The following is a 576,716-nucleotide window of genomic DNA, read 5'->3' on the forward strand; positions in this document are numbered from 1 at the left end:
TTGTCTTTTGACTTCCATAGTTTCTGTTGAAAAGTTAATTGTAAGCCTTATTTTGTTCTTCTTTTAGTATAATGTCTTTCTCCCCCTCTGGCTGCTTTTAAGATTTTCTCTTGGTTTTAAGCTGCTTGAGGTTCACTAAGATTCTTGGACCTATGGATTTATATCTATCATCAATTTTGGAAAATTCTCAGTTATCATCTCTTCAGACGTTATTTCTGACCCATTCTCTCTTCTCTCCTTATAAGACTATAATAACACAATGCTAAACCATTTGTCTGTATCCCTTATATCTCTTGCATTCTATTTTATTCTTTCCACTTCTTTTTTCTGGTACTTACATTTGTATATATTCTACTGACTTGTCTTTGGATTCACTAATCCTGTCTTTTCCTTTTTCCTGTTTTATGTAAAACATATTCAATGAGCTCTTAATTTAAGATAATGTACTTATTTATATAATGCCCATTTGTTTCTTTTTTAAAGATTCCAATTCTCTGTTTAAGTACTTTTTACAAAACAAACAATTCTCTGTTTTAAAATCTTTTCATCTACTTTTTCCATATTTTCTCCTATTAAAAATATTTGTAATAGTTAAAGTCCATGTCTGCTAACATCTGGATGATATATGGGTCTGCTTCCATTGTCTACTTTTTCTCTTGATCAATTACATTTTCCTGCTTCTTTGCATAGCTCATAATTTGGTATTGTATGATGAACAGTATATATAAAAGAACTAACAAGGAACAAACAAACTGTGTTGTTATAAAAGAACTAACAAAAGAACAAACAAACTGTGTTTTTGTCTATTAAACAGACAAGATGAGGGGCTGATATCTCAACCCAACCAAGAATGGTGCTGGTTTGAGGTTGGCTCACACCTTTAGTTAGACTCAGTCCATCTGTGGTTTCAAGTGTCTTGAGGGCCAGACCTTCTTGTGTTTGTTGCAGCCTCCACCCTCCAGTGGAACTTTGTCTTCTAAATACCAGGGGACTTCAGGAGATTTTATTTTGCGTTTCTAGGCCAGCCCCTTTCTTGGGCAAGGCCTTCCTATAGTTGTGATTGAGAAACTGGTGGGTCTCTGTTTCTCTTTTCCACCCTAGGGTTCTGTCCTTCACAGATTTGGGGCGTGGCTCTTTAGCTTCTCACCTCATCTGGGTTCAATATCTGGCAAATGTTTTGAAAGGGAGATTTTATATATATAAAAATATTTTGAAAAGGAGATTACATATATTTGTATATAAAATGTAAAATCTTTTTTGCATACCCCTTCCTCTAGCATGACTTGGTCTGTAGCTGATTTCTTTCTTTGTGGTTCAGCCTCCCAGCCTTCTATACTGCCCTAGCACTTAGCTAGGATATATCCTGTGGGGGAAAATGGCTATTCATTTGATGATCTTGTAGATTCTAATTTGTCCATGCCATCCCACATTGATATAAAAAATTCTGTTTTTACCCTTTGCTTTCCTATGATAGCCTATGCCCAGACTCAGCAAATGCTCCCAGACAAGAAAATGGCCTTAGCTTATATAGGAAAGCCTCTTCTCTCTCTAAAATTTATTTCTTCTAGTCTTATATGCATCTGTAGCTCTCTAATATCTTTAAAAATATGATTTTTGTGGGGCCAGCCCAGTGGCATAGTGGTTAAGTTCGCATGCTCTGCTTCGGCGGCCTGGGCTTCACAGGTTCAGATCGCAGGTGCAGACCTACGCACTGCTCATCAAGCCATGCTGTGGCAGCACCCCACATATAAAGTAGAGGAAGATGGGCACACATGTTAGCCCAGGGCCAATCTTCCTCAGCAAAAAGAGGAGGATTGGCAACGGATGTTACCTCGGGGCTAATCTTCCTCACCAAAAAATATATATATATACGATTTTTATAATCTCTTTTTTTCTAGTTGTGATAGCTTTCTGCTACTACCACATCATGCTCAGAAGCAGAAGCGTCTCTAATGACTTTTTTGACTCTTAATGTAGTTTAAAAAAGTAAAAAAGAACAATATCCTAAAATATTGGTCCAGCTAAAAATTTTTCCTGGCAGAGCATAACTTTGATTTTTACATGCAGCTGAGAGGAAAATAGGATTTACTTAAAATAAATTCACTTCATAGCAAATTTAGATGAGGTATATCAATTCCATAAGTAACGTAGAACAGATTTCCAGTATTCACCCATACCCATTTTTCCTATTTCCTGAGCCACAGAGGAGAGCCATATTTCAAGGCTTCAGGAAGGGCCATGTGCCTACTTATGTCCCAAGGGCTATGGGCACAAATGATATGTGTCACTTCCGGGAAGAGGCATTTAAGAGTGAGTGAGAGTTCTGTACACTCTCCCTTTCATGGCAACCATGGAGGTCACATGTTTAGATATGGAGCCACTCAGCCTGGTACCCTGAGCCACTGCTGGGAAAAGGAGTCATTTTAGAGAGTTGCTGGGCCCACAGTGGACTTTGCATCAGTAAGAAATAACGTTAATGTGTTGAATCATTGAGTTTTCAGGACATAGCTACATCTCAGCATAGTCCATCCTATTAAGACAAATATAGTAAGGAATACCTAAACTAACACAAAGATGTAACATTTTCTCTGATTATTGTTTTTTAAAAAAATCCCCCAAATTCTAATCATCTAAAAACTGTTGTTTGGACTACTAGGTATTATAGGCAATGATTATCATAATAAAATTACTTCTAAAGGAAAGTTAGTGAAGAATATCCTTTAATTACATGGTATGGAGTTTCCTTAGGAGTTTTTTTTTTTTTCTTTTTCTTTTTACCCTTGAGGTATATACATAAAAAGGAAAGCTATATGTATTCTGAGCTAAGCTATATCATACCTTAAACTTGAAGCAATTTCAGTGATACTGTCTTGCATATTAACATCAGGGACTTTCCTGTCTCAAGAAATTAAAGCTATATGTTTCAGGAAGGCAGCAAATTTTAACCTTTAGTTCTTTCTTTTCTCATCTATCATACTATACCCTTTAGCTGAGAGCACTACATTCAAACCTCCCCTTCTCCAAGTGATCTTCTCTCTTTCCGTCTCCCCAACCCCTCCTGCCCATGTTAAAACCATCCTGAGCCTACTAGAAAAGCTGTTATAAAGAACTGCACTGTAAGCTATTATTGCCTAATAGTAACTCAATATAATGCCTTCTTGGATGATCTGAATTTTAATTAGAAAAATATATATTATAATCTAAAAGGATGAATCCTAATTATGGAAACTTTGCTGTTATTTATTGATTGGAGAGGTAAGATATCAGACGGGAGGATTGAAGATCTTCCCCATTTTCCATCAAAATACCTTTTTGGGTGGCTACTTATTCAAACCTATACATAAAGACCATCCTTGAGTAAAGTCATTTCTCTAGTAGGACTGTTGGTAATTGTCTGTGATGGTTAATTTTATGTCAACTTGACTAAACCACAAGATGCCCAGATATTTGGTCAAATATTATTCTGGGTGTTTCTGTGAGGGTGGTTTTAGATGAGTTTCATGTTTAAATTGATAAACTGAGTAAAGCAGATTGCCCTCCCTAATGTGGGTGGGCCTCACCCAATCAGCTGAAGACCTGAATAGAAAAAAAGGCTCACTTTTCCCCTGCCTGACTGCCTGAAAGCTGGGACATTGGTTTTTTTCCTGCCTTAGGACTCCAACTGAAATATCAGCTCTTCCTGGATTTAAGCCTCCTGGCCTTTGGCCTGGAACCACACCATTGGCTCTCCTGCATCTCCAGCTTGCTGACTGCAAATCTTGGGACTTGTCAGCCTCCATAACAGATACATATCCTGTTGGTTCTGTTTCTCTGGAGAACCCTGACTAGTACACCATCCCATGGCATTAGAATTACATCCTGTAGAAATACAAATCAAAACTACAATGAGATATCACCTCACACCTATCAGAATGGCTATAATTAACAAGACAAGAAATAACAAGTGTTGGAGAGGATGTGGATAAAAGGGAACCCTCATACACTGCTAGTGGGAATGCAAACCAGTGCAGCCACTATGGAAAACAGTATGGAGATTTCTCAAAAAATTAAAAATAGAAATACCATATGATCCAGCTATCCCAGTACTGGGTATTTACCCAAAGAACACGAAATCAACAATATGAAGAGATCTATGCACTACTATGTTCACTGCAGCATTATTCACAATAGCCAAGACATGGAAGCAACCCAAGTGCCTGACAATGGATGACTGGATAAAGAAGATGTGGTATATATATACAATGGAATACTACTCAGGCATAAAAAAGACAAAATTGTCCCATTTGAAACAACATGGATGGACCTGGAGGATATTATGTTAAGTGAAATAAGCCAGACAGAGAAAGACAAAAACCATGATTTCACTCATATGTGGAAGATAAGCACATGGATAAAGAAAACAGATTAGTGGTTACCAGAGGGGAATGGGGTGGGATGGTGAGCAAGAGGGGTAAGGGGCATCTATGCATGGTGATGGATAAAAACTAGACTATTGGTGGTGAGCATGAAAGAAAAACAATAACAAAGATTTTTTGTAAGCAATGATGATGGAAGTTTCTTCTCAAAGATGCATTTGCAGATAAAGTTTGATTAAAAATAATAACATAAAAAAAAGAATTACATTCTGTATATGAACACCACACTTTTCCAGGATCTAGAGAGTTGATACTCATTCCACCCCCAACAATTGACTGAAAGAAATTCATAAGTAGAAGCAACGGCAAAAGCAAGATAAGCTAAAGAAGCAAATTATTGAAGAATTAATATGGTTGGTCTGTCTACTGGCCATAAGTAAATCAAAGTTGAAAGAATAGCAGAAAATGGAGAGAAATGAGACCAGGAAGAAGGGGAAAAAAAGTGGAGAGAAAAGAGGTAGCCAGGAAAGGCCAGACAGCAGGAGTGACAGAGATGAAAAACAACAGTGCCGGTGAGCAGCAGGCCTCCTGAGGAGAGAAAGAATTTCAGGGAAATCTGGGAAATAGCAAAGGAGCACAATTTGTCACTAGAGTAGATAAGATGTCTGGAGTTATTTAAGTCTAGCTAACCCCTATAGCTACCTTGGGCATTGATGAATATATTGATTGAACTCATAATGAAGATCTGGAGTCATTAAGAAAAGATAACCTTCTTTGGTGGATTTGTATTCTGGCATCTCTCACGTGGTATTGTAGTTAATACTACTCTGTCCTCTATTACTGTGTAACAAACCACCCCAAACATAGTGATTTAAAACAACAATTTACTGTTCTCATAAGTCTGTGGGCTGTCAATCTGAGTGATTCTCCTGCTGGACTCATCTGGGATCACTCATGTGGCTGCAGTCATCTGACATCCTACTGAAGGCCAAGACAGCCTCAGTCACATGCCTGAGACGCTAGTGTTGGCAGGGCATCTAGGTTCTCCCCGTAGGGCCTTTCACCCTCCAGTAAGTTAGACTAGCTTCTTCACAATACAATGTTCTCAAGGTTTCAAGGGAACAAACCCCAACCTGCAGGCACTTACCAAGTCTCTGCTTGGATCATGCTTGCTAATGCCCCATTGGCCGGAGCAAATCATGTGGCCAAATCCACAGGCAATGGGGGGGTTCCACATAAAGGAAGGAATACCAGGAAGCTAAGAAACTACAACATCCACTGTGAATTTAAGAATTATATCAATAGTATTTCCATACTTAGTACTTGCCTGGCACCCATAGTGCTTAATTCACATCTGGGCAGGAGTACTCCCTAGAGAGAATTTTAGAAATTTTAGAAAACATGAAATATAGCCTGAGCATGCACATTTGAAATGTATATTTTATTATAAACTATGTGCCTTGTATATGTCCTTTATATTGTAGTTTGAGCATTATGTTGATTTTAAAAAATAATAGGGAAAAAAATGTTAGGTGCTAGTAGATTATATTTTCCACCAATTTTCTTTCAGGATAGTAAATTACATTACACAACACTTGTTACAAGGCAGTGTTTGGGGTCTGATATTTGTGAAATTAATGAGTTAAGTTTGAGTGTCTTAGGACTAGCCTTCAGTTATTGGCGAAACTTTCTAGCCCAGATTAAACGTCACTGAACTACTTTTTAAAATTGTTATTGTTCATTTTGATCTCTGTGTTGGGAGAATGTGGGACAGGAAACACGGGTGGGGGTGGTCACTCAGCTTCAGGAAGCAGTGAAAAATCACAGAACTTTCAAACCTTACTCTGCCAGACCCCACACTTGTCCAGACCCCTGAAACCGCCTCAACCATCCTCCTTGGCATAGCGAATTTGCTTATAGATTATTGTTCGAATTGTGAATTTATTATACAGCAATATACACAGGATTCTTTTCCAGCTTGCGGGTATAACAGAACAGATGGTGCAGTTCCTGAGCCCAGCAGCTGGAGGGGACCGAGTCTGCGCCCTGCACACAGTAGGAGTATCATAAACGTTGATTGACTGAGTTCATTGCGGCGGTTGACGCGAAGCCATCAACTCCCCAGGCAGTATCCTTATCTCTCTCCAAGCCCACACCCCTGGCCCGAGAGGCGGTGAGCTCGGAGCAGATGGCGAGTCCCGGCTGCCAGGTGTGCAGCACGCTCGGCGCGGTCTGGAGCACCGAGTTCTTTGGTCCCTGCCCCACCCCACCCCACCCCGCCCATCCCCTCGAGCTTCCCCGCCGCCGTCTGCGCCACACGTGATGTCAGGCTGCGGCGGGATCCCGGGAGGGGAGGGCGGGAGCAAGGAGATGGGGTGCCCGGCCGAGCCCGCGCGTCCTGCGCCGGCTGCCCGCCACGCGCCCGCCTCCCTTCCCCTCTGACCCGCGTCACTCGGCGGCCCGCGCAGTCTCCGTGCCTTCCCATCGCCACTCTCTGCAATCAAGCGCCTGTCTCCCTCCCCCTCCCCTCTTCCTCTCGTTCTCTTATCTGACATTTTGCTTCGCTTCCCTCTGCCCACTCCCCAGCGGGTTTCGCTCCCTGGCAGACGCGCCCGCCTCAGCCCGCCCTCGCACAAGCTCCAATTGTAGGTCAACTGGTTTGCTAACGTTGGCCTAGGTGTGCTTTTGTTTAAGCGTTTTTCCATAAGTGAAATCAGCCCGCTTTCCCCACGGGGCTCCAACTGTAATTGCTTCTACTTGGCTGTTGGGTTGGGGGTGGGGGATTCCGTGGGATGTGCTCCCATCGCCACCGCGTGCTAGGGTCACTGGGATGGTTTCGGGCGCCCCAGCGTGAGGTAGGCGGCCCCACTCGGACCCTTGCTCCCGGGCCTGGCTGCCGCGGTGGCCTGCGAAAAGACAGACAAGCGAATCCAAGGGGAACAAAGCGAGCCGAACCCTACCACAAAGCTTTGCTTCTAAATAACTGCGCCTGGGGCGCAGCCTCTGCCAGTTATTTACCTGCCCTAAGGTCCCTCCTCTCAGACGTGAAACCAGGGGCCGCATCACTGGGGGCGTCCGGTGCACCCCTTGGCAAGGGCGCCTGGCACCCTGGGGCGCCTCCGCGGCCCTCGCGGACTCTGCGACTCCCCTAACCCCCGCCTTTCCCGCACAAGCAAGGGGCGCGGGAGGGCACTGAGGCACGCTTGCCCCTCCGAAGTCCCTGGGGTGGGGACGCTTGAAGATTCGGGTGCAACCAACTATCAACCTCCCTCGCCCCATGGCTTTTTCCGTCCCCTCCCGGCGCGCACACACGCCCTGGTCTGCCCCCCTGAAAGAGACCAGGCAGCTGCAAGCTCAGTGGGGCCTCAGCCTGCGGGGTCCGGGGAGGGAGTGCCCAGCCGCTGTACGAACGTCGTATGCTAGCTGGAGCGTGGGCTCGAGACGCACAGCGCGCAGAGAGCATTTAGGCGTCCCGAGGAAAGCTTGTGGGCACGCGAGAGACAAGGGGGCCAAGTGGCTGTCAGTTCCGGTCAGTGATGGAACCGGCCACCATCGCCAAAGGCCAAAGTGGCCCTGGGGGTAGGCGTAGGGGATTGAGGAGCTGAGCGCCCGGGAAACGACCCCCGCGGCTAGCCGCAGCCAGCTGCAGCTTCAGAGGAGGACTGGGAGCTCGCGAGGGCGCGGGGGCGTCTTCACTTGGGCTGCGTGTGCGCGCGCGCGCTCGCGTCTTCAGCTCCTTCCCCGGTCGTAAAACCTAAACGGAAGACGGGTGTTAAAGTGCTGCTGACAGGATCGCCTGAAACATGTTTACAGTAGGAAAGACTTTCCTCCAAAATCACAGCCTGAGTCGATTCCAATTTATTTCCTCCCTGTAACTGTAATCGAAAGGCGAGGCTCAGCCGCCGCGGCGGAACAAGGCTGAGCACCATTAATCCTCGCCGAGCTTAGGGCAGGAAGAGCGCCATGCCTGCGCTCCTGAGCCGTTGCGGTCGGCGGGGCGTTCTGGCAGAGGGAAACCATTTTTTTAGGAGGAAAGGTGGCCTCTGCTAGTCCTTAAGTAACGCGCGCCGTTTCTCTGCAGCCGCTCGTTCCAGCTTCAGCAAGATACGGCCATGGTAATTGACAATCTCCCAGGTTCAGTTACTAGATCCAAACGGGAGCTAGCCTTGGCTTCCCCGGTCTCTGGGAGCTTCTGACAAGTGAACAGGAGGCGGCGGTCGGTTGCCCTACACTGTGATTTACGGAAAAAAAAAATCATCAGAACTCACCAACACACCCTATTAACTGCTGATCGTTTAAACTGTTACCTAAAAAAGGTAGAGTAGTGGGAGATGATAGGGGTTAGGGAGAGAAGAAAGAAGTCTGACCATCCCCACGTTTTCCCACGTCTCCTCGAGGGCGCAGGGAGGCTCAGCGCTGCCACCTGGCGGCTGCTTCTTCCCAGATTGGGAGCCGGCTGGCGGCACAGCAACCCCAGGCCTCCGGTGGGTGTGCCTTGCTTCTGCCTCGAGAAATGGAGCAGAAGCTCGTATTCAGGCTTCCAATCTACGTGGCCCAGGCAAACACTTGTTTTCTGCTTGTTCTCATGAGAAAATTGAGAGGAATGGAAAAATGAGTTGGCATTGGTATGAAGTGCTTACTTAAGGTGCTAGTCGCTGGTTAGGAGGGGAGTGAAAGTGGTAACATTTATTAGAAATGCAGGGTTCTTTTAGTTTATTCTAAATAAAAATAAATTCTGGATTTCATTTTACTCCAGAATCCTATTTTGATATTTTGCAAATAAGAATTACTTCCATATATTATTTCTCAATACAACCCCCAAAAGAGAAGTCCAGTTCCAACACCACTTCATCAGCGCAAAAAGATGAAGTGCAAGTTATGTTTGTCTACTTGATTGAGAAGTAAATTAGCCTCGGATGGAGGGTTGTTTTCCATAAAGTGTGGAAGCGAAAAGCCTGGGGCCTTTCAGTTGACAAAGGCGAATGACATCAAATTTCCCAGGGCTTCTTCCCTGTCTACTAAAGTAACAAAGACAGGGTTTTTTCCCTCTTTATTTTATTTGAACTGAATACTTGTCAGGTCAGACCAATTCCTACAATCATACTTGCTATCACCCAGGCAAGGCAAAATCTAGCAAATCAGTGCAAATCCAGGAGATTTGTTAACTAATTTCCCTTCAGGTTTTTTTTCCCTCCATGCTATAGGAATATATTAAGCAGTAGGATAGAATCTTGTTTCCATCTATACCCCATACCATTTTATGGATGAGGTTTTCTGTTGTGCAGGTGTGTGAAAGCAGAAGAAAAGAAACGAATTAGCAGATATTACATCTCAAATAGAATTCCATTATTTAATGGAAAATAAATAAGATAAAATATTTACCTTAATTCAAAATTTGAAAGGTCTAGCATCATTGCTAATAAAGACAATTTGTCTATTATTCTAAAACAGGATTTTTTTTTTTTTTTGCGAAATTATCTTGGTTTACTGTTAATATGGCTTAAAGAGTAGCATTAAGAATTGCTTCATGTACTGCAAAGCCAGCAGAGGGAACACTGAGTTCTGATTTAGTAGGGGCCACCAAATATCTGGTATTTGGGAAAAAAAGGTCAGTAATTGAGAACTGGTTACAAAGCATATGAAGTTAGGTAATGAGAACACAGAAATCTTTTCTCATTATTTGTTATTCAGAGGCCTAATACATTCCAGCATGCACATACTTAGTTGGTGAGAAAGATGACTTTAATCAAAGGCCATTTGTCACATGGTTTCTTACATTTTAAGACAACTACTAACACATAAGAACAAACCTACTTCAGAAATCCAAGCATTCATATATACCACAATAATCTCATAAAGTCAATGGAAATTACTAATACCATATTTCTTCAATTCTAAGAATTTTTTCTTGTCATTTTCAACATCTCTGAAATAGGGAGATGTCTTACAATCAGGGAGATGTCACAGTTTCATCGGCAGTTTTTCTTCCTTAGTGGCGTGTAACAATGGTGTGTCTTAAAATCGATTGGATTTGTTGAAATACAGAAAATACATCTAACAATAGAAATAGGCCAGTGGCTATTTCTTTAGTACCCACTTTTTAAAATCTGTGTGCTTTAAGCACAAAATTTCCACGACTGCTTTGATTAACTTCCACTTTTCCCCTATCATAGTCAGTGGCAGAAGCATAAATGGCTTTAGAAATATAATCAATTATATTGATACTCACCTCGACTGAATTATCACAAACTACACCCTCAAATCATTAGTTGGTACAAATCCCAAAATAAATATAATATTTATTCTTTTTTATTCTAGTGAAAATATTGATTTTATAAATAATAGACCCTCAGAGTAATTTTTATGTCAGATTGATGACATTTAGGGGTGTGTTTTGGTGTTTCAGTTCAAAGAAAATAAAATGCATGATAACACACCCGACTTTGTTATATTCTAAAGGGGGGCCTGTGGGTTTTTTGTTTGTTTTTAAGATGTTTCCCCTTCTAAAAGAAAAAGTATATAACTTGGGTAGCTAATGGTCAAAAATTATTTGCTTTTACCCACAAAAACATTCTGGCTTGTGGTTGATCCTTGGAGATCTAGTCAGATGTCTCCAATGAGTGTTCTTTCCAGTAAAACTCTAAATCTGACAGCCTGGGCCTCTAGCCAGCCTAGATACTTCAAAAGTTTGACAAGATAAATAGAAATCTACTGCCTAGCACTAGTCTGATATGAATGGAAAGTTGACTTTATTTTAGGTTGGCCCTACGTAACCACCTATCATTGGTTTTAGGGAAGATCAATTTTTACTAGAATTCTACTTTTCACACCTTGGAACAAAGGTAATTTTAGTGGCCAAATTAACGTGTATTCTGACTACCCAGACACCTTTTCCTTGCCACATTCTTCTCAGTATTCTTCACGAAATTCCTATCTTTTTAAAATCCTTGGGACAGGGCTGCCACTATTGTCCTTGGATGGTGAACATCCACGATCTGTGATTATTTTTTTCACATCAGTAGCCATTCTCAATTTTAGTCTCTTGAACAACATGCTGCTTCTTCTAGAAGGAGTGACTCCAGGATTTGAATTATCAAGAGAAGGATAATAGTATTCATTAAGGGCTTACTATACATTAAACTCACTGAAGCCTCACAACAACCCTATTTAAGTAGCTTCTAGAGTTCCCATGTCACAGATGGGAAAAACTGAGACTTGGTCGCATCCCCAGGGTTACAAAACCAGGAAGAAGGACTAGTAGCCAAGTCTAATATAAACCCAGAGGTTCCATTCTCTTCTGCTCCCAGTTACCACCTCCTTCTACAGTTTCTTTTGCCTTAGCCTTTTCCATTTGATTCAAGTAACAAATATAGGAGAAAATATATATAAAGGAAAGGAGGAAGAGGCTTTTGGGGGGAGAAGGATGGAGAGTGAAGCAATCTTTAATTTTGAAAATGTGGGAAACAAATATTTAGAAAGTAAAATTGATTCCCATCCTTTACTCACCATTATCATCCTATACAAAACTCTACGGAAATTCTCCCATTGAGTTAATTATGGAACACTACCTAATGTGTTCCGATGGAAAGCTCCTCTGTTTGGGCTATCCAGGATTTATGGGGGAATTTAAATCATTAAATAACCATAGTTAACCCGTTTGGTTAAGAGAGCAAGTAATTATTGCAAAAATTCCTCTTCTCTGCCTTCCACAAACAGCACAAAAATTGCTCTGAAGGGATTTACACAATACATCAACATCTGTGCTGTACCTAGAGTTGTTAAAATAATTGTGATGACAGGTGTCTAGGTACCACTTTCTTAATGGTTTTCAATATCCACTGATTTATTTCCCTCTCCCTTTTACATCCTTGGCTTTATGAAGGAGCCGAGGAACAGATTTTGCACTAGAGGCTGATTCTTCATTCTAATACTGAAAAGAACTAATAAAAATAATCACTTGGCTTTTAAGCAGAAAGCTTCCATTTACAGTATTTCACCCATACCCCTCCTTCCAAGCCCCTTGTTATCTAACATAATGGTTAGAATACATTTCCGTCTCTCCCCTTAATAATTTCATGCATTAACATCCTCTTCACACCACACACACACACACACACACACACACACACACAGCAAAAGGAAAAAAGAGGCAGCAGAAATCTCAGCTGTACTCCTAGCCCTTTTAAAAAGTTTGCTCTGTAAATTGGAATGAGGTCAGATATGGAGCTTCTCATTGCACGCGGAGATTATTATTGCATCGGGTTCCAAGCCAATGGGAAGCCCGGGGGCGGGGCTTGGCACGAGGAAGCGTTGGTTACAGCGGCTGATTGGCCGCGGCCAAGACTGTGAAAGGATAAAGAGGCGCGAGGCGGAATTGGGGTCTGCTCTAAGCTGCAGCAAGAGAAACAGTGTGTGAGGGGAAGCGGCCTGTTTCGCGACCGGGTCTCTAGTTCTTGCATGCTCTTTAAGAGTCTGCATTGGAGGAACTCTGCCATTACGAACTCCCTTCTTGCAGAAGGGAGGGGGAAACATACATTTATTCATGCCAGTCTGTTGCATGAAGGCTTTTTGGCTTCCTACCTTGCAACAAAATAATTGCACAAACTCCTTAGTGCCGATTCCGCCCACAGAGAGTCCTGGAGCCAGAGTCGTCTTTGCTTTGCATTGTAGCAAAGGGACTAAGTGATAGAGACTATGTCGCTTTCCTGAGCTCCTGAGAGCGCTGCTGAACTGGAATCAACTGCTTCAGGGGAAGGAAAAAAAAAAAAGAGACTTGCCTGGGAGGCGGCGAGAAACTTGCACTGGAAGCTCAGAAAGCAGCATTCAAGAAACTCCTCTCCACTTTAGCACGGTCACCAGACTCAGAGCCAAGAGACAGCAAACTACGGAGCGGTGAGAGAGAGAGAAAGAGAGAGAGCGAGAGGGAGGGAGAGACTCTCCAGCCTGGGAACTATAACTCCTCTGCGAGAGGCGAAGTACTCCTTCCCCGCATCTTTTGGAGACTTTTCTCTCTTCGCCCGCCTCCGCCCCGGCGAGGAGTGGAGGGGCCCGCTCGGCCGCCGCGCGCGTCCTCCCGCTCGGCGTGTGCTTGGCCCGGGGAGCCGAGAGGGCCCGGCGATCGCGCCGCGGCCGCCGCGAGGGTGTGAGCGCGCGTGGGCGCCCGCCGAGCCGGGGCCATGGTGCAGCAAACCAACAACGCCGAGAACACGGAAGCGCTGCTGGCCGGCGAGAGCTCGGACTCGGGCGCCGGCCTCGAGCTGGGCATCGCCTCCTCCCCCACGCCCGGCTCCACCGCCTCCACGGGCGGCAAGGCCGACGACCCGAGCTGGTGCAAGACGCCGAGCGGGCACATCAAGCGGCCCATGAACGCCTTCATGGTGTGGTCGCAGATCGAGCGGCGCAAGATCATGGAGCAGTCGCCCGACATGCACAACGCCGAGATCTCCAAGCGGCTGGGCAAACGCTGGAAGCTGCTCAAAGACAGCGACAAGATCCCTTTCATTCGGGAGGCGGAGCGGCTGCGCCTCAAGCACATGGCTGACTACCCCGACTACAAGTACCGGCCCAGGAAGAAGGTGAAGTCCGGCAACGCCAACTCCAGCTCCTCGGCCGCCGCCTCCTCCAAGCCGGGGGAGAAGGGCGACAAGGTCGGTGGCAACGGCGGGGGCGGCCATGGGGGCGGCGGCGGTGGCGGGAGCAGTAACGCGGGGGGAGGCGGCGGCGGCGCGAGCGGCGGCGGCGCCAACTCCAAACCCGCGCAGAAAAAGAGCTGCGGCTCCAAAGTGGCGGGCGGCGCGGGCGGCGGGGTCAGCAAGCCGCACGCCAAGCTCATCCTGGCGAGCGGCGGCGGCGGGAAAGCGGCGGCCGGCGCCGCCTCCTCCTCCTTCGCGGCCGAGCAGGCGGGGGCCGCCGCCCTGCTGCCCCTGGGCGCCGCCGCCGCCGACCACCACTCGCTGTACAAGGCGCGGACTCCCAGCGCCTCGGCCTCGGCCTCCACGGCGGCCTCCTCCGCCGCCCTCGCCGCCCCGGGCAAGCACCTGGCCGAGAAGAAGGTGAAGCGCGTCTACCTTTTCGGCGGCCTGGGCGCATCGTCGTCGCCCGTCGGCGGCGTGGGCGCCGGCGCCGACCCCAGTGACCCCCTGGGCTTGTACGAGGAGGGGGGCGCGGGCTGCTCGCCCGACGGGCCGAGCCTGAGCGGCCGCAGCAGCGCCGCCTCGTCGCCGGCCGCCGGCCGCTCGCCCGCCGATCACCGCAGCTACGCCAGCCTGCGCGCCGCCTCGCCCGCCCCGTCCAGCGCGCCCTCGCACGCGTCCTCCTCGGCCTCGTCCCACTCCTCCTCCTCCTCCTCCTCGGGCTCCTCGTCCTCCGACGACGAGTTCGAAGACGACCTGCTCGACCTGAACCCCAGCTCAAACTTTGAGAGCATGTCCCTGGGCAGTTTAAGCTCGTCGTCGGCGCTGGACCGGGACCTGGATTTTAACTTCGAGCCCGGCTCCGGCTCGCACTTCGAGTTCCCGGACTACTGCACGCCCGAGGTGAGCGAGATGATCTCGGGAGACTGGCTCGAGTCCAGCATCTCCAACCTGGTCTTCACCTACTGATGGGCGCGCGGGCTGGGAGAAGAGGGCCGGGGGCGGGGGGGGCAAGAGAGGGAAAAAAAATCGACAGAGAGAGAGAGAGTGGAAAGAATAAAAGGGGGAAAAAAAAGGAAAAGGGAAAAAAAAAAAGTGAGCAGGGTCGGCTTGGGCCGCATCCCGGTCGTCGGAGAGGAGTGCAGCGGCGAGTTTGGATCCGCGCTCCCATCCCCCATCTCCCCGGCCGCGGGGACGCGGGGGAGGCGGCGGTAGACGGGGGCGACCTGTTATTGTTGTTACTGATGTTGTTGTTGATGGCAAAAAAGCGACTTCGAGTTTCCTCCCCTTTGCTTGAAGAGAGCCCCCCCTCCCCCTTTCCAACGAGCTTCCGGACTTGTCTGCACCCCCCCCCCCCCAGCAAGAAGCCAAGTTGGTAATTTTCTAGAGACTGGAGGAATCTCTTTCCTCTCTCATCGCCCCCTTGGTGTTTTTGTTTTATTCTATTTTATTTTGTTTCTTGGTCAAGAGTGGAGGAAGAAAAAAAAAAAAATCCAACGCGCCCCTGGGGATTTTGTTCTCAGCACCCCCGCCCTCCCCCCCCTTTTTCCCCCAAAGAAGACTGAAGGCTTGGGGCGTCGAATTTGACCGACGGCAGAGGTTTGGGGGTCTTGCAGCTTCGAGCGCCAGGACTGAGAGACTCCACGCTGGTGAATTCCCGATTTGGGGGGTTGGGTGGAGTTGGTTTTTTCTTTTTTTTTTTTTTTTTCTTTTTCTTTTTTCTGGTCCCTGCAGCCAGAGGAGGAGATGCTGAGTGACCGGCGCTAGGAAATGCCCTGAGAACCTAGTTGGAAGCCACACCAGCGAGGGCGAGGGGCGGGGGGAGAGAAGGACACGAACTGGACTGGAAGGGGCTCCTACTAAGACTGAAATGGATTTGCACGTTCGGGAGAAGGTGGCGGCGACTTCTGGGCCTCCACCTTCTGCAGATATGAAATCAGTGAGCTGAGACTTCGCAGGCCCGCAGGCGTGGAGGAGAGGAGACTGTTTGATGTGGTACCGGGGCAGTGGAGGGCGAGTGGTTTCGGGGGAAAAAAAAAAAAAAAGATTTTTTTCTTCTCTTAATCGGAATCGTGATGGTGTTGGATTATTTCACTGGTGGGGTTAATATAGCATGTTATCCTGTCTATCTTTTAAAGATTTCTGTATAAGACTGTTGAGCAGTTTTTAAAATAGTGTAGGATAATATAAAAAGCAGATAGATGGCGCTATGTTTGATTCCTACAACGAAATTATCACCAGCTTTTTTTCATTCTTAACTCTTTAAAGGATTCAAACGCAACTCAAATCTGTGCTGGACTTTGAAAAACAATTCAGGACCAAATTTTTTCTCAGTGTGTATGTGTTTCTTCCTTATAGATGTAAATGAGAAGACGTGTTATTTTCCCTCACCGATGCTCCATCCTCGTATTATTTTTCCTTGTAAATGTAATCAGATGCCATTTTATATGTGGACGTATTTATACTGGCCAAACTTTTTTTTTATTATTTTGTCCCTTTCTTTTTCTTAACTTTCTTTTGCTATTTTTTCTTTCTTTCTACTTCCTTTCTTTCTTCCTTCCTGCTTTTCTTTTCTTTTTCTTTCTTTTTTTTTTTTTTTTTTGGTAGTTGTTGTTACCCACGCCATTTTACGTCTCCTTCACTGAAGGGCTAGAGTTTTAACTTTTAATTTTTTATATTTAAATGTAGACTTTTGACACTTTTAAAAAACAAAAAAAGACAAGAGAGATGAAAACGTTTGATTATTTTCTCAGTGTATTTTTGTAAAAAATATATAAAGGGGGTGTTAATCGGTGTAAATCGCTGTTTGGATTTCCTGATTTTTATAATAGGGTGGCTGGTTAATATCTCACAGTTTAAAAAATCAGCCCCTAATTTCTCCATGTTTACACTTCAATCTGCAGGCTTCTTAAAGTGACAGTATCCCTTAATCTGCCACCAGTGTCCACCCTTTGACCCCAGTCTTATAAAAAGGGGAGGGAATTAGCCAAACACTGTATGCTTTTAAGACAAACAAATTTTTTAAACAAAATACTATTCTGTCCAGAGGCTTTAAAACTGGTGCATTTACAGCAAAAAGGGATCCTGTAGCTTTAATTTGTAAACCACATCTTTTTTGCACTTTTTTTATAAGCAAAAACGTGCCGTTTAAACCACTGGATCTATCTAAATGCCGATTTGAGTTCGCGACACTATGTACTGCGTTTTTCATTCTTGTATTTGACTATTTAATCCTTTCTACTTGTCGCTAAATATAATTGTTTTAGTCTTATGGCATGACGATAGCATATGTGTTCAGGTTTATAGCTGTTGTGTTTAAAGATTGAAAAAAGTGGAAAACATCTTTGTACATTTAAGTCTGTATTATAATAAGCAAAAAGATTGTGTGTATGTATGTTTAATATAACATGACAGGCACTAGGACGTCTGCCTTTTAAGGCAGTTCCGTTAAGGGTTTTTGTTTTTAAACTTTTTTTTTTGCCATCCATCCTGTGCAATATGCCGTGTAGAATATTTGTCTTAAAATTCAAGGCCACAAAAACAATGTTTGGGGGAAAAAAAAGAAAAAATCATGCCAGCTAATCATGTCAAGTTCACTGCCTGTCAGATTGTTGATATATACCTTCTGTAAATAACTTTTTTTGAGAAGGAAATAAAATCAGCTGGAACTGAACCCTAAATCTTGACTTTTGTCATTATTATGCCCAATGCCTGAGATTGGGAGGGCCCTACAGTGTGTAGAAACTACACCATCTGCCTTAGCTTTGAGACAAGTCAGTTCTCAGAGAGGAGCCTGTTACATGCCATCTTCTTGAGGAATACTAAGTTCCTCTAGGCCAGATTTGGCAGGCCCTGACCCTGAAATGATGGCGTCAGCTGAATATGTGTCAACTCGACACGCTTTCTAGGAATTTTCTGAGTTTACCATATTTAAATAAACGTTCTTTGTCTTGGATTTTTTAAAAGAGGAGGAGGGGCAACGTGCGCAGAATTCTTTGCAGATGAAACTGGCTGGCTGATCTTTTTTTTAACTTTATGTTCCTTAAGCTGCTTCCTCTTTGACTTGCCCATAGTTACCATCCAGCAGTGCCTAGAATTGTTTTCCACAGATTAAGAACAAATAAGCCTGTGAAATTATCAATATATCGTGGAGGAGAAGGCTGTTACCAACTATGAGATGTAAAAGTTGGATAAATTTTTTCCTCAAAAGCGAAAGGTTCACGTGGTGCTAAAATCTCAGTTTTGTGCCATGCCCAACATGGTTATTCACGTAAGGGAAATGTTAACAATAGGGATGGCCTGGAGAAGTTGCCCCCAGAAGCACATATTCAGCTGGTGGAGATTTATACTGTTTGTAAGCATCAGACACAGCAGTATTATTGAGACATGTATGCAAGGAGAAAAGATACCTTGGATTTCCTAAGGCCCATTAGTATTTGGTTTGGAGCCTACAACTTAACTAAGTAGCGCTATTTCCTGTTTATTTTGAGGGTTAACAATTGCCATTAACTAACAAAACCCATCTTCACTTTCCAAATGTTTGTTAATTAAAAATATGCTTTATATGTCTTCTAGATGTTCAGCACTGGAGAGGAGGGCTTAATAAACAGAAGTGTTTGGAAATAACCCTTTAGTCATGGAGATTGCTTGTAGGTAAGGGATTATGCTTCATCTTGAAATCTACAGCTGGAAGAGATTTTTGGAGCCTATGGTCCAAAACAAGCAATTTTTTTGTTCAATGAAAAGCAATAATTCCCCCTTCAAAATAATATAACTGGTGTTTCAATATAGTTTCATCTTTTAAAGATCATTATAGCTACTAATATCCAAATTTTTCCTTCATGTGTTCTGCTAATATATTTAGTTTTAATTGCATTTATGTTCTACAATTGTAATATCTCAGTTTTTAAAAAGATCTTAACATGGCATCTTAAGTCTCCTCAAAACCCTTTGCAAAAAGAGAAAGATCTCTACTGTAAAGTGTTTAAATTTAATTTTTGTTCATTGTAGTGATAATCATGATTGTTTAGTTTTTTCAGATCCAAAGTATCAACACTTTGACATAAATGAAGCCTATATAATGCATTTTTTAAAATTTATTTTGTAAGGTTCTCCTGTTAAAACTATGTTTATTTTCCCTTGATTTTCCATGTAAGGGCGGATGCTTTAAATATTTTCTTTAAGAATTTTGATAACATTGCTTTAAAAATAAAAGCTTAATGTGTGTCTCCTTCCTAGTAAGTGAAAGAGTAAATGTAAATTTTTGTACTTTCCTTTGAATCAATTTTCATTCATAAGGAATACTTATGTGTTAGGTGGTACAAGGCATAATAAATCTGAGAAACCAAACAGTTTAGTATGACTTTTTCTTTCAGATAATGTGGATCAATCGAAAAGAATAAATTTCAGATTTTCTTTTAAGAATATCAAGCCATTTTTCTTTCAAGACACTGCTTCAGGCCCTGTACTCCATCAGAAATGTGTATCAGTAATACTTGCTTAAGCAAGTTTTGTTAATTCCTAGTTGAATACCTGTAGCCCCCCAAAAAATAAAGAGCATGTAAGCTGATATGGTGAGCTGCCTAAAAGGGCTTCCTGGATTTGTGCTCACCCTGCTGTGGGGTGCAGGGGTGCTGGAGGCATTAAGGGATTCTGAGGAAAGGGAGAAAGCAAAGGGTTGAGAAGGAGTCATCAGCATTTACCAAGTACTTCCTGTGTTCAGAGGGTACCCATGAATTAGAAAACATGGATTGGGGAATGCTGGGGGTCAGAATGTTTAATCATAAATTTAAAACAATTTAAGGATCCCGAGGAGGCATTTAGAAAGATCCATATGTCCAGAAAAACTAAGAATTCTGCTAGGAATACAAATCCATCTTACTCACTTGGATTTATCAAGGTGGAAGGTTGGTATGCTTTATTTTTCTTTCTGGTGGTTTTTTGTATTATGCCTTTTTTTTTTCCTCCTTTGAGGCCTAAACAATACCTCTCTACTCATCGTTTACCCCTACCCCTGCATTCATCCTGGAAAAGCATCTCCATAGACGTTTCCAGATCTTCACTCTGGCTGTCATTTGAAAGCTAAAGTGGAGAGAGGGGAGGGGAGGGGAGAAGCATCTCCAGGCATCTGCCTGATGTTTCAGACTGTGCTGAAATCTACCAGATTCCCCTTTGCCCAGGAAAAAGGGCGAAATTCACATACTGCAATTAAAGGCCTTGCACAAAATGATTTTTAGCCCACCTTTCCAGTGCCCCAAGACTCCGGTAGCCAAACTGGTCTCTCCCATTAGAATGGAATTCTTGGAGGACAGGAACTGGGCCTTTAAATACTTGTATCCCCAAATTTGCCTTCCCTGGTTTGTTGTATATAATAAACGTTTATTTCTTGTTTGTTGACTTGACATTTACGTTGTTTCAATGGAGCTTTAAGAGCTTCCAAATGCTTTTGCATATCATAGCTGCCTGCTGTAGCAGCTGTGCTAAGTAGGACCCCTGGACTTAATGAAACGTTTGTTAAAGTGCTGGCTCTGAGACCAACTAGCTGAAGACATTGGTCAAATTTCTTAACCTCTTTTAAGCCTCTGTATTCTAAACCTTTAAATAGAAAGAATGCTACCTGACGTATAAAGCGATTGTGAGAATCAAGTGGAATTTTTACACATGTGGAATACCTGGCATCATGCCTGCCTCCTGTATGGGCTCATTAAATGCTAGTCCCTTACCTCATGGGATGTTATAAAAAGATAACACATATGGACAAGACTAGTCCCGTGCCAGTAACATAGAAGACACCAAGTTCTTAAAAATAAATCTCTGTAATCAGTGTCTCCCTGTCTGGTACATGAACGTCCCTTTCCTCCCCCCCCATCAGAATTATCTGGAAATTCTCGTTAAGGGCAGAGATTAGAAAGGTTATCAGTCTCGGGGTGGGAGAGCCTAGTAAGCACCCCGTCATATCTTTCTAATACTCACTGAAGTTTGAGGATCACTGCCCCCACGGGTTCTTAGCATATTCTCCCAATAAATATGCAGCAAGGGATTATTATTCCATTTTGTTATGTAGTGAAATTGAGAGTGGTTCAATGAGTCTAAAGTTACAAAGTCAGAAGTGAGAGAAGGCCCTGGAACCCCATCTCTTGAGCCCTAGTTCTGATTTCCATAAATAGATGTTTTCACCACTTCAGTAATAGCAGAACAGACTTAACCAAGGCTTTAGGCCCCTAGGCGAGCATTCCCTCAGTGCTCAGGCTTCCTATCCATTTCCCAAGGACACCTGCCTACACTGCTGTTGAAAGAGTCAGTCTAAGTGATTAGCTAGGTTGAATATGTATATCTATTCCAGTTCAACAAATGTGCTCAGATAAAAGGTGAACTCAGGGACTGAGATTTGGAAAAAGTAACAGGCAGAAGAGCATAGAGACGGTATAAATATAGTGAGTGGAACTTCTGCTTTGTTGTCTAAAAGGCAGAGATTCCAGTAAGTGAGAAAATTGGAAATTATACTGACAGCGCACTCAGCCTTTATAGAGAAGGCTGCAACCTACCCATTATATCCTAATGAGATTGACCGTTGGCTACAGTTAACTTGAAGGGTTTTATGGTTTCCTGCAAGTGTTGTTTTCCTTCTCAATGTTAAAAGAAGAAGAAAAAAAAAGCCTCACATCACCAAACGGTATTTCCCAGGGGGCTGTTTGACCAGGCTGCTGCCTTTGGGTTTGTGCCTTAGTTAACAATGTGCCTCCACGTGTGTATGTCAGTGGATACAGGTGATAATAAATTTAGCCCATTTTATTATCTTCTGACAGCTTCCATTCAGGGCAATCGGTTTATGGAGTACTGCCAAACAGGCCACGCCAAAGTCAAGTTAGGGCAGGAAGCTTCATGGAGAGCCTTCCTTTAACCTGCAGATTTTTTCTTTAAGGATAAAATTGTAACTCAGACCAATACACAAAATTGCCTTGCATCACACATAAGACATTCAAATGATGTTCCATTTGAGTTTGTTTTTTTTTTTAAGGGTAGGACATAAGAGAAGAAACAAGTAAAATATCACATTTATCATCAGTGAGCCTGCTTGGTTCTTTAGATATTTTCCCAAATACATAATTCTTTGGATTAGTTCTTAAACACATAAGGAATGTGCTGTTTCCTGACACAATCTGCAGTTGAAAGGCAGGAGGCAAGTGAAAACACTGTCTGTTATCCTTAGTAGGCGCTCTGGGTAGTGAATGCCCAGCCGTCCCGCCTGATGATTGGCTGAAGTGTATGGTGCATGTAACTGCTTTTATAAGAGCTAAACAGCCAAGCCCTGTTTAACGATCAATTAGCTCCATTGTATGTGCGGTTAATTGCCACTTTCTTACTAGAGCTTGTCCTAACTTCCCCATCTCCAACACCTAAAACCTGTGAAAATAGTCTCTTCTGGAACTCCTGACCTTCAGTCTTGGCCTCTGCTTTCTTCCTCCCCTTTCCCACACTCCCGATGTGGACCTTTTATCTCGCCTGTTTGCCAGTCCCCTGAGACTTAGAATAATTTATTTGAAGTTCCTGGGAAGTTGTGGGGCTGTAGTCTCAAAACACATTGCACTTTGTTCCTCCCCTCACCCCAGGCAGAAGTAGATCCAGAAGCCTGTCTTTGAAAGACATGGTGCTAAGTACAGTGGGGAATTTGCTAACAGTTTTAATTTAATTTTGGGGTGAGCACCCAATGAATCCAAAAGTTGGAGGGAAAAAAAAACTGAGATGAGGGAGAAAGGTGTTGCTGAAGGTAAAAAGTACTTTGCATTTCTCAGTGTCACCCAAAGACTATTACCAAATAGTGTCTATCAAGATATTAATAGGTGTTCTGTGAACAAATAGCTTGTGGTCAAGTAAATTAAACGCTGGTTACAAAGATTTCCAATTTTTATTGTTACAGTAATGTATTTTTATATGTCTGTGCAAACATGTGAGAGTTTTTCTTGAGTGGCTCCTAGAAGTGGAATTGCCAGCTCTTGGTGTTATAAGCACAGGCTTGTGACAGTGTTCCTACCCTGGAGTGGGTTAGGTGTGAAGTGGGTGCTGGGGAGAAAAATTAGTGATAGGTCTAAGTGAACTAAGATTAAAAATTAAACTAAACTTTGAAACACTCTTTCTACCCCCTAGACAGGGTAAATAGATTATTCTAGCTTGTAAACAGGGACATCTGCAAATCATTCTGAGATGATTTTTCTATCCCAAGTCTCTGATAACATAAAAAAAACAGAACAGTTACAGAAACAGCCTTGACCACCACATGGTGACAAAGTTTAGGGATTTTAGCACTATCGAAATGAACATGAGGACAGAGATCAACTCTCTTTGGTCTTTTTCTTCTATTAGAACTCACCATGCTGATTCCCATTGCTGTGTTATTGGCTTTACTTTTGTTAGATTCTGTGGTTGCAGGAAACAGAGACTCAAGTAACCTGAAATCAGAGAGCTCTATTGCAAAGAAATGCATGACTATAAGGGAACTAGAAATTTCATGAGAGTTCCGGGAGAAATATTTAAGATCCATGCTTCTAGTGAGCAGGTTAATTGGTTGCCCAATTTAGTATCAAGACCGTGCAGATATTAACCTTGATCAGGTGTTCTCTTGGTTTTCCTGTGTGTCTTGACTTTCTCCCAATACCAAATTCTTGATTATTTTCTCCATATTTTATCCTTCAAATTCCCTTTTAAGACAGAACTTTGCATACCCACTTACTTCATCAGTCACCTGCCAGGAAAGAAATTGGCTGCTTCTGGGTTATATGCCCACTTCTGGATCACTCACTGAGTATCTACCTACAGATTTGTTGAGTAAATTCTTCACTTTCCTACTCCTCTTTTTTGCCTTTTCTTCTGGGGTCTGAAAGCCTTCTAGCTTCCTCTTACATTTTTTTTTTTTTTTTTTTTTTTGTGAGGGAGATCAGCCCTGAGCTAACATCCATGCTAATCCTTCGCTTTTTGCTGAGGAAGACCGGCTCTGAGCTAACATCTATTGCCAATCCTCCTCCTTTTTTTCTTCCCCAAAGCCCCAGTAGATAGTTATATGTCATAGTTGCACATCCTTCTAGTTGCTGTATGTGGGACGTGGCCTCAGCATGGCTGGAGAAGCAATGCGTTGGTGCGCGCCCGGGATTGAACCCAGGCCGCCAGTAGTGCATCGCGCGCACTTAACCGCTAAGCCACCAGGCCAGCCCTTCTCTTACGTTCTTTCTTTGGCCTCCCTGTTCTCCGAGAGGTAAGTCCAAGGTCCATGGAACATCTACGCTTCCCCTTCTGCCATCCATAATATCGTCACTCAAAACAGTTTAGCTTTTATCTATTTAATAACTGAATTTTTTTCTTATACCCCTAATCTTGGCACTAAGGCCTAGAGATATAAACAGCAGGGATTAATAGAGTGCCCAGTATTGTGGGCCAAAGCTCCTACCCCAATCATCCAGAGCAGAACTGACCCTAATATAATCAGTATTCTACTTCTCACCCAACCCTCCAAGTCCAAATAAGCAGAAGACTAGAGAAAGGGAAGGAAGAGAGTCAAAGAGTCCTGAAACATCCTTGAAGGGAGCACAGCAGATTCCCACCCGCTTCTGAAACCAAGTGATGGGAAAGTTCTGAGGGATTCTTCAAGAGCTTAGGGTACCTATAAGAAGGGGAGATTGGCATTCTATTTGGTTATGTGCTTAGGCAGCTGAGTTGTTCTGCCAGAGAGAGACAGAGGAAGAGAGAGGAGGGCCAGAGGGAGTTTGTTGACTATCTACCTTCTACCATTTGACATAGAAAGGATATGAGTTTCTACTGGTCAAGTGCATTGAAGTAGGAATCCAGAAGGCTGTGAGGAGTACTTTGGGAAGCCAGAGGAGTACTTTGGGAAGCCAGAATTATAGTGGCAAGGAAGAATTCGAGCTGGAGTCCTCCAAGACAGAGAGAATGGGACAATCAGAACTCACATATGTGCCCTTGGGAAAACCAGCATTTGGATGCCCACCCCTCAGAAGGCCATCAGTGACCAGTAGGTGTTTGTTGGAGAGTCAACACAAAGTGACAGAGAACTCGCTCCCTTCCCTCAACACACTGGAGGAACTAAGCTTTGAAGTGGCGTGGGGAGAAAGTATTTTTCCACTGCAAGCTACTCAAGGTGACTCTGTGGAGGAGGAGATTTAAGTCAAGTTTGAGGGTAAATTTTAAAACTGTGTTGACTTTTTAACAATTCAAAGTGGCCAGAAAGTTATGGACTCATACCATCATGTCATTAGATACTCCATTTTGTTTTTCTCTGGCATTCTCCCAATGCCAGTCTTATCACACTACATTCTACTGGTGGGAATATCCATGTGGCAAATTAGCCAAAGATATTTTGGGATGAGCGTAAGGCTACTTTATATATAAGTAAGAAAGGGACTGCATCCTATCTAGTCATCATAAAGCCCAAGATTCACTACTCCCTTTCTTTCTCCTTTACACAGATGTGCTCAGAGAAAATCCACACATAAACACACAACCAGAACAGTTCCTCTTTCATCTATTTTACATAAAAAATTTTGCTTAAAAAAATGAAAAAAAGAATCTCACTACTTTAGGACGTGCCCATAGAGTCACTGATCATAGAATTTTAAACTTTTTAGATTACAAAGAAACTTTGAGGCCATTTGACCCATTTCCCTAGATTGACCCCATCAAATCTCCCAATCCTCACATAACCCTGGAAAGCAGTCCATGCTCCTGAGTTAACTATTATTATCAAAATTGTTATTAAAATCCTTGTCCCCTCAAAACGAAATAAACCCAGTGTCTTTCCTTTAGGACTACTGTTAGGTAGGTGTTAGAAGAACATCAATATGACTGAAACTTTTTAATTAAATGATCCTCAGTGTCTTAACTACTAGACCGATTTACATTTTTAAAAAAAGATGCTAGTTAAGTTCAATAAAGCTGTTCATTTGTAGAAAGGTAGGTAGTTTGACAAAATGAAGTGAGAACATTTAAGAAATGTGGGAGGAGACTTCTTGAGCTGTAGGTTAGTAATTGGTTGCCATTTTGGCAGGCTTGCTGGCAGCAGGCATTGGGAATCTGCCTGAGGGTCGATTCCTCTAAGTTGTTTCAACTTCTCCCAATTAATTCCCCTTCCCCTTCCAAACCCACATGTTCTCTAAAGAGTGGGAGGGTGTTAAGGGCAGTGTTCAAATGTTGCAGGTTCAAATACATATTACTAACAAAACTGGCTTAAAGAACTTCTCAATAAACCACAAGCATTTTATGAATGAAACCTAGCCCCAAAGATGTAGGGAGTAGAGAAATCCAAGATATTCCTGTTTCCCTCATGCCCATTTCTAAGAAGACAGACATTTGCAAACTAAAACTGCAAATTGTTTTCCCCTTTTTGCTCCCATTAACGGAGGGCTTAACTGTGGAACATTTAAAAACAAACCCAACAAAAGAAAATTGAAACTATTCATTTCTAGTTCTCCTTAACATAAGTGGCTGGAGCCCACTGTGGTTCTCTAACCTCTACACACTCACCATACAGTCAGAGGAGGCCCTCCTCCAAGGGCATTTCCTGCCCATTGATTCCCGCATGGCTCAGGCCCTTGGGAGGGAGCACTTTTCTCTCTATCTCTGTGCCATCTCTGATTCAAGTTGGTCCATCTGGAAGTAATATTACCCAAACGTTTATACCCTGAGCGTAGCTCTCCACAAGTGACTGCATGTTTCCTGAAACCAACTATTGGCAGCTGTTACATAGGCATTTTGTGCTTTTTAGATACCTATAATTACACCAATTATGCCAATCATTGATGTTAATAAAGGATTTAAAATTTTACACACCCAGAAGGGTCTATCAGGAAGCAGCATCTGAGGCAGAGTGACACCCCACAGAGGGGCCTATTTGGCCATCGCAGTTGCTGCTGAGAGCTCCTTAAATTGAGCATCAGCAGAATAAGTGAGGCATCTTATGAGCCTATAAGTCTTGGGCGAGTTAATCCTGTCACTGAAATAAAATTCTGTTTAGTTAAGGACCACAGAACTCAATCTAACTTTTGTTTTCAAAGGAAAGAACAATGTGGCCGAGTTAATGAAATTAGGTTTTTAAACTCAAACCCTCTGAACCACAACATAAGGATGAGAGGTTGGCATTCCTCTGTCCCAGGCTCCCCCTTTAGATACAATAAAAGACTGGACGAGGACCATCCAGTTAGCACGCTGACCTGAAGAGCAAAGAGCTGTCCTGGTGTATTGGAGCCTGAGGCAAAAGGAAAAATTGGATAATACTAATTCTGTATTTAAAATTTTGATACTTAATTCAACATGGATTATTTTTTTTGCATTAATTTTGGTTTTTTAAAATATTGCATTAAGATAGGATTTATCTTGATTACTGAATTTTTTTGGCTCCCCCTTAAATTTTGTGCCCAGGGCAAGTGCCTCACTTGCCTCACCCTAGAGGCACCTGGATTCCTGGGTGCAGGTTTGGTGTATGGTTTGCTGGCTCAGTGACTGGTTCTTATATCTGAGTCCTTTTTATGTGCCTGCATTTTATGCATTTGCCATTTGCCCAGCAGCCAGCTGGGCAGAATTTAACTATTTTTAGTTGAGTTCCTGAAACATTAGAACAATTATCCTTAATTGTTAGCGTGTTTAAGGATTGTCTAGGGTGCTTGTTAAAAATGAGGCTTTCCAGTCCCTATGCCCAGAAACTTGGATTTACTATGCCAAGGTGGAATTTGGATCTCTGCATATTTGCATTTTAAAATAAAAATGTTTCTGGGCCGGCTCCGTGGCTTGGCGGTTAAGTGCGCGCGCTCTGATGCTGGCGGCCCGGGTTCGGATCCCGGGCGCGCCCCGAGGCACCACTTCTCCGTCCAACGCGAGGCCGAGTCCCACGTACAGCAACTAGAAGGATGTGAACCTATGACATACAACTATCTACTGGGGCTTTGGGGGGAAAAAAATGAATAAATAAAAAAAAAATAAAAAATAAAAAATAAAATAAAAATGTTTCTGATGCTGGTGGTTTGGAAATCACACTTGAGAAATTCATTATAGATATGTTTAAAAGCCTCTATTTCAGTAAATAAATGTCAAATCAGTATGTTGTACACCTGAAACTAATATAATATTGTATGTCAACTATACTTCAATAAAAAATTAATTAATTTAAAAAATAAATAAACAGATGTCTCTATTTCAGGGGATAGTTATATTTTGTGGGTTATACCCCGTTCCATCAGGGCAAAGGAGATTCTGGGGGAAAGGCAGCTGCTTATGGAATAGCCACCAAAAAATAATAACAAAGTTACTCTCCAAGCTAACCTAGAAGGATCAGAGAGCCAGAGCTAGAAATTTCTGTTACAGAAGGCTGGTAGCAATCTCCAGTGGGTAGGATTTTTCTGATAATTTAGCAGACAGCAGCTAAAACAACACATGTGTAAGCACTTGATATCTAAAAGCAGCTCACAAACGCAAGGAGTTATTGTTATTACATTTATTCAGTGTTTTTAGAGACACTCAAGATATTCCACAGAACATTATATTCCTTTACAAATCCCCATTCAGCCGAATTCTCTAAATTTAATAGGAGTATTCCCTCATGGAATGCTGTAACAGTATTTCTCAAATTGAGGTCTGACTGCCTGTTTATTATGCAGTTCACAGATGAAAATGTTTTCTGGAGCTCCCCCAAAATGCTCCTTGACAGCCTCAGGCACCTGTAGAAAGTTGCAACATTATCTAAGTCAAGATGGAAGGAACTTGAACCAGCCCTGATGGCCTAGTGGTACTCTTTACCACTTCAGCGGCCCGGGTTCGTTTCCCAGTCACAGAACCACACCATTTGTCTGTCAGTTGTCATGCTGTGGTGGCGGCTCACATAGAAGAACTAGAAGCACTTACAACTAGGATATACAACCATGCACTGGGGCTTTGGGGAGGAAAAAAAGAAAGATGGGAGGAACTTAATAATAACAACAGAAGCTGACACTCAGTTAATATGGGCAGGTTCTATGTATTTGCATGGGTTATCTACTGCATTTAGTTCTCACAGAGCTGGCAGGGACTCGACCCATAATCACTAGAGGCAGAATTTGAACTTGGGAAGTAGGACATCAGGAACAGAGCACTTAACCACTACACCAAAGTTAGTAGTACTAGAGGGTGTGCTCCTCTAAGCTTAAGTCTCTTCCTCTCCAGGCTAACATTCCCAACCAGATTTATCCATGCTTATTCTCTGGACAGTATTTCAGGTGACCCCCATCTCAGTTCTCTGTTGGATATTTCATATTTGTGAATGGCCTTTGAAGACTGAGGACCCCGTCACTCAGCATAAAGCCTACATGTGTCTGGTGAGTTCCAAACCTTCCTAAAGTCGCCCATCTTCTCAGAGGTTGGTCACTCTGCTGCTGTCTTAGAGCTTCCTGCTCTCCACAATGTACATTTTCTCTTATGTGGCTTGCCAAGCCTCAACATCCTTATCTGATGCTTGTGGAACCCACCATTTATCCCACTCGAATTTTATTTTATAGTGGTTTTGGCTGGCACAGAATGATTTTGATCCTGTTTCTTCACTGGTTGGAGAAGTATTGACCTCTCCACTCAACTCCATTTTACTGGCCCACACTGGTTTTGGGTGAGGCATGCTCTGTGTTTGGGATTCTGTTATCTTTCTAGAACAAGATTGGCCCAGGGCAGCTGGTTAGGCGAGTCCTACAATGAGGGAAAAGGAACTAAGTGCTTCCTGTGAAAGGCAGGCAGCTGAAGAAGTTTCTGCCCTAGCCTGCTGCACGCTCTGCCACAGAGAGAGGGCTTCTAGTTCTGATGATTTCTGCTTTACTTCTTCAGCAGAGGGAGAGCTGTTTAACCTCCTGACTTTTTTGCGGGGGCGGGGGCAGAGCAGGGAGTGCATGGCCAGGATGAGAGGCGTGGGAGAGGGTGGAGAAAAAGCCAAGTCTGGGAATTACCAGAAAGGTATGGATGGGTTTTTTAATTTTATGTTTGGAAGGTAACAGGTGAAGTTAAAAGGCAAATCTAGTTTCTTTGCTCACATTCTACATGTACACACACACACACACACGCACACACTCAATCCCTTACATCATCCTGTTTCTGCCACCGTTCTCCTGTTGCGTTGCTGAAAGAGGAAGGTGGTATTCTGAAAGACATTTGATCTACCTAATGGAAGAGGAAGAAAACAGGGAAATGAGATCAGGAGAATTTCTGGGAAAGAAAGTGTAAAACACAAGGGACTAACGAGTGAGTCATCAGGCCAGAAGCAGTCATGAGAGATCATCCGGCTCACTGCGTCCCAGTTTTTTTAGGGATATTTGTAAATTTCTAAATTGGTTAACAAACCGTTTTGCTGGTTACGGGATAGGGGTCATGTATTTAGTTAATTATTTACCTCTGACAATGAACATTTGTGTAGAGATTGAGGTAGGGCATTATATTTTGGCTTAGGCATCTGAAATGAGCCTTTGAAAAAAATATATCAGAGTGATAATGAAAAGGAAAAACAAAGGTAAAATAAGGTGGCAAACACTGGTTCCCCTTTTTGCTTGTTGCAGATTCCCTTTCCCACTGTTGTGGCTGAAAATGGCAGATACTCAATTCCCAGACTCCTTTGTGGCCAGGAACTGCCATGTGTCCCATAAGGTGACCTAAGCGAAAGGCTGCAGGGGAGCGGGGGTGTCTGAGAATGATTTTTCCTGCCGCATAATGGGTGAGAGGCCTTTGATGAGTGCCTGTTCCTGTTTCCTTCCTGTTTGGTGCAGCTGCGGTGGCTTATCCTGTGGCCATGAGGGAAAGCCCAAGAGAACCATGGAGATGCTGATCCAGAGCCAAGACGTGGTGAACTCTGGAACCAATTCAAGAACAGCACCACTAAACTTCTTGTTATGTGCAGGAAACAACTTCACATTGACCAGGCCACTTTTAGTCCGGTGGTCTGTTGCTTGCAAACAAAATCTTACCTAATACAAATAGAGAAGACCATTTTCACGCAGACTGTTATTGATTGGCTTGCTCTGAGACAAATGAAATTACTACATAACTATTACCACCACTAATGGCATCAACAATGACATTTATTAAGCACTATATATACTTGTGCTTTATATTTGTTTCATTTAATACTAGCCCTTTGAGATCATTATACCCGTTTTATAGATAAGAAAATGATGTCCAGAGAAGTTAAGTAATCTGCCCCAAGTCTAATAAGAACTAGAACTGAACCTGGGCAGTGTAATTCCACAATTGACCCTCTTTTCCATTAAGCATAAGACAAAAATTTAAAATATGGCATATTTTCAAGGTAATTTTTAGAAAGTGGTTAGTTATGTGTATTGTTCATGCCTAAGAGCATTCACTTCACCATCGCATTTACATTGATCAACATGTCCATTACAATTATTTTGAATAGCAATTTAATTAGAATTCATTTGCAAGATTTTCCAATATCTGAAGTAATAACAGTGCTAAGAATGAATGAAGTCACAAAAGAAAACAAAAGGCACTTTTGAAGAATCACCAAATCTTAGGTTTGTTTGAAAGAGATTTGGAGAATGTCATGTGACTTGGTGAAATGTTTTGCTGAAATCAGAATTTACATTGAATATAATATTCATATATACCAGATTAGTAGCTCCTGTTAAAAAAGAAACTAGCATGTAGTGATTTTATTAAATTTAGTTTGGCTCCATGTGATTGCTGAATTATTTTCTCAATGATCACCATTGGTTAAATAGAAGGAAAATCTTGACTTTTTCTGGAGTTGATGTAAAGCACTTTGGCCTGTGGTTAATCTTACTCCTTCCCTTCCCTCTTGAAGAAGAAGGGTGTTTGCCCTTCTCTGCCTGTTGCCGTGATTATGTGAAGATGCCCAAGGGTAGTCCTTCTGTCATCGGTAAGCTGTTTGGGTCTCTGGGAGGTACTCCTGTGGGGCCTCAGAGCCTCAACCTCAGGGAGACAAGCAGGGCCAGCTCTAACTAACACCCCCATTTGAGGCCTTGGTTTCTCTCAGTCAGCATGCTCTTCTCTTTCTAGAGTCAAGTCTCCTGATGCTGAAGATGCAAACAAAATGGAAGCAAAATCGTTCTGCATTTTCTCTAGACCAAGCAATGGGCCTATCCCTGTCTTTCCGTGCTTCATTTCTGAGCCACAGACCCTTCTGCCTTCAGGGATATGCTTCAGAGGCCTCTAGGTGTAAAACTTTGAATCTGTTTCAGGTTGGTGCCCTTCTCTCATGATCCTTGGTCATGTCCCTGCTTTCATATTCGGCTCGCGCCCTTTTACAATCTGAGCACACACAAAGCTTTGCAGGCAGCCTGCTTGCGGCCATCTTCACCTTTCCGTCCTCGTGCAAGTTCTAATAATACATTCACAAATGATTCCAATTTTGAGAGTCCTCTCTTCTCTTGCACTCTTTCTCATTTTCAGTTGTACTCATCTGTGAATATTTTGAAATCCGCTTTCCTAAACTCTAAAAGAGTATGTTGGACGCTACTTAGTTTTTCCTTTCTCTGTGAGATAATTATGATTCTGTGGGTCTCCTTCCCACCTGCTCCCCAAGTTTCTTGTCATTTCCACCGTACTGTACTAAAGAATTATTTTCCTGACAAAAATTAAGTCCAGAAAGAGCATCCAGATTCCACTTTAGAAGGGAAATTCTATTTTATTCAAATTCCAGTGTAGAAGGGAAATACCCCTATTTCAAAATTAATTAAAATCTCTAAACAAAGGAAAAAAGTATTCTTAAATCAATTCTATATTCTCCTCCTTACTAGAGTTAATATAACATATTCCTCTTAGGGTATTACAGTTTATAATGGTGGATCAAAAATCACGCATAGTTGTATTGATTTAATTGAAAGATTTCAAAGTACATTTTTTTCAATTTTTTTTCTTCTTTTAAAATTCTATGGACACAAAACTTTAAAACTTGATGAGTCTTTTATTATTAGCTATAACTAATTCTGTTAAAAATACCATAACTTAATTGCACTGTGGCCAAAAATCATGTTTATTTTTGAGAATCCTAACTTGATTGTTCCTGCTAATTTTTTTTAAATGAAGACTGTTTTCAACCCTAATTTTTCATCAAAGTAACTTTTGCTACTTTTATACTGGAACAGAGTAGCCTTTGCCAGACTTTCAAGAGAGATCAATTTTGACTAAATGATGCATCTAAATGGTGTGACTAAAACCTCCTTTGTTTATTGTTATGAATTAAATTCTTACTCTTTTTTTATTTGCAGAGAGGGATTCGCCCTGAGCTAACCTCTGTTGCCCATCTTCCTCCACCTTTTTTTTCCTTCTCCCCGAAGCCCCAAGCATGGTTGTATATCTAGTTGTAAGTCCTTCTAGTTCTGTGTGAGCCACTGCCACAGCATGGCAACTGACGGACAGATGGTCTGGTTCTGCCACCAGGAAATGAATCTGGGTAGCCAATGTGGAAAGCATGGAACTTTAACCACTAGGCCGTCAGGGCTGGCTCTGAAATTCTTACTCTTTAAGAACCAAATATATAGTCTTGTAGTGTGTAATTCACTGTGTGTGTGTGTAAAATTAGTTCTCTTGATTGAAAGGAAACAAATACCCTATTTAAAAATGGGTTTAATTATTAGGGTCACTATCTCATCCAACACGATGTCAAGTGAGCAGTTCCCAGTTGATTGAACAGCTCCGTAGTGTCATCAGGGACCCAGGCTCTTTCCTTCCTACTGCTCTGCCATCCCTGGACCAAATTAATGGGTTGAGCAGCTCCAGGCATCTCACCCTCACTGAACAACACCTGGAAGCTGGAAGAGAGGAGAGAGAGTTTCTCCTCTTGTCTGTCCTCTTTCTTTCTGTTCTCTCTCCCTCTCCAGGGAGGAAAAATTTTCCTAAAAACACCTGGCACATACACACACATATATTTTTTATGTCTTATATACATGTATTTACAATATTATTGAAATTGACAAACATAAGCTACAATTTAAGTAGTGTCAGGGAACACTATTAAAACAAGCCAAGTTAATTCTACTTGCCATCATTATTTAAAAAATTACGTAAGTAAACTGAGAAAGAAGAAGAAATCTTTGAAACAATACAGGAGGTGAGGATCATTATTACCCTGATTTAAGCATGTGTGTTGACAAATCACATTCTCTGAAAGAAAACTCTACCAGTAAGAACCTAATAGAACATGATTAACTCTACATTAGAGGTTAATTCTAACCTCCAGCACCAATATTTACAAAACAGTTAACTCTCTTAAAATAGTCTTCTACGACAAATGTACATACGGAAGACGACACAACATTTCAGGATTTAGCTTTAAATGAGCCCCTGTGCTGTGTCTACAAATTATCAGAATTGGAATCGTGTTCTAAGAAGTTTCTTCTAAATGTATTCCCTATATTCCCTGTATTAACTGGTTTGAGTTAACAATAACTTTTGCATGTAACCCCAGCTTCAACCTGATGCTGCAGCAAACCCATTTTACAGATGAGTTTGTTGGTACATGAAAGTGAATAGATTGTGAAAGCTGTAATTAAGGAAAGAGAATGGACAAGGACTTTGCTTATTTAATTGCCACCTAAATGAGAGTGCTTGAAAAAAGTTTAAACTTTATAATTGGCACAAAGCCTTTAGCAAAAAGAGTCATAGATGATTTCTTTGTTTCATTCAGGAAATTCTATCAGATGAGAACTTTGGTCTGGCTTCCATTCCCACACTCCACTGACCCGGCTCTCACCTTGTTAGTCAATGTTGTCTTTGTTGCTAAATCCATTGTGTGCCGTTCGATCTTGATCCGAACGGCCCTCCCTGGAGTACTGGACACTGCTGATCACGTCCTCCTTCTTGAAGCTCTCCTCCTTTGGCTTCTATGACACCAGATTCTCCTAGGTTTCTTTCTTTTTTTTTTTTTTTTAATTTTATTTACTTATTTATTCCCCCCAAAGCCCCAGTAGATAGTTGTATGTTATAGCTGCACATCCTTCTAGTTGGTGTATGTGGGACCCGGCCTCAGCGTGGTCAGAGAAGCGGTGCGTCAGTGCGCGCCCGGGATCCAAACCCGGGCTGCCAGCAGTGGAGCGCGTGCACTTAACCGCTAAGCCACCAGGCCGGCCCTCTCCTAGGTTTCTGTTGCTCCATGTTTGCGTGTCTTGGGCTCTTCTGCTGCTGACCACGCCTTAAATATTGATAGTCTGTGGCTCTCTCTTTCACTTCCCCTCACCTTCTCTGGTGAGTAAGAGCATCCAACTAACATGCTCTCATTCACTTCTATGGCTTTAAAAAGGATATACAAAACTATTGGCTCCTGGAATCTGTGTTTAAGGGCCCTAGCTTCTCTCCTGCACTCCAGACCTACTAAACAGCTCCATTGTGGATGTCTCACATCGATTTCAAACTCAGGTATTTAAACATGAACTCCTGGGCTCCCCCTCAAGACTGCTGTTTCTCTAAGGGTCACTCTTTTTGATGAATGACACTACTGTCAAGTCACTGGTGCAGGTCATTAAAGGGAACAATTTTAATTCCTTCTTCAGCTTTCTTTCACCCTGCTATCCAGTGATTTACTAAGTCTTCTCCACTCTACCTTCTCAAGGTCTCTGGAATTTACCTTTCAGCTCCATTCGTGCTGCCACTACTGTAGAGAAGGACCTTGTCATTTTCTAGCCTTGGATACTGTGGCAGCATTTTAACTGTTCTCCTATCTAGACTGGTGCCCGCTTCAGACCGTTCATCACACTGCCCCCAGCATGATCTATTTAAAATATAAATCCAATCATTTCACTCCCCTGGTTGAAATCCTTTAATGCCTCTGCATCACCGTCAGGAGGGTTCAGATGCTGAAGCATGGCTTACAAGTACGCTTGGGAACTGGTCCTGATTTAACTTCTGGGTGCCATTTATTACCATTCCTCCTTCCTCCTTTACTCCCAACCTGTGTAGTGTGCACGCCAACAACACTAAAATATTTTAGTGTTCTTTTATATGCATTTCTTAATATATGCTCACTGAATGCAGCATAAATGAGGCAACTAGTTAAGATAGTAAATAAATTTAGTAACTTTTTTGAGAAAAAGGAAAAAATTAGATACTTGCAAATGACTATTTGAGGTCATATTTTTGTAGGGAATATGGATATTTTGATTATAATAGAAACATTATTTTGCTTTGTTTTGTTTGTTTAATTGAAGACTCTTTGTTGAGGAGAAATGACCTGGGCATTGATCGCAAACAAAGTTGTCTTTCTTTAAACACCAGCCAAGGCTCCTCTAGTTGTTTGCTCTTGGGTGAGTTACTTATACTTTGGAAACTCATTTTCCTCATCTAAAAATGAGGATTATAAAAAAAAAAAAAAAAAAATGAGGATTATATTCACCTTAGAAGTGTGTTGTGAAGGTTTAAGAGACTTAGATAAAAAATGTCTGGATATAGTAAGTGTTCAGTAAATATTGGTTATCTTTCCCTTCTTTGAGTAGTTTATTAACCTAACAGGTTAATAGATGAGGTCATTTTCAGAGGAGGGAAACAGATCATTTGGCCTTCAGATAATATGATTTATAGAGTCTAAATATCTAAAAATTGGGTCTAGTTGTTCAGTTATTTAATTATGGTCACTCTATAAGTTGTGGAATAAACTCATTTTATAGTAATTAATATTATATAAATTATTTTTTGTGTAATAATATAGAAGCATCTACAATTTTCCTGATTATCTATTCTAATAACTAGTCTATTATATTGACTAGTACATTAACAAAAGTGGCCTCATTTCATTCCTTTCTTGAAAGTATTTTTAAGTATACTAAATAATGTATAAGTGTGAAGAGTTAAAATAAGTCCAAAGGATAATCTGTATATTGAAAATTGCTATGTGGCAAGTCATACATTTTATAATTTATTTCCTTGCTATTGCAAATGGCGTAAAGCACTGCTCATGATTCTGGAAAGTAAATCACATTAAGGTGAGAAAGGGACACTATATTAAGGTGGATTAAAAGGGACACTATAATTCAGATGGTTACTAAAATAACTTTTCAGATAATAAGCTAAATCTAGGCAGTAAATTGGGCAATTTAACATTTTTTAAGTATTCTGCAAACATTTGAAATGGCTTTTTTAAGTTTTCCACAAGTCAGCTCTGTCCTTTTTTAGGGTAAATAATTGCTGATTTGAAAGTCTTGGCAAAGGGACTAAGGCTCCTATTCCCAATACCCCTCATTTTATGGGTTCTTTGACCCACAGATCTCTAACAGGTTAAACTGGCTACATATTGGCTTCTTTTCACAAGGTATGAGTAATTACTTTAAATTGCTCTGGTTTATTAAGTGAAATCCGGAGTAGCTTCTGTGCCTACCTGACATTTAGTTAATGAGTACAGTGATACCTCCAGGAGATTAATGGAACTTTGATAAAGGGGTGGTTTAATTGGTGAAGTAGCACATCTGGATTTCATTGGGAAAGAGGTGAAACAATCCACATATTTGAATGCAATTTAATGTAATTACATTGTAATTTTGGTTATTGCCAAAAGACAATTTGCCATTTGAAGTGAGAACTGGAGGATAATTCATATAAGTAATTGAAATCTATCAGCAAATGTTAATTGAGTGCCTACTATGTTCAAGGCCCTTGGTTAAGTATTACAACAAATACCAAGACACACAGGACTTAGTATCTATTCTCAAATAATACACTGCATAGTAAACAAATTAATTGGGACGGGTGTATATATGCGTAACAGTGTCTTAGACACTTCCATATATTTTGATTTTATATTTTAGTAGTCAGGTTTTCACTGATCTCTCTGTGTAGGACATTATGTTGGTGATACCAAGAAGTATTAAACATGATTTATTATTTCACTTAGAATTTGCTTAGGTAAATAGGGCATTGAGATAAAAAGAAATAAGTGAAAGGCAGCATATGAAAAGGTCAAATATGAATAACCCTTATATTTGCATAACACTTTAAAAGTGCTTTCATATATGCCCTATATTAAAATTATTCTTCTTGGTCCTACTTTCCCCTTAAGCTGCAGATCTACCTCCTTTTCTTCAGTCACTGTCTCTCAGATTGCCTGAAAGTCTAATTTATAGTCATGTCCCTGTTCTTTGCTTTTCTTTAACCTCTCAATCCACTGGAATACAATTTTGCCCGTCTACCCTTCCGAAGCTTTTCTCCCATTAGCCAAATCTGATGACCTCTTTCAGTTCTCTTACCACTGGATCTCTCTGTCGTGGTTGACATCAGAAGCTATTCTCTTGTTTTTGAAGCTCTCTGCTCCTCTGACTTCTCTAATACCACCTTCTGCTGCTTCTCCTTTGTTTCTTTCACATCAGGTGGAAAGAATTGCTTAGTGAAGTGTTTTCCAAAGTGGTAAGTGTGTCCCGGTAGCCCCTGAGATGATAAGATGACTTTACAGTATATGGTACATGGGCCCACACAGAGGTGGGGGTAGCTGCCCGGGGAGACCAAAGGAGAGGGGAAGGAGTGGGGGGTTGCAGGGTGAGAATTTTAGGAAAATAAGAATGGGGACAGGAGAAGGTAGAGGTTTCCCTGTGTGACACCAGGCCTTCAGTGGCGGCCCCTTTGTATATCCTCACAGCTCCAGACCCTCTTCTCTGGTTGCTCTGAGAATCTAAATCCTGAGCAGTCTAAGGTCCAGGGAAGGCCCAGGAAGGGCCTTGAGGAAGGCCCAGGCTATACCAAGGCCCAATGGCGAGAGTTTCAGATTAAGTGGTTGGGGAAGATGGGGAGCTGCAGTGCTGGGTTTCAATTCAGCAGCCACCAAAAAAAAGAATGAGATGAAGAGCAGCTCTGGAACCAGACCTTGGGCTTAAATTTAGCTCCGCCACTTACTAGCCGTGAAACCAGAGAAAACTTGCTCATACCAAAACCAAGAAGTCTTCTCTGCTTCCCCCTCACCCTGACTCTTCCCCCCACACAGCAAGTCCAGTCTACTCTGTCCTCAAATCCATCCACTTCTCTCTACTACCACTCTGGTCCAGGCCACAATCACTTCTTGCTGGGCCAATATACAAGCTTTTAACTTTGTGTCTTTTCCCTCTTTGGCCTTTATACATCATTCTTCACACAACACCCAGAGGGATATTTTTGAAATGAAATCAGATTATGTCGCTTCCCTAATTAAAACCCTTCAACCTGGCTCTGTGGTGCAATGGATAGTGCATTGGACTTCTAGACAAAACCCTTCAAATGTTTTCCATTGCAGAGAAAAACTTCCCAACTTCTCAACATAGGCCTTATGGGATACTGAGTATAATGTACCCCATTGCTCAGTAGAATCTAGCCATACATTCTTTGTTTTCCCTGAACATGCCAAGTTTGTTCCAAACTTAAGGGCTTTCCCATAGTTGTTTCTTATGCCTAGAATGCTCCTTCCCAGTCTTCATAAAGCTAATTACTTCTCTTCATTCAGATCTTGATTCAACATAATCAAAAACCTCCCAATAAACAAAAGTCCAGGACCAGATGGCTTCTTTGGTGAATTCTACACAACATTCAAAGAAGATTTAATCTCTATCCTTCTCAAACTATTCTGAAATATTGAAGAGGACAGGATGCTTCCTAACTCATTCTATAAGGCCAACATTACCCTGATACCAAAACCAGACAAGGGCAACACAAAACAGGAAAATAACAGGCCAATATTGCTGATAAATATAGATGCAAAAATCCTCAACAAAATATTAGCAAATTGAATATGGCAATACATTAAAAGGATCATAAGCCATGATCAAGTGGGATTTATTCCAGGGATGCAGGGATGCTTCAACATCCGCAAATCAATCAATGTGATATACCACATTAACAAAATGAGGAATAAGAATCACATGGTCATCTCAATAGATGCAGAGAAAGCATTTGACAAGATACAGCATCCATTTATGATAAAAACTCTCAATAAAATGGGTATAGAAGGAAAGTACCTCAACATAATAAAGGCCACGTATGACAAACCCACAGCCAACATCATACTTAATGGTGAAAAACTGAAAGCCATTCCTCTGAGAATAGGAACAAGATAAGGATGCCCACTCTTGCCACTCCTATTCAACATAGTACTGGAAGTTTTAGTCAGAGCATTTAGGCAAGAAAAACAAATAAAAGGGATCCAAATTGGAAAGGAAGAAGTAAAACTCTCACTGTTTGCAGATGACATGATTCTATATATAGAAAACCCTAAAGAAAACTATTAGAGATAATCAACAACTAAAGCAAAGTTGCAGGGTACAAAATCAACTTACAAAAATCAGTTGCATTCCTATACACTAATAATGAACTAGAGAAAGAGAAGTCAAGAATAGAATTCCATTTACAATTGCAACAAAAAGAATAAAATACCTAGGAATGAGTTTAAACAAGGAGATGCAAGACCTATACACTGACAACTATAAGACATTATTGAAAGAGATCAAAAAAGACACAAGGAAATGGAAAGATATTCTGTGCTCATGGATTGGAAGAATTAACATAGTCAAAATGTCCATACTTCCTAAAGCAATCTATAGATTCAATGCAATCCCAGTCGGAATCCCAATGACATTCTTCATGGAAATAGAACAAAGAATCCTAAAATTTATATGGAACAAAAGACCCCGAATAGCCAAAGCAATCCTGACAAAAAAGAACAGAGCTGGAGGTATCACAATCCCTGACTTCAAAACATACTACAAAGCTATGGTAATCAAAACAGCATGGTACTGGCAGAAAAACTGACACACAGAACAGAACAGAATTGAAAGCCCAGAAATAAAACCACACATCTCCAGACAGCTAATCTTTGACAACAGGGCCAAGAACATACAATGGAGAAAGTAAAGTCTCTTCAATAAACGGTGTTGGGAAAACTGGACAGCCACATGCAAAAGAATGAAAGTAGACCATTATCTTACACCCCACACACACAAATTAACACAGAAGGGATTAAAGACTTGACTCTAAGACCTGAAACCATAAAAATCCTAGAAGAAAATATAGATAGTATGCTCTTTGACATCAGTCTTAGCAATACCTTTCTGAATACCATGTCTACTCAGGCAAGGGAAACAAAAGAAAAAGTAAACAAATGAGACTGCATCAGACTAAAAAGCTTCTGCAAGGCAAAGGAAACCAAGAACAAAATGAAAAGACAACCCACCAACTGGGGGAAAATATTTGCAAATCATGTATCCAACAAGGGGTTAATTTCCAAAAATAGGTAAAGAACTCATACAACTCAATGACAAAAAAAAAACAATGTGATCAAAAAATGAGCAGAGGATATGAAAAGACATTTTTCCAAAGAAGATATACAGAAGGCCAACAGACACATGAGAAGATGTTTAACATCACTGATTATTAGGGAAATGTAAATCAAAACTACAATGAGATATCACCTTACACCCATCAGAATGGCTATAATGAACAAGACAAGAAATAACAAATGTTGGAGAGGATATGGAGAAAAGGGAACCCTCATACACTGCTGGTGGGAGTGCAAACTGGTGCAACCACTATGGAAAACAGTATGGAGATTTCTCAAAAAATTCAAAATAGAAATACCATATGGCCCAGCTATCCCACTACTGGGTATTTATCCAAAGAATATGAAATCACAATTCAAAGAGATTTACTCACCTGTATGTTCATTGCAGCATTATGCACCATAGCCAAGACGTGAAAGCAACCCAAGTGCCCATCAATGGATGACTGGATAAAGAAGATGTGGTATATATATACAATGGAAAACTACTCAGCCATAAAGAAAGCCAAAATCATCCCATTTGCAACAACATGGATGGACCTTGAGGGTATTATGTTAACGGAAATAAGCCAGACAGAGAAAGACAAACACCATATGATTTCACTCATATGTGGAAGATAAACAAACACATGGATAAGGAGAACAGATTAGTGGCTACCAGAGGAGAAGGGTGGAAGGAGGGTGAAAGGGGTAAAGGGGCACATATGTATGGTGATGGATAAAAACTAGACTATTGGTGGTGAACATGATGCAATCTATACAGAAACTGATATATAATAACGTACACTTGAAATTTACACAATGTTATAAGCCAATATGACCTCCATAAAATTATTTTTAAAAAATGAAAAAAAACAGTATTTTTCTTATTTTCAGGTTTTCACTTGTGCAAACCAATAGATTTGTCATTACTTGAATATTGTTATTTTATTATTTTTTTAATTGAGTAGTATTCCTTTGTTTTCATAGTATTTGCTTTATAGTTATTTTCTGTTCACAAAAGTGATACAGTGCTTATGGTGATGATATAGTATCATTTAAAAATAAATTTGTTTTAAAAGGTGATTTTCTTTAAAGAAAATTATTGAATAAGTAAAATTAGTGTATAGATATGGCAGAATCATGAGGATGGTATATGGCCACTGAAGTCTGAGAAACAGAGGTCTAAAGTAGTATTTCTCTGCGGTGAGGGACAATTTTTTTTTGTTTTTTAAATTTTCAATCCATTAATACTACTCAGCCATAAGAAACGATGAAATCCAGCAATTTGTGACAACATGGATGGACATTGAGGGTATTATGCAAAGTGAAATAAGTCAGAGGGAGAAGGTCAAATACCGAATGATCTGACTCATTAAGTAGTAGATAATAACAACAACAAGCAAACACATAGAGACAGAGATTGGATTGGAGGTTACCAGAGGGGAAGGAGGGCGAAAGGGGTAATTTGGCACATGTGTGTGGTGATGGGTTGTAATTAGTATTTGGGTGGTGAACATGATGTAATCTATGCAGAAATAGAAGTATAATGATGTACACCTGAAATTTATACAATGTTATAAACCAATGTTACTGCAATAAACAAAAAATAAAAAATAAATAAATAAGTAAATAAATAATAAAATAAATTTTCAATCCATTGCAGGATGCTACTTTTAAAGATTTTATTTATTTATTTTTCCCCCAAAGCCCCAGTACATAGTTGTCTGTCATAGCTGCACATCCTTCTAGTTGCTGTATGTGGGATGCGGCCTCAGCATGGCTGGAGGAGTGGTGCCTCGGTGCACACCCGGGATCCGAACCCGGGCCGCCGGCAGCGGAGAGCACGCACTTAACCGCTAAGCCACGGGGCCGGCCCCAGGATGCTACTTTTATAAAATACAATAACAATTAATGACTAGAAAAGTAAAAGTAAAAAAATCAAAGACATTAAAAGGACAAGCTTAAATTTTAAATTATTAGATTCAACATTCATAAAATAATTCTGTCAAATTGCTAAAGTTTTGAAGATTTACTCCCGGTTTCAGAATTGACTTCATTGCATAGTGGTAACTGTTCACAGACCGGCAGTTGGTCCAGGGACCACACTTTGAGTAACACTGGTTTAGAGAAAGGGTACAGACTGGAGAAAGGTCAGGATTTAAGGATAGAACAAGAGGCAGAGTAATTGCGACGTCTCCTTTCTCAAATTCTTACTTCCAGATAGTTACTTCTAATTCCTATTCATTCTTTCCTCTCCATTCCTATTGCCTTCGTTCAAGCCCTCCCTTATGAATTAAGTATAAATGTATTATTTTGTAAAAGTGTTTTTTCTCATCAAGTTGTTAAAAAAAAATGAGGGCTATAAAAGCTTACCAAGAAATTATCCAATGACTGTTGAAGATATCGTCCTATCTTCAACATATAGTTGAAAATCTCTTTGAAGATGGATCTGTAAAAATTTTCCTGTGGAATTTAGTACCAGGAAAATATTTTCTTCATAAGAATCAATATGCTTCCTTTTATTCCTTCAATCAGACAATGAGGGTTACATAACACATCCTGTTATATACCTCAGGGGATTTTTTGCCAGGAAAATCAGGGATAGATTTAATATACAATCACAGTAATTATACTGGTATTCAGTATTATTTTTCCTTTTACATACGTTTTAGTTTTCTATTGTATGAATCCCCAAACTGAGAAAAGGAATAGCCATTGGAAAATCAAGGGTAGGATTACTTTTTCAATATTTTACTTCTATCCAAGTAAAGGTGAAAGAGCTTAGATCTTAAGAAAAAGAAAGAACCTTAAATAATCCATTATTCTTCCTAGTTTTGCATATTTCTGAGGTCTTCTAAAAATTTTGAGAAGGTAAAGGCTACAGAGCTAGAGAGTTAAGTGTGTGGTTTTTTTCAATTGTGTCTATTTCATTGGCATGGAATTGAACTTGTCCTCTGAAGTTGAAACAGTTAACCAGAGGGCTCATGATAGAGCTAGTTCTGTATGTATTTTCTGGTTGTTGTTGGTAGACTGTTGGAAGTGGACCTAGATTTGTTCAGGATATGAAGAAGGCATGATTCATCTAGTTATTTTGAAAGGGCTGTCTGTCCCAGTTCCGGGAGCAATGCCGTTGTTTGCCTGCTCCACTAAGGAGGAAGGCAGACGTGAAGTGGATTGTATGACACCATGATTACTGGTCTTAGATAAGGAGTGAAACTGCAGTGTCAACGTAAGGGCATCCAAGCAAAAGTGCCGGGGAATGGGATTTGGAAAGACCCGGAAGCAAAGTCCTTGCCTAAACTCACTTTAAACCTGTGTTCCTCTAGGTACATTCCTTTGTTTTGTTTTCCCAAATGTGTTTAACTTGTCACACATTCTTGTGGGAAGTCCATTAACTCTTTAGCTTTTCAGTATTTTCTGTGTAACTGCTGGTCAGGAAGAGATATCATTCCTGGCCTATCTTGTAAGGTGGTGGGGGAGGAATCAGTGAACTGAAGGGGAATTAGGGTGCAGGAGAATTGGAACTATAAGATGATATACTCCATGATAAAGTGTAGGGCAGTAGGAAAATATTATGGTTTTGGTGGCAATGATGAATTTATTGCAATTTGAATGGATATTTGAATTTTTCATCCATTATGAACACTGACTTGGAGTCAGGAGCATATTGCAACATCAAGATAATCATCCTTTATTTGTGATTGGTGTTTCAGAAGTCCTTAATATGCTACTCAGTTTACTTAGTGCAGAAGAGATGACAAAGAAAACAAATTTCTGAAATATTTACACTAGAAAAAAGTGCTGACTGCTTGCTCATCTAAAAAACAACAATAATGAATGTAAGACATTTATATAAAAAGTTATTCTCTGATCATCATAAGGTATTTATTACATGTGAGTCCATGCTGCATGGAATGTCCATTTTTATTGGACATCATAAGGTATTTATTACATGTGAGTCCATGCTGCATGGAATGTCCATTTTTATTGGAAAGAGCTTTAGTATAGAAACTGTGACTAAATTAGTGGTTTACCTGTGATAGGAGGAATGAGATAACTTCTACTAGCTGCCGTTAGTGGAAGAAATTCTTTTCCAGCTGTATTAGGAATGTTCTGGAATAGAGCTGCAACAACATACCAAGAAGTCTTGGCTAATGGACTAAACATTCTGTTATATATTATAAAAAATATGATAAAAAGCAATGGGCTTATTGATGTAGCAATACCGTTTGTTACAAAAATAAAAAAAAAAACCCACAACAAAACAAAATACAATCCAACCTTGGCGGAGAAATTAAGCAACATATAAATAGAAAAGTACATGGTAGTTATATTAGTAAGTGATCAGATTTCACAAATAACAGGAACACATCTCATGGAACTAGAAATCCCCCACATTTTGGCAATAATTTAGAAAGCAGTTCAGTTAAATACTTGCTGTAACTCCAGAATATTTATATTACCAAAGTTGATTTGACTAAAGTTGATGCTTCTACTGTTACAATCTAATTTTCTAGAATTATGAGATTTGAATGATAAAAATAGCAACAAAATAATAATAGTCCCTTCTGACCGTAATGAGAACTATTTGTAATTCACATTAATATCCTTCAGTTATTCCATGTTCAAGCTAAACAATTACTGTGGGATTCACTTTTTAAGATAACTAATTTATACACTTGACATTAGTTTGACTGCACAGGTATTCTAGTATAAAATATTTAGTCACTGGGAAATTAGAAGTCCCAGAAGAAATTGTTTTCTTTTTTCATATTTCATATTCTCTAGACAGTTTTCCACTCAGATGAGATATTTCAAAGACATAAGAGAAAGTAAGAACTTTATAAATGAATTCTAGTGTTTCCAGTGAAACCTTTTACCCACTTCAGAACTTTTCCTTTTTGTGGCATCCCTGTAGCCTAGCAACGGAGTATATAAGTAATCAACCTTGCAACCATTAGCAATCAGATTGTAAATGTTTTTCATATTCACTTTACAAATTTTTTTCTAGAGTCTTCTGCTGCTACAGCACCATGGTTTTCTTGACCCTTAATATCTCCACAAAATTGCTGGAACCCCTATTCCATGTCCCTTGCTATATAATGCATCAAATTTTTGACTTCTCAGAGGACATAGGTTATCATGATCTGGTTCTGGGCTCCTTTTTCTGCTGAGTTATTTTACATTTGAAACTCTCCATTCTTATGTTTTCCCTGGTCTGCATCATGTTGAGCCAGATAGGGAATTCATTCTTTTTTTTTTTTTTTTAAGTTCTATTAAAAAAAGAAAATCACTCCCAGGCATTACCATGTATAGAAGTCTTTACTGAACATTTTGTGACAGCAGAGAGACTTAATCAAGAAATTGCAAATATCTTAGAATGGAATGTTAAGAACACCTGGTCCAAAGATCCTTTGACCCTTTCTAGATATGGGCTTTGGCCTCAAGCAATATTGCTGGCCCTTCCTCTTCCCTTTGTGTTCAGTCTCATTTTCTCAGACCCAAGTAGTCTTTATTTCAAACACGGAAGTGTTAAGCTACCTTTTTCCATTGCCTGGGGGCCTGTTGACCCCAGCCCTCATCAACCCACTAGTAGTTTAGCAAGAGATTTTCCTAAACACAGTTCCTTCCCGACAGCCATTCATCCTCTTGTATTAACAGGAGTAGATGCCAAGATCAAATTCCATGCCCTCTGATTTATTCATTTTTCATTGTTTGATGTAGGATTTCTAGTACAACGTTGAAAAGAAACTGTGAAATCAGCATCTCATCTTTTTTTCTGATAATCGAGAAAAAGCTTTTGACATTTCACCATTATGTATGATGTTAACAGTAGTTTTTGTTTTTTTAAGGTATCCTTTATTATATTAAGGAAGGGCCAATCCATTCCTAATGTGCTAAATTGTTTATCATGAGATCTAGAATTTTAGTAATTGTTTTCCTGAAATTATTAAGAGGAACTGATAATTATTCCCATTAACTTATTATTCTGTTAAATAACTTTAATAGATTTTTCTAATACTAAATGACTCATGTATCATTGGGGTACATCATATCTGTTCATGATGTATCACTTTTTAAAATACAGTGGTAAATTGAGTCTTCTAATATTTCATTAGGGTTTTTGAGTCTATGATAATAAATGAGATTAAACTATAGCTTTCCTTTTGTACATTGTCCTTTGTCAATTTTGGTATTCAAGCAATACAAGTTTTATAAAATGAAGTGGGGAACTTGCTCACTTTTTCCAATTCTGGAACAGTTTATGAAAGATGGAGCTTATCTTTTTTTTTTTTTTCATTTAGTAAAAACTCACTATAAAGTCATTTGTCTCTGATGCCTTTTTTGTGGATAGAATTATGTTTACTGATTTAATTTAAATGATACAGGCAAATTCAGATTTTTACTTTCTTCTTGATCCAATTTTGGCATTTTATGTTTTTAAATGATTTTCAATTTTATATTTTCAAATTCATTGGCATAAAATTGTTCCTAATATTTTCTCATGATAAACATAAGACACATGTAGATACGTATAAACCTCTTGTCTTCTCTCTTTTTTTCAGTGTCAGTCTAGTTGAGATTTTTCTATGTTGATCATCTCTGTAATGTTTTTGTTTTCCATTGCATTAATTTCTCTTCATTTTTTTTTTACAGAGGTAACCAATTGTTCTGGTACCATTTGTGGCAAAGACTTTTCTTTCCCTATTTAATTGTTTTGATGTGTTGGTCGAAAATCAAATGACTCTATAAGTGTGGGTCTTTCTCTGCATTTTTAATTTTGTTCCATTGATCTAGTTGTCTGTTTTCACATTAATCCCACACTGTCTTGATTACCATAACTTTAGAATAAGTCTTAAAATCAGAGAGTGTGAGTCCTACCCTTACCTTTAACATTCATATTGTACTTAAAGTCTGCTTATTTACATTTCTCAATGCATAGCAATTGCTTTGCTTACTCTTGCTGTTTGAATCCTGCTCCTTCCATCAAGTAACATTTCCTTCTTACTGAAAGTTGGTGAATGGCAAACTGTCAAGGTCTTCATACATTTGAAATGTCTTTATGTTGCTCTCATTCTTGAATGGTAGTTACACTGAGTATAGAATTCTATGTTATTTTCCCTGAGACCTTTGATATTATTATATTATCTTTTTGCCTATATTTTTGCTAGTGAGAAGTTTGCTATTCCTCTTATTGTCATTCCTTTTTGTGTACATATGTGTATATGTCTATCATTCTCTCCAGGTGCTTTAATACTTTTCTTTTGGTTTTTCTAGTTTCATTATGTTGTGTCTGGACTTATTTTTATTTATCTTGAGACCTTGATTCTACAATCTGTTGATTCATGTCTTTCATCAAAACTAATTCTCAGGAACTTATAAGCATTTGTTTATATAAATACATATAAAATATATTTATAAATTTATAAATGTATAATTTATATATATAAATTGCCTCTCTCATTTTCTCCTATAATTTCTTCCTGAAAGTTATTTAATGTATAACTGTCCTTCTCATTCTAGCCTCTAATTAACTTCTCTTTCATATATTTGATCTCTATCTTCCTGTTTCATTCTAGGATATTTCCTTTGGTCTTTCTTCCAGCTTATGATGTCTACCTTTAGCTGTGTTCCAGTCTGCTTCTTAATTCAATGTAGTGTCGGTGGCCCACCCATCTCCCTGGGACCTTTCAATATTTTTTGGCTGACTTCCAACTGCCAGTATGGCATGGTTTTTTTGTAGAATGCCTCTCACGAGTTGCGGTATAAATACCCAACTTTCTTGTCCTCTAGGTGGGATAATTCTCAGACTTGTGTTTTGCACCACCTTTTAGTGGTTTTCCATGTGATTGGGCTTGAGTAGCCCGCTATGGAAGCTGGCTTAATAGCACGTCCTTTATTGGCTGCCTTTTCCTCCCCATATCACTTTTCTCCTTTCCTGACATTCCATGTACTTCTCTAACAAACTACTAGCTTTTGCATTCTTATCTGAGAGTCTGCTTCTGGGAGAATTCAAACTAAGGCATCCAACCATAATTTTTTGTTTTTAAAAGTTCTGTATGATTATTTTTCAAATCTGCCTATTTTTTCTCACTGTTCTATTTGCTCTTTATGGATTCAGTTTCTTCTTTTATCATTTTATTTTGGACATGCTAAATTTATGGCCTATTTTTGTTTGTGAGCTCATGTTCAGCAAGGAGTATATTGTCTGTGGGAGTCCAGTGTGTGTGGTTTGTGAGCATCCCTAAAGAGTACTTGGGATTGCTTATGTCAGGGTCCCAGGGTTGTCATTGATTTCATACTCATTTTATGTTAATTTCTTGGCTTGGAATTCCTGCCTCATAAGGAACTGAATGTTTGTGTCCCCTCCAAATTCATGTGTTGAAATCCTAACCACTAATATGATAGTTTCCAGAGGTAGGACCTTTGGGACATGATTAGATCATGAGGGTAGAGCCCTCATGAATGGGATTAGTGCCCTTATAAGAAGAGACATGAGAGCTTGCTTTCTTTCTCTCTGCCATGTGAAGGCACAGAGAGAAGTTGGCCACCTATAAACCAGAAAGCAGGTCCACACCAGACACTGAACTTGATCTTGGACTTCCCAGCCTCCAGAACTGGGAGAAATAAATGTTGTTTGAGCCATCCAAACAACTATTTTTATTATAGCAGCCCAAAATGACTAAGACAACGGGTAATAGAAATGTGAACTCTTTATCCATATATGGTGCAGTCTTGGCATTTTGGCTTCTCACAAGACTTTTGTATGCACCAGATCTGTAGGCTGGTGAAAAACTTCTCTGCTGTATCCCTTAGTGGGAGGGTAGACTGTTTCTGGCTCCTCTTTCGCAGTATGGGCAGCTATATGCAAGGATCTCAGCTATAGCTACAGTATTGCATGGCAAAGATCATGTCTGTTGTAGCACAAAAAAGCCCCATGGACCAGGATCTCATTGGTGTCTGCTGCTCCTCTGAGTCTCTCTGTCCTTAAGTTATGTTTTACTGCTCTGTTTGAAGTTCTCTCTTTCTCTCTGGAACTTTGAAGCTTCCCTTTTATTCTTTCAAGTGTGTGTGTGTGTGTGTGTAATATTTCTGTTTGTAATGGTGATGGGACAGGAAGGTCCACATCAGCTCAGTCTCCCAGTCTGCCATATGATGGAATTTTGAGATTATCTATTTGAAAAGCAGGTTGCCATTGCATCTACTGCAGAGTGATTTCCATGGGGCCTTGTGCATGGTGATTGTGTAATCCACTGAGCTGTGAAAGGGTGCAGGGACTGTGGTGTCCTATGTGGTCCAATCCATGCCATGCTGACACAGACGTATGGATTATAATGGATGGAAAAAAAGAATGTGTTTAAAATCTTACATTTTTTCTTTCCTGAGGAAGACTAGCCCTGAGCTAACATCTGTGCCAAGCTTCCTCTATTTTATATGTGAGTCGCCACCACAGCATGGCTCACGAGTGGTGTAGGTACACGCCCAGAATCCAGGCCGGCAAATCCGGGCCGCCGAAGTGGAGCATGCTGAACTTAACCACTACGCCACGGTGCTGGCCCCCCAAATCTTACAATTTTATTGCAACAAAGGCATTTCACCTCTGAGAAGGAGGAATTCCAGATTTACAATTTAAAAGAAAAATTTGTGAAGAAAAGATTTAGGAAAAACAAGCATGGCACAACCATAGATCTTTTCAAAAAGCGCTGTAGCTGATTGGTCTCTCTTTTTGGTTTCTGCAGGTGAAAATACAACAAAAGATAGGTTATAGTTGACACACTCCTAAGTGCATGTCCACAAGGATTTCCTTATAAACACAAATATCATTTTTAAAAATTGCACGAAGATTTTTTGTCTTATGTGAAGCCACAAGCATACTGATTAATTCTAACTTTTGGTGTAAAACTTTGTGAGCAAAATGTATTCACTGTCTTTAAGTCCATAAATTTCTAGAGTTTTATGTTCAGTGTTATATTTTCTACTTTCAGGTAAGTCTAGATGTTTTCAATAGATGTAATAATGACAATAGGTAGTTAATACATTCTTCTGTTTATTCGATTAATATATATTTTAAATAATGGTTTTCTAAAACATATAAGCTTTGAAAACTCAAAACTCATCTGTTTCTTAACATACTTTATGCCCCACATTCTACGCTATACTCTATCTGCTAATATTATTTTTTATTACTAGCCTCTCTTTGAAGCCAGTGTATCTAAATTAGGACAATGTTATTACTCCGGAACAGATCAGGTTCTGGATTATGAACAGGAAGTCCTGTTCATAATCTTCCATTATAAATGCCATAGACTCAAGGATTGTTTCACCCAAGAATCTGTGAGTTGTTTATCAACCATATTGAAATAAATCTTGAAAAACACCAACACAAGGTGTAGAACAAAATTAGCTGTTAATAAGTGTTATCATTTCCCAGAATGGGGTCATTGAAATATGTCAAGCATGGGGATAGAGGCTCAGCAGGATATATGAGTGGTACTTGATTGGAGTATCTCAGATCACTTGGAAATTTTTTAGTCCACCATCCATTCCTCTAATTTTCCTACACTTTTCATCACACAGATTGCAGTCTAGAGCTCAAAGTTTAACTAGCCATTTCACAGAAAAGAAAAAGATTGACTAGTGTCCTGTTGATTTATACTTTAGAATGGTTTTAGTGATCTCAGTATATAAGTGAAAAATAGATGGGAATTCAAGTGAGCTATACCTGGGTTTGAATTCTAGTTTTGCCCTTACTATGCTGTGAGCTTGAACAAATTGTTTAGCCTCTTTAAGAAGTGGGCATGATTGATAATGCCTACCTTTCCGGGTTAATGTAAGGATTAAATGAAATCATGAATATTAAGACAGCACAATTATCTGGCACGTAATAATCTCATAACAAACACTTCTCTTTCCTCATTTTTCCAGTGTAGTTCCTAGCTTTCTTATACATTTAGATATTATTATAAAATCTGTCCAAAAGAAGAATTTTATTCTGAATTTATTTCAACAAAGCTTTAATAGGTACCTATTATCTTTTAGCACATGCTACCCAAGAGTAAATGTACAGATTCTCAAGGAATAGACTGTGACTGAAATCGATTTGTCTCTATTTAATGTATTAGCCTTCATAAATGAACTTGTGTTTCAAGTGGGTTTGTAATGATTTACCCATAGCCTTTCACTTTGTCCTCTATGTGACCCACGTCGTCTATACTTCAGAGTGGACGGGACCAAAGTCAAAGTAGAGTCTCAGTAGGGTGAGAGTAAGTCAGTGTCTGCCTGGGGTACTGGTGGTCAAGGCCGTGAGATTAGCTTACTAGCGGAGTATATTAATGGGTCAAGCTAAGGATCGAATTCTAATGCTACATTCTCACTTCTGTCCAAAACATCAAAGCAAGCAAAAAACATTTTTTTTAAGTTGAGATATTTAAAAAAAAAATTAGTAGCATAGGACAAAAATAAACCATTACCTGGATAAAAAGCAACTTTTCAAGGAAGGGAAAATGAGAACTTCCACCTTCAAAAGTGGAAATTGAGGGCTGGCCCCGTGGTGTAATGGTTAAGTTCGGCACGCTCCACTTTGGCGGTCTGGGTTCGTAGGTTCGGATCCTGGGCGCAGACCTACACCACTTGTCAGTCATGCTGTGGTGGTGACCCACATACAAAACAGAGGAAGATTGGCACAGATGTTAACTCAGGGCTAATCTTCCTCAAGCAAAAAAAGAGGAAGATTGGCAATAGATGTTAGCTCAGGGTGAATTTTCCTCAGCATAAAAAAAAAAGTGGAAGTTGAATGGGGAGTTATTGTTTAATAGGTACAGAGTTTCTGGTTGGGATGATAAAAAAGTTCTGGAAATGGATAGCGGTGATGGTTGCACAACAATGTGACTGGATCTAATGCCACTGAATTTTGTACATTTAAAAATGGTTAAAATGGTAAATTTTGTGTTTTCTCTATTTTATCACAATAATAAATAAATAAAAAGCGCAATGGAGATACATCCCCCTCCCCAAAAAAGTAGATGTTGGCTGGTTGAATCTGGGGGTTCTCTAGGAAACCATCCCACTTCCTTATTTCTAAGGCTAAAATGCTAAGGAACTGTGCTTCTTTTTTTAACTTGTGAACTTGCATGTGGATGTATATTTATGCTTCCTGTGACCTGCTCTACTTAAGAGAAGTCAGAAGCTTTTATATAAAGTATTATTATGTAGAGGTGATAATAACATGTTTTCTGACTCAAAGCCATTCTCTAATAATCATATAGCACTTCATATTTTTCACAGTGCTTTTATATCTATTAGCTTGATTGATCTGCAGAACCCAGGAGCATTACCTTTGTTTTACAGATTTGAAATAATGGAAATGCAAAGAGGTTAAGGCCCTCCTCTAGTCTTGGTATAAACAGAAGTAGAACCTGTGTCTCCTGGGCCCTGAGTTAACATTCTTTAGATACATGACATTCAAACTTTCATGTTACAAGCAGGACACTAAAACTTTTGGGTAAAGAGCCACCAATCACATGAATGTTTGATTTCTCTGGAAGTAAGCAGTGATAATAAGTATGACCAACAGCAAGATAACTGAAAATTTTACTTCCTGTCCAAATGTTTTGGCATCATAGAGTCATACCTTGAATATAAAAAGAATTTAATACAAATGTTGTATCAACATAATTTTAAACCAGGTCATATTTGCATTATAGCTAGCAGAGGCAAAAGGATAGTCTGAAAAGCTAGGGTTAATCAGTCTTACAGCACCTTTACTTAAATTTATCACCTTATCAGGGCATTCAATTTCCGTATTTGTAAAAAGAGACAGAAAATTATTTATGCCCTGATTCAAGTGCTATATTTTACATAAATGCGAAAGATAAAACTGAATTTTTGAAATGACTTTGTTGGGTAGAAAAACTAAATTAATATAGTGGGGATAATACAGCAGGATACACATACAAACGCATTCACCTTCTCACCTTGAGTATGTGCTAGGGAAGACCAGCAAATTGGGCTTTACATTTCTGAGGAACAAAGCAAAGAGAGAACCTGCTTAATTACCAGATTTACCTATAAGATTAAAGCCAAACTATAAATGAAACACTTTTTCTGAACCTAAAACCTGAGAAACATTTCTCCTGTGGATTCCCATAAAGACGACATGGTATGATATGGGGAAAATGTCCTTGGTGACATTGCTACAATAGACACAAAAATAGCTTTCATGTCTCTGGGTCTTTGATATCCTTCAGCAGAGGCCAAGGGCCTAACACCAAGGCACCTACTACAAGGGGTCACTGAGAATCTGTGTTCTGAATCTCAACTTCACATGTAGTATAAATAATAGAAATATAATACCATTTGAGCTCAAATTCAATTTCAAAGTATATCTAAAATGCTTAAAACATTTATAGTAAATTTTGTCAGATCCCAAGTGTATGCAGATTAAATACTGGTGTATATCAGAAACAGTAAGGAAGGGGGTGGGGGAAGAAGCAATAATCTTACAGATTAAAGCATAACACAATGGGTGGGACATTCTTGTGACCAGATTCCCCTAAGGCAGATATGGTTTAGAGAAAAAGGTTATAATGGATTGGATGGCAGTATAATTCGGTGGATAAGTAAGCAGGTGAAATATGAAAGTAATTAGATAATGAATTGATATCAAAGTAGAGGAAGATTTTTAATGTCCTTTCTCAAGGCTCTCACCAGGACATATTAATCCCTTTATTAAATCAATGGTTTAGTTGAAGGTGTAGAATTTGTGATTGGTGGATCCATCATATTAGATCTAAGTGCCAAAAAAAAAAGTCTTGACAGATTGGAGTGATGAGATCATTCTAGCAAGAACAAAGTCAACAGAAATGAAATAAGGTCATATATTTTTGATGTAGTAGGAGGCGAAATACTGTCTTGATATTTTCCCCAGCCTTCCCATGTCATTCTTCCAATTAAACAAACACTGAGTGCCTGTTGTGTGCCAGGCACTGTGCTAAGCACTAGAAATGCAATGATAAATGAGGCACACGATCTAGTAGGGAAGACATTCCTGGTGAAGATTCTCTTCCTGGCTTGCAGACGGCCTCCTTCCCACTGTGTCCTCACTTGGCCTTTCCTCTGTGCATGTGTGGAGAAAAAGAGAGCGAGAGGTCTCTGCTGTCTCTTCTTATAAGGACATTAAACCTGTTAGACCAGGACCCCACCCTTATGACCTCACTCAACCTTAATTGCTTCCTTAGAGGTCCCATCTCCAAATAAGGTCACACTGGGAGTTAGGGCTTCAATGTATAAATTTTGGGGAGACACACACATTAGGTCCATAACACATATGAGCACAGTTTTTCAGTAAAAAGATGATGAGGGCCTGAATTGAGTAGTAGGCATGGGGCAGGAGGGGAAGGATGTTGGAGATGTTAAGGAAATAAAATTGACAGTTCTTTGTGACCGTTCAGGTGTCTGGATGTGGAGTGAAGGAAGAGAGGAAAAGCATAGGGTAACTCCCACGTTTTTTGTTGTTGTTCCATTTATCAGTGTATTAGGGTTCTCCAGAGAAACAGAACCAATAGGATATCCTTGGAGAACCCTGATATGTATGTATATATATATGGAATTTCTCCATATATATAGTACTTCTTGGCCTTCATAATCACATGAGCCAGCTAAGAAGTCCCATCCTCTGCCCACTGCAAGCTGGAGAACCAAGAAACCTGGTTGTGTAATTCAGTTTGAATCCAAAGTCCTGAGGACTAGTAGTGCTGATGTCTAGGGCACGAGAAGATGGATGTCCCAGCTCAACAGAGAGCAAATTTTCCCTTTCTCTGCATTTTTGTTCTACGCAGCCCTCAACTGATTGGATGATGCCCACCCACGTTGGTGAGGGCGATCTTCTTTACTTAGTCTACCTATTCACATGCTAATCTCTTCCAGAATCACCCTCACGAAGACTTCCAGAAATTATGTTTACCAGCTATCTGGGCATCAATTGAAGTTGACACACAATTAACCATCACAGCTGGTTAGATGGTAATATTGCTAATAAGAATGGTTGTGGGGGAGAGTTTCTGATTTTGAGAAAAATCTGGTAAAATCAGTTTAAGATAATGTTAATTGTGAGGTATCTGTGGGACTTGTGGGGGAAAACCTCCAGTGAACAGTTGGATTTATAGGCGTTTGGTTCAAGGAAGAACAATCTGGGCTGGAGGTACAGGGATGGGGGTCATCGGCACCCAGAGCCATAGTGGAAAGGGTCAGCATGGATAGGCAGGTGTAGAACAAGAAGAGAAAAGGAGCAAGGATTAATTCTTGGGAAGAAACTGGGCATGGAGAAACCAAAAACCATTGTTCAACCTCTTATTACTTTATTTTAATTTAGAAGGAAAAATATAAAAATACTTTTGGTTTAATAATTTATATTTTTCCTCATCAGACTCTCACCCTTAACTTAGTAATTTTGTATGAGCACATCCCCACCTTTATTGCTGACTCAAAGTGATATTTTTGCTAATAAAGGAGAGAATCCTCTGGAAGGTGCTGTAACGGGTAAAGGATTGTACTTAGCTGTAAATTTAACCTCTGTAACTCCAGCTGCAGAATGAAGCCATTTATTACAGGGAAAAATTGCTGGCTCTGAAGGAGAAGACAAATGGTTGCCTCTTTGCCCTAGTTTAAATAGGATGATGGCTCTAGCATAGTTCCTTAAAGACAAGGGTCTGTTCTGTGGAGGCCACTGGCAGCCATTTATGAGGCCAATTGTGATCCGGGCTGTTATGGGGGCCAAATGATTCCTCTTATAGTGGGGGAAGGCTGTTATCAGAGTTCCTGTCTGCGCTCTGGATCAAGGGATCTGTCCTTAGCCCTTTTTATGAGGGCTAAGCTTACCAGCAAATAAAAAGCAAACTAAATAAATGAGAGAAGAAAATACTATAAAACTGAAGGAAATCTCTTATGAGCTAACATAAACTAAAATGAAAAATGAATATCGAAACTGAGTAATTGGAGCCCACTATCCTAAAGCAAGTGCTAACTCACGCCAAGTTAAAAGATGGCTTATTCCAAATCATGGTAGAGAAAGTATAATCAGCGTTATTATTGATGTATAGGGCAATAAAATAGAAAGCATGGGATAGAAAGCAGGTGGCTGGGAAAAAAGCCACCTTGTGTATCTCTTATGCTTTTTAATTGTATCTATTAGTGATAGGCTTCCTGGAATGAGTGAGTCAAAGCTATAATAAAAATGTCTCTCCGAGAAACTTCATTGACTAGGATGACCTTGATTTTTTTTTTTTAGTGTAGAGGAGAAAGTCTAATAATACCTTTCTCCACAAAGCAAAATATTCATCAGTTCTATTCTTGTTTAAGGCTGTTATCATCTCAAATAAGTATCTCCACAGGAAATAAAAAACAGTGGCAAAGTTACATGAATTTTGAAGCATAAACATATTGCAAAATTGAAAGAAAACAGGTAAGACCATTTCCATTAAATTGTACTGCCTTTGGGTTAAAGATTTTACCTAAGTTAGATATAAGGGATAAATGTTATGAAATAGAAAATCAGGAATTAAAACCCAAAATTATGCCATTTAACATGGAATAGGATCAGATTTTTTTCCCCTGAAGTTAAAGATATTGCTGTTACATAATCACCTTAGCCTGAAGGACTTCTTGATACACAGAATCTTCCAAGAACTTGAGTTGTAATCAGAAGTTGTGACGTACATTTTACTTTAAAAAGTACCACCTATCTAATTAATGCAGAGGGTTTCATAGAAAGCTCTATAATGGATGGAACCCTGATTCCACAGGGAAGCATACATTATAACAGCACAAATGGAGGAATGGCTAGATGATAGGAACTGGGTGAGCAAAAGCAGAATGTGCAAAGGTGCTGGAGAGAGAGAAAAATAAACCTGAAAAGAGGGAAATGTTTAAATTTGTTTTTAAAAGATATCATGCTGTTTTAGAATATTCTGGAATAAGGACATGGAAGTGATCCTTGGTTCAGATGGAAAGAAAGAAAGTAAGAAGTTGCAGTGCAGTAAGAAATGCAAGCAGAGGCTGATGGATTGTCTCAGAGAGATGGAGGGTGAAATTTGTCAGGATCTCTCTTGCACTAATATGGAAAAGTGCTGCATGTGACACATGTGAGAATTCAGTGACAAGACATTTATACTAGTATGTTCCTAGCTGTCAGGTAAGGTATTTCCTTCAAAATTATCCCTCAGAAAAGGAGTTTGCCTTACTCACAAGTCCTTATGATAGAAACTTTCAATTTCTCGATTATTTTATTTCAAACAACAAATTATACTTAGGAAGCCATGTTAGCCTCTATCTCTGGGCCTCAAGTTTCAAATGCTTATAGAAGTCACCTAATGAACTGGAAATAAAGGAGGCTAAAAATATTTTATAGAGACAATTGTTTTTTAAGAATTTGTTTCCTAGGGATATTATTTCATAACCACCAAGTTTTCCCATCTTTGTAAACACATCTTTTAAAGATAAAGCAAGTGTCATGTTGCAGCTGGCTCAACTAGTCGTCTCTAGGAAGGATGAATACTTTTGCTAATGTTGCCATGTGAATGACTACTCGTGAGTTGGGATAAAATTTCCAATGTCAGTTATCATGTGCTCGAGAAGAGCTTTTTTTTTTTGTGAGGAAGATTAATCCTGAGCTACCATTTGTGGCCAATCCTCCTCTTTTTTGCTGAGGAAGATTGGCCCTGGGCTAACATCCGTGCCCATCTTCCTCTACTTTATATGTGGGATGCCTGCCACAGCATGGCTTGGTAAGCAGCGCGTAGGTCCGCACCTGGGATCCAAACCTGCGAACCCTGGGTCAAGGAAGCGGAGTGTGTGAACTTAATCACCACTATGCCACTGGGTTGGCCCTAAGAAGAGCTGGGTTTTAAACAATTTAAATAGAAATAAGGATGATGGGCACTCATAAAGGGAGATAAATGAATCATAGTGGCTATGGGGATGACAAAGATGTGTGTGAAGAGAAAATAAAATTGTTTCATGAACTGTGAAAGCAGGATTTCAATTCTCCAGATATATTTTGGGAAAGGAAAAAGATGGGCTGTTAGCTATTCTTAGCAACGTTTTTGGAATATATTGATTATCGCTTGAATATTAAGAAAATGAAAAACATTTCAGAACAGGCAAGTCTCTTTAGTTATGTTTTTGACTAGGAAAATCATTAGGCAAGCTATAAAGTATTTGAAATTGAATAGTAGCCATTATTTCCTGTAGCCACTGGATTAAGGACTTTAATTTAGTATCTCATTTAATTCTCATAATAACCCCATGAAGTAGGTGATGACTTCTCAGTTTTATTGGGTAAATAAAACCAATAAAACTTCACCAAAGGTGAAGTGACTTGTCCAAAGAAATCCAGTTTCAAAGGTAGTATGATACAGACTCATTGAGCTTACAGTGTTGGATAAAGAGGCCCTAAAAGTTGGCAAGCCCATGACAAAGATCAGGGAGAGTTAACTCTCTGTGGGCAGATGCAAAAATGAAGGGTATCAGGCTCCACAAAATTTTATCCCCTTTTTAGTAATTTGTTGGTAGGCTTTTTTTCTAACAAGAAGATAAACTAATCTTTCATAAAGAAAACAATTTACCCAGCACAGTACCATTATACTTGAAGTCCAGCTAGAAAATACTGGGGGAAGTTCATGTGAGCTTCTGTATAAACTTTCCAAGATCTAAAACTCATAAGGAAATAAGAGGCATAACTTTGCAAAGATAAATGACTGAGTATCTGAACAAGTGAGAACCAACTAAATTATACTGTGATTACAAACAACCCTAAAATCTCAGCGCCTTATGACAAGAAAGGGTTATTTCTTTGCTCACACAAAATGGCCACTAAGATTTGGCTAGGGGGCTCCCTCTGGTACACAAGCTAAATCAAGGCCCTATCAGCACAGTAGCAGATAGAAAGGGAGCACACGGGCTCTTGAAGCTTCCACCTGGAAGGGACACATATAATTTCTGCTCACATGTCATTGGCCAGAACAAATCACACGGCCCCATCCAATTCAAGGGGAGTAGGGAATTGCATTCCTACCCTGTGCTCTGAGGGAGAACAACAAAAACTTGGTCAACAGCACTAAGGACTACCACAGGGAGAACTTAAGAAAAACAGCAGTGAAAGCAACCTAAGAAGGAAAGTTCTGGAGCTAGGGATGGCATTATGGGCTTATAATTATGCAAATACTTGATGACTTATTCATAATGGTGGCTAAGAGGAGAATAAGATTTAATATATAATTTCATAAGAAGTGTTGCAATAGTTGGCCAATTTATGCTGTGAGAAGCTTGCTAAAAAACACCATAGGATCTCTCACTGGAAATATTACTGACTAGGTCACACTGAGACATAGTTTGGGATGTGTTTATCATCCTCCTTGACTCTCACAGGAGGCTCCATCAAAGCCCTCTATGTTGCTTCTAACTCATTTTTTTTAAAAAGGTGATTCTAATAGAATTTCCTGTTGCATTGCTGTCTGCTGGCATTAAACTTTTAAGGAACTTCTTTTCTTATGAATCTATGTACAAACATTTCACACACGAGATAAGATTCTACATATCGCTACTTCTATACTTTATTCAGTAAAATATCTAATCTTAAACTATTACAAAGAAAATGAACTAGATAACTCAAACACTTTTCATTACTGAAATAACCCCTTTTCCAGGGAAAATCTGATCTCAGAGCTTCATTCTCCAAATGGAACAGATTCCTTCCTTTAGAAAGCACATAGATGAGAGGTATCTTAGGTTAAGTTCCCCCAGAAGCTAACTCTGAGACCAGGATTCGAGGGCAGATACTGTAGTCTGTTTGGGATGTGACACCAGAAAGCACTGGAAGGAGAGTGAGACAGGTAAGGAAGGAAGTCAACATAGGATTCCTCAAAGAGCAAGTTACTATTGTGGACAACTGAGGCTCAAAGTTGGGGACCTCTGGGAGACAGTGTAGAATACAACTTAGTATAGTCCTACCTCCAGTGGGGAAGCTGGGGTATTTTTAAACTGACTCCCATCCTGGATTTCTTGAGGGCTGCTCTGAGGGACATTAACTGCCTGGCACTTTCAGCTGCACCCCTGCACTGGCAAAGTAGGGTGTTCTTCCATTGAAGGAAGCCCTTGAACAGAGAAGCAGAGAGGGGGGAGACTTGCAGTAAGATGCCATTGGCCTGCCAGTAGGAATGACAGAGGGGTGGAGCCCCAAGTGGAGCTCCAACATTGTCAGGACAGAGAGGATACTTGGGTTTCTAAGCCCATTTGCTCTGATACATCCGTCTTTGAGCCTAGATGTCAATTAACTTTTTTTTTTAATATTAAAAAGTATGGTGGCATCTGAGAAAAGATGGCATCCTTTCAAAAGGTGGCAGTGGCTAGGTCGTACACAGAGTGGCCCAGGAGTGGAGATGGGGGAGCTCTGACCAGTTAAGGGCCAAGATTCTTGGGAGAAATCACTCTGTTCACAAACAGGTTGGGAAAGGGAGATGCCTCAAAAAACTCTGATAGGAGTGTTTCATAAAGCAGGGAGAAAGCCTTCTTAAAGCCATATTGACTTTTCACCTAGCAAATGGGACTGACTTCTCCTGATTTCTTGAGAAAAGAGAGAAACAAGCTGGAGATGGTTTCAGAGGTTTGGTAATGCTTTAATAGAGTCGATTATGATACTATCACAGTAAGTGGAGTATTATTTAGAAGTTAGCAACTCTTAGTTGATTTACCCTATAACTAGAGTATTTTCGAGAGGCAGCAGAATAGAATTGTCTCCAAGTACTGACTTTTCATTATTTTCCAAGCAGGTCCCTGAGGATAGCAGAAAGTAAAGGTTTGTCTGGGGGAGGGTAGGCTTCTGCTAAAAAGAGAATTCTGGAAGTCGTCATAATTAAACAAAGCGGAAAACGTGCCAGACAGGAGTGGGTGGGGGCTGTTTTCTCTTTTGGTAGGTGGTGGTGCGTTCAAGATCCTTGACCTAAGACGAGGGTGCTGAGCTTCCAGTAGGCGAGTAGCTGCCCAAGAGACCCAGGGATCCAGGAGGCGGCGGCGCAGGTGTCCCGGCTCCCCGCAGGTGAGGAGGCCGATGCGCCGGGAGGCCGGCGGGCCCCGGCCCCTAGTCCTGACTCGGCGGCGTCGCGGCTGCTCGCTGGGATCGGAGGGCGGGACGGGGCGCGCACGGACTCGGCTCGACGGGCGCGGCTCCTACTCGCGCTCGCTCCTGCGTCCTCGGCCTCACGCAGCAGACCCAGCCGCCGCCCTCCGCCTTCCCAACGCCCGCTTCTCTATTTGCCACCCCTTTTCTCCGACCCACCGCCCAGCACTGCATGCGTCCAAAGTAAAGAAATGCGTTTCGTTCTCTTAAGAGAGCCGGGGAAACCGTGTGCTCCTCTCGCCCTTGCACCGCGGGTTGCCCTCTGCGCGGGCTGGGACCGGCGGCGCAAGGAGTGGTGCTCATCGTCCGGGAGGGGACGGGGAAGAGGGCATCTCTGGTCCCGGGATGCGCTTGCTCTCATTTGTTCGCTTCTCTGCCCCGCGCGCGCTAACTCTGGGGGAAGTTGGTTGCAAAGTTTCCGAGAACGGCGTGGGCTCGTGCAAGCCAAGCGCAGGGCGGGGTGCGGACGCCGGGAGGCGAGGACAGAAGCGCTCCTCGCGGCGTCTTTGTTCTGCTCTGGGGGAGAGACCTGGCAAGGAGTCTGCGGGCCAGTACGGGGACCGCCAGCCGCTACATTCCGGACTCAGCAGGGACTCTTTGCTCCTTCCCCATCTCCTTCCTCAGACATCCCCCCACCCCCAACCCCACCCCGGACACTGCTCCCAAGTGCCCAAGCCCCCTTCTACCCCATCCCTTTACCCCCCAACTTCACCTCAAAGATCCCAAGTCTGGGATGGGGAAAGAAAGAGGGTGGAGGTGAAGGTGCGCGACGGCCCGGATACCTCCTGTAGCGTGGGAGTTTGCTTTAGAGTGTTTGGGATTTTCTTCCTTTGCCCTAGACAACTCTTTCCCCTTGCGGGCCCCCATTCTCTCCCATTTCCCCCACCTCTCGGCTTTCCTCCTCTTCAATTCTAGTGAGATCCAGAAGGAAAATTAGTGTTGCTCTGAGTCACTCAGAGAGCTAATGCTGTGGCCCACAGCTGGGATGAGGCTCTGGGGCTGGGGGCTGGTGAGGATGGGGTTCCCAGTTCTTAAGGTCGGGGAACGACTGGTGAAGGACCTGGGGAAGGTTCCTCGTCCGAGACACCTGATTTGCCGGGGGCAAGGCAGTGGGGGAGGGGACAGAAAGAGGGGATGCTTGTCCAGCCGTTCCAGGGGGTAGAGGATGGGGAGGCGGCCAGGGACCCCAAGTGAGATCCTTGGAGCGAGGACAAGGCCCTGGTGTAGGGAAGGGAACGGGTGAGGAGCGCTTAGCTCAGGGTCAGAGAGAGCGTGGCCATCCAGACAGCCTTGCCGTCGCGGCTTGAGGTTAGGGGAAGTTCGGGGTCTGAGAGGAGGGCGCGATGCTCGAGGTGGGAGTCTGCCCTCGGAGTCCCTGGACGGAGTTGCGCAGCGCCTAAGGCAACAGGTAGCCCCGAGGGGTGGAGGCCCGAGCTGGGCTTTGTCCTGCGGGTTAGATGGCTCTCCCAAGGGACCGCGTGGGTGGGGGTGAGCGGGAGAGGAGAGTTTTCTCACACTTGAAGCCCCTTTGAGTTGTTTTGGTGTGTTGAGTGGAGGGGAGTGAATCCGAGTGGAGGAACGAGGATGGAGAGCCTAGGGTGCGCCCCACCTCTGATTGTGTAAGCGCCTTTATCTTCTGGGGTTGACCCCCTGCCCTTCGCATTTTGTCTCTTGGGATGATGAAAAACTGACAGAAACTCGATGCCAAAGTGGATTGTTCACACTGAGTGGCAGGGAAAGTGCAAACAAAGAGGTGCATCTCCCAGAACCAGTGATTTTGGAGATTTCCCCCCCGTAGACGTGTATGCATTGGGGAAGGGGGCGGTAAAAGGGTGGTGGGTGTGGAGGGCACCAGGACAGGCATCTCGTGGGGAAAGTTTTCGAGCGAGGTGGTGGGAGGAGAGGGTCGGGGCAGAGTTGCGATGAACTGGAGACTGAGCAGCCCCGGCTCGCCTCGGAGGTTCCCGAGCCGGGCGGGAGATGCGGGGAGAGGGAGGGGGCGGGGAGGGGAGGGGAGGGAGAGAGGAAGAAGGGGTGAGAGGGAGAAACCTGCCGCCGCTCGCCGCCTCTTTGTCTGCTCCGGGACTTGGAACAAAAGGGGGAACTCTGATGAACTCTCTCTCCTCCCCTCTCCCCCGGACGCCCGGGTATCTCCCTCTCGCAACTTTGCCGCCGCGACTTTCTCCGCTGTCAGGCCACACAAAAGTGTCCGAGCGCCTCGCAGACTGCAGCAAGGGGAACGTCTCTTAAAAGTGCGACGAAGTGGAGAAGAAGGTGAGTGGGGATTGTTGTCTTGTTTACCTCTCTCCCCCTTAACTCGGCCCGCTCCCCGCCCTTCGGAGGACGGAGGAGTAGTCCGGTGGCGAAGTTTGGCTGGTAAGTTGTACCTCCTTTCTCCTCCGTTCCCTTCTCTTTTGTTCTTTAACGAACTTGCCCAGATTGTTTTATTTGTTGATTTTTAATAGGCAGAAGCCAGGCAGGCGTTTCTCTCAAGTGCCTCTTTATGTGAGGAGCCGGGGGGATGGGGGAGAAGGGTATCTCAGGGGGCATTGCCTCGCTTCCTCCCAGCTGCGCGCGTAGCGCAGGAAAACGTGCTGAAATGGATGGGGACAAGTCCAGTCTCACCCCCACCCCAGCCCTGACTTTGGTCATGCAGAGAAAGAGATATGGAGGTGGGGGTCGTTCCTCACCGTTTTATAACTTAACTGTCTGCGGAGCGCTCTGCAGATCCAAAGCACAATACCAAAGGCTGCAACAATAGAATGCAGAAGAGGTTTAGGTTGTAAAGGATTGGACTCCTGTGTTTGTGGTCGAGGGAGTTAGAGCAAACAGGTAAGAGTTCTGAAAGTTTTCTTTGAGGCTGGGGTAGGGTGGAGGAAGCCACAGGTTCCTGACTGTCAGAGATGCAGGGATGGAGGGATGGGGCCTGGACCACTAGTTAGAGTCGGCCATCCCGTCCGCCCCTTTCAGTTTCCCGACCCACCCAGAATTTCCCGACCCACCCAGAATAACCTAAGCTGTGCCTGCGATCCATCATCGCCTCTCTCACTTTACCCCCTCCCCCCATTTCAATGTGTTTGAATAGAATGGGGAACGTGAGCCCCAGAAGCTCCTCAGACCCAGCAGTCCGCCCCGCCTTTTGTGTTTTAACCTTTTGTTTCTATCTGCCACGCCCGCCCAAAAGAGGGATGGCTGTTGCTGCTTCTGCGGGCTGGAGAGGCAGCGCAATTCCCTCCGTGTTTATAGGCAAAGGGAGACTCCCTAACTTTGTCTCCCAAGTAGCTTCACTTCTCAGTGTTTCTAGGTTGGTTCTTGCTCACATGAGGCAACCACTCCACAACTAGTAAACATCTCCACTTTATATGAAATTTCTTTCAGCGCTTTTCCACTTTACCATAAAAGTTGTTTATCTGTCCTGTCACTTGGTTCGTAGAAAGACATTTAGGGACAGAAGTTGGAGGGTTGTTGAAAGTGGGCAAATGTAGGATGTTGTAGCTGTTAGGATGTGTTTAAATGTTAGGAATGTGTGGGACAGCCTTCTTGAGTTCGACAATGCAGATTTAGGTCATTATTTTCAGGTATGTTTTTATGGGATCAGTCCAGATACCAAGGTAATTTATCACGGTCTCTACTTTCTTCTTCTATCCCTACCCAAGAGCTAGAGGTTTTCCTCACACCCTTGGACTTGCCCGTCTTTTCAATTTGACAAGACCAATGAAACATCAGACTGAATGTACTGATAATAAATGGAGGAATCATCCAAACAGTCTATTTTAACTTCTTAAAGTTATGATTTTGTACAGTAGTATCCATTATTGAAAACTTGCAGCTAGAAATGATTCAAGTGCCAGAACTATGTAGTTTTTAATTTTCACATTAAAGACTGAAATATATTAATGCTATGGTTACTTTTTTTTTTTTAGAAACTATGTAGAATGACTTGGAAGCTAACATTAATTAATTTCAATTGTATAGGTATAATTATTATTATCAGCATCTAGAAAGCGTCATGAGGTGCATTGACCTTCTCCATACTGCATTGTTCTTACTGGATCTTTCTATCAGTGAACATTATGGAAGTACCAGTGCAACATCAAGTCATTTCTGGATGAAAAGTTATCGAACTTCTTCGTTTGGAGTTACTTAAAAGTTAAAATGTCGGGATTTTTGATGATGCCTTCTCTATGTGGATTACTACAACTTGATCACTGGGAATTCTCCGCCTTAAAGAAGGTATGTTTCTTTTTAAATACTCTATAAGCGCTTCATTTTTGGGCTGGTGCTTATGCCATTAGAGAATTGTCTAGTTATTTTGAGCTGTTGCCTGATCAGTGATTTATGACTTCGGATTTCCTTGTTTTGAACTGGTTTTTTGTAGGTTCATTTTCATTTGGAATGATGATTTGGGTACTTCTGATGAAGTTTTATTAAGTTTATGGTATGTTCTTCAGCATCAGCACATATAATGCATGTGGATTATATAGTCACTAAGGAAAGTTGTGGAACAACGATGGGTCCGCTTGGCAAATGTCCTATTTTATTTATGATTGATTTTGTTTTTAAGTATCGCAGTGATTGTTTCTATATTGGCAGAACTTTAGTGGTTTGCATTGTTTTTTTTCTCTTTTGACATTTTATTTTGGTAAACAAAATCGAAAAGTGGCCAGAAATAAGTCAATTCCTAATAACTGGGAGTTAATATAAAGTACAAGTTCTAGCAGAATGAAAACTTGGCTATATAATAACAACAGAGGCTGTAAATTTACTTAATCTTTATGGTATACATCAAGTTTTTATAGTGGTCATTAAGAGTCTCATATTCCTTCTTTTAAGTCTTACAGTTCAGTTTTGTTCATCTCTGTGAGAAAGCAGTTAAAAGTTCACATAAATACTGTTGGTAATATAAAAAGTATTTTGATACCATATTTACTTTCCTTTTCAAGCAGTTGTTTGCCATGAAAAGTGAGAGTTTTCTTTGTTTAAAATAGGTTGCTTTTAAATGACTTAAGTTGTAGGATTTGATCCTCAAAATGATTCAAATTCAAGGTGGTTTTAAATCCTACAGATGCAGGATATCGTTGATATATTACCGTAATTGAGAACTGTTAAGGTCTGGTCAAAGAAGATAATTAGAAATTGGAAATGTTTTTATCCTGCTATAAGCAAATTATTATGATTTGCTTCTTTTTAGTTGTATAAACTTGGACGAACTACTTACCCTTCCTGGACTTTAGTTTATCATCTATAAAGTGAAGTTTTGGTTAAAGAAACTTTAAGAAATCTTTTAGCTTTAAGACTTTGTGATTTGTGGATTGTTCCTATAATTAAGGTGCATCCTCTCTTGTGAAGTTTATTTTTAAATTGTTGAACAATAGAGTTACTGACATGGAAAACTTCATGTGTATTAATAACAATGATTTTGTATGAATGCTTAATTCAGGGCATATTCGTTCGGGAAATATGCTTTAAATTTTCTGTAAAGTATACTTTCGGCAAAGTGCGCTGTTTGGAAATGTCAGATTTCCTCAAATGTTTTCGACGAAAGTTTATCTGTTGGAATATTTTCTGGGGGATAGAGCGTGCAGTATTATTTGCCCACAAGTGTTTTACCTACAAACGTCTGAAGTGAATATGTTCGAATTTGTTCTAATGGCCACCCAAAGTTGGGCTCAGAGGTTTAGAAACAGACTTTGGAATGAAACAGAATGAGTTTGAATCCCAGTCCAGGGAAGGACTCACGGTGGTACCTTGGCCAGTTTACTTGATTTTCTTGAGTCCCAGTTTCCTCAATTGTAAGTAGGGATCATAACACTTATCCCATGGGATTGATGTGGGAAATATATATTTAAAAAGCATATATGTAAGAAAAAACATAACAGAGAGCCAGGCATCTCTAAACATAATAAAAAGTACTATTACCGTTCACAATGAATTAGTGACATTTTGATACTTCCAACTTTTCTTTGTTGACTGCCTTACAAGTTTCAAGCCACTTTAACCAGAAGTATTCACTGAAATATTCAAAGTCAATTTGGATAGAAGTTTTCACATAATTAAATACATTTTTCTCTGAAAATATGTTCTGTTCAATTCTTTTATCCAGTTAAGTATGGATTAATTCACTTCAACAAACATTTATTAAGTCTTGCTATGTGTAAGCATGTTGCCGAAGGTCATGACTTCATCTTGGAATATGTGGCCCTTCCATTTCCTTACAGAAATTTCTATAAATTGAGATAATAGCAAGTTTCTAGAACTGATTTACTCAAATTCTCTATTTTCAATGCTATCAATGATGAGAAGACTTAGAATATAGTTTTAAAAATTTTGTTCCTTCACTTTGCAGCTATAATATAAAGTGATGGTTCACTGGTTTCTTGATGAGGAAATCAAGAGCTATAGCACATTTTCTGATATTAGTTTTTATAGAATGATCTTTATTTAAATAAAATCTCACAGTATAAACAACACTTAGAAGAATAGCATATCCTTGTGATATGAAAGTCTTGGATTTTCATATTCTAGATCTGTAATTTAGCAAGATACATTGCCTTCTCTGAATGATTGTTTAGTTGGAGGAATTATATTCATTTACCCTTAGGAAGTTTCTGATGGGAATGTTAAGGTATTACTTCTTCTCATTTGTAATTTACCAGCAGATAGTTGCCTAGAGATGATAATGTTAAGAAGAAAAATATGGAATAAATATTAAAGTGGGAAAAGATTTTTTTTCAGATATATCCAAAACTTTCTATTTGTGGACAACATTTTTTTAATCAGCAGATTATATATCATTAATATAGCAACTACTAATATAATACTTTGTAATTACAGAGTTTAAAATGATGAATTCTTTTAAATTTTTCTATATGATGTTAATTCTTAAATTATAACCAAATATACTTAATAACTTTACTATAAGTATCAAATTATAGTCTTGCTTATTTAAAACTGTTCATTGATGTGGATTAGCTTGAATTACTGAAACCAGAACAATTACCAAGGTATTCAAAATAAACTTACATGGGAAGAAAATCTAAATATTCAGTTGTACCTTCTAAAAATGATGAATATAATAGATACTAAATGTCTTATAAGTAAATAAAAAGCATTTATTTAACTTTGAACTTTATAATAAATCTAGGAGGTGATCACTGAGTATTTTATTGTATTTTGAGTATGATGTCTACTTATTTATTTGCTATGAGTTTCTTTAGGTACATTATGTGCTCCCAAATTTACTTTGATCTCTTCTTTATGCCCTCAAATTTGCTGATTTTTAAATGCCAGCCATTTCTAAGTACTTTGATGGTATTTCTGCCCATTATTGAAGATAACATGTTTAGAAATCATGAATTTATGAGGCCTACTTTGTTCATTCATTTTTTCCTCTTTCGTGCTTTTAAGTAATATTTATTTAGTGCCTTCTGTGTGCTAGGCATTGTTGTAAACACTGAGGATACAAAAGAAGTAAAAACTCCTGCACTCTTGGAACTTTTACTAGTGACAGTAAAACATATGTTAAAAGGTGACAACTATTACTGAGAAAAATAAACTATGGAAAGGGGAGAGGGAGTAGGAGCGAAGGGGGTTGCAATTTTCGGTGGGATGGCCAGGGATACTCTCATGGAGAAGGTGACATTTGAGGAATGATATGATGGAAGTGAAGGAGCGAGCTACACGATATTGGGTGGGAGAGCATTCAGGCAGAGGCATGGCAAGTGCCAGGTATTTTAACAGAAAGCAAGGACAGCACAGTGGCTGGAGTGGAGTGAGCAAAGGGGACAGTGGTAGGAGATGAGGAAATAGGAATATGGTGAGTGGATCACGTGGATCCTTAAAGGCCATTGTGAGGACTTTGGATTTTTCACTGAGGGAGGTGAGATACCATTGAAGAATGAATTTTAAACAATGCTTGACCTGATATAACTAATACTGTGACAGGATGACTGTGGGGTGGGTTGAGACCAGATCAAAGGTCTGCAAGGGCAGAAACGAGGAGACCATTTAGGAAACTATTTCAGGTATCAAGTGAGAGGTGATGGCTTGGACAAGGGTATAAATAGCATGGCGGTAGTGAGAAGGGGTTGAATTCTGAAGATATTTTGGCTGGAGGATTTTCTGGTGGAATGGATAGGAAGTATGAGAGAAAGAGAGGAGTCAGGTATGATTCTGAGATTTTTGACCTGAGCCTCTAAACAGATCAAATGTCTATTAACTGAGATGAAGGTGTGGGCTTGGGGTAGGGGAGATGGGGAACTCAGCTTGGACACATTAAGATTAAGATACTTTTTAAGCATCTAGGCAGTTTGATACACAAGTCTGGTTTTCAGGGAAGAAATCTAGAGATAGAAATTTGTGAGTTGGAACAAATTGTGTTGTTTAAAACCATGAGACTGGATGAAATCCCCAAGGGAGTGAGTTTAGAAAGAAAAGATGCTTAGATACTAAGCCTTGAGGCCCTCCATATTTAGAAGCGGGTAAGATGAGAAGGGGCTGCCAGTGAGGTGGAAGCCCAGTGAAAAAAGTGTGTCCAGGAGGAAGGCAAGATTGTGTTAAGAGCTGAGAGATGGAGCAAGATGACAAGTGAGAATAGACATTTGGGTTTAGGCATTTGGGAGGTCAGTACTCATTGGCAGTCTTGGCTAGAGCAATTTTGGTAAATGGTGAGAGAACACATATCTTTTGTAATTTATGTGGTCCATTACATACCTTTAAAAGATCTTATCTATTCTAACTAAAATTTGTCAGTACTTTATAATTGATAAAATGCTTTCACATATGTTATCTTAGTTAAGTCTCATAGTAGCCTAGGAGAGATGGGGTGATAATACCTATGTTTATCTTACAGAAGAAGACATTGACATTCAGAAGTTAAGTGATTTGCCCAAAGTCACCCAAATATAAGATAGAGCTATCTTTGAGCTTCCAACTGTTTGCCATTCACAATAGGGGAGATAGTAGTAATAAAAAAATTCCAATATAATGTGATAGAGGTGTTAATAGCAGTATGTACAAAATATAGAATTAAATCAGGGGAGGGAATGATTATCTTTTGGTGTCAGGAAAGACTTTCCTGACTTGGGATTTTAAAAGTGCATAGTATTTTAACATGGAGTCAAAGGGAAGAACATTCTAGGCTTTGAAAATATGATGTGTGAAAACATGGAGGGATGAAACATGGGATAATAACTGGAATGTACGTGAGATGCTTAAACCATTTGGTTCATGCTGAACGTGAAGGAGAGTGGATGAGAGATAGGCTGGAGTGATAGCAAGTTCTAGTTCAAGCTTGGATTGAAATATGGTTTTAGGGCCGGCCCCGTGCCTTAGCGGTTAAGTGCACGCACTCCACTGCTGGCGGCCCGGGTTTGGATCCCGGGCGCGCACCGACGCACCGCTTCTCTGGCCATGCTGAGGCCGTGTCCCACATACAGCAACTGGAAGGATGTGCAGCTATGACATACAACTATCTACTGGGGCTTTGGGGGAAAAATAAATAAATAAATTTAAAAAATTAAAAAAAAATATGGTTTTAATAAAACTACTAGGTGCCATCTTAAACGTACCTCATGTCACATAAAATAGTTATACACAACCCAGTTAGAAGTGCCTCAACATATATACATCACAACAAATGCATTGGCTTAGTCAATTTGGGCTGCTATAACCAAATGCCATAGACTAGGTGGCTTATAACCAACAGAAATTTGTTTCTGACAGTTCTGGAGGCTGAGTAGTCCAAGATCAAGGTGCCGGCAGATTTGGTGTCTGGTGAGGGCTGCCTTCCTGGTTCATAGATGGCTGTCTTCTTGCTGTGTCCACACATGGTGGAAAGGGCAAGGGAGCTCTCAGGGAGTTATTTTATAAGGGCACTAGTCCCATTCATGAGGGCTCCACTCTCATGACCTAATCACTGCCCAAAGGCCCCACCCCCAAATACTGTCATATTGGGGATTAAGTTTCAACATATGAATTTGGGTGGTGATACAAACCTTTAGTCTATATAGCATGCATATTTTCAAAACTTCCTTCAAAATTAAATGTATGTGTGAATCATATACCACTTAAAGGGCTCTGGTGACTCTATTTCTAGTCTGACATCAATCAGGATGCTTTTGGCGTCAACTAAGAAAATACTTAACCAAAAGTGGCATACTTAACCAAAAGTGGCTTAAAAAGTAAGGATTTTTATTTTATTTTACTTTTTGGTTTTCACATTAAAGAAATTTGGAGTAGGACTATTCCGGGGCTGGTTAATTTAGCCGCTCAGCAGTGTCGTGGTTCCTGGTTAGCTGACTTGCTGCTTCTGGTCCTGAGATAGCTGCTGCAGCTTCAAGCATCATGCCCCCATTTGGGAACCTGAGATAGGAAGGGTTGAATTCTTGTCATTCATATATATATGTTTTTTATATTTTAAGTGTACCCTATTCAATTTTTTTTTTTAGGTAAATGTACAGCATTGTGTAACCATCACCATTTTTAGAACTTCTTATCACTCCTAAAATAGCCCGTGTGCCCATTTGCAGTCAATTTCTCTTCCCTCCCATTGGTCTTAGGCAACCATTAATGTACTTTCTTTCTGTCTCTATAGATTTGCCTTTTCTAGACATTTCACACATAAATGGAATTATACCACTGATGATCTTTTTGTCTGGCTTCTTTCACTTACCATAAAGTTTTTGAGGTTCGTCCATGTTGTAGCATGTATCAGTAGCTTGTTCCTTTTTATTGCTGAGTGTTGTTCCGTTATATGGATGTACTGAATTTTGTTCTTCTATTCACCAAATAATGGACATGTGGGTTGCTTCCATTTCTTAGCTTTCATGAATCATGCTCCTACGAACATTTATGCATACGTTTTTGCATGGGCATATGTTTTCATTTCCCTTGGGTAGGTATGTAGGAGTCAAATTGCTGCATTGTATGGTAAATTTCTATTAAACTTTTTAAGAAATTGCCAAACTGTTTTCCAAAGTGATGATACCATTTTATAGGTTTGAGGGTTTCACCAGCAACGTATGAAGGTTCAGTCTCTCCACATCCTGCCCTTTTATATCTTTTTAAGAGTGAGGAAAACTTTGAATGAAGTCCACAAGACGACTTCCCAGTGTAGCTATAGAAGCCCATGACAAAAACCAGTCACTAACAAGGGGAATGTGATTACCCTGAGAGGCTTAGACTGATCAACGATACCCTGGGCCTGGGAAGGGGCCCATAATGGCCACTGGTGCCCAGTGTCAGAACAAAATTGAAGGAGGATGGCTCTTGAACAGGTAGCCAACAGAGTCAGTCATATGTCTGCATGTCAGGTTAAGGACGTATGATTGATTTAAACATAACAAAGTAGAGCCAAGCGCTATGTTTATATAACAATTATGATTTAAAAGGCAGCCACAGACTCGAACAGAAATAATCCATTCTATTGGAACTCAGGTTATTCTCTGCTTATCACATTAAGAATTTACGAAAATTAACCTGTCCAAACTAATAGCAAAACAAGTAGAGCCTTGGTGAGTGACTCTGTGGGCAGTTGCTAAGCCCCAGCATTCCTTTCCTGTGAAGCACCATGTAACTTTTTTGGCATTCCAGTAACAGTTTTTTATAATCTTGGTTAAGTGTAAGTTAACAGCCACCAAATCCTTGGCTTAGGATATAGAAAGATATTTAGACTATGTTAAGTGTTGGACACTTGGCAGCAACTTGAAAAAATTATTTGAGCTTGGACGAGGAAAGAAAAAAAGCAAGACTGTATTTTCATAGTGCTACCTTATTCTTTTATTAACTCTTAAAAAAAAAAAATATATATATATATTTTGTGTGTGTGTGTGTGAAGAAGATTAGCCCTCAGCTAACATCTGTTGCCAATCCTCCTCTTTTTGCTGAGGAAGACTGGCCCTGGGCTAACATCCGTGCCCATCTTCCTGTACTTTATACGGGATGCCACCACAGCACAGCTTGATAAGCCGTGTGCAGGTCTGTGCCCAGGATCCAAACCTGTGAACCTCGGGCCGCCGAAGTGGAGCATGCAAATTTAACCACTATGCTGCCAGGCCAGCACCTTAAAATATATATATTTCTTTTCCTGAGGAAGATTCCCCCTGAGCGTTATAACATCCGTTGCCAATCTCCCTCTTTTTGCTTGAGGAAGATTTGCCCTGAGCTAACATCTGTGCCAGTCTTCCTCTATTTTGTACGTGGGTTGCTGCCACAGCATGGCCGCCCACCGGTGGTGTAGGTCCGCAGCTGGAAACCAAACCTGGGCTACCGCAGTGGAGCACATGGAACTTAACCGCTAGGCCACAGGTCTGGCCCTGTAAAGTATTTTTTTATTGTGAGGCGTAACATACGTAAGGATAGGTAAGCCCACTGTATGTGTAGGTTATTGATGCTACTCTATGTTGCAAAATCCAGAACATGTGGGTCATCATGTTTATTTCAGCGGAATGATGGAGTTTCAAGTGATTCATGCTTAAAAGTTGCTGAAATGCTGAAGCAAAAATTTTGTAATTAGAATGTAGCAATAAATAATTCTGATAATTTAGGCATAGTTACAGATAATTGAGGCGTGGGAGTTATGTTTGAAATTGATTTCTATGACACTCCTGCTCTTGAAATTATTTTCTGTTTTCTTTCTTCAAATCTTAGAGGAGGTACCAGTATAAACTATGATACTTAGAATTTTGTAATTATAGTTTTAATACAAATGTTTTGAATTATGCAGTGACTTTAAAAAAAACAAAACAACTCTAGTAGATCTCTCATAATGGGTAATTTCATTTTACAGATGAAGAAAGCCAAGAAGAGATTAAGTTTCTTAATTACTGGTCTTACTTTGTATGAAGTATACATTTTAAAATTTATAGTTCAGCGTTCTATTTCTCAGAGAAGTAATAACTATGACAGACATTTGTGCAGCTATATCTTATACATCCTCTTATTTGTTTTTCACTTGAATCCTACGTAGTAGGCATTAGTAACATTCTCATTTTACAGGTGAAGAAATTGGGGTTCAGAGAAGAGTCTAGTCCAAGTAATCAAACCAGTAAATGGAACAGCACAAATCTAGTTAATTAGGGACCAGCAATGTAAATGAGGACAAGAGAGAATATCCCGTTGAGAGGTCCCACTCAACTTGATAATTTTTCTAGTATCACATTGATATGATTTACTCTTATTCTGCAAGTACTGTGAATGTATTGTGAGACCTAAACATTTAATCAGGCTTAAAAAGAGGACGATCTGCTCTGCTGGTGTGGTTTAGATTCCTGAGAGGTTGTGTTGCAAGCAGCAATTGAGAAGCTGGAATGATGGTGAAACTAGTCAGTGTTCAAGAGTTTTACCTGTCCAATTTTTATGGGATGTGTCATTATTTGTAATGAACTTCCCAAAGATGACACATAATGATATTCATAGGATCCCCATTCTGTAGCAGAAGAAAAATGGTTTTCGGATCATCTTTTCATCTCATTTCTTCAAGTCAGATGTCCAAGAAGGAGCTTTGGGCAGGCTTATAATTCCTAAAAACTCTGAATATAAGACCTCCCTGTGGCTTCACCTTGCTTTGTCCCTAAGCTTAGGTCTCTGTCTCTCTCTATATATATAATGACAAGGGATCTATATACATGACAAGGGACTCTATGCAGTGACATGCTCTAGTCCTATTCTGGGCTGTCTGCTTTGGCGAGCAGCTGCTCTGGACTGTGTTGAGACTCTAGGGACCCTTCTTTTCCTTTTCTGTGGGGCCTAGGCCTGGTCCATGCCTTCCTTCACCTGTCCCAGGATTGGGTCTTACTAGCCTTCTGGATATTATCACTCTGATAGGGGGATAAGACGTCTTCTCGAAAAGCTTAGAGCAGAACTGGGCCAAGCTGTACATGCTTCGCTTCCTTTCCTCTGGGTCTGGGTATACCCCATTTGAATCTGGCCTTCGATGGTTTGTGTGTCTTTAACTGGGAGACTTCCTGAGTCCCTGCTTTTCAGTACTGGCCTGGGAGGAAGATGAGAACTTAATCCTCTCTCAATATGCTACACCAGAAGCTCTCTTGCCTACACGTTTTGTGGCCCTCATTTTGTGCCCCTGAGGCTCATTTTGGCCTGTTCCTACATCTTCACAGCTCCTGTTTGGGTTGAAGGGTGAACCCTAGATATTACAGTGAGTGAGCTAGGCTGTTAGAATGCACAACTGAGACCCTTTCACATTCTTTCATTGGGATGCAAGTAAGACGTGGAAGAAAGTTGTCTAAAAACTCAGAACACCCAAAGGTGAGCAGTTAGCGGCTCTCTGTCCTTCTGCGGTGACCCCGTGTTTCTGCTCCTCATTCTATTTTGCCTCCACCACAAATTGACATTCTGGAGAGCTGTCTTTTCCCTTCTGCTCCCTTCCTTTGGAAAAATATCATACTGCACTAGCACACCCAGGATGCTAGTTCCTAATGGTGGATCAGTGTGGAATGGAGAGCCCGTTAGGGGTTGGCACAATTATTTATGTGACAACGCTGCTGAAACACTTCCTACTGTGTTTGGCCTCAGTGATTAGAATAAAGAGGTGGTAATGTAACAAAAAATTACTAGCGTATGTTTTCAACTTCTTTTATTTTTTGCAGATTAGTATAGTTCAAAGAATAAATAAAATTCACTGTTGTCATTCTGTCTTTGGGATCAGTAAACCTTGGTTCTGTCGTAATAATCGTCAGCGTTTGTCTCAGCATGGGAATTTGGGTGAAAGTTCGTGGAATGTTTTTCTTCAAAAATTTCTGTTGAATTCTGCCTGACTCTGAAGCCAAATTCAAAATTTTCACTTGACTGTGATGATTAAACTACTAGACCTAAATATATTGTGTAGGTTTCTAGCCAAGTGGCTGTAAGAATATATTTGAGATGCAAGCAAACAAGAGCAAGAAGCATCATGTTATCATTATCCTAACTCCAAGTCCTTTCTCTGGCTTGGCCTCCTGCGTTCCCAGGGCTTCTGTGTGCTGAGGCTTCCAAAGCCAAGGATGGGTTGGCTAGCTCTGGCTTGTTAGTCAGATCACGTTTGGAACATAGAGGTCGATCCTGGCACCCAGAAAGGGGGCTCAGACCGTGAGCATCTTGTGGTCCCCATCTTATTTTCTGACTCTTGGCTCTGCTTCAGTTTAAGTCGTTATTTACCTACTGATTTAACTTAGTTAGGCACCTTCCACGACTTGGTGTGCAGATTCAAGTAGTTGATCTCTGCATATCCTGGCGTTTTGTATTCCTCCATTGTTTTGTCACCGGCCTTGACTCTGCCTGGTCCTATCCTGCTACTGCTTCTTGCCCTTGATTCTCACCTTCTTTATACCTCAGTCCTCAGAGCTGCCAATCTCAGTGGGTCCTGGCTAACCCCAGGGGTCTCAGGTTCTGCCTCTTGTTCTTATGGAATAATCTTGGATCTTAACATGTTGCTAAAAAAAAAAAAGTCATCCAACATATTTCCATAATCAGAACTCTCCATTTGCCATCACTTCTGCCCTTCTCCAGGGCATGGCATTGATTCAGATGCTGAAAATGACATCCCTGAAGCATGGTGAAATACAGAGCCTCTCAGTCGTCTAAAAAGGATTAAGCCGTGCTGAGTACCATTTCTATGTCGAATGTATCTTACTGTTCTGATTCTTTGAAAACTGGTGACAGATGAATAATATATGTGGTGACTCTTTATTAACCAGACTATTTGATGAATCCACATAAGGAATTGTCACAAACTAGCTAAAACAGGTTAGCCTTGCTGGGAGACCTTCTGGAGTGATGAAAAATAGTAGGGCATTTTATTTGGAGTTGCGTTAAATCCAGAATGAGCAATATTTAATTCTAGGCCTAAATTATAAGTAGCTGTTGATTGAAACTCTTTTGCTAGTAAAGTTGGATGCTTCAGAGAGGGTAACTGGATGCCTGGGTCCAGTGGAAGAAGGGAGAATTTTCATGGTATGTTCTTGTGTATCTTTTGAGTTTTGAAGGATGTGACTGTCTTTTATGAGGATGAAAGGAAAGAAGGAAGGAAGAGAGGGAGGAAAGAAACTATTAATTATAGGGAATAGTAGATCAATTAAATAATATTTCTAAGTCGTATGCTCATGTAAAGCATTTTGCAAAGCTCTTGGGACATAAAAGAATATAGTAAAAGGCACTCCTCAGAAATTCCTATAGGCTAGTCTTCAGGGATATGATTCTAAACCCGTCAGCAACCCCATAAAGTAGGCATTATTTCCACATTTTGCAAGTGAGGAAATGGAAACTGTTAATAGTAGAGCTGGGAGTTGGACTCAGGTGTGTCTGACTCCGGTCACTGTGCTATGCTGTCTATCTTAGTCAGCTTGGGCTGCTATGACAAAATACTGCAGACTGTGTGACGTAAGCAACAAGCATTTATTTCCCACAGTTCTGGAGGCTGGAAGTCCAATATCAAAGTGTGGGCAGATTTGGTGTAAGGTAAGGGCCCTCTTCCTGGGTTGCAGACAGCTGCCTTCTTGCTGTATCCTCACTTGGCAGAGAGAGAGCTCTGGTCTCTTCATTTCCTTATAAGGGCACCAATCCCATCATGGGGGCTCTACCTTCATGACCTCATTCAAACCCAGTTACCTCCCAAAGGCCCCACGTCCAAACACCATCACATTGGAGATTAGGGCTTCAACATGTGAATTTTGAGGGAGACACATTCAGTCCATTGCACTGCCTCTCCAACAAAGATATAGCATAAGGGGTCTGTAAACATTCTCTAGTATCACCACACTGATCGGGACTAGACTTGAGCCAAACTGTCATGTAGGGGAAATTTGACTGCTACTGTCTATAGTTCCCACCCTCTCAATCCCCCTTTCTCCCTATGCTGTGTTCTCTCCTTCCCTTTGTCCTCTTTCCTTTTCTTGGTCATCCAGAGCAATTGAGTCTCTCAAGATGTTATTCCATCCATCCATCCATCTACCCATCCATCCACCATGCATCCACTACACATCCACTCATTCAAATATCCTTTAGTACCTATTACATGTCAGGACTGGACTAGATGCTGGGGATGCATAGTTAAGCAAAACTGGGCATGATTCCTGCCATCATGTAGCTTAAGAGGAAAAGAGGTGTCTGTGTGTAAATATACTTGGGGAACTCTATAGTCTATGCATATTTTCCTTTTGGAGGCTCACCAGGCCCCCTTAGCACCCTGAGATATCTGGTGGTTAGAGTTTAACTTTTTGTTTTTAACTCTTGAATATGGAATCACAGTCCCCTCTGTTTTTTGTTTTTTTTTTTCCCATTTGTTTTTGTTTTTTAAAACTCATGGAACATTCATTAACAAAACTCCGCAGAACTAATCTCTTGACAAATATCTATTTCTGAAATAATGACTCTGAAGTTTTCTTTCATGAAGACTCAGTAACTTCATAATTTGATGTATAATCCACTACAAAATAATATTTGAATTTAAATGGTGGGCTTTAGTCCAAAGAAGAAATGTGAGGAATTTTAGGCACTGTGACGTGTCCCGTAGTGTAATAATTTGGGGCAGCAGAAACTTTTCTGTGTCTCTCAGGTCATATAAGGTAGTTGCTCACTACAGCTGTGAAAAGACTGGCCCCGAGACAAATAACAACAACAACCATAAAAACAAGAACAGCAACAAAAAAACTGTACAAGATCATAATGGGATGGAACAGAAACCTGGAGGAGTGCAGTAAAATAAAGATGATGTAAGCAGGAGACCATGAAAAACAGCCAGAATGATAAATACTGTAGTGCTGAGAGTGGCCCGTCATAAGCTCACAAAATCATTGGAGAACATCTGAGAGAAGACAAGCAGAGCCTTGTCCAGTCCCAGGAGAACCATCCCAGCTTAGGCAACATGGGCCACATTCCCTGAACTCAGGCAGAAAGGTTTTTGATACCACATAGTTCAGCACCTCCTTACACTGCTTTGCTTGGTTTTCAGTCATTTCAGTTTGATCCATGGTCTCCCTGCCTCCCCATAGAGGCTGGGTGACTGTGGGCTGGATAATGGCCCCCCAAAGAGATTGGGTCCTAATATCTGGCAATTGTTACCATATGAGGAAAATGGTCTTTGCAGATGTGATTAAGTTAAGGATCTTTTTTTTTTTAAACGATTTTATTTATTTATTTATTTATTTATTTATTTATTTATTTATTTATTTATTTATTTATTTCCGCCCCCAAAGCCCCAGTAGATAGTTGTATGTCATAGCTGCACATCCTTCTAGCTGCTGTATGTGGGACGCGGCCTCAGCATGGCCGGAGAAGCGGTGCGTCGGTGCGCGCCCGGGATCCGAACCCGGGCCGCCAGCAGCGGAGCGCGCGCACTCAACCGCTAAGCCACGGGGCCGGCCCAAAGTTAAGGATCTTGACATGGGGAGATTATCCTGGGTTGTCTGTGTGGACTCCAAATCCAATTACAAGTGTCCTTATAAGAGAGAGGAAGAAGGTGATTGTCCCCACAGAGCAGAGCGGAAGGTGATGTGAAGATGTGGCAGAAATTGGAGTGATGTGGGCACATGCCAAGGAATGCCAGCAGCCACTGCAAGGTAGAAGAGACAAGGAGCAGATTCTCCCCAAGAGCCTCCAAAGGGAACATGGCCCTGTCAACACCTTGATTTTCGACATTGGCCTCCAGAATCAGGAGAGAATAAATTGCTGTTGTTTAGGCCATGGAGTTTGTGAAAATTTGTTACAGCAGCCTTAGGACGCTAACACAGGTTGTAACTCTCTGAGGGCCGGGCAATGTCCTCTCTGTACTTGGCTTCTTCTCAGTATGCCAGACTTCTACACACAGGCACTCAAATACTCGAGTACTTGAACTGATTTCTTCACTGGTTCAGCAATTCAGAGCCTGAAGACTTGCGTTTAAAATTTTATTGGAAGAGAAGTGAGACCGGCAAGATCTGGGTATTCATTTGCAAAAAAAGGAATTAATGCCCCTGAGGCTTAGTCTCTTACAAGTTTATTGCATCTTGAAGCTTGGATTTACACTGCCTTTTAATGTAGCAATTTCCTTTGCTATGCCGGAATATTAATAATACCACCAAGAAGACTTCGTCTAGCAGAACAAGAAAGGCAAGTCATTCCAGGCAATGGTTTGATGTCTTAATTAGATAACTACCTTGGTGCTTGCTTTCTCGTCTTTTGCACTGACTGTATCTAAATGACAGTGTTCCGGGATTTCTGGATCAAACACAAAATGTCTTCTGCTCAAGTCTTCCATGAAACGTAATTTTGAAACTATGAGCTTGGTTTTTACTCAAGCAGAACCCTTAGTGTATTTACTGGAACTTCAGCCGAATGGGAACTGCAGTATCATGTTCTCTGGGAAATATAAACAGTTTGTTTTTACATATAGAGAAGCTGCAGAAAAGAATCTGAAATCTTGGCCCAGTAGACTGGCGTGGTGGTGAACATTATTCTTTCCAATATTATGGCATTTCTTATGGGCATTTTGTTTTTCTCCCGTAGGGAGCCAAGGTCTCTTCTAGACCATTCCTCTAGGATCACACTTACATGTAAAGCTAAGTAGGAGTTAAAATAAATTGCTAGAACGTTTTACCAAATATTATTAAACTAATGGCAAAGGAAAGGGAAATTATACACCATGCAGCATTGTGGTTACTCTGTTGATGATTTTGCTTTTGTTGTTTATATGGAGCATAGTGGTTTCTTTCCAGATTTACTGTGAGATTTATTTTTTTTTAGCATTCTTGATACCACATAGAAATGTGAATACACTATGGGACTTTGCAAGACTTAGCAGATATTTACAGTAGTATGGCTAAAGTGAAATCACAGATATTCTCCATTTTAGCTATGCAGGTGGGTGGGGTGAGGAATAGATTTGGAAGAGACCATTTTCCCCATTGAATTGAACTTGTATTTGCATGATTACATTTTCTTCTGGTTAAGGTTGAAGTTGTCATTAGACAGTTTTAGCTTGAAGTCAACCCACCTTACATGTCCAATTAATGAAATCCTTGGATTTTTGTTGGCACCATCCCCTTCTCTCTCTGCATATTTTAAATATGGTCCAAATGTGGAGTTTTTACTACTAATAGCTATAGCCTCATTACCAAAGTATAAAGTGGTATGATTGGGACTTTGTCCAACAGGTTCCTTATGAAATTCTCTAGAGACAGGCCCATGTTCCACACATTGTATTATTTTGCTTGGGACATAGCAGTTGGTCAATAAATAACTATTTGACTGAATGAATTAATGATTGAATAATGCTTAAAATCCACAAGTTTTAGTGTCAGCAAAGCCTTAACGAGCAATTTAGGTGTCCTGGCTCACATATCAACCTTGTAATTCATCTTGTGGTGAAGACGAGCACAGAAGAGTGTTCTTAACAGTTTATCCAGTGCTATCCAAGAGAAATATAATGTGAGCCACAAATGTGAGCCATATATGTAATTTAAAATATTTTAGTAGCCACATTAAGAAAGGAACAAGAAACAAATGAAATTACTTTTAGTAATATATTTTAACTTAATATATTGAAAATATAATTTCAACATGTAACCCAAATAAAAATTATTGAGATATTTTACATTCTTTAGTCTTTGAACTCCTATGTGTATTTTGTACTTAAAGGACATCTCAATTTGGCCTCGCCTTATTTCACGAGCTTAACAGCCACATATTGCTAGTGGCTACCATGTTGGATAGCGCGTGTTTATACCATCTGGAGGCTCCTATTTTAAGTAATTATTCTTGCTAACTAGATGTAAAATGCGGATTTTATAAGCTATTGAGTGGGATACATGTATAGTCCTGTCAATGAACTGATATAAAAATTGCATCAGCTGTGCAACTGAAACAAAATTTACAAAATAAAAAAAAATCATCATTCAGAGATTGTGTAAAATATGTAATGCCGTTTAAATTTGAGGGTCCATGCCAAGCGTCTGTTGCTCTGGGATTCAGGTTTTCACCTGTGTTAGTGTGGGGCAAGTTACTTATCTTAAGCCTCAGCTGCTGCTTCTGTAAAATGGGGATACTGTTTGCCTCAAGGTATAGAAATAGCGTTTGCAGAGGGTTTAATGCTGAAGCACCAAGTACTCATCGTTAGCTGGAATTAGGACTCATTTAGTATTTTCTTTTGCACATGAAACTCTGGGGAAAAAATGGGTGATTTCTCTGCTATATTTGCCAAAGTCAACTCCCTGTGGTAGCAAGAACTTGATGTGATTATTTGATGAAAATAAGATAATTGACATTTTGTTTAAATCAGTTCAACATGGGCTGTGACAGGTAGCTCCTGTACAGGGGCTGTGGAGGATGCCAAGAAAATACAAGACTGTATTTCCTGTAGGTAGGAAAACTTGGGAGACCCTTAGTTAACTTTCTTGAGCTGTTGAACTGAATTTGGAGACTCCATTAATGCGTTTCCATGAAACATATACCAATATCAAGCCAAAATTTATTAGCTAGCGGGGAAAGGTGATCATGGTAGAGACTTCATTATAGATACATCCTGACTTTTCATTCTACATAAGGCTTATTTCTCCCTCTGCTCTTTTCTGATTTTATAAATTTTGGGAAGATGAAATTTAGGATAAGAAAATGTTTTTAGCCATTGTTTGTTTACCTTGCTTTGGGTAAGGGTGAAACAAATAAAAAGAAATCACTGGAGATACTAGCTAAAATTTCTTCTAGTATCTTACCAAAGCTCATCTAAGCTTGGTCAAATACTTGTTTTCTTGTTTTTAAGTGATATAAATATGTTTGGAGTATAGGACCTTCTCTGGTGCTTCCTAAGAATTTTTGCATAACTTAAGTGCCTTTATTTACGTGTAGTCATTGATTCTAATTCTAAGTATGATGATCTTCATTGTAAAGGGTGGGTGACCACGAGAGGTCTGTTCTTGGGAATCTGCAGTCAGTTTGCTGCTGTTGTCACTAATAATTAAGCAGTCTTCGATCTTCCTTCAATTGTGGAAAAACACTCATCAAGGGGAGAATTTATAATTTCACCAATACTTGACAAACCCTGACAGACTTAGGGAGAATATTGTGATTATTGAGGCTGGTGTTGATTAAGATTCTTCTATTTTTAATTTTTTTAAAACCTTTGTCTGGTTGGTATCAAACCTTGGCCCTCACACAGTTGGACTTTGGCAAAGAACTGTTAACTCTGTGGTTGAAAACAGAGCTCTAAAATGTTAGTAAAAGCAACATAACTTTGCTAAATATTGTCTTTTCCAATAAATAAATAAATATGCTTTTTTTTGCTTTTCATATTTACGTAACTTGAAAAAAATGTGCACAAAAATACACAGAACTGGCCCTGGTATTTTTTCTGTTGTGCAACATGGATAACTGTTTAGTTGAAATAGACAGCCATTTAAATGGAGAAAATAGAGCCACTCTTAGTGTTTCTTTTAAAATGTTGCTGTTAAAATATTTCAGTACTAATGATGGTGAGTCTAGATTACTGTGAATGCAATGGTTTGGTTTTTTTTCTCTGAATCATTGGTTGTAAAAACCGTATATTTGGCTTCTTTTTGAATAGGTGAAAAAGTTGGCGAGCCTAACATTTTCTTTGAAGGAAATCAGTCTGAGGGTCCCTTTTGCTGTGAGGTCAAGGGCATTTGATTTCTTTTCTGATCTTTTCTTTGACATAACCCACCTTAATGGAAATGTTGGAAACTCTTTTCTAAGAGCAATTTTGTACTTCACTTCATCTCGTGTAGGATGCTCACAGAAAAGGAAACCATCTCTGTAGAAGTCCTGGAACAAATTGTATCCCTGTGGTTTTGAAGGGGTGGTTGAGATAGGTGCATATTTTCCCTCCTGTGGAAATAAGATAATCACTCTGCAGTTTTCCTATGAGTCAGGAAGTAGTTACAAAACTGTAGATAGCATATCCAGCTTCAGAAAAATGAGGTAGTTTATGTGGGGGGGAGGGGAAGAAGAAGAAAAGAGCAGGTGACTTGAAAATAGAAATATTTGTTTTTCCGTGGTTACGTACAAATCTGGTTTCTCCTTTATTTTGTTTGTAAAGAAACCTAATGGGTGTGAACTGCTTCTTTTTTTTTTTTTTTTTTGGTGAGGAAAACTAGCCCTGAGCTAACATCTGATGCCAATCCTCCTCTTTTGCTGGGGAAGATCGGCCTTTCGCTAACATCCATGCCCATCTTCCTCTACTTTATATGGGACGCCGCCACAGCATGGCCTGACAAGCGGTGCGTTGGTCTGCGCCCAGGATCCGAACCTACGAATGCCGTGCCGCCGAAGCGGAGTGCGCGCACTTAACCGCTGTGCCACCAGGTCGGCCCCGTGAACCACTTCTTTTTATGGTGATTGTGTTTTTTAAACCTCTGTTATGACAGTGTTGAGAATAGAGTAATTTCCCTCCTTGGACCTGAGCTCTGTTAATCATTTGGGAAGAAACCTCTTATCGTCCAAAGAGCGAAGAGGCAGGTCTAGCTGATATTTTCAAACCTAGGAAATATTTATTACATGAAATATTACTCAACTGATGGGTTAGCAGGAAATCCTGGGATAAGATAATTTCCTTCATGATAATGAGAAACTATATCTCAATTGCTTTTCTAGAAGGCGTTTTGTTTTCATTTTGTGTTTACTGATCCTGGATTCAGTTTTTATATGAAAATGATGATGATGTTGAATACCAATGGTACTTTTTTAGCTGAGGGATAATTGGTTTATTTCATAAGTTAACAGAGTTCCTTTCCCAACAATAACTGAGTATAGAGCCCTGGATATCAGTCTTTATTGAGCTAATAAAGTTTTATATACTTGCTCTTATAAGCTTGGTGCGAAAGCCCTGACGGTAGGGTGGATAAGTTTATTTAACACAGATTTCAAATATCTTTCTTCGAAATGAGGCAAGGGCCCATTTACTTATTGGTTATGATCTGTGGAAGCACTTCAGTTGATGTTTTTAACATTGCTTGACATGCTCAGAGATGGTTCATTTTGGAAGGTGTCCTTGGATTGTGAGAGAGGTGAGAATGGTTCTTTCCACCAAAGTTGAGTGATTTGCCCAAGGAAAAAGTAACAGGGCTTGAGATGAAGCTTTGCCCTACTATGCAGACAGTGCTCCTTCCTTGTCTTTATGACTCGGGTGGTCATCCAAGGGAAAGTGGAATCAGTTTTAAGGAATATTTACAATTAGTAGAATTGAAATTTTCCTGAAAGGCTTGGTTCCTCCACAATTTATCATGGAAGAATTGGTTGGGTACCCACATTTTTGAGCATCAGAGACTTGCAGTAAGATGGCTTACAAATGTTGAATACTCTATAAATATTATGTCTATTCTGATATGCTAAGGTTTTTGTGCATTCCACTGCATGCAGTAAAAAGCAAACCACTCAAACTCCATTAATTATTAGGGTTTCTTGCAGGCATACGAGAGCCACTAAAAGGCACGGTATTGCCTTCAGGAAGATCCTGACTTCTTGAAGACAGCTCTTAGCACTGTAATACTGTTGTCATCTGTTTGAGATGATCTGTGTTCTTGAAATAGAAATTCTGTTGCAGGAGCACTGGACTAATTTTGATTACTATTTGGTCATACATAATTTAATTTTGTATTTAATTTAAAAAACTACATTGCTAAAAAAAAAATACTAAAGTTTGAGAACTAAAAAAAAAAAACACAACGAAAAACCACATTGCTAAAGTTAAGTCTATGCAAGTATCCAGAATAACATGGTGATGTTACTCCCACCCCTCCCTTTCAAGGAAGGACAATATGGGTATGGGCTCTTGGCTAGTGTTTGAAAGTGATTGAGTGTCCATTAACAGCTTCTAACACTGAGAGCTTTTATCCCCTAGGCAATTTGGATTCTTCTGGGTTATACTGGATGGTCTCTAGGAATGTCTGATATCCTCTAATTCTGCAGATGGTGGCTATTGAATATTAAAAACGTATGCCTGCAAACATTTTAAAATGCTGCGATGTAGACTCCTCCTTTGTCGTTGCATCCTGAGTATGTGGACCCGCAAGTGTCCTCTGTTAATTACAGGGCTTGACATATCTAGGAGTAACCAAGGAAGATGCACTTGGTTGTGAATCACTTCCTCCCAGGCTGAAATGCCGGGCTTCTGTTTTATAGCCCTAAAGATTAAGTCCAGCAGAGGAGTCGCTATTCTCAGCACCGGTATTTTTTGCCTCCGTCAATTTGCTGATACAGCATTTGTATAATAAAAATGGACCTCTGCACCTCTTTAAAGTGCTTTAAATTTAGACACATTTATGTTTTATCAAAAGGTTAATCCTGACAAATTATTGTAAATTATTTCTGGAAGGTCTGCTACAGGTGCAGTTGAATTAATTCTGTACTATGCATAGCCAGATATATATTTTAGGAAAGATTTACTGCATTTTCTGTGGTTAAAGTAGAACTAGAAAACTAGTGATGCTGACAGTGGCACCAGGATCTTTGCCCTACTGTGCAGATAAATGATGTTCATGAAAGGTTAAATTAGAGCTTTAATGTTCCTCATTGCAGTGCTCTATTTTCTAGTGTCATCCTTTTTTTTTTTTCCTGTCTTTGTGACTATTCTTCCCTTTTCATTTTCTCTTTTTAGTGGGAAGGTAAAACCCCTATTCATTCATCTTCTGGAAAGAAGTATTCTTTGTGTTTTCATGACAGGCACTTCTCTTACCCATTGTTTCTAGAAGCAGGAGGACTTTTTCATTTCTTTGGTTCCTGGGTCATACAGATACAGAGAGGATGAAACAATAGTGGGCCTTGAGAGAGGAGTATAAATTAGCATTTCAAGCAAACAAACAAAGTATTGAGCACACACCTGCAGGAGATGGCTTGATAAATGGAACAGATAAATTAAGTAGGTGCAGACCCTACTTTAGAGGAGCTTACACTCCAAGACTCACACACGTGACAGGATGTAACAGCATCTCATGAATAAGTGCACTGACGTTTCTGAACTTTCCATAATGAATGGTGTATTAATTTGCTAGGGAGGGCTGCCATAACAAAGTACCACAGACTAGGTGGCTTAAACAACAGAAATTTATTTTCTAGTACTTCTGGAGGCTGGAAGTCCGAGATCAGTAAGGTTGGCATCTTCTGAGGGCTGTAAGGGAAGGATCTGTTCCAGGCCTCTTTTGTTGGCTTGTAGATGGAAGTCTTCTCCCTATGTCTCTTCATGTCGTTTTCTCTCTGTGGGTGACTGTGTCCAAATTTCCTCTCCTTCTATCAGTAGTCATATTGGATTAGGTCCCATCCTAATGACTCTTTTAACTTAATTACCTCTTTAAAGACCCTATCTGCAAACACAGTGACATTCTGAGGTACTGGGAGTTAGGACTTCAACATATGAATTTTGGGGGGACACAATAACAAATGGTTGGACTTATCCTTTGATAATATAACACTCGTACTTCTTTTACCATTTCAAATATCTAAGAAGTCAGAATTTTAAATGTTTTGAAGTTTCTCTTAGACTGTTCTGTGCTAATGATCTGGAAATTGCTTTCAGAGTTTCTCAACAAATTTTGAAGTTCTATTATAGCCCTCATCAATGGGTCAAATTCGATGACTTCTCATTTCTTATTTTCTGGTATTATTGGTCACTCAATACCAGTCATTATTGGTCTGGTATTGAGTAAAATAGTGAATAAAAATAAGAAAAAGAAAACATTTGAAGGGGAAAATTTTGGATCAGTCCTTATAAAGAACATCACCATCATCAAATGTTTATTGAATACCTGCCATATGAGCTATTTCAGATAGTTCTGAGGCCAGTGGAGTGATTTTTTTGTATGTCTGCTGAGCTAAGAATTCTTGGGAGAAAAAGCATGAGAATATCACCTCTTGGGTATATTTTTTTCATAAACTTTTTATTAAGTATAGTATACATAAAAAAGTACACCAGTCTTACGTGTACAATTCAAAGAATTATGGCAAAGTGAACTCTTTAGTTAAAGAATGTTGATAACTCCCCCTGTTTTTCTCAATTGCTGTTCCTCCCAGGGGTAACTACTGTCAAGACTTTTATTATCATAGTTTTATTGTCTTCTATTAACATAAATGGAATCGTACACTATGTGCTCTATTGTGTTTGGCTTCTTTTTCTCAACATTTTGTTTGTGAGACTCAACCATGTTGCCAAGTGTAGCAGTAGTTTCTTTATTCTCATTGCTGTACAGTTTTCAGTTGATTGAATATGCCACACCATGTTTATCCATTCTACTGTTGGTGGACATTTGGGTCGTATCCAGTTTTTGACAGTTATGAATAGTGCTTCTATGACTATTACTATAAATGTCTCTTGTTGAACATTTGTGTGCATTTCTTTGTTGGGATGGAGTTGCTGGGTCATAGGCATATATTAACCTTTAGTAGATACTATCAAACAGTTTTCTAAAAGGGCGTCTACCAATTTACACTTCTATCAGTAATATATGAGAATTCTGGTTGTTACCGCAGCTTTATTAATACTGGATACTATTGTCAATTTTTAGATTTTAGCCATTCTCTTGGGTGAGTAGTGGAATCTCATTGTGATTTTATTTTAAAGGTCTCTGATGACAAATGAGTTTGAAAATCTTTTTTCATCTGTTTTGATCATTCAAGTATCTTTATCTGTTTTGATCATTCACATATCTTCATTTGTGAAGCTGTTTAAAGTAATCATGGCCGTAGAGCCATCCCTCACGGTTCCCCAAAACTCTTCTAAGTCTTAAGTAGGTAAACAATGGTTTGATCTTTCTGCAAATTTTGGTTCCTTATTGCTAGGGTGAGGGGATTGGTTTGCTTGGGGCAGTTTAGGTTTATACTTGTTAGGGGAATCCTCGTTCACTTTCAAAAATGTCCCAGTTTGGACCATAAATTGATGGTCACGCTATTTCTATCCATCATCTCTTCTGCATTATTTAAAGCTCTTCCGTCTGAAATCACTGGTTCATTTATTGTATCCTTACTGAGCTCTTACTCTGTGCCAGGTTGTGGGATAAGCACTGGGATATAAAGATACATAAAGCATCCCTTCCCTTAAGGTCCTAAGTTTTGTGGAAGAAATAGATTATAGAAGAACTATTTTACCTGCTGTAGTCATAGCTCTGTCATCATCACTCTAAATTCCAATGGAGCTAGATTTCTGCAAGAAGACTATCGAGACTAATGAAGTGATTTGTTATCTCGATAGCTTGTGTTGATGATTTACAGTATGTTTTATGCTACTAATAACAACTTAGCAATTATTATATTTGGTCTGAATCACTGAGAGAATTCATTGTGTTTTCCTCTAGCTTTGTGAAGGCAATAGTTTAAAAAATATCCCTATTGGCACTCTGTCTCAAGATCTTAGTCTGTGTTGTTTATTTATGACCAGAGAATTCTGTCATCAATAGCTGCATAGAATTCATATTGTGGGCATAAGCCTTAAGCCTTTGAGTTATGGTAAGAGAAACTTGTCTTAATGAATTGAACTAAATATCTTTTTTAAAGATTTTATTTATTTATTTTTCCCCCCCAAAGCCCCAGTAGATAGTTGTATGTCATAGCTGCACATCCTTCTAGTTGCTGTATGTGGGACGCAGCCTCAGCATGGCCGGAGAAGCCGCGCGTCGTTGCGCGCCCGGGATCCGAACCCGGGCCGCCAGCAGCGGAGCGTGAGCACTTAACCGCTAAGCCATCCGGCCAGCCACAGAATGACTTTTTAAAAAAGACATTTAGGGCCGGCCCCGTGGCTCGGATCCCGGGCGCGCACCGATGCGCGGCTTCTCCGGCCATGCTGAGGCCGCCTCCCACATACAGCAACTAGAAGGATGTGCAGCTATGACATACAACTATCGACTGGGGCTTTGGGGGGGCGGGGAAAGGAGGAGGATTGGCAGTAGATAGCTCAGAGCCGGTCTTCCTCAGTAAAAAGAGGAGGATTAGCACAGATGTTAGCTCAGGGCTGATCTTCCTCAAAAAAAAAAAAAAAGTCATTCTGGTCCCAAGTCCTCATTCAGTTGGATCCAGCTGTGTTAAAAGGCATTCTGATACTGCCTCAGACCCAGCAGAGAATATTGCTTTGATTTAAATGTGTCCCGTTGTCACATCTGCCCAGGTGCTCAGCTCTCACTCTGAGCTCACTCCCCTGTGTGACTGAACCATAAACACTGTCTTGGAATTGTCTGTTTACTTGTCCATCTCCTGGGTTAGATTGTGATCAACTCAAAATTCCTGGCACGTGGCATAATGCCCAATACAGGTAAGCTCTTCTGGTGAGTAAATGCCTTTTGAATGAATAAGGATAAGCAAAAACCATTAGAACCCAAACGCATGCTCATTCATTCCTTATTTCCACTGTCACGTGCCTGGCACAGAGCTAGGCACTGGGGCTGGGTCAGTGTGGCCCAAAGCAGACATGCCAACTGCTCCAATAGGCTTAGAGCTGGGGGGTGAGGAGCAGGCAATAACTAAGGGATTACACAAAATAGTGTTTAGTTACAAATGGAGATGAGTGCTTTGAAGCAAAGGAGGATGTGACAATGAAGCCTGAACCAGATTTGGGGGCTGGCAAGGCTTCCCAAGAAAGTGGCACTTGAGATCTGAAGGATGAATAGGAATTAACTAGAAGCGGGAGGTGGGGCAGATGGGAAAGCATCTCAGGCTCAGCGAATGGTCTGTGCAAAGGCTCTGTGGTAGGAGGGAACAGGATGTGCTGGACCATAGAGATTTCTAGAAAAGATAAGCCTGGGAGACAGGCCATGGTTAGACTATTCATGGCCTAGAAGGCTTCACTGAAGATGTTGTTCTTTAAGAACAATGGTTTGCCTTTTAAACATTGCATGGGAAGGTATAAAAGTGCTATGATCCGATTTGCACTATATAAGCATCCCCCTGTGTTAGGGACTAGCTCATTATTTTGCAAATGTAAATAAAGGAAAAGAATCAAGTATTTATCCTCACTTTGTTGTATAATTTATATCTCAAAGCAACTCAATAGCACATGAAGAGAAGTTTCTCTATGAAAGTGTTCCAGCTAAATACATGAAAAGGAGTGGTAGGATAACACCGTTTTGTAATCCTTAATGAATTATGTATATAGGCAATAATTATCAATAGCTGTTAACATTAAAAAAAGAGATACAAGCAGACATTATATGATTCCTGGAAGTATATAATACCGCTATTTGGTAGTCTTGTTAAAAAATCAAACCTGAATCTGACTGAGCTGCTAGACCTGACCAGCATATTCTCAGGAAACGAGAGACAGAGGAATATGCTACCCACGTCACCACAGAGATGTAATAGGTAAAATCCAGGTCCTGGGAACTGTACAGCGCAAACAACCCGGATTATTTCAACAAAGAAGTTGCAACGGGGAAAAAAGAGAGATGGAGGGGAACCCATAGATTAAAAGGTTTGCATGAAGGTAAAGATCCTATTTGGATTTCAATTCGAACACACTACTGTAAAACAAAACACTTATGAGACAATTGGGATAATTTAAACACTGCTTGGATATTTGATGATATTAAGGGATTACTGTGAATTATTCTGTGTAATAATGTGATTTTGATTATGTTGAAAGAACAACAACAAAAAGAATCCCTATCTTTTAGAGATACGTACTGAAATATTTATGAAGGGAGTGATGTGATGTCTGGGATTTGCTTCCAAGGGGGAGTAAAAGTGAATGAATGTTGAAGCTGGGTGATGGGTCACTGGAAGTTCATTTTACTTTTCTTTCTACTTTTGTTTATGCTCAACATTTTCTATTATAAAAAGTTTTGAAAATTTATAGGGGAAAAAAAAAGGTCATCCTGGGTTTGACTTTTCTCCTTACCCCCAAAATCCTCAGTATGTTCAACTTGAAATTTTATCAGCTGTTCATATTTTAATGTATTAATATATTAAAATATTTTAATTTTAATATCTTGCTTTATTAGTATATTTTAATGCTGATTAGAATGATTAATCTTTTTGAAAATTAATACTGCTAATTGTGGAAAATTTGGGTATTTAGTAGAAACGCAATGAAGTCAATAAATAGCACTGATAATCTCAACACCCTGGAGAGAGGTATAAGTTAATATTTTTGGGTATTCAGTCTCATTCAGGGTGTATACATATTAAATATAATTTTAATCATAAAATTGATTCTGTGATGAGTTCCTTGCTTATTTTTTATTTATTTGCTGGGAAAGATTCGCCCTGAGCTAACCTCTGTTACCAATCTTCCTTTTTTTTGCCCCTCCCCAAAGCCCCAGGACATAGTTGTAGGTCCTTCTAGTTCTTCTATGGGAGCCACTGCCACAGCACGCCTACTGACAGACAAGTGGTCTGGTTCCGTGCCTGGGAACTGAACCTGTTGAAGCGGAGCACGCCCAACTTGAACTGCTAGGCCATCAGGGCTGCCTCTATTTTTTTTTTAACAGTCCATTGTGAACATTTTCCCGAGGGATTAGGGATTTTTTAATAAACAAATTTTAGTGGCCATTTAGTATTACGTCATATAGACATTAATTGCAAAATTTATTTAATTAGTTCCCTCTTGTTGAACAGTTAGGGTTTTTTTTGTTTGTTTCTGAAAATTTTTACTGTGTAAATGATGCTGTAATGAATAGCCTTATCGATATATCTGTGTACACTCTGATCATTTCCTTAGAGTAAATTCTTATAATTGAATAGCTGGGTCAATGGGCATGTATTTTTATAGCAATTGATACATAGCCCTTCAAAATGTTGACACTGATTTGCACTCCCATAAGCTATGTATGAGAATGCTTGTTTTTTTTTGTGCCCTCATCAACTCTGAATATTTTCTATAATTGTTTTGGCCAGTTTGTTGATGAAAAATGCTATTAAATTGCTTTAATTTGCTTTTCTCTGATTACTGTCGAGCTTGAACATTTTTTCCTCTTTATTACTACGTTAGTCCTTCAATTACCAGACATGTCCTTTGTACATTTTTCTATTTGGGTATTCTTTTTATTATTGATTATACATATTCTTTATATATTAAGTACAGTATCACTTTGTTAGTCATTTGTAACAATTTCCCCTGCATGTTTTTAAATTCAGCATGTGAACTTTTCTGATATAGACTTTTTCAAATTTTTATGTACTCAGATGGATTAATCTTTTTGTTCATGGATTCTCTCTTGGTTATTATAAAGTCCTTTTCCATTTCAAAATTGCTGTATTTGCCTTTTTTCCTATTGTTTCACTTCTTTTACATTTGACTCTTTAATTCACATAGACTTTCTCTTGCTATATTGTTTAGAATAGGGATCTAACATTATTTTTCTAGTAGTGACCAGTTTTCCCAGAAACTGAACAATTCTTCTCTTTCTGATTTGAATTACTACCTCTCTCGTATATTAAGATCTTTTATACGTGGGCTTTCTGTACTCTTTCAATGCCATGCTGGCTAATCTTGTGCCAGTATAACAGTGCTTTAAGCCTTGCGACTTTATAGATTGTTTTAATGTATAATATCACTATTCTTTTTTTTTTCCCACTTTTATTCCATTAAAAAGAAATGTCTTGGCTTTTCCCCTACTTTTAATCTTCCAAATGGCTTTCTCACTCTTGTTAAGGTCCAATAAGAATTTTCTTGTGATTTTGAATGGATGACCTTAGACCTATTTAGGAGAGATTTGATATTTTTACAGTATTCATTTTCTCATCTAGTAATGAATAATATTTTATCCTTTAATGATATTCTTTTGTTTTTCAGATAAAGTTTTGTATAGGCCCTGCATCTTTCTTGTTAATTCCTAGATGTTTTATACTTGGTGATATTATTGGGATTAGGATCACAAAAATGTTACAGTTTTATTGAGATATAATTTATGTACCAATTTTTGGCTTACCTTCAAAGCTGATCTAACTACTAGGCACAAAGCATATATACTACCTTAATGCTACTTTTAGTTTTCTATTTTGCCTTTTTAAGGGTGATTCTGCCCACCTATTGTTGCATATTGTTTTTCAAGACAGGAAGCAGGAGTATATAATTTGTTGATCTCTGAATTAGGCACATGAAAACATTAACCTCTGGTCTCTGTTTTGTCATCAACTGGCTGTGTGATCTTAGGCAAATCACTTAACGTTTCTGAACTTTGTTTTTCTCTAAGGTTCTTTCTACCTCTGTATTTCTAAATATATAATAGGCCTTCAAAATATTTCAGCCTCACAATTTGTGTTCTAGAGAGCGGGAAGTCAGAATTTAAATGGTAGCATAGCGAATAAAATGTTACAGAAGTGAAATTTTGAAATATATTCTGTGTTTCCTCCTCTTTCTGGTATAGGCTCAATTTGGCATTTTAATTGCTCAGAGTGTTGGTTTTTTGTCCTGAAGTCTATCAAGCATGATTAAGAATAAAGCATGACCTCACTCTGAAGGATGTCACCCCTCTACTTTAGATGCTAGTTTTAACACTTCTGAGGGGGAGAACACATTTGTATTTAAGGTTTATTTTTATAACAAATGACCCAACTTTAGTATTTGGTACCTGGTAGCATTTTCACATAGGCTGTTTCCTTTCTACTGATACAAGAAAAGAGTTCACTTAAATTGAAATCTGAAATGCTTATTGATTATGGGAAAAAATGGAAAATTAATGACTTTGGGAATCCATGCCACAGTCAAATTAGGCAGAGAATATGCTATTGGTGGGGCGTTCAGGATCAAGTTCCATTTTAGTTGTTCTTCATTTCTACCACTGAGTATCTAACAACACTGTGTTCTCAGAAGTAACTGAACTTGCAGAAATAGCTCATGAAGTCATTTTCTATTTAAATAGTCTGCACTTTTTCGAATAAATACTCTTTAACTAGGACGATATTAATATGTGTCTTTGACAGCAACTGCATTGAGAAGACAGCCTTTGCAAAACACTTTTGTCACCCATCCAAGTATGGGTCTTTTATGACAGATTGTTGTGTAGCTGAAGGAGCTATTGTGTCAACAATGAGCATCATAATGAGTCTAAAAATCTGACTCAATGGAACAAATGTATTTTAATGGCATGCATTTTACTTTAAAAGGATGTACCAAAATAGAGTGAGAGTCTGAAAGCAGGGCATTATTTTATAATGAAAGACTAATATATGGGTAGTTTTAGCTAAAGTGGAATGTAACGGAATGAAAATCAACTTAGGGTGGAGAGAATCACTCTCATCAGCAAACCACAAATCCTGGAGGAGAGTTGTCTGCAGTGGTACAGGAGGAAGATTAAAAGGGGTACAGACACCCAGGAATGTCCTTTACTGAAGTTCACCCCAGTGAGATGCAGGATTAAGTGGGGCTTAAGACTCCGTTCTGTGGCACTCAAAACACCTAACAGCTTGTTCTGACCTTGCAAAATCACATCTCCTAAAATACCACACAGGCAATCCTGGAATCACCTATTTCTTTCATTTTTTACATTCTACTTAATAAGTATGCTGTAATATTGAGGGGGAAAGAGGTAAGTGTGGAGACTAAGATAAATTTTCTAATATGTTTAAGATAGTGTGTAAGGGGTACATTTTTAGAACTAGGGACCAAACTTTCATGTAAAAGGTGGATGTTACATAGCAATAATAATTTTCTTTGGTATCGACATCACTGTATTTCTGGAATTGATTTTTAAGGATTGTATATTATTTGTGTTTTTGGTAAGAAAATTTACATTTTATGGGAATATAGAGTAGTACATTTTCTGCATCTGTATTTTCCAAATTATTAGGATCCCTAGCCCAAGATATTGGAAACCTTGTTCTTGTGTACTTATATACCAAAAAATTAGGCATGTGGTGTCAACTTGGGGATTATGTTTTTGATTACTGTCTGTGATGATCCACATGGTTTTTTGTATTACATCTGCTGGCTAAAAACAGCAGCAACTCTATTCCATCAGAGGCCTTTTAGGAGACAGAACCCCTTTGGCAAGATAGAATAGAGAAAACCGAAAGAACAACGTGAGTACTACATTGTCACTTAAGATATTTATTTTCTGGGCAGGGTTTCCTGTTGGCCCCAAGTCAAGGTTTATGTCTCTGACCATCTCTTTTTTTGTGCTTAGATTGCTGCAGTGTTGTTTGAGGTTTCTTTTGCGAATTGCTTACTTCATAAATGCATGGTGTGATTCTTTTCTCCATTTAGAAGCCCCCTTTTAGCTACTGGTAGCCTTGCATAAAGCAAGGATGCCTTTTTAGAAACACTGTGTGATTTGCAGTCTCTTGGGGTGACAGTCTGGGAAGAGATAAATAACTACAAGAATTAGAATAAGCTTATTAGAATAATTCTAAGAAGAATTAGGATAATTGAAAAGGGCCATAGTGGATAGATAGACTTATTTGCATAGTGGTCTTCTGAGGAAGGTGCCTCACCCTGAAATGCAATCCGGGGTGCCCTTTTAGTTTACAGTTTTAATACAGAACAGGAGCTCTGTGATCTGGAGCTGAAGGGTGGTGAAGCTACACGCATATTTCCCAGTCTTCTCGATTGAGGGGAATATGATCCACCATTAAGGAAATAATATGGACCAGTTACTTTGGTGCAAGAGGTACATGCTCTTAGAGTGCTGCTATTACTCCAACCATGTTATAAACTATTTAAGAAAATGGACCGTGTCCTGTATACCTCTGCATTATCTGTGAGACAGTGCCTTCCGTTGAAGCACGGATGGCTGTGGCCAAATGAATCGAGCAGACACTCAAATGCTTGTGGAATGAGCGAAAAAAATTAAAGAACCATTCCCTCTTCATTCCAAGTTCCTGAACTCTTTGCTCATCTGTGTTCTATTTCCCTCCGTTGAAAAGAACCCTGGAATGTACAGATGATACAAAGAAGACATTCTTATCAATTTGCACAAGAGAAAGAAGGGCAGAGGTTAAAGAGAGAACAGGGAAGGTCAAGCTTTGGGGCTGACGAGTCATCCCCAGGCTGGTAAGGTGGATGGGGAACTCTCTAGGGGGGCATGCCGCCATCATTGTGGGGGCTACCCAGGGAGGTCATGTCTAGTTCCATGCAGAGCCCCAGCTTCTCTTCACAGAATTCCAGACCATATTTCAGTGAACAGAAGGGAGTCTTTTGTTCTTTGGCAAACTGCACATTCCAGAGACTAACATGGAGAGGTCAGATTTGTGAATGATGGAGAGATCCATTTAAGGAGAAGGCGTCTTTGTTGTAAATGGAATGGGGCAGGGGTGAAAAGGTGAGACAAGGCAGATGTTGGTTTTGTGTACTGCAGTATCCATTGTTATAAGCATCACTGGCATATAGTGAGCACTTAATACCTAATTGCTGAGTAAATGCCTGATGACAGTTTTTGGGGCATTATTTGCTAGTTTCACTAAAAGAGTATTAAACTTTTTCCGCATTATCTGGAGTGCCTCACTAGAGAAAGACAATTCTCTTTGCAAAGTGAGGCTTACCACCAGAAAAGAGTGTCTTATTGAAAATGTACTGGAGTCAGTTTCCATAGTTGGCATTTTCTTTTTGCACTTGAATGAGTCGCAGAGTGCCTTTAGAAGCTGCTGGTAAAGAGGACTCGAGCAGGGTGACTAAAAGGCTGGCGCTGCCCATGTCTAGGTTAGACAAAGATAGAAAAGTGCTTCTGGTCATAGTCTAAAACTATAACCCTCTTCGGCTAAAACTACTCATTAGCACCAGAAACTCTTTTCTGTATTTAAAAAATGTGGTAACCTATAATTTTGCACACTAAATTTGCCAGTGTTGATATTGGCATCAGTTAATCTCTTTTTCCAGTGCACTGCACACCCGCACATTTGTAGCCCAGGATGGTGGCAGAGGAAATATTTCCAGCCTGGAGACATAATAAAGAGAGGAAGTGCTCCTTCAGGAAGACGATTGGTAACACCTGCTCCAGCAGTTCCTTCGGAATCTTCTGGCTTACCTTTCCAGTTGTTCAATTTTAAATAAATTTGCTCAACAATAGAGCACACTATGGGAAAATTGGAGACAGGACATTTGGGAAACGTTTATTCACAATTCAACAAACTCATTGATTGAACCCCAGTTATGTGTTAGGTGCTTTCTTGGGTTTGGGGCTTGGGGATATGAATAAGGCAGCCACCCACCCCTTAGGGTGCTCACAAATTGACTTATTCTTCTCCAAGGGAAGTAAGCTTATGAGAAGACGCTAAATTTACAAATTACTTGTTTTTTTGCCAGTCTCTGTGCAAGGCACTTATTCCGCTTACTGCTTAGAACAACACTGTGAGAAGGATTTTATGGATGTGGAAACTCAGCCTTTGAGGGTTTGGGTAACCTGCCCAGGGGTGCACAGCTAGAGTCAAGGTTAGCCTAGGTCACTTTTTTTTTTTTTTTTTTTGGTGAGGAGGACTAGCCCTGAGCTAACATCTGATGCCAATCCTCACCTTTTTTCTTGAGGAAGATTGGCCCTGAGCTAACATCTGTGCCCATCTTCCTCTACTTTATATGGGACGCCACCACAGCATGGCTTAACAAGTGGTGCGTTGGTGCGTGCCCAGGATCTGAACCTGCAAACCGCGAGCCGCCACAGTGGAGTGCGTGCACCTAACCACTTGCAACACCGGGCTGGCCCCTAGCCTAGGCTCGCTTTGACTCTAACAGATGCTCTTTGGTCCAAACCAGGTTGTCTCCTGTGACTACACACCCCACACTCCTATAAGATGCTGATGGAATCAGTCATGCCATGCTCTAACTGAGGGGAAGAGCTGAAATGGCAGAATTTTAAAATTCTGTAAAACAAAGTTCATCCCTACCACCATTTCCTGCTTCTTCCTTGAATGGTTGGAGACATACTTTGCCTGGGCCGTGGTGCTCTCTTTTCCTGTAGGGCCTGCTTGGAAAAAAAATCTTTGTTTTCATGAGTCTCTGTCATTTTTCATAAATACTAACATATTAGCCTCGTGTCAAGAAAGGATACTTATTTTATTTAGGGAAGAAAAACTTGAAACTTAAATCTAAGTTTTCTTTAAATCTTTAAAAAGAAATGAGATAATTTTCAGTAATCATACCTCCTAAAGGTATTGTTTTTCTTTTAAGAATTCAAAGTTTGATATCATCTCAATTTACTGTATTTCTCTAATGCAATGTGTAGCTGTAAGCTTGATAAATTGCATGTTTTGACAAACTAATAAAATGGCAGAAATCACTAGCAGAAAACACTTAACCAAAAGAGCATTTCCTATTTCTGCTACTGTACAGGTGTCTCTAAATTCTCATCCCCACTCTTTGGGTGCAAAGTCAAAGAACAGAGAGGTGCTTCATTTATAATGTAGTAAGACTTGGGTGCCTTCCCCTTGAGGGCATGGCATGCCACTTTTAATATTAGTTACTCCTTTAAAAATACACTGTTTTATTTAAGCATTTAAAAAATTTTGGCTCCGTTGTACTTTGATTGTTTCATTGAAAGTAGAAAGCAAACTCACACACAATTGCAAGACACAGTTGAGTGTTTGTGTATATTGTTGCTGAACAGAGTGGATTCAGTACATACGTTTTTAGCTGCGATGTACTCTAGAATGCGGAATTCCCTTATGATTGAAAGGACGTGGAATATTCTTTTGAGGACTGCCTCACACGTTTAATGTATAGCTTGTTTTGCCTGGGGACTGCTACTCAGAACTCTGCCATCTGTAGTGGGTGGCAACCAAATCGCAGTCTTGAAGAATTCATCTGTTAATTTTCTTTCTTTCTGACTTGATGACACCATTGTGGTTACTTCTCCTCCCTCTCCAATCAATAACATCTCATTTTCCATTATTACATCTTAAGTGTATTGCAGTGGTTGCAAGCTGTTACGTTTTCATTTTGGAAATGTGGTGGCTGGAAAAATCTGTCTGGAAAAAGTAGTTGGAATAAGTTCTCCAAACAGGGTGGTCTTTCAGATGAATTAGTGTTTCAACGGAAGAGCACCTCCACCCGACTGCATTTCTCAGTGTTAGCTTTCTCAGCCCATGTCATCATTTTATACATGAAGACTCTGGAGCTTGGGGATGAAGTCACCTGCCCACATGGGCCGGATGGAGCTCCCAGAGTCTTGGGTCCTGACTCCACTCTTCCCTGTTGCTTCTTTTAAGCTTTACATTTGAAAGAATATCAAAGAATTTTAGAAGCAGAGTCTTATTTCTATTTGTATATCAGGAAGGATGTGTTTGACCATCAATAAAAATCATCTAGAACTTTCTATGCTGTTCTTCTTGACCTCATTGTATGAGGCCTGGAGTGGCAGGCCTCATACAATGACTGGACTTGAGATCCCCAAATTGGTCTTTTGGCAAATGGAAGAAATCTGGGGGATAATTTCCCTATGTTTCTGTGTGCTAGTGTTTTTAATGCTTTGGTTGATCTCTAATGGACACTACTTTTTTTGGTGGGGAGGGGGGTGTTCTTGCGTTTTACCAATGCATTTCAAATTTAGAAAAAAAAGAATAGCCCATGTTTGAAAAGTTGTGTGCGAACCTTTCTGGGGAAGAAATGGAAATGTTTTAGGAAATGTGTTCTAAATTGGAGGAAGAGTGTGGTTTAAGATTGTTTGCCCTGGTGGGATTGTGTGAATTTGGAACTCAAAGGTGGCTGGACCTAGTCTGGTAATACCAGTGAGTGAGCCCACCATGGGGACCACTTTCTCCATAAGGGTTTGGGCTCAGGGTGTTGGTGGTGGAAGGTGAGGCGTGGGGTGTGCTGAGCTTCTCCTTCCTCTAATATTCCCACTGGCTTATATCTTGGGGCCAGTGTAAGGTAGTGGTGTCTCTGGGCTGGTGCACGTAGTGGAGAGGAATGGGAAAAATTCAGCTCTTGGGCCACTAACCGCATTCTTTCAGGGAGGTGTGTCTCTGTGCAGTTTGAGTTACATTGCAAATCAGAGTTTATTTCCTTTTGCAAGATGCAATATTATGCTCCTTTTCACAACAAAGAAAAATCCTTAGGTGGAGGTTTTGTTCCAAAGGAATGGATTGAAATGATTTCAGTAGTAAGAATAGGGCCAGTCTTGTAGACATCCATTACTTCTTCTTCTCTTCCTCCCTTGCCCCACCCCCTTCAAGTCTATTCTATTAATCTACTGATTCTGCCTTCATAATGTTTTCATGTGGGTTTCCACCCCTAGGACACTCCTAGGGCTTTCTCACTGTATGACCTAAAACCACTCTCCTTCCCTCCAGCTCATCCTCACTGCCCCTATTGAAACATCTTAAAATCCTCACTAGGTATGTGGCCTTAGGCAGTTACCTCATCTCTCAGTGCCTCAGGTGTCTGTAAAATGAGCCTAACCATGATACCTACCTTTTGGGTTCTTGTGGGTTTTAATTCTTTTCTTTTCTTTTCTTTTTTATTTTTTTCGTGAGGAAGATCAGCCCTGAGCTAACATCCGTGCTAATCCCCCTCTTTTTGCTGAGGAAGACCTGCTCTGAGCTAACATCTATTGCCAATCCTCCTCCTTTTTCTCCCCAAAGCCCCAGTAGATAGTTGCACGTCATAGTTGCACATCCTTCTAGTTGCTGTATGTGGGACGCGGCCTCAGCATGGCCGGAGAAGCGGTGCGTTGGTGCGCGCCCGGGATCCGAACCCAGGCCGCCAGCAGCGGAGCGCGCGCACTCAACCGCTAAGCCACCGGGCCCGCCCCTCTTGTGGGTTTTAGATAAGTTAATACATGTAAAGCACTTCAAGACAGGCCAGGCACACAGTAGATGCTTTACCAGTGTTCCCTGTTTTTGTTGTTATTGTCACTGCTCGTTTCCCCACCCACACCCAAGTAGGAACTCTCAAATGGCTGGCGTCAGTTATGGGGTAATGTCCAGCGTGGCCTGAAGCAGGCCCCCCTTACTCCCCTTAGAAAATCCCTGTCTTCTCTCTACAAAGCTAACCCTGCAGCCTGCCTGCTGTGAGGCCCTCCTCCCTCTTGGAACTGCTCCATCCTGCTCATCTGTTCTTCTTTCCTCTCGCCTTCCTTCCCCTGTGGCTGGCATTAATCTCCTAACCAATCTCGCCATCTTCTGAGTTTGAACAACTCAGCTCTCTCCACTTTTCTTCTCCCTCTGCTGCCTTCTGCTCTGCTACCCATTCTTCCCTCTCTTTCTTCTGCCTTTTTCTTTCATCTACCTCCCTCACACACCCACTCCTATGTTTTATTGTTAAAATAGCTTAAACAATGGGAGGCAGGTCACACTTTATTGTATTCCTCTGGTGTAGCGCATAGCAAGAGTGTGTGACCAGAAAAACTGAAAATTTACGTCAGCAGGAATAGCAGGTCAAGAGGACCCTAAAGGCACCTCACCCTGACAGGTGTGTAAAGCAGAGGGTGATAAAAGTTCATGAAAACCAAGTTGCTTAGCACAGTTCAATGGTAGAGCAGTAATAGTTACAGCAAGAGGATAAGCAGAGGTCTTTAGGGTGAAAATCTCTAGCACTTAGGTTTTGCTTAATGATGTCAAAGAAACTTCCTCTTCATTTTATGGAAAAACCATATTCTAAATTCTAGAAACTTCTGCCTAATTCTTTTGACATGTGCATGTATATATGTGAGTGTGCCTGGATGCACACTTGTATTTTAAAATAGATTAATTTACTGTGAACTTGCTAGATTTAAATAATGTATATTGTTAACCTTAGGGAGATATTTTAATACTACAAATTTAAATGTTCTTGGGAAACACAATATATCATTTTTGAATAAGCTTTTTTCCTTTTGTGGCTTTTCAGTTCACTTTTCTCCAAATTCTCTGTAAATCTTACTAATAATGAAGGTGAATTAAACAAGGCCCTGGTATTCTGATATATTTGTTCAAGATCTGGTTCACCACTTTTGTCTTCAACTGGTTTTGTGTGATAAAGCCCTACCTGCTTAAAAAAAATTTTTTTTTTTACCTCATCTAATCATTGATGAGACACTGAGCCTTGCAATTGCATAATATCCAGATTTGAAAATGTAAAAAATAAGGCTACAGTAGCATTCCCTTATAACATATTGAGCAACAATCCTTTCTTTTTAAAGCAAGTGGAGGCCTCACTAGAAAAGGTAAGTGTTTCTCTGTGACGCCAGGAGACAGTCGCTGGGTCCCAGAACAGATGCATAGAAATCAGCTTGTTGGCCTCCCCAGATATTATATGAGAGAGTTCAGGGTAAACACACGTCTTCCCCTTTTCTAACTGTCACCTTCCTTTCTGCCTACAATACCCATTGATGTTGAGCTGGTGAGAGTCGATAAATAATTTATAACATAGTATCAGCTTCGACAGAAACCCATAAAGATTTCTTAAAGGGTTTGGATCTAAAATCTTTCTGAATTAAGCCCTAAATTATTAATCATGTGAAACTAGGGTATATTTCTTGCCTGTGGTGTATGTGCTGCTATATTTTTGAAACTGAATGATTTGTGGATCCCTTTACCAGTTGTTCCTCTTTTTTGGTCTAATGCAGACAGCATGGAGGAAATGGAAAGTTCTAGGCATTTTTGCAACCACTACTAGATGTCTCTTATGGCCCTGATACATTCAGTAGTCAAAATATAAGTAGTTAGTCTCTTGGTCCTCAGTTTTCTAATCTGTAAAATCAGGAGATGCGTTGAAGATTCTTTTTAGCTTTAAATTCGGTAGTTCTTTCTTTTAGAACTTGTGTGGAATTTATAATATTTATGGAAACCAAAGTTTAAGCTGCTAAAAAGGAACAGAAATCAGGTTATCAGTCACAGGGTTGTTTTTTTTCAGCTCAGTCCCTGCCAATCCAAGCCTTGTTATAACCACGATGTGGCAAGATATGATGTCCCATTATTATTTCTTTCACTTGAGAGTGCTTCAGCCAGATAGATCTATCATAGCAGTTGTTATGCTGGCGAGTTTTCCCATATCCATCAGAAGAAGAAAATCCATCACGCTTTTGACTACTTTTTCCTCTTGAAGAAAATGATCTTTAAGAGAATGACATGTAATATAGACTTTACTATTCTTAAGGCATTGGAGAAACTGCATCTGAAATAAAATCAATACATGATGCAGTAGTTTATTTACATTTAAGATATTGAATGGCAAAGCATTTTATCAAAGACTTTGGGACCAAATACACACCCCAGACTTACATAAAGTAAAAGGATATAATGTAGTAGAAATACAGGTATAGCTGCTGTGTATAGTACCTAGTTGTGGTTCAGTTACTTTATATACCTCGACGACACTAACAGAATGAAGTAGATTCATGAAACGTTAAGAAATGTAGACATTAGGGTCAGTATGTTTAGCAATTTGGTGTTTTTTTTTTTTTAAGTTCCATCCCATAATCTCAATTTAAGTTATAATGATGGTTACCAGGCAACTTACAGAAATAAAAGCCCAGTCTTACCCTTCATATTTCTCGTTTCATTTTGAACTCTATTTTGTAGGTATAGGTATAAATTATGTGTGACTGTTGTGTCTTTTTAGAGATTTCCTTTTTTTTCCCAAATGTTCTGTAGCAGTTTATATAGCATGGAAATTACTGGTCCTTGAAATTTAAAATAATTGGCCAATAAAACCAAATGGGTACTTAGTCTTTTTGTTGGCATAAATTACTTTATACATTTCTTAATTTCTTCCATGTTATTGTTTTACTTTTGAGAGTTGAAATCTGTACAACCATCAATTTCATTATTTTAAAATTTTTCTATGAGTCATTTTGCAATATGTGTGTGTATCAAATCATTATGTTGTACATCTTAAATTTACACGTTATATGTTAATTATATCTCAAAAAAGCTAGAAAAAATAATTTTTTATTTATTTAATTTTTTGGTGAGGAAGATTAGCCCTGAGCTAACATCTGTTGCCAATCCTCCTGTTTTTGCTCAGGAATATTGGCACTGGGCTAACATCCATGCCCATCTTCTACTTTATATGTGGGATGCTTGCCACAGCATGGCTTGATGAGCAGTACATAGGTCTGCACCCGGGATCTGAACCTGTGAACCCCGGGCCACTGAAGCAGAGTGTGTGAACTTAACCACTATGCCACTGGGCTAGCCCCTAGAAAAAATAAAATTTTATCATGAAATTATATATTAGATAATCTTAATAAAATTTTAAACACATAGTTATTTCTAATTTTATTTGTGTTTTCTAATTTTCTTTGATTAGGCCTATATATTCTTCCCCCACAAAATCCAGCTTATGGATTCATTTATTTGTTCTGATCCTTTTTGGTTTTCCATTTACTTTTTGATGTGATCTTTAATCTTTTGTTCCCCCACAGTTTTCCTGTTGTATTCCAGTGGCTCCCATTCTGATATGAGGTGGGATCACATTCACCAGTCAACCTGAAATCCACTGGCCTATAGCCCTGCCCTGGGAACAGGAGGTCCTTAGCCTCCTCTATGGTTCTCTTTCTCCTTCATTCTCCTGAGGAGGGATGTAAGAACTCACAGGCTTTTCTGTCTGTCTGGCTGTTTCCTACACATCTGCGATCACCTGCCTTCAACTCGCAGTGCCATCGCTGCTCATGGTCTCGTGGTTTACAGCCACCATCACTGTGTTGGCTTCAAAAAGGGGCTACTCTATCACTCTAGTCAAGCTTGGTCATAGACCCTTCCCATAGTTCCTCAAAGATTTCTAAATTGAGGCTATAAACATTTAACATGACTTTATTGAAGTTTAGAGTAATAGAGAATTATTGCACAGAGAATAACTTACAGCTAGCTGCGAGATATGATTATTTTGGGGATTCATAGGCCCAGGTCATCCACAAGGTTTTATTTTAGTGTTGATGTGTCCCCAGGCTCTGGCTGCCTTCCAGGGGAGTGGAAGCCGGTATTCCCCACCATTAGTGGGCCCCCGTAAGTGAATCTAGACTCTGAGAGTCCAGGCCAAGGTCTTACTAGAATTAGAGAAAAAAGAGAGTTTCTTCCTCAGCCTAACTTTATTTCTTCTTTCAGGATCTACCTGTCCCCAGGATGGCTGATGGAAAGGATACTCATTTCCATCAAAGGATAGGACTCTGGCAATGTCCCTCTTTCTCTTCTGAAATTGTAGGGCAGCTTTATTTGCATTATAATGAGCCCAGTTTATGATGCCTGGCAATGCATTTACTAAATGCTATTTCTCTTTTTGCGTGTGAGATTGCTTCATTCTTGTAAGCAATGCATGGATGTTCATTCCAGTCTGGGCTTAGGGTTAGGTGTGGGAGTGGGATAAAGTCATTTGCAATGGGATTGCAGCTTTGAAAACTGGAGACCAAGGCAAAATCGTCTTGAGGCCTACTAAGATAAAAAGAATGTTCAAGGAAGGTTTTTTACTGGGTGTCCCATCCTGCCTCTGCCGTCCACCTCCCCACACAACGTTTTAGTTTTACATAGGATTGCTCTTTTGCCGTTATCTGCTATTTTTCTATCTTGTGTGGCTCTTCTTGTAAGACATAGGGTCTCAGGCTTCGAAAACAATCTGCTGGATAGTTTCTAATACTATCATTAGGTGTGGAAAAAGGAAACCTGAGGGATGGGAATTTGGGTCACCAACCTGGCAGGCTGTCCATTTTCTCAGGATAATGTTGTTTCGTGCTCAGATGCCATTGGTGAAGGTTAGTGAAGCCCTCTCACTTCCATCCCTCGCGTTGTAACTCACGGGGTAGATTGCAAATGGTGTTTCTGAATCTAGCCACAGCCAGTGCAAGGGTAGAAAATTTTTCCAGATTCCGATAGTGCCTGCTTCCTGTGTTTGTTCCCCATGATGAGATTTCTCCCTCTATTGGTGTGTTTTCATGAGTATTTTATAGGAAGCTGGGAGTGAAAAGTCGCAGACACTTTACTATTATATCATTTCAGCTGAAATTTTGAAATTTTTATAGAGGATGATTTCACAAATTTGCCATTTGTGATCATTTAGACATTGATAGGGAATTCTAACCAATTTAAAATAATGTCCTTCCTATTGACTTTAAGAGTTTGAAATTTAACATAAAAGACATATAAAATTAGGAAGTGCCCAACAGAGTTTAAGATTAAAGAAGCTTTCAGTGTAACATCAACTAAGTGTCTCAGTTGTTTTATTGTAAAGGATTTGATAGTCCTCTTTAGTATTATGAAATGTCCCATTTTGAACTGGATTAAAATAATTATTTTACAGCATTAACACCTTAGTTTAAAACACTAAGAGTATGTAAAGAAATGTTGCTTCATGATAAACCATTTTGTAATTTAGACCTTCACTGAATGATGTGGTCTCCCCTCACCTGATTACTTTAAATTAGTACCATTGTAATCTGGGTTCCAGAAGAGGAGATAGTTTGCAGAGATTGCAGGTCTAAGTTGCAGTTCTGACCGGGCTCTGGTGGTTGGTGAGGTTTCCACTGACTGCTGAGATAGCTCCAGGTGGAGGGACCAGTGCTGGGCTTTGCAGTGCAGCCAGACACTGAGTCTCTGTTGCTTTAACATTTCACCAATTGGGCCTGTGCTTTGTGTCTTTATTGCAGTGTGCTTTTTCATGGTATTTGTTTGAGCTATTGGTTCCCAGCTTTTATCCTTTAGATTCTTTGCTATCTTCCTGGCATCTTTTCATGTACAGTTGTTTTTCATATTATTTCTTTTCCTTGATTGCATAGAGGATGGTGTCTCACCTTGCAATAATAAAATATCATAGACTAGGTGGCTTAAATAATAGAAATCAGTTTCTCATAGTTCTGGAGGCTGGGAAGTCCAAGATCAAGGCATGGGCAGATTCGATGTCTGATGAGGGCCTGCTTCCTGGTTTATAGAAGGCTGTCTTCTTGCTGTGTCCTCACATGGTGTAAGGGGCAAGGGAGCTCTCAGGGAGCTCTTTTATAAGGGCATGAGTGTCATTCATGAGGGCTCCACTCTCATGACCTAATCACCTCCCACAGGCCCCACCTCCTAATACCATCACATTGGTGATTAGGTTTCAACATAGAATTTTGAGGGGACACAAATATTCAGTCTATAGCAGAAGGGCTAATCTATTGTGTTACTAGACCTTCCCGACAAAGCTTAGAATAGAGCAAAGAGTCACAGAGAGCTAGAACCCAAAGGGGAGTTCGATTTCATCCAGTCCTACCCAGTCATCTCACAAATGCAGACTGAGGCCTAGAAAGCTTTGGTGATTTCTATAAGGTGGTGGTAACAGGGTTGGGACTACTGGGGATATTTTGTACTAAGCGTGATGCCTAACCACGTTTCCCTTGTATTGGCCCTAGTTATTTCTGTGTCCGGACTTGTAATCATACATGGATTGATATGGCTCATCTAAGTGCACTAAGAACAGGAACATTAGCCCTCTCTATGAGCATATGAGCTATAATGTGGATTCTTGTTCTTCTTTTGTGGGTTCTTCTTATTTTTAATAGACTTGTTGCAGCATACATTGGGAGTCTGTTGAACATTTTCAAATGTACTTGTGAATAATTTCAAATATTCCTATTCATTAGGTCTCAATAAGTACAAATACCATTCCTGTTCTTCAAAGTGTACAAAACGTAGGAGTTTGAGGGCTTGGCAACCAATGTACAGGTACCTTTATTTTGAAATTTGTTTTGTTTGCAATTAACAAAAGGTTAAAAAAAGAAAAAGTCCCTTTCTGAAAGTTTGGCTAAGGTCCTAGAATTTGCACATTCCTTTGCAATATGTTCATCCTATATAGGAGATCTATCCTATATAGTATCCTATCTTCATCATCTGTCTTGGCTTCTTCAACTGACCAAGTTAAAGATTAAAGAAAGAGGATTTCTTTTCTACTGCCAGGGGATTATATCATGTTAAATATTTTTTAATAATTTTTAAAAATTATAGTAAAATACACATAACATAAAATTTACCATCTTAACATTTTTAAGTATACAGTTCAATGACAGTAAATATATTCACATCATTGTCAACCATCACCACTATCTCCAGATTTCTTTTTATCATGCAAAACTAAAACTCTGCATGGGAGAATATTGTTTAGATACAAATAAATCTATAAAGCTGAAATAGTGAAATTCTATGGTAGAAGGTGCAATAGTGACATACCACTAATTTGATTTTTATTCTCCATTCCTTCAACATTTCAGCATCTTCAACTAACATTTGTATGGTCTTTCATTATAAATATTCTCACTTAATATTCAAAACTCACGTGAGGTAGACATTAATATTCCATTTTATAAATGAAGAAATTGAAGTGGTAATAGGAGAGGTAATGAAGGAGTCAGAATTCCAGCTTAGTGCTGCTGCTCTTAAGTCCTTTCTGTTGCTGTTACACTGCACTTCAAAAGACTGTGACTAATGCTTGCTTTCTTTGTCTATCCTATCTCCTTATTTGGAGAGGATGGGGTAGGTGTTGAGAAGGTGGATTTCTGGAGTTTTGTTTTAAATGATGGGTCTTGCCCTAACAATAGACAGTCTTGTTCATAACCTTGGGCATCTCATCAGATCAGAGATTATTGTGCTCCGTCTAAACACTTAGTAGATGCAGTGGATATCTCTTCAAATATTACTTTAAAAAATGCCTGGAATTGTATTTAAATTGCCTCTATTATTCACTAATTAAATTGCAGATTGTTTCTCCTGGGGATTTTGCACTGGGCTGAGTTTCTTCAATTGTTTGTGTTGGACAATGACAAAATAAATTTTTGCATTGTAGCTTAGTGAAAAATCCTGCTGAATGGGCTAAATAAGTCCATAATCAACCTACAACAGACTTACTTTTTAAGAAAAAAAATCTGTTTTCTTTTTTTGGCAAGACAGAGCGTGGACAGATAGTGGGCTTTTGTTTGTCTTTATTTGTGTATTTTGATTCTGGTGCTTAAAATACCTGAAGGGGTCTCAGATACAGTGGAGGCCCATGTTAATGTGTCAGCTTCCTTGTCTGCGTGGATTTTACCAAGAACAGCACAATGGAATTCAGATATTTTAAAACCACATGTGTGTTTCTCACATGGCTGCCACAATTTAAATCTTTAATCAGTCTTTTCAAGAGGTTAGGCACAGCAACCAGTTTGCCCTAGGACTTCATCTGCGGTCCTTATTGGTTGTTGTTGCCTTGCTATAGTGTTTATAGAACATTCTCCCATGTGCTATTTTCATTTACAGAGAGAGGGGGAAGAAAAAACAAACTGGGAGAAGGAATGAGCCAGAAGAGTTCAGTATCCCTCCAGACCAGGGCTTGTCACAATATGCTCTTGATATTTTTGAACAGGAATGCTTGTTGGCTCTTAAAATGTAAATTATTTCCATTCCCCTAAAAAAATGCACAACAATTTCATGCTAATGTTCATTCCTATTCACAGATAATTAAGACTTTGCTCTCAGAATAAATAAATATCTGACAATTGTGAACACTGGCTTTGGGGCAGTGAGCGTCTTTGTTAAGCCTTTCACATACATTATCATATTTAATTACAACCTGGTGAAGAAGGTGGTATTCTCCCCATTTTACAGATGAGGAAAGTGAGGTTCAGAGAGGGTAAGAGACTTGCTCAAAGGTCACGCCAGTGATAAATGGCAGATCTGGGATTGTGTCCGTTCTGTGATATAAGTGCTCAGGATTTTAAGAAAGCAACATTAATTTTTACAGGATTGTTGCTGATAGTAATGTTTTTTAGGCTTGAGAACCCATGTGGAAGCAACCCGAGCATATGGATGTTAAAGACAATCTCAGATAAAATGTTGAGAATGTAGTTTGGCTCAACAGTATGCTGCCACTGGCAGAGCTGAAGCCGTTAGCTGTAGAGCTACCAGAGTATTGGGTGGGAAACAATGCTTTTTCAAATCAAGTGCCTCTGAGTGACCCTAGACAGTTGGTGAGAAGGAGTTTGTCACCAACATAAATAATTGGAAAGAAGTGTTGGATATGTTTGGAACAACCCAGAAATTCCCACATGGAGCTGTTGAGAAGAGACCAAGGAGTGTGAAGAAATGAAGGTTGCTTGGTGTCCAGGATAAAATAAGGGCTGGATCTCAGCACCACAGATGGAAACTACAGCAGCAAATGGAACCAGAAGAGAGAGATTTCTATTTGGATTCATTCAGAAAAGGACGTTGAAGAACTATAACAATGAAAGCAAATCAATCACCACTGGTTACGTCAGATCAAAATGCAGGACAAATTGAAAATGGACTCTTCACATACATATTCCTATTTTGAGACACCCTGTGCCATATAAATTAGGTTGTAGGTAAAGACCTATTTTAGCCTTATATATTTAATTTATTTAAAAAACCCAAACACTTCTTTCCACAGAATATCATATGACTTCATTGTTAGGCATAAATTCTCCCAGTTAATTTTTGAAATGAAATGTAGGTATTTTGTTCTAAATGTCATTTCCCAATGTTAGTTTTAGGAGACTATATGGCAGACACAATCATGTTGTCTCTAGCTGTTTTAGTATTTGAGAAATGCTGTGGTTGTTCAGTAACCTTTTGTGCAGTAGTGATGAAATTCAAAGACTGCAGGATGGTTTTATAGATTAGTAGGAATAAAATGTTACTGTTTATTTCTGAATGTCAAGTCACAATGACCTACTTTTTTTTTTTTTTTGCTTATCTTTTCCATGATTTAAGTTTTTCAGGCATAAATTATTTGGGGGGCTTTTTCTTTTTCTTTGCTACCTCTTCTCATAGGATCCTTGTGCTCTGGCACTCGCCTGCTAATGTGGATCTTTTTTGTTGTTGTTTTTTTTTGTTTGTTTGTTTTTTTGTGAGGAAGATTAGCCCTGAGCTAACATCTGTTGCTAATCCTCCTCTTTTTGCTGAGGAAGATTGGCCCTGGGCTAATATCTGTGCCCATTTTCCTATATCTCATATGTGGGGCACCTGCCACAGCATGGCTTGACAAGTGGTGTGTCGTCGGCGCCCAGGATCTGAACCTGCAAACCCCGGGCTGCCGAAGCGGAGGGTGTGAACTTAACCAGTATGCCACCGGGCTGGCCCAAGATCTTTTAATCATAGTTTAAGAAGCGTGGGAAAAGATTTTGACATATTTCATTAGGCAAATCGAAATTGTGTCATATTTGTATACAAAAATGTTTTCTTCATTGAAACTAGCAGGATTTCATTTATTTAGAAGTGTGTGTGTGTGTGTGTGTGTGTGTGTATGTGTGTATGTCTCACAGGCCCCTATGAGAATGTCTTGAAAGCAATGGAACTTTGCCCCAAGAAAAAATCCATATATTCACATGCACATAAGATTTTTTCATACAATTTCAAATGGTAGATTCATTCCTGAACTCCTGTTTGTGAATCCTTTGTTCTGAAATATCAAAAGTCATTTTGAATGTACTTGGCTTTGGGCACTGACTATTTGTGTGGTCCCCAGAGAAAGGTAGCCTTTTGAGGTTGTATGAGACTTAGTAGGAGATTTGGACATTTCTTGATTTCAAGCAAACGCACTGTGGGCCACACTCTGTAAGGCAGAGAGAGAACTTGAGTTTGTGATTGTGTATCATGGGGAATGATGGATTGGTGAGAAATGGGACTAGAGAAATATTAGACAGCATAATTAATGGCTTAGTTTTTTTTTTTAACTTGAAACATACACTGGAGAAGAGGATTTATAATAACAAATGAAATGAAGACAAAAGTAAATATTTACAGCTGAATTGGACCTTGAGAATGAAGGACAGAGACCCTTGAATGCAGGGACCATGTCCCAGTAATATATGTTTCAGGGAGCTCCTATATGTGAGTAAATAATTGGCTCTGGGTGTGGAAGAGGCCAGTCCTCATTAGATATCTTCTGGGAGGAGATGAGTTTTGGGTTAGAGCTTCATTTTGAAGCTTATTGAATTTAAACTATTTTTCCCCAAGGCATCTCAACCATAAACCACCTAGCATGGGAGGAAAACCTAGAAGACTGGTAAGACCTCCCTTTCTCCTCATGGTGGGGGCACCTTAACACTCCAGCTTCTGAATTGCTATTGAAAGAAATACAGCTAAACAAACTCTTTGCAAACCTTGGGCTAAAAGAGCCCAAATTGCCATCTTAGACCACATTTACCATCCTACTAGCAAGATATAATAAAAGCCCACAAAACAAAAAACTTATCTTCATCCTCCTGTAAATTCCAGTAATCTTTCGGTTATACCACTCACATGATACCTATAAGTAATGCTTTATAATTGTCTTAGTTTGTTTACCAGACTGAAAGCCCCTTAAATTAAGGTCAGGGATCTTTTCTAACACAACTCAGTAGTCCTTTTACTACCAAAGCAAGCCAAGCATATTGCTGGTATTCAGCAAATAGTTGCTGAGCAAATATTAAAAAGGCCAGATAGCTAGCGTCGCTTAAAATCTCTAAACATTCTCTTTTGAATTGCTTCCAACTCCTGATCAAGTTGGAACGACAGTTCAAGGTTATGTTGTCAGAGGCTAAGCCATTTGCTTCTTATTATGACAATTAGTCTTGTAACTTATCCTAAGTCTACATAGCAAGTAAATCGTAGTACTTGCATTTTTGGTTTTCCATTGATGTATAGAATCGTGATGGATGGAATTACAGTCATATTCTGATAATTTTATTGTATGGCTTCAGTTGTAGGCAGGGATGAAGCAGATTCATTTATTAAATAACCGTTCATTGACTGTCATGTGCTAGGTATTATTTTATGCACCAAGGATATAGATATGAATAAGATGTGGTATCTGCTTATAAGCAGTAGGGGAGATAGATACATGAGCAGTAATTGCAGTATCTAATGTGTTAAGTGGCCTGAGAGAGGAAGGAAGGAAGGACAGAGGAGGGACTAATTGATTTTGCTCCGGGATGAAGAGAGTGTGCCAGGCACAAGGACAGGGTGAGGATTGAGACTGGAATGGTGACATTCCAAGCTGAGGGAAGAGCCTCTGCAAAGTACAGAGGAAGATGTGGAGCTCTCTGGGTAGCATGCCTGGAGTATAGGATACAAGTGCCAGGAATGGCTGGGGATGAGATGGAGAAGTGGTGTGTAAAGATTTTATAAGGGTTTTTAACCCCCCATACAGAGTTTGGATTTTCTCTTGTAGGCACTGGGTGTTTTTGAATGGGTGAGAAAGCAGGTTCTGACTACCAGTTGGGTTTTTTTTTGGTGAGGAAGACTGGCCCTGAGCTAACATCTGTTGCCAATCTTCCTCTTTTTGCTGAGGAAGATTGGCCCTGAGCTAACATCTGTGCCAGTCTTCCTCTATTTTGTATGTGGGACGCCACCACAGCATGGCTTGAGGAGCGGTGCTGGTCCGCCCCTGGGCCCCTGGGATCTGAACCTGCAAACTCCGGGCCGCCGTAGTGGAGCGTGCGAACTTAACCACTACGCCACCAGGCAGGCCCCCTGACTACCAGTTTTTTTTAACAGTAAATATCTACACGCAGATCTTAGTTCTTGCCTGGGGTAAATAGTGAATAGGGACTGTAATTGGCCGGAGGAGCTATTTCATCACACTCCAACAGATTATCACGGAAACTTAAACAAAATTCACTGTAGGGCAGGGTGACTGCCAAATTAGCATGGAATCGTTTTAGATAGATCCTCTAGAATAGAAGTTTATTTATTTGTTTAGAATTAAGAGAACTAAGGGCGAACTTGAAGTGTTTCTCATTTTAGCATTTTCACTTGGGGATCTGAGTAGGACTAATAGTGTAATCAGTGCTGTCTTTTCTAAATGGGCATTTTATGGGGGCTGACATCAGAAGAGTAGTGGCCAGTAGTATAAATAAAAACAGGAACGACAGCAAACAATTAAAATAGTGAATCTAGGTCACCTTGCACCTGGTGAGGTAAGAAAACTACTTAGACCCAGCACCTGTATAACCTGCATAACTGGATTTACATGTTCCTGGCCCCCTATTCAGTGTCTGACAATTAGTTTTAACAAAAAAAAGAAACTTCACTTTGTTCTATACCTAGTAGCATCATGACCCTGTTCGTTCCTTTATCCAATAACAAATATTTATTGAACACCTACTAAGTGCTACTCTTGTAGGTTAAATTTCAAGAAACTTTTAAAAGAGAGATCCTCTTTCCAGCCCATTTCCAGAAAAACACTTGCCGTGGAGACTTCTGGGACTGTTTGAGTGAAAACTCTGCCAGTAATTAATTATTTAATTCAATCAATGTTTATTTGAACACTTAATGAAGAGCCAGGCACTCTGCTAGGCTTTGGCATTGGGAATTTGATGCTGAACTCTACAAGGCTCAGCCGTTGTCTTCATGGAGCTTCCATTCTAGGGGCATATAGACACACAGTAATAGCATTGGAGTGTCGTATGAGAAATACTCTGACAGGGTAAATATGGGGTGCCATGGGAGAGTACAGGTGGGTTATCTATCCCAGACTTAGAAGGAAGACTTCTTGGAGAAAGTGATGTCTAAACAGAGACTTGATGAAGAGCAAGAGTAAGTCAAAGGAAGGGAGTAAGGGAGGATGGCACAGGGAGGGTGTTACAGGCGTTTACAGGAGGATGTGCCAAAGCCCAGGTCAAGTGTGTGTGTGTGTGTGTTAAAAATTAAAGGGAGCTTAGCCTGGCTGTACTGTGGAGTCTGAAGTGGAAGCAGAGAGACTGGGCTGGAGCGCTGTGCAGAGCCTGATCACGCTTTGAGCTACGTTCAGGTGTTGGGAATTCATTCTAATGCCAATAGGAGACTTGCTTCCTAGAAAGATCAGTCTGGCTGGTGTGTGAAGAGTGGGTGGGGTGAGGCAAACTTGAAGACAGACCAGTTAGGAGGTTTCTGCTGTAATCTAGTTGGGAGATAACAGTAGCCCTAACTAGGGGAGTGGCTGTAGGAATGCAGAAACATAGCCGGAGTGGAAAGATATTTGGGAGGTGGATTCTAAATGGGACTTGGCAACTGTCTGGAGGTGGGGGTCTTGGGCAGCGGGTAAGAAGAGGATGCCCGTCCTTCAGCTGGGAAACACAACCCTTATCTATGGAGGCAGATGTTATTTTCAGTGTAATTCAAAAAGTATTAAAATAACCTCTTTGGTCTAAGAAATCTTTACCATCTCTGCTAGGTCAGCCAGTATATGGACGTGTTGGAGAGAGGGAAGGAATAAATTGAGAAGAGTGAACACATTCTAGTTTTGATTTTTCTCTCTCTGCTTTTGAATTTCAAGGCCAGTCGCGTCCACCTCATTAGTTTGAGGGAGACTGTGGTCCCAAAAACTTTTTCATTTTCAGAGAACTAGAGAGATGTGAACTTCCTCGGAGAAGGTGATTTTTGCAGCCTTGGAATAAAAGCACTTCCAGGTCTACCTTTAGCTGAAAATCAATGGTGTCTAGTGTTTATCAGAAGCCACTCAACACTCTTATGTCCGGGTCACCAGCACTCATATTTTATGCCTGTCACTTTGAGACAAATAATCTCCACTGGTCCCCAACTGCTAGGACCTCAAGCCTCCGTTCTCTTGGATCGTCAACTATTTTTAATTAAAAAAAAAAAAAAAAATCTCTTCTAGAAACGTGTATTTGATTTGTTGCTGAATTAATAAGTTTTTCTCCTTCTGAACATGTCATCCAGGTCGTTAATGGAAAAGTGTAGTCTATGATGCTGCAGAACTTGTCCTTTTTATTTTAATATGTTTTAAAAATAAAATATCAAAATTGTCTGCTCTCGGTTTGAAGAATGTATCGTTGGAATTTTAATTTGATTATCTTTCCCAATTTTCCCAGGCTTTCATAGGCAAGTACTTTGTTTGAACAGCTGTACTCTTATAAATCTCAGTAACAAATGAACCAGGAATGATTTTGTGTAGCGAGTCAGATGAAAGGAACTTCCTAAGACAGACAGATCATTAAAAGAATGAAGAAAGAAAAACTAGCAAAAATTTGAGAAATTTAGCAACTATTTTTTTTTAAATAAAGCAATTTGCTCTATTTCTTTTCTAATACTGATCTTAAAATACGCTGTCATTAACAGAGAAAGCTCCTTATTTCCTTTGAGATTTTAATATTGGGTGGAAATAAAATTTAAAACTGAAGTCAGCAGGAAAAGAGAAATGCTAAAAACTGAGAAGCATAAAAATAGGAATGTAGCAGTGCAGTCAACTTTCTGTGGTCTGTAATTTTCTGTCGTCTATATGTGTGTGATCCATATGCTGGGGTAAGGGAGATGGAAGGAGAGAGGGAAGGACTGTGAAATATGTCTGCCTCGAACCACAAAAAGATCAGATTAACATGTGAAAAGATATTTGAGAGAGCTGTGGGATAGAAAGGCTTTTGCTTTCAACATCTTACCTACTGGATAGATTTGAAAGCATAAAATGAAGTAAATTCAGGGAAACATTGATTCACCCAACTGAATAAACAGCTTACTGAATTTGCTAATCTAATTAATCAAACTCTACTCCTTTCCAAAGTAGCTTCACAGGCAGTAAAATAAATTAAATCAACATTTTTTTCCCCACTTAACTAAAAATAAGCTTTCTTTCGCTGGGTGAATCGGTCATTTAAATTCCCAAGGCTATACTCCCAAGGTCCACTGGCAGGAAGCAATTGTGTGGATATAAAATCGTTTCTCTGCAGATTGCAGAGTCTGGTTTCTGAGTATCATATCTTAGCTCTACTACCTAAACTGATGAATAAAATAAATATTAACTGAAGTTATTTTTAGAAATAAATGGCCTATGGATGATGTTGATTTGCAGATATGGGAGCCTGTGACTTACAGGTGGATCTTTTATGAAGCTTAAAACTCTAATGATGGTGGGAAAACATGACTTTGGGAAAAAATCCTGGAAGGTTAAGGATATTTAAAGTTTGAAAACAGTTGTAATTATGAAAATTTAGACACCCAAGTGTAGTCTGTTGATCTGGTACTTAATGTTGAGTTTACCTAACTTTAAACCACTAGAATCAGATTTAGTTTTAGATTGCGTGTAAATACATATAATAATTTTATATGTACATACATGCACATAAATACAATATACAAGGAAGAGTGGAGAAAGGTAAACAGGGAAAAAATGAATCAAAAGATTGCAAAGTGGTGAATCACAAGCTTTATGCAAGTAAGGCAAAATATAATATAGGGATATCATAGAAAACAAGTCAAGTATGAGTCAAAACTGTATCACTAGGTTTTCCATTTTTTAAAGGCACAATACCAGGATGCCGAAATAAGAGGACTGCACATTAGAATTGAGAAAGAAAACACTGTTTATATTATAAGTTCTGCTCACACTTGCCTCTGTCATGAATGGACACACTTCCAAGGAACAATCTAAATGGAAACTGCTTCCAGCTGACTTCTTTTTTTTTTTTTTTTTTTGTGAGGACGATCACCCCTGAGCTAACATCCATGCTAATCCTCCTCTTTTTGCTGAGGAAGACCGGCTCTGAGCTAACATCTATTGCCAATCCTCCTCCTTCTTTTTTTTTTTCCCCCAAAGCCCCAGTAGATAGTTGTATGTCATAGCTGCACATCCTTCTAGTTGCTGTACGTGGGACGCGGCCTCAGCATGGCTGGAGAAGCGGTGTGTCGATGCGCACCCGGGATCTGAACCTGGGCTGCCAGCAGCAGAGCACGCGCACTTAACCGCTAAGCCACGGGGCCGGCCCCCCAGCTGACTTCCTAATGCCACTAACCTTGGTCACCTTTCTGGTGCCCTTACCTTGAGGATCAAAGAATCTCCAAGGATTGCCGTTCTCCACATTTCCTTCTCTGATAGACGTATTCCATTCTTCCCAGTCTTGTTCACCCTAGGGTATCATGCCCAAAACTCATTTATGTGCTCATTAATTAATAATCTTAATTAAAATGTAAAGGAAGATCAGGGCATGATCAAATTAAGTTCTGGATGTACTTGAATAGTTGGGTATCGGTTTAGTGGATTAAACAGTGCTTCTCTTTTGACAGTCTTAGTATTGCTGCCATTCTTAACACTCTCTTCTACTTCCACTTTCAACTGTTGCCTCAATGTTGTCTTGTAACTTACAGACTACATATTTTGCTTTCTGGAAACTCATGCCCACCTCTTTGACTTCGGGTCAAAATTGCTTTCCTCATAGCCTGACTGGGCAAGTAGTTAAACATTGAAATGACCTTCTGCGGTGGGCTGTGAAATGTCATGTGAGTTATTACTATTTTTTACTAAATGTGATGGATTTTCATGTGTAGGAGCGATAGCTTAGGCAAATCCCTGAAGTTTGCTTCTAAACCCTGTGAGTCCCCGCATTGTTGCTGTTGGGCGTTGCAGTATGGCCTGCCTCAATTAATGAAGGTAAAGTAGTAATTTTATTTAATAATATTTTAAATCTACCATCTCTATACTGTTCTGTGGTCAAATATACTCAAGATTAAATGAAACATTTCAAATTTGGTTATCCTGGATTTGGTTGCATAGATGGCCAAACTAGATCGGTTTCTAAGAATTCACTTTGTAATTTATCAAGTTATCCTTAACATTCCAGTTGAGGGAATGATTTGGCTAGATGCAGGTGAAGAAGATAAACACTACCTTGTTTTAATTGTGCCGGCCAAGTCATCCTTAAAAACTTAGCACAAGCTCACTGCTTTTCCTGGGACATCTTCCCCAACCCCCTTCCCCACTTCTCAGCCATTATTTACTACCTGAGTTGATCCATGTGAAGCATTAAGTATAGTGTCTTAGGACCACGTAAGTATGCTCATAAATGTTAGCTATCACTATTATTATTTTTAATATTTATAATAAAATATCTACATTTTTATTTTATAACAACAATTTATTTTTATATCCTTTGTGCTCTTATATGACAATTTGTACATCATACATGCATTCAAACAGCCATCAAAAATTTATTTCTTGGGCCGGCCCCGTGGCTTAGCGGTTAAGTGCACATGCTCTGCTACTGGCGGCCCGGGTTTGGATCCCAGGCATGCATCGACGCACCGCTTCTCCAGCCATGCTGAGGCCGTGTCCCACATACAGCAACTAGAAGGATGTGCAACTATGACATACAACTATCTACTGGAGCTTTGGGGAGAAAAAAAAAGGAGGAGGATTGGCAATAGATGCTAGCTCAGAGCTGGTCTTCCTCAGCAACAAGAGGAGGATTAGCATGGATGTTAGCTCAGGGCTGATCTTCCTCACACACAAAAAAATAAATAAATAAAAAATTTATTTCTTGCCTACTGTATTTCAGGCACTGGCACTAGATTCTAGTGATACAGAGATGACTAAGCGAAAATCTCTGTCCTTCTGAAAATGATGGTTTACCTCTTATAATAATGTATTATGCTGTAGTATATTTAGTTAAGTCTTCTAGATTGTGGGTTCATTTGAGGTCAAAACCATGGGAGCCAAGAAATTCATGTCAAGTTACACTGAAATAGTTTAGAATTAGAAAGATAAATCATAAAGTACTTTGCATTGGTAAAACTAATTTTATTTTTAAATTTTTATTAGCATTTAGCACAGTATCTGACACATAGAAAACTTTTAATAGACCCAACTATTATTATCAGGTCATTTATTTTCAGCGTTGCTCTCTGAATGACTTTTCATTGAAAACTGCTATTTAGTGAGGAGGCCCAAAAAGGATAGAGTATCATGCTAAAAGTTCGACCATTGCTGAGTTTTTCCCCCCCAGTTTTATTGAGGTATAATTGACATATAACATTGTACAAGTTTAAGGTGTGCGACATAATGATTCGATAAATGTATATGTTGTGAAATGATTACCACAGTAAGTTTAGTTAACATCCATCACCTCACATAGTTACAAATATTTTTCTTGTGACAAACTACTTTTAAAATACTGTATTCAGGGGCCAGCCCTGGTGGCCTAGTGGTTGAGTTTGGCACTCTCTGCTTCGGTGGCCTGGGTTTGGTTCCCAGGCGCGGACCTACACCACTCACCTGTCAGAGGCTGTACTGTGGTGACAGCTCACATACAAAACAAAGAGGAAGATTAGCAACAGATGTTAGGTGAGGGCGTATCTTCCTCAGCAAAAAAAAATACTGTATTCAGTTCTGGACACATTAAGAATGTTCACAACTGCAGCAGTATTGACATTCTTATTTCTCCGTTAGGAGACCTTACTATAGCAATAATAACTATTGTGATCATCATGACAATAACTCCCTACTAACAATATCTAGTGTTGTTTAGAGCTCCTACATCTCTGGGCTTCTTTGAACTTTACGATAATTCTATGAGATATGGAGGGCAGCATATTCTTCTGTATTTTATGGATGTGGACAACCTTCCCAGATAATATAAGTGATTTCCCTAAGACATGGAGCTTAGTCTAGCACCAGGGCTCAAATCCAAGTTTCTTCAGTCCAAATCTAGTGTGTTTACCACTAGACTATTATGGCTGCGATATTACTTGGGCAGTTGAAGAACCTGGGATTGTTTCAACGTGGAAAAGAAAAGATATGTGGGAAAGACGGTCACTGTCTTTACATGTTTGAAAGCCTACCCAGCCTAGCTGAGTGTTAATTAGTCTTACTCTTAAACTTCTCAGGGTAAAACTTTGAATGTGTGTTGCTTATGTCTACTTTTACATTGGCTTAATAAAGAAGTTTTTTCTGATATGCAGGGCCAGAGGTGAGCAGGCTCTACCATGCCCTTGTGCTCTGGCCTCCCACCTCTTTGCCTCATTTCATTAAGTTCTTCCCCACCCCTTTCACGACTCAGTGGTCTTCTTTTCTGCCTTCACCTTTGCACTGCTGGGCCCTCTGCCTAGAATGCCATTCCCTTTCCTCACAGTATTTCTTGGTTGAAACTCATGCATCCTTTAGGACTCAGTCTTAAGACTGCTTGCCCAGAGAACACTTGCCCAAAAGAATGAATGTTGTGCAACAACTTCACTAAATGAGTTGGGGTCCCTAGTTGCAAGCAACAGAAATGGACTCTAAGCAGGAGTGAAGTTTATTGAAAGGGTATTGGGAAGTTCATGGGAGGTAGCCCTCTTGGGAGGGCTGAAGAACTAGGCACATAGGTAAGTTTTCAGGAACAATGTCCAAAACCATGCCAGGGAACTGGCCTAAAGAGGAACCTACTGCCACCTGTGCTGCCCCAGTGAGCACTAGATGCCATGGTTTGCACTGCTGCCAGGAGATCTGTTTTATTGCACCTGCTGCCAGGAGTAGTGCTATTCTGCTCTGGGAACTCAGCCTTGGAACCAATGTTGGCCCCTAAGCTCGACACCTCTGTTGCCATCCTGACTAGTAAAAGCAAATCGAATCCAAGGGTGAATCTCATGGGTGGGACCTAAATCACCCTACCTACCAAGGAAGCCGGAGAACTGAGTTTTCTATGTTCTATATTGGGAAAGTGGTTCTCAAAAAGCCAAAAATCATCCAGCTACATCAAGGGTGTTCAAAAAGTGCTGGCCAGCCAGAAACATGACAAATATCTTCTACACTGAGACCCAAGTTCTCATCTATATTATAGACCAGTGGTACCTACCTCACAGGGTTGTGATAAGAATTAAGTAAGGTAATTTATGTGAAACTGCTTAATAAACTGTTTAGAGATATATAAGTATAAAATAATGTTATTCCTTTACTATGATTTATATCTTTGGTCAAAGCATGAAGTCAAGTGCTTAATACGTTGGTTAATCTCCAGTTCACTTTAGAGGTTCTTAAAATATGAAGGATAGTCTACTTCCACAAAAGGCATTTTAAATGTTCAGGAGAAATTGAAAAAACAAACTACTTCTTATATCAAAGAGCTGCACTTATAAATTTATATCATCTCCAAATTTTTACTTTGTAATGGAAACATACAAAATGGTGCCAAGCATAAAAATTGTAGTTTTAAAAATTTGGATGGGTTTTCAGCTACTTTTAACTCATTTCTGAATTTTAAGTCTGTGTTCTAATCTAGTTTGTACTCTGGTTTCATCATGAATACAGCCCTCTTGTTCCAAAACAGACAATGGCCTTATTCAACCCTCAATGCTGTCTACATTTGGTTTTTCTGCTGTGGCCCTTTGGTGACTCTACTGGAGGGATTATTATCATAGAAAAAATGTAGACTTGACAGCTGAGTTTTTAGCAGAAGTAATAGCAGTTGTGTAAAAGAGGGTGTTAATGTAAATGGTTGTAGCAGTTGCCAAATTTGCATTAACGCTGATGCAGTGGGAATTATGCACATATTCAGGGAATGCAGTTCTGGCCTTCAGAGGTAGAAGAGGAGAGGTTATCAATGTAATTTCAGAGGAGAAAGAGCCATGCAGGGCTATTTTCCTATTTGACAGAAATGTTTCCCTGTATAACATATCAGAATTTTGAGTTATGCTACTTGATTAGCTTTCCTTTTTTTGTAAATATTAAATTAAAATAATGTATTGCTAGAAAAAGTAAACTATGACCCAGCTTTGCAATGCTGAAAATTGGGTTATAATTCTCAGAGTGTTCGATATCTGCCATCTTAAAGTTATAGTTTATTCCAGAATACGGAGAATTCTAAGATAAGTGTTTTCAGACACCTTCCTACTTAAGTGATGCTTCACACTAGATTGAACTGCCTCCCGGATTTCCAAATTCCTTGTGTTGAATTCGGAGGAATTTCCTCTCAATATACTCTGCTTCTTCTTCCACATCTTCTCAACTCTTTTTTCCTCATCTACACGCATGCACACGCTCACTTACTCATTTACGCTTAACCTAAAATAGGATATTTGTTTCAGGACTTCGGAAGTCTGGAATTCTCACCTTGTGTTTTGGTCAAGGTCTTAGCCTGGAAGTGGAGGCTGCCTTATAAATAGCCCGCAGTAAATAGTGCGCCCTGGGGTCCACAGAGCACTCTAGTCTATTTTGATGATTCACAATTTATTTCGATTATCTGATATGGGTAAGTATTGTGTGAGCTGTGAATATTTTCCAGCTATAAAAATTCTGATTTCATCTCTTGAAATAGACACTGTGAATAAGAGGGCTGTTGGTTGAGAGAAGCGGATGAGGTAGATTGAGGAGCAAATGGAATATTCCGTACTGAAGCTTTTGCTTTAATTGGTGATGTTGAAACTAACTTGAAACTCCCCTTAGTCTGCAGAGGAGTTCTCAGGTGACCGTGTGGGTGGATTGTGATTGCCTTGTATTTTACTGACTCACTAAATTCTTAGATTACTCTCTACCATTTGATATTGACAAACCATAAAATTCCTAGGGAGCCTGCTCAGTAGTGACTTATAAAGAATTATCTTGTTAATAAACTTAGCATCATTTGGAATTCAAATTTAATTAAAGTGGAAAAGTAAATGATTATGTAAAGATTTTTCCTCATTTAAGCTTATATCCTTTTATTGTCCCTTTGCTTTTTCTCTAAATTCAAAGATAGATTTTATTTTAAACCCATTTTTGCAAGGTGAAATTTTACAGACTCTGTTGTAAAACCTGTTTTGTTAGCTTTTTCTTTTTTTTAATTTTATTTATTTATTTATTTTTTCTCCCAAAGCCCCAATAGATAGTTGTATGTCATAGTTGCACATCCTTCCAGTTGCTGTATGTGGGACGTGGCCTCAGCATGGCCGGAGAAGTGGTGCGTTGGTGCGCGCCCGGGATCTGAACCCGGGCTGCCAGCAGCGCAGCGCGAGCGCTCAACCACTAAGCCACGGGGCCAGCCCGTTAGCTTTTGATTTAAAGATTTTTTTTTTTTTTTAATTAGAAAGGTTGAGAAGGAGAGTCTGAGGGAGGTAAAAATGAAAAGCAAATCTATGTTATCCAGGGATTTTATTTTTTAAGGATGCTGTTTAAAGATAATGATTGTTTATGGACTCTTTAAAGATGTTTTCTCATAAGAGCTGCCAGATAACAGATTAGTTATCTGAGAATGGTTTGAAAGGCCTTTTGAAATTGCCTAGGTGACAATACCACTTTATGGTACTTATAAAGCTCCTTTGAAGTTGGCTTTTTATATTGGAAAACCAGAAAATATTTTTCTTTTCTTCTTTTATTAAACAGAAAGTAATACATGGACTGCAGGTTTAGTAAAATGCTACAGAAGAAATACACTGGTTATTTTTGTGATTGTCTTGATTTTTTCCATCTTTCAGCCTTTGTAGGTTACAGGATTTTTCTGAATTCAGATTCTTCGCAATAATGTGTATGCTGCCTTTTGTAAATGATATGTAGTTACCGAGTGCACGCTGTCAGGCCTCAAAATATGAGGACCTCTTCCTTTTTACCACCTTTGCTTCTTCCTCAGATACTCTTGGGTGCAAAGTCTGCCCTGCTGCTCCCAGCTTGGTTGTTAAGAGAGTTTGGGATCGAGATAAACGTTGTAGGGCACGGGATGTTCCTGCACAACCTTTGTTAGACACAGTCATGCTAAAAGAACAGGGTCAATGGAATGGGCTGTCTGGGTCGGGCTAGAAATTCACAGAGGCAGATACTGCAGTTGGGTTAGCAGGCGTTTATAGGAGCCCTCTTCAGTCCAAGCTTATCTGAGCTCACAAAGGAAATTCACGGTCCGTTGCTCTGCAAAAGCTATTTGAGCAGGCACTTTTCTTCCCAACTAGCTTTTAAGTGCTCTTGGGGCCCTCAAGCCTATTCACTTAGGCCTCTCAGATTATGAATACATAAACCTTCATGATTTTGGAGTCCTAAAGGAAGACATACTAACTAGAACATCATCAAAACATGATTCTGCTAATGGAATGAACAAATACATTTTAGAGGATCATGTATTCACTCGATTCTGGTAGTGAGTATTTTAGTAAGTTTTTGCAGCACTTGAAGAACATTTATTCTGCTTCAGCATTGATAGGATGGTTGATATTGATTCTAAATTTGCATTGAAATACTGGAACCAGTATTGTATGATAGATGTAAGTTCTGAGAGCAGTGGAAATGATTTTAGTTTTTATGGTTTGACAAAATATACAGGGCATTTAATGGATACACAAGTTGGTTATTTCAAGCCTCTTAGAGCTTCAGTCTTCCCATATTCAGAAGTTATGTAGATTAGGAAGGTGTTTTTCCCCCATTCACTTTTGTCTTTCCAAATAAAAATTGTTATTGTGATTATTATAAATATATTGAATCTCTTAATATATTTTAAATACTTCAGTTGTTTTAAGCAACGTTTGATATAACCTGAATCCAATTCAAAATCCCTTTGTGAGAGAATAGAAACAGTCATATGAAATTTGTTATAATAGGATTTAACCTGTGGTGTTCTGATTCTCACTCTTCCTTTCAATTTTTATTAAGTTTTTAATTGCCCACCGGATGATTTATTTTAGAATTGGCCTACTTTTTTTTTGGCTTCAGTGCCTGTGGGCAAATGTAAATTTGCAGCTGAATTAGCAAACCAGGGATCTCTATATAAGTGAATAACTACAGGAGGGAATCAAGTAACTGATTTCTCTCCTTTTCTAGATTGGCTGTGTATGTAGGTGGTAGCGCTAGGATTGGGAGATAAGGGGGTTTATGACTGACTTCACATGGTTTAATAATGTAACAGGAATGTATGTTTATTGTAGAAAATACAGAAAAGTAAAAAGAAAAGAAAATTCATTATTCTTCCATCGGAGATAGTTATGTGAATATTTTGATATCTTTTATTTAAGTCTTTTACTTTTTTGAAATATTTTACGTGTAAAAAGTGTACATATATTTCTGTAATAAAGAATAATAAAATACCTACCCGTGCATCTGCCATCCAGCTTAACAGAACAGTACTCATCTTATTTTATCACCTCGTCATGCCTCCTCACTTGTGCCCCAGGTGCATTTTTTCCTTTTCAGTTAAAATTTGTCTTTAAAAATAAAAAAATGTTATTATTGTGACTATTACACACACATTTTAAGTCTCCATATATTTTAAATAATTCAGTATCCTGGATTTTGTGTTTATCATTTTCTTGTGTTCTGTCATATTTTCACCACACGTGTGTCCCTAAATAATAATTGCTTTATTTTGTGTGTTTTAAATATTTAAATAAATGGAATTGTACATTTCTTCTATCACAACTTACTTCTTTTGATTAACATTATATGTTTTGTGATGTGTACGGCTGTAGTATAGTCATCTGTTGATTTATATTTTTAAAATTTTTTTGTGAGGGTGATTGGCTCTGAGCTAACATCTGTTGCCAATCCTCCTCTGTTTTTTTTTTTGCTAAGGAAGATTAGCATTGAGCTAACATCTGTGCCGTCTTCCTCTATTTTGTATGTGGGACACTGCCACACATGGCTTGATGAGCGGTACCTAGGTCCACGCCTAGGATCTGAAGCTGTGAACGCTGGGCGGCTGAAGTGGAGTGCGCGAACTTAACCAGTATGCCACTGGGCTGGCCCCTTTAGTACATTTATTTTTACTACTCCTATAGTATTACTTTGTCTGAATGTACCACCATTTATCCATTTCATGTCAGTGGACATTTGGCTTTTAGTAGTTTAGCAGATTCTGTCAGAGCCTCACTTATGACCCTTGAATCTTTCTTCGTGCTCTCACCAACTTCCAGATGCTGTTATCTGCATCTGTGCCTGAGGGCTCTTCCCCTACTCCAGCTGCAGAAAGCTTTGCTGCCAGTGCACAGTGCAGCAGGCTAGAAGTGCCCATAGGAGCAGCTCTCAACCAATGACTCTTGAGAGTTGGGGTATAAATACCTCACCTCCCTCAGATGATTCCAGTTCTCATAGTATCACGAGATGATACTCTGGTCACCCACATAGTAACTGGTTTAATAATATGCTGTTTACTGGCTGTCTTTCCTTCCATGTATTACTTCTCCACATCTCTACCAGTTTTCCTGTTTCTTTTTCCTTCTAAATGACCTTAATCTTTACCTCAAGGTCTGCTTCTGAGAGAAGCTAAACTAAGACAGGTTGTTTACAGTTTTGGTAATTGCAAATAGTATTGCTGTGGACATCCTTGAACATGTGTTGGTACACAGAGGAAGTGTTTCTCTGGGATATATTCCCAAGTAGAATGACTGGGTTACAGGGTATGCATATATTCAGCGTTATTAGATGATGCTGACTTCTTTCCTAAGAACACTAGTGAAGAATAAATATTCCTATTATTTAACATCCTTGCTAACTTACCTTTGATATTGTGGTGAGCATAAAGTAGTTTCTCATGGTTTTAATTTGCATTCCTGGATAATTAATGAGATTGTGCATCTTTACATATATTATTGGCCATTTGTATTTCTCTTCTGTAAAACACATATTTGTATCTTTTGTCACTTTTTCTATTGGGCTGTAATTTTTTTCTAGGAGCTCTTTATATATTCTAGGTACTGGTATTTCTGTGCTTTAAAGTTTGTGACTTGTCAGGTCACTTTCTTATAAACGTTTTTTTTTTTTTTAAAGATTTTATTTATTTTATTTTTTCCCCCCAAAGCCCCAGTAGATAGTTATATGTCACAGCTGCACATCCTTCTAGTTGCTGTATGTGGGACTCGGCCTCAGGATGGACGGAGAAGTGGTGCCTCGATGCGCACCCGGGATCCGAACCCGGGCCACCAGCATTGCAGCGCGCGCACTTAACCACCAAGCCACAGGGCCGGCCCTCTTATAAACATTTTGATGAGCAAACGTATTAATTTAAAGTAAATGAATTAAGATCAAAACATTGTCTTTCGTGATTAAGTATAATGTTATTTGTAGGTTTTTCTTAGGTGCTCTTTTAATTGGAATGTTTAGGTCATTTGTATTTAATATAATTATCAATATGGTTAAGTTTAAATCTACCATCTTATTTTTAAATTTTTATTTATTTTTTATGTATTTATTTTCTATTTTTCTTATTTTCTTTCTTCTTCCAATCGCTCTTCTTCCTTCTCCTCTACCTCCTCTTCCTCTTCTTCTTTTCTTAGTATATTTAATACTTTATACATAGAGGCAGAAATCCAATACCTTAAAATTTTAACAACGTTCTTATCATGTGGACAACTGAAGGATTCCTTTCTATACTGGAATTGCCAGCTGTATAGTGGATATCTGGAATAAAGTGTTTCTGATAGAATGGGTTTGGACATCACTCATATAGGGAAAAGTATGTTGTTCGACTTTGTAACACTGAGCTACATTCAGTGGGTTACATTGTTTGCTAATTGGTGGCTCTTGAAATGCCGCAGAACCAGACAAATACACTAGAAAACATCGAGTAGTTGAACCCGCGAAGACCAAGTGAGACAAGTAATGGGCAGTATGTAAAGAGTGGAATTCAGAGGACCGTCTGTGTGTAGCTCATCAGGTCCATCAAAACTCCTGTGTGGGAGACCCAACGCCTTGGCTCAGTTCAGTCATCAAATGGATGGAGGCTCATTGCTCAACTTTTCTATACTAATCTGCCAATAAGTTCAGCAAAACTCTCTTTGTTTTTTAAAAAAGTAATTAAATGACCCGAGTAAGCTTTATCAGTCCACCTAAGTCTTGCTTCTTTAAACAGCTTACTGTAGAGGAGTTTTCATAATAGATTTTTTATAAAATGAGGTTGTGTGAGGTCACTGGAATGGTGTTTGTTTCTCTTGCAGCTCTTTCAGTGGCCGTTATGTACTGTTTGATATGCTTTGTTTGGGAATGTGCGATGCCATAAAGCATACGATTTTTTGGTCTGTACTTCCTGAAGCATCATGTTACTCTGTGTGTAGATAGTGTGGCATATAATAGTCCCTATGATTTTAATAGTAGAATTATAATGTGTGAGACCTGAGATGGGTCTTAGACATCATCCAGCTCCCTCACTTTACAGAAAAAGAAATAGGCACGGAGAAACTAAAGAACTCATTTCATTCATACCAGCTAGGAAATTTAGGTCGAGATGTAAAATTGGTGATTCACCCAAAAAATGTATTAGTGATTGATTATCGATTTGACAAAACTATTCACAAAATTTTTCTATTTACTGTCAGCTCCTTAATTCAGAAAGTGACTAAAGTTCAAGAATGAGGAAGACAGGCTAAATTTCAGGAGAAAGTCTATTTCTCAAGTGACACATTCAGTAGAAAGTGGTGGGAAGGGGGTTAGAGATCATAAATCTAAGCTTAGGAATATTATATCCAATGTCATAATATTCTGAAGGGCAAATCTCATGCATGCATGTCTTTACGTACTCCCATCAGTGATGGCTTAAGAAAGAGGGGATGCTTAAAAATTGTTAAAATGGTAAATTTTATGTTATGTATATTTTATCACAATAAAAAAAAAGATGCAACTTAAAAGAAAAGTAGGCTGTGAATTCACACCATTTTTTCTAGTTTTTTTGGGTAAGAGGGAAAGTGGATTCTAACGTGTGTAACTTCTGTGACTTTTTTCGCTACCAACCTCTGAAGACGACAGGTATCTCTTTTGAAGGTAGAGCTGAGGGAATCATCAACCAAAGTTGTGAAAATAAAAATTGGCCTGCCTGCTGGAAGCTACCCAACCTTCTTCTTCCTGCCATGTCAAATGACCTCATTCTGTTCACTCTGGCCATGCTTCTCTGAGTGACTTATGATTCCATGTAAGCTTGAAGGGATGCTGTTTATTCAATATCTGTTATGTGTGAGGCAATGTACTAGAAATTGCACATACATTTTCACAGTTATATATCACAGTCATGTGCTGGAGGTGGCATTGTCCCTATTTAATATACGGGAAAAGCAAGGCTCTGAGAGGTAAAATAAACTATCCAAGCTCGCACAGGTAGCAATTTAGAGTTAGAATTCAATCCCAGGTCTCTGTGGTTGAAGTTCTTGATCTTTTCACTGTAACGTAATTGCTTCAAATTTTTTATCCCATCCAAGTTAAGTGGGGGCAAGAATTTAGTACCTCAGACTTAGCGTATATTTTTGCGAGGAAAATAAGTATAAGAAATAGGATTTTGTTTGGCATGAAGTGAGTATTTTATTTATTCATTAGATTTTTAATGAGAGCCCACTTTGTGTTAGGCCTGGTGATCCACAGCCCTGAACAAGACAGACATAGTCTCTGCTTGCATGGGAAAATAAATTATGCCATAGCTGTGTAAACCCACTTCATCTGTATGCACAAATTTGTTTGAAACCTAATTAAGGGCAAAAGTAGGGCTTTTAACCATTTCTCTGCTACTTTTGTTACCACCAGCTGTCTGGTTTAGCAGGAGCAAAACAGACTAATTCAGCAATATGTCTTTCTTTGGAGAACTTCAGAAATACATATATTAAAAATAAATGCAGGCCGGCCCTGTGGCTTAGCGGTTAGGTGTGTGCACTCTGCTACTGGCGGGCCGGGTTCGGATCCTGGGCCCGCACCGACGCACCACTTCTCTGGCCATGCTGAGGCTGCGTCCCACATACAGCAACTAGAAGGATGTGCAACTATGACATACAACTATCTACTGGTGCTTTGGGGACAAAAAGGAGGAGGATTGGCAATAGATGTTAGCTCAGAGCCAGTCTTCCTCAGCAAAAAGAGGAGGATTAGCATGGATGTTAGCTCAGGGCTGATCTTCCTCACAAAAAAAATAAATGCAGTCAATTCATGTTATTTGCAGTAGTTATGCTCTATAAAGTCACTAGAAACACTGAATTAGGGAATATGGAACCATTACTCCTAGAGGAAATAGAAGGTTAGGTTCCTGAGAACCTCTGGTAACAACATTCTCCTCAACTGAATAATACGTAACCTTATTTTATGTGTGTTTCCGTTTTAAGACACTTTATTTTATATATATTGTTGATTCATTCATGTTGAACCCATGGCCAATAGCATTGTAACCCATACCTGAGCAAAGCTTATTTAACACGTGTATTTTCTCTGTAAGCACACCACTGCCTTCTTAACCTTAGGAACACTAGACAGCACTTCAGCACTACACTCGGGGGCATTCTAAGCAGCGAAATCACCAACAAAAAGCACAAAAACGTGAAACATGGCACTAAATAGGCCACAGAAACGATACTTGTTTACAGTACGAGAGCTGAAACAAGAAAGCGGAGCATCACCATCTTGGACCTCAGCTGGGAATGTGTGCATTGGGCAACTCAAAATTTTTGCTGCTCTGCACTTGTCCGTGAATGAGTGCGAAAGTGTCAAGAATATTGATTTGGGGGTTCCAAATAAATGTTAGCCAGTTAGGCAAGTTCATACATACAAAACCTGTAACTGATGAAGATCAACTGCACTAGTTTCTTTTTTTTTTTTTTTTTTTAAAGATTTTATTTATTTATTTTTTCCCCCCAAAGCCCCAGTAGATAGCTGTATGTCATAGCTGCACATCCTTCTAGTTGCTGTATGTGGGACGCGGCCTCAGCATGGCCGGAGAAGCAGCGCGTCGGTGCGAGCCCGGGATCCGAACCCGGGTCGCCAGCAGTGGAGCGCGCTCACTTAACCACCAAGCCACGGGGCCGGCCCCTAAACTGCACTAGTTTCAATAATAAAAAATAATAATCAAATAAAATATGAGATGTTACTCTGCAGAGATTTAAAATAGGGCAATGGGAAGGTGCTAGGGTGGGTGCTGCTGATTGGGAAGTCGGTGAGGTGTCTCTGAGAGGCCTCATCTAGACTGAGGCCTGAATTACAAGGAGGAGCCTCTCCTGTGAAGATGAGGAGGAAGGATATTTGAGGTGGGGGCAACAGTCAGAGCAAAGGCCACAAGACGGGAAGGATTTGGTGTGAGGAACCCCAAGACGGCCAATGTAACTGCTGAGGAGTGGGAGGAGGGAAGGCCTGGGGAGGGGAGACAGGCACAGGCCTGGTTACTAGGGCCTGGTAGGCTGGGGTGAGGGGTGAGGATTTGATTCTAAGTGCCCTGGAACATGCAGGGATGATTATAGTGTCAGTGCTCCTGAAGGTCAGTTTGGGGGCTGCCTGTGAAGCTTTCAGGAACTGTAGCACTGGTCACGTGAGCTACTTCAAGTGTACCCCGGAAAATTCAGTTTTTCCCCATTCCACCCTGGCACAAGTCTTTCCTCAGCCTGTGAGTGCGTCTCCTTGCTTTTCTAGCAAATGCCTGGCCAGGAAGTCCTTCCCTTGTCAGAAGCACTTGATCCTGACCACTGCTTTCTTCTACATTTCCTGAGCGCCCTTGCTTCTTCCACTGTGCTCCATGAGTGGTTCTTGGTATATTTCTCTGTCAACGTTATACCATTGTTGTTGTTGTTGTTGTTGTTTTTGGTGAGGGGAGATTCGCCCTGAGCTAACATCTGTTGCCAATCTTCTTCTTTTTTTGCTTGAGGAACGTCAGCCCTGAGCTGACATCTGTGCCATTCTTCCTCTATTTTGTATGTGGGTCACCACCTCAGCATGGCTGACGAGTGGTGTAGGTTCATGCCTGGGATCTGAACCTGCAAACCCAGGCTGCCGAAGTGGAGCACGCCAAACTTACCTACTACGCCGCAGGGCCACTCCCTATGTTATACCATTTTTAAACTTTCCCAATCACACTTCTTAAGTGTAGGGGTCGTTTTTGCTTCTTTATTTGCTCTCCGTGCCCTAGACACAGTAACTCCTAGATGTGTTGAATGACAGTGAGCTTTTTGTATTCTGCTGCTGTGACCATTATGAATGAGAGTGAAATATGAATGGATGATGGCGTAAGAGTTGGCTGGGTGGTGGGGGCTGAGTGGTGGGGAAGGGGGAAGAGGGCAATACTTCTAGGATGAAAATTACCTAAATGCCCAGGTCTGAGTTTTCTCTAATCCCAGGAATAGCATTATCTGCCAAGAAACCAAGGGCTGGACCAGAAAAATGTTCAAGTTCTTTGATAATGCTTAGTACCTATGGCTTTATGATGGTCATGGAGCAGTTTAGCTAACTCAAACACTTGGGGAATGTGGCAAAGTCAACATAAAGATCTAGACTTTACTTCCTTTTGGCATGCTGGTAACTCAGAACTGCTGCTTTGGGCATTTGATGCCGCATTAACCAATAGCTTGTTTCCTCTAGTTACCTATATTCTTTTAATCCTCGTCTAGGTAAGCTTTTAGTAAAAGGATTATATTCAGCCTCTTACTTCTGTTTGGAAGCATTGACTGAGGATGATAGAATTTGTAAGTTTTTAATTTCAGAGAACACAGTTTGTAGGTTGTGTTTGTCAAATATCTTTCAGCATATTTGGTGAAAGTGGGCAAATTTGCCTTTTCCAATATCCTTTGAATTTTTAATAAGCTGCTATATGTCTTCCATTTTTTCTCCTCATAGCTATTGTTTTCAGTGTAACTGTGTTCTGTAATTCTTTTTTCTACAGAAGTAATTTATTTCTTTTACTTTTCAAGATGGTTTCTCTTTTTCTGCATGCAATTCCAGATTTAGTACAATATAGGGTGGATAAGGCACTTTTTTTTTGTTAACTGAAAAGCTATGGAATCTGGTATATCCAGTGATAAAACTGTGACATATTTGTCTAAGAAGGAACATGTTACCACAAAGACATGGGTTTTTTTCCTTTGGAAAAGTTTTCAAGTGTGTCAGTGCCTTAAAAATCACTATTGTATTAACCAAATGTGAGGATGAGTGATTTTTCAGAAAGAAAAAATGTGTTCCAAATAGATCTTTATTTCTCTAATCATAAATTCATATTATGGGCCTTTTAAAAAAAAACAAAAACAAAAAAACCAAGGTGAATGTTTTTGCTAAACACTATGAGAATACAATTATAAGCTACTGTGTCAGTTAGGAATGAGAGGTTCTTAGACCCGTGGATTATTCTATAGCTCTGTGAACACACTAAGACTGAATGCTAAATTTCATTTTAAACATAATTAAGGACAGAAGTAGAGCTTTTAACCGCTTTACTGCTAGCTTTTGACACCATTAGCTGTGGTTGAGTTTAGCAGGATCAGATAGTAGACTAATTTAGCAAAAGATCGTTTTCTTTTGAGAACCTTAAAAGTACAGTAAAAAAATATTTACTCTAGTCAAATTTTTCTCCATTTACACGAACACTATAATTTTGTTCTGGAAAACATCTTGATTGGTTTTACCTTGTTTTTAAACCCTAGAAGAAAAAGTCTAGTCCCTCCTAAAGCCAGGATGAGTTGAGGGTCTTTGTAAACAACCCTACACTTTAAAGAAGATTAAGAACACAGCAGTGTCAGTTGTGTGATGGGCATAGCTTGGGATCATGGACTAGACAGGAAATTGTTGCTCTATCCTTGCCCAGCTGTCTGTCTGCCATATGCCATCCATTGAACACAGTAGTTTATGTTGAGAAAACGTGAATAATTCAGTGCCAGATACAGCTCCAACGACTGGAAATACAACTCAGAATATATAGAATGTACAAGTCATTAATAGTAACTTCATAATTACATAAGCAGGTCAAATCAATATATTAACCCTATGTGCGTGAAGATAGAGCCATTTAGAGTTTCAATTATTAATAATGTGATAATTTTATGAAAATATTGCATCTTTGACAAACAAAAGTGTATACATTTGTCATTATATTGATAGACATGCAAACTCAGTATATGGGTTTTTTTAGAACTCTGAGGGTCAGTGTCTAAGTGATTGGTAACCTTACAGCAACCACATAGCGAAAAGTCACATCTGGCCTTTAGGATTTTTTTAATTCAAGGATCTAAGGGAGCCTATTTAAAAGGTGGTTGCATGGAGCTAAATTAAACCTCATTTTTATACATATGCATTGTCATATTCATGATAGGAACATTATATATTGCCAACCACATCTCTTACTGCACATTCATTTACATCATATCTTTATCTATTACTCTGTTAACTCCCAGAACGTAGCTGTTGACTTGCTTCTTAAGATTCAGTTAAGATTTCTTCATATAGTATCCTCATTCCACAGACTTTGAAAAGTTTGAACCCACTTCCCTCACCACCCTCTGTCAAGATTTGTTTGAATTTCCAGGGATCTTCTGGCCATTTTTTTTTTTTTTTAATAATTTTATTTATTTAGTTTTTCCCCCAAAGCCCCAGCAGATAGTTGTGTGTCACAGCTGCACATCCTTCCAGTTGCTGTACGGGGGACGCAGCCTCAGCATGGCCAGAGAAGCGGCGCGTAGGTGTGCGCCCGGGATGCGAACCCCGGGCCGCCAGCAGCGGAGCGCACGCACCCAACTGCTAAGCCACGGGTTCTGGCCATTTTTTTTTTTAGCTCCTTTTCCAACTGAACTCTTAATCTCATTCATATCTCCCCCTACATAACTGTCCCCATCTCTGTACAAACTCAAACATGAGCCTGAGGCTCCTTTCCTTGATTTTCACAGACAAAAAAAATCACATAATGCATTATGGGTGTGGAGATTTTAATGAAAATTTGATGATACCGAGAGGGTTTAGAATCACAGTAATACCAGTAATTTAGAACTTACAGTAAACCTCCCTGTTCTTTAATATCTTACTGGTCATCTTTTCTCCATAGATTCCAGGATTTTGCAAGTTGTTGATTCCTCTCTCTCTCTCCTCTTTCTTCTCATTTCTCTCCCTTCTTCTCAAATTTCCATAATATTTTTACATACAGAGGTTTAGCTACACTGTTTCCTTTCTCTCTTGTCTCGCCTTGCCCTCAAGTGGCTCATAAAGATATTTTTTTCTAAGTAAAGGCAGTTCCTCCCCAATGAGAGACTGTGGGATCAGCTATTATAATAATACTTATTTTCCTCACAACAAATACACAAGTCAAGCAGACTGTTGCCAGATTCTAAGCCCATTTGCTATCTTTCTCTCGGTTTCTCTATCTTGTAGCATATCTGTGGATTTTTTTGTTTCATATTACAGCAGGCATTGATTACTTTGACCATCTGTGCCAAGCGCAGAAGGCACTGGTACTTACTACCCCAGCGTAAAGTAGGAGAGTCACCCTGGTTGCTTCTCATGCTTTTCTTTTTAAAAATTTTTATTTATTTATTTTTTTCCCCCAAAGCCCCAGTAGATAGTTGTATGTCATAGTTGCACAGCCTTCTAGTTGCTGTATGTGGGACACGGCCTCAGCATGGCCGGAGAAGTGGTGCGTCGGTGGGCGCCCGGGATCCGAACCTGGGCCGCCAGCAGCGGAACGCGCGCACTTAACCGCTAAGCCACGGGGCCGGCCCCTCATGCTTTTCCACATTATGGCACACACAAAATATCTGTAGGGCACACATGTAGGAGTAAATGGATAAGGTTGCATGTGGCCACAGATGGTTGGCCCAAAGACTCCAGCTCTTCTCAGGGCTCTGGCCATCCAAATCCCATCCAGCCAACACCGGACTGAGGAGATCAGTATGGAAGCACACCTGTAAACGTCCTATGATCCCCCTGTTGGGAAGCTATGGAAGATGGTAGCCTCAATCAAGCCAAGGAAAGGCAAAGCAGATCCTCATCTGTTTGGGCCAAAAGTCCCTATTTGGGACTTGTTGTGATACTTTAAGGGGATGTGTAGTTTTTTTTTTTTTTTTTTTGGTGAGGAAAATTGCCCTGAGCTAACATCTGTTGCCAATCTTCCTCTTTTTGTTTGTGGGTTTCCACCACAGCATGGCTGCCAATGAGTGGTGTAGGTCCATGCCTGGGAACCAAATCGAGGCCACTGAAGTAGAGTGTGCCGAACTGAACCACTAGGCCACGGGGCTGGCCCCAGGAGTTACGTAGTTTTTTAATACATAGTTAAATATATATTGCATTGAGTTGTGTTACCTCCAACTATGGAATCCTAAAAATACAGAACCGAAAGCCTACCCTACAACATTAGTATTACTGGATTATATTTGATTAAGTCATATTTCCAAATGTACTATATTGAGATGCAACATATAACTGTCGTTTGTGTTTTATTGTTATTTTAACATTCTAGTCATTACTCCTCTTAATTAGCTGGATAATTCAAGAGGGCTTTGGAACATCTGTGGGAAAATCACCTTAACACATGGGTGGTTAATTCCCAAGCTCATTTTCAAAAGGCATGGTGCACAATCATTCACTTTTTCATTCACTCATTCATTCAGGAAGTGTTGGCTGAATGCCTGGTATGTGGTAAGGAGAGAAACGAAAAAAGTATGTCATCGTTGCTCCTTCCAGGAACTGTGAAACCTGGAGTTGAGTGGAGAGACAAGTCTCGGATATTTGAAGCATTAAAGTTATGGATAAAAGAGTTTATCGTTAAGTGCCAGAATAATAGATAACAACAATCAATGAAACAGGAATTCCTCCAAAAGAGTGCTCGGGGAAAGAGCATTGTTAGGGAGTAAGGTATAATTTAAGCTGGTCCTTGAAAGATGGGTAGGATCCAGGATAGCTAGAAGTGAGTTAGTACTAAAACTTTGGATTCTAGCAGAGTGCAGTTTAGTATAAGGGCTTGTTTTAAAATAAAATACCTCCCAGAAGATAGGTAAACATTAGAACTAAGAGTTAAGTAAAATTTTATTTATTTTAATGAAAGAGAGGGCAAAATAAAGAAGAAATGATCAAGGATGTTGGCATAATTCTAGTGTAAAACGATCCAGCATAATTTATTCACTAAATATTGGCACAAGATTGTGTGTTAGCTGTTCACATGGGTGGTTATTGTTTCGATAATGAAGAATAAGTGTCTCAAAATTGTTGCCTACTAAGAGAGCAGAAATAGGAATAATATGCATTTTTAAGACCCTGTAAATATTTTGTTTATTCAGAGCCAGCACCTTTATTGAGGAGAAACACTGCTGCTATTTTGGTGACAATTTATCTCGTTAGACATGCTGCAAGTTCTGATTGATGACGAGAGAAATAAGGGTTGTCTGTTTCCCTTCTCACCTCAACTCAGAGGAACCTGCTTAGAGGTTATTTTCCTATTCTCGTCAGGATTGCTTTAGGGCCTGCAATAGAAATCACATAAAACTGATTTTTGAGTTCCTTTGAGTCAGGGGGCCAGGACTATTTTAAATCCCTAGAAAGAAGCATGACTAAATTCTTGTTGGTTCTTTTTTGAATGTGCTGATCTGAATAAATTCTTCTCATGAGTTTTGAAAATTAGTCCATATGGGAAAGTTGCCCAAGAATTTTAGTGTAGAGGGGCCAGAAAGAGGGGAAAAAAAAAACCCACAAAAAAGCCTAGCTGTTCTGCTTTCATGATTTTAATCAGTAGAATAAGTCAAAAATGGAGAAGATTCTTTTTGCCAATTGTAAAAAAGTGGACTGTTATGCCTGCTAAGCAGGTTAAACTTGTTTGTGAAGGCTTGCAATCTGAAACTTCAAGTTGCTCACACAAGAACCAATTATTCAATTTATAAAGCAGCCACTTAAAACATTACTATTCATTCATTCATTCATTTGTTCATTCTTTAAATGTTTTACACCTACTTACCAGGTAAGGTACCCTGTGTGTGTGGCTAAGTGGCCTCTTCTTGTGCCACTTGCCTTTTCCCCCACATGTCCATATACTATGATCATCTTTCTAAGCCAAAACATCTAGATCTTCCTCATTCTTATAAATGGCATCGCAGTATTTGATGGAATGGAATGGATGTATCATAATTTATTCAAGGAGTTTCCTTTCAAAAAATGCAGCAAAACTTATCAGTTCTCATAATTAAATTAGAGTTAGAGAAGGCATTTAATATTTGATTTATTTAAAGAATGCCACAAGCCCTAAGGGGTTTGCATGTGCAAATTAGATATGGCATGTAACATTTTTCAAATAGGAAATCCGAAGCTAAAATCACCCCTAAAGGACAAAACACATTCTGTCTTTATAGGTCCACAAAGAGTGACAAGACAAAGCATTACATGGGCTATACAAAGCCTGTTGCAGCGTGGCTGGCCTCCATCCTCTTTAAGGAGGAATCTGCTTTTGATTGCTCCATTGCTCTTCATCTCTGTGCATATTCAGTCGTGGTGGGGCTTTTGCTCCCTACCAGCTCTCCTTATTCGCAGAGGGACCACTTCCCTCCCTACCCTCTCTGAGGGGGCAGGCATCGTGCATATCTTTCGGTGTCCTGAAGGTCTGTGAAGCCTGCCCGCCAGGGCAGCAAGACATATTTTGCTGTTTTACTGTGAGTAGAACCAGAGCCACTGTTCCGTCAGATTTGGTCCAAGACATGGTCCTGTTTTCAGAGAATATTCGATCTTTGCTTTCTTTCACCACTGAACATCTTGATATTTTGGTCTGCCTGAATCTAATGATACCAATTTTTTATTTTACCTACATGGATCAGAAAGTTCAAATTCATTTATTCAAATCTACGTAAACACCATTATGTAAAAGTAATTGGAAGATTGTTTTTCGTGCAATAAAGAACAATATATCATATCTTTATTTTCTGCCCCACAGTTGAAATGAATGAGAAGTGTTTTAACAAAATGGATTTATTAGGAAATCAAATGCAAGCATTACCAAGAAGGAAATGTGGTGTATATTATCTATTTAGGAATCTTCCAAAGATAGTCCTTTTGTAATTTGAGAAATAAAGACTTCCAGAGATACGCAGAATTAATCTTACCTTTTGAATTATTTTAGTGGGAGAGGGTTCTTTTTTGTTTAAAACTCAAGTGAAGTCTGATACTTTTGTCTGATGTCCATTTGGCATCGTTTTGTTTGACATCATTGCACAGCACAATGCAACCTTATACAGCATGACTCTCATTCCTTAAAAAAATTAAAATGGGCCAGTGAGAAGGTAAAAATTTAATTTAAATAGAAGAACTTGAGAAAACTGTGAAGTGCTTACCCAAGGTGAGATGTTTCCACGCGTTTGTAGCTAAGCAATTTAGAATAGATTGGTTTATTTCTAAATGTAAAATGATATCCTCACCAAGAGATACTTGTGAAAATAATGAAAAATTGTAAACCATGCCCATAGACAAGAGTTAGCAAAAACAGATTGTGGAAAGAGAGGAAGATGGAGCTAATCTTAGTCATGGTAGAGAGTGGAGAAAATTTGAGGATTGTATACACTCGGAAGAACCCTGTGTAGGCAACGGTTCATACTAAGGCAGCCTGATTGAAAGTATTTGTCTTAATATTATTTTATAGCACTTATACTACCTTCACATTGTCTCGAAAGAACTTTAGTCTCACAACAGTTTTGGTTCAGCTCACACAATGTCCTTGTATTTTTCTGAGCCATAGTCATTTCACAGGGATGATGCAACTGATTACAGCATCAGTTAATTTGAAAGAGATATAGCATAAGATCTGTGAATCATGAAATGTTTTTATTACTTTTTTTAGATGCTCATTTCCTTTAGTCATGGTCCTGTGGGAGATTTAAGCAGTAATATAATTTCGATTTCTCTTTCCTTGCCCATGAGAAGGCAATTTTCAATTTATTGTTTTTATTTAGTAAATTCTGATGTTTTTAAGAAATCCGTTGTTCATTAAGTGATAATTTATCGAGCACCTATTAAGGGTCTGGCACCGAATTAGGTGTTAATCTGATATTATTTTCATTTCTTTCAAATTGTCTTAGTTACTGATTTTTAAAAAATGGATATTAATGTGGATTAGAATGGAGATTTTTGTTTTCTTTACCAGTTGTTCGCTGCTTATATTAACGTGGACTAAACAATTAGTTTTTGCTGTCCTCATGCTATCTACCCTTCAGACTTTTAAAGGTCCTACTATAGAATTAAAATTAATAGATCCCTCAGTACTGCCTAAACTTGTGGATTGGTGGCACTTCAGAATAATATTGGCTTCTAATGAACAGAATAGATTTGTATGGAAATGTCATTTTCAGAGATAGAATCAGAGTTGGGATTTCATTTTCCACTGAAGATCTGCGTTGAAAATTTGCCCCAGGCCTGCTCTGCCCTTATCCCAGGGTCATCCCAGAATTATCACTTTTTTTCTGCTTGGGATTCATGAAGGTAAGGAGGGCAAGCTTGGTCTGTTTTGCATGCAGCTGTTTTTATGTTATCTTTTACCTTCCATGTAAAATCATTTTTTCCCTCTTATTGCAACTGCCTTGCATAGACAGGACAAGCAGAATGAATGTGAAGATGAATTCAAGGGCGGCACTAAAATCCTTTGCCACAAGATTTTTTTGCATGAAATTACAGGTTCATAGTAACTGCTCAATTTTCAAACTTCAGTGAAGAAACCAGTCTTTATTCTTCAGTGGTGTGATCAGTCAATTAAGTTCATATTATGCATCCCGTCTTAATATTTCCCCTCTCTTAGCTTCTCCCCAACCCCAGAGATCAGTTCTGTGCATGTGTCAGACTTCCTTTTCTCTCCTCGTATTTCATTCTTCCAAGATCTGTAAAGTGTCCAAGTTCTCATATCTCACTTAAAAATGGATTGAGTCCAGAGGGACCAGTGCCGACTTCTCATTAATCTATCAGAGTTTCAAATTTACAGGCTTGCACCAAGAGAGGTGGGAGAGGAGGAAAAAGAGAGTGAGGTCTCATCTCCAGGAAAGGAAGGCACTGCCTCTATTTCTGTGGCACAATGGTTACCTTCAAGTTCGCTCTCCCCAGGGTGAATTCTGAGCTGAGCTGTACAGGGATAAGTCAGCTGGAATCCGGAGGAGGGAGACAAGAGTTTGGCTAGGACCCTGTGACTTAGCTTTGTGGTCAAGGAAGAGTATGTAAATTCACTGAATTCCCAGGCATTTCAGCCCTAAAGGAAGAGGATTAGGGGAATCCAAGAGTCTTGACCTTACTGTGAGGCTGAATTATAACTAGAGCCTATTTTAACGAGCACAGCTTGAGTTTCATACTTGAAATAAAGCTTAAATCAAAATACTCTCCACTCTTACCATATTCTGATGGGAAATTTATTAAATGTTAAAGTCTAATCTGAAAGCAAACATAGCTTTAAATAAAAGCATGCAATGTCATTTAATAGTGTTTATAACTTGAATGACGAGTGTCTGGGCCTAATAACCCAGATAGGAGAAGGAATTCCACGCCCCTCCTTCCCAATCTGGACCTGTCTGGAAGCGTTTATTTGTACTAAGTTTTCCAGTCTGAAAGTCTGTGTCATTGTTTAGATTCTGCCTGAATAAACAGGCAGAATGATAAACTTCCTCCTCAGGTGAGGTTTATATCTTTTGAACCAGACCATAGTCTCTAAGCCATGGCTTTCCGGTCCCGAGGCTGCATAATCAGTTCTGCAAATGTTTTGGGGAGGTCCTACTATGTGCTCAGACCTGTACTGTGTACTTGTAGGCATAGTGATGATGACAGTGATACACAGCCCCTTACTAAGTTGTAGTCATTTGGGGAAAGTGAATCGGACACACATGAAATACGATGCTCGTTTAGGAAAATCCTAAAGTAAATAGAGTCAGATGTCATGATGTCATATGTCAAATTCAGCTCAAGCAGATATTATGCACTTAGTAATCAGGAAGAGGAAAAATGAGCGTTGGCTTCATTATTGGAAGAAGGTTTGATGAAATAAATTGAATTTGAGATGGTCTGTGCAGAATGTGTTTAATTTTGGGTGCCAGATTTTAAAAGAGTAACCAACAAAATCAGCATAGATCACCCCATTTGGGCACCATGCATGGCTTACAAGTGTGCTAGCCATCCACCCCCACAACCCTGGCTGGGGCCTGAATCGAGAGTCTGGGTCAGCCTTACCCGAGACCCTTATCTATTTTTCCAATTTGCTGTGCAGATATTATCATTTCTCTGTGTGCATGACATGAATAATATTAGGCAGCACTGAATTAGAGGGTTTTTTGGGTGGAAAAAAGTCTGGAAACCAGGTCCCATGAGAAATAGTTGAGGAGCCTTGGCAAATGAGCTCGGAACTGAGAAGATTAAGGACAAACATAATAGTGGTTTTCAAACATTGCAAAGACCATTTTGTTCCAGAACAAGATGATTTGTTATAGATCCATCTAGGGTGCAGAATTGGGCCTGTTGGGTGGATGTACCAGTGAGCATATAAGAATTCAGCTCAAATAAGGATTTTCTCACAATTAAAATGTTTGACAGAGCACTGTTTGTCAGAGCAGTGAATTCGTCATCCCTGAAAGTGTGGAGGAGAAGTTGGATGTCTATATGGCTGGCTGTGTGGATAGGGTGGCCAGATTGGACTAAGGGGCTCCAAAGTTCGTTTTAACCCTGATATCTTGATCCCTGGGTGTGTATGTGGAAACCCAGGCAAATAGAAAGTATGGCGGCTTTCTAGGCAGAGGTCACTATAGCATGAACAAACACGTCAAGGGAACAAGGAGAACTGAAGATGTCCCTGTGTCAGGTGTGTGATGAGAAATGACAAAAGCATGAGATCGATGATAGAGAACATTAGATATTCTGATAGTCAGTGGGGAACCATCTGCCTTCCTGTCCTGCGGCAGGATATGATAAAACCAGTGTTTGAGAAAGCTTTGCTTTCTATCTCTGTGCTAGAGGGATATAGGAGAGAAAGAGAGAGAGGGAGAGACAGAGGTGGGGATGGGGGTGGGGGTGGAGGGAGAGAGATTGACTGATTGCTTTGATTGGTTACACTTCAGGAGAACACTTAGAAACTTTCCCCAGTTATCTTGCACCGTACCTGTACTATGGTGAGGGTAATGGAAATGGAGAAAAAGGGGCAAAATCAGAATTTAATGGAAGGACTAATATGGGTTTCCTTGAAAATGGCTCTGAAATAGGATTCTCCAAATTATTAATTGAAAGTTATGTGGTTGATTTTTTAGATCGGCAGACCACAATCAGGTGTTTATATTTTGGTATACCACTTAAGCTGACCAGTGACCTGAGACAAGTCATTAAAATTCCTCATATTCTAATTCCCTAGTAGTGTCCTCCTAGCAAGAGAGAATGGTTGCAAAACATTCTGAGTCCTGGATGAAAGATGCTTTGTTATAATAATATCATACTATAATTATTCTTGTTATTGGGGTTATTATTCTCAGTTACAATGATGCAATTTTTTATTTCCTACCTTAGGGATATTTTTGTCTTCCAGCAGGATTCTGAAAGTGGCTTTCCTGGGACATGTTCTTTGAAAGACTGGCAAATCTTTCAAATATTTGTTTTAATATTGGTCCATCAAAGGCATGTGAAAAATATGTAATAGTCAAGATTATCACTCCTATTTTCCCCTCTCAATCTAATATCTAGAATATATTGAAAATACTTTGGCCTCATCAATTTAGAAGAAGCTATAATGATTTAGATCGATGCTTTCCTGGGGTACAGATTTTTTTCTGTGGAATTCTCTGAACAGGGCTTTCCTGAAAAGAATACATTAAGACTGTCAGAATGATTCTTTTCAGCACAGTAAGCTTTGCAGATGCCCTTTGTTGAGGAAAAAAATGCATTATTCTGAAAGTCCTTCTGATCTTCAGGAAAACTGAAAATATCAAATGTTCTAGCATTTGAACTGCCCTACTTGAAAACCTCAAAAAATTTATTTTCTGGACTAAAATAATTCAGAGCTTATGGTATTTTAAAACATGAGAATAGAAGTGTTTTGAAGTAAGATTAACTTTTAACGTATGCATTTATAGAAAGGAAGCCTCCCTCTGCCCTTGAAAAGCAGAAATCCTAGTGCCCCCTTTCTATTCTCCATTTAATATTTTTTGCACTTGAACATTTCTCTAGGTGAAGTGATGTGTCTGGCATAATGATCCTGGGATATAATTACTTAATGTGTGTCAGTAAGACAGGGTTCAGATATTTATTGAGCTCTGGTTGGCTGTGTTCTGAACAAGACCGTGCTATTTCAGGATTGCAAAAACAACTCCAATGCATTGGAAAAAGAAGAAAGGAAGACATTCCTTAGCAAGAGTTGGTTTCATCTTTTAGAAATCCATTTTGTGCTTGCAGTGGCAGACGGTGCTTGAGTGGGGGAGGACTCACTTTGATTTACAGGGGCTTATAAAATGTGCTGCTCTTAGTACCCAAAGCCACAGACCTGCTGTTAATAGGACACGTACCCGGAGTTTTTCTGGTGGTAAAATTTATAAAACCAAACAATAACCTCTTCAGGAAGCTCCTCAAAGACGGGACTGAGTCTGTTAACTTTCGTTTGTGCAGTGTCCAGCATGGGGCCACAAGGTGACAAGCCCTCACAAATGTCTTTGTTGTTGTTGATGATGATAGAAACGGGGACTCGAGTGAGGAGCAAAGGGGTTTGTTTACCATGATGGATAGGAGGAGAGCTCACAGATGGGGAGGAAAAAGATAGATGGGCAGGTCAAGGACATATTTTGGCAGATGCTACTGCTGTTCTTTAAGAAAAAGGAAAAATGGCTCAAATTATCTTCCAGGAGTGACCTGGCCCTCTGCTAGGAAACTCGTTCCTGGTTTGAAGGTGTCTGAGTTCACTGTGATTGGAGTGCAAAAGGTCATCAGCAGCTGAATTCTATCTTGGCCTTGCTGTCTGCCTCCCCTGCCTTAATCTTTTCTTTCAGTCCCTCGCCCTTCCTTTCCACCCTCTCTTCCTTTCTTCCTTCCTCAACTACTTATTTAGTGCCTGCTTCTCTTCTGGGCTGTCAAGATCCCGCTCTATTCCTTCCTGTATCTGGAGACCATTTCAGGGGAAGGTGGAAGGACTTCAAATCAGCATTTTCATATGTGAGGAAGTTGAGACTTGCTTATGTACAGAGGAGGGAAAAACCTACGACATTTTCTAATGTGCATATTTCATTTTCTTCACATATGGTGGAAAAGCATATCAATATAGCCAGCACACGCTGGCTATAGGGTGAATATAAACTTTAGAAGTATTGAGGTTCTTATTGTTGTTTAAAATGTATTCACTTAAAGCAATTTTGTTGAGAAAATTTCTCAGTTTGGGGGAAAAGATGGAGAATAGATTCCAGGATGCAATTGTTATATTGTCGAGTTATTCTTGAAGTCGCAAGAAAAATGTTTCTCAGTCTATTGCAGCTGAATTGAGATTCTACTCTGCACAAATGTGTTTGTGAAAAGTTAATTTGGAATTGAAAAACCTGTATGTGCTAAGTTAATAGTTAATCTAATTCTAGTTTTTGCAGAAAATATGATTTATAATAGAAGGAAGAAAAGAGGGACTTTGTTATACTTTAAAAAAATATTTTGCATACAAAAATTACTGTGATTTTGGGTATTCTTGTTTTAAAACGTTTTTCCTTTTCATTTGCTTCGTAGAGTTCTGTTCAGCAAGAACTTTTTATTCTGTGTATTGATGAGCACACACATTTTCTTCTAAAGTGAAGGCCTCCAACTTGATCTGTCCGCAGTGTGGTCTTTCATGGGGTGATCGTTTAAATTTTATTTATTTATTTATTTTTCCCCAAAGCCCCAGTAGATAGTTGTATGTCATAGCTGCACATCCTTCTAGTTGCTGTATGTGGGATGCAGCCTCAGCATGGCTGGAGAAGTGGTGCGTTGGTATGCGCCCGGGATCCGGACCCGCGTAGGTGCGCGCCCGGGATCCGGACCCGGGCCGCCAGTAGCGGAGCGCGGGCACTTAACCGCTAAGCCACGGGGCCGGCCCTCATGGGGTGATTTTAACTTTGTCCTACACTCTGGGTGGCAGTGGAGCTCTCATAAGCACACGTAGAAAATGTCACCTCTCGTAGTTTCCTCACTGCCATAAGCAGGATGACAGCCTTCAGTTCCAGGCCCCTTTGTTCCCCGCAAGAGATTGTGCCCTTGGCATCTAAAGTCATCCAGTGACCATAGTCAATGGTGTTCTTCCTCAAATCTGGTTTTGCTTTAGGGTTAAAGTGAGTCTACACTCTAGCTTGCCTGGGACACTCCCACTGTACACCTGCTGTCCCAGCATATTGTTGAAAGCACCCCTTTCACTCTCTGGGTGTATTCCTGAGTTACCTCCTCTTAGTGGAGAGAGGCCAGGTTCAGCTTGGGTGTTACCCTAAACCTAATACTGCTGTATTGGGAAGGGAAACCATTATTGTGAGTAACTGAGTAACAATGGGTCTACATTAATAGGTTTCTGATCTGAGAAGTGGATATCAATTATTCATTTAATATATATTCATTTACAACCTACTTTGTGCCAGATACAGTTGAAGGTACTGGGAATACAGAAGTGAAGAAAACAGAGTCACTGGCCTGAATAAGCTTGTGTTTTGGCAGGACAGATTGGCAATAATGAAAGAAAAAGATATAAGTTAATGTCAGGTAACAATAAATGCTATAAAGAAATAAAGCAGAGTGTGGGGATAGAGATGTTGCCAGAGGTACTGTTTTAGATGAGGTGGCCGGGGACAACTTCTGATGAAATGACATCTGAATCACCATCATAGTGATCTCAGGTAGATCCTGTCCGGCAGGGAAGGCCTCCTCGAATCACCTCAAGTGCTCTTGGAGTATTCTGGGACCTTACGAGCGAAAGAATAGTGATTAGCACAATGCTATGGCAATTAGTTTTGTGTGTGTTATCTTCAATTGCTACCAACTTGCTTTCCACATCTTATCTCGAGTCCCAACAATCTGACACCATAAGTTTTGTAACTGGTGTATTACCCACCCATATCACATTTCAAATCAGTTTAAAAGTTCTAAGAGGTATGGAGAAAGGTGGGCGTTTTTGAACATGGTGCAGCATTGCTGCAGAATGTTTCCTGTCCATCATGTGGCTCTCTGAGGAGGCATTCTGGGAAATTCTTCCTATGGCCCGGGTCCTAGTTTGGAGCTTCCTGCCATCTGAGAGGTTTGCAACATTTCCTGAACCTTAGAGAGTGAAGAGAAATGGGCTCCTATATCCAAAACCTTCAGATGTAAGTGTTTGCCAAGTACTTTGCAATCTGCCTTTCCATAATTCCTCTCATTATCTCTGTGATGGGGTTTATCATGCCGGGACTGCACTTTACTGAATAAATGTAGGGACAGATGGAGGTGGCAGAATGAAGGAGAAGAGCAAGAAATGACATTGAGCTGTGAGCTCTTCACAGGGATGGTCCGTCTGTGGGCTTCCTGTGGGGACAAGCACGGGACTGGCACATGGTGTTGGCTTTCAGTAAAAGTTGTGGCGTGAATAAGCTACACTAGGAGAAGGTGAGCTGCTGTTTATCTGAAAAGTTTTGAATACAATTGTATTTTAAATTAATTAAGAGATCCTGCTGTTGACGAGGAATACTATTTCAAATCCTTTTGCGTGGTAAATTTCCTTGATCTGGATTTTATAAAGAATTTTAAAGAAATGGCATTAAAAAATTTTTAGTAAGCATGAAGGAAGCATGAGTGGTGACGTGGCCACTATATGGTGGTCAGTACACTATCCCCTAGGGTTTGAGGTGCTGACAATATTTTGGATGGTGTAGCTGATTGCTGGTTTGTCTGTCCCTTTGTCCATCCAGCCAGCCACCCACCCACCCATTCAAGTTGGTCATGTAGGAAGAGGTTCTCTTACTTACTAGTAGTGTGGTTATTTATCTCACATGGACTCAGTTTTCTTATCTGTAGAATAATGGGTTTGTCTAGATTATTTAAAGGGTCTTGTTAATTCTAGAATCCTGAGGTTCTTACAGTTTGATTGTATATGAGACATTGGGAAGAGTCTAAATATGAATTAAACATGGGTCCTGTCTCCAAAGAGCACACAGTCTGGTAGGTGTGCTGACATATGGAGGGATGGCAATAATATAATCAGAGAGTGACCAGGAACCAAGCACAGCTGCAATTAAGCTGGGAGGGGAATTGAGAAAACGGGGGGATTATTTGTGGCTGCAGGTGTTAAGGATGGCTTGGGGGCTGGGAGGAAGATGGCATTTATGTTTGAGTGGAGGGAAGAAACACTTATTAAGTTGATGAGCATCAGTTTATTATCATCCTCGTCTCATTTAAGATTCACAACAGTGAGATAGGCTTTATTATCCCCATTTAGCAGATGAAGAAACTGAGGCAGGGAATGAGATTAAGGAACTTGCCCATAGCCACCAGGCTGTTTAGCGGCAGAGCTGTGATTGAGGAGGAGGTCTCTGAACCTCGTTTCATCCTTCTGTCTTAAAGGTGAGTCAGTAGAGAGATGAGGATAGCAGGACGTTTCCAGTGAATGAAAGACCGTCCGCACTGGCATGATCAGGCGGAAGTGCCCTGCATCCCTGAGGAACAGCGGGGACGTCATGGGGCGTGGAGCACAGTGTGCCCACATGGTAATAGCAGAAACTGAGCCTGGGAAGACAGCCTGGGGGCTGTTAGGAGATCTGGCTACAGGATCTGGTCTGTATTTGGCCCAAATGGAGATTTGGTGCAGGGACACGACATGATTAGAGGAGAGCATTTCAGGATGTTTATGACTGTAAGACCTCCTTAGGATTCTAAGATACTTTCATGCAGCTAAGCTCTTCGGTGTGATGCGGAAGGTACTCCCTTCCCGAATGTCTCCTGCAGTCCAAGCCCTTGAACGCTTTCATCTGAGGGTTTTGTGCTCAAGAACACCCGGGCCCTGCTCCACCGTCCTGGCATTCGGAACATCAGCACTTTACAAATCCCGGCTCAATTCTTGAGATTTTGAGAAGAAACCTCCTTAATCTTCCCCCTCTCTGCTCTTCCCTTGATTTTAACCTGTTTTCTGCTATCTCAAGACTTCTGTTCAATAAACGAATAATTAGATCTTCTTTGGCTTTGCTTGTGAAAAATATAACATAATATTTAGATTAAAAGAGGGTAATAACTACACTAGAAAAATACATCCTAATTACTTGATGAATCCCTCCTTTCCCTTTTTATGCCTGATATCCTGGGGTGGCCTACTGGAGAAAAAAATACCATTTGATTCTCTCTGGGTGGTCAGACAGGACTTGTAAAGACTCTTGTTTGTTTTGTGTTGAGGCTTCAAAGGCACACAGGCTTCGCTCCATAAAGATGTACTAAGAAAATAAGGATTTTTTTTGAAGTTGCTATGTATGAAGGGAAATTCAGAGCAACTGTCTTCCTTTGGAACTACAAGCTAATGTGATTAGAGGGTCCCTTTTCACCAGGCATCTTTGTTGTTTCTATCCCTGGTCATTACCACTAGTCTTAACGGGGAAATTTGTGCTTACAAAACCCATCTTCACCTGTGTTTTTTTTTAAAATCATCACACCAACATGTACTTTAATTTTAAAAACCACATTTATTTTGCATATTAGATTTTTTTTAAGAACTAAGAAATCTGAGTAGTGTGTGTGTGTATAATTCAGAATGTTCTGGAAGTGTGTGCTGTGAAACATATTTCAAGCCACGTGTTCTGCTCATTCCAATTAGTAAGGCCCTCCTGCTGTGGTGTGAGAGAAAAGTTTGGATTGGGGTGAGGGCTGGCTAAACGTAGGATACTTTTTAATGCAGTCTTTGCAGAACTCCCTCATTATCACCTCGAGGTCAGTGGGAATTCGGGGAAGCTGGTGTCCTGTGCACAGTTGGTGTTTTCTGCTGTGCGTGGTGTGTGTCAGCCATTTTATTTACCCATGCTTATTTTCTCCATTTCATAAAATTAATTGTACTTAATGGGAGAGGTTGATAGTGCTGAATTATTTTAAGCCTGGAGGGAGCAGAGCAGCTGTGTCCTAGATCAGACCACTGATCTATCTAATAGGTCGTCTTGCCACCTTGATTCACTGGACGAGTGTGCATAGCCAATTATATGAATCCCTATATGGAGAGAAATATGACCTTGAGCCCTGAGAACCAGACAGTTGCTTTATGCAATGTGTTCACTCACTGAAGCTGCTTCACCGCCTTGGCGTAATAGGAAAGTAGTATATTTCTAATCCCTAGAAAATTATTTCTCCTTAAAGAAAAAAAATAGCCACTATGTGAAATAGTTGAATCTTTCATGACTTGCCAAGGACTTTGCTTTTGGACCCACATCCTTAGAAGATAAGTAGTCTGGGGGTGCACCCTCTAAAAATTTTAAAGGAGAGCAAAACCTCCAAGCTTCCTCCTTGTGTTCACACATAACCTGCTGTTATAAACTGTTTTTTTTTTAATAAGCAGAGTATTAGAGAAAGGAAAATATAAAATTTTAAACGAAAACATTAGAAATGTTATAAGCTAATTTTGCTGGGTATTCTATTGGGCAATGATTTTATAATCAAATACTTTTTTCACAAAATATCAGATTTTTAAAAAAAGATAAGTCTGGGCACAGAAAACAAATGTAACCCTTGATATAATCCTTCATGTCTTTTTAAGTCCTGGAGTCAAAGTTCACCGTGGCTTTGAGGTGACTACTAGCAGCGGGATGACACTCAGTAAATCGCCCACAGTGTAGTGGGACAACTTCTCCCTTGGGATCAGCCAGCTCCTGGTTTTGATCTGTGGCTCTGCTACTGCTAGTACCATGACCTTGGGCAAGTTACTGCACACTCTCAGCCATAGTCTCTTGTCCATAGCCTTCTGTTGCTACTGAGACTAGCCTTACAAAACGGTTTTAGAGGTTAAATGAAATAAGCGATAGAAAATAACTATCTAGGGTCTGGCATATATATTCGTGTTCGCTCCCTTTCTTTTCTTCTGTTTACATCCCAGGGCTAGTATTTTTTTCAAGTGTGGTAATGTACTGTAAGCTTCGGGAGTCACAGTGGAGAACATCTAAAACCCTTCATTTTCCACATAATGAAGTCTAGACCCAGAAAGGGAGAGTGACATGCTTGCAGTGCCCTAGAATAGGAGTAGCAGAGCTGGTGCTAAAACCATGCCTCGATGGATGCTTCCAGTTTTACTCCAGGTAGGAGCAGTGCTTAGCACTCCGTAGTACATCCCTGGCCTGGCTCTAGAGCAGTCAAGCCCAAGGCCAGTCTTAAGCTTATAGTTTAATCAACAATCAACTTTCCAGATTTTCCTCCAGGAACCTTCAAGGTAGACAGAAACCTTGAAAGGTTTCTTTCAAGCACTGAAACTTTACTCTGCTGTTTACTCTTTCCATTTACTCTTAGAACTTTTGACTCAGTTTCCCTTTCTCTCCTAGCACTCTCAGGTAACTACAGAAGCGTTAACACCCAGCATGTTCAGGTAAGAGACTTTCTCGATGGGGAAGAATCCCAGATAAAGGATCATACTGAATCCCTTTGTGGCTACAGTCTTGCTCTTTTCTGGGCTGCCCCAAGGATCCTCAAGGCCTCTGCTCCCTTGGTTCTTCTCCATTTTGCTTTTGTTTTAGTTTCTTATTTATGCTGTTCTTCTATCATATTTTTGGCTTTACTTTTATGTATTCATACATACATGTTGTGATGATATAAAACTTGCATAGGAATGGCACATCCTACCTTCAAGATCCACAGCAGATGTCAACTCTATCTGTAGTGTTTTAAAATTTTTTTCAATATGTATCTCTTAAAGGTAAGAACTCTTTGTTTTTTAAAACATAAATACAATACTATTTTTACACCTAAAACAATAGTTAACAGTAATTCCTTTATGTCAACTATCTAGTCAATGTTCAATATTCCCATTGTAGAAACAGGTAGTATAAAAAAAATCTCTTAGGGATATAATCTACAACATGATGACTATAGTTAACTCTGCTGGATGGTAGGTATATTTGAAAGTTGTTAAGAGAGAGATCCCGAGTTCTCATCACAAGGAAAAAAACATTTTTTTTTTTCTTTTTCTTTTTTCTGTACCTATATGAGATGATGGATGTTAACTAAACTCATTGTGGTAATCATTTCACAATATATGTAAGTCAAATCATTTTGCTCTACACCTTAAACTTATACAGTGCTGTATGTTAATTGTATCTCAATAAAATCGAAGGAAAAATAAGAAAATAAGAATAAGTCTGTTTGGTATTTCGAAATGTTTAGAGGTGTCTGAAGTTCAGTCTAAAGCAGTGGTTCTCAAGGTGTGGTCCTGAGACCAGAAGATTAGCATCACCTGGAAACTTGTTTGAAATGCAAATAGTTGGACTCTATCCCAGATGGACTGAATCAGAGACTCTGGGAGTAGGGTGTTTAACAAGCCCTCAGGTGATTCTAATGCATAGTAGAGTTAAGAGAACCATTGGTCTAAAGAAAACCAAAATTTTACGCCCTCTACACACCCTGTTTTAGATTTGTCTTTGTGTTTAACACAGCAACACATCAGAATATGTAAGATGGTGCACTTACACCTGGATCACTGTGATATAATAAAAAATATGTATTTTGGTCTTTTTCTGTGGCTCCTGTCCAGAGCTCCTAAAACCATTGTTATTTCCTAAGAGCAATACGAGAGCATCTTTTGTTCTGATATTTGGTTATTGTTCCCAGCTCCTGAAACAGCTCTGGAGTGATAAAGGTGAAAGGACCATCTTTGATATTCAGAACAAGCCCCTTTCAACCACACCTGAGTTTTTGTTAATGTGATGATTTTGGAAAGCCCATAAATATAGGGGCTGGTTCCCAGGGGAACCAACCCTGTGATTAGAGGATGGGCACTTTTAGCCCAGCTCCCTGACCTACAGGGAGGGCAGAGGGGCTGGAAGTTGAGTTAATCACTGGTGGCCAATGATTTAATTGATCATGCCTACATAATGAAGCCGCCGTAAAAACCTTAGAAGAAGGGGTTTGGAGAGCTTCCGGTTTGACCAGTGGAGGTACTGGGAGGTTGGCATGCCTGGAGAGAGCATGGACGCCCCATGCATCTTGCCCTATGCGTCTCTTCCATCTGGCTCTTCTTGAGTTGTATCCTTTATAGTAAATCGGTAATCTGGTAAGTAAACTGTTTTCCTGAGTTCTGTGAGTTCTAGTAAATTATCAAACCCAAGGAAGGAGTTGTGGGAACCCCTGATTTATAGCTGGTTGGTCGAAGTACAGGTGATAACCTGGACTTGCACTTGGCATCTGAAGTGGGGAGCAGTCTTGTGGGACTGAGCCCCTAACCGGTGAGGTCTGTGTTAACTTGGGGCAGTTAGTGTCAGAACTGAATTAAATTGTAGGCCACCCACTTGGTGAAGACTTGGAGAATTGCTTGGTGTGGAAAAACCCCACACATTTGGTGTCAAAAGAGTTGTGTGAGGAGAGAAAAACGGGAGTTTTGCTTTTTAATCGCAAAGATGGAGTCAAGCCTTTCATTGCCTTTTGGGGCCTGTAGCAAGCCTGCTTCCACCTCTAGTTGTGGAGAGCATCTACCAGCCTGCTCCCACCTTAGGAAGTGTGCATGCTAGCAGGCAGTGGAAGTAATGACTGGGACTTTCTGGGACAGGACAGACTGAGTGAAATTAGAGACCTAATTTCTTTGATATAGTGGATTTGATAGAGAAACTAGGTTTTTTTTTCTTTCTTTCAAAGAGCATACTTCTAAAGCTGTGGTTCTCAACTGTTGGCTGCACAGTGGAATCACCTGGGAGGTTTTAGAAAACACTGGTCATCTGGCCTGACCCCAAGAGATTGCAGTTTCAATTGAGTTGGGGGTAGGGGCGAGGTGAATGGGGTGGGTCCCAGCCTCAGCCTGGCTTGAAGATTCTCCAGCTGATTCTAATGGCAGTCATGGCTCAGAACCATAGTCAAGACTTGTCCTTTGTTTGGGATTCAGATGAGAAATAAGATGAAAATGTCCTGCAATAATGCACTCTCAGGGGTCTTAACCCTCCAGGGAGTAAGTGCTTTTCAAACTGTGATTCTTAAGCTTTCAGTCACCTGATTTTGGGGGAGTATTTTTCTGCCATCTCTTGTTTTTTTTTTTTTTGTTTGTTGTTTTGTTTTCAGCTGGTGCTGTTGCACAGAGCCAGTTGGCTCTAGGTAAAGAGATTTGACTATGATTTGTGTACTCATCTGTAGGTGTGTTGGGAGAATGTGTTTCTAGAGCATGCCAGTGACACCCCTCTCACCTCTGTAGTAGTTCTCTTTATGTAACTGGATATAGTTCCAGGGAAGGAACTCACAGACACTGATATTACATTTTGCAGTGTGAGGTATTTTAATTTTTCTAAGACTATCAATGGGACCAGAGCCTTCCCCGCAGTCCCGAAGTTATGGAAAGGAAAGATTGAGCTGTCTTTGTTGGTTGAGTGTTGAAATATTCCATGGAAAAAGGAAAGGGAAACAGGTTCTACCACTGATTTTCTTGGCAGGGTTTATCACCTTTCCCTCCCCCAAGTTTCTGGCAAGTGTGATTAGAAATTGAGTTGCAGGATTTGCTCACACCAGCTTCTCGAGACATCTTTTGCTTGCTTGCTGCTGACTAGCAGTAGTTAATTTGCTATCTCTCACATGTGTTATCCAAAAATCACAGAACTCATTAGAAATAAACAGCATGAACTTGGTCGGTCACATTTGGAGGATTAGCCAGATGTAAATCTGAGTTGCACTTGGGAGGTTTTGTGTGCCTCATTTAAAAATAAATAGAACTCGAGCCTTGAGTAGAAACATTTTTTTTTTTTTTTAAGTGAAATATCTTACTGGAAAACAAATTTTATTTTTCCAATAAAAAATATGGAGAGGAGGTAAGCTTTTCTTGATGCCAGTGCTTATTTTATTTCATGCCCTTTCCTTCTCCTTGCTGATGGCAGATGTGGCAGAAATAAAGACCCAATTTCATTTTCCAAAATGGGGGAAAAAATTAATCAATTCAGGGATTTATTTATTCTTAATTCACAGCAGACGTTTAAAACCTGATTAGTCACGGCCAACTATTTAATGTGCCTTTTAGGAAAATAAATATACATTTCTGTATTTCTCCAACCATTTTGTGGACTCATATCACAACACAGCAGGTTATTGAGGCTGGCCTTGAGGATCTCTGATGTAGATGTTTACAAAAAATGTTTCTCACTAAGAGAAATTGAAAGAGCTATTTTTCGGGCCGGCCCAGTGGCTTAGTGGTTAAGCGCACGCACTCCACCACTGGCAGCCCCGGTTTGGATTCGGGCGCGCACCAACGCACCACTTCTCCAGCCATGCTGAGGCTGTGTCCCACATACAGCAACTAGAAGGATGTGCAACTATGACATGCAACTATCTACTGGGGCTTTGGGGAAAAAAAAGGAGGAGGATTGGCAATAGATGTTAGCTCAGAGCTGGTCTTCCTCAGCAAAGAGAGGAGGATTAGCATGGATGTTAGCTCAGGGCCAATCTTCCTCACACACACACACACAAAAAGAGCTATTTTTCATGTGATTACAATATATGATTTATGTGATTAGAAAATTTCTGTTTTCTCTTGATATGCAAACTTGCTGCCAGCATTACCAAATATTCACGTGCCACCCGTTTTTAATTCCAGCAAAACTTAGAATGAAATAAAAAATACCTTACCTTTGAAGAATCAGAAAAATAATTCAAAATTATTGAAACTTTTTGTGTTTATCCTTCCAGATCATACCAAATCAGATGAGTACAAAATGCCAAGGGGTTGATTCTACCAATTAGGCATTATGTTTTATGCAGACACATGAATTGAGTTAAAGATCTGCTAGAGACTTCCCATGAGCGAATTTTGATCATCCTAGTTTCTAGCACTCTTCAAATTTAACAATTATATATCACATGATCTTCTGTTTTCTATTTATTTATTACAAAAATGACTATTTGTGACCTGCCACAGTAAAACATCTGCTTTATGGACACAAGTACTGGACTTTCAGCTGTCCTGTCCATCTTTCTGTGAAATCATTCATTCATTCATTTTTCTATTCTTCAATGCTGAGATCAAATTTACAATGTGTACCTCTGCTATTTTCTAGGGACAAAGATAATTTGGCCAGTTAGCTTTTATTTAGTATTTCAAAAGAAATTGGTCAGATCTGTAGCAGACTGAATTTTCAGAATTCATTGCAGAAGGGCTCCTTTTTGAAACCCCTGTCACTGAAGGTGTGTCATGAGGGATGTGGAAGTAATGGAAAATATTTTACTGATCTTCCCTACTTCTGAAGAACTGCTCTCCCCTTGCAAGCTCTTGGGTAGCAAGGTGCTATAAAATTTCAATAAGAAAGACTGCAGGGAAGGGTAAAGAGAGAGACAAAATGAAGTAGCAGAAGCAAATAGTCCTGTCCATATTCATGTCGTGTCCATAGGACCTGAGAAACGGCTATTGAAGTGGCAGAACCAGACTGCCTCTTCGTTCCTATGATCTAATTAAATGTATTTTCACTTAAAAAGGATAACAACGTTAGATCTTAATGGGATTAACCTAACTGAAATTTATTAGGCTTTGCTTTGACAGTAAAGATTATGGATGGCTCCAGTTCCATTTTGAGATTGTAGCTTCGAATCCTGTAATTTTTGCTGTTGCCACTCTGCTGAAGATATCAGAGTTATCAAACAAACTTGTGTGTGCTGTATGACTGAAACTTGGAATACAGGTAGAGTTTGAATATTTTTCTCTTAAGTTTTTGGGAGGATTAATTTTTGCTCTACTTTCATACTAAAGTCTCTTTAGCTAAAACAAAAAGGAAGCTTTTTTTTTTTTTTTTTTAAGAGAATTAAGGCAGTGTTGATAGTTGCTTAGAGTCTGTCTTGCTCAGAATTATCTAGATGAACTGTTTAGTCCAAGGTCACTGATAACTACCTGCTTCTTCTTTTCTTTTGTATGTGTTGCAGGAGCTCAATAATATAATTTTTTATTGTATAATACGCATAAAATTTACCATTTTAACCATGTGAAGTGTACAGTTCAGTGGTATGAAGTACTCATGTTGTTGTGCAACCATCACTACTATCCGTCTCCAGAACTTTTTCACGTTCTCAAACTGAAACCATGTCCGCATTAAACACTAACTCCTCATTTTCCACCCCCCTAGGCCCTGGCCATCACCATTCTACATTCTATGAATTTGACTACTCTAGATACCTCATAGAAGTGGAATCATGCAGTATTTGTCTTTTTGTGACTGGCTTATTTCACTTAGGATAATGTTCTCAAGGTTTATCCTTGTTGTAGCATATATCAGAATTTCCTTCCTTTTTAAGACTGAAAAAATATTACATTGTAAGTATATACCACATTTTGTTTACCTGTTCATTTGTCAGTGGGATGAATGGGTTTCTTACACCTTTTGGCTATTGTGAATAATGCTACTAAGGATGTGAGTGTACAGATATTTAATCAATACACCCTGATGCTGATTTTGATATTCATTTAGAGACTTAAAATATTATTTATAACAAAGAAAGCCTTTTATATAGCATAATTGGCATTAGTTTGTTGGGTGTGGGTTATGAAGGTCCCCAAAAGCATTTGGGACAGGTAAACACATGGCAATGAAAATCTTTTTAGAACACACCTGACTAGATATCATGACCCACTTTCACTGGTAAAGACCCATTGAGATAGACTTTATTTGAAAGTCTGATTTATTGTAAAGATCCATGTTTTAGAGTCTTCATTAAAAAAGAAATGTTGCTGCATGACATCTGGAAAAATCAAACTGTAAAAAGGACTTGCAGAATTAACATCCTCTGGTTAACCCAGATCCTCAAAGCAGAAGACGATTTGGGGTTTGGGATGTGTGTCTTCTTCTCTAGAGAGTCATGCTTATCTCTTGGAAAGTGGAGTGACAGCTCCTACTGCTGGCACATACCACTGGAAGAGTTACACCTATCCTCACATTCTTGATGTTTTCTCTATCTTCTAGAGCAACATGAGATGATAATTCTTTCAGGTACCTTTAGCTTAACAAGACAGAGACAAGCTCCTTCTTGTAGTTAATATTATTTATTGAGCATGTACCATATGTCAGAGTTAGGATACTATGACTAGCTAACATTTATTTATTCAGTGCTTGGCATATATTGGGCACTGTTCTAAGCTCTTTATATGTGTCGTAATTTATTTCATCTTCCCAACATCTCAGTGTATTTGATACCAGTTTGACTTCATTTGACAGATGAGGAAAATAAGACACAGAGGAGTTAATGACAGGGACACAGGAATTGATGGAGCCAGGATTTGAATGGGATCGTCTGACTTCAGACCATGTATCTTTCACCACCATCCCATCTACGATTGATCTGACTTGGGGGCTGTGTGGGCAACATTCTGTGGAGGACGGATTTTTTTTTGAGGAGAATAGCAGCTTTTAATTTTTTTTTTAAAGAATATATTTTATTTTATTTATTTATTTTTTTTGTGAGGAAGATCAGCCCTGAGCTAACATCCATGCCAATCCTCCTCTTTTTGCTGAGGAAGACCGGCCCTGAGCTAACATCTATTGCCAATCCTCCTCCTTTTTTCCCTTTTTCTCTCCAAAGTCGCAGTAGATAGTTGTATGTCATAGTTGCACGTCCTTCTAGTTGCTGTATGTGGGATCCTGCCTCAGCATGGCCTGACGAGCGGTGTGTCGGTGCGCGCCCAGGATCCGAACCCAGGCCGCCAGTAGCGGAGTGCGCACATCTAACCACTAAGCCACGGGGCTGGCCCCTAGAATAACAGCTTTTAAAGATAGAAGTTCTGTGTGTCTATCTAGAAACCCATGCTGTATTAAATCATCATGGAGTAGTTTAGAAGTTGAGCACCAAGTCTTCTGAATACAGTGCCCTTTATTTCACTTATTTATTTATTTTTGGTGAGGGAGATTGGCCCTGAGCTAACATCTGTGCCAGTCTTCCTCTATTTTGTATGTGGGATGCCGCCACAGCATGGCTTGATGGATGGTGTAGGTCTGTGCCTGGGATCCAAACCTGTGCACCTGGGCCACCAAAGTGGAGCGTGTGAATTTAACCACCACGCCACAGGGCCAGCCCCCATGTTGCACTTCTAAAAGTAAACACGTTTCATAGAAAAGGAAATTCAAAAAGGCCTTACTTAGGAATTTTTAAAAAGAATTTAATATAGTTTTATAAAAGGTATAATTACTCCTATGAATTCATATTTTGCAGAGAATTTACTAGAAGTATTAGGAATCAGCTTCACTCAGAAATTTGGTATTTAAAAGTTTGTAAGGAATATCTACTTGTGAACATTTATAATTGAGAGGTTCCTCTTAATATAAGATTGGGGGTTTCAAAAGTATTTGTTAGCCACTCTTGTTTACAGGTATCTGTGTACCATTACTTATATCTCTTAGCAAGTGAATATGAGTCTTTTTAATAAGAGAGGTCTTGATTTTACTGAATGCTCGTGGTGAGGTTTAAAGAGTTCATTATAGCTGAAGGAAATTCATTGCGCAGTAGTTATAATTGTCAGGCATTTTGCTAGATGCTGGGGATTTAAAGATAGTTAAGAAATAATTGTTACTTTTAAGATATACTTAACTTAGTACTGAGATACAGAAGTAAGACAGAATTATTCATTCTGTTGAGGAAAGAGGTTTGGAGAAAACTTAACTGGGCAGGAGCTTGGTTTTGAAGGTTGAATAGGAGTTTTACAGACAGACAAAGTAGGGTGAGGGAGGTGAGTGGTTTCAGGCAGAGGAAAATCCATGCTCAAAGGCACTGAGATAAGAAGCAGCATTGTACTTTCAGCAAACCTTAAATAGGAAGGGAGTTGATTATCATGTAAAGACCATGGGCTTAGGCAAAAGTTTTGAAAACTACCCTTGAGTCTTGGTTTTGCTCTCTGTGAAAAGAGATACCTGCCACTTTGGTATGTGTTTTGAGGGTTAAAAAATGTTTGTAAATTGTTCAGTAAAGAACCTGACATATAGGTTTCTACATTGATATTATTTATTATGTTACTATCATTTTTGTCTTTCGGTTTATTATTTTGAATAATATTACATTTACATGGTTCAAAACCCCAAAAGTATAAAAATTTCCCTTCTGTCTTTGTGCCTCGTCTGTCGAATTCCTCCTTTCCAGCCCCTACAGGAAACCACTGTTCTTAGTTTATGTATCCTTCCATAGTCCCTTTATGTTCTACAAGGAAATGTGAGTACGCATTCTTTAGTTCCTGCTTTTTCACAAAAGGTAGCATATTACACATTGTGCAATACCTTCCTTCTTTCACTTAACCATACATCTTAGAGATCTTTCCATATCAGTTTATAGGGAGCTTCCTCATCCTGTTTTTTTGTACTATTTATTTTGATATATCTTGACTCACAAATTGCAATAATCGAGTTCCCATGTGTCCTTCACCCAGCTTCCCCCAATGATAATCTTATATAACTATAGTAAAAACCAGGACATTGACATTGGTGCAGTACTATTAACTCAGGTAGAGACCTTCTCTGGAATTGACCAGTTTTTACATGGATTTTTTTGTGGAGGGGGGAGGTATATATTTCTATGAAATTTTATCATCCTTGTATATTCAGGCAACCATCACCACAGTCAAGGTACAGAACTTTTCCCTCACTACAAAGAACTCTCTTCTGCTGCTGTTTAAGGGTCACACCCTTTCCCCATCCTAACTACTGGTAACTGCTGATTAACTCCCACATTTCATGTGTGCCGACTTAAGAAAACTCAACCATATATTACACCTTCCTCAAGGGTAAGAAACCTATTTTCAAATTTTTTTAATTCCCTACAGGCCTGAGCACTTAATGGGTACTTAATAATGACTTGTTGAAGCACAAGAGTGAAAACCAAAACTAAGCCAAGCCAAAGAGAAAACTCAGAGTTGGAAAACAGATGAGTCAGGAAAATTTGCTTTACAAAAGAACCAAGTTCAGACTTTCTTAAATAGGAACTCCTCAAGGTGAATTAAGTGATAATTGATCATTTCTTTCCGGACTCAGTCAACACAAAAGTGCTAATGATCAGTAACACAGCTTTTCTAAACTATTACTTTTTTACTTTGCAAAGCATTTTCATTTTTCTGTTTTTTTCCCTTTAAGGACCTGTCATAGTGGTATGGTAAGGTTTATGATCCCTAGTTGACAGAGTAGGAAACTGAGGCTGAGAGAGGCAAGAAAGCTACCAGTTATAGAGTCTAATATGACATTTCATTTAGTCCTCCCAACAGCTCTGAGGTTGACTGAATATACCGTGCTGCTCCTTATCTCAGCTGTCTCGTACCATTGCTGTTCTCATTTTACAGAAGAGGCTCAGAGGTTCAGTCATTTGTCTCTGGTCAGTTTATATCAGAGACAAGAATCCAAATCCCACACTCTCACCACTGCTCCATAATGAATGCTTTCCTTTGGTTAAAAGTCAAAGGAGAATTTAGATTCCCCGTCTCTCTTTTGTTTTTTTAATGGTGATGGGAGTGGTATTTCAGTATGTTACTCATTTATAAAAGATACATAGTGTAATAGTTTATAGAAATGGTTAAGAGCTTTGGAATCAGCCAGCCTTCTGTCCAAATCCCAGCTCAGCCATCCTCTAGCTTGGCTGACTATGGACATGTTGCTTTCTTTATTGGAGCTTCATGTACCTGTCTATAAAATGGAGATCCTAGTAGTTCCTGCATTGAGTTGAGGGAATTAAGGGGAATAAAACACACAAAGCACTGAGCTCGGTGCCTGGTACATGCCAATCATTTAGTAAATTGTAGCTCTTATTACATATAAGTCTTCATTGTGTGGACTTTGCAGTCGTAATATAAATTTTAAGTAAATACTAAGATCGTGTTATGTGCAAAACAAGGTACTATTGATGGAATTAACATAGCTACACAGTGACTTAAGTTTTTAAACTTATTTAGAATGTCATTTGGCCTATACAGTTTTTTAAATTTATCATTCAAGTTGCTGTATTTTCAGATTTAAGGCTGCCATTTTTTTTCAAAGTTTTGATTTTCTGGTCTGTGAACGAGTAGACTCTCCAGAGTGGAGAATTTGTATTTATGGTGTAGGACAACTGTGGAACCACTTTTTGTGCTTTCGATCTTACTGAGGTTCTGGTAATCTTATCCCTGTATATATCCACGGACATATTGATTACCCGAGAAGTGGTCAGGTGGAAAGGCAGGTAGCTATGAGTGGGTGTGGTGGAGGGGTGAGGGGTGCTCATTGTATACAGCTTTTGTAATAATAGAAGATAATTGAGTGCAATCAGCAGCATTGCCATTACAGTCACATCCTTCGAATTGTTCAGGGAATGTGCTTAGCTCTGCTTAGCTGGATGTTTGTTTGTTTAGGGTGAGACTGACAGTGGAGGTATCTGTGAGAAGTGTTTGTATCACAGTGACAGACTGCAGAGAGCTCTTTCCTGTGTTACAGATTGCTAGGAAATTGGACAGGACCTCCTGAGAAATGCTATCCCCCGCCTCCCCTCAAGAGAAGCCTGTGACACACATTTGAAAGGCGGTGGGGGTGGGGTGGAGAGCCAGAGGCGCCATGGGCGTGAGCTGCAATTCCCATATGGTGTGTAATGTCTTCTATACTTAGGGACACTCTGCACATAGCAACGTGGAGTATACTTGGCATACCATGGAAAATGTACTAATGTTCCCTTGAGAGCCTCTTGGACTTCTCCAGAAAAAAAATAATGATAATACAGGAGAGCTTGCTTGACAGTTCTCATCAAAAGTCTGAATGATATAGTTTAATACTGAATGAGTGAGGTTAAAATCAGCTGGGGATAGAACAGTGGTTCTCAACTGTAGATGCATATTAGAAGGCTTTTTTTTTTTTCTTTTTTTTTACCTTCCAGATGATTCTACTGTACAACTGGGGTTAGGAGCCACTAGGACAAAGAGAAATGACAAAAAGGCAAAAAAACCCCACCCTCCATTGGGTGGATGGGTCCCCATATTTCTCAGTGAGGCCACTGGCCTTTTCAGTTGGCTGAAATTTCTCTCTCATTCTGAAGATGGGTCCACTGGGCAGATGTCCCGTTGACAGCAGCATCTCTCCAACTGCATTTCCTAGTGTGTGGGATAGAACTGCTCTTCTGGTCTCTGGAGTGAGGAGCGTGATGTTTCCCTACTTACCCTTGGAATCACTATTTAAAGCCTTGGCCCTCAGGCTTTAAACAGGAATGTATGGTACATTCTAAGGGTTATTGTGTTTAAATCTTAATAATTTGTCTCTTTCATATAAGAGAAATAACTGTGCAGCGTGGACAGAAACCCTCTGAGAAAACCATGTGTTTCACATTTACTACGAATAAGTCATTTCCTCTCTTGAGCTCTCAAAAGTCATAATTTGGAAATCATTCTTTTCCTGTGAAAACCAGAAAGCGGATTTTTTTCCCCCTGTTCTTTTGATAGGAGCCATAATAAAAGTTCCCATAGGCAAGAGCTTTTGATTTGATATGATGCAGTGGCTGTCTTTCTAGGGAAGTCCTGGAAAATGCATTGCACCATTTTTTTTTTTTTTTTCTCAGTTGCATGTGTCTTTTCTCCCCTGAGGTTCATGTCCAAGCATGATGTCCCCCATATGTCTTCGGTACATCCCAGGTCCTTTTGCAAATGGAAACTACAGAAGAAACAAAAATTGGTTGGAGTGCATAAAGTATATTTCAGGAGCATCCTAAAGGGGCTGTTTCAGAGGCACTAAATTCCAGAGTATTCGCTGACATTTATGGGCCTGCTTCAAATGATTAAATGTCCTTCTGATCACGTGATGCCACGTTTTGCATAGTGTGACATATCTGTCCTCTTTTAAATGCATGGGAATTGGTAACAATGTCATTTCACTGGTGGGTTTGCTGAAGCATTATCACAAGACAGCCAGAATGATTGATGAGTGCTTTTCAGGTAGAGAAATGCTGCCAGCTGGGTTTGTATTTTTTCTTACCTAGAGTTTTGCTTCTTAATTTTCTATTTCAGTTAAGAATAATCCCTTTTCATGCTAGTAGCTATAATCACATTATAAGAGACTTGAAAATTGTCATTTCCCAGTAGTATTTCTCACAGTGTAAGCATTTTTACTTAATGTAAGATTGCTTTCCTATTTTTTTTTTTTTTTACCCTGTAAGAGAGAGAGACCAATATTTAGATTTCCTAGTTTTAATTCTAAGAACTCAGGGCACGTTCTGGTCAAGTGGAGAAGTTAAAGAGTGACTGAGGGGAGTCCTGGACTCGATCTGAAATGGCAGCAATGTGAGACTTGATGTTCCTTGACAGTTTTTAAAAAGTAACACAAACTGTGTATGAGAATCTGATGACTTTGGTAAATATGGGATCTAGTGAGGCGATATTCATTTCTGCCTCTCCCCCTATATTCCTTTGATCATGTTTCTTTTTTTCTCTTCTGAAATGTGCTCTAGAGACAGTTAGCCATTCTTGAAAGAACCACATTCCTCTCTGTGACTGGACAGGCCCAAAGATGGAGATAAGCAAGCCATTTGTGGATACCTATTTTCCAAGTTTGTTCTTGCAAGAAGGCCGAGTGCAGAGGACAGCTCTATATCTGGAAGTGCAGACCTGTAGCTGTACTTTTTTTGCAAACATGAAACTATATTTGAATGTAGTAAATTCCTAGGTAACTCTGAGCCATGGAGCAAATGCCCTGGGGTCCTTTAATAATAATATTTAACTTTGTATGTCTAGAACTTGTTCCATCTCATCTTGGTCTCCTAAAATATTTTGAGTGGTACATTCTTCACAGAAGAACTCATATCTTTTCAGGGGTTAGGGTGTAAATTCTTTCATGAGGTCCTTCCCCATTTGTTGGGAGAAGGTGATATTTCTCAACTAATTATTTTGTTGTGCAGTTTGGATTTATAGATGCTGCAGATACTGTAAATGGTTTGTGGTCAGATATAGGCAAAGTGAATCACTATTTTAGACTAACAAAAATATTGACTTTCAATGGAGCTTTCTGATTGCCTAAGGCTGTTACAGCTATGTCAATAATTTTAGAAAAGATGAATCAGAAGTATTACTCATTTTTATTTAGGAATTTAATCCTACGGATAAGCAATGTTGGACGTTCCAAGCAGTAATCCTATGGCCCTTGGCACATAAAGGTCATGCGAGTCTAACTCTACAGTAAGACGTGGAAACACACAGTACTCATCACTTTTGGAATCGGTGTGTGTGTTTTCCCACCCTTTTTTGGATTCACCTCTCCTGATGGTCTAGGGGCTCATTGAGATACAGAGTTTTATATTCTGGTTTCTTTGCAGAAAGACAGCAGAGTTCAAATTAAGTTAATGATAAGTATTCTTGCTTGGTTGCAAATAATTCCTTACAGGAGATGAGGAACCATTGAGCCAAGGGCAGGGAGAGGAGGAGAGGGAGCTGTGAGTGTGCATAGAGACATTTCCTGTTTCCCACAACTTGATTCAGTTCTACCATCAAAACTAAAGTTAATTGGTTTTCTTCCTGGGATGGTCTATTTGACTGACAAGCCCTCAGTCAGCTATTAAATCCCACAGCCTAGGCCTTAGACTGGGAAATTAAACTTCATAGCAGTTGGCCATTTCCAACTTGTACCTGATTCTCTCCTGTCCCCATCCTTCATTTATGCTTAGATAGTCGTGGAAATGGAGAGGGAAGAGGCAGAAGAAAGAATCAGATTTCCAATTTGTATTTTACTGATTAGGAATTAGGAGTTGGCTTAATTAGATTTTACCTTATTCTCTTAATTTGGAGAAAAACAGAGGGTGTGTGTGGGAGTTATAAATAAATAGTGTGAACCTAAATTGTAGCAAGGGTAATGCGATATCTATTTCAGACTAGATGTGTTTTAAAAATACGTTTGTACCAACAATTGTGATGTTAATTATATATTTTTGCCAGGCTAAAACTGTAAAAATTTTATTTTAGTATTTTATGCGTTTCAAAGCTATCCAAGGTTGGTTTTTTTTTTTTTTTAATTGTAGAATTCAGAAGGGCCTTCAAGGCAATTCATGTGAGTTAGGTTATATTGAACCTGCATTTAGAGATGTGTGATGACTCAGTTATTGCCCAAGATGCGCCAACTCACATTACCTTCTTAAAATCGGTGATGGGCAACATGTTATGACACTGGTCTTAGGTGAATGCTACCTAAACCTGGTATTTTTTTTTTTAAAACAGTTAACCGCACCATGACATCAACATCAATTCACATCACTTTGGTTACAGTTCAGTCATCTGAGAAGGGTTTGGGAGCCTTTTTAAAACTTTAAAAGTTCATATACACGTACCATCTCAGATCTCTAATACTGAACCATTTCACACCAAGAATATGAGTTTTGAAGTTAAAAGACCATTCCACAGTAATTACCACGGCATTCAAAAGAATCAGTTTACCAAAAAGAACTGAACTCTGAAGAATTAAAAAAAAAAAAAAAAAGGGGGGCCAGCTGGGGACTGAGGAGCAATTTGGGGTTATGTTGATCCTCTCTGGCTGGCAGTCTCCGGGCACCAGAGTTCACAGCTGGATCAAAGTTCCACCCTGTAGTTTCTCTTTCCACTTGGACAGAAATGGAGGTGTTGGGCCTATAATCTGGTCCTTGCCCAAAGCCAAGTGAGTGTTATGCAGTATTTCTGTTTTGAACACATTTGTCCTTATTTTCCCTTTTCTCTGTTTGCCCACTAGAAGGGAAAAAAAATAATCAGAGGTACTGCTGGGGTGGAGCCACGCTGATTGCAATGCCCCAGAGTTTTCTAGGTTAACAAATTAGAGCTTTTCAGCCGGCTGAGTAGGGGTGGGCTGCAGCTGCTCTGTCCTGCCTTCTCGGGTTCCCCTCTCCTTTCCCACTGCAGAAGAGAAAGGAGAAGCCTGGTTGCTGAGCTCGGAGGACATGCTGGTTGTCTTTTTGTGGGGAGGAGTTACTGTGTATTCATGGAAGGTGTGGGATGAAAAATATCCACCTTTTAGTTGGCTACTTTTGTAACATTGCTGTGTGTGCCTCTGAGCTGGGTTGTGCTGGGGTGAGAGGGTAGTGAGGATTAAGATTCCGGTGAGGATGGATGGGGTGGAGTTTGAAGCCTCTTGGGCTCTAGCAGATGGGAGTCAACATCCAAGGAAGCCGAGACAAACCCTTTGGCTTGTGTCCTTCTGCTCCCCGGGTGAATTAGAAAGGACCTTGGTCAATTGTGTGGGAGTTCAGAAAACAGAGCGCCAGCTTGTTTCGCCTTGGAGGAATACAATTTCTCATGCTGCCTCCTCCTGCTTCTCTCTGCTGGGGGTGTGGAAGAAGCAGAGCAGGGAGGTGGGAGGTTTTCTGCTGGAGTTTATTGAAAAAACAGCTGCCCTACTCCATTTTCCCTCCCTCACCCCCATCACACCCCATCCTTTTTTCTGTGGCAGGATATAACTATGCTGTAAACTTTGGCAGTGGTGGTGAAGCATGTTAATACTTTTTGGAACAAGAACTTTTTTTCTTCTGGCATGGAACTGTTAGGTTAAAGCTGGAAAAAAAAAAGGATAAATAAAATTTGATATAGTCATTCTAGAAATGATTTGTATTCATCCAGAAAAGGGTCAGAGTTCAGTGGGTTTGTGTCTAAAAGAGCCAAACTAAGATAAGGTAACGAGCCAGTATTCCAAACTGGCAAGTGCCTGCCAGAACTTGAAAGTATGTTTGCAGCTCTGCCTTTATTATCGTAACCTCTTGAACAGAATATGCCATTTGAAGCGACAGTAAAGGCTGCTCAGTGGATAAGTTTATGACCTAGTTTTTGACCAAGAGCACTTATGGGTTGAACGGTGCAGAGAAGAGCAGAGGAGCGTGGACACCATTGGCCAGAAGTTCTGTGCAAATCAGGAGCTGGGGGCTAATTAGAAGCCCGAGACATTAAGCAGCAGCTGTTTTATGGTGTGAACTTTTGCACAGAGGATTTCAAGAGGCTAATTCTCCTTGGAAGTCTGTTTGCAAAGTGGTTCTTTCCTGGCTGTTGCTTCATTCTTCTTCGGAGGCCTATTTTCACTGAGTGGGAGCGTTTTGTGCCAAACCTAGCAATGACCTTATGGCGCCTGGAGCTGCTGCACAGCCTGACCCAGGGGGCCTCGGGCAGCACTGAACCAGGAGGGAGGGTCTTTTTCAGCTCTGCTGGCTCTGGGGTCGGGCGCACACCGCAGACCTGGAGTCGAGGAACAGAAACCAAGGGGAATGTCACAGAGAAGGTTTCTTCTGCCTTTCCCGCTCATAAACTGCATGCTCGGCCCCGTCCTCCCTCTTGCACTTCTCCAAACTCTTGGACGGACTCTCACCCGTGCCCTCTGCACTCGGTTAAATCCGAGCTCACTTTCTTGTTGCATTTAACATGGGAGAATATATTTTTCAGGGAAAATTTTGAGAAATGAATTGAAATGTGTCTAAAGTTCACTAATGGTGTAGGCCTTAGGGTATGGTTAACACTTTCTTCTTTTCTTTCCCCCCAACCATCTCGTTCTTCCTTTCTCTTTTCCTCCCCCCCTCCTTCCTTCACAATTGTTTCTCTTTCTATCCTCCCACTTGCTTTTGCTTTTACAGTGGAACTACTAAAGTAAACATACTTAGACATATTTTAGAAAGTAAAATCCCTTTCTAAAAAGTACCATTAAGGGCACCCTGCAGAGTCTGGGATCCATGAGAAATGGCAGAATTAAAAGGGCCAAAGTTAACATCAATTATTAATTTATTATTAGTAAAAGTTACTTCAGTGATTAAGATTACAGAATACACTAAATTTTCCTATTACGCATTTCTTTTTTACGAATGCTTATCTTATATACATCAAAAGATACACACACTTCTTTTATCATTCACAGATCAAATCTCATCAACTCTCCATGCAAAAAGCTCTTTAAATGGGAAAAATATGGCAACATCCATATCATACACCAGTTGAGAGATAATTATATGAGTGAAAGTGTATGAACAAATATTAAATGTTAAAACTATGGAGGCATTGTTTTTAATGTACATTTAAGTTTAATTTTCATTAGAAAATGTAAAAGGAATATAAGATTGCATATACAATGTTATCTATGTAAAAATGTACTATTGAATGTTTAGAAGGAACTATACCAGAATGTTAATAGTTGAACAGGGATTATGAACATGTAAAATGATTTTTACATTCTCTCCCTTCAATTTTCCCCAATGAGCTAGCAAATCTTTTATAATTAGAACATCTAACTTTTGCTAGCATACTTTAATAAGTATGAGAAGGGCTCTGTGTCTACTTTATTTTTCTGATACAGTTCAGGTGAGATATGAATTGTAAAACTTCAAAAAAGTTATTGTTTGAAAGCCTTGCAAATATGCATTGATTTAAATCTTATGTGTAACTCACACCATTTGGGGCAAGCCTGGGGTGGGTGGTCTACACCCTGATCTCCAGGAAGAGAATAGAACATTTCTTGCCTTCCATGGTAGGCTCCCATTTTTCTTCCCATTTTGCTCACTTGGTTCTTTTTCTTTGACTTCAAGGACGTGTTCTTCCTCCCTGTTCACGTCATGTTTGTTTTTTCCTTCTGGGATCTTGCCCGCCCTCCCTCTTCTTTGTTGCTGCCGTGCATTCCCTCTCTACCACGGTGGAGATGATCCCTGAATTGCTTTATTGAGGATGACTCATAATCAGGGAGCAACAAGTCACCATTAAAGTTAATAGTGCTTCTTAGGGACCCCATTTGTGGCAATAAAATTTGCAACTAGACATGAGCCATTTCAATTTGCCACACAGTGTTTTAATTGTTCAGAGATGTCTATAAAAATATAGTGTGGCCAATTATAATTGCTTAGGATCTGCTAAGATTTTTCTTACCAAAAAATGTGCTCCCTAGAAAGCACTGGTCGGCGGTGACACACAAGTGTTGGCTCAAGCATTTTCAGTCTGAAATGGTCAAGCTATGCTTGACACATCTCTAAGCAGAGGTGTGAGTTTCTCAAACTGCTGGCTTTCCAGATCTTGTTTGAGAGAACATTTGAACCAGAAGTAGCACCACCCAGGTTGGTGAATTGAGTAAAGCCTTTCCTTTTTGATGCCTTTTAGGCTTGAACCCAACCTCTTTATGTACCACCTAAAGAAAATGAAATGAAAACTGTTTGAATGAATTTTCCCCATTGCCCTTCCTTTTTAATCCTAAAAACACACATATTAGAAATTAGAATCTTATGATGAAAATCTCTCCCCCTTTTCTGTTTTCCCAATTTCCAAAGGTTAAGGGGGAAAAAAGTCTCCAGGGTGTCATGCCTTCACTCGTAATGTGTGGTGGTACAATGTGTCAGGTAGATATTTCTATTTCTTGCCTGTACCTGCACTCCTTGCCACCTTCCTCATCTTTCTTGGTGTCACCCCTCAACCCACCCTGTTCCTGAATCCTTTCAAGGGTGAATGTCAAATATATGAGATTATTGCTTACTTGTAATGCCTTTCATTTTGAGTAATGCTTTGTAAGGATAAAATGCCATTAACAGAGGCCATCACTAGTTGAGCTTGGACACATCAATTATACCCAAAATATTTTTCCTTAGTGGGTAATCAGCGAATGTTTTAGGCTGAATAAAGACATTCAGGGTAGAACCTACAGTACTTTATACTTAGAAGGGAATTTAAGAAGCCCTGAATTGTTCACCAGATGAATTGCATAGGTAACCATCCTCTGAAACCTAACAGAAGTAGCTGATTTGGGGAGTGAATTTTGGAGCCATTCTGCCTCATTCTGTAGATCATGTGTGGCATATAAACACGCTATAGTATATATATTTGGGATGCGGGCCATAATGCTATCTATCTGAAATGAAAATGTAAAATGAGCAGGAGACGTTAAGACCAACCTTCATTATCACTAGTAATTCTCATGTAGAAATACAGCTTAGAGAATCTATGATGAGAGCATTGCAACCTCCCACCCACAGAAAGCAGATTGCAAGAGGAGGTAGCAAAGTACACACTCTGAAATCCAACTTCCTAAGCTCCACCCTTGGCCCTGGGAGTCACTGACTGTTCTGTCCCTTGTTGCCTCATCTGTAAAATGGGGATGCCTCATAGAGTTCTTGTAAATTCTCTGCTCTGAGGGCAATCCAGGTAATGCATGCCTGACTGGACTTGTGCGTCTCAGAGTGGGCCTGCCCAGCTGGAGGAAGGCCAGAGACCATTCTGTCACGGACTAGGTGCCTTGAGAAACTCAAAGGTGGGTTTGGAAGCAATTAACTGTTTTTCCAAGTTGTTTCTTTTTCTTTGGTATGTTAAGGAGATGTAACCACCAGCCATCCTGAAACTGACCAAGCCTCACCACAAAAGCTATGCTCATGACCTTTGTCTTATCTTGAATGCAAAGATCTCTCCAGGAGGAGCTTAGGCCCCATTATGTGGAAGCATGTTCTCCAACTGAGCCTGTGCAAGCGAATACCTGAATACCCACCTCTCCCTTTTTGAATATTCATTCCCCAACCAAATAAAAGTTCCTGCTTCCCTTTGTTCCAGGACGCCGTGGCTACGCCGTGACCTTGGAAATGATACCTCATGGCCTCCTATTTGCTGCAAATACGCTTTACTTTGTGAGACAGCGTCCACTGGTGTGGTCTTATTTAACTCACCAGGAGGCGAGCCCACTTGATTTGGTAACAATTCCTTGATCCAAGTTTTGGTCTTCCCACTGTCTGTCTTGGGCTGGTCATTTTAACCTCTCTGACTTAAGGGCCTCCACTTGTAGAATGAGATGATAGTGCTCTGTGATCCTTTCCCTTAAATCTCTCTGACCCAGGCCCAAGGGTCTGGCTCTGTGGAGGTTAAGGGATTTCTTGTGATGAATGCTAGTATCTGGAGGTCAGGCAGTGCCGTTTCTCCAAGCCCAAGTCGCTCTTGCTGCACTAACAGCCTTGTGGAGTGAGGGTGGGGGACGGGCACATTGGGCATCTTCACTGTGTTGGGTGTTATGTGCTTGATCTTAACTGCCACCATTAACAACCTAGACAGAGGTGGGCAGTCAGCTAACTTCCTTGGTTCCAAATTGCCCGCTTCCTTCTTACACCCCACTTTGTGATTTTATTACTTGCAAAAAAGGGAGATTTCTGGAGGAAAAATAATGTCGTTGTGACATTAATATTTAAAAAAGGCACTCATACGGCTATTTGTGCTTGTTTTACAGTAGGAGAACCTCACCCCCTCCCTGATCATTCTTTCCAGTCCCCTGTGGGGCCCTTGAACCTTTTCTTTCCTCAGACTCCCCCAGGTCAGACTTAATTACGAACAGCAGAGTTGGAGGGTTTGGAATAGGTCTGCATACTCAAGCAGGGCAGAGAAAAAAGCTCAGTCTGAGCTGAGTAGGAAGGGCAGCCCTGTGGCAATGCACCTTACGTTCAAGCTGTTTGTGAGCTCTACTTGGTTTCTCGGGAAAGTCACTGTTCATAAGCACACAGAAAAGGGAAACTTATTTTGTGGCTACCCAATTTGTCTTGATCTTTCCAATCGCACCATTCTCATGTCATATCTTAACTTGCCAGTGACAAGAGAGTTGAAGAACTTCAGAAGGGAAGGATTTCCTCAATCCATTTAAATTCTATCCACTTCTTTCACATCAGGTTTTCTAACTTAAAGAACTGAAAACCTCTGCTGTGGTCTTTGGGAAGGAATTAGAATGACATTGTTGATGTTTAGGATCTTGTTTGAATCAACTCTGTATCTGAGGACTGGTTGCCCTTCAAAAAGGAAGATCCTATATTTTTTTCTCAAACTTTTATTACTCCAGTACCTTAGAATAGTGACTTGTGCATAATTGACGCTCGGTAAATGTGTCAAATAAGTAAATAATCACCACCCCTAAATCTCTTCTCACTTTGTATTTTGTACCCTTTGCCATCACCATAATTCTTAAATTTGAATTTGCTATTTTTTGCACACGTTTTCACTTTGTCACTTTGCACAAATTTTTCCTCTGCCTAGGTTGCCCTCCTTCCTCCGTCCAGTAATTATATTTGCTATTACTGGCGAAGTCTGCCTTGAAACCTAAACTTTCCAATAAGACTTCAGTGAGTGGCCCCATCTACCTAGATCATCATCTCCACCTCTTACCTCCATCATTGACAGATGCTAGACTGACTTGCTCTGTTTGGGACCCCTGTAAGCCTGGGTTTATCCTTAGATGATGAGCGTACTTTTCTATGATGGAAGAATCGGGAGTGTGGAATTTGACTGTGTTACAAGGGATAGCTCATCCTCTCTGGACAGAACACCCCTGGGCCGACAGATTAAGGTATGTCAATGTCGTGTTGGTGGCCATCCTGACTCCCTGCTAGCCTTCATGGGCTCACATGCACCTGAGATGAGGCTTATTTCAAGATGACTCTATCACAGCCCTCTGTTATTCTCTGACACCGGTCATTAAGAGATTAGATTTCTTGAAGTATCAGCGTTTGGCCCCCTGGCTGAATAAAGCTCCGTAGCCTAAGGAGGAAGGGATTTCTGAATAGATTTTCAGCAGTGAAGAAACGCTGAGTTTTAAAAATAAACATTCATAGTGCAATGCACTCTTTTACCTACTGTGAACGGGCATATGCCTTTCAAAAACTTAATTGCAGTCAAGGGCATTTAGAGGTGTTTGTGGAGAGGGAAGGGATGGAGGGAGACTGACTTTTGTTTCTCATCCTAGTTGGGAGCCATCACACAGCCTTATTTGAATATGCCAATTCTTATCATATATAAACCTCTTATTTGGAAGAAGTTGCTCAAATTGCTTTGAAACTTATACAGTTTTTGGATCAATGTTTTTAGAACAAGAGGTTGCAGGATTCTTCGTGAATAAAGCTATTGTCTAGCCTGTTCAGCAACAGAGAGGGCTAGACTTTACGAAGTACAGTTTGTGGTACTGAAGTGCCTACTAATATCAGGAGAAGAAATGAAATGAGGCTGAAGATTCAAACTGGTAGTAACGTCTAGAAGCAAATTGTGTGAAAATAACTGTAAAAAGGGAAGGCTGTGACCACTTACATCGTCCTGAGTGGCTCTCGTGTTGTTAGAACCTGAAAATAGCAGATCTAGTTTTATTGGGTAGATAGAATAAAATCTTGCATTTATGATATTTTTATTAAAAAAAAAATTCTTGGTATAGGAGCCTCTTTGGACAGGAAAAGAGGGCAGAATTGTGTATCTGAGTGTCATCTCCAGATCCATTTCCTTGCTTAGTGAATTGGGTACTATGTAGTGAGGCTGGGTAATACTGCATTAACTCAAAAGATTTGGCTAGTTCTGATAACGAGAGAAAGAATAAAACTTTCTATTTGACTCTCTTGTAGCCTACTGGTTTTTGCAGCTTGCAGCTACCTCTGGAAACCGTGTAAAACTGGTAGTCAAGCAAAATAAAAGATGAAAGTTCAATGCCTCACAGTCTGAGCAGGAAAATAGGGAAGCAATACTTGGCCTTTGAATCGAAGCTGCACGTGCCCAGATCCCGTGTGTGTTGATTCTTCACCTGTTTTCATTTTATTCCTGATGTTTAACTTATTAATAAATCCAAAAGCCTTCTGCTTATCTTCTGGGTCTTCCTAATAGACACCTGTCTTCACAACAAATCATTATCTCCTTCCTACGTCCTCCTTGACCCTCACCTGGAAAACTGGTCTTCTAGGTGCACCTTCTGATTTTCATTTCCTTTAGTTTTTCTTGCTTCATTTTGCTGCTTATCCTCACTTCTTTCCCTAGACATGAAGCTGAAATCTTGTATGGTTTATTATTTTTAATCACTGGTGTGAAACAATCCAAAATTTGTGGCTGACCTGTTTTTGAGAATTGTGTCTATTTCAGCAATTCCTTGCTTCAATTTCATTGACTAGTTAAGAATATACATTTTCTTTGTATTTTTGGTGATAGAGCGCATGACCACAAATTGACAATGAAGTATATGCTACCAATCAGAGAGTAATTTAACCTAAAATAGAACTAGTGATGGAGCCTGGACTATGAGCAAAATTTAAGACCAAAACGAATAGTAGGCACTAGGTGTTTTTCACATTATTGTTATCTTCTCTGTGAATCGTTGGTAGGGTCAAGGAATAATTTTCATCAGCGTCTTGACTTGTCTGGCCAATTAAGCAGACATGTCTCTGCAGTGTAAACCTATTAAGGGAAAAGGGTTGGGTTCTATTGGGTATAACTGTAATTAAGAACAGCCCACTATTCCTCTTGTAACTTTACCAAAATAAATAAGTATCCTGAATAGAATAAAATCATGGTTAAGCAAAGCAAAACCTGTAACTCTTACTACAGGCCAAATGATATTACGTTTATATCAATATGTGGATTTCACAGAATTTTTTTTTTTTTTTCATTCTGTGGGATCTGAGACTCATTTAAAGTAAACTTGGCAGAAGAATATTTGCTACTCAGACCTATAAAGGATATTTTGAGCTGGAATATAAAAAGCACATGTAATAATTAACATAAAAGCAGCAGAAAGTGCCTGAGGTCAGTAGTTGCTACATCTATATTACATGTAAACAAAGTATTAGCCAAAATTACTTTCAGGGGCCCTAATTACATCTGTTTTAATTTAATTTAGTCTGATTTAATGATACTTTTTATATGAATTTGCTTCATGGTTTTTCTGTTGATTGCAATTTCCTTTCTCTGAGAAGAATGTATACGAGGTGGGATCATTGCAAACTTTTTACCCATTTAGTTTGGTGACCATGGATATTATCAAAGGCATGGATGGTATCTTTTGCGTAGAATCATCAGTGGAAACAATGTAAAGCTAAAAGATACAAAGCCACTAATCTAAACTTAATTTCAATTTGTTTATGATTCTTTAATGTAAAACTTACATACAATGAAATGCACAAATCTTATTGGTACATTAGAGTTTTGACAAATGCACACACTTGTATAACTTGGACTCCCACCAAGATCTAGAATGTTACTATCGCCCCAGCTGGTTCTTTCCTGCTCCTTCCCAGTCATTCCCTGCTTCACTGTGTCAACAGGCAACCACTATTCTGGCTTTTGTTTTTCCATCATAGATTAGATTTGCCTCTTAGAGCTTCATGCAAATGAAGTCTCACAATATGTACTGTTTTGTTTAAGCCTTCTTTCACTCATAAGCTTCATTTTAATGAATAGTTTTCCCAGTATGTATAATGGAAGCTAGTTATCATAAGCAATTGTGTAGGAATAAAGCAAACAAGAGGTCTTATTTCAAAGGAAAAAGAAAGCAAAATTAATATATTTTGAGATGGCTAAGGTAACAAATACTTGTTGATCGATTTTTTAATTGAAATTTTAATTGAGATAGATTCACATGCAGTCTTAAGAAAGAATACAGCCTGTACCAAGTTTCCGCCAATGGTAACATTTTGCAAAAATATAGTACAATATCATAACTTGGATATTGACATTGCAATCTACCAATGGTAGATTTCCACAGTTTTACTTGTGTATGTGTGTGTCTGTGTGTGTATTTATTCTATACAATTTTATCACGTATGTAGGTTTGTGTATCTTCCACCACTAGGATACTGAGCAGTTCCAACAACACAAGGATCCCTCTTGTTACCCTTTCATAGCCACACTCACTTCACTCCCACCACTCCCTTCCTATCCCTAGCCCCTGGAAACCACTAATTGGTTCTCCATTTCTAAAAAAAACTTTATATAAATGGAATCATATAGTTTATAACCTCTGAGATTGGCTTTTTTAACTCACCATAACTCCCGGGAGATTCATCCAAGTTGTTGCATGCATCAATAGCTGGTTGCTTTTTATTGCGGAATAGTATTCCATGGTATGTATGTACCATAGTTTATTTAACCATTCACCTGTTGAAGGACATCTGGGCTGTTTCCAGTTTTTGGCTGTTATGAATGAAGCTGCTTTGAACATCTGTGTACAGGTTTTTGTATGAGTTTTCATTTCTCTGGGATAAATGCCCAAGAGTGAAATTGCTGGGTCATATGGTAATTGCATGTTTAGTTTTAAAAGAAACTGCCAAACCATTTTCCAGAGTATCTGTACCGTTTTATACTCCTACTGGCAACGTATGAGTGATCTAGTTTCTCTGCATCCTCGCCGGAATTTGATGTTGCTATTTTTTGTTTTCGTTGTTCTAGTACGTTGGAAATGATACCTCATTAGATTTAACTCGCATTTCTCTGATAGCTAATGATGAACATCTTTTCCTGTGCCTATTTGCCGTTTATACATTCTCTTCATGAATGTCTCTTCATGCCTTTTACCCATTTTCTAATTGAATTTTTTTTTTTTTTTAAAAAACTATGCTTGAAAGACTAAACAAAACACAACCCAACTACCTTCAGGAACATTTAAGAAAATATCCCAAGAAATATCTCAGTTGGCTTCAGAGATGCTACTACTAGCTAGATAAGTAGATAAATAAATTGAATCACCTAATGGATGTAAGTGGATGTATTGCAACCAATGGGTGAAAAGAATTGTCAGATTTCTGTGGCTCCCACAATTCTCCTGTCCAATCACGTGGGCTTCCAATAACTCCCATTTTCCCAGGTTCTGTGTTCTTCCCCTCCTCTACCCCAGACCTTGTATTCTCTTTTCTTTTTCCCTATGACGAGCCTGGGTGACAAATCCACCCCCCTTGTAGTAGTTTAATTCTGAAGCATATCGATGAATTCCTTAATGTGGACGATATTATTCTATTTTTCGGTAGAACTTGGGCATTTGAGATCATCTATCTTTGCACAGTTCTTACTGTTTGCTTCTATCAGTCTAAAAGTAGGACAACGTGTCAGAGTTATCTTGATGGAAGGGTAAAAAAGAAGCAGTCTAGAGACAGAGCGGAAAACCTTTCCAGTATACTTGGTAATGAATTTACTGTAGAGTGACATATAGGAGTCATTGGAACATTTCCTTGGATGATGCATTTCTGACCAAGTAATAAGGAAGAAAAGAGCCCCGAAGGCGTAGAGACAAAAGGACCTGGATTTGTGACCTTGTCCTGCCCTTACTAACTTAGTGACACTGGGCAGATGACTTAACCTCTCTCTCTGAGTCTCCACATAATTATTTGTGAAAATGGGTAATAATTCCCACACTGCTTCCACAATGAATTATAAGGATCGGATAGGATAATGTGATGCAATTGCAAGTGATAAAACGCTATACAAATGTAAGTTGCTATTATGTTTATAATAATTATACTCCTCCTCTCTGAGACTAAAGCAGACAGAAACAACCTGGAAGAGAAACATTTTCACAGAATGAGGTCAGATGACTACTATAAGTTTCCTAAGTCGGGGAGTGGGGGGAACCCTAAGCATTATTATCTTTTTAGATGTGATTTTAATTTTGTTTGGTAGTCAAGAAACTGCTGAAAGAATTAATCAACCAGCAATAATTGCACTTCAGTTAGGCCATGATACAGCCACTAAGCAAAGCTTCTAAGAGAGTGGAAATGGAGTTGCTTTAGCAGTATTCCGATCTTACCCATTTAAATTCTAGTTTTAAAGATGGGTTGTGAATCAACTTGCCAGTCAAAGCCTTACCTGGGGTCACATTTCCCCCGACTCTTGTCTTTGATCATCAGATAGATTAGCCTGTGGTAAAGAAGGCAGGCAGACCCAGGTTTGTACAAGGAGTGTTATTAACTGTGTGTGACCTTGGACGAAAGATTAGATCTTTCGTTATCCATAATATAGATCAAATGGAATTGTTAATTGATGGTGTGGGTGGCAAATTATCTGGACATCTGCCTTTGAATAGTAACTTTGAATAATTTTAGAGACAGTGGACACAGGTAGTTGGTATCCCTGTCTATAAATTGAGAAGTTCAGAGAAAAGGTCAATGAGGGTCAGCTCTGCAGCAAAATTATTTTATTCTAAAATTGTCATTGGTAACAGCCAGCTTAGGATTTGATGAAACCAAGAGCCAGTTTGCATGCATGCAGTTCTTTGCCCCAGATCTTAGTTTGGGCAATTTACTTTTGTGATTTAGGGTAATTAAAAGGTCTCAAGGCTGTTGTGAGGATCAGATGAGATTAATTTATGTGAAAATACTTTGGGAACTGTAATGTGCTGTGCAAACTTTGTCAGTTGTACAGGTGATGGTCGAGGAGATCATAGTAATAGAAGTAGTGCTCTGTGTTCATGGGAAGAGTATGTGTTCATCAAGCTTGAAAACCTGTCTAAGAATATTTCCAGTTATTGGATAGTGTTGGAAAAAAGATTCTTAAACTTTCATTCTAGACTCCATCTATATTACCACCCTACTTTTGGTACATACAACCATGAATTGAATCGCTGTCTCCTTTACATTTTAACAATTCAGCCGTAGATGGTGATGTTTATAAAATTGCCCCATAAACATCTGGGAGAACCAATACAGTGACTTTGGAGAGCACAACCGGGAGAATCTGAATTTAATGGAAACCCAGCCAATGATTAGATTAGGTGACAGGAAGAGGGTCAAATGGATTATGGAAAAATGAGGAAGGAAGTGAATGGAGTCATTATGCTTTTAGTTACAGTATATTTTTACAATTGATTCTGTGGGTGGTATATTGTTTAATTCATTACAGCTTTTAAGGACCAATTTCAGATTAAAAGCATGAATGATTGAAACTCTAACCAGACTCTAATCCCAGTTACTAGACAGCGATGATTTTTAAATGTCCTTTAATCTGAAAGAGATTATGGTTTTCCTGTAGCATCAGACTCTTCAAATATTTATTTCCTTTCAAATCCAAGGAATTTGTTTCACTCTTTGCAAACTTCTAAGGCAGTTGTTTCCTGCCTTTTAATATAGGATATTGGTATCTTTAAAAATATGCATGTTTTAAGTGAAAATTACGTTAGGAATGTCTTTGAAGCTTGTCCCTCCTTTTATTAAGAATAAAAAATTATCTGATCATAATTGCAATGATATAAACTTTGTAAAATCTTATTACGTTGATTACTTGCATCTGATGGTATGATCAGTTACCAGATTCAGTTCTTGCCCTGAAAAAGAGAACTCAAAAGGAATTTATTCAACAATGGCTTTTCTTGGATTTCTCATTTTTCTTTTGTAACTGATTTCACACAGCCCTCTCCCTGTAAGTCAGACTTGTGAAAGATCTTGGTCAGCTCACGTGAGTAGGGCCAGATGAGGGCACAGTCCTCTCTTCCCTCTTTTTGCTTGGTTGCTTCTGGAGCAGTCTAGTCTCACACGTTTCTTCCTTTCCGTCTTTAAAATTCCTAGCTATTCATTAATTCACATGTGTATCAGCAGCCTTCAGCTGTCCATACTGACCAATGATTGCTGGTGACTCTGGGGAGTGGAGTTAATATTATTCTTGGTGTTGAATTTAGTCAATGTTTGATGTAAAGGCTTCAGAGGAGCTTTCTCTGTCCACCCTAACATTTCAAATAGCAATATTGTCCTCCCAGTGCTTTGTCATTTTCTATCCCCCTTACACCACCATTTTTTCCTTCGTAGCACTTAACACTGTCTGACATTGTAGTCAATGTTTGCTGACTGGTTTATTGTTGGTGTGTCTACTAGAAAGTAAGCACTGTATGGCAAGGAATTTAAGTCCTAATGTTCAGACTAGACCTGTGCTGGGCATATACACAAGTATTTGTTGACTCAGTTAGTTAATGTGATCCCATGAAACACAAGCCATCAATGAGATAAATTCTCCTAATGTTTAAGTTCTATCAAGGGTTCTAGGCTTGGTATGTTTGGAACTGTGCTTATCTCTTTCTGGCTTCTAATACTTTGTTTTGTTGCACTGGAGGAGAACCTCCTAAAGAACACTGCTTTGGGAGGCAGGAAGGCAAAGGAGTATGGGTGTCAGGTTATCAAGTAAATATTGGAACAATTTTAGCGTGTGATTGGGAATGTTTATTTTGTCCAAATGTGTATTTGGTCTGACCTTGGAATTAGAGTTACTTATGAAGTTGCATAAATGGTAATGAATGTTTATAATGTGGACTATAAGCTGAAAGCACTTAAAATATAAATATTTAAGCCATATGTTAGAAAATAACCAGAGCGTTGCAGCTATTTTGGATTGTGGAGGGAAATTGCCTGATTTATTGACAAGGGCTGGAAATTTCGAGTGCTGGGTTCTATTTCCATTCCTGCTTTTGACAGCACTTCACAAAATGTCTGTTTCATAAATGTTTAATAGGACAGTATTAATCCCTTAAAATAATACCTCTATGTCACTTAGACTTTGTGCTCCATTTGCTCTGTTGATATTTTGTTGGTCTGTTCTTCAGATTTTTTTAAAACCCGTTAAGGTCCCCACTTGAGTGTGTGTATGTGACGAGTGTGATTCTGTCTTCTCCTCAGTGCCTCTTTAGTACATTTTTCTACCTCACATTTGTATAAGGTTCATCTGAAAACACAAATTAATGTGGTATTTAAAATATAGTATAACTGTACCTAATGTAGCAAGTGTAATTTACAAAGAGCAAAGATGAACTGGACAGATTTTGATGGCGATAGGGAATGGTGTTTCAAACGTAAGTAACCAAAGATGAGAGCCTCCTTCTCCAAAGTAAAGAGGCTGGACCTTGATAAATCTTGAAAGAAGGCAACTAGGCACAAACCAGGTGCCCTATTTAAAGAAACCCCATTTACTACCATTAGTGTTATCAGGGCTTTTATGTCAGACTTCTTTCTGTCTGCGATGTGTTTGGTGAATTTTTAACTGAACAGGCTTTACAATTGGAGCAATGGAATAGACTATAAACAACAGCTAAAACCACTTCAGAATTCCAAAAGCCTGACTCAACTCTGTCTCTCACTTGGCTCTTTCATTCTCTGCCCTCACCTCTCTTGCTGGGGTTTCTTGAGGGGTGGTCCTGGGACCACTGGCATCTGATCACTTGTGGCACTTGATAAAAGTGCTCATTACTGGCTTCAGCTGTAGACCTGAATCAGAAAGCACTGGGGAAGAAATTGGAAATCTTTTTTTTTTTGTGAGGAAGATCAGCCCTGTGCTAACATCTGCCAATCCTCCTCTTTTTTTTTTGCTGAGGAAGACTGGCCCTGGGCTAACATCCATGCCCATCTTCCTCCACTTTATGTGGGATGCCACCACAGCATGGCCTGCCAAGTGGTGTGTCAGTGCGCCCCCGGGATCCGAACCGGCGAACCCCGGGCCGCCGCAGCGGAGCGCGCGCACTTAACCATTTGCGCCACCTGGCCGGCCCTGAAATCATTTTTAACAAGCACCTCTCAGGTGATTCTCAGACACATTCAAGAGAACCACTCATATATTTCTCATTTAGTACTGTCCCTTGTCTTAAGATAGCAGTTGATTTTATTTCTTCTTCTGGACCATGTTATGCTGTGAATGGAGGGCAGAAAAGTGAGATATGAAGAAAGACCTACTTTTCCCTTCTGGATCCAGCTTCTTAATCAAGTTCATAAGAGGAACTGAGAACCCATACACTCATTTCCTCAATGGACCTGTTCCTTAGTGGGATATCCTATGTCTAACATATTGATATATATTTGCAAGGAATAACCGCTGCAGATATGAATGAGAAATTCTATGAGCTCAGCAAGATCATACTCATTGGGGCACATACCCTTTTCAACGAGGATGCCATCTGAGTGGCCAGGCCAGATGCATTTCAGTATTCAGGGTGGGTTGGGGCTGAAACTTCAGTTCTAGGGGACATTGAGGGCTTTTCAAATGTGATTGGTGTAGAGTCTTCTCTCATAAAGCAGTACAAGGTGGGGCCGGCCCTGTGGCTTAGCGGTGACGTGCGAGCGCTCTGCTGCTGGCGGCCTGGGTTCGGATCCCGGGCGCGCACCGACGCACAGCTTCTCCGGCCATGCTGAGGCCGCGTCCCACATACAGCAACTAGAAGGATGTGCGGCTATGACGTACAACAATCTACTGGGGCTTTGGGGGGAAAATAAATAAATAAATAAAATCTTAAAAAAAAAAAAAAAGCAGTACAAGGTGGGTCTTGGGAGAGGGTTCAGAGTAGAAAATACTGCTCGAGTTTCTAAAACGGAATATGTGTGGTCACAGGCTTTGATATTTATTTAATGAAGAATCTCTATAATAGTCTTGGTTTTCTAGTGTGTGAAATACAGCCCATCTAATATAAGAATACAGTCTGCCTGAGACTTGCAGCAGGGGAACATGCTCTTAAATGAATCAGTAAGGAATTCTAGAGGTTTCAACTAATCACGGAAAAACTGAGTCTCTTGGTCTTACATTGGGCACCTGTGATGAAAGGAAAAAAGCAGTTTCCTAGGTTTAAGTCAAAAAAGAAGGTTGGTGTGCCTAGCTTCCATTACATCATTCATAAAGAGAGTTTATGTGGGAACTTTGCAAGTCAGCTTCCCTGCATGATGTGATGGAGAGAGTGATTAAGATACTGAACTTTCTCTGTGTTCTTGTCCTTAACCATTGCCAATTTCTAGGAGATTTAGAAGTCGAAACGCAGTATGGAGAATTAATTTTGATACAGACAGATGGTTAGGTCATGAAAACTTTTTGAAATATTTTAATAACTGCTATATTAGATCAAGTGTTGTTTTTTTTTTTTTAGTAAATGGCTTGAAGAGACACAAGGAAGCATCAAGTATGCTTTTTTAACTGTGACAAGGCATATGAACTTAAAACTGTAGGGCAAAACGAACGAAGAGCATGGCTGAGCTGTTTGAAGAATTGTGAAGTGGATTCAAACTGGGCTTGCCTATCGGGTGGCCACACTCATTTCTCATCTCAGAACTTATCAAAGACATGTAGATTCAGGAAAGTCACAGTTTTAGGAGAGACTCAGATTTTCTTGAGAACCAATCCTGACTTAAATTCCTGCAGCTGCATTTGGAATAACCCTCATTGAGTTCCAGCTCAAAATTTAGATTCTCTCCCTATTTTGCAGGCTTGGGAAAAGGATTAAATTAGACAGTATTTATAAGCCTCCATCTAGTTCCTGGTGCACACTAAGTACCTGGCAAAATGAGGTCCCCCTCCACCCCTGCCATGAAAAAAATAAATGTATTAATGGAGGAAAAGGGATGATTCTAGAGATGATAAAACACTGTTGCTGCCAGGGGCATTCTAACCTTTTTCCATCTACTGGTTTTTAGCAGAGATAAACCCAAAGTGTCCTTTTCCCTTTTAACTGTACATGCAATTGTGTGGGAGAGCCAGCTCTTCCTCGTTTGCTCTTCAGGAGTTCCTTACCCCATAGATGGTACCATTGAGCGGATTAATCCATGAATATTCTTGCCTTCAGAGTTTCGAAGTGGGGATAATGAAGCAGAGAACACAGTCACTAAGTGACAGAACTTAAGCCCGTTGTACCCAGGGCCATGTAAGGATAAGCAGATGGATCTGTAACGAGAGTCTTCTTGGTCCCAGAAAACCAAGAACCAAAAAGCCACCTGTTACCTCAGACGCTTCACCAGAGCAGGCCCATGGTTTGGTTTGGTTTCTGTCTCTTTACTCTGTGTAGGTTTTTTTTTTTAATTATAGGATGGGTGAAGAACCAGGTTAAGGAGGTTTCATGGAACACCTGTTTATTGAGGATCTACTCGGGTGCTGGGTGTTGGAGAGCTAGCCTCGCTTGATCTGGTGGTGAAGAAGGAATAGACAGTTACACACTGATAGGAGCTGTGGAGGTCTAGTAAATGCAGAGCACTCATTGGGGGGGGAGGGGAAGCTTCAGCTTTACATGTTTTGACTTTTGCTTTTATTGCTTGGACTTTTTGAGAGGCACAGGTTGACTTAAGATTAGCCAAAGCAGCATCTTAATTGAACGAGTAACAGCTATCGGGACAACCAAATATAATTAACTTTGATGTTTTCAAATTTCTTTTTCCATTCTTTGGTTTGCCTGTGCTTTGATCCTTAATGATGTGTGCACAATGAATTGCACTGGAAGAGAAATGTCTGTGTTCATATTAAATATTACCAGACCATTCTTTTCATTGAGTGCCGGGGCATTTTCACCTCCTGGTAAGATGGATTGGTAAGGAACACACTGTACTCTGGTAAGTATGTTTTCAGTTGAAATAACAGCCAGTAACATCACAAATTCAGGGTCAGAATAAACTCTGTACCGTGGCCTAGACAAATATTTGTGATGTTAGGAAATGGAGTAGGATATGGAGATAGACTTAAAAGATGATGGTTAAGTGAAAAGAAATTTACATCAATCTTGAAGCAAGCTCATTGTCTACTTATCTGTATATAATTTTGCCTGGGATATTCCTGACTTGGATAGGTGGAAATTCAGTAGGTGTTCATCTTTCTGAAACTTCCTTTTATCCTCCTCATTGTTGTAAATTTGAAGTTAATATAAAAATGTAACCTATTATTAAGGAATCAGAAGATATGTATTGTGGCTCTCTGGTCGCTTTGGGAAAGTCACTTAACCTTCTTGAACCTCAATTTTCTTCTCTGTAAAATGGGTATGCCTACTTAATGGATTGCTGTGGGGTCAAATGAGATAAATATATATGGCAATGCCTTGGAAACCCTAGAATTTTTTATAAATAGGATTCTATAATGATGCATAGAGAAAGGCAGCTCCGACTAAGCAGAATAGCATGCATGCTGCTTTTTCAAGGTCTAATCATTTATCTCACAAATACATACTAAGTAAAGTTCCCTCCTCTAGGTATGTGCCCCTCATGTTAGTCTCTCTTTACCTGTCTTGGCGCTGTGTCTATTATTTTATCTCTATAGCCTTTAGGTGACAGACTCACTGTTCTATGGAGTACACTGACAAACTGAAAATTATTGCCAGTTCAGATAAGCCACAGTCAGAAGAAGCAAATACAACTTTCTTTTTCTTTGTTTTCTCTCTCTTCCTCTTTCCTGCTCCTGTTTGCTACATATGTACTAAAATTTTGGTATAACAGCCCAGATTTTTAGATGAGTACAAGAATTTGGACCCATTTTATCCAGAAAATGATGTTTTACATTTTATTTTCAAGATAGACAAGCCTATTTATAAACATGTCTAATCATTTTTTGCATTTGAGGCTTAGGAACTTGAATAATTATCACTATGTTTATTCTGACCTTGCACCCATTATGTATGTTGAAATCAGGTTCTCCTGCAACTTTGTTTGCATTTTTATATTTTGTTGATCATCCCCTCACTAGGTGTTAGCTTGGGATGGTGATTTGAAGCAATTGCTTCTTTCAGCTTTGCTTGATTGCTTCATTACATACGTGTTCACTCATTTCTCATGTAAAAATTATTAACCCATCATATGACACAATCCTTGCAGTATGTGCTAAGTATTATCTTAGTGTGCTGACATTTAGAAATGCTCATCCCCCTTGTTGCCTTAGATGTATCTTGTTGTTTTGTTCTGTGTGACATCAAATTTACACTTGTCCTTTTCTCTTAGAGACAAGTTGTGGGAAGGAAAAGACAAGATCATAACATTAAGATTGAATGTGTTTCTCAATCTTCACATCCTTAACTGGTTTCTTTGATGCATTTGAGTTTGCTATAAAATGTTAGGGGAGGAAAGAAGGCAACCAGCGATAATCAAAGGGGAAGAAAGATCAGGGTAGGACTCGGTGACATTTGAGGCTAAGTTTTGGAGCCGTTGCAAGAGTTATTGCTGCCTGTGACTGTTTGGCCTGGCTACATGTCAGAGCCATTAACTTCAGAATAACAGAGCCTTTAAGAGAATGTACTCTTTTAGAAAACTCCTCATTAATTTAATTTATGGAAGAGGAGAGGAGTTAGGGAGCAAACAGCTAGAAGCATGGGGTTTCAACAGTGCTTGGAATTTAGTTTGGAAAAAAAAAATACAAAAGCTGTGAATGCTGGATCACGTGAAATTTTAAAAATCCACAGCTCTGCCTCTCGTAGTCTCAGAGGCCTGTCCTATTTGAGATGGAATTGCCTCCTTGGTGATAGCTTTTGGAGCTCAAGCCCTAATATGGATCCCAGCCGGGAAATCATCAACTCTAATTAAGTTCTGGCTTGTTTTGATTCCCTTCCAGCCTTGTGGTTGAATAGCTTTGTGTATATAGTCTTTTGCTAACAACTTTTCCCACAGTCAGGAAAACGTACCTCTGCAGTATTGATCCTTACCTGAAAGGCTTTGGCCACCATCTTGCAGGAAGTGGCTGTCTTGTGTACCTGCCTCTCCCGCCAGTCCCCCACATGGTTTTACCATATTTGGGGAATGGAAGGAACAAAGCTGTCATTACTGATAGAAGATTGGGAAAAGACAGTGATATCTGGGTCCACATAGCCATGGGAACTTGCCAGGATTGGCCATTCCTCTTGCTCTTAAAGGTCTTTTGCCCTGGCCCCCCACCCCACACCTGCCAGGATAGAAGAGGTAGGGTAAGATGGAGACAGAATTTAAACTCTTAACCAAATCATTCAAAGATATTTGCTGAGCCTACCTACTATTTCCCATGTGCTAAGATCCAAAGGAAGGAAGACTGTCATCATGCCAAGTCATTGCAAGGCAGTGATGTTGTTGCCATGGTGCTTATTCACTGCACCGTGATAGAAGAGGGAAACGAGTCCAGTGTGTGTCCTGGGGAGGTCAAGGGAAATTGTTTTGAGGAAGTGGCATTTTGGCTGAGAATTAAAGAGTAAAGACACATTTGTGAGGTTTTGGGAGTGAAAGTGGAGTGTCCATGTGGAAGGAATATCATGGAAAATGGTATGGGGAACGACGAGATGTCTGCAAATAGTTCACTATTTCTGTAAAAGTCATTCATTTGTTCATTCAACACGCATTTACTGTGCACCTACTTTGTACCAAGTGCTGTGCTGGGTACCAGGAATAAAACTGGTGAACAAGCCAGATATTCAATAGAATTTTGTGATGTATTGGATGTGGGAGGAGGTCTCAACGTATCTGACATTACAGCTAGATTGATAGTGGTCCATTTACTGAGCAAGGAGGAGGACCAAGCTTTGAGGAGGAGCAAGGATGGGCATGGTGTGGGTGGCAGATGATGAACCGATTTGGCTAAGCCCCTTCGACGTATCTAAGGGAGATATTAAATGGTGGTTAGATTTACAGCTTTGGAGTTCAGAGCAAAGGTCTGGGTGGGAGATACAAATTTGAAGAGGTAAAAGTACATAGATAGTAATTGAAAGTGGGTGGGATTGAATAACGAAAGAGCAGAGACTAAGAAAGGAAGAAGGCTATGGGCAGGCTCGCTGAACCACGTTTCATAGCCAGGTAGAGGGGATGAGTTGCAAAGAAAACTAAGAGTAAGAAATGAGAGGCGTGGTAAGAAAGTTGGAAGAGTATGCTGTTGTAAAAGCGAAGGGAAAAGAGTATTAAGGAGAGATCAACTGCAGTCAGAAGATGGGGAAATCCAAATGGGTTTAGAGACACGAAGGTCCCTATCACCTTAGAGTTGTTCATGTGGAGTGATTAGGGTAGAAGCTGGATTGTTTGGGAGATAAGGCTGTTCACTCTGCCGGGATTAGAAAGGGTATTGGAAATTCGTGGGATACTTTTTTTTGGTTGCAGTGATCGGTGGGCACTATAGGCAGCGAGTGAGCAGAGACCAGGATATTGGTACCTTGCAAAGTATAGGCGAGTCCCGTGCATGAAGAATTGTCCTGTGCTTAACATGATTCTCAAATATCTCAACCGATGCTTATGTAAGGTTAACAACAAAACCTGTTTGCAAGTATTTGAGCTGGAACCTAACTTTGCTTTACATATAGGCACAAAATATTTGGGGTTAGGTTTTAATACACACACTGAATTTTCTAGGACTAGAACTGCTTTGTAAATTGGGGGAAGATTGTACATGGTTCTATGTAGACCTTTACTAAATATTGTTCACTGTTTAGGAAAATCATGTCATCAGTGGCCATACCCACTTCTGGAATTTGAGTTATCAGAAAAAACACTGCCGATCTGTATTTGTAGCTTCTGTGTTCATGATGATTCTATGTGTGGATGCAAGCATCTGTCTCTATCATTATATCCTCTAGTATAGTTTTGCACAAATATTTAAATTAGATAAGCAATATTATTTTAAAGTACATTCCTTTTTTTTTCTTCCACCATACTATACATAAGGCATTATAATGATTTGCTTTTGGAAATTATTATATGGGTAGGTTATACTAAAGATTATTTCAGGACAGAAAAGTATATTATGGAAAGGAGGATTTAGGATTTTCAAGCCTATCAAACCCTGGGTATGTCTTGAAGCACTTTGTATATGATTGAAAGGAGCTGTGTATCTTGTAGTCTAGTGTTAATTAAAGCAGGATCCTGGAACCATCTAATGAGAATCACCTGGAGGGCATATAAAAATGCAGGTTTCTGGGCTCCACTCTAGAACTACTGAATTCCTTGTGGAAGACTCTGGAATCTGTATTATAATGTCTTCCCTGCCCAGCACAGACATGCTTCTTATCCCAGTAACATTTGAGAACTCACTCCCGTAGACTGGCAAACCTTTAAGAATTTAGAGAAATAGAGGGACAGAAGCAGATTTTTGGGTTCTGATGGGACTTTAGAAGGCAAGTTGAAGGAGCTTGGGACTCGGGGCTCAGTTTCTATTGTAATGCTGTGGATAAAGAACTTCGATGGAACATTGCAGTAGTAGACATGGAAGAGAGGAGCTATTAAAAAGTAAAATGAGGAGCTGGCCCAGTGGCATAGTGGTTAAGTTTGCGTGCTCAGCTTTGGTGCCTGGGGTTTGCCGGTTTGGATCCTGGGCCTGGCAGACCTACTTCCCCCTCATCAAGCCATGCCGGGGTGGCGTCCCACTTAGAGCAACTAGAAGGTTGTATATCTATCTACTGGGGCTTTGGGGAGAAAAAAGGATAAAGAAAGGAGGAAGGTTGGCAACAGATGTTAGCTCAGGGACAATCTTCCTCCAAAAAAAAAAAAAGTAAAATGATACAGTGTAGTGATTGCATGTGGGGAATAAAAGAATAAAAGAGGGATAAACCATGATTAGAGATGGTTTCCGGCTGGGTAGATGGTGGGATCATTGATCAAGCTGAGGAATTCAGGAGGATGGGTGGCTAGGCTGATTTCTGGTTTGGACATGCTAATGCTTAGTTTCCTGTCTTACCTGTAAGTGGAGATTTGAGTGTATACACGTGATTCAGTTTAGGAGAACAGTCTTCCTAGAGATTAGAATGAGGGAATCGTTCATATACAGGTGGTAGCTCAAGCCATTCAGATGGTCCCCCAGGGAGTGCGTGAACCTTGCATTGAAGTATATATATGTGGGCTTGTTTTTCTCTCTGTTTCTAAGCAAATCTTATTCCCAGAATATTCAAGACTCCTTTTAGGCGTGGCAGTTTTGATTATTGAAGACAGAATGACTTGAAAAATCAGATAAAGGGAATATGGTTACATCTTTGCTGAATAAGCTTAATTGGGGCATAGTGTGGGAAACGCACAAATCTTCTGATATACAACGTGCCTCTTGTTTTGCTGCTCAGTCCAGCCTTGGGACCAAGGATGGGCCTGAAAGACTAATGACATGGTTTATGACATGGTAAGGAAGGTAATACTAAGAAACAGCTGCCACTCTACAAAATTAGATGCAATTTCTACAAACCACACTATGAGATCTACTAATCATTAAGACCCCCAAACCAGTTGATTTTTTTTTTTTTTACTTGCACTTGCATTTTCTTTCTCCTTAGGAGTACACATACTCTGGCTTTTGAAATGATGATAATTTGGGTTGAGGTATCTTCAGTAAGGAGATTTTAGCTTTGTTATCTAATAGTCATTTCCCATGCAATTTCTTCCCTTTCACTCATTCACATTTGAACTTACAAATAAGATGTAACATTAAACAAATAGACTGATGTGTTTGTTTAACCATGGACCTCTGTATGTCAGAGATCACAGCTTCTTTCTGTTTTGTCCTCCTTGCTCTCTGCCATTATGAGAAGTGGCAGTCTAAAGTTATTCCGTACATGAAATCTGCATATTTTTCTTCTTATAATTTAGTAACAAATTGGGCAAGTTCTTTTTAAAAATGTTTCTTAGTCAACACTAAATGCCTTTAGTTAGAAGTACAAGATCTCCAGGCTCACTATGGTTTTCACTACTGGTGAGTTTTCACTTTTACAGTTTAAAATCAGAGTCCTAGGCTCTGAGGACTGACTTCATAGGGGAGAGTCAACGTATTTAAGAGCATTTTTGCGGTGCCAGCTGTGGTTACTGTTGTGTCAGCATTTCCATCATCGTAATTCCCAGCATGCGAGGGTTTGTAATGAGACTGTTGCACCACAAACTGAAGCTTGGTATGCAAGTGTTGAGCCTGAAGCGAACTTTTTCTTTTTTTAAAAAAAAATGTAGTTTCTCTATAAAGCCACTAATGAAGGAGCAAAGCTAGTGATTATTGTTGTTACAGTACCCGAACTGCTTGGTTTACTTAATACTGCAGGGACATTAGTCTGTAACATAAACCAATCACTCCAGGAGTTTGGGGAAAAGACTATGAATGTGAGTGATATTTAATTTTGAAGGGTGTCTGTTTGAACAATTGAAAACATTTTCTTTTCAATTTAAGGGTAATTTTCAAGGCTTGTTTATCTAACTGTCCTGTGGGGGGAACAAAATGCTCAGGGCTTATAATAATAAATGCAATAGAAACACACAAATGCTCAGGACATCAGGCAAGCCCCTTTCCCCCCAACCTAGGAGGAAGAGCACTGACATACAAATCAATGAGGGCCCTGTGCAACGTTGGTCTGCCATAGAGTTGTGAACTATCTTGATTCAATAATATGATCTCATTCCCAGGGAAACTTGATCCTGAAGGACCCTTGTAGGGAGAGCAGATACCTTGAGTTTTTTGTTTTTTGCAGTAATGATGATGGATTTCTGTGGATACTCCTCCATGCTCTAGCCTCCCTTGTGACTACTGCAAACATATGCAAGATGCTAATTTGAATTAAGCACAGAATCTATGGCCCTGGAACAGAAACAGTGTGATTCACATATCGATGAACCCATGACTCTGGTCTCGCTAACACTGCATGCTTAAATCACCTAAATTACTTAGGCCTTGGGTTAATGGAATGAAAGCTAAAGATAGCCTTGTGTGGGTCGATTCCTGCCTGTCTTCTCTCTCCACTGTGTTGTCCATAGACTTTCATTCAGTGTTTCTTCTCTTTACCTCACATTGACTCATCTCCTTATTTTCTTCATCTTTATCTCCTCCTCTTGGTAGATCTTCTCTTCCCTCTTCCTTGCTCCAAATAATTTAGACTTGAGAACTATTTGTTAGAGATCCTACTAATTACTAGGGGATGAGCTCATTGTTTTCACATATATTCATTACAAAATTCTAGTGGATGGATGGACTCAAACTTACTGATATTGAAATGATATAAATATATATTTATGTATACATATATACACATATGTAGTGTATGTATTGTTAAAAGATAAACTGAGGCATATTAATTTTTAAGAGTATATTTGAGCAAAAATCAATTCGAATCGGACAGCATCCAATCGAGCAGATAGAAGGATGCTCCAAGGAGCTGTACAGAATGAAATACTTTTATAGGTAGAAGGGAGCTGGAACAAGCAAGTTATACAGAGCAAAAAAGCGGGTTGGTTATTGCAAGGTCACTTTCCTTTAGGAGATGGTAGGGGTCTGTCAGGCAGATTACCTAACGAGTACTGATCAGGTGATTCCTGATTGACTGGTTTAAGAGTCCATTTCTGGGAGAGCCGAAACTAAGTTAAGTTTCATTTTGGTGACGTAAGTCTTAGCATAAGTGACTGCATATTGGTCTTGTCGTCTTGTTTTTCTAGTAGTATATATATTTATAATCTGCCTCCAGATATTTCTGCAGCTACATACCCAGTTATGCTGTTTAGGTTACAGGGTTGCAAAAAACTTAGAATTAGAAAAAGATGTGCCTTCTAGCTGGAGGGCATGTGGTTGGCGAGCAGGTGAGGGCTGGCTGTGTGTCCCCACTCACCCCCTTGGTAAGCACGATTGTGTAGGGCAGAGCTTGTACAGCCCTATGTCATTAATTGGTATTAATCCTCTTTCCAGTGTGAGTTTTTCTCTATTACTCAAAATGTGACCCCTATTTTAAGAAAAGTGTCACAAATACTCAAGGGATAACAAAGTATTATTATAATGCTAAATTCTTTCATTATATATAGGAGGATGTATCTGAATATTTAGATTGTTGGAATAGGCAAATGAGTCTGAGGAACTGTGCAGATATCTATCTGGCTGTTCATATTGTAGTAGGATGATTTGCAGGCAAGGATTAGGCAGGCTTCTGAGTATGACCTGTGGTTTCCCCACCCTCCAGTAATGTAGAAGATAAATTTCAAGCATAGACATCTTGTTTTGTACTGAACAGCTAAGTACTATGAATGCCAGGAATAGGCCCCTTAGATTCCTGAAGTGTGATGGTTGTCAATTGGAATTATATGCCTGGATAAATAAGTATCTTAGTAATTGTTTTATGTTTTTATGAAATAGCCTAGCTTTCTCTCCAATTCTAGTGGCTTAACTATAATTAGATAAAAGGTAAGAACTAAAGAATCCAGTAAACAGGGAAACCAAGAGGACTGCTTTAGGACATTGAACTTAACGGACCCCTGTATGTGTGTTAACAAATGGGCTTATACCTTCACCGTGCCTAGTTCTCTTCATACTCATTCATTTTCTATCTTTCTCCTGTGTGTGGAAAACATGCTGATATAACTATGCTGATATAACTATGTCCTCCTTTAATCTCAACTATATTGACGTTATCAACACTCTGTGCTGACACAACCTGTTAACTGGGAATGTGAGAGAGAATATGACTATGAATCTGCTCTCCATATGAGACCCTATGTTTACACGGAAACCAAATCACATGAAGTGAGATGCCAGCCATTCAGATGAAATGTTTATAAGAACTGACTTAGTCAAATTGTTCATTCTGTTTATAATGACCTATCTTGGAGCATGTTGTTTCAGAATAAAAAGTTAACTCTGAAGTTCTGTCTTTTTCCTTTGAAAATGATTGGGTAGTTCCTCAGCTCTGTGATTCACTTCCTGTTTTGGGGGACAGGATGTTGGATAAATGGTAAGGCTCAAATGTGTCTACTCTACTAGCTTTGCAAATGGTAAGGCCCAAATGTGTCTACTCTACTAGCTTTGCAAATGTATCAAGTTTCCATTGTTTATCGAAGGAACGGGGAGTAGAGTTGCCTTTTGTCAAATGAAGAATCTTCTTAGAAACAGAAGGCTATGCTTTAGTGCTGGTTTTATCCATATAATCTTTCTATTCTGTGACCTTGGCTTTACTTTTGTATAAAATTGCCCTTCAGTCTGCCTTCTCTGTGTAAAAATGACTAACAAATGATCATGTGTTGTGAATAAGAGGTGTGATTCATAGCAACTGAAATATGTCTCTGCTACTCCCACCCCCCAAATTGCCAAGGCATCTATGAATGAGTATTTTAAATGAGATTTAAAATTTTTCTTTCCTGAAATCTCAAATCTATCTTAACTTCTGTTGTACGCTTCAAATATGTAATGAAGATAATACCATATTTGAGCCTTGATTTTTCCCAAACAGTATTCTTTTCCTGTTGGTGGGGACTATAGAAAATTTTACCTGGGGTGCAGGAATGGAGAGAAGATGGTTGTTCTTTATGATGGTCTGCTCATGTTTTGGGAATATTCCTTCCATACACAGACTTTCTTTTCCTAAACTTTCTCTCATGAATTTCAGAAGCAGACACTAAGCTTCTGTATTCCATAAAGGAATTACATAAAAAGAAAACATAAAAGTGGGTTGATCTGAATGAAAAGACAAAAGCTAGAGTGAGATGAAGAGTAAAAAATATACTTCATGAGCTAGTTTACATACCAACTGCTTGGTAATATGGAGGAAAGAATTCATAATAAAGATGGCAGAGGAAGCAGATGCTGTGATACATAAACAGACATGATGGCTTTCTGTACTTTTTATAAATAACAGGAATCTTGGCATGGGTTCACCTGTGTGTCCTGGATCAGATCATTGGACAATTATTCTCCAAATATTCTTATGACTTACGATGTAGTCTAAATATGTAGCCTCTGGAATCAGAATTGGGGTCCAAATTCAACCTGCCATTTCTGACTTTAATAAGTGTGTGTGTTGTGAATATGTATGTTAGATTGGAGTTAGAGATCCTAAGAAATAGAAGCAACAGCCTTATCTTTGAAGAACTGGGGAAAGGATCAGGCTTATGAGCATGGAACTTTGAGTAAGAAGTCGTGAGGGCCGGCCCTGTGGCTTAGCGGTTAAGTGCGTGCTCTCTGATGCTGGCGGCCCGGGTTCGGACCCCGGGCGCACACCGACACACCGCTTCTCCGGCCACGCTGAGGCCGTGTCCCACATACAGCAACTAGAAGGATGTGCAACTATGACATACAACTATCTACTGGGGCTTTGGGGTGAAAATAAATAAATAAATCTTTAAAAGAAGTCGTGATTATAACAGATGAAACGTATTATTTATGATACCTCACTCAATGCTTCCCACACCTGGCCACATCTGGTCACACCTTTGCTTGCACACATATGATGTCACTTGTATATCTGGGCCTCCAGATGCTTACCAGCAGTTGTACCCCAAGCCAAGGCTAATTCTGTCATCGTGATTAGCTACATGTGGCTAAGTTATCTATGACAGTTAAAAAAAAAAATCTACAATTGGCTTTTTCCTGTTGCCAGCCGGCCACTGTCTGCCGTTGTTAGTTGGCTTGTGCTGAGGGAATATAAAATTTAAAATTATTCCAAACTAAACTTAATTAGGGAGGGAAATTAGTTGCCAACTTACCACCCCCATATAATACAACTAAAACCAAGTGTAAATGATTTTCGGATGATCCAAATTAGTTTTCCCTCCTGCCAACTACCATGGAGCACAAAGATTAGAGTGATAACAAGGCCTCCTAATAGGTAGGTTTTGGAAAGGATTCCATTTGCCTTAGAAAAGGGCACTGGGAAGAATGCCCTTTAGACACATTTACTTAAATATTTATTTTTTGATTTATGATGCCAGCAGCCTACTTACTGCCTTCTAATTTGTTCCTTTTTTGTTGAGTGCTCAGGTTTTTGTGTCTTGCTTTTGATTTTGCCTTTGTGAATTTTTAACTTTGAAAATGACAACACCCATTGCTTAGCATATGGGACAAAAGGAACTCTCTTTTTTCCCTTTGTGTTTTTTTTAAATAAAGCATTTAAAACTTTTTTTCATTTTTTTCCCCCTCTTCTCCTAAGCCCCAGATGACCTAAGCATTTTGAGGTCTTAGGTCAGATTCCTTTCTTCTTTGCCTCACACATAACTGTCTTTTCCTTATATTGTGATCCTTCTGATTTGTATGGGGACTCTGCAAGTAGTAGAGTGTATGTGAGTTGTGTACAAAATGTATAAGCTTTAAGATGTGGGAAGGAGAATCTTGATGCCTTGGCTTAGATGGGTGCATGTAAGAGACATTAGATGATTCTGATTACATAGCCCCGAAACAGGACCCCAAATCCTCTTCTACTTCCCCTTTTGAATCTGAGTAGTAGTTTACCTTTGAATCAAGTTAATTATGAAAAGGGACTAGCTACAGTCACTTGATTTGCATGTTTTTATTTGCACGCTATTTGTCTGTTTTTGGCATCCATTGTAGACCTTGCTTGTAGACATTGAATTTGTTCTGAGCAGATTAATTTTTTTTCTCCTTGTACATTGTTAAATGTGTAGGAAAGGAACATCAGCTCAAAGTCTGTCACTCTGGCTCCAGGCCAGCATGCCAAATTCTGTCATCTTTGCTGCATGGCCAAGCATCTTTATTACATGTTATAATTCTGGTTTTGGTCTTGATCCAGCAATCTTGATACAACATCAGATGGTTGGGGTGTGGAAAAGAAAAGGGCTGTGTTCATCTCTAGACAAGGTTTTGGGAGAAGTGTGAGAGCAGGATGCATGTTGCAGTTGTTGAGGACAGGGATTTTTCATGGATGCCATAAATGTCTTCTCTGTGCTGCCTAGAATTTGAATTGCATTATCAATTTCTGTTCATACAGACTGTTGATTTTATTTTTATATTTTTTATTATTTTTTTGCTGAGGAAGATTTGCCCTGAGCTAACATCTGTGCCAGTCTTTGTCTATTTTGTATGTGGGTCACTGCCACAGCATGGTCACCAATGAGTGGTGTAGGTCTGCGCCTGGGAACCGAACTGGGCCACCAAAGCAGAGGGTGCTGAACTTAACCACTGGGTCATGAGGCTGGCCCTTGACTGTTGATTTTAGACTGAAGACAAATTTGGGCCATGTTCCTGCTCTGGCCACCACATCTCCCAGCAGCTCAGCAGTTAGCATCAGCCTTGGGAACAGTGTCACCATCATAGAGGTGCACTGTCTCCATTGCCCTGTTGCTGGGGTCCGCTGGTGTTGCTTGGCCTCCATCGGTCTTGGGGAGTGTGAAGCTGAACTCCTGAACTGTTCTGTCTACACTGGCCTAGGATTAACAATTTCAGGGCTAGCTTCTCCCATTCCTTTCTTCAAAATTGCTTTATAGGGGAAGGAAGTGGTGGGAGTAGATAATAGTTAAAAATAAAAAAATAAAAATAGGAGAAAAATGATTGCATTCATTTCTTGAGTACAGAGAACTTTGACCCTGTCGTTTGCAGACAGTCTCTCCTTCCTGCTCTTAGGGGTTTTGCAGATGAAGGCTGGGCTTTGGTTTGTCAGTGAAAGACTGTTCTGAAGCTCCAGAGTGCATTCAGCAGCTTTGCAGGAAGCAGTGACACAAGGTTCCAGCCACTCTCCCTCGCCTTCCACTTATTGTCTCGGGATTGTCAGAAAACAGGCTGGGATGAGGAGGAAGAGAGACTGGGAGGGTTGTTTTTTTTTTTTTTTGCAGTTTGGCTGCTGAATGAAAGCAGGCACTTTATTTAGAAGTGAGTAGGGAGGGAAATGCAGTTTAGGGTTGACACCCTTCTGGTGCTTATCCATAAATATGAAATGGTGTTAGAACACCAGACACCGGAGAGCTTTCTGATTGGCTGTTGGTGATGTCATCTTGTCATTAATACTGTGCTCAGAAAATAAACTGATCTGCCTGTTTTCTTTCTCTTTTTTTTTTTAAAGCTGAAATGTATAAAATCCATTTTGTAATCTAAAATGAGGCACTTCAGTCAGAGCATTTTGAAAGAATTATTATATTTCTTATGTGTTCAGAGTCATCTTGGCCTTCACTTGAGCACTGCCATAATCACAAGTATGCAGCCCGTCTTTTCTTCTTGCTTTTCAACACCTGGGCACCAACAGTTGACATTTACCCACATTAAGTGCTAATGCAGTAGATGGGAATTTCTTCCTGTCAGCCTTTCAATGCCCTAGTATGCTCAGAGCCGAGGTTGGCACTTGTGGGTATGGGAGGGTTGTGAATGGGTAATGGAAAGTGCTTTCTTTTTGATTTTCTTAAGTCTGAATTTTATTTCTCTACCTTTGATAACTCTGAAGTCAAATCTAAACAGGCCCTCTTTTCCACTTAATGCATACTCCTCTAGTCTCGTGATGGTGTTTCAGCAGGAGGACCACACTTGTGGCATGTCCAGGCTCTGTGTGTGTGAAAAATCCAATAACATTCTTGCTACTGAGGATTGAAATTCTCAGGAGGAAAGCCACTGCCTAGCAGCTCTGACCCCTGCATTGATTTTTGACCCCTGCAGGTCTGAGAAGGTTTGACAACCTTCCATCCCTACTGGGTCGCTCTGATGGCAGGAGGTGTACTGAGTTTTGATTAACCATTGGGAAAGGTTTTGTATAAATATAGCTCTATGTGTTTTCTTGAAGTGAAATATAGAACTGTCCTTTTGAGGGAAAGCCATGATTCTTTATCATTATTCTAGCGAAGTTTCTCATCTTTTTTTTAATAATATTTAACTTTGCTCGTGAATAACCATATAATAATGTACTCCTTTGTCACTGTACTCTGGTGGAATCTCCTAATATCATGTGAATGTTATGTAAATTCATTCCTCTTCTCCCAAAGCTGTTTCTTACAGTGAAAGTACATCTAAGAGTTTATTCCATCACTGAGGAAATGGCTGTCCAAGGTTATTTTATGCATGCTGTGGACATATAATTTGGATTAGCAAAATGCCTAGCAAGCAATTGTAACTGATTTTTCTCCCATGCAAATGTCACTCTTGTTACAGGAGATGCCACGTTACTTTCCAAAGTTTTCCCTTGGTTTTAGCAAGGCTAGCAACCGTAGATTTAGCAGCCTTTGGGGTCAGAAGGAAAAGAGACAATGAGTCCCATTCTTTCTTATGAGCTCTAATGAGTCATAGAGATAGTCTGTTTTCCAGGTTAGAGCTCTGTCTCTGACAGGCTTTAATTATCTGTGAGCCAAAGCAAGAAGGGATATAAACATGCAAAAGCCTTTCAGGAACAGGTTTTTGAAGGAGATGAATCACCCAAGTCGGTGTCCTGCTTAGCCCTTTGCTAGGGGCCGGCCCCCTCTCCTCGCTTGCCACTTGATCATGTGACAGCTGTTTGCAGACTAAAGGAAAGAAACAATCATTCACTAGCAGGAAACTTAATCCTGGGCAGGTGCAGTTTGAGTAACGACTCTGGGCCCGAAGGTCAGCATGGTTGCAAAGACCTAAGCTTTTGCAGATGGTCTGAGTTGGGGGAGCAAGATCCATAATCCTTCTCCCATCTGTAGCCCCCAGACCGTCCTCTCCTCTGGGATAGTGCAGCCATTTCTCCAGATACTGCTGAACTTTTGAACTCAAGTACAGTGCAGTATTAGCATGTTTGTTTATAGGTTTCAGATAAAGCCATAGCCGATTTTAAGGAAACAGTAGACAGATCCATTTTCCTTTTCCTCCAGTGATGTTAGCGATCTAATTAGAAGTCAGTGTTTTAGCAGCTTCCTCTGTATGTGCTTTGGGTTCTTTTTTTTCTAAAAGTCACTTATGGACACGAACAAAAGCCGGATGTTGCACTAGCGCTTCTGAACAAGTGCTCTGTGTTAGATATGTCTGGAGTTTACAGACCAGGCTTTCCTCTGCACAGACTAAATGAGATCCTGTCCGGTGTTATGATTCCTTATCTTCATTGTTATTTTCACTCTTTAAAACTGTCCCTCTGCCATTTTATGTCATATCCATTACTAATGGCTGCTTTTTCTATTTATATTGCTTGGAACTAATTGAGATTGCAGGTGCACAAGCGTGTCACACCTAAGGGCTTAAGTACATGGAAAACCATAACAATACTTCAATAAAAGAGGATAGCAGTCACCTTTGGGGGGGGGAGGTGGGCAAAAAAACAAGTATGGACTGCAGAAAATATCAAATATATAAATTTGTAGTGGTTAGAGTCTAGCATTTTCTCAGTTGCAACCTGATTTATTGAAAGCTGGTTTTTGGGGAGAGTATAAAATATTTGCTAAACTAATCTACTTTTCTGAATAGCTCCCTCCCTTCTTGTGGCTTAGTGACTGACACTTAGAAATCCACAATTATACTGTATAGATGAGCCTTGTTCTATATTTAGTATATAATCTCCATGCTCAGGGGCTACATATGGCCATGAGCACCCACTTAAGAGCTAAAAATGTAAGTTACTGCCCACTTTATCCTGAATCGGAATCATACATAATTGCTCTATGCTTTAAAAATCTTCCTTTGAGGAAAGAGTTCAAGATCAAGTTAGTGGGCAATCCTTTATATGAAGCCAAGTGTCACTTGGCCCTTGGAAGAAGCTAAGTAAAAACTTGTTGAACAAATAAAATAAATGAAGGAATGACATCCCTGGAAGGATTCACACCTCTCATTGCTTAATCAGAAAGTGACATGGTGAGTCAGGAAGCTCTAGACTCATTCTATAAGTAAACACCCATGACGAGGTGGGCATAGAATATCTAGAAGCAGTCACTGACAGGCTAGGCTACTAGAACTGGTAAAAATGGAAAGTAAGGAAAGTCTAGTGGCTTCTAAACCTGGTTGTTTGTCAGAATCATCTTGTGAGTTCTCAAACAAAACCCACCGATAGCCGGACCTAACCTCCAGAATCTCTCATGCACAGCTAGGGAACCACTGCCTTTGTCCCTACATCAGAAATGCTCAGGATGAGGTGATCTGGGTGTGGTGGTGATTCAGGGAGAGCATAAACTGGAGAGATGGTAAAGCTCTACCAAACACAAAGCAAAGGAATTACACCATGTTTTTGGTTTGTTTTTAAATTGATTCTGCAAACATTTATTGAGCATAACACATTGCATCACATGTTGGGATAAAAGTACACAAAACAAAACTCGTTTCTGCTGATGGGCTCACAGACTTTTCTTGAACAGAATCGCAATGCCACTTGTCCCATGTGTTATGGACTTCTGAGCACAATTACTATAGGAACCTAGAGGAGGTATAAATAACAGCCGGATTTGAAGAAGCCTTCACGGGGAGGTAATATTTAAACTGGCATTCTGAAAGATGAAGTAGGGTTTTTTCAGCAGTAGGAAGGCTACAGAGGAGATGAGGAAGATGAAAGAGCATGTGCAAAGACCAGGAGGTAAGAAAGCACTGTGTGTGGGGAATGATGAAGGCAAAGGGTGCCTGGAGGCGAGAGCTATGCCTGTTGCCAGTACCTTTGTTTGCTAGACTAAGGCGTTTGGGATTTTATACTGTGAACCACACTCCCCCAGAAGGGGAGAGGGAAAGGTGTATGGGTTTTGTCTCCAACAAAATGGAAGCCCTCTGAGGGTGGGGAAACTTATCTTCCACAGCTTATTCTCATTCTTGGCAGCATGCAGTAGGCACTAATAACTACTCTTTGAGTAATTAAAAGATGTTTAATATATGCTTCATTAAGCAGAATAATCAGTTTTCTCTGAGAATGCTTGTGTGCCTTATTTTTCTCCTTTTAATAAAAACAAAAATAAATTAGGGGTATAAAAAATAATTAAGGGCAATCTGCTAGATCTTCACTCTTTTCCCCTTGATAATTCTTTCATTCTTTTCTTATCTCACTGTTGGATGACTTTCTCCCTCGACCCCAGCCTCCTCCCATAACATCAAAGTGAGCATAGTCCACAGAGTTGAGAGGGTTTAGAGCTAGCCTGTTTTTCTTCACGTAGCTCCCAAGATGGAGCCACAGGGATATGGGAATGGAAGGATTTTAAACATTTGTGATCCCTGCCCACACCATCTTCAATCCTGAGAGGCCTTCACAGACTTCTTAAGATGTAAAATGGCCCATATCCATAGGCTAGAGGTGCTCTTTCTAAGAGCTTTCTTTGTGTTTATTTTTATTGCTGGTTTGTTTGCATCTCTGCAGAATTTTCATGAGATAGAAAAGGAATGTGTTCTTTTTTTCTCCTTTTAGGATGCCAAATCCAGGTGGGGAGTAATGATCTTGATGAATTCTAGCACTTGTCAAATTGAAAATGTTCAGGGAAAATAAATGAAAGAGGATGAATTTGTTTATATGCCATCATTCAGTGATTCAAAGCACAGACATTTCTTTCTTACTATACCTTTGAAGTTAAGGATTGGAACTGAATAATAGACAACCTTCCAACATGAAACATGATCAAGCTTGAGGGATTTTATTGGGTTTTTTGATAATTCATTGTTTTCTAGTTTGCCTTTGTCTTTGATCACTTATTCCTCTGACAAAAATCTGATCATGTTATTGCTTTCCTCTTTTCCCTAAGCTTATTTTGTAGAATTGGGAATTATTTCTCTTTTTTCCTTTCTCCTGCAAATTTTGTTGGTTGCAAATAAACTAAGTATTTATCTAGATGTAGATAGTTTAAATCTATCAGTCAGTTGTAAATCTGCTTTTGTTTTTCCTTCAGATGTTTTCAGTTTTCTCTTTAAACTTGTTCACGGTAAAGAATTTTAGTATAAATTAAAATATAATACCTGTTAAATCTCAAAGTGGGCTCAAGTTTATCTTTGCTTGGTAAAACACTATCAGTGCTGCTTCGAATTAATAGCTAAGTGATATTGTGGTTGATGTGGTGAGGTGTTTAAAAATCGTAGAGTGTAAACTATTTTCAAGGGTCCTCAAGTACTTCAGAAGTCTCTATCTCCATAGTAGCATTTGATATGGTAATTATATGCGATTCTCCTGGGTGCATTAAAATATGAGCCTAAGGCTCCACCAATTTGTTAGCTTCTCATAGGTTGAAAGAAATGAAATTGCTTTGCTTTAAAAAATCTAATTCAGTACTTTCACTAATTCAGATGAGCTTTCTCTCTACTCTTCTCCCAAGAAGGTAACGAGAAGAATTATTTTTTTTAAGTACCTCTGAGAAAATGAGGTGGTCCAGCCATGTTGGGGAGAAGATGTGGGTTATGTTGGAAGGTGAAGGTGATTTTTTTTTTGGTGAGGAAGATTGGCAACATCTCCCCTGAGCTAACATCTGTGCCAGTCTTCCTCTGCTGGACGCCGCCATAGCATGGCTTGATGAGCAGTATGTAGGCCCACACCCAGGATCCAAACCTGTGAATCCCGGGCTGCCAAAGTGGAGCATACCAGCTTAACCATTACGCCACCAGGCCGGCCCCAAGTGAATGTGATTTTTATTGCCTTGGTCCTAAAAGACCTGCAGTTTCAAAGGCGTGGTAATCCTTTCCCTCTTAGTTCCAGCAACCTCTATCTCCATGTTTCCAGAAAGGAGATAATATACTTTTTTTCCTAAAACCAAAATAAAAGTTTCCATCATCTCAAAAAGACAGATTTTTTTTTTAATGGAGGAAAAACAGTTTGACAACAATTCCACACAATAGCCAAAAGATGGAAGAAACCGAAGTGTCCATCAACAAAATGTTGTGTACGCACAGAGTGGAACATTATTCAACCGTAAAAAGGAAGGAAATTCTGGCACATGCTACAACACGGATGAACCTTGAGAACATTATGCTAAATGAAATAAGCCAGTCGCAAAAGAACAAATATTGTATGATTCTGCTTATATAAAGTACCTGGAGTAGTCAAACTCATAGAGACAGTAGAATGGTGGTTGCCAGGGGCTAGGTTAGGGGAATGGAAAGTTAATGTTAAATAGGTACAGAGTTTCAGTTTTGTAAAACGAAAGAATTCTGTGAGTGGATGGTGGTGATGGTAGTGCAGCAGTGTGAATGTATGTCATGCCACAGAACTATATGCTTAAAATTGGCTAAAGTAGTAAATTTTATGTTATATTTTACCATAATTAAATTGGAAAAAACAACAAAAGGGAAAAAACCACTAATACTGTTTTAATACTTATCAATTATAATAATGTAAAACGAATTTGTCATTTTAGCTGATTTTCGATGTTTATACATGCAATATAAGTTACAAATATGTTTAACATTATGACACCATCTTAAAGATGTACACAATTTTTGATAAAATTATTACATTATTTATTTATTTATTTATTTATTTATTTATTTATTTATTTATTTATTTAGTTATTTATTTAGTTAGTTAGTTAGTTAGTTAGTTAGTTAGTTAGTGAGGAAGACCAGCCCTGAGCTAACATCCGTGCTCATCCTCCCATTTTTTGCTGAGGAAGACCGGCTCTGAGCTAATCTCCATTGCCAATCCTCCTCCTTTTTTTTTTCCCCAAAGCCCCCCACTAGATAGTTGTACGTCATAGTTGCACATCCTTCTAGTTGCTGTATGTGGGACACGGCCTCAGCATGGCCCGAGAAGCGGTGCGTCAGTGCGCGCCCAGGATCCGAACCCGGGCCGCCAGTAGCGGAGCGCGCACACTTAACTGCCAAGCCATGGGGCCGGCCCCCAAATTATTACATTTAATGTAAAACAAACAAACAAAAAAAAAAACCCAACCCAAGTCCAATTAGATTTTGTAACTTGTGGTACGTGTGTGCCTCCTGTACAGCTATTTTTCTCACTTGGATTTCTGATATAAGGTAAATAAAATTGCTATTCTTTTCTTTTTTGAATTTGGAATTCCTGGAATGCTTGAAACTAGATACATGTTCAAAAACAAAGGATTAAACTAAATGAGTGCTAAAGTTAACATGCACATTCTGATTTTGTGGGTCTGGGGTAGGATCTGAGATTCTGCACTTCTAACAAACTTCACCTTCAGAGGTACTTGGAAGCCTTTGGATGGTTCTGCTTTCCACGTGGCTAGTTTAGGATCTTGCCTTCGCTTGCCACTCCTCAATCTGCTTCCTGGCTTCCACGATATCTTTGCTGTTGTCATCCTCGTCTTTTTGTCCTTGTGGATTTCTGCATTCTAAAAGTTTATTTTAGTGGATTATTATATGAAAGGACGTAAGGATGTGTTCATCTGCAACAGGAACTTCCCAATCCCCTTTTGTTTTTTTGTGGCTCTGTGTTGTTGGGAGACGGCTGACTAACTTGGTAGGATCATCAGCATTCCCCTTTTCCCTCAAGTTCATTTGCATGAATACTTATTGAGGACTTAGTGTGTGCTGGAAATTGTGCTTGTCCTCAAGAGTTGATAGGTATGGCTCCTGCCTTAAGCAAACTAGTTGGATGGGCATTGACCCAAAGATGGAGGGAGGGGAGCTCAGATAACATTGTTGATCAGGCATGTTCTTACAGTGTTTTAAATATTGTAGGTGCTTGAAATCTTCTTTCGCGCTAACTCTGTCACTGTGCCACTCTCCTCAGGTCTCATCCCCAGATCACCCTCCTTTGTTTTCCACTGTTATTGATACAATGATTAAAGTGAAAAGAATCACTCTATTCTTCCCAGTTTCAAGCTATAGAATATGCTTGTTCCTATGGAAGGTCTTTCTAAATTGTGTCCATGCCACTTCATCACTGATATTTCAGATAGACATATTTTGTAATGAGGCAGCGTTGGGAGGAAAATAAACATGGCCTTATAGCATTGTGTGGAAGGCAAAATTCTAATATGGCCCCCAAGATCCCTTCCCTGACCCCTTACTGCATATGCACCCTGGATAATCCCTGGCACTGTGAATATGATGGATTTTAAGTTGTTACTTGGCAGTGTTGACCTTAAGATAGGGAGATTATCCGGGTGAACCTGACCTCATCACATCAGCTCTTTAAAAGCAGAGAGACTGAAGAGAGCCTACAAGGATTCAGTGTACCCTTGCTGGCTTGAAGATGGAGGGGGCCATGTGCCAAGGAATGCAGGCGTTCTAGAAGATGCCTGCCAGCAAGGAAATGGGACCTCAGTCCTATAACTGCAAGGTACTGCATTCTACCAATGACAAGAATAAGCCTGGAAGTGAGATTTTTTTTTTCCCCCTAGAGCCTCTAGATGAGAACTCAGTCCAGTCAACACCTAGATTTCAGCCTTGTGATGGGCTGAACAGAGAACCTAGCCATGATGTGCTTGACTTCTGACCTAAAGCACTATGAGCTAATAAATGCTTGTGGTTTAAGCCACTAAGCTTGTAGTAGTTGGTTATGCAGGAAGAGAAAACTAACACACATTGCATATTAGTTTGCAAATGCATTCAAACAAGAGTGTACAAGCTGCAGCATGAAAACAAGCTAATGCTGCTTAGCCAGCTGGACAAAGGAAGTCCAGCTACCTTACACATAATGGAAATAAAAAATGTCAGTGATCTGGAGGAAGTATCAAACAGTGGAAAGAGTTTAGATTTGGAGAAAGGAAACCTGAGCAAGTCTTGGCTCTTTTACTTCTTAGCTGAACAAGTCACTCACTCGTCTAGGCCTTGTCTATAAAGGAAGGAGGTTGACCAGATGGCGTCGCATCACAACGTAACTACTGGTTTTATTTACCAAGCAATGTACTCAACTCATTTCAACTCACCCTTAATCCAGCCTGGCCCTGCCCCACTAGGTATAGAATGAGGGATGTCTGTTGCCTGGCTTTTTTTGGTAGTTTTTTTAAAAAAGCAGCTAAAATTTTCTGGGTTTGTTTTTTTAGGACCAGTCAAAAATGTTCCCATGTCAGATCAGCAGTAATCTGATGCTTGCACCAAAAAGCTACATCAAAATATATTACTTGTAAAAAAAAAAAAAAAAAAGTCTAAGATATGTTCCAGTTCTAACAAAGCCCATGTCCATAAATGGCTTTCATTTCCTTAAAATCCAGAGATTCCCTTTTTTTGTGTGTTTAAAATAGACAACTAGAAATTGATCTTGAAAATCTATTTTTGAAACCCAGAAATATTTCTCTGCCTGAAACACCTGCTCATCAGAATTCATTTCTATCGTGTTTCTGCAGCCTTTTGGGGTGGGCACGTAGTCCTTTCTTGTGCATCGCTGTGCGTGAACCTAGTCCCTTGAACTTAAAGTTGTGTGTATATCCACGTCTGTGTGTCTGTATGCTGGGGTTTTAAAGGACGCGGTTGTCTGGAGCTCTCTGAGTTGCTAGTCTTTCTCCTATGAGGTGATTCTTCCCTGACCTTAAGGATCTTGTTCACATTGCAAAATAAAAATTTGCAGAAAATTAAAGATACTTGAGTTATAGTATTTCAGGAATATGACGATGTTGCAAAGGGAAAAGGCCAATTCTGGAGAGTTTTCTTTCCCCAACGCCTAGAGCTTCTTTCCCTGCTGTCAACTAGCTGCTGGTTTTCGTAAACAGGACTGTAAGAGGGGAAGAAAGGGCCCCACAGCTCAACCACCGGGAAGATAATGGAAAGGCTCTGTCTGTTATTAGAAAGGGAGAAAAGGACCACCTTTTTAACCGCCTCTCAACACGCAGGGAGCCTCGAGGAGTGTCTTCTAGTGTGGCAAACGAAGCTGCCTACGTGGCTGTATTTAAAAACAAGACCTTCTGAGTTGCTCTCCTACATATTTTAAAACACATGATAAAAAGGCCAGAGGTGTGGGGTCGGCCCAGTGGCGTAGTGGTTGAGTTTGTGTGCTCCGCTTTGGTGGCCCGGGGTTCGCTCTTTTGGATCCTGGGTGCAGACCTATGTGCCGCTCATCAAGCCATGCTGTGGCGGTGTCCCATATAGAAAATAGAGGAAGATGAGCACAGATGTTAGCCCAGGGCTAATCTTCCTCAGCCAAAAAGAGGAAGATGGGCAACGGATGTTAGCTCAGGGTCAGTCTTACACACACACACACCCACCCAGAGGTGAAATGGCTCCGTCGTGTGGTCACGGCTCCATCATAGACATTAATGAAGCCCTTCTGTCACCCAAGGAGCATCCCCTCCATCTGTACAAATTTCCCCACTGGAGCAGAGCTGTGATGTGGGATGTTTCCCCCTCCATCACTTCCAATTTTGCCCCAGCCTTGCTGTTCCTCATCTGACATTTGGCTTGTGAAAATAACTTTTGTGGAGCTATTGTCTCTTCTGTCATTTTTTTTTTTTTTTTTGTGAGGAAGATCAGCCCTGTGCTAACATCTGCCAGTCCTCCTCTTTTTTTTTTGCTGAGGAACACTGGCCCTGGGTTAACATCCGTGCCCATCTTCCTCCACTTTATATGGGATGCCGCCACAGCATGGCCTGACAAGCGGTGCATCGGTGCACGCCCAGGATCCGAACTGGCGCACCTCGGGCCGCTGCAGCGGAGCGCGTGCACTTAACTGCTTGCGCCACCAGGCCGACCCCTCTTCTGTCATTTTTAAACAATACCAGAGGGTGATGGGGAGGGGAAAGGGAAGTACAGCTCTCACATGAGCAGAGGCCTATTTGAGAGTGTGCAAAAGCAGTGATTTTCTGGGAACAGTAATCTAGTTTTTCTCCCTTGTCCATTCACCATTAGTAGAAGTGACGTATTTTCTGGCGGTGGTTCAGGGACCAAAACCTCAGGCTTCTTATAGTCTGCCACATTTTTGAGAATGCTGTCTTACAAGTATATGCCATGACGCTCATTAACCATTACTGCCGTTCCATCCTAGTGACAACCACCCCAGTGCTCTGTGCTTGTAGGGTTACAGCAGAGTCCTTCTTTGGGTTTGTTGTTTGATAAGCACTTTGCAAACAGTTAAGCTCTATGCAAATTAAACTTCAAGCATTCTTTCCACAATTTTATTGAGCATTTATAGTTTACTTTTACTTTTCTCAGTCTTTATATCTGTGCTTTATAAAATTGAGGGGACCACGTTATCAGTAAAAGTGGTTTGGTCTCAGAATGCTTATGTATTTAACTCTGCAAAATTCCTGGTGCCCAAGGTAAGTTAATGCAGCCAATCTTATTTTACAGGTTGCCTAACCTTCCACATTACCAAATTCTAGAGTTTTTCAACTATGGCTATAATCTTCCATGCTGCAGCCTTGAACCAGTGTACCATCTTCAGAAAATGTTGAGTTTGGGAGAATACCTAGTATCTCCCTGACACGATGGGAATGCTTCCTTCCTGAGACATTTATTGTTTGCTTAGTGGAACTGGAATTTCACCTGAGGTCTTAGATTTGCATACTGGTTTCCCATACTCCAGGCAAATTATTTCACTTCTGGGGGCCTCAGTTTCCTTATGTGAGAAATGGGTATAATAATAGCTACTTCATAGTGTCTTGTAAAATTAACTATCAAGTACCTGACACCAAGCCAGGTACTTAGTGGGCAACATATGAGTTAGCTGTTTTTTTCAGGTTTGCCTTTTAAGTAGAAAACATTATTTTATCAATGTTAGCTTATTCTCTTGTGGATAACAACCAAACAACACCAAATTATATTTTATATAATGCTTTTAAGTGCATAAACTTACAGCATTGGCGCTCCCAGGACATATCTTTACATGGTATTTCCCTTCCTTCATCTTCCTGATAATGTTCCTAAGATTTACTTGGGGCAAGTCACAAAGAACAAACCCAAGGAGGGGCTCAGCAAAGGCCTGAGACGCCTGCCAGGCCTTGGGGTGGAGAGCTGCACTCCAGATGTTCCTTGTTGGGCGCCTTCCCCATCTCAGTAGGAGAGGGAGCAGTGTGTCCCCTATGCAAGCTCGAAGTTTGACTTTCTTGGCTATTGTTTAAGGCGTGAAACCACATATAATGCAGTTAACGAGTAGATCAGCATGTTCCTTTTTCCCTTAAAAAAGGAAAGATACACCTAAAATGTGGATGCTGGCTGCTAGCAGTGGCTTTGGGAGTGTCCTTGAAATCAGGGCTGCTGTGGCAATGAAGTGTCAGTGTGTCGATTTTAGTTCAGTCCTTTGCTCCAGACTTCAGCCCGGCGTTGTGTGTGGCCTTGCCTTGGCTTCATCCTCGGCCTGGTGAGAGTGCCAGGGTCTCTCCGCTGCCAGCACCCACCCCATGGCCGTGCAGGAGGACTCCCTTTGAGATCTTTGGAGGAGTCTGAGAACTCCTGCAACCTACCATTCCCTGTCACATTTTGCTTCAGGTATCTCTCTGCTGCTGGTGAAGGCATTTAATTTTTCTTCTTTAGAGATGCATAATCTCGCTGCGTCCAATGTTCTAGTAGTCTCCTTTTTCCTGTAGGGCCTTGTTTGTGTATCAACAGCTCAGATCCTATCCTGTTTCTTCCTCTTCTCTTGCCCACTTCCCATCCCTCATGGTTCATGGGTAGGTAGCAGGAAAGGCTGATGCTGTTACATGGATTGTCAAGTTCATGGACTTGTAGGAGTCAAGGCCTAGTCTAACTCCTCTTCTTTCCTCTTGATTTCCTTGTGTTCTTGCACCACAGGGTAGGAACTCAAACTGTAGAAAGTGAGAAATCTGTTGGACTGTAGGGGAGAATGTTCACTAGACTAGAAGCCACAAGACTTGCTTCAAGTGCCCACTCTATTTTCTAGCTGGAAGACTCTTGACAAGTAAGTTAACCTTTTTGAAACTTCAGTGTCCTCGTAATAGACATAATATCTATCTTTTTTCTGGGGCTGCTGGGAAAATCAAATGAGATAAAGTATATGTAAGAACTTTGCAAGTTGTAAAATGATTAACCAACCTGTCTAAGGCAATGTGCTAAGTGCCATGGGAGAACTAGTTCACCAAAATAGTGAGAAAAAGTGTAGGATTTAAAGTGAGAAGACCCAGGGTTGAGTTCCAAATGTGGCACTTACTAGTGATGTGACCTTCAGTAAATTATTTAACTTCTTAAAGGTTTACTTTCATCATTTTAAAAACAGAGGCAGTAACGTGAGGCATAGTGTCATAATGTATTGTTATATATCAAAAATTATCATGTAGTGCAAATAATAGCTGTTTCATTATTATACTCCAAAATTGTTGAATGTAGTGATTCAAAGAAATAATTATTGAATTTACCTAAAAATACCATATTATGGAATCCTGGGAAAGTAAGGAGTATTTCTTGTGATCCAGATTGCAATTAACATAGAGTAAGGGGCCTGTTTTGGAATCGAGAAGTTAACAGGACACCAGCCAAGTTCCTTTAGCTTTCACAGAGATAATGGTGCTCTCAATTAATTAAGCACATTCTTTTCCTTTATCTCAAGTTCCTAAAAAAAAATAAGAGTTTGCTATTTCATTCCTTCTCATATTAGGCAAACCTAATTGGATACCTGTGATACAACTTTTAAACCCTTTGGTATCTTAATGTTCGCGTCTTTAACAGGGAGATAAAAATACTTGTCTTACTGGGTGGGATTGTTGTAAAGGCAAAGTGAGATAATTTAAGGATAGCTTTTTGGAAACTTGAAAGCTAACAAATATATTATTGCTATCATTTCAATATATTTTGAACCAAACAGAAAGCTTTTGTCCAAAAGCACTTTGTTTTGGATAGGCTAAAAAATACTAAAAAAAAAAAAACCTAAAACAAAACTAAAATGTATCGAGATTACTTATTATTTTTAAATTATTTCAAGTTAGGGCCGGCCCCGTGGCTTGGTGGTTAAGTGTGCGCGCTCCGATGCTGGTGGCCCGGGGTTCGGATCCCGGGCATGCACCGAGGCACCACTTCTCTGTCCATCCTGAGGCCGAGTTCCACATACAGCAACTAGAAGGATGTGCAGCTATGACATACAACTATCTACTGGGGCTTTGGGGGGAAAAATAAATAAATAAAAAATCTTTAAAAAAAAAAAAATAAATAAATTATTTCAAGTTAAAGGTTTGGTTCATCATGGTGGCCTTGAATTTCATAGTTCACAATAATGTGAAATACATTTGAAGTGATCTGTCTAAATAACAAAAATACATTTTAATACTGAAACTTTATGTATGGAATAACAGGAAAATTTATACTGTTCCAACTAGAAACACAAAGAAATCAACAAAAATGCAATTTTAAGGAGTAGTCAAACACATATCAATGTCTGATAAGTCAAATGGACAGATACCAAATAAAGATGCTAAAAATTTGATCAATGTAATTAACAAGAATTAAGAATTAAGAGATATCTTGTATTTTGTACCCTGCTGAGAATGGACCTTTTCACATACACGAGACATATTTCCAAGGTTTCATCGTATCGTTGTTTCTACTATTTTTTTTGCTGAGGAAGAGTTACCCTGAGCTAACATCTGTTGCCAATCTTCCTCTCTTTGCGTGTGAGCCACTGCCACAGCATGGCCACTGACAGACGAGTGGGGTAGGTCCACACCCAAACCCGGGCCGCTGAAGCAGAGCACGCCAAACTTAACCACTAGGCCACCGGTGCTGGCTCCGTTTCTACTATTTTTAAATGGATAATTTGTTGATTCTATACCCTTAAGTTGTCTGTAGTAGCTGAGTTACACTTTTCTGCTGTCTTAGAATAGGTGCTTTGGGCTCTAGCTAAAACAAGAGGCTTTGAAAACCTCACAGTCTGATGAGAGCCATGACCATTTGGAGCCAGACACCTCCTCAAAGAGCTTATTACTAAGAGAAAGCAAAACTGATCGTTCTGCCACCAGTTACCACTCCCTACCCTCACCCCTAGTCTTTTCTAGTCTGCACAGAATGTTGGGGAAGGGAGGAGAAGAGAAAGGCTCATCAGCGTTAAACCAGGAGTGAGAGGGAAATTCCAAGAGACTCACCTGTAGAGATTGGGGGTGCTTGAAAGGAGGCATGACTGGCATTGGGCTTCCTGGTTGAATATCTGCTCAGGTAGACTTGCCTGCCTGCCCGTGTGCCTATCTGGATTGAGAAGGAGAGAACCAGTGAGACACAACAGGAGAATGGGCTGCCAGTGGAGCACTTCACATATCCCCTGTTTAGCTTGGCAAGGATATGGCAGTTCTCCAAGGGTGAAATGAACGCTGCAAATGGTAGTTGGTCTTGAGCCATCGTGCTAGACTGTCCCTAAGAGGCTGGCTTCTGGTAAGGGGATTCAGGGGTACATGGAGGAGGTTGAGCCAGAGCTGGGGTCAGATCTACCTCAGAAAAGCTGTGCAGTGAGGAGTCCCCTAGGGCCCTCAGGAGAACTCACACACCAGCCAGCATTAGCTAGAGAAGTGATCATGGCTAGTCACATAGGGAGACGTTTGCCTTTCCCTTCCTACCAGTTGCTTGCAGGAGGAGGATGAACTGGAGCCCAGAGGAGGGAGGAGGAGAGCAAGTAAAAGAGTAGGTCCCAACTGTCCCTGTTACACTCCAGGTCATAGCTTTTGGTGTTAGGGTGGGGGCTTGCATAAAACTCACAGTTGAATTTGAGAATAAAAATTTAAATTGGCCTAGAGTTTTAATAACCAAAAGTTACCCCCAAAATTGTGGGATCTACCCAAGATGTCATTAAAGATGTTAAAGGAGTTTAAAAATAGAGCAACTGGTGGGGCCGGCCCAGTGGCGCAGCGGTTAAGTGCACGCGCTCTGCTCTGACGGCCTGGGGTTCGCAGGTTCGGATCCTGGGCACGCACTGATGCACTGCTTGTCAAACCAGGCTGTGGCAGGGTCCCATATAAAGAAGAGGAAGATGGGCATGTTAGCCCAGGGCCCATCTTCCTCAGCAAAAAAGAGGAGGATTGGCATTGGATGTTAGCTCAGGGCTGATCTTCCTCCCAAAAAAAAAAAAAAAATAGCAATTGGTAGCTCTGGCGTAAGTAAAGCCATTTCCTGTTAATTGCCCACTGAGATGGTAACAATGCATCCAGTTTCACAAATTCTCCCCCTTTATGTCATTATGATATCAAATATTCATTCCAATATGCAAATTCCTCCCAGTAATGTTGGTATTAAGTGATTAGCCTCCAGGAGGTTTATTACTAAATTTGTAGCCCTTCTTTATATTGTCTATGATGTGACGTGTATATGAGGATGAAAAGATGACTCAAGGCACTAGATGTTTGCTTAAGTGAATTATTTGTGGTAATTCAATGGCCTCTTCATCATGAATGGAAATATCTTTATTTTAAGAATTGAGTTTCTATTATCGGAAGTGTGTAGAACAGATCCCTGAGACATATAAAAGATACTAGATAAAATAATACAGAGAGATGAACATAACTATTGAGTTGAAGGAGCCTCCGTGCTCCTTATTTGCTTAAGGAAGACTGTAAGCATTTATATGATACCATGTCAACACAGCTTAATAAAAAGCTACCTCATAAAAGGAGTAACAGACACAACATGTCTTTCCTGATGTTTTCCAGAGAGTCAGTGAGTGAATTGAGAAGTGGATCCAGGATTTCATGTATCAGCACCATAGGTTTTATCTTTTATATAATCCTTTTTTTCTGTTACTGTCAAGATTTTAAAGGGGGATTACTGTTTGAGTTAAAGAGAGCAGGCAATTCAGGCATACCACACAAAGTTGTTAAATCTCAGAGGCTTGAGATTTCTTGGCTCCTTTTAAGTTTTGGAAGCAGGGCACTCCTAGGGAATGCTATTAGGAATTGGCTTCATGGAGAAAATGCAGCTTTTGGGCAGTTAGCTTTTGAAGCTGAGAGAGGATAATAGTTGGTGAACGTGAAGGGGAAAGTTGCTTCAGGTTTAGAAAATGGAGCAAGGAGGTGATAGTCCTGTGCAGGCTTTTACTGTAATAGTTCTTTAGCAGGGCCAAGTGGTTCTCCAGGTGGAGTTCAATTTTCCATTGCGCGCATTTTCTGAGTTTTGATAAAGCCTGGTTACCCTCTTGCGGAGTGTCTATCTCTTTGTGCCCTGATTGCTAGGGCTGTGCTATCATCTTGGCCAACTGCCCATTTCCTTTGGGTCTGAAAGGAATAGTTTAATTTAATTCAGATTTAACAGATTTAGAGCTTGGAAAAAAAGTATCTGCAGCGGCTCTTTTTCTTTCTCTACTTCGCGCTGTTAGAGGTCCTGTATCCAGTGGATAAATCAGAATACAAGTTACACAGAGCAGCACACACATCAGGTGTGAGGGTGGAGAGGGAGGAAAGAAGAGCTATCCCATCTATGCTCTCCTGAGCGTGAAGTTCGAATCTAGGTGTTGGTAGAATAAAATATAGATGAGCGAGAGAGAGAGGAAGTAGGACTGTGCGAGTTATTGTAGAGGAGGCATTCTGGGACAGTTTTCTACTTGAGATGAAAGGACTCCATGGAAGCAACTGGAATGCCTCAGAAGGCCCCACCTCGGGCTTTGTGCAGACTGTTATTATTGCTTAACTGGCATTGACTCACCTTGTTAAATGTCATCTGTAATATGGAGATGGACTTATTCCTTGCCCCGAAGCTACTGGGAGCCTAGTTAGGAAGACACGATGTAACGCACACACACAGGTACCTACACCACAGAAGAGGAGTGTTGATGTCATTCAGTTAAGTGTTTGCCAGTTGGAATGAAGTTACCTTGCTGGGAGTCCTCTGCCAGAGGGTTAAGTCTGCTGAGGAGAAATTTGAAATTTTATGTGACTGCAGTGCATCAATAGCAACATTTTGGGGTGGTGCTCATTGTACTACGTTTTGAGGAAGACTTCATTCTTGATATAGAGGAGGAGCCAGCTAATGGCTCTCACCCTCCATGTCCTTTAGTGTGAGGGCGTTTTTTTTTTCTGCTGGGGAAGATTCGCCCTGAGCTAACATCTGTGCCACTCTTCCTCTATTTTGTATGAGGGTTGCTGCCACAGCATGGCCACTGATGTGGAGTATAGGTCTGTGCCTGGGAACCGAACCCAGGCCCCCGAAGCAGAGTGTGCTGAACTTAATCACTAGGCCATGGGGCCAGCCCCTTGTTTTTTTTAGATGGTATTGTGCTGGGATCATAAGAGTGCTTAAGTAGGTGCATTGCTAATTCCACTGTATTAAATCTTCTTAGAGGCCCGTGAAGGTGTTGGCCAAAAAGTCCAGGAGGCTCCCTCTGCCAGTTATAAGGGGGCGTAGAAATGGCTTTGAGTTTCAGTTTCCATGTCGGTTGGAATTCTGTGCTAGAAGAGAGCATCTGCTCTTTATTTTACAGTTGAGAAATTTAGTCCCATAGAGGGAGCGATTTGCCCCTTCCCTTGAGATGAGCCGACAGAGTCAATACAGAAATCTAGGTCTTCTGATTCAGCCCAGTGCCTTTCCCTGTGTGTCACACTGTGTCCCTCATTATCTTGAGATTTGCTGGAGCCACAGGGCTGCATAATGGCTGTGCATATGTGGAGTTTAGTGCTACAGCTGAATTAACTCATCATGTCAGTCTAAGTCCTGAGCCCGTTTCCGCAACACGTGGTAAATCGTCACTCCTGTGGTCTCAGAATTGGGTGCCTGGAGGATATCATAATCTTCCGGAACAGTTCTTTCTGCTGCAGCCTCTGGGTGCACTTCTTCTCTGCCTCTACTTGTCTGGAGTCTTGTCTTCTTTGAGGCAGGGATTGAAGGGGTGGAGCCCAGTGGTGCTCATGTAAAGGCATGTAGCCCCAAGGTGAGCCGAATTTGAGCCCATTGAGCGGTATTAACTTTGACTTAATATATTTTTGAAAATCCGGGGTGTAGTTTTAAGGTGGATTTAGTTATATTTTGGGAACACTTGTTTGACATGCTCTGAGCCTGAGAGGGAGGGATATTCCCCAGGCCTCCAGTGATGAGGATTCCCTTGTGCTTTCTTTGGGCTAGAACTTCTCTTTTGAATTGGCTTTGCCCTTCAGACTCCTGACAGCTCTTACATTATTGGTTGGCAGATTTTGTGCAATGGATTTTATTGATAAGGAACTGAATTTAAATCTTGCAGTTATATCATGTGATCATATGAAGGAGAAAGTATACTTAAGGGGACTTGGACCATTTTAGGCCAGGACTACAATCAAATAAGTGCCAGGCTCTTGTTGGGTTTGGAGTTTTCCGGTTGTGATGGATCATCCTCCGTTATATTCTTACTCTCATCCACAGTGCAAAATGAATCAAGATAATTAACTGGATTTAGGGATCCAAATAGCAGCTATGGAAAATTGTTTCTTTTTGCATGAAGTGCACTAGCTCATCACTTGAGTTATGCTAGCCTCATTCACAGCCCATCCTAATTCTGTGCCCTGATCCATTCTTAGAGAAAAAAATGTTCCATTTCCTAACTTTTCAAGGGGCCAACCAAAGTATGCTTTAGTTGCTGTTCTGTAACTGTGCCTGATTTCTCAAAGCCCTTTTCACAAGAACAGCCCATTCAGTTTGGCTGCCTGAGGCATTTTAGCTTCAGGTGTTGGTGGTGTGGATTTTCCTGTCCTGGGCCTTCTGATACAGCCTCTCTGGGGTTCAGCGTTTCCTTCTCTGCACCCTTCCTCCCAGGTACTGGCTGCTCATTTGGCTTTATTGCCTATTAGAGGGAGGGGTTGGGAATTAGAACACCTTTGCTTCTGGTTCTTTCTTCTTCCCCTTGAGGGCTGGTATTAAAGAGGAGGATGGGAAGGCAGAGCAAGCAGAAGGGATGATTGCCCATTGCTTTAGGCCGATGTTAAGAAGCACTAGAAGAAGGGTAAATAAAAGAAGGCTTCCTCTCTGTCCCTACAAAGCCCCTTTTCTCCTCCTCACTGCCTCAGGCCCTTAGCTCCTCTTTCCCACCTAGGTTCTATATATTACTAGCATTTATTACCTCATGTATATATGGAATTAAAAAAAATGTTTCTGTAGGTTGGACTGGAAATCTAATCACTATTCATGATACTGTTTCTATGAGAAGCTGTGTCCTGAGTGTCAAATAAATTACAAACATTCCTTAGGAATATGAACCATCTGCATGTTTAGGTAAGTAAATATATCCTTTGTTTCTGGGTCTTTTTAAGTTTGTACTTTGTTTTAGAATCTAGAGTTGTGACAGATAGTTTTGAAGATATCAGAAAGGCTAAAAGCATATTCTTTTCTGGCATTAAATCCCGTTTGCTACTTCCACATACTTCTAAGATTTCCACATTTTCCTTTTGGCAAGTATCTTTCAGAAGATCATGTTTTGGTCTTTGGATAATTCTGCTTTCAGAATGCAGCATATAGCTGGGGATTTGCTTTTAAAGTACTATACAGAATTTTCTCATTTTAGAATACTTTTTTTTCCTTTCTTGGCTGACTTCACTAAATACTGTAAACTCAAGAAGAGCTCCATGGTTGCAGGTCTGGTATCGATTATCATTAATTCGTTCCTTTATGACTTTGCCACTTAAATACACATTTAGAAACAAACCAAATAAACATTAAATAGCATAACTAGATTTTTGACTTGGGTGGTCCAGTTAGTTTCAACATGTGTTTAGCTTTGAAAGGTGGTTATAAAAACAATACATGTAACCAACCCATTAAATGATTGCAATAGATTTTTTAAATTTTTAAATGTATTAATTCAGATATCTTTAAAAACAAACCTTGGATTGTTTATCATTTATTGCTGTACAAAATAACTGAAAAGGTAAATTTTTGCACATATAGGTGCTTAGTCTCTGTATCTTAGTTTAGCCAATGAAACCTGATTGAGTGGTTTCCAACTGTGTGACTTTGGGCAAGTCACTTAACTCTCTGAGCTTTGTTATCCTCTTTTGTGACAGGATATGCTGGTTGGTTCCCAGGCGTTCTCTCACTTATGAAATGCTAGGACGCTGCAATTCTGTGAATTAAAAAGAATCATATGAAGCAGAAAGTATACTATTTATTCTGCAATAGAAGTGAAGAGATGGCAAGTTCTGGAACGACCAATAAAGGTCTAAAAATAGCATACAATCCTGAGCCTTCTTTAAAAAGTCACTCTTTATTTATTGCCCTATTTATTGAACTCTGCATGTGGTTGGGAAAATAGATGAAGCATCTGGAAAAAATATTAAAAAAATATTTATGGGCAGAAACTATGCCTCAGCATCTTAAATATGTTGTATTACAACATGTGGCAATGCTGCCATTAAATATAACACCAACTACGTGAATCAGCCCCATTAGGATCATTTTGGATTTGGCCCAGTGCTGTTTTGGTGGTTTCTGGATTGTGTTAGAAATCAGAGCTTCTAGGGTGAATCTTTTACTCCTACAGGTTGACATTTTGCATGTAACTCCCCAGGACGGAGAGAGAAGTTTTCTTCCTTTTTGTTTCTCTTTCACTTCTTTTCTTGATTGTATTTGCTCTTCCTCTCTAGTGATCCACCTCCCCACATTACAGTAAGAGTTTCTTTGGGGGTAATTAGTTGTCCTAAGTTACTTCCATTAAGGGTTCTTAAATGGTTTCCTTGAGTAAGAATTGGGGATTACATGGCGATCTCGTAAAACCATTCTAGAGAAGGTGGTTATGTAATGAACAAATATGTTAAATATTTAAAAAAAAAAAGGCACTTCAACTTATATGTTTTCAAAAGCAGACACGGGCTGTTATTTAAATCTGGTTCCGCAGCCAGAGACTGAGGCAAGCTATTTTGATTTGTCACAGAGGCAGCCTTTGGGCAAATGCTAGTAGCACATGAAGGAAGGGTGACCAGGGTGTTTCATTTGGGTTCCTTTGATCACTCTTAACTGGCTTTTAATATTACACCAACATTTAATCAGAAACCAAAATGTTTCTCTGACTCTGGCAATTGTTTTTCTCCTCTCTCTGAACCTAGAATGGAAGATTGGCTGTTTTGTCAATATCTCATGTAAGTAACTCTAAGAAAAACTATAGTGGTAAGCTCTTAGGGGCTTTTCTTCCCGTGAGAGCAGAGATGGTATCTTCTTATATCCCAGGACCCTCCCCAGTGCCTGGAGTACAGTGGGGACTTCCTGTTGTTGGGCTTCTTGTTGGATTGGGTTTCTGAGGACCCTGCAGGAATCTTCCTTTGGAATCTTATAAACCAGATAAAATCGAATTGGTCAGGGAAAGCAGAGAATAAAATGAACTTTGTGCCTTTTGTCTTGTGATATGTTCAGAAATGAGGTTTTTTTTTTTTTTTTTTCCGTTACAAGTGTAATTAATGTATTTTTTTTTTAAATCTGTAAATGCAGAATAAGTGTTAAAGTTGATGCTTTAATATTCACACTTGGTAATAGAGAGTTGATGAGAGAATTAAAAGAAAATAAAAACATAAAGCCTACCTTTCAGTAATAGGCTAGTGAAGTATGATTAAATTCTTAGAAATCAAAGAAAGAGGCAAAGTTCAAGATATTGTAGGTGTCTTGTTAGGATCATGAGTTGCTTAATGTGGGAGAGAGTCTGGCCATATCTATTCTGGCTATCTTTGGAGGTGATTGGGCTGTTTAAGACATATGGATTTGTCAACATCTCCACTTAGAAGTGGTTGTTTAGGTCATCTTCTATGAGTTCTATGGCCATAATTTTGCCATTACTTTGCCATCTTATTGCTTGACTTGGTATTTTTAGGCTTCTCAAGGATTTATCATTATACTATCTAGGCATCCTGCATTCTGATCATTCCATGAGCTGCTTCTATACTGAAACTGAGGTTAGAGACACAGATCTGTGCAAGTATTTCTGTGTATTGGGTACCTTGGGTGTTTAGAGGCAGAGCTTGTGTTTGTCAGTTGGTGGTTTACACAAGTTGCAGGTAAAACGCTACGAAAGCCTCTGTCTAGATTCTTATCTCTCGTTCCAGTAGAATCAGACAGAGAAATGAAGTTGAATGTTGGGCAGTTGAATGTTTGTTTAAAAAAGGCTATGCTGGTGTCTAGAACAACTCAAGGCACTAAAACGGAATAGGGCCTGGAGGTGGGGGAAAGACATCATAAAGCTTTATGTTAAAAGCCTAATGTGTGAAGTTAGGCTTTTACTGTGAAAAAAAGAAGATTTTACTGTAAAATAGTAAAATCTTACTATTTCTGAAAGACCAGAACAAACCATTGTGGAATGTGAATTATTTATAAATTAAATAAAATGAAATCTTCAGCGCATCTGAGGTCCCAGGATGGGTTAGTAAAAGCATACTAGATGGGAAATATGATATTATTTTAAATGTTTCCATTTGTTTTCTGTGTTTGGTTTGTTTTATAATATCCAGCTAAGAAATCTAAAGGCTGAGAAAAGACAGTAAGACAGTAGTGTTTTGGGCCGGCCCAGTGGTGCAGCGGTTAAGTGCGCGCCCTCAGCTTTGGCGGCCCGGCATTCGCAGGTTCGGATCCTGGGCACACAACGATGCACCGCTTGTCGGGCCACGCTGTGGCGGCGTCCCATATAAAGTGGAGGAAGATGGGCACGGATGTTAGCCCAGGGCCAATCTTTCTCAGCCAAAAACACAAGGATTGGCAACAGGTGTTAGCTCAGGCTAATCTTCCTCACACACACACACACACACACACACACACACACACACACACACAAAAAAGACAGTAGTGTTTCTTTGGTATAGAATAGTTAAAGGAGATCTAAGTGATTTTGTGACTTATTTTTAGACAATACAGAAGCGCCCTTGTGAGGGGGAGGAGTTGGGAAGAGTAGATCTGTCCAGAGCCGGGTTACCTTGGAGTTATCTATAGTTGCCTGAAGCTTGGAAAAACTGGAAGAAGAAATGCATGCAAACTTATGCAAACCTGCCCTTCAGATTATGCCTAAGTGGCCATGTCAGATCTGTGAGCCTCCCTAGCTTGCTTCTTAACAAGCCCATAGTTTTACAAGGAAAATGATCTGAGTTAGAGGAATTGTCCTTTATATTTTAGCCCACAAATTCTTCCTTACTACCACCTCTTGAGCCCAATTTAAACTCTAAGTGGAGAAACTGATATCTAAGCAAGAGTAAGAAGATGAAGTCACTTATCTTGAAAATTCTTTAAACCTTTAATTATTGTAAGCAAAAGCTCTAGTTTCTTTGGAGTTTGTAGTGATGTCTTAGTTTTGTGGCTGTTAGTTTTTTGACTATCAGATGAGTCATCGGTTGACTTGAAGATCTAGAATAACATACCATGTGCAAAGAAATCATTACAGTAGTTGGTCTTGACACGCAAAAAATTGTATTTACGAAATTATTTAGAAGATTTTTTTATTTAGCTAACTGCAGCAAGCTTGAAATAAATCTGTGCTACCCAGTGGCACTTTGAACAGGATTGGCATCCTCTTGCCTTCATGGGGCTCTTGGTCTCATCTAGCCAGTAGATGGTTGAGTACTAGACTCAGTTATCCCCATTCCTCAGTGAAAGAAACTAAAGAAGTGCAAGGGAATATATAGGTCTTGGCACTCAATAGGCATTTAGTAAATACTTGATAGGCAGCTGAAAATGGGTGGCAGCACTCAAGGGCGAATCCTGAAGTAGATGGTGAGCCATGCAGAGTTTTTATTCACCAGCCCAAGTTACACTGCCCAGGCTCACACAATATGATCCTGGTAGGATAGCTGCTGGGACTTACTATTCTTTTGCAGATTCAGCTTAGAGAGACATTGCAGTGGAGCTTGAATCTTGATCCGTGTTGTCCTTCCCCATTGTCATTGCTTTGAAGGCTTTCATTGTCTGAGGAAAGTTTTCCTGGCCTTGTTACCCAGTTCTGGCAAAGGATCAACGGATAAGCCTCAGGCCTTGAAGATCTCATACAACTTCCCTGGTATCAGGACACTGATTACGTGCAAGCAATCCTCACACTAAGAGCTTTAAAAATGAGATTTTTCTTTGAAATTTAAAAGAAAGGGGAATAAAAACGTGCTTGCTTTTCAACATAGATTGATTAGCTGGCGTGGAGAGAAGGCCAGCCTTTGAAATCTATAGGCATCATGTTGCAGGTCTGACCCCACTGACCCTGGTAGATTAGTAATGGTCTACGCAGCCTGCTCTGTCAGCACGTCTGGCAGCGCATGCACAGATGGTGCCAGTTGGAGAAAATCACTGTTGAACGCAGCCCTGCAGCCTCGCCTTGGCCTTGAAGCCTTCGGAGGAGGAGTGGAGACGGGCTTGTTTACAGACACATTCCTGCCCAGCATGTAGGAATAGAGCTGTGACGATGCCAGTGCGGGTTTAGGATGCGTTTGCTGATTATGACTTAAGTAATGCTTTCTTGTTAAGTAATGCTTTCTTGTCATGGCTTGGGCCTTCCTGTGCCGTTGAGCAGCTGGGATTTTTAAAAGGGTCTGTGTCCTTGGGGTTGTTCTGAAAGGGAATTTGAAACTAGAACTGATCTCATTCCAAGGAGTCAAGCATAATGCAATACTTGTTTTCCTAGAGTCAGTCAGCCTAAGGAAAATGCGAGTAGGCTAGAATGGGGGGAGGGAGGAGTCTTGAGAGTTGGAGTAATCAACTTAACCCAGGGTAAAAAGAGTTTTGTTATAGAAAGCAGCATATATGACCCCCTGTCCTTCCAGCTGCCAGCAGTTTCTGGGTTGTCAAGTGGTACCCTGAGAGTTTATTATCAACGTTCCTTGTGTGGGGTCAGTCCTAGAAGTGGTGACTCTGCTCCCCAAAGATAGGAAAGAAAAGGACCTCGCCAACATTTAGCGTTGACTGAAATTAGTCTCAACAAAGTTGAGCTGAAACTGTAAGCCTCCTCTTCCAAATTAGACATTTTATTCTTTGAAAATTCTTGGAGTTGCATTGAATGTCCAGTGTTAAGGAAATGTATCCTCCTAAAATACCTTCATCTGAGCTCTATTTCAATGGGTTGAGGACAGGCTGAAAAAATACTGATGTTGAACAAAAGATATATGGGTGTCTGTATTGCAGAGGGTCGCCAGAGGGTCACTTGTCCAGTCAGTGGACTTTCACCATTGCTAACTTTATTTTGTATTCTTTCTGCCACGACTTTGTTCTTTAATCCTCCATCCAGGTTAGTTCTGGTTTTGTAACTTGTGCTGTTTAACTGACTTATTGGAGTCCTTTTGGGTTGTTTTATGAAATATGTTATTTCATTACTGAAAAACTTTCCTTGGAGATGCCGCTTTGTGAAATGTGAGCTCCCTTTTTAAGCTCTCAATTCAGAAATGTTTACAGTGGCTTCATAAAGGGAATTTTTTTTTTTTCCCTGAAGATATGAGGAAACAGATCCTGTTCAGTGCACGCTAGTGCTTTTGAAATTGGGATATAGGGGCACGGTCTAGAGGGAGATCTGAAAGAATGAAAAGGGCATTTGCTAAACTCATACAGTAGACACACACCAAAATACAGCATCACTTGCTGGGGTCCAGAAGAGAGAAATGCTCAGAAAACGTACTTCAATCTGACAGAAGTGTATCTCTTCTTGGTTAATAGAGCGTAGCTTAGGCAGGATAGCTTTATTGACTAGATGTGAAGCGGAAGAAGAGAGAAGTCAGGGATGACTCCCAAGTGTGAGGTGGGAGAAACGGGTGGATGATGAAATGTATTGGCAAGAGGAACCATGAGGAGTTCAATTTTGAGCAGTTTGTTCTTGAAATGTCCATTAGGTCCTTGGATGTCTGGGTTAGGATTTGAGCAGAGAAGTCTGGTGTAGCGAGAGGAATTTGGGAGTTGTTGACACGTAGCTGCTAATGAAGCCACAGTCGTGAATAAGATTGTATAGACAGCTAAGAGAAACGCAGGTGAATGAAATTCAGTAGAGAACTAAAAGCCAACTACGATTCCCCTCCTACTCTGGTATTTGAACAATGACGTGTATTTGCCTAGAGAAGACAAATGACAAAAATTATTGCATAATTGTGTCAGGATCATGCTTGTGTATTTGATAGGAAAATTCATAGAGTCTTTAGATGTGTAGACATAAATTCTTGAAAGTAACCCTGAAATAGAATTTTGGAGTGCTTTGGTCCATTTCACAGATGCTCTACCATTTGAAGTAGATGCCAAGACAAACTGGAAGACAGATAGTCGAGAGTTTATAGTACATGAAACAAGCATCTGCTGGTTTATTTAGTAGCAGGAGCAGGAAGAACAGAGGGACAAGAGGGCAGCAGAAGCCAAGAATAAAACCTGGTCAAGAGGCCACATCTACCCAGCTTGGCAGACAGGCCTGGTGGCTCTGGTAATTACACTGGTGCCTGCTGTACATGTGCCTTTTCCACTGAGTTTAAAAAAGGCTTTCCTCTAACTACCGGGTCTCCCAGAAGTTGGGCCACTTTTGCCCTTGGTGGTTTTTTCCTGTGGAATCTTTGCTGTGTCTGTGCTCCGTGCTGTGTCTGCTGACTCCACGGTAATACTCTTGGCCCTGCTCTTGCACACAGCTCCTGCCTCTCTCCTCCTCCTGCCTGAGCTCGTAGAAGGTTTGTGAGGACATGCCCTTCTGGAAGAGCCCAGCAGAAACCACTTACTGCATGGCTAGACTGGCACACGTGGACTTGACCAAAGCCTGTGTTTTTCTATTTTTCTCTCTCTCCCTCCCCCTCCCTTTGTACTTTTGGCATAAGTAATAGGTAACTGACTCAAATCGATAGAAATTTCACGGCAAAGCTTGCAACTAGTGATGAGGGCTCGTTAACATTGGAACTTCCTTTGGATGAATACTTTTATTTTGAAGAGAACTCCCTTCTTACACCTACATTTGCCACCAATTCTAAGTATTCTAATTCTGGGAATGACATAGGAAGAAAACATACCCAAAAACTTTAGGGAAATGAATCCCAAAAAGAACTCGGTACTTTTCCCTATGTATTCCTCCACTATATATGGTTGCAGAATGCAGATCCAAGAGACTTTCGTTTTCCTCCATAGCTGGGGTTTGCTGCTGTTGCTTTCTGGGAGAAAATAGCCATAAGCACTAGCTAATAGTGCATTTTGGCTCTCTGTTAATTTGCAGTATCCTTTAGAAGGGGACACAGTACATTGAGACTAGGATATCCTAAATATTTGCAGTTGGAAATACTTCTGGCATTTCTTGAAGTTTTGGTTCTTGTTTTAAAACTCCATTCTGTTGTTCATAAATTTGTTTTCTCTTTTTGCCCCAGTTAGTGTTTTTCTTTTTAAAATATTCGTCCATGGCCTCCTTTTCTATAAATATCAGGCAATGATAAAAGTTAAGTTCAGCTTTTTTTTTCCCCCCTGCCTATCATTTACTAGGCACTGTGTTACCTTCTGGAACTCAAAGATGAATAAAAAATGGTCTGTGTCTTCAAGGAGCTGAGTCTAGTGGTGGTAGGTGCGGACATACGTAGATGGTTTTGGTACATTGTGGTTAGGGCTGTGGAAGTGTATAACTAATCCATTCTTGGTGGGGGCTGGAATCGGGGCACTTTTGGGAAAATACTGTCACTGGAGGTTAAAGAATGAGGTGGAGTTAATCTTATCTAGGAAGAGTGGCATGTTTTCTAGTAGAGGGGTGATCAGAGCTTTAAACATCATGGGACAGCATGGGACAGGCAGATAAGTACAGTTGTTCAGTATTGGCAGATTCTAAGGGGGAAGGGTAGTGTGGTGGGATGCAAGGCTCAAGAGCAAAGCTGAGGTCAGGTCTTGAACTTAGGGGTCATATATAATTGGTGATGTGGGTATGATAGATTACTCCATCGGTGTGGAGGATAGATGGAATTGGGAAATGGGAAGAGACTTGCAGTAGGGAATCCAGTTGGGTGGTTATTGCAAAACAGGATGAAGACCTAAATTAAGGCAGGGACATTGAGGATAGTCAGGGGGAGATGGATATGAGAAACATTTGGAGGTGAAATTGGCAGGTCTTGGTGATGGTTGTGATGTGGTGGTTTTGGTGTGGTGTGTATGTGGGGTTGTAGCAGCTGAGGGATGGCTCTCATCTCTCTAGCTGAAATAGTTGGGTAAATATCAACAGCTGGAAAAGGGAACAAAAGAACAGTTAGGTGGGGATACCAACTGTGAGTTTGTATTATTAACGTATTTCTTAAATATTTCTTCAACTTTTAAACTACATCTAGGTTCATGTTTTACTTCTCCTTTATAAAAGTTGATGTGTATGTTCATGCCTGGCAGTAGTGATTTTGAAAACTCGGGACTATAGGAATTACTGTATGTATAGGACCTTTATGTCTAGAGACTTGAATTTAGGAGGATTGGAGCTGCCGCATTCTCATGACTTTGAGAATTTTTCATATCGAATCCACCGTAAAGCCTGTCAGCCCTGTCTTTGTGGTGTATTCAGTTTCTAATTCCTCTCTTACTGTCTCTACTGCTACCACCCTTACTGTGTGGCCTGCTCACTCCCTTGTGAGTCTGTTTTCTACAGAGCAGCTAGGCTGACCTTTCTAAAACATACGTCAGATTATGCTACCTTCTGCTTCAACCTCTGAAGACACTTCACTGAAAGTAAAAAACAAAACAAAACCCCAGAGTTTTACGTTGGTTTCCCCAGGATGTGGACTCAGTCTGAAATTTGCTTGCAGGAGGTTTATTGAAGGGTGCTCTAGGGAACGACCCCTCTGAGGGCTGAGGGAAGCAGGGTTGGGTCGAGTGAGAGGTTGAGCTGTGGTACAGTTGAAAGAGGAGGCTCAGCTGATCTTACAGTGATCTCTGAAGCTGGGATGACCCTTCAGACATATCCCTATTACCCTTCATTGACCAGTCCCTGGGGTATCGACTCTGGTAAGGCAGTTTCCTTTCTTTTTTTTTTTTTTTTTAAAGATTTTATTTATTTATTTTTCCCCCAAAGCCCCAGTACATAGTTGTCTGTCATAGCTGCACATCCTTCTAGTTGCTGTATGTGGGACGCGGCCTCAGCATGGCTGGAGGAGCGGTGCCTCGGTGCGCACCCGGGATCCGAACCCGGGCCGCCGGCAGCGGAGCGCACGCACTTAACCGCTAAGCCACGGGGCCGGCCCTACAGTTTCCTTTCTCATGCAGTGCCTGGAGAAGTACGCAGCTGTGAGCCAGCAGAAAGCAACATTTCCAGCAGCTGGAGGCGTAAATGCCTTGGTCCTGAACGGGTATCTGGATGGTATCGGCAAGACGCTGTGTGGCCTGATTTCTTATTCTCACTACCTCTGTGACCTCAAGTACTACTATTGTCTTCTTTGCTCACTTTACTGTAGCCATATTGTCCTTCTTGCAAATATAACTTGGACATGTCCAAGCAAACATTGTTCTGTTTCAGGGCTTCTGCACTCTGGCCCCTTATTTCCTTTCAGTCTGTTCATATGTCACATTATTATAGAGGCCTTCCTGACTGCCTGATTTACTGTGGTATACTCTGCCCCCAAACTCTCTCTAGCCCCTCACTCTGCTTTTCTTCATGAACGTATATGCCTATGACATTATATACATTTAGTTGGTTTTTGCCCGTCTCTCTCGTGGGAACGTAAGTAAGTTCCTGTGGGGGTAGAGACTGCTTACTTTCTGTGTGCTTTTCACTTATGTATCTTCGAGTGTTTTGAAAGTTGTTCTAGGAGAAGATATCATATGAAGTTGTGCTTTCCTTTGGGAGGAGTAAACATTCAAAAATTTAGATGTGCAAATGAAATATCAATTAGGTGGTAGTTGATATTATGGTCTGATTATCGTGAAACTCTTTTTATCTAGGTGAATTCACCTAGAACGTTTTACATGTAATGAGGTTTACAAAAAAGATTTTCCACATACCCCAGTTTTCAAGACTACATGTATTGTATAAAATAATAGAAACCTATTGAACCTTTTAAGGGCATACCAGTTTGTCATTGCAATATAATGTTACATCGGACAAGCTTCAAATGAAATAAAGACCTATTTATCTGAAGGCAGAAATTATGCTGTTAACATTAATAATTCAGAAGAGTTTTCAATTAAGCGTTAACAACATCATTGCCTTTGGCTGTGATCTGACTGCTTGAGCTCGTAGTAGTTCGAATTATTTTTCTCAATGAAGATAAAATTAAAACCAAGATAACCAGAACTCAAAAATCTCTTTAATCAACATGTGCTCTCTTTGAGCGTTTCTCTCTTAGGAGAAACAGATATGAGAGTAAAACATATCAAAGATTTAAATTTAACTGTCCTTTCCCAGGCATATCCTGGGATCTGTGTACCTTTGGCCCTGTATTCTATGACAACATCATTTACAGATCAGTACATTCAAAATTCTGATTCAAAAACTTGATCTTGCACTACTTGAAAATTCTTTATCATCAAAGAAAGTTTAAATTATGTTCATTACATGGAAACATGAACTAATTAATGCATTTCCTAAAGATTTCAGTGATAACTACAGAAAGGCTTCGTTTTACTGGGTGGCAGATGTCATTGGATAATCTGTACTGTCCCTGCTCACTCTGACTCTCCCCCCCACCCCCCATCAGAAGGCCATAAATAGTTTTCTGGTTCTTCAGAAACTCAGTTTATCAAAACATCTCATTCAACCTAGGAGTCTAACTAATAACATGTTTAGTGCATGTACTTTTGGTCAAAGAATCTTTATAACGTTTAGTGATGGTAGACATGAGAAAGAATCTTTTTCATTTCCTAGAGCAATAGTTGATGTTTCTGCATTACAAGTAAACATAGAGTGAATCCTCAGGCTCCCAGAGGTGTTGAAGGTACTTTTATTGCTTGGAATGCTTCCTTTATTATGTGTGTGTATGTAAAAAACAATCAAGATGGTCTTCCTCTCAGAGATTTTATCTACAGTTTTCATTTTATTTTTTTGCTAGGGGAATGTATTTACATTCAGCATACTTCCAAGTAGACCAATATCACTTTTGATATTTTGCATTCACCCCTAATTTTTTATAAAAAGGCACTTTCCCACCTCAGACACTAATTATTAAAATCGTATGATTTGCCAGACAAACATGACTCAGTAGTGGTATTTGAGCAACAAATCAATGAGCAAATATTGATGCAACACACATGCCACATGAGCGTGACACCATCTGGGGTTCTGTACATGATTTATATGGGAAGGCAGAGCATCTCTGCCTTTAAATGGCTCCAAACCTAATTAATAGGAGATGGGGAAGAAAAAGCAGAAAAATTGAACCAAAGCTCATAAGCCAGTTTTCACAGTTGCTAGTGTAGTGGTATCATCATTCATTCATTCATTGACTTTTTGCTGAGTGCTCTGCTATTTGTCACGAGGTGTGCTGAGGGCTGGGGATGCTTGGGGAATGTGACACAATCCTGGTCCTCTAGGAGCTTACAGATGGGGTTTACTATCTTTGACCAGATACTTAGTAAGAAGAAGTGATCATCTTCAGTAATCTGGAAATGTGTGAGTTACTTATCCAGACTACTTATGGGTAAATTGTCTGGAAGTTCTAATATCTGACAATTGCAGAAAGAGTACTCTTCATCACTAGTAACTGGTGGATTTGCCTATAAGTCTTTAGATTGTGGGGTATTTGTGTGTGTGTATGTGTGTGTGTGTGTGTGAGAGAGAGAGAGAGAGAGAGAGAGAGAGAGAGAGAATAGGGCAGTGTTGGGAAGAGAGAAGCATGTTGCGTTTGGGACTTCTGTATATTTCCAATTCCATTTTCAACCTGTATCTTTTTTTGTAGATGGTATAATGTAGTTAGAGCATAACTATTGGTGTTGGAGTTCATAGTTGTGGCTTTAAGTTTCACTTTGCAACTTACCAGCTGCATGAGATTAGGTAAGTAACATAAACTCTTTGTGCCTCCACTTATACGTCTGTAGAGAAAAGATAGTAAGAAACTCTGACCTATTCACTTCATATGTTATTTGAGGGTTCAGATGAGAAAATATACGTAATATAGAAGGATTTTTTTGTGTGTGTGTGAGGAAGATCAGCCCTGAGCTAACATCCATGCTAATCCTCCTCTTTTTGCTGAGGAAGACCGGCTCTGAGCTAACATCTACTGCCAATCCTCCTCCTTTTTTTTTTTTTTGTCTCCCCAAAGCCCTAGTAGATAGTTGCATGTCATAGTTGCACATCATTCTAGTTGCTGTATGTGGGACGCGGCCTCAGCATGGCCAGAGAAGTGGTGCGTCGGTGCGCGCCCGGGATCCGAACCTGGGCCACCAGTAGTGGAGTGCGCTCACTTAACCGCTAAGCCATGGGGCCGGATTTTGAAAATTATAAATATTCTACATGAATTAGTTATGAGTATTGGATGGTGGTGGAAGATTGGTCTTCATGAAACACCCCTCACCAGCACGGTTTTCAGTTTGCAATGATAATTGTGATGCATCTAAGGGCTATGGTATAGTCTGTGTGCTTAGCAGTATGATGGAAATGTAAGGACCTCATCTCATGCCTTTGAGATTGATCATTGATAGAGGAAAATTAATGGGTCATCTCATAAATTCTAGGCTTCTAAATTTCCTTTGCAATCAGGTTTGGACTTTCACAATTCGAAAGAATTATGTAAAAGCAGACTATATACATGTTTTCTTTTTTGTTTCCCTGAGTAAATTTCCAAGCTATCAAGAAGAAATGTTGTTGGCTCTTTAATGTTCATCCATTTATCCATTCAGACATCACTTGAATGTAAGCTCAATGAAGGCTGGCAGTTGTTCACTGCTGTAATCCCAGCACCCAGAGTAGGGTCTGGTCAATAACAAATGCTCAGTGGATTTTTCTTAAATTATTAACTCTGTTGTGGGCCTGTTGTATTTTAGGCACTCGGCAAGAACTGGGAAATACTGGGAAAGTAAATCTAGAGTCCGTGACCTTAAGGACCTCATCATCTAGCAGGGAGAAAGAAAAATAAACAGGAAATGACAGTTTGTAACAAGTGCTCCAATAGAAGTGTTGGGGGAGGCTGGTGGTTAGGAAGACTTCATGGAGGTAGTGGTGATTAATTAGTTTCCGTATAATGTGCTCTTCTTCAAGAGTGGGGGCCAGTGGGCTTGCTTAGCTCCCAGTATAGGCAATAGGAGTGTTCATGGTCTGTAGAAAATTTGAAAACGATAATAAAACTGAATAAAAGCCATCTGATGTTTTATTACTATGCAGGGGGCAATTCTAAAGTAAGACTGTGATAAAATACTATTTCCCCCAGGACTGCTTGAAGGCCTGCTCCCACCCATCCCCACTCACCCCTTAACATGCCTCAGCTTCTCTGGGTGGAGTTTGTCCCTTTGAGATACTTGAGCTTCGGAGACAATTGTCTCCCTGAGAGTATAGCCTTCTAGCTTGGTAATGATAATTTTACACATGTGTTCTATAAAAAACAAACAGAAAAAAATTGAAAAAGCTTCACTTTGAATACACACATAATTCAAGACAACCTCAGTAAAAAAGAAAATGTGTTTTCTATAACTCGCAGAAGTCTAGAAAGGCTTTCTTTTTCTCCTTCTTTTAAAGCAATGTGATCTTTTTAAAAAAATCTGTTTAATCTTAAAAATGATAATTTCTTGGGTCAACCTTCTGTACCATCACTTTTCTTTGATCAAAGAATGACCTTTGATTTGTTGAAAAAAATTTTATCAAAAATTAATTTTGGAATTCCACTATTTTCATTTTGAATGTCCTATTTTGATCTACCAGTTGGTTATGGTTATGTGTTGTTTTTTTATCCTAGACTTAAAAAAAATTAATCCCTCTCTTGTACCAGCCAACTGCCTCCCCAAATTCATAACTCAGTGATTATCATTCTCTGAATTTTTATCTTCTCAGTATTGTGTCATATTTTGGAAGATGTCCATGTTATAGGCTAATAAGCTGCTGCTACCTCTTTTTTTGGATGTATGGAATGAAGTGGGAAATGAGTCTCAATATCTAAAACAAACAAAAAATCAGTTGAAGAAAGCTTTGAATTCCCTAGGGTAGATTTTTGTTCCTTGAGACATTCACTTTTCAAATGGTACCTAATGCTGTGTGGATAGCCATACCCACGAAAATAGCTTATTTACCCCATAGGATCTCCACCATTGATTTTTGTAGGGTAAATCATAACAGCCTATTACCATTCCATTATACTGAGCATAGAACTAATAGGAGAACATCTGTGAGGTCAGAGATCAGAAGTAGACTTCAGAATGTACTCTTCAAAAAAGGATAAAATGGAAACATTTATAAAGGCCAGTGGGTAAAGCAAAGACTTTAAGGGAAGGAAACAAAGAACAAAATTGTGCTGTTGTGTAACTTTCTAGTCAGTGGGATATTATGGGGAATTTAATCGATAGCTAACCTAGTTTACTCTTTATTTGCCAACATGTAGCTGACTTGAACATGCACACACCTTTTGAGCTTCCTCTAATTTCCTCTTATTAGGGTTTCAAGTCTTTAACTCAATTAATTGAATTAGAATTAACTCCATTAATTGAATGCAGGAAAATTCTTTGTTCTAATCTCATGTAATGCTTTTATATTGGGGTGAGACCCTCTGAGGGCAGAAATGCCAGTTGAGACACAACAATTGGGAAGTGGCAGTATCCTGTGGAAATTCCTACAAAATAGCTTGGGGTCTCTCTAAGATAGTGAGACATGGCAGGGTTCTGAGAACCACACGGTAAGCACAACGGAGATATTCTTCTAATCCTTTAGCTGTTGTCTGGAGCCCATGTTGGACACTTAACAGGCGTTGGAATGAAGGGAACAGGTGAATAGTTTGGGAACTTTTCTCAATAAAAACTGGCAGGGTATGCTAGGGAAAGCGGTTTTGAATGTGAAGATTTAGGATTTAGTTATTAAGATTAGTATAAGAATAATGTTATATAAAGATTAAATTTAACAAGTCTTTGCTAAGGTAAGGTTTACTACTGCTCAATGTTGTGCTAGTCATTAAGAGGTGGAAGGTAAGTAGAATAGAATCCTGGTCTTCCAGTGACAACTCTAGAGGCCCTGTGTCCTGAAGCGTCTAGAACCTATTACAAGTCTCAAAAGAACCCTGTGGATGTGTTAAATTAATTTAAATCTTACTTAACTATTCATTTAGTCATCGATTAGCCATTGTTTTGGTGGAAATTAGGGAAGAAAATCTATTTCTTAAGAACATGATAAGGAAGGAGTAGTCAGTTAAGTAGCAGGAGAGATTACCAGGAGAAAAGCGTGTCCAGAAAACTGAGGGAAGAGAATTTCCAGAAGGAAAGGGTGGGTCAGCAGTATCACTGGCCACTGAGAATCCAAGTAAGATAAGCCCACGAAACTCAATAGCAGTGATGTGGAGGTAATGGGTGACCTCTGGGAGAGCTGTTTAGTGGGAGGGTTGATGAGGAAAGTTAGGAAATAGAGGTGGCTTCTTATAAGATTGTTTCGAAAGAGAAGGGTATGTGTGTATGTGAGACAGGTAAAGGAGGTGACATGAATCAGACACCATCAATGCTATCAGTTTGTGATTGTGTGATCTTGGACCAGTTATTTAATTACTCTGGGCCTCAATTTCCTTGTCTGTAAAACAAAGGCTGATACTAGTAGCTACTACTTCAAAGAATCAAAAGAGTTAACACAATTACGCTAAGTAGATTCCTGTCAGATCAATAACTTACTTAAGAGACACAGTGAAAATGCAATGGTAATTTAGAAGAGAGAACAGTTACTTCTAGCTTATAGGCTAAATATATTTCTCGTTCTTTTTTATTTATTTTCAATTGTAGTAAAAAACATAAAATTTACCACTTTATTTCTAAGTGTACAGTGCAGTACTATTAAGTATATTCATGTCGTTGTGCAACCAATCTCCAGAACTTTTTCATCTTGCAACACTGAAACTCTGGACCTATTAAACAACAACTCCCTATATCCCCCTCTGGGAACCACCTGGCAGCCACCATTCTACTTTGTTTCTCAGAGTTTGAGTGCTCCAGATACCTCATATCGGTGGAATGATGCAGTAGTTAGCTTTTTGTAACTGGCTTATTTCACTTACCATAATGTCTTCAAAGTTCATCCCGGTTGTTGCATGTGTCAGAATTTCCTTCAGTTTTGAGGGCTGAATAATATTCTATTGTATGGATATACCAGATTATATTTACACATTCATCTGTTGATGGATATTTGGGATGCTTCCACCTTTTTGTTATTGTGAATAAGGCTGCTATGATCATGGGGGTACAGATATCTATTTCTCATTTTTAAACAAGTGACGTTCACTCTTTTTTTTCTGCTCCGTGTGTGAGTCAAACCTGGTCCAAGGCCAGGTGCAAGAATGGATCATGCAAGGGAGGTGGGGTGGCTGGCATGAGAAATCCAGAAGACCACTGATGAAAGGAAGCAGAACACAGATGGAAAAGCATTTTTCCTTTAGAATTTAAGAAGTACAACTCCCAAGAGTGGTGGGCTGCTTGTATTATTTTCTAGTAGAGAAGGGAAGGGCCTGTCTTCACTTCCTTTTTTAAACTTAGGTTCCTAGAGATACTCAGCTGTGTCTTCCATCGTGTTGGGCTGTAAAAACATTTTTCTTTACTAATTTACTTTTTCTTGTGTTGTGAAGAGCAGTGATAAAAAGGTGCCTTCTAGATAGGTGAAGAGGACATTACAGAAGTCCTGATGTAGAGTTAACTGCAAATCTTGTGTCCCTCCACCAGCTGGGAGTGGGGTATGCCTAGTTACTTCCTGGTGGTCTCCAGCCTCTGTCCTATTTAAGTCTTATTCCTTTTCCCCCTAGGAAATGACATAAGAAGAAGAGAAAAAATTGAGGCTGTGTCTTGTGGTTATCTTCACAGAACTTATAAAAATGTGGCTGTTTTAAACCGGTAGGGGAAAAAAGACTATAAGAATATATACCCTGACAATGTCCAGAGAAGGGAGTTCTTTGTCTGATCAAAGGTAGAGAGTCCTATTAGCGAGATAGAGTTGATGTTCTAGGAGTTGCTTTAGGCCTGAACGTAGCTCATCTACCAGGGAGTATGGCAATCCCAGGGACAATGGTCATGTCAAAATTTACTCTTCAACTTTGTCGAGATTTTGTGAGTCTGTTATCTTAGATTTTTCTTAAGTGGCTTGATGTTGAATAAGCTAATGGGGAACTGTGAGCAAAGTAGATTGGGCCAGTTGTCTTGGGGTAAAAAGGAAGAAGAAAGGGGGGAAGAGTAGAAAAAAAGTAAAAATCAACGTTTTCTATGGCCTATTTAATGGCCATAATGGCTGTTTATTCCCCTAACTAGATGCTGACTTTATGACCTGCTGTCTCCCCACTTTCCTGCCCCATTTAAATTTGATGAGAATGCCCCCCATACTCTCCTTCTTCCACCCTAGTTGCTGAGGGTTTCCTGCCACACCTTCAGGTCCCCTTCCCTGGTTGTCTTCTACCCTATGTCGCGTCCCAGGTCTAGTGAACTTGTGTTTTACCCAGACCTTGTTTCCTTTAGATGTAGCATTAGATGTGTAAAGAAGTGACAGTCTGCTGAATTATGTAAAGGCTGTTGGGCATTGCTGCTCCAAGTGTGCCAGAACTCAGCCTCATCAGAGTTTTTGTCCCGTTCTCTGGGGAAAACGGAGCGCTCTGTGCTGAAGGGAAATTGCTTCGTGTGAGCACTGGGGACTCCTCTTCAGGAGAGCTTGCTTGACCACTGAGCACAGAAACGTAAACTTCAGGACATTACTTAGGCTTCTCATGTGAAATTGGGCAGGATTCTGCTGATCTACTGCCCAGGATTCTGTAATTTTAATATCAAAGGTTAAATGCTTTGTAGACATGCCATAAGATCGCGGCCTGCTCTGGTTGAACTCATGTGCAACTTAATCTTCCAGTTCTGATTGGATGTCATCCCACTCAAAAAGGTAATATTTTAATGTTTTGGTAGGCTTTGAAATGTTGGCCTGAAACCTAAATAGAAGTGACTTTTTCAGAATAGTAATTGTGAGAAACAACTAGTCCTGGGGGGGTGAAGCCTAGACTCAGAATCAGTAGACCAGGATTTTTTTCCTTGCTGAAATGTCTCTGTGCTCTCCGAGTAAACAGAGCAACACTTTCCCTCGATATAAACATTTTTGGTGAATGGAGATTTAAAAAGATTTTGCCTGCCTTTACTTAGGTAGAGGATTTTAATTCTTAGTCCTGGAATTTTATGAAAGAATGGAAGAAAAGAGAGCAAGTAGGAAGAAGACAGTGTCAGTGGTTCTAGACAAAGTAGCCTGGGCATAGGGGAAGAGAGGGCAGAATTCCAAGCAAGACGAGGAGGCGAGACTTTGCTCTTTTTCTTCAGCAAATGTATGTTGGTTTTTTCCTGACTAATGGTGCAGATTATGAGAAAATAAATCTTGAGATACCATCTGATACTGGAAGCCAAGTCTCAACATTTTTCACTTCAAAACGGACTAAAATTCTATCTATTGTGATAGGCTTTCCCTGGACTTATTTCTTGAATCTTCCTACTGCCTTTGTTGGCCCAGTCTACACTAGTTGTAAGCTTTTCTCCCTAAATGGAACTTTTCCTCCCCTCCCCACTCCTGCTGCTGTTTACCTGTTCAACTGATTACGCCCTTTGGGTCTTAGTCACTAGATCCCTATGTGAAACAAATTTATGCTAAGGAGTTAATAGCTAGGTTTCTTTAAAATTAATTTTTTGAGATATAATTGATGTAATATTAGTTTCAGGTATATAACATAATGATTCGATATTTGCCGTATAGCTAGGTATTTTATTAAGGGGATTTGATACCTAAAGACGCTAAGCAATGGTGGGAATTTGGATATTCGGACAAGCAGCACAGGAAGAGATTGTTTGGCAGTAGTAGGGCCTCTTGCTGCTCCAGAAATCTTGTAGGTATGTACTTAGTGAGCCACATTTGTGGTTCTGGCCATACTTAAATACATTAAATGTAGTAAGAATATTTTTTAAAATGCAGAGTTTTCTATTACTCAGTTTTAGAGATTTTCGTTAAGTATTAAAACTGGAAAAGACTGGAAAATTGGTCTTGTTCTAAAGATATTTTTTATGAGTTGGTATATGTATGATTTGTTGTTGTCTCTTGGGGTGAGAAAAGGTAAATAAAACCCCTCAAGCTGTGCTTCTCACTGGCAAGAAAGACTTGGCCCAGTGACTTGCTAGGATGAATGAGATTGGCTGTGTGTTTGTGTTCTCAGGTTAATTGTTTATTTAGCTGGCATTCATTTGTGTCTAAATACCTAAGGCTATTTTACTTAAATTGCCTGATTTTTGAGTAGTGATTGTGACCATTTGTTGAAACATGCTAAGAATAAATCTAGCTTCTATAAGAAGAAAGGACAAATAAAAGGGTTATTCGAATTATTAGAAAATATTATTTCCTTTTTGATTTTTTCCAGAGAAAAATCAGGACAAGACTTAGTTTGATCTCCTTCATCAGGTACTTGGTCTCCTCCCAGCTGGTCAGATTCTCTTTATGTGGCATTTAGGCCTTGAGTTTGTGTGAGTCAACAAATGGACAACAGCAAATGTTCAGCCGTCTTCTTGGTGTCAAGCCTAGCAAATTGGCAAATTATATGAATACACCAAATGCATAAACAAGTTTGCATGAGCCAAGTATTTCAAATGAAGACAGCAGCTGCTGGTTATGTCCTTAAGAATAGAAATGTCCCTCCTGGTCTTCTAATCTGTTATTGTCCTAGGTTGGGAAATGTCAGCTGTAAGACTCACAGACTTAAGGCATTAGGATAACCAATTGCCTCTGTGAACGTTTCAGCTCCAAGAGCTCCTTGTTATCCAACCAGAGATCTAGAGACGTATTTATGCTTCCCTGTGTAATTCTTGAGTCATTTACAACATCAGTAGTGGGCTTAAATTTTTTTGGGGGGACATTGATAGAAAGTACTCATCAGTAAACCATGATAATTTTCAGAAGAGGTTCTCTTCAGCTTGTAAAGTCTATTCATATTGGTAGCTGGAGTACAAAACATTTCGACTTGTACTTGTTGTGCAGTTGGAGCTTAATTGAACCTAAGTGATACCCTCGGGGTAATGGAAAGAATCCAGTTCCTCCTCTGCTCCTCCATGACACCAGTCCTTTTGGTATCTGTACAGTTTTCCTCCTACCCCTTTCCCAACTTCCCATTTAAAATGTTGATGTTAGAAAGATGGTTTTATGCTTTGGAGGATTGTTGCTGTCTAATTGTAGTTGAATACGTATGGCTCATTCTTCAGTGCTGAACGTGATATGGGAAGCATTTCCTGGTAAATCAATAGAACCAGCTTTATATTGCACTACAAATAATCAAGTGGCAGGTAGAAGGGACTTCAGACCTAGTTGGTCCTCTAACTGCTTTTGATCAAAAGAAATTGGTAAACCACTTGGTCCATGAATCTTCTTTTCTGTGACTCCATAGTGTCAGGAGAACATTTCCATGGATATTTTATTTATATAGAGAAACAGAACCCAAATCTCAAACCACCATTTATAGAACCCACAAACTCCTGGGCCGTCATTTTGGTTGCAGGCTCTGAGCTCCTTTCTGGTTGTGTTCAGTGCGGTGGGTGAACGTGTGTCTGATGGGGGTGCATTTTAAAGGCAAAACCAGATTTAAGGATATAATTTAGTGACGTTTTGCTGAGTGCACTCCTCGCTATACATGTCTCTTCATATATTTTACTATGTTAATGATATTCAGTTATCTCTTAGACTACTTGAGGCAGGCCTTACAATTTTGTGATGGTTTCAAACATACGTAATAGCTCAGTATACGTGTCTGATTTTGACATTAGCCATTCTTGGTTAACTTGAGTACTATTTTTTTTTTTTTTTAAAGATTTTATTTTTATTTATTTTTTCCCCCCAAAGCCCCAGTAGATAGTTGTGTGTCATAGCTGCACATCCTTCTAGTTGCTGTATGTGGGACGCGGCCTCAGCATGGCCGGAGAAGCAGCGCGTCGGTGCGAGCCCGGGATCCGAACCCGGGTCGCCAGCAGTGGAGCGCGCTCACTTAACCACCAAGCCACGGGGCCGGCCCTTGAGTACTATTTTTTGATGGTGTGTGTGAATCAGTGTATGTTTCACAAGTGAGCTGACTAAATGCCATTAAATGAGTTGTCCTTATTTTGGCTTATGCCCTGCCCCAATTTTAAGTTTTTATATCGAAATCTAGCATTTAACTACTACTTTTAAATCTCTCCCTTTTAATTTTGGATACCAAATATGGCAGAGTTATTCAGGTGGCCAAGTAGACTTTTTCTGACCTTGAATGTGGTTTACTGGTATTACATTAAAAAAAATGTCAGTATTTGCTGTTTTAGGATAGCATAAGCCCATGAGATTTTCCAAAGGTCATTTTTAAAGTCTGACATGCAGCTGCCTGACATCTACATTTTTAGCTAAAAGGAGTCTTCCTTGCAATCGTATTTAAGTGACCCTGGAATGCAATGCAGGGATAGTTTGCTGTGGGTTAATCTGTGGGCACTTCATATCTGACAGGCACCAGCATCTGTGGTTTATATTCCATTGTTCTTTAAGTCTAGAAATAACCCTCTCCTGAACCTGATGATAGGGGAATATTTACAAAGATTGGTTTTCTTCCATTTGCACGGTTTTAAAACTGGACGTAAAACGTAACACAAGTGTGATTAAAAAAAAAAAAAATCTGTCATTCAAAAAGTAATTCCCGGTACTAGTAATGTTGAAGTAACCCCAAGAATTTGTGTTTTGTAGTGGAATGTTCATAAAGATGTACTCCTTTTGTTTAGTAATATATTGTATTCATGTACTTTAATATTGGTTAATTGGGGAAAGTGTATTTTTGTATGCATATACGGTTCAGGCTAAGGCATTATTATTGGTGTTTTTCTACAGCACAACCAAAAACTCAAAGGAGATGCTTTTGTCTTAATATAATGTTAATGGAGTCTGGATAAGTGAATCCTTTGTTGAAAGTGAGCAGACCACAATTCATTTATATGCAGTCAAAGAGCTTTTGGCCCTACAATGTAGGGCATATAATCTTATTAGAAAGCCCTTTAAAATCAATAAAAAATAAAACAACCTTAAAAGTCTGGTAGCATTGAGTTCATTCTTTAAAAAAAAAAATCTATTTTCAATTACATTACTCTTTTTTAAATGTACCACAATGGTTTTTATTTAAAAAATGCCTTTATCCTATGTATGTATTCACTGCTGTCAAAAATATGTGTCATTCTTTGTCCTACAAATCCCTATTCTCAGCCATTTCAGAGCCTAATCCTTGAGGCAGCCATTTTGCTGAAAAGCACTTAAAGAAACAGTCTGTCAGCCCGGTCTGGTTCTTGATGAAGGAGTGTCATAATACATTTCTTCCCCCTATGTGAGATTTAGTTCCAAACTTTTGAATGAAATAAAATTAAAGTCAGAGAGTCAAATATAAAAAATAAATCTTGCAGACAGAGCACTTATTAGCATTCACTCATCAATCTCAAATCTAGGAGCTGAGAGACCATTGTACTTGTTATCATACTGATACTGAGCTGATTTCAAATTTGATGAAACACGCTGGCAGTTGTGAAGGGCAACTGATAATAGTGGTGCAAACTCAACAAAAAAGTTGAGTAAAATCTTCAGGAGGTGTTTTCTATCATGTGGCCTTGTTCTGTTGCCTGTTGGCTTCTGCTTGGCAAGAGGGAGGTGTTGGTCCTTATCTCCTCAGCTAATAAAGTTTTAATGTGCTTAAAAGTATTGAGCATGCGCTTCTGTTACTGCCTTTCCCCGACAGGGCAAATAAAGGGAAGCAATGCAGTTGTGTATTGCATAGGAAAACCCACCCAAACTTATAAAATTCACATAAATCTGAAAACAGTTTGCGTTTTTTTAGTCAAAATAAAGGAAGTCTCTTTGACTACTGCAAATGTCTTTTCCTCTTTCTGTTCAAGTTGTAGTAAATAAATGGATACATAATCTTAGAAAATGAGGTAACCTCTAATAGTTTTCTTTAGGATTGACGGTATATTTTCATTCTTAACTACTTCTGTATACAGTTAAATGAGATCTTTTATAGAATTAGGTAGCATCTTAAAACATATGATGGGTCCTGTTTCTGCCCTGCCGAGTTTGAGAGGGAAGTCAGCCTAATAATAGGACCAATTCCACTAATTAAAGTCATGCCCAAGTGGGTTAATGTGATATAGATGTTTGGTTTTAACAGAGCTTAGAAAGGGAACTGAGTCCTGAAATGTTCTCTTTGGAAAGCTGTGCTCTATAAAGTTTGCCTTTAATATGGTTGACAACTCTTAATTAGAATGATATACTCGCTAGTGTGGTGTCTATTTGAGAAGAAACAACACTGGTGTACCTAAGTAGTAGTATTTTTATGTATGAAGATACCGTTCCTTAGGCATGGCATTTCTGAGTACCTGTCTTCTCTGCTCTGTTTCAGGTGTGAATCATGGTGACACAGTGAAAGATGGTGATTTACTGCCTTGGGGGGTATGCGTGTGTATGATTAAGGGATGTAAGTGCAGGACTCCAAGATTTACTTCCTTCCTGCTCCAGCGGGGATAGCTGAGGAAAGTGAGTAATGGGATAATTTATAACACCGCAGGCCCTTCGTCAGGAGACCTCTAGTCAAAACAGGAAGATCAAACTCAGAAGATTTCAGCTGGGAGAAGACAACTTTTGATACTGCCTGGACATACCTCTTTATTGCAAGCAGTAGAGGCTTCACAATTTTTCTGATTTAGTTTTTCAAGGAGATTTCCATGAAAAAGGTTAGTGCGTCAATATTCCTTAAATCATGTAGGTACTCTGTTAAATTTTATACCTCTTTCCTCATGCTTTTTGTTTCTTGACATTTTTGTGTTGTTGGGACATCAAAGAAACTTAGTGGCCTAATTATAGAACCCAGGATCTTTTTATAAGGTCAAGGTATTATTGAGTGTTAGGAGTATAATGACAAATTCAGCAACATTTTTTTCTGGAGCTTACCAAAAGCTACTAGCCTATGTTTCTTAGAATTTTTCATTTTCGTTTATAGGTACTTTATTCCAGTTTTGAGGTGATGAAATGGGGCATTGGGTAGATAAAGAGTTTCTTTCCCAACTCTGTGTGTGTATGTGTGTGTGTAGCAAGTGGGTTTAACTGGCCTTGGAAAGGGCTTTGTGTAGTGATTTTTTTGTTTTGTATTGCAGGCAAATATAGGAAGACCCAAATGAGACATTTGGTAACGTTCAAATGGTTTGTGTCATCACCACTAGCTCTGGATACAGGCTTCTGTGCTTTTATTATTTTTTTTTTTATTTTTTTATTTTTTAAAGATTTTATTTATTTTATTTTCCCCCCAAAGCCCCAGCGGATAGCCGCGTGTCGCAGCTGCACATCCTTCCAGTCGCTGCACGTGGGACCCGGCCCCAGGATGAACAGAGAAGTGGTGCCTCGATGCGCACCCGGGATCCGAACCCAGGCCACCAGCATCGCAGCGCGCGCACTTAACCACCAAGCCACAGGGCCGGCCCGAGGCTTCTGTGCTTTTATTTTCATGTTTTTTAGAAATGCCAGATACAGCATTTAGAACAAATATCATCCTAAAATGAAGGTATATCATTGCTTTGGAATTGCTTATTATTTAGAAGTTTCAGGCACTACTTAATGTGATGGGATCTTCTGGCTTGTTTTGTTGGTGACATTAGATTCATGAAAATTAAATACCACAAGTGATATTTTTATGTTAAAAATACCAGTTTTACCTTTCACTTAGGAGTGTCTTAGTGGTTGGCAGTAGACTCCTTATATTAGAGATCATGGAGATAAAATGGGAATGGTTCCAAGCTCTTTCTTTTCTCCCATCTGCCCTATGGGACTAAAACTTTCCCATAAATAACTGGTACCCTTTTGAACTGACCTTCAGGTTCATGTGATGTAAATATTGATAGCCTTGACATTTCTTGGTATGTGAACAGTTCAGGAGGCGTAGTATCTCCAGATAACTGAAAGCAGGTGGACTGGTGGGTAGACAGCCATGGGCTCTCACTGATCCCCATAATTCAGAGGGGCCCTCGTTGTAACCCTGGTTCTGGACTTTGTGCAGGGAGAATGTCTCATAGGCAAAGTAATCTACCAGTTCACGTCCTCTAGGCATTTCTGTAGCCAAATCTCTCTGAATTGGACCCATGTTAGTCTGGCCTTATAATAAGATGTTTTCTAGGGCAAATAGTAGGTGAGTTATCCTTTGCCCCTTTAAAATTAAAGACTCAGTGTTACTACTGGTAACACTACAGGGTGATATTGTAGAGTAGCTAAGTGCTTGGGCTCTGAAGCCAGAGTTCCCAGGTTCAAATCCTGCTTCTACCACTTACTAGCAATGTGACCTCAGGCAAATTATTTAACCTCCCTCAGCCTTCATTTCCTTAGCTATAAAATGGGGATAATTTAATATTATTAATAATAGTAATTTATTGGATTTAATGAGAACTATCCAATTGTGATTAGCACTTTAGTAAAGATTACCTAAATGTTAGTCATTAATAAGCTTTCAGGTATCCTGTGCTTATAGAGACTAACCTACAAAGCTTAAGCAAGTCTGTCTATTTGGAGGTTCACACTCCTGGAGGATACATTCAGTTGCATGGAAATCATATATTGGGAAAAAAATGAGAATATAGCACTGACTTGGCAAAAACGGCTTAAGTTTTACTTTGCTACTGGTTTTAAAGTAATTCTTCTGGCTTTATGTAATGTATGTATTAGAAATGGGAATATTAGAATACTTACTCCGTTGTATTGTCAAGTGTTATTGGTAGCCTTAATTTATACATCCATTGTGCTGCAGTTTTAGTTCAGAACTACCCCCTGCAGGGATTATTACAGCACTTGAGGGGATGGAATTACTGCATTCTGTTTTGGGTCCTTTTTTCACTAAGAAGTATGGGCGCCGTGAGATGGTACTTACCCATCTGTCTGTTGAAGCATTTGTATGTATATTACCTGAGCACTTAGGTGCACCCCTGAGATAGGGGATTTAAAATGGAGAAGGAAGAGGAAAAATTGAAAATAAAATAACATGATGGAAATAACAGAAGCCTCTTTGCAAAGAATACCTAAATTATTCTTAAAAGCAGATTTTAATAGCCAGTAGCAAAACCATTCACTATTGTCTTTAAGAAACAAAGCTCAATCTACAAAGTTGAAACTCAAGTGCAAATCTGGAAATTTTCCAGGGAAGTCAAGCAATGCAGGCTTCTAGATCTCAAATCCAAGGGGGAAAAACATCCAATTTACAAAGTAACTTCTTACATTGATTGTGAGCTGTCAATGTTTGATGGGTAGATCCTAGAACATTAACTGATTAAATTCTTCAGTGCTATGTAGTCATAATTATGGCCTCTGCTGTTCTGAGCTTCTAAATTTGTGTACTGACACGTGGAACATTCACAGAACGAGGAGTAGAGAGCAGAGTGGAACATTCTGATCTTTCCTAAAGAGAACCAGTAGAAAGACATTGAATTCAATTGAAATATTATTTATTGATTGCCTATAATTTATTGTACCTAATAAACTGTTGTATTCCTTAAAAATATCCTCTCTGCCTAGTTCTGCTTTTCCAGTTACACCAGATAAAAAAAAAAAACTCTGCACCAGTGGAGAGGGAAGATTTCAGGTGAAAAAACTCTGCACCAGTGGAGAGGGAAGATTTCAGGTGTACTTCACACCGCTAGGTTCCCTGCCAACTATTCTCCTTTGTGCTGTGGACGCTCACACTTTTCAGTTCCACTTAGGGGATAAGATGAAGTGTTTTTTCCCCCATATTCAGTTGTCTTAATTGTTTCCCTAGGCGGCCCCCACCCTCAAGAACATGTATTTTCACAGAGCTCTTTCACACATATGGTAAAAGAGCTGTCTGGCCTCCCAATGATGCTTTGTTTCTCTGCACATTTGAAAACCTGTGGGCTAATGATTTGGTGAGAATTTTGGTGGTGACTGGGCTGCAGAGATCAACTTCATTTTATAGGTGCAGCAACTGAGGCCCAGAGAGGTGAAGAAATTTGACCAAGATCATTCAGCCAGCGAGTGTCAGGACAATGCCTAAAATCAGTGCAGTTTTGGCTTTTCCATTAAGGCATACTGGGAGGGAGGTATATAATAGGGTGCTGGGCTCTGTCATGGTTAATGGATTGAAGTGGACTGACTGAGGAGCGAATGAAAAAGGGTATGAAGATAGAGCAAGCAGATAGGGTTTAGTAGTAAAGGGATACACTTTGGTCAGGAAGCAGGAATATTCTTTCTCCGATATGAGAAAAGGAAGAATTAAAAGCATGACGAAGATCAGACGTTTTTTAGTAGTTTACCTTCTATTAAAACCATGTAACAAGGAATATTGATTCGTCATCAGGTAATTTAGGGTATTGGAGTCTGGACAATTTCTGGTTCCACCTTCTTGCCTCTTTTGGTCTCTGCTACCTTTTGTTTTGCTAGAAGAGAAAGCAAGTGAAACACTTTCCAGATCTGATAACAGCAGAGATTGCTAGTGAAACCTCTGGCTCCCATCCAGGGATGACGTTACACCATCTGATATTAGTCGGGTTTATGTCGCTGTGTCAACCAAAATGCAAGGCATGTTGCCATGATTCCTTTTCAGCCATTTATCAGGTCAGTAGGAGAGCTCTTTGGTCAGTTGTATACTTTATATTATCATTCAGAAGCATCGCCCATCCATGGGTCTATGTGTATCTTTTCTTTTTTGATGGATAGTTTTAAATTCATGTGGAAAACATGACTTTTAGTTGTAATTGGTATTATGGCTTTGGCCTTATCTGTGCTCACTCATATTCTTAAATTCACACTTGTCTGGGCACGTCTGGAGGGCTGGTGTGTTGGTTTCCTGGAGTCTCTTTTCATCATTGTTTGAGGAACCTCTGGGAAAGACCTTGTTCTGTGGGAAGACTTAGTTGAATTAGACGAGAGAGATCCAAAGGACAACAGCCATTGCTGATGTCTTATACAATCAAAGCAATAAGTGTATGTTAAGTATATATTTCTGAGAATAATGTTCATGGATAACAACTAATGGTAATTGAGTGCTTATTGTGTGCCATTCACCATTCTCAGGGCTTTACAGGTCGTCACAGCAACCCTATGGAGTTGGTGGTATTATTAACTCATTTTACAGACAAGGAAATGAGGAACAGAAGTGAACAGAATAGAGACATGTACAGTCTCAAGGAGTTTATGGTGGAGTTAGAAATTAACCTGTTTAATGAATGAGTGAAGTGTTAAGTGCCTACTAGCCTACTACGTATAACCTGAATTATGAAAATTTACCTCTTGTGCTTGTCCAGTGGAGCTTGCAATTGAATGGAGGAACAGTTATGAAAACCCAACTTCAAAATGTGTTAATGGAGGTGAGGAGGATTCCAGGAAGAGCATGCTGATGGTCACTTGGATTACCTTCCATTTGAACTCCTGGAATCATGTTGGAAACCTAGGGAGATTTGACTGTTAAAAATGAAAGCCAAGACTCAGGAGAACTGATTTATCAAAATCTGTGTGCCACATTGAATATGTGAAGTGACACCAGTAACTCTGTTAGGAATGGGGTTGGCAGCAACAAGATTGAGTGGCTTGGGCAACTGTGGGAGGTGACATTGTTGGTTTTAACAATGATGATTAATTAATATCAGTTAAATTAGTACCTTGGGCATCAGCACCTATGACATTGGTTCTCATTGGCAGATGTCACTGGATGGGACTGAGCAGGCGAGGAGGAAAGTGATATAGGTACTATGTGATGGCTGAGAAGATGTTGTTCATGAACTTATCATTCATCTCCTGGGGAGTCCATGACATTTGCTCGTGGTGGTGAGGATGCATGGGATAGGAGGGAAGAGTATTGGCAATTACGGAGAAAGAAGTCACTAGTAACAGTTCTGCACTTCAGTTTGGGGTATGTGTTGGGGTGTGAATTCCATAAAGTGCCATTTAGCAGGTGTTTGTTCTGGGCGCATCACTCTGCTTCAGTTTGGTTTGGAAAATGGTGGTAGTAATAGAATTAACCTCACTGGGTTTGTTTAAGGCTTAAATAAGTGAATATAAGTAAAGAACTAATAGTGGTACCTGTAAGCCATTATCGAAGTGGTAGCTCTGATGATAGTGATGAGAAAATAATAGCAGTCAGTCTTTTTTTTTTTTTTTCTTTTGGCGAGGAAGAGTGGCCCTGAGCTAACATCTGTGAGCATCCCCTTCTATTTTGTATGTGAGTTCCCACCACAGCATGGCTTGACGAGTGGTGTAGGTCTGCTCGCAGGATCCGAACCCTCGAACCTAGTCCGCCAAAGCGGAGCGCGTGGAACTTAACCACTATACCACCGTGCTGGCCCCACAGTCAATCTTTTAGATTAAACAATATCAGCAATAAACCACTCCACTAGAATCCAGGGGAGGTTTTTTCCTCAAGGAGACTTATATCTTGTTGGGGGAGATAAGATATACGTAACTGTAAAGTAATTAACTCTTAATATCCAGTTCCTATCTATCCCTTCCTATCCAGCCCAAGATTACCTTTACTAAATCTTCTTGTATATCCTCCTTCTCTCTAGCCATGCTGGACAACCCAAGTGACCCAGATTAGGTTTTCTTATGTCTTGGTTCATTTGTGTAAGCCATTCTCATCAGTCTAAAATCTCTTTCTTCTTATATCTGCCTGTTGAAATAGACGTCCTCTCTGCAAAGTCTTTATTTGCTGCCCCAGTCCCTCAGTTCAGCTTCTCTTGCATTGTCCTTGTGCCTTGTACATGCCTATTTGAAATTTGTTTTACTTATGCATTCTTCCATTAGATGGTGAATTCCCTAGGAGAAATTTATATAAGTTTTCATATTTCTGATTCTATGTAGTTCGGCTTATTGCATGAATGAATGAATGATTTTTCTAACTCCGCTGTAACCTCTTTGAGACGGTATCTATTAATTTTTCTGAGCCTCAGTTTCCACATCTGTGAAATAGGTTACTTATAAGCACCAAGAGCAATGGTTAGCATACAGTAAGCACTCACTAAGTGTTGGTTATTGTTATGAACATAACTTTCAGATAATGTTTTCAACACAAATTTTTTGTTTTGATTATATTAAGGTAACTACAATGGCTACTTTATGTGTTTTATTCTTTCTGAACTCCTAATCTTCCTTATTTTTAAAAGGACTCTTCCTCCATTATTCTCAGACATACTTCCCTGGGGCCATTTACCTCCCACTATAAAGCAAATGAAGCTAATCTCCTAGGCTTGAAGTTGATTCCATCTAGACTAGAGAGAATATGCTAATCACCTTTGCTAAGTGCTTTTTGGCCAAAGGTGTGAAAGCCTGATTCTGTATGGGGGAAAAAAATTGAAATTCCAGTCTTAAAATTTGTGATTATGGAATTTTCATTTTGAAAGGTAATAGTATCTCAAATTTAATGATAATTAATTTAATTTGCGGTGGATTGAGCATAAGTTTTCGATGGCCCTGTTGGTTGAGAGAACTAAAGGCATATGTTTTTGTGACATAGTATTTAATTTTCTTACATTCATTTTAATTTCTATAAAAATAGTGCACATCTTTTTGTCCCCCCCATTGCAGTGGCATGTTTCTGTGGATGTTTAAAGCCATTCATTTTCAGAAAGCACAGACTGTTGTAAAGAAGGGTGCTTAAGGCTGTCAGCCTCAGTTTCTTCGTCAATGAGTATCACCCTGGCTGCCTGCATACCTCCCTGGAGTGTGTAGATGAATGGCTCTGAGCTTGTAAAGTACTTTGAATTTCTTGGATGAAAGGATCTCTGTAAGTACAGGTCTTATGAAGGTATTATATGTGGGCTTTCTAAACTGCTGCACAGCCTGTTTTGCAAGAACACTAATGCACTTCTGGGTTTGGAGTTGTAAAAAGATGTATGTTCAGAAGCCTCAGGCTGCATCCTGTGAGGTTCCTAAGGCATGTGTCACTGCTTGCTTACCTCTAGCACGGATTCTCTCTACACTACAGGTAGCTACAAGCCCACACCCGTAGAGCGACCATTTGGACTTAAAATTGCCTGCGTTTGGCTCCTGTAGTGTGGAGGAGAAAGCCCAGGATGTTAGGAGAGAGGATGGGCAGTGTGTTCCTGGACCTGTGGCCTCACCTCTTGGGAGCCTCGGGGGTGGGGGGGGGTGGCTGTAATAGTGACAGGAGAGAGCACACACACAATTGCTTTGAAGTGGTGGAGTTGAGGGGCGGGGCTTTGCTCGGGGAGTGACACTGAGATGATGAAGGAACTGGATTTGAGTCCTGGCTCTTCCAGTTACTGACCTTGTGCCTGTAGGCAAGTTGGTTAACTGTGCTGAGCCTCCGTTTCCCTTCATTTCATTGTGGTGCCCGGTGCTGGCAGGTGAACGCAGGTCCACATATCATATATCTAAATATTTAGAAGTTATAAATTAAACTAAAAAACTGTCAAAATATTTTCAGAAATTCTCCTATTCTGACCAATACACCTTTATAACAACCTTGTGGGCCAGGTTTGAATTTCCAAATTCTTCCGAGTTCCATGCCTGACCTGGTCGCGTAAGCAGCAGCATGGACCTACTGCGCATGCCTGTGGACAGCTGAGTCTCCATGTCCGTGCTCCGTCCACCCCATCCTGTGGGCCTCGGGGTAACCTATTGAGGAGTGTGGGTCGCCCTTGGGAGAGTATCGGGGGGACAAATCAGCACAGGCCTCGTAAGTGAGCTTGGGCTGTTTGAACTGGGAACTTGAGCGTCCTGGTTCCTGGAACATGACCCAGGAGGGGATTTTGGGCTCCTGATGGGCATGTGCCTTTGGCCATGGACTCCTGGGCATGCCGGGGTAGAGGCTTCTCTTGCGTAGAACTAAGGATGGTTCTGCATACAGGATTGGAATGAGCATTCATTGCAAAATACATATGATTGGGCATTTATGAAGTGTTAATATCATTGAAAAGACATTTTTTTTCTAGCAGAAAAGTTTCAGCTTTCAGTTCAGCCCTCATCATATCCATATTTAGCAATGATGAGAGTGAGAGCTGTTTTCTACCTGGTAGGATGATGTATTTATATTCCTTCTATTTCCAAGACCTAGCATAATACTCTGTTTTCACTTAGCATTTAATTCATTCATTTGATAACACAAATTAAATAAATATCTGTTACCTCTTCTTTCCTAAGCATTATCGTAGGCATGTTGGTAATGGCAGTGAGTAGACGCAACTTCCTGGTGGAGGAAACAGAAAATAAAAGGGATAAATGTGTAAAATATGTAGTTTCCTTGAGGATGGCTTACTCTCCATTTGTTTATTCCATTGATAGATATAAAATGTGCCCATACCCGGGACTAGACACTTTGTCTCCACCAGAGAGAGAGAGAGATGAAAGGAAGAGTGATCACAAAACGAGAGTGTGGTGGTATTAATTTATGTGAAGCTCTGTTAACCGCAGGAACTACTCATACCCTTTGGAACTGATGTCCTAGAATTCTTTTTCATTGCAAGTTATCTACTGTATTTAAGGCATTGTCCTAGGCTCTATGAGAGGTAAAACATATTAGATGACACTTTAGTCCTTAAGAACTTAGAATCTACTGGAGGTAATATGGGGAAATTTTAGAGCAGTTCTTGTTGTATGCGAAGCACTTTGAATGTTAACAATTTTTACTTGTCTGCCTGGGTCCCTGTCAACAAAGTGAATTCTGCTCTCCTTTCCTTTCCACTCCTGTCTCCTTCAGTGAGGTGGGGAGAAATCTTGTCTGAACCAAGTCACACAGTGGGTGTGTACTGAAAGAATTCTTTTCAGTGCCCTGGAATGCCGTCCTTGGGATTCAGCCGACTTCTCTCAATGGGGACTCAGACGTCAAGAGGGCAGTAGTATAATTACCTCCACTACTCTGAAGCTGCTGAGAAGCACATGCTGAATGTGGGTGTAAATTTATTGTGAAATTTAACAAAGGAAAAGTCACCTCCTTCTTTTCCTTTCTTCCCTTCAACTTGAATTGCATTTTAAAAGTCCTTCTGTTGGGATAAATATATGTTATTTGATCTGCTTTTAAAAGGCCTATCCTGGTTTGGGGTATGTAAATACCTTCCTGAAGCAAATGAGATGCTTTGGCTGTTCACACCCCTCTGTGGTGGCAATCACGCTCTACTTCTTGGTTTTGATAATTAAAAATAAAATAAAACAGCTAGAAAGAAAAGTATAAAAATTGTGGTGAGCCATGATTTTGACAGTCAGGGACTTCTTACCCGGTTGATAAAAGGGTCAGACAACCTTCACCAAATATTTATCACAATCAGTTACTCACCTTGGTTGATCCCTGTAAATGTGATTCTTCTGTTATGTTTACTAGAATCTTTTTGCAGACGTAGGTTAATTTTTGCAAATGAGTTACAAAGGGTGGGGAACTTTCTCTGTTGAAGAAATTCAGGAAGTGGTGGCAGGAGACTCAGTAGAAAGAAGATTGGTAAATGCAATTTTATGATTTTTCTTATTAAAATGAATGTGATTTTTAAAAACCTAAAGCAGTACATTTTGGGGTCTATATTTTCTCCTTCAGGAGAGACTCCATGTACATAACCTTCTTTTTCTGGAAACTGTAGTGATGGTTGCAGTTCTATTTCTAACTAGTTATATGATCCTGGGCAAGTTTCTCAACAGATCTGGCTCCTCTCGGTAAAATGAATGTTCTGCTTTTTGATATCTAGAATTTCTTGCAGGTTTAAAGTTCAGTGATGAAATAGAATAAAAGGCTACACATTGAAGCTACGTAGTGTTTCATAACCATGGCTAAGTATAATCATTGAAGAACCTTTTTTTTTTTTTTTTAATTCACATGCCTGGGGCCTGTCTATGAATATTCTGGTTTAGTCAGTCTAGAGTGGGGTCTTGGGATGTGTATTTTTAATAAAAGTTCCCCTAGAGATTCTTCTGATGCACAGCAAGTGTTAAGAATGACCACTTTGCTCTCAGTAATTCTAAAATGGGGAGGGTAGTATGAGTCCTTGAGAGTTTGAGAAAGCTATGGAATTTTTCCTGAGAAAACTGTATATGTACACAGATTTTAAAATTTAAGGGCGTTCACACGCTCCCTGTATTTAACAAATCTTGAGTTGAGAGTCCCTGATGGAGAGGTTGCTTCTAGGACTGTGTTTTTATGAACTACTAATCAAATACATAATGGCAAATATGATAGGATTACGACTACTGATGTGTCTGGTATGAAATTCCGTTGAGAGCCAGAGACACAGGAATTTGTGTTGAAACTAGGAAATAGAGGAAATAGGGGATTTTTTTTTTTTTTTTTGATTTTGCACTGGCCTTATTTACTGAGATCTGACCTTTCTGATAAGTTTCATGACTTCTTTGGAATGTGAAGTTGGGGATACTAATATTTGCCACCAGGCAATATTTATTTAGTGATGTGAGAACCTAGGGCATTAGTTGACTGCAAGTGTGATTATTAACAGGACCCAGGAAAATGCTACCAGAAATAATGGCACCTTTGTTATCACAGTGATTTTTTTTTTTCTTTCCCCAATAGCACTGAAGGAAAAGTGATATTTGTTATCAAATCAAGCAGGGAATTTACAAATGATAACAAGTTAGAGAGGCTGCATTCTTTCTAGTATCTCACTCTTGTAGTCACAAATATCTTTCTCCCATGGACTGATAAAAACACTTGACCAGGGCCATAAATTTGCCCTGTCTTTTATCACCAGGGCCTTCGGAAGTCTGCGAACAGCCTTGACCTCCTCCTGTTCTTCTTTTATTGAAACGATGCTTATTATGTGGTGATAGTTTTAGGAGGGCAGAGGAGAAACAGTAAATAAATCAGCAGAATTTCCCAAGAAAAGATCGTGGCCTTTTGGAGGGCAGAAATGTATACTTTTTGTGGTGGTGATGGTCCTCCCGCTGACCCCAACAGCTTACATAAGAGCTTTGTGCACAGAAGTAGATGGGAGTTGGATTGGCTAAGAGTAAGCATTAAACAAAACAAAAGCAAAACCCAACTTGTCAGTGTTTTCTAACCAGATTTCTGCTTTTTTCTTGTTGATAATACTTGCCTTGATTGCTGTTCACTATTTAGGCAGGGGCACAGGCATCGCTGGCCTCACTTTATAACTTGGTAGAATTGCGGTCTGCAGTGATGGAAATGGAGTGGTTAAGAAGAACTTAACTTCTTTACTTTGCAAGTGCTTAAATGATATTTTATGGCACCCTCTAAATTATAGAATCCTTTGTGGACTAGGTATTCCCATGTGTATTCTGGGCTTAGCGTTTGAAATGCCAGAACTGGATACACAGATTACTCTCTCGCTATCCAGAGTGGAAAGTGTTATTTCTGTAGGTCGTTAGAAGTCTGTAGTTCGGCCCAGGGGAGGGTATACTGGGCTGGGTTCTGTCTGCAGTCCAAGCTTCCTGTTACGCTGTAGTTGACCTGAAGCTAGCAGCTGATATGACATCATCTTGGGTGTTGCTGGCACATTTTTCTTTTCTCAGTAGGTCTGCACTAAATTATTTTTCCTTTTCAAAACGGAGAGACTTTTGGCTTGCTTTGCATACCCTATAGGTAAGTCTGGCTGTGATGAGTGAGGTATTGTCCTCCTGTTTATTTCCTTCCAAGGAAGTGTCTGTTGACACGATATACTTTTCAATCATCTTTATTATAGAGCATCTGAAAAACCTTTAGGGCAAGTCAGGAAAGCCCCGCAAAGCAAATTCTCAGCCCCTGAAACAAGCCTAACCAGACACCAGCAGTTCATATTATTGTATTTCTAGAGATTTCTCTAGTGATAATGAGACCTCACAGAATATTAAAACATTTTGTTTAGAACTGTGTATTAGGAGGAGTGAGCAAAAGTCTCCAGGTGTTGTTTTCACTGAGTACATCAGTCTTGTCAGGACGGCGGTACCATGCGGGATCACTTTGCTTAATGCATAAATGACATTGCAAAGCCCAGGTCAGCCTGGGGTTATTCGGGGCTCCCAGACCCTTTGTTCTTTTCCATTTCCGGGCCCCTCAGGATCTTTTACAATACTTTGCTATCAAAGGTTTCTGCTAAGAAGGCTATTAATAATTTCAGTTTCAGGGGCCAGCCTGGTGGCATAGCGGTTAAGTTCTTGCGCTCTTTTCTGTGGCCCAGGGTTCGTGAGTTCAGATCCTGGGCGCGGACTGACGCACCACTTATCAAGCCATGTTGTGGTGGCGTCCCATATAAAGTAGAGCAAGATGGGCACGGATATTAGCCCAGGGCCAGTCTTCCTCAGCAAAAAGAGGAGGATTGACAACAGATGTTAGCTCAGGGCTAATCTTCCTCACCAAAAATAAATAAATAAATAAAAATAAAAGAAAATTTGAATTTCACATGCTTTAGTGGCATTTGTTTTTCTAGATTCTGGCAGTGGGATTCAGTACTTTCCTGGAGCCTTGGCCAGGTATCTCGCATACCCTGTGTTGGTTCTTGAGCAGCTAAAATTTGGCGGAGCCTTCCTGTATTCTCCCCCTCCACTTCAGTCCTCCTGCTGGGGTTTTGCACACTTAGATGGAAGCTAGTTGGACTTAGATGCCCCAAAATAGTCATAAACAAGGACACCTTCATTTTGCTTGGATTTTGTAATTCCTGCCTCCTTTCCTAGTTCTGACTCTTCAACTGCCTTCTCACAGATATCAAAAGCGATATGATTTCTCCTTACCACACTTATTTCTGAAATATTGTAGTCCTGTATTTTATCCTTACACCACCTGCTCCAAGAGGAGTTAATAGCCTATTTGTGGCATACAGATATATTTACCAAAAAAAGCAGAGGGGAGGGAAAAGGCTATGGGTGGGGTCTAGAGGAGAGAAGTGCTCAATACGGATGAGGGGTGGAAATAGCTTTGGGGTTTTGGTTAGAACTTGAGTAGAAGAGCGTTGCTGACTTTGGGTTCTGTTTCATCAGCTGTTGGAATCCTACCCAGGCTGGAGTGGGCAGGCCTTTTTCTATTTCTCTTCCAGAAGTGGAGTTCAGTGTTGATGGAAGAACATTGCATAATTATTGGCTTTTATGATGATCATTTTAGAACAGTGGTTTACAAACTTTTTGAAACAACGGAAACTTTATGTATAATAAAACTTTAAACCAGTTTTTAATCAGTGCTCCTTTGCCAAGGAAGCATTTATTTTAATATGATAAGAATATATTTTCCACGTTTGATTTCATCTATTTCCAGAGACTTCAACCTTCATCTAAATCACTGACTCCTAAACCTTTGCCTCCAGACTCTTGATTCTCCTAAAATCCTCATTCTTGTTTTCACAATACTGCTTTAAGTCTCCATCTAGTTATCTAGGAGATACATCACGTTAAGCATGAACATGTTCAAAGCTAATCCATTATTGTCTTTTCCCATTTTTTTTCTCTTGTATTTTCTATCTTGAGAAAGTGTCCAAAGTTAGAAGCTGGGATTCACCCTTGACTCCTTATTCCTCCCAGCCAGTTTGGTCACTAAGTCTTTTATGTTTTATCTGCTAAATATCCCTAGACTCTGTCTACCCCTCTCTATTTCCATGGCTACTGGTTTAGTTTAGTTTCTTATCATTTCTTGCTAGACAACGGCAATAGATGCTACCTGTCTCCAGAGTTAGATATTTGAGGAAATTTCTGATCACTTCTTTCTCCTGCCTCAAATCCTCCAGGGTGTACAAGACCCTTCCTAAACTGGTCTTTCTAAGTCCTTCTCCCACCTTAGCCCTTCTCATTCTGTGTTGAAGTTGCCCTGACTTCTAGCGTTATTGAGGAATAATGCTTTTTCATATTCTGACTAGTCATGGACTCATCCTTCTCTTGGTTCCTCCTCTTCTTACTTCCTCCTAGAGACTGTCCTACCTACTCAAAGGCCCAGCCCAAATGTCTTCACTGTGACACCTCTGTCAGTATTCCTTTGTCTGTGGCCTCTTTGTTATAGCAAATATCATATTAAATTGTGATTGTTTATGTGTCTTTCTCCTCACTGAACTAGGTATTTCTCAAGAGTAATGGCTGTGTAATGTCTGGCACCCAATAGATAATAAATATTTACTGAATGAATGTAAAATGAGAATGGATGCTATGAGTGTTACATCTTTTTAAAAATTTTTATGTGGATCATTGTAAAAGTGCATATTTTATGTCTATTAATAATGCTCACGCTATTTGCTTTTTGGCATATTTTCCTTTTGCCTTTAAAATAACTATGTCGCCACTGTTGGAGATGAGAGTGTAATTTGAAAATTCAGAAACACTGACATAATACACACTTAAAATATTAAAATATGCCATAACCAACTCCTCCATTTGACAGAATATCTCAACCCTGACCTATGTCGTTATTAAGTCAAACCTTATTTCCTCTAGCTTAAAAGTCTCTTAAATGTCTAAAAGTCATTCACATTTCAGGAACTGAGATCCTTTCAATCATGGAATGTCTGAACTTATCTGAGGGTAAGAGGAAGTTGGATAAACTGGATCAGCTCAAGCAGAGAGAATCTCAACCTTGATTTCGTTATCTTTTATAGCACTGACTCCTTAAATGAATATTGCTGTTAATAACATTGCAAGATGATTAACAGACAACTAAGGTGAAGGGGACCCTATTGACAATAGTAATAGTTTTTTAGTGAGTTATGAGCAACTAATTAAGGAATAGTCATTTATTTGGTATGAGTTTACAGTTCCAGAGAATGGTTCCAATGGTTCCTTAATGTTCCACACCAATATTGGCAGTATTATGGTGGGCATCGAGTAGGTCTAACTTGTGATTTCCAAATCACTAATTCCAGAGACTCAACTCTCTCTTGATTTTTAATGAACAGTGGGCTTAATTAGATATGATTTTAAATTTTTCAAATATTATATATAAATGAAACTAAGAATGTCCGTGTTGAATTTTAATTTCCAAATGTTTGGAGATTTTCCTGTTATTGATTTCTAGTTTAATTGCAGTATGGTCTGACAATATACGATGTATGATTGCAATCTTTGAAAGTTAGTTGAGGTTTGTTTATGGCCCAAGTTATGGTTTATCTTGTTGAATGTTTCATTTACTCTTGAATGTGTATTTTGTTGATGTTGAATTGAGTGTTCTGTATATGTCAACCAGATCCATCTAGTTGATATGCTGTTTCATTCTTTGCTCTCCTTATTGATTTTCTGTCTACTAGTTCTAACTATTACTGACAGAGGAGTGTTGAAGTCTCCAACTATAATTGTGGATTTATTTACTTTTTATTTTCGTCAGCTTTGCTTTGTGTATTTTAAGCTCTGTTGTTAGGTGCATGTACATATATGATTGTTATATCTTCTTGGTGAATCAATTCTTTTATCATTATGCGATATTCTGTCTTTATTCCTGGTAATTTTCTCTGCTCTGAAGTCTACTTTGTCTGATATTAATATAGCCATTCACCCCAGTTTTCATTTTTACTTAAAAAATCTTTTTATTTTGAGGTAATTGTAGATTCACATACTGTTGTAGGAGTGGTCTCTACAGAATTTCCTCTGATGGTAACAGCTTATAGGCTATAATACAATATCACAACCAGAAATTAATGTTGATACAAATCACTGATCTTATTCAGATTTCTCCAGTTTTACATGTTACTTGAGTGTATGTGTGTTTAGTTAAATGCAGTTTTATCACCTGTGTAGGTTTATGTATTTACCACCACAGTCAAGATACAGAGCAATTACATTACCACAAGGATCCTTCCTGTTGCCCTTTTATAACCACACTCACCTCTCTTCCCCCTACCCCTAATCCCAACCCCTAGCAACCACTAATCTGTTCTCTATTTCTATAATTGTCACTTCAAGAATGTTAGGTAGGGGCTGGCCCCATGGCTTAGCGGTTAAGTGCGTGTGCTCCGCTACTGGCGGCCCGGGCTCGGATCCTGGGCGCGCGCCGACGCACTGCCTCTCTGGCCATGCTGAGGCTGCGTCCCACATACAGCAACGAGAAGGATGTGCAACTATGACGTACAACTATCTACTGGGGCTTTGGGGGAAAAAAGGAGGAGGATTGGCAATAGATGTTAGCTCAGAGCTGGTCTTCCTCAGCAAAAAGAGGAGGATTAGCATGGATGTTAGCTCAGGGCTGGTCTTCCTCTCACACACACACAAAAGAATGTTATGTAAAGGAATCATACAGCATATAACCTTTTGGGATTGGCTTTTTTTCATTCAGCATATTTCCCTGGAGAGTCATCCAATCTGTTGTTTGTATCAATAGTTTGTTCAGTTTTATTGCTGAGTGGCATTCCAAAGTTTAATTTTATAAGAAACTAAACATTGTTTTGTGGCTTTCCAGAGTGGCTGTATCATTTTATAGTTCCACCAGCAATGTATGAATGATCCACTTTCTCTACATTCTTTCTAGAATTTGATGTGGTCACTATATTTTATTGTAACCATTCTGATAGGTATGTAGTGATATCTTAATGTGGTTTTAATTTGAATTTCCCTAATGGCTAATGATGTTGAAGATCTTTGCATGTACTTATTTGCTATACGCATATCCTCCTCAGTGAAATGTCTGTTGATGTCTTTTGCCCATTATGTAATTGGATTGTTTGGTTTTTGGGCTTTCTTTTAATTTTTGTTTGCATTATATATTTTTTCATCCTTTTACTTTTAACCTACTTATACAAATATATTTGAAGTGAATTTCTCATAGATAGCATATAGTTGAGTCATTTTTTAAATCTAATCTGGCAATCTCTGACTTTTAGTTATTGTGTTTAGACCATGTACATTTAATATAATTATATATTTGGATTTAGGTCCACCATTCCATTATTTCTTTTTTGTTTCCGATTTTTTTGTTTCTCTCTTTCACTTTTCCTGTTATATTTTGGGTTATTTGAACATTTTTGGTATTCCATGTTAATTAGTTAATTGTGATTTTGACAGTATCTCTTCATATAGCTTTTTTAGTGTTACCCCATTGATTAGAAAATACGTATTTAACTTTTTAACATATTTTAAAAATTTATATCTTATCACTTCATTTGGAACATAGAAGCCTTATCCTATAGGTCATTTTACACTTCCTCTTTGATGCCATTGTTGTCTTATCTGTAACATCTACGTGGATTGAAAATCCATGGCACTTTTTGCTTTCAACCATAAAACACATTTTAAAGAGCTCAAGAGGAGAATAGTCGATTATATTTATCCAGATGTTTATCATTTCTCTTATTCTTCCTTTGTTCTTGTTGTTCATATTTCCTTCTAGTATCATTTTTCTTCTTTCTGAAGAACTTCCTTTAGTAATTCTTTTAGAGCAGGTCTGCTCTGAATTTTTAAAGTTTCCCTTCATCTGAGAATGTCTTTATTTCACTTTTATTATTGATAGATGTTTTTACTGAATATAAGATCTGAAATTACAATTCTTTAAAACCTTTGTGCTGCTTTCTTTTTTCTGGCCTCAGTGGTTTGTATGAGATATCCACAATCATTCTAATTATTGTTTCCTTATACATAACATTTTACTCTGGCTACTTTGAAGATTATTTCTTTGCCTTTTTTTTCAGTTGTGGCAAAATACACATAATAGAATTTACCATTTTAACCACTTTAAAGTGTACAGCTCAGTGGCATTACTTAACAATCGCAATGTTGTGCAGCCATCATCACTCTCTTGTTCCAGAACTTTTTCATCACCCCAAATGGAGTGTCTTTAGCAGTTTGTCTTAGCATGGATTTCTTTAGGTTTATACTGTTTGAGGTTAGGTCAGATTCTTGAATCTATAGGTTTATCTCTTGCCATAGTTGGCAAATTTTCCACTCTTGTTTCTTCAAATATATTTTTAACACATGTTTTTGTCCCTATATCCTTCAGGGACTTCTATGACAAGAATGTTAGATGTTCTGTTATTAAATCATATGTCTCTGAAGCTCTGTCCATTTTTCTCAACCTTGTTTTCTCTGTTCAGATTAGATCATTTCTACTGATTTATCTTCAAGTCTACTGACTCTTTCATCTGCCATCTCTACTCTGCTCTTGGGTCCATCTCGTGAATTTTTAATTTGATTATTGTCATTTCCAGTTCTAGGATTTCCATTTGTTTCTTACATTTTCTATTTCTTTGCTGAGACTTTTTATTTTAACATTTGTTTCAAGAATGTTCATGATTGGTCATACATTTATATAATAGCTGCCTTAAAAGTCTTTGTCACATAATTTCAACATCTGTGTCATGTCGGCCTTGGCGTCTGTTGACTATCTTTTTCCTGTGCGAGTTGAAGTTCTCATGGTTCTTGGTATGTTGAGTAATTTTGGAATCTATTTTGGATATTTTGAAGATTACATTATGAGACTCTGGGTTGTGTTTAAATCCTATGAAGAAAACTGACTTTTTTTTTTTTTTTTTAAAGCAGGCAATTGACCTGGTTAGATTCAGGCTGCAAGTTCCAACCTGCTTTCAGGGGGCTATTATTTCAATATCAGTTTACTCTTCGAAGTCATTGTGGTACTCTTTGGTTCTGTTCTGGGTGTGCACCACCCAGTGGTCACTCTGACCTGTGCAGTCATCCATCTGTTAGTTCAGTTCTCAAAATCTCTGGTATGCTAATTACAATCCAATCCACACATTTTTGGCTTGGTGATGATCCCTGGAATTCATAAAAGATGTTATAGGGTCGCTTCCCTGAGCATCTCCGTCTCTGCAGTGTCTCCAGTACATTTCAGTTCTTTAGAATTCGCCTTTTCAGTTCTCTAAGACTCTGCTGTATGCTTCCCTGTTTGGGCCTAAGCAGCAGGAGGACACAGAGTAAAAGAAGCAACAGTAGGTGGCCTCAGCCTCTTGTGATCACCTCCTCCAAATGGATAGAAAGATTTCCCTCCCTCAGAGTTTTCACACTTGCTGATCTCCATTACTGGTCACTGCCAAAGAATTGCCTGGGGGCAAGGGCATGGGAAAACTGGCAAATGAGGGAAGAAACAAAGAACAAAATTGGAGGATTTCCACACTCCCATGAGTGTCAGGAGTCCCCTTTTTTGTTCCATGAGCCAGAATTAGAGGACTTCTAGAACTTTCTCCATCTTTACCACAGTGCTCATTTCTAGGTTTCTGGCTATATTAAGTTCAGGCCAAAGGTTATTGCTGGAAAATAAATGGTAAACCCACTGCCGGTTTGGGGTACTTTAGATTCCAGTGGTCTTCTGTGAGTTGCCTGCTGCTGTTTACTTTTCAGAATTTTCATAGCTGCTCTATGTCATCTGTCCAGGTTTTCTAGGTCTGTTCAATGGAAGAGGTGGGTGAAGTATGCTTATGCCATCGTACCCAGCACCAGAAGTCGGACCTAATCCATATTGATTTTTGAATAAGAGGGGGAATGGGTTTTTTCTCTCCCACACTAAAGCAATCATGTGTGTGAAGTGTGAAGACTGCATTAATTTCTATACTGTTCATGAGTTCTGCATGGTTTTAGGTAATCAGAATTACCGTGAAAAATAGTTAGGTTTTTATGTATATAGGAATATGGGAATTTAGGTAAGGGGACAAAATCAAAAAGACATGTGTTATATGAGTATGTGTGCATATATACACTTACGTAATGATTTTAATAAGCTTAATTAAAATCAGGCTAATCCTTCAGTGATTATATAATCTGTCTCCAACTCAAGGAGCAGCATGCTGTACTTAATGTCATTCCTATTCTAAAGGATAAACTTCGGTAATCCAAGAGAGTATGAATCTCTGTCAAATGTTTGAGATGAAAACTTTAATTTTCCTACTTCACCATGTTCCATATTCTTGGCAGTTAACAGAGAGGAAACTCATAATAATGGTAAAAAAAAAAAAATAGCTAAAAGGAGTTAGTGGTAGAGATAGAAAACTATATTTTGTATAATAAAATTTAGCCTATTTCCAAAAGGGATCAAAGAGGAAATTCTGCGTTGTGACTCTTAGTCATGGGTCAATCAAGGAAACAGAACTTATTTGTGTATTTCAAGCAGAGAAGGATTTAATAGAGGGAATTAGATTACAATTGTTAAAAGGACTGGAGGAGCTAATCCAGATGAGGGACTGCAGGAAACTGTGATGGCTACTGCCAGAGTCTGTGCTTGTCTGTCCCAACACTGCCCAGTCAGTCATCACAGGACTCCATGGCCCGATGCTCCTTCCACTGCAGGAGCCTGTGTCATAGGACTTGGCCCGAGTCTGCTGCTATTATTCCTGCCAGAGCCAAAGAGAAATGGATTCTACTGCCTCCAGTTTTATCCAAGGGCCTTTCATTGAAAGAACCTAAACCTAGCATCTTACTGGCAAAGGAATCTGAGAAATGTAGTTTCTCAGGCTTCAAGCCCCTATGATAGGGTTAGAGCTTAGAAAAATAGGGGATGGTACTAATTAACCTAAATGTTTATAGTTCATCGACATGTTTGAATTTGTTTTTATCATATAATGTGTTGTCTGTAAACAATATTCTAAGCTGCTTGAGGGTAAGAATCAGTTTCATATGCTTTGTCACTCCATAAAGCATAGCACTGAGCCTTGTGCTTGCTTAGTGGTCTTTTCGTATAATTGTGACCAAAACACTAACATGCCTTCAAATGAAAGACTGATGTTATTTACCCCGCGTTGTTTCCAGAGCCATCAACTAAAGAATGTGGGGCCTTCTCCTCTTTAGTCCCTGGGGCAAAAGCCAGAGAAATTTAAGACTATATTCCATAGGATTCCTGGGCTAAGTCATCAGTTTATCACATTTATCTACCTTTTAAAGAACAAAATTGTCTTTCTTACAAGAGGAAGATTTTGGAGGCACGAGTATATACAGGTCAATTAGTAGTTACCCAGTAACCTCACAGCTCCTGTTCAGGGGAATTGTGTGCATTTCCTATTTAGTGAAACAGAGAGGAAATTTCTCACTCACCCTCCCAGCTATGGTGAAAAAAGATCAAAGCATTCTGCAGTAAAAAACAACAACAACCACAAAAAAACTCTTATTTTTTTCTAGTCTAAGTATAACAAATAAGTTTAAAAAATTTTAAAGCAAAAAAAGTCACTTAAAACCTGGCTACTTTAAAGACTGTAAGACATTTTGGCATATTTCCATCTGGCCAGTTTTCAGTCTTTTTCTTTTATGGTTAGTTTACATAGATTATTAAAATTTGATGAGACTTTTTATTGCTATGTGATATTTCAGTAATTAGATATGCCATCATGTACATTTCCTCATTGTTGAACATTCCTTTTTCATCATTATAAATAATGCTGCATGACATATGGTACCTAAAATTTTTCATATTTGTCATTTCTTTAAGATAAAGTTCTATAGGCAGAGCTACTGGGGTCAAGTAAATCAAGCATTTGTTTTCCTTTAGATTTTAAGTAATTTTTCTTTAAAGTATAATGTATATGCAGAAAAGTTCACAAATCATAAGTATACAGCTCAATGAACATTACAAATTCTCGCATAGGCAGCACTGGAATCATTGCCAGCACCTCAGAAACCATCCTCATGCCTTCCCTTGGATTAGTTTTGCCCGATTTTGAACTATATATAAATGGAATATCATTGTTTGTATTCCTTTGATTTTGGCTTTTTTCCCTCCCTCCGTTCAGCATCACGTCTGAGACGTTCAAAGATATCACATTTATTTTAGTCACCATATAAAATGCCATTAAATGAATATAGACTGTTCACCTACTGGTAATGGACATATGTTGTTTCCAGTTTTCAGTATTATGAGTAATGATGCTATGAGCATTTTTGTACACATCTTTTTTTTCCTGAGCAAGAGTCATCCTGATAACATCTGTTGCCAATCTTCCTCTTTTTTTTGCTTGAGGAACATTAGCCCTGAGCTAACATCTGTGCCAGTCTTCCTCTGTTTTGTATGTAGGTCGCCACCACGGCATGGCTGACAAGTGGTGTAGGTCTGTGCCTGGGATCCGAACCCACGAAGCTGCCACTGAAGCAGAGCACGCTGAACTTTAACCACTATGCCACGGGGCCGGCCCCCACAAATCTTTTGATACATATGTGTGTACAGTTTTGTTAGATAAATGCACATCCACACAAACACACATGCCCTAAGAGCAAAATTGCTGGGTTATGAGGTTTTCACATATTCAATTTTAATGGGTGTTGCCAAACAGATTGCTCCACATCCTTATCAACATTTGGCATTATCAGACTTTTTCATCTTAGTCATTCTGGTGAGTCGGTAGTATCTCATCATGGTTCTAACTTGCATTTTCCTGTAATGGCTAATGAAGTTGACAAGCTTTTCTTATGCTTAGTAGACAGTTGAATACCCTCTTTGAAGATCTTAAATTTATTGCCAATTTTTATTGAATTTTATTTTTTTGACTTCTAAGAGTTCTTTGTATACTTTGGAAATGAGCCCTTTGATAGTTATGTGTGTTACAAATATCTTTGCCCACTCTGTGGTTTGCCTTTTTGCTCTCATAATAGTGTCTTTTGATGAATAGGAGCTATTAATATTAATATACTCAAATTCATCACTCTTTTTCTTTATGACTAATGTCATTTGTGTTCTGTTTAAGAAATTTTTTTCTATCTCCAAATCATGGAGATATTCTCTTGTGTTATTTTCTGGAAACTTTGTTGTTTTAAATAATTATGTAGATCTACAATCCCCCTGGAATTGACTTTAAATATGCTGTGAAATAAAAGACCACTTTTCTTCTTTTTTTTTCCACAGATGGATATAAAAATTGAACCAGCCATTTGTTCAAAATATCATCCTTTCCCAAATGCCCTGCAGAGTCACCTTCATCATCAATCAACTTCCCACCTACATGAGCTCCTTCTCATCTCATGGTAGAACATGAGTTGCTATTTATAACTGACTTCTCCTTAGACTGGTTATCTCCTTTGCTTCTCTTCCCCTCTTGCTGGACTCCATACACTGATTATCTTTGCAGTCTTTTATTGTAATATTTTAGTTGGAATACAGACCAAAAATAGGTAGTATTACCACTTCTACCTGGCTTCTTTATAAACTTGGCATTCAGGTTATGTCTCTGTATATGTAAAAATGGCTAACCAAGTAGGCTTCCTTAGCATTTCCAAAAAGCTCGTGTGCTGTGATTTACTTTTCATTATTCATTATGTGTGTGTTGACTCAGAAATAATTTCAAGCCCTTATTTTTAGCTATTTCTTCCTCCCCCTAAACTTTTCATCAGAGCTGCGTGAAAGAAGAAAGATGGACTAATTTAACATGATCTTGCCTTCCCATTACCTCTTTCCGCTGTTTGGTAAAGGCAGTTCACAATCAGTAATATTATCAAAAATAAAAGAGGTGGGGAGAGTTGTGAGGAGCTGGTGAGGAAAAGGAGCAGAGGATTTGACTAATCCCCAAAGTAACTACCTCTTCTGAGATAATCTGGAGCCAGCTTTGAGAGTGGATTAAGATTGCTAAGAGGGGTTTCTTTTAGGAAATTGACTTTAAAATGATCCATTTTCCAAGAATATGTTTGTATTCTCTAATTTTGCCTTTGGAAACCTTCAGATAGCCTCTCTGACAACCAAACATTAGCGCTCCATTTCTTCTCATATCCTGAGATGAACTTGCAGAAAAGAAAGCTTCATTGAAAACTTGTCCTGAGGTTGCTACATTTAAAAAATAATTATGAACAATAAAAAGAAAGAAGGATAAACATTGCACATAGTGCTTTAGAAAGAAGCGTTAACATCTTTTAAATCTGAACTAGTTGGCCAGTGTGCATGCATATTTTTACTAAAGGTTAACTAAATTGTTTAGACATCTCTAATGGTTGAACGTCATCTGATGTACCCAGCTGATTAATGTGCTGGATTTCTGGAGAAAATCCCTTTAATTACTTATTATGAACTGAGAGTGGCTGATTTTGTGAAATAAAGTTGCTGTACGAAGTTCTTGGCAACCCAGGGAATTAACAAATATCAGTCTATACCAGAAAAAAGAGCTCTTGATTCTTGGAAATGCAGTGGAACTCAGTTCTCTAACTACTGTTGGAGTAACACTGGCAATTTACGAAGTCATTTTCCCTTTTATTTGCTTCTACAATCATACAACAATGCTATGAGGACGGGAATATTATATGTTTAAAAGGAAGCAAGGTGGGCCTGCCCAGTGGCATAGTGGTTAAGTTTGCGCGCTCCGCTTCAGTGACCTAGGGTTCGCAGGTTTGGATCCCGGGCGTGGATCTACGCACCGCTTGTCAAGCCATGCTGTGGTGGTGTCCCAGATATAAAGTAGAGGAAGATGGACACGGATGTTAGCTCAGGGCCAATCTTCCTCGCAAAAAGAGGGGGATTGGCAACAGATGTTAGCTTGGGGCTAATCTTCCTCACCAAAAAAAAAAAAAAAAATCTAAAAATAAAAGGAAGCAAGGAGAGGCTCAGGGATTTCAAGGACTTGGGCCCAAAGGCATTCAAGTAGAAAGCTGGTAATAATAATAGCTTTTCCTTGAGTGCTGTTTCCTGAGAACTTTTCTAAGTGCTTTATACATATTAAATTTTTAAATCTTCACATTAGTCCTATTAGGGAGGTACTATTATTATCCTGTTTTACTCATGGGGATGTTGAGGCATGGGAAAGCTAAGTAACATATTCAAGATGCTGGTAAGAGCAGAGTGGATGTGAACTGAGCCTGGGCTGTACCCACTGTACTGTGCTGACTAGGGCTTGAACTCATGTTTTCAACATCAAGTTCAGGGCTCTTGCTGTTTCACAACAGTGCCACAGGGTCATATAATATAGCTGGTGATGATGGATGTGGATTGAGATACCCCGCTCTTCACTCATGGTGCTAAGTTGGAATCGTAGGTCCCGAATCAGACATTTCTGCTCAGTGCCTAGCATAGTGGTAGGGATTGAAATGTCTGTTGAAATGATTTGAATTCAAAACTGTGTCCATTTTCTCCCATCTCATCTTTGTTTTCGCTATTTACCAATGCAGTCCCCTTGCTGTTTGTTAGACACTGTCTCGTCTCACCCTCTCTGTGTGGTTACTCATGTGTCCTTCATCGCAGCTCTGCCTGTCACCATCCATCCATCCATACAGAAGGGCCCACCTCATGCTGTGTCTGTGACATTGAGATCCTCACTGCCTTTCTCATTGCCCACAGAATTCATGGTCCTTATTGCATGTTTCCACATAGACTCCTGCTATATCCTGTAATGCTTATGGGTGTGATGTTGTGTTGTGTTCCCAAATCCTAAATTTCAGGCTGCCCAGTGATGACTTTATGCCTTTTATTTTCACGTTCATGAGCCTGTAATGGGAATCTTGATTCTGTTCCGTGTCTGATTGTCAGTCCCTGCATCATGTTAGCTTGTCCCAATGACCATGACTTTTTAGAGTCTTGTAACCTTCTTGGGTATGTTCCCCCAACTTTTGGATCTTAAACATTTTCTTAATTACTCTTGGCATTTTGGTTCTCCATATAAGTTTTAGGATTGGCTTGTCATATTCCACCAAACAGCATGTTGTTATTTTTCTTGGCATTGCATTTAATTTGTAGATTATTTCAGAGAGAATTGAGATTGTTTTTCAGTTTTGAAACTACTCATTGATGAGCACAATATCTGTCTCACTTACTATAATTTTCCTTTATTTTTAAAGATTTTATTTATTTATTTTTCCCCCCAAAGCCCCAGTAGATAGTTGTGTGTCACAGCTGCACATCCTTCTAGTTGCTGCATGTGGGACGCGGCCTCAGCATGGCCAGAGAAGCAGCGCGTCGGTGCGAGCCCGGGATCCGAACCCGGGTCGCCAGCAGTGGAGCGCGCTCACTTAACCACCAAGCCACGGGGCCGGCCCTCCTTTATTTTTAATACAGTGGTCTTACACATCTTTTTTTGAATTTCTTCCCAGATACCTTCTACTATTTATTGCTATTATGAATGGACTCATTTTTCTATTATATTTCCTGAATGATTTAGTGATTTATAGGAATGCTTCTAATTTTTTATGTTCAATTAGTACCCAGGGGCTTTGTTACATTTTTTAAAATTCTATTGGATTTTTTATGTAGACAATATATAATTTCTCATTTCCAATTACTCACCCATTACATTATTATTATTATTTTATTTCATTAGGACTTTTAGTGCAAGGTTGAAAAAAAACAGTTATAGAAGACATTCTTGTCTTGTCTCTGATTTTAATGTTTTATCAATAATTATGATTTTTACCCTGGTTTTTATATTAAAATTATAAACAAAATATAAGATATTTAAAAGCACACACACACATCAACTATAAATCTACCTTTTGTAAAATTTCCAATCTCTTAATGGTAAAAACCATTAAGAATATGTTGTTTTGTTCTTCCTTTTCTCAAAGTTTATATAGCTATATCTATCCTTATATATACAGTCACACACACATATTACAAAATAAATAGAATCTTTATATACATATTAGTCTTCGCCTTTGTTTTCACTTAACAATAGATGAAGATAATTTTGTAACTTAGCATATTTATAGAATTACTTTATTCTTTTTAATGGTAATATACCTTGTGTGGGTGTACCATATATCTAACAATTTCCCTGTTAGTGCACATCTAGAGTTTTTTCTTCCTTCCTTTCTTTCCTTCTTTCTTCTTCCCTCTCTGCCTCTCTCTACCTCTTCTCCCCTCCCCCTTTCTTTCTTCTTTGGTGACTGCAAACAATGCTGAAATAAACATCTCTGTGCACATATTTTTATAGATTTGTATTATGTCTTAAGGACATGTTCCTAAAAGGGAAGTCTCTGGGTAAAAGGACAGGCACATACTTTTTAAACTTTTTATTTTGGGAAATTTGAAGCATGTTCTAAAGTAGGAAAAATACTATCATGAATCTTCATGTACTCGTCACCCTGCTGTGATCAATGAATGACCATTCCAGTTTCGTGTACCCACTCCCTTCCTGCAAGTGGGTTATTTAGAAGCAAGTCCCACATCCTGTATCATTTCATCCTTAAATATTTCAGTATGTATCTCAAAAATGTAAAGTCTGTTTTTAGAAATGTTAACAGAGTACAATTATCCTATGTGAGAGATTAACAGTAATTTTTAAATATCAACTAATATTCTGTCAGCGTTCAAATTTCTCTGCTTGTTTCAATTTTTTCACACTTTTTTTCTTTGGATCCAAATAAAGTCTGAACATTGCAGTTGGCTAGTATGTCCTTTAGGTTGCTGTAAATCCTGTCTTCATTTTTCCCTTGCAATTCATTTGTTGAAGAGAACATGCCATAGAATTTCCCATTGTTTGGATTTGCTAAATGCATCACGTTCTTCTTTTCTCTGTATGTGTCCTATAAATTTGTAGTTAGGTCTTGAGCTGAACTGTCCAATAAAATAACCACAGATGACTATTTTAAGCTAGTTAAAGTTAAAATTTCAGTTTGTTGGTTGCACTCGCCACATTTCAGGTGTTTAGTAGTCATGTGTGGCTAGCGGCTACCATATTGGACAGCATGGATATGTGCTATTTCCATAGACACAGAGAGTTCTGTTGGACAGCACTGGTCTAGAGGTTTGCTTGGAATTAGGTGTTTGTTTGGTCAAGAATTATTTATCGATGATTCTGTATTCTTCCCTCAGGAGGCCTGTGACTAGTGATATCTAGCTTTCTTTTTATGACTTAAGCAGCCATTGATGATCATTACCCAGGTGCATTATTTCATTAGGGTTTCCAAACTGATGATGTTCTAATTATTAGCTGTAATACTTTCGTAAAGAGAAACTATAGAATTATGTAATTTTAAATTTTGTTGGCATAAATGGTTCAACTCTGAGTTTTAATTTTTGCTATATCTGCTATATGCTTTTTATCATTCCTGATATTGTTTATTTGTGCCTTCTCTTTTTTTCTTTCATCAACCTTGCTAGATGGTTATATATCCTAATAATATTAAAAAAAAAAAAACTTTTGGCTTTTCTATCACCTCTACTTTTGTACACTTTTTTCTTTATTTCCTTCCTTCTACTCTCTTTGTGAATATTATTTTCTTTTTCATCTTTAGTTGAATAATTAGCTGATTACTTCCTATTCTTCTCTTCCTATATAAAGATTTAAGTGTCTTTGTATTTCCTATTTTAATCAAACCTCGGGAGCAAGTTCTGTATAATATGGATTCTTTGAATTTTTATTGAGCTGTAATTTATGACAGTACAGGGTCCATTTTAGAAACTGTTTTATCTGTATTTGAAAAGAATTGATATACTCTACTTGCTGGCTCCAGGTTTCTAAATGTATTTACTGGATACTTAATTTTGTTTAATTCTCTGCATCCTTACTAACATTTTACTGCTTGATGAACAGTGTTCGACAAAGGCGTGTTAAAATCTCCCATTAGGATTTTGGACTTAGCAAGCTCTTCTCAAAATTGTGTTAGTTTTTGCTTTTCTTTTTTTTTTTTGTGAGGAAGATCAGCCCTGAGCTAACATCCATGCTAATCCTCCTCTTTTTGCTGAGGAAGACCGGCTCTGAGCTAACATTTATTGCCAATCCTCCCCCCGCCGCCAAAGCCCCAGTAGATAGTTGTGCATCATAGTTACACGTCCTTCTAGTTGCTGTATGTGGGACGCGGCCTCAGCGTGGCTGGAGAAGCGGTGCCTCGGTGTGCGCCTGGGATCCGAACCCGGGCCGCCAGTAGCGGAGTGCGCGCACTTAACCGCTAAGCCACGGGGCTGGCCCTGCTTTTTGTTTTTAAGGCTGTATTATTTGGTGAATATAAGCATATGATGGTTACATGTTCATGGATTATTTCTTTTATTATTATGTAGAGTTGCTCTTTAACCTTCAGATATTTTTGCCTTAAATTCTACTTTTTTCTAATATTGATATTATAATACAGCCTTACTTAGTATTTGCCTGGTATATCTTTTCTAATCTTTATATTTAGTCTTTCTTGAGTTGTTTTGGGTTTCTCTCTTTTAAGCCTCCATCAGATTCTCTTTTAGTAGATGCATTTTATGAGTTCACTCCTGTTGTGATTACGTATCTGTTTTGATTTATTTCTACCCCGTTAACAGCTTATTTAGTCATTCTACCTACCATTTTTTCTCTTGGGTTCTTTTTTCTCATTTCCTGATATGGTTCCATAAAACTTTTTCTAATTATTTTTTCCCTCTGCTGGATTGAAAAGCACAGATGAAATTTGTAATATTTTTCAGTGATTGCTTTTAAATGTTTAATATCCTATTATATAACTATAAAGTTTTCTAATAAAATCTGTAGTTGGTTCAGTATGTTTACCCTCCTGACTATGAAAAGGGCTTAGCATGCCTTAACTATCCATTAAACAACCCCCCTCATCTTGTTTTTGTTGCCTAGAGTTTTAACTTTACCCTTTTAACTTAAAAAATTGGTTATTACTTTCTTGGTCAATTAATCAAATTTACTGATATTTTGCCAATTTCTTTGCTTGTTGTTTCTGATATTCCCAGGCTTTTTTTTTTTTTATCCCTTGACTTCACTTTTAATTTTACTGAAGTACATCCTTTAATATTTGCTTTTGTTTTTTGTTTGCCATCATTTTTCTTAGGTCTTTTGTTTCCTTTTTCTAAAAGAGAAACTTAAAAAATTGTTATATTTGAGACATGCAAAGAATACACACATGCACACATATTATATATGGGTGTTATGAAGCAGAATATTAAATGAACACCAATTAATTTACCAGAGGCATTTCCAAGGCAATTCAGTTTACCTGTGTATAACCCCTTACTTCCTCCCCAGAGAAAACTACTAGTCTGAATTTAGTGTTTTTCATTCTTTTGCCTTTAAGAATACACGTACTGGGTTTTTCAAAATAGATTTAATAGATTTAGATTTGCTTATATTTGAGCTTCCTAACAATATTATCACATTGTGGGTAGTTTTTGTGACTTGCTCTTTATTCAAAATCATGTTTCTAAGATTCATTAGTGTTACCTGTAGCAGCAATTTTCTACTGTAGCTGTGAATAATATTACATTGTTCACATATACTACAGTATATTTATCTATTCTTCCATTAGTGAACTTCTGCATTTCCATTGTTCTGCTATCAATAGCAGTGCAGTTATGAACACTCCAGTACATATCAACTGATGCATATCTTCAAGAGTTTCTCTAGGGCATACACCTTGGAGTGAAACTGCTTGGTTGTGGACTGTGTCATCAGGCATCAAGCTCACAACCACCATTGGCTTAGATAGCTCGGGATTCCGGCATCCTGTGGCTTAGCCCCTCTTACTACTTGACATTTCTGGTCTGTTTTTGGTCCATGAAGATGTTTATGATTTTGTTCCTTGAAACCTCTTGTGATCTTTCCAATGGGTTTGAAACAGTGAGATGTGTCACTTGTGAACCTAAGGCACCATCATGATATGAAGTCACTATCATTTACTTCTTTAAATGTTTAGTGGTCAGGATGGAGACCTTTCCTGGAACTAGTCACGTACTGCATAATGACGTTTCGATCAGTGATGGATCACATAGATGATGGTGGTCCCATAAGATTAGTACCACATAACCTAGGTGTGTAGTAGGCTATACCGTCTAGATTTGTGTAAGTACTATAGGGGAGGAAGGAATTTTCCTCTACCCTTCTTCTGGCTAGTCTAAGAATTAAATTGACATGAGACAAACAGGAGAAAAGCAAACAAAAGTTTAATAACATGTATACATGGGAGAAACTCAGGAAAACAGAGTAACTCACCAAAATGGCTGAAGCCTTCACCTTAAATACCATCCTCAGCTAAAGACAAAAGATGTTGGGGGTGGGAAGTGTCAGGGACTTCAAAGGGAGGGAAGGCAATTTGTAGGTAGGTGAAAACGAGGAAATGTTTGGAAAACAGGTGTGTGAGCACACAGAAACAGAAGAACACAGAGCAGAGCCCAATAAACAGGCCTTTCTAGGTTTCTCCCTGTCTGTCACTTAGTTCCTGTTATGTTAATATGATTGCTCCTTTCCTGAGATGGGTTTTTTTATCTGAATTCTCTTAGGCAGTTAACGGGGAGGTAAAAAATAAAAACTTTCTGAGTCTTTTGTTTTTTAAAAAGAATCAGCCTAAAATAATCCTCATGTTAAAGAGACACATTTTGGGGTGGCAAATTTTTGTTCCTCTTCAGTACACTTTATGATTTTACACCATGAGGAAATCACCTGACGTTTTTCTCAGAATATATTCTCGTTGTTAAGCAACACATGACTGTATAAGGTTGAATCCTTCATATGATGAAGTAGCTGGAGTTTTCACAAACTGTGTTTTTGTCTGTGAGGAATGAAGAGAAGCAGCTTTACTGTTCTGAGTTTAATATATATATCATTGTTGTTCAACTGAGGGTGATTTTCCCCAGGACATTTGCCAATATGTGGAGACTTATTTTTTGGCTGAGGAAGATTCACCCTGTGTGAACATCTGTTGCCAGTCTTCCTCTTTTTTTTTTTTTTCTTGCTTGAGGAAGATTAGCTCTGAGCTAACGTTTGTGCCAGTCTTCCTCTGCTTTGTATGTTGGATGCCACCACAGCACGGCAGTTGAGTGGTGTAGGTCTGCGCCCAGGATCTGAACGTGTGAACCCAGGCTGCTGAAGCAGAGTGCATGGAACTTTAACCACTGGGCCATGGGCCAGCCCCTGGAGACATTTCTCATGGTCACAAACAGGAGGGGTTGAAGATACTACTTGCCTCTAGCATCTAGAGGTCATGGATGCTGCTAAGCATCCTAGAGGACAATGAACAGGACAGCCCCCTACAACAAAGAAATATTTGGTCGGATATGTCAATAGTGCTAGGATAGGAAACCCTGACCTACTTGAAGGTGATCAGTCATTGTGTTCTGAAAGTACCAACACTAAAATTCGGTGGATTCATAACATTTTTTGCTTTTTCTTCTCATGCCACATTTTTGGATGTGTGCGTTTGGAATGCCTGGGTAATAAAGCTAATGAATTACTTGTATAATTTCTATGAAGTGTTCAGTTAGTGTGAAATGAAAGATTAATGATCAAGAAATAATGTGCTGATCTGCTCAGTTATATGAAAAAAGCTAGGTTTAATTTCTATTTATATCTGTAAATAGAATTCTGTAAATGTTGGTGGGCATTCTTCCTGTCCTAAGCCTCTTAGGACTAGTGCTCTTTGCAGCCATCTCAGCTTTGGATCAGTAACGAGAGAGACATTCCCATATGCATGAGGAACAGCTGAGGGGGAATTTGGTCCATGGGTTTCACTGATTTTGGAAAAAAAGCAGGATGTATCTCCCACTACTTAATTGGCCCCAGCTCAGCAATGGGGCTACCCAATAAACGATGAACAGGAACTCCCAAAGTCTGCTTTGCTTCCTCTGTTCCAGGTCTCTCCCAGTCCACCAACTGCTGAAACCTGAGTGTGGGCTCTGACAAAGGGAGTGAGGGAGGGCGATGGAGAAGGAAAAGGCAGATAACAGCCGAATGTAATCAGCATTTTATTACCGTCCTCAGGAAGCAGGAATAGGGGGAAAAAAGTAGGTTGGAGCAAGGAAAGTTAATTATGTGAGGTTATTTGACAGGAAATTACTAAATACAAACAGACAGAAGAAACACATTTTAAAGCAGGGTAGGAAATCTCAAGTTACTTCAACTGTGTGTATTCAAAACCCCCAAAGCAAATTCTGAAAATAGCAGTTTAAACAAAAGCTATCTTATCTGATAAAAGTATTTCAAACACAAAGGGAAATTTATATATTGGGCAGGCAATCTTAAAATAAACCGATTTTGTTGATAGCACTGCAAATTTAATTGTGGGAAAACCCCCTCAGATGTCTGAATTTATCTTGTAAATGTTTTGAATTTATTTTGAATCTGGCATTTCAATTCTATAAAGGTGTGTCTGTGTGTGTCACCCTGGAAAATTATGTGTGTGAAATAAGTCAAAAAGTACCTGTGTGTGTGTTGCTTTTCAGTATTTCAGAATTTTTTGTGAGTTCAGCGTTAAATACTAATATTTCCAAAAGACCGTTAAACCAATAAAGCACGAAGAACCAAGAAAGTGTTACCTGAAATATTTATTTTCAGAGGGCATATATTTTAAATATTTTAATTATTCTGTAATTGATCAATGTAATATTTTTTGTTGCTTTGAAATAATTGGGAAAGTGCGTAATTTTTGTAAATTAGACAAACATTGTGTTGTGTTTTTCTTTAAAAGACTTAAGTGATTAAGGAGCAGGGCATTTTCCTCCTCTTAATTATTTCTGGTTCACTACTGGCCTACTGCTGAGTAGTCATTGTTTCAGATTTAGGAAGGAATGCTAGAAAGTGGTGTTGAATATTCTGGCCCTTTTAATTAAGGCTGCCATTCTCCCCTCACCCCCCCCCCCCATACACAAACACACATAAATGTGTATATGTACATATTTATATATGGCCTTTCCAAGGAAAAGTAGAAGAGAGTTTATTTTCTAGCTCTCCATAGTGAGAGTCTCCAAGGATCTTTTTAATAGTTGAGATATGTAAGAGTCATGTCATAGCAATACAGTTTGGGTAAATGTAAAAGTGCACGGTCTGTGGATAAAGTTACACATTCCAAGTTAGTTCAAAGAAAAAGTAATATTTTGAAAACATAAAAGGAGCTCAAAGTCTGCATTCCTTTTAAAAGGCCAACACCTGTGGAAGGAATGCAGGTTGTTTCCACTTGACCTTCAACTGTGGAGCTGGGCAAGATACTTAGATATGATGGTGGTCGAGTAGGAGCACCTCCCTGTGTAGCAAAGTCTCCCAGAGCGGCACCTGGCCTGTCTGTTGTCAGGAAGGGAAAATATGGCAACAGTCAGGAATAGTCAGAGTGCCTCCTAACCTTTGCTTTGAAGAGATTGCTTTGTATACCACTAAGTCACACGGTGATGGATGAGTGGATGTAGATAATGTGAAATAACCCATGACCTCTCTAGGCAATCAGGCTTACATTCTGCAAGTCCTGGGAAACCCCGGGCAGACAGTATGAGTACACTTAGGCTGAGTCCTCTGTGAGTAGTAGTTGAAGATAAAGGCATCATTGATGTTCCAGACAGATTCTCATCATGCATAAATAATTCCTTAAGACAGAATTAGCTGCCTTGAGTGATGCTTCTATCCCTTTAGGGTACTCACATTAGTTCAGCAGTTCATTGTGGTGTCTCAAGGACTAAATGCACAATTCAACATCGGGAAGAAATATACACAGAGAACATTCTTTTTGAACAAAGAATTTATTAGTCCACACAATTTTTGATGGGAAAGGATGGAAGTCTGGCTCATTTGTCATTTATTCATTAATTCTTTATCTGTTTATTCAACAGATATTTCTTAGTTGCCTACTCTATGCCAGGAACTGTTGTCAAGGCTGGGAATACAGTGTTGAGTCATAATTGACATTGTCCCTACTTCTCAGAACACATGGATTACTGTCATGTAGTCATGCCTCCTCTACAGTGTAGCTTTGTGATCTTGGGCAAGTGAGAATTTTTCTTTACCTTAGTTTCTCTGTATAAATTAAATTTGTCTTAGATGACCCAAAAGATCCTTTTCAGTGCTCATATTTTCTGGATGTATATTGTTGTTAAATATTTTTATCCCCATGACCTAGCTTGGTGCTCTAGCAAGTGACTGAATATGGTGGTACCGAGTAGATGAGCTTAGATGGTTATATTCAGATCAGAATCATGGATTTGATGTCCACGTGGATGAATCACCTTTCCTGAGTTGACACCAGCTTTGTATCTTCCGGCTGTTTGGCTGGCTCATGTATGCATGCAGTTTCCTAAAACTCAGGGTTATTTTAAAGAGAAAGCATGAATTTCCACCGATGCTGGTAACATTTCAACACTGCTGAGGCATGGTCTTCAAACACAAAAGATCATTATCCTGGGTATTTCTTTGCTGAGACACTAGCCTAGGGAAGTTGAGTTGTTTTTAGCTCAAATTCAGTGCTAGCTGACAGAACTGTGTTTGGGATAGGGTTATTGTGAAGTCTGGATCTTCTACAATTTATTATTAGTAATGTTGATGGATTCAACCACTGATTACATCATCTGGTTTTCTAAATAAAGTTTTAATGGAACACAGCCATGTCCACCCATTTATGTATTGTCTATGGCTGCTTTGGGGCTACAAAGGCACAACTGAGTAGCTGGGACAAAGTCGATATGGCCCATAAAAGCAAAAATATTTACTATCTCGCCTTTAATAGAAAAAGTTTGCCGATGCCTGGATTATAGGATATACTTGTAGAATGTAAAGCATCAAATTCAAGATTTTGAGGTTGTGTGGGACCATAGTGTGCTTTTTTCCCCCCAGGAAATAGTTTATATGCCTTTTTTTTCCCCAATATGCTTGTGAGAAATGAGTCTTGTTAATTTGTAACTTTTTTGATTCCGTGCTATTGAGATAGCAGAGTTTGGTAACTATATACCCCACAATTTTTATTCTTTTGGGGAGTTTTTAGTTTCCATGGATTGGATCCATAAGTGGTCTTATCTTCATTAAAAGCTGGGAACCCTAAATTACTGCTAAAACATTTTTATTCTGTTAAATAATTGGTCCTATAGAGGCTGAGAACCTAGCTTTCCTCACATTTCAGCTGTGAGGAGAGAGAAGAGAAAATTTCAGAGATGCGTAAGCACTTGGAGACATGTTTATAATCTTCCCCTACTGTTTTCCTGTGTTTGTAGTTTGCAGAGCTTTAGGGCTGATGTGTCTGGCCTACAGACGTGCTGATGTCAAAATTAGAGAAAGCTGGGATCAGTCTAAATTCTGGCCCTTCATCCAGGGAGCTAGACCCAAGGTAGTGAGTTTAAAGGCAATATTATAAAACGAGGGAAGCTGTGAGTGTCAGAGAGGCAAGTGGGCAGTGTGGATGAAACCCTGGAGATTGCTCTTCAACAGAATTTCTCTCAGGGGCTCAAAAGGGGTCTGCATAGACAAGTCAGTTTCATTTTAACAGGGTTTAAAGGTGAGGAATACAGCTACTTAGTAAATATTTACTACAACAGAATATATTACATTAAGGGGAACATAAGTTTTAGGATCAAGCAGGGTAGCTTCTATGGGTTCAAATTTGCCTTCTGTGACTAGTCCTAACATAATTTCTGATTAAATACTGGTTTAATATGTAAGCTCTTTGGTATTTGAAGAGAACCCATGAAAAACACTTTTTTTTTTTACTCTACAGTCTATACAGAAGTTGAAATATGATGTACACCTAAAATTTATATAATGTTATAAACCAGTGTGACCTTAATTTAAGAAAGTCAGAAATAGTAAATTTCTGCTTTGTATAAGCTAAAATGATTAAATAAATACTTATATAAGAAAAAGATGTGTTTTTGGTTTAAGGCTTCATGTCTACAGCCAAAGTACTGGAAATTCGTAGTTCACTTCATCCACATTCATTGAGCACCTTCTAAATACTATGCATTTCCTGCCCTCTTGGGGCTTACATTCTATTGGGAGTGACTGATAGGTTAACAAATACTTTCCTAAAAAGGTGGTAAATGCCCCAGTAAGGCAAGCGCATGGACCATAAGAACATGGTGGGGAGGGAAGCCTATTTGGAGGAGGGGTTTGGGGACAGGGCCATTCAGAGAGAGTTCCCAGAGGAGGAGAAGGCTTTATTCTGACCCATCCCTAGGGCTATCCTTTTCCTCAGAAGGGGAGTGTGTGTAAAGCTCGGATACAGGCCTCTGAGAACGGGTCTGGGGCAGAAGCTTAGACGAGGATGCTGGGGAATCCCCCACCCACCACGGTCTAACTTCTCTGCTTCAGTTTTTCCCTCCGCCCAGTCCTGTCTGAGAGAAGACACACTGCCGAGGACCCCGGTTGTGGAAGATAAACAGCTTCCCTGTTCAGAGGGAGACAGGTTAGGTCATGTGGTATTATGAAACACATCCCAATGCAGGAAGATAGCAGTGCACCGGACAGACCGCCGAGTCAGGGGTGCGTCCCCTCCCTCCTCAGAACGTGACCTGGCTTTCCTTGGTGGGCTCTGCTCCTTTCCCTGGCATTTCACAGAATCCCTTCCTTCTTCCCAGGAGATTTTATAATTAAATGAGATAAATAAAGGCAGGAAATCTGTAATAAAGTACTAACTTCCATGGATGCCAGATTAAGAAAAAAAACACACAAGAAGAAAAATCCCAGCCCACAAAGTAACACAGTCTGGTGGGAAGAGATCAAAGGGCAGCCGTATGACTGGGCTGGCGAAGGGCTCCTTTCCCAGGCAGTCCACATCCTGCCCCTTCAGAGCAGAGACGAGTCAGAGGGGGAAGTGGTGTGCAGCGGTGTGAGCCGGTGCAGTTCTCAGGGATCTGGTCTTGGTTCTAGGGCTCCAGGAGTGTGCCTGTGAGTATGGGAATGATAGGCACACATCTGCTAGTATTCATAAACACGGCTCCAGGAGGCTCGGTTTTAAATTACCACTCCCACCATGGCTAACCTCCCCCTAATCCTGTAAAGATGTCAGGTCCAGATAGCCCTTGGAGGGGGAGAGCCCCATCTGACAACCCCATATCGAATAGCTGGAGAGCCGAGGATTGGGTTGCAACAGGAATCCCCTAATCTTGATTTCATTGTTTTTCCTCTCCCTAAAAGGGTGGGATTGGGTTTGGAGGTGGGAGGAGAATGTGCAGTGGAGTTGCTGACACCATGTAAGGAAAACCTCCGAGGCTGCGATTCCCGTTCGGAGGGCTCAGCAGAAAGGCCAGCAGACAAGCCTGCCACTGTTCAGTAATCCTTCCTGCTCCTGCCGGGGAGTCATATAAAGGCGGGCAGGCAGCAGCTGCCGTGCGGGGGCTGGTGCTGTTCTGGGCAGGGGAAGCTGAGTGTCGGCTTTGCTGTCCTCGCTCTGGAATTATTACCTGCAAGTGCAAGCAGGCCAGGTGGCTGCAGCCTTGACTGGGGGGCGTGGACCCCTCTCATGCCAGGCTGTCAGTGCTCTGAATGTCCACAGGGGATTTATGCTTCCTCTCCGGCCTTTCAGTGCTTCTGTAGATATACTTAGCAATGACAATGCTGGTTTGGGAATTTCCCTGGGACGGGCCAGGACTTGTTTCCAAAATAACACCTTTCAAAGCATGCAGAGACTTTTAGAAATTAGATAATTGTGTGATATTTATAAAATGAATTGCGTGGTGCTAACAAAGTCTGGGCAGCTGTTTCTGATGCTGAAGTAAATAACACCTTATGATTCATTAAGGTTAGGGGGCAAAAAGGCTTTTTTAAAAGTTGCTACTTTACAGCTGAGTCTTTGCAAAAAATTTAGACAACTCACAAAGTAGGTAATACAGTTTCAAGGTAAGATGTTTATGTCTGGATGTGCGTGGCGTGGTTAGGTTGTCCTGTTTCATTCAGAAAACACTTAGTGAGCATTTAAAATATGCTTATCCTTGTGTGCAGAGAGACACAAAGATAAAACGTTATTGGTCCTGTCCTCGTGAATTCTCACTCTAGTGAGGGAGACAGATGTATAAACAGATAATTGCAATACAGTGAGCTAAGTGCTAACAGAACGATGAAAGAAGTGCTATAATGGTATGAGGGGTATATCCATTTACAGTGCAAATGGGGAGGAGGGAACAGAAGAAGTGACATTTGAGCAGTACAGTAGGCCCTCTATATGGTACCGAGGGCTAAGGGACTTGAGCATCAGCAAATTTTAGTATCTGAGGGGGTCCTGGAACCAATCCCTTATGGATACCAAGGGACAACTGTATTTAGTGGAAGAGGAGGGATTTTGAAAGCAGAGAAGGATATTGCCTTCTTTTGGCTCCTCTTATTTACCAACCTACACTTGCCCCAGGGCCTTTGCATGTTCATTTCCCTCTGCCTGGAAAGCTTCCCCCATCTCTCTTCCCTGGTTCAATCCTTTAAATCCCAAGTCCTAAATTACTTCCTTAGGCAAGCCTTTAGATCTCAAATCCCATGTTTACTTCCTTAGGTAAGCCTGATTTCTCTAAATCAAATCCTTTCTAAATGCTCACTCATCAAGTACCTCTCCACTTATCACAGCTGCACTTTTACATTATTTGCATGGTTATTTGAATGATGTCTATTTTTCCTACTAGACAGAGACTGTCTCTTTTTGTTCAACTTTGTTTCTTGACTAAATGAGCATTTGTTGAATGAATTAGATGAAGAGCATTCCAGGGGTGAAAAAATATTGCATGTTTATTAAACAGCAAGTAGCTAGGGATGTTGGATCTTGGGGTATGTGAATTGAGGGAGGCACAAGATTAAGCCATTTAAGTACTTCGAAGATCTAAGCTTCTGTTTATGTACTAGCTCAGTTAATATTTTTAAGTATAAAAAGACATTTCAAAGAACTGCCCCTTATCAGTATAAGATGGCTTAAGTCAAAAATGAAGTGTTAAAATTTTAGAAAGAAGTTTGTATGTAGTTTTTGTACTTAAATAGATATACTTTGAAAAAAATTGTGATTAAAGCATAACATACATACAGAAGAATATACAACAAATAATTGTATACCTGGATGAGTTATCACAGAGTAAACATGCGTGTAATGCCTATGCAAGTGAAGAAATAGGTATACTTCCTGGAGCCTGAATTTTAAAAATTGGTATGTGTACTGTATCAGAAGTGGAAAGATGAGATAGGAGATTCTCTGCCAGACTCTAAGAAAGTGTAAGCTTTCTGGAGAAGTGAGGAGAGGGATTGTCATAATGCTTCCAGGCTTACTCATGAATTTAAAACAGTGGTGTGAGAGGAATGCAAACCCCACCATCTCTCATGCATCCCCAAGCAGGGCTGGAGAGTGCAGGATGGAGGGCGAGCTGAGCTGCAGAGGAGCATGAGGGGTTTTTTCAAAGAAACATTGACTTCTGTCTGTTTTCTCACGAGGCGCACTGCTCTCTTAGCACCCTCACTGGTGTGGAGCCGAGGGACTGAGTTCAGACTTGTCACCCCAGCATATTCTGCAGGAAGCAGTGTTGACTTAACCGGCTTCTGTTACACATCCCAGGGTCACCTCTACCACAGTGGTGCTGGAGTACCTGGGTCTGAGTACTCTGTCACTTGCTAGCCGGGTGTCGTCTAGTTATTTTTAGCTAATTTCTGTGTCTCACTTTCCTTATTTATTACGTGGGGATAATAATGTAATCTACCTCATAGAGTTGTGAAATGTGATGCATTCATATATGTAAAATGCTTACAACAAAACCTAGCATATTGTAAGCACTCAATAAAAAAGAAAGGCACTCTAGTTGCAAAGACCTTCTTGTTTTTGCCTTATAATAATGTGGGTATCCCCAACGGGCTACCTAAGTTATTTGAGAGACAAGTTAGGAGAGGCAATATTGTAACTTTGGTAAAGAAAAAAGTATGTATGAAAGGAATATTTATGCCTCTGTAAATGATACTAAAAACAGGATAGGATTTTCTAGAGTGGGACTTTATATATAAAAATGGAAGCATGGCTATGGGTGGAGTGCATCTCAGGAAGAATGCATGTTGAAAGGCAACATCAATTTGATCTTCAAGATTATAAACCAACATTTGTGTGTAGTTGAGTGGGGAGGGGATGTCAAAGGAAATGGTACGAATGGGGGCAGGTAACAAGAATGATCTATGAAGAACAACCACCATAAAAGACATGCACAAAATTCCTAAAAGAAATATCAGGGGAAGGAGATGAGTATTTATGACTCAGATGTCTAAACTGAATGCAGAGTATGGTTTGGAGAATAAGGGAATTTGAAATTGATCTAGAGACGTAAACACGGTTGTTTAGCTAGCACTGAAATAGAGAGGTACTCATTCTTGGATATGGAAGTGGAAAGACAGCAGATAGAAAGTACGAGTGCACACATGTATGTACGTATGTATGTATGTGTGTGTACATATACGTCTACCATATCAGGTACCGTGATCAGAGATTTCCATTTATTATTTAGGTCTATTCTGAAAATCCTGAGAATACGATATTATTAGCGCCATTTCACAGATGCCATTTCTGAGACTCAGAAAGTATCTTAGCAACGTGTTTAACAACACGTAGACGTTTAACAGGAGAACTGGGGATTAGACATAAGGATGACTGACTTTAATCCCAAGACTTTCTACTCTACACTGATTCTCTTATTTATTAAGGAGATACACACCTGTATTAAAAAGATCTGTAAACGTCAAAACAGAAGCCCTGAGAACAGCATTTGGGGGAGAATAAAAGGGCAGGTGATCTTACTGTGGTCATATACCAAAGAGTGCCAAGTCAGATGGAGGAGTTTTTATGTGATGTTTTTTAAAGTTTGAGTTACAAAATTACATAGTAAAACGAGACAGGGGAGGTGAGACTTCAACTGTCCAGACTTTTGCCATGAATTTCTTTTTTGCTAACAACAGCATGTAGTAAAATCTCGACTTGCCTTGCAAACAATTTTATCCCCAGAAGGTTAAGTCAATAACCAAGGAAACTAGAATACAAAGTTTAATTTAACAAATAAAATTCAAAATTGTTTTGGAATTGGCAGAAACCCGGGTGAAAGTAATATTATTTCAAAGCTGAGAATGAAGGGAAAGGAAAGCATCTATACCTCTGACGCTGAATGGCTGAGATTCTCTGCTGAATGCCAGTTCTCATCGGGCGTCGCTCTTCCCTGTTTTGATTTCAAGTCTTTTAAGATATTTTCAGGCTGAACAGGAAAAGTCAGTTTCTGTGGGTGTCTGGATGGGAAGATGACTTCCTGTGTGCTAAGTCTGCTCTAGCCTTCAAGAACAAGATTCAACCTAAAGAATACATTTGAAATATATCAAGGTGTTTATTAGCTAAAGTATTGAGGTATTTTGTTCATATAAGTCAGGGTTTTTCTGTGCAATGCTTATGTAGTTCAATTTTAAAATCTTAAAGGGAGGATTTTCTGTTTGCCTCTACTAAATTCTATGATGTGAGTGGGGGCCCATTGCTCCCTCTCGTCAAGATTTAATTCAATGGTTATTTATGTAAAGGCTCTGGTGTGCAGAACGCAGTGCTAAATGATGTAGAGAGATCACCGATGATGAATCCCAGGGAGATTGTGGTGTAGTGATGAGTTAAAAAACAACCAACAAAAAACAGATGGCCATCGTGGGTGTTCTAGGAGTTTTTCTTGTTAGAAGAAGGATAGAATATATTCAGTTGTGTGCAGTCAGGAAAGACGACCGGACAGCCTCTACCCTGGGGAGACAATGGGTACAATCTGCCTTTCTGTCCTAGAAACTATGACAGTGCCTGGTAAAAATCAACAAAAATAGGCACATAATAGGTGATCAATAAATGTTTGTTAGAGGAACTTAAGATAGATCTTGAAGGAAGGATAGAGATTTTGATGGTTTGGAAATGGTTGGGTGGGAATGCAAGGTTTTCTAAGGGCAAGTATAGGTAAATGTATAGCTCCAAATCATAAAGAGTTTTTCAGTAGAAGTGTATTGGTCAGTTTTTGTGGTATATGGGGGTATATTTTTGAATTTTAAATATTATTTGACATATTTACATTTCCATATTTTCTGTATTTCTTTTTTATTAATGTCATTCAAGTCATTGAAACAAATATTGAACAGGATAGATAAAGCAGAGGCCTAAAGATATTTTTCAATCTTTAGGACTTCAGTCTTGATATTTCAGATCTACTTAAAAATGCTCATTGGGGAGAACTGTACAACAAGCTTTCATTTGGGTTATTGTTTTCCTTCTGCTTAAGAGCTCCCTTTAGAATTTCTTCAGTTCAGGTATTCTGGTGATAAGATCCCTCAGAGTTTATTTAAAGGACTTTATATTGCCTCTATATTTGAAGGACATTCTCACTGGGTATAGAATTCTTGGAAATTTTCTTTCAGTGCATTAGATATCATTTCTGATAACTTGTCTTTTGGCTACCAGGATTCTGTTGAGTATCTGTCAGTCTTATTTTTGCCATTTGAAAATACTCTATCTCCCCCATTAAATGCCCCACCCTCTACAGCTTTAATAATATTCACTTTGTCTTTGTTTTTTAGCAATTTTAAGATTTCATTTTTGTCTTTGGTTTTCAGCAGTCTTTGGTTTTTCAGAACATTTACTATAACGTTCTAGGTGTGAATTTCCTTATCTTTACCTTACTCAAGATTTGTAGCACTTCTTGAATCTGTGGCTTGATTTCTTTCATCGATTTTGGAAAATTCTCAGCCATTATCTTTTCAGGTATTGCTTTTATCCCATCCTCTCCTCTCTTCTGGGATTCTAATTACGAGTATATTAACATGGGTTTCATATGTTGCTTTCCCCTTTTCTTTCCGTGCTGTAATCTGGATATTTCCTCCTGATGTAGCGTCCAGTTCACTTTTATCTCTTCAGCTATATATAATATGCTTAAACCCATATGTTGAATATTTTCCTACCAGTGGTTATATTTTAAATTAGAAGATGTCCTTTTGATTCATTTTACACTGAAATTCTTTAGTTTGCTCTCTTATTTATTAAACATACTAATCACTTATTCTAAAGTCATCTTCTGATAACTACAGTACCTGAATTCCCTGTGGGTCTGTTTCTTACTTTATTGTTGATTTTGGTTAGTTCTTATTTTTGTGAGCATGATGATTTCTGAGGAATGCTGGGCATTGTGTATTAAAAGTATAGAGATAATATTGCTGTGGGTGATGTTATTTTCCTCTGAAGATATTTACTTTTCTTCCGGGAGGCAGGCAGGGTAAGGACAGAGCACTTTGATACAGGCAGAGATTAAATGGTTGCAAGGGTGGACTTTAGCCCTTGTGAGGTGGCCTTTGGTCCTTGGGAGGGCTGCTCAGTTTCTGTTTTACTCCTTTGGTTTAGCCCTTGGGAATCCCAGCTGAAGGTCTGGATTGTTACCAGGGCTGCTTTTCCTTAGCAGGCAGTGAACTCCGACTTTTGCCTGCCCAGCTCTGTGAGATTGAAATCAGCCCTATTTAGCTTCTTAGTCTCTTGACTGTCTGTAATAGAAGCAGCAATTGGGTTAAAGAGGAGGCAGTATTGGGTTCCCCTCTCTCCACAGTCGTGGCCCTTCAAGTCCGTGTGTCTTGATCGTCCTCTAACGCCTTCAAGCAGAGGCTATATTAACAGTTTCCCCCTCTGGTTATTTAGTTCTCAATTGGGAAGGTTGGTCTGATCTAATTTAGTCCATTATGTTGAAGTAGAAGTTGAACTACTTCTTTAAGGTGGTCTAATCTAGATGTTTTGATACCTTGATACTATATTCCGTTAATTTCAAATGCCAATTTGCTATTAATTAACCTGCTTGCTGTTGTTTACCAGGAGTTTTTGATCAAGTTACTGAAATTTTTTCTACGGCCATAACAAAAACATCACAATGTCATATGTTTGCGTTTAAAGATAGTTTATAAATTTTACTTATATTATCTCATTTAATCTTCACAACAGCCGTATGTTGTCAAACATTACCATTAAGTTCTCCATGGAGACATATCTGCAGTCATAATTAGTGAATAAATTGGGTCTGTATTTGTTTATCTCTAGTTAGTGAAATGAACATTCTGGAAAATATGGATGGCGAGAAGGGACTATTTGAATCTAGAAGATGAGAATTTTAAAGGACTTGGTGACAAGTGATTGTGGAATGAGGAGGGAGTGATCGTTTTGCTGGGATAAACTAAGAGGATGGTGGTTCTCCCTTTAAAGAAAGGAGGAGAGGAAATATTAGGAGAATTAAGGTTTGTCAGGGTAAATAATGAATAGAGAAAATTAGTACTGAATTGTGTTCCCAGAGGGGAGAGTTACTATGGCAGAGTGAAATTGTTAATGGACATTTTAAAGATGAGGAGAGGAAGAGAGAATGAGGCAAGGTGGTCTTGCGGGAGACGCTAAAGTAGAAGCAGCTCTCTTCTTCCTTCCCCTCCCCATCCCCTCTCCTCCCCTCAACTCCTCCTATTTATTGAGGGCCCACAAAGTGCCAGGCACTCTGCTGTCTTTGTATATACATTCTTGTTTAATCTTCATCCTATAAGATAGTTACTATTATGGTCCCATTTTATAGCCTTGTCCATTTGTCAGGCAATGAAGTCACCACCTCAAATGGAGCAAAGTGGTGAAGCATAAAGTTGATTACGAGATTGGTGCAGATTAGAAAGACCCTAGAACTGAGTCTGAATGAGTGCTTTAGAGTTTTAACCTGTAGGCAATTGGCTGAGCACAGGGCAATTTTTGGAGGCTTGTGTAGGCAGTAGAGCGCCTGCTGGAGGGAGCTGAGTTGGGAAGTGAAGAGAGTAGAGTAGAGGGAATGAAGGTTGGTTGGGGGCTACCTCAGTAGTGCACTTTGCATGATAAAGTCCTCTACTGGAGTGAAACCAGCAGGAAGAGAGAGATGCGGGTGGTGTGAGATTTCAAAGCTAGAAAGGCCAGGCCTTGGTAACTGTGAAGATGTGAAAGGTGAAGGAGGGGAATATCTTAAAGAAGGTTTCAAGCCTGGGGACAGAAGACTCCCTCACTGCTTTTGCTGCTTCTGTCCTTCCTCCACCACTTTCTTAACTCGTCAGGTGAGCGCCTCCTGTCCTTCAAGACTCTGTTCAAAGTTTCTCAGCCAAGCCTTTCCTGCCACTCCTCTCTCTTCCTCCTTCCACCCTGGGATGTGGATCTTCACTCTTGTTTCAGTTTTCTATTAAAAGTGTACTTCCACTACAGTAGTGTGATTCTCTTTTTCCCCCCTCCCTACTCGCCTTTCTTCTTTGCTCTTTTCTTTAAAAGAATTTTTTTGGTATGCATATATGTGGCACTATTGAGCTTTTTGCATTCAGGCACTGTGATTTCTTTAGGATTTTATTGCTGTTACCTCATACTATGTCTGACATATCAGTATTACATGCTGAATAAGTGAATAAATAAATGGGAAATCATGGTGCTAGTGCCAGAAATAGGTGAAAAGAAACAAAGCTCACAGCAACATAGAATGGAAGTCAACTGTAATTGATTTGATTGTCAAGTAGTGTTCTTCTTTTTTGTCTTTTTACAAAAAAATTCTACATAGGTTTCAGCATATTTCATCTATGAGTATTCCATGGAATAATAGTCAACTCCACAAACTGTATATTTTGAGACAATAATAACCAAGAAAAAGAAAATCACCAAAATATGCTATACCATAATATTATTGATGGATTCTTCTATTCCCTGTGATAACTTCCATTTCTTTTGACGATTGAGTTTACCACTTCGTGTTCAAATTTCTGCTTGATAAGGTTCTGCTTGATAAAGGTACTGATGAAGTATAAAATGCCCAAATATTGGACAGTAGAAGGAGGGAAAGGAAACACTTTACAGAATGAGTCATTTGCTTCATGGGGTTGAATATAATAGAGTCCTAGGGAATGACCACCAGTTCTGGAAGCAGACAAAATGGGATTGCTCAGAGCTTGGAATTTAAGAGAGGAACTGTGGAATGAAGGTGTAACAAAATTCACTAATTTAGACCTAGATTGAGAGTTTTTATAGTAGGAAAGAAATGCCAATAAAAACAACTTGCCACCTCATCTCATATCCAGCATTATGTGCTTAAAAGTTACAGCCCTGTGGTCATTAGCCAGGAAATCACACAGCCATAATTGCAGCATTTTAAGCCATCTCTTAAAGGGAATTCTCACTCTCAGCTTTGTGTTTAGTTATTTGTCTCTCTGCAATGATGCAGGAAGGTTAGCACATGCTTAGTAATTTTTAAGCTCCTGGGACCAGACTGAAGTTGATTTCATCTGCAATTTGCCCAGTGACAAGCACCCTTTTGAAGAAAAATACAGTCATGTGCTGCGTAACAACATTTTGGTCAATAACGGACCGCATAATGCAATGGTGGTCGCATAGGATTAGTACCATATAGCCTAGGTGTATCGTAGGCTATACCCTATAGATTTGTGTAAGATACATTCTGATTTTCACACAGTGACAGAATTGCCCAATGACACATTTCTCAGAATATATCCCCTTTGTTAAGCGATGCATGACTGTATTCACTATAATTTTTATTACTTCATGACCAATGATAAATCAAAGCTATGAAAAGAGTTTAAGTAGCTTTTCCCAATCCCTGGATTCACAGCTCTCTGAGTTATCATTTGAACAAAGGTGGTGGCTGGACACCAGTGCTACTCTGAGATGGTGAGCTTAAGGAAACTTAGCCGGTCCCCTCCATCTAGCTTTAAAATATGATGTTGCTATACGACTAGGGAGAGAAGACTTTTCAGTTTAAATCCCTTCTTTTCCCTTAGCTGGGACTCTGAATTGTAGATTTCATGGACGAATAGGTAACCTTAGTGAGTGATTTGAGACTACAGTACATAAAAATATGTCAATAGTTCAGGATGACTGATAGCTCCTCTTGTAACCAAAGCCACCTGCAATTTTTTATAGTCCTGCAGCATAAGCCATCTTGAACAGATAATCAATTCTATTGCACAAACAGTCACTTCTGTTCACCAAGGAGGCCCACTTTCTCTCCCCAAGCAGGACTATAAAAAAAAAACCTACATAATCCAAATTATCAAAGCTTCTAAAATATTGGGAGCATTTGTAAAGCTAGCCTTTTCATCTCCTCTCTATACTTTGCCCCTCTGCTCTGTTATGAGTTAAACAGCAGTGGGACCATTTATGCTGCTATTACATAGATTAGTGAGAACTTGAATGACATGTTCATATGCATACATGCAAACACACACACGCACGAATATTTTAGTCAAAGTATCATTTCTTGCCCAGCTTTTGCCCAGAATTTTGATCTTTAAAAGATTAGGAGAAAATTTATTTATTTTTCTCTTTAAATAAAGTATCCAAGTGCATTGCAGTAACAGCTTAGGGACAGCAGGAATTCATTTTTCCTTAGCTACTTTCTACATTTCATTGAATTAAAAATTGTTAGTTTGAATTTGAAATCTGAATTTCATGAGGTATTCACTAAAAATATGCTTGTGAATTACAGTTTTTGATTATAGCAGACAATTTAACAGATAAACAGTTCATATATTTTTCCTCATCCATTGAAATGCCATTATACTGCAGAATTAGTGATTCTGGGTTTCTTATTCATTTCTTCAATATGGTATACACAATGTCATATTTGCCATGAAATATTTAATGGTATTCAAATATAAATTAAGCCATTCATTCATTCCACAAATATTTATTGAGCTTTAAGTAGGTGACAGGCACTGGTTTTAGGTGGTGGGGCTTAAGATACCGTGTTGAACCAGACAGTTAAGGTCCCAGCCCCAGGTGCTGACATTTAAAAATATAGGTCAGGGCTGGCCCGGTGGCGCAGCGGTTAAGTGTGCGCGCTCTGCTGCGGCGGCCTGGGGTTCGCAGGTTCGGATCCTTGGTGCGCACTGACACACCGCTTGTCAAGCCATGCTGTGGTGGCGTCCCATATAAAGTAGAGGAAGATGGGCACGGGTGTTAGCCCAGAGCCAATCTTCCTTAGCACAAAAGAGGAGGATTGGCATCGGATATTAGCTCAGGGCTGATCTTCCTCGCAAAAAAGACAAAAGAAAAATATAGGTCATCAGTTAGGATCTAATGGCTCCAGGTCTAAAATTCTCTTTGTAGTAGTTGGGCCACTAACAAATAATGATTTCGTTTTTTTTTTTTTGTGAGGGAGATCAGCCCTGAGCTAACATCCATGCTAATCCTCCTCTTTTTGCTGAGGAAGACCGGCTCTGAGCTAACATCTATTGCCAATCTTCCTCATTTTTTTTCTTCCCCAAAGCCCTAGTAGATAGTTGTATGTCATAGTTGCACATCCTTCTAGTTGCTGTATGTGGGACGCGGCCTCAGCATGGCTGGAGAAGCGGTGCGTCGGTGCACGCCCAGGATCCCAACCCGGGCCACCAGTAGCAGAGCACGTGCACTTAACCGCCAAGCCACCGGGCTGGCCCCCAAATAATGATTTTGAAGGAACCACTGAAACCTTAGAATTTCACAAAGAGGGGGAAAAGTCAGTAATAAATGATTCTTGCTTATTAGTCATAAAACATTATTTTCATATGTGAATTTCAACTTGAGACGTGGTTGTTATTACTTAAATTCAGGCACTTTGGTAGGGGAGAACAATGTCAAATCCAATGGGTTGTATCCTTTCCAGTTTCTAGTAGAGCTTAGAAAGCATAAAGAACTCGCACGTTTAGAGTTCTTTGACCAATTCCAGGTTGCAAGTCAACTTGGGGACACAAGTTTTTTTCTTCAGATTATCTGGCCCCTAAAAGGATACCTTGATGACCTGGCAAACTGCTGGCACATGCTCAACTCAAGAGCCTGTTTTCAGGTGTCGTGATAGCCTAAAGCAGCTATTCTCAAATTTGGTTCAGACTCCTGGGGTCCCTGCTACCTTTTCAGTGCATCTACAAGGTCAAATTTATTATCATAATAACACTAAGATGTTATTTGCCTTTTTTATCCTATTTCTCACAAGTGTACAGTGAAGTTTTCCACTGTACATTTGGAACCTCCGCATAACTCAGTGAATCAATATTTTCTATATGACCAATGATTGATACAAATTGAGCATGGGTAAAGATCAAGTGCTGAATAGATCAGTGGATTTTAATATATTAGAGTATGAAAAGTTCACTGATAGGGGCTCAGATTCCTATGGAAACTACCAGTTGTTGAGTTTTGGTGTAGTATCAAGGAAAGAATATCCAGAATCATCTGGAAAGGCTGTTACATTATTCCTCCATATTCCAACTACATATCTGTGTGAGAATGGGTTTTCTTATCTACTTCAGCCAAAATAGGATATCACAACAGATTGACCATAACAGCTAGGAGACTCCAGGTGTCTTTTATTAAGCCAGACATAAAAAAAATTTGCAACAACGTAAAACAATGCCACTATTCTCACTACATTTTTGGGGAAAATATAATTGTTTATAAAAATTTATCATTTATGTTAATAGTAATGGGTTTTTCGATTGTTTTTATTAATTAATAAATATTAAACATTAGTTTTAATTAGTAATATAGTAAATATTGATAGATGTAACCTACATTAGAAAAAGCTCTTTGGAGTCCTCAGTCATTTTTGAGATTAAAAAGGAGTCTTGATATTCACCAATTTAAGAACCACTGATCTAAAGGAATGAGGTAGCAAATCCACCTTCGGGAAGTTCAAGTGTAGAGTAAGAATTTGTATCGGTTACATTCCCTGGGATCCAGGATCTGCTCCTACTTCTCATTTCAAAGCAGTTTCAGGATGTTTAGATAGAGTCTCTTTAATGGTTTGGGGCTTCCCATTCTGTGTGTGATTACAGAGGATGAAGACAAAAAGCCTGTACAGTAATTTAGTCAATAGAGTCCATTTTTAATCTCCAATCTCCTATATCTCAGAGTCATGAAATCCTCTAGGCCCATTTAAGAATTTCAAACTACAGCTACTGAAGATGGGGCATTTTACAAGGGCTTCATGACATTTATTCTTCTTGGAGATGCAGCTTGCAGCTCTGCATGCTAAAAGAAAATCAAAATTGCTTATCTGAAACATCTCCATCATCCATTTGGAAATGAAGAATGCTGCCTGCTCTACTTCTATCCCTGCAGGAAGCTACACCCAGCTCGCTTCTCAGTCTGGACTTGTTCTCAAGGTCACCTATGTAATTTTTTTCAAAGCCTCAATGTCCTTAGTATTCTCAGAGATAATAGCGCCAAGCCCATCAGTCATCATTTCCTCGTCCTCAATTTTCTTTTTGGCTTCCTGCAATTTTAATCCCAAGCCCCTGCAATTCCTTTCCATGGAGGCTTAAGTGGTCCCATTTACAACCAATTTTCAGCTAATATTTGATGCATTCTTTTAAAATAAACCAAATAGTCCTCGCTCTGCAGGCTTTGTACCTTTGGACTTAATAAAATGAAAGACCTGATAGTGGGCTTTAAACTGATGTGTCTTTCTTGTTTCATGACTTTTAAAGAAAAATAGAGATCTTTAGAAATAGGAGGTAGATATTTTTTCCTGATGGGTTAATTTCAGAATCTAATGCTGTCACTAATAAAGGGAAAGAAATCGCTCTGTCATCTGTGTTGCACATTGCACCAATTCTTATAAAGGAGAGAGGGAGGGAATGAGGATAGGGTAGATGAGTAAAGAAACCATAGATTTTTCTGGGGGCTGTTTCCTTCTAACCTCCTTTGGGGATGCCTTATCTCTGGCCCCTTCTGTAAGCTGATCCAGCTCATGTCTGCCTGACACATGAACCACGCAAAGCTTCTTTTTAAAGAGATTTTAATTCCTGCTTGACAGGCTAGGCTGAAGCCCATGAGCAACAATAGGGTGGTTTTTTTTTTTGAACAAGAGTGAAAGCCACAGTGCACCTGGTATTCCATTGAACACTAGACATATTTTTTTTCTAGAAAAGAAAAAAAACAGTTAAAAAAGCAAAGTTTTAAGAATAAAACATTGCCAGACGTTATGTCTTAAGAAAAGAGAGCCACCATTTTTGGCCTGACGACTGTTTTTGTCCCTAATCTGTTTTAAATCTTTTAAGGGTTTTATCCAGGCTTTCTATAAAATTAACTCAGTTCTTTAATATTTTTTTATCCTACTCTGAAATTTCATCCTTAGCCCCTGTGTGGAGTCTCATGAGATAAATGACGTCTTTGGACCCAAGATATTTGGGTAAACTGACCATGTCCAATGTCTTGGAGGGGATCATCCTTAAGGATCGTGTGAGTCCAAATCCAGAAAAACAATGAAATGATTTAGGAGTTGCCTGAATGTCTTCTTTACAAATATAAAATGAGCTCCATTTTATTTATGACCATAGCAAATTTCAAACAGCTTTCATTTCCCCCCAGTTGCATGCATTGCAAGCAGTGTTAAGGTCTAAAAGTAACAATGAAAACTCTGATCATGGAGTTAGTGATGGTGGTGCTGTGACAAGGCTGGTGACAATGGGGGAGCTGTCATTTATTAACTGAGCACTGGGTGCCAGGCTTCATGTTCAGTGCTTCACATACTTTTTTTCTCTAATGTGCATACCAGCTCTGAGAACTAGGTGTCGTCATCTCCATTTTCCACAGATGAGGAACAGGGAAACTAGGACACCAAAAGTTGGAATGACCTGCTTAGTGTGATGCTCATGTAAGCTTGGTGCCAGAGCTGATACCATGTTGCACAAAATTGGTTTAATCAGCTTTTTGACAGAAACTCTCTATTTACATCAAGGGGAAAAGAGCCACTTATAACTGTATCTCACAGCCCCATTTACATAATATTTTCACAGCCCTATCTTAATCCTCCCAGTATGCTTATGAGGTAGGTGGCAAAAAAATCCCCGTTTTGCATTTCTTCCTATCAGTGATTCTGTGGTGACTGATGCTAATTATGACGCCTGGGAGGAACTGCAGAATACTAAATTAAGGAACGGTTTCTGGTTATGCCAACTATGTTTATAGTTCAGTATTTGAGTAAGTGTTTTATTGATGTTCCCGTGGAAGAGATTGTTCTCTTCTAGTTATTTAAAATAGACTTGCTGCATTTGTGGCTATAAATTTTTCTCAGGGCTTGCAGCACTGCCTGTTTCTCAGTGGACACGTTTTAAAATTGTATGTTAGTTACTTGGAAAACATTTTCAAAAGCTTACTGAGCGGGAAAGTCAGGAACCTAAGGGTCAGTGTGTGCTTTGCTACTAATTAGCTCTGTGACTTCGAGCAAGGCCTGTGACCTTTCTGGGCCCCACTTTCCCCATTTCTACTATAAGGGTGTGGGATGTTCAGTAAGGCTATACTAGGATTTCTTTTATCCGTTTTGAAAAAGTTAGTGACACCTGGTTCTTAAAACTTTTATTGCTCAATAATATAATACTAACACACGTCAGTTCTTTTCATCATAAAGATATGAACAATTGTATGCCTTCTACATGTAGAAAAACAGATGAGAAGCCATTGGAGGACAACTTTAAACTCTGTTTTCTGCTATGGCTAGGGGATGAGGTGCTGTGTTGATATATTTAGTGTTAGGGCCTGGATTATGTTTTTATCATAGATTACCAAATCTCAGAAATTTGGTATGCCTTCCTTGCTTGCTCGCTTCCTTCCTTTCTCCCTTAATAATTTAGTCAAAAAGCCATTAGGTGGGCCCGAGCAGGGAAGTCCAACAAGCAAATATATTAAAGGTAATGGGAGCCAGATTCTTACTGTCAGAGAAGAAAGTTAAAAAAATAAAAAAGAGAAGAAAGCTAGAATGAGCCTTGTGCTTTGGATTGGATTTTGAGGTATCAGTGTAAACTCATGGATTTCAATATGTAGAAATTATATATATATAAATAAATATATATGTTAAAGTATATGCATTATATGAATATGTACATAGACATATATACATACACGCACAACACACCCATTTCCTAACCCTGCTCACTGAAAGGCCAGGACGCAGTGACAGTGAATATAAGCACATTTGTTGTCCAGATCTTGGTTTCTAAATAAGAGTCTTTGCTAAAAGGAATCACAGATCTTTGAAAAAATGTCTGGCTCTAGGGCTGGGGCAGGGAAGGTACCAGATGAGTTTTGAGTATCTTGTTGTGCCTGAAAATATAGAAGTTCTCAAAGCATGATGAGAAGATGCCAAAAGAACATAACAGCCAACTTGAAGGGATTCCCATTAGGCAAACCACTACAATTTGAGCATCAAAATAATAATGAGAGGTACTTATTACATCCCACTGAACAACCATAAGTTCATACGGATATAATAAATGCATGAATAAGTTGGAAGAAGAGAAATGATAAATAGAAAGAAGGCTGAGATGAGAAGGATGGCAGTTTGGCAATTGTCTTAATAAGAATTCAGGTAAAAACATCAGTGCATGCTAAACTGGAATGAGTGAAAACTGGATGAGGATTCAGGATATTTATATCACCTCAAAGTATCTGTTCACAAGTCCTTATTAATTATGAAGGGCAAAACTATAACTCGACTGGAGAGACTTGGAAGGTTTGACCTTTCTCAGGTGATCAAAGTTACACCATTGATGGGACAAACTCACATCACATATCACTTGATGGGATGCAGTGAGAACACAGCACCATTTCCCAAAAATGTGATCCTTGAAACTTCTTATGAGAAAACCTTACTAATCCTGGTTTAGGGGCATTCTGCAGAATAATTAACCAGCAATCTCCAATAATGGAAGGATAATGAAGGTCAAGGAAGAGCTGATACTGCTCCAATTTGAAGGATACTGAAGGGCGATGACAACTAAGTACAAAGTGTGATCCTGGGATGGCGTCTTTGGCTAGGAAGAACAATATTGGGGCAGTTGGCCCAACTAGAATGGGGTCTCTTGGTAAAGGGTATATGGGAATTCTTTGAATAGTTCATACAATTTTTCTGAAAGTTTGAATTTTTTTTGAAATAAAAAATAAAAGCAGTTATTAAGACAGGAATGCTTAGCTTATAGTTTTTACTTTATTGTACAAAGTTAAAAGGAAGAGTTGCAGAATTCCGTTTTATTTTTGATTTTATTTGTATAAGAATCTTATGGGGTATGATCATTGAATCAGACTTTTAGTTTTGGTTTTTTGAGAAATTGTTGTATAGAAAAGAATATAGTTTCATGAAATCAGGACTTTTCTGGACGTGTAAGGTTTGTGTACCTGCACAAATTCACCCAAATTGGACTGAGAGGAGAATCTGAACCTTAGAGTTTCTTAGGGTCAACACTATGAATATCATAATGATGGTGAGTCATGTTAGGTTAATGGGATTATGAGTGGGTGTTCTGGAGTCAGACTGCCTGGGCTCCAATCCTGCCTCTGCCAGTTACCAGATGTGTGACGTTAAGCAAGTGTAAACTAACCTCTCTGTTTCTCATCTCATTGGTAACATAGCTAACGATAGTACCTATGTCATGGAGTTATTGTGAGGACTATGGGATTAATACCAGTAAAGTTCTTAGAAGGATATTTGGTGTAGAGTTAATACTATATAAGTTTTGTTATTATTGCTACTGTTGCCACTACTAACTACCACAATATCGATAACTTATGTCAAGACTAGAGAAGCTGGTTAAAAGAAATTCCATTTGGTAGTTGGAAATTTGATTCCTCCTCACACACTGATAGAAAGACAGTAATGCCATTGATTTTGGATATTAACACTGGGTAGTGATCCTTTACAATGCTTCTCTTATCCCCAAAGCCAGCCCCTACCCTTAAGTACACCTTAGAATTTCTTTCCTTTTTTATAAGGGGGAAGGCACACATTTTAAATGTTCAGAAAGAACAGTGTAAATGAAGACAGAATCAATGCAAAATACAAAGGAAACAAGATTGGAGAATTGGAGAATCAAGATCCAAAGAAAAATGTTTATCTTCACAGAAATACCTAGGAAATGTAATGACTGCAGGTCTTATTTCAAGTTCACATATTGAATCTCCACATGTTTACATATCTACAAATGTAAGTAAATTTATGCCCCAAAAGGAGCTAGGAAACATGGACTATCCCTGAACGGAGGGTGCTCGACTGCTAGTCAGTGTCGTCTATGGTGGACTCGGCATCCTGCCACCTGCAATGGGCTCTCAAGGACTCCTGTCCCCAAAAGGCTTCTAGTCAAGCTCATGACATACCACACATAATACTTAGAGAACATTAAGTATTATGCATTTATATTTATTTATACTCTGCTCCTTTCTTAAAAGGGTTTGAAGAAACAAATCAAATTATATATTATCCCAATAAGTGCTAAATTATCTAGGATAAACCAGCATTAACAAAGTGTAAAATGAAAGGAGACCAGTTGGCAGAGTGAGAGGAGAGAGAGATTTTGAGCAGTGCCTAGAGGAACAGGTAATGAATGACAAGTTAGAGGAAGGAGATACATGGGCAATAGAAGAGGTGAAGGGCTTCACAGAATGTATGTTTTCTTTTTTCATTGATATGTAATTTTAGGACTATAAGCATGTTTGTGGTTGACTACTTGAGCAAACTGAGGCATAGGAGAGCTTGAGAAACATCTCAACATAGAGCACATTCGTTGCAGCTCTGCTTAAAGGACCCGAGTTCGGGCCGGCCTGGTGACGTAGTGGTTAAGTTTGGCATGCTCTGCTTCCGTGGCCTGGGTTCGCGGGTTTGGTTCCTGGGTACAGACCTACACCACACATCAAGCTATGCTGTGGCAGCAACCCAGATCCAAAATAGAGGAAAGATTGTCACAGATGTTAGCTCAGGGCCATTCTCCCTTACCGAAAAAAAAAAAAAAAAAAAAGATCCAAGTTCCCGCCCTTTGATAAGGTCTCTTTTCTTTATATCATCCTGACTATGGTATTTTGAATTTTGGATCACATTTATATATTTTGAGAACACACTAGTAGTTGAATGGGAATAAATAACCTAGAATTCCTTATACCGTCTAAGCTTTATGAATCTTTCATGGTGTAGAATGTCTGGACAGATATCTAGGCAGTCTGTGTAGTGATTAAGAACTCAGAACCTAGAGCCGGAATCCCTGGGTTCGAATCCTGGCTCTGCTATTTACCAGCTGCTCCATTTCCTTCATCTGTAAAGGGATAAGAAATAAATGAGGTTATATGTGAAAAAATACTTGCAATATAGGAAGCTTTCAGAAAGTACTGACTAGTATCTGTCTAATGAGTAGAGACCAGAAACTCCAGTGCTTTTTGAAGACTTGGTGTATTTCCATAATTCAGTAGTAACCATACAACACCTTTCCTTCACACCAAGTTCTAATAAATCGTTGACTTTTGTCCATGGGTAAAATCATATGCTGGGGTTGTTCCATTATTCTCATCCTGTGGAGATCATGATTTGGAAGTTCTTGACAAAAATCTTCAGTGTCTGACTTAATATCAGTGTTACAACTGAAGGTAAAAGCTAATTTTATTCTTTTAAATAGGAATTACTAGTTATTGAAGCATAGAAATTAAAAATTATTAACATGTCTTGAGATCTAGAACACATCAAATAGAATTTTGGTATCTTAATGTTGAAAAAAATTATGAAAACCAATAAAAAGTACAACAAATAAGAAAAACTTGTTTTCCCTTAAGGTGATGAAAAGCTTCATAGAACCATCTTCATATCAGTTTTTGAATCCTACAGTACCTAGTTGTTGAAATAATATCATAAAATAAGAGGAAACCACAAATGCTAACAAGCAGCTTACTGTGGGACTGAAGCAATTGATAAACTGAAGTAGGAAGGCCTACAAAGGATACAAACCTTGCTATAAACAGCAGGAAGTGTGTCTCGAGCCCCTCACACTCTAGTCCAAGGATCCAGAAGGTCTGACAGAGGAGAAAATCTCTTCTGAGATCGCTTGTTCATTTTGTGCCTAAATATATTGTTTTATAGTTAAACATGAAAACTGATTTAAAAAACAGAAAAGTGTGGGAAACTTCCAATAACTGGCTTATTTTCCAGTCATTTCTCCTATTCTCCATAGAAGTTGTTCTTACCTTCCGCCATGCACTTCAAACTTTCCACCCTGCCAACTAGCCACATGGCTGTAAGAGAAACTTGAGACATCAACTCCCTCCACTTCTGTCTCCACACCCACACAATTAAGCTACACTTACCCTCTGTGTCTTTGCTACTAATGAGAGATGGGCCACTCCCCCAGTCCCAATCATTCCTTCTTCCCATGCTCTGGAACCCACATCAATGCCCCCGCTTCTCTTCATCATCTACCATTCTTGCTACTTTTTCCTTCTTCCTGACCCCTTAATTCTGTTCTCACCTGCTCACTCTTAAATCTTTTTTTTCTCTTTTTTTATTGTGATATAATTCATATGTCTTAAAATTCTCCATTTTGAACTGTACAATTTAGGACTTTAGTATATTCACAAAGTTTCAAGACTATGACCATGATCTAATTCCAGAATATTTTCATCACCACAAAAAGAAACCCCATACCCATTAGTAGTCACTCTCCATTTCCGCTCTTCCTCCCCCAGCCCCTGGAAGCCACTAACCTACTTTCTGTCTTCACAAATTTGCTTATTCTGAAAATTGCGTATAAGTGGAATCATACAATTTATGGTGTTTTGTGTCTGGCTTCTTTCACTTAGCATAATGTTTTTAAAGGTTTATCCATGTTCATTATTTTTTTTTTTTCACATGTATCAATACTTCATTCTTTTTTCATGACTAAATAGTATTCCGTTTTGGAATGTACCACATTTTAATTATCCATTCATCAATTGATGGACACTTGAGTTGTTTCCACTTTTTGCCTATTTTGACTAATACTGCTATAAACATTTGTGTACAAGTTTTTGTGTGGACATGTTTTCAGTTCTCTTGGGTATACATCTAGGAGTGAAAATTACTGGCTAATAGGGTAATTCTATGCTTAACGTTTTAAGGAACTGTCAAACTGTTTTTCAAAGTGGCTGCACCATTTTATATTCCCACCAGTGACATGAGGGTTCCAATTTGTCCAGGTCCTCCCCAGCACTTGTTATTGTCAGTCTTTTTTATTGTAGCCATCCTAGTGGATGCAACAGTGGTTACTTATCTCTTAGTCTCTTTTGGACATCATATTTCTGGAAAAGTCTCCTGAACATCCCCAACTCCTCCACTCTTCAGATTGTGTTAAAATTTCCTCCTATATAACTTCCATAGCATCCTGTGCTTATCCTTGTAACATCCCTCATCACACTGCATTACAATTGTCTGTTAACTTGATCTCCTCTATTAGATTGTGAACGTGTTAGAGAGGATACTAAAATGTCATTTCCCATGGTATCTCTCAGGATTAACAGTGCCTGACACAATTGAGTCTTGTCTTTTTTGTGGGGGAGAGGGAAGTGTGTAGGAGACTTGCAGACTAGGCTCCAAGTCTTTGTTGCCTGAGCCCCTGAACATAAGAATGGAAGTATTCATTGGTATTATTTGTTAGCTGATAACTAGTGGTCTGGGAGAGAAGACAGGATATTTTTCAGCTTGTATGTTTGGTTTTCTAGATAATTATTTTTTTATTTACTATTGCGCTAAAGCACTGTAGTCCGTTAATTTACCAAGATGTTGGAAGGAAACAACTAAGGATATCATACAATGTTACCATGAGGGGAAAACACTTAAGTGACTTTAGAAATATAAATCAACTAGCCATTTTTACTTTGACCCTTTTGAAAAGCGTAACTGATGGAGAACTGTTTCTTTTTCAAAATTCTACCAGTTACATATACTAGACTAAAAAAAATTCCAAATGTAGATGGAAGTCAAGCGCAGTGTCATGAAATTGTGGACCTTCAAACTAACGGCTGATTCTGATGGTGTTCAGTTACAAGTATCAGAAATCTGAGATTCGTTAGCACCAGAGCTGAACAGATAGGGATCAGCGGTGGGGAACAAAAGCTGAAAGTAGAATTAAACATAATTAAAGACTTAAAAAAAAGTTTGAATTAAAAAGTACATCCAACTTGGAGGTTGACTCATACTAAATTATAATGCCCTGTGCATAAGTACACATTAAAAGACATATTTAATTAGTTCTTTTGAGCCTTTCTCTACAAAAATCTATTTGTCTTTCTAATCAATATTCAGACAATTTTGTTTTCTGGTTATTTATGATCCCATCAAGATTTGTTTCAGTGTTTTAGATTTTTCTTAGTCGAAATAAGGTTATGCTTGGACTAGATAGCCATTCCCTTATTTGATAGTGCTTTCAGTGTATTCTTAGAAACTCTATCCAGCTTCTTAGCTATGATTTTTGTATGCTTCTGGAATGAAGAGGAAATGGGGGAGGGAAAGAGAGAGAGAAATAAATGTAAGTTGGACTGAGATCAGTGAGATAGTATCAGATGAGGCCAGATGAATTTGGCAGATGCTCTTCTCATGTTTCCCACTCAAGCGCACACACATTGTTACTTGGAATACCACTTGCATTTCTTTCATACTTCTAAGATGTTTCTTCAGCTTCAGTAACAAACTTGAACTTCAAACAGGAGCCAGGAATGAATATTGAGATTTTTTTTTTTAACGTGTGAATGTGCTTAAAATGGATATTTGGCTATTAAGGTTTGGTTAGTAAATAATATAATAAATGCTTTTTAAGCACAGAAATGAAAGTGTGGAGGCACAAGATAGTAGAAGGTGTATCACCTTAAGAGTCAGGTAGATCTGAGTTTGAATCCTCGTTTTACCACTGAATGGCTGCATGACTTCTGCAAATTAATTTGTCTAGCTTTCCTCATATGTAAAATGGGCATATTAATCTTTACTTTATAACGTTGTGATAGTAAATGAATTTTAATGACACATAGAAGGCACTCCGTAAATGGAAGCTGTTTGAAAATTGTCTTATATATTTGGAAAAAGTGGCTCAATATTTCTTAGGAAAAAAAGTAAATTCTATCAAACACTCTCTTTAATGTCAGCTAGGCGTTTTATTCTCATGATGTTCAATTTAGATATAAATGGTAACTCTATTTCCCTGGTTCCTGTATGTAAACATGGTAGACAAAGAAAAAAATGAAAAACCTTGAGTGTGGGAGCACTGTATAGTGCTTTTATTTTTGTGTAGATGAAATAGTACAGTACCATGTGGTAATATTAATGAAAGATTATTAAAATTGAATGGGAGTAGAAGGGATTCAATATTATTTTATTTCTTGTGGTATTTAGGTCACTGCAGACAACTGAGAATTGGCCTTTTAAAAACTATATGTATCTCCTCACAGGAAAAAGAAGCTAGGTAACCTTCCAAAAAGTTCATTCCTATTACTTAAAAAACCCAAAAAACTAAAAACAACTTTTTCTTTTAAAATAATTTTAGGTGGCAAGAAAATGCAAAAATAATAGAGTTCCCATGTACCCTTCACCCAGCTTCCCCCATGATAGTATCTTCAATAACCGTAGTACAATGATCAAAACCGGGAAATTGATGTTGGTAGTTGACACTTCCAGAGTTTAACCCATTCTTCTGTTTAAATGGAGGAAATGCTTTTTTATGTCTCGCTTAATTGATTTTCATTTAAGTATACTTTTTGAAAGTCAGTATGCTTAATGAAAAGACCTTTTGAAGTAAGAATGCCTTGGGTTAAATCTTGGCTCTGCCACTTACTTATTCCTGTGTACCCCTTAGGACTTTTTTAGCATCTGTGATGCTCTGTTTCTTCGCCTATAAAAGGGAGATATCCTTTACCTTGCAGAATTGTTGTAAGGATTACCAATTGTGAAATTTAAAGAGCCTTTTCAGTAAATGGTAACTTTCAGTATTACTGTTCTCTTGCTCTGTTTTCATCAAAACTGAAAGTAGCTGGTCATTTTCTTTAATGTGGTATGTGTTCTTTTGCACTTGTGAACACCTATGAGTGAAGGGCGAGTAACTGGTATAGACTACAACAGCTTCGTGGTTCTTCTGTGTCTCTTTGTAATGTACGTGCTATGCCTCTCGGCTTTCCTCTCTTCCCCGCATCTTACCTGCACAGCTAGCTCTTCTCTACCTTTTTTCTACCTGATAGGCCAGAAGTCATTCCTCTTCTCGTCCAAATTGTATTTCTTCTCCAGGTGCCTTTTGTCATGTGGATTCTATGGAACCTAGTTATTTTTAGATTTTTGTTTGTTTTATTTTAAATAACACCTCTTCTAACTTAGTTCTCTTTGATAAGTCGTTGATGATAGCCTACTTCAAGCCCAAGCTCACACAGCCAGCTCCAGGGTTTCCCTACCCAAGTTGCCCTCCAGGGAACATTGTCTCCAGGGGTGTGATGGGGCTTTAGAATGCTGCTGCCTCCTTGGCTGCAGAGAGAGGTAAAGGTGTTGTTTCTAAACCTGCCCGCACATTCTCATCTCTCTACTTGGGTGCGGCTGAAATGGTAGGAACACAGTTCTGTGCCCCACTCTTTACTGTACTTTTTAACCTCATTTAGCCTAGAAGTGTCTAATCCTATTTAAATACTTTAAAATGACTATTTTCAGTATTGGCCCAGTAAAGGTGTTTTCTGATATAAGACCCTAAAGCTGCCCTCAAAAGACAATTTTCAGTTGATTTGGAATAGAAATTTTTGTTTACTTTTCATTTTTTATTGAGCTGCACATTGGGAAGAGCGGATGGACTTTTCTAGTCTGTTAGGCAGCATCTCTTTCTCCTGCTCTCTGGGAGTCTGTGTAACCGACTCCTGTTTCCAAGTTTTTTGTTTTATAACTTTGATCCTTAGAATTTCTACCCTTTCGTATCTTTTAACTTTCCGTCTCTAAGAGAGGGACCATATTTTCTTATATCTACATCTTATTCAAGTGTGTTTAAGAAATGTTTAAAAATGTTCCTCTATGTTTTAAAATATCCCTTTAGGCTTTAACAAGTGGCATATCATTTCCTGCTTTAGTTTTGGCCTTAGTCCGACGAGCCGGGGCTGAAGTCGGGGTGAAAAGTTCACTCTCCGGAAGTGCTGCTTAAGTCCGAATCACGTGAGGAGGAGCAGCCCAGGCTCTCGGTAATTCCCTGGGGACGTGTCTCTGGGAGAAGGCGGCACAGGAAGGGGGCTTTTTCTCCGTTCTGCTTTCCGTGCTTGAATTTTTAATGAATGGGTGGCAATATTCTTATTATTCCAGGAACTCACTATAATGCCCTTATTATTGCCTGGATCAGTGTTTTAAAATTGAAAGTCGTAATCCATTGGTAGGTTATACAACCAATTTAGTAAATAGAGATAAGCATTAAAAAAAAAGGAAGCAAAATAGAAGCAGAGTACATTGCATTTAATAATGTTTTAAGGTCTATGAATATTGCTATATGTACATTTAACCCACTGCGTCCAAATGCTGATAGTATGTTATGGTGTAGAACATATTTTACTTATATTCCCCCCCCCGGGGATGGACTCCCCTGTTGTCTTCATTTTATCTCACCACCACCAAGGCTGCTGTGAACAGCCTGAGACATACCCCGGACTGGAAAATACCCAGGGGCATTTCTTGGGATCTAGACTAATAGAATTGCTGGGTCATAGGGCATGTGTATACAGTTCAGATACTGTAAACAGTATTATGTGACAGATTACTCATCCAGAATGATTGGACAGTCCACACTCCCATCAGCAGTATGAGTGTCTGTACCCACATTCCTGCCAATACTTTGCATTATTAACTTCTCTAATTTTCCCTATTTCTATCGTGTGGGTGTAAAATGATATCTTTGTGTTTCATTTGCTTTTATCTGATTACTGATGAACTCAATCATCTCTTTATATGCTTATTGTTTTTCTGGATTTTTCTCTTCTGTAAATTCCCCTTCAAACTCATGGCACATTTGTTCACTGGAAGTTTTTGTATTTACCCTATTGATTTACAGTTCTTTGAATATTCCAGATAGTCCCTGGCTGGTTTTAGACATGACAAGTCTTCTCCTAGTCTGTCACTTTTCTATTAACTTTGTCCATTTTGTTCTTTTAGTGAACAGAAATCTTAATTTTGATGTGATTGAGTTCATCAATATTTTACTTTGGGGGCTTTGTGAAATAAATTATTCCCTATCCCTCTGTTATAAAATTTATTTTTATTATCTATTGTATTAACTTTGTAGTTTTTCACATTTAGGTCTTGAATGCATTTGGACACCATTATGGTGGTAGGTAGAAATCCAGTTTTATTTTTCCATGTGATAATGGTCTTTCCTCAACAAGTTGGTGTCACCTTCGTGCTTCATTGATCTCTTTGTTCTTGACCGTAGTTCATGCTGTTTTGTTACTGTAGCTTCGTAGTATATTTCAGTATCTAACAGAGTAAGTCCTCCTTATTGCTGTTTTTCTCAGTGTACTTAGGTATCTGTGAACTTTATTTTTCCGTATGAATTTTGAAAGATATCAAGTTCCTCAAAATATAGCTGAAATTTTGATTTGGAATGTATTGAATTTATAAATTGAAACAGAAGAACTAACCTCTTTTTAATAAGTTATTTCACATAGGAGCTTTCAGTTTTTCTCCATTTATTCCATCATCTTCTATGTACCTATCATAATTCAAATTATAAACCTTAGTACAGTTCAAATTATTCTCCATAGAGATATAGGTCTTCTTATTAACACTTGGAGCCAATAGAAGATGAAGAAAAATAATGCAAATAATCTATAAAATGATTCTAAAATAGTTGTAGAAATTGAGGGTTTAGCAATTGTTAAGGTAATAATCTTCCTTTGATCATGGATTATTCATGCAGGGAGAAATCTTAAAGATAATCTCAGATACCCTAACATACTATAAATATAGATAACTAGTTCCCAGTGAGGTCAAATGACTCGCTCAAGATTACAGAGTTAGACAGTGAGAGAACCTCAGGTTTTCCAACTCCTAGTCCATTTCTCTTGCCAACAAACCCTGCCCATCATAGCCGTATGCCTCTGATATCTTGGTATTTAGTGCTCTTTTTCCCCCCTGGTAGAGTTAATGTTATGGTTTGCTTGTGCTTCAGAGAAACTGGCTTCTTTTCTTCCTGACTTGCACAGGAAGATTATGTCTTAAGATAGAGAAAAAGCTTCTTGAGCAGCATGTTGTTTTCTTATAAATAATGGTCTAGGTTAGCATTTGGGTCATTTTTAGTAATTATATCCCTGCATTCGAGCTGTGGTTGATAGAGACTTGAAAAGATACATGCAGTGGTACTTGCAGGAAATAATGGTCACACATTAGCATGTTAACGAAGTGTTAGGGTGCTAAGCATGGCTAGCACGTTGAAGCAGGAGAGAAAGGATCTGTCTTCACTGCTGCGTCAGCCAGACTACACGGTCCAAATGGGGCACGGCTCAGAGTGACTGGCAAGGCCTTATTCATCATTGACACCCACTGTCTTCCTCTCCCCACATGCGTGTTGAAACTTGGTTTTTGCTGTCTTTAACCAGTCTAAATTTTCCCCAAATAAATTGGTCTGGGGACAGAAATGAGTGCTCTTTCTTTTTTTAGACAGACAGCAGAACTCACAAGGGAATAATCACAAGACTAATTCCTCTGTTTTAATGACATCAATTGAATAACATTAAAAAGTCAAAGCCCACATGATTTCAAGGTATTTTAACTCAGTGCATTTAAATAACATGTCATGTTGCTGTGAGTTTGTGTAGTAGGGTCATTAACTTTAAAAACTCAATTCCGTGTGTGTGTGTGTGTTTCTCGGGCTAGTCTTGTTGGTGGGTGGCAGAGAGAATGCTTGCGTGTTTCCTGAAGGGTGGCGAGATGTCGGTCTGTTCTTGTAGCCAGTATAGACACTACTCTCCCACATAGGAAACCATAGAAATCCTGCTGAACTCCCATATGGCTGAGTGATTCCAGAGCTGCATCTTGAGGCTCAGCTTTTCTTTGGAATTTCTGTTTCTTATTTCCACTCACCTGTCAGGACTTCTTTACCCAGCTGTTCCCTGCCTACCTACCCCCCATCAGCTCAATACATTTAAAACCAAGTTCATCGTCTTGGGCTAAAACCCAGGCTTCCTCTGGAGTCCTCTTTCACAAAGTGTTAGCAGCATTCTCCCAGGCTGGTGGGGTCATCCTTCCCCATGGCTAGTCCACCAAGTGATCACTACTACTGTGTAGTGTCACTCGTGTGTGCCTTTCTTGCACTCCTGCCACTGTCCCTTTAGTTCACGTCTCATCACTCACACCTGCAGGCCTGGGCCGTTGCTTACTGTCTTTGTACCAAACTACCTTGCAAGCTCCTGGTCTAAAACTTCTCTGGACTCTGGTGTTGGATGTGACCGCTTGTTCTCTATTCTCCTTGGGCAGCTTACTTAACTTTTATGAACCTATTTTTTCATCCTCTTATTGTGAACAGTAATAACTTGAAGAATTGTTTTGAAGATTAAGTAGATGCCAAACATAGTGTCCGCCCTGTGATAGACGCGCGTCTGGTACTGCCCTCCTCCTTGATTTCTTTCAACAGTGATGTCTTTCTTCCCAGACGCACAACAAGCTCCTTCTTGCTCTGTGTCCCCAGAGCTCCTTATTTCCTCAGTTCAAATTTGCCTTCCGTGATCACCGCAATCCCAGGCAGCCTTGCCTAGCCCTCCTCCCTCACGGTCCAGCGCGTTGCTTTTATATTTTGGTCTTTTAAAATCTCTTTCTCTCTTGGACGTTATCTCGCATTTATTTGTATAACTTTTGTTATTTGACCTTTTCCCCACTGCGCCAGAATGTGAGCTCTATAAAAAGCAAAGGCTGTGTCTGTGTGCTTTGCTACTACACCCCAGAATGAATGAGGGAGCCTGAGATATCCTTTTAAGGCTTATGAGTCAGAACTCAGCCTTCGCACACACAGGCACCAAGCCCTTAAGCCATTCAGAATACGCAGCAGCTGCAGCAAGAAGAAGATGGAGAAGAGTCTTCGAAAGATGGAGATATAGCCACGTAGGGGATGAGAACGTACCTTGATAGGCTTTTGTGTTTTATACCTGGAAGAATCACCCTCGGGGTAGTAATTATGAAGAAATATTTGAGTAACTCCATGAAATTAAGTTTTTCTTTTTGTCGGATCGGATAAACTTTCTTATGGCCGTCCCATTCCTGGTATTGGATGTCCTTCAGCCTTACGCCTGACCCTGTGCAGGCCTCAACCTGCCTTGTCCATTGCCGGGACCTTAATCCTTATTTATAATCCTACTGCAGGGTCTTTTAGTGACCACGGATTCAACCTTGCTAAAGGCTTGGCCTCCTCCTGGCCCATGCCCCTCCCCAGCCTATGTCCCCTGGGTCAGTGAAACCCTAAAAAGGCCTGCACCATCGCTGTCATTCTTTTTCCCATTCAGGGGAAAAATAATAAGCATGTGCTTTATACGCTGTGTGAAGCTCTCCCATTTCAATTCTAGTGTATGAAACCAGAGTGGACCACAGCACACTGACTCAGCCCACTGTTAGGCGAAAACTGTGGCCTCCATGTCTCCATGATCTCTCCTCCCACCCCTACCTTCACATTTCCCTGCCTCTGCATGTTCCCAGTCCACCACTGTGTATATACCGCTCGACTGCTGAGAAAAGTTCAGTGCTTCCCCAGCTATAAGGATAAGGATAAGCTTGAATTTCTTAGACTGGCATTCAAGGCTTGCCCAGTCTGGATTCCACTCATGATCCCTAAGTGAATACTTTGCCCTGCTTTATCCAGGCCCATCAGGTATGTATGCACTGAGTATTTCAGCTTTGCCCCAGCTACATCCCTGCCTAGAAGGATCCTCCTGCTCCTTTGTGCGTATTCACACTGAGCTGTGCTTTAGTTCACGGTTCCAGTCCTGGCTGCTCCAGGAAGTGTCTCCAGCTATTTCAGTTAAAACGTACCCCTCCCTTCCCTTAAACGCCTCATTCTTTTCTGCTAGACCCTTTATTTGGCGGGCAGCTTCTGCTTCTTACAGCGCTACTCATCTCACTGTGAGTATGTTGGACCTCCCACTTGGTTTGAAAGCCCCTTGAGGGAAGGGATTTGGTTTTCTTCCTTTTTAAAAAAATGTTGTGAATATTGTAACTGTTCTCAGTTATTGCTAAAGGTGATAATGATATTTGCTATTTTTATGGGCACTGTGTTTCATATTGTGCTGGATGTTTTACATGTATTATCTCATTTAATTTTCCAGTTACTCTGTGATATAAAACATGTGTTTTACAAGAGAAAACTGAAATTTATTTCATTCAGCTAATAGTTGAAGGAGTCTAGTTTCAAAGATCTGTCTGATTTTAAAGCTTGTGCTCTTTCCACCATTCAGTGATGGTGGCCCAAAGTGGTATGTAATTGAAATTTGGGAATAGAATTCAGAAAAGGAGAATGAGATTTCCAATGTGGTCTGGGTACTCTGGAACCTGTTACCAAAGAGAAGGGATAGTAAAGACAGGGAAAGATTCAAAGTCTGTCAGTGAGACCAACACACATGCATGTACACACACACGCACGTACACACACTTCTTTATGTAAAACTGTTTTTCATTCTTGTTTCCCCATCAGAAGATAAGTGGGCAGCCTGTTCAATTGAGTCAGGTAATGGAAACATTGACAAATAAATAATATCATTCAGATAATATCTGAAATGTATTGTAGCCAGTGGTTTTCACGATTCTCTTTAACTTTTTTCACTAATGATGGTTATAGGTAAGAAAACGATTGGCTTTTGACTTATTTTTCTTCTATACTTTCTTGGGAGCCAACTTCTTTAGTAGAAGGGACATCAGTTTTACAGCAAGTCAATGTGGTTTTAGGTTTATATTGAATACAAGGGGAGAAGGGACCTGAGTGTAATTTCTAAATAATTTGTTGGGAAACTGAAGCAACAAAATCCCAGCCTTTGAATTTGTCTTTAACATCCAGCAGGTTATATATCCTTCTATATTCTTTCCTTGTGCTTTTTTACAAAGGTATACATTCTTCCATGTCTTCATCCAAATGATTGATGTAGGCTAGTCACTTATGTCCTAAGAAAAAGTATATTAAAAAAGATTTAAATAGGTTATTAAGTATAACCTAAATAATTATGATTGGTATTCATTTTTTAATACACATTATCATTTGCTATAATTTAATTATTGCTGTCATCACTTAACAAGTCCCAGTAAATGGACAGCAGGTTCACAGAAGCACTGAGCTCTAAGTAAATGTTGATGTCAACATTGTATGACAAGAAGAGCACAGGAATAGAATTTCTCAGAAATTCGGGGCAAGCCATTTACCCTCCCAGTGCCTAGGTTCCAAAAAACAAAATTAGAGGATTAGGCTAGATGGTCTCTAAGGTCTCTTCAGCTTAACATGTTTCAGAATTTATGACTTTATATCCACTTCTTGCCTCATTAATCTCTCCTCCAAAAGAAAACCTAATGTCTGGCAACATCTGAGGAAATAGAAACAGCGAGTTTATAAGCATTGGAAGGCCTGTTGGAATGAAGTGGTTATTTCCTTCCCTCTGTGTTAAAAACAGCACTGTCTTGAACACCAGGGAATGAACAGGATGCATCAAAGGGCCTCCTAGTCCTATGTGATTAAGAAGTTTGAAAAAAAAAAACCCCAAAACCTGGATGATAGGGTTTTACCTGTCCAGACATGGCCAAGAAGGAGTTGGAACTGAGGTGGTGACTGTCCCCGAGTTTTTGTAACTTGAAATAGCCAAAGACAATCTTATTATCGTAATATGACTGATAAAGTACAGATTTGTTTGTTTTCTACGTGCAGGGCATTCTATCCGGGATTGACTTAATGTTAAGTCAGTAGTCTTATCCTTATTTTTCAGATGAGAAAACTGAGGTTTAGGAGATGTGACTTCCCCACGGACACGCAGATAGACTGGTGGAGCGATGACCCAGCTGTGTCTCCTGTGTTTGGCCACTGATCCCAGGTGGTTTCCACTGTGCTCGTTTCTATCAATATCAGATATTCTGGCTGAAGTATTATTTACAGGCTCAAGATCCAGCACTCTGCTTCCGTTGTTAGCTGTGTATAGTGTGTGTGCTGAAACTCACTACCCAGTCTTTTCTGGTGTTATGACTTAATTAAATGCTGAATAATAATGAAGGCATACTTCAATAGGAAGTGTGAAAACACTGTTTACACCTGACAAAATCAACTCACTGTTGATGTCTGTCAGGGTATGAGAATGCAAATCGTAAAGTGCTAGACAAAGGCCTTTTCTCTCATCTTCTCATTCTTAAAATTAGGGGCAAACAATTACAATAGAATGAAATGAATTTTTGTGGTTGTTGAGGAAGATTCGCCCTGAGCTAACATCTGTTGCCAATCTTCCTCTTTTTGTTTGTGAGCTGCTGCCACAGTATGGCCGCTGAGAGATGAGTGGTGTAGGTCTGCACCTGGGAACTCAACCTGGGCTGCTGAAGCAGAACACACCACTAGGCCACTGGGGCTGGCCCAGAAATGAGTTTATTTTTTTTGCTGAGGAAGACTCACCCTGAGCTAACGTCTGTGCCAGTCTTCCTCTATTTTGTATGTGGGTCACCGCCACAGTGTGGCTGACGAGTGGTGTAGGTCCACGCCTGAGATCTGAACCCGTAAACCCGGGCTGCCAAAACAGAGTGTGCCCAACTTAACCACTGCCCCATGGGGCTGGCCCTCCAGAAATGAGTATTTCTTTTAATTGTACTTTTCCTTCCTAAAATACTTGTGGAGCAACCTGATTCCCATCTTTACAATAATTCATTGCCCTTTTTTTGCAGATCCTAATATTGTATGAAAAAAATGACAAGTCATAAAAAATCAAATGACATGATATTTTAAAATACAGGCATTTCTTTTCTTAGATTGAGGTCCTCTATTAGTTCTTACCTTGTTTCCTAAGGTAGCTGCCTCAGAGATGCTGAGAGCCCATTCATTACAAGTTTGGTCTGTTGAAACGGAATTGTAATTCCAGTCACAAAATTATTCTTCTGTTGTAGTTTTTTGAATCAGGGCTCAAGTGATGAATTTTTTTCCTACCAATTGAGCCTTCTAGAGCCATGCTGTCAATATGGTAGTTACTATCCATGTGGCTATCTAATTTTAAAATAAAATTGATTAATATTAAATAAAACTAAAAACTGAGTTCCTTAGTCACAATAGCCACATCTCACATGCTTAGTAGCCACATATCGCTAGGGACTACCAGGCTGGAAAGTGTAGCTATGGCACATTTCTGTTATTGCAGAAGGTTCTATTGGCCAGCATTGATCTAGGTCATTTTAATGATTTTTTTAAAGACTGTTTTTTTAATGGCTTTTAAAATTAAGACTATTTTTTAGAGAAGTTTAAGGTTCACAGAAAAGTTGAGGAGAAGGTACAGAGATTTCCCACATGCCGTATTCTCATATACCTGTTCCACACATGCATTGTCTCCCCCATTATCAACATCTCCTGCTAGAGTGGTACATTTGTTACAATTGATGAACCTACATTGACACATCATAATCACCCAAAGTCTATAGTTTACATTACAGTTCATTCTTGATGTTGTACATTTTATGGGTTTGGACAAATGTGTAATGATATATATCCATCATTATGGTATACAGAGTATATTCACTGCCCTAAAAATCCTCTGCATTCCACCTATTCATCCCTTTCCACCTCCTCAGCCCCTGGCAACCACTAATCTTTTTACTGTTTCCGTAGTTTCACCTTTTCCAGGATGTCATCCAGTTGGTATCATACAGTATTTAGCCTTTTCAGATTGGCTTTTTTCACTTAGTGATATGCATTTAACGTTCCTCCGTGGCTTTTCATGGCTTCATAGCTCAGTTCTTTTTAGCACTGGATAATATTCCGTTGGCTGGATGTACCACAGTTTCTTTATCTACTCACCTATTGAAGGACATGTTGGTTGCTTCCAAGTTTTGACAATTATGAATAAAGCTGCTATAACATCCTTGTGTAGGCTTTTCTGTGGATGAAAGTGTTCAAGTCATTTGGGTAAATACCAAGAAGCGTGATGGCAGATCGTATGGTATGAGAATGTTTAGTTTTGTAAGAAACTGCCAAACTGTCTTCTCAAGTGGCTGAACCGTTTTGCATTCCTACCAGCAATAAATGACAGTTCCTGTTGCTTTACATCCTTGCCAGCATTTGGTGTTGTCAGTGTTCCTGATTTTGGCCATTTTAATAGACATGTAGTAATATTTCATTGTTTTGATTTGAATTTCCTTGATGACATATGATGTGGACCATCTTTTTATATGCTTATTTGCCATCCGTGTATCTTTTTTGGTGAGGTGTCTATTAAGATCTTCGGTCCATTTTTAAATCAGGTTGCTTTCTTTTTTTTTAATTGAGGCCATGTTGGCTTATTACATTGCATAAATTTCAAGTGTAAATTATTATTGTATTTCAGTTTCAGTATAGACTGCATTGTGGTCACCACCAATAATCTAGTTTTTATCTGTCACCATACATATATGCCCCTTTACAACTTTTGCCCTCCCCCTGCCCACGTTTCCTTTGGTAACCACTAATCTGTTATCTGTATCTATGTGTTTATCTTCCACATATGAGTGAAATCATATGGTGTTGGTCTTTGTATGGCTTATTTTGTTTAGCATAGTACCATCAAGGTCCATCTATGTGGTTGCAATGGCATGATTTTTGTCTTTTTTTCATGGCTGAGTAGTATTCCATTGTGTGTGTGTGTGTGTGTGTGTGTATGTGTATTTGTATTTTATTTATACCACATCTTCTTTATCTGTTCATTCATTGATGGGCACTTGGGTTGCTTCCATATCTTGGCTATTGTGAGTAATGCTGCAGTGAACATAGGAGTGCATTTACTTTTTTGAGTTATTGATTTCATGTTCTTTGGATAAATACCCAGTAGTGGAACAGCTGAATCATGTGATATTTCCATTTTTAATTTTTTGAGAAATCTCTATGCTGTTTTCCATAGTGGCTGCATCAGGCTACTTTCTTATTGCTGAGTTTTAAAGGCTTTTATATATTTTGGAAAATACTTGTTTATCAGATGTGCCTTTTGCAAATATTTTCTCCCAGTCTGTGATTTGTCTTCTCATTCCATTGACATTGTCTTTCACACAGCAAAAGTTTTTAGTTTTAATGAAGTCTAGCTTATCAAGTCTTTCTTTCATGGATTGTGCCTTTGATGTTGTATCTAAAAAGTCATCGCCATCCCAGAGGTCATCTAGGTTTTCTACAATGTTATCTTCTAGAAGTTGTACAGTTATGCTTTTTACATTTATGTCTGTGATCCATTTCGAGTTAAATTTTGTGACTGGTGTAAGGTCTGTGTCTAGGTTAATTGTTTTGCGTGTGGATGGCCAGTTGTTCCAGCACCATTTGTTGAAAAAACTATCCTTGCTGCATTGTATGCCTTTGCTCCTTTGTCAAAGATCAATTGGCTATATTTATGTGGTTCTGTTTCTGGGCTCTCTATTCCATTCCATTGATCTGTTTGTCTATTCTTTTTGCCAATACCACACTGCCTTGATGACTGTAGCTTTGTAGTAAGTCTTGAAATTGGGTAGTGATGATATGCTTTTAATAACCTATTTATTTGGATTAACATATTATGAATTGGGTTATTGCCATAAAAGGTACCCTGATCTTATAGCCAGAAGAGGTTTTGGTATGCGCGGTGTACTCTGGAAACTCGGGGAGATATTTCTAATTCCACGTAGGTAGCTGTGTATTGTGTTGTTTGTTCTAGTACACGTAATAGCGTTGGCCACTGTAATTTTACCTTGTGTCGGAATCTGTATTCTAAATAACTATAATTTTATTAAATACATCATGCTGCTAGTTTTGATTGGTTGTATCTTTGGCGAGTGGACCTTGTAAGGAACAGCTACAGGCTCAGTAATTTGGTATAAAATCCTAACACAAGGAGTCTTAAGTTACAGAACTACTTGTTTAAGTTCATTTTGTACTCAAGCGATTGTCCTACAGAATTTCACCCTGGAAGGCCGCAGGGAGTTCAGCAGACTGTCTGGTGGTTGTCTGTCCAAGTTCCTTGAGGCAAAGAAAGGAGACAACAGATCCTTGTTCTTTGACAGCTTTATTGAATGTATTCAGTCCCAAGTTTTGAATAATTTGTTTAAAGATATTTTGCACAGTGAATAAAATTTCTTTGGTATGAAATTTAATTCTTAGAGTATCTTCAGAATAATTTTAACACTTGCCAGATCTCTGTATCTACCGCGCCGCTATGAGTAGGTGTCCAAGTGCCTTCACTAGTTGAGAAGAAAAACTCTACTCTGCATTTCTGATTTTTTATCCCTAGTAACAGCTAGGAAGTGTAGAAAATATGCGTCTAAAAAAGGATACAGAAGATGATTGTTTTTGTTTTTCTTGATCTTGCTCCCTCCAAGCACACAGTATTGCTAATTCTTATGTTTCTCATTTATTGATTAATGATAGAGGAATGCATGAAAGATAATTCACAAACTGCACAATTAGCTCGATGGTCATAAAAAAATAACTGGACAAAGAATACCTCCAAGGGCTTAGATGAAATTAAATATAAACTTGGAGAAGAATTTTGTTTTCAACTAGCACTGATCTTAAAAATCTTTTGTGATTGTAAACATCTTCACTTAAAATTGTTTGCAATAAGTTAGCTTAATACGAAACTTTTTGCTTTGCTGAGATGTTCTGATTCTGTCCTTTTTTTTTTTTTTTTTAACTAGACCCCATGCATATTATAAGGGTGCAGGAATTGTCACTTACCTCCTGGGCCTTAGCATGTGCCCTTCTGTAAGAGATCTATTTATGGAGAGGACCAAAGCAGGAGTGAGTGGGGGGGTTGATGCCTCCAGTGGTAGAATCTTAGCTTCGTGTGTTTGGGAGTTTACAAAGGGTGTCAGCTGTTTATCATCCTTCCACATTCTATCCAATTCAAACCTGGTCAGGTTAAAACTTAGAAAGCTTCTCTAGTCAATCAGGGGTGCCTGCCAAAGAGTTGATCCAGCAGATGGCTTCATAACATTTACTATCCTAAAAGTTTTCTCTGCTTAAATTATAACCTTACCTGCTGTGTTGCCATGCTTGAAATTGGCTCTTCTGAAAGTGGCAAATTGTTCAGGATGCATTTGTTTTATAGGCCAGTTTGCTTTTAAGTAACTCAAAGAATTTAGTTAATATACTTGTCTCTATTCACCTTTCTCCTTTTGTAAATGATTTACCTAGACTTGCATAGCAACTGAGCAACTCCTCTCTAATAAAAGGGCAGAAATGTTTGTTTTGCAATATGGTGCTCCTTTAAAATTTGTTGGTTTGCTTTGTTTGGAGGCTCAGAACAGAAATATAAAATGGATAACACTAGGTTTCAAAGTAGCACTTGGCCTGTGGCGAAGCTGGAATGCTTTCTTCATGTACGGGGTTATAGGAGTGAATGAAAGGAGAGACACAAGCACAATATGGACTACATATTATTAAAATAACACTGCCAAAATTCTAGATACTTCTCACTTTGTGTGAAAGGAAGCTGTGAGTGTATATGAAGGGAAGAAAAGGAGATTGTGGAAAGTTTGGTTTTGAAAACTCCAAGTCCTTTGTTCTTAGGCCCTGCTTGGTATTATTCATTTTGGAGAAAATAGTATTTTCCATTTCTATATAACTTAATTTTCTAATCTTTCATATTTGGCCAGCGACTTTCTGAGAACATATTGTACACATGTTCTGATGCTGTTTGAAGGCCCTCTGAGAGACAAGAGTTGATTGAAAGCTCTCAGTTCTACTGAAGTGGGTGGCCAGAGAACTGGAACTGAACATCTGCCGTACACCCATTGAACTTTTGTCATTTATAAATTATTTTCCATGCCATCTGGAGAAAGAATGGTGCCACAGTTTAGAGAAACTCTTTGTGGGGTGCATTCATATCCAGTGCTTATATAATTTGCTTATTACCACATTCAACTGGAGTTTTAAAATCTTTATTTGCTTGGAGGCTCAAGATGTGAATAAATATGAATGATTTCTTTAAATGTCGTATTAAAGACACTGCCTCCACCCCTACCAGCATTTTCCCCTTCCTCTCTCCCTTCCAGTGACTACATCCTGCCTGCTTTCGGCTCCAGTGGAAAATACATTAATCCCAGAGTCTCCATGAGGTTTCCTGTTTGATGACATAATCAGAAAATCCTCCTCACATTGCCTTGGGGTTGCTGTGTGGATGTTATGTTGTCTTGGTGGGCGTAACTCAGCCATCAGAAAAATCAGCACAGGCCATAAACTCAGAGCCTGAAATGCATTAATATCATGTTAAAAGAAATAAAGCTGTGGGCATATCTGCAGCACTGGTGGGGAATTTCATTAATCTGCAGATTCTCCTTGGCATTGAATGCATTGGCTGGTGACTCCCATACATATGGCATGAGCTGGTGCAGTGCTACTAGCAGGAGGTATGTGAACTGCTCCAGTGTAAGCTGTTAGACTACATCTCATGGAAAAATACCACAAACCTTTGACTACCAGACTTGGGTAGTGTTGATTTAAGTTAGTTCCCTCACCCCCTCATCCTTCCCACCAAGCCTATATACCTAATGAGTTTTGCCTTTGGTTGTTGATCACAGGAAGCTGGGACAAAGAAAACTGCTGGGAAGAGTCAGAAATAGAAGATGGGGATACTTTTTAAATGAAAAAAGCAAAAGATGACGTCTGACATGTAAAGTGGTTTGTAAAAGTTCTGAAGTTAAGATATTGTGAGGCGAAAACTTCAGTAGATGTGAATTAGTTGGATAGGAGAAACTGCGATGTAAAAGTTGAACCAAGAGCATGATATTTAGATGCCAAGGGGCATGCACAGTTATATAAGTTTAGAAGTTATTGGCATAGGCCATTGAGCATATGCTCAAATATGGATTTTTCCTTTGCTATTTGGAGAATTTTTCATGTTTTTTGTTGTTGTTTTGGTAGGCTGCCATAACCCTCCATTTGGTTGACTTGGACTGAGTATCTTCTGCCTTGGATCTTGGAAGTCCAAGCTTGAGTGGCATTTTATCAAGATGAGAACAAGAAGCATGCCCCTTAGCAGGATTTACACGTTCTAGACGCAAGCTGCCTCCATGATTCTTCCTTCTGTTGATGTACCAGACTCTCACGTCTAATTCATAGGAGACTGGTAGGAGAAAGAGAAAAGGTGCTGCCTGATAGAGTTTCATTAGAACAGGTCAAAGAGGAAGGAGAGGGCTTTAGCCTGAGTGAGTTGAAAGCCTGGGAAGATGATGTCACCATTTCTACGTTCTTATGTCAGAGATGTCATTGGGTTTTCCATATTATATTCTAAGCAACAATAGACCTTTCACAGGTGCTACCCATGGGTTAGGGAATCTAGACTACACAATACTAGAATGAAAATAAAATTATATTTCTTTATGGCTATCGTGAACATTTTTGAAGTTTATAAATCACTACTGAATGAGCTCTAAAACTTAGAATTCTGGATTTCAGGTTCTGTGGTTTGTTTCCTTATACAATGCTATAGTGGCTACATGCCCAAACTGTGAGCATTTACTCTCAAAATAGGTTCATTTAACCATCATATGCCTTGTACTAGAATAATGGTACAGGCAGGGTCAGAAAGGATCTTAAATATTACATCTGATGGATGAATCACTTTTCCTACTGATAACATTACTTTCAAATTATCTGAGCCAAGATTGAGTACATTTGATGACAAAAAGTCCACTACTCTTTGGAGTCCATTCAGTCTTTGGGTACCTCACATGCTTGGAATTGGTCAGAAATCTAGTTAAGTTTCTATCTTTAGTGACTTTGTACTGCACCCATGTAGCTAAACTGAAACAATAATTCCCAGAAGCCCCTTCTCACACAATTCCCTTGTGCGGTTCTGGGTTAGCCTTGTCCACAAGAGGAATATGTGCAAGGTTTCGGAGATGCAAATGAAGGAGCAGCCAGTTTTCATGCTCTGAAGATCAATGTTGGGAGCCAGGCACCGTGCAGCTCACACGTGTTGTCATTCATCTCTAGCCCTAGTGCTGGTGTGGTGCTGCACTTGGGTGTCCCCTCTTCCATCCCCTGTGTCATCTCCTACATTGGCTTCTTCAGGTCCTAGGCCAAGAGTGTCCAGCTATGTGGTGAAGCCACCACCTTCTCCTGCAGGTCCAACTCATCATGCATGTTGGAGTTGGTGAGAGACATGGGTCCCGATTTTTCCTTGCTCGCCCCCGCTTCATATCCAGCTCTCTTCTCAATTGCCTGCCTACTTGAACTACAGCAATTCCAGACCAAACAACAGACACAGGTCATACAATTGCATAAGATTTAATTCCTTTCATAAATCCCTTGTTTTATATCACCCATAGTGATGTATATCACTTCCCGATCAAACTCTGAATGATAAACTATTGAATTTTTCTATTCCCTCTGGTGGCACACACAGTCTAATGTGTGACATATATTTGAAGATGCTATTGGTCTCCTCTTATTCCTCTCCATAATTGCCTTTTCTCTAGTTTAACACCTATAATTCCTTCAAGTATTCTTCATATGATATGATTTCCTATTCCCTCATCATCCTGATAACTGTTTTCTAGTTATCCTCTATTCCTCTTATAATCTGCCCAAAATGTTGAATGCTATTGCCCAGGTGGGTTGTGACCAACAGAGAGAAGGAATGACTGATCCTTTTTACTCGAAATATATAATGCAGGTTGGTTGGATTAGCAATTTTGCCATCTCACAAATCTCCTTGAGCTGAATGTTTTAGAACATCCACGTGACAAAATGGTAGCTGTAGGGACCCACTGGGACTGTATTTGATATCATTTCTCAGATAGTTCCTTTCACTTCTGCTTGTCAAGATGTTTTTGGATCCTGCATTTATAGTTGTTGCCTGTCCCAGGTTTTGATCAAAATGTGAAGTCAAAAGACTTGAGATGAAATCTTGGCTCTGCTGTTTTCTAGCTTTGTAACTTGAAATGAGTAATTGAACCACATTGTCTCAGTTTCCTCTTTGTAAAATAGAAAATGAAATATTTTAACTCCTCTACTGAATAGTTGTGAAGGCACAGAGTAGTAGTGTGTGTAGAGGTGTTGGGGGAAAAATAGTGCACCACACAAATCTTAGTTTTTATTTAGCAATCTCAAAATATGATAAGTATTCTTTCTTTGCCTTCATCCAGGTCATTGGTTTTAAAACAAAAAGTTAGGCAAAGTAATAGAGGACAAGACCCTATCTCTAGGGACCTTCCCTAGAATGGCATTGATTGGATGTTGATGCCATTTGGGTCAACTGTTTGTTAGTCTAACAAAGTGCCCTAACTTTCAGCCCATATTTTTATATCTTTTCCTTTAAGTTGTCATGAGCGTGTTTGTCAGATTCCTTACTCAAGTCCAAGTATATTTTGTCCAGTGTATTTCTCTGATCTGCCAGGCTACCAGCTTCGTCAGAGAAGGAAATGAGATTTGTTTTGTCTTGTCCCTATTGAACCCACACTGAGTGCCAGGATTGTTGCTTTCTTTTCTGAGTAGTCAAAAACCGATCTTTTAATAATTTGCCAAGAGTCTTGTCCAGGCTCAACAGTAAGTGCACTGGTGGTGTGTAGGATTGGGATTCTCTCTTTTTCTTTCCTGTCTTTTTGAAAGTTGGAACTTTACCCTCCTCATCTCCAGTCTTCTGGCACCAATTCTGTTTCTCCATCACTATTTACAGGAAGGGAAATTCAAGAGCAATTAACATTTGTTTGTGTCCGGGTTGTGTTCACATTGCCTTTCTGATAGCTTGTCTCATTTTTGCTGAGGTTGTGGTCAATCCTTAGCAACAGTGAGGTGTTTGCTATTGTAAATTCATAGTCGTTAACATCCATGTAATTGCAAGATCTTAGAAATGTATGCCTATATATTATAAATGCATTTTAAAATCTAGTTGTTGCTTTCAGTTCCCTTATGAAAGTGAAACCAACAACATAAAAAGCGAATATATCATTAAGGACGTTGTAATAACGCAATTTTATTGTTGGAAAAAAGCTGGATCTTTTTTTTTTTTTTTGCAGGGAAAGATTTGCCCTGAGCTAACATCTGTTGCTAATCTTCCTCTTTTTTCCCCCGTCCTCAAAGCCCCAGGACATGGTTGTATGTCTTAGTTGTAAGTCCTTCTAATTCTTCTATGTGAGCCACCGCCACAGCATGGCAACTGACAGATGGGTGCTGTGGTTCCGTGACCAGAAGTGAACCTAGGCCACTGAAGTGGTGAGCACTGAACTCTTAACCACTAGACTGTGAGGGCTGGCTCTCGCTTTTTTTTTTTTTTTTTTTTTTTGGTGAGGGAGATTGGCCATGAGCTAACATCCATTGCCAATCCTCTTATTTTTGGTGAGGAAGATTGGCCCTGGGCTAACATCTGTGCCCATCTTCCTCTGTTTTGTATGTGGGATGCTGCCACAGCATGGTTTGATGAGCGGTGCGTAGGTCCATGCCCGGAAGCTGAACCTGCGAACCCCGGGCCGCCAAAGTGGAGTGCACAAACTTAACCACTACACCACCGGGCCAGCCCCCGGATTTTTTTTTAAAGAACAGCCTGGGAGGACCCCATTAAATGAAATTTTTACTTTGCCCAGTGAGTTTAACATGGACATGGAGAAATGATAAAATGATTTGCTCTTAAAGTTGTATTCTAAACAATAATACTAATAAAACTGGCTATTTAGCAATTAACTATTATATTCTCTGCTATATATCAGACATTTTACATTTATTACCTCACTTAGTACAATTACTCTGCAAGATAGGGGTTTGCACATTTTAGAAATGAGAAAACTGAGACTTAGACAACTTAAGTAAAATGCTTCATAGGTGCCAAGCTAGAATTTGAATTTAGATCATCTGATTGCAGAGCCACAGGTTTTCCATTACACCACAATATAACTTTAAATAACATTTTCCATTTCACTTTAAAATTTTTTTTACTTATTTAATATTATGATGACCATGCTGAGTGACCTTTAACTTGGGCCATGTCAGTGGGAATTGCTTTAATAAAGCTGTGTTAGATTAATAAGTGGAGTGGTTGTTGAGTTGGACTGCTTTATAAATTTTAGATTAAAGAAATTTACTAATGAAAAAAGTGCATTTATCAATTGCTGGTCATAAGTGGAGATTTTGCTTTATTTATTACAAATCAATTAATGGTCCTTTCCTCTAACACCCCATCAATCAGTGCGTAGAAGTTTCCATTGATAAGGATACCTCACCGAAAGAAATTAATTCTCCTTTCTCATTTTGACAGGAATTAGTTATAAAGGTGGATTAATCCAGAATGCAATAGGGAAATACCTACAGGCTAAGGCCAAAACCTAGTTTTGTAAAATCAAAATTGTCATAAGAACATTTCAGGGTCGATGATAACAAAAGGCTTGCCCCTTGTTCCCATAGTAAGGATTAATTTGCCTCCCCAACAGAAGAGTTGAAAACTACTTTTGTTTTTTCCCATTGCCAGATGCTGTAGAAAGGCTCAAGATAGTGTGGGCTCTGTTTCCCAAGGGTTGGTTTGGAATTTAAACCATTTTAATAGGGAACTGTATAAGAAAATCTAGTGTAATGCTTGAAAAATGTACGGTTGCAGATCTGCATGGGGCTGTTTGCTGGCTCTGATAAAAGGTTTCTGTAAGAGTGGTCCAAAAGAATCTTTGGAAAGGAGAATTTTCATTAACACAGGCTCACCAGAGGAATGTTTGAACCAGTGCAGGCAGTCACATCAACAGCTCTATGCATACAGTGTTACTAATAGCATGTTGAAATGCAACAGCCCCAGAAGCTGCATCTGTGGAGTCTTATTTTAAAAGGTGATTGCAAAAATGTGCATAGTTACCATGATTATGGTTAAAATTAGAGCATGCTATTTCCATAGTACTTATGGAAATTCACTTTTAAAGAAGTTTAAAAATTAGATGTTAAATCCTCTGCTTAGCTGTGTGATATAAAGTATTTAGGAAACATTTATGTTTCTTCTAGTTCATTTTTATCCCCAGGCTGAAAAATTTTAAACCATTTTAGCTCCTTCCTTCGAGGATATTACCTAACTTTTTGATTTATATAACTTATGTAGGTCAAGTTCTTGACTAGAAACCCATCTAAATAAGGTTTACTTCTGAATCCTGATGTTTAAATAGCTTTGGGGGAACTGTACATGACTAAATGGTTTTGCCTAAAGTGAGACAGTAAGCACAGAATGTTTGTTTTTGCATTTTTAAAAACTTTTCGCTATTTTAAGTTACCATCATTTTTAGAAATTTACAAGTAGTTTTGTATGCTTTTTTCTCCTGTAATATATTTGGACACCTTTGAAGAAGAGGTTTACGTTTTTATTGTATACTGTAGTCCCACCCCAATCTGTGGGGGATACATTCCAAGACCCCCAGTCGATGCCTGAAACTGTGGACAGTACTGAATTGTGTATATACTGTTTCTTCTTATATGTACATGCCTATGATAAAGTTTAATTTATAACTTAGGCACAGTAAGAGACTAACAACAATAACTACTCTTCAGCATATCCGAATTGCCAGCATCACTACTTTTGCACTTTTTGACTGTTATTACATAAAATAAGGGTTACTTGAACACAAGCCCTGTGATAATGCAACAGTCGGTCGGTCTGATAACCAAGATGGTTAGTAAGTGACTAATAGGCAGATAGTGTATACAGTGTGGGTACGCTGGACCAGGGGATGATTCATGTCCTAGGCAGGATGGGAGTAGGACAGCGTAAGATTTCATTACACTACTCAGAATGGCACACAATTTAAAGCTTGTGAATTGTTTATTTCTGGAATTTTCCATTTACTGTTTTTGGATCGTGGTCAACTGCAGTCCAAAACTGCAGAAAGCAAAACTGTAGATAAAGGGGTACTACTGTATAACCTTTATGTGTAAACCTTGAGGCTGGACAGTCTCTTTTTCTGGATATTTCTTAAGGAAATTCCAAACGCCAATTTAGTTCAATTTGCTATAGGATAAGTTTTAAGATAATTTGTTCATCTCTTGATATCTCCTAGTACTTGACTCCTAGAGGTAGACTAAGTGATTTGTATTTGGTTTAGAAATTGTATGGGATGTTTTAAAAATAGTGTAACTCTAATATGTGATTACTATTTTCAGCCTCTTTTAGTCAACACTTTGGGTAAAAAAGAATACTTGTGTCCCTAAAAATAAGTATATTTTGTCCATTTTCCACAAGTAGTAATCAGACTTTCACCTAATTAAAAGAAATGTTTTTAGCTTCTACTTACGTAAACAATCCTATACTTGACTGATATTTTGAGTCAATTTAGCCACAGTGAATGAAGCCGTGTTAAATTATGCTATTCTTAACTTTATTATTTTAATTCCAAATGTGAGATGATATGTTGAGCCATCAAAGAAGTCTCTTTAATTTAAAAGGGATTGATTCATATACAGTATGTTCTCTGACAACAGCAAAATTAAATTAGTTAATAACAGAAAGCCATCTAGAAAATCCCCCCACATCTGGAAATTGAACAACACACTTCTAAATAACCCACAGGTCAATAAAGAACATATTTTGAAATGATAATAATGCATATCCAATATATCAGAGTCTATGGGGGATGCAGCTAAAGCACTACTTTGAGGGAAATTTATTGCTTTAAATGGTTCTGTTCGAGAAAAAAGTAAGGTTTTAAGAACGTACAAATACAGTTGGTAAAACTGTTAAGAAATGCAAAACAAAAGTGAAAAGAGTGGGGGCCGGCCTGGTGGCATAGTGGTTAAGTTAGTGCGCTCCTCTTTGGCAGCCCAGGGTTTGCAGGTTTGGATCCCAGGCATGAACCTATGCACTGCTCATCAAGCCATGCTGCGGCAGGTATCCCACATATAAAGTAGGGGAGGATGGGCATGGATGTTAGCCCAGGGCCAACCTTCCTCAGCAAAAAGAAGGAGGATTGGCAACAGATGTTAGGTCAGGGCTAATCTTCCTCACCAAAAGAAAAGAAAAGAAAAGAAAAGAAAAGAATGGTTGCCCCCTGAGGGGGAAGAGGGTTGTGATCCGGAAGGGACCCACAGAGGGGCTGCAAATGTTCAGTTTTTTTAACTGACATGGAATATGGATGTCTATTGGGGGTCACATTATGTTCCCCCCAAATTCATATGTTGAAATCTCAACTCATAGTACCTCAAAATGTAACCTTATTTGGAGATAAGGTCTTTAAAGAGGTAATTAAGTTCAAATGAGGCTGTTTGAGTGGGCCCTAATCCAATCTGACTCATGTCCTTCTGAGAAGAAGAATTTGGACACACGAAAAAGATAACAGGGAAACAAATCATGGAGGAGTCACCATAGGAAAGAGGCAGCAAGAGTGTGGCTGTCTGCAAGTCAAGGAGAGAAACTTTGAAAGAAACCAAACCTGCCAATACCTTGATCTTGAACTTCTAGCCTCCAGAGCTGTGAGAAAATAAATTCTGTTGTTTGACACCCAGTCTGTGGTACTTTGTAATGGCAGCCCTAACTGAGTAATACAGTGTCCATATTTAAAAAATATTTCTTCTTTCTTACATTTCTTAAATATTTTTATATCTATTCAATATTTTATGTCAATTATAAATGAATAAGTAGTAATATCATATTAAGCCAAAATGTTGTCCTTCTGTGTCAGAGAATGCTAATAACATTTTCAGGACTCCAGTTTTAATGTTTAAACTTGGGAGTCACTTTGTGTAAATATTTAAAATGGAACAGCACTATCACTGGTGGTAATTTTACATATCTCAAATTTGTGAGACTAAATGAGAAAATCTAGGTAAAGCTCTCATAACACGTGCCTGGCACAATTCATGTTAGCTGTTATTATTACTAGTACTATCATTTATTCTGATTATTTCATTGCAGTTTAGTTTTCTTGAATGGTATAGGCTCCAAAAGAAATCTCACGTAATAGATCTTAGGAAAAGGGTGGTGAGTTAAACGTGTTGAGAATATAGCTGTTTCCCGCTGGCCTGAGGTTAAAACATTTTGGAGCGAGATTGTGAGTTTCCTCTTGGGGACAGACACGTCACTGTTCTGCCTCCAGCTCCAACACTGTTCTCTGTCTTGAGGGTTTGGGTAGCAGCAGCAACAGATAATGAGAGAGAAATTTCTCATTCCAGGGCTACTTCTGCCTTCCGTACCACATCTGTACTTTTTCCAGAGGAAGTCAGGGAAAGGAAGAGAAGGGAGGAGCTGGTGCTTTTGAGCCCCTTAGACCTAAGTTGTGGACCTCAGTGGCACACAGGGTATGTGTGTGCATGTGCACATATGTATATACTTAACATCAGGCAAATATAAATTGTTATTTGCTGTGGTCAAATTGTCAAACACTATTGAATGAAGAATGAAAAGAAGTCCAGGTGGAGTGTGCTGTTACTAGAGAGCAATGGGAATTAAACAATTTCTCCCTAAAAACCCTCCCCCTATATAAATCTCACTCTTGCTCTCCTTCTCTCACTCTTTCCTCTTCTTGCTGGCTGGCTTGTATTCTCTCTCTCTTCTCCCATCATGCCTGGGATTCTAGGGTTAAAAACTTACTCTTTAGATTAAAGACTTTGTGGCCCCTTCCAAGAGTTTATTTTTAAATGATGAATATTCTTGGAAAGTAAGACTGCACCACGTGAGGGATTGACTCATTGTATTGCTTTTCCATATGGTAGCTGGACTGAGAGTAAGGCTGGAGGGGTGTATCTGGAGAGGTGTCCATCAGTTGGGCTCTGTAGTCCTCTGTCCAGAGCATATACTCTCAGGGACTTCACTTCTCTATGAGACCATCTTAACTTTGTGTTTTCATTTTGATAATAATAATAAACTGATCTAAACACATTCTGAATCATCTGAATGGTAATGTTATGACAAGGTTATCCCATGAAACTTCAGCACCTGTGTTTACATTTGTGTCTGCCCCTAAGTCATAGTCTTTGTTTCTGGCTAATGATTGATTTATAAGTGATGAGCTTCTACCAAGTTTAGGCTGGATGACATCCTTTGCTGATATAGGTCTAATAGAAAAAGTGGTGGGAGAATTGAGCCATATTGCTGTCCAGAGTAACATAAGCACTCTTAGCTCAAAAGAATCTTGGCTGTAGCATCCGTGCCATAGTCAGGCTGCAAGTGACAAATTAGTTGTAGCAAGCTTCATCTGTCACATTCAATTAATACCGTTAAGTTAAATCATGTTGGTTTTATAGCTTTTCATGAATTTTTCTTATAAATTTCAGTTTTATAGTTGTATAGGAGTTGCAAGCTTAAGGAGTTTATTCGTAGTTGTGTTTGTGTACATATTTTGAAAATCTAATAAAATAATTTAGGTCAATACTGGGAGTATGAGTCAACCTTTGTAGATTACTCAAATTTAAGAAATGCTTAAATTTAAAAAGAAATGCTACACACCGTCTGGTGTGTAGCAGAGAAAGTCAGGATGGGATGAAGGCTGTAATGAGGGATCGGGGCGGGGGGGGGGGGAGGTGTGGAAGGGGAGGGGGCGGTTAGGATGGGAAACTAGGTATTTGGGGATGAAAAGGATTTGATAGGTGGTTTTGTAGGTGTTCTGGATGAATACGGGGGAACTAGAAAAGGATTTCAGAAAGTCCCCCCAAAACTTGATCAGCTTTGTATTTTGACTTACAACTGGCACCCTGGGTGAGTTATTAAATAACGGAAGAACTATCCCAGCAAAATCTGACATCTCTCTTCTGGATTATTTCAAAAACAAATGCATTTCTAAAGTGATTCATTATGAAAATTGAGGTCAGTGACCTCTATAAAGAAAGGTGAAGTGTGTCAGACCCTTTCCATTTAGCTACTGGCGGGTCCCCAGGCCAAATGTGGGGTCTTAGGCTTGCACAGCGAGCAAATGGAGTCAGCAACAGTTAAGAAGGCAGAAGGGTAAGCAGATAACCAGAGAGGACTGCCTCCCGTTTCCCATATATTTGCTGGAGCCTCATGCTAATGCTGAATTCCTGTGTTTAAACTGCTGTCGAGATAAGATTACTTTATTTTTATGTCCTTTGTAGTTCTTCACTAACTAATCCCATTTTTAGATGGATTCAAAGATGAACCCGCCTGATATCAAATTCCTAGAAAGGGAGTTGTGTCCCAGATTCTCCTGTAATTAACACATATTTGCAGGAGAGGGACTTGAGCTAAATGACCTTATACTTGCTTTTAATTTAATAGAAGTATGACACTAAGTCTAAATTAAAATACCAAAGTCTTTTTAAAATAAACATAGGTTGGAAAGCTAACATATTGCTGATTATCTCTATGAAATATTACTACATAGAAGTAACAATGACAGCACGAAACAAAACATGGGATTTTATGATTTCTGGGCCTTTTGGCATGCTAGTGTAACGAGCCAAGCACATATCCAGCAAAACTCAGGCATTTTTATAATACTAAGAATTTGCTAATCAGACCAAAGTAAAATTTTCGAATCTTTTTATTAAATAATAGAATTACCACTAGATTTCATTGGAGAAGATGTAAAATTCCTTGTTTTTATATGTTTATAAATGTTTATCTATATTTCATTACATATAACATTGCGTATATAATGAGAAGCTTATATGTTTTATATATTACGTATAGAATGAGAAACTTTCCAATATATGCTGTAACACAAGACTGTTTCATTTTGTGTGTTTACCATTTAATCTGTTTTGTTCCTGTACCCTGTGGAGGGGGGAAGTACAGTGAGTGGAAGTCAAGTCTTTCCATCTTCAGAGAAGAAAGAAACCACGTTCTCATGGAGAGTGTTGACTTCAAGCTGATTTGAAGCTGGATTTAGTTCGCAGCTTACGCTCTGTCACTTCTACTTTATATCAGCATCAAACACCAAAAAGCAGTCTTTCTCAAAGGAAATTAGCAGGGTGGGAAGGAAAGGGAGAAATGAGACTTGACTTTTAGAAAGTGAGTAACAATACTGAAAATTTGTATGTGAAATTGACTGCAACAAAATTAAGTCACTTAATGAAAAGGTAAAAAGATATCTTAGAAGACCTGAAAGAAGGATGAGATCCAAAGATAAAAATTAAAAGGATGTTGAGTGTGAGATATAGGAAAAGATTAAGAAATAGAGATGGGAAAGAAAGAACAAATAAAGAATAACTGGAAATATTACCAAGGAGATTTGAGTTTCAGATCTTACCTCAAATGACACCTCTTAAGACTTTGTTAAACTAATTTACATTTATTTGATAATGAAAGAACTTCTGAATGTATTGTTGAGTGTCTCAGCTATAATAAGATGAAAATGTATGCTCCCTCTTTTTTCCATAAAGCATTTATTAATGTGTTAAATGAAATGAAAGAACCATTAAGGCCTAGATTTTTCCTTTGTGACTTTTTCCTTCCATCAAGGAAAGAGAGAACAATGTTTACCTTTCATGTTGAAAGTGATTCTACAGAGAATGACCTGTTCATGTTGTATATGGTGCTAAAACCACGTGCAGGTAAAAACGTGGTAAATATGTGTAAATGAGTGACAGTGTAACACAAATGGCAACAGATATGCCAATATCAGAACTATAATTTAGATTGCTTAACGGATTTCCCAGTGATGGTTGTTGTTTGCCTAAAGTTGTAATTCTCGCTCCCCAAAAGAGGTGGGTAGGACTTAGGGACTGCAGATATTTATTACTAATGAGTTCCCACAGCAAGCCTTTGCTGTCCCTCTTGCAATAAGTAATCCACACTACAGCACAGACTAGCCTTAAAGGGAGCAGGATGCAGGTTTATGTGTGTGCTAATTTAGTAACTGCACTACCAGCCTTCAGGATAAGTCGTTTACTTAGATCACAGGGATGTGACAGTGTTAATATGAGTTGTGTGCTTTCTTACAACTAAGCAATGTTGTAAGAGTGTCATGGATGTTATCTCATTGAAACTTCACAACCCAGTGGAGTAGATGTTATTTCATCCTCATTTGTCAGAGGAGGAAAGTGAGTGAAGCTCAGAGAAGACATTTGCCCCCCGTCGGTTACCTAGGAAGAAATGGAGCTGGGATTTGAGCCTAGACAGCTTGCTCCAGGGCTTTTAATCAATCTACTTTGCTCCTTCCCAAGGACAAGTGTGGATGCTCCCTAATCTAAGCCACAGAACAGTAATTCTAATTCTGGAATTACATAATGAACTGCTTTTATAGTGTTTCAGCCACCCTGTATTCAATGATATATTGTTCTTTTCGCCTGGTTAAGAAAACGTAGTATTTCCTTTTAGGCTGGCTTTTCAGATGTCATACTGGTAAATATGTATTGTATTCTCCCCAGGTATATTATCCAGTTACTTTGAAGTCTGGAATTCTTTGGGAATACTCTGCACCTTCAGACTTCTGTGAGCTTTCTTGGTTTAATTTGCCAAAATTGGATCCTCCTAGGTATGAACTTGTTTCCTCCATAGCGATGTTATGCTGTATAGTTGCTATGGTGTTTAGATAGGCTAGTGTCGTCTAAGGTTCCCTGAAAAGGGGAGAGCCACATGGATATCCTGGAGAGGAAATGAAATAAGACTTGGGTATATACAGGCATACCTCATTTTATCGCACTTCACAGATAAGTACTTCGTTTTTTACAAATTGAAGGTTTGTGGCAACCATCTGTAGAGCAAGTCTATCGGTGCCATTTTTCCAACAGCATTTGCTCACTTCGTGTCTCTGTGTCACATTTTGGTAATTTTGCAATATTTCAAACTTTTTCATTATTATTATATTTGTTGTGATGATCTGTGATCAGTGATCTTTGATGTTACCATTGTAATTGTTTGGGGGCGCCACGAACCGTGCCCATATAAGAGTTCGAATTTAATTGATAAATGTTGTGCGTGTTCTGACTGCTCCACCAACCAGCCATTTCCCTCTCTCTTCCCCTCTCCTCGGGCCTTCTTATTCCCTGAGACACAACAGTATTGACATTACGCCGATTAATAACCCTACAATGACCTCTAAGTTTTCAAGTGAAAGGAAGAGTCGCATGTCTCTCACTTTAAATCAAAACTAGAAATGATTAAGCTTAGTGAGGAAGTCATGTTCAAAGTGGAGATAGGACAAAAGGTAGGCCTCCTGTGCCAAACAGTTAACCAAGGTGTGAATGCAAAGGAGAAGTTCTTGAAGGAAATTAAAAGTGCTACTCTGGGGCGGGCGTGGGCCTGGTGGTGCAGCGGTTAAGTTCGCGAGTTCCGCCTCAGTGGCCCCGGGTTCGCTGGTTTGGATCCTGGGTGCGGACCTTCTCACTGCTTATCAAGCCGTGCTGAGGCAGTGTTCCACATAGAAGAGCTACAACTCTACAACTATGTACCGGGGCTTTGGGAGAAAAAAGAAAAAGAGGAAGATTGGCAACAGATGTTAGCATAGGGCCAATCTTCCTCAAAAAAAAAAGTGCTACTCCAGAGAACATGCAAATGATGAGAAAGTGAAACAGCCTTATTGCTGATATGGAGAAAGTTTTAGTGGTCTGGATAAAAGATCAAACCAGCCACAACATCCCCTTAAGCCAAAGCCTAATCCAGAGCAAGGCCCTAACTCTCTTCAACTCTGTGAAGGTTGAGAGAAGTGAGGAAGCTGCAGAAGAAAAGTGTGAAACTAGCAGAGGTTGGCATATGAGGTTTAAGGAAAGAAGCCGCCTCCATAACATAAAAGTGCAAGATGAAGCAGCAAGTGCTGATGGAGAAGCTGCAGCAAGTTCTCCAGAAGATCTAGCTAAGATAGTTAGTGAAGGTGGCTACACTAAACAACAGATTTTCAGTGTAGGCAAAATAGCCTTCTGTTGGAAGAAGATGCCATCTAGGACTTTCATAGCTAGAGAGGAGAAGTTAATGCCTGGCTTCTAAGCTTCAAAGGACAGGCTGACTCTTTTGTTAAAGGCTAGTGCAGCTGGTAACTTTAAGTTGAAGCCAATGCTCATTTACTGTTCTGAAAATCCTAGGGCCCTTAAGAATTATGTTAATTATGTTAATTCTGCCTGTGCTCTATAAATGGAACAACAAAGCCTAGATGACAGCACATCTGTTTACAACATGGTTTACTGAATAGTTTAAGCCTGCTGTTGAGACCTTCTGCTCAGAAAAAGATTCCTTTCAAAATATTACTGCTCCTTCACAAGGCACCTGCTCACCCAAGAGCTCTGATGGAGATGTACAACGAGATTAATGTTGTTTTCATGCCTGCTAACGGAGCATTCATTCTGCAGCCCATGGATCAAGGAGTAATTTGGATTTTCAAGTCTTATTATTTGAGAAATACAGTTCGTAAGGTGAAAGCTGCCATAGACAGTGATTCCTCTGATGGATCTGGGCAAAGTAAATTGAAAACCTTCTGGAAAGGACTCACCATTCTAGATGCCATTAAGAACATTCATGATTCATGGGAAGGGTAAAAATATCAACATTAACAGGGGTTTGGAAGAAGTTGATTCCAACTCTCATGGATGGCTTTGAGAGGTTCAAGGCTTCAGTCGGCGAAGTAACTGCAGATGTGGTGGAAATAGTGAGAGAACTAGAATTAGAAGTGGAGCCTGAAGATGTGACTGAATTGCTAGTCTCGTGATAAAACTTCAATGGATGAGGAGTTGCTTCTTATGGATGAACAAAGAGAGTGGTTTCTTGAGATGGAATCTGGTGAAGATGTTGTGAAGATGGTTGAAAGGATTTAGAATATTATATCAACTTAGGTGATAAAGCAGCAGCAGGGTTTGAGAGGAGTGACTTCAATTTTGAAAGAAGTTCCGCTGTGGGTAAAATGCTATCAAACGGCATCGCATGCTGCAGGGAAATTGTTCCTTAAAGGAAGAGTCAATTGACGTGGCAGACTTTGTTGTTTTCTTATTTAAGAAATGGTTGCAGCCACCCCATCCTTCAGCAACTACCACCCTGATCAGTCAGCAGCCATCAACATGGCAGCAAGACCCTCCACCAGCAAAAAGATTATCACTCACTGAAGGCTCAAATGATGGTCAGTATTTTTTAGCAGTAAAGTATTTTTTAATTAAAGTATGTACACTGTTTTTTTAGACATATTGCTATTGCACACGTAACAAACTACAGTATAGTGTAAACATAGCTTTTATATGCACTGGGAGACCAAAAAATTCATGTTTCTCGATTTAATGCAACATTTGCTCTATTGTGGTGGCCTGGAACTGAATCTGAAATATCTCTGAGGTATGCTTGTACTACATAAATATATCTAAAGTTACAAATTTTGACGTGCAGAATAGAGAGTAAGAAATGGATTTCATGATTACAGAAGGTTTGGAAATCCCAATGCTACTCACTTTTTTAAAGATCATGCATTAATTCCATGTATATTAAGTCATTCTTAAGGAATCGACAAAGGAATCCTTTGAGATGTTGATTTGTAGACCTCAGTTGATTGTGTCTTTTTGATAATTTCTAAACTAAGTCAAAAGATTTTCTAGAGAATAAAAATATGCCCAATTATTAAGTGTCTTGAGTCATTTTACTGTCGGTCTGTTATTTAGTTCTGAAAACCATATATGCATAATTGCAATGCCATTTGAGTGGCTAGTGGCATGGGTTTTCTAAGCCATCAACATTTATGTCCAGATTATCTGCTCTCTTGGAACAAAATACTGTATATTAGATATTGTAGTAAAAACTAAGAGCTTAGAGTATATTGTCAGCCAGTCCTTGGGTAGTTGGGGGACCAGACATACATACAGCAAATATGGATTTGTAATACAGGTAGTAGGGGAGTCTCAAACAAATGCCATTTTATTTGGGGTGGCCTATTTATGGGAAAGGAAAGATGACATTATGTGTAGGAGACATAGGAGTGGGATTTTTATCTCAAGTGTCAAGGAATTAAATTGGATAAAAGGAGTGAAGGTAGAAATTCCAGCATGAGGAATGGTCTGAACGGAGCAGTGGAGAAAACGCCTGTTGAGGACGTGGCAGGGGAGATGAACTTGACTGGAGGAGACACTTGTTATGGGGGAAACTGGTCTGTGAGATCTGCATTGCTCATCAGAGTTGTGAATGTATGATTAAGAGTAATTTGGGGTCAGATTGTTAGGTCTTGAATGCTAAGCTCAGGAGTTTAGAGCGACATTTTCCAAACTGTGTTTTGTGCAGCCCTGGTGTCCCATGAAGTATTTTGTGAAAATGCATTCTATGATCAAATAAGTGTAGGCAACACTTCACCAAGTTTCTATGAACTTCTTAGTCTTGAATTTACTAATGCATACCATGCACTTCCAAGAAGGAGGAATGATAGCATGCCATGTGTCTTACACTTTGAGCACAGAATTTTTGTTTCTCAGGATACCCATGAACAGCTACCCTGGATGCTAGTTTTCTGTTTTACGGTGTTTGGAAAAAACTGGCTCAGCCTGTTCTGTGTAGGATGAGGCATTAAGAAACATTTCTGAAGAGGGCAATAATAAGCAAGTATGATTTAAAGTTTTATACTGCTTAAGTCTGCCTGTAGTTTTTTTATTCTCGTAGGCATAGATCTAAGTAGCTAAGATTTTAGAAGTACAGAGAAATCCTAAAATTTCATAAAATCCCCAAGTCACTTACAGAACTAATTTCAAGGTATTTTTAAAATTTATTTATTTTTTTATTTAAATGCCGAGCTTCTGGCTTCTGTTGTTCTCACTATTGACACTGAGTTTTAAAGAGTTTTTCCTTGTTGATCTTATTTATCCAACTACATTAGCATTACATTGGGCATTGGGCATTAGGTGCTGTTAGGGGTGTGTGGTTAGGGAGAGAGGAACATGGCCACCCACGTTTCCTGTAACATCCGCCACACCACCATGGTGCTGAAGGAAGGATTCACTAGGACCTCATGTAATGGATAAGGACTGTGTATCCTCATGTAATGGATAATAGTGGGGCTGAGACTGTTTCCAGTCTCTCGCAGCTGTTGATAAAGCTTTTAATGCTATTTCTAGCACTCTGCTTCTGTAAGTCCATTCTGATGATTTGGCCTGGTAGAACCATGTGACATATGTGTTACATCTTGTCAACTCTGGATTATCACAGGATCATGGAAGATTGGATCCAAAGTTATTTCCTCTTCTACCCATATTTGAAATAGAATCACTTGGAAAATTGCATTTCATCGATAAATCCTTGGTTGCTTTCTTCTCTGCCTTTTAATAGTTATGTTTAGGAGCATTTCCTTTTCTAAGTTTTGAAATAAGGTAGCAAATAAGTATGTCTTAGATAAAATCAGCCAAATGAGAACACTTGATCCAGAGAAATGTTAGGAGAATCAAAAAATACAATTATTTTGATTGTTGGTTATGAACGCCTTCAATTAAAATCTATTCTTCACAAATAGAGATTGTGAACTGAAACATCAGTTTTTAATGAAAGTTGTCATGCTTACCAAGGATCATGTACCAGATGCTTGTATAATTCTTTTAAACTCAGATTTCGACTGCAATCAGAGAAAATGGGAGAAAAACTAAGAGAGTAAGTGTAAAATGAATCCTTAAGTTATCTTAAAAGCAGTGCTGCATTTCATCCAAACTCTACTTTAAAAAGTAGATAAATGTGAGTCTCTCAGGAGAATCACTTTCTTCAAGAGTTAATGCTTCCAAATTGTCTTTTAGTATAGCTCATTCCTTTTTTTTTTTTTTTTAAATCACCCTAAATGGTCAAAAGTTCCTCTACATCCAAGTGAAATCTTTTTTATTTAAACTATTCTCAGAAAGTGTGTATATGTTGCTATTTTCTTTTGGTTGGTTTGTATCTGGTACTCTTGGAGATTTTTGAAATAATCAAAAAACACTTATGTCATAGACAGTGTTTACTGTCTTTAAACAATCGTTTACTTTTTTTAAAAAAATAGGAGATGTGGCGTTGGAGCGTGTATTTGACAAACAGGGAGCTCGAGTATGAGATACTGGAATCCTACTGCTTAGATTCAAGTCTTGGGTCCACCTCATGCTAAGGATATAATTTCTGGGTGACAGCCTCTCTGTGCCTTGGTTTCTCCTTATATAAAATGGGGTTCATGATAATAGTACCAACTGCATATGGTTTTTGTGGATATTTAAGAGCTTAGAACAGTCCCAGGTGTATAACCAGTATTAAATAAATGTTGACTGTTATTGCTAAATACATTAGTAACAAATAAATGTTAGACATTATTTTTAGATTTTCTTGTTTGAAAAAGTGCCTTCCCTCTTATTTTTGGTGAGTTATTGCAGGAGGGGGGAGGAAATGAGACAGGAGGGCAGAGTTATTTTTTTATTTGTAATATAATCACTGAGACATCTTTAACCGGAAGATAGGACTTGATTGTTAAATGTGTTTATATGTATGCAGAAGCTATTTCATTTCCCCCGAATTGATGACAAGCTCCAGAAACCTCTGTCTGTCTATGCAGCTGTGGCAATGACTTCTAGCTTTGTGTTCTCTACCAGAAGCTTGACAACAACCCAAGGGAATATTTGGTTTACCTTCCTAGTTTCAGAAACCTTCTGTGGCTCTTTGACACTGAAGCTCTCAATGTTCAGGGTCCTGAGAAACCATAAACATGTATGTCGGTGGTTGTTATTGTAGTTGTCAATGACACAAGGGGGCAGGTGCTAAAAATACCAGACCCTATATACCTGTTGGTGATATTGGTTGTTTGTTTTTTTTTTGTCTATGGTTTTAAATGATTAAAATTAAGTTATTAGTTAACCATAACTTATTTACGTTGTTGAATTCTGTAGAACTCTATTTAATGTCATTAGTGACCATAAAATTGACAGTTTGATATTTTAGGATGGCTTTTGCTTGTTAGATGTTTGTCTTTGATATATTTAGAGAATTGTGTTCCCTGTATAAGTTAAACCTCATCTCTGAAATATTTCGAAGTTCTTTGCTTTAGAATTTTTCGTGATAGTTTGCCACTAAAATCAGAAGCTGTGATGTGTGTTTGAGAAATTCCAAAACTTTCCATCCTATAGCCCCTGAATTCTTTCTCTAAATGGTTTCTCTAAGCCTATATTTATTATTTCAACTTCCTTCCAGAGTGTTGACTTCTAACCCTATATCTTCAGTGCTCACATTTGCTCTCATCCCTACAGAAGATGTTTCATCCAAGTTATACCATCTGTACCTCAAATTCAGTGTCTTCAAAACAGAAGCATTTCTCAAACTATGTCCACTTGCTTCCTTCATAGTGCCTTATTAGTGATATCCTCATTCTTCTGGTTACTGAGGTGTAATCCCAGGTAATTTTTAACTTTTCCCTATTCCTTATCTTCTTTATTCACACAGTCACTGAAACCTTTTAATTCTTTATTAGTTCTCCTTTTTCCCAAGCATCTCTCTTTCAACTTTTTCCTCCTTTTCTGGTCAGGAACTCATGGCTTCATGCTCAGATTACTATAACAGACTCCTAACTAGTCTTTAAGACACAGGTATTCTGTGCTGTCTTCCCTGTGTAGCCTTCTGATTGAAGCCCATATTGTGTGTTTCAGTCCTGATCTAAAACTTATGGTGGTTCTGAGTAAAGCCTCGACTCCTCAATCAGCTCGTCTTCATTTGGGCCAACCATCACTTGCTCTTAACATCTTCTATTCTGCAGTAAGAATTTATTTTTTATGCTTAGTGTCATAACTTCTATCACATCAGGCTCATTCTTAACTTTTTTGGATCCAGTCCTTTTGAATGTCCTTCACCTGTATTTTCACTCATGTATCTTTCCTCCATTCCTCATGAGCTTCAGCTCATGTCTTCCCATTCTCCTTCATATATGCCCCTCACTTACAGACTCATAACCTTTATTTTCTCTCTCTCTCATTTCTTGCCTTGTTTGAGTACTTAACTGTTACCTGTCTTTTTTTTTTTTTTTTTTTTGCTGAGGAAGATTTGCCCTGAGCTAACATCAGTTGTTGCCAATCTTCCTCTTTTTTTCTTTTTTGCTTGAGGAACATTAGCCCTGAGCTAACATCTGTGCCAGTCCTCCTCCACTTTGTATGTGGGTCACCACCACAGCATGTCTTTACCCAGCGTGAGTGGTGTAGGTCTGCGCCCAGGATCTGAACCTGTGAACCCAGGCTGCCAAAGTGGAGCACACGGAACTTGAACCACTCGTCCACGGGGCTGGCCCCTTGCATGTCCATTTTTTATGTTTCCATTTTATGTTTTCCATATTTTATATTTTCTATTTAATCTGTTTTTAACTTCCTGGGCAGGTATTATTACTTACATTTATATTTCCCCTCAGTATGATTTATATACTAGGCACTAAATTAAAAAAATGTGGAATGAGTCCATGGTTGAAACTTTGGGGGGGTCAACATATGCATGGCTCTGCTAGGGATCAGATGAGATGTTATATGAGGCTGCATTCATATAAGTACTATGCAGTATAAGGTGATATGATTAATTGTTGAGCCTATTTTGGGCTTTTGGTGATGATGACCTCTATTCTGGAATAGCAACACTGTGCCTGGACTTCTCATGACTTTCAAAGTTTAATTGGAGACGATGAGGTGTTTCCACAATAGGTCTTACAAATAAGACTCTATTTGCTCATGTTTGTTTATTTACATATATTTTACTAGGTCTTTTATTCACTAGGGATATTCGTTGGTCTTTCTTGTTTAAAAGCGTGCTAAGATAGAGGTGCAAGCTTTTTATTGTCACCTCTGCACTGCTGTGGTCTCCATTATAGGGCTAAGAACCTTATTTATCTTAACACACAATTGCTTGAGGATGGGAATTATATCATATAGTCCTTTGCATGATACCTTGCTGCCTTCCCACATTGTCACCTCCACCAGACTTACCTAATCTGGAATTTCAGATACTGCTCCCTCTAAGCCATTTCCACATTTTAGCTGGTACCAGTCATCATAAATCACAGGCTAGAGGGAGGTGCTGTTTGCTCTAGGTGGTCCATATTAGTGAACATTCTGGTTTTGTTCTCTTGTAGGATCTGCATTTATTGTTCCAGCAGTGTCTAACTTGATGTCCTCTGCAAATTTCAGAAGTATGCTGCTTTTTCCATCATCGGGTCATCCTTGAACATCCTTGTCAACTGCCCCTGATCCATGGATAGCTGTTCTCTGTTGTCCATTTCACCAGATGTCCTTAAAACTAACAGAAAGAAAACGAAATGGCAAATGGTAAGAATTTTTGTTCCTTCTTCTTAGAAAATTTCTAATTTACTTTTAAGTGCTGCCAATGCAAGGTTTTTCTTATGAGTGGGTGGGATGAGTATAGTTCAAAAGTGTTTTTAGGATATTAAAATTTTAGGAATCTTTTTTGGATCCCTTTTGTAGTGATGGATCAGGAGGAAGAAGATGAAAGAGCACATTACAGATAACTTTTTCAAACATTTGAACATTTTTGACATTCTAAGTTTCAGATCACAGCATTCTTTTGGCTTCTGGCTGTCACCCCTGGCACGACCCACTCATGCCTTAAACTCAGAATAGCCAGAGACAAACTCATTTTGTCTGTTCTACTGTAAACTTTTCCTTTGAGTTTTGTACTTCAAAGGTTGGTGTTGTCATTTACCTGCTTCCCCCTTGCCCTACCAATCACTCATTCCCTATTGTAGTAACTTGCCATGTCCTCCAAATATTTTTCTAATCCATCACGATTTTCCCATTCTTGTATTTGGCCTCTATCATCTCCAGCCTTGGCTGGTTCAGTCAGCTTCTTATTGGACCATATACTCTACTGTGGGTACCCAACGTGTTCCCACCCTTCTGAAATAGATCTCATTGAGTTATTTCTCTTATTGACTGAAGAGCACATTTCAAGCTTTTTAGCATTTCATGCCCCAGCTGTCTCATTTCGATAATCTTCCCACCTAGATCCACTGATGTCTTTGATTTGATGGTCTAATCGTGATCTAGTTCCTGAGTTAGTACCGATTGATCCAGGGTACATGTAAATGTTTTCCATCCCTCTCTTGCCTCTTCCATATCCAGTGGGCACTTGAAATTAAGCAACTATCCTTGACCAGAAATTTAGTGGCTTGCTGATGACCTCTGAGTTCCTGTATCTCCCCTACTGCCCCCACTACTGTTCAGAGCCAGCTCCCTTCCCCCATATGTCATCATTTGTTGGCCATGATTTGCATTTCTGCCACCCATCTTGTATTCACGTAGTCTTCACTTTTACCAGGGTCCCATTACCTACATTTTGACCAGTTATTCAGTTTAGTAATCTAGCCTTCCTCTAAGGCTTCAGCTTCGACTTCAACTTTTTCTTGATAGTTGAGGTGCCTTCCATCTGAATTATTCTCCTCAAGCCTGGTGATTGTGACACCCAAGAGCACCTGGGAGATGACTCTTTGCTCACTGTGTGTTATTTTCCTATGACTACTGTAACAAATTACCACAAACTTGGTGGCTTAAAACAACAGATATTTAAGTGTTCGCACGACCACACTCCCACCAGAGGCCTAGGGGAGAATCTGTTCCTTGTCTTTTCCAGCTTCTGGTGGCTGCTGACATTCCTTGGCTTGTGGCTTCGTCTCTCCGGTATCTACCTCCATGGTCACACTGCCTTTTCCTCTTCCTCTTCTGTCTGTAGGCAGATCTCCCTCTGCCTCCCTCTTATAAGCGTGCTATGACTGCATTTAGGGCTCAACTGGATAATCTGGAATAATCTCCTCGTCTCACGGGCCTTCATTTAGTCGCACCTGCAAAGTCTTTGCCATAGGGGGTAATATTTACAGATTCCAGGGATTAGGACCATGTCTCTTTAGAGGCCGTTAGTCAGAATACTACACTGTGTTTTGCCCACCTAATTTGGGCCTGCTGCTTCTCCTGGAAGCCCTGGTCCTGACCGTTCCTGAGTCTTGATTAAGCTTGCCAAGCCCTTTGGCTTCTCTGCCTCCTGATCCGCCTCCCCTACAACTAGAGAATTGGCCTCAGCCATGCTGTCAGTTTCCCCAGAGTCTGTCTCATGCCAGGGGCCAGCACCATCTCCCCTGTTCCTGTCCGTTTTGCCTCCGTCTCATGTATTGAGTAGTTATAGAAAATATCAAGTTCCTTTTCAAAAATATCATGTGATTCTCTCTCTCACAAAGACCTTGAAATTCAGGCCCTCCCAGATTGTCTCCATTGTGCTTCACTTAACTAGGACATATCTAGACATGCCGTGAGATATGGGCCGCTGTTTACTTATCTAGGATGCCCTTTTCCCTTCTTCTGTACTTGGTGAAGTATTGCTCATTTTGGAAGGTCCTGTTCAAGGGTCAGATTCTTTGAAACTTTCCTGAACCCCTCCCTTTTCTCCCTTTCCGTGCAGAATTTTTCTTCCCCAGCACTCTGTTTATACTTAATTCTAACTCTTACCACATTATATTCTACTTTATTACGTCTGTGCCTTCTTGCTATATTTTAAGGTTCGTGAAAGCCAGGAATAGGATATTACTCATCTTTTTAATTTTAACCTGACACATGACCCATAATAAGTGCCTCATGTAATAATATGTAATATAAATATGTGTTTAATTCAAATTTCAAATTTTTCATAATTCAGAATACCTTAGGATACATAAATATTTAACAGTCTCCTCCCAATTTCCTTGTGAACCCTAAAGTCATTGTTTTTTTTAGGCGGCTATGTACAGCCCATTTTGGCTTTTGTTTCCAGTACAAATTGATTAAAAATACTCTAATTTATGTATCCTGTGGGTAAATTTTATTCAGTGTGAGGGGGTCATTACACTTCCCTGTCTACGGAACCAATTTACTTTAATATGAGACTTTACTAAACCTGAAAAACTACCAGTGTAATGTTGTCACTTGGTTGTCTTCTTGTAGATCAAGACCTTTAAGCAAGAATTTGGAATTTTACGTGGCAGGATTGCATCTTTCGACTTATTGGTGATCTGTTGAAACAGGACTGTTTTTTTCCTCTCCCTGGATGTTTTGTTTTGTCGGAGTAGATCTGAATTTCAGAGTTATTTTCCCCCCCTTTTTGCTGGAAGCCGGGGACAGAATTGCCCACCACCCTCTTCTCTTCAATGTTATGCCTCGTGAGGTGTCTGCCATGTTGCATTGCTGGTGTCTATTTCCTATTTCTATACCCTTGAGCCTCTTAGGAGTTTTGTAGAAGGTGCTGGTATTTTATTACATTGCATATCTTATATTTATGAGAAACTCAAAGGGCTTTGAGGATTTTCCTTTTTGGTATCTAATCTTCTAATAGCTCCCTGAGGTAGGGTAGTGTGAAGCGTTATCTCCATTTTGCAGATGTTATAACAGAGGCATAGCACAACTTGATGTAGGCCCCACAGCAAATCAAGGGCCGAGTGGAAGATGTCTCTCCAGTCTTTCAGCCTCCATTTCAGTGATCTAGATGCCGGACAATTTTAATTTTCAACACCTATTCCCATTTTGGTTTTGCATGAAATATTATTGTCAGCACTCATGGTAGCCGATGCTACAATTTTAGTATTCATTTTTCTATCTTCTGTATCCCTTCTCATTTGTTACACACACACATACTCGTGTGTGTTACAATAAAATATTTTAGTGTTCTTTCAAAAGAATTTATATACAAAATTAGGTTCTGCAAAGAGGTTACTTGGTCAGAGGACTACATGCAAATATATGAGATTTCAGCATTATTGGCTCATCTGATACTTTTTGACTAACTTTCGTGTCAGTTAAACGTACTACACGGATATTAGCTATAGACGTGAAAAACATGTAAAAATATAACCTGTGACAACCTGGAACTGTAAGAAAGTAAGAAATACTATAACGTCGGACAGCAGGTGCTCATTAATAAGTTAAATAAATGTTCTTTAGATAATTCTTCCATGCAAATGACAGTGTCCCCAAAGTGAGCTCATATTGTAACTTGCATATACTTTTCCTAAAATGTTAAGATGTTTTTTTCACTCAGAGGACAGTTAATACATTTTTTTTGAATTTAAAATTTTACTGCAAATGTAAGTTCTTGATCACATTTGCCTGAATCTTTAAAGGGAATGTCTCGAGGAGCTTTGTGTCTGCGGTGAGGGTGTGTGGCAAGGCTTCTTTCTTCTTTATGACTGAATTTGGAATGTCCCTCTCTTTGGCCGAATGGCATTAATTATGCTGTTGCTCCTAGAGCACTAAGAATTGCCTGTCAGGGAAATTTCCCCACCGTTTCTGGAGTCTCTGAGGCAGAGTTTCAATTTATTGCTGTGGAATGGTGGTGAAGCAGGCTCTGATACAGCTGCCTTAGGAATCAGCCTCGAGACCTCGGTGTGATTTTCCTAAGCCCGGAGAGGGGATTTAGAGCACCTGGTGGGGAGATGCAACTTGCCACCCTCCACTTCCTCAGCCTCTCCTCCCACCCCCTGCGCGTCTCAGCACCACCCAGCTGCAGTGTTTTTGCCCTGAAGCCATTTGGAGGGGCTGGAATGGAGGCCACCCAGAGTTTCTGTGAGCAGCTGTGGCTGCGGGTCTCCTCTTGGCCAGAGCAGAGAAGGTTCTCACTTATCTACACTGAACACGGGTGGCCGTGATCCCCTAGGATAATGCAATTTCTCACTGTCTGGGGGTGGGAGCTTATTGTCCTCCTTTCCAGCTTGTTGTTTGAAGTCGTTTTGTAAGGCTTCCGGCATTTGCTGACTCACAGACACACACAGAAAAACTCCCTCTCTCCTCCCCTCCACCCCTCCTCTTCACTAAAAGGCTTTTGAAATGACTAAGAAGATAACAAATCTCCCAGCCAGGGGCTAACAGCTTAAATAGTAAGTAGAAGGAACTGTTTACACAGGTCCACAAAGTCTGGGAAACTTCATCTAGTCTTCCTGGTTCATTTCTAACTCTATTCCCTTTTCTGTTCCTGTCTTCCCTCTGTGAACATTCTGGGCTGAGCCACAAGCCTAAATGTGGCTTGACTATGACTGCAGAGGCCTAATTCACATTGGGGGACTTTTGCAGATGAACAAGTTAAAGGATGCCATTTTTGTTTCCCTGAAAGAAAATTGCCATTTCTAATGAACATTTTATGAACAAGCCTTCTTCACCAAACTCGCTCGCTTGTGCTCAACTGTAATTAAAATGAATGAAGAACTTAATTCCCGGTGCATGCACCTGGGCTCTTGGTGGAGTCTTAGCAATATGCTGGCAGAGCGGAGTGGCAGTTGATGGATTCCTAAAGCAGAAAATCAAGCTTCTTCACAATAGAAGCTTATAGTTCTAGAAACTGCATGGATAAAAGTACTATCATTTTGCAAAATTTGGCAGGCATCAATGAACCGGTAGCCATGGTGACCGAGGCTGAAAACGTAGCAAGTCAGCTTTCCTTCTTAATTCCTTTTAAACTATGTTAGCACATTCTCAGGGTCAGAACAAGTTTCAATACTTCATTGTAGTGGTATTTTTTTCTTGCAATTAGATTGTGTTCTTATGTTCTTTTAGCATGAAATAAGACTTTTTACTAATTGGGGAAAAATTGCAAGAGCGCGTAGACAGCATTCCTACCTGGTAGCATGTGTAAACTTTTTGTGATTAGCAACAAGTACTCGTGCACTGGAAAATTCCAAATATATTAGATTGCCTATATCGTGCAGGTCACTACTTGCCCAACTTAGAGAAGTCACTTAGCTAACATGTGTACCTTTCTCAATGATATTTTAGACTAATATCAAGATACAAGATACAAATAAAGTCCTTTATTTTGTTGTATGAAAATATGAAAGTATGAAAATACTGCCAAAAGGCTAGAAAACAAAATTTTCTCTTGTTTTACAGCACAGCTCCCCAGGGCCCCTGGGTCTAATTTGCTCTTAATAACTTTCAAAAGGGACTCTATTCTTCAGCTCCCCATCAGTGTCTGGACTGTCTTAAAGCAAGCTACAGCCTGATACAGACACTCTGCCAGTTTCTAGGCAATGGAAGGTTCTGGAAAGTAGATCATTTTCTCTCTGTGATAGGTGTGGTAGTTTTAGATGATGTGTGTGGTGGTGGGTGTTTGTGTTTGACATTTACATATATGGGTCCTAGTACAAAAATCAGAAATCTTTCAGTTTCCCTAGGGCTTGTCTACAGTGCTTGTGCCTTGAATGCAGACTATGGTGAATAGAGGCAGTCTCTGTCTGGAAATGCTGGACATCTCTGCTGGAGTTAGAGCTCTAGTTGCAGGCCTCAAGGGATGAAGACAGAGGGTGTGTTCTGGCTTGCCCTGGAGCCCCTGCCCCTTTGCCGGTTGACGGAGGTAGCTGTCTTTCTCTGTGTGTAGAATCTTGCCTCCAGCCTCCCACAATGTGGGCAGAAGGAGGAGGGAAAAGTGGGAGGAGGGAGATAAATTATTCAGCCTCTGTGAAATGTCAGGCACTGTGCTGGGTGCTATAGACACATTTCACTGAATCTATACCACAAGCTTGAAAAGGAAGTATTTGATAAATGAGGCAACGTAGAGCTTCAGAGGTCAGATACTGGAGCCAGACTGCCGGGATTTGAATCATAACTTTGCCACCTTCAAAGTATGTGACCACTTGGTACCTCAGTTTCCCCATTTGTAAAGTGGGGATAATAAGAGAACCAACCTCAACTGTTTGTTGTCGGGATTAAATCAATGGAGAGCTGTAAAGTGCTTAGAAGCGTGCCTGCCATACAGTATTACATAAATGATTGTTAAAGGGAATAGAAACAGAGGTTAATTAACTTGCCCAGTTCATGTAAGGAAGTAGCTGGGAAAGGATTTGAACTTGGATCTGTTGGCTTGAAAGAGGTGATCTTTTCACCTCACCAGCCACCATACTTCTTTCTTTTCTTCCTAGTTACGTTTGAGTTGGTGCCCTGAGTCAATTCTTTTTATTCCTCCCCGCCTTGCCCAGTGGGGGTGCGTTTGTGGTCCCTGGATCACTCTGGTTTTCCCTTTTGCTTGCCATTGTAGGGCCGGTGACTCAGAAGGCTGTCCATGAAGGCGGCTAATAATGACTCCGTTCTCCAAAAGGCTTTGGGGTTGAACTGACCAGTTTAGTTGCATGTTTAATCTTTTAGGGTGGAATAAATGATCCTTTGTTGTTTCTTATTGTTATTTTATGTGTTGGTTCTTTTCCTCCCTCAAAAATAGAAGCATCTTGCGAGCAGATTCTATGTCATGTGCTTCACATGTACTCACCCCAAGCAATTGCCTCTCTGCTGAGCGTGTAGCAGCTGATGGGTATTTGATTTGAGGATGGAGAGCACCACATTTAATGGCTTTTTCCTGTCTCTAAGCACAAAATGCCATGGGACAAGATTTTTCCTTTTCATAGTGGCAAGATCAAGAGTTTATAGTCTGGATTTTGGGAACTTTGACATGTCCTTTGCTTCGTCTGGCAGTTTCTGCTGGGATTTTGGTTCTAAGCTTGTATCCCTCTATCTTAGGTCTCCAGATATTGTGGAATTGGCTTAAACCTGTGTATCTTATGCCAACTTTCCTTCTTTACACTCTCTTAAGAAATGCTGCTAAAGATGGAGAACATATTTACACAGTCGTTAGGTGTGACGATGAGGAATATAACATTCGGTCTCCAGTAAGGAAAATATAGAAGAGATTTGATTACTTTTGCTTCAGTCCCACCTAACTCACCTACACATGTCCAGTTTATTTTGGACAGGAGTTTTCAATAATGTTAAAACTTATGTAAACTGCAATGGGGTTTTTGACTAAGAATGCAGGGTCTTTAAGGCAAGACAACACTATTAATAGAATGTGGATGTGTGTGGTTTATTTTTGTTTTCAAAATGGAAATGTTTCTTTGGGGTTTTGGCATGCTCTTTGATATGTTGAAAGATGAGAAAACATCATTTGAGAAACTCAGCACTTATACCATATTAGGAAATTTACAGGGCCTCAGATTTCACATTTAATGTTTTAATTGCCTGGTTTGGTAATAGAAAAATTTCAAGCTTCTCTCTTTTATTTAGAGTTACCACCACTTCCCCCTCCCCTCCAGTGGTGGGCTATTGCCAGCTTCTACTTCCTGCCCAAGCCCCAGCATGGATGGAGTGTTTGCTCTGAGAAAGTAGTTCATTACATGTCATTTTAAATGAATATCACGTTGACTTTTGACATAGTGTTTTTTCCTTCTTTCGTGATACCACACATGCAGTTGTTTCCTATGGTGCTTGTGAATAGCCTCAAAGTGCAAGTAAAATTGAGTTTTATGTTTGAAACTTCTAAGTTCTCTTTGAATAGAGGGTGCTACTCTGAACATTATATAAAGCACAGAAGAAATCAAATGAAATGCTACATCTTGGTCTGGGGCAGTGTTTAAGAGGCATGCCTGTGCATTATTAAAACAGACACATACATGGGGGGAGAGAGAGAGAGAGAGAGAGAGAGAGAGAGAGAGATGGAGATGGAGTGAGATGGAGATGGGGAGAGAGAAAGACACAGATGGAGATGGAGAGGGAAAGTGGAGAAGAGAGGAAAGAGGAGAGTTAGGTTAAATATTCTGTGGAGTTTAGCTAGGCCTTCTGGAAAAATCAAGACCCAAAATAAAGTTGACATTCACTTTTCTTATAAATACCTTTTTATGGAGAAAACAATGATAAAAGGACTTCTAAAAGTTATTTTGTGGACAATAAAATGTGGAGGGGACAATCCTACACATCATCTCTAGTGTCACACACAGTCACAGGGTTTAAAAGGGAAATGTGCTCTTATCTGGGGACTTAAGGCCCTATCACCAGGCAGCTGAGAGTGGGGATTATGTTTGCTTTCCAGGCACAGCTCTCTTTAAATATTTGTAATTAAAATGTTTATTTCATTTTTCAATATCCAAATCTAATTTTTAATTGTATAGTAATCAATGCTTCTTATAGAAAATTTGAAAAATACATAAAAACCTCCAGAAGAAAATAAAAATAACCTATAATTATATAGCCTAGAGAGAATTTGGATATATTTCCTTTTAATATTTATTTCTATGTGCTTATGTCTATATGCATTTTATATAAGTGGGATCTCATTGGATACACATTTTAAATTCTGACTTTCTTCCTGTAACAATAAAATAAACATGATATTTAATGGTTATATTGTAATTCTTGATCACAATTTACTTCACAATTTCCCTGTGGATTTTCTGTTATACTAATTGTGTTGTTGTTGGTGGTGGTTTGTTGGGTTTGGTTAAACAATGCTATAAAGAGCCCAGAGAAATGGATACTCAGCAAAATGTTGATTGATCACTTTAGTGGTACTTTTCCCATCTTGTCTCCATTTCTGCACATCTTATTGTTGGTTTTCTTCATCAGGATAAAGAATCACTTGGTATACTCATTTTGGAAACCATGTTCCCTACTTGCCCCCCTCTCTCTGAAGCATTATCCTGTACCCTTTTCATAACGTGACACATTCAACTACCACAGAAGCTTGAAGTCTTCAGAAACTGAGTAGCTAGCTTATTTTCTCATATCGTCTCTCACTGTATATTTTTGTTTTCTTGGTAGCCTAATTAGTGTTATTTTCTAATTCTTCATATGCTTCTTACCTCTCACCTTCTTTGCCAAATCCCCACATTTTATAACCCAGACTCCACTCTTCTGATTGTGTGAGATCCTCTCCACATTCTAGAAAGGGGACCTGACATGTATGTGTGAAGAATTTAGAGATAAAGCACTGAATAGTGAAATATGGGCTCTTAATGCACTAGGAGATTAGGAGGAGAGAGTTAGAATGTGAGCTAGTTTACTCAAGAAAGGCTTTACAGGTGTGCATGAGATTTATCATGGATATTAAAGGATGGGTAGGATTTACAGGGGGCGTGGGGAGGGAGAGGGTATTTAACAATTGGAATGACAATGAACAAAGGCCCAAGAGCTAGTAGCAGTTGTGGTACTATTTGGTGGAAATGAGCATGGTAACGTAAGTGGGAAGTTGAGGATAATAAGAATGTTTAGGCCCAAAACAGGCAAAAGGGGGACATAATTATCTCTCAGAAAGAAGTCAGTCTAAGCTGTCTGTATGTGGAAGCCTACCATGAATTTCTGTAGCCCCTTGCTGGATCTGTTACATGGTTTCCTTCTTCAGATTCCTGACTGCTGCTGCCTCTGCAGTAATTATGCCAGCTCTTTTCTCTCTCTTATTTAGCCTCCTCCTGGAAATGCCATTATATATATAAACTTACTAAAATTTTCACAAAGAATTTCCCAAACACCATCTCATTTGATGCTTATGATGATCTTGGGCAGGTGTTGTTACACCAATTTAAAAGTAGGAATCTGAGGTTTGCTGGGGTTAAGTAACTCTCCTGAAGCCATGAAACTAACAGGCAGCAGACCTGGGCCGTGAGGCTTGGGCCCAGGTGTGGTTGGTGCTTTTTGTGATCAGTCGTGCCACACCTGCCGTTTAGGCTTGCTCTATTCCTTCATGTGTGCATTCACTCATTCATTAGTTTTTGATTTGATTGACCACCTCCTATGTGCAGGGTCCCAAGTTAAGACAGGTGAACAAGGCACACTTTTTGTTCCCCCTTTGAGTTGGATGGGATCATAGACGCAAAGCTGGCGGTTCATGTCTCCGATTGTGATGCTCTGACGGGGAAGCCCCGGGTGCTGTGGCTGCACATAGAAGGATTTTAAGACTGAAACTGTGGCAGGGGCTAAGGCTTCCTGGAGGAGGTGATATCTGAATGGAGATACTGGGAAAGGGTTAAGTGGTCTTTGCGGGAATCAGTAACATAAGGGGCCAAAGGTGAGAGTGGGTAATGATGAATTTGGGGAATTAAAAATTGTTGAATTTGCCTGGAATGTGGAGTGCAAATTGGAGAATGGCAGAAGATGAAACTAAAGAGGTAGGTAGAGGCCGGATCATGTGTGATTTTGGAGATGATGGTTAGAGATTTGAACTTCTGGGAGCACAGTGAAGAATCATTTGAAAGATTTGGAGCCTGAGTGACGTGATCAAGTTTGCAGTGCAGAAAAATTCCTCTGATGTAGTGGGAAGGTTGATCTGCTTAAGAAGAGACATTAGCAGAGGCAACATAAGGTAATTCTCTCTTCTTCGTTCTCTGGAGTAGTGATCTGAAGGAATTTAAAGGCCTTTTCTAGAGCATAGCTAAACAAGATGGAGAGTGGAGAAGGGGAGTTTGTTGTCTTACCTGAATTGGATCCGAATGCACAAGCATTGTTCCAGTTCTTTTTAACATCTGTGAGTCTCAAGTTAGGTTTAAAAAGCCATAATGTCAACTTAGACCTGGTATTCAGACTACCCTTTTCCAGCTAGATAACCAAGGCAAACTTTGATTTCATTAAAATTGTGTACTTTTTTCTGTGTCTCCAAGTCATAGGTCAAAAAAGCAAGCTATTTTTAAAAAATATTTTCCTACAGGTTTAGAGTAATGTTAAAAAGTATCTATCTACAGGAAATATAATAAAAATCCATAAAACACAAAATATAGCTCGGGAGCTTTTCATTATAAACTGGGTTCACAAATAAGAGCACATTGCAAGGTAGAGCAAAGAAGCTTGGTGGAAATGTCAGGGCTTCTGTCAGGCAGTGGGGGTCAGGTTAGTCAATGTAGCCGAACCTTTTGATGAAGAGCTGCTTTCTTCTATGTCAAGAAAACACTCGTAGTCCTTTCTACATTTTTCTCATAAGCACCTTCCTTGAGAGGATACTTCTTTAATTTGTCCCTCCCTTTCCCTCCAAGAAAGAGAGATGATAGATTATCCCAAGGAGCTAGTGGGAAGGAACCAAGAGCAGAGGGTGGGGGAAAGAGCCCATGAGGACCTAGGTCCCTATGGTCACTGGAGAACTCTGAACTTGCCGGGTCCCCCTTCAGCTTCCCTCAGGTCGTCTCATTGTTTCTATTACCTTGGTAGAAAGAATATGCGACTCCCCGTCTGCCTTGTAGTCTCGTTGCCGTGGAAACTTCCATTCCACACACCTGATTCACACATCACGCTTGGCTGAGTCCAGACAGAGGTCACAGACTGGCATTTGCCCTTTGTTTCCCCTTGTTGTGTTTTCCAGGCACTTAAAAATGGATCCAGAGAGATGAGAAGGGTGGGCTGTGTCGTGTGTGTGAGAAAGCTCTGTTGTCAGGGGTAAAAGTTGGGGAGTTTCAGAAAATAATAACCTGTAAAAGGAAGAGCCGTGCAAATGGAAAAGCCTGTGTGTAGTTTTAAACTTCTCATGAAAGGAAAGGCTTTGATCCTATGATATGTCTGAAGGTGATTTTTTGGATTTCTAAGATAGGAAACGAGTAGAAGAGATTCAGAAGCTGTTGCTCCATAACAGGTTTTCTGTCCCATTTTCACCAAATTGCCCCATAATCTGAGCTCTGTGGTGTACACTTTAGGACTGTAACCTGGGTTTAGGCAAACCGCCAATTACAGCTGGCTATTAGGAATCAAGTCTTCTGATGATGCATCTTGTACTGTGGCTCAACTTTTTTTTTTTTTTTTTAAATTTTATTTATTTTTTTCCCCCAAAGCCCCAGTAGATAGTTGTATGTCATAGCTGCACATCCTTGCAGCTACTGTATGTGGGACACGGCCCCAGCATGGCCAGAGAAGCGGTGCGTCGGTGCGCGCCCGGGATCTGAACCCGGGCAGCCAGCAGCGGAGCGTGGGCACTTAACCGCTAAGCCACGGGGCCAGCCCTCAACTTTTATATAAAGTATAATATCTTAGAAAGCACAAATAATTATGATGAAATTATCATTCATTAGGAGTCAGTACACTTGCTGGATTATATTTGTTTCCCCTCTGATTTTTTTTTTTTCCTCTTGTATAACTCCTTTAATATATAACTTAGAGAAAAGGACACTCTAGGAGAGCAGATTATTAACCTTCTCCCCCAACCAGAATTTCTCTTCCATAGGTTGAGTCATTTTCTTTTGATTCTTGTTTATGAGGCCGAGTTTTAGAGATTTTAAAAAAAAAAAAAAAAAATGACTTTCAAATTGACACAGTAATCAACCCTCCTGAAACATTAGGTTTCAAACCTTGTGTGTGGTGTAGTTAGGTATTACTCAGGTTCGGCACTGGAGTTAGCCAGCCAGTGCCTGCTCAGCCTCACCACTACTGACTTGCCCGCTTCCTCTGATTTGTTAATATACCTTCTATTTCACTGGCCTCAATTTACACAGTCTACCCTCATTGTCTGCAGTCTGGGAGCTCTAGTTTGAGGTCCACCAGACCGGAGTGAAAAATCTCGTCTCCCTTTTTTTTTTCTTGGTCAAATGATTTTATTAACCTCAGTTTCCTCATCTGTGAAATGGTGTTCATAATCGAAGGTTGCTGTTAAAAATATTGTAGTTTTTAAAGTGCTTTGCACAGTGCCTGCTACATGACATGTATTGTTATTATTACCTTGCTAGATCATTTTAGAAGTAATTTATAGCATCTGAAAGAATATTCTTGCCCTCAGTATTGCTAATTTTTTGTCGTAGTTACTGACTTTGGCACAGGTGAGGACAGATGCAGCCTGAGAAGATGGATATTGGATGAAAAGAAATAGATAATTCTTAGCAAAAATAGAGCGCGTGCACACACTCTCTTCCTCTCTTTCTCTCATTTGTGTGTGCACTCGGTCTGTTTTTTGAATCTTGTTGCAAGTTTAAGCAGCAAAATGAACAGGTTGTACACTTATTGCAAGACAAAATGCAGTCCTAGAAATTGTCTGGTTTAGAGATCAGTGATGCTCTGTCAAAATTTCAAGGCAGTCATGGCGGGACGAGTGTAAATTCCTATTCGGATGATCCAAGGGCCAGTCTAACCTTCCTGCCCCCTCTGGCTTCTCACTTCCTTACCCTTCCTCTCTGGTCACATTTTCTTTCTTTTTTTCTTTTTTTTTTTTTTTTATTGTGGTGAAATATACGTAACATAAAATATATCGTTTTAACGTTTTAACCATTTTTTAATTGTACAGTTCAGTGACATTAAGTACATTCACAATGTTGTGCAACCATCACCACCATCCGTCGCCAGGACTGGTTCATCTTCCCAAACTGAAACTCTCCACCTATTAAACAATAACTCCCTATTCTCCTTTCCCCCTAGTTTTTGCAACCACCATTTTACTTTCTGTCTCTATGAATTTGACTACTCTAGATACTTCATATTAGTGGAATCATGCAGTATTTGCCCTTCTGTGACTAGCTTATTTCACTTAACATAATGTCTTCAGGGTTCATTCATGTTGTAACACATGTTAGAATTTCATTCCTTTTTAAAGATTTTTTTTTTATTTATTCATTTTTTTCCCCCCAAAGCCCCAGTAGACAGTTGTATGTCATAGGTTCACATCCTTCTAGTTGCTGTACGTGGGACTCGGCCTCGCGTTGGACGGAGAAGTGGTGCCTTGGGGCGTGCCCGGGATCCGAACCCGGGCCGCCAGCATCAGAGCGCACGCACTTAACTGCTAAGCCACGGAGCCGGCCCTTCATTCCTTTTTAAGGCTGAATAATATTCCATTGTATGTATACACCTCATGTTGTTTATCCATTCATCCACCAATAGATATTTGGGTTGTTTCCACCATTTGGCTGTTGTGAATAATGCTGCTATAAACATTGGGGTACAAATATCTGTTTAAGCACTTTTACTTCTTTTATTATGGTAAAAGATATTATACTGGGTCAGCATCTCCATTGTGGACTCTTCAGTAGCAGTAAAATTGATTATGGTATGCATTGTTTTCTTTCTTTTATTATTATTATTATTTATGTGTGTGTGTGTAAGATTAGGCCTGAGCTAACATCTGTTGCCAATCCTCCTCTTTTTGGCTGAGGAAGATTGGCCCTGGGCTAACATCTGTGCCCATCTTCCTCTACTTTATGTGGGACACCTGCCACAGCATGGCTTGATGAGCAGTGTGTAGGTCCATGCCTGGGATCCGAACCTGTGAACCCCGGGCCACCAGAAGTGGAGCGTGCGGGCTTAACCACTATGCCACTGGGCCGGTCCCTCTTTCTTTCTTTTACTGTGGTAAAAAACACAACATAAAATTTACCATCTTAACAATTTAAAAAATTTTTTTGGTGAAGAATATTGGCCCTGATCTAACATCTGTGCCAATATTCCTCTATTTTGTATGTGGGTCGCTGCCACAACATGGCTTGATGAGTGGTGTAGGTCCGTGCCTGGGATCCAAACCCAGGTCACTGAAGCGGAGCGTGCCAAACTTAACCACTATGGCACTGGGGCCGCCCCGCACATCTTATCTTTTTTTAAGTGTACAGTTTAGTAATGCTAAGTATTTACATTGTTGGGTGCAACAGATCTTTAAACTTTTTCATCTTACAAAACTGAAACTCTCTACCTACTGAACAATAACTCTCTTTTCCCCTCTCCCTTTAGCCCCTGGCAGTCACCATTCTACTTGCTGTTTCGATGGATTTGACTGCTTTAGATACCTCATATAAGTGGAATCACACACTATTTGCCCTTGTGTGACTGGCTTATTTCTCTTGGCATAATGTCTTCTAGACTCATCTGTTTTGTAGCGTATGGCAGGTTTTCCTTTTTTAAGGCTGAATAATTTTCCATTGTATCTGTATACCACATTTTGTTTACTCATTCATCTGACGTTTGCGTAGCTTCCACCTCTTGGCTATTGTAAATAATGCTACAATGAACATGGGTGAGCAAATAATCTCTTTGAGATCCTGCTTTCAGTTCTTTTGGATATATACCCAGAAGTGGAATTGCTGGATCATATGGTAGTTCTATTTTTAGTTTTTGAGGAACCTCCATATTGTTTTCCATAGCAGCTGCACCATTTTACATTCCCACCAACAGTGCACAAGGGTTCAATTTCTCTACATCCTTGCCAACACTTGTTATTTTATTTTTACTTTTTTTATAGTGGCCATCCTGATGTGTGTGAGGTGATATCTCATAGTGGTTTTGATTTGCAGTGAATTGCAATGAAAAGCAAACAAACTGAGAATAGTTATGTTTAGGATGAAAAGAAGTTTGGAAAACTATGAGGTTCCTAGATTATTTTTTTTTTCTCTGTCTGACAATTCCTTGCAGTGTGTGTGTTTGGTCTTCTGCTCTAAGCCTCCACCATAGGACTGAAGGTTCAGTTTGGCCTTAGTGGTGTGGCCTGGCCGACAGTCTGTCGCCCTCTCATCCTTTCAGAGTCATGGGTGATTAGTAAGCATTTTCTCAACAGCCAATGACTCAGAATGAAATGTAGCTCCAGATACAAAAGTTATTTCAAAAAACAACGATGCCTGACTCCTTTTTAACCATTTCTGTTGACTATTTCTATGTTGATTTAAAAATATTAATGCTGATCTTAAGTCAACGTTCTTTCATTCATTCAGCAGCAGCATTAATGGAATACCCAGAATCATGCTGTCCAATAGAAATATAATGCAAGCCACATATGTGATTTTAAATTTTCTAGTAGCCATGTGAAAAGAAAAAGTGAAGGAAGAAAGGTGAAATTAATTTTAACAATACATTTTATTGAACTTGATATATCCAAAATATTATATTTCAATATGTAATGAATATAAAAAATTAATGAGATATTCTACTTTATTTTTCGTACTAAGTCTTTGTAATCTGCTGTGCATTTTAAACTTACAGCACTTCTCAATTTGGATTGGCCACGTTTCAAGTGCTCAAGAGCCGTACATGTCTAGTGGCCCCCTTACTAGACAGTGCAGACCCAGCATATTTAGCAAAGGATGTGAAATCCAGAAAAGGTCAGCCCTCTGCTCTGTCTAGTGGGCAAGATACATCAGTAAAGCACTAATGACGGTGTTGAGTGCTTGGGGAGAAGATGCGCATAGAGGGTTACAGAAGTCCAGAAGAGGGGCTTCCTGCAGCCAACTTGGATTGTTCTGCCACCACTAGACCTCATTCCTTTGAATTATCCCCTGTGGGGAGGGCACTGAGCTGGAGTTTGGCATGGGCCCCAGTCCATCAGACATTAACTTTTTGCTTCATGTGTTAAGAAAGCCGCTGGCAAGTTTACGTTTAATTGCAGGCTCTGCTCTGGCCATGGGTCTGTGAGCTGGGATTTCAGCACGACAGCCTCACTGCTCTGTGGCCTGCCTTTCATTCCCACAGGCAGAATTGCTCACCTGCCCTCCAGGGGATTGCCCCTAGCCAGGTGCACTGCCTCACTCCTTTGGGCTACAGCACCTAGGGGAAAGTTGAAAGTCTGGTGCTGAGGGAGGGAAAGGAAGAAACGTTTTGATTTTTTTCTTTGTCCAGACACCCCTCCACTCGCCTCTGGGGAGCAACACCAAGAGTTGTGGTTGTTAGTGGAAAGGTCACTCATCGGATGGGCTTCCGTTGATCCACCGTGTCCCCGCCCTGGCCACCCTCCCTGCCCAGCCTCTCAGGGAGTTACAGAGGTACCTAGTGTGGCTGGCAGGGCTCCCGCAGTGAGGCAAGCCTGTGCATCTCTCCAGGCTTCCTGCGTGGGGAAGGGTGGTGAAGATGTGTTTACAGATAGCCAGCCAGGAAGCGCAAGGGAAGAGGAGGAGTTGTTTCCACTTATCCTCCCACCTCCTTTTGGCTTTCTCTTCTGGCATTGCCTAAGGCCAGAAAAGGGATGGGAGTTTGGCAAAGTGAAAGTATATCATTGTATTTCCCTAACCCCTCTGTCTCATCTCTCTCCTAAGGAAGCCAGGCTGGACCTTTGTTTTCTATCCAGGTCACTTAACACTCAGGGATTCGACGTTCTTTTCTTACTGCTGATGTGGAAGAGGCTTGGAAATATGTTTCCAGGAGATGAGTGATATGGCAGAAACACAGGGTCAGATGAGGCCAAGGGACTCGAGCCAGAGTCTTACCAAACTCTTGCAGGCAGCATTGTGACTGCCAGGCATGCTGTGTTGATGGAGAAGGGGAGGCCTTTGGGCTCCACACTGTCTGATTCCTTCATTGATAGGTGGAGTCAAGGAGGATACGGAGGACTTTGGGGGAGGCCACGATGAGTCTGGCTCTTCTGAACACTCTCCTGGTATATGTTGACCTGTTAAAACTATTAATATTGCCAGCCCAGTCTAAGGCTCTGCTTCCTACACCACTTAATCTCTTTTAATCATATTTTAAACTTTACACTATTAACACAGATTTCTTTGGGAATTCTATACACCTTCCACCTTTAGGAATCAGATCCACAGTGTAAAGATAGCAAGAATCTAAATAATCACCTAAATTAAAGAAGAGGCCAAAATAAAAATATTTGTTCTCCCAGGAAAATAAGATAGTTGAAATGAGAACAACTGATCTTCTCCTTAGTCCATACTCACAAATCTCTTAAAACTCCAAGTTGGCTTTATCATGTACATTAGCAGATAGTATTTTTATTGCCAAGAAGTGTTAAATTAAGGCGTTAACTCTAGGAAATGAAAACTGATTAAGAAAATGGAAAAGGCCACACTATATTGATGTCACATGTGAATACGTATTTTGTACTGGAGTAATAAAAGAGGATCATTGTTACTGCTATGGCCTATGACCATATGCATTTTGGTACCAAAAATATTTTGCATTTTTCTTAGTTTTACTAGATGCATTGAATGATAGTTCACGTCCCTTCAGCAGGTCAGTAGACCAGACCGGAAGCTAGCTGTAGTTATGACACAGGCTGTGGTCAGGCACCAGGAGCGACAGCAAGTACAGCAAGATTGTTGGCTCTGGGTTCTAATGCTGGCTCCCCTACTAATTAGCCCTGTGTGACTTACTCAGCCTCTCTTAACTCCATTTGTTTTCTGTAGAATTGGAATTATAAATTTATATTTATGGGGCTGATCCATGTAAAGTACTTAGACCATGGTGCCTGACAAATATTAAATTATGAGGAAATATTAATTGCTATTAATACTTCAGCTGAAAATGCTGAGTTTTAATTGGCAATAAACAGCTGCCCTTGTTTATTTCTGCCAGTGGTGCATTGTATGGTTAACACTTCCTTGGCCTCTGAAAAATTATTTAATTATGTATACACTTTCCTTACAGCATTGCAGGTGTGTGTGTGTGTGTTTTTGGAAGGCCCTTAATTACCCCTTGCAGATGGAGCTGCCCAAACATAGTCTTTCCCATGGCAACTGAAAAAATAAGAAATAAAAGCAAAAAAAAAAAAAAAAAGAAAAAAAGAGGTTACATAATTGCCATCACTGGATTAGGAGGAATGTGGAGATCATGAAGTTTTTTGTGGCTTTTGGTTTTCTTTTGGTTGAAGGTGTTGGGTGAAGATACAGAGGTCCTACTGAGTAACTGAACAGGATGCTGTTGCTTGCTTTGAAGTGAGTAAATTGGTCAAAGTACAAGTGGGAGGGGAAGTTGAGGTTTAATGAAGAAGGGTCATTATTAATGTTTTCATGGTTTTAGCAGTTTAAAAGCTGGGAGTTTAGGTAAGGTTGTTGGTTGTGGGGAAAACAGCCCACAGACGTTCAGACGTGGTTGAAGTTCAGTCTCGCAGTCTTCATTTTAATCTGAAAATAGGGAGCCAGGCCTTGTAAATAACACAGCAAAGGGATTGCTTCATGATTTTAACAGTGAATGCTAATTATCACATGTTCACAATGGCACAAGATTTAGAAAGTTATACCATTCTTTTCAAATCCCAATTATCTGCAGATTGTTTTTCTTGGGAGGAGAAAGAATATTACTATTTTGGATTAGTAACCCTTCCTTCAAAAAGATTTACATTAATTTCCCCAAAGCCAGGGTGGAACCAAAAATATTAGCTTTCAACGAACAGGTGGTGTCTTTTCCCGACATCCATAAGATGCTCTGGTATATGTTCTCTTTGTATCCCTTGTATAAAGATTAACATACAAGGCTTCATTGATTTGACTGGAAGACAGGATTCACTTTTCCAGTGATTTGGCACTCTTGATTCTAGAACAAATGTAGATAAGACTATTAGCCTCTACCCCCCACCTCCAATGTAAAGTTAAGTCCATATTTTGTTTTATTTCTAAAAATTAGATTATTTTTCCCTCCAAAGACCCAAGAGATAATATAAAGCCAATTATACATTATCAGTAATAATTTGGGTGTAGAAAGAGCACAGAGAATTGAAATCTATAAATTTCCCTTCAAACCCAACCTTCAAAAACCTCTTCTGCTCAGCTCTTTAAATGTAAAGGATAGAAGAGTGAGAGATAAGGTAATACCTTCAGTGAGTCCCCATGGTTTGGGGTACTTGGAATCAGGAATTCTGGATTAGAAACCAACCTCTTCCAATTACCTAGTGAGCACTGGGAAATTTTTGTAACTTCTCTGAGTACTCCTTTCATCATTTGTCAAATGCAGATATATACAATACTTGTTTTTTGTGGTAGTTCTATTAGATGAGATATGATATGTGTGACAGTTTGTAATCTATTGGATACTCTCTATATCTCTCTTTGTCTCACCTAATAGAGGGGAGGAGGAGGGGCACACAACCAAAAGTCTGAGTTAGTATTTTATATCATTCACCCTAAATTATCAGGAGTGGAGTGTAAACTAACAATTTTCTTTGACCTCCATCAACGATAATTGCCCCAGGCCAAAGAGCTGCTGTTGGTAAGGCAAAAATCAATAAAAGCAAGATCTGTATCCATATCCTTCTTATTCACCCCTCCCATCCATGATGGTCAGTTGAGGATCTTTACCTAGTTCTGAGCTGGGAGGCTAAATAAGTGAGCTTTTCTTTATCCTTTCTGGGAATCCTCTGTCACCAGTTTCAATCTTCGTAAGTTGTGGGAGCTGAGAATTTGTTTCTTCCCAGTACTGGCCTTTTTTACATTGATAGCCTAGGGAACAAAATTTAGAACTCTGGAGGAAGAAATGGGTCAGTGACGGTTTCCTTGAGCCTGAGAGCTCAGGGCTTTTGCAATATCTCTGCTCCAAGTTTCTGTTCTACCTAGCTCTACCTGGACCTGGGGTCAAGAAAATCTATCTCTACCTTTCATCTTCCTTGCCTTTTTCTAATCTAGCAGGAGTAACTCTTTTCTCATAGTGTTGCCTAACTTTTTTTTTTTTCCTTTTCTTTATTGAAAAGTGGGATGAGCATTTCATTGCTTTCTCAACTGGTTTTGGTCCAGACCAGTATTTGAGAGTCTCCTTTTCAGTGTGTGTGTTGGTGGCACAGTGCGTGTGCCATCTCCCTTCAGGCGCCACACTCCATTGCAACAGCCAGTACCCTCAGCTCTCCTAGAGCTTGTCCCTGGTCCAGTCCTGAGCACACACTCTGTGCTACCAGGACCTTTGATGAATTCTGAACACAAGTTATCAACATCCAACAATGAGAAAGGAGTGAATTGGTGATCTGATTAAAAATGGTAGACGTAATATAAAAATTTATTCTAGTGACATAATAAAAAGAAATAATCAGTCAAGGTTGGAGATCTAGTCTTGGTTTTGCCACTAACTAGAATTGTAAAGATGGTAGAGTAACTTAATATTCATGGACTTTATATCCAAATATAAAATGATTTCATATTTCAATTTATGAAATAAGATTCTAGACTGAATTATCAAGACTTCTCTCATCATTATGATTCTCTGTTTTTTTTGTGTGTGTGTGAGGAAGATCAGCCCTGAGCTAACATCTGCCAATCCTCCCTGGGCTAACATCCATGCCCATCTTCCTCCACTTTATATGGGACGCCGCCACAGCATGGCCTAACAAGCGGTGCGTCGGTGCGCACTCAGGATCCGAACCAGCGAACCCCTGGCCGCCGCAGCAGAGCACGCGCACTTAACCACTTGCGCCACCAGGCTGGCCCCCATGATTTTCTGTTTTTTAAGTCCCATAGTTGTTTTATTAAGAATTAACAATATTTGTATTTTATGTTACCTGAAGACTATCATGCTACTCAAGATTGGTAATTTGTGTTAACATATTCCACACTCAAAGCACTTTGGAGATAGAGTATAGTTTTCTGTGACTCTGACTAGTCTGCCCCACCCAGTGGGGGAAGGTGGTCAAGGCTGGTTATCTCATAAAAGTAACTGAAGAAACTGAAGTAAATAAGACTTGGTGTCATGCCATTTTTTGGGTTTTTGGAAAGGAGACTTTATGTAACTAAAAAAATCTGCTAAGCTGAGTTCAAGACTAGATACTGCTTTTGGAATCACTCTTTTTGGAGGCTTTGAAAATGGAATCATCAGATCAGAATTTATTTAGGTATTCTCTGAAGACAGGAGAATTTTAATGGACCTGCTAAAGACTGAGTCTCAACCTTAGCCAGTGTTCAGATGGTTCTCTTTAACATAGACCTCTGTCAGTAGTTTATGGATTCTTTGCAGGAGAAATGTACAAAAAACGCCCGAGTGCTTATGAAAGCCAACAAAACTATAGTTGGAAGGTAGATGTGTTCACTTAGAAAGCTTTATATGAAAGCCTGTTCCTCAGAAAGATGTATGAACAATGAACTAGCCTGTCCTTGTTCTTGTTTTTACATAAACATATTTGTAGACTTGTAGTTGGCTCCTGATGAACCATTCATGGAGCCATTTAAGGCATGAGCTTTGCATTGATATTGAACCAACTGAATAAAAGCTGATTATAACCTTGTATTCCTCTCCAACATAAACCCTCTCTCTGAATTAAATCATTTTTATATTGGTTTATATATAACATCATGTGGGAGCTTTTTCTTTTCTTTTTATCTGATCTGGATTGCTAACTAGGCATTCATCTCCCCTGATGGTGTTCTAGGTTATCTTTTTATATTCCAAATTGGCATAAGCCTGAGTTATTTTACACTTGTCAAGGGATAGCACTTATTTTGATATCATAACCAGGGCTCACAGTCAGTGAGTACTTTTTAAAAGCTGTTTCAATTCTCTCCTTATGAATACAATTATACCCTTTAAATGAGTGGTTGTGTCGAGGAACTGGAAGTGTTTTTACTCATTTTTATTTTACCCTTCATTATTGTCCTCCACCTGAAATAGTTTGTTTCTGTAGAGGATCTCATGGAGCTTGCTTGTCCATGAATATATTTTGTATGAACTATATCTAAGAGGATAAGGAATGCTATACATTTTTTCCAAGAAGATTAAAATTACAAATATGCGTATGACTATGTTTCATTCTTCTTTAGTTCTCACTCCTTTTTTTGAAATCGACTTTATTTTTTAGAGTAGTTTTAGGTTCATAGCAAAATTGAGAGGAAGATGCAGAAATTTCTCATATACCACCTGCTGCCGCACATGCATAGCCTCCCCCATTATCAACATCCCACAGCAAAGTGCTGCGTTTGTTAGAATTGATGAGCCTACATCGACACATCGTTATCACCCGAAGTCCATAGTTTACATTAGGGTTCGTTCTTGGTGTTGTACTTTTTATGGGTTTAGACAAATGTATGATGACGTGTATTCGTGTATTCATCATCCTGATATCACACAGAGTATTTTCACTGCCCTGTAAATCCCCTGTGCTCCACCTCTTTATCCCTCCCCACCTTCCCAAACCCAGGCAGCCACTAATCTTTTTACTGTCTCCATAGTGTTGCCTGTTCCAGAATGTCAGAGTTGGAACTATATAGTATTTAGCCTTTTCAGATTGGCCTCTTTCACTTAGTATTAGGCATTTAATGTTCCTCCATGTCTTTTTCATGGCTTGATAGCTCATTTCTTTTTAGTGCTGAATAGTAGTCCATTGTCTGGATGTACCATAGTTTCTTTATCCATTCACCTACTGAAGGACATCTTGGTTGCTTCCAGGTTTTGACAATTAGGAATAAAACTTCTCTAAATATACATGTGCAGGTTTTTGTGTAGACATAAGTTATCAACCCCTTTAGGTCAATACCAAGGAGCATGATTGCTATGTGGTAAGAGAATGTTGGAAGACACACTTTGGAGTACTTTGGAAGACAGTCTTCCAAAGTGACTATACCATTTTGCATTCCCATCAGCAATGGTTGAGAGTTTCCGTTGCTCCACATCCTTGCCTGCATTTGGTGTTCTCAGTGTTCTGAATTTGGGCAGTTCTAATGGGTGTGTAGTGGTATCTCATTGTTATTTTAATGTGCATTTCCCTGAGGACATATGATGAGGAGCATTTTTTCACATACTTATTTGCCATTTGTATATCTTTTATGATGAGGTGTCTGTTAAGGTCTTTGGCTCGTTTTTTAATTGGGTTGTTTGTTTTCTTATTGTTCAGTTTTAAGGATTTTTTTGGTATATTTTGTATATACAAAATTCTTTATCAGATATGTCTTTTGGAAATACTTCCATTCTGTGACTTGTCTTCTCATTCTCTTGACAGTGTCTTTTGCAGAGCAGAAATTAATTTTAATGAAGTCCAGCCTATCAATTATTTCTTTCATATATTGTGCCTCTGGTGTTGTATCTAAAAAGTCATTGTCAAACCAAGTCCATCTAGATTTTCTCCTATGTTATCTTCTGGGAGTTGTGTAGTTTTGTGTGTAATTTTACATTTAGGTCTGTATTCCATTTTGAGATAATTTTTGTGAAGGGTGTGAGGTCTGTGTCTAGATTCATTTCTTTTGCATGTGGATGTCCAGTTGCTCCAGCACCATTTGTTGAAAAACCCGTCTTTGCTCCATTGTATTGCCTTGCCTCTTTGTCAAAGATTATAGTGGATCTAGTTCTGGGCTCTCTATTCTATTCCATTGATCTATTTGTCTATTCTTTTGCCAATACCCCACTATCTTGATTACTGTAGCTTTCTAGTAAGTCTTGAAGTTGGGTAGTGTTAGTCTTCCTACATTGTTCTTCTCCTTCAATATTGTTGGCTATTCTGGGTTATTTCATTTTTTTTTAATGCATTTAGTGGATTTCATAAAAACTGACCTTAGATTTTCACAATAATTTTCACAGAGGGAGAGTCTGGATATAGGAGATAATGATGATAAATATATATCCTAGAAACTTTGGAAAGTTGGAAAGAGTGACTTTTTGACCAACTTTTCATTGAACAATGTATCTGAATCTGTTGATCAAAGAGGTCAGCATCTGACCAGAAAGCATTGTTACAGGGAGAAATGTTTCAATTCTTTTCTTGAATTTTATCTGCCTGTAATAGGTAACATTTCTGTTCCTCTTTGACATGTCATTTTCCTAATAAACAGTTTCAGTGGCTCCTTGCACCTATTGAATACAGTCATGCGTCGCTTAATGACAGGGATACATTCTGAGAAATACATCGTTAGGCGATTTCGTCGTTGTGCAAACATCACAGAGTGTATTTACACAAACCTAGATGGTACAGCGTACTACACACTTAGGCTGTATGGTACTAATCTTATGGGACCACTGTCGTACGTGTGGTCCGTCATTGACCAAAACATCGTTATGTGGTACATGACTGTAAAAAGCAAACACACGAGGACCACCACTAGTTGACTCCAATCTGCATTTCTAATAGTGGCTTCCACAAGACTCCTTTGCGAATGTATATTCTCGGAGGAGGCATAGTTTGATGGGGAGGGGCCACACTGCGTTTATTAGCTGTGTGAACTTCGTCAAATCACGTCACCCCTCTGAATCTTAGTCTTCTAAAAGCTAAAACAAACAAACAAAAATATATATAGACTTTTGTTTTCATTTCTGATACCATGTAAGTAAATATCATGTAGGGTCAGAAATTTAGATTTATTCCTTGAGCTACTTATTGTGGCTAATTTGGATTTGTAGTATATGAAGATAGGACATTTTTAAGGATAGTATTAAGAGATACTCTCTTTCATCTATTTAGGTGGTAAATTCCTTTCCTGTTATCTAATATCAAAACACTTTGGCCACAAACAAAGCTAATTTTTATAATAGATTTGGGACACAAATAAGCTATTTAAAAGTTAATTGAAAAAAAAGGCTATACAAAAATCTTTTTGATGTTTATGTCCAATCTTTAATTTTATATGTTGCTCAGTGCTGAAGAGGAGAGAGAACATAAAATCTGATTTATATTGGATTACTTATACACTCAGTATTAAAGTTTTTTGGTCTTATCTAATCCTGCAGAAATATCTAGGAGGATATACAATTCATTGTTCTCAGATACTGTTCACCATCTGTTTTCAAAGTGAAAAATGAGCATTGTATTATTCTTTTATTTCCCTTTGTCTACTAAGTCCAAACTCAGGGTAAAGAGGTCACTGTTTATTCTCTTTACAACTAACTTGATACTAACATTGGATATTGCATAGTCAGCTTTCTTTGAGTAGTTTTGTGGTCTCCTTTCACCCTTTCTTAGTCCCCTCATATACTTACTGCAACAGATATTCTTGACTGAAGGAAATAGGGAACTCATTCATTAGGAATGTTTGATTGGGTTTTTCAGGAAAACAAGTTGTTTTATTTTCTTTAGTATTTTTTTTTTCTTTCAGGCCTGATCCAATGTGAAAAGGAGAGAAAGTAACAAGAGTCTTGGAAAACTGATGTGTGAATCACAGCAGGTTCACAGATTTAGATAGAAATTGGGAGGAATAAAAATGTAAAGATTGCATGGATCATCTGTGTACTAGATGCTTTCATATATGTTACTTAAATTTTATCAGGAGCATTAGCTATGGTGAAGATGATTGTGACAATGACTAATCTCATTGGACAGGTAAGGAAGCAGGCTCAGAGAGGCAAGTGACCTGGCCCAGAACATATTGCTAGTGAGCCTCGTAGTCTTTTCCTTATTTTCTCTGTTGTATGTGACTCAACAAGATGTTTTTTGTGCCATCACATGGTTTGTAGTAAAACCAATACTACAATTGTATTTCCTTCAAAACCTTCAGATTTCATGCCCTATAGATGCCCTAAAATAGTAATATTTTAGGATCATGTTTTTTTATACTGCTGTATATACCATATGCTCAAAATGGCAGTGACTTTATGGCAGAGACTTGCTCAGGGGGAGCATTTTGTCATCTTATGTAGTGTTCTACTGAAGTAATCATCTAAAAGACAAGATCATATGAAGATGACCATATAGCAATAACTCTGTTATTTAATGCTTAACGTGTGCCACATATGTGTCTGTTTGCTTTATCTCTGTTAACTTTTTTGCTCTGCACAATGCTCCTGTAGGGTAGGTACCATTGGTTTTTTCATTTATAGGTAAAGGGGCTGAGGCACAACAGGATTCATATTGGGACCTTGCCAAGTTTCCAAAGCTAGTGTGGGTACAAATCCAGGTCCTCGGGCTCCACAGCCGCTCTACAATGCTGCCTTAGCCTGTTGAGTTAGTGACTGTGGCTCCCTGAGTACCTTGACTTGGCCTCAATTGACTTAGGCAATCGTTGCATGTATGTGTATTTCCAAGCCTATCATATTTTTTCATTAATTATAAGTAGTGCACACTTTTTAGGACAGTAGTTAGTTGTAAAGTATAACTCAAGGCATAGTTAGAGGGTGGGAGAGGATTAAGTCATTTGGAATGGTTAGGAAACGCGCTCTGGACACCCTTCCAGAAAGTCAAAGTTTTAGCTGGGCATAGGGACCCCGAATGTTTGGAGACACTGGGGCAGTTTGTGTCATTGCACATAGATGTCCCTGCATTATCTTGGTCTTCAACTTGAACCACTCAATGATGGAAAAACAAATCTCATGAAAGATGAAAGAGTAGAATTAAAGAAAATACCACATAGGTTTCAAAGGCCTAGAGTTTCATAGCTATAATTTATAATGTCCACTGTCCTTGTGATAAATTACATGGAATTGTTTATCTTTTTCTGTTTGGGAATATATTTTCCTTAATATTTAAAAACACCTTGTCTTTAGAATCCTTTTAAGTGTAATGATTGGAGTGTCAAAATATGCAAGCTAGGGGCTGGCTCCGTGGACTAGTGGTTCAAGTTCCCTTATCTCTGCTTTGGCAGCCCAGGTTCACGAGTTGGGATCCCAGGTGCGGACCTACTCCACTCATCAGCCATGCTATGGAGGCATCCTACTTACAAAATAGAGGAAGATTGGCACAGATGTTACCTCAGGGAGCATCTTCCTCACCAAAAAAAAAAAAAATGAAGCTAGGTTCTTCTGACTTGATCCTTTTTTCTTTTAGTCTTTGGGATAATTAAATGCTTCTTTGTTCTCTGACTCACTTAATTCAACGGATGTTTATTAAACACCTACTATATGCCAGACCCTCTGCTAGACCCTGGGGACCAAAGATAGATGAGACGCTGAATCTGTTCTCAAAGCATTTGGATTCTGGTGGGAGAAGCGGTGGTGTACTCAGCTAGTCACAATGCAGTTTGAGAAGTGCTTCGTTAGCAAAAATGGGAAGTTCTGTAAGGGCACAAAGGAGGGAGGAAGTAATTCCTCCTGTGGTCTTCAGCAGATAGTTGAACTAAATGTAGGAATAGGAGGATTGGGTGGGTGAAGGTAAGCAGGGAGGGTGTAGGGGATGAGAGGCCTCAAAAGCCTGGAGCATTGGAAGGAGAGGAATAATTAGCGTCTCACAGCTAGAAAACTGAACATCATAACCAGCTTAGTTTACCTGTGAAGGAAATGGGTAAAATTGGGCTGCTGCTTACTTTGACTTGTTTGTGTGTGTGTGTGTGTGTGTGTTTTTTTACTTTTTCTGGTTAGTTTGAAAGATTTAAATTAAATGTAGATGTTTTTCGCATCAGGCTTTAATCATATTGGAGGAGTAGGGAAAAACTAAGCTGCCTACTATGACATAATGGAATGTAAGGTTTTCTGCCATTTGTTTCTATGGCATTTTCATATTTATTTTCCTCAGGAAATTTGATTTTTCCGCTATGCCATTGAAATACGTCTCTTTGATCACTACCTACGTGCTGTATCACCACTTCTCTCAGCCTTTTTATGAGCCATGCTGGAAAGCATGCTATGTCAGATTTCTCTGTTTGTACCTTAAATTTGCTAATTTGGAGTTTTATATCAAGACAGCAAAATGCTCATATTTAAGTAACTTAAAATTCCTGGGAAACTCATAAAACTGCCTGCCATGATGTTAAATAGTTTGTGCCTATAAGAAACTTTGCAGATGGCTAAGATAAGTATGAAGGGTGTTTTATATGTTTTGACTTACTGTCTCTTCAATTACATTATTTAAAATTCAGCAGACTTCTCCATGATCATTAGGGAAATGAATGATTTTCCTGTTGCAAATCACAGATTCCACAAATTACAGGAGGATTGTAAGTGACAGGTATCGGCTGATTGTTTATTTATATTCTCAAAGAGGACTCACAAAAATGTAGTGTTCATCATATTTATTCAGAAAAATATGTTCTTAAAAAAAATTTCCCTGACAGTGGTTGTTATAGTTAAGTAACTTAATTCTGACTACTAACTTTGCTTAGTAAACTAAGCATGTTTGGGTGTCCCAAACATGACTGTGTGAGATAAAAGAGTATGATGCCAAAACTTTATAAGAACATGAGGTAAAAAATAAATACATGTGTACGCACACACACAGGTACAGTTGATTACACTGTTCACAATGTTCTGATTCAGGGAAACTGGAAGACGCTTTGGAGGTATTATGATCAACTTTGTATTTATGCCAGAAAAATTCACTTGAGAAAATACATCCTTGGTGTGCAATAAAAATCCGCATTTTGTAATATAATTCATTTTATGATTTAAATTGTTATAATTCAATAGCTCTAATAAACAAAGTAGTATTGGATAATGAGTGAATTTAGTTTCATGAGTAAAAGAAAAGCATATGAATGATCTACCATTTTGCAAAATGAACTGCTAGATTGTGGATATGGATATGGTTTTAGTGATCCCTTTTTTCTCCCTTTCTTCTGGTCTTCTAGCCCCATCCATACATACTTTCTTCTCACCCTAACCTCCTTTGATCAGAGGAAAGCATTTTGAGGGAAGAAGTCTTCAGGAGTTTTAATGTAATTACATTAAGGATGAGAGTTCTGTTCAATATAACATCATTGGCTAATTTAGTAATTTCTAGAATTCTGCCCAGACTTGAAAATACTTTCAATGCCCATTGCTGAATACTGCTGTTTTCTGCATGTTTTCCTTCTGGGATTGAACTGGACGGGATTTTGGTTTTTTAATACATTCCAGAGAGTATAAGTATATTGGCCAGTAAAGGCTTCCTTAATTGACATGGTTACAGTAGAAATGATCCAGTCTCTCTGCTCTTAATTTTTCTCCTTTTTAAAACTAGAGATGAATAACCTACTGTTATCTCCATCACCCTGGTGAGAGATTCTGTCAACAGTGGTTACAAAAGCAGCTTTAGGGTTAGATCTGGGGAGTGGCTAGGGTGGTAACAAAACTAGATCCATGTTTTTCTTTTAAGTTACACATGGACAATTTCATAAATTAAGTTACCAAATTCATATTCTGTATTCTGTTCACTTAAGAGGGAAAAATAAGATATCCCTTGGAACATTTTCTTCTGCTCTGAGGACACATGCCTTTCCAGGGTCCATTTTCTCTGCTCCCAGGACCTGTGTAGGTGAGCATTCAATAGTCAGTGAATGAATTCCTTTGTCATTGTCTCTATCGTGTTGAGTGGAAGACTACACTGGAACAATAGCTGGTGGATGGTCTGCACTCCGGAGGCCTGGGCTCTACTTCAAAAGCGATTTCCACATCCTGACAGGGCAGGACACGTTCTCCTTAGGCTGGGAAGTCACATCTCTATCCCTGTTAAAGACTGCACCTCCCTTTTGCTTTTTTCCTTCCCAATTGAGGCCGAGTGTGACTGCCAAGAGGAATCCAGAAAAGCCAAAGAGCCCAAGCATATCAGACCTTTCTGTAGCCTGCCACACACACTTAAAACCCCAGGGAAATGAGTGAAGATCAGTGGGAAGAAGGGAGCCAACCAGGTGAGCAACCACATCAGTCTGAAGGCTAAAGCAACAGGAAAGGATCTTGGCAGTTATGTTTATTTGGCAAAATCAGGATATGACCTGAGCTTACACTAAATTACCTCACGGCAAATTATTTTTTACCGAGCACCATAAATGTTAGGATGACTCCACTGAGCTCTTGGGCTGTGGACAGATGAATACATCAAAGATTGCTAATTAGTTTCCAGGTGTGACTGGTGGGATTGTCTCTCCTCTTTCAGGAAAGAGTTAAATCCAGGTTTTGTGCCCCCCTCAGGTGAGGTTCTTTTCTTCAAAGCCAGGGTAAGAGTTTTAACATAGCTTCTTCTGGATTTTCTGGTATGTGTGTGGGGGTGTGTGTGTGTGTCTCCACAAGAGGTGGCTAAGGCTATTTTTCCTCTTTATAAATCTAATTTTTTTTGCTGTCTTTGGGTCCATATGTTTGAAGCTACTTTCTAGGTGAATTGAATTAGACAATTTTTTTTTTTTTTTGGTACCTTTTAATAATGAAATCACTGGTTGGAGCCTTATGGAAAGTTTGGTGCTATAATAGAATTTACCAGGATTCCACTGTGATTCTAATTTTGTTTTAAATTTCTGTCCCTTGCCTTCCTTTTTGTTTATGTTAAATGTTACTATTAAGTGGAGAGAAGGTATTTTAATAATAGCGAGATGTCATTTAGAGTTAGACGCCCTTCTATTCTACTACTCCGGAAAAACCATATAGAATATCACCAGAGGGAGTTTAATCCTTGAAACAGCTCTCAGGCAGGTTTTCTCAACCTCCTCACTATTGACATTTGTAGCTAGATAATTCTGTATCGTAGGGGGCTTTCCTATGTATTGTGGAATTTAGTAGTTCTCCTGGCATCTACCCACTAATTGCCAGTAGCACCCCATTCCCTCAGTGTGCAACCAAAAAAGTACCATGGAGGGCAAAATCGCTCTCAGTTGGGAACCACTGCTCTAGGGATAAATTAAACTAAAGAAAGGAAGGTAAAGAAAATAGTGAAGGTGTAGAATATGGGGCTGTCGTTTTTGCTTTTTAAATATATTGCTTGTGTAGTTCCAACAAAAGTAAATCCTTAGGAGATAGGGTCTGCCAGTAGAATTCCCACTTAACCACCAATTATCTATCCATTATTGACTGGAATTTGGTTTAAATGAATACAACAATTGCAACTGCCTTAGAACAAGTATTGATTTTGATGCTCTCACTATCAACTGAAGAACTCCCAAGTATTTATATAACATGAAGAACTTTCTATGAAGATCCTGATCCCTGGGTGCTTTCATAGTGCTGGTTTCTTGGGTGAAAAGATGGAGTGGTTGGAGAACAAGATTCAAATGAGGCTCATATAAGACTTGAATAACTGAATGCATGAATTGAATGAAGAAACATGCCCACTCTACATAGTAATTCAGTGGTTTTATGAATGGGAGGTCAGATACATGGTTTATAGAGAGGTTTCACTGAATTCACCGTCTTTTACAGTACTTAAAATTGTCTAGAATATTGCATTCTTCCTGTATAGGATTGCAGTTCATTTTCTCTGTTCTTACTCTCCTTCCAAATTTACTTTTACTTCTACAGTAGAATGCTTGAGCTGCCAGACAAGTAGAATCATGTCTCTACTGTGATTTAACATTAAATGTCCTGTTGTCTTTATTTCAGATTTTCTTTATTTCCTCTCTGTTCTCTCTTCACGTGAATATACATGCTTGCCAGGTACGTTCTTCTCTTCTTTCTGATTTTCCATCTCTCCTGCCCTTGTTTTCTTCCCTTTTCTATGGCTATAGGAAGTGTCAGGTGGCCTTGCTGGCATCGTCTTACCTTTTTGGGACTCTGTTACCCAGAGACTTCCATTTATTATGACGCGAGCACTCTCTTTAATGCTATATCTCTGAGGGATGGTTAATGATCTTTGCAGTAAATGAAGGTGAACTGTAGCCACATTATTGTTATAATACAGCCAACTGTATGGAACAGATTGGGCTGAGCTTTGAACAGCTGGGGCTGGCAGAGTGAGTCTCGACTCCTCTCGGAAGAATTCCAGAACTGCCAAATCATCAAACTCGAAGGGGAAAGAGGGAAAAGAAAGGTTATGAGATAGTGGTTCCTGCAGGTGCTTTTTGCCTTGGTGATCTGCGTTTTTTGAAATTTTCACTGGTTTGCAGATCTGACAAAGCCTGGACTAATTGAACCCAGGGGCTGCCGTCACTGCTGTTGGACCTGCCTGCTTAGTGGCTGTGATGGTATTTTATTGTTCGTTTGCAGGTATTGAATGTGTGATAAGATAGATGCTACTGTTGTTAAAACTTGAACCTCTCTTCAGTCCATTGAAACTGTTTATAGCTTTAAGGAGAGTTTTGATTTGCGAAGTATGTGGAACCATAATATAAATTAATAAAGGCTCCGTTGAAACTTCTGGACTTAGACTATAGTGTGGCTTCCTGGTGGATATAATAAATGGGAATCAGTGGGGTAGTGTTGTAAACTAGTGGCCCACAGAGCCTGATTCAGCCTTCAGATATGTTGTGTTTGCCCATATAAGGGAGTGTGTGTGTGTCTGTGTATTTAAAGAACTAGCTGCCAGTATTTAAAAATATACATATATAAATCTGGTTAATTTTTCCAGAGAAGGCAGAAGATCTCATTTCCCTGAAACTGCAGTCTCTCATGGTAAATATCAGCTGAGTCTGAGTAACAGCTGCCCCATACCTGTCCTGAATGGGCAAGGCAGGGGCTTTGCTGCTCACTAGAGTCCTCACCTCCCACCCTCACAGTTACTTCTTGACTGGCCTGTGCAGGAGAAGGTCAGGAGTGAACAGATAGAGGCTTTGGGATGGGGAAGAACTGGATTTGAATCCTAGCTTCACCGCCTGCTCTGTCAATTTGGGCAAATTACTTAGTTTTCTGAGTATTAGTTTCCTCATGTGCAAAATGTAGTATAGTTCTTTATCTCATATGGTTGCTGAAAAGAGTATTAAGTGCGATAGCATATTCAACCCCCCTAAAACAGAACTATGTACACGTGTAGTAGGATTGCTGCGCGTGTTAGCCGTTACTGTAGTTTTCGGTCGCTATGTATCGTAGGTGAATTGATACTAATTCTTTAGAGTCACATTGTGTTATAAGATCAGATAAACGCTTCTATTGCTCAGGACAGTGAGGGGACTTGTGTTTGGGCTCCTCATATTTCTATTTTTGTCTTGCAATATAAAATTTACAGAGTCTCTAAGGGAATAATATAATAGAAACTGAGCTCTTAAGGGTGGCAGTGTCTAAAGAAAGAAAAATCTTAAAATTTAGTTCATATTAGGTAGACACTTGGTTTTCTTTTGACTGGGTCATGACTTTGTAATTTTGGATCTAAACTCCTGAAGTTTCTGTCTCCCCATCCCTATCCCACTGACATTCAAAATCAAGTTGCTAATAACCCTGAGGACTGAAGATATTCAGAATCTTCATGGAAGGAAAGGTACAGAAATGAGAGCACTATATATCAATTAATATATTTTCTTAAAAGTAGGAGTTAAATTTAGTTTTTGTTAGGCTTGCAGTGTATTGAAGGCAGCGTTTTATTACCACTTTATGCTCCCAGATTCTTTAAAATTTCAAAGGGTTTTTTTCCACATTATTACATTCAGTTGGCATCTTTTCTTTCTAATGCCTGACCTTTGACATTTATCAGAAGGTTCCAGCACACATTTGGCTGCCACACTCAGTGGGGGGCAGGGGCTTCCTTGTTGCTACATATGTGGTTAAGAAATACAGCTTTTTCCGCCTATTTTTCTACTTTCCACAAAGACTAAAGTCTTTCCTTTAGATGTGTATATTTCCCTTAAATGCGTACTCTTGTCTCAAAATAACAGTGCCATAATTTCCTCTTACACTTTGCGAAGGTGTTTGGAAAACTCTCGTGTATTCCAGTGAAGGCTTCTTAGAAAGAAGGCAAGGTGGCTAGAAAATGTCAACACAGTTCTGGGACCAGTGGGAGAAAACACATGTCAAGGTGACAATTGATTTGGGATTAGCTCAGTTGTAGAGTTCAAAAATCAAACCATGTGGTGTGTGTAACCAGTTATGTTTTCAAGTGTGGTCTTAAACCCACCTTGGATGAGTGAATGTCATTATTAGGCTATAAGGTCCCTGAACAGCAGACGTGAAAGGAGAAAACATTATATTTAGAGCCCTATTTTTAAAAATTTTATGAATGGAAGTATAGGTCTACCTCTGGATCTTGAAATTGGCCCAAACCCAGATCTGGTTCCAGATGACTACTCAGGATCCCTTCTCATTCCTGCCTCCTTCTGACACTGTTGAGGGAGAAGGTGAAGAGAAAGAGGGAAAGGAGGCGACAGAGGAAGCAAAAAGAGGGAAGGGGATTGCCGAAAATGAGAGGATGAAGAAAATGAAGATTCTCTGTACTTTATAAACATTTTGTCCAAATCACCAAAAGTATTTTGGCATGTTTAAATGTGACGAAATAGGTTGATCCATATGAAACTGTCAGTATTTCAGTTGTACAAAAATGGCAATTTTACATAGTTCAGTCAAATACAATTATTACATTTTTGCTAGAATTTCTCGAGGTTCCCTGACTGGGTGTGTGGAGTGGCTTAAAAAGCCAGGAATGTTTTGGCATTCAGTTGGTGAATTTTTTTGCATATACTTTGCTAGGACATACAGGTATTTTCTACTTGGATTTTCCTTGTTATTAATTTTTTCTAAGTTATGGTTATTGTCTCAAATCTCATAGTCAAGGAGACTGGAAGGAGAACACAGTGTGAGAGTGACTGAATCCAGTGGAGTCTTGCCAGAACATTCATCTGGGGATGTGCATGGCAGACTGAATTTGGTTGTGGGGTACCAGAGATCCAAAATTAGGTTTTTTCCTTAGCAGACTTAATGTTTGTTTCAAAAATAAGAAATGGATGTGAAAAGATGAAAAGCTACCCACGTGGACATGATTTATTGTAACCTGTTCCTAGTTAGGGTATACTGAACCTTGTTGAAAGTTGTTAAGTTTGCTCAAGTAGGCATTTTTTCCCCTATGTTTGTGGGTTAGAATGCTTCTATGAATACTGTTATAGTTTGGGCAAGTAACAAATTCACTTAGTTAACAAAAATTAAGACTCTAAGGAGGCCTGGAGGTAGTGCAATCAGTGGTCCTGTGATGGTGGTGGTTGGGGTAGTGGGGGAGGTGTGTGTGTGTATGATTCATGGGGGGAGATTTGTTCAGAATGAAAGAGACAGATGCTTCCTTTGCTTGCTTGTTTCCTGGTTTTCAAAGCCTCTTTTTTTCTTGTTTTATTTTAAGGTTGGGTGCCTTGTCGGTCTGTCACTGAGGGCATGGAGAGCCTACAGGCGCATGCGCCCACCTCTGTAACTTGCTGTTCCTTGTGTCATATCAAGTGGAAGTGCGAAGCACCACAAACTGCTTTGAGCAGAGCCCACTTCCCTTCACCCACAGAGACCGTGAAGCAGTTATACCAACATCAATCAAGGAAAACCCACAGGCTGAACTCACACCGTTGAAGCAGGTGTGTGAGTGAGCATTCTCCAACAGGCACACGTGATTGAGGTGTACCTTGGCATCTTGCCCATAGATGTCAGTTATGATGATTGTGTGGGGCTGGGCTTGCTCCTTGCAGAGCCAAGACAAGCCCGTCATACTCGTGAGACAGAGCAAGTGTAGCTCATGGCATCTCAGTAGCTGATTTACTGAGACTAAGGGGAAAAATGCAAGGTGTAATATCTATGTGTGTGTACATACACATCGATCAAATATATATGTATATGGGGCATGTATATGCATATGTATAGATGTATGTGTATATACACATATATGTATACATACATATGTGTGTGCATGGGTGCATACACATACACACATACCAATTTAAAGCAAAACTCAAGTGGACCATGAGGTAAAGAGAGAGTATGAACATGTAAGATATCAAGTATCTGTAAGATGAGGTGCTAGTAAAACCAAGACAAAACAAAAACACAATGAAAAAACTCCCTGGGCATATCTCATCCTAAGTTGAACCATTCTGATATATCTTGAGTTTTAGGAAATTTCTCCAAAAGTTTTGAGCAATCTTAAAAAAAAAAAAAGATGGAAACACTTTTTATAAATACACTAGGAATTCAATAGATATTGTACCTTTTTAACAGTTATTAGTTTCTCAAAGCTTCTTGTCCCTGATGCTGGTTATGAGTATCCACTTCAAGCTGATGCTTCAAAATATTATGCATATTATTTATATTTAAATATGTGAACAATCACTCTCTAAGCGGTGTAAAGTAAAACAAGATACAATTTTTAACTATCAAAACTGGCTATGTTTGAGAATAATTACAAAATCCAGTGTCACTATAGGTATGGGAAAAAACATATTATTTGGGGGGAAAATTTTTTTATACTATCTGGAGATTATTTTGCATTATATAAGATCAGAAGCCACAAAATGTGCTTATTCATATTTCTGGCAATACAGATTCTAGGCAAATTTGTCATAAGACTATGATCAAACATGTGTAAAATGATTAGAAGAATGCTTTATCACAAATTTATTTTTGATGTATAAATGTCTAAAGAGTATTAGAGTGGGCAAATAAATTATAGTAGAAATATACAACGAAATACCAAATGAGGCGTTAAAATAATGTTGTAATTTTTCTGTGATCCTATTTTGGAAAAAATACCTGTGTTGCATGCATACATGAATGTGTAGGCATTGGAAATAGTTTGGGAGATTATATAGAAACCTAAAAGTTATTATCTCTAGTTGATTTGAGAGTAATTGAATGTCTTTATTTTGCCTATCTGTTCTTAACAACTTTCTAATATTCATATGTAATTATCTACATATTAAATATGGCAAAAGGCAATCATGGAAATAGCACTTTAAATGTAAAAGTTATCTAGAAATATTTGTGAGGACCAGGAAAGGGAAAAGCTTTTCTTTTCTTCTGTACATGACCATTTAGCAGAAGATGTCAAAGACATTTTCGAAGATATAATCGACTGATTAATTCAATGATATGTGAGTGCCAGGCACTGCATAAGGCTCTGCCATGTTGCTAAGTGCTTTTCACCTTGCAAATGGCTGAATCAGTTCTATTTGCTGTGCTGATTAATGTGGCTTTACTAGCAGGGAGTTAATAATACTAATATGCAGATTCTAATATGGACATGTAAACGTTAAGATTAAACCGTGAGCTTTTGCTTCATGTTTTTACATATGTGTTTTATCTGCTCTCCACTGTCTCACATGGTTAAACTTTTCCTACCATGTGGACAGTTGGCAATTTCAGACATCTGGAGAGCCAAAAGCAGAGACAAAAATCATTGGGAAAACTTGACACCATTCATGAAAACTTTACAGGACACTAAAAAGGCTTATTGGCAAGTGCTTTGAAAAATCTGACCTCTCCTTATTTTGTAGGTCTTTGGCTTTGAAACTCTATCTTGGTTTAATGTTCAGCAGGTGTCTTTTGGGAGGTAGGACAGGATTACAAGGGTGAGAGATTAACATGATGAATTCAGTGTCTGTCCATCTGGAATGTTGAGACTGTGGAGGATATAAGTAGGAGGTTTAGATTAGGGATGTCTGACTAGAGGAGGATCAGGATTCAGACAGACTTGGAGATACTCATTGAGAGGTTTAAATGCTTCTCTGAGCCCCCACGAATCTACCCAAGGGACAGTCTTCTTCTGAGGTCCAGTCTCTATCTCACCGCAATGATCCTGAAAGTATAACCTTCCATGTGGCCTCTCAACATTTTGGCGTCTCATTCCAGTATGAGATTAGAAATTTAAAAATTTCAACTTGAGCCACCCAGGGCTCCAAAATGAAAAGATTTTTCATGAGTTCAGCTATAAAAATAGCAAAAATTCTTGAAGAAGGGTTTGTTTTGGATGAGTATCAATTTGCCAAGTTGCTCTGTGAGTGTGTGCCTGGGGGAATGATTCTGGCTTCTTGAACTTGGTTCATTTCTTTCCCATTGGTGAAGGGAAGAAATTAAACTTTGGATCTGGTTCTATTTCCATTGTCCAATGAATCAGGAGAGTTAGCTCCATCTGTTACTCCACTGCTGTTTTGCTGTGATACTGTGGGAAAATTTGTCATATTCACTTCCTCCTTTTTCTGTCTCTCCTTCTCTCCTGTTAAAACAGATATGGTGCCATGAACTAATTGCCTTGGGATAGTGTGAAGTATAAAGAGGCAGGGGGAAGAGTTTTACCTATTCCTGAGATAAGCTCAGAGTGATAAAATCAATAATTCAAGGAATCACTTGCCCTTAAAAAAAAAAAAAAAGACTTGTAAATAGAACAAGATTGAGAAAAACATGTCTTTAGGCAGGCTAATCTAATCATACAAAAGGAAGCTTGTTTTCTTACTTGCTGGATCACTTCCACTTTGTATTCTCACAGGGAACAATATATTAAGTACAGTATTTAGAAATATTTGTTGAATCCTACTGTCTGATTTTGGCAAATCTCAAGGAAAGAAAGAATATGTCTTGGACAGCTTGAGCCGTCCTGGGAGGATATTGGAGTTTTCCCAGAGAGGCTGGCTTCACATTGTGGGAAACATTGGTTTAGTAGATAACACTGTTAGAATTTATATTTCAGGGGGCATTTAGTTTTCTTTAGATTTTTGGAACAGCCACAGCTGAGTTATCTCTCGGAATCTGAAGAAACCCAAAGTGAACGCTAGTCTTTCCTTACGTGGATGTCGTCATTTCCTTTTGAAGGGCACCCTTGCTTCTAACCCCCTCATCCTGTTACAGGAACAGGCTGAGCTCACCAGCACCAAAATATCCAGTATCAGAAGAGAAGATGTGGGTGGTACCAAGGGAGAGCCGTTGAAAGATAGGGCATTATGGGGTGAAATGTCCATTGGCTCATGCTTTTTTCTCTTACGGAATATTGAAGCATCAACATTTTGGCAAAATCTTAAGCTAATTTTGTTTAAATGTGATCATCACATGGCATTGACTGAGTAATTGAAATGTGTGATGAAAAATAAAGATGAAATATTGAGAAAGTAATGTTATGGTCCCTTTCTTTAAAAGTGTGTGCTAAAATAAAAATGCATTGTTATGAGTGTATAAAATGAATATAAGTGAAATAAATTCCTTTAGTTTAAGTTTCTCAGCATGTATCTGGAATAAGGTCATTTTAATAGATCTTATGCAAGGGTTTATCTTACGGCTCTATTCCACTGGTTGCTTCAATGTGCAGTAGACATTTCTGACCATGTTCGTTTGCTCTTTAGCTTGTAACTTTGGAAGCCATTTAACCTACAATTTTTCATCTCTAGAAGGGAGATAAGAGCATCTTTCTCAGAGGGTTTTTAAAATAAACTTTATTTTAGAACAGTTTTGGATTAACCAAAAAGTTGCAAGGATAAGAAGAGTGTCTTCATACACCTTTCACCTCGTTCCCCTGGTTACCATGTTACCTTACTATGGTGTGTTTGTCAAAACTAGGAACCAACATTGGTACTTTATTATTAACTAAACGCGACTGTGTATTTGGATTTCACTAGTTTTGCCCTAATGTCCTTGCTCTGTTTCAGGATCTCGTCCTGGATACCACATTACATTTAGTCGCCATGTCTACCTAGACTCCTCTGATCAGTGACAGTGTCTCAGACTTGTTTTTGATGCCCTTGACAGTTTTGAGGAGTACCAGTCAGTATTTTGTAGCATGTCCCTCATTTGGGATTTGTCTGATGTGTTTCTCATGATTAGACTGGGGTATGGGTTTTTGAGAGGAAGACCACAGAAGTGAATCACCATTGTCAATACGTCATGGCAAGGGTATATGCTATCAACATGGCTTATCACTATTGATGTTGACCTTGATCACCTGGCTGAGGTCATGTTTGCCAGGTTTCTCCACTTTGAAGTTACTCTTTTTTCGCCTTTTCCATACTGTACTGGAAGGAAGTCACTAGGCACAGCTCATTGGGTTAAGGTTTAAATGAGACGGTGAAGCTCTTAGCACAGAACCTGGTGCTTAGAAAACACTCATTAAACGTCAATTGTTATTGTAGTTGTAGCTTGTCACTAGTCCCCTTCAATACTTAGAAGCCAGTGGTCTTTAGACCTGCTTCCTCATAGTTATATACTTCTCAGTCATTCATTGATGTTGATCAAAAAATAAAAAATAAGAGTGCTCACAAACCTTTTAAATGAGATGGCTCTAACCAAAAGCACTCTAAGAGGGATGTGAATTCACTCAAGCTTTACCACTGAAAGTCTATGCTAAACTGGGGTCATCAACATCTGGTCCTGTTTCACTGGAAAGTGTCAGTCATCAAGGATGAGCATGGGGATGGTGGTGTCCTGGCTAGTCTCAGCCGTGAAGGGGAGAAGGAAAGTAGTTTAGGAGCTGAGACTGCATTGTGGTGAGATCTGTTTTTCTTGGTCAGATTTGATAGCTTTCAGGTCGAATTTCAGAGTTCTTCTTAGAATAAACTGTCTTCAGCACTTCTCTATAAAATGAGGGCCTTGTTCTGCGACCTGAAATGCTTCAAAACCCGTGAAATTGTTGCTAGAGTAGTTCACTGAGCCTGGATAATAGAGCTTGGAGTTCTGTGTAACTATTCTGTTGGAGTAAATAAGAACAGCTGGTCTCTTGTACAGATACGGTTTGGCATGAATTTTTTATTTAAGTCTCTCCATGTATCTAGTAAACAGTAAGCAGTATTCTAACATTACAAAAAGCCTCCCCAGTCTCCTTCCAATAAATTTCCTTCACTCCTCCCCATTTCAAAGTTCAGAGGGTAGGGCAGGGTTAATGTACCAGAGAAGGAATTCTAGGAAAGTATTTCTGAGCTAGAGAAAATAAGGTTCCTCTTCTATGTATTCTTTCCCATTTGACCTTCAGTTTCTCTCTCAGATAACACATTTTTTGGACTGTTTCTTGGGAAAGCAAGATTTATGCAGACATTCTTTTGCTGTTCTGTATGTACTAAGTGAAGAGAGACTTAACTCATATTAAAATGGAGTACTCTGTCCCTGAGTTCTTAATGGGGAGAAAATTTGCATCTGCCTTAAGGGTAGGTGAGTGATGAAATAATATCTTGGTCCTCTCTAAATGACTAGCAAGGGAAGTCTTCCCATATATCTGTATGAATTTCTGTCTCATCAAGCTCACTCAAGCCTCAGCACCCTTTTCCTGTCCTGTAGAGAACCCGGGAAGCGCTTGAAGAACATAGATGGCGTCATTCATTCATTTATTCTGTTTTCTTTGTTTTTAACAGCAGAAAGAAATTTCTTACTTAACCTGCCAAATTAACCCTGGGGTCCAAAGGAGTAAGAACTGTCGTAGACACATTGTCCAGTCTCTCTCTCATTGTTTTGTCAAGCAGACATGGAGTTCTTTGTCCGGGGGGCTAGGAATATAAGTAAAAATAAGATGGGATCTGTGTACCTCAAGAATCAAGTTGTGGTCTCTCTGAAGTTTTTTGTTCTTTTAAGCCTTTGTAAGACTCCTGTGGTCATCAAGGATGTTCACAAATGTGTCGATTGCCTTCCTTGGGGACAAGTTAGTACAGTTTCACTTTCTTGCCGCCTTTGAGATTGGGCATGACCATGTGATTGGCTTTGGTCCATGAAACGTGAGCAGAGGTCACATATGTTACTTCCCAGATAAAGCTTTAAGAGTTACTGTGGGATTTGCTTCATCCCCTTCTACCTACCTTAGTGGAAATGCACATCGAGATGGAGCCGGCACAGTCGGGTCTCTGAGGGGCCTTGACGGAAAGATCTCCTTTCCTAGGTTGGACGTGTAGCGTGAGCAAGAAGTAAGCTTTGATTATGACACGTCACTAGGATTTGAGAGTGGTGTGTTGCTGCAGCATTATCAGCCTCTCCTGACAAACGCAGTCAGCATTATTATCTCGTTAGAGTTGCAGGAATTAAGACCTAGATGTTTGGGCTGTGGAGGGGATGTTCACAGTGGTGATGGTGGCAGTGGTGGGAGATCTCTACACACGGTAGTTAGTTACCATTGCACAAAAACTGGGTGTCATTTCTTAGAGATGTGACCTACATTGCAGTATAGTTGTTAAATTTCTTCAGGGAGATTACATCCCTTCTGACACTGTGTGTATACTTTTCAACGAATATCTTTACATAAAGGAGAATATTCTAACGAAGGAAAAATCAAAGTTTACACTCTCTCTCTCTCTCTCTCTCACACACACACACACACACACACACACACACACACACACGTTAACTTACTCTCCCAAGAGTCATATGAGAGATTTTAATGCCAAACTACTGGTTGAGTGCCAAGAAGAATTTCTTGGGTGGACATAATGCTTAATTTATATTTAGGGAATTTCCACTGCTAAATCACAGAGCTTGTAAAATTTGAAAAGAATAGAGGAGGAGGGAGTGGAGAAGGGAGAATAAAAAGGGCCTGGGGATGTGGTTGACAATATTCCTTTTAATTTAAAGCCACCTGAAGGCTTCAGTTGAATAATAAAGTAATTCCCATATGGTTTCCGTTCTTTCAATGTTAGAACCTCAGCAACGCAGTCTACTTTTAGCCTTGGCTTCTGCTTACCTCTTTGTCAGGCTAGGAATGCTTCCCGTCTGCTTGCTGATAGGAAATGTAAGCAAAGCCCACTTCTCTTGGGGATAGTTCCCAGGCTGTACTTTCTACTTGGGCAAGTTGGCTCATCTGGCAGGGAAGACTACTCCTCCAGGGCACTCTTGATTCTTAGATAGACAGGGACAGCCAGTGCAACCGCTCTGAAGGTGACTTCATGCTTAATTAGTAAGAGAGCCTCCTCACAGCCACTTTTGTTCTTCCCTCCCTTACAATTCTGGTTACAATAGACTTTTCCCCCAAAGGGAAAACCCATTATTCGTTTGGGTTTTGTTTTCCCTTGATGTTTTTGTAACCCTCAGAATCTTTAGAAGGACAAATATTCAGTAAATCCTGAAATTCTTCTCGTTATTTTCAATTACTTGTACTTTCATTACTAAAATTTTCCTCTTTATCCTGTATGTTTACTTTCCCCCGTGTTAGTATGATTTCATGATATACTCAGGAAGTTGGTGAAAAAAACATTTTGAGAAACAGGGTTAAGTGTGACGCTTCCTCTAATCCTGCTGAAAGATGTGAATGGACATCCCCCTCCCCTCCCCTCCTCCTTCCTTCCCCTCCTCTATTTTCTCCTAATTTTTTTTCTTTTCAGTATTAATGCAAAAGCTACTTCATTTCATATGTTAATGAAAAAAAATCTAGTTTTCTTTTGAGGGAAACTTAGAGGAAGAGATATATATATATTTAAATTTGAATCTGAAGTTGTTCATCTTATTTTTCAAATGGGTTGAATTAAACTAGCTAAGGACTGGAAATCCGTTATGACCATGTACTCTGGGTTGTGTGTAACTGTTCTGGCCTGAATTTGTCAGCTCCTACACTAATATCATTAACGCCGTGAGATAACTTTGTTGTGGCTCCAAAAGATGCTTTCTAGGAAGTCAGAAGACAGGAATTTTGATCCTACTTTGTTGTGGTAGTGTCACTATTTAACTTCTATACCTGTTTGTCACCTTAAGAAATGAGATTAATGGTGCTCACCTTTCCACTCGTTATGGAGTTGCGAAATGATTTCTTCACACAAGGACAATCAAAATATATGTATAAAGTGGCTGAATCTTTGGAAGAAAAGTCCTACAAAAATATAGGTAGATGGAAGTAGAGGAAGACCACTTTATGTTGAAAAGCAAAAAAGTTTGAAAAGAAATGGGGTTACCAGCTCTTTCAGTTGACCAGACAGTACTAAGTGTTTGAGAACTGTTTGCTTTCCACCAAAGCCAGCCTTTTGAGGAGAACCCTCTGGTAGTCATTGCATCAGTTAGTTTGCTCTTGGTTTGAAATGGGAAAGTACGTGTAGAGTAGAGAGGCACTCTAAAGATGAGTTCATGCCAAAATGGGCCTTCATGATCCTCAGAAATCACTTGTGGGATATACTATTGGGATGCAAATGATCTTATCTGGCCTGTCAATTAAATACCAGTTTCTGTCTCCTGCACTATGTGTACCCAAGTGGTATTTCATGGGTTTCTGGAAATACCTTCTACAAACCAGACTAATATACAGCATGTGATTTTTTTCTTTTTGCTTAATTTTTAATTTCGATTACTAATATGTGACTTGGAATCACATGTAAAACAGAAAGAAAATCAAACACAATCCCAACTGGCATACATGTCTCCATGTCCTATAATTTTTCTCAATACAAAGTTTAAAAAAATTTTTTTTATTGATGTCTTAGTTTATAACATTGTGAAATTTTGGTTGTACATTTTTGTTTGTCAATCACCATATACATGTCTCCCTTCACCCCTTGTGCCCACCCCCAACCCCCATTGCCCCTGGTAACCGCAATACAGTTTTCTCTGTCCATGTGTTGGTTTATATTCCACATATGAGTGAGATCATATGGTGTTTGTCTTTCTCTCTCTGGCTTATTTTATTTAACATAAAACCCTCCAGGTCCATCCATGTTGTTGCAAATGGGAGGATTTTGTCTTTTTTTATGGCTGAGTAGTATTCCATTGTATATATATACCACATCTTCTTGATCCAATCATCAGTTGCAGGACACTTGGGTTGCTTCCACTTCTTAGCTATAGTGAATAATGCTGCAATGAACATAGAGGTGCATAAGCCTCTTTGGATTGTTGCTTTCAGATTCGTTGGATAGATTCCCAGTAGTGGGATAGCTGGATCATAGGGTATTTCTATTTTTAATTTTTTGAGGAATCTCCATACCATTTTCCATAGAGGCTGCACCAGTTTGCATTCCCACCAGCTTTGTATGAGGGGTCCTGTTTCTCCACATCCTCTCCAACATTAATACAAAGTTTTTAATGCATGGATCACTTTGAAAAAACTCGACTTCAGATTTCCTTGGATAACTTTATAGTGGTATATTTAAAGATCCATGAGATGAAGATAAAAGCACGTTATATATTTCTATAGCTCTCTGTACACCTCTACTTCCCAACATGTATAAACTGTACATTTATTTTCACATTCCTGAGGTTGTTAACAAGTCTATTCTGTGACTGTTATGAAGTCTCGCGTGTTACGTATTCAGCTTGATGCTAAAAATTGAAAACTACTAACCAGTCTCCCATGTTATGTATTCACATTGATGCTAAAAATTGAAAACTATTTATGTAAGTAATGTTCATTATAGGGCAAGTTATGCTCTGATTACATTCTTTTCCAATTTCATGACCCCTGTCCCTCTCTATGAAAGGGGTCAAATGCAAAGGGTCAAATGAAGACTCCCTATTTAATTTTATCAATTTATTAAAACCATACAACCTTCAGTTTGCTTCAAACTTGGCTTATAACCTTCTTATACAATTTGTTAACCCTGAAGTGTTTGATCTTTGTTTTTTCTTGCCAGAAGAAATACAAGCCTCTAAAAAAATTAAATTGTTTTCTTGGTTCAGTGTTGTTTTTTCTCATTAAACTTTTGGGATCTTTTAATCTTGGTGTTCTCTAATTTCATAGTGATGTTTGGGTCTTATTAACTCTGACTGGTACTTGGAGTAATCTGGAAACTACATCTCCCGTTGGCCCTGGGACATTTTCTTTTATTATTTTGATATATTTTTCTTAGTTTTTTCTGTTCTTTCTTAATGGAACTCCTGTCAGTCAGATGTTTGATCCCCTCACAGATCCTCTACATCTCTTTCCTTCACATTTTTTCCTCTTTCTTTCTCTGTCCTTATGTTGTGGGAGATTTTGACTCTATCTTCTAACCCTTTCCTTAGTGTATTTGGCAATCAAATATTTAATTTCTAAGAGCTCATTCTTGCTCTTTTATTTTTTTGGCATATATTTTGAAATACATTAAAACAATGGTATAAAGCTCTAGCATTCTGCCAGGACTTCATCTGTTATAAAGATCTACATTATGAAGTCACAATTCCCTGGGGGTGTTTGAAGAGACGTCTAGAATTACCCCCCAGTTTCATAATCTGACCACTTAGGAAAAGAATATCAGTTGCTCATTGTTCCTTTGATTTGACTTGTACCTTACTAATAATGAGTACTGAACAGCAGCACTATACAGGGTGAGAGATAAAGAACACATAGTTGCTGCCCTCAAGGAGTTTATGGTCCAGTTGAAAGAAAAGACAAAAGCAGAAGTAACTTAAGAATAAAAAAAAAACAAGTTATGCAGTATGGAGTTTTAAGCCAGAGAAATTGTTGTTGTTGTTCTTTTACTAAGATGAACCCTTTTGCACACAGTTTTTTTCCTATATTTTGGATTTTTTTATTTATTGAGACATACAGAAAGTCAAGTTGTTGGATGAAGACTGTATTGCTTTTGATACATATGTCCATATTCCCTTTATAGGGCCATCCATCTTCTACGACAAGGTCAAATTTACCAAAATCTAACTAGCAATGGGTGTTGTAAATTTTTTAAAAGCTCTGAATAACTTATGTGTGAAGTGTGGCATTTTATTATTTCAGCTGGAATTATTTAATTCAGATAATTATTATTACTGTTGTACTACTTTTTATCATTCATTGGCGTTTATGTATAAATCATAGTATACCTACATGTAAAAGATATTTTTTTCCCTTTCCTCCTCCTCCTCCTCCTCTTCTCCCCCATCTTCTCTCATTCCATCTTCCACTCCTTCTTCAGCCTTACTTTCCTATAGTACTGATATAAGAATATACTCAGTCCAACTTGTGTCTGCATATTTTCTACACATCTTCTACTCAGTATTATGACATGAGATTATTTCCTGAAGAGGTGGTTGGATGTATATTACATATACTATTGGTTAGAGATTAGCTGGTATTGGTTTTATTAATTAATAACATTAAGGCTACCTGTTCTTAGATGGCAGGAAACGTTAAGTGTGGTTTTTTGTTGCATTAGGACTTAAATTGGAGAGCAGAAGGCATTTGTTTATACTCTTGAACTTTTTCCTGAACAGTAATTGCCATGACTTGTTTAAAGGCTATCTTGATGTGGAATGAGAGACCCATATTTGAGGACTTGGATTTTTGACCTGGCATCAGAGTGGGCTTTAATTGAATCAGCTCATCATGGTGTTACTTCTGTTTTGAAAGCTCTCTACAAAAATATACAAAGTCTGACAATTTCATTCAAAGAGAACAATAATTGGCCCTACTTACTATATCTAAGTTTCCATTCTAAAATTGTTTTTTAGTTTTGAAATTTGGCTGTCAGTATATTTTGACTCAAGAAAACTCAAGAAGAAGTATTATACCATTTGGAATTAGTCATCATGTTTGTCAGTTTCTTGTCAATGAAAAGTTTTCTTTTTTGGGTGAAGTAATTCTGAAAATATAAATGCATATTACTTGATATTTACAGTAAAGCTCTTTGAATAGGATTTTTAGGTTGAGAAACTAGGCTGTAGTTAGAGTAGTAGGATAATTACTCTGTTGTTGCATATTATGCTATAATACTTACATTTTTATCATACTTAAGTTTCACATTTAAGAGATAAAAATAGCTTTCTCTATTTAACCCCATAGAATTACTTAAGTTGTTCGTAATTAACGTTTAAACACTTTGCTGATAGTCAAAGCCCAAGGTGAAGGTATTGTCCTGGATATAATGCTGTTGGTTCTTAGAGCACCATTTGGCAGAAGGCGTGTGGTACAGACAATAAGAATCATGGAGACAAATTTAATTCAGTTTGACTTTTTAAAGAAAAATAGATTTGTTCAGATACTACGTAAATATGGGAAAATCTATTTATATCTATATTAGTCTTTGGATTTCTTTGATTAAAGCAATCAATATAATATAGAACCCCAAAACGTTGTGTAAATATGTTTCTGTACTATGTGTCACTGTATGTCACAGTATTTGTAGGATGATGTTGATAAATTGCACAATTCCTTTTTTTCCTGATTGATGGTAATAAATGACAATGATTCATCACTCCACTTTTCAAGTGGGCTCAAATGATGATAAGCAACTAAACCGTTCAACAGAAAAGTGAACCTCTCTATTCTCCCAGAAGCATATGTCTAAATATTAGCAATGGGAAGTGAAGAAGAGGAAGAGACATCATATAAGGATTGTTCTGGGAGCATTCCTTATGGTCAGAACTGAATGAAGAGCTCATTTTCATGCCTGGCTCTGTCTCTGCTCTGTCAGCAACACTAGTATCTGGATCTTTATCAGATTACTACTGCTGATGTCTACATTTTCATTTATCTTAGTTGCCATTTAATCATAAAAAAAAAAAAAGACAAATGGCTAAGGCGAGCCTAGGAGTACAGCTAAGAATGGATAGTATATGAGTCTTAGTATATGAGTCTATCACATCACCTGTGATGGGGCTAAATCTTTTAATTTTACCAAGCCAGATTCCCAATTCTTGCTTTTGTAACTTTTTATAATTTTTTAAAGTTATAAAAATGATGAAAACTCTCAGGTCCCATTTGTGGAAGTTGATCACTTTCAAATTGTGTTCTAAATAGAGTCTTAAGTGCGAAGATGCCTCTGATGCTGTGGAGGATTAGAGGTAGGAGAAGGGGAAAGTAACATCTCTCTGGGCTTCTCAGAAAGGGAAGACTTCAACCAGGTCTTCTAAATTACATATTGGAGTTCTGTAAAATTCCTTTTAGAAAAAATATCTGCTGAACAGGGTTTGCAAACCATTGGTCTAGGCCATCATATTCTGCACCACCTTCCTTTTTCTAGTACCCCAGTGTGGACAATTGTTTTGCTCCTGTCTCATACAACACATTTCCAAAAAGCATTTTGATGGTAATCATAGGTGGAGTTGACTACTTTCCTCAGACCATTATGCTTCCCCTAATATTATAAATGTTTCTGCTACTGAATAGGTGAATGGTTAGGGTGATGGATGAATGCATAAGGATAGGTAGGAAGGAAGGAAGGGCAGGCATACAGTTATTTCCATTTGTCTATTCCTTAATGTCCATGCATATATTTTTTAATTATTTGATTATATTTCTTACCATTGAGGGCAGGAATCACATCTTGCCCACATTTCACTATCTCATATGCAGTTACAGTATTAATGAACTCCCTACTCACTCTTTTATGCATATATGGGCCAGGCACCATTCTAGATGCTAAGGATACAACAGTAAGAAAACACAAAAATACCTGACCTCATGGAGCTTCTTTCTAGTTGGAGGGAAAATAGTAAACACAGAAGTGAAATATACAGTGGGTCAGTTAATGATCAGTGCTATGCAGGAATACAAAGCAGGAGAGAGAAGGAGGTAACTGTGTGGTTACTAACATACGCACAAGACCTGAAGGAGAGAAGGAGGGGACTTCGTAGATCTGTAAGGCGGGAGTCTTTTAGGTAGGGGGAGGAATAAGGTCAAAGGCTTGATGCAAGAGTGTGTTTGGTATAGTCCAGGAACAGCGAGAAGAGCAAGGAGCTGATTGCTATGAAGTAAGAGGGTGGGGAGGACTCGAGCTATTGTTCCGTTTTCCTCTAAGTAAGATGAGAAGTCACTGAAGAATTTTAAGCGGAGGAAAGACATCTGATTTAAAAGGACCACTCTTATTTTAGTGTTGACCGTAGACTTTTGTTTTTGTTTTCTACTTTAGTGCAAAAGCAGCCATGGGCACTATGTAAACAAATGGTCATGATTGTGTTACCAGTAAAACTTTCTCTAAAAAAAGAAGTGGTGGCTAAATTTGGCTTACGTGCCATAGTTTGCCAATCACTGAAATAGACTATTTGCCAAGTCGTTTTGAATTATGCCTGTGAGGGGTTGACAATTGTGTCTGTATCAGTTATCACCTCTACCACACCTAATACTGGCGACCATCAATTGATAATCTTTTATGCATATCCACTATCTGCACAACTCATTTGTTATCATCTCAAAGTCATAGATATAATTTAATAAATGTTTATTGATGATTTAAAGACTTGTCTACGAAAAGCAAAGTTAGCAGTACATAGGTTCTCTGTGTCAAGGTTTCTATATCACTTTGAAGAATGGGATATCCAGGATGAGGACAGTTCTTTAGTAATTCCTTGTAGTGATTGTTCTGAGCCCTGCTTGCCCTGAGACCTTTCCTCCCCATTCGCTCTTCGGATTGGTTCAGCCCAGTGCTGTCCAAGAGAAATGTAACACGGACCTCAAAAGCAAACCACATCAAGAAATTTAAAATTTCCAGTAGCCACATAAAAAAATGTAACGAGAAATAAGTGAAATTAACATTCATAATGTCTTATGTAAACCAGTATATCCAAAATATTATCATTTTAATATGTCATCACTATAAAAATGACTATTTTACATTCTTTATTTCAGATGAAGTCTTCAAATTCTGATGTGTATTTTACAATGTGGACTATTCGCATGCCAAACACTCCATAACCACGTGTGGCTGGTGGCTGCCATGTATTGGATAGTACAGGTCTGTAGGTATTGGAGAAGGTTCAGAACTTGGCCTTCTCAGCTGATACATGTCCTTCTATAAAAGCACTAACAACACTGATTACCTAGCAATAATTTTTAAGCTAATCTGTGAAATTAATTTACTTTTTTCTTGAAAGATTTTAGATAAGGACCACTTTAGAAATGCTGGGATCCAAGTCCTTATTGCTGTCCTTAGGTTAGTCAGCAATGAGTAATAGCAAAGTATGATATAAGGAGGACTTCTAATATTCGGTGTCTTTCCCTTTTTCTGCGTCTTATTTTCTCCATTTAAGTTTCTCATATAATTATAATAGCTGGTTATAAACATAAAAATAGCAAAAGTCAACTCGCTTGGCCACCTCCCATCCCCGTCCCCACTCCCCAGCTTAACGACTGATTCCAAGGTCATTTGGTAAGACTTTAGAACTGCATGGACTGAACCTTCTCTCCCTTTGAGGAGAATATCCTATGTGCTCTGTCAGTTATTTCAATGTGAAATACAGCCACACGTCACTTAACAACAGGGATACATTCTGAGAAATGTGTCATTAGGTGATTTCGTTGTGTGAACATCATAGAATATACTTACACAAACCTAGATGGTATAGCCTACTACACACCTAGGCTATATGATACTAATCTTATGGGGCCACAGTTGTATATTTGGTCCATCGTGGACCAAAACATCGTTATGTGGTGCATGACTGTAGAACTTAGAGGTGGAGGCTGGTGAAGGCCCAACGTGTAAATACAGCTTAGTAATATTCATTTTGCACGGTTTAAATATGTGCACATTTACTTATCTATAACTTGATTCCCCTCCCATGGCAAAGTTATCTGGAATTTGCATAAGAAACAAAGAGTTTTATATAAACTGCAGAAACACCTAAATTTTAAAATTATTTTTAATGAACATATGAGAACAAAGAATTTGGGAGTTTGGGGAAACAGCAGCGAGGCTATAAATAAAAACTTACAGAGCTTTTTGACTGAAAATTCTGAGCCAGTGAGAAACTTGCAGCACCATGACAGACTCCTCCTGTGGCCTGTGATACCTGGAAATGCAGCATCCTTCCTCACTTTGCCAGTGACCGCCACTTTGGCTTTATCACCTTGAGGGTTCCCAGCCATTGTGGGAGTGCCAGTTAGGGGTACACAGGAATTCTCAGAGAAAGAATTGGCCGTGGAATCTGATGAAGGAGGTGATGATAAGAGCTACGAAAATTTGAGTTATCAGAGTTTCTGTAACCACATCTTATTTTACAAGAGGGGGTAAGTAAGACCTGGGTGTCTTTGAGGTGTGTACAAAGCAGTTAGATTTTGCTCACTTAGTTATTTTCAGGCACAACCAGGCAATTGAAATAGTAACTGTGAGTTATGAAGGGGTCATTCCTTTTCCAAGTCTGTGGATTTGTTGATACAGTCTTAGTCATTAAATTTGACCCTAAGCCAAGTAATTTCGATTTCTTTAAGGGAAGGAGTGGGGCAGATCTTGAGATGGATGGGGACACCTGCTTTTTGGAATTTCTTGAACTAGAATGTTTTTGAATCCAGTAAAAAGAAAAAAAAAATCAGTATTGTTTATATTCTTATAACAGCAACAACAACTGACTCTTAGATCTCACCACCTCTGGCCAGGCTCTATTTTAAAATGCTTCACGTAGAATTCATTCTCACAATAACCATGTGAGGTTGGTATTGCTCTTTCCCCACTGTACAGGGGAGAAATTGGTTCCAAAGACTTCATAACTTGCCTGAGATCACACAGCTAATAACTGGTGAGGCTGGGATTTGAGCCTGCACAGCTGACTCCCTAGTTCCTGCTCTCATACACAACACACAGTAAATATCCCTGTGCATGATGAATGGATGTCTGAAAAATATTTTACAAATCAACTTACGTTAAATGCTTTAAAAGCTTGAAATATAATGCAGTCCTCCAGTGAAACCTCATGAAAATGGCATACATTGGATTATCATTAGCTTAAAACTTTGTAGTTTTTAAATACAGATTTTTAAAATATCAAGCTTACCTAAAATAGAGGTCATCTATACACACAAAAAAAATTCCTTTTGGCTGCTGAAGAAATGTGTACTAAATAAATTAATAAAGGACTAGAATATTATATGGCAGGGTAGTTGGTCTAGTGTAGAGTTCATGGTTAAGCATTGCATCTTGACCTACGTCTTGCTTTTAGGTTCTCAAGCCATTCTGACACTGCCCATAGACACACCCGTTTGACAGATGAGAAATTCAGGCAGAGGAAGACTTGCACAAATCATCCAAAATGTTCTTTCTTTGTTCCTGTTCTTGCTCTCTGAACATCTTTGCAATCCCCATGTTGATCTTGCCTTTACCTTCTGCGCTCATTTTTTTGCATAGTCTTTCCAGTGTTAGAAACTCAGTTTTCCCTAAATAACTCCTGACTTTGGTCAGTCCTCAGACCCTCACAATCACTTGCTGTCTGGGTAGGAACCTTTAGTGTGAGTCCTGCCCCCATAAAACCCAGCCCCCATCTGTCTTCTTGGACTATTTCCTAAAACCAAATGTGCTAGTGTAGTGTCTTATTCAGAATTCCTTTTTCTTAGAGATCTCTCTAGAGGTTTATATGGGCTAATGGCTCCCCACCCACTTGACATTTTGCCCATTACATTATATGTTTCTTCCAAGGAACAAAAATATAACTCTCCTTCTCTGACAGCATGGGAGACACTCTCTGGCTGTTGCTCTCCAGGAAAATTCTCATAATCTAACTAGACAAACCCTTGCTGAAAAATTAGACCAAATGGCATTTGTAAACTCCAAGGAGAGCATTTTTCTTCTGTGAAGTATTCCCTCGCTGGAAGTGTTAGAAACTTAACATGTACTGATACCAGTTAGGTTTATGGAAAAAATGAAAAGCTATAAACAGCTGGATACACTGTCAAAACTGAACCCTGTCAACCTAATTTTTTGCCTAGCCTTCTATGCTGAGAAACTTGCAGCATTCTTAATTCACATTTATGGATGAATGAGAAAAATTAATGGATAAGGTTAAGTTCTTAAAAGAAGGAGTAGCTGGCTAGATCTTTTTAGCTTATTTGATAGGTTCAAATGGAGGAAATAATATTAGAAAATGTATGCTGGGCTCACGTGCCTGTATCTTCTTTCTCACACTGTTTTCACACATAAAAAAATCAATGCACAATCAGTTTGCCTATATACGTGATCCCATTGGTGTGGGGTTTTGTTTTTTTTTGACTCATGATCTAAACCTATTAGGCAATGAAATATCCCATCTTGAGAAACAAATATGATCTACCTCTTTTGGTTACCAGGGAACCGTAAAGGCTCTAAAGATCTGCGGTGTTTATTTGTTTTCAGTGTCAGATCGAATGAAAATGTTAGACTTTTTTTTGGCAATCCATGCTGCACAAATGTGATTTTCTATATAAATTCTTTTATTTTCTAATTGGCACTTCACTGTCTAATGAAGTATAAATAAGCTTCTCGTGCCCTTTATGTGATGGAGAACTACTAGTGAAGGAATAAGCATAGCCAGTGACTTAAATATTTAACATACTTGTAGGTAAACACAATTGTGTAATAAGATTGAAATAAAAATGGGGTGGAGGAATGTGTTCTGATCTATGGTCAATATTAAATGTAACTAACTTTGTTGTCTAATGTGTCTTCTTTCTTTTAAGAATTAGATTAGTGGAATGTCTGAAATTGGACTTTGACACTAATACATTTTAGAGAAATGACCTCTTTCATGTCTTGAAAAAGTAGCTATGACCAGTAGAGTCCCTTGCTCATTTTATAAGTGCCATATATATATTATTTTCTTTTGAGTGCCATATACTAAAGAGGTTTCTTAAGTTATATTTATCTGTACAACTTAACAATCTACCATGACTTTCTGGGTAGGTTTTTTCTTTGTCCAGGACACAGTGATTATTAAAAGGTACTTGTGGCCCACATGGTTTCACTGGTGAATTCTATCCAACAATTAAGGAAGAAATAACACCAATCTTATGCAAAATCTTTCAGAAAATAGGGGACGTGGGGACATATTTTATGTAACTGTCATGATCCTGATGCCAAACAAAAAAAAAAGAATTTTAAAAAGCAGAGACCTTAACAAAATATTATGAAATAGAACATAGCAATGCATAAAATTCATAGTATATCACAACTAAAGTTGGGTTATCCCTGGAATGCAAAGTTAAATATTTGAACATTAGCCTGTGTAATTCATCAAAACCATATAATAGAGGAGAAAAAACGTAAGATAACTTAATTAAATGCAGAAAAATCATTTGACAAGATGGCCATCCATTTATAATAAAAACTTGAAGCCAAGTAAGAATTGGAGGGAACTTTAATCTGATGAAGTGAATCTATGAAAAATCTTCAGATAACATCATACTTAATGGTGAAATGCTGAATGTTATCACCCTAAGATTGATAACTAAGCAAAGATGTCCACTCTCACCTCTTTTAGTTATTATTGTTTTGGAGGTCCTAGCTAGTGCACTAAGAGAAAGAAAAGAAACAAAGATAAATTGAAAAGGAAGCAGTAAAACTGTTTACATGTGACATGATTGATTGCACAGAATATCCTAAGAATTTACAAAACAACTGTGAGGACTAATAAATGAATTTAGCAAGGTTGCAGGATATAGTGTCAATATACAAACAAATGTATTTTTACATGCTAGTACAAAGAATTGGAAAAATTTTTTAAGTTTCACTTACAACAGCATGATTACACATAAAATACTTAGAAATAACTTGAACAAAACACATGCAAGACATCTATGCTGAAAACTGTAAAATATTGTGGAAAGTAATTAAAGAAAACCTAAATATGTAGGAAAAGATGCCATGTTTATTGATTAGAAATCTCAATAATGTTGAGATAACCAATTATTTCCAGATTGATCTATGATTCAATGTTATCCCACCCAAAGTCCCACCAGGTTTTTGGTTTGTTTGTTCTGTAGAAAGATAAGCTGATTCTAAAACTTATATGAAAATGCAATGAACCTCAAATATCCAAAGCAACCTTGAAAAAGAACAAATGACTTACTATAAAGCTATAGTAATCAAGACTTTGTGATATCTGTAGAAAAAGAAATAGGTCAATGGAACAGAATTGGGCCCAGAAATAGACCTGTACTTACACAGACTGCCTCTTACACACTTACATGGATTTCCAATATAGGTGCCAAAGCAGTCCAAAGGAGAGAGGAAATATTTTTAGAAAATAATGCTGTAAAAAACTGGAACATCAGCCTCTACCTTTGTGTTATATAGTCATGAGCTGCAGAACAATGGTTCGATCAATGATGGACTACATATACAATGGTGGTCCCTTAAGATTAGTACCATATAGTCTAGGTGTGTAGTAGGCTATACTCTCTAGGTTTGCGTAAGTACACTCTATGATGTTCTTACAATGACAAAATCGCTAGTGACACGTTTCTCCGAATATATCCTCATCGTTAAGTGGTGCGTGACTGTACAGGTGTATACATTTGTCAAAGCTTATTGAATGGTACATTTCAAATTTATGTGTTTCACTATGTTAATTTTGCTTATAAAACACTAGAGATTTTAAAGTCTATCTCATGAACGGTGAATTGTTTGGGGGTAAAATGTATTGACATTTGCAACTAACTTTGAAATGGATCAAAAAATAAAATGGATTTATTAAAGGAGAGAGGGATGGAAAGATGCATAGGTATCTGATAAAGGGAAATATAATCAAATGTTAATTATAGAATCTAAGTGGAGGGAAAATGGGTTTTCATTGTGTAATTCTCTCAACTTTTTTGTGTATATGAAAAGTTTCATAGTAAAATATTGGGGAAAAGGCTATTTTTCTGTTCTAACCTTCAAGGGTAGAAATGATCTTGTTTTACAGGTAAAGGCATTGCAATCAATTCTTCAAAATCCGAAGCTGTTAAACCACGGAGCTGGTATTAAAATTCGGGTGGCTCTATCCTACAATCCATATTCTTCCTGTGTTGCTGCATCACTTTCCAAATCCAAACTCCCAGAGCCCATCACTTAAAACAGGAAGTTGGCATAAAACCTCAGCTTGGCTTTGAACCCTACTTTCTTAGTAAACTGACTTTTAAAAAAATTTTTTTTAATTTAAAAATTTTTTTATTTTATTGAGGTCATAATAGTTTATAACATTGTGAAATTTCAGTTGTATGTTATTATTTGTCAGTCACCATATATATGTGCCCCTTTACCCCTTATGTCCACCTCCAACCCCCTTCCCCATTGGTAACCACTAATCTGATAAACTGACATTTTTTTTAACAAAAAATTATTCTTAAGGGAAGAGATGCTAGTAGTCAGATTATTGAGCACACCTTTACAAAATATCCATAAAAGAGAAGTACTGAGATGAAATTAGTTATAAAATAAGTCTGTTTTCTCCAAGAATCATTTTTCCTCCTAAGCTCATGTACTGGGAATTTTAGACACAGAAATAAAATTCCAAGTATCTTAGAATCATAAACCCAGACCTGTATGCATTTTTTTCCTTCTCTCATTCAAGCAGAAATTCAGCAGAGTCTTGCAGATGAAGAGCGTGTCTCGTGTTCATAAGACCGCCACGGGCCGGCTTACTGAGCAGTGTGTGGCGGTGGAAAGAACACAGTGCTGGGTGTGCGCCACTGGGACTTTAATCCCATGTCTGACCTTAACCGGTCCTGTGACTTAGTGCAACTCCCTTAACCTTTCTCAGGGCCATCCTTTGATCCTGCTTTCCCTATTAGTGTGGGGATAAAAATAAAGCAAATTTCAAAGTTGAAAGAGAGTTAAAAGATAATCAAGCCCAACCTCCTCATTTTATTGGTGAGAAAAATCAAGCCTGGTGATTTGTTCAAGGTAACAGAGCTAGATAGAAGCAAAACTGTGCCTTAAAACAGTCTTTTCCTGACTTAGAGATTAGTGTAATTGCCCCATCACAATTACCTCCATTCAGTAGCTATGAAAGCACCACAGGATAAATGCACCATAGAAATGAAGTGTTATTGATATTCTTTATTAAGATACACGTAAATATTGTATGTATATTTCTACTTAGATAATACAAGTTTTCTGGATATAATATGTATACTAAGGTTTTATGTTAAATCTGTAACTATAAAGTCATGTGTAGGTTAACGATCCATCTTAGGGAAGTGGTCCCTTTGATAAAATTCATCGTTTTTGTTAATACTCTGATCACTATGCTGGACCGTTTTATGGGTTATTCTTAAGTGTAATATTCAATATATGTAATAAATTGCGAGTTTCAGTATTTCAATTGTAGATGTTCCCAGCGACCTGGTTGAAAGAAAGTATATAAAGCAACGCTGTACAGTATTGCATTTTGAAATAACAGGACTTTTGCAACACTGTAACTAAATATAATGGCATCTTTTCAAATGTATTATTTTTACTTTATCCTTATAAAGCCAAAAACCATTTTGAGGTAAAACAGGCTAAATGAAATTTCTTTAAACCAAATGTGCATTGACAGCATTTTAATTTGGGGTTGTGTCTGTGTTTTGTAGACTTTATGCAAGAACATTACATGTTTTTAAACATCTTTATTTGTGGTATAATTGAAGTACAATAAATTGCACATATTTAAATACAATTTGATCCATTTTGACATGGTTACAAGCTGGTGAAACCATCACCATAATCAAGATAAAGAATATTTTCATCATTCCCAAAACTTTGCTCAGAGCTCCTTTGCAGTCCTTACCTCCTTCCAACCACACCCCCAGGCATCTATTGGCTTGCTTTTTTCCCAGTATAAATTAGTTTCTATCTTCTAGAATTTTATATAAATAGAATCATAAGTATACACTCTTTTTTTGGTCTGGCGTCTTCACTCAGCATGTTTTTGAGACTCATCTATGTTATTGTGTGTATAAGAATTTTGTTTCTTCTTTCTTTTTTTCCTTTGCCCTGTAATGTTATGTGGATGGGTATGCTGTAATTTGCTTATCCATTCATCTGTTTGGACTTTTGGGTTAATTTCCAGTTCATGGCTATTACAAACAAAGCTGGCAATCTTTGTGTGCATATGTTTTCTTTTCTCACAGGTAAATACCTAGAAACTGGAATGGCCAAGTATATGGTATGTGTATGCTTAATATTTTATAAAGCTGCCAAAGGGTCTTCCAAAGTGGTTACCCCATTTTACATTCTCACCATCAGTGAATGAGAGTGCTGGTTCCTCAAAATCCTTGTCAATACTTGGTGTGGTCAGTCTTTTTAATTTTAGCCAATCTAAAGGATGTGTAGTGTCACCTCATTGTGTGTTTAACTTGCTTTCCTCTGAGGACTAATGATTCTTGCATCTTTTTGTGTGCTTTTGGCCATTTGCACATCTTTTGTGAAGTCTGTCCAAATCTTCTGTCAATTTTCTTTTTTAAAAATGGGTTATTTCTTAAATTGAATTGCTGGAGTTCTTTTTATATTTTGAATACAAGTCTTTTGTCTGATATTGTGTTGAGAAAATGTTTTCCTGAATATGGCTTGTCTTTGTGTGTGTGTGTGTGTTTGTGTGTGTGTGTGTGTGAGTGGTATCTTTCCAAGAACAAAAGTTTCAAATTTTGATGAAGTCTGATTTATCGATTTTAGTTTTCACGTTTTGTATTTTTCGTGTGCCTTCTGTCTACAAAAACTGCCTACCCTAAGATTACAGTATTTTTTCCTGTTTTTTTCTACAAGTTTTATAGTTTTAGATTGTACACTTAGGTCTGTGATCCATTTTGAGTCAATTTTTGTGTTGTGTGAGGTCAAGACCATCGTACTTTTTTTTCCCTTAATTTTGATTTCTGGTTGATCCAGCATCATTTGTTGAAAGAACTTTCTTTTCCCCATTGAATTGCCTTGATACAGTTGTCAAAAATCAATTGACCGTGTATGTGTGTGTCTATTTCTGAGCACTCTGTTTTGTTCTGTAGATCTATATCTTTACCTTTGTTTTTGTTGTTGTTTTTGTTCTTTGGTAAGGAAGGTTAGCCCTGAGCTAACATCTGTTGCCAATCCTCCTCTTTTTGCTAAGGAAGATTGGCCCTGGGCTAACATCATGCCTACCTTACTCAACATTATATGTAGGACATCTGCCACAGCATGGCTTGATGAGCAGTGTGTAGGTCCGTGCCCGGGATCCAGACCTGCGAACCCTGGGCTGCCGAAGCTGAGCACCTGAAGTTAACTACTACACCACCAGGCCGGCCCCTATATCTTTATCTTTTTATCAGTAACCCACATTCTTGATTACTGTAGCTTTATGGTAAATCTTGAAATTAGGTAAGGCAAATTTTTCAACTTTTAACTATTTAGGTCCTTGGTATTTCCAAATTAATTTTAGAGTCATGTCAATTTCTACAAAAAAAAAAAAAACAGTCGATTTTGTTTGGAATTATATTGAGTCTATAGATTAGTTTGGGGAAAGTTACCATCCATGGATATGGTGCATCTCTTCATTTACTTTGTGTGTGTGTGTGAGGAAGATTAGCCCTGAGCTAACATCTGTTGCCAATCCTCCCCTTTATGCTGAGGAAGATTGGCCCTGGGCTAACATCTGTTCCCATCTTCCTCTACTTTATATGGGACACCGCCACAGCATGGCTTGACAAGCGGTGTGTCAGTCCACACCCAGGATCTGAACCTGCGAACCCTCGGGTGCTGAAGCAGAGCTCGCAAACTTAACTGCTATGCCACGGGGCTGGCCCCTCCATTTACTTATTTATTCTTTAATGCAGCAATGTTTTGTAGTTTTTAGTATAGAGGTATTGGATATCTTTCCTTGGGTTTGTTCCTAGGTATTCTGTTGTAAAAAGAACTATAAAAAATTCATTTTCAATTTTTTGCCACTAATATATCATTATAGAAGTACTTTTTATATTAATCTGCATCTGCTGTTGCTAAATCTTTAATCGGTATGTGTAGATTTTTATGAAGTCCTTGGTGTTTTCTAGCTAAATGATCATACAATATGCGAATATTGGCAGTTTTACTTCTTTTTTGACTGTTATTCGTGTATTTCTTTTCTTACATTAATGCAATGGCTAAGTCTTGCAGTAAAATTTTGAAGTAATGAAGGAAGATATTCTTGCCTTATTCCTTATCTGATGGGGAAAAAATTAAGTCTTGAACTGTTTAAGTGTGATATTGGCTATAGATTTTTCCTAGATGCTCTTTATCAGTTTAAAGGTGTTCCCAACTATTCCTATTTTGCTCAATTTTTTTTTTTAAATCATGTAGGAGTATTGAATTTTGTTAAATGCTTTTCTTTTTGCTTTTATTGAAATGATCATATATTTTTTGTTTTTTTTATTGTGAAACTTTTGTTGTACATTATTGTTTATCAGTTACCATATAAGTGCATCCCTCCACCCCTTGTGCCCACCCTCAACCCCCCTAGCCCCTGGTAACCACCAAACAGTTCTATCTGTCTGTGTGTTGGTTTATCTTCCACATATGAGTGAAATCATGCACTGTTTGTCTTTCTCTTTCTGGCTTATTTCACTTAACCCAATACCCTCCAGGTCCATCCATGTTGTTGCAAATGGGAGGATTTTGTCTTTTTTATGGCTGAGTAGTATTCCATGGTATATATATACCACATCTTCTTTATCCAATCATCAGTCAAGGGACACTTGGGTTGCTTCCATGTCTTGGCTATAGTGAATAATGCTGCCATGAACATAGGGGTGCATAAGCCTCTTTGGATTGTTGATTTCAGGTTCATTGAGTAGATACCCAGTAGTAGGATAGCTGGATCATAAGGTATTTCTATTTTTAATTTTTTGAGGAATCTCCATACTGTTTTCCATAGAAGCTGCACCAGTTTGCATTCCCACCAGCAGTAGATTAGAGTTCCCATTTCTCCACAGCCTCTCCAGCATTTGTTGCTTTTTATCTTGCTGATTGTAGCCATTCTAACGGGTGTAAGATGATATCTTAGTGTGGTTTTGATTTGCATTTCCCTGATGATTAGTGATGTGGAGCATCTTTTCATGTGCCTATTGGCCATCTGTATATCTTCTTTGGAGAAGTGTCTGTTCATTTCCTCTGCCCATTTTTTGATTGGGTTGTTTGTTTTTTTGTTATTCAGTTGTGTGAGTTCTTTATATATTATGGAGATTAATCCCTTGTCAGATATATGGTTTGCAAATATTTTTTCCCAGCTGGTGGGTTCCCTATTCATTTTGATCCTGGTTTCATTTGCCTTGTAGAAGCTCTTTAATCTGATGAAGTCCCACTTGTTTATTTTTTCTTTAGTTTCCCTTGTTTGAGTAGACATGGAATTCAGAAAGATCCCTTTATGGCTGATGACAAGTAGCGTACTACCTATATTTTCCTCCAGGAGTTTTATCGTTTCAGGTCTCACCTTCAGGTCTTTGATCCATTTTGAGTTAATTTTTGTGTATGGCGAAAGAAGATGGTCTACTTTCATTCTTTTGCAAGTGGCTGTCCAGTTTTCCCAGCACCATTTATTGAAGAGACATTTCTTTCTCCACTGTATGTCCTTACCTCCTTTGTCAGAGATTAGCTGCCCATAGATATGAGGTTTTATTTTGGGACTTTCAATTCTGTTCCATTGATCTGTGTGTTTTTGTACCAGTACCATGCTGTTTTAATTACTATCACTTTGTAGTATGTTTTTAAGTCAGGGATTGTGATGCCTCCAGCCTTGTTCTTCTTTTTCAGGATTGTTTTAGCTATACGGGGTCTTTTGTTGCCCCATATGAATGCTACTATTCTTTGTTCTATTTCTGTGAAGAATGTCCTTGGGATTCTGATTGGGATTGCACTGAATTTGTAGATTGCTTTAGGTAGTATTGACATTTTAACAATGTTTATTTTTCCAATCCAAGTTCATGGAATATTTTTCCATTTCTTTATGTCATCATTGATTTCACTCAAGTGAATGAGTAATGTCTTATAGTTTTCATTGTATAGATCTTTCACTTCCTTGGTTAAATTTACTCCTAGATATTTTACTCTTTTTGTTGCAGTTGTAAATGGGATTGTCTTCTTGAATTCTCTTGCTGTTAGTTCGTTGTTGGTATATAGAAATGCAACTGATTTCTGTAAGTTGATATTGTATCCTGCCACTTGGCTGTAGTTGTTGAGTATTTCTAATAGTTTTCCAATGGATTCTTTAGGGTTTTCTATATATAAGATCATGTCATCTGCAAATAGCGAGAGTTTCACTTCTTCATTGCTTATTTGGATTCCTTTTTCTTGCCTAATCGCTCTGGCCAGAACCTCCAGTACTGTGTTGTATAAGAGTGGCGAGAGTGGGCACCCTTGTGTTGTCCCTGTTTTCAGAGGGATGGCTTTCAATTTTTCCCCATTGAGTATGATGTTGGCTGTGGGTTTGTCATATATGGCCTCTATTATGTTAAGGTACTTTCCTTCTATACCCATTTTGTTGAGAGTTTTTATCATAAATGGATGTTGGATCTTGTCAAAAGCCTTCTCTGCATCTATTGAGATGATCATATGGTTTTTATTCCTCGTTTTGTTAATGTGGTGTATCACATTGATCGATTTGCAGATGTTGAACCATCCCTGTGTCCCTGGTATAAATCCCGCTTGATCATGGTGTATGATCTTTTTAATGTATTGCTATATTTGGTTTGCCAATATTTTTTGAGGATTTTTTGCATCTATGTTCATCAGGGATATTGGTCTGTAGTTTTCCTTCTTAGCATTGTCTTTGCCTGGCTTTGGTATCAGGGTCATGTTGACCTCGTAGAATGTGTTGGGAAGTGTTCCATCTTCCTCTATTTTTTGGAATGGTTTGAGAAGGATAGGTATTAAGTCTTCTTTGATTGTTTGGTAAAATTCTCCAGAGAAGCTGTCTGGTCCTGGACTTTTATTTTTTGGGAGGTTTTTGATTACTGTTTCAATCTCTCTACTTGTGATTGGTCTATTCAGGTTCTCTATTTCTTCTTGATTCAGTTTTGGGAGTTTGTATGAGTCTAGGAATTTATTCATTTATGCTAGATTGTCCAATTTGTTGGCATATAGTTCTTCATAGCATTCTCTTATAATCTTTTGTATTTCTGTGGTATCTGTTGTAATTTCTCCTTTTTCATTTCTCATTTTATTTATTTGAGCCTTCTCTCTTTTTTTTCTTGGTGAATCTGGCTAAGGGTTTGTCCATTTTGTTTATCTTCTCAAAGAACCAGCTCTTTGTTTCATTGATCCTTTCTACTTTTTTTTAAATTTTAATTTCATTTATTTCTGCTCTGATTTTTATTATTGATTTTTATTATTTCCCTCCTTCTGCTGACTTTAGGCTTTGTTTGTTCTTCTTTTTCTACTTCTATTAGGCGTACTTTGAGGTTCCTTATTTGGGCTTTTTCTTGTTTGTTAAGGTGGGCCTGTATTGGTATGAGTTTCCCTCTCAGGACCTCTTTAGCTGCATCCCATATGAGTTGGTACCCTGTATTTTCATTTTCGTTTGTCTCCAGATATGCTTTGATTTCTCCTTTAATTTCATCAATGATCCATTGGTTGTTTAGTAGCATGTTGTTGAGTCTCCACAGCTTTGTCACTTTCCCAGTTTTTTCCTTGTAGTTGATTTCTAACTATTTAAATGATCATATGTTTTTTATTCTTTTTTCTATTAATATGGTGAATGACATTGATTTCTGCATGTTAAACCAACCTTGCATTCCTAGGAAAAGGCTTCCTTGGCTATGATATCATTATATATATATATGATTAGATTACATTTGATAACATTTGTTAAGGATTTTTACGTCTATATGAGGGATATTGAAATATTTTCCTTTTTTTAGAATATCTTTTTTAAATTTTGGTATTACTGTTATGCTGGCGTTATAAAACCAAGTGCAGCAGTGATCCCAACTTCTTCATTTTTTGAAACTATTTATATAGGATAAGTGACTTGAAAGTTTGCCAGAATTCACCAGTAAAAACATTTTGGCCTGTGGTTTTCTTTTAGCAAAGGTATTTTATAATCTAATTTCATATATATATAGTCCAACTTTCTATTTTCCTTATGTCAATTTTGGTAAATTGTATTTTTCAAGAAATCTGTCAGTTTCATGTAGTTGTCACATATTTTTGTGTAATGTCTTTGTATTATCTTACTGTCCTTTTAAAGTCTGTTGGATCTGTGTTTTTCATTCCTGATATTGATTTGTGTCCTCTCTCTCATTTTCTTGAACATTCCAGCCAAGGCTTTGTCAATTTTGTTGATCTTTTCAAACAACTAGCTATTAGATTTCGTCTGTTTTATTTTTCACTCATATCTGCTCTTTCCTGTTTTCTTCCTTCTACTTACTTTGAGGTTTAATTTGTTTATTTTCTCAGCTTTTATGGTGGAAACTTAGGTCATTAATTTTATATCTTTCTTCTTTCTAATATAAGCATTTAAAGTTATGTGTTTCTCTCTAAGCCCTTCTTTAGCTTCATCCCACAGCTTATAGTATGTTGTATTTTTGTTGTCAGGCAGTTCAAAGTAATTTCTAATTATCTTGTGGATTTGTCTTTTATTCATGAATCATTTTGAAGTGTATTTTTGATTTACAGATATTTTGTGTTTTTCTAGATATTGTTTTCTAATTTAACTATGTCATGGTCAGAGAATACATTCTGTATGATTTTGATTATTTTTAGTATTGAGACTTTGTTAATGAACCAGAATATGGCCTACTTCGTTTTATTGTGCCTCGCTTTATTCTACTTTGCAGATATTGCAGTTTTTTGCAGACTCTCCACCAGCAAAAAGATTTTGACTTGCTGAAGGCTCAGATGATGGTTAGCATTTTTGAACAATAAAATATTTTTTATTTAAGGTATGTGCAATGTCTTTTTTGACATAATGCTATTGCACACTTAATAGACTACACTATAGTGTAAACATAACTTTCATATGTACTGGGAAACCAGAATATTCATGTGACTCACTTTATTGTGATATTCACTTTATTGCCGTGGTCTGGAACTGAACCCAAAATACCTGCAAGGTGTGCCTGTATTCCTTTTAATCTCTGAAATACTCTTTGTCTTACAATTTGTCATCTGATAGTAATGTTTCATTTCATGCTTACTTATTTGCATAGTCTATATTTTTCCATATAAACCTATTTTCTTTATATATAAAGTCTCTCTCTTATAGCCAATATATAGTGGTTTGTGTTTTTATATCCACTCTGCCAATCTTTGCCATTTAATTCGTCTTTAGGCCATGGTTGAATTTAGGTTCACCGTTAAATTATTTTCTATTTGTCCCCTCTATTTTTTGATCCTCACTTCCCTTTTTCCTGCCATCTTTTAGATTATTTGAATATTTTTTCATATTCCATTTTATCTAACATGTGTATCCTGGCTAAATATCTTTGTATTTTTTTTAGTATTTTCTCAAGGAACTACATTATATATACCAAATATTTCAGTCTATGAAGAGTTTAAAACTGTACCACTTCACATAAAATGTAGAAAAATTTCATGATATAAATGATCCCCCACTAACCCTTATGTTATAGCTTTCATATGTATTATATCTATATACATTGAAAATCCTACCAGCTAATAAAATAATTCTTGTTTTAAATAGTTATTTATATTTTAAAGAACCTATAAAGGAAAGATAATCTTTTACATTATCCAAGAATTTACCATTTCTGTTGCTCTTCTTTCATTCCTGAAGATCTGTGGTTCCCTCTGGTATCATTTTCCTTCAGTATGAAGAATTTCCATTAGCATATCTTATATATCAAGTCTCCTGGTGATGAATTATCTTATTTTCCTTTATCTGAATATCCACTTATTTTACTTTCTGTAGAATATTTTCACTAGATATAGAATTCTGGGTTGACATTTCGTTCAGTCCATAAAGATGTTGTTCTGCCATCAGGCCTGCATGGTTTCTGATGACAAATCTTCAGTATTTCAACCCATTTCCCTGTGTATAATGGGCCATATATATCTAGCTCTTTTCAATAATTCTTTCTTTATATGTCTTTTTCACCAGTTTCATTATGATGTGTCTGGATGTGGTTTTCTTTGTTCTTGTGGATCACTGAGCTTCTAGAATCTATAAATTAATGTATTTGACTAAATTTGGAAAACTTTCAGTCATTTTTTATTAAAAACTTTTTTTCTCAAAAACTGCATGATCCCACTTACATGTGAAATCTAAAAAAGTTGAATACGTAGAAGCCGAGAGTAGAATGTTGGTTACCAGGGGTAGGGAGGTGAGGGAAATGGGGAGTTGGCAGTAAAAGGGTACAAATTTGCAGTTATGTAGGATTAATAAGTCTAGAGATCTAATGTACAGCATGATAACTATAGTTAATAATACTATGTTGAATACTGGAAATTTGCTACGAGACTAGTGACTTTAGTAATCATTGCACTATGTATATGTACATCAAATCATCATTTTGCATACTTTAAAATAATACAATTTTTATTAAAAAATTTTTTCTTTCTCAATCTCTTTCTCCTCTCCTTCTGGTATTCCAATTACATATGTTAGATATTTGGAAATTGTCCCACAATTCCCTCAGGTTCATTTCATCTATTTCATTCTGTTTTTCAGATTGAATAACTTCTATTATCTATCTCCAAGTTCTGGATTCTCTCTTGCATTATTTCCATACTGCTATTGAGTTCATCCAGTGAATTTTTCATTTTAAGTACTGTATTTTTTGCTTCCAAAAATTTCATTTCTTTTTTATTGTTTTTCTCAGTTGAGAAATTCCTATATTTTTATTTATTTCAAGAGTGCTTTTCTTTACTCATGGAGCATAGTTATAATAGCTGCTTAAATGTCTTTGCTCCATCACCTGGATCATCTTGTGGTTTTTTGTTTTTTTTCCCTTGAGAATTGACCATGTTTTCCTGGTTCTTTGTATGTTGAGTAGTTTTGGATTGCATTGTGGATATTGTGAATATTCTGTCGTGTAGTGTCTATCATAATATTCCTATTATAACCATCTGGAGAATGATGATGTTTATTTTAGTAGGCAATTAAGCTACTTAGATTCAGACTGTAAATTGTATTTCACCTCCTTTGGGAAGTGGTTCAGATCTCAGTTCGGTTCTCTAAGCCTTGGCTGTGTTGGCTTGTGTCTCTCTGGGACGTGTAATTCAGGACTGGAATGAGGCTTGTACGTAAAGCTCAGCTCTCTGTTCAGCTCCTGAAGCCTTTGATATCCTTATTTGGGACTTTTTCATACATATAAGGTGATACTTGTTCATTCATCGAATTAAGGGCTCCCTTTCTCTCGCTCATCTCTGGGATTCTCCCTAAACTCTCTGGCCTGCAGGAGTCCTTATTTCTGGTTCCTCTTCCCAGAAAAAGAGAATTTGTCTCCGAGTTTATCTGCTTGTGCAGCTGCCATTGCTCGCTGCTTTGCAATCGCTACCCTTGGGGTCATACTGCACAAGAAAAAACTAAAAGGAAAATGGGAAACTCATCACTATGCAGGTGACTTTTCCAAGTTTTGACTCTTTCCCATGCTCTGCCTGCTTTTGAGAGACCTCAGGTGGTTGAGATAATAGACACACACACACACACACACACACACAGAGTCATGCTTCACTTAGTGAGGGGATACATTCTGAGAAATGCCTCCTCAGGCAATTTTGTCATTCTGCGAACATCATAGAGTGTACTTACACAAACTTAGATGGTATAGCCTACTACAAACCTAGGCTATATGCTGCTAATCTTATGGGACCACCATCGTGTATGGGGTCCATTGTTGACCAAAACGTCAATATGTGGCACATGACTATATATATATAATTTAAAATTGTAATCAGTGTGAAGATAGTGGGCTTACCCCACCATGATTGAACCAGAACCCATGTTGAATTTTTTTCTCAGAAATAATTAACTATATGTTAAGGTATAGAATCTTTCTTTTAAAATTAGCTAAACCATTGTGACCAATTTCTCTTCATTGTGAGTTGTGCAGAGAAGAGCAGAAGTGATTGTTAAATAGTGTCCATTAGAAACATACACATACACATACAATTTAAGAAAATAGCTGCTGTGATACTTTAAGATTCCACATTCCAACTATTCTTTGCATTTATCATTATTTCAAGGGCATAGAAGACCATACTATATTTTCCCCCTCTACTAGATTATTAACGATAAAATTGATTATATATGTGAAGTGCTTGGAACCATCAGAATCAAGCTGTATATAAATTATAGTGATATTATTACTCTAGTGAGCACAACTAATCCTTAGATATTATTAAAGCCCCTTAGGACCAATTCTTTGTGGTCATTTAAATATGTTTTAGTTAAGAATATGTTTCAGAATAAAGAATTAATGTTGGTGACAGTATTTCCTGTTGTGAAATTCATATAATAGGTCAGTGACAACTTCCTTATGAAGGTGAGTTTATATAATGATTAAATGTAAAAATCAAAGGATAAATTACTATATCTGAATGATGTACATTTTGAAAATAGTACAGTATTCTTTTTTGTTTCCTTCTCAGAATAATCAGAGGCTCACGTGAATCGTGTATTATGTATTTCTACTTTTTTTTTTTGGTAGTGATTAAATAACTCTTAGGAAATGAAGAATGAGGGCAGCAAGGCCATTTTATATAACAATGAAGTTAAATTGTTTTTTAAAAAATAAAGGATGTATGGACATGTGATAAAGCATAAGATTTTCCATATGGTTTAGATACCCTTCTGACCCTGACTTGGATCAAGTTATTTAAATAGAGCTCAGATAAGGAGCACATTGCAGTTCAAGTGAAAGAATTTCCTAATAGGCATTTTCCGAGCATTTATTATTCTTATTTGCCCCTTGAAATTGTAGGTACAAAAATATCAATTCTCTGAATTTATGTTGTTATTTGTAAAATGATACACTATTTAATTAGACATTTTGTTATATGGCAACAAGAATTTAAAAAATACCTGATTAATCTCTATTTTATTGTATCAAATTACCTCAATATTTTGCATTAAAAATTTGATATATAATTTGCATTCAGTAAAATGCACAAATCTTATGTGTAAAGCTCAATGGCTTTTCACAAATACACTTTTTTCATTGGTAATCTAGGTCAAGATATAGAACATTCCTATTATCCATGAAACTCTTTTCATTCCCCTTTCCTTTCAGTATGCCCCATCTCCCAGCAGGAGTTAATCACTTTTGACTTTTATCCGTACATATTAGTTGCCTGTTCTTAAACTTCATATAATCATACAGTGTATACTCTTTTACATAATGTTTTGAGATCCGTGTGTTGTATGTACCAGTAGAGCTTTCCTTTCCATTGTTAAGGATATTCAGTTTTATCAATATGCCTCAGTTTGATTATCCATTTTTCTCTTGCTGGCTTGCTCCCATTTTTGAGCTATTATGAATGAAAATACTTAGAACTTTCTCATACACCACTTTTTATGGACATAGTTCACATTTTTCATGTTATATGAGTTCATTATAAATTATTTTGATTATAGCAATTTGTTGAAATTTTTTAATGTCAACTTTTAGAAGATATTATGCTATAAAAAGAACAAATGGTCCCAAGACATAAAAGTTATAATAAAAATTTTAATTTTTTTAAAAGATTATTCTTGCTTTTTCAAAACACAGATTACCCATGTTAGATTCTCCTGTACAAACTGTAACGAAAAATTAAAATTTGTAAATCTATTAAAAACATGAAAATTAAAACATATTACATATATGAAATTTCACTTTTTCCAAACAACTTATATGAATATTTCACCCCTCAAAGACCAACCACATGGTTCCATATCTTTTCTCCACTACGTTACTTCACTATACTATATAAGAAGCAATTTACATATTCATCTCCCCATGAGATCATCAGCTCCTGGGAGACAAAGACCATCTGTGTCTTACTTCTTACTCGTTTTCTATCCCTAGCATCTAGCACTTTGCTTGGCACATCGTAGGTACACATTATATGTTGTGTGAACTGAATAACTGCCTTTTGTCTAGGGTGTTTATTTGCCTTACAAAAGTCATTTTTGCTATGGAAACATAACACACACTTAATTTTAACTCAGGAGTTTACTATTCCCTTTATGTCTTAAGTCCTTTGTTTAATACATGAGCTGACTTATCCCGGTTTCCTGTTTATATAGAGTAGGCTTTTGATGAAAATGCACACTACCAAAAACCTATAAAAGATTTCTGTTTTATTAGCTTAATAACGTTATGTTAAACTTCACTGATGTGTCATTGAGAAAAATAACTTCAAGTGAAGACATTCTATATATATGCACACACACATATATATATTCTTAGCTCGTCTTTGCTCCTAGGGTATGTAGTACTTAGCGCACTGTATACTTAGTGCATAGAATACAAACATCATTTTACTTATCTTTTTTTTAACGTTGGCAAAAGACATAATATCTCTTTTACACAATTAAAAGACCTCGAAATTATGCGTGATTTTCATTACTACTGGGATTTCTATGTTGAATCAAAGGTCATTATTCTAATCGTCTCAAACCTCTTGTTTTTCTCTCCTAATAGGTCTTTGCACTGCCCATCTGTCTGTGGTTCATGGTATAACCTTTTTTGATAGGGTGAGGATGGCAGATGGACAGCAGATGGGAGTTTTGCCCTGCCTCTTGGGTCAGATCCTGGCCCAGGCAGAAACTGTCAGGAACTGTCAGTTTGTCCTCACAGCTTGCGAGCTCCAGTCCTGTGTTTGGCATCCCAACCAAGGGTCTGAACTGTTGCACAGCTGGACCAGCTATTGGTCATTATAACCAGTTAATGGTTAAAGACTCACAATGAGGGTGGGGGCACCCAGTGGGTCTGTAAAAACACTTGAGTGGAAATGTCCTTTCTATTTCACTATGTGCTGGATCCTCAGGACCCCAGAGTCACCTCTTCTCAAGATCAAAGTTGCATAATTGGGAAAATACTATTGTTATTGCAGGTATTTACGTATTTTTAAAATATAACTCAGTTTCCCAAAAGTCTTTGTTTCTGTACAAAAATCACACGACTTCCAAGCAAGTGAGAAATAGAGACCGACAGACAGTGACTTGATCCTTAAACCAAATGTTTTTGTCTAAATTGTTGGACAACTTGTCATCTTCTGGAATTCCTAAGGGTATTGCATGATTAAAACTTGGACTAATGATAACATTTTGAGTGCAGTAACTATAATTGCTTCTACCAAAGCATTAAAAGACAGTTCATGAGATTGCTAGTCTTTATGAGGGGAAAGAAAAAAGTCTTTTTTTTTTATTCTGAACTATCAGCACGTACTCTTTTTTTTTTTTTTTTTAATGTGTGTGCATAAATTTGCTGCTTCACAAGTGACTCTCTTCACTTTAGCTAGAAACTAGATTGGAGTAAACAGTTGAGGCTGGGTAAATCCTCCTGATGGAGGGTAAGCCTTGGCAGTGGCCATGAATAAAAGACAATAAAGAGTTAAATCGTATGCTGAGCTAAGAATTTTTTCTTACTTATTTAGTTTCTTCAGACTTAGAGCTGTGATCACAGAGATCATATTGTGCCTTTTCCTTAGCTGAGCCGAGTCTCAGTTTTGATTAATAACACAAGAGAGTTCACGTAAGGAATATGTGTCCACAGAACTGTAAATAATTGTCCACCATAAGTATAGAAAACTGTCACCTCTTCTCTCCCAGCCATCACTAACTTATCATTCAGTATTAAAGGAGACCATTAGAACACTCCATTCCTTCCCTGTACTCTGAACTAAATTGAAATATTGTACCCTGCTGATGAGTAGTATTTCTGTTCATACAATATATTGTGAGTAGACATTATTACACAATTTATTAATACAAATGGTTCACGTTTGAATATTGTGTTCTGGGAGTTGGCTTCCTTCTACATATGTGTGACAAATTATGTTGTTCCAAATTATATCAATAACATTGGGTTGATATACTCAAATTATATTTGCATTAGTTCAAGAGATTCCCTCAGTCTAATTTAGATATCTGTGGTGTTAAACCACCATAGGGCACTTTAAAATTTAGATTATAAGAAATTGCTGGGCAATCATTTACCTAAACCTTCAGTAATAGGTGCGTTATAAAATGAATGTACATTGTATTCCATGTTCCATCAGATATTTTTCTTTTCAATTTTCTTCTTTTATAATTTAGTAAATATATTTAAAATTTACAAAACTCTGTGCTTATGTCCTCAGGTGAGATTGTGTGAGTGTGTGTGTGTGTGTGTGTGTGTGTGTGTGTAATTATCCATTAGATTATATATTTGACAGGTGACTAAGGTACCTTCATTTTGGAACCTTGGTGCTATATCTGGGGCTTCCTTGAAACCAACTCATTTATTCTTTCCTTTAAAAAGAATCTTGAAATAGAAAAAATCTTGTTGCAGAGCTGCCCAGGATGGCCTAAAGGACTGTGTTACACCCCTGCCAGCTATAAAGGTACTTGAACGTGGATCTTGCTAACATGATTTCAGGTGAGGTGTGGACAGGATCTAATTAGTTATAAATCTGCAAATGCTTGAACAGAGGCCTTGCTGGAAATTCTCCATCTGACTGATACTACTGCAACACTCTAATCTCAGAAAGCTGTCTTCTAATGAATTCCCATTAGCCACGGAGTTAAGGCAAAGTCATGAACTTGAGGAAACCAAACAATCCCTGTGACTTAGCCGGTTATCTGGAATCTCTGCCTTGCCCCATGCTGTCTGCTTTCCCTGGTCTTGTTCTTGCTTTTGGAGAGGCAGCTCTTAGATGAAAGGTTACAGCTATGATCTATTCTACAGAAAATTTTAAGCTATCTTACGTTGAATGTCTTCCATATACAGCTAATTTCTTGTATTTAATCATCTTTTAGATGGTATAGTGCTTATGGATTTCAAAGTGCTTTAGCCATGCTTTATCTCCTTTGATTTTTGAAAAATCTCCATTTAGGCAAGCAGAGAAGAAACTCAAAAAACCAAGAACACGAATAGAGTTCAGCATCCAATTTGATTAACTATTGCCTTTTGGCATTGGATTATATAGTGGCAAACTAAAAAAAACTCCTTACCTTCAAGAAACTTATATTCAAATAGGCAATGCAGATGATAAATAGATACGCATATGCTAGAATGTCAAATTTTAATAAATAAGTGTTATCACAAATAGTAAAGCAGGCAAAAGTATCAGAAATGGAGAGGGAGGTGCTACGTTATATAGGGTGGTCAGAGAAAGACTATGATGGTGTGTACATGTATGTATTTTCACATTTAGCCTTTTTATTGAGATGTAATTTGCAGATTAACAACTACACAAATCTTAAGCATCCAGTTTCATGAGTTTCCATAAATATAACCTTCACCCCTATCAATATGTAGAACATTTCTATTACCAGAAAAAGATTGCTTCTACCCTTTTCCAGTCAGTTATGTCATCATCACTTCTGAGGCAACCACTATTCTGCCTCTTTCACCATAGATTAGTCTTGCCTGTTCTGGAAATTTGTATAAGTGGAATCAGACAATATGTACTCTTTTGTGGCTACATTCTTTCTTCCTCTTAAGATTTTTGGTGCTCAGCCATATTATTGCTCTATCGTGATCCTTCCTTTTTATTCTGTTCTGCTTTTTTAAATTTTTTTAATTTGTGGATCCATTCTTCTGCTGAAAGACATTTGAATTGTTTCCAGTTTGGGGTCATTATAAATAAAGCTGTTAGGAACATTTTTGTATCAGATTTTTATGTATGTGTGTTTATATTTCTCTCGGGTAAATACCAAAGGGTAGGTGTTTAACGTTATAAGAAATTTCCATATCAGTTTCCAAAGAGGTTGTGCCGTTTTACCCTCTCTCCAGCAATGTAATAGAGTTCGGTTTTTTTCACATCTTCAGTATTGGGTGTTGTCAGTCTTTTAATTTTAGCCAGCTGAATGAGTATATAATGGTGTCTCATGTGGTTGTGATTTGTATTTCCATAATCACTAATGCTGGTGAACACTATTTCATGTGCTTATTGGCTATTCGTATATATTCCTTTGTGAAGTACCTGTTCAGGTCTTTTGCCTGTATTTTAAATTGAGTTGTTTTTCTTTTCTTATTGAATTGTAGGAGTTCGATAGAAGTCCTTTTGTCAGGTGTATGTATGGGAATATTTTCTCCCAGTCGGTAGCTTTACCTATTTATTTTTCTAATGATGTGTTTCAAAGAGCAAATGTTTCAATTTTGATGAAGTCCACTTTATAATTTTTTTCTTTGTCAATATTTTCTTTTACTCTCTAAGAAATTTTTGCCTTCCCCAAGATCACAAAGACATTCTCTTATGTTTTCCTCCAAAAATTTGATAGTTTTGATGTTTAGATCTATGATGATCTAGGATACATTTTTGTATATAATGTGAGGTATGGATAAAAAGTTCATTTTTTCCCCTAAATAAATAGCCAATTGTTCTAACATCACTGGGTGAGAAGATTTTCCTTTATCTATAGAAATACTTTGGAGCCTTGGTTGTAAAATCCTATTTTGGGCTTCTATTTAAGACGTAGGAAGATGAAAAGAGCAGTGTTCCCACTCTTACAACATCAACAAAATGGTAGAAAATTTGCAATTACATAACTTTTCTTGAACCCTTGAGAGAGCTAAGGTCCCAAGGAATCCAGCTAACCTAAAATCTAAGGAAGGGCAAGTGCTTCTAAGCAGAAGTGAGATGCAAGCACTTGCTTACTGGAGTCAGATGTGTAAGGACACTGGTAAGAAGATTTCAACTAAAAGTTTTAACAAATTGCCAGAAGTTGAGTATGGGATAACAAGAGAAGGTAAAACTCCTGGGGACTGTAGACACAAGGGCAATTTTTAGTCATTCCAGGCTCTTCTACTGATGCGTAGGATGTGCATTAAAAAAATAGGTCAAGAGTCCTGAGAAATCATTCTCATGAGCAGACCTGGGAGAGTGGATCAGCTGTGGTTGAGGGAAGGGTATTCTCCCCTCTTTCCTATTGAATAAAAGCATTAGACTATGTGGGGAAGAGCAACAAACTGTTATTCTTAGGGCGCTGGTGAAAGCTCACCGCAGCTGGAAGAGGGTACAGAAAAACCCTTTATTCTTGGGTAAGGGGCAGGAATACATCTCAGGCCCAGACCTACAGGTAGATGTGGAGCAGGACGCATGAGAAGGTCCCATTTCCAAGACCCAGGGGCTCAGTGTCTGCCCAATTAGTCAGAACAACAGAGAACACACCCCAACCCCCACCACCTGGCCAACAAGTGTCAAATGACTAATGCTGCTATGATTCCCAATTTACGGATGGGAAACTAAGGATGAAGAAATTAAATGAGTTGCCCAAAATCTCACTGCCAGTAAATGGAAAAGCTGAGATTTGAGCCAAGATAGTCTGGCTCCAAAGTCCTCATAACCACTATGCAATACTACAGAGGCAAGAGAGTTGGAATATTGAGAGAAATAAGGCAATTCAGAAGAGTGGGCTGTTCCAGAATAGAGGGAAGTGCTCAAGGAAACATGGTTTTAAGAAAGGGGTGCAATCAACAAGACCAAATTTGACAGAGCTGTTAAAACAGGTGAGGGATGGAAAGTGTCCATTGGACTCAGCAATTTAGAAAATTATCTAAATTATTAAATTAGCAGTAAGTAGTTTCACTAGAATGGTAAAGATTGAAACCAGAATCCATTGGATTCAGAAATGAATATGGAGTGAAGAAGATGGGTCAGTAAAAATATCCCACTTCTCCCAAAAGTTTAGATCAGAAGAGAAGGATTGGTGCATAGGTAGTGAGTGACATGGGAACAGGAGTGATTTTTAGGGATAAAGGTGATTGAATTTGTTTACAAGATGAGGGGAAGAAGACACTAGAATGGGAAAGTTTGTCATAAGAAAGAAAAATAAATAGAGTTAAAATGGTGTAAGGAGGTTTGTTGATGTGTCTGGGATATGTATTAAGGGAGTTTTCTGGGAGTACAAATACCCTTACATGTAATATTAAAAGATATATAATTTTCACAGTTTCAGTATATTCCTGTGTCAGATAAAATTATCTATACTTAGAGATGCATATATTAATCTCATATACATCTTCCTTGTAATTTTCTTTTTTTTTTGTGAATGAGCTAATCAGGACAAAGTTGTTTCATCTTCCTGATATATATATTGATATGCACTCTGTCAGAATATAGCTTTTTGGTAATGGTGCAATAAACAACTGTCACTCTAATGTAGTGGTATGTAATAGACACAGTAACTCAATCTTCCATCTTACTTGACATAATAGAAAATGACTTGAAAAAAGAGAGCCCAAAGAACCAAGTTGAAATTCCAGGAAGCATGAGTTTTAGAGTTTCTACTATTACAGTGATGCCTTTGAGGACAAGGACTGTGTAAACTTTCATGTCTTTATCACCTAGTATAATAGCTGCCTCAGAATGTCAAATGTATTGAAAGGGAGTATGCATTTATGTAAGTCTGTTATCAACATTTTAAAGCATATGGCTATTTAAACGTTTTTGATCCTATATTTGACAACTGGTAGAACCTCTAAAAATCCTGGAATTTCAACTACAGTCATGAAGTTTCAGCTGACTTGAGAGATTTAGTCATGATAGCCATTTACCGTGGTCAATCTAGAAAACATTCCATCTGGCAGAAACACTGGAAACATTCTTCCCTTATGCTTCTAAAGCCTTGACTGTATGGGTAAGATTGTATGGTCAGGTCTATTTCCATAATATCCATCTTATTCTAAATATTCACTCCTTCCAATAATACAAATACAGTACATTTGTTATTTTTTAAAGTACATTTTTTACTCCAAACGTGAAATGGGTTTATTTATATCTGTACCTTAAATATTAACACATATTAATGAAAAAGTAAAGTTTTTATTTGGAAATTGAATTGACATTGGGAACTTTAGGTTGGCTGTCACAGTGGGTCACATGGAAGAACTTGGCCAAGTTTATCAGCAATATTTGGCCTGGTTTTCTGCATATGTTTGCCAGATGCAAAAGCCAGTTTATTGCTTGAGGGCACAGAAACCTGGAGGAAAGCCTTGGAAATTGTGCCATTTAATCCATGGGCGTCTTTCTTTTTGCTTAGATTTGCCTAGAGAGGTCTGATTGTACCAGTAGAATGTAAATAAGAGAATGAGGTTTCTCTTTGCCTTTCGTCAGCTAGTGTGTTATAGAATGCTCTTGTTAAGCATTTTTGGGAACACAGCTGCAAAAAAAATATTAAAAATATGAGCTTCATGGTGAAAAATACAGTCATCGTATGAATGATTAAACAAATGAGTGAATTAACAAACACATTCTTTTTATTTAGTTGGTCTCAATTCCCTGCAGAAGTTATCACTTAAAATGAAACACCAGGAAAATATTTGTATTCATATGAAGTTAGTCCCGTATGTGACATATTTCAGAATTTTTGACAAATCAATCACACAATTAAAGGTCACATTTAGAACTGATTCAAACCCCCAGATGAATGGAGATATCAAAGCATTGAGCATATTGGTTGTTTACACATGAATAAGCAAGATGGCAGAAATTGTTTTCAAGCAGATCTTTTTTTTTTGCCTTTTCATGTTTTTGGTAGTTCTTCAACTTGCAATTTTCATAGAATATTTTTTCATATTTATATTACCATAATTAACACATATATAATTCCATAGTGGGTTATGTAAATGCTCCTCCTTCACACAAGAGGGAAAATCGGTGTGGGTTTTTATTTCCCTTACTAAAATATCTCTAGACTGTTTAGTATTTAGGGGGTAACTGTACTTTTTCTTTTTAATTGGAATTAATAGTTTTAAGTGATGCAGCAGCCTATTGAGTTCCGTTTTTAAGTCAAGGGTCTTAATATTCCTGGGCAAGTGTTTCAGTTTCAGGGTTTGGAAAAACAGAATTCTGGCACATTTGTTACCTTTTCCCTTCACCACATTGGGAATTTGAATACCATGGTCACTCTTTAGCTATCAAAGGAAATCTTGTATTATTTTCATAAAACATTCACATAACCAGACACCTAGACACTAACTCAAAGTCATGTCCTACCTCTAGAAGGAGTCTCCCTGTAACTCTTCTCAGATCACTGGAAAATGTCATTTTTGAAGAGAATGTTTTAATGGAATTGACCAAATTTATTTTTTAATGCTGCGTGTGTATGTCCATAGCCAACTGCAGTTGCTCTAGAGAGGAACTGTTTATGATGCATTGAAACTATTGAAACATGAAAGGGCCAGTGATAAATAGGCAAGAAGTGGAGATGGGTGGCTCTCATGACTTCCAAGTCACTGTATAGTCTACATTTCTGTCTTTCCCTTTGTGGTCTACAGATTTATCAAGACAAGCATTTTCTACTATCTAAGTAATTCTTTGCATACCAAAATGTATAATGAAACTTCTACCTGTAGAGTTACTATGAAATTCTAGTAAGCATTCGAGGCATGAAAAAAATTGATTTGGAAACCCTGAGAGCCTCATGATATTACAGTCATACAGCACTGAACTTGCTGAGGAGTATGTATTATAATTACATTTGTCTGTCTTCACCACTATATTGTGATTTAACTAAGAGCAGGGACAATTACCTTTAGGATTTCCAATCCCTAAAACAATATTTGTTATATTGGAAGTATTCAATAAATGCTAGTTGAATGAAGAAAATAGTAAATGAAGAAGTTTAATGACTCATCAGGATTTCTCTCTTTTATAATCTTCACTGAAATCATGTATTTTTTTGCTTAGGTAAGTGGCAGGAATTCATATCCATATATTCCCTCTTGGAGTGATTGACATTGTCAGGGAACTTATATTGGTAGTAAAAAGAACACTGGAGTTATAATACAAATACTTGAGTTTAAATTTTGGCTTCATTGCTTACATGCTGTGCCTCACTAGGAAAATTATTTATCTTCCCTGAGCCTTCATTTCTTCATCTGTAAAATGGGTTAATAACATCTACTCCATATGATTGTTATTTCACCAAGTTATCTTTCTTCCTTTATTCAAGGAGCTCTTGAAATCTCCCATAATCTTAAACCACCTAGCGTATGTAGTAAGGATAAAATTTTGAAATATTTAATAATGCTTTTAAAAAGTTCCCTGTTAATCTTGTTGCCCCGCAACTGCCACATTTGTGAAATCAATGGCCTTTATTGCTTTAGGCGTGGGACAGATACAGTCTAGAGTCTAAAACAAATGTATCATTGTGCAGTTGTCAGAGAGGTTCTTATACAAGCCAGGATTTGTTGAAAATGCTAAAGCTTCCATTTACATATTGAGAAGAAAGCCTGAGGATCTAAGACTAGAGCTTATAAAAGTGAGACCCAGCCACATAGGAAGGGAAGCTCCCCCACTCCCAGTATTGCCAAATGATGCTTGATGAGAGATTGAGGATAGAGCAGAAAGCAAGGCGATTTAAAAAGAAAACAAGAAGGTTGAGGAGGAAGATAAGAGCAAGGGAAGCTGTGTCAACTTTCCCCTCTGGAACCCTGGGAAATGCCTCCTGGGAATCTCGAAACCACTTGGCGTGGGCAGTAGAGTTGAAAAGTGGCCTGTTGAAAAAAGGCCATTCTACTCACCTCTCCTCGAGGTACCTCATGTCTTAGAATTGGCCCAGACGTCCTGGGGGGGTCGAGGTAATGAACTGAGCTTGTAAGTAGGAATCAGCACACCTTACAGGGGTCCCAGTATCACAGCTCTAGGGGAGTCTGTGGTGGAGACTTGAGGGCGCCCCTCTCCACCTGGGGTCCTGGCAGTGGACGCAGCCAAGTCTCTGAGATGAAGAATGAAGAGTGAGAGGTGAGATGAACAGTCTGGTCAGTCAGAGGAGATGACCAGAAGCAATCGTTGTCCCATGTCTGTACTGAGAGGACCACCACAGACACTTCAGAAACAGATATAGTGGAGGCAGAGACCAAAACCCAGAGACCAGGCCAGATTAGCTCTGCCTTGCTCAGGATGTAGCAGCCCACCCAGGAAGGGCAGTATGCGAAGCGGACACTCCGCCCCCGCCACCACAATATTACATAAACTTCTTCTTGGGGAGATGCCAGTATGTCAGGAGAAGGGGGAAGGGAGAGAAAAACCAGAAAGACTAAACATTTTCCCCAAATTGACTATTTTCTGAAGAACCTGAGTTATACACCAGATGAACAAGCTTTAAATTTTTATTTTGCTTTTTTTACAACCAAGTGTGAATGAAGACTTTTGAGCAAGGTGAAGTCAATTATGTGATGGGAAAAACAATGTTTGAAAAAATTAGTTTTTGCACACGTGTGTTATAGTGAGTAAATTTCAAATCAACCACAGTAGTCTGCCTTCCTCTTTGTTTATAACTTACATGTGTATAGTGTTCTCATTTATAATTTTTGTGTTTGTAACATTTTATTATGTACAGAATGCTTTCATGTACACACTGTCATCTCTTTCTTACCATAACATGGTGAGATAATGTCAATATTATTATGCTTATGTTTCAGGTGAGGAAATTGAAGATTTGTCCAAGAGCAGATAGCTGATGAGAGAGAGAAAGAAGCAAGAGAACAGCTTACAGCTCAGGTCCTCTTTCTATGCTCAGGAATCACCACAAATGCTACTCTATTGGACTTCATTTTGTTTCTTTCTGAAACTCTGCACTCTGTTTGCAATGGTATGGTTATTCGTTAGGATTGCTTACATATTTTTTTTAATTTAAAGAAATATTGCTGCAAAGCTTTTTCAGGATGTATTTAAAATGAGATATTCTCTTGTAATGTAGATGTAACTGATTCTTTTGATTTGGTGGTTTTAGTCAAAATTTCGGTAGAAGAGTCTGTCTAGGTAATAGTTTATGAGGACATCTGGGCAAAACAAAAAAAAATAGTCTGGGGAAAACTCATTCTGATCATTTCATATCTAGGAAACATGCAGAGAATGACAAAAGTGAGTCAATATTTTATGAATTCAAGGTCAATATTCTATGTCAATGTCAATAGTGTATGAGTTCCAAAGGATTTGTGTCACTATTAAATTAGAAATGATCTGCTCTTATTTGATGTATAGTAGATTTAGCCATATAATGGACAGAAACAGAATATAAGGATAGGGAGCAAACATACTTTGCAAGACAATTGCAAACCTCTTAGGATCTTCAATACAAAGTAGTAGAGACCATCTCATCTCTTTGACTATTTATTCGTCTTTAGCATTAGTGAATTTCTGGCTTGTGTTCTCAACCTTGACCTAGAGCCTTGAAGTGCTGCCTGTCTTTGCCCTGCTTCAGCAGGTACGTTTCAGAAGAGTGGGTGTGCCTTACATATCTATAACGTAGATCTCAGGTAGATGGGTGCTATTAGAATTGGGAGAGAGCTATCATTTGATGTTCAAGGATTTCCTGCTTTTGTATATGTTTGCATAGCGTATGTCGCCTTTCATTGTATGCTTTTTATTCTCAATATTCAATCTAGTTGAATTTGTGGAGCTATTGTTCATAATTGTATAAATAGATCTATAGGGTTTTCTTCAATTATATTTTTCACTGCTAATGTATTTTATAACCAGCCAGGTTTATGGAAAACCCAGTTTGCATGTTTCCCTGAGAGGTACACATCAAAGAAGGTTTTTCCTCCTTACTTAGACATTTTTATTTTCCATCAGAGTTCAGTGGGCCGTACAGTACTCCCACCAATCACACAACTTACTCTTACTATTTAATCAATTTCTTTTAGGATGTTAAAGGAGTGTGTTGGCCCTTTTATATAACTTTTATTTTCAAAGTCAGACCAAATTCGCCATTAGAGTGTTGTGAATTCACATCTTAAATTCCTTTGGACTTCTTTTTATATTCATATTTTTAGAGTCTTCACACCAAGCATAATTTTTCCAACCCATCTCTACTGATCACCACTGATGAAAGAGGGCGAGATGTGCCAACCCATGCTTTTGTTTGTTTGTTTTTTCCAGTTTTATTGAGAAATAATTGGCACATGTCACTGTGTAAGTTTAAGGCGTACAGCATGATGGTTTGATTTATTTACATATATTGTGAAATGGTTACCACAATAGATTCAACACTCATCTTCTCCTATAGATACAATAAAAAGAAAAGAAAGAGAAAAGGACAAAAATGTTCTCCTTGTGATGAGAACGTTTAGGATTTATTCTCTTAATAACTTTCCTATATATAGTACAGCAGTGTTAGCTATAGTCACCATGCTGTACATTACATCCCTAGTACTTATTTATCTTATAACTGTAAGTTTGTACCTTTTGACCCCCTTCCTCCAATTCTCCCTTCCCTCAGACTTCACCTGTGGGAGCCACAAGTCTGATCTCTTTTTCTATGAGTTTTGTTTTGTTTTTTTGTTTTTTGTTTTTGTTTTGATTCCACATATAGGTGAGGTTATACAGTATTTGTTTTTCTCTGATTTATTTCACTTAGCATGACACCTTTAAGGTCCATCCATGTTGTCACAAATGGTTAGGATTTCCTCATTTTTTATAGCTGAATAGTATTCCATTGTATATATATACTGCAACTTCTTTATCTATTCATCCATCAATGGACACTTAGGTTGTTTCCATTTTCTTGGCTACTGTAAATAATGTTGCTGTAGACATGAGGGTACAGATATCTTTTCGAGTTAGTCTTATTGTTTCCTTTCAAACCCCATGTTTGTGTGTGCCTACAATGGTGAGCCTCTTTGCTACACACTTTATATTAATCATTATCTGATACAGTGGACAGCAAATTAAAAAATCCTCAAGTTAAATAAATTAAATCTCCTTACCATCACTTTAGAAAAATGGCAACACAGCAGGTATACAATGTAAGATGACTTGTTGGAATATTTTTGGCTAGATTGGGAGAACATTTCTAATGATAAGCCCATTTGATTTGTCAAAATTTTCCATATTATTTGTTAACTAACTCAATGTTCTTAATATCCACAGCTCATTTTTTTTCCTACTGATAATGGCTCCATTGTGCAATATATAAATATAATGAAAAATATCCCTACCTGTATTAAAAATTGAAAAAACACCTCCATTTAATTCACATGGATTTATTATATAGTCAGCTCAGGGTTGAAGTTATATAAATGAGTTACAGCTGGGGCAACGACATAAGAGAGGTGTTGAAGCATTGTAAAAGAGAATGAAGTGGGACACGTAGTGATAATATGCTTACAATGAGCCTACTCTTGCCGTTATTTTTGATGAGAGTTTTCTTTTTTATCTTTTCTGTGTTTTACATGCAATTATTTTTTCTGTTCTCCCGTTTCCACTTAGCTCTTCCAATGTTATCGTCTTTTTTCTCCTGTTTTTTATATAAACGTGGTATTAACTGGAAAGTGTAAACAGCTTTGAGCCATTTAAGTAGAGTAGAAGAAGGAATTTGCCAGGCCTCAAATATCTCCACATCTGAATCTAGAACATAGCACATATTGATATGAGTTCTTTAATTCATGTCTATTTGAAGTATTGTGTGCACATTTCAGCAAGTTTTGGCAGAAGCCATGTCCTCTGATGAGGAAGTGACTGTCCTCTTCTTGTGTCATTCCCAGCCCTGAAGTCGTGTTTGCACCAAGCTCCTTTGTTAAGGCTTCGTCATAAAGGTCTTTGCTACTGTCGAGCCCATCCCTGACTCATTATTAGCTGACACTTGGTGTCTGGCTGGCAATTTTTCCATGAGCGGTAAGGTCAGCCTCATACAATATTACACAACCTTCCCCACTCCTTGTGCGTCAGTGAGAATCAAGTGACTCTTCACAGTGGAAAACAAAATCTTGGAGTAGGATAGAAAGATGACCAATCTCCAAACAAAGCAAACCAATGTTCAGACTTGAAGGGTTCTCTCTTATTTATTATGCATCTTACTGATTCTCTGTGAACAGCTTTCTCTTGCTAAAGAACTCTTTAAAATTTGTCTTTCCCATAGATAATCATCATCTGTAGTTGTGATTTCTCTTCTTAATTAGTAAGGTTATGGAACATTTGAAAGCAACAGGGTCAGCACAGTGTAGTAAAGAGAGTATTGAGTCAGCAGACCTTCCATCCAGGTGCCCATTGGAAGGACCCTTTAACTTCATTTTGTCTGTGACTTCACCTGTACAATGGAAATAATCATCGATTTCACAGGGTTGGTGCATAATTTAATGTGTATAAAATAACTTTGTAAAGTGTAAAAACCTCTTCAAATGAAAATAGGCTACTATGCTTTTAAGTACCAGAAGGGTTTGCTGTCATCATTTGAGAGAAGGTCAGAGTATTGGAGCCTTTTAGAAATTGTAGCATAATGTTGTAGAAGGAGTGATTTGATAAATATTGGCTTAAACTGGTGGGATTTTCAATAGCCAAATTGCAGCATTTTTCTCATTACTTTGCCTCTGTAAGGCTATCATGCTGTATTGGAAAATCTTCTTCCTTTAACCATGAAATTAAAAATAGAACTGGGTTTGAGTTAGCTGCTACTCCTTTAGTGACTCACGGGCAATGTATTGTGAGTAATGTGCTCCTTCCAACTGTTTCAGCTCTGTAACCCATCCTCTTTCCTCGATCCTTTCTTCATTGCTTGGAAATAAGCTTTGGGAAATTTCCTTTGACTCCTCTCTGCCTGGATTTTGATGGACACACAAAAATTTTTTGAGAAGCAGGTGTCTAATTCAGAGAAAATGTAACATATTCTAAACCTAGTGGTGGATACACCAATTACGGAACCTATAAATAAAGTTGAACTTGGGAGCCAAAATGATTGTTGGGGCTCGCCATCTTCATAATGAAAGTCTTTGCCATTATAATCTCATTTGGCAAAGATGAAGTTGTCCTCTTGGGAGGTGCCTTGCCAAATCTTTGTCCGTAATTCTGAATTGATTCCAAGCCAGCCTGTTAGCTGAAAACTACTTCACATCCTTTCTTTATGATCTATGCCCTTAACCTCAAGGATTCAGTTTGTGAACATTGAAACAGCCACAAACTGGAAACGAGTGCATTTTTAAAAATTACGGCCCTTAAAGTATAATGCCATATGGGCTCAAGGGATGGCAAAGATGCTGAGTGGCTTCTTGTTCATTAAGACTGAAATATTTATATGAGCAGAAATAATAAAAGTATATTTTAGAGTCTGTGTGGTATGAAATTGAGCATTGATGCAATTAGATAATATTGACAGCCCCTATTGTAATTATGTAAATAACATCAGGTTCGGCTCTCCTTTATCTTTCATTTCCATGTGCATGTGTAAGGAGCGAGCTAGAAAGTGAGCAAATGCTGGGCAGGAGTACTTGGCTATTTATTTACCTGACAGAGTAGCCTGAAGCTTATATTCTGCAGAGTTATTTTTTCATCCAAATTAAGCAAGTCCAGTGGATCACACAGAAGGGACATACAAATATGTGTTTATTTGGAGGAATGCTTGGTGATAAAGCATCCACGTGAGAACCCTGGCAACCCAGTAGGTCCATTTTGAGTTTTTCCATTTCAGAGCTGTGTGTTTGGATCCTACTTGACTAATACCAGTGCTTTTTTTGTTACCTTTCAAACAGATCATTTTAAATTGTTCTCCATAGGGATGTTTTCTGTGTCTAGCTGCCTATCAATCTTTCCATCTCAATGCAGAAGTATTTGATTAGTGTATTTAAAGTAATAAAGATGTCAACAGTAGTGTCACCTTGATTGATGCTAATTATAAGTCTTTAATGGTTCCTCTGCTTTGGCCACTATCCTTGCAGATTGTGATTTTTATGGTTAAAATAGTGCCCTGCTGTCCAAAGGCTTAATCATAAATTCTGGTCTATCTTTCTTTAATGATTCTGCATGCAGTGGTATAATCCCAGTAACATACATTATCTTTGTTCGTTAAAAGCAAGCAGTCACTTTCATAGGGGTGATTAATGCATTTATAAGGAGTTTGAAGAATCCTTGTTGGGATCACAGCAGAGGTTATGATGATTATGCTTGCTGGGCATTAGAATTAGCAGCAGTGTTACACAGGCTGTCTGAAAATAATTGAGGATTTTCATGCAGTCCCTGTTTAACACATTAATGTTGTAAATGAGACGATCACTGCAATGGTAAAAAGACTTAGGTTTTGCAACCCGAAGATGCTATCAGTATGTGGTTGTCACACTAGTGAAACTAAAAGCAAGTTAAATTATCTGAGGGCTTTCCTTCTGTAGAACAAACAGTCTGGTTAAACAGATTTGGGGTCACTCAATTTGAAATATCTGTTGATTAAAATGTCTTTTCCACTGGGATTTTTCAGGCTGAATTCTCACAGTGCTAAGATATGTTTAGTCTTTAATCTCCTTACTCTCAAGCCCAGAGATAGAGTATTAAATAGAAGAAAATGTGCCCAGCCCTATATACATTTAGAGGACTTTCAAGGTATGGATAATTTGCTTATGTAAATATGTGCCCATGTATACCACACAGTAATACTTCTCTGAAAAGTTGTATCTTATTGAAGAGAAGCTGAACATAAATTAAAGGGATGCTTTACTATTTTATAAGAGCAATTTGCCTTCACATCAATTACAACACGTAATTCCTTGCACATAGTAGACATTTTAAAATAGTGTTTTAATGCTATTAAAGAAGAAACTGACAACTTTAAAAAAGGTTGTTTTTGAACTAATATTAGTATACACCTATTTTCTCCTATGTTTAATTTTACTGTTTTATATGCTGATCAACTAAGCCAGATGGAACTTCAATCCACTGCAATCCCAAATATGAGAAGAGTTTCTATCTCTTTGCTTTCTACTAATTTTATATTCAGTTCTAATGATAATATCCTTCTGTAATATTTTCTACTGACTCTAACTTCTTACATCTAGATAAAACTGTTCCTTAACTTCCAGTAAGGAGAAAATGTTTTTTTTTTTTTGAACCATACTCATTTTTAAATAAGGAAATGCCAAATTGCATTATAGTAAGACAATTATTTCCCAAGTGGGTACCAGTTTACAGAAAGAAACCACAGACCTGAGAGGCCAATCTTGGGAGAGTAGTCCTCTTATAAGTGCATGTATTTAACATTTCTAGAGGTGGCTATAGTTACAGTTTGGATGATAATGAGGTCTACCCAATGTATGTCTTTGGCTGGACATTTGACAATACGTGCCAAGCTGCATAGTGTTTTTTAGAAGGCCTCTCAATTTGCAAACACTTTGTTGGAGAATCTTTAACATCTACTTTGGGTTTTTACAATGATGACTTACTGCAAAGTCTTTTTATCTTGCCATCATATAGTTTAAGGTGGTTGAAATATTAATTTTCGTGTGTCCTGGTGTGTTATTTTGGATCATCAGTGAGCCAGTGTACATCTCTTTACCAGGGTGATAATATGGAAAACATAGACACAGAGAGTATAACCCCTCCCACAGGGAACCTTTTTCTTTTGGAGTTTTGCTCAGACATTGCAAATGTATGTGGACCAGAAAGGGATGTTAGAAAGCTTGGAAGGATGAGGAAGGCCAGAATTAATCGAACCAGGATTGACTAGGGGAAAAGCCTGGTATGGGAACCTAAGTGAGTACTAAAGGTGATCCATATAATGATTAATTCCCTGTGAGGTCAATACATACGCCCAATTTGTTTGTCCACTCATTTCCACAATTATAGTGCTCCACTTATTATGGATGATGAGTTTCACTAGCATAACCAGAGAGAGACTCTTCTGTGGGTGCCAAGAATTAGTGGACGCGATAGAGATCTAGGCCTTAGAATTACATTGTGTGTGATTCTGCAAAGAGAAACGCAAACTGTTTGATTAGACGAGGTGTTAGCTGCGTTGCTTCGTCTCTCACTATGTGATTATTTCCTTTTGTAGCTTTGGTAAATTAACACTGGCTCACGTATTCAACAGGAATATTTTTTTTAAGTTGTTTTTTTTTCCTTAAGCCCCACGGCTTCTGTTTAAAAATGCAGGTTAATTCTCAGAGGCTTTCAAAAGCATTTCTGCATGATGCTACTAATTAAGATAAGGTTATCATTTTAAGTTATACCAGGAATGCAATTAGAGCTTCTAGTGAGAACTGTAGCAATCAATTTTATACAAATTATTCAGACCTGGTAAGGTAGAATACAGTTTTAATAGGACAAGTGAACATACTGTGATTTATTAGATATAATGTGAATTCAAATGACACCTGAACACAGCATATGTAACCCATCATGGCCCAAGTCACTGGGAATCCAGTTCAACAGCCTTTCATCAGAAGAGATTTAATTATGTGCCTTCCATTCCTCATTGTTCAGTGGCCGTTCTTTTGGATTTGAGAGGGATTTTTGTTTTCGGATTTGAATGGTTTTAGACATGAGAAAGTCATCTGTGGAATACAAAGCACAGAGTACCTAGCCCTCTCGTTTATCTAGAGTGACACTTGCTGCAGAGAAGTCTGCTGGTCCTGCTTCCTTTTCTTCTTTTGTGTGGTTTGCAGAGCGAAGTGACCAACTGACAGTGTAATTAACTAATTTTTCTGTGTTGTCCATCTCTGCTGCAGAGTATTGGGTGTTGGATAAGAAAGTTACATGTCTTATCTGCCAACTGTCAGTAATTACTTATTCATTAAATGGATACCTGTTTTCTAAGGATGTATGAGGACGGCAGAGTGGAATAGCTCCTGAGAAGGTTGTATATCTTTTCCTCCTCAGATCACTGCAGGTCATCCAGAGCTCTGCAGTAGGGCATATAAATAAATTACAGCACTTCTGGGCTGCCTTTCCTTGGACACCTTAAAAATATTCGGAACACCTTTTACTCTTCCCTGGTTAGCTTTTATTCTCATTTGACATGTTGGCTGTTCTACATTTTGCTATGTGCCTAAATTCGTCAAATTGTAGTCGTTCATTCAATGTGTATTTATTGAGTTTCGTTGTGTGCCATGCATTGTGCTAGGTATTTGGCATATGATGGTGAAAACGAGATAGCATACTAGTATCTATAATATGAGCCCTCCTTTCCCATCTCCACCATTAACCACATAACATACCCACTCAGCACGTGACCTTTTCTTATAATTTACAGAGAAGAGAAACACCATCTAGTACAATCTCCTTCATCCTTTCTCTTCTCCATATCTACTGTTATCTACAGCTGAGAAGTTTTTTCTTTCTGTTCTATCTCATAGAAAATATTCACTCTCCTCCGTAAAATTAACCTGATGGATTTTAAGAAGTTACTGAATTAATTTTCCTCCTCTCTCCTTTATCTCAATCTTTCTCACTCCTCTGCTCCTTCCCTTCAACCAAAAAGCATGCTCAAGTTTTGCCCCAACCTATGCATAAACAATAAATAAAAAGCTGTTGTCTTACCTCTGTTCCTCATTCAAACTTCCTAGTTGCCAGTTTTCTTGGAAGTGTCTGCATAGGTTCTGATTCTTCTTCCTCATTTCCTCATCTTGTTACAACAGTCTGGCTTCTGGACCAGCAAATGTGCAGACCAGTGAACGCCAATGGCCTATGTTTAATTCTCATTCCCTGGAACCACTTAATAACATTTGGTATTGCTGCCTATTTCCTACTTCTGGAAATTTGCAACCTTCGTGGGTCCATGATGTCATTCTCTCCTGGCTCCCCATCTAACTGTCTGATTAGTCATCCTCAATTCCCTTTGCTGAACTGTCTTTCTTTGCCAATCTTTTTAGTGAGTGTCCCTCAGGGTTTCAGTTAGTTTTCTTCTTTACTTATTCTGTGTTAGGAGGTTCTTAATAGAAGAGTCTTCAAAGGAGAACTGTGAATGCTCTAAAATCATATTCTACCTATATGGTATAGGTTTGGGTATGAGCATCTGTCTGAGAAAAAGTTTCATAGATTTTATGTGATTCTCAAAGGCTGCAGAGACTGAAAAATGGTTAAAACCTCTCTTCTGTAATTACTGCATCGTCTTCTGTGCTGTCCCACTTCAAACCACTCCTATTTCTATGCTGTATTTTTTTCTCAGGCATTGGTGTCACCCTTGACCTAGGTTCTTAAAACGTCCTCCTTCCACATTCAGTTGTATACCAAATTGTCTCAATTATGATTCACAAATATAATTGGTCTATCACTATTTTGTCTTAATTAGATTCTCTGTCACCTACTTCTCACCGCTCTAGTCCAATTTGCATAATATTTCCAGAAATATCTTTTGATATATCCTAAAATAAAAAACCTGCTCATACCACCCTTCCCTTCTTAATATTCTTCAGTAGATTCCTTCCTTCCCCCATACAGGTTAAATTCCAAGTCACTTGGATCATAAAAGCCTTTTTCAATGGAATTTCCCTTACTTATAAGAGTCCTCGGAACCCTTTGCAATTCTCCAGATGTTATGGTGCTGTTTCCTCTCCCTGCAATGAATGCCTCTCTGGTCTACCTGGGTGATTTCTGGTTATCTTTCAAAATCCAACTGGGCCATTACCCTGTCAATGAAGTCTTCCCTGGCCCCAACTAGAGTTAGGCATGGCTTCCCCATTGTCCTTACCTCCATTGTTGCATCAGACTACTCTGTCTCTTAACTTTTTTTTTTTTTTAAATGCCTCTCCCCGACAATGTAAGAGGCCAGGGAATTAGAGGCCAGTTGTCTTATCTGAGCATCCTCAATGCCCAGAACGGTGCTTCAGGACATGCTTTCTGAGGGACCACAAGCTCTCAACTTCAAGTGAGCATGAAGATATAAAAGACACTGTGGGTCATTTTCTGGATCAAACAAACAAATCAATCTTTTCTGATTCCCTTTTTGAGAGAGACTCCAACTCCTGTGATTAAAAATAGTTTTCATCTTTGAATTTCCCAGCACGATGCCTTCTGCACAAATGCCCATCATATGTAAAATATGTTGTAGTATGTATTATAATATATGTTATGCACTAGGAGAGAGGCTTATATGTATTTTATGAAACAAGATGAACAGCATATATAAGCATAAAATATATTTTCTCTAATAGGCCTTTTAAAAGAAAGGTAAATTCTGAGTATGCTAACAGCAGCTTTGGGGTAGTTGGTGTATGACTTCCTTAAGATTTCAGTAGAAGTTTGGTATTTTGAAACTTTCCAGCAACGTTGCATACTATACAAGGAGAGACCTCCTCTCCTCCCCTCCCTCCCCCCAGGGATCCTATTCCCATTCTTGCCAATGATTGAGACAATCATCAGACCAAAGCAGTTGGTATCTCTGTGCCTTAAATTTCATGGTGCCACACTTTAATAAAAATGATGGATCTTTTCCTTTTTTCTGAGATTTTTTAGGTAATTTATTAACAAGATGTGTCCTAGGGAAATATATTTTTCCTCCTATTACTATCTTAGTAACATTTTTTGCTAATGAGAAAGCTGGATCACAGAGAAGTTAAATTACTTTCCATGGAGTTTTTGTCATAGAATCATTAAGTGTTATATCATTAAAAGTTACAAAAATTTCTTCTAGAAAAAAATTGTCATGCTTAATAATCTATATTAATAGTTTATCCTAAGTCAACCTGGTAAATAGTTTCTAGCTACCATGAAGCCAGCACAAAGTGACAGTATCTTCTCACCCTCCGATCCATCAAGCTATCATCACTGTTTCATTTTGCTCCCTATATCTATGTAGAGAAAGAAATAAGAGATTCTTATTCAGATTTTTATGAAAAATATAAAAGGGAAATGATGAAAATAGGAATAGAAGGAGTTAATTTTCTTTCTGATGTCTATATCTTTCTTCCTAAAGGCTCTTAAAATATGAAGGGAACTAATTCTTTGATTGTGTTAGGTAGATTAATTGGGTGATGGGAGTTCTGTTTTTTTGTTACCTTTTCTGAATAATAAAGACTTCCTTTTCCTTTTATATGGTTTAATATTTGGTCTCCAATAGAGAGAATTGAAATCTAAGTGACTCTCTTTTACTGAAACCTTTGCTCAATCTTCCTTGCATTCTACAAAAAGTCCTGTTATGAAGCATCCGAATCAAAATTCTGCCTCCCTACCTTGTCACCAACAACTCAGACTTGTTGTCAGTCTATTCTTCACTCTCTGAAACTGATTTGACTTATGTTAGTTTTGGCCACCCCGTGTGTATTTTCTTTTGCAAAAGAATGGAGCCTAGTTTTATGAATGCTGTACAGCTGGATTTTTCTTTTCTTCCTGGAAGGAGTTTTGAAGGCTTGAACCATTTTTTCCCAGAGAATGTTAGAGTATAGGGACTTCTCAAGATGTCTGACCATGTCAGTGAAACTCTTGCATATCCTAGATTATTGAGTATCACGTGCCATAATTTAAAGTATGTTTTATGATCGCTCATTAATCCTCTCCATTGTAAGGGCTGATTGGCACATATAAGAAGCTGTGGGCATGAACTAATGGGCACACTCCCTTTGACATTGCTTCCTTAGAAGACAGATTGATGAAGGGGCCCCACTACTATCATGAAAATCAGGCTTGTGCTCTGGATACAGACTACTATTCCCTCTGTTCTACTTTGATTCCTGTTTGTGGCATTTGGTATCTCCTAGATTTCTGCTCACAGCTCTCCTGTGAACTTGCAGTATCTTTTCTGCATTCGTGGTGTCGCTGAGTAGATTATAGATAGAGCCAGCCACCTGCTTGCTGCATTGCAGGAGAGGCCCTGTATACATCATTTATCCATTTTTCTACCCCTGTTGAGTCCTGATTCAGCAATGACAATTTTAGGAGATTGAAGCTTGATTCTGTAAGCAGTACCTGTGCAAGAATATTTTCTTTTGAGGTTGATTCCTATAGACCAGTTCAAAGGTGCTACCACCTGCTCCCGTATTAGTTCTTTGAAGACATTTAAACAATGTTATTAATATATAGGCATGATGAGAAAGTATATCCAAATATAACTTGGATACAAGATTGCTGATTAAGAGTTAAATTGAATAAATCCCCACAAAGTGGATATGATTTATTATGAGTAATAGTTATCCAAAAATTTTTTATCAATATATGACTCAAGAGATTACAAAGCCCCTAGATTCTAATCAAGGTGGTCTCTGGGAAAAAATCTGAGAGGCAGGACTGGAACATAGTTACAAGTTGCTAATCAGAAACATAATCAGAGTATTGTATCCTGTTTTGAGAAAGGCTGCATAAATATAACCAGATTAGTGACTAAAGAAGTTTAGAAAGGAGAGTCACGAAGGCGAATGTTGTTGATGCCCATTGAAGCATAGTCTGGTGGAGAGGAATTCTAAATAAAGGACTTGAACATTATTAGAAAAACTACTGATAAATTGAGCATCTATTGTGTGCCAGGAATGTGCTAAAAGCTTTATCTATGCTATTCTCAGAAATCTTCAAAATGACTTTTGAGTTACCCTTGCATTTTGAAGTATCTACATTTTATAGATCAGGAAAATAAAGCTCATTCAGGTTCAAGGATTAGCCTAGGTAATTTGCTTATTACCAAGCAATTGAGTTATAGAGCTGAGATTTGAACCCGATTCAAAGCCTTTAAAGCCCACAGTCTCACCAACTGTGCTATATGACTTTCTTGTACCAACACTATTTCTCACAAAGAGAAGAAACTTCCTAAGATCTTCTGAGTACTCGTATAACACACACAGTCATGCAGCCATCAGGACAATCAAGTTATAGAAGAGTTCCTTGCCCCCCAAAATTCCCTCATGTCACTTTGAAAATAATCCCTGCTCCCACCCCAAGCTCCTGGCAGCCATTAGTCTTTTTTCTGGTCCCATCCATGTTTTTATGTAAGATTCACCAACCTGTAGCTGTTCTTGCCTGGGATGAAAATAGACATTGGTCAGATTGACAAGAATGTCTGGTTGAATTGACAGTTGCACGTCTCATTGTAAATTAGTAGATTGACATTCTGATTAGATTGGCTTTCTATGTTGCTTACTTAGTGGGAGAGAATTCATTGATATGCTAAGTACAGGCATGTGTCTGCTTAAAAATATTCTTTTTTTTTTTTTATAAAGTAATAAAATGGCATATGTCTGTTTCTGTATTTGTGGGAGTGATGAATATGAGTCTGCATCTAAAAATATAGCTAAATTTATAAAGTCAAGATGCCTGGTACACACCAACATCTTCTTTAAATATGATTCAAATTTATATTGGTAAAAAATATTATATTGGTAACCAAAAGAGGAATCACATTGAAACAAATATCCTAATCATATTGAGTTTCAGAGGGCTTTTTGTTTCAGTAAGTGTTTTGAACGTACTTCATTCATCCAACAACTATTTATTGAAGATCTTTACCAGGCTAGAGACTGGATGAAGAGGTGGGACATTGGACAGAGGGTAACACATTCTCATTCAAAAGAACAGCATGTATGCGGTACCTGAAGTGAGAAGAACATGGCGTATTGAGTTATGAAAGAAGGCAGAGAGCGCCAACGGAAGATAGGGAAGCCAGTGTGAGAATGGTCTGAGAGCAAACTGGAGAAGTAGGCAAGGCCTGGATCTATTACTAGTTTCTATGACATGTATTATGAAGAGTTCCTTTCACACACTGGCTCTACCTAAATATACATGAATATATTTGTTTTGCCTCTATCCCATCCTGACTGAGGAAGCTTACACTATCAATGTACCCTTTTCTCTCATGTATACTCAACTACTCCCTTTCAACTGGATCCTTTCCATTAACTTTAAAACTTGATTAAAGCTCTCTCATCTTACGACCAACTAACCAACCCTTCCTTAACTCCATGTCCCCCTACAGGTATTGTTTTCTTTTCTCCCCTTTACAGCCAAATTTGTTGAAAGCATTTCTCTGCCTTCATTTCCTTACCTTCCAATCACCTCTCTCCAGTTTTGTTTCCATCTTCGTCACTGCATCAAAACAGCTTTTCCTAAGTTGACAATGACCTTCTGTTGTCAATCCCATAGTCCCCTTCTTAGTAAACTTCTTAAGAGCATTGAAAAATATATGTCCTCTTTTTGAACACTGTCCTCTTGGCTTCTGGAGTATTTTAGTCTCCTCTTTTTCTTCATATTTCTGGCAATACGTTCTCAATCTCCACTGCATTTAATCAGTTATTAAATATTGGTATCCTCAAAATCCCTCTTCTGTTTTACCCCTTACTATCTCCAAAATTAGTCATACCCTTCCTTGGCTTATTATGAGAGGTGATTTAGCATGACAAGTAAGACTACAGGCAGCAGGGACAGAGTGCCTTGGTTTATATCCCAGCTGTGTGACTAGGCAAGCGACTCAACTTCTAACAGTTTCATTATATGTTAAATAAGGAGAATTATAGTATCTGCCTCATCTAGTTGTTGTGAGGATAAAATGAGTTCATATACATAAAATGCTTACTACAATGTCTGGCAAATAGCAGGTGCCCCTTGAATGTTTAGGTGTAGTTATAATTTGTGAATGAAACCCGAATTTATATCGTCTACATACGTATGTATTCAGTTGCCTATAAACATCACCACTTGCAGCTCTAAAGACACATCAAAGTCAATGTATCCAAGATCAAATGCATAGTATTCTGGTGCTTCATCCCCACAAAAAAAAGTCTTGGTACTCCTAGTGTTTCCTGCCTCAGTGAGTAGCTCAACCATTGTGTCACTTGCACAAGCCAGAAAAGTAGATCCCACCCCTCAAGATCCTTCTTTACTCTAATTTCCAGTTTATCACTAAGCCCCGTCAACTTGACCCACTAAATTTCTATTAAAAGCTTTCATTTCTCAACATTTCCACTGACATAACCTTAGCTAGAGATACTATCATCTCTCATCTTGAGTACTACAGAAAGAAGTCTCTCTGTTTTTACTCTGTCTATTCATCGACCCCAGTAAATTCTCTGCCCTATTGCCAGAATTCTCATTTTAAAAAGCCAACGTGTCGATCTCCCCTTTGCTTCAAACCTTTCCATGGCTTCCCATTACTCTTAGGATCATGACCAAAGTCCTTCACATGGTCTACCAGTCCCAACCTCTGAGGACTCTCCAACCCATCTGCCATCCCTGTGCTCCAGTCCACTTTCAGCTGTTACATACACTCTGCTTTCCCCTACCAGAGACTTTTGTGCATGTACTTTCCCATGCTGGAAAGCTCTACCTGCTGCTGCCCTGTTCACTAATAAATTCTTATGCATCTGGTAGATCTCAGCTCAAACATCACTTCTTCAGGAAAGCCTTCCCTGACCTCCTGGTCTACTTCAAGTGACTATGCTATAAACTCCCCCAAACTATATTCTTCTCTTTCAGAGTGCCTCAATTTTTCATTGTAGTTTAGTCTTGGGGGTCTCCAAGAGCACCTTCAGGCCCAGTTATTTGCCTGAAGGACTCAAAGAATTTAGGAAAGCTGTTAGACTCACTGTTATGGTTTATTACAGTGAAATGAGACAGATTAAAATCAGCAAAGGGAAAAGGTGCGTGGGTGGAGTGCGAGAGAGGCCAGGCATAAGCTTCCAGTTGTCTCCCCCCAGTGGAGTAGCACGTGCGGCACTTGATTCTCTTGGCAATGATGTGTGACAGCGTATGCCAACTGTTGCCAACCAGGGAAGCTCACTTGAGCCTTGGTGTCCAGGGCTTTTACTGGGGGTCAGTCCTGTAGTTCATGCAGCACTTTAGCTACTCAGTCTCCAGCCCCCTGGAGGTCAAACTGATATTGGGTGGACCAAAGCCACCTGCATACAAAAACAGGTGTTCATCATAAATCCCACTGTTAGTATAGATTACCTGGTGTGGCCCAAGGCCTCAGGCTTACAAAGACATGCTTATCTGGTAGGATACTCCAAGGACTGAGAGGTCATCTCCCAAGTGCCAAGCCAAGGGCCACTCCTGAAGATTTGGGGAATGTGCAGGGTTTGCAGAATAACCAGGCTGCTGCTGAGTTATTCCTTTCCTGCACAAGTTTCAATAGTGCTATTATTTGATTAATGACTATCTTCCCAACACACTATATGAGAGTAAAATCTGTAACTGTTTTTACTCAGTGTCATATATGCAGCCTTTATCATGGTTGCTGACTGATAGCAGGTGCTCTGTAAATATTTGTTGAATGAATGAATAAAATCTACTTTTTACTGTCTTTATTTCCTTCCAGTCTATACTGTGTTCTATGTCTTTCCGTCCCACGGCTTTCATGTACTTTTTCTTTATTATGGAGTCTTGTCACACATTTTATGCCTAAAGTTACTTTGTGCTAATGAATGATATGTAGTAAGTTCCTAAAATATTTACTATACTCCTATAACTCCCAATTATATTTCTATACCTCCAAGTATTACCCTATCTATCTTTTAAACAATTTTAAAGGGGCAAATGTTTTTCACAATTACACCTGAAATACACATAGTCAGTATATTGGATTGTGTGATACCCACTTATATCATTAAAGTTATTTCTAAGAGAGTGAGGTATTGACCCAGCATCTGTTGTAAGAATTTCAGTAACCAAGTCATGCTTAACTTTGAAGCCAGTGACTATATATTGAATTTTGTCCTAGCTATATCAGAAATAAAGGGAGAAGTCCTGGGGAATGAGAGGGTATGTCCCCATTTTCTCTGTAAGATAGAATGGTAGAAATGTCCTCCTGATCATCCTTAGTGTCTTAGTCTTCAAGACATGAAGACATGACATCCACGTACTTTGCTCCACCCACAATTTCTTTGCTCCTCCAGGAGACAAAAAGGTAGCAGGCCCATTTCAGCTATGAATTTGAATAAGTCTCTTTTCAAAATTTATTTATTGTGGTGGTATTGGATTATAGCCTGAAGTATAAAATAAATATCCATGAATCTATACTAATATAAAAAAGTGATTGATTGAATAAATAAATAAATAAATGGGAGAGAAGAAATAATAATACCTTGCAGAAGAATTCCAAATAATTTATGTAGATATTCTGCCCACAAGTAGATGGGACATAACTCCCCACTCCTTAGTGTGGGCTGCACATAGTGAATTCTTTCCAAAGAGCTCAGTATGGGGGAGTGGGGTGGGGTGAGGAGGAAGAATAACTTGACTGTGAGAATCTTGCCTAACATCCAGGTGATGAAGGTTCACAACAATATAAGGCATGTGGATGGTACGTACACTTAATATACTGTGATGAGAATGGCAGTGCCACTTCATCTCTGTGCTTTTCCTCCCCAGAGCCCATAACCCCAGTCAAACCATGAGGAAAACATCAAACCAACCGAAATTGAAGGGCATTCTACACAATACCCGAGTAACACTCAAGATCATCAAAAACAAGGAAAGTCTAAGAAACTCATAACCAACAGGCACCTAAGGACACATGACAGATAAATGTAATGGGATGCCCTGCATGGGATCCTAGAACAGAAAATGGACATTAGGTAAAAATTAAGGAAATCTGAGTAAAATATGGACTTTAGTTAATAATATTGTGTCAGGGCCGGCCCCATGGCTTAGCAGTTAAGTGCACGCGCTCCACTACTGGCGGCCCGGGTTTGGATCCTGGGCGCGCACCAACACACCGCTTGTCTGGCCATGCTGAGGCCGCATCCCACATACAGCAACTAGAAGAATGTGCAACTATGACATACATCTACTAGGGCTTTGGGGGAAAAAAAGGAGGAGGATTGGCAATAGATGTTAGCTCAGAGCCGGTCTTCCTCAGCAAAAAGAGGAGGATTAGCATGGATGTTAGCTCAGGGCTGATCTTCCTCACACACACAAAAAAATAATAATAATATTGCGTCAATGATTCATTGTGACAAATGTAAGATGTTAATAATAGGGGATACTGGGAACTTTCTGTACTATCTTTTTGATTTTCCTATACAAAACTATTCTAAAATTTAAAAAATATTAAAATTTTTTTCTGTGATAAAGTGTTTCAATTTAATCTTAATGTTTAATGGAATTTGCTCATCAGCTTTATTTGTTTGATCAAGAATTACCTCAAGTTGGAGTTACTCAGATTTTTTAATGTGATTGTGATAAGGTGGATTTTTCTATAACAGGCACAGAAACCATTACATCATTGTTTAATTTGGGGGAAATAATTCAATGTTTTGTGATTATGAATTTCTTAAGATTCTTTAAGAAACTAGAAAGATTCTAAGATGTTATGAGTCACAGAGTATATCTAGTTTAGAAGTAACAGGACAAAGCCATTAAATTAGCTAAATAAATTGGCACAAAATCAAAAACAGTATTTTTGAGAGCATGAGTCCAGACAATGTGTCTGTAAGACAGACTTTACAAACTTAGTTTGATTAATTTTTGTGTTTCTGAGGATATGATTCTTTTCTGTAATTATCGTTCTCTTTTCCCTGACAGGCTATCTAGTACTGGCCGCCTTAAGCTCCCTGTGAATTGAGTTATTCTCAATAATACTCTGTATTATGAAGGCATGATTTGAGTGGCTGTCCACTGTGATCTGGTTATTTGGAGCTTTACATAAAACAGGTGGTTCTTCCATCTCATCAACATTTCTTATTATCTAGAATTCACCATCCTTTTGTCTGTGGCCCATCGTACTTAGTCCATCACAGATGTGGCTCTGTGCTATAGCTTGCCCCAGTTTATTTGAGTTCTCATTTGCATCTTGGTCGTTTCTCCTAAGTAGTCTAAGTCCCCTTGTTTTCAGACTTTATCAGAGCTCCTGCTATATGGTTATGTGTTTACTTACACTCTGATTAACTCCCAAAAGGCTTTGCAGCGGCTAATTTCATTTGTTTAGCTCTGAGATGACCCAGGCAACTCTGATTCCCATCAGAGATGGCATTTACTTTCAGCAGGCGTGGGACTGATGCCCATCGCCAAAGAGCAAGCAGCTCTGCTCTGTGATCCTGTGATCCTGATGCCGCTCAAAGGTCCATTCCTAATGACCCAGATGCCCGGGGTTTGGTCTTTTTTCTTCAGACCTCCTTCCTGATCTTTTTTCATTTAGATGTTGCTTTGAACTTGAACTGTTGTGCTAGGTCTAATCTCAAGAGCACAAGCTTTAGAATCAAACAGAGTAAGGTGTGAATCTTGCCTCAGTCGTTTGTTAGATTTTTCATCTTGAGGACGTTACTTAATCTCTGAGGCTCAGTTTCTTCATCTGTAAAATGACAATAATAATAGTGGACTTGAAGAGTTATTATAAAAGTTAGATAAAATGTTTCTAAAGCTCCTCTAGAAAGCTTGATTCTATGTCATCGATGCTTTATAAATACTCACTGTCGTCAGTATGATTATTTGATTTGGTTTATCTACCTCACCTTCTCCTTATCTAGCTCCTTCTAGCTGGCTCTCCACTGTTGCCAGCCATGTCTCAGCCCCACATGTTGATTTATCCATTCACATGTTTTTCTAGTCACTCTCTGTGGTATGAGCAAACTTGTCAACTTTTGTACCTTGCTTTAATTTTCCTTAAAACTTTGTAGGATGTTATTTGAATAGTTCTCACTGTTCAAGTGTAAACATGTCATTAGAAATGTTATATTTGCTTCCTTGCATTTTGCTGTCTGTCGTTTTTATAACGTGAAGAGCTGGGCAGACCCAAGAGTGGACTCTGCCTTGGATTTGTATTTGCTGTGTCTGGGGTCAGATGGGAGAGGAGAGAAAGAAGGAAGAGATGTGAGGCAGAGTAATGGACTCTGCTGCAAGCACCCTGGAGCCCAACTGACTGAATTTGTAGCCTGGCTCCCCCACTTATTAGCTGTGTGGCCTTGGTCAAGTTACTTAACATCTCTGTTGCTGCTGTTTCCTCATCTGTAAAATGGGAAGAAAAATAGTACCTAACTCACATAGGTTTCCTTGTGAGGATTAAATGTGGAAGGCTCAGAGCACTGCCTAGCATGTATTAAGTAATAATTAAATGTGCAATATTAGAATTATTCCTTTCCCAAGGTTTCACAACATTTACTACGTTAGATAATCTTACTGATAGATGTGGCTTGTTACAGCCTCAGTAACTTCCTAGTAATAGGCTCACCTTTATCATTTTAGTATACTAATACAAATAAAAGTTTGTCCTTTTAAAGTAGTCATACCATTGTGTTGATATATGAACATTTTTGAATAATTATTTAAAAATTTTCTTTAGGTTCTGCAAAAAAATATTCTTTTGACTATCCTCAGTAATAACAAACCTTTGTCTTTTGAATTAGTTTATCAAAAATTAGAGCCAACTTTATAAATTTAAGTGAATGATCTATGTTGACAATCTCTCTTCTATATATTTGTATAATTTCATAAATTTGTATAATTACAAAATAAATGTGTATAATTACATAAATTATATAACTTTATAATCTTAATGAAATATATACACATAATATCAATCTACATATAAAATATGTGTGTACTTGAGAGGGAAAGTGTCAAGAACCAGTGTTTAATATAAAACTGAATTATTTTCATGAAGAAAAAATCAATCATTGAGCCACAGTTCACTTAAAAAAAGTAATGTAAGGCCAGCCCCGTGGCTTAGCGGTTAAGTGCGCGCGCTCTGCTACTGGCGGCCGGGGTTCAGATCCCGGGTGTGTACCGACGCACCACTTCTCCAGCCATGCTGAGGCCGCGTCCCACATACAGCACCTAGAAGGATGTGCAGCTGTGACATACAACTATCTACTGGGGCTTTGGGGAAAAAAAAAAAGAGGAGAATTGGCAATAGATGTTAGCTCAGAGCCGGTCTTCCTCAGCAAAAAGGGGAGGATTAGCATGGATGTTAGCTCAGGGCTGATCTTCCTCACAAAAAAAAAAAAAAGTCATACAGAGGTCCAGCCCCAGTGGCCTAGTGGTTAAGTTCTGCACGCTCTGCTTTGGCGGGCTGGGTTTGGTTCCCAGGCGCAGACCTACACCACTCGTCTGTTAGCAGGTATGCTGTGGGGGCAGCTCACATAAAAGGAATAAGAGAGGAAGATTGGCAATGGATGTTAGCTCAAGGTGAATCTTCCTCAGCAAAAAAAAAAAAAAAAAAAAAAATCCAGCAGAATATCTCTCATGTTCTAGAATTTTTTTTTAAAGCGTAATTGAATTATTGACCTGATGGGATGAATTCTACTTAAACCATACATTCAGGCAAATGAAGGAAAAATAAACATCTTTTTTCTTTCTGATTCTGGCAGTCTTTTTTTCACTTCCATATTTTTACTTTTTTTTTTTTTTTTTCTGAGGAAGATTCACCCTGAACTAACATCTGTGCCAGTCTTCCTCCACTTTGTATGTGGGTCGCCGCAACAGCATGGCTGACGAGTGGTGTAGGTCCACACCCGGGATCCGAACCCAAGAACCTGGGCCACTGAAGCAGAGCATGCCAAACTTAACCACTACACCATGGGGCCAGCCCCCATATTTTTACATTCTTAAAGACACCGTAACACTATGGCACTGATCTTGAGGGACTTGTGGAAAAGACCATCAGATGCAGGGGAGCCATGCTCCAATGAGATGCTCCATCTAACTAAGTCTCGGGTGTATACCTGTCTCCTCTATTGTCTGAGAAAGCTTCACTGCTTTAGCAGCCAATGATATATCTGTATGCAGTTGGCATCCTAAAACACGGCCATTTCAATTACTTTAAAATTTCCTCTAAAAGTCGGCCTCACTACTTGAATGGAGATGTGGTCATTTGTGCAAATTGCATTTTGGAGTCTCCACTATATATTGGTGATAAAGCTAGTGTTTACAAGTTTTGTTTATTTCAAATACTATTAGGCACTTAATTATGTAACAATTTGCTACCTAGGTATATTTTGCAAGTGCCAAAAAGCATCAGTCTGTCTCCCCAACGCTGCCTATGTCCGGACTACACGTGCATCACACAGCTGTGGCTTCTCGTTCAGGCTCTCTGATGTGCTGCATGACCCTTGTTACTTAAGCCCAGGGTCTCAGCTTGAGAACTCTCTGCCTGGCTCCCAGAAAGTGATTTGAAACTGAGACAATATTGTTGCACTAGGGGCTCTAGGATGAAGCTTCTAAGAATGAGACAATATGACTTATGGATCTCCAGGATCATAGACAGCTAGGATAGTATACGTGTTGAAAACAGAAGACCTTAAAAAACCAAAAAAGCCTCTGACACATAAGTAGAGAGTATTAGAGCCTGGACACTCAGAGACCGCCTTGCTTTACAGAGGATGATGTGGAGGCCAGAACGGTGAAGAGACATGCACAAAGAAAGTCTGGGCCAAAACTGGGCTCTGATTTCCAGAAAATCAAGCCCTCCTTTCCAATTTTTAGTTTTAGTTTTTTTCATCTAAGAGAAAAATTGCATTGTCTAATAACGTACTTAGCAAAAAGTTCAACTATTGTGCTCTGTCAGGTTAATGTTAGGAGGGTTGGATGTGTCTTAGAATCTCATCATGGAGTTATTTTTACTCTAACAAAGATCTCAAGATGAGCTGTTCTTCTGTTATGACCATATGCCATCATTCCCTCCCTTCTAAGAATGTGAATAGTATTCCCATTGTGAAAACTGATGATTGACACCAAGCAACTCTGTCATGGCTGTAGTTAAAAAATGTGAAAGAAATCAGATCTTTTCAACCTAAAGGTTCTCTCTGTTTAGTTAATTAAAGACATTTTCAGAAGACATTTGGATTATGAGAAAGCGATGATATCACATTATGACATTTATTTTATTCCTTACCCCAAGAATCTCAGTAATTGGTTCACTTGTTCAAAACTGTTATTTTATCAGAGGGTAAAGATTCCAGGACCCGCAGTCCGACTTACCTCATTTATCTAATTGGCATATTCTTTTAAATACAACTCTGAGCATATGAACTTTTTGATTCATGAATATGCCAGTCACTTGTTTTGAGACAATTTAACATAAAACTTATCTAATTGCAATGAAAGTCTCTAGGAAACTTTAGCCAAGTGTTAATATTTTATTTATGCCATTGTATTAGAAAATAGATTTTAGAAATTTAATTAAAATTCCACATAAACATAAGCTGTTTGAGTGTTGTGTAGCTCAGGGTGCATATTGTCAAGGTTGTCACTTTGCAGCTGAAGAAAGTAAGGTCTGGATAAAAATAAATGGCTCACCTATGGTCATATAGCAAATAAAAAGATAGTTCCTGGCAAAATGGGTACCAGACCCAGAGCTTTTGACTTCAGTCCGGTATTCTTCCTACTACGCCAGGCTGTTTTACCTAATCAGAGATGTTTCATTCAATGCAGTGCTGCTGTGATGTAGGAAAAACAGAAGGTGTACTCATTGCCTTCTAACAACTCATGTCGTCTTGAGTATTACATCTTCCCGAGAAGGAGACAGGTGTATTTACACATACATTCATGATTCCTTCAAGGATGGTTTACCACTTCTCCTTTCCTTTTTATTTACGTTTTTAATACCATAGAATCTGATCATACGTGGCAACCAAAAAACAACAACAAAACAAAAACGGTCAAATAATTGCACAAAGTCACTATCTGATGATGGCAGCGATGTGATTTAGGTAGAACATGTATGAACAAAGGCATAGGTAAGCCCAATGCATCACCAATGTGATTTGCTCCCCCAGGAAAGCAAAGGCAGGTTATCTACACTAATTGAGATCTGGTCTCTTAGAACGATGGAGGTGAGAGTACAGTTTCCTTTGTGTGGCCACACTGTGGGACCTTGTGTTCTGTTTTGTGTGACACATTGTTCAAAGAGCTACTGATCAGCTGGAATGTATTCATAGGCTTGGAAATGGGATGTTGCATAGAGTAGACGTCACAGAGTAGTGGCTAAAGACACTGCAAATATTTTGTGAAGGGAAGAAACTTCTGAGTGGGTGATGACAGATTCCCTCTAATATTTGAAGGACCGTTGTGTGGAATACTAGACTTGAGCTCCCAAACTTCTAAATTGAGGGCCGGTAAACAAGCCACAGTGAGGCTTCTCAACTACTATGGAATCAGACCTCTTGGCTCAGGGCTTTTAAATAATCAGCCTATTGCATTCAAAAGATGGAATGGCCTGTCTCCCTCCCAGGGCACTGTGTTTTCAGCCACTGGAGGTGTTCCCTCTGAACCTGGATGGTTGCATGGAGGAGAGCTTTTAAAGGGCAGCATTCACAATTCAGATTTGCTGTTGGACCAGATGACCTTTAAGGTGCTTTCCAGCACCTGGGGTTTTATGATTATATTTCTGTTATGCGTCGATGCTGGCTGTGTGTCACATTGTTTGAACCAAACACTGAGAATGGACAGGAGCACAGTTTGGAATGTTGATGGTGCTCACATCTATTTTGTGTTTCAATTTCTGGAAGCGGTCTTTGTCTTTGAGGCAGTTTGGTTCCTGACCTTCTGTAACATTTGGAGCCCAGCCACACTGTCTTTGTTTACTGTAAAGAGCATGGAAAAACTGACTTCCTGACAGTGCTCGGCAAAGTGTAAGGTCAAACCACTCACAGGTGAACAAACACGGTCCTTCCACCTTAAAATTGCTGTTTGGCCCCTATAACATGGACCAGGGTAATAATACTGGGTAACAGAAAGAGGGGAAATCAGTGCTCTGCCAGCAGCTAGCAATTTGTCACTTTGTCATTCTGCTTTGTGAAGAGCTGATCTTAATTCAGCATCCATTTGGGGGAAGTTAGGAAACACGGCATGCAATTTGAAGTCCTCTAGCAACCTACTAAATAAGCCTATAGAACCTTCTACACCATCATCACTATCGTCATTAATATTTCCCAGGATTGCAGAGATAAAGCGTAGCATTCTTATTCACTTAAGGGACTTAAGAGTCACATTCATTGAGTATTCATATCATCCAAGCTATTTCTTTTATGGTAAGACCTCAAATTGGCCTAGATGGGTTGGCTTCCTTTCGAGAAGGCATATCCATTTTTTACTAACCTCTGCTATTCTTGACTGTCATCAAAAACAGTAGGTCCCCTTTGTCAAAGGAAGGGGAAGTGTCTTCCTGGGTAACGGTATTGTAAGCTCTTTAAGGGCCTAGACAGTGCCTCATTACTCAAAATCACTTATTTGTGAGATCCAAGTTTTCTTAACATTTAATTATTAGAATTAACCTAAAGTGATATAAATAAAAATACTCCCCAAATAATTTCACATTGTTTTCTTTTTTCCTTCAAGAACGTGGGAATGAATAAATTTGGCTTTGACCATATTTTTTTTTCTTTTTTTTTTTTTTTTTTTGGTCTCGAATGTAAGCAGGCTCTTGAAATGCCCTAGTTAACTAACATTGCTCTTCACCTCCACTTAGAGATGATATACTAGCCTTTTACTAAAATATATCTATGTATTAAAAGCCCAGTTCTTTACTGCTGATGAGAAAGATTATTAACACTTTTTTTTTCCAGCTATAATATGAGGCAATAACACCCCTTTTTACTTCCAGAGCCAGAGGCAGTATGTCATATTAACCTTCATTAACTGCCTAAGAAATGAGCTATGTTTGTTAATTTAGCATTCTGGTTAGCTAAAATTGTGTGAGAAGACTGGTAAACTTCTGTGGTTTCTCCCTTTGATTTATATAAGAGAATGGTAAAGTATGTTAGCATACTTATTTTATTGCTTTGGTAAATGTAGCATTTGGATTAGGAGCTAGACCTGGATGGGATGGGTCTGCAGGTGGTGGGCAAAGATTGAAGTGGCTGGAGCAGAGCAGAGCGAGCACCCCCTGATCTAAATAGGCCTGAAGAGGAGCATCGGAGTTGTGTGGTGGGAGAAAGCAGGTATCATCAAAAATCTGGGCCAAAAGTGGAAAGAGAAAATTCTATTTCTATGCATATAATTTCATGATGGTCCTTTCCATTTGGATGTCCTATGAAATACTAAATTCTCTATAGTTTTTTCTTATATGTAGCATTGCTTTTAATTTTCCCATTTCTACCTCCATTACTTTGATTCATTCATCATTTTTTAAAAATGTGTCAAGCGTTATGCTAGCTACTGGAGAAACAGAGATTAATGACACAACTTCTAAGCTCAAGGAATTGCTTTCTTTACTTATCCGGGCTTAAAAAAACTGTGCAGTCAACTTTGCTATCATCATTCTCCCCATTCCCCAAGAATACCTCAGTAATGTCATTTCTTTCTTCATAAAGCCTCCAGAACCCATCTCAATTTTTCTGCTACTACTACCAGAGTTCAGGCACCATCCCCTTTTAGTCAGGCTATTGCAGGAGCCTCTTTATTACTTTCCTTGTATCCAGTCTCCCTCCTCCCTCTGTTAGTCTGAATCATGGCTACCAGACTCATTCTCCTACAATTTGGTTGTTCCCATGGCTTATTATGAGGGTAAATGCCTTAGTCTTACAATGTGGCTTTCCTCAATCTAGTCCCACTTCTACAAAACTAATACCCTACTTGAACTAAATTGATCCCTTCTTGCACCTTCAGGCATAGTTACGTAGTCTCAGCTCTCTGCTTTCCCTCCCACTGGTTTTCCAACTCTAAGGCAGTACAGCTTGGTGGTTAAGAAGATGTGCTCAGGGACCAGAAGTGCTTTACCACTTACTTGCTGTGCGGTGTTGGCCGAATTACTTAACCTCTCCTTTGTGCTTCTCTTCTATATCATTAAAAATAGCTTATTAAAGCAATACTTCCCTCATAGGATTATTAAGATGCAGTGGCTTCACGGATGTAAAATGCTTACAAGAGACCCTGGCACAGAATAAGCGCTAGTGTTTTGCTATTGCTGTTGCTATTATTGTTATGACCCAAACTCCACCCCCTACCCTGGCCAGACACTTCATAGCTCACTGCCAACCCCAGGGTTCTTTGGGGACCTTTCCTGACATTTAGGCAGAAGTAATCCTTCCCCTCTCAGCCCTTCTATGGCACTACTTATCCAATGCTCGTTTAGCAGACAGATTTAGACCTATTTATTGTTTTTATAGGCAATAAAACTTGGATAGCTAGCAATTCAAGATAGTAAATGGTTAGTGCCAATAGAAAAAGTAGCAGAGGTTCCATAGATTATACATTCTCTGAGGGCAGGGACAGTGCCTCGTGTGTCTTTGTTTCCCTTACAGTGCTTTATGCCTAGTTACGAACAAAAGTAAGCCAAAATTATGTTTTTCTTCTAACTCAGTGGATTATGTATTCAGAGGATCAGGAATAGACGTCTATTTAAATAATGTACAATCAGATACTAATTTGGTGTCTTTACTGGTAGCATATGAATGTGAAGAAATAATGACCCATCTTCAGTTTTGGACAGAGGGTTTTTCAGACCATCTGGATAGGGGTTCTGGACATCATTGACATGGTGTCTAGTAGGATTAGTTTGGTGGCAGGCTGCCAGATGGACTGGAACGAAAAGAGGGAGACCAGAGAGAAGATTGTTGAGTGTGAGAGCATGAGTGCCTGAGCATGAATGGAGAGGAAGTCTTAAGTTCAAGGTTAGTTTGTAAGGAAAGAATCCACAGGACTTGGGAATTCTCTATGAGGATGATGGTGAGGAGAGTGAAAAAGTGACAGCTGGGTTTCTTCCTTGCATAACTTTGGAGTATCCAAACTGGGAGAAGGTCGTCTTCAAAGGAAAAAAGATACGTGTATTTACGAGACTATGAGTTCCATGATGGCGGAAACCATGCCCACCTTGCTCACCACTGGATCCCCAGCATCTAGAACAGTTCCTGACACACGCACACAATTGGAGGCTAATAAGTGCATCTTGAATGAATTAATTGCCACTTACCTTGATATCTACACAGTCGAATAAGGCAGGTTGTGGACAGTTCTCGCTGCCTGTTTAACAATTCTCTGGTTCTAGTTAGCTGGCATGATCAATTTTTCTAAAAAGGCATACGTGTCACATCATGGACTGTAGGTCCCAAATAGGCAACTTGTTTAATTCCAGGATGAGTGACGGAATCTGCAAGACCCTGAAGCCATCTCTCTCCTACATGCCTTAATGTAGATAGTAAAATGGAGCTGGCAGAGCAGCACCTCTGCAGAGAGGTGCTCCGGAAAGCAATTGTTTGCTCTCGCCCTGCTGAGAAGTAGCAATATCTGTGTGGCTTAAGGGCTCTAGCTGCAGCCATGAACAGCGTTCGAAAAATATCACTACCATTTGCCAGCATGAGATGCCAAACTGCAAATAAGAGGCATGTCAATTCAATGAAGCAGAAACATTTCGCTTGTTTTTAACGATTATTTGCGGGAGAACTTTATGATGTGTTTGTATGCCTTTAAATAAGAAGTTGCATTTTTTGAAAATGATGAAAACCGTCTTGTCTCTTTTCCCTACAAAGGAACAAGCTTTTCCCACTTGGGTGAATATTGCCTGCACCACTCGCCGAAGAAAGGGAGCGGTCTTGGCAAGCATCTTATTAGTCTAAAAATAAATTATTCAGAATGGAGGTTCAGATACAGATTGCAGGGAGAGATAATAGAATTGGTTTTCCAAGCCTGATCATGCTATGCAGACATGGTGTGTGCTTTTCAGGAATCTACTTAAGTGGAATCAGCTTTGACTAATACAAACTAGAAATAATATTGCTGCCATCCAGCTAGTGTCCGCGGTACAGCATCCTCAACATGTCTTCAAGTATCCATGGGCTCTTTAGTTTATGTAAGTGTGCATGTATAAAAGTATATGTGCGTTCACAAGCTTTTCTTCAGAGATACATTCTTTTCATTGTTCTTTTAAGGAAATTTCTTCCTGGCAGCGTGAGAGGGGCATGTCTCGCTTGAGATGTGTCTCCCTCCTGCTCCCCGCCCCCACCGCCTCAGCGAAATAGTTGACCACATCAGCAGCCGACTCCACTTGTCATGTGGTTTCTCATGTGATGCTGGGTCTGCAGCACTTTGGAGCAAGAGCCTTTGTGACTCGGCACTCATGGACAGTAGCGTTCAGGGACAGAAGAGATTTTGGAGGGGGCGGGGAGGCCCATAAACCGAGAAATGGCAGAAATAAAAGTCGCATGAAGTACTCTGATCTATGTATTCCTTTTTTTTTGAAATTTGATTTTAACTCGTGCTTTTTTATGGTTTGTGTCTGTTTTTTCCACCCCCACAGGCACCGAGCTGAGCTGCGCTGTTTTGTGTTTCTTTTCTTTTTTTTTTTTTTAATTCTGAAGCCAGACCATCTTGCCTCACAGTTCCAGGGCTGCATCGCTGTGGGCACGCCAAGCTTCCCCTGGTTACCTGAGCTGCTTCTGCTGTCTCCCCGCCTTGGCTTCACCGTGGTGCATCCGAACCCGAGTCGGTGGTCTGCGCAGTGCGGAAGAAGGACCTGCTCATGGAGCTCTGGCCAGGGCCCCCTCGCTGCTGGATGAGGGGACTTGGAGGACAGGGTGAACCTGCAGAAGACCCGGGGTGGGATGGATAGAAAGGACGCCAAGGACCGGGGAAGGGGACGTTAGGAATACTATCCATCCAATGCCCACCGATCCTCCGCCGGGCAAGGGCAGCAGCAGCCCCTGCCGTGGGCACCCAGCTCCGGCTGCTCCCAGGGATTAGTCTGGGGGGGAAACCCATGCCGAGCTGTGGTGGCATTTTACCTGAGAGTGGAACTGAAGATGGATAAAGCAGGTATCTGACGTATCTGCCTGAGGAGGCAGAGCTGGTGAAAGGCAGAGTCAGGGAGCGCATGAAAAGAAAGAGGAGATGCCGAATGCCGTTAGACTGTCTGCCGCTCACTCTGCATTCTCATTCTAGGGAGGATGGCATAATTTATAACCCAGTACATGGATGGAAGAACTGTAAATTGTAGTGTGGATGGCCCCGGTGCTGTCAAGGAAGAAACTGATGGGCTCGGTGACTGTACCAGTGTCCCCAGAGAAAATAGCAGCCTGGCAGCATGGATTTAAATGCATGTGCATGCATGTAGAGACATGAAAAAGAAGAGATTTCTAACCATTTTACACAGGAAGTCTGTCACATTGCTGGATCGGGCTTGATTGCATCTTGTATTTTCAGCTTCAGCTCAACACCCATTTCCTGACTAGCTAGAGAGCATAGCCAAGGCAGCTGCATGCAGAATTTTCTTGTTACTGTGAAAGCAAGCCCCCTCAGCTTTAACTCCTTGAAGTTCTGAGTGCTCTGTGCTTTGCTGGGACCGATTGTGGGGTTTTGTTTTCTGCTTCTTCTACAAATCCCTGTAAACACAGCTGTATTCAGTATGGTGAAAAATTCTATCCTGTAAATAGAAATCTGATCAATTTAATCAAAATAAATGTATCCCAGATGACTTTGAGACCAGCTGGCTACCACAGGCTTCAGATGCTAAATGTTCAATGGAGATGAAGGCAGTGTTATATTTACATGTTTTAGAATTCCAGGATCAGCCTATAATTGAAAAAAGAAATCCTTTTCTAAGGAAGAGAGGTAGTCCTACCAGCTTGCAGCTAGATGGTTAGTACAGGTGCCAATGCTGTTCATGTGATTTGGGAGTTTGGGGTGTTGCATTTCGCAGGGTGTGAGCCGTGTGGCAGAGTATCGCCATAGTCAGTGCGTGTAGAGAAAGCGTGCATCTAACTTGCTGTATGGAGAGGCCAGTGCCCTGGGAATAGCCTCTGGTGAGGTTGGGGGAGGCACTTGAGGCTTATTATGGATTCAGATGAGTGAGCTGTGGTGCTCCAACCCTAGCTTGGTAGAGTCAGCTCAAAGCTGGGGATGAGGAGCTTTCCCAGTTGTCATGGGGAGCTCTTCTGGGACGCCCGTCTGGCCTTTCCACTGTTTGTTACTATTTCTACAAAGGCTGCTCTGTGTTGGATTATGTTTGGCCAGCTGTTGATGCATTCCTGCGGGTGGGGCTGGGTGGGGATCTTATTACTGTACTTGCAAACTGTAGATCCGTGTGCATGAGGAGTAGGGAAGGAATGGAAAGAAAGCAAGTTGGAGAATCTGATCGCTCTTACCGCTTTCTCCAGATAGTCCTAGAGTGAATCTAGAAAGGCTTAAAGTGGAAAGGGAATAATGGAGGTGGGGGGTTACGGAAAGAGAATGAAGCTGAGCACAAGCACATAGAAAAACAGACTTAGAACTTCAAAGCTGCATAGACAAGCAGAATGTCAGCAGCTTGTAATTAGCGGTTCATGGTTGCGTCAGTGACTGTGTCTCTCCAAGAATAACTATGTGATGTGTGCCACAAAGTGAAGAAGATAGTCATAACTAAGTTATCAAACCCAGTTCAAACAAGGGCAAATGGATTAGAGAATTTTCTGTATTTGTAAATCAAATACTGATGGATGACACGTATAAGACTTGCTGAATTCTGCATAAATGTAGGCTGAATTATCAATTTGTTGGGGGAGATATGTTCATTAAATGAAAACTATGAACCCGTAAAGATGCCGATTAGTCGTGCAAGAAAATATCAGTGCAAGCCCGTCAATACAAGATATTTCCCCAAATAGCCCAAAACAGCGTTGCCAATCTCCTATCTCTACATCCACACATAATTTTTGTTTGCTTGTTTTTGTGCATTAAAATGGAGAGGAGTCACAGGTGACATTCAAATAAATACGGTCAATTAAACTCTAAAATTCCCATTTTAGAATTTAAAAACTACTGTGGGGTTCTGATTTTTGTTGCTAGCGCTTAGTTTAAACCTTGAAGGAGCCTTGGTTGTCTTTAAGCCAAATAGCAGGCTGTCAGTAACCCCATGGGAAGTCGGGGCACCACAGTGGTTGAGATTTGAAGGCCACGTTCTCTTCCCTTCCTTGTCCCTTGAGCTTGGAGATTTTGGTGTGCCTACAGCCCCCACAAAGGGGTGGTGGGAGGAGCTGATTGGCTGGTAGGCTTAGCATGTTTACTCTTATTTGTTTTCAGTGCTCCTCCATGGCATTCATTTTGTATTTGTATTTGTGTTCACGCTGCACAATGACTCCTGACCGCTTTGTTTCTCTGCCCGAAGAGAAGTCAATTTTAGTTCAGCTCCGTGCGTGCGTTTGGCTTCCTGGGTAATACGCGCATATGTATTGCGTTACCCATGTATGCATTTCCCTTTTTAATGTGGATTAGGGAAAATTGTAGGCAGGGAAGCTGTGTATATTAAATCAATAGCTTTTTGAATCACATGTAATATAATTTAAATATACTTACTTTGAGATTGCCAAAGCTGACATTGTCCGAGCCCGTTTAATTTACATCTTCGATTTAGTCAAGAAGCGGAACCTGCCAGATCAGAATAGCATATTCTGTGCACCCGACAGGGTGGAAGACATTATTTTGTTTGTGTTAGTTCAAACAGCTGGTCATTAATGCAGTCCCCATTTCTAGAGTGAAGTGCTGCTGGACATGAATGGCTGCCTGATTAATGCTGCCCCTCCGAGGGTCCTTCACCCAGCAGTCATGCTCACAGCAGAATAATGTAGCATGATGTGATTGCTCTCTAACAGGGTAGTATGTCATTGTGTCACCAAGCAATTGAGGTTATTATGGGGCAGGGCAGACAGACAGGACAGTGGGGTTAGTAGACCGTAGCATTTTTAGAAATACAGGCCTGACCTACTTAGAGTTATTCTCCCTGGCTGGCAGCTGCCTGGTACATAAAGTCTCCTGATAGGCTGAGGCTGTTGCTAGGGGGAATTAGCATGAATTTTTCCACACACAGACTCAGTGACTGAATGATAAAAGCTGACTGGAATTAAAGAGATTTGGTTTAGTATTATACAGATTTATCTGCCTCATTTTTCTTTCTCAAGTGCAGAGAAAGGGTGCAAAATACAGATTTTGTTTCCATTTGTTCTTTGACCTTCTTATTTTCCCCCCCTAAGAGGCACGAGGGGAGGAGAGCCGGACAGTTATGAAATTTTGGTTAATCTCTTACTGTTGGGGTCATTGAAACGATGTTGCAAATTGCAAGATATTCAAGCTTAAAGGCTGCTGGGAATGACTAACAGAAGGTTAGATTATTTTTCCTCTGCTGTGCACTAAGCTGTTTTGAAGTTGAACATGCATCTTTCATGCACTGTATATTTAAACTCTCTTTCCCTTTTGGGCTTGAACAAAACATTTATATAAATTCTTTTCTATCCAAACAGATTGAAGCTTGCAATCTCTGGCTTGTTTAAAATAAGATGGTAAGGATTCCAGATTTAGACGGGAAAAATATATATACCCTTTTTTTTTTTATTACAAAATATTTTTTTCTGGGCTATTTTGGGTTTGGCTCATTTTTCAAAAGGCGGCCTGATGTTTATGCTCATGGATAAAACTTAACTGCTCCCACCCTACCCTCTTGGCTTCACAATTTACAGAAAGACATAGGTTTTTCTCCAGAAGAAAGAATATCTGCAGAATTTATGTGGAGATTGTTTTTCCTTTTGCTGACATGTGCACTGCGTGTAGAGAGCTCACATAATCAGTTTTATAAGGTGACCCATTTTTTTCCTACTCTTGTATTCTCCAAGTGTCTGTGTGTGATTTTTAATAGATTTTTTCTAGAGGTGGATTTTTAGTGGGTCTTTTAAGGTAATCTGAAAATCCATAAGGAGAAAAATAAAAGCAATGTATAGTCTAGAATACTTTGATTTTTCTTGTTTTAATTATACACTATCTGTGTTTAAACCTCGGTGTCCCTCTGTTACCTTTTAGTGCTGAAAGTAATCATTATCCTGCCTTTTTTTTTTTTTGCGAGGAGGACTAGCCCTGAGCTAACATCTGATGCCAGTCCTCCCCTCTTTTTCTTGAGGAAGATTGGCCCTGAGCTAACATCCTTGCTCACCTTCCTCTGCTTTATATGGGACACCGCCACACCATGGCTTAACAAGCGGTGCGTCGGTGCGCGCCCGGGATCCGAAATTGCGAACCCCGGGCCACCGAAGCAGAGTGCGCGCACTTAACCGCTTGTGCCACCGGGCTGGCCCCTATCCTGCCTTTTTGATATGAAATTAATTTTTGTAAGAACATGCTGTAATATTACAAATAAACAAGAAGCTTGCCTATATAAGGGAAAGGAATAATGTAGATTCTTGTAAACTTGTAACATTGGATTTCTTGGCCACGTGAAAAAAGATGAGAAAATTTCAATGTGGATTTTTCTTTTTATTTAGGTTTTTAAAAATATTCAGAACTATTTAGATATATATGTTTTCAAACAGTGATTTCCACTTACACCAGAGACCATAGTCAAAACAAAAAAAAAATGATCTAGTGATGTCAGAGCCAAAATCCATCAATCTTCTCTTTTTTAACCCATCAGTGTTTACATTTCAGCATAAAATATAGCTTATCAAGCTAAAATAGAGTGTATTTTCTGATGTGTAATTGATATTTCATAGCTTTACTGGCTTTGAGAATCCTCAAAATAACATTTATTATAAAGGTTTCCAACCACACTAACAATCTTTCTTAACTGAATAAAATGTCAATTTATATCTGTTGAATAAAAGATTACCTTGGTGTGCTGCTCTTTCCAAATTGAAGCAATTTCATTTATTATTTTAGTTAATGAACATTTTAACTCTTCTACACTTACTTTGCTTAGGTCAGTGGACAAGCATTTAAATATTTAAGTTCAAAGTTACAGAAATAAATGTCACTTTCACATCATGTAAGTAAGGGAAAATGTTAGCATAAGTTCGTTACCATTTGTTAAAGGACAGATGCCTGCTTTATATTTAAGTACAGCCTCTGTCCAGGTGCCCAGTCAAATTGAGTGTTTATTGTTTGATTAGTAATAAATTAGTCACACTGAAATTGTTCAGCATAGGTCTTATTTGGTTGTTTAGGTTGGTAAGAATTTTTCATTGTTGTGGCTTTCATCCATTACTAGAGACGTAAACGTTCGGTGCGTCAAAAACAAAGACAAAATAAGCGTATTTTAAAATATCATTTATGCTGCCTTAGTTATAAACTTCACTTCTAGATATTCACTTTGACAATGTATGTCCATAGAATTAATTTCATCTACTGTCATTGATCAAAAAGCCAGAGGAGCAATCACACTCAATTATTACGTCAATCATTTACTCATTAGGTAAGTATTTTCTGCTCACACATGAGGCTAGCTTCTCCCTTATAAGGTTCAACACAGACCAATGAGTTTGGGGGATGTTGTTGGGTAAACAAAAAATGGGAAATAGCAGATAGTTGTTGTGGGGCACTAAACATAGTTAGATCTGAGGTTAACTATGTAAGAACCTATGTAAACTATGTAAGTTTCCCTTACTGGATTCTAATACCTAATGTTATGTAATCCTTATAACTTGGGAGCCAAGCTGGTGATAATAACAATAGTTGCTTGGAGAAGATCAGCTCTCCTGATCTCACAAACAAGCTACATCTCTTCCAAACCATCTCAACACTTTTATAATATTGAAGAATTAACAATAAGCCAGAATGTGTCTTTTGTGAAGTCGTGAAAGCATGTTGTAACACAGAGATTTTTGACATCATTATTTAAACAATTAATAGTCTTTCATATACTTAAAGGTATTTTAAGTCTTTCAATGCCTTTAAGTGCCCAAGCTGTACACTAGAACTGGATGAGTCACTAAATGTTTTGGTTTGGTTTGGTTTGGTTTCCTCCTGCTTTCCTTTAATCTCCTTCCACTCCTTCAAGTATGATGCTTGTGTAGGCACCCTTGAGTTTCCCAAGGAAAGGACTAAACAAACCATATTCTTGCTTTTCACCCCTCTGATCACATCTGTAATAAGCTGAACTTAGACTTGTGTGACTCCCTCAGGATGATACCTTCCAGCCCTCATGCTCCTACTTGATTAGAGTGGTCGTTACATGGTCTTTTGTTAGCCTGTTTCTCTGCGAGTCTCTAACCTGTTCTATGTACCAGGTGCACAGAAGTTGCTTCACAAACATTGATTGATTAATGAATGTATAAATGAGTGAATAATGGGTGTTCAAAGGACAAATTCTAGAGAAGGATAATGAGGTCTTCTATCTGCAGACTTTTCAATGGTATAGGGCAGGCAAACTTCTTTTATAAAGGGCCAGACAGTAAGTACTTCTTTGTGGGCCATAGGGTCTCTGTTACAACCACTTAACTCAGCTGTTGTAGTGAGAAAGCAGCCATAGACAATATGTAGATGAATAAATGTGGCTGTGTTCCAATAAAACTTTATTAACAAAAACAGGCAATGGGCCAGATTTGGCCTGTGGGCTGTAGTTTACTGACGCCTGGTATAGTCATTACCTGTGTTATTTTGAGGGTGTGATTACACACGACATGTATACCGTAGAAGATCAATATATTTAAAAAGGGGGAGGATTTTAAACAATTCAATAAAAAGACAAAGGGTCAAATATTTGAGATGAAAATTCATTGCTAATCAAGTAAATTTTATTCCCTTGCTGATGATACAGATGAAAGGGCTTATTTTAAATTCAAAGATGAAAGCAACAATTGTTATTCTTTCTTAAAATATAATGTTATTATATTGTTCAATACGTAAAAAAGAAGAATGGAAAATTTTTACTTTTCAAAGTTATCCTTCTAATGCCAGTTACCTAGGGACGAAGAGGAAGCTCTACCTCTGTTTGTTTGAAGAGCTGGAACAACATTCAAAATGTGCAAAATGGTAAATCTAGAAACATTGTCACTGCATCGTGTTATTGTTTGCAGATTCTTTGAAGCAATTTAAAATATCGTGTTATTACAACAACCTAAGTCAGATCTTTTCTTTTTCCCATCTCCCCACTCCCTTCCCCATTAGATAGTAATTAACCTGCAGTATTAGAAGTTCTCCACTATCCTTTTTCATCTTTTCTCTTGTCCCACTGGGGCCTCTTTTCTTTCTCCTCTGTTATGTAGCAGTCTATGTTGGTGTTGGCGATGGTCTTGGAGGCAGTGAGCAAGTACATATATAGTGATCTAAAAGCTCCAGCCTGGGTATTAGGCAAGACTGTGTTTAAATCTCACTCCGGGCACCTACCGGCTGTGTGACCCAAGGCACTTTCATTCACTTCCCTAAGCTTGAACTTCCTCATTCGTAAAATAAAGATAATGATGGTGCCTACTTCACAGGAGTTTTGTGAGGGTGAAATGAGATCATGAACATGAAACCCTTCTAGCACTTTGTAAGTGTTAAATAAAATTTGACTGCTGGTGCTGTGGCTTTACTACTGCTCTTGCTTTTATAATTGCGAGTTATTCTGCAGACAAAGAGGTGTGTGATCTGGCATTAGGCTTTGAGATCTTCGTGGCATCATGATGGGTAACTCTCCTTAATGTGAGGAGTCACCTCTTTATTTATTTTGGGGAATCAGATATCAGAAGTCCTGAAGTCAAGAGCAAAGCAGACACAGAAGCCCAGAACCAGACTAGAGGTATCCAAAATATTTCAAGAAATTGTGTGCTTGCTGTCTCATCTCCATTTTTTTTTTTAATTGACTGGGTGTGTTTTAGCATATTTTCTTCTAGGAATGTCCCAGAGGCACAGTGTACTTTTTGTTTGTTTAGAGTAAGGCCAAAGACAGATGGAATACAAAAGACTACTATTCTACTTCAAAGCTACAATTTCCTTTTCTGAAAATTACACTCAAGGCTTATCTCCTACAGAAAATTTATCCTGATTAAATGGCTGAGGAGTAACACATGTCCACAAACGTTCCTTAGTCTTAAGCTGATTTTGTGTCAAATGATTTTTTTTAAGAGCATTGTCGTTCATCACTGCCTGGCTAACTTTTCTGTCCCTTTCAGGCCTCTCTTCAATAATCATGTTCCCTTTGAAGCCTTTTCTGGCCCCCAAATGTGGCCTAGGTTATCCTCTTGTGTGAGCGCCTCTGAGGTCCCCAACAAAAACACTTATTAAACTGTTATTTTCACTTTTCACCTCTCTGATCATTCCCATTAGACTGTAAGTACCACAAGGCAAGAGAACTGTGTCTGTTTTTAATGTGATATTCCCAGCAACTGTAGAGTGATAAGTGCATGCTAAGTGCTCAATAAATATGGAGAAACAAATGAGTGTCAGAGGCATATCCATTCTGTATGTTCTAATAATTCGTATTAAATAAGTCACTTGGAATTTTGCTACACTCGTAGTAGTAAGTACACATTAATGGTGAAATTCACAAATTAATCTATCTTCGTCGTCATTGAACATCACCTAAAAATGAAGAGTCCTATCCGTGCAGTTATGGAATTAGTAAATGAGAAAATACATTATTGTAACTTCTTCTAAGATCAGAACCAACTAATAATACATTTTTATTTAGACGCATTGAAGAAGAGAAACCAAATTTTTTTAACGTAGCAAAAATAGGAATTGTTATAAGGCAAGCGTTTTGTACAAAAGGATGATCATTCTTCTTTTGTGACGATTTCATAAAAGCTGTGTCTTATGCCAGGAATGAGACATGCTCTTAGTTCTCATAAACCGTCGAGAAGCTTATTAAATGAAAAGTGGTCAGGAAACATCAATTGAGTTTCATATTTTGGCTTGTCTTTATATTTTTCTTTAATAAAAAATAGTCCTTTAGTTCTCTATCCACCCAGAAAAATGTTGCTTTGATGCTTTTAAGGACCTTTTCCTAACCCACGAGTCAAGTGTATTAATAACAGAGAGGTGTAGAGGCAGGAGGGGTGGGGGTGAATTGAACATATCTGTCTCCCTGGGGTTTTTCCCTGGCTGCTGCTAGTGGTCGCAAATGGCCGTGTACCCCAGGGAGAGTGAATGCACCAGCATGGGAGTGAGAGCCTTTTTGTGTTTCCTGCCAATTATTAGTGTGATTGAATATTTTGAAAGAAGCCAGTATATAAAAATTGGCATTTGACTAGTGCCTTATAGAAGTGATCTTTTCCCCCTTGTTTTCTTTTCAAATGTGTTTGATACTCTGACATTAGACCCTGCCTACCTCTCTTGTTATCAGAGGTAGACATCAATCTTACAAAAGATGCTTGATCGATATGGAGTGGACGATGTTGGGTTTACTATATTTTTTCCTTCTTTGGCTACTATGGGTTTATGTGCTTGTCCTTGTTCTGTCACAGGGATGCCTTCGTCTTTTTTTCCAGGACCATAGTAATCAAAGTTCATACCACAAAGGCTCCTTGGTTTAGGTTTCTAGTTGTAAGAATGAGGAATCCCGATGTATTTTTCTAAGAATGACCACTGGTACATTTAAGTTGTTGTATTTTCAGAATGCAAGGCAGAACAAAATTTGTAATTTTATTAAGGGAATCTCTTTACATTTCCTAACTGGAAAAATATTCTGTAGAATTTTGCATTTCACTTTGTTTCAACAGAAACACAGCAGCAGCAGAAGTGATGTTTGGCAATCATTAATCTTTACTAGACTCTGAAGACTCTTAATTAAAGAATTAAGGAAGCCTCAGGTTTTTCAGGCAACACATATACATATAGAAAGAAAGAGTCTTACAGCAAAATATTAATCACTTAAAGCCAATTCAAGTGAGGGCCAGCAAATGGAGTTTGAACAATTGCATCCTTTCCATCAATTGTCTGTGTTGCTAATTCCTAGGAATAAGGAGTAGGGGGCTTGGCTTCATTCTAGGGGAGAATGGGGAGGATAGATAACTATGAAATCCTTGAGAGGAAATACTGATGTGATGCTACACAATAGAAATATATACTTATAGTCTTTGTATCTTAGAAGCCTTTGGAGTTCTTAGGAACCACTTTAGCATACAGGACCCTACTGTCTTTCCAGGACTCTCTTTAGAACCAATGTACTCACTTCTGCTTTCTTAATCACATGTACGAGTAGAAAAGTAAACATGGATTAAGGTCTATATTTTTAAAGAGCTGCTTTTTTTTAGATCAATTTTTAATATAAAAGGTTGACATTGTTGTATTATATACTTGATCCTTAAAGGAGCATTAGGTTAATTTCCTTTAGATCTATACATTGGACTATAAAATCCATGGAGATAAGTATTATCAATTTTGCTCACCATTGCCTGGTTCGGAGAAGGTGCTATGTGTGTATCTATTGAATGAACTGAAAGCAGTGGGAGCAGAATTAACATATTTCAAACCAAAATTTTCAATGTAAACGATTAGCTTTCAGTTCAAAACGTAAAATAATTTCTATTCATGCAACATTGTTACAAGTCATCCATTTCCCACTTTTATTTAAGTAAAATGATATTTTCTGAAGAGAAGTGTAATTTTAACCATACTATTGCTTGGCATGATGCTTCCTCGTATAGGAGGCTTGCTCTTAGAGAAAAACTGTTCTGGTAGTGACTGCTTGAGGTTTAATTTTTTTCTTTATAAAAGATTCAGTGTTATTTGACCAATCCTTAGAAGTATCCATAAAGAGAACAAGTGGCAGCATTCTTTTTCCTTTTAAGTAGAAGACTAACTTAGAAAGGTTATTATTATTTAATCATTTGTCTAGCAGGAATTAGAATAAGTATCTTAGAACTGGAAGAGACCTGAGAAATAATCTAATCCTCCCACTGCCAGTCATTTGGCAGATAAGGAGATTGGGTCATGGAGAGGTTAAGAGATTTGCTCAAGGTCACACAGCTAGTTTTTACCAGAGCTCATTTTTTCACCCTTGATTCCAAAGTTGTATATGTTCTGCAGCCCTGCTCTACCTTGGGCCTCATTCCTCCACTTCAGAACTCGTCTGCAATTCTTAGAAGTCATTTGTGCTCGTTCATGCCTAAGATATGTATTACTAAGAGCTCGTATAGCAAAAATATGGGGAAATACTGGTGTAATGCTGGGCAATAGAAATACATATATAGTAGGCTTGAGTGCAGTGACATTCAACATATTGTAACAGAAAGTTACAAAACTAGAAATGTGGGTTACCAACCTGGATCTGCTACCAACTAGCTATATGAGCTTAGGTGAATCATTCATTTCTCTCTCCAGATCAGTTTTGTACAATGAGAGGATAGCACTTTGATAATTGCTTGAGGTTTCCTCCAGTTCCCTTCCTCTAACAGTCTATCAATGCTCAAAAAAAGTGATGCTATGTTTTTGAGGCTGTGACTAAGTATCTCTTTAGTCAATCTGTGGACTCCGTCATGAATTAGAGGAAGTCTGTTTCCAAGTAAACACATGATACAGTTCAAGTTGTGTCATAAGGAACTGTTGCCTTGGTAGTGATCCCTGAATTAAAGGAAAAGAAGAGTCCTAGGTCTGAAATTATACCAGATTTATACTCGTTTTTAATCTCTGGAGCATAATAGCAGATATGGTTACCTTGAATCTGTGTTTATACTGGGCAACATTAGATGAAAAGAGAAAATAAACATATAGCAAAAGTACAAAAAAAGTATTGCTACCCAATATGGTAGCCACTAGCCCCATATATCTAGTGAGTACTTGAAGTGTTGCTGGTATGAATTGAGATGCATTGTAAGGATAAAATTCACTCTAGATTTCGAAGATTTAGCACAATAAGAGGAATGTAAAATACATAATTTATTAATTAATATTGATTGCATGTTAAATGATAATATTTTGGATATATTGGATTAAAATGTTATTAAAATTAATTTCCTCTTATTTTACTTTTTTTTTTGTATTGAAATCAATTTTCAAGGCGCCTCTAATCTCCACAGTGCCAGATATCTTGGCTTTTACAGGATTTTTCCTTTTTTACTGCAGCTTGCTGGCTTCGATTAGTTTCAGTCTGAAGTTCTTACAATGCCAAAAGGCATAATTACCCATAGGATTCATGATAATAGGGAAATTATAGAATTCGGAATAGAATAGATGGAATAGATACCCTAAAGGATCATAAAGGGGTTATTATAACTTTGCCAGTAATAAAACACTTGAGCAATAACAATTGTAAACTTGTGGGATCACCATCATCATCATGAACAAGCTGTAGGGCTCTTTGAAAATAGTGTTGAATTTCAGTTTTGAGAGAGAATGAATAGGACACTGATTACATGGTATTTGGTGTATTACAATATTGCTTTAAACTGGGAAAGCGTTACTGCTTACTTAACATTGTAATACTTAGACTTACGTCTTATAGGATTTTCCTGTATGATTGAAAACTCACTGCAGTCTTAGAGTTAAAATGGACATTTTTAGTGATGAGGAAACAGAGGTACAGGCATGGTAAAGGATTTGGTGTTGCTGGACCTGGGGCCCACATCTCTTGATTTAGAGTCAAGTACTGTTTCCATGTTACCTTGGAAATATACTTCCTTAAAGCTGCTATTATTTATTTATTTATTTAAAATCACATTACTAAAACACAAGCTCGTTTAGCTCCCTAAATCCTCTTGACAACTTGTTTCTTAAATCTGCAGCAAGATCTATCCAGAACCCTCAACCCTTTAGGAAACCTATTTGTTTATAAACAAACAAGTATGGAAATAACTGAAAAGAACCCAATACTCTTTGAAACACTAAAGGGACATATTATTTGCTGACTAAAAGAAAGGAATACTTTCATTGACCAACTAATAGTAACTCTCGAGGTCAGGGCCTCTTGAAACAGAAAACAAGCATCAAAGGAAAAGAAAGGTGACTTTTGCTTTACGTAATGACTAGGGTCCTACAGACTGACACCTCTTCCAGAAAATAACTCTATATTCTGGATATAACACAAAAAGCCAGCCGCTTGAAGGCACTAGAGAGTAAACACAAATGGAGTCTAATAGAGGAGTCTTCTTGAAGGAAGGGAGTTGAATGGCATTATTGCCTGTTTTTATGACTTCTAACCTTTACACATGGCATGCAGGGGAAGAGGGTGCTGGTGAAGAAATTTGCAGTCCTTCTAGACAGAGAACCAGGAAATAGAATCTGGGAAAATCTCAGCCAGCAGAGAGAAAAAGAGATCCCAGAAAGGAAAGAGCTATAAGCAAGATTCCCACATTCTGTCTCTCCTGGCTTACTCCTGATTGACACATATGTGGAAGAGATTAAAGTATCTCAGCTGAAGATAAAATATCTGAATTGGGACCAGAGCTGTCATCCAAAAATCAAAATTTGCAGTTGCTAGTTGAGGTAAAATAATTGTAAGCTAAAACAAAATGAACAACTCTCATAGGAGAAGAATAACAGAATCCAGAGTTTCTACATCTTACCATTCGTAATGTGCAGGATACAATCCAAAATTACATGACATACAAATAATCCAGACAATGAAGTGTATTCTTGTAAGAAAAGAACGTTAACTGATATAAACGTCAAGAAGACACAGATGTTGGAAGTAACAGACAATATTTAAATAGCTACCGTGACCATGTGCTGTGAAGTAAATACAATATACTCATAGTGAATGAAGAGTTAGAAATCTCTGCGCAGAAATAGAAAAGATAATGAAATGAAAATTCTAGAACTGAAAAATGCAATATCTGGAAAAAATACATTTGGTGGATCAACAGCCCAACAGAGTTGACAAAGAAAAAGTAAATGAACTTTAAGATAGATTAATAGATTAGTGGTAATTATTTAATGTGAAGAACAGATTGAAATAAAAAGGAACATGACTTTGGAGATCTGTTAGAAAATATTAAGTGGTTTATCTTACATGTACTTGGAGTCCCAGAAATAGAAGAAAGAAACAATGGAGCAGAAAAAAGGATACTTAGCAGCATCCCTAGCCTCTACCCACCAGTAGTACTTCCCCCATCTCCCCCAGTTGTGATAACCAAAAATGTCTAGACACGTTATCAAATGTCCCCTGGGGACCAAAATCACCTATGGTTGAAAACCATTTATATATGTAATATAACAAGTTTAATGACAGTATCTATATATTCTTTGGCTATTGAAAATCATTTAATCATTTCCTTGATGCTTCAAGTTTGTTATATGTATGTGTATGTGTGTGTATGAGGTTTAAGACAGAGTTCTAAAAAATTTCAAATAATCCACAAAAGGCAAAAAAGATAAACAAAAAATAGAATTGACAGATAAGAAACAAATAAATATAAATCCAACCATGTAAATAATTAAACTAAGCATTATTGGAATAAATATTGTAACTAAAATGAGGGGATTATTAAAATGTACTAAAAGAGAAGCAAAACATAATTTTATGCTGTTTATGTAGTCATATACTTTAAATGTAAAAGATGTCTGCAAAAGATGTATTTATTTCGAATATAAAGACAGAAAATTGAAAGTAAATAGATGGACAATGTATCATACAAACAGGAAAGAAAAAATGGATAGAATAACAGATAAATTAAATTTCAAGAATAAAGTATTACTAAAGATAGAAATATTTCCTAATGATGTAAGGGTCACTTCATGAAGACCACATAACAATATGTATGCGTCTAATAACAGAGCTTCAAAATACATTTCTCCCTTTACTTCTGATAATATAAAATTTATCAGTGTTAAAGGGAGAAATATATAATTCCACAAGTTGGAGATTTTAACTCCTTTCTTTCAAGCACACAAAAAAATCAGCAAAGGAAATAGAAGATCTGATAACCATAGCAACCACTTTGACTTAAATGATATTTATAGAACACTATACCCAACAACTGTAGATTACACATTCTATTCAAATACATGTGATGTGTTCTCCAAAACAGATGATTTACTGGGCTGTAAAACAAATCTTGATATATTTTAAAAATATTAAAATCATACAGAATATGCCATAATGGAAATAAATTAGAAATCAATAACAATAAGAAAACAAGAAATAATAGAAAGAAAAAGAAATTATAAAGAAAAAATTGAAATCACTGAAATAGAAACTGGAAAAATAGTAGGGAAAATCAATTAAATCAAAAACTCATTTTTTGTCAGAAAAAAACTGATCAACCTATACCTAGACTAATCAATAAAATATGAGAAAAGAAACAAATTGTGAATATCAGGAATGAAAGAGACACATTACTACAGGTCCTACAGATATAAAAGATCAATAAATTTGACAACCAGGGTGAAATGGACAAATTCATTGAAAGAGAAGATTTATCCGAGTTGACCCAGGAAGCAATAGGAAACTTGAATAGACCTTTATCAATAAAAGAAATTCAACTCGTGATTAAAAGCTCCCTAACAAAATTAGAGGCCTCAATGGCTTCACTGGTAAATTCCATTAAAGATATAAGAAATAAATAATAGTAATTTTACACCAACTCTTTCAGGAAATAGAGGAGGTGACTCTCTTTCAGTAAAGAAGGAGTAATAACCTGAAACAAATAATAAAATGGAGCTGATTTTTCCTTAGGGAGATCTAAAGAATAAGTATTTTCTAGAATATCATTGTCCAATTTTTTGCAGTGATGGAAATATCTCCTCACTCTCCAAAACGGTAGCCACCAGCTCCATGTAGCTATTGAACATTTGAAATGTGGCTAGTGGATCTATGGAATTGATTTTTAAATTTAACTTAATTTTAATTAATTTAAATTTAAATAGCCACGTGTGGCTACTGGCTACCATATTGGAACAGCTCTAGAATACATAGACTTGAAGCATCAAGGAAATGATTCAATGATTTTCAATAGCCAGAGAGTATATAGAAATAGTCATTAGAATTGTTCACATTAAAAACAAACACTTAACATGCTAAATTTCATGTGAGTAAATGATTTACGTGTAATCCCCTATTACCCAGCTGTTCTCATTACTAGGATGGTACTAGTAAACTAAATTCAGTGTTATGAAATTAAAATAATTTTTGGATAAGATATTTATAAATAATTTTAAGTGAACAACTAATATAAACAGTTCAGAAAGAATATTTCACATTAAATCTTGAAGGGTGTGGTAATCATTATCTCTTACTCACATAAAGCCATACACAAACCCTTTGCTGTTTTGAATCTTATCTCTGACTTGATAATAAATGATTTCATTCTTCTGATATTTCCAACTGTGTAGCGGTGGTTAAAACCCTGTGGAAGGCAAAAGAAAGTTAGAAAGGATAGGCAGACCAAAGTAATGCTGAAAACTGAAAGGAAAAATAAGACATTACTTTGCTCTGCATTCTTTGATCCCCTTTTAGGGATACGGCTTATTGTAACAGCAAAATGTGTGACCTTAATCCACTTATTTAAAATGTTTGAATCCACAGTTTCTTACCTATAAAATAAAGTTTATACTATCTACATCTCAGAAATTATTGTGAATACTAGATGAGAAATATATTTGTAAAATCTGGTGCAATGCTTGTCACACAGTAAGGTTGTGTAAAGTACATCTTTCTTCAGTAACTTTTCTCCTGTTTCTCTCTTCTGAGCTGAAAGAGGACTACCTTAGAAAAGACCCTGAAAGAAAAGAGGATGGCTTAATAGCAGAGAAGTTTCTACTTGACTTAAATTTAAGTGATTTTGCAAAGAAGATTCAAACAAAAATTATTAAAGGCCTATTTTGCAGTTGGCTCCCTGATAATAGTAATAAAAACAGTAATCCTAATAATAATAACTGAAAGGTATTGAGCAGTTTTTACCTGCCATTGTTTGAAGCAATTACATACTTTATCTCTTTTATTTCTCACCAGAACCCAATGTGGTAGTCAGTATTATCATCTCCATTTTATAGATGAGGACATATGAAGCTTTAAGTATTTAAGTAATCTACCCACAGTCACATTATTATGTGGTGGAGGAGTTATTTGAACTCTGTACATGGCCCTATTTCTTAACCAGACTGCTTGTTTAGAAGATAAATATCAGTCATCAAAAATCTCCTCCATCTCATCCAGAAGGAAAGTTTACAACTTGAAACAATTAGTTCCAAGAGATTTCAAAGTAGTGGAAGACCAATGTGACGTTGAGTAATCTGAGAAGGTTTTTGTTTTTTGGGGTTTTTTTGTGAGGAAGATTAGCCCTCAGCTACCATCGGTTGCCAACCCTCCTCTTTTTTTGCTGAGGAAGATTGGCCCTTGGCTAACATCCATGCCCATCTTCCTCAACTTTATATGTGGGAAGCCTGCCACAGCATGGCTTGATAAGCAGTGCGTAGGTCTGCACCCGGGATCCGAACCCGTTAACCCTGGGCCGCTGAAGCAGAGTGTGCAAACTCAACCACTATGGCACCAGGCCAGCCCCTTATGTTTTAAATAAATAACAAATAGGTGAGTTGCCTTTTTATACCATTGGTCTAATTTCAACAAGAGAGCACAAGTAGGGAGACCTTTCATGATAGGAAACCTAGTAAACATAGTTTGAACCCTCTTCCCCCAGCTGAAATAAGCATGTTAGAGTAGAGCATTAGAAATAAGATTAGAGACAGAGAATGAAGCAGGATCACAAAGGGCCTTAGAAGCCAATTCAAAATTGTTTTGTCTTATAGTGATAGGTCCAAGATCAGTGACCTTTAAACTTTGGATATTGACTCTTCAGTAGGTTGTGAAATTAATGTGTTGGGTCACAACCAACATATTTGTTCTCATGGAACAGAATAGAGTAGCAAGGAAAATATAGAAATGTCTTGCAGTTAATAAGGGTCTTTGTGAAACATTTGTTTTAGTAATATACAGTCAATTCTCATTATTCGCAGTAGTTATATTCTATAGAGTCAGTGAAAATAAAGAATTAATGAATATGGAACCATTGCTCCTAAGGGAAATACAGGGTTAGGTTCCTATGAGGCTCTGGTTACAAGATTTTCATCAACTGGTCAATACATAACATTGTTTTATATGTGTTTCTGTTTAAAGACACCTTATTTAATATATATTGTTGATTCATTAACACTGAACTCATGGCCAACAGCACTATAATTCATGCCTGAACAAAGTTTATCTAACACATGTATTATCTCCATTAGACACATCACAGCCTTCTTGCACTTAGGAACGCTAGGTAGCACTTCAACACTATGCAAATTCACAACGAAAAGCACAAAATTGCAGAAAATGTAGTGTTAACTAGACGGTGAAAAGGACACTTGTTTACAGTGTGAGAGCTGAAACAAGAAGGCAGAGCAGTGGCTTGTTCAGCTTCAGCTGGGAACATGTGCGTCAGGAGACTAAAATTTTTCATTGCTTTACACATGTCTCTGAATCAGACTACAAAGTGCTATGACTATTGATTTGGGGGTTATAAATCAATTTTAGGAAGTAGAAGAATTTGCAAACAAATCTATGAATAATGAGGATTGACTGTGTATAGGCAAACACATATGTTTAGTAGGTCACTATGTGAAATGTATTTCTCAAGAAAAATAATTTTTTTCAAGGAATATTGCCCTAGATAATCAGAGTACTGAGGCATGGCATGGTGAACAGTGTTTTAAGATGTGTCCAGTATTGATAAGCAGGATGGGGGTAAGGGCGAAGAGACTAGCTAGATTAGAAGGCTCTTATAGTAATAGTCTAACCCCATGAAGTAATGGGGAAAAACGTGGGGATGGGGAACAGGAGGTGGAAATTAAGCCAAGAAAAAAAATTTGATGAATTCACAAATTGAATATGTGAATGAAGAAGAAAAAGTCCATTTTTACCCTGAAAGTTTCTGATCTAGAAATTGAGGAGTGATGGGTATGGTGAGACACGTGGTGTAATGGAAGGAATAGCACTTGTGGGGCTGGTGGAATCCAGTCTGAGTCTTGGCTCTATGACTTTCTTTAGCCAGGTGACCTTTGACAAGTCACAAAGCCTTATGCTTCATCTTTAAAACAATGCCATTTGAAGTGCACGGCAATTATTACAATTAAATGAGGCAATACACTTATATGTGACACTCATAGAATACAGTAACACCTGGGATATAATAACTGCTATATAAATAGGTGATCTGTTTGTGTATTATATGTACATTCATATATATATATATATATATATATATATAATACATGCAAAATATACTACAATTTCACCTGAAGAAATATTGGGACATCTAAGAAGAGGTGCTCACAATATGAGGCTATTGAAAATATGAGATTACAATAAAGCTGAGAAGCTAGGATTAGAGATTTATTTATCATTAGAGACAAAGAAAGAAGCAACAGAAAAGTTGAAAGAACAAGGAGTAAAATATTACATATATAAACTGAATTATATGGTTTAGTAATCCATATGTTATATTATAAAAATATATATTATAAAATTAATTTAGAATATACATTTACAACTTTAATGTATATTAGGTAATATATTAAAACATAAAATAATGTATACTATAATATGATGAATTATATTTATATAAATATACTATATAATAGTACCAGTTTTCAAAGCTCTGAAGCATAAGAAATACACAATAAAATTGCCTGAGAAAATGTAACCTTTGTTTGAGAATGCAGTAGGATCTTGCAACCAGCCGTAATCACGAATATCAATTTTTACCATATTGGCAAAGCTTGGAATTGCTAGGAAAGAGAAGCTTCTGGTTGATGGGCTACCAAATATGCAGGCTTTTACTGTAATTTGTTCTACAGGCTGAAGTTAGTATTGTCAAAACACTGCAGGCAACATTATAGATTTTAAGGCTTCAGTATCATTCCATCTCCTATGGTATTAAATGTAATTCAAACACAGAAAAATGCTCTTCTCTCATTTTGTCTTTTCTTTTTGATAACAGCTGTATAGATCCACTTGAGAAATGATTATATTGACTGTTGTAGTTTAAAATTTTCTTTAGCACTACAAAACTGGCGAGAAGTGGCAAGTGATGAGTCCAAATAGACCAGTGAGGCGTGATTTCACATCACAGATATTTTCTCTGCAAAATAATAGAACAGAGTGTACGGTATTGAGTTATTCCCCAATGAATTACGTCCCTCTTGCATCCTTTACAAACAGTCTTCATTAATATTAATCATGACTAATTGTAATTACAACTTGCCAGGGAATAATGGGAAGTCCATTTTTACAAATTTTGTCTCACAGAGACTTGAGTTTTTTCCTGCATCCTGGTCCTCGCAGTCTGATAGCTTTCAAAGAACAAGCCAAATTGTCAAACGCTGTCTGTGTGTACTGTCATGTTCGATCTGGAACTGAGAAGTGTGGCCTCAGGTTTCTGGCCTGTCTTTTATGTTGCAGAAGCACAGAATTGTTAAACAATCTGGGGACATTGAAGGCAGCAAATGTGTAATAAAATCTCGTATGTAGTTCAGTGCTACATAACAAGAGGGACCAATAAACTTTGCTCGGCTCTCGCATCAGACGCTGACTTATCTGTAGGAACTCCAATCACAACAGTTGTAAAGAAGAACAGATAGAACTTTTTAAAAATAAACTTCAGAAAATGGTTTTAAAGTCGTTTTTTTCCCTCCGTGTTTCAGCTAAAGCTCAAAGTGTTCCTAAAATGTTCTGTTGGAGACAATGAGAATGGAACAAGCTCTGTTTTCCATTTTCTTCCTCATTTCTGGGCTTTCAGATTGGCCTTTTAATAACCCTGAACTGGTAGAGCGTTTTAATTAAGGACTTCATTGTTAGAGTATAATAACGTAAACCTAAGATTTCTCACAATAATCATGCTTTATTTATGGTTTTACGACAACTTTGTTTTTTATCCTGTTGGAGGAGCACTATTGTACCTTGAAGTTTCTTATGAAGCTGCCAGAAAATCCCAGAAGCTTAAAGAAGGAGAGACAACATCTTCAGCCACTTTAACTTTCCTTGTCTCTTGATGAAGTGATTTATCTCGGAAAACTGTACTCAATTTGGTATGTGGGACTTACGAGTAGCTTTATTGTTTGAAAATGTCATTTATTTACATCAAATGAAGAGTGATTGTATTGAAAATAAGGGCCAGCCTAGTGGCATAGTGGTTAAATTCACATGCTCCGCTTCAGTGGCCCGGGGTTCCTAGGTTCGGATCCTGGTCGCAGACCTGTGCACCGCTTATCAAGCCACGCTGTGGCGGCATCCCACATATAAAGTAGAGGAAGATGGGCACGGATGTTAGCCTAGGCCAATCTTCCTCAGCAAAAAGAGGAGGATTGGCAGCAGATGTTAGCTCAGGGCTGATCTTCCTCACCAGAAAAAAAAAGAAGAAAGAAAAGAAAATAAGACAGATGACTTTTAAAAAATAATTTCTGTCTGTCTCTGCCAAGAACATTATATCTATTTTTCTTACATCAGGAAATGGGGCTAATTTTGATGCCTTTCACTTTAGTTTAGAAAGTGCTTGTGCTTTTGTCTTATGAGGAAGGTAAAAAAGGTAAGCAATACTAACTGTTCATCACCAAAATTAATTCGCATCGAGGTAAGATGTTAATAGAATTCTCCTCTCTTCCTCTTTCTGACTCTGAAATTCAGTTCTGAAGCCATGATGTGGGGCAGAACAAGGTTGGAGTCGGCAGCAGGGAGAAGATGGAAGCCATGGTGGCTCAGAGCAGGGCGTCAGACCCAAGGGGGTGAGTAGGTGTTGATAGGAGGGCAGCCTGACAAGGGGTGTCAGACCCTCATCAGGGTGAGGAGGATGTTCACATGTGGGGACAGCCTGGTATGAAGTTTTGGAGCCCAAGCAGGGGGAAGAGGGTGTCCACATGTGTAGTGGGTTGAAATATGGGTACCAAATAGATGTATCCAAGTCCTAACTCTTGATACCAAACTCGTGTTAGTTTCCCAGGGCTGCTGTAACAAATTACTACCAACTTGGTGACTTAATACAACAGCAATTTATTCTTTCACAGTTCTGGAGGCCAGAAGGCTGAAACTAAGGTACCTGCAGAGTTGTTTCCTTCTGGAGGCTCTGAGGGAGAAACTGTCTCAGGCATCTCTCCTAGCCTCTGATGGCTGTTGGCATTCCCTTGATGTTCCTTGGCTTGTAGCTACATTACTCCAATCTCTGGTTCTGTCTATACATGGCCCTATTTCCTGTGTGTCTCCATGGCACCTCCTTTTCTGTGTCTTATAAGGACACTCGTTTTTGGATTTAAGGCTCTCCCTAATCCAGGATGATCTCATCTTGAGATCCTTACCTTAGTTACATCTTCAAAGACCCTTATTCTGAATAAGGTCAGAGCCTGTGGTTTGGTGTGAACATACCTTTTGGTGGGCCACTGTTCAACCCACTACAACATGGTAGGAGGTGGCTCATCTTGTGGAGTCAGAGATTAAGAGGAAGGAGAGGGATGTCCCTGTGGGAGGCACCTGCGTGGGGTATCAAAATCCATGCAAGATAGGAGAGCATCCAGGCAGGAGGTGGTCAGGCTCAGGGTGTCAGATCCAGAGTGGGGTGAAGAGGGCATCTGCATGGGGGAAGAGGAGAGAGGAGGACATGAGAGATTGCTTATATAGTAGACTGATCAAATAGGCAAATATATTGAGGGTAATGGAAGCCAAGTTTCTCAATGTCAGAGAAGTTAAAAATACAGAAGAGGAGAAAATATATGAATTCAAAGTATTGGTGTGAACTCATGATTTTTTATTCAATATAGACAGAGTAATACATGGAGATGTAAATATGTGTAGGTTGTGTGTATGTGTGTATTCTCTAGCTCTGTCCATTGAAGGGGTCTGGGAACAGGACACTGCGATAGCAATGAGCACAGCTAGCACCCGTATCTTGGCTTCTAATTATTAATCTTCATTAAAAGAAAAGAGAGCTCCTAGGAAAAATGGCTAATTTCAGGGTTTGCATAGAGGAAGTGCAATATGAACCTGGAGTATCTTGTGTCACATAGTATGGAAGTGCTCAAAGAATGATGGGAACATGTCAAAAGGACACAGAAGTCATCTTGAGAAGGCTCAGATAGGCCAAATTGGGTATAATTTGAGCATCAAAATAAAGATAGTAATGTGTTAACTTATTAAATACAAAACCATAAGTCCATAGTGATCTCAGTAAATGAGTAAATTGAAAATTTGATGAATGGGATATTTAGATACTTTCAGATATCTCCCCACAAAATACTAACTGATGATAGAGTAGAAAAACCTGGCAGACACCACCTTAACCAAGCGATCAAAGTGAACATCATCAGTGATGCATAAATCAAAACAGTTTTCAAATGTATTAAAAAATGTCAAAGGTTATGAAAGTGAAGGAAAGACTAAGGAACTGTTCTGGACTCAAGTTGTCTAGAAAGACATGATAGCTCATTGCAATGTGTGATTCTGAACTGGACCGATGATTTCAACAATTGGTGAAATTTGAATGGGGTCTGAAAATTAGGTGGTAGTAACACCTCAATGTATGACTTGCTTAGAAAATACCTGGAGCAGAGTAAGCACTCCTTAATTTTAGCTGTGATGATGATAATGATGAAGAAAATGACAACTGAAGGACCCCATGAAAAATATATCTGGCATCTATCCACTCAATAGCCTGGAATTCTGGAACAGGAATGTTCTGGTTTTGTATATAGAAAACTCTTCCCTCAGGTCTAATTGAGTTAAATTGAGAGGTAAATTTAAGTTATATTCTTTTTAGCCAACAGAGAAGTAAAAAGCACTTTGCCAGGTAACTCAACACTTGGGACCGAGGAATTATCAAATTAAAGTGTTTTCATGGAAGTGAAAAACTCAGTCTTATTCCAGTACCCAAAGAAGAAAAAGGAATGTGAGAAAGAGATCTTGAATTATCCCAACGTTGGAGTATTGGGAGTATAGTTCAATGAATTCATTGAACTATAGAGTTGGAAGAGATAATGGTAAGTGGCCAAGATCCTTTTCTAAAGCCAGTTGGGAAGAACTGATCCCTCATTCCACTTTTCAAGGGAAAAATAGAGTCGCAGTGTAGTATTAGATTTCTATGTAGATCTTTGCTCATGTTTTCCAAAGTTTAGAGCTCAAAGCATGTTGTCCTTTGTATTCAGAGAAGTCGTATAGGTATCCTCACTTACTCATGTTGCAGTGGTATTCCTGTGGACTCTGTGTATCCATAGGCCGTTGTGTCAGCAGCCCCAACCTAATGCAACCTCAACGAAGTGTGTAGAGAAAATGTTTCCATATGGCCACAAAGTCATTGTCCTAAAACTATTCCATATTGTCTCGAGTTGTCACTAAGTGTGAATTTGACCCTTTTAACATGTAATCCTTGACGTGTTTGATTATCTGATTTTTCAGAGCCCCTCATATAAGAAACAATAAATTATTGGTATAACCTTGATGGTGAGAAAGTTGGTATGTGGAAGACAGATGACGGAAACAAAGTCAAAGCTGGCAGCCTGACAGATAGGAAGGAAACAAACAGTGAAAATGCTGACACAGAAGTTCTTTACTCCACAGTACTACACGGAAGAGGGAAGTGTCGTTAAGAGAGCACTAGGCAAAGACTCTTAAGACTTGAATTCTAGTCTTAACCCATTAGCTATGGGAAACCTTGAGGGAGTTCCACAATTACATTCTCTCTCTTTATATCTATAAAATAGGGACAATAATAACGTCCATGACCACCTCACACAGTTGTAGTAAGGAACAATTTTATAATAAAAATGTATTTTATACTTCAATGTTCTGCACAAATGTAAGGTATAATTCTCTTACATGTTTATAATACTGTTTTTTATCTAAATCATTCTTAAATATGTTAATTTCTGCTTAAGCCTACAGAGAAGTATATAACAAAGTTGTGAAGGATTTCCATTACAGATAGTCAAGTTAAAACACAGAAATTATGGTGCTCAAAGTGGAAAACCCCGGATACGTGAAAATTCGTTTAGCTGATGGTTTAGGATTTTTGGTTGCAAGTGACAGAAACCCAAGTGAAGGTAGGTGAAGCATGTACCTGAGAAATCCGTGATATGGTTCAGGGCTCAGAAATGGAAAGATGCTGGGGCTGGCTCATATTTCATCTGTTGTCTTTATTCCCAGACAGTCTCTTTGCATATGGTGGCAAGGATGACTACCTACAAATAAATGTCTCCTTTTTTTAAAGGGTCATTTAAAGCCATTCTAGAGAAGCACTAAAAGCTACCTTGGGTATACTGGGAGAATTATTTTTGTTTTCCCTAGTATGTGATGAGTAGAACACTGAGCTGAGATGTAGAATAATGGCCTGTAGTGCAGGAGTTGGTATAAAATGGCCAGTGGGCTGAATCTGGTCTGCAGCCTCTTTTTGTAAGTTTTATAGGAACACAGCCATAGTCATTCATTTACATATTGTCTATGTCTGCTTTTGGGCTACAATGGCAGAGTTGAATAATTGTGACAGAGATATTACCACCTAGTCCTTTACAGAAAAAGTCTGCTGAACCCCGCTCTGGAGGAATGTGTGTGTCTAGTCTTAGCAATAAAATCCTTGGATGTTTCTTTTCTCATCTTTACAATGATGGTCACAGACTAGATGATCCTTGAGACTCCGTTTTGAATGCCACTGTTTATCCTCTGAAGACTCTTTGGCTCTGTTCCTAATGCTACTGAGTGCACAATTTAATGTCCTGGAATTCCCTTCTCCCTTCTGCTAAACTCATGCCTCCTCACGTAGTTAAAATCCTGTCCAGCCTTAGAAGTCTCCAAAGTCATTTTCCTAAATAAAGAAGAGCTGGATTCAAAATTACCCATGACACCATACACACTATGGCTGAAAAGAGCATCTCTTTTATGCACCCGCTCAGCTTCCCAGGTAGCAGGGGAAGATTCTTCCTTAGCATCTGTTATCCATGTCAAGGTCAGAAGCTCTTCTTTACCATGGAGAGTGAGGAAAGGGAGGTTTGGGATGAAATGGTATGAAAAGGATGTAATAGAGAATCATAGAATGTAAGAACTAGAAAAAGACCTCTGCGATTCAATCACCCAATTATTTCTTTTAAAATTGAGAAAAATGACTCCTGGTCAGCTTTCGCGTTCTTTAATGACTTTTGGCAATGCTTCGAGGTTTGGGTTTAAAAGTCTCAAGCTACAGGTTGTAAAAGCCTCAAATAATGCAATTATAAGATAAAGTTAAAACATGTTAAATAGAAAAATCTCTGAGCCAGCTTTCCCTGTTGCCTTCTTCACTCTTACTTTGGTGTTGGTTCTAGTTTCTCTAATCAGGCAGTCCTTTGGTTTTTGTTACTTGCTTACTAGTGGCATTTACCGTTTGTAGCAACAGTAATGGAATCATCTATATGTTTATGACCTTGTTGAATGTCTAATTATGTAACTAGAGGAAAGGAGAGTGGCGTTTTCTAATTGCGTAAGCCTATGGCACCTTGACAGGGGACTATAGTTTATATTGTGTACCTTTTGTGTTTGTGTGGGGGCTGAGGGATTAATATATTTAGCGCATTATCGTCATTGCTAGCCTTTTGGGTAGTGCTATATATATTTATGTTATGATGGCAACCTTCCTGTTTTTATGCAGCACTGGACATAAGTGTTGTTCATTTTTGCATAATACAAAATTACTTAATTGTTGAAAAATTGGAGCTCAACTCTAGGCATTTTACTTCACTGCAAGTATTCCCTAGTATTTTAAAACATAAATATTCAACTATCTTCAACAAACTGAGAACAAAAATAAATATTTTAACAAGGAACAAAGTGTGCCATGACAAGCTGTGACTTAATAAAGTAAGACAAGGAATGGTCTCCATAGACCAAGAGAAAAATGGGGCCTCAGATATACTTGTACTAAAGGAATGTTATGAATATATAAAGCAGCTTGTCAAAAAACCCCACCAAACTTATGTTATTGCAAGACTAAAGCTTCTTAGTGAAAAAAGAAATAAGTATAAATTGGTTTTACCTGTCTCCATTTAATATTTATTAACTTTATTTTTATAATTATATCACCTGAGGGGTTTAACTTCAAGTTCAACAGGATGACTCTAACAGTTTTAAACAAGGCAAATGTGCAAACCGGAAGTAAATGAAAACAAAATAGTGAGACATGTCTGAGTATAAATCTCACTGCACCACTGAGGTGTGCAAGAAATGTAACTTATTTTTCTACATTTAACCCTAATTTTCCTTTTGAGCCTCTGGTCCCTGGGTCTTAATTTCATTCAGTTCAGGGGTGCTTCTGTTTTTCCAAGGGTTGCACCAAAGTTTTAGGGGATGACATAACGCTAAGGCATTATGGGGTGGGGGCTGGGAGGGGGTTTGCTCTTCGTGGCACCAAACGGCCGTACTGGTCTCTCTCTACGCTGGAATTTGTCCGCACTGGCTTAGATGAGATGTCTTCTTTTACATTTGGTTCTTCATTCAATCTTTTCCACCATAGGGTTTCCTTAGTTCTGACTCATTCTCAAGTATTTTCAGGCCTCTTTTGATCACATGGAGAACCTTCTATATTTTCTTCACCATGCTGATCCAGGTGATTTCTTCACCAAGCTGATCCCAATACTCTAGGGGGCTCTTTGAGACCCCATTTGCCTAAATACACCTCACAGATATTTCTTTCCTGGGGTCTTGCCACCTTCCCCGAACTAAAAGAGTGTAGGTCCTCTTTCCTCTTAGATCTCCCAAATACCCAAATCTAACCAGCTAGTTCTCAGAAGTCCACACAGTTTGAACAACCTTGCTTCTCCAATCTTCCCTCCTTCTCTGTGGGGAAACTTTGTCTAGTTTTGGAGTAAGATGGCCTGGCTTCTCCTATTGAGTATACTCTCAAGACTATTACTTATTATTTGAGATATTTCCACTTCTTCTTGAGGACTGAGCTGTTAAGACAATGGTTGACTCCCTTTTTCTTTTTCTTTTAGCCTTTTGCTGGGTTTTGCCTTCTCTAAAAGCAACAAATTAAAAAATGCTTTAACTGAATAAAATGGGGCAAGGATCGAAGAGTTCAAGTTAATATTTCAAAATATTATCGTACCATAAATAAAGCTATGGTTTATGTTACCATGGTGGAGTTACAGGTAATTGAAAGAGCACCTCATCTATTACTGCCAATCCTCTTGGCTTTCCAAATGGCAGAAGAGTACCATATAAATAGAATTGTGAGCCAACATCATGATTGGAGAAATTCTAAAAATCCTGTTGGTTGTCTTCCTGGGCTATTTCAGTATCTGTCTGAAGCTAGACTCAATTCTTTGGTGATAGCACCAACTCATTCTTAAGGTCAAGAATCAATTGCAAATATGTGCGCTTCATTGTATTAGTTTATTACCAACTGATAGCTGGGCCCAAGTGGAATGACAGTAATGGTGGGTATAGACTAGGAAGTGGAAGTTCTATGTTCAAGTTCCAACTCTGTCACTAATTAATTCTGAAATTCTGTATTTAGTAATTGCCTTCTTCATATCTCACTTAAACATATGTAATAAAGAAGGAGATTGATTTTCAAGACTTGTATTCTGGTTTTATTTTGAACCAAATGTATACCATACTGGGTGAGTTTGGGGCATAAGAAAAGATTAAGGAAAATTCTGGACACTGAAAATCTAAGGAAGTCAGGTTATTGGAAGATATGTTGGGGTAACTAGAACCCCAATGCAGGGAAGAGTTAGGAGATTAAATGGAATGCTCTTCGGCATATAAACATTCCTTACTTAGCATTTTTCTTAAAGCTGAACATGCCCACATTTTTTACCTCAGCCATGCTGAACTGTTTGACTCAATTTATATTTCTGATATAAAACTCTACCCAGTAAAAGTTGTTATTTTGCTGTTCTAGATGCATATTATAAGGTGCACATGTGGATTATAGAAAACCCATACAGAATCTCTGGTCCCAAAAGAGCTGTATTTATATTATACGGCACTTTTTATTTTCACAGGTCGGTTTAATAGAAATGTCTTAGGCATTTTAAATGATGGCCTTAAAATGTGGAGGTGGGGAGAATGGGAACACTTGACCTCTTTCCATTACATTGAATTGCTCTTTATGTTGAAAGTTTTGACAGAGAGAGGGAGAGAATATCCTTATTAGGTAATGAGTACCCATTAAAAGGACAAAATATTACATTTCATCTTCCTTCTTCAAATGCCTGTTTTAAGGATTTGCAAGCAAAGTGGTGCAAGACCTCTAGAGTTAAGAGGCTGGAGACAGGTAGTTTTGATGATATTTTAAGGGGCACTCAATAATGTGTATAGTCTGAGTGGTGAAGCTTAATTAGCTTCAATTAAATCCAAAACATACTGAACAGCTCCTGTGTGTCTGGCACTGTGCTGCGTGCCCAAGTGGCATAAAGGGAAAGTAAGAGCATTGAAGCTTAGAGATGAAAAGAAACTTCGAGCGACTGGTTTCCTGCCTGCTAGAGTTTTTACCATCAGGTATCCCTTTCATTGTTTTCTTTCTTCCATGCATTCCATTGAAATATTTGGTTTACCAGACCAAATTCATTAATGTGATGTTATTTTTATATTAAAGAGGGTTCTTCTGCCAATCAGGGCTTCCGATCAGCATACGATAACCAGGTTCCACACTGAATGCACTAATTTCAGTCAAAAGCAATAACATTTGATGATGTTTCTGATGTGTTGTTTTCTGCCGTAACAGAGGTAAAGGTAGACGGGTGTCGTTTCTGCTCGTTCTGTGTAATCTAACACACAGTTAACAGGTCACTAGTACCTTCTTTTAGGTTGTTGATCACTGTCAGTCCCTCATGCAGAGAGGCAGTGTGATATGATGAAAAGTTCACTGTATTTAGACTCAAAAAGTTTGAGTCCTGGCTCAACTATCTATTCTATGAACCTATTAAACGGAGATGGTGACCATCCCATCTGCCTTTTAGGGTTGTTTTGAGTGGCAAATGAGATGGTGTGTATACCAGCTTCTTGTAAACTAGGAAAATCTGTTCTATGGTAAGACTCTTCTTGTGGGTTGGATTGTGTCCCTCCAAAAGTCCTAACCCTCACCATACCTCAGAATGTGACTATTTTGGAGATAGGGTCTTTAAAGAGACACTTGAGTTAAAATGAGGTCATGAAGGTGGGCCCTAATCCAGTATGACTAGTGTCATTATAAAAAGAGGAAATTTGGACGTATACACAGAGGGGAGACCATGTGAAGACAGAAGGGGAGGATGGCCATCTACAAGCCCAGAAGAGGGGCCTCGGAAGAAACCAACCCTGCCAACTTGGACTTTTAGCTGCTAGAACTGTGAGAAAATAAATTTCTGTCGTTTAAGCCACCTAGTCTGTAATACTTTGTTATTATAGCTCTAGAAAATGAATACAACACTTATTAATACAATGATTTTACATGTGCAGTGTTTGAGAGCCGAAGAACTCAAATGATTTGTGGCATCTGCCCTTGAAGAGTTCTTATCTTGCAGGGTGTGATGAAACATATACATGGAAAATAAATAGCATACAACTAAGTGCCCAAATCAGTCGTAATTACCATTGGTGCCATTAGCATTCAGGAACCTTGTGTTCCAGCTTTCCACTTTCCATCTCAGTGCCTTTTGCCAGCCTTAGTTTCTTCACCCAATCTTAAACTGATGGTTTCATATTTCAGTATCATGCTTCATACTCTAAGAAGACAGAAATAAATACTATGCTCTAGGAACTAAGCCAGGTATTTTAAATATATTTTTTAAAAGATTAATCCCGACAATAACATTAGTTCCAATTCCCAGGTGAGGAAACAAGGTCAAAGAGATGAAAGCTAGTCTCTGCTGGAACTGGTATTCCAACGCTGTTCTGCCTAAAACTGAACCCTGTGTTCTCTCCCACTAGGGAGCTGGGTTTTGTCTTAATTCTTGTTTGGTGACAAGGATGTATAGTCCATTAAGGAGTATATACAATAGAAGAGGCATAGAGAGGCCACTTAAAGTGGACTTTTATTGGTGAATCTGAAATAGTTGCAACCACCTTTCACATCAGCAGCTCCTATTCTGGCGTAGGAGAATGAAGGCTGGGAGCGAGCCTGACAGCCTTAACGTACGGGCTCCTTGAGGGCGCCATGCACCCCAAACCATGTGCAGTGTGGGAAGACGGACCTGTCATAACATCAGTACACCCACACGTTGTAACTCTGGCAGGAGGAATGGAGGAGCCTATGGCTTGCAGACAGTGTGCCTCGTGTGCTAACTTTGCTTCTACAATGTCAGTCCTTGGACCTTCGGTCACATTGTCTTCCAAACCAGCTCTTTAGCCTGTGTCCTTATTTCTGCTAATGGCATCACTTCTCTTGTTCATGGAGTCTGAAAATCTTGAAATCATTCTCGTGTCTCCCTTCTTTTCCCTTTACTCTTCCACGTACTGTTTCCTATCTGCAAAATCACCAAGCTTGGACCGTTTTTCATTCTTGGTGCTGTTTCATAGAGTTGCTATGAACTCCGCCCAGCTCCTCAATTGCATTCCCCCGCCATTTGGATTAAGCAGCTTTGTCTATGTGAATGGTCTGATTTAAGCTGACGGTTCTGTATGCCATCTGCTCCCCAAACAGGCCCTGGGCTTCCGAATCTATGCTCTATGCCTGCCTATCCGACACAAGACAAACTTCAATTGCCCATCTCAGATACCCACCTCCTCCAGGAAGCCCTCCGGAGCTACCCAGAAGTAATCTCTCCTGTGCTTTCATGGCGTTACTGGTTGTAACTCTCTTAAAGCATGCATTTTATGCTGCCCTTTATTCATGTGATGAATTTTTAAACTTGTGTCTGTGTTTGATAAATATAAAAATCTCATCCTTTTCTTAAATATTCCTTGAAATTTCAAAATGTACTAAATATTGTGATTTAAAACAGATCATGCAAATTATAATGTTGAGTATTCTTTTTTAGAATATGCGTGCTCCTTTCAAGGCTCTGGTCTACTTTCTGCCCACTCCACATTCTTTCCAATTCTGCCCCATATTGAGTTTTACTGATTTAAATGTCTGATCTTAGGCCTTGGATGGTGGAGGCGGTGCCTACTACTTCTCCCTTTGCTCCTAATATCTAATGTATAGTTGTTGTTCATTAAGTATTAATTTTGGATAATAATAGGGAAAAACTGGATAAGGCTTAGAAAATCCAACACATATAAAAACTACACAGTTAACCAGGCACTGAACTATATAAGTTGAACTGTCAAGAACTTGCTTACAGACATACATGGGTTTATGGCTGTGAGACTAGAAAACATGGCTGTTTCTTATACCACAGAGGCAAGAGCTCCTACAAGGTTATGCACAGAAGGTTATGCATGCCACAGAGGCAGAGCTCCTAGACATCTTTCCCTCTTTTTCTTCCTGTGCGCTGATTTTTATTTTGGCAAAAAGAAACAGAGGACTAGCAAACTGGCATCTCATTTGTCCTAAACAGAAATACTTGAATGGCCTTGCAATCAGGGCCTCTGTGGGGTACCCAACCCCTCAGTTTGAGGGAGCAGCATTACATCTGAGTCTTAGCAGAATGGAAACTCTAAACACTTGCTCAACTCATTGGTTTCTTTCTCCATCACCATCCACATGAGAGATCTCGATTAGTAAAAACAGACTCCATTGTTCAAGGCCACAGTGCTGGAATCTAATCTGTTATTTATTTGTTTGGGTGGTCTGAGGCTAAATAAATAGAGAAATAATTTAAATGGGAGAAAGCTATGTACTTTCAACGTCATTTTAAAAGTTAGTATCTAGAGCCAGCCCTGATGGCCTACCAGTTAAAGTTCGGTGTACTCTGCTTCAGTGGCCTGGGTTCAGTTCCCAGTTGCAGAACTACACCACTCGTCTATAAGTAGCCATGCTGTTGCGGTGGCTCACATAGAAGAACCAGAAGGACTACAACTAAAATATACAACTGTGTACTGGGGCTTTGGGGAGGAAAAAACCAAGGAAAATTGCAACAGAGGTTAGCTCAGAGTGAATCTTTCTCAGCAAAAAAAAAAAATTATTATCTATAGGGGCAAAGTAGATAAGTGGTTAACCAGGGCTTGGGGAGGGAATGGAGAATAACTGTGAATGGCATAAGGTTTCTTTTTAGGATGATTGAAATGTTATAAAATTAGATTGATGATGGTTGTACAGTTCTGTAAATATGCTAAAATTCATTGAATTATACACTTAAAATGGATGAATATTATTGTATTTAAAATATGCCTCAAAAAAACTGTTTTAAAAAATGAGTATTTCCTATAATAGAATGATATGAAACAAGAGAAACAATATGTCATCTGGGGGCCACTCTGCACATTGGATCCATAGTTAGGCAGGTGTGTGGCCGGGGCCAATTCTGATGCCCACATTCGTGGGATGATGCCCAACACATCGCTCAGATTATCACCCCTGATAGGCAAGTGTTCATCTGGTAACAGCAGGCTTCAGAAGATAATGCAATTCCCTGCTGTTAGTATGATTATATTGACTTAAGTTTTTAATTTTCTTTCTTGCTGGTTTTTGGTTTTTCCACCTTCTTAGCTGCTAAAGCATGAACATCTGTGTTTTTCAGTTGTCTTTTCAAAAGGTAATAAGGTGAGTTTGGTCAATTCCTGTCTTCTGGATCCTTTAGATTATCAACACCTCTAACTGACTTAACCAAACACAAACCTGAAACTGCACTGGGAGCGTCATAAAAGAACTGTAATATGTGTCTGCTCTGGACTGAATTATGTCTCCCCCAAATTCATATGTTGAAGCCCTGACCTCCCAGTGTGACTGTATCTGGAGATAGGATCTTTAGGAGGTAATTAAGGTTAAATGAGGTCATAAAGTGGAACCTTAATCCGATAGGACTGTGTCCTTATAAGAAGAGGAAGAGAGAAAGCTCGCTCTCTCTCTCTCTCTCTCTCAGCCCTCTGTCCCCCTTCCATGAGATACACAATGAGAAGGAAAGCGAGAAGGAGCCAGGAAAAGAGCTCTCACCAGGAACCGAATCAGCCACACCTTGATCTTGGCCTTCCCAGCCTCCAGAACTGGAAGAAATAAATTTTTGTTTTTTAAGCCATCCAGTCTGTGATATTTTGTTATGGTAGCCTGAGCTGACTAATACAGTGTCCTTCCAGAAAAAGAACTATGCCCGTGTGTTGAGGGTGTTAATGTCTGCATCGTAATAGATGTTCTTAAATATTCAAGCCATTTTGCTATTGTTACAGAAACAAGGACAGGATGGTTTTTCTTTTGTTTTTGACCCTCTCTCTCCCAACCTCCCTTGGGTTTTTCTTATCCATATAACAATAGTAGGATGGATTGCTCACAGCAGGAAGCATACATTTAATATAATTTTTAGTAAAATTTCTTAGAAATATGTGTTAGGGGCCGGCCCGGCGGCATAGTGGTTAAGTGTGCATGCTCCGCTGCGGTGGCCCAGGGTTCTGATCTGTGGCGTGCACCGACGCACCACTTGTCAAGCCATGCTGTGGTGGCATCCCATATAAAAAAAGTGGAGAAAGGTAGACACGGATGTTAGCCCAGGGCCAGTCTTCCTCAGCAAAAAGAGGAGGATTGGCAGATGTTAGCTCAGGGCTGATCTTCCTCACAAAAGAAAAAAAAAAAAAGAAATATGTATTCACACAGTCTCCCTGGCCAGACTAAGTATGTGGATTCATCCTTGTCCCTGTATATCTACACACTCAATCACTAAATGTGATTGGTTTTACTTTCTTTATGTTTCTTGAATCTGTTCCCTCCTTTCTTTCCTTATTCCCTGTACCTTTATTCATGTCAACATCATCTCTCCTTATGGGTTATTAGAATTACCTCCAAAATGTCCTTTGGCTATATCTTTGCCTGTCAATGGCTTTCAGATGCCTACAGAAATATTATCTACTTTCAGTGTCTCTCATGCTCCCTCCCTTGCTCTGTCTTCAGCCCCATTTCTACTCATTGCTCTTATGTTAATCTCCAATATTGCTGTTCAAGTTGTAGGACCTGAACACAGTATGCTGTTTCAGTCCTCTGTGTCTTTGACAGGCCTCTTTTGTTCCTGAAATGTTTTCACTCCTGTATGCCCTCATCCATTTTTCTTTATGGCTTAAATAATATTATGGCCAGGGTAAGCATATAATTTAATATGTAAAATTTTTAGTTTGGGACATTTATTATTTTTTGCTGAGGAAGATTACCCCCAAGCTGACATCTATGCCAATCTTCCTCTTTTTTTGCTTGAGAAAGATTAGCCCTGAGCTAACATCTGTGCCACTTTATATGTGGGTAGCTGCCACAGCATGGCTGATGAGTGGCATAGGTCTGCACCCAGGATCCAAACCTGTGAACCTGGGCTGGCAAAGCAGAGCGTGCCAAACTTAACCACTGTGCCACGGGACTGGCTCCTAGACTGGGACATTTTTGAGAGTGAACTAGGCACTTATTAGTTATTACTCCAGAAACACAGGCATAAACTGAAATTATTTTAGGTAAATAGGATAAATGATTATCTTATTTCTAGCTATAACTTTATACTCTGCCTCCTTTGGGAATCCATCAATAACATGCCATAATCCTCCTTTTGTTTCCACATGGTGCTGTTCACACCTTTGTATAATGTATTAAAATAATCTTTTATTCTGGCTCCTCAACTTGATTTGAAAGTGGAAAGAAAGGAGGAATTGGATCTCTCTTATCTTTTGAGGGCCAGCACTTAGCTGAAGACCCTAGAGATCAGAGAACCGTAAAGAGGTAAACCTTATATTTAATGCTGCTTTTCCTATAAAAAGATCCCACTGATTTGCAAGTAGCAACTGAGAGTTTGACAATCTGTGCAGAACTCCAGCAGGCTTACAAGGCTGAAGAGACTAAAATTGAAGTTCAGGGTCCCCCAATATAGAACGCCCTAGGAAACACTCCAGGTTTTTGCAAAAAAGTTGCACAGTAGGAAGAGAAGTGGAAAGAAAATAGAAAATCAGTCTTAATTTAGAAAATAGATGATCAACTTAAATTCAGATTCAAATCAGCAAAATACCAGATCAAATGAAAAGTGATCTGCTTCTAACTTAACTGATTGCCAGAAGCAAAATTATATCCAAACCTAGAAAAATATCATCCAGAGCCTCAAATTGTCTCTCCAATTTTTACATACAATGCCTGGCATATAATCAAAAATAACCAGGGACACAGAGCACTAGATAAATTGAACAAAAATGAGAAGTAATAACAATAAAAATAAACCCACAAGTCATCCAGATATTGCAGTTATCAGAGATAAACTTTAAAATATCTCTGATTAAAATATCCAAGAAATTATGTACTAAAATAAAAACTCATAGCAGAGAATGGGAATATATTTTAAAAATAAAATAACTGAAATCAAAATATGAATATATGGGTTTAACAACAGATTAGAGACAGCTCAAGAGAGGATTGGAACTATGGGTCTGTTACTTGTTACTATTCTTTTTTTTTTCTGAAAATAAGTCAGAAGAAAATATTAATACTAAGGCATGAAGGGAGAAAAAGGATAAACATATGGAAAAGAAGAGATACGTGGAAAACAGTGAATTAGCCTAACATACATGTAATTAAAATCTTAGAAAGAGAGGAGAAAGGAAATGGTTAAAAAAAAAAAATTAGAAGAGATGTTTGAGAATTAGACAAAATGGATGAAACACATCAAGCCACAAATTCAAAAAGCCTTACAAAACCATCGTAGAAAAAAATATAAGTAAACCAAACCTAGGCACACCATACTGAAATGCTAAAAACTAAAGATGAAGAAGAAATCTTAAAAGTGTCCAGAGAGGACTTCTGGTTCCAGCAATAAATGAGTACTGTGTATCACACCAACACTTTTCTCAAGCATAACCATAAAAGCTAGACAAAATACATTAAAAAAAAGTTCAAAGCCATTTGAGTGCAACTAATGCAGGCAGGACTTAAGGTGCTGCAATCCCTCATTGAAGGGAAGACATTAAAGTGAGCTTCAAAGTCACACTGACCTTTTCCTCAAGGGCGTTTGTCAGATCACAGCATTGGGGAAATAGCATTTGAGCAGAAAACAATAGTCTCACTGGCCTGAGAAGATAGAGGCTGTAACTTGGGGCTGCCAAAATTGCTAGGATGTGAAGGCCAAAATCCTAGAGAGGAAAAAACTGCAGAGAAATGAGTTAAAATTTTGCACGTGAGATACTAGCTGATATCTAAGTTGCACATGTGCAGAGTAAAATTCCAAAAAACTACGTTGAAAGCAGCAGCAAAGATTTGAGCAGTTGTAACTGTTGGGAGAGAGTCCAGAGTGTGCTAAGTTGGATGGACTCTGGTAACTACCAAACTGTTAGTTGAGACTTAAGAAAGGCCACTTCCTAGGACTAAGGGCCAGCCCACAGCGTAAGGGAAAACCTATAATATAGACCAGCCCCAACAAAGCATAAAACAAATGTTTGATAGCGTCAAGGTGATGTGACTAATACTCTCTCTGCCTGCCAGAGAAAAATTTTCTCTCTTTAGATGAAGAGGTCATCAATCAGAACCTCTACGTTTTTCATTCACAGGGTCTATTATTAATAATAATAAAAAAAATGGGCCATAGTAAATAACATGACCAAATGACTGAAAACCAAGGGAAAAAAATGAAAATAGAAACTGACCCCAATGTGATTCAGATATTGTGGTTATCAGACAGGGTTGTTAAAATAATTATGAATAATATGTTTAAGAAAATAGCAGAAAAATGGAAAATTTAAGGAGAGACTTGAAATCTATAAAAGAAAGAATCAAACTGAATATTGGAACTGAAAAATATAAGTGAAATTAAGAATTTAGTAGATTGTTTTGCTTTTGTTTCCATTGATTAGGCAAAGCAAAACAGAGGATTAATGAACAGGAAGACATGTCAATATAAAATGACAATATTGAAGCATAGAGAGGAAAAATGGAAAATATAGAAAAAATATGAAGAGACATGAAATGGAAGCAATATTTAAATAAATACCGAACAAGAATTTTCAAAACTAACAAAAGTCTTCAAAACACAGTTTCAAGATACTCCATGAATTCCAAACAGGAGTATCTATACCTAGGAGGAAGTACACCTAAATGCATCATAATCAAATTGATTAAAAATTAAATAAAACAAAGAGGGGATTGAAAAACAGTGGAATAAAAAGTTACATTAAAAGGATCAACAATAATACTGACGGATTGCTTTTCAACGGAAATGATGGGATTCAGATGATTGTAGAGTAATACCTTTAAATTATGGAAAGAAATTATCTGCCAACCTAGAATTCAATACCCAGTGAAAATATTCTTCAAATGTGAGAGCAAAATGAAGACACTTTCACACAAATGAAATGTGAGAATTTTTCACCATCACAAATGAACTACAAAATTTCTGAATTCTTTATAAAGTAGCATGTTGATCCCAGGAGGAAGCACAGAGAAACCAAAAGAAAAGTGAATCATAAAAAATGGAGTAATAAAATAATAATATAAATAATAAAAATTAAAATCCTCAATCCAAAAGAAGGCAAGAAGGGTAAATAATGGAACAAATAATAGACAAATAAAAACAAATGACAAAATGGTAGATTTAAACCAAATGTATTAGTAATTAAAAGTAAATGGATTAAGTTCTCCAATGGTAAGATGAAATTGTCAGACTAGGATAAAACAATAAAACTTCACTATATGCTGCTTACATGGAAAAAATTTAATATCTTTCTGTTTATTAAGCCCAATGAAAATAACTTATTTTAGTCTGGACTTATTTTTTAAAGTTCTGAGGCTATCTTAAGTCATGTGCTTTATTTTCTGAAAAGAAATCTCTCATTTAGCATATTTAAATTTCTGATAATATTAAACAGATATAGTTCTTATATTAATATTCTTTTAACTCTAGTCAAGCTTATACATGCCTGAAGTAAAATCTGTTCAAATCAGTTTTTTTGAAATTTGTTAAAGCTAATTATTAAACACATATAATTATTTTATAGCTGTATTCTGATTTTCCAATGAATAGACTGAATTATTAGTCATCTTTGGTGCAGTAACAAAAAAGAAAGTTCTTGATAGACCCCAGTTCTGCTGTCCGAGAGCTCTCAGTTTATGGTTTTCTATGGCTCTTGGCTTCCTCTGCTTCTGAGATGTCCTTCCTTTTCTTCCACCTTCTTCGGTCATATCTGAAGGGAACATTGGAGAATATGTCCTCCTTTGGTACTGAACAGATTTATCAGCATAATAGCTCATGGGAGAAATTTGGGGCCACAAAAATTGTTTTACGTTGTCATAACCTTTCTTAATCCTGGTTGGTGCCACCTTTGCCAATATAATCTGTCAAACTTTTATTGGCTTCCAAACAGCACCATGTGCCAATAGTTATCCCCACAGTTCTTTTTGAGACACACCTCTCTGTAGATTTATTTTGAGTTTACTAGCTTCCTGGGTGAGCCACACACACATTTTCAGGATTCTGAGCATTTTTTCCTAACTAAAAGATTTTCTGTGGGCAATCTTAAACCATTTACAGTGTTGAACTAAGGAGGTGATGACAATACTCAAGATTTGGTCTTTCCCTTGAGATCTAGTCCCAGTTTTGTTGCATAAACATGTCTCAATATTTTCTATTACTGGCTGTAGATCAAAAAAGTAACTGCTTCCTTGAACTCAGCTATAACTGGAGGTTTTGGATTTTCATCCCTGAATTCTCTCTGTATACTTTCATCCCAATTCTATTGAGCTTCTTTTTTTGCTTGTAATACCTTATCAAAGACAACTAATAATAAAATCCAGGCACCCTAGCAAAATCCTTGCTTTGCAATCTCTTTGCCTAAAGCCACGAGTTCAATAGGTGCATTAGCTGTCTTCTATGCTATCATAGAAGACATTTTAAATCAATTTCACACCACTGCATAACATAGGTCATCATTTTTCTCAGCCTCAAGTAGTATTTTCCTCACCACCTACCACCTGGTTCCAAGGCTGGGGCCTCAGTTTTAGGTACAGTCATACCTTGGAGATATTGCAGGTTTGGTTCCAGACGGCCACAATAAAGCAAATATTGCAATAAAGTGAGTCACGATTTTTTTTGTATCCCAGTGCCTTAAAAGTTATGTTTACATTATACTGTAGTCAAGTGTGCAAGCACATTATGTCTAAAAAAATAATGTGCGTACCCTAATTAAAAAATATTGTATTGCTAAAAAATGCTAACCATCATCCGAGCCTTTAGCAAATCATAAACTTTTTGCTGGTAGAGGGTCTTGCCTCAATGTTGATGGCTGCCGACTGCTCAGGGTGGTGGTTGCTGAAGGCTGGGGTGGCTGTGGTAATTTCTTAAGATAAGACAACAATGAAGTTTGCCGCATCAAGTTTTACTCTTCCTTTCATGAATGATTTCTCTGTAGCATGCGATGCTGTTTGACAGCATTTTACCTACAGTAGAACTTCTTTCAAAATTAGAGCCAATCCTCTCAAACCCCGCCACTGCTTTATCAACTAAGTTGATGTAATATAGTAAATCCTTTGTTGTCATTTCAACAATTTTCATAGCTTCTTCACCAGGAGTAGATCCCATCTCAAGAAACCGCTTTCTTTGTTCTTCCATAAGAAGCAACTCTTCATTACAGTTTTATCATGAGATTTCAGCAACGTAGTCACATCTTCAGGCTCCACTTCTAATTCTATTTCTTTTGCTATTTCTGCCATATCTGCAGTTCCATCCCCAACTGAAACCTTGAACTCCTCAAAGTCATCCATGAGGGTTGGAATCAACTTCTTCCAAATTACTGTTAATGTTGATATTTTTACCTCTTCCCATGAATCACAAATATTCTTAATGGCATGTAATATGGTGAATCCTTTCCATAAGGTTTTCAATTTACTTTGCCCAGATCCTTCAGAGGAATCACTGTCTATGGCAGCTTTAGCCTTATGAAATGTATTTCCTAAATAATAAGACTTGAAACTCCAAGTTACTCTTTGATCCATGGGCTGCAGAATGGATTTGTGTTAGCAGTCATGAAAACAACATTAATCTAGTTGTATATCTCCATCAGAGCTCCTGGGTGACCAGGTGCATTGTCAATGAACAGTAACATTTTGAAAGGAATCTTTGTTCTGAGCAGTAGGTCTCAACAGTGGGTTTAAAATATTCAGTAAACCATGTTGTAAACAGATGTGCTGTCATCCAGGCTTTGTTGTTCCATTTGTAGAGCACAGGCAGAGTAGATTTAGCATAATTCTTAAGGGCTCTGGGGTTTTTGGAATGGTAAATGAGCAATGGCTTCAACTTAAAGTCACGAACTGCATTAGCCCCTAACAAGAGAGTCAGCCTGTCCTTTGAAGCTTAGAAGCCAGGCATTGACTTCTCTCTCTCTGTGAAAGTCCTAGATAGCATCTTCTTTCAATATAAGACTGTTTTGTCTACATTGAAAATCTGTTGTTTAGTGTAGCCACTATAATTAATGATCTTAGATCTTCCGGATAATTTGCTGCAGCTTCTACATAAGCACTCGCTGCTTCACCTTGCACTTTTATGTTATGGGGATGGCTTCTTTCCTTAAACCTCTTGTACCAACCTCTACTAGCTTCAAACTTTTCTTGTGAAGCTTCCTCACCTCTCTCAGCCTTCATAGAATTGAAGAGAGTTAGGGCCTTGGTTTTGATTAGGCTTTGGCTTATGGGACTGTTGTGGCTGGTTTGATCTTCTATCCAGACCACCAAGACTTTCTCCATATCAGCAATAAGGCTGTTTCACTTTCTTATCATTTGTGTCTTCATTGGAGTAGCACTTTTAATTTCCTTCAAGAACTTTTCCTTTGCATTCACAACTTGGTTAACTGTTTGGCACAAGAGGCCTGGCTTTTGTGCTATCTTGGCTTTTGATGTGCCTTCCTCACTAAGCTTAATCATTTCTAGCCTTTGATTTAAACTGAGAGACATATGACTCTTCCTTTCACTTGAACACTTAGAGGCTACTGTAGGGCTCTTAATTGGCCTAATTTCAATATGCTTGTGTCTCAGGAGATAGGGAGGCCTGAGGAGAGGGAGAGAGATGGAGAAACAGCTGGTTGGTAGAGCAGTCAGAACACATACGTTTATTGATTAAATTCGCCATTTTATATGGGCCTGTTCATGGCACCTCAAAACAATTACAATAGTAACATCAAAGATCACTGATCAGAGATCACTATGACAAATATAGTAATAATGAAATAGTTCGAAATATTGTGAGAATTACCAAAATGTGACACAGAGACATGAAGTGAGCAAATGCTGTGGGAAAAAGGTGCCAATAGGCTTGCTCACTGTAGGGTTGCCACAAACGTTCAACTTGAAAGAAAACACTATATCTATGAAGTGCAATAAAGTGAGGTATATCTGCACTGTTAAGTAATCACCTACTTCTTGTACAATTTCTTTATCCTGGTTCAAATTTGTATATTTTTCAGATTTGCTTCTGTAGTAACAACCATACAATCTCATTAATTTACAATAACAAACATTTATTTCTTGCTCTCATTACATTTTGGCAGCTAGTAATCAGCAGCTGGAGCCCTACTCTGCATGTCTTCGCATTCTGAGATGCACACCGAAGGACAAACCTATATAATATATTCTCCGTCTACATTGCAGCCCCATAATATACGTTCTTTCTACATTTCTTATGGTAGAGGGAAAGAACAAAAGGGCTTCCAGAAAAAACAATGTGACTTCAAGTTTCTGCTTGGATGTTGCTCACATCATGTCATCTCCTATGCCTTTGGCGAAAGCAAGTCACACGGCCAAGCCTTGCAATGTTATGGGGACATATACTACACTTACATGGGGGCACTGCAAGTCACAGGGCAATTGGATGATTTATACTTTTATAATGAAGAGGGGAGCAAATAATAGAGGACAATAATATATCAAAGACACCAAGGCCAATTGTGTCCAAGAAGCTTGATCAATTTGATGGAATGACTTACTGATGCACTGAGATGCCCATATGCCTATATTTCCTGCCAAACAGAGTAAATGGAAAACTAGAATTCTAATTAAAATAAGAAGAGGCATGTCAAAAAGTTTTCTTTACTGTAGAGCAGTTGAGGTATTATGATGTTCATTACTAGATTTGTTGTTACCATGGTGTTAGTTATATGTACATTTTATATTATATATTATATACATTATATATTATTTTATATTTATATTTATTAAGCACTTACTATGTGCCAGGCACAGTGGTAAGCCTTTTCCTGACCTTATCTATTTAAACCTAACAACAGCCATGAGATGTAACTATTTCCAATTTATTTCTCTTCTAATTTATACATGAGAATATTAAAGGACAGAAGAGTTAAATAACTTGCCTGAAGTCACAGATTCCTGCTCTTACTCACTGTATTTTCTTTTTCCATTTTTCTTTTTCATGTAATGCAGAAATTCTGTGAACATCTTCATCCATCGTCTATTTGAACATTGCAGGAATGGCAACTTACCACTTCAAGAAGTAGTTTATTCTAGTTTAAGATAGCTCAAATTACTAGAAAGAAAATTAATGAGTCTTTAATTAGTTTTCCCTGATATTTTTTCCAGTTGGTCTTAGTTTCATCTTATGGAGCTAAACATATAGAAAATAATCTAATGAATCTTCTGTCGAGTAGTAGAAACATTTTCTAAGTTTTATGTTTTCCATTTTAAAAATAAATAGTTTCTTTAACAATTCCTTATATGACACAGATTACAGATTTTCACCATCTTGGTTGCCTTTCTCTTGGACTGTCAAACTCTTTTAAGTGTAGAACAAGAACTGGTGACAATATAACATGTACATGTTTATGCTAAATTTGCAAGCTGTGATGGTTTGTATTCAACTGAAATCTCTCAGAACATGAGTACTTGATGTATCAGAAAATGAATGCCTATGTTTTGCTGAAGGACCAATTCTTCTGTTTTCACTGAGGAATCAGTGTTTGTCACTAATACTTTTGGGGAATCCTGGCCTGAAATCTCTATTATCTCAAAGATTAAAAAAGGATGAAAGGTGAGTGGTGGTTCCCCTGAGTTGCTTTGGTCAGTTTATGTGCTCACATAGAACGGTAATAGTTTAGGTGTAACTTCATGGCTCAAGACGAATACTTGCACATTTATGTTTGGCACTAGACTCGTGTTTGTCAAATCCCGATGCAGATGTGAATTCTAAACAAACCAACTTCTCGGCCTCTCCTCCAAAGAACACACACAGCAAACATATTGTCTTCAGTTGTACTTTAGAATCTCAGCTCAGCTCCTCTTTTACTTGTGGAGCTACTGGAAGATCTTCTTATTTAAAAATCCTAAACTTGAAAATGAATATTAAATTCCTCTCTTACCATTTAGTAGGTCTCTCTCTAATGATCATGTAAGTTAGAGAATTTGCCATTTAAAAAGCCTATTTATTTGTCTTGTTCTATGTAAGAAGTAGGCGAGGATGGGGACATTTTTAAGGTGACTAAACTGAGGACGAATACCATGTGGTAAATGGGCTAGTTATGTTAGGAAAATGGAAGTTATCCTATGTATTTCCTAGGACTTTAAAAGATTCTAGTACAATATTTACCTCAGTCTTGCAGGAATTTGAATAAGGAAAAGAAAGCCCAGAAAATCCAGTACTCCTTTCTGCCATTTAATCTTACAGATTTGTGTATTTTGTAGTATTCGGGGAGTCGATCCTGAACTTGTTCCAAGAATCAAACAGTCCTTAAGCAATCAGATTCACCTGGAAGTCTTGTTAAAACACAGCTTGCTGGGCCCCATTCCAAGAGTTTCTGATTCAGAAGATCTGGGGCAGGGGCCCAAGATTTTGCATTTTTAAGAAGTTCCCAGGTGATCTTGATGCTCCTAGATGGAAGACCCCACATTTAGAACCATTGATGTAGAGACCCTTTTAAATGAATGTGTCTGATTGAGGAATTGAAGCCTCCTTCAGGTATGTGACAATGTGTTTCATGTAACCTATTGATTAACGTACTTGGAGAGTTCCCCCTCTGAGCTACAACATTGATTCAGCTTAAAACAAGCAAAATGAATCACAGGAACAGTTAATTCAATAGTGTGGGGTGGTACTGGAGTTGGAGATTATTCAATTTGGCATATGTGGAACAAAGTAGAGCAAAGAACTATTTGGGTGAATGGAATCATTCTTCAGCATTTTTAAAATGTATTTTTAAATTCCTATCCATCTATCTATGTATATATCATTTTTTATAAGAGGTATGAGGAAATGCCATTTGGGCACAAGTTCATTCATAATCTTCCCAGAAGGGAGACTTAGATTTTGAAAATGTCCATAGTGATTATTTTTCTGAATAAAGGAGATATTTTAGGACATTTTCTAATAACCAGCAAACAGATGTTAATATATTGCTACAACCAAAGAGCCAGGGTTAAGGTGAATACCTCATTAGTTGCATCAACAGTTTGACACCTGCATCTGTTATTAACAATCTTAAAACAATACATAGTGTTGTGGCACCTTGATTTAGGGAAACAATCTATTTGAATGCAGGATATTTATTGATATAGTTATTAAATTTTAAATGTCTTGTCTGATATTAAATTACTATGCAAGCTTTATTTGGTTAGAACCTCCTAGTAATCTTTTTCCATTCTCTTATTTTCAGTTTTTGTGGTGTGTCATTGTGTAGCTCTTGAAACAGAATAGAGTGGGTTTTTAAAAAATCTAGTGTGGAAATCCCTGTCTTTCAATAAGTGAGTTTTATCTTTCATATTTATTGTGGTTACTGCTACATTGATCTTTCTTATGCCATCTTATTTTATATTTTCTATTTACCATATGAATTTTTTTTTTTTTTGCTTCTTTTTTCTGAAATTAATTCCTGCTTCTTATTGGAAAATTGAGGTTTCTTATTTTCTGTTTTCCCTTCTACTAGTTTAGAAGGTATTCATTCTACTTAATTTCTTTTGGTGTGTGTCCTAAATCTTTAATATACATACATAACAAAGTATGAATTTAATATAAACTTTCATCTATATAAGGACCTTAGAGCACTTTAACTCCAAACTACCCCCATCTCTTTTTTGGTAATTTTAATCTATTATCTACTCTCCTCTACTCTTCTTTTTAAACACCTCTTATAAATTAGTCCTTATTATTAATATAATTCTTGTTTATACTTAATACTTATTTAGATTTCCCAAAACTTTTACTGTTTTTCTTCTTAAAACTGCCACATGCTGTGAAAGGTCTGAGATTCTGCCCTCCTTACAAGCTAACAAGATAGCCCATAGTTTCATGGATGCTGACAGAAGACAAGAGTCTCCTGGGTCAGAGACACAGGACTTTATTACTCATGGCGGCAGCAGTACCTATAATGTTTCACCGTTTTTCTGATGGTTACTTTTATTGCCTAAGTCCTACTAAGGCAATTCTCTAATTCCTTGGTATGTTTTAGGTGTGGGCTATGGTCGATTTTATTTGCCCTCCTTGCTGATCTTGTGGTTATGTCAGATTATGTGAAAATACTAAAATTTAAACAGTTTCTATTATGCTATGGCAACTCGAAACTATCTTTTCATTTTTTTTAAGGGAATCTGTGGATACGAACTTTATCAAAGCTGTCACAATTAGATTTTATCCTCCTTACTGTTAATTAAGTCATTAGCTCAAAAGTATGGTGGATATTATTAACAATAAACCCTGAAGCAAAATTTTGAAAAATGGTCTAAAAGTATTGCTGAACATGTCATTCCAAGTTTAATAAAAATGCCTCATAGTGATTTTTGTTTTGGATTAACGTCGTGATGGAGTTGAAGAAGCAGTAGATTAACATCTGAATACCTATTTTAAATTTTGACTTATATTAATAAAGTGATTGAGTTTAAGTAACTAAGCCCCCTTTGATCTTGCTTTCCTCATCTGTAAAATAATTCTACCTTTACTATCAGCATCGCTAATGATGAAAACATTTAAAACATTGCTATTTGTGCTAGGCAGAATCATGGTCCCCCAAATATATCTATATCCTAGTCCCCAGAACCTGTGAATATGTTGGCTCATATGGCAAAAGAGCCTTTGCAGACATGACTAAATTAAGAATCTTCCAGTGAGGGAGATTATTCTGGATTAGCTGGGGGGGGTTGGGCAATGTAATCACAAATATTCTTATGTGTGAAAGAGGGAAGCAGGAAATGTGATGACAGAAGCTGAGTCAGAGTGATGCAGCATGAGAAAGGCTTGACTGTACATTGCTTGCTGGATATGAAGATGGAAGGGACTATGAGCCAAGGAACACAGGCAGCCTCTAGAAGCTGGAAAAGGAAAGAAAACACATTCTCCCCTAGAGCCTCCAGAAGGAATGAAACCCTACCAACACCTTAGTTTTAGCCCAGTGAGACCTGTTTCAGACTACTGACCTCCAAAAATGTAATATTATAAATTTGTGTTATTTTAAGCCATTAAATTTGTTATAATTTGTTACAGCAGCAATAGGAAACTAATATACTATTTCATTAGATTATTATGACAATTTAAAAACTTGATAATGAGAAAGTGGTTTGTAAACTGAAGTACTGTGTTAATTATTATTAATAAAATTAAAGTTGGGTTCTAACAACTCTAATTAGAAGGATGAGGTCTGTTTCAAACAAAATCTAGATCAGAAATGGGCTTGTGGGTCTTTGCCATTTTCATCAACTTTAATAGGGTTCCTCTCAAAGTAGATTAACAGAACCATTAAAAGCAACCCCTCTGGGACCAATCCGAAATTAGTTTTTCAGCATGATCACCACAACATTCTCTAAACCGTAAATTAAAAGGAAGCAATAATTCTCTGTGTAGTGCAACTGCTTAAATTAGAGGTCTACTCGTTTAGCACACTAATGGCCTTAGAATAAAACAATCTTTGCAGGTTGAAAAATTTTAAGTCAAAGAAAGATCTGTTATATATGTCATAGCCCATTGTAGGGTAATCCTAATGGTAAATTGATTATTTTTAAAATTTGTAGCCTACAAATATACAGAGGAAACATTTTTCAGTAGTACTAAGCTCAAGAAAGAACTGGCTTTGTTCTCCCTTTTACCTGCCTCCGCCCTTCCCCAAATTTTAACCCCTGGTTTTTACCACTAATTAACCCTCATGAGAAAATATAATGACACTCTTTATTGGCAACAGACTATAAAATAATCCAATTGGTACAAATTATGAGAGATTACCCCTTTTTAGCCAGTGGTTTCCTCCTTTGTGCAACTGAAAACTATTTTGCCTTCAGGAACAATGATATTTGAAATTTAAGTCAGCCCATATGTTTGCTTTAAACTATTCACATATAGAGCATTATGTAGAAAAATGTTTAGTTGGCTAAAATCTTCAGTGTTATTTCAGATAGCTTTTTGTCAAATTAAAAAGAAGTCACTTCTGTATCCTCAAAATTATTAGTTTGTCCTTGCAGTGATTTTCAAAAGCATATTGATTGAAAACCAGTTTGTCTATTACAGGCATAATCTTGGTTTCAAACAGATTCTGATAAATCTGTCCAGTCCAGCGCAAAAGAAGGCTATGGGTGGCTAGTGGACATTGTAGGGACATGTACTCCATAATTTCACTCTTGTTCGAATGAGAAAATGTTCCTTTTGAATTAATTCCTGCACAAAATTATTTTAATCTAGCAATTAAATAACAAAAACGTCCCAGGAAACTTTGAGCCATTAGACTTCTGGGAATTGTAGTCGGCTACAAAAGTAAAGAAGCTTAAGTGATGCTAGGATGAACATGAAATTCTGCCTCCAGGAATTGAAGAGTGCCAGGGAAATATGGGTTTTATTTGTAAAGAATTCTCTTTGGCTGCGGCATGCATTTCGGCAGCACAATTTGAACAGAACAGAAGATGAACAGAATTCTCCTTTCCTTTGGTTTGGTGAGTCAGTATTTAGTTTCTTGGACTTTGTCCAATCTAACTAAATATAAATTGTGATTTTGCATTTGTCACTCTGGTCCTAAACTGCACCAGCTGTTGCAAAAAGTAAACTGGCACCTGCTAGTTCTAGGCATTTGATTTCCCCATTCATGTCCTTGGACACCTTCTCTCTAGAAGAACACAGTCCCCTCTGACCATTGGATTAGTCCCACTCTACTGAAAAACTTCAGGCTTTCCAGTGCCCAGAAGAAGCATTCCTGCTTCTCAGGAGCAGCTTCCTTTACCATACAGCTGCTCTCACCTTAAAACCATGCTGAAAACAAGGATGCCTCTGTGGAAGCAGCCTAGTGCGGCCCCATGGAATATTGCTCTGTTTATTCAGACTTCATCTCCCTAACTTCTTTACTTCCTCCAGATGTTGTGAAGCATCCAAGATGGTTTGTTCTCATTCTGCCACCTTCCTCTTCCTTCTCAAGCCACAGCAGAAGCTTCTCCTCTCCAATGTACCTTGAGTTTGGAGCACCTTGCTTCCATCCCCCTTCCATTATTGATGGGGGATAGTGACAAGGCTTTGCTTTCCGATGTCACTATTGTGTCAGCTGACTGGCCCTGAACCCTAACAGGTAAGATGCCTTATGCGAGTGTTTTCCACCTCCCTGATCTTGTCCCTCTTTCCAGGTGACCACCACACACTGACCCAGCTAGGCTCAATATTAGGCAGCCCCTGCTCATTTCTGCCAGGTATTTATTTTTTTACATTCATAAATGCTTTTTGTCCTAATCATTCTTCATTTTCAGTTCAAGAAATGTAGCTATGCCAAATTGCAACACCACCCATCCCACTTTCCAGGTAACTTTGGTATCTAGCTCCTACTAAGAGTTTATATTCTGTACAGCTGATTCAGGAAGTAACTTCCATCCAATGAAGGGTCCATTTTCTTATGACTTCTGTTCCTTTTATGCCCATTATGAGTCTTAGAATTGATCCTATATTTTACCAGCTCCCTTGGTTTTTTTAAACTATAATATTTCTGTTCCATTGAGTTACAAAACTTTAATATAAGATTGATGATGTAATTTGCTTTCTGGATTGCTATATGCTACTAGAATGGAAGGAAGGGATGGAAGGACAAATAGACCACATGACCCTGCCACCTATGCCAGTTCAAAAATTAATGGAAATACCCCCTTCTGCCTTCTTTGGGACTAGGGCTCTAGATTCTGATTCAATAGTTCTAAGTGGGACCTGAGATTCTGCATTTCTAATAAACTCCAGGGGATACCGATGCTGCTGTTCCTCCGACTACACTTTGAATAAGAAGGCTCTAAACGGGATCTGAGTATTTAGCTTTTTGATTTCAATTTTAAATATGCAATTGATTCTTGTAGATTTTTTTGTTCTGGTTGAAATGCATAGCAGTCAATTTGCAATCAGTATCGGAATGCTTAGGGGAATTTGAAATTTGCCATCTTTGTAAGTTTAATTTATTTAAACTTTAAAGATTTGCTTAGAATGTGGAAAGATTTTGCTTGTTAAGATCATAAATTTACCCAATCAGGGATATGAAGTAGGTTATTTTAATTTAAAAGTGCAGTTTAAAAATTTTAAGGGGATTTAATTAACTAAATTTTTAAATGAGATTGGTTGTTTTATGGGGAATTTAGTTTGTTTAACTTGAGTTTATCAAACACTAATCAAAGCTCCCTCTAAAAGTTGTTCTATTTTATGTAACATTTACTAGATTTATAAATAAGATGAAAAGATTTGCAAGTTGAATTTAAATTGTTTCAGCTTTTTTACTTTAATAAACAAAAATAAATTTAAAACACAAATAACTCTAAAGAGCTCTTTTTATGAAAAAATGGCCCTTGGGTGAAACTCGCCTTGATACTACTGACAATTCGCCCAACTCTGGCACATGTCTTTGAAAATGCCTAATTTCCTCTGCATTGCCAGGGCTTCTCTTTTGAGCTTTGTTCCGCCTTCGGTTGACATCCGAGAGTATTTTCTACGTTACTCAGGGCACCCAGCTCACTCCTGAGTGGGTGAGGCTTTGTAATTGATTCATGGGGCTTTCTACACAGTCACCCCCTACTTGACTGCCTGGAAACCTCCCATAGGCCATTTCTCAATTTCTCTCTCTCTTTCTCTTCATGGTTTCCCAAAGACTCCCCTGTCTTTTAAATCTCTTTACTCTTTCTTCTTCCTCCCACCACACCCATGCAGGGACCTATTCCTCTCCTCATTCTTCCTTTGGTCCAGGTTCAGTTCCATCTGGTTTTCCATTGTGAAGATAGCAGGGGATTTAGATCCATGGGAGTGGAGAATGGGATTAAGGAAGGCAAAACATTGGCATAACAATAAGAATTTAAGTAAATTTTTTATTAAGCTAAAAATATTCTTTGACTCTTCTGTGAGTTGAGATGCATTGTAAAAGTAATCCCTTTCCTAGCTTGATATTAACCTAGCTTCCAAATAAGGAAGCATAAGTATAAACCTTGGGGAACGGATAGGGTGGGGTATATAATCCTGCAGCATCTAGATAGAGCACTCCTATTTGGCATTCTAATAGAGTAAATCATAATTCTCCTTTACCTTGTATTTCTACATGTCAGTTCCTGTATTCTCTAATCTGTCCCTCCCCCTCAAAAAGATGATCTCGCGACTAAGCCTTTTTTGAAGACTTTATTTTTTTAGAGCAATTTTAGCTTCACAGCAATTTGAGAGGAAGGTACAGAGATTTCACATATATCCCTTCCTCACCCACATACGTAGCCTCTGCCAATATTTACATCCCCCATCAGAGTGGTACATTTGTTACAGCTGGTGAAACCTACGCTGACACATCATTATCACCCAAAGTCTATAGTTTACATTATGGTTCACTCTGGGTGTTACATATTCTATGGGTTTGGACAAATGTGTAATGACATGTATCCATCATTATAGTATCATATAGAACCGTTTCACTACCATAAAAATCCTCTGTGCTCCGCCAGTTCATCCCTCCCTCCTCCAACCCCTGGCAACCACTGATATTTTTAGTGTCTCCATAGTTTTGCCTTTTCCAAAATGTCATATAGTTGGAATCATACAATATGTAGCCTTTCCAGATTGGCTTCTTTCACTTAGTAATATGCATTAAAGGTTCTCCCATGTCTTTTTGTGGCTTTTTAAAAAAGCATATTATCTCATCCCCAGGTGACTGTGTTCTGGAATCAGCATGCTCACTAAAGCCTGGTATCTGGGATGCTCATTAAGTTGAGGCCCTTCTCCCCACCTCTCCAGCCTGTGCTTAACTTTTTAGTTTCCTGGTTTGCCTCTCAATTTCCTGTTGGAACCAGAGCCCTGTCCTGGACCTTACAATGATTAGCAGCTTATCTTTGAAAGCCCCAGCCCCATGGGGCTTTCATGTCTTGGAAATCCCAAGAGTTGGATACTCCACATCTGCTTTTAACCAATTAACCTACTAGATTGGAGACATATGATCTGCCTGCATGCTTAGTACAGAGATTTGTGGTCTTATATTCCCAGCACATGGACAGTACCTCCTGAATGTAAGCATCAGCCCTGATTGAAACCTAAGGTCCCTCATCTCTTTGAACTCTATTATTTCAACTGCTGGTTTACCCTTGGGGGCAAGTCATACCACCTGGTTAGTTTCCCCAGCTCTAGACGCTTCCATTCCCTGCTGTCATTACTCTTCCTGCTGCCCTGCTGTGCTCCCAGTGTGCAGAGAGCCCCTGTGAGTTATAGCCTAGCACATCCGCAGTTCAATTATAATTGAGGTTCACAGGCATTTCCCTAAGTCACTACAGGAGCTAAAGGTGCCTTCTAAATCATCAAAGAAAGAATAAATTATGTTCAGTAAAATTTTATTGTTCCCATATTTTCCACATAGGAAATATGGTTAGCTCTGTATTAATCAGATTCATCAACAGTCCATTTCTGAATAGCTTAAAATTTATTGCCTTAGGAAAGATCCAGATGATTGAATACTTCATTCCATATCCAGATATTTGACATCATGTACACAGATTTCAGACAGAGTTTAGTAGAACAGGAGGGTAATTTCTGGGTCAATTCCTTTCATTCTTTGAAGAATTAAGCACAGGAGAGGGGGGTTCACCACCTCTCCCTAAAAGGTTACCCCCTTGATAATTCTTTTTTTTTTTTTTTGTGAGGAAGATCAGCCCTGAGCTAACATCCATGCTAATCCTCCTCTTTTTGCTGAGGAAGACCAGCTCTGAGCTAACATCTATTGCCAATCCTCCTCCTTTTTTTGTTTTTATCCCCAAAGCCCCAGTAGATAGTTGTATGTCATAGTTGCACACGCTTCTAGTTGCTGTATGTGGGACACGGCCTCAGCATGGCCGGAGAAGCGGTGCGTCGGTGCGCGCCCAGGATCCGAACCCGGGCCACCAGTAGCAGAGCGCGCGCACTTAACCGCTAAGCCATGGGGCCAGCCCCCCCTTGATAATTCTTAAGGATGAAATATCCACATTGTGGCAGCCAGAAGTGCTCACTAAATATTCCCTGGGTTACCCTACACTTGGTGAAGGTAGTGGACCTCTATGACTGCTTCTAGCTGATGAAATGGTGGTGGAAATGATGAGTATCATTTCTGAGCTGAGGCATTTAAGAGCCAATGTGCCATCTCCATTTTCTCGCTTTTCTTTTGGCAGGAAATGGAAAAGTCTTTTAGTGACTACAGGTGCTGCATGTTGAGATGCAGAGCCAAAAATGGAAAGCTCTCTGACTTTCTAAATCACACAATGGAGAGAGCAGCCTTGGAGAGTCCCTGAGATACAACTCTGCATGCATTAGAAATATGGTGATTTTGAACATCTTTTCATGTGTCTGTTGGCCATCTGTATATCTTCTTTGGAGAAATATCTGTTCAGGTCTTTTGCCCATTTTTTAATTGGGTTGGTAGTTTTTTTGTTGTTGAGATGCATGAGTTCTTTATATATTTTGGAGATCAAGCCCTTATTAGATGTATGGTTTGCAAATATCTTCTCCCAATTGTTAGGTTGTCTTTTCGTTTTGTTGATGGTTTCCTTTGCTGTGCAGAAGCTTTTTAGTTTGATGTAGTCCCATTTATTTATTTTTTCTATTGTTTCTCTTACCCGGTCAGATGTGGTGTTTGAAAATATGTTGCTAAGACCGATGTCGAAGAGCGTACTGCCTATGTTTTCTTCTAGAAGTTTCATAGTTTCAGGTCTTACATTCAAGTCTTTAATCCATTTGGAGTTAATTTTTGTGCATGGTGTAAGGTAAGGGTCTACTTTCATTTTTTTGCATGTGGCTATCCAGTTTTCCCAACACCATTTGTTGAAGAGACTTTCTTTTCCCCATTGTATGTTCTTGGCTCTTTTGTCAAAGATTAGCTGTCCATAGATGTGTGGGTTTATTTCTGGGCTTTCGATTCTATTCCATTGATCTGTGTGTCTGTTTTTGTGCCAGTACCATGCTGTTTTGGTTACTATAGCTTTCAGGGAAATGCAAATCAAAACTACAATGAGATATCACCTCACGCCCGTCAGAATGGCTATAATTAACAAGACAGGAAACAGTATGTGTTGGAGAGGATGTGGAGAAAAGGGAACTCTCATACACTGCTGGTGGGAGTGCAAACTGGTGCAGCCACTATGGAAAATAGTATGGAGATTCCTCAAAAAATCAAGGATAGAACTACCATATGATCCAGCTATTCCACTGTTGGGTATTTATCCAAAGAACTTGAAAACACCAATTTGCAAAGGTACATGCACCCCTGTGTTCATTGCAGCGTTATTCACAATAGCCAAGACTTGGAAGCAACCTAAGTGCCCATCAAGGGACGAATGGATAAAGAAGATGTGGTATATATACACAATGGAATACTACTCAGCCATAAGAAACGATGAAATCCAGTCATTTGTGACAACATGGATGGACATTGAGGGTATAATGCAGAGTGAAATAAGTCAGAGGGAGAAGGTCAAATACCGTATGATTTCCTTCATTAAGTAGTAGATAATAACAACAATAAACAAACACATAGGGACAGAGATTGGATTGGTGGTTACCAGAGGGGAAGGGGGGAGGGAGGAGGGTGAAAGGGATAATTCGGTACATGTGTGTGGTGATGGATTGTAATTAGTATTTTGGTGGTGAACATGATGTAGTCCATGCAGAAATAGAAGTACAATGATGTACACCTGAAATTTTTACAATGTTATAAACCAATGTTACTGCAATAAACAAAAAATTAAAAAAAAAAAAAAGAAAAAGAAATATGGGAGTTTCATTGTTACTACTGAAACATTGGGATTATTTGTTACTGCAGTATAGCCTTACCTATACATGTAGTTGATCCTTTCAATACCCTGGATTCTCAATTCCTTGACCTCTTTTCCTCCAATGATCTTGGCTTTCATCTTACCTCAGCTGTCCATTCCTTTGCTTATATCTTGGTTGCCACCAATAACTGCACCCTTTGCGTAAACTAAATCTTAAGTACCCTACTCTCCAAACACTATCCCCAGTATTTTCAACCTACTTCCGTTGTTATCCAAACTCCAGTAACTCCCCCAAATCCTAGTTTTTGTTATTCCTCACCCCACTTATATCTTCATTTCCTTCCATACCCAGCTTATATTCCACAGTCTACTACTCAACAATTCCTGCCCATATGCCCTCAACTACTTTGCCCTCTCTCCCTTCTTGGCAGAACCCCAACCTAGGTTAAATGTGACTTTCTTGAAACACATTCATGTTTGTGTGAACAGGCAAGTGGATATAGCTAGAGAAAAATACAAAGTCCTTCTGACTGGAGTCTAATTATTATTTAATTATTCCTATTAGATTTTCCAAGTCCTTTCACTCTCACAATATCTTGGATGAGCATTTAATATCTTTTCCTCTCTCCTAAATTTCCCATCACTTTTTCCCACTTTTCATTCTCAGCTGATGACTTTGCTTCTCATTTTATTGAGAAAATCTGAGCAATCTGAGAAGCACTTCCTCATGCTTTCACAACCAAATCTACCAACCTACTTGGGTCTTTGTCCATCTATTCTGCTATCCCACCTGCTACTTCAGATGAACTGTTCTTGCTCCTGAGGATAATCCCATTGTTTGCGCACTGGATCCTGTTCTCTCTGCCTACTCAAGGTTGTTTATCCTACAATTGTCTCTCTTTTCTCCTGCATTATAAATTTCCCCTTTTTTACTAACTCATCCCATCTGCATAAAAACATGCTCTAATATCTTCTCTCATAGAAAGAAAGAAAAACTTCAAATAACCATACACATCCCTGCAGGTATCACACTATTTCTCTGCTCCCCTTTATAGCTCAGCCTATATGGGTGATCTACATGTCCTCTCCTCCCATTTCCTCCTAAACTCCCTCCAATTAAAGTTTATAGATATCATACTAATGAATTAGTTATTGTCAAGATCTCCAATCTCCACATTATCATTCAAAAACCAGTTCTGCATTTTCATCTTACCTTATCATTTGGCATAGTTGATCACTTCATCCACATGGAAATACTTTCTTCACTTGGATTCCAAGACATTACTGTCTTGATTTCTTCTGCCTCACTGTCATTTCCTTCTCAGTTTCTCTTGCTTCTTATCTTCTAGACCCTGTGTCATGTTGGCATGACATGGGGCTTGATTTTCCTGCCTTTTATCTTCCTTCATCTGCCCTGACTCCCTAGTCTGTCTCTTTTGATTCTGTGACTTCAAATAATATTTATAGACTGACTACACCCAAATATGTCTCCAACCCAGACTCGATATTCAAACTCCAGAGTAGATGACAGTTATGGAAACACTCAATATAAAGAACACAAAATACTGCTGGACTTTCTTTTTGCTTTTCATTCTGTAAATTGAAGTGCAAGAAGACAACGTTTGCTGTACAAACTCTAACGAGAGTCCCTAAAATATTTTAGTAATTCTATTTGAGTTTTTAAAGTGTTTGAATACTCTGAGAGACGAGGAGAGACCAATTATACTCATAATTAATTCCAAAAGCATTAAGATTAAACTTAGGTGAACTTGTTTCACTTCTTCCATCAGAAACTAGGATGAAGTTAACTTTTTCTGATGGTACTTTATGTGCTCAATGCATTTCCATTTCTCTATCTGAACATAGATATGATCCTCACTCTTCTTTCTCTTTTTTGCCAAACTTTCCCACAGCTCTAGGGGAATGCAGGCAAATAGTGTGAAATACACGAGTCAGTAGTTTTGAGACAGATTATAATTTAAGTAATTAAATCATTACTTAAATAATTAAAGTCAGGCACAGTATATTAAGTTTAAAACGTGGGCTCCTGAATATAAATTTTGAAAAATTTATGTTGGTTCCTACTCTCCAGTGATATTTTAAACGTTATTTATTGGCTTCCCATTGAAAAACTCATGTGAACAGGGAAAATATTTCAAAATTATAACAGCCCTGAAAATCAGAGAATATGATCAATAATTGTCCAGAATATTGGAGGTATTTGTACTAATCAAGTTTGAATGAGACTCTTACAGCACAGTGGGGAAGAGCACTGGACTAGAAATCATGGTACCTGCCATTAAATAGTGGCTTTGAACGAGTCACTTCTCTGTGGGCTTTAGCTGCCTCATCTAGAACATAAAGAGGTTGAACTTAATGGTTTGTAAGGGCCCTTTAACATCATTACATCCTACAACTTGTTTTCTTCCTCTATCGTTACAAAGATGGATGAGATTGAATGGTTATTTACACCTTCCTTTTTGTGTGTGTGTGTTACATTATAAACTTTGTATGCTTGTTCATTTGACTTCCCCTACTTCTGGTAGAAAGCAAACCCTGTCCTCATGTTCTCTGAGGTGGAGTCCTTGTTTTCTTGGTCTAGTGTCCTTCTGGTTTTACTGGGACGTGCAATCCCCTCTTTTGGAACTTGCTCCTCTCCTTTCCCAGATATGTAATTCTCTTGGTTCTTTCATGGTCTTAAATAACCCATCTCCTCTTTCATAGTGATTATGAAATAAAGCTGCTCCAACCCTGGGAGACTTTTCTCCTTATCATGCGTGATTGGTTCCCGAGTCAGGAATGTGACTGAACTGGGACATCAAAATTTTTCCTGTAATTATTCAAACTGGAGTTGAGGAAAAAAGGCATTTGCTCACTTGTGATGAAGCTGGGAAATAGGAAGCAGGTGGCTTCACATTCTTTTGTTCCCTGCTATGTGGAGAAAGTGGGTCTGAGAGAATGATGTGATGCAATGAGAAGCCAGCAAGGCAAGAATGAGAGAGATGGCTTTGGTGGTGTTTGAGTCTGTGGCCATTGAATCACTCTACTTCCTGCAGTTACATGAGCCTTCCAATAAATTCCAGTTTTTGCCTAAGTTAGTCTGAGTTTAGATTTCTGTCTGTTGTAACCAAGATTAATTACTGACTTTTACTTTTATACCCAGTCAGATATGGAAATTTGTGGTAGAAGAAGTAGTCGTTTTTTTTCTTTTTTCTTTTCTCCACTCTCCCACACTCCTTTTTAAGCCAGCAAAATAATTGAGGACATATGGAAGCATTCTGGTATGAATTAATGTCACTCACATTAAAAAATGGCTTAATTTCTATCTTGTCCATTCTGTGCCTTTCCCTCCTTCTTCTGGTAATAGCCCTTATCTCCCTGGGCCCAGGAATGAGGCCTTGACCTAGGATGCCATAATCATGTTCTTTATGGCTCTGAGCACAGTGATTAGTCCAAGGAGTGAGCACATAAGCCAAGCCAGACCAGTGAGGGCCTTTCCCTGGATTTTTTCAAATTGGATCAGAAGAGATGTTTCTTAGACTCTTGAGCCACAGAATTGCTATCATATGAATCTGATGTGTCCATGGCTGTGTTGTCCACACACAAGGCTGAAAAAGTGCATCTTCGGTGGGAGATAATTAAGCTGATAAGCAGAAAAAGACAGATATTTTGGAAAGGAAGATTATTAACCCTGTGGAACTTCTGGCTCCAGTTATCCCCAGCTAGGGGCCCACCATCACAGTTGGGTTCTTTAGAAGCAGACGCTGAGATGGGGTTTGGCATGCTGGGTATTTTTAGAGATCAATGCCCATGGATTGCACATTGTGGGGGGAACATGTTATCTTGCAAGGGAGAGATCTTGGCATTGTCTTCAATCAAGGGAGGGATGCCAGCTCTTACTAGAGATGTGTGGGCCACTTCTACAGGCTTCAAAGTTGCAGAGCACTCTGGGGCTCAAATTTTGAAGGACCTTTGACCAGATGACTCCATCCCAGTTGAAAAGATCCCATTGTCCCAAGTAGGTCCTGATCCTTATCTAATAGCCAGCTTTGGTTAGACATTTTCCTTCTCTGGAGTTTGATCATTCTGACTGTTAAGCCAGAGTCTAGTCTAGTTTTTTCTTTTCTCCTGTTGCAGGAAATGGAGTCTCTTTGTGAGGGACCACAGAAGCCCTCTGGCTTTCATGCCAGAGGGTTTTCATTGTCTGTTAATCACCTGTACCTCTTTATTAATTTTTCCAGAAGTGTGGTTTTCAAAGGAGGTCCCAGGACCAGTAGCATCAGCATAACCTTGGAGCTTGTTAAAAATATAAATTCTTTGGCCCCACCTCAGACCTTCTTAATCAAAAAAATCGCATTGGGGCCTGAAATCTGTGTTTTACCAAACCCCCAGGTCATTTTGATGCATGCTAAAGTTTGAGAGCCACAGTTTCAGAATATCAATATCACGTAGCAGTAGCCATTATATAACATTGTCCTCTTAGTTACAACATCCCAGTGTCTCTCAAATGCCTGACACATCATACCAGCTAGTGCATTCCTTTTTACTGGTATACTGTCCCAGTTCAATACTATTACAAGTTTTAACAGTTCGACCTCCACTGTGTGCCAGGAGCTGTCTGGGCTCTACCTACCCACTGATTGAGTCTTTTTTTGCTAAGGCTGAAGTTAGAATTCTACCACTTGCCATTGAGTGAATCCTGATTAATATACCTGAAATACCTAAGTATACCCTTGGGGAATGTATTTTTTATTAACATTATTAATAATAATCATTTAGTAGCACATAATCTTTTAGTGCATTGCTGCCTAGAAAATGCTTTCATATGCTACTTCATGCGATTGTAACAATAAAGCAGTGAGAGAAGGGGCAAGGCTGATTCTATTGTAGATGCATATGGCTCTCTATATCTTTGGATCATATTTAGTTCTTTTATTATAATATGAAACATAATAGTGTGAAATAAGGTAGAGACTTCTGGTTGTTCGTAGTTGTGTGAGATGTCCTCATTCTTTTATTGCCTTTAATTGAAACTTGCTTCTGTAATCCCAGGAGGACTGAAAAGATAAAGACCTGTCCTCTGACTTCCTCAGAGGCCTTTTCTGCAGGATGTGCTGTCACTAGGATAACACAACCCATCCACAAAGCATATGACAGTTTTCAATGACAATATTCCTCACATTCTTTCTGGGTGTGTATGCAGTTTCCAAATGACACACTTGATCCTATCATTTTGGCAGTGCTCACCTTCAATACCAATCACTACTCTCAACTAACTGTAATTTACCTCACTTGTTAAGACAGGTGAATAGATTTCTCCATTGCATAGTTTCTGTATTTTGCACCTACATTCTTGGTCTCTAGGTCTTTAAAAGTGAAATTAGTAGTCTTTACTCCTGTAGATATTTTGATTGTAGATATTTCAATCAACTGGAAAACATTTGTTTAAACATTTCATATGAGACTGGTATTAAGTTAGATATTATGGCAGAGAAAAGAAAACGTGTAAGACGTGGTCTCATTCTAAAAACTACTTTCTGCTTACGTGAGTCTCTTAGATTAGTTTCCCTAGATTCTGAATCTGATATGGGACTTCTTATGTGAGTGTGTAATTGAGGTGATGCTCTCAGGAGGGCCCTGCAGGGGAGTGAGGGAAACACTATAGGACAGGGGAAAAAGCAAGGCAAAGGTGTGGTTTCAGAAAACATCTAGCCTCAGATTGTCCTCATTGCAGAACCCTGGAGAGTGCATCATACAACAGAGTTTGTTCTACACAGAGAAGAGGGGACCACGCTGTTTTACCCTTTGCACTAGTCAGTCATAGGCTAAGGGTTACCCCCATGGAAAGGTGACACAACACCCCAGACATCTTCAGTGGAGTTCATTCCCATCAGCCAAGGGCAATCTGCTGGAGAAGGTTGCAGGTATGAACTTGTAGCAGTCAACAACTGCAGCAGCTGGGCAGTGGGTGCAGTAGCCTGGTAAAGGGGAATCAGGCAGGGCAGCAGCAGCATCTCATATATGAAAAATAATTACCTTTAATTTTAATAATAATGATAGTGATGTTAGTAATAGCAAACAATTGTATAGTGCTTCATATGTCAGATGCTGTTTTGAGTTTTTTTACAGCTATTGACTTATTTAATCCTCAGAATACTCTTGCCAGGCGGGTAATATTATTACCCCCATTTTACAGATAAGGAAACCTTGAATGGTTGTAATCTTGGAAATAACGTAGGAAGCAAGGGCCAGTACAACCCAGGCACGGTGGAAAATGTAATCCAGGCAATGTGTCTATAGGGAAAGAATACGCTAGACTTGGTGTTTGTCTAGAAAATGACTTTCCAGATAGATGTGGTTCTGACACAGGTAAGAACTGGGAGGTACATTGTTAATAATGAGGACATCAATGATAATGTTCTACTAGTCTTAAAATACACTCACCATTTCCACAATAACCTGGTGAGATAAGTTTTGGATTTTAGAGAAGTAAAGACTAATAATCAGAATGATTGTGATCAACTTAATGGCAATCAGTTCCCAGAACTGTAAGAAAATAAATTTTTGTTGTTTAAGTCACCCAATCTGTGGTATTTTGTTATGGTGGCCTTAGCCAAGTAACACAAAGACCAATGTTAGAGAGAGCTAGTGACTGAAACAATCATCACTAAATACATTGAACACACCATTGAACTTCAGAATATAGCTGATCCACAGACATAATTCGACCTAATGTACTGACTGTATTAGTCTGCTAGGGCTGCCATAACAAAGTACCACAGATTGGGTGACTTTAACAACAGAAATTAATTTTCTCACAATTCTGGAGACTAGAAGTTCGAGATCAAGGTGTCAGCGGGGTTGGTTTCTCCTAAGACCTCTTTTCTTGGCTTGTAGATGGCTGTCTTCTCCTTGTGTCCACATGGTCTTCTCTGTGTATCTTAATCTCCTCTTCTTATAAGGATACAAGTCATATTGGATTAGAGCCCACCCTAATGACCTCATTCTAATTTAATTACCTCTTTAAAGACTCTAACTCAAAATATAGTCACATTCTGAGGTAATGAGAGTTAGGACTTAAACATAAGAATTTGGGGGTGGGGGGACACAATTCAGCCCATAACACTGAGGATTTCTGAAAAAATTCAAAGTGCTTTCTAGATATACGTGTCTCTCCTGAGAAAATTAGCCACAGATGTCTCCTTTTGTTGTGGTTGCCTTCTTTGTACCAAGTTACTTTGCCAAGAAATCTACAGCTGATGGTCCAGTGGCTGAATCAGAGGTAGTCATGTAGAGGGCTTGCCTGCCTCCATAATAGCACTGCTTTCAACTAAGCAGGGAAAAATCAAGCCAAACATAATCTTTCTTTTGGTAGGTTTGACTTCATAGCCAATTAGAGATTGAAGTTAGAAACAGAAGGTAAAGCAGAGACAGAGAGATGCTGAATCATAGGAATGGTGGAGTGATAGAGCTGGGAGCCATCAATGCTCTTTGTGCTGAAATTTGCCTCTTTGCCTTCAGATCCATTTTCTATGCTTCCCTTGCATTGATCTGTATCACTAACTTCTGGTTATGTTAAGCCAATGGAAGGTACTGGTAGGAGATTTGAGTGTAGGAAGAAGGGAAAGGCCAGGGTATTTTCCCCATTCCTCTTGTCTTAGTTGGTGTCTCAGGCAGAGGCTGTATTACCTTCCTGATTCAAGCTTGGCCTGAAAGCATCTCCTTCAGTAGTCCCAGCTCCCAATTGTTCCATTTTCCCCCAGGTGGCCATGCTTTATGGATTCTAGTAACATCATCTCACTTTGTCTCACTAGCAGATTATTGCTGTTTTTAATGGGCTCCACCATCTCCTGTTGGGCTTCTCATCTCTTTCATCATTTGTGAAACGAATTCCTCTGAACTTGAAATACGTAGAGTAATTTCTGTTTACCTGACTGAACCACAATTCCATTCTTTTCTAAGGAGATGAATTCTAGAATTGCTGTCAAGACACCATCTATTGTACCCTAAAAAATTATGGAAAGCATTCTGTTTCCAATCTTTGGTGTGCATTGCATAGATAGTTTTTGGAGTTTCTTTACTTTCCCATAGGGCCTTACAATATATATCCATCATTTGAGATAGCTCGAGCATAACTCTGATTCTTGCAACCTGAAAGAGTCCAGCATAACTCAGGCAATGACCTATAGGAGAATAGCAGTCTTATCAAAGAGGCGACTTGGGGCCAGCCCCATGGCTTAGCGGTTAAGTGCCCGAGCTCCGCTACTGGCGGCCCGGGTTCGGATCCCGGGCGCGCACCGACGCACGGCATCTCGGGCCATGCTGAGGCCGCGTCCCACATGCAGCAACTAGAAAGATGTGCAACTATGACATACAACTATCTGCTGGGGCTTTGGGGAAAAAAAAAGGAGGAGGATTGGCGATGGATGTTAGCTCAGGGCCGGTCTTCCTCAGCAAAAAGAGGAGGATTGTCATGGATGTTAGCTCAGGGCTGATCTTCCTCACACACAAAAAAAGAGGTGACTTGTTTAATCAGACCGTCACGGAAAGTTTTAGGATAAGGGCAGATCCTAATAGCAATTTTCTCATCATTTGCATGGATATTTATCCCATTTATCCATTTACCAGCTGGAATTCTTAGACTCAGCTCCAGTGAGAAAGGCATACTCTGGTTGGAATAAGGATCTATTTCATAGCTACCATAACATTTCTTTAAGATTATAACCCCTTTTAATTACTCAAACAATGGAGATGGTCAAGGTTATTTTTTAAATATCCACATTCCTATAAGAGCCTCAGAGTTAACTTTACAATATTGTTTCATAAGAACCATGGAAAAATATAGAATAGCTGTCTCATCTTTATTAGAAGGGGGCATGGGCAACCTGGGGCCAAGACAGCTATAATTTTTTAAAAGCCCCATAGATGATTCTGATATACAGCCAATGCTGAGAAGCACTAGTATAAATTGGTAGAATGATATCATGTCTTTCAACATTTTTTTCCAATAATCATCTTGACTGTGTGGTAGAATTTCATGCTCTAAGTTGACACGTGGTATTAAAAGCATATTTGGGAAAATAAATATGATTTGGCATTGTTTCAAATTAAATTCATATGAAGGCATTGTTTTAAATTAAAACCACATAAAGGAATTTAGCATGTGCTATGGGATATGAGTGGATAGAACATGAAGCTCAAATTCCAGACCAAAGTCAAGTCAAGAGGAAGAAGGCTGTGTAAGAGTCCCAGGCTGTTACATGCCAGAGACATTAGTCCTGAGTTTTCCAGGCAGTTGTAGCAAGTGCCACTTAGAAAACATCCTCATTAAATCAAATGTTAGGCATTTCCATGTGACAGTCTGGAGCATTGCTCGCTGACAGACTTTAAAGTAATGCTTCTTGTAACACAACTCTGCTGAGGACAACCCAAGCCATCTGCTGTACATCATGGTAAGCGGAGTGACCAAAATCCTGTTGAACAGAAGAACTACCTTAGAGGCAGCCAAAGCTGCCTGGCAGGAGAAGACTGATGAGTAAGAGGAATTAACAAATCTTCCTAGGTGTGGGGTGGGCAAGGAGAAGAGGGCTGACTCACTGAAAAAGAGCCTTGGGTTGATTCTGCATGCTGAGGGGAGACCAGCTTGAGTTGACCTGCTCTCAGTTTTGGAGACGTGTGGCAAACCTGGAGCAGGGTAGGGATGGGAGTCCTGGTTGGCAGTTTCCTTACATAAAGGACCCGAAAACTTCTTGGAAACAGCATGTTCTAAGGGAGTGAGAGCATCAAGAATTTGGAGGCACAGGGCCTTTCCCCCATTTGCCATTACCCCGTGATAATGGCTTTGGGTGGGTTTACACATCAAGCCAGACTGGTGGCATCTTTGGGGAAAAGGAATAGCCAGGGGATGGTGGAACTCGAGCTTCTAAATGAGCAGAAGAGGGAACAGCACCAGGATTGTGAGCCTGAGAGTTTTCACAAGGACTCTGGAGCCTCCTGTTTTCTTAATATGGTCAATTTTGTTTGCATTCTTCTATGTTTTTTTTTTTTTTTTAAAGATTTTATTTATTTATTTTTTCTCCCCAAAGCCCCGGTAGATAGTTGTATGTCATAGCTGCACATCCTTCTAGTTGCTGTATGTGGGACGCGGCCTCAGCATGGCCGGAGAAGCCGCGCATCGGTGTGCGCCTGGGATCCGAACCCGGGCCGCCAGCAGCGGAGCGCGCGCACTTAACCACTAAGCCATGGGGCCGGCCCTCTTCTATGTTTTTGATTGATGCTTCTTTCTTACAAAGGTAAAAAGGCAAAACCTGAAGTAGGTCAGTGTATTTTACTTAAATGATAACTGATCAAATGATCTGTGTGATGTTATTCATTTCAATATTAACGACATCATGCCGATTAAATACATAGATAATATTTTACTGACTTATTTGAAATAGCTATTTGTGCGGTTATTTTATTAACATTTTCTATTTATGGTATGAGGCTAGTAAGATAAATCATTTCATGTTGATGAGGAAAATAAGGGAAAGACTCTGTAGTTTTTTTCTCGAACTTCAGTGCTTTCAATGAAAGGACCTCAAGGCATATGCTTCTTTGAGATAAAATACATTCTGCATCACGGTCTTCTCCCTCACATCATGGGTCTCTACCTTCACCCCATAGGATGTTGGCTTGGAGGCATGTCTTATCTCTTCCTAACATGCATCCTGCCATGTTGTATTTCTTAAATTAAATGGAAAACTTGTTTAAACAGAGGGGAAATATAATGATCACCTCACCTGCTTAAACGATCAGTCATTGTCATTAAAAATGTGTTTACTTGGCAAGTTCTACTGCTGTATGAATTACTGTAGAAGAATTCCCCACAATGGTTATTAGGAGATGGAAATATAGTTAAGTGATTACTTCCACATGTATTTTAAAACTAAAAGTAGCAGTTTAATAAAATGAAAAAGGAATGGGTTTTGGAGCTAGAGTTTAATTCTGATTCTAGGTTTTCTATTTACTTCTTACATGATGTTGGGCAAGATATATGGCCTTGTTAAAGCCTCAGATGCTTCATCTATAAAATGAGAATAAAATCCACTTCATTAAGTTATGTGGAGAAAAAGATGCTATATGAAAACACCTGACAAGATACTTGGTGCATAGTAGAAACAAAAACATAATTTTTTGCTTCTTTTAGCATTTTTAAAATTCTTCTGTAAGAATTCATTGATAGTACTGTATTTATTATATAGGGGTTTAAAGCTGACTTTATTAGTATCTTCCAAGAGTGAGTCAAATTTGCATTTTCTTAAAGTAACAGATAGCAGAGAAACTTGAGCGAGAATACAACCATGGAGCTGGTGGGTGAGGGTAAGTCGTCTTAGCTCTGGTGATTTTCTCTTGCCTTTTTGATCATTTAGCAACATCTTTCCATTTTAATTTAAAATTTTCCAAGTGTTATCAAAATGAACATTTTCTAGTTCCATAGAAAACTGTTCAGAATTTATATTCTACAAAGGACTAAATGGGTGGCAACATTCTGAGTACTTGCAAAAACAGTTTGACAAGTTCAGTTTGAAGAGAAAGGGTCATAAGAAATGGGCGTCAAAAAAACCCCTGACAGGCATGAATTCAAGCTGCTTGACTTTTTCAGAATGACTGGTTTACAGTTTTACAGGACCTACGTAAAGAGCCCTTTCTATAGAGGAGAATAACATTGTGATATCGCTGCAGCTAGCAAGGTCAGCTGGGATGCTGACTAGGTAACAGAAAACATGTTCCTGGGCTTCATTTCCTTCTAAACAAGGGCATATTCCATATTTTGAACAGAATGCCTATCATTTCATAGATCTAAAAAGAAACCAGGTTTAGAAGCAGTGTAATGTAGTAAAAGAATATGAGTTTTGGAGTCAGATATACTCAGCTGAGGTCATATGCCAGCTGGACACATCTGACCAAGTCATTTATCCATCTGTGCCTCGGTATCTGAAAAATGGGGGCAGTGCCATCCAGTTTGCTGGCTGGTTGTGAGAATTTAAATGAGATAATGCCATGTAGAAGTGCCTGGCATATACTAGATTCTCAATAAGCTCACTTTTTTTTTTAACTAATGATATTCTTATTTATAATTTTAATGGTTAAAACAAACCAATCCTAAGAGGCCAAGGAGATTTGGAAACCTCACAGAGTTCTCATGAAAAAACCTTTTAAGGACTTTTGTGAAATAATATCATGAACATATGGAGTAGATTTCCAACTTGAACACACCGTGGTCTCAGGATTAAGATTAAAATTATTGATTTTTACCTACCCTGGAAAGTTTGACAGGAGTTCAACACATTTGACCCCCTCACAAATCGGACTGAGTTTGCCAACACGGAGGAGCCAGGAAATGTTAGATGAAGAAATATATCTGCTTCCAAGCTTTCAGAATTTATCTGATTTAAAGTTCAGGATTATATATACAGCTGACTTCTTGTGAAATTGATCATGGAGACTTCTTAATACTGTGGCCATTTTTTCTTCTCTCCTCCATTTACATTTCTGGTGGCACTTCTTAGAGATTAAATCACTAGCTCAACCAGAGCATTTTCTTCAGCTCAGTCCCCAAATTATGCTACAGTTGGATGAGGTTCAGTTGCTTCTGAGGGACTGTTGTTTGACGTTTGGATTCCATTCACATGACTTTATCCTTCATAACTCATAGATGATCATTAGTAGTAAATGCTGTCATGAATATGTTATGTGAAAAGTAATATTTAAGAGGCTGAACTTCTAAGGCAAGACTTATTAGGCTTTGGTAAGACACTGAAGTTATAAGGAAACTTATTGGCTCTCTGTGTTATGCTCAATCTCTTTCTCAATGTTTTTGATGAGACCTCATCTTAATACAATTGTGTAATAGAATTACAGATTTAGAAAATGTCAGAATAGAGTTCATTAGTCCAACATCCTAATTCTACTGGTAAGATAACTGATAAAATATTTTCTTTGAAAGGTGATTTTCAAAACATACATATTACATTAAAGGTAACAAGACTGTATTAATATATGAAAGGATGCTTGAGGCCAAGGCCAAATTTAAGAATAGGAACCTAAGTTGCTTATGTGTCCACTGAAAGTTGGGCAATAGAGAAAAGTATGACTTAGTGGAAAACATTTTGAATTTCAACAAATTGAGATCCAATGCCTATTTTTACAAGTTATGTGACCCAGTTACTTAACTTTACAAAGACTCAGTATCTTTATCTTATAAATTAAAATAAGGATATTACCATACAGGAATGTTGTAGGTATTGTAGTAAATATGCAAAACCATCTAAGGCAAACCTAAAATGTAATATGTCCTTAATAAATAATAATTATGAACACTCATAATAACCAAAAATATATTGTGGATCTGAATCAGTATGATCCACAAACACTATGTTCTTTGAGAGACAGAAAATGATAGATAATTCTAAATTCTAGATAATTCTAAATTCCCTACTACTAGGCCAGAGTTATAGACCAACCATAGCAAATTTGAATGACTAAAGGCCTTGGTTTGCTCAGTGTAACAAGATGACATTTGATAACATTTGAACGGTCCAGGTCAGGGAGTGGTAAAATATAATGGTGAATATTGTGAGCTCTGGTGCTAGAGGACCTAGGTTTGCATCCAGAGGCTTCCACTTCCTATTTGTGTAACCTTGCACCAATCATTTAATCCCTCAACTTTTCAGTTTCCATGTCTGGTAAAATGGTGAAAATAATAGTATCTCTCAGGGTTTTTGTGAGGATTATGTGAAGCAACTTAAGCAAAATGCTTAGCCCAAAGCCACTAAGAACTCTCTCTGTCTGTCTCTGTCTCTTTCTCTATATAAATTGTGGCAAAGTATGCATAACATAAAATTTACTAACTTCACTTTTTTTTTTTTGAGGAAGATCGGCCCTGAGCTAACATCTGCCAATCCTCCTCTTTTTTTTGCTGAGGAAGACTGGCCCTGGGCTAACATCCATGCCCATCTTCTTCCACTTTATATGGGACACCGCCACAGCATGGCTTGCCAAGCTGTGCATCAGTGTGCGCCCGGAATCCGAAGCAGCGAACCCTGGGCTGCCGCAACAGAGCACATGCACTTAACCGCTTGTGCCACCGGGCTGGCCCCCCAACTTAACTATTTTTAAGTGCACAGTTCAGTGGTATTACATACACTGACAATGTTGTGCAACCATCACCACCATCCATCTCCAGAACTCTTTTCATCTTGCAAAACTGAAACTCTGTACCCATTAACAATAACTCCCCATTCCACCCCCCACCCCACCCCGGAACCATCATTCTACTTTCTCTGTCTATAAATTTTAATTAGTTACTTTAACTATCTCATATACGTGGAATCATACTGTATGTATCCTTTTGGGACTGGCTTAGCATAAGGTCCTCAAGGTCTATTCATATAGCACGTGTCAGAATTTCCTTCCCTTTTAAGGTTGAATAATATTCCCTTGTATGTATATACCACATTTAGTTTATCCATCCATCTGTTGATGGACACTTGGGTTGCTTCCACTTTTTGGCTATTGTGAATAATGCTGCTATGAACAAGAGTATACAAATATCTTTGAGACTCTGATTTAAATTCTTTTGAGTATCTATCCAGAAGTGGAATTGCTAGATAAAATATGGTAATTCTATTTTTAATTTTTTGAGAAACTGCCAAACTTTTTCTACAGCGGCTGTACTATTTTATATTCGCACCAGCAGTGCACTAGGGTTCCAATTTCTCCACATCCTCACCAACACTTGTTCTTTTTTTTTTTGATAGTAGCCATCATAGTAGGAATGAGGTGGGTAAATATATTTTTTAAATGCCAACTTCATATTATTTTATTATGTGCATGATTGTCTTTTTGCACTATGGCTTAAGATTCTCATTGTCCACAGTCCTGGGCAGTGATTATTCTGGGCTGGGGAAAGAGGCTTTTTCAATAGTAAGTGTGTGTCTGTGGAGTGGAGGAGGCTAAAAAAATCTAAAGCATGGGGAAGATGAGGAAGAAGTGTGGTTATAAGAGGAGATAAATCAACTTTTCCTGGCCACACTAACCCAAGCTGAACATACCTCCACATCTTAATTTAATTAAAGATTTTTTTTGATTGCTGTAGGTTGTGAAGCTTTCAGCCTCAGAGATGAGCATCTGAGTGGCCCACTACTAGAAGCTGAGATAGTGGTGATGACAAAGAGGTTGCTTTGTAGGTTGCAATGAAACCTGGCTGGAGACAACCAAGGCAGAGAGCCTGCTCTTCTGAAGGCCGTGGTTTCTGAGATTGGGCTTGAGAGGCACCTGTTCTCTGGGCAGGGTCAACAAGCAAGTCTCCAAGAGGATTGGTGTTAGTGATGCTGGGAATCCTCAAACTGTAGGGGGAAGCCACTAGACAAAGGAGGGCCAGTCTTCATACTACCCTGGGCAAGTATGAGCTCAGAGAACTTACAGACTGAGCATTTAAAAATGTGATCTTATGGCGGATCTGAAGCTAGGGAAGGTGTGCAAAATAGTTATATCTATTAATGCACTCCCTCTATGTAGATTCATCCAGAAGCTGAGGTCTTAGGAGAGCTGCAGCATTGAATGTGGCAGATCAGCCTTTGCTTTGATTTAGTGTGACCATTCTACATGTCCACACAAACAGCAGGGAGCCTCCAGGTGCCAGGCTCATTAAAACTTGGCTCCTCAAATTTAATATTCATCCAATCTGTTAAAGTTGGGGTAGGAACATAGGTGTTACATTCCAAATGTTGAGAAGTGGATTGAGATAGTCAGTGAATAATGTGCTCTGTTTGTACATGTTCCAGAAGACTTCAGCACCAGTCCAGATGCCACAACTTCTACCTGTGAGGCTCTGGGCAAAGCACAGCCTCTGATCTTCATTTACATAATGGCATAATGATGCTCACTGTAAAGCGTTCGTGTGAGGATCAAATGAATAGTGTTTATTCAATGTATTTATGTTAAATACTTGCTTGTTTTTCAGGTCTCAATATATATACACGTATGTCAGTGCCCAATGTGCAATAGATATGCAATATGGTGAAGGGGATAAAAATTGCAGGCCTGAGTCCCAGATTACCTGGGTTTACACTTACTGGATAGGTGACTTTGACACTTATTGGACAGGTGACCTTGGTCAAGTTATTTCACCTTTCTGAGCCTCAGCGTCCTCAACTATAAAATAATGGTAAATAATAACACTACCTAATAGGAATGTTGTGAAGATTAAAGGAGTCAATACATATGAAACTTAGAATAGTACCCGCTTCATTTTTAGCATTTAATAAATGGTATTATTCGCTGAACCTGAGGTCCAACTTTTTGCCTTGTTCATGTCCTGTCTTTCGTTTAGTAGGCCCGTCTCTTTACCCTGACTACATTTAAAACAATTCTCATCCTTCAAGACTTAGCTCAAAAGTTTAAACACAGTATCATCTATGAAATTCATATTAGATACCCCTCATAATAACAATAAGGAGAATAATAACAGCAATAATGATGATGCTCCTAATCTCTACTGTGTATTGAATGTCTAGTTTGTGCCAGACACTGTGTTAAGCACCTTACATTCATTATCTCATTTAATCCCTGTAATTTATCCAGATTATATAATTTTGAGTAAATATTTAGAGTGAGGCAGTATGCTGACTAATAGAATTATAGTCGTGAACGAGATGGACAAGGTCTCCATCTTTATCTTGAAAAGTGGATTGGAGCTTATAGTTTGATAGGTAGTTCAGACAAATAATCAGACAATTACAGCAACATGTGTCTAATACTGTGATAAAAATACTGAGTGTTGTAGGAAAAATGTAGATAAGCTGTGAGGTTGAGGTAAATGACGTAGGCAGTGTGATGTAGTGAATTTTCTGTTTAATATTTTCCAACTGCAGTGGACTACAGGTAACTGAAACTGCAAATAAGAGGGGACTACCGTACGTGAAGAGAGAAATGCCTGGCCAGCTCCTAGTTGCTGTGTCCCTGCCGCTGTTCTAGCAATAGCCACCTTCTGACTGCAACCATGTGCGAGTCCCTGAGCCAGCACTTCCCAGCTGAGCCCTGTCTGAATGCCTAGCCCACAAAATCATGAGCCAAATAAATTGGTGTTATAAGCCACTAAGTTTGGGTGTTTTATTATGCAGTCATAGATATCTGAAGGGTAAGGCTGCTAACCTAGACTTGTGGGGTTGGGCAGCTCTCCCCAAAGAAATAACGTCTAAAATGAGACCTTAAGGATAAGCAAGGTTAAAGGGTTGGGTGTGGTAACAGTCCTCCAGTCAAAGACCCAGTGGGGAGAGAGAAAGTAGCACGCAGCCCATGGAACATTGAGGGAATCGTTCGGTGTGGCTTGAGCTTAATGTGCCCTAGAGAAGAGAGAGAGACAGGCAGGGACTCTGTAGTAGTGCAAAGCACTTGGACTTTAACCTGAGGGTCATTAGAAGCCATCAAGGGCTAGTAGGCAAGCTAGAGACAACACCAGACTTGGTTATTTTCTGGTTTGTTTGTTTTAAAGATAATTTTGACCATAATGGGAACAGTCGATTGGAAGAGGACAAACCAGGAAGAGTGTGACTCACTAGGAGACTATAGGAGTAATTCAGGTGAGAGTGGCATGAATTAGCAGGAATAAACAGAAATGAATAGGTATAAGATAGAAGTAACTGGAATTGTGAATAATTGTGTGCAAAGATGAAGTCCTGGATTTTAGATTGGGTGAGGGTGATGCCATTATCGCTGTAAGTTCCAAAGGAAAAGGAGCGGATTTGAACGGAGGCAGGTGGGAAATAAGTTTAATTTGGGGCCATACTGAGTAGGAGGTTCGGATGTCCCACCCGTTCTTGTGAATATGGTGGAGAAGTCTAAATTTTGGAGTTAGGAGGACATAGATCATCACTGAAAGACATGGGAAGGGGTGAGATCATCCAGGGAAAAACTGGAGGGACAAGAGAGAAGAGTCTATGAGGCAGCGCTGAGGAACAAGAGCTTTTATGCATTGGGCAGAGCAAGCAGAGTCCAAGACGGAGATTGGGAAGGGGCAGCCACAAGGGTACGAGAAAAGCCAGAGAATGTGGGGTCCAATAAGAAATGAATGAGAATATTTTAAATAGTTGTCCTTGATATCTAAAGCTACCGATCAAGACAGGCGCCCAGTTTTGCGTTGTATGAGGGGGTTGATGACGTTGGCATGAGCAGTTTCAGTGCGGGAGTGGGGACGAGTCAGATTGCTATGAATTGAGGAGTAAAGGGAGGGTTAGAATGAGATGTCAGATAGCACAGAGAAAGTGTCCAGTGGAGTTTGGCTATAAGAGGAAGAATGGAAAAAAGACAAATATCTAGCAATGGAATTTATACGATGATGGAAATGTTCTAAATCTGTGCTGTCCTTTACCGTTGCCATTAGCCATTTGAAATGGGGCTAGTGCCACTGAAGAATGGCGTTCTAAATTTCATTTAATTTTAATTAATTTATATTTAAATAACTACATGAAGCTATGGATGACCATAGAGGACAGAGCAGAGAGCATGGGACCTATAAAAAAGAGAGAGATTATTGAGGGATATTGAGGGAGGCTTTTGTTTTCGTTGTTTTGAAGATAGTAAAGATTTGTAAAATTTTAAATGCTGATGAGCATTGGGCAGCAAAGAGGAGCGTTTGAAGTTGCAGGACAGGAGCAGGGAAGTAATCCGTAAAGTCTCTGTAAGCGTGGTAGTGAGGTTGATGGAATCTAAAGCAGAGACAGATGCACTGGCCTTTCAGAATACATGGGACCGTGATTCTATGGGAGGGAAAAGGGAGCAGGATGAGTTTGGATACTGTTAGATGTGTAGGCTGGTGGCAGGAAGTTGAGTGGGTTTCCAGCTGATGGATTCCATTTTCTCTGCAGGATGGAAATTGAGGTCATCTTCTGTGACGGGGGGGAAGAGTAGTAAGTTAGAGGTTTCAAGAGAGTTGAGAAGATTTAAAACAGCTTTGTGGAGAAGACAGAAAGCTGAGTAGTGAAATATATGAAGTTTGTTGAGCAATTTTTATTTTTTAGATGGGGAAACTGAGACAAAGGAGGTTACGCAAGTTGCTCAATATTTCTCAAGTCCAGAGAAGAACTGGGCTTTGAATCTTTCTGATTTCACAGCCTCAGTTCTTAATACTGCCCATAAATTGACTCACCTATCCCTACCTTCTAGCACCTTATCTGTGCCTCTTTTGATACTTTTCACTTCTATCTTTCATCATATTTGTTCATATAAAAGCTTTGTTTCTCTTAGTAAATTCCAGGTGTGCAGGATCCATCGTCTAATTTATCCTCCTCTCACTGCTGTGCTTAGTGCAATTCCATGCACACAGAAGAGGCTCAGTAAATATTTGCTGAGTGAGTAAATGGATGAATAAAGAAAGGAAAGATGCGAGGCAGAAGGAAAGCCCCTTTCTCTTACTAGGGTTCGCCTTCCTCATTCACATGCATGATTGGCTCCGTTTCTGCTTCACATTTCTGGCTTAGAGCTGGAGCCTCTCCCTATTATAATGATGGTTTGGAAAGGTTTAATGTAAAATCAAGTGAAGCCATGCAGTGTGAACAAGAAAGGCTGTTATTTTTGAGATTCTTTTTTTCTTTTTAAAAATTATTTTATTTTTTATTTTTTTTTGGAGTCCAGACATGGCCTAAAAGCTGACACTTGGGTGGTTCCTTGTTTCCCCAATATAACTGACATCACAGATTTCATGCCCTTATCTTTCATTCTCAAGGATATAAACAAACAGTGGGATTGGCCAGAGCCCTGACCTTGTGGATGACTAAGGCCCCATGGAGTTAAATTCTAACTAAGATTTTTCCCTGGGACTCAAATTCTATCACTTTGTGCTATATTTACCAATGATGTTACACTTTATCTTTATCTTAGCAAATATTTAATTTGTTGAGAGAAAACATGTCACGAATACATTACTCATAAGTTTCCATATTTCTCTAAGATTCTGGCAATGGCAGAGATGGAACTTCTGGGATCCTATTAATACAGCTGAAAGAAAGCTAAGTAAATTCAAAGGGTAAGAGATGGGTGTAGGACAGAGGCTAACAGAAGTGTGCTAAATGATTTGATAGGCCAGTTGATCAGTCATCAGCCCTTCCTTGGCAATGGTCTGCTTAGCTTTGAAATCAAATGGTTTAAGAAATAAGCATCCAAGAATTAAGAAAATATTATCTTATCCACTGAAAAAATGGGGAGCTCACCTCTTTTTTTCCGATTCCATTCTACTCTGTTCAATTAAATGTGTAGCCGCCAATGGATAAATCTAATGATTGAAATTTTGCATCATCTAATTTTCGTGCTAATGTCTAAGCTTCTGAACTGAAACACCTTTTAAAATAACTCTCGACATTGATGGTTTTGAGAGTACCGAAACACATCGTATTTTAGAAAACTGAAATAGGCTGTTTAAAGAAGAGTTTTTATTGATAAGCACCCTTTAAAACTCATTATTTGTATTGCAAGCTGGAATCTGACCATAGAAGCCATTCTCTTGATTTCCCAAGTGACCTCATAAAGGGTTTGGGCTAACTTTCTCTGATTCCAAAATCCAAAGAAAATAAATTTTATCCAGATGTTGGGCTTACAAATTCGTGTTGCATTACAAGCAAAACTGAATATTTATTTTTGGAAAATCTTACTACTGTATATAATTTAAAGTACAGGTTATAGATGTTTCTTCATTCTTGTCACAGCTTCTCGTTTTTAGCCTCCGAATGCCACTTTCTCACTTCTGAGTCACCGGCATTTCTCTGTTTGTCGACAATGCGCATGATTAAAATGATATTTTCATATTTCAGTGTAGTTGGAGCTCCTTAAAGCAGAGGATTTAAGTGCAAAAAAAAGATATGCAGTTCCCTAATGGCTTATTACCATCACATTTGCAATTCAGATCAGCTCTAAATTGACTGAAATTTTTAAACACATAGCAGGCAGTTTAAACTAATGATTGTCTGGAGGTTCACATCTGACATGAACTAAGCTTCTGTTCAAAACAAATTGCAAATAATTCCTCCCTTAGAGTCAAAATGTCACTTTTAAAACTCCATGTTATTGCTACATTTTTGTCAGTTACATACAAAAAAATCTGCTTTATAGTGAATGTTCTGCCTTTGAAAGGACTGAGTGACACCATTTCCTTATTAAAAAAAAAACACAACAACGCATATCTATATATGTGGATCTACATCAGTTTCACTAAGAATCACCCCCCCTTCCCCCTCTTCCCCTTCAGAAATCCTAATTGTAAAGTAAAACACCCTTGGGGCAGTGGTAGGCCCAAGTTGCTTAGCAACCCTCAGCAGGTAGCTGGGATTCAGCTGCAGCTGTCCTGATTCTTTCCTAAGAACCTTCTTATTACTGTTTGTGTTAATCTTTAACCAGGCTTTTAAACCACAGTCTTTCTCTCGGGTCTCTTGTTGTTAGATTGCAGGGGCCCACTCAAATGTTGTCCCAGAGGTAATGGTATTAAGGGTGGCTATTGAATGTTTGAAGAGTGATAAGCACTGAAAGGGATTAGAATTGCATGTTCCAACTAACCTTATTTTACATTCTTAAAAAATATCGTGAAAATTGTACCTGAATAGGAACAATGGTTGGTGTTGACACACCGCTCTAAACCTTTTTTTGCTCCCAACTTGTAAATATGGTGAGGCCTCCTAACTGTAATTGTTCCTTTTAAAAGGCCCACATTCTCCTACAAAGACCACTTAAGGAATTCATTTAGAATTTGTAGATAGCCTTAGACTGATTCTGAAGTCCCTTGATTTAATTACAGGAGAGTGAGGTATGGATGGGTAGATATAAAGACAGATTTAATAGGGGATTGAGGGAATCTGCCTCTTTAAAGAAGTGTTTCTGCCTTTATTGGGGGGGTTCCCAACAATCCAAATGCTCTGGTTGGACTTGAAGTTGACTGATTCTTCAAGGATAAATCAGTGTTACGTGACAAGTAAGACCCATTTACTTTTAACAGTGTGGAGATTTCTTCTCTTCATTTCCTCTGTTGTGAGGTTTGGATAAATGTCAGAGACCGCCCACAGCTGTTGTTAACTAATGGGGGTAAGCTCATAAAACATTTTAAAATAAGGCTGTTTCTACATTCCCATTACACAACACAAGGCAAAGTGAAGATGACACAGCTTCTCTGAAGTCTTTTCACTCCCTTTCTGTCAGTAGATTAAAAAAAAAAAACCGTCATGGATGATTCACTCCCAGGACCTTCATTCTGTGTCATTTGAAAGGAATTCAGGCCTTTTCCCATCATAATTTTTGGTTACAGACCTGGTCCTATTATGCGATATTATATGTGCTTAATAATACTGATTGACCAACTTGGAAATTGGAGAAAGGTCAGGAACATTTTCAAGTTTTCTGGACCTTATTGAAGTTAATCAATATAGATACAATCTTGAAAATTTGGATAAAAACACACACAAAAATAAAAAGTTAGTTTCCTGATTTTTGAATTCCATTGATATTCTCCTTTTTGTTTGAGGCTATTTTTAAAATATTTGATCTTAAGTAAACACCAAAAAGTGTAGCTGCCTCCAAAAGGTTGATAGTTGGTAGTGTCCACCATCCACTAGGATATATGTGGATTAGTTCGTTTTTATTCCTCTGATCCCACCAAACGTCAAACACAAGGAGTGTACCTTGTATTTCTGATGGAGAAACTGAGATGGGAAACTCGTCATCCCATTTTTAGATGCCCTGAAAGTCCTTTGATATCAGATGAATGGCCCCCAATGTAAGGTGGCACTCAGGTTCCCATTGAGGTTAGTTTTGCATTTAGAAGACTAGCTCATTTTTCTTCAAAAGAAACCTTGGCCATACCATTTAGAAATGATAAACCCTCTCTATAATTTTGATTTGTCTCCTATTTAAACTCCAACCTCTGTCTTTTATCTTTCTCTTGCCCTAAGATAAATTATTTTGTTACATGAATGATTGCCCAAGTGGGTCAATTAAATTCTGAATACAGCTGGTGTTGATTAGGTTTTTGCTAATGAAAATATCTTTGTGAAATCTTCAAGGCAACTTATAAAAATAAACTCTTTGGGGCTGGCCCCATGGCTTAGCAGTTAAGTGCGTGCGCTCTGCTGCTGGTGGCCCAAGTTCGGATCCCAGGCTCGCACTGACGCACCGCTTGTCCGGCCACACTGAGGCGGCATCCCACATACAGCAACTAAAAGGATGTGCAACTATGACGTACAACTATCTACTGGGGCCTTGGGGAGAAAAAGGGAAAAAAAGGAGGAGGATTGGCAATAGATGTTAGCTCAGGGCCAGTCTTCCTCAGCGAAAAGAGGAGGATTGGCATGGATGTTAGCTCAGGGCTGACCTTCCTCATAAAAAAAAAAATAATATAAAAAATATAAAAATAAAAATAAAGTCTTTGATGAACGTAGAAGAAAATTCAGAAAAAACAATCTGTTGATAAACATGTTGATAGGTTTTATCCTATCAAACAAAACTTAGTTTGTCAAATAATAATTTGTGAAATGCCAGCAGAGGAGAATACCAATTTAGAAAAGGGTAATTTGAAACAATGTGCTTGTGCCTAGATTGTAGAGCCATTTTCACGGTATTGAGTTTGGCCTTTGTCTCTGTAGGTAGTGGAAACATAGGCCCCACACCTATGATCAGCAGGCACCATGTTCCTGTTATCTCCAGGTGCCTATCTGTGTCTGCTCAGGGCAGACAGCTTGGTGGACCTCACACTCCCTCCCCGTTTTTGCTCAGAATCTGTGGCCTCAAAACCATCAATCCACATGCCAGAACTACAAACCCAACTCTGAGGGTGTATCAGGTTGGGGTGACCCATTATGGGCACTATGGCTTCCATTGTGGTTCATTATTTAGGTGTGAACATGTTTTAAGGTTTTCGGCCTCCCAAATTTCCTTTTATTTGACTTCTGAATCTAGATATGAATAAAACACCATATATTTCTTCCTCATTACTATGTGTTTATATTAAGTGGAGAAGATTCTTAGATTTGTTTAGTCCAGGGTCTTTCAACCTCGGCGCTATTGAAATTTTGGGCATTGTTGACATTTTGGGCTCAATAATGCTTTGTGGTTGGAGCTGTCTTTTGCATTATAGAATCTTTAGCAGCATCCTTGGCCTCTACCCACCAGATGCCAGCAGCACCTCCCCTGAGTTGTGATAACCAAAAATGTCTCCAGACATTGCCAAATGTCCCCTGAGGACACAAAATCACCCCCAGTTGAGAACTACTGGTTGAGTCCCTTGTCTCAACGTGTGGTGTAGGTCGTCAGTATCACCTGTAAGCTTGTTAGAGATGCAGAATCTCAAGACCCACCCCAGACCCACTGAGTAGAAATCTGTATTTTACCAAGATGCCCCAGTGACTTCAATTGAACATTAATGTATGGGAAGTGCTGGTTTAGTCCATCCTCTTGAATAGAAGTCTGGGCATATTTATTTCTTAGGTTAAGATAGCAGAAGTCCAAGGTTTGAAATGTAATTGTAGCAGAATTCTCAGTCTGCAAGTTGATGTATATATTGGCAAGTGTGTTTAAAGCAAGGTTAATTGAAATATTTAAGGAAAATAAAAGAGCATTGACTAATCTAAAAATCATTTTCCCCCCAATAATTACCATAATGTTTTAGATTTTGACTCACTTCATACTATATGAATAAATATAAATTAATGATACTTTGGAAATATTTCTGTATCTCCCAAGCTAATCCATAAACAACACTAACAATAATAAATACTATGATTTATCAGGCGTTTATTATGTACTAAGTGCTGTTGGATACTTTAATCCTCACAACAGCTCTGTGAGGTATTAACCTCATTTGACAGATGAAGAAGCTAAGACTCAGAGAAATTAAGTACCTTTGTCCCGGACACACATTTCTACAAAGTGAGAGACCCATGTCCTTTCCATTCTACTATTCTGCTTTTCCTTCCAAGGAGAGAAAAAATGATAATGAACATTTTCTCCAAGCTAATTATGCCTAAATAACATCCACACAGACTCTCAGCCCCAGGATTGAGCAGGGGGAAAGAATCATTATTTTTCTTTAAAGCCCTCTTTTGTTCTATCTTCTTAGGCAGTGGTCTCATTATACCTTGAGAATGTCTGAGTGTAGCCAACAGCTTGAGGTGAAGAATCACGCTCACCCATTTTCATGCCTTTGCTCCGACAGAATTAGAGTTTAGCGACAACGGAGCTAGGCGTTACGTTGTAAGAAGCATTCTTGGAAAGGATGGTTTTGTCTCTCTTGTTTTTGAGATTTGCCCACTGATTGCTAGGAATATGTACTATGGACTGATTAGCTAGTCCATGGGTTTGATGAATAGACACACACTGAGAAAGAAAACAAAATATGGCATTTACAGGATTTAATCAGAAACTAATACCTCTGTGATTCTTTATTTTTCCTTCATTAGAGAAACCCTCTGCTTTTGCTTCTGATCCTTTCTTCGGCTGAACCTCTTCTACTGTATCACCAACCTATTTTTTTATTCAACCTATATTCCATCAGATGGTATTCCCAGCTTCCTTTTATCACCATGGTGACACCATGTGCTTATGCCTTTATTAAAAATTTATCTTAAATAGATCTTCTAGGAACTAGTCTTTTAGGCAATGACAGTTTTTCAGTTTCAAATCCACCATAATGTCCAGATACTGGGAATTTGTGTGCAAATATTATTCCACTATTACTATAAAGGGAAATAAAGCAAAATGTTTAAAATTAGATAGCTGCTATTCCTGCTAGCTGCTTACGCATGGAAAGACATTTTACGTGCATTCCATTTTTACTTTCCAAGTGCACTTGGCAGCAATCTTTTTAAAGAACTTATTAAGCTTGAATTAGATTATATGATCATCTATTATTGGTAAATTCTAAACTTTTAAACTTAATGTTGCCTTTCCAGGAATATATGCTATGAAAAAAATCAGAAATGCTAACAAAGATTGACATGCATGTAATTGGCCTCACATTGTTTATAATGAAAAGTTTAAAAACTATATTTATATCCAGCAATGGGTGAAGGATTAAATAATAGTCTGGCAATATGGTTGAATAATATACATTTCTTAAGAATGATATTACAAATAGTTTTAGTGATGGGAAAAGGATTATAATATGTTAATTGAAAAAAGATACAAAATTTATATATGATATGACTTCTATCTTTATAGCTATGTCTATAGCTCTTTAATTAATTAAATAGTTATACAAGTATTTATCTATTTATAAAATTGAAAAAATGCCAAATATTAATAGTGGCTATACCTGGTTGGTGAGTTTATAGGTGATTTGCATCTTTTTAAAGCTTTTCTCTGTTTTCTACAGTTTCTTTAATGAACATAAAATGCTTTTGAAATCAAAAAGAAAAAATGAATATTTGAATATAAAATGAAATGAATTTAATTCTTCCTGGATTGTAGTAATATGATTAAGCGGTCCCTGAGATTTTGCATATTTTTCGTGTATTTAAAGAGTCTATTGTTACAGAAACTACTCTTAACCTGGTACTTTTGTTAAAAAGAGGGTTTAAAAACAATTTCCAGATGAAGGACAGAGACTATTGTCTACACCACAGATAATGAAAAATGAGTTACAAGGAGAGAGGAACAAAATCAGGGGACATTGTCCTGAGTGTGTATAAATTAAAAACCTAATTTTCCAAAAGGTCAAACTGGAGTCTGCACATGGGTTTGACAAAAGAAAAGATTCCAGGAATATTTTTCATTATAGTTAAACAAAAATGTACTTAAATAAAGCAAAATGTAAGAAGATGCTTTTATATAAGGATATGATTAATGTGTATTTTTGGGGGAAAATTACTCCAACGATGGTGCTGGTATAGTAAGAAAAAGGCACAGGATTTGGTCACAAGAAACCTGGGATTCTAGATTTGACTCTACCATTACCAAGACCTGGACAAGTCATTTAATCTCTATTGGCCTCGGTTTCTTCACTTGTAACGGGTTTGATTAGATGCTATCTAAAATCATTTACAGTTGAGAGTCCGATTTAGTCCACTGTTTCACATGTTCTTGTAGCACGGATCAAATTAATGGGAGTTTACATTTCTGAAACGTGGGTCAAGGTCCTGGCTGATCCTTGACAGGAACAACTGTCTGGGCATCTGCAGTGATGATAGGAATTCTTTGGTGGCCACTCAGCTCTGTTATTCTCTCCAACTAAACGAAGCCAAACAATATGGAAAGTAAGCCCAAGCGCAGACTATCTCTTCTTGATTTCCACCAAACAGTGCTTTTTCATTTGGAACACTATTTCCACATGTGGAAGTATTTCATCTTTTATAAAGTGCTAGTGTAAATTTGTGACGAGAACCGGCAAATGGTGATAATAGCTGTTCTGTTTTATGAATACAAGTATCTGTTAAACATATCTAATATGCACTTGTTTATATGAGTGCATGTATTAAAAAGACACTTAAGAAACTGATAAGCATAGATAAATGTATTATTATTATTTTTTTTGGTGAGGAAGATCAGCCCTGAGCTAACATCCATGCTAATCCTCCTCTTTTTGCTGAGGAAGACCGGCCCTGAGCTAACATCCATCACCAATCCTCCTCCTTTTTTTCCCCAAAGCCCCAGCAGATAGTTGTATGTCATAGTTGCACATCCTTCTAGTTGCTGTATGTGGGACGCGGCCTCAGCATGGCCTGAGAAGCGGTGTTTCGGTGAGCGCCTGGGATCCGAACCCCGGGCCGCCAGTAGCGGAGCACGCGCACTTAACCGCTAAGCCACGGGGCCGGCCCAAAGTATTAGTTTTTAAAACAGCTTTATTGAAGTATAATTGATATGCAACAAACTGCACATATTTTAAGTATACAATTTGCCAAGTTTTGATATATGTATATACCCATAAGCCCTCACCAAAACCAAATTAAGACCCATAACATCACTGCAAAAAGTTTCCTTGTTTCCATTTGTAATTCCTCTGCAGACTCATATCTGGTATAAAGCATGGATCAAAGTTCTTTTTTTCTGCATTGTGGATATGCAATTATTCCAGCACCATTTGTTGAAGAACTGTCCTTTTTGTCTCTTGTAACTTTGTTAAAAATCAATTGCCCACATATGTATGTGTTTATTTCTGAAATAACTGTTCTGTTTCATTAATGTAGTTATCTCTCTGTAGACCATTACCACATTGTCTTGACTGCTTTAGTTTTATAATAAGTCTTGGAGTTAGATAGTATAAATCCTCCAAATTTTTTCTTTTATTTTTTCTAAAATAGTTTTGGATATTTTAGGTCTTTTGAATTTTCACATGAATTTTAGAATCAGCTTGTCAATTTCTATGAAAAAGCCTACTGAGATGTTATTGGGACTGTGTTGAATCTCTAAATCAATTTAGGGAGAATTCATATCTTAAGGATATTGAGTTTTCTGATCCATGAACATAGTACATCTCTCCATTTATTTAGATTTTCCTTAATTTCTCTCTGCAAAGTTCTGTGCTTTTAGGTGTATAGGTCTTGTGTATCTTTTGTCGTATTTATACCTAAATATTTCATATTTTTGCTACTCGTATGAATGGGATTGCTTCTTTCCATTTCAATTTCTGATTATTATTCATTACTAGTCTATAAAAATACGATTGACATTTTAGTATTGATTTTGGATTTCATGACCATGTTAAACTCAATTTTTAGTTCTAGTAGATTTTTTGAGTAGATTTCATAGGATTTTCTACATAGGTGATCATGTCATTTGTAAATAATGATAGTTTAACTTCTTCCTTTCCAATCTGGATAACTTTTATTTCTTTTATCATTTCTTACTACACTGGCTTAAACCTCCAGTAAAATGATGAGTAGATGTGGTGAAAGCAGACATCATTTTCTTGTTCCAGATTTTAGGGGAAAAGCACTCAGTATTTCATCATTAAGTATGATGTTAGCTATATATTATTTGTAGCTGTTCATTATTATATTGAAGAAGTTTCCTTCTAGTGCTACTTTCTTGAGAGGTTTTTTTTTTTTTAGATCAGGAATAGATTTGGATTTTATCAAATGTTTTTTCTCCATCTATTGAGATTGTGTATATGTGTGTGTTTTAATCAGTTAATATGGTGAATGACATTAATTGATTTTTAATGTTAAGCCAGACTCATATTCCTAGGATAAACTCCACTTGGTTATGATGCATTATCTTTTATTTAAATATATATTGGATTTGATTTGCTAAAATATTAAAAAAAATTTTTGCATCTGTGTTCATGAGGAATACTGATCTGTAGTTATCTTTTCTTGTAATGTGTTTGTCTGATTTTGGATTCAGAGTAATGCTATTATCATAGAATGGATTGGAAAGTACTACCTTCTCTTCAAATTTCTAGAAGAATTTGTGTAGAATTTGTTTTATTTCTTTCGTCAATGTTTGATAGAATTGACCCATAAAGCCATCTAGAAGTGGAGTTTTCTTTGTGAGAAGATTTTAAATTACAAATTCAATTTTTTAATAGATACTGTGCTATACAGATTATATATTTTCTCTTGAGTGAGCTTTAGTATTTTGTGTCTTCTGAAGAATTTGTCCCTTTTATCCGGTTGTCAGATTTCTAGACATAAGTTTATAATATTTCTTTATTAGCTGTTCCACTTATCAATTTATTGCCTCTCAGCTCCAAATCCACTCTTCTTTACCTGCACTGTAATGACGAAGGCTTGAACATTTTCCTTTGCAGCAAGCCTGATAATAAGCTTTGTCAATAGAAGGCACTGGAGGACATTATGGAGGAGGGACTTTTCTTCCTGGTTCCTGTTGGGAGTCAATGCTTTATGTATATTTTATGTTTTGAGCAAAGGACACTGGCACCTGGTTAAAGAATGATTGAATAGAACTAGGAAGATAGAGACATCTGGAGAGATATACAGATTTATCTCCCCAGAGCAATTTGTTTACCTTTGTTTATATTCCAGGGTGGTGATATAGAGAGGAGAAGAGGGACTCTCCAGAGAGGATTTGTTTATATTCTGGAGCAAAGGTCTCTTTAAAGGGGAGGATGGCAGGTGTGCCAGCAACCCGATGTAAGCTTTGAGTTTCATAATTTTGGAGTTCTTCTCCTGTGATGCAAAGCTCGTTTTTAGGCACAGCGTACATATGCTCCACTGCGTCACACTACATTTTCATTTGGAACAATTTCCACATGTGGAAATAGTGATGTGATGTGGAAATAGAGTGTGTGATGCTCCATCACATCTCCCTGTGGGAGAATTGAGTCATGAGGAAGGGACATAAACTGCTCCATATGTAAAAGGTCTGCACCCTGAAGAAGAAGATTTCTACACACACACCCACCACATATTTGTGTATACATACAGATACATGTACATATACATCTGCGGCAGGTTAACTTATTGGCTAATAGATCTGGTAATATTTCAGATCTTTCACAGTTTCAGACTTAGTTCCAGTTTGCTGCTGTTTTGCCATCTCTTTGCCTTTGCTGCATACTTGTCAGCCGTGCACTGCCTCAGCCACATCCAGAGCACTCAGTTCCTCAGTCAGCTCACAGCCCTGGCCACTGCACTTACTGTGGCCCTGCTGACATGGACACCATATGCTCTAGGTGTTGCTCTGCCTTTTTGGTTAACAGGTTCCCAACACTCCAACCTCCTGTGCACAATATCCCACCAGCCTTGACCCATCTGCACCCCATGGCGTTGTTTCCCAGAATCCTCCTGACATGGACACTGCATACCCTTGACTGCACACTGCTCTGCCAATGAGCATGCTCCCGATGCCTTGATTCCTTTTGTGCTCTCATTCACCAGCGTTGTTTCACCTGCAACCAAGAGTGGTTTTTATGTACTTACTTATTTTCTCCTCTTGCTCAACCCCTGTAGACCAGGTCTGGCTTAGGCAATCTAGCAAATTTCTTTGCCATGTGGTGGGCTGCAAGACCAACTTTTCCAATATGGTCTTAATTCAGCCTTGAGGAGAGCACCCCCTTCCAATTTGTTCCTCCTTGAGGACTCTCCCTCAGACTTATGTTATTTTTTAGAGTTTTCTTTATATCTTTATCAATACCCTTCATTATAGTTAATTATTCTTTTTTTATAGTTAATACAAACTTTATTTATAAAAGGCTCTTAAATTAGTTGTATCATGCCACGCATTCATACAGAATACAGTGACCCTTCAGGGCTGCAGGGAGAAGAGCTCACAAACGCAATAATTATTCTTTATATCAAAACTTCTCTGTTCAAATTACTGTGTTTTTTCTGTTCACTGATTAGATTCTGACTGATACATTACTTATGAAAACAAATTTGTAATCAACATACAATAAATTGCACAAATTTAAAGTGTACAATTTAGCTTGTTTTGACATATGTATACAGCCAAAATATGCAATCAAGATAATCAATATATTCATTACTCTCAAATGTTTCTTCATGTCATATGGTATTTTAGGGATCACATAAAGAGAAGTTGAGCTAGGGATATGTTTAGTTTGGGTTCATTGGGATCAGTTTATGGGACTCATAATCACTTTTAAATATAGTTGTCACTGTTGGACATCCTGGTTTAGGAATGGCTTCTGGAATTACTTCTGCTGCCTACTGCTCTCACCAGTATCTTGATAGGAAGGAACAGGGCCATATGAACATGTCCTGTTGCACTGACCATGGACCTATGTGGCTAATGAAGGAAAAATAAGGTTTACAATATATAAATATATAGACCTAGGACCTTGTCTGTGGAGAATTGTTCTAAATTCTACACTCACATGTACAAGGACTCGATAGAGGTTTTCCCAAGTCATTGACGAAACTTTTAATTAAATTACTAATGCATCAAGAAGCTAAAGGAATCATTTTGAAACTATCAATAATAAAAAGAAAATAAATTTTGATTAAGCATGCTCAAGGTGAGACTAAATTAGCTATCGCGTATCTTTACAAAAGAGGTGATCAAAGAGGTTGAACCCAAAAAATGTAGGCAAAACTTGTTGTAGAGGTGGTCAGATTATTAATAAAAATACTTATTTTCCTTAAGGTTATAATGTTTGTGGTATTTGCCAGCTTTTACATTTTGAAATCTCTTGCGATTTATTTTTTACTCCCAATAAATATTTACTTTTATACCTGATTTTGTATCCATAATTTTGTATTTTTAACTTAAAGTGGGACCCCAAAAATGCTTTGAGTCCCATACAACCTGACTCTGCCTCTGCCTCCAAGTAGAATTTTACTTGAACGTGTCGCAGCAAATGAATTGCCCAGTATATGGTATTGTTTATGTTATCAGACTATGTGGGGGTTTTGAAAATACTGACAATGATGATGAGGAGAATAATGGTGATGATGGATGGTGATGGTAGTGATGGTAATGGCTGTTTCTTTCATTCCTAAAGACCAAGCTAAATCCATTAACTCCCTTTGTAGCTTTTTCTGACATACCAGAGATTTCTTCTTTATATTGTCTCAAAACTGTACCTACTACAATTTAAACTTACTTTGTCTTGATTTATCCTCACTGCACAAAAAGAACCTCTGGTCAGCATTTACCACGTATTTCTTTCTGTGCTCAATGTCTGTGATGACTATATTTTATCAACGAAAAATCAGAGCAGGCAGCTTTTTCCTAGTTTATACATTTATGGTATTATACAATATGGTGTTTAAAGCCTCATACGAGTATCCATTTAATTTGTAATTACTTATATACTTAAATAACTCCCTTTATTATAAAAAGTACATAGAAATTGAGTACGTATTTTGAGTACATATTTCATGTACATATAAAAATACATGAAAATTGTACTGGAAAATTGACGACAATGTTATTTAGAGTATTTTCAGGTGTGTTTTTTCCTTTAAAAGCATTGAAATTGGTGGCTTCCGACATATTTTAGGTTCAAGACAAAGGTTAGAAATTCTCCTGTGTAATGTGCTTTAAGAATTATTCAACACAGCATAAGTCAAATCATAACTATGCTTTTATCATATTTTTTATATGGCAGGTGTATTGTTCTTTTTTTTTTTTTTTTTTTTATTTATTCATTCAGTTTTTTTCCCCCCAAAGCCCCAGTAGATAGTTGCATGTCATAGGTTCACATCCTTCTGGTTGCTGTACGTGGGACTCGGCCTCACATTGGACGGAGAAGCGGTGCCTCGGGGCGCCCCCGGGATCCGAACCCGGGCCGCCAGCATCAGAGCGCGCGCACTTAACCGCTAAGCCACGGAGCCGGCCCTGTTCTTAAATATCTATATTTTGCTTTTATGCTTCATGTGTATCTTCCTAGTTTGAATAGATCCCTTTCCTTCTTTTCTCTTTTCATTTGTTGTCTTTTTGCATAGTCAGATTGCTCAATCCCGAGACAAAGAGCTCTTTGATAATGGGCTAGAAAAAGGGTTAAAGATTGGTTTAGAACTAATTCAAGAAAGAACAATCCGATTCCTGCTTGGAGAAGGACACAGGAGCTGAATCAGATGGGGCTGTGGAGCCTGGGGAGGAAATTGTGAGTACTTGCTCTTGATTGAGTATCATTATCCTCCTGTTGTCTAGGAAGATGATTGTTATAATTAGCAACAAATGTCATAGGCAACTATAATTTACCTTTCCTTGTAAAAACTGATAGTTTATCTTTTTTCAATGCCTTCCTCTACCTACCCACCCTGTGGCTCTCCCACCTTCCATAACAATCATATATATATGTAGAATAAAATACATTTGTCTGACAGTATTGTATATCAATGTATACTTACAGCAATACTCCATTAATTTTTAAAAAGTCATTAAATGGCCACTCACCCAAATTTCAGCCTCTTTTAAAATTTAAGTTCCTACAAGGAGAAATTAGGAGTTACAAAATAGGCATCCAGGAATGGTCCTTAGAGATATTTTAGGACTCTTTCTTATTAATCTTATTTCTAAGTGTAGTATAAAGGGATGTTATTCACTGTGTTGCACAATGCCTTTTAAGTAGAATTTTGATATTCTTTGGATTTTATTTGTAGTGTAATGTTTTCAATTCAATTTTAAATTTATTATGGTAATTCAATAGAAATATATGAAAATCTTGAGTTGAATTTTAAAAATAGAATGCAAAGCACAATATTTTATAAAGCATCATATAAGTAACTGTGAAGAATATTTCACCAGCATGTACCTGTACTATAAATTTCAGGTGTACATTATTATGTATCAGTTTCTGTATAGACTGCATTGTGTTCACCACCAACAATCTAGTTTTTATCTGTCACTATACATATGTGCCCCTTTACCCCTTTTGCCCTCCCTCCACCCGCTTCCCCTCTGGTAACCACTGGTCTATTCTTCTTATCCGTGTGTTTGTTTATCTTCCACATATGAGTGAAATCATACAGTATTTGTCTTTCTCTGTCTGGCTTATTTTGCTTAGCATAATACCCTCAAGGTTCATCCACATTGTCCCAAATAGCATGATATTGTCTTTTTTATGACTGAGTAGTATTCCGTTGTATATATATATATATATCACTTCTTCTTTATCCATTCATCCATTTATGGGTATTTAGGTTGCTTCCACGTCTTGGCTGTTGTGAATAATGCTGCGTTGAAAATAGGAATGCATAAATCTCTTTGAATTGTCGATTTCATGTTCTTTGGATAAATTTAAATGTTCCACATTTTGGACTTCATACTATATCTAGATGAATAGGCCCCACTGCATATTTTTAAATAACACAGAGTGAAAAAAGTCAATGAAATAAATAAATAAGTAGCTGATAAATCTAGGGCAAAGAAAAGTGTTCCCAAAACTGAGGAGGGGTGTGAATATCTTACGATGATAGTTTTTATTTGAGTGCAGCTACTGGCCTAACATTTTTGTCTCTTTTACTACTACGATTTTAAAATGAATTGTCAGGGGGCTGGCCCCATGGCCTAGTGGTTAAGTTTGGCCGTCTGGGTTTGTGGGTTCAGTTCCCAGGCATGGACCTATACCACTCGTCAGCCATGCTGTGGTGGCAACCCACATACAAAATAGAGGAAGATTGGCACAGATGTTAGCTCAGGGTGAATCTTCCTCAAGCAAAAAAAGAGGAAGATTGGCAACAGATGTTAGCTCAGGGCAAATCTTCCTCAAGCAAAAAAAGAGGAAGATTGGCAGCAGATATTAGCTCAAGGCAAATCTTCCTTGGCAAAAAATTAAAAAATAAAATGAATGGTCAACATCTCATGTGTACATGTCTACTTTATATTCTTATGATCTGAATTTATTCTGTATGTCTTCACTGGTACTCTGCTCTAGAATATCATTCATACAGTCTTTTAACCATATACGATGGCCTTGCTCAGTGTTCATTCTCCATAATATGACTGTAGATTTTAATATTTTTGACCATACCCTGTTTCTGGAAACCATTGGCTTTTGTGGCATTGATTCTGGGTTATCTTCTATCATCTGGACTGCCTCTTATCTTACTACTATTTTTTCCACTTTTCTAAATGTGCATGTTCCCTAATGCCCATTTCCAGAACATCTGCTCTTTTCCTCCTTTAGGAGTATCATTTTCTAGGCCTCAACTATCATTTCTCTGTGGACAAGACTACGACAACTAACATTTTTCCATCTCCAGACTTGTTTTTTTGAATCTTCTAGAGTCAAGAAAAATGAGAGAGAACTAATAAGATTAAGGATTGGTATCTGGTTAGAGAATTGGAACTATGGAAATAATTGGAACGATGGAGATTCTGTTAGTGAAAAAAAACAAAACTGGAGTTTATTTGATTTTTTAATTTTTGCTGTCGTTTGAAAGAAGATTCTTTTTTCTTTTCAATGTATTTTTTATCTTTCATTCTTTGTTTAATCTTAGAGGTGGTTCTTGTGTTGTTGCATAGCTTTTTGCTAAAGGTCAATAAAATATGTATTATACGCAACTATTTTCTAGTAATTAGTTCAGGTACTAGGCAAAGGTATATAGTTTTCCAGGTGATGGAAAAACTCAATGTCTGTTTATACCCAAAGCTATGTTAATGGCACTGGGGAAAATCCATTATTTTAACACCACTTGCTGATTTTTCTGGTAAGGATTACAATAAAATATAATAATAATTTTTTTTCCCCTGGGCAAGATTTGCCCTGAGCTAACATCTGCGCCAATCTTCCTCTATTTTGTATGTGGGTCACCACCACAGCATGGCTGCTAACGAGTGGTGTAGGTCAACGCCCAGGAACCAAACCCAAGCCACAGAAGCGGAGTATGCCAAACTTAACCAGTAGGCCATGGGGCTGGCCCCAATAATACTTTTTATTTATAAAGTTCTTTTAAGCTATATACTCAGAGTGCCTAAATCTCAAGTGACACTCAAGGTGTCCCTTTCTTTGTATGTCAGTTGATAACTTTGTTTTCTGAGGCCTGATGAATACATTTGCGTATTCATTCATTTCCTCATTATTGAGGTCTCAAAGACCAAATTTACTGTATGTGTTCAAATTATATAGGATTACTCAAAAAGTCTTGATTTTTTTTTTTTTTACCATACTATTCTTGTATAAGGATAGGATTTAAAACAAACAAACAAACAGAAAAACAAAGAAAAATTCTATGGGAAAGAGCTAAACTAGACTACAAATTAGATTTTTGTGTACTGAATGAAATGTGACTATAAGACAATGAGACTGATTTTTATATATGATTGTGAAATTAGTCTCATTATCTTAAAATCACACCCTGACTATTCTTGTCACCTTAAAAGAGCAAAGAATACTTTAGTTTGCTGCCTAAAGCTTAGTTTTACTGATGAAGAAAATATTTCCGTGCCAGCTCTTAGCCATTAAAAGGCGTTACATAAAAAAACTCCAGTTTCTTCTTAGAAGTTAAAGCATATTTGCTTAACAGGTACAGTTTCTCCACCAATTTCATTTTGTTCCTGTTTGTTCCCTTTTTCTTCTCTATCAGTTTCCATCTTTTCCAAGATGTTTGGGTGATGATTGCTTAGCAATATGTCCATACCCTGAATAATTCAATAAATTCAAACAACATCAAGGTCAATAAGAAAAATTGCTAATTCCACATCAACCCTCTGCTCTCTCTCTTCGCCTTGCTGGCCTGTGGCTGCTTATTTTCCTTTTTTAATTTGAAGGGCAGTTCCACAAGAAGATTTTTTCTTTTGTATCTCATTTTCTGGAATGAAAATATCTACATAGCCGCATATGGCATTCTACAGATATGGAAACTGTATTTGACAGTAAAGAAAATTTTATACCAAATATTTGATAGAAGTGAGAAATATAATCTTAAGATGATAGTAAATATAACTAGACAGAATTATTACATGTTATCAAATATTTGCTATAAAAATGTTGAAATAGAAAATTGATGTTACTAGAAACATCAACATTTTAAGATATTGCTACATTGGAAATTTTGGGATGGAAATTTAAGAAAGTTATTTGAATATTTTTATTCAAACTATCCCTATTAAGCTTGGTTAAATATTCCTATTCAAACTATGAGTAAATTAGAGCACTATGAGTTACCGAATATTGTGAAGACTTACAAAAATATCACCATATTCATTTCCTTGTTGAATTCATTCTGCTGTGTTCTAGTAGCTGCCAAAACACATAGTAATATTATGATACATCTATTGAGAGGCATTTTGGGATATAGTAGTTGAAGAAAAGTATTTCTGTATGACATAGGGCAAAAAATTAAGATATTAAGAGTAAATACTTTCACAAAAGATCCAAATTCTATAAAAAATGATTTAAGAAGTCCCATAATATGCTTATTTAGTTTATATTTGTTCTAAAAATTTTAAATTTAGTTTTATTTCACAGATAGACTTTTCTCTGATAGTCTTAGATAAAACAATGACAACAACAACAACAAACAAACACCCCCCCCCCCCCCCGCACATAAACCCAACACCTTAAGGGAAATCAATTTAATTGTATTTTTAAACTTTTAAGGATATTTGAGAGTTAGCTCTCATCTTCAATTCTGTTCCAGGGTAATAAAAACATAAGTCCACAGTATGTTTATTTTCTCCTCTTCCAAATCTTATACTGACTGGATTATTAGTCATCTGATTAAATATGTACACCAGTTTTGTTTTGTTTTTTTTTAATAAAGCAGGATACTCAATCCCGTATTGTAAGGATAGGTTGTCCATCCGGGAACTGCATTATTTGGCTGCTTATTGCTGTTGGCCCTTCATATAATTGCTCTTGTTGAGTCGCTTCTTTAGCGCAATGCCCCAGCCTACAGTTAGTAATTTTATGAGAAGCAGTCTTATGAAACATGTTGCTGCACTTAGCATATGAATGCTGTTGGGTTAGTTTCATTACTCAGTGCCATCTTTTTTTTTTTTTTTTTTTTTTTTTTTAAAGATTTATTTATTTATTTTCACCCCAAAGCCCCAGTAGTTAGTTGTATGTCATAGTTGCAGAGCTTTCTAGTTGCCGTATGTGGGACGCGGCCTCAGCGTAGCCGGAGAAGCGGTGCGTCGGTGTGCGCCCGGGATCCGAACCCGGGCCGCCAGCATCAGAGAGCACGCACTTAACCGCTAAGCCACAGGGCCGGCCCCTCAGTGCCATCTTTAATGAGGACCTGAGGGAGAAGATTCTCTTAGATTTCAGAGATAGTAATGCTTGTTCTGGGCCACATCTCCCCCATCATCCATGCTATTAATAATGTACCTGACTGGGCCACGTAAGAATCTTGGACTTCCTGGCTCTGTCCCCCAAGGCCCTCCTTGCTCTGCATGCCAGAAAATGCAGGTTAAATATGAGACTTTCTAGCAAGGGTCCAGAACTGTAGGCAGCTTGTGTATTCACTTCAGTCCTGGCTTCAACTAATTTCTTCTATTGTTGTTTTCCCTTGATTCCATTTTTTATCCTCTTAATTTTTATTTTATCTCTTCTTAGTATATTGGATTTTGAAAGCTACCTTAAATAATTTATGGAAGTGAGCATGAGAGTTTTGAGAACAATGAAGGCTTTGACCTTCCGTTGTCAACGTATCCTGCGAGTCTAGGGCCCCCTGTGTTCTTTAAGCTGCCCCCACACTCAAGATTTGCTCACTGTTCCCTCTACAGGCTTTTTTTGGTACTGATAAAGTGATATTTTACCACCTTCCCTAGGGAGGGCGTGAAACATGGTTGCTTTAACTTCTGCTTCTGCATATCACTCGTGCTATGCTCTTTAAGCACATAAATTTTAATATAAAATTTAAGACTTCTTGGAAGTATTAGATTCTGTGAGCTTAATGTTTTTGATGACTCATATTGTCACTCAGTTTCTTGGGTGATTTAGTAAAAGATCTGAGCCCTTCTCTGAAATGAACACACTCATTTAATAAAAAAAAATGAAATGTTTACGTGATTATTTTGATAGGACTTGACAGTAAAGCAGAAATTCTGAGAAATGCTAGTACTCAATATTGTCAGTAAACTCATTTCTCTTTTGTCTGAAATACTTCTTGCTTAAATGGCGTAGCAGAGATTCAATATATCCTGTAAGTAGCTTTAGCATTCATACTTTTGAATAACTAAGATGAATATAGGAAAATCATTTTTATGAGGTGATCATTCATTCACTCATCTATTTATTCCTGCAGTCAATAACTACTCTGTACTATTCTAGGTATTAGAGATGCGGTGATGAAAATTCAAAATCCCTGCCCTGATGGAACTTATATTCTAGTCATGGAAAGCAGATAATAAACACATGAATGAATTAACAAACAACTAAATGAGGTAATTTCAGATGGTGTGGATGCTATGAAGAAGAGGTGGCTATTTGGAGTGATGACTTTGGTTAGAGGGATCAGGACAGGACAGTGATCTTTGATGTGAGACCTGAATGATGAGAAGAAACCAGCCATGCAAAGATCTGGGGAAAGAATCCTCCAAGCAAAGGAAACAACTAATGCAAAGAATCTTAGACGGGAACAGGTTTGTGTGCTCAGGGTCCAGAGGGACATCCAGCACAGTCTCAGTGCAGGGATGTCAGAAGAGATAAGCTGAGTTGATGAAAGGCAGGCAGAGATAGATCACTTGGGGTCTTTAGCTGTACATGTCTATCTGTTGGGACCTTGAGAAAGTCACTTAACATGTCTTAGCCTCAGTTTCCCTTTCTCTAAAATGAAGGAGGTGAAAGCTACCTCATAGGCTTGTTTGTGAAGATTTCATGTGTTCATCAATGTTAAGTGCTTGGAAGAATTTGTACTTAGTAAGAACTATGTGTGTTATCTATTATTATTATGTATATGTGCATGGTTCAATTTTCCCCTAGCTAACGATTTATTGCCCTGATAGACTTTTAAAGCTAGAATAGATCTTGGAAACCACATCCAATCTTGACATTTTACAGATGAGGCTGTAGCTCATAGAGGTCAAATGACCTACACAAGTTCCCACAACTAGTAAGTAAATGTTTAGACTGGAATCTTGGTCCCTTGACTCTCAAGTCAAGAGCTTTCTACTATTAGATGGTGTTGGCCTTTAGTTATCAACCTAATGGTTTAGAATTATTTTCCTTAGTATTTGTCTTACAGGATTATATTTAAAATAAATTCTATTCAAAATGTATATTAGTAATAGTAGTAAAATGGCATTATTATTAAAATAGAACCTGAAATTTTTTGTAGCGACTGAGATGGTTGCCATATTGGTAGTGAATTTACAAGCTAATGATTTACTGAAAATTGAAAGACATTTGGAAGTAATTAGAATTTAAAGTTATTCTATTTTAACCAACAGATTAACCACAGATTCAAATATCCCATTAGTAGCTTAGCATTTACACTTTTTGAATAAGATGGATATACGAAAATCATTTTATTAAGTCAGTCATTCATTCAACAAGTCCTCTGTGCCCTATACAATTCTAGGTACTGGAGATATAGTGATGAACAATATGAAGTGCCTGCCCTCAGGAAGCGTATACTCTAGTCAGGGGAAGCAGATAATAAACACATGAATAAACTAACAAATAACTAAAAAGAAGGTAATTTCAGAGCCGTCCCCAAAATACTTTACAATTGGGAAACCAGGCGATCAGTGATTTGACTCTCATTAGGATAGATAATGTTATCACTCAAATTGGAGGAGCTAATCATGCTTTAAATGATTAACTCATTTAGATAATTAATTTTTCAAGCCTCTGTTCTCTAGCCTTACTTCCTACCAATAAACAAATCAACAGGTTACAAAAACTGATATGCAGTTATGCACATGGTTTTAATGAATGGCGGGGTTTAAATTAATATATGGCATAACGACTTTGCTAAAGCATCACTATATAGGACTAAAATTATCTAACCCAAAATGTATGATTTAGTGGTTCAGAGTAATTTTAAATTTTAACTTGTCTTTTTCTACGTATAGTTTTTCCTAGGCATAAGAGAATTGCTTCCTGGGATAATCTTTTCTTTGTTTGCCTCTTTATAGGAAATCTCTTACCTAGGAAAGGGTTTGTTCCAAAAACTCATTTGTAAGCCATTTTGAACTCTTTTGCCATAGAAGCAGGGCTTAGCATGGTGGTTCACAGAAATTTATTTCCCTGTTCTTGAAGCTGAAATATTGAACTTATGGTGTTCCCCTGAATTCTGGCCCGGTTTGGGTTGGAAGGAGTAGACAGAAGAGGTGCATTTTTCTGTTTCTCTGTGCTCAGAACCAGACCCAGTCTATCCTGCAAAGCTGATAAGATTTCCCTTTTGTAGCCTTGTGTCTTCCTTGCTGCACCCTGCCTCCCCATTACACCCTTTTTTTAGGCCTCTAGGAGATTTTCCAGTAAAAGGTATGTGTCCTTATTTTCTGTTTTCCCTCTTATTGGAATAATACCAAAGTTGGTAATTGAGTACATGATATGGATATTTGATTTTCAGGATGCCAAACAAGTATTTCACACTCTTGGAACGATTTCTTCGAACTTTCGTTCAAATACCTGTTTTTAGGGGCCAAGAACTTATTTTCTCAGAGTTACCTCCCTTTGCTCCCTAACAACACCCTCTGTTCAGTCCAAGCTGCAGCTGATTGCCCGAATATTCTTGTTTCTCACTTTGGGATGGTATATAGGATCTGATAATCTGTGAGATTTCACTCAAGGCAAGCTTAGTCCTGTAAAAAAAAAAGGCTGAAAAATTATAGCAATATTATCCTATTAGTTTGGGTTCACCCTGTGGTTGGCATCTGCTTTATTTTCTATATTGTCTTTCTGCACCTTGCTGTCACTTTAGAGAAATACACTACACGAAATCCTAGCCTAAGCAAAAAGCCAATGGAAGCTGTGAGTATGTCCCACACCACTGTAAAGACAGTACATTGGTCTGCTGTCTGCCAAAAGTAGATGTAGTTTATAGTATGTTCGACTCCATTGCTCATATTTTTTCATTTCCTCTTCCCGGCTAATAAATGGGGGGAAAAGAAAAAAAAATTACTCCCGTAAAAAGTACATTTTCCCCTCTACGTTCAATTACGGAGGGACATCTATAAATACAGGCATAAAGCCCAGAGGAAAGGAGATATTTCCGAAATGTTGTCTGACAGTCACTTTAGCTTCCAAATAAAAATTGTTTGAAAATACATTTAGTACATATAAGCAGAAATATTGACATATGGTATGTGATATTTGGCTGAGTTCGTGGATGATGGATGAGCCTGTCTGAAGGAGCTTTGCCGGTAATCGTATAACCTAGGAAGAGACTGATTGCCAGAAACATAGACATTTAGGGATCTGTGGAAACTTAATGGGTCGTATAGAAGAATTTATTTGGTAATTAAAGCACAGAAATGTGACTAATATAACATATGAATAAAATTAATGAGACTTTTTAGAAATAGCTGAACTATTCAGCTTTTGTTTTTGAATTTCCGAAAGATGCTATTTGCTGGGCCCCTGATAGCCATGGCAAAAATGTGACCTTTGTCAATATCTACAGTTTAATTCTTGTTTCCAGGCTGCTTAGAGTATAGCATTTATTTATCCATTGCAATTTTACCTCATATGTCACATATGCTTATAGCATGTTTAAAGTTATAAGGCACATAGATTTTTGTGAGAGAACAAGATTCACAGCAGTACATGCTCAAACCTGTATTTACTTGGAAAGTAGAGTTTTGAAGAGTGAGCATGGTTTATTAGAATGTACATTGGATTGAAATTAGGAAACTTAGTTTCTATTTCTACTTTTGCCATCTAGTTTTATGAGTTTAGGTAAGTGATTTAATCATTCTTGGATTTATTTATATATCTCTCAAGTAGGAGGGTTGTCTGGTTAATTTCCCAAGTTCCTTCCTTTTCTAAATATCTAAATGGGGAATTATCTGGATAAGAAGTCCCTTTTTTTATGCCAAGAGTATTGGCTGAAATATATACAGAATAATATAAAAAGTAAAGAAAAGATATCTCAATCATTGATTATTTTGTTTACAATTATTTTTACCTGATCTTGTGGCACCTGTAGATGTTTCTGTGTTTATGATTTTTGAGTCAGGAAAAAAGATATCACACCCTCCTACTGTAGGCACGTTAGTGATAGATCCTTGAAGGGCCATCTTCATCTAGAGCTCCGTAGCCACCCATATCACTGTCAGAAAACAAGGTGGTATACTCCAGTGAGGAAAATAAGGAGAGCTTAATGAGATGAAGGGGCTAGTTGAAAGTTGTAGTCAGAGTTAAGGGTAACCTAAAAGGAGTGGCAAAAATCTTTGAAATAGGCAAGAGCACGGAGATATTAACACCTCTAGCCCTGCAGGAGCAAAGGGAGAGAGTGGACACTGGAATCTGTGGAGAGATTGGAGGTAGCTGTAGCTGTAGGAGAGAGCCTCTGACCAGAGCTCTGGGCTTCAGTGGAGAAACCTGGCCACTTCCCAGCAGGAAGGGAGTCATAGGAGAGAATAAAGACACTAATTTCTTTCTCCACTGACTCTTGGATCCTTTGCTAGTCTCTACCATTGGCCAAACTCAAGTAGAAGCCAGAGGCCAAGGGAGCCAGAGGGATGCAGTCTGGTCAGGTCAGCCTCCAAAGGCCCATAACATGATAGGAAAGGACCAAGAGTGGCTCTGGAGGGGCAAGTAGATGATGGCAAGTACATCCATTATTTTATGCTATAGAAATGTTTTCTTCATTCTATTAAAAAGTAGTTTTATGTGTTAAATGATTTTTGGCATGTTTAACTTTAAAGAGAAAAAATTTCTGATTTTACCTACACTTGGGTATCTGTCACCATATTGCTGTAATGATAATATTCTTGATAATATTCTTACCAGGACCCAAACTGACTGTATCACTGACTTATCTAAACCCTTCGAATAGACTCATAATGTGACCAGACCTAGGAGAGGACGAGAAATAGTTCGAGGTCTGTTTTTATACATTGCTGGATTCAGTTTGCTAATTTGTGTGAGTGAGAGTGAAGGTTTTTAAATCTACATTTATGACAAATACTGGTCTGTAGTTTTCTTTTTTTTGTGCTGCCTTTGTCTTTTGGTATAGGGCAAGACTAGCTTCATGGAATTGGTTGGGAAGGGTTTTCTTCTCTTCTGTTTTTTGAACAGATTGATGTTAATTATTCTTTAAGTGTTTGGTAGAATTCTCCAGTAAAACAATCTGGGACTGAATATCTCTTTCAGGAGCTTTTATATTACAATTTCAATGTCATTAATGGTTATAGGACTATTCAGATGATCTAATTCTTCCTGGTTGAGTTGTGGTAATTTGTGAATTTTGAGGAACTGGTCTTGTCTTCTAAGTTGTCAACTTCATGACTGTAAAATTATTTGTAGTATTCTCTTGTTAATTTTTTAAATAACTGTAGTGTCTATAGTGATATCCCCTATTTCATTCCTAAAATTGGTGATTTGTTTCTTCCTTCCTTTAATTTTGTCAGTCTTGCTAGAAGTTTATCAATTTTATTGATTTTTTCAAAGATCCAGCTTTTGGTTTCATTGATTTTTTTCTATGGTTTTTCTATTTTCAGTTTCATTGATTTCTACTGTTATTTTTATTATTTCCTTCCTTCTGCTTGTGTTGGGTTTACTTTACTCTTCTTTTTCTAGTTTCTTGAGGTATGAAATTTTGATTTCAGACTGTTCCTTATTTCTAATGTAAGCATTTAGTGTTGTAAATTTCCTTGTCAGCACTGTTTTAGCTACATCCCACATATTTTGATCTGTTGTGCTTTCATTTTCATTAAGTTCTATGATTTTTTTAATTCCACTGAGATCATTTAGAAATGTGTTGTTTAATTTAAGCACGTTTAGAGATTTTCTTATAATCTTTATGTTATTCATTTCTGTTTTTTTTCCATAATAGTCAGAGAACACACTCTGTATAATTTAATACTTCTAAATTTGTTGAGCTTTGTTTCATGGCTCAGGATATAGTCTATCTTGCTGAATGTTCCATGGGCACTTGGAAAAAGATATGTATTTTGCCACTGCTGGGTGGAATGTTCTATATGTGTCATTTATGTCCTGTTTGACTGTGTTGTTCATATCTTCTATATCCTTGCTGATTTTCTGTACAGTAGTTCTGTTAGTTTCTGAGAAGGAGGTGTTGAAGTCCCTAACTATAATTGTGGATTTATTTATTTCTCCTTTCAGCTCTATCCATTTTTGCTTCATGTATTTTGAGACTTTGTTTGTTGTGTATATATATTTAGGATTATTATGTCTTCCTGATTTATTGATCCTTTTATCCTTATGTAAAGTCCTTATGTTCCTCTTTGTCTTTAGAAATTTTCTTAGCTTTGAAGTCTACTTTATCAGATATTAAGAAGGCCACTCCTGCTTTTTTAAAAAAATTAATGATTGCATGGTGTATCCTTTTCCATCCTTTTACTTTCAATCTACCATGTCGTTACTTTTGAAGTGAGTTTCTTTAAAACAACATATAGTGCCTCATGTTTTTTTATTTACCATGCCAATCTCTGTCTTTTGATTGGTATATTTAGACCACTTATATTTCAGGTCATTAATGATATGTTAATGCTTAAGTCTCCCATTTTATTATTTACTTTCTGTTTGTTCTTCTGGTTCTCATTTCTCTATTTCTCTTTTTCTTGACTTCCTGCATTACTTGAACATTTTTTTAGGATTCTGTTTTAATTTATTTATAGTGCTTTTGAGTGTCTCTCTCTCTCTCTATTTGCTGTATATATCATAGCCTAGTGGAATCGACGTTTTACTATCTTTAGTGAAGTGTGGAAGCCTCATTTCTATGTAGAGCCCTCCCCACTTTTAAATATCATTCTTGTGATATTAGATGGTATTATAATTTTTGTTTCCATCATTGAATATGATTTTAAAACTCACAAGGAAAAGAACAGTTTATTGTATATATTCAGTTCTTTCCATTGTTCTTTCTTTCCCCCGATGCTCCAAGATTCTTCCTTTTGTTATTCACTTTCTGTTTGAAGAATTTCTTTATCCAGTCTTTGAGTAGATCTGCTAGTGACAAATTCTTTTAGTTTTTTCTTCATCTGAGAATGCTTATATTTCCCTTTATTCTTAAAAGATAGTTTAGCCGGTTATAGAATTTGCGATAGATAGTCCTTTTCTTTCAGCACTTACCACTTCCTCATAGCCCCTATAGTTTCATAAGAGAAATCCACTGAAATATGTATTGATGTTCCCCTATAGGTAATGCATCATTTCTCCTTGGCTGTTTTCAAGATTTTTCTTTGTCTTTCATTTCCTGAAATTTAATGATAATGTGTCTTGGTGTGGATTTCTTTGGGTTTATCCTATTTGGAGTTGCTGAATTTTTTGAATCTGCCAGTTTGTCCTTTTTTCCAAATTTCAGAAGTTTTCAGCCATTATTTTTTTAAGTAGCCTTTCAGCTCCATTCTCTTTCTGCTTTTCTTCTGGGGAAATGATGAGATGAAAGTTGGATTTTTTATTGTAGTCCCACAGGTTCCTGGGCTCTATTCATTTTTGTTTTTTTCAGTTTATAGTCTCTCTGTTGTTGAGATTGCATGAATTCTATTTATCTGTCCTGAAGTTCACTGATTCTTATCTTTTAATTTTCTTGGTTCATGGTATGATACGTCATTTTCAGTTGTTGCCTGGACTTTTTGTCTTATGTTAGAAGACTCTGTGATTCGATCTAAATATTTTGCTTTAGCAGCAAGTCACCCCATTTAGATTTTGCATGCAGTTCCTGGCCTACTTTGTGGGCTGTGGGTCCAATGACAGTTTAATTTTCCATGTTATTTTAGTCTATTTGACTTATCTGATGCTGTTTGGGCTTTCACTGATCCCTAATAGTGCTGCTTAAGGAGGCTAAAAGAGTTTCCCAAGCCTGGGCCACTGGGTGTCACTAGGTAAGAGAAGGCAGTCCCAGACCTACAGGGACAAAGAGGCTTCCCTAGCCGGAACTTGTGTCATGATCCCTCTACCATTGCCTTCCAGCTGCTCCAGTGTCTCTGGATGTAGGAGGGAAGTTTCAGGCTCTTGGAGACAAAGAGACTTTCCAGGCTCTGCTCCCTGTGTAGCTGGGTCTCTCCTGCCAGTTCCACTTACCCACCCTGGTGTCCTCAGTGTGGAAAGCAGTTTTAGGCTTTCAGAGGCTTCCCTGGCCAGGCACTTATTCTTGTCCTCTGTCGGGGCAGAGAGTATTTCCTGGGCTGGGCTGCTTCCTGTGGTGGGATCCCCTTACAGGTGCTCTCTGAAGGGAAGTCACAGGCCCATGGGGACAAAGAGGCTTCTAGAAGCAGGCTGCTTGTGTGGTATCTCTTGCTGTTGCCATGTGGCAGCCTTGGAGTCTCCATTGCTGGAAGGAGAGTGCTTCTCCACATTCATCCCTCTTGCTGATTCAGCCCAACTCACTTGATGTTCAGGTGAGTTTGGTCCAGGGGAGGAATGGCCCTACCCAGGCTGCCTTCTGATGCTGGGTTGAGGGTCAGGAAATGCCAGGTCTGGGTCGCCTTCATTTATTGGGTGCTGCTGTGTTGCTCCTTCAGTCCTTGGGTCCCAAACCAGGTCACCTTCTTTTTACCAACTATCAGAGATCTCCTTTAGTGACTTCTTGTTATTTCCAGGATGAGAAGTGGGCACAAGCAGTTCTATGCCATCTTGTCTGGACCAGAAGACTAGGGTCTGTTTTAAACCAAGGGAAGACATTTTAATGACAGAAGATGTGGAGGAAAGTGGAAAAGACTCTGTGGTAGGCAGAAGGAGATGTAAGTCATGGAGCCCTCTTTCTTTGAAGTCATGGGAAGTTGAGAAAGTACTGTAGATGACATTCACATCCATCTCTGAGTGAGTACAATTTCTCTTTCATCCAATTTTAAGTCTTTTGTATTAATTCTTGAATTCTGTATACAAATGGATTTATATAGTGATAACCATACTAAATCTTATTTTTGTAGGCCATTGCTCTGCTTTTGGCATTCCTTAGAGATTTATACCCTTAAGAAAAGAAATCTATTATACAATTTGGATTATTATTTAGTAGTAGATGAATTGATGGAATAATAAAATGCTGATTGCTTAATTGATCTTACAAAATTTTATATATGAATATGAAGAGAGATATTCACATATAATTTTATTCCCAGCCCCTTGTGGCATTCTGAGAGCTTTAATTTAAATTGTATGCAAAAGAAATTATTTTATTGTGGTAGTTACACTGTATACACAGTTATACTGTAGTATAAGTATGTGTGTGTACACAGAATCCATTAGTCCAGTGGCCTTCTTTGGGAAGAAAATATTAGCATTTCTATTTCTATTTATTTTTATCTCATTGTTCTTTAATTTATATTTTGTGTATATTTTTAAATGCCATAATATATTAGAATAGCAATACAATTATAAAAATTTTAAATTATATAATTTTGGGCACTGATAGGGTGCTGTAAAGTGAGAATAATTTGGAAATTAGTGATTCAAGAAACAGAAGATTGTCAAAATTTGCTGCATAAAAAATTACTTAATTTTTGGGGGTTCACCTGAAAATAATTCATAGAATTTTTCAATTCAGCTGAAGAGAGATAGAATATTCAGAATATTCATGTTGGCATGAGTTTGAAGAACATACATCAGTGTTAGAGTCTCAGAGAAAGAAACATTTTGAAGTTGTTCAGAAAATAAAGAAATCTGACAGGACAGGACAAAATTTCGACCTGAAATGCAAGAGAGCACATGTTTGTATGATTTAACAGAGGAAAGTCAGCTGTTGCTGCTCTCAATGGGTTCTAATTTGTCTTTTAAAATCACTTCCCTTTCTCCACCTGTACTCCCTAAACCTCTCACCCTACTTTACTATTTCTTTTTCCACAGCACAGATCACCTGCTAACATTCTATAGTTGGTCCTCTGTATCGGCGGGTTCTGCATCTGCGGATTCAACTAACTACAGATGGTGTACTATGTTTATGATCCTTGGATATGGAACCACAGATACCGAGGGCCGCTAAAGGACCTGAGCATCCGTGGATTTTGGTATCCACGGGGTCCTGGAAGCAATCCCCTGAGGATACCAAGGGACGATTGTATATAATGTACCGGTATTCCTGTTTGTTGTGGGTTGTCTGTCTTCCCCCAGCTAGAATGTAAGATCCATGAGGGCAAGTATCTGCCTGCATTGCTCATGGATGTAAACTAAGCACCTACAACAGTGCCTGAGTATAGTGGGAATTAACTAAATGTTTGTTAAATGCCCAATAGCAGAGTACTGGGCTGGCCTACAAGTTTCAGCATTTAGTGGTTTTTATTAGCTATTATAGCTAAACTGTTCTGCAGTTAATGTCACAAGGTTAGGATGCTTTTCTGTTCTTTTGTTCATCATAAATGTAAACTACATTTGGAGATAAGGTTTTAGACCCAATATACTAGCTAGTATGTACCTTTAAAAAAACCAGTATTACACGGAAAACTATAAAACATTGCTGAAAGAAATTGAAGAAGACACAAAGAAATGGAAGATATTCCGTGCTCTTGGATTGGAAGAATTAACATAGTTAAGATGTCCATACTTCCTAAAGCCATCTATAGATTCAATGCAATCCCTATCAAAGTTCCAACAACATTTTTCACAGAAATAGAACAAAGAATCCTAAAATTTATATGCAAAAACAAAAGACCCCGAATAGCTAAAGGAATCCTGAGAAAAAAGAACAAAGCTGGAGGTATCACACTCCCTGAGTTCAAAATATACTACAAAACTATAGTAACCAAAACAGCATGGTACTGGCACAAAAACAGACACACAGATCAGTGGAATAGAATCGAAAGCCCAGAAATAAACCCACACATCTATGGACAGCTAATCTTTGACAAAGGAGCCAAGAACATACAATGGAGAAAAGAAAGTCTCTTCAACAAATGGTGTTGGGAAAACTGGATAGCCACATGCAAAAAAATGCAAGTAGACCCTTACCTTACACCATACACAAAAATTAACTCCAAATGGATTAAAGACTTGAATGTAAGACCTGAAACTATGAAACTTCTAGAAGAAAACATAGGCAGTACGCTCTTCGACATCGGTCTTAGCAACATATTTTCAAGCACCATGTCTGATCGGGCAAGAGAAACAATAGAAAAAATAAACAAATGGGACTACATCAAACTAAAAAGCTTCTGCACAGCAAAGGAAACCATCAACAAAAAAAAAGACAACCTAACAATTGGGAGAAGATATTTGCAAACCATACATCTGATAAGGGCTTAATCTCCAAAATATATAAAGAACTCATGCATCTCAACAACAAAAAAACTACCAACCCAATTAAAAAATGGGCAAAAGACCTGAACAGACATTTCTCCAAAGAAGATATACAGGTGGCCAACAGACACGTGAAAAGATGTTCAAAATCATTAACTATCAGGGAAATGCAAATCAAAACTACAATGAGATATCACCTCACGCCCGTAGAATGGCTATAATTAACAAGACAGGAAACAACATGTGTTGGAGAGGATGTGGAGAGAAGGGAACTCTCATACACTGCTGGTGGGAGTGCAAACTGGTGCAGCCACCATGGAAAACAGTATGGAGATTCCTCAAAAAATCAAGGATAGAACTACCATATGATCCAGCTATTCCACTGCTGGGTATTTATCCAAAGAACTTGAAAACACAAATACATAAAGATACATGCACCCCTGTGTTCATTGCAGCGTTATTCACAATAGCCAAGACTTGGAAGCAACCTAAGTGCCCATCAAGGGTCGAATGGATAAAGAAGATGTGGTATATATACACAATGGAATACTACTCAGCCATAAGAAAAGATGAAATCCAGCCATTTGTGACAACATGGATGGACATGGACATTGAGGGTATTATGCAAAGTGAAATAAGTCAGAGGGAGAAGGTCAAATACCATATGATTTCCTTCATTAAGTAGTAGATAATAACAACAATAAACAAACACATAGAGACAGAGATTGGATTGGTGGTTACCAGAGGGGAAGGGGGGAGGGAGAAGGGTGAAAGGGATAATTTGGCACATGTGTGTGGTGATGGGTTGTAATTAGTATTTGGGTGGTGAACATGATGTAATCTATGCAGAAATAGAAGTATAATGATGTACACCTGAAATTTATACAATGTTATAAACCAATGTTACAGCAAAAACAAAAAATTAAAAAAACAAAAAACAAAAAACAAACCAGTATTAGTTAATTTCTTTTCTTTATCCAAAATATAAGTATATTCCTTTTTTCTTTTTTATTTATTTTGAAATTAGTATTATTTTTTATTGAGGTGTAATTGACATATAACGTTGTATTAGTTTCAGATGTATGGCATAATGATTTGATATTTGTATATATTGTAAAATGATCACCACAGTAAGTCTAGTTGACATTCGTCCCTGTACATAACTACAAAATTTTTTTTCTTGTGATGAGAAATTTTAAGATCTACTCTCTTAGCAACTTTCAAATACGCAATAAGTGCATTCCTTTTTGGGCTTAGTGCAGTTAAGTGGGACGAGTGGCTCTGAGTCTCAGAATCGAAGAAGCAGGTTTAAACAGTGGTGTTGAATAAGACTTCTCAGTGCCAATTCACATAGAGTCTTCATAGAAGCCCCCCGATCAGGCTCCTCGGGCTCCCATCATGCTGCTATACTATGCAAGCACGGATCTGTTTTTAAAACATATGTTTTAAAAGGGACAGTAAACAGGGGTGGATTCAGGGGAAAGGAATGAGAAACTCTTGGAGAAAGTGGACAAATGTTGAAGGGGACCATTATTTATGTTTTGTTTAGGTTTTGTGTAGGGCTGGCTCTGTAAAGAAATGGATTGTTTTCATTTTATTCTTATTCATCCACTATATTTTATGATGTATGTCTTAGTTAAGTGTTGAAAGGGACTAGTGACTTATTACTTGTTGTTACTGGGTAGTATAAATACTTTGGTTTTGGTATTTGATATAGTCTAACAGAGGCTCTTGAGTGCACATATTTTTGTGATTTGCCAAAGTAACATAACATTTTTGATAATTTCTGGTACAAAGTCAGTGAAATACAGGAAAATTAAGTTCAGATGCGTTTGGACAAAGCCTTAATTTATCTCCTCCTCTCTTCTCTCTGAATTTCCCATCATTTATTTACTCATCTAGTCTCATGTTCTTGGATGCCTTTTTTTTTTATTGTAAAATTTTTGTTGTACATTATTGTTTATCAGTCACCTTATAAGTGCAATTGGATGCCTTTTTGACTCTTGTCTGCCTCAGCCCCTCTCTATAGTCAAAGCCTATTGCTGCTCCTGTAGCCCTCACATCCTTTGCTTCTTTCCGCTTGGCAGAGCCCTCTTTGATTATTTTTTTAGAGTATCATAATAATATTCCAACTTGTTTCTGGGCCTCTTCTTTTTCTCTACTAGTCCCATACTCCCACAACCCTCCAAACCAGATTAATGTTTCTATTTTCCAATTCTGGACTTATTGCTTTCTTGCACTAAAATTTACTAGTTTCCTGTTGCCTGGTGGAATAAATATAAGCTCTCCAAATTGTCATAAATACTCTTCCACAATACAAAAACTATCCTTACAAGGTTTTCGCCCTTTATTACTCTACAGTAATGTATGTAGCACATCATGGGAGCATAATAATAAGAGATATTATATGTCTGTTAAAACAATGAACATGTTCTGTGTTTTGAATATTTGAAAACTTGAATATTTATTGATACGTTATAATGCATATGTATTAACATCTCAGTTCCTCTTGCTCAGGGTGTGAGAGATGCCTACATCATATGATGATTCTAAATATATTAACAGATATGCTGTCTTCCTATTTTTGCCTATCAATATCCCATCAAGCCTTCAAAACTCCATCATATAGCCATGAAAATCATGTCATTCCTGAAAAACTTCCTTTTTCTCACATCAAGATGTCTCCTAGCTGTCTTTCATTCACTGTTGTACTTCATGTAGCATCACCTATTATACTGACTTTTCTCTACCATATAATATAGTAATTTGCATGTTTATGTAACCTTCTCTTTCTCCACAACTTGAGAGCAAACTTCTAGAAGATAGAAAGTTTTCTTACCTCTGTTTTAATCCTTGTAGTGCCTGTGACATGTGATTTACCAATCTATGAGATCGATGAATTTCAAGGGTTTTTTGTTTGTTTGTTTCTGTTTTGTAACCACTGCTGTTATTCTTGCTATGGCAGGGCCATTTCTTCAAATGTAGTCTTACGTGGAAATCTGTAAAAGAGGGGAAAAAATAGACTCACTCTGGTTGGCAGGGGAGTGATTGTTATATTCCTCCCAAATATCCCCTTTCCGGCTACCCCTTGCTGACTCTACAGAACACCTATGGCTCTGCTCAGTCGTGTCTGAAAACTACAGTATTCAGTTTATATGTCACAGTCAAGCAGGGGGAGGCCTTTTAATATCACCACCTTGGTTGTTTATCTGAAGTCTTAAATTTGTGCTTGGAATAAACTTTATAAGAGAAGAATACATGAAGATGTGTGTGGGCTAGTGGTGAACTTATGTTTCATACAATTGCATTGTCCATTTATTGCCACATTTCACCCCTGGTAAATACCATCCTCTCTGTTGGAAATATCTAGAAATTGAAGGAAAGGAAGTTTAAATGGGTAACACAATAGAATGAGATGTTTTTAGCAATAAATGACTTAGAAAGAAAGTGCATACAGGTTTTTCCCATACTCTCTTGCCTTTTAAAAGAAGAAAGGTGAAATATGAGAAAGGTGACATTTTGCATGCATGCAGGAGCAAAGGGGAGATGGATAGATTGGTTTGGGGCAGAGTATTCTGTTGTGTTGTGAAAGGTTTGGGTCATCACAGCTAGAGGAAGGAGCAGGACTCAGACAAAAATAACCCTGGCTATGAAGGAAGAGATTGGTTTTGCTGGATAATGTTCCTCTATGTGTGGGAAAGGTTTCTTTGCATGGTGGAAGAAAATTGCCTTGAATTCTGATCTCGAGAGGTGCCAAGATCTGCTCATCTCTAGAGCTATTGCACGTCAATTAATAAGGATAAAGAATACTCCTAATACAAAAGGAAATTTCAGAAAAGGAAGAGAGAAGAGAAAAGGGAACTAAAAGAAAAATATGAGATATTTGCTCTTAGGATATAAAAATTTAGGTCTTCACCAAATACAGTGTTCTAATAGCATCTCATCCTTCACAAGCCAAGTCTTTCATTCACTTTTCCTCTTCTTGTTTTTCCTTTCCTCCCTCTCTCTCTTCCTTCCTTCCTCTTCATCCCCCTTCCTCTCTATCTTGTTATTTCATCTCTATCAGGCTGTTGGATGGAATATTTCCTATTGTCTGTTGTCTAGGAATTCCCTAGGAAAAACAGACTGGCAATACCACTGCCTTTTAAGGAGAGCCAGCAAAGAGGTTGGCTCCCATTCCAGGTTGTTTAAGGCAGTTGAACAAGCTGAGCTACCCTAATCCAGTCACCTCTGTTTAGTCTCAATAAATGGAAGATGAAGTATATGAGTAGGGTGTTGTAATTCAGTGGCCTTGTAGGGAATATATATAAGGTGACTCTCTAAGATAATTATTGATGGAGACAATTACTCATTGGTTCTAAAAGAAGGAGAGGCTGGCATTTCATTCCTCAGGTTAATATCTGCTTATGAATCCAACTTTCTGATCCACTCTTTGTCTATGTGAACAGGAGGAGAAGAGAATTGTCAGGAGACCTCAGGAAGGGGTCAGAAGCAATCCAGTATTATTGCCACTCAATTGTTTGGAGTGGTTATGATGCATGAGTCTCCTGTGGGTCAGCTGGTAGATGACGTTGAGCTGACCTTGAGCCAGTTTTCCCCAGTAGGGTGCCAGCAGAGGCTGTGGACAATACTGCAGATGGCAAAGCTGCGGCGTGGATAGAAGAATTGAGTCAGAGCATTTCCCCTGGTAAAAAAAACTGTACAGTGCAATGTCCCCACTTATGAATGTCCTGGAAAATCATAAGGGTGCCCCACGAGAGAGACACTTGCCTCTCAGAGGAAATTCAAGGTTAGTCCCTGGCGGCAATAAGAAGGCTACAATAGCACCACATAAGTTAGTGATCTCAGAACTTTTCCATCTCTTCTCATCTTCTATCCCATTCCAACATAGCCAGAGGAAGGAGAGGGAGGGGGAAGAAACTTTGCAGAAATTGACCACATCTGCTTTCTCCCTATTGTGGTTTCCCTTGAACCATAATAGGGGAGAGGAAAACATTAAATAGGTTGAATATGAGATGGAGTTGAAACTTGATTGGATTGGATTCGTTAGACCCAGAATGACTAGAACATATGGAATGTGTCCAAGATGATGCTAAGGAGATGGGAATTCAATAGAGATTGGTTGAAGACAGCTACTGGAGAAAGAGATAGCCATTTCATGTTTGTATCTGTCATGGTCTGAATATTTGTGTCTCTCCCTAAATTCACATGTTGAAATTCTAATGCACAAAGGTGATGGTATTAGAAGGTGGGGCTTTGGGGAAGTGATTAAGTTATGCAAGTGGAGCCCTCCTGATTGGATTGGTGATCTTATACGGGAGACCCACAGAGCTTCCTAGCCCCTTCTGCCATGACCTGGAAGAAGGCCCTCACCTGACCATGCTGGCACCCTGATCTTGGACTTCCAGCCTCCAGAACTGTGAGAAATAAATTTCTATTGTTTATAAGCTACGCAGTCTGTGGTACTTTGTTATACCAGCCTGAACAGACCAAGGCAGTATCTTGACAATTTTTAGACTGTTCAGTAAACCTCATGCTATTTGGGTGTGTCACAGTTTCATACTACTTATATTGTCTGTCATAATAATACTGTGAAGTTAGCTGATAGTGCATGGCTCACTTTCATAAAAAATTCCTGAGAATTCCATCTTCTTGGTAGCATGACTAGCATGATTAATAATTATCTAATTCTTTGATTCTAATAACTTGAACCACACTAATTTACTGTGATTCTAAAGTCAGCTGTTAATTGTCTTATTTGTAATGCTAGCTTCTGCTATTTGTGACAAATTTTAATAGGAACTTCTCAATGGCAGTGACAGATTTTCTTTTGATTTTCTATTAAATGAAGATAAAAAACTTTGACAAATTGCCTTTTTAGATTTTGACATCTCTAAGGAGTCAGTTTTTATTTTTTAAGATGAGACCCATTACACCCAAGCATACATTGAAAAGCTATAAAACTAAAAGAAGCTTGCTATGGGATGGATCGTTAAGAACCATCTCTGAACTAGGTAGAATGGATGTGGGCTTAGCAGTTGCTGTCGTAGACCATTCGGCACTTCAGGAGCTTGAGATAATTGTCGATCTTATGTGAATCCCTCCGGAGGCAGTGGAGCAGGTTATAAAAAGCAAAAAGGCGACTGTCTTCATCGGCCATCTGGAGGGATGGAAGTCCCGACCAGACAGAGTAGACCTCATTTTCTTTGATTCCAGGGTGAACCTAATAACCAAAAAGATAGTGACTTATTATTAGTATTTGCTTATCTTTGTTCCTTCTGATTGTTGAATTAAGATTTGGAGAAGAGACATGAATGTAAAGCTCTCTAGACAGAGACGTGGGTAAATGAGCCAGCGTATCAGAAATCTATTATTAGTTTAAAAACCAGAAGTGGAATTCAGGTATAAATTTTCTCACATGTATATGATCACAGATGAAGTACGTTTATGCAGGTGTAGATAGATGGAGAACCAGAAAGTTGCCATTTGAATATAGTAATGAATGTGACCAAGGAACAATGGAGGAGCTAGCATCAGTTCTCTCACATTTCCTAAATTTCGTCTCAATTGTGCATTTTGTACTTTATTTCTTTTGACGGGTCACCATAACTACATTTATTTTTTTCTTGCTTTGAACCGATTCTATTCTCCATATAGTGTATGTACCAAAGACCTTAGTAACGATGAGGATTGTACTTGATGTTTTAAGGTGCAGATAACCTAGCGATGACTATGACTCGGAAGATCTGCTAAAGTAGTCAGGAGACTTTCGCAATCCGCCCAGGGTGGATAACTTCCAAATTTTTCTGGAGAATAGCTGCTTTCTTTTGAGGTCTCTGGGGTGGAGGTGCTGGGACAAGTACCTATGAGAAGGAGGGGGTGCCGGCAGCAACCCCTTAGTGGTGAGGGATGAGAGGCAGGGTGGGAGCATGACCGTGATAACAAAGGGACCCTGAGCAACACGTGCATCTTCACATTCTCTCAGCCTTGGTCTGCTGGGAATTGGTGGAGATCTGAGAGACCCAGTAACCCGCTTGGCAACCAGGGATGTCAGCTAAGTTTGGAGAACTACTGGGTATGAATGTGGCATAACTGTAGACCCTGATCTGCTAAACTATCTCCTGCAGAGTAAGAATATTTTTAAAACCTAGAATTCCTTATTGGAATTTAAAGTGTGTGTGTATGTATTTGTTGTCTTTTTTTTTTTTTTCTGAGGAAGATTGGCCCTGAGCTAACATCTGTTGCCAATCTCCTCTTTTTCTTTTTTCTCCCCAAAACCCCAGTACATAGTTGTATATCCTAGTTGTAGGTCCTTCTAGTTCTCTGTAGGACGCCACCTCAGCATGGCTTGATGAGTGGTGAGTAGGTCCGCGCCCAAGATCCAAATCGGCGAACCCCGGGCCGCCAAAAGGGAACACACGAACTTAACTGCTATGCCACCGGACCAGCCCCTATTTGTTGTCTTGCTTTATGTTTTTTATTTTTGGTGCTTGAGCCCTAAGACAAAATTTACTATGCAAGAGACAATGATATGAACAAGAATAAATAAGTAGTGGAAAAAAAAAAAAGAATAGAAAATGAAGTGTTATAGAACGAATATGGCCTCAGAAAGTAGGCCCTCAGTAATGAAGAAAATAACTTGAAAGTCTAGGTGTTTATTTCATACGTCCAAAGTTTAAAATGTGCTTTGTGTTTGTGTTAGATACATTCTTCTCCCATGAAAATGACAAAAATGACACATGATAACATGTACTTTGTACACAATAAGAGAAATATGAAATTGCTCCTGTTATTATTCCTATAATCATATATTTTTCTTTAGATGATACATTATTTCTAAGAACTTCCGAAAGCTGTTTAATTGTTACCTCACTCATGTTGAAACTGTCCCATCTTAATGGAGATATACATTGCAAATATTAACTCAATCTAAATATGACAAATTATTTGGGGGAGATTAAATGCATTGATATGAGTTTTGATTTTGGAGCCAAAGCAAAACAAAATTTAGGATGAGACAACCTTTTGTAAATTACAAAATAAAGAATATTCCAGAAAAGATACACCCCTTTGTTTTGTGACCCACTGAAATTGAGTGCTTGTGGGACATGACTGATGCCATGGCCTCGTTTTTTCAATCTCCTTCCCTCCCTGACAAATACATCCCGCAGAGGGGGTGGTTGGGGTGGGCAGCATTGGGGGGAAACACCATCCAATTTGATTTTGATTTTCTCTTTTCTCCCTTCCCATTCTCATCTTTTGGTGTGGGGAGAAAAGAGAAAGAATATGAGCCAAATTTCAATAGCAGGTGTCTGGGGATACTTCGAGGAAAAACTTTTATCCTGCAGATTCTATTCTCTAGTTTTCTTTCTCTTGAAAATATTTTAACCACCTGTCCCCAAGAACAGGCACGTCTCTGGTGGATTTGTGTGCAGTGTAGGGAAGGCTGCACCTGTCAAGTATCACAGAAGTCGTCTAAGATTCACTTATGATAGAATCTATCATGATGAATTACTAGGCTCTTGCTTTATTTAATAGCAGTCTAGAACATAGAATGCCTAAATCCTGTTCTTGCAAAGTGAGATATTTCAAAACTCATTTCTCATCACAGAGGTGACCTCTTCTATTAATGAGAGAAACAAAGAAGCGTCAAGAGGCTGCTCACCTGGCCGACTATCTTCTCCATGCCCTCTAGAAGCCGTCTGTTTTGCTCTTCAATCTCTATGGCTTTTGATAGGATGGCCTCTGGGGCTTCTTGCATACCACGCACTTCCGCGACTAGATGATACAGAGGGTCATTCCAGGAGCGCAAAACTCTGAGTACCAAGTTCAGAAGGTCTTCGTGCTAAGCAACCATATAAAACAATCACATCAAAATAAGAATGCAACGAGTTTAGTTACATGTAATGTTTGCTCAGAGAGGCTGATCTAAAATATCTCTTTGTTATTCCTATGTGTGCATAAAATTTTTTGTAGGTGGTAAAAGTTGTAAAAATATAAAATTTGAGCTATTGGTTTATGCTTTGCTAAAATTAAAAAAAAAATCTGGCTTATTTAAATAACTACTTCTTCTAATGAGATTTCTAATGTATAATGTGAAGAATTTTATTTTCCCTCTGAAATTCTACCATCCGTCCATTCAGTGAGTTCTTTTATATTTGATTGCTTTGCTTGTTCATGGAAAGAAAGCAGAGTTTTGTTGGAACTCAATATGTGACTCATGAAAGCTAGATTCCACCAGTGTCAATGACAAAGGGCCCAAATCATTTTCACCCGAAGATTCATTCATATTAATGAATCAAATTGTTCATTAATGTATTCATTTGTGATTTGTAGTTTTATTTTATGATATTAGAACAAAGAGACAAGGAAGAAGACATGGCATTCATAAATATGCTTTCCTCAATCTAGAGCAACCCCTGCCCCCAAGCTGCATTCAGAGCAGTCTATTTTGTTGACTTATGCAGGTGAATAGGGTGGCACAAGGCTGTCTTTAGTAAGAGCATCAAGGAAATTCACAATGGAGATTTTTGCCCCCTGGTTTATTACTACCAAGATCATGCATGAAACTCCAAGGGCCTGATCATCTCTGATTTAAAATGCTTGCTTTCTTGATGTCCATGAACTAGTCTAGTGGTAAGGGAAATGAGAGTAGAGAAGAATGAAATAGCCATTACAATGGAAACATGACTACGATATGAAAGTAAGGAGCTGTAAAGAGGTATAGACCATATAGTAATGGCAGTATAGTTTTGCTAGGGGCATTCATTGTAGCATAACAATTAAGAGTGAAGATTTTGAATTAGATGAAGCCCACACCCACTACTCACTACCCATGTGATTGGTGCAAATTCCATTACCTCCCCGAGCCTCCATTTCCTTATCTCAGTAAGTGTAATAACAATGCCTTAAGTTATCGAATATTTTGTGAGGATTAACTACAATAATGCACATAAAATGCTTTGTAAAGTGAATGGCAATATAGTAGCTCTCAATAAATTTTAACTCCCCCTCTTCCTTCTTCACATTCTTCCTTCATTTTATTATTATTATCATTATCATCATCATCATCATTATTATTAATGAGCTTAGTAGCAGAATGCTGGTACTATTAACAGAGTTTTAAAGAGAGAACAAACTGTATTTATGGGGAGTATATATGTGAAGATGTTTATTTTAAATCATATTAAGACTGGGTTATGGCAGGAAATAAGAAGGGAGAGATTGTAATGATAAAAAATTAGAGCTGGCGTAAAGGATTGGGGCTGGATAGGCATACTTTGTTGCCATCAGAACAGAGGCAATAGTTGCAGCCATGAGAAGCAAAACATAGTATTTTACAACCTATTTTGGGAGAGACTTATAATTAAGGAGTAAGAGGTGGCAGAGGAGTCAGTGAAGAATGAAGAAAGAAGTAAGTATCAGAGATGTAGGAGTAGAATCAGGAGAGCCTTGAAAGTCCAGAAGAGATGGCTCAAATGGTGCAGAGGTGAGTAATGTTAAATGCTGCCCAAGTAGGAGCCACTAGTAACATGTAGTAAATGTGCTTTCATACAGTATAATATATGCAATCCTGGGTCTAAGGCATTGGTTAAAAAATGTTGTCTGCATGGACCATTTGTAGATCTGTTGTTTATTTTGCTGCTACAATCTTTGCTCAGCATTTGGTTTTACTGATAAATCTTCGACTATGTAATGTAATTTCTCTTTGATTGCTTACTCATTCTCCAAGTTTCTCTGCATGTGCAATTATCATTATCTATAACAGTGCTTCTGATAATCTACAGCATGGTAATACCAGCGTGCTGCCTCAGTTGTTGTGGTGAAAAGCCTGGAAAGGACTCACATGGATCTGTTGGGCTTGCTCCTTGTCCTCAGGAGTAGAGAGGGAAGAAGTATGGCAGCTGTTGATAGCCTTGGTAATGAACCCCCGGCCCTGGGCATACCGTTTATCCTGGAAGTGATCAAGCAAATTCATTGAAGCTTGTCTGGGCATTGAATAAATGAACCCATTACCAGAATATTAACACAGTTGATAGATGTCTAACATTTTTAAAATGAGAGCCAGGTGAAAATTGAAACTAAAGAATTAAGAAAGTCATCCTTTTCTTTCTCCATTATCTTTATAAACACATTATTTTTTCATCCAACTTTTCTAAATTCCAACCTCTTCCCTTCACTGCAATTTCCTTGTTTAATTTCACCCTTCCCACAAGTTGCTATTTGGAGAGCAAAAACTAAAAATATCAAAAATATAAATACTAAATATTTTATTAAATATCATCTTTCTTTAGAATTTGAACCAAACATCATAGCGTATATGTACCCATATTTAGCCATTTAATCTCTTATTTATTGTAGGTCCCAACTGATATGCTTCCTTATTAGGCATTATAAAGTTATAAGTTTTCTTTGACTAATCTCTGAATCCACACACCTGTACCTTACCAGGTTCATCATGCAGAATACAATTTTGTTGACTGTGACAAAATGATGTCAGAAAAGCAAGGCATAAAATTTTAGGAAATATTAAGCAATGGACTGAGAATAAGATCAGAAAAAAATTAGCTACCACGTTGACAGAGAAAAACTAATCTTTAACAAAAATTGTGCAAATTTAAAGAGATTCTTAGGAAGATTTGGAAGACAAAAGATGGCCAGTCAAAAATGGAGGATGAAAGAAAAACTAGCCAGTAAGGAGGAACTATATGAATATACATTTATTATAAACATTGAGCAACATTCTTTATGGAGACCCTTTGATTCATTGAAGCTCTAATCTACTATCAACTCCTTGATTGACCTAAAAGAGTTAACATACAACTTTCAAAGCACTTTAATTAGAGAATAATTGTTTCCAATTCTAAACTAATCCTTCTGTTGTAGTTCTAAATCTATGCACTGCAAATCTTAGAACAATAATTTGTGGCATTTTTGGATTTCAGAAAAGCTATTATTATTTGTTTTCCTGGTATGGATTTAGCTTAGTTTAACTTTGTTCAATCTACCTAATTCACAGCAGTACCATTCCCATTTATTCAATATCTACAGTGTGTAAGGTGAAGGATGCCTAGGGAGACCTGTACCCTCCCAGAATTGTGAGAAAATAAATTTCTGTTGTTTAAGCTACGCAGTCTATAGTATTCTGTTATGGTAGCCCGAGCTGACTAATATAGGTGCTTAAAAATTTTGGAAATTTTTAAAAAGAAAATGAATTAAAGGAAATTTAAAAAAATTATTACAGAGCCAGCATTGAGGAACTGGTGGTTAAGGTCCGGCATGCTCCTCTTTGGTGGCCTGGGATCAATTCCCAGGTGCAGAACCACACCACTCATCTGTCGGTAGCCATGCTGTGGTGGCTGCACAAATAGAAGAACTAGAGGGACTTACAACTAGAATATACAACTATGTACTGGGCTTTGGGGAGGGAAAAAGAAGAGGAAGATTGGCAATAGATGTTAGCTCAGGGCGAATCTTTCCCAGCAAAAAGAAAAAACAAAAAAAACCAGAGGGGAAGGGGGGAGGGTGGAGGGTGAAAGGGATAATTCGGTACATGTGTGTGGTGATGGGTTGTAATTAGTATTTTGGTGGTGAACATGATGTAGTCCATGCAGAAATAGAAGTACAATGATGTACACCTGAAATTTTTGCAATGTTATAAACCAATGTTACTGCAATAAAAAAAAAAAAAAATAAATAAATAAATAAATAAATAAATAAATAATTTTTCTAGCTTTTCAAAAAAAAAAAAAAAAGAATCTTTGAGATTTCATAAAACCGTCCTTTTCTTTTTGTTTCATGTTTTTATTAGCTGATGGCTTCTTTTACGTATAAAGTGTGTTATTTGAAATTTGGCTCATGCTGCTTTCTTGTTTAAAATGTGGTATAGCCGCATCATTCACACAAAGGTTCCTTCTGGGAAGAAGCAAGGAGTGTGGTACTTACAAATTCGTTGAACATTTCTGAGGAGAGGTTATGGATGTAGTGAGACAGGATGACGGCGCGGTCAAACAGGTCTCGGAGGGACACCTGGCAGTTGACAGCCCCACTGGGGCAGATGGGCAGGGAGGCCACGCTCTTGCACAGGAGAAGGTTTGACGCCAGCAGCAGCAGGAGCAGGAGTGACCCTGCTTAAATACAGACACGAGCCACTCTGAGATGATCTATTCAGCTGAGGTTATCAACAGTCAGCCTGTCGAGGGAAGCCTTATCTCTCCCCATTGCCCTCGGCCTGATTTGGTACTGTAATAGCTGGGGTGGGGGTGGGGGGAGAATCAGCGCTTTCCACTGTGTAATGGAGTTATATAATGATATTTGCACAGATATGTAGTTTGCAGAGTAGGTTACTCCCTGCATTTTTGTATTGCTCCTAGAAGTGCTTCTGTACTTTGTAAACATTTGGAGCTCAAATTAGTTCTGAGCCAGGGTGTTTAGGTCATTCTCTTAAGATAGTTGAATGTCTTGGGAGTTTCTGCAGTTTTTCAGCAGCTGGGCTTTCTAGTTTGTAATTTTTTAACTCTGTGTTGACTAATACTTGCATTTTAGGCACTGAAATGGCAAGAACGGCGCAGTTGATCTGTTTGTTTAACGTTGGTGACTGATATGAATAAACTCATGATTAACGGATTGCTAATATTGAATCTGAAGAGAATTCTAACATAAAAATGATACTGTAGCCTAGATCTGCTAACTCATCTTAATAACCCCATGCATTTGCTTGACATTTTGCCAAAAGCTTTACAATTTTCTAAAATTGGTGTTTCACAATAATCCTGCGAGATAGACTCAGCCTTCATTATCATCATCAAATTATATTAATGAAACAGAAGGCTTGGAAAGGTTATATGATTTTCTCCAAGTCCCATTATTAGCAGGTGGAGGAGATTAGACGCCAATATTGTCCTCTGTTTACTTCGTCATGTCGCATCACACATACCTGTGGGCACCCAGTCTGCGTGTGTGTAACAGGGGACCACATCAGTAGCCGTGATGACTCGGTGCTTGCAGAGGTCATTGCCATTACTTGTGAAGAACAATACTTTGCCTTTAATTGCATCATAACAGTGGCCCTCGGAAGTTGATTTTATCCATTTTTTTCCTGCTCTATCTATAAAACACCCACTTTTAAAAATCTTCAACAAGTATCAGAGATGAGTCATCAATTTGCTGTCTCAGCAGATGGACAGATATGGACCTCTAACATAGCAATAATTTACACTTTCAAAAGGAAACAAACAATATATTAAAACTACTTTTTAGGGGCCAGCCTGGTGGGGTAGTGGTTAAGTTCGCACACTCTGCTTCGGCTGCCTGTGAAGCTTCGTTCGCAGGTTCAGATCCTGGGCACGGACCTATGCATAGTTTATCAAGCCATGCTGTGGTGGCGTCCCATATAAAGTAGAGGAAGATGGGCACTGATGTTAGCCCAGGGCTAATATTCCTCAGCAAAAAGAGGAGGATTGGCAACAGATGCTAGCTCAGGGCTAATCTTCCTGACAAAAAGAAAAAAAAAATTACTTTTTAACTTCAAACTACTCCAAAAGAATATCTGATATAAAAATGTGTTTATCAGGAAACTAAGTTTCTATGGAATCTTCAAGAAATGTAATTGTAAATATCCAAGATAAAACTAGGCAAGTGCTAAAGATTTATGTGTAAAAAAATATCTAAACCTAAAAATATCTAAAAACTTGGTTAGTATAGAATGTAACTAAACAAACTTTTAACTGCAAAATAAAAAATATTAATGTTGTGAGATGATTTATAAAACAGACTTAATTTTTCAAAAATGTGATGTTTCCAAAAAGTTTATTTTAGGTGCATTGATATAGTCATGTAATGTAGCTGAATGGATGTCTTGTCTACAGATGTGAATAAAAAGTGCTTTGCAGATAGAGAAATTGGAATATTGGTTCTAGGAAATTCATAACTGGATAAATATTCTTTAACTCTGACTACATCTATCTGTACATTTATCATCTGAAGGATTTTCACAGTCTAAGATGAGATAAAATAAATATCTTTGTTCTTCATTTCATAAAATAAATTTTATAGTTGTTACTAATTTCTTTTTCTTGCAAATGTCAACCAGGAAAGTAAAGATGATTAGTTATTACTAGCCTGTTTTTCCTTTTGAAATGTCATTTGGCTTAAACCCAATAGACAAAGTATTATAAAAGACAATCTTGCTATCATTGTCTATATTATGGCTTCAGAGTTGAAAGTTTTGTCAGGCTGACTCATCTTGGCCAAATCACATAAGAGGCCTGGGAACCAGAAGATGTTAGTTTCTGCCTTCTGGAGTTTTGATAAATGGGACCCATAGACACTTTTGGTCTTATTCCAATCCAGGGGTTCCCAGCCTTGGCATTATTGACATTTTGAACTGGATAATTCCTTGTTCTGGAGGCTGACCTGTGCATTGCAGTATGTTTAGCAGCATCTTTGACCTCTACCTACTAGATACCAGTAAGACTCCTGCCCTGAGTTAAGACAGCCAAACACATCTCCAGACATCAACCAAATGTCTCTGGAAGAAGGGGGTTTCCCGAATTTGAGAACCACTGTTCTAGTCTATTGAGCCCTTGTAGAATCGCTCTTTAGAACAATAATTAGATAGCTCTCCTATACTCTGTAAACCTGAAACCACTTGCTAAGAGAATATTAGCTAAAATTTTAAATTAATACCTCCCCAGGAGTGTGGAAAAAGCCAACAACTCAGGGAGTTGTTGCACATACCTTTCAGTGATGACCCTTTGTTGTCCATGGTGGTGATCTTTTCGAGGAGCACGCTTCACCAGAGAATATCTGGTAGTCCTACAGCTTCCTCTTTCCCAGATATTGGCTTTATAAACCTTTGGCATCCTCATGAATGTATTTAATCAGGTATTCCTTTCCGTTTTGCCAGTCACCTATTTCCGTCACTGAGATTACCACCATAATTTCAAACATCGAATGGCATTTTATTTCTTATTCATATTCAGGAAGGCACACTGACCAGAAATGAACATTTTAGAAAGGATTTTGATTAATTAGACCAAAAGGAACTGAGAGAAATAATGAAGGCGAGATCTGGAGAAATAACCAGTTTGGGTTAGAGGAACTGTAAAACTGTAGAAATCATTTACTTTAAAATTTACCTTCATTTCTCTGCAGTTTCTTGAATATTGCGTTATATTTCACTTGGGCGCCTCATGTATTATCGAAGGATATTCGTTTTTTCATTCAAATTGCTGAGTGGAGTCAAAATTTCAAAACTTACACACTAAATAGCAAGAAATATAGAATAAAGAGTGAGAAAGTAAGATTTTCAGTTTCCCATTATACTCTGGTTATATTTCCCTCATTTTTGCTTGCTTTTACACATTCCGTTTTGTCCTTTTTAAAATGACATATCTACGTGGTCCTTTGTTTTAAAATGTACATTTTCATTCATCTCTTTTGATTTTAACATATACATAAAGTTATATTATCATCCCCAATTTACAGAGTGAAAAACAGAGGCTTGCAGAGATTCAATGTCAAGTATATAGAAAAAGTAATTAGTCAAGTTAGATGCTGGGGGGGTTATTGCTTCAAGAGGCATCAGGAGAGATGTGAAGAAGGCTTGGAAATGAATCATTTCACAAACATTGTTGTGCTCCCGCATCTAAGATGAACAAGAAATCACCCCTGACCTTTATTCTGGGGAATAGTGGTTTTCAAGGGTAAATGCGTGCACACGGGCATACACTCACACGCACACACACACACTCCCACACACACTGGTATATGATGCAGTAAAACAAAATTCTACACAATCATTTCTACTATTCTCAAGGATGGGGTGGATAAATTGTTATTAACTTATGATCACTATTTCTCTGACCTCAAGCCACTCTGGGGCTAAGGTAACATAAATTCATCTTTCCTGGGCTCAAAAGTTCCATTCACCTTTTAGAGA

At 38.8% G+C, this 576,716-nt stretch overlaps 2 protein-coding genes and 1 long non-coding RNA gene across 13 annotated transcripts; 2 read left to right on the forward strand and 1 right to left on the reverse strand.

Moving 5' to 3' along the window:
• The first annotated feature begins 12,726 nt into the window (after positions 1 to 12,726).
• On the forward strand, positions 12,727 to 19,336 carry SOX4 (SRY-box transcription factor 4). The gene has a single exon (XM_087438083.1). The coding sequence runs from the start codon at positions 13,532 to 13,534 to the stop codon at positions 14,954 to 14,956; it is 1,425 nt and encodes a 474-aa protein (XP_087294209.1). The 5' UTR covers positions 12,727 to 13,531; the 3' UTR covers positions 14,957 to 19,336.
• Positions 19,337 to 66,412: 47,076 nt separating this feature from the next.
• Positions 66,413 to 455,297, forward strand: LOC147915384 (uncharacterized). Of its 10 annotated transcripts, none has more exons than XR_015553980.1 (8): positions 155,363 to 155,642; positions 244,670 to 245,000; positions 267,935 to 268,053; positions 307,504 to 307,611; positions 342,519 to 342,656; positions 378,532 to 378,754; positions 424,183 to 424,352; positions 453,540 to 455,297. It is a non-coding gene; the product is annotated as an uncharacterized LOC147915384 (long non-coding RNA). The 10 variants fall into 10 exon arrangements; XR_015553983.1 differs by lacking the exon at positions 307,504 to 307,611 and adding an exon at positions 393,586 to 393,691; XR_015553982.1 differs by lacking the exon at positions 307,504 to 307,611 and having other exon boundaries at positions 244,670 to 244,744; positions 244,835 to 245,000.
• A 110,508-nt stretch (positions 455,298 to 565,805) lies between these two features.
• On the reverse strand, positions 565,806 to 575,555 carry PRL (prolactin). Of its 2 annotated transcripts, none has more exons than XM_087437847.1 (5): positions 575,513 to 575,555; positions 572,720 to 572,904; positions 570,621 to 570,728; positions 568,440 to 568,619; positions 565,806 to 565,997 (listed from the first exon to the last, which is right to left on the reverse strand). In XM_087437847.1, the coding sequence occupies exons 1-5, from the start codon at positions 575,538 to 575,540 to the stop codon at positions 565,806 to 565,808; spliced, it is 693 nt and encodes a 230-aa protein (XP_087293973.1). In that variant the 5' UTR covers positions 575,541 to 575,555. The 2 variants fall into 2 exon arrangements, with proteins under 2 accessions (XP_087293973.1, XP_004432137.1); XM_004432080.2 differs by having other exon boundaries at positions 572,720 to 572,901; positions 575,513 to 575,540.
• Positions 575,556 to 576,716: the final 1,161 nt, after the last annotated feature.

This window comes from Ceratotherium simum, chromosome 13 (assembly GCF_057802395.1).
Source record: "Ceratotherium simum simum isolate JZ-2026a chromosome 13, ASM5780239v1, whole genome shotgun sequence".
Taxonomy (NCBI): Eukaryota; Metazoa; Chordata; class Mammalia; order Perissodactyla; family Rhinocerotidae; genus Ceratotherium; species Ceratotherium simum.

Excerpts from the sequence above, each read along its gene's own strand:
- PRL (XM_087437847.1), bottom strand. The coding sequence starts at position 575,540 with ATGGACAACAAAGGGTCATCACTGAAAG. Across the intron at positions 570,729-572,719 it reads CAGAAATGTTCAACGAATTT|GATAAACGGTATGCCCAGGG; the intron begins GTAAGTACCACA and ends GATCACTTCCAG. Across the intron at positions 565,998-568,439 it reads TGGAGAAGATAGTCGGCCAG|GTTCACCCTGGAATCAAAGA; the intron begins GTGAGCAGCCTC and ends TTTGGTTATTAG.
- SOX4 (XM_087438083.1), top strand. The coding sequence starts at position 13,532 with ATGGTGCAGCAAACCAACAACGCCGAGAACACGGAAGCGCTGCTGGCC.